This window comes from Rattus norvegicus, chromosome 1 (genome assembly GCF_021556685.1).
Source record: "Rattus norvegicus strain SHRSP/BbbUtx chromosome 1, alternate assembly SHRSP_T2T, whole genome shotgun sequence".
NCBI lineage: Eukaryota > Metazoa > Chordata > Mammalia > Rodentia > Muridae > Rattus > Rattus norvegicus.
This window is the reverse complement of record NC_141534.1, coordinates 187,017,666-187,502,897: the sequence shown is the minus strand read 5'-3', so window position 1 is coordinate 187,502,897 and position 485,232 is coordinate 187,017,666. Positions and strand designations below refer to the sequence as shown.

Here is a 485,232-nt window from a genome sequence, read left to right as displayed (position 1 = left end):
AAAGTCCGTTATTCTGACTTCTATTTAAATTTGTTCATTGTTATTCTCCCTTGGTTAATTTTTATCTTTTTAAAATCTGCGGTTTTAATATTTCTCTGAGCATTGACTTATTTACTATGTTTGTCCAGTAAATCTTGCTGAGTCAATATTGCTGCAGCCTAGGGACTGGACGGGAGTGGCCTGCTGTCACCTTCAGCGTGTTGGCATCCGTCTAGGGAGCAGCAAGCGACCCACCTCTTTCTAGATCTGTAGGGGTCAGCAGAAAATTTCCCCTGGCAGAGATACTGCCTCAGGGAAGACAGGGGAGAGACACAGTAGCTTCCCCTGCATTACTAGTGAGTTTATTAATAGTAGTCTTTCTTTTAAGTCATTAGGACACTTAATAATAGTTGGATTGTTTTAATAATAATAAAAATTAAAGCGGGCTCTGGTGGTATACACCTGCTGTTCTAGCATTTGGGAAGTCAAGACAACCCTTGACTATATGGGAATTTTGAAGCCAGTGTGATCTACATAAGACCCTGTCTCAACAAAACAAAATAGTCAGGAGAGATGACTCTGATGTTAGCGCTCTTCCAGAGGACCCTAGTTCAGTTCATAGCATCCGTGTATGGTAGCTTACACCTGTAACCTCCAGTTCCAGGAGATCTGACGCCCTCTTCTGGCTTCCTTGAAAATGTGCACACATACCAACACACACACACACACACACACACACACACACACACACACACACACACACCGAATGAAACCTAACTGCTTCTGACTCGCTGGATGACCTTGGACAAATCCCAGAGCATAAATAGTAAGGCTAACAAGAGCATCTCCATACCTCAGTGACTGCTGGTGTGGTCAAATGAGATAGACTGTTCCCGCTATTATTATTTCGAGCCCTACTCTGGGTCAGAATAGTCCCTCTTTTCTTTGCGTTCCCAGATGCACTCACTTTCTCCATCACTGGTCAAGGGTGAGGTGTCACTACTCCATCAATGGTGGAACGTTAGGTATCATTGCATATTGCCTGCTCTTTAAATACAGAATGAACTCCTTAGGGAAAACAAATACACAAACTGCATTTTGGCTCTTTATATGACTGAGGTCATTACCCTTGTCTGAGACTTCAAGGTGAAGGTTGTTTTGTTTAACCTGGGTCAACTATATGCTTAACACAACAGCTAGAGACTAGGGATGGTGTCGGAGGAAGATTGGGAATAGAAGAAACTCCAGAAATAGATGAACCAGAGCACTGAGAGTACCCTGTCACCTCATCTGCCTTTCTCACAATACTAGCCCCAGGGGATCTGGTGTGGAGGATCAAGGTGGAACCAGAAAGTCCTCCTCACACACACACACAAAGTGTGCTCAGGAATGTGGAGATGGCTAATTACAGGAATGGGAACAGCAGACTCAAGAATTATCACTCCCAGCCTGTCGCCTTGATTCCAATCTAGGGCGAAATGCCCTGGAATCCAGGGAGTTGTGGTGGGTGGCAGGGGAGGGGCGGGCCCGATGGGCGGGGCGACGATGCTCCGCCCTGGGTGGCCCGCCCAGCACTGCTACTTAGGCAGTGCGCTCATTTAGGGCTCAGCTCCTGGAAGTGGAGTGTGTGCTGGACCCGGGTTCGAAGGCAGGCGGCGAGATGAGGCGGGCGCCAGCGTTTCTGAGCGCCGACGAGGTGCAGGACCACCTCCGCAGCTCCAGCCTCCTCATCCCGCCCCTGGAGGCCGCACTGGCCAACTTCTCCAAAGGTCCCGACGGAGGGGTCATGCAACCGGTGCGCACCGTGGTGCCTGTGGCCAAGCACCGAGGGTGAGTGTAAGGGACCAGAAGGGGATGGGAGAAACGGGAAAGAAAGGAGCGAAGGAATGCGGAAGGAAGCGGTAGGAGAAGGGAGGAGAGGATTTGTTTGATCTCTGCTAATGACAGCTGCTGCTTAAGGGGAGGGAACTAACCCACGGGCATCTGCCAAGAGGACGCTTTTCAGGTGTCACCTGCTATAATTCAACTCGCTGTCCTTGGCAAGGGAAGTACCAAGGCTGTCGCTCTGCTGGTGGAAAACTGAGAGGTAGAACGACTTGGTGAAGCTTACAGAGCCAAGAAGTGGCAGGGTTGTGATGGCTTTCTGGTCCAGAGCCAGACCATGAGTCCTGCCTCAGGGAAGGGCAGAAGGGCAGAGGAATGAGCTCAAATGGGATGGCGAGCCAGCGGAGCAGTAATGGAGGAGGGGAGATGAATGGGACTTCACTGAACACTGAGCATTAACTGGAAAGAGTTGAAACTGCTCTCTCTCTCTCTCTCTCTCTCTCTCTCTCTCTCTCTCTCTCTCTCTCCTCTCAGCTTCTTGGGAGTCATGCCAGCCTACAGTGCCGCTGAGGATGCACTCACCACCAAGTTAGTCACCTTCTATGAGGGCCACAGCAACAATGCTGTCCCCTCCCACCAGGCATCAGTGCTTCTCTTTGATCCCAGCAATGGTTCCCTGCTGGCGGTGAGCAGCCTCTTCTCCTCTGGGGCAGGGAGGGTAGAGTAATTCTCCCCTGGAATAGAGTGTCCCTTGGGCCCGAAGTTAAGCCTAGAAGCTAGTGAGAAGCAATACGATCACAAGCGACCAGACAGGAGCCATCAATGGTGATCTGTGCCAGGCAGCATCTGTTTCTAGGGCCTCTTGTGCCGACAGCGGTGGCGAGCATGTGGCAGTAGAAATAGCGATCCTGTTATTCGTGTTATTATGTTCTGGTCACATTCAGATACAGCAAATGCACAGCTTGAACTAAAGCTGAAGAAACATGCATTCACTGAAGCCCTCCCTGTGTGGAGCAGAAGACACAGTAACCTGTGGGTGTCTTCCTGACATCTCTTTATCATTTAGCAAGGTGTGAAAGGAGCCATAGCTCACATTTACTGAGTGATTGGGGAGGGGAGAGATGTGGAGTTCTAAGCACATTACCTGTGTAATGAAAACTACCCAGGATGTACATGATCCTGTTATCCCCACTTCAGGCATGTGGAGTGAGTCGTAGAACAGCTGTGCTCAACTGAACCCTCTAGTAAGAGGCAAGGCTGGACCTGAAACCTCTACAGTCTAAGCCAATGGTGTATCCAGTCTAAGACTAAGCTCTACTGACTTATCTGTTTGTTTGCTTGCTTGCTTGTTGTGTGTCCTAGGCCAGACACAACACACACACACACACACACACACACACACACACACACACACAAGATCCTCCTCCCTCAGCCTGCCAAATGCTGAGTATGAACTGGGTGATTGATTTCCTGTAAAGGTTTGTTGAGATCCCTGAAGCTCAGGTGAGACCCTTGGTTTGAGGTCACACAGCTGGTCAGTGAGAGCTCTCTTAGGTCCACGTGGTTGACACTGGTGTTGATACTCTTACCACCTAGAGTCCTTCAAACTGGCTCTCAGACTCTCGCCCCCTCTCCTTCCCCTCTGAGTGTCTCAATTCACTAAGAAATCCAGCTGCCCGTTACCCTACTAGAGACGAGGGTCTAGCTGTTCTCACCCTGCGCCCACCCAGAGGCAGTAGCAGCCGTGCTGCCTACGAGGAGCCCCCGCTCCTCGAGCATCAGCCCTTCCTTCACACCAGACGGTGGTGCTTTGGGGCTGTGCTGGGTGCTCCGTAGCTACAGGACTCAGCTCCTCCCCTCTAAAATGAGAACACTCACCTTTGGAGCCCCAGCTGAGATGAATAAAAGGGTTCACAAAATGCTCAGAACATCCTGGACGCCAGAACCTCCTAGGATCCTTGGAAGCCAAGGATAATTTGATTCCCACCTAGGGATTCCATTTTCTTGGTTTTCCTTGTACCAGTACAGGTTCGAAAACCACTGAATTGCACATCCCAAGCCAGAGTCAGCTTGAGTCCTTCTCAAGGTGACATCTGGGGACAGTGTCTTTCCAAAGCTCTTGAGATGGGAAGTGGTGTTCATATCCCTGAAATTCACCTCAGCTTGGAGATCTGAGAGTCCCAGGGCACAAAAACAAGATAGGTGATGTTTGAGCGATTACTATATGCACTGGCTTCCCTCGTGGAGCTGTATTCAATGCTCTCAGTACCCTCTGCACTGTTGGCATCACCTTCGCTTTTACAGATTGAAGAATGCAGTGCATAGATATTAGTGCTCAAAGCCAGGTAGCTCATAAGTGAGGAATGAGATCTGAGAGGGACCCTAAGCCCCGCATTCACTGTAGTTTCTACAGAGCTGCCTTTCTGAGTTTCAGTCCTGGGAGGGCACCTTCCTCACTATCTCTCCTTCCTCCAAGGTCATGGATGGAAATGTCATAACTGCAAAGAGGACAGCAGCCGTCTCTGCCATCGCCACCAAGGTAAGACCAGAGGAGAGGGAAGGGACGCAGAACTTATCTTGGTCTGCCTTTGCCCATAGCTGTTCCTTTGCACATACCAAATATGAGTTACTAAGTGAGCACAGTAATTCACAAAATTACTATGGGCCACATAATTCCAAATACCTCATATGCACAATTCCTAATCTTCCTGTCTCACAAAAATAGAGTGGAAAAAGATAGAGACGCCAGATGTCAACATCTGGCCTGCAAACACACACACATGTGTACATGGACAGCTGCACAAATGCACAATAACTAAACGTAGAATGTGGTTTGACTTTTTAAAAGAATTCAATAGATCTTTAATGTATTACATACTAATTACTAATAAATGTTACTACACATTTAACTATTTTATAATTTTTATTAATGAGTAAATAATTGGTAGCCTGTTTACAGTTTGCTGAAATAATAACACCCTTCGAAACCCACATTGTATGTTAGAAAGATGAAATGAAGCAAAATAAAAAAAAATACAGGAATGGAAGTGACTTTTTAAAAAAATGGGATCTCAGTATGTTGCTCAGTTTGGACTTGAATATTTGGTTTCAAATTGTTCACTTGCTTCAGTCTCCCACATAGCAAGATCTACAGGCGCACACTGCTATTTCTGACTAAAGAGATGACATTTCATTGATTCAGAAATGCCCTCCCTGACATTGGAGTGCTGAGAGAAATCAGCGAGTGAGATATGGAGACATACGGCAGAAGACCAACAAGCGATGCTGGCGGCGTGGGCCGCAGTGTGGAGCCACCCCATGAGAAAGATGGGGGAGTTGCACAGGGTATAGCCAAGGGAAGGAAGTTTAGAGTGGGGTATTCAGCTGGGATGATGGTGCACACCTGTAATTCCAGCACTTGGAGCTGAGGCAGGAGGATTGCCCTGAGCTATAGGGCAGCCTGGACTTACATGCTGAGACCATATATCAAAAGGCAAAGTAAAGGAAAATTCCCTGTGGGAATGATTGTAATTTTTTTATTAACTTAAGACTGACAAGGGCTTGGGATGCTTGTTTTCCTAGGCATAGCGAGAGTGCCATGGCCCAGAGGAGGGTTGGCATGGCAGATCAAGTGTTTAGAGTGTTTAGATGGTAGATGGCTCCTGAGGAACAACACCTAAGGTTGACTGCTGTCCTTCACAGGTGTGCGCGCACACGCACACACACACACACACACACACACACACACACACACACACACACACACACAGAGGAGCATACCAATAGGAGTATCTAATATAGGGAGGGTCCCTGTCCAGACCAAATGAGATCATGAGAGTTAAGCACTAGCACACAGTAGGTGCTCAATGAAGCTCCTTCCTTCCTGCCCCTCTCTACAGAGGGCCAGCAGAAACAAAGTGACATCTCCAAGATGCCCACCCACTCTTGACAGTAGCTGAAGCCTCCTGGCTACCTGAAAACACTGACCTTCACCACTCTGTTTCTCTCAGTTTTTGAAGCCCCCAGGCAGTGATGTGCTGTGCATTCTTGGGGCTGGGGTCCAGGCGTACAGTCACTATGAGATCTTCACAGAACAGTTCTCCTTCAAGGAGGTGAGTGACGGTGGGCCCTGGGGAGCAGGGAGATGGGACACGGGCCCCTAGGTACAGGCTGGACAGTGGGGCTGAGTCTGGCATGGGTCATCCTTATCTTTATGATTTCCTCAGAAGGACTGTGAGGTCTGATTACCTGTTTTCAGACTCATGGCTCCCAGGACACGCACCTGGGGATGCCACCACCCACCCAAGTGATTCTGTGACACTCCTGGGTATCAGCTGCACTTCCAGCCCCTCCCGGTGCTCCTCTTAAAAGACTCTGGGAGTCTACCTGTTTAAGGCTATGGATCTGGAATGGGGGTGGGTTGAGGCCTGGTGAGCAGGAAGCACAGCCTTCCCCCACTGCTGCCTTCCCCCTCTGTGGCCATCATTTCACTGGAAATGTTTAATCATATATACATATATATATATATGTATATATATATATATATTCATCTTAATGTATGCCTGTGTGAGGGGTGGAACCAATGAAAGTATGGATTTTTATGATTAAAAACAATACTGCTGTCTTGGGAAATATAGACTGTGAAGAAGAAAAAATAGAAAAGAAAACTAGCCATTTATCTGTTTTGTTTTGTTTTTTTTAAGACAGGCAAGTAATTTCCAAGGTTCTCTTGTCTGCATTGTAGAACAGCTGACTATTCTGTGTCTTCACCAACAGCTCCAATGTCACGGTTCCAGATTACAGGAACTTTGTATCATATTTGCACCATTTCTATCAGGAAAGTTGGCACAGCTAGCCATTACTTAGCACTGGTATATTGAGCCGTCTGCCCTGCTTGATGAGCCTACATGAAAAGCTCATTTCTCTGTTTACCATATTTGCTGATGACAGAATCTTCTGGCCTTGTTTAGTTGAGGGCTGGTGGCCTTGGATCCAGACTGGTTAGAAAACTCCCAAGAGCTCAGCCCTCAACACTGCCAGCACTGCCCACCTCCACCATAGCACTTTCCAGGACTCTGATTATGGCTTCCACAGTTGGTCTTTTCATCTGCTGCACCTTTTACCTAAAAAGTGTTTATTCGCTTTTTAATCCTTCCTTATGCTTCATTGATTAAGCTCTTCCATGATAAATACTTTTCATGAATCTTGTACCTGCTGCAACTCTGATACAGGGTTTCAAACACAGGCTAAGTTCCACACTGCCTTTACCCATTTCACAGATGTGGAACCTGAGGCTGAATGGGGGGAAATCATTGTAGGAATAATACAAAGTAAAGGAAGGGTTGGTGCCAAGTCTACATGGCTCCAGAACCTTCTCTGTAATCATTAAACCATTGAGGTTGTGTCCTGACCTAAAACTGAAAAGTGTCCACCTTGTTTAGATGGGGGAGGCATTTTTATTTGTCTGAGTAGATATCTGTTTCAGTTAATGCTGTGTCCTTGATCAAGTGTCCATTGTTTAAAGACAACATTGTCATCATCAGAGCAGTGTGGGTGGGTGTGGCATCTGCAGGGAAGAAATACACCAGTGTCCCTCCTGTCACCCACTCTAAGGTGAGAATGTGGAACCGCACCAGGGAAAATGCTGAGAAGTTTGCAAGCTCAGTGCAAGGAGATGTTCGGGTCTGTTCATCAGTGCAGGAGGCTGTGACAGGTGCCGATGTCATCATCACAGTCACCATGGCAACGGAGCCCATTTTATTTGGTGAATGGGTGAAGCCCGGGGCTCACATCAATGGTAAGGAGGCTTCTCACTCCCAGACTGGATCTGGGCTCTGTTTGTAAAAGTGCTTTCTCCATCATACAGAATGGTTTTTCTCTGAGTCAGGGTCTCACTATATCTCCTGGCTAGCTTTAATGCTAGGTGTTGTCTATAGCTGTCTATCCCCACTCCTGTCTACACCTTTTTTTAAGGGTATCTGCATGAGCCTATGGTTAAGGAGTGTAGGCAGGAAGACGGAGGGTTGGAGGCTAGCCTGGGCTACATAGAAACAGAGAACCTGTCTCAACAAAACCCAAAGGCAAGAGAAGGACGGGTGCTCTGAAAAACTGTGTCTCAAATGTAAAAATAAAATTAAATGTAAAATTGGTCATTATTTCGCTACTGAATGTCCTGCGGGATGGAACATGCCACAAATGGTCAGCCACAACTTTATTCTTAAATGTGACAAAATTCAAATCCTAATGGACAGATGAATACCGCTTTTTTTCTTTTTGAGACTATGTCTGTCTGTGTGGCCTTTCAACTTTTAATTTTCCCTCCTGTGCCCACCAAGATTTAATTCACCCTAGCCTGAATAATTTGTTCTTAACATAGAAAACTATAAACAATTTCCAAAAGTAATTACAGTACAAAGGGTTTTGTGTAGCATGTGATTGCTTTTAATGTATGTACTGGGAAGTGGGATGAGAGGGCGTTCTAAACATAAGGACCTTGGGGGCCTCTGAAGACCTTCAAATAACTTTAGAGATTACTCTAAAAGAGGGACTGTATAAAATACTTACCTATAGTAGGAGCTGCCCTGAATTCTATATGTGTATTTGTATATGTGCATGCATGTGTGCCCATGTTTGTACGTATGTGTGTGTTGATGTTGGATGTTGTCCACAGTGACGCTCCACCTTATTTTTGAGACAGGTCTCTCACCAAATCCAGCACTCACTAATTAGCCAGAGGACTCCAGGGATCATCTGTTTCTGTCTGCTGCCCACCCACTCCACAGTGTCAAAAATATGCATAACTATGACCACATTTTTTACATGGGTGCTGGGTATGATTTCACAGCATGTACTTGACTGTTTAGTCTACCTCTCCAATCCCCTTAATTATGATAGGTGTATGTGATATATATATATATATATATATATATATATATATATATATATATATATATATATATAAATGTTAGATATAGTCACTTAATCCTTCCAGCAACCTTAGGAGATAAAAAATAATAATTATCATGACCCCTAATTTATAGAGGAGGTAGACTAAGGCTAGGAGAGATTAAGTAATTTCGAGAGTCAGAGACTCTTGGGGGCAGAGTTGGGTTTAAACTGAGGTAGTCTGTCCTCAGAGGTTGGGCTTTTGAACAGTACTTAACATTTTCCTCCAAAAACAAGTCTGGTTTCTGATTTGACATTATCACAGAAGCCGAGATCCCTGCACACACAGGCAGATGAGAAGCAGTAGTCAAGTCAAGAGATTAGCTGTTCATTCATAAATGTTCACAGAATGTGCACCACGTGCCAGCCATTGCTGTGGCTGCTGAGGGAAGCCACAGGAAATGGAGCATCCAAGAATATGGCTTTCCTGTTACTGTCGTCCTAGGGATGGGAGATAAACCAAACAAGGAAAGACTTAGGCAGATTTTCCTCGTGGGGAGAGCCTGGCAGTGGAAAAATGAGGGAGAAGTTGAGGCGTATCCTTTTGATCCACTCACCAGAAAGCTGCCCTGGGGTGAGTTATGGTTGTGACCCAAATGATAAGGAAGAATAAGTCATGTCAAGAGCTGGAGGGAGGATGTTCTAGGCAGACAGGATTTCAGGAAAGGGCCCCTGGGGGTGGGCGGATGAGCACAACCATCTGAGGACTAGGCCAAAGTGAGGTTGAGGCCTTAGTCTGCAGGGGATTAATGTTGTGACACAGGTCCAGAAAGAAGCTAAGAGGCGGCTGAGGTGGCAGGTAAACGGTGGATCCAGGTGTGCTTCTTGGAATCAAAACTGCCTGGCAGAGCTTGAGAAATCCAGACGGACAGTTCTCAGTGAAATGTGCACCCTGGGGCAGGACTGAAGCTGCATCTGACTGACTTGGGTTTGGTTTTGTTTTTCAAACTTAATACAACACACTGAGAATCCACTCAAGGTTAGACTGGTTCTCTGCTTAAAGTCTCCCAAGGATGAAATCGATGTTTACTAGGATATCCCCTCGTCTAGACTCAGAGGTCCTCTTCCAGGTTCATGTGGTAGGAAGATTCAATCCCTTAAACGATAGGACAGGGGAACTGGAGGGTACTCTCAGTTCCTAAGGACCTTCTGCAGTCCTTGCTATGGGGACCCACTATCCTCAAAGACAGCTACAATGAGTTTTTATTTTCATTATCCATTTATCTATCTAGTATCTATCTATCTATCTATCTATCTATCTATCTATCTATCTATCTATCTATCTATCTATCTATCATATATATGTGTGTGTGTGTGTGTATGTATGTATGTATGTATGTATGTATGTATGTATGTATGTATATGTATATGTATATTTTTTCCTGGAAAGAGATGATCTGATATGCCATCAAGATACTTCTTTTTATATTCCCTTGACCTAGGACAAGGTTGTTTCATGTGTTTACAAACCCTCAAATTGTGCTTTATGAATCTGTGCCCCAGTGATGACAGTGAACACCAAGGACAGGTTTTCCATACTCACAGAGCCATTAAAGGGCAGGCCTGACTCTCTCTCTCTCTCTCTCTCTCTCTCTCTCTCTCTCTCTCTCTCTCTCACACACACACACACACACACACACACACACACACACACACACACACACACACACACACCTCCTTACTCCTGTCCTGACCACCCATTCATCCCAACAGAGGATTCTTCAAGACCTTCCTTGTTTCTAGCCCCACTGAAGCAAGGCGAGTTCTGATCTGGGTCAGACTGCTGACTTGCTGTTTGGTCCACATGCATCTGCCTGAGTGGCCTCACACAACCCCTTGAGAACCCATCCTGTGCTAGAAGCAGCTGCCTGTAGAAAGCAGGGGAGGGGGTAGCCCTGGAAACTGGAGGCTTTCTCCTACCAGCTTATGATTTATTTATTAGCTCCATTAGTGAGTACGTTTGTTCTATAGACTCCCCCTCCCCCCTCTCCCCAGCAGACTTCAAGGTGAGCATTGTTACACTGCTCTCTGGAAACCAGAGCTCAGAACAACTGGAAGAACATAAGAAGGCATATAAATGCTGCCTTGTATTTGGACAAAACTTTAAAATATTTTCAAAGACTAGCTAGCTACCCTGGGGCTGGCTCCAGCCAGCATACTGCTTTGTTTGGACCACAGAGAAATCAAGGAAAAACGTATGCAAATAGATTTCCTGCTCCTCTTCATAAACAGTAGGGATGGAGGGCAGTCTGGAGACAGCGCATGCCCACTCACAGGTAGTAGCCATGCTGGATAATGCTGCCCCTGGAGAAGTGCACACTCTCTTTTTTGTGTGCCCAGGACCGCAGCATTCCAAATCCGTGTTGGCTTTGTTCCCGTTCATTTCTTCCTGCCTCTGCAGGCATTTGGTTACAGCCTGTGTGTTATTCTATGTCCTTGGAGCAGAAGGCACGATACATTGGATTCGTTGTTCCAGTTTCTGCAAAGGGGATAAGTCAAGGCCTAATCAGTGTGTTTTGTGGGACGTTTGGTGGACTTTTTTTCCTCCTCCCAATCCTCCCCTTCATTTCCTTATCTGACTCCTCTTCCTCTTCTTTTAAAAGTGTTTGTGTGCACTGGTATACACGCATGCACGCCACCACACACATGGGAGTTGGAGGACAAATTCAGCTGTCGGTTCTGGCCCCCACATTGTTCGGGACATCATTTCTTGTTGTTCACCTGTGTGTTCTCCAGGCTTACAGGCCGACGTGGTTCCAGGGATTCTCCTGGCCCTGCTTTGTGTCTTACATAGGCCCCTGGGATTATGATATATATTATGGCATTTGACTTTCTGCAGATTCTGGAGATTCAGGTGGTCATGTGTGCATGACATGTGCTTCACCCACTAGGTTTTCTCCCCATCATCAGTTTTCTTGGTGTCATGGCAATCTCAAGGCCAGGTTTCCTTCTTTACTCCCTGTCCCCACCCCACCGAAGAAGTATGGGGATTGAGCTTCGGGGCTCACACATGCAGGGTAGGTGCTGTGTTGCTGAGCTAGTGACAGCCCTTCCAGCCTTATCACTGGGCTCTTTGTCAGGAGAAGAGATAATGGTCAAGATAAGGAGGATAAGGAGCAGTGGGGTCCTTTGTGTGGTTTCTACAGTTAGCTATCACTGCCAGCAAGGTGAGAACCTGGGCTCTTTCGGACCCAGCTTCACTGATAAGTTGAGTCCTTCTCTCATCACAGCTTCAATGTATGCATCTGTGAATGGAATTAGACATGGAAGAGTACTGAGGTCCATGAATAGCATGTGTAGAAAATATAACAGACATTACTTGCCTTATAAGTGAATGCTGGACTGGAGGTATGGCTCAGCACTTGAGACTGTGTGTACTGCTGCTCTTCAGAGGACCCAAGCTCAGCATCTTCCATCAGTGTTGGGTGGTCCACAGCTACCTGCAATTCCAGTAAAGGAGCATCTGACACCTCCAGCCTCCTCAAGCACCTACATTTACATGCATATACCCATACCGAACACACACACACACACACACACACACACACACACACACACACACACACACACACACACATGTTTAAAATAACAAAAATAAAAGGCTTTTACAATTGAGTGCTGCTAAGTGACCATAAGAACTTACAGGAATGAAGGAGGGGGCGAGATAGAAAAGAAGAGCTTAGGTAATGGCTCAGTTCATGGGAGCATCAGGGCCTGAGTTTAATCCCCAGACATGGAGGTGTGCACCTGCAATCCCAATTCTGGGAAGGTGGAAACAGAACAATCCCTGGGGCTTGCAAAACCAGCTGAGCCTGAACAGAAAGCTGTGTGTCCCAAGGAGGGGCTCTGTCTCAGAAAACAAAATAGACAGCCATCTTGAGGAGCAACACCCTCAACCTCTGACCTTCAGATGCATCTGCATGCATACATGCACCTGCACACACACATGCAAATAATTTTTTTAAAAAAGGGAAAAATGGTAGGTGCTATTTTGAAAAGGTATTCTATCTTATTGGGAAGAGCTTGTTCTAGGAGATGAGAGACATTTTGGTCTAATGTCTCAACTCTTGCTGGCCCCCTGCTCAACTCTTTCTACTAATGTGCCCTGGGATTTCCTGGCCTCAGAGTCTGTTTTGTTATTTCGTAGCTGTTGGAGCCAGTAGACCTGACTGGCGAGAACTGGATGACGAGCTCATGAAGCAAGCAGTGCTGTATGTGGACTCCCGGGAGGCTGCCCTAAAGGAGTCAGGAGATGTTCTGTTGTCAGGGGTGAGTCTCTCTCAACAGCAGAGCCATTGGCTGGCCCTGGCTCGGTTCCCAGGGTTTCACTGCCTTCCCCTCTGGACCTTGGTCACCTCACCCCCTTGTAAGGAAGACATTCCCAAACATCTTGCAGCATTTTAAATCCCATTCCAGAAAAACATAACCATATGGCTATGACATGTGTCTTCACGTCCTTCTGCCTGGAGGGAGAATTGATATTTTTTCTGGTTTGCTGAGCTGTAAGGCAGTAGGATGGGAAATCTGTTGCAACCTGGAAACCTTACTAAAACTATATATCCCCTGACTGCCTATCGCCACTTATAATCAGGTTATGGAAACAAGCAGAAGCTGCCAATGTGCATGGTCAGATAATAGCATACCAATTTCTTCATAGACAGGGACCTGGCAGGAAGCCACCCATACACAATGATCTCTGTGTTTATGACATCAAATACACAAGTGCTGTCCCCAAAGGGTATCAGAGGGAATCTTCTTCTTAACCTCGTCCAGTTCACACATGGTGCTTTTTAAGATTAATTTCATTCTCTCCTGTTCAGGGGTGTCCTATACTGGCTTCAGAACCTAGCCCTGCATGGGATGATGGTTTCAGCCCCAGTTAGCATGCATTTGTTTCACAGGCTGACATCTTTGCTGAGCTTGGAGAAGTGGTTTCAGGAGCGAAGCCTGCATACTGTGAGAAGACCACGGTGTTCAAGTCTTTGGGTAAAACTCATGAATTGTTCCCTGGGCACAAATCCAACCAAAGCATAGGGCAGGGAAAGGAGGAATGAATGGGTTACCAGGCTCCGAGGGTGAATCATTACAGAGCCTATTATTTGGATCAATCATTTACATGTTTGGGTGGAGTAATTAAGCCTAAAAACTGTAGAGTTGGATGGTCCTGGATTATATCCCTTCTATATCCTGCACTGGATATGTGACCTTAGGCAAGTCACTTGATGGCCCAGAGCCACAGTTTCTGTTGCCACCTGTCACCTTGAGTTCTTGTGACAGTCCAGTGAGATATACAAGGGGGGAAATGTTGTACCGAATCACTTGGTTAGGCATGAATGAATTCAGACGTCAATGTCCACTAGAGGAAGGGAGCAGGGACAAAGCTCCCCTTTAGGGTAATGACAGAGACACCTGCCTTAAAGGAGATTGAGATAGGAAGTTACAGTCTGAGACCCTTTCACTTCCCCTCTTCCCTGCCTCCCAATAACAGGCAACCATGAGGAGTCCAAACTACACCAACAGAGATGGGGTGGAAGCGTGATGAGGGGTGGGCTCCCAGTGGACAGTCTGCCCTTGGATTAACTCCCCCATTCTGCCATGTTTAAAGAAGCAGATGTATATGGGAACCAAAGTGATAATCAGCTATTATACTTAATTATAGTTAATTATTAATGGTTACAGGACTTTCCATACTTCTTCATACTGAGCAGCAGAAACCTTTAATATTTGTCACGGTTTTAAAGTTACTCTAGATGGCTGATTGTGGTGGCATACACCTTTAATCCCAACACTAAAAAGGCAGAGGCAGATCTCAGTAAGTTCAAGGCTAGTCTGATCTTTATAGCAAGTTCCAGTGCAGTCAGGATTATACAGAGAAACCCTGTCTCAAAACAAAACAAAACAAAGCAAAAAAAAAAAAAAAACATGAAAAACCAAAACAGTAGTGTTCTGGCCAGCAGTGTGACCACTACAGTGAAACAGTATTTGCTGCCTATGAGAAGATTACTGTATGCATAAACTCCCAGTGCAGTGACCCCATGCATAAGGCCTGCACAAGAACAAGCCAGCTGAAAGACCAGCATGTCTCACCCCTAGCTTAGAGGCTGTTGGCAACTGAGGGCAGATTGGGGGTTGCGAGTCAGTGTTCTTCAGGGATGTGGCCCTTGAGAGGATGCCATGCACAAACGAGTATCACCAAGGAGACTTATTTCTACAAAAATGCAGAAAGCTGGGAGAGAAAGAAGAGGTGGAGATGGGAAGGAATTGAAGGCAAGGAAAGAGGGGATGGATTTGAGCATATTGTAGGCATATATGATATTAACATGTATGCATGTATGATCTTAACATGTGATAGAAAGTGCTCTGGCCACCCAGCACTATACCATCAGTCAGGATCCAGGCCTCGGCAGGTAGCTAAGTTTTTTTTTGTTTAATTTTCGTGCACTAAAAGACTAGCAAAGGTAGTAAATTTCATCTAGTATCTGGTCTAATGACATCCCGCTGATCCAGTTGAGTCGGGAAGGTTAGATGGCCCCACTGAAGAGACGAATACTGTAGGAATCCACTTATTTGACAAGTTTTGTATTCCCACCTTGGGTGACTGGTTTATTGACACGCTCTCTCTTTAGCTGATATATGCTGAGCCTCTCATAGAATATTGGGTATAAAAATTAAGGCCCATGTCTTAAAAATTACAGATTGAACATGTCTTATCTGAAATACTTGTACCCACATGTGTTTCATATTGGATCTCTTTTGTACTGTGGAAAATGTTTGTAGATTGTTGACTAGGACCCTGCCCCTTGCCCCATATGAAAAACTGATTCCAAACTAGAGAAAGAATTGAATTTCAACATTATATTAAAGAGTTTTAGACTATGTGATATTTCAGATTACAAATCTTTAGATTAGGGACATTCAACATTTTGAGGACAAATGGGGGATGCTAAAGAGACAGGGTCAGCAAACTGTAGGCCAGCGGGCCCAACCCTATCAACTACCTGCAATTGTATGAGCCGTGAGCTACAATTTATATTTTTAAATGATTGGGGTGGATAAATAGAGAATCACTCTCAGGACACATAAGAATGATGGGAAAGACTGGACAGGGAGGTAGCTTAGTCAGGAAAATGCTTGCCACATAAGCAGAAAGAGCTGAATTCGGATCCCTCAGGCCTGTATAAAGTGCCAGGGGTGTGGTGGTAAATGGGTAGGCCTGTAATTCTGGTGTCCTGGAGGCAGAAACATGAGGGTCCCTGGGGCTCACTGGCCAACTAGTCTAGCCAAACCAGCAAGCTCAGCAAGAGAGCCTGACTCAGAACAAAACAAAACAAAACCAAAACCAAAAACAAACAAACAAAAACCCCAAGTAAGATGAACAATTAGGCTGTAATAAGATAACTAACACCAACACAGACCTCCTCACACTCGGGGAGGGGCGCCCTGGAGAGAGTGGTGAATTCAAGCTGTAGTGTCTGTAAATAAGAGCTTACCAGAACTCAGTCTCATTTGCTTTCCCTGTGACTGTGGGTACTTTCCATTATAAAGGCAGAAGTGGGCCATTGTAAGAGAGACCATATATGATTTACAGAGCTTAAACTATTCACCGAACCTCACGTGATATGTTACTGACCTCTGAATTCAACCTTAGAGATTAGAAAATGTGGCCATTTCCTGCTTAGTATCATACTCCTTTCCTTGATCAGCTCAGTCTGAGTGAACCTCTGAGTAGCAGTTGTGGTTATTGCCATGGACTTCAGCACACACATAGGGCGTCAGAAGATAGCCAGGGTTGTTTGAGGGCAGCGCCGTTCTGACACAAGTGAAACAAATTTCTGTCCATTGCAGGGATGGCAGTGGAGGACCTGGTCGCAGCCAAATTAGTGTACGATTCGTGGTCATCTGGCAAGTGAGCAGAAGGAGCTGTGCCTGAGCTGGATGGACGTCACGGCTCAAACGCTGGCTCAGTGTCTAGATCAAAGGAGGCCTAGTCCCCAGTGAACGGGAGTGAGAGTCACTCATAAGTATTGACATCCCTATTCATGTTTGTGGTTGGATAGCTAAACCCTTCTGTTAGGGGGTGATGGCCACATTACCTACCCTTGATCTTACTAGCCTTGTGTGTCTCTGAAATAAATCATTTCCAGTTCTTCCATGTGTACTTTGACAGCTTCCTGTGGGAAGGAAATAAAGGTGTCAAATGCTCACTCAATCTCTAGAGGACGCAGCATACAATTTTCTCCATTTTAATTGAGCAGAGCTCACTATAAAACCATTCTCTCTCTCTCTCTCTCTCTCTCTCTCTCTCTCTCTCTCTCTCTCATGTGTGTGTGTGTGTGTGTGTGTGTGTGTGTGTTTGTGTGTGTGTGTGTGTGTGTCCGTGCTGAGGATCAAACCCAGAGCTACACACATGCTAGGCAAACACACGTCCACTAAGCTACATCCCTGGCACAGCTCCTGACTTTAAGGCATATAATCTAGTGGGTTTTGGTGAAGTTTGTACAATCAAGTCCAGAATGATCCCATACCCTCAAGAAATTTGATTCTCAACAGTGTCATTACATTCTTCCTAGCAGTTTCTACTGCTACAGATTTGCCTCTTAAGAACTTTCTTATACATCCAATCACATGTAATGTAGCTTTGGGTGTGTGTGCTTTAAATGTTTGAAGAAGCCCAGATAAGGGGGCTCCTTTGGTCATGCATAGTAGAAAGCACAATGTGTGGGTCACTTGAGTCTAAGCGAATTGATGATGGAAGGAATCCATTGGTTCCTCATAACCTAGCCAAAAGGCCCCACCAGGAGAGCATGCCTCATGATCAACATGTCTTACAAAAGCATCAGGACTCCCACATTTAGGCTTATGCCTCCCCATCTGGCCTCCCCTCGCTATGTAAGTTGGGGTAGGATGTGGGGTCAGTATCTCAGGAAGTTTCTAGAGAACTAGAGAGGATCCTTCACAGTGAGGATGTGTGACAGAGGCAGGCTCGGGTCACAAAACATATGAATGCCTTCTTATGGCAATTGCTTCTGTGCACATTATTGAGGACAAGTACAATTTAGTTTATTCCACAAGCAAACATAGCATTTGTAAATAAGTATCCTTTACTGTAACATATCAAAGAACCCATATGCTCTTGAATCCATCCGCTGTGGAGGAATGAGTGAGTTCAAGCATTTGAGCGCCTGTATCCTGCATGGGCCTCTTGAAGTAACTTCAGATATGAGAAATCAGCTGGGCTAAAAGAATGGCTCTAATACCACACACACAGTGGATGGTAAATTCTACCTGGTTAGTAGTCTGGCTTCAAAATTCCAGCAAAACCTAGTTATTAGTTGGAGGTGGTTTCAATTGAGATTACCCTCTTAAACCATTTTTTTTTAAATGCTGGCAAGATTTTAGAAAGAGGAACTTTATACACTGCTGGTGGGAAACTAAACCATGGGATCCAGCTTGGCAGCCCTCCAAAAGCTGAACACAGAACTGTCATGTGGCCCAGATACACCAGTCAACATACCACCCAGGACTGCACATCTATGCTCATTGCTGCACTACTCGGAATAACCAGGAGATAGGACCAGCCTAGATGTCCATCCACCAATGAATAGAAAATGTAGTGCATCACACAACCGAATTCCATTCAACCATAAAGAATGAAATTAAGACATCTTCAGGAATCAAAGATTGTTAAGCAAAATATACAGACCTCACTCAAAAAGACTAGTATCCCATATTTTCTTCTCATATACGAAATCTAGATTTAAGTGTGTGTGTGTGTGTGTGTGTGTGTGTGTGTGTGTGTGTGTGTGTGTGTAACTGCTATGTCTCTATTTCCTCTGAAATGAAACATTACCTATTGGTGAGAGAAGGAAGACTCAGAAGACTCCAGAAGCTGTAGACAATTTGTCAGGCTCAGAACGTATATGAAAGTTGAGGAATTCACAAGACCCCCTCCCAGCACTGCAAAAGCAGCAAACAGCAGCTTATGCAGGGAGTTCCCAGGATGTACTGTCTGTGAATCATTACTCCTGCTTAGGGCAGGCTTTTTGCGAATACAGTTACCTTTATCCATACTCCTGTTAAGAAAAAAACAACTGTGGTTTTGAGCTCGACTTGAGTAGGATTGTTCCTTTGTCCTGTCACTGGTGCCTATATGGGGGAAATAAACATTTGTCATAATTAAGAAAGATAGGTTTGTTTTAACTTGTCACTTCAGAGGTGTCACTCCGTGACCATGGCCTTGGTGCTTTGGGACCTGAGGTAAACACATGGCAAAGGAAACTTGTTCACTTCAAAGTGGCTGGAAAGCAAAGAAAGGGGCATTTGGAATCCCATACCCACTTCCAGGATGTGCTTCGATGACCTAACTTCCTTCTAATAAACCCTGTCTGGAGGATAGACGTCTCTCTCCTCCCAATAGCTCCACAGGCAGATGACCAAACCATTATGACCCACATGGGGGTCAAAGTATGTAGGTCTTTGGGCCACATCTAAGGTCTAGACTATGACAAGCACTTGCCAGACAGCAGGCTGGTGGAAACACACTAACGAAGTAAGGGCTTGCATAGCAAGCATGGATGCACAAAATTTACTTTCACCATCAACCTTCCTAAAAATAACTATACCCTTTCCTTCCTGCTTTTGCACCTCAGAAGGCGCGGAACCCATAGAGAATTGTGAAATGGACAGGTGCTGTTTTTCTGAATCCTCCTTGGTGTCTTCACTGTCCTCTTGTGCACAAGGCACGCTCGTCAGCCTAGGCCCCCATAACAGAACACTGCAGACAGAGTGGCTCAAACAATAGACATTTATTTTTCACTTCTCAGGAGGTTGAAAGCCCAAACTGCTATCAGGTTTGGTTTCCCAGTGCCTCTCCTTGGCTGGTTGGCAGCTGCCTTCCGGCTGCCATCCTCTCTCGGGGTGTGAACAAACCCTCGGGGCATCTTCCGTGTCCTTTAAGTCAGATAGAAGTATGAGCCTGCCCTAAGAACCTCATTCGACCTCAATCACACCCTTAAAGTACTATCTCCAAAAACACTTACTTAGCATTTGGGGCTTCCACACCTGAACTTTAGAATCCAGCCCATAGCAAGGACCCCACATTGTCTTTCTGCCATCCCTCTACTTGCTACGCACCATGATTCTCAGACAGGAATGCTGTAAACCCGATCCCATAGTTTGTAAATATCTGTTAAATGACTAGATCCATTTAAGTCGAGCTTTGGGCTTCAGAGTAGTAAGAGCCTTTGGCCTACACAGAATGCAAAGTCTGGAAGAGAAACACCATTTTCCAGCTCTGAGGTCTCCCATCTTCTCATTGATAGTTACTTGGATACGGAGAATCTCCCAGAGTCTGAGCCTCTGCTTTAGAGGGTCTTCTCTAAAACTTAACACCTACACCTGTTGTCTGTCATTAGACAGAAACCAGGCACAGGGTTGGTCCTGGGGTGGTTTCAAGGGGAACTCAGCATGACCCCCGGCTCAGGCTACCCTGTTAATCAATGCCCTCCATCAGAGGCTGGTGTCAACCAGCTGCCCAGGGTGTTGGAGCACCTGCTTCCTTTTGTCTATGGCATTAAGGACTTTCTTCCTGGGGCCCAGTTGCAAGTGGATATTCTGAAGGTCCTCATCAGAGCAAAGCATCAGAGCCTCTAGATCAATCTGCTCTCTCATAAAAATGGGAAGGAATTCCTCCAGGTGCTGAGACTGCAAGAACACTTCCAACGGAGTGGCATCGATCGCATCTTCCTCCCATTCTACTTCTTCTTCATCCCAAGGAAGATCACCTGCAGTGCTGTTTGCCTCTCTCTCCTCCTCCTCCTCCTCTTCATCAGCTCCTGGTGCTCCTTGTCTTTGGAACAACTCACTGGGCATTTTAAACTCCAATTCCCTCTTGCTCTCTGAGATTTCCTCAAGATCCAGTACTCTGTTTCTATTAAAAACAATACTTCCTAGACCTGGACGGTTGAGAATAGACTCATGTTGCACATCACTGGCTTCTTCTGCTGAGAAATGGAGCTTCTCTTTGAAGTCCTTAGGAAGTGAGTCTTCTTCCTCCTCTCTGAACACTTCCATCACTGGCCTCTGCCCATTTTTGCCATCCATCCCCATCTGCTCTGTTGTATCTTTGTTCTTCTTAGATTTTAGCTTGAAGGTATCTTTAATGCCTTTAGACAGTGATCCAAATCCACCAACAGAAGTATTTGAAAGGGATGACCTAGAGAAGGTGCTACGGGAAGAGGAAAGTGTCCCAGAATCCTCCTTGCTATAGGTGCGCGCCATCTTGTTTTGGTGCTTCTCCTGAAGTCGTTCACACTCTTTCATCTGCCTCCTCGCATTCTTCAGAGCCTGTTCCTTTAGTCTGGCGACCTTTTTGGGGTTCGTGGTGTTCTGCACGGTGGCAGCCTTATCCAGGAGAGCAACACATTCTTTCTGCTCCCTGCTAGCAGCAGCATCCAGTGGAGACTTCAAGTCATTATCCAGGGCAAAGATATTGGCACCAAAGTTGACTAGAAATGAGATGCAGTGGGTGTGGCCATTGGAGGCTGCGTAATGTAGAGGAGTGTTCCCCCAGATGTCACACTTATCAGGGTCTCCACTAGAGAAGAAAATATGAAAGATGTATGTTAAATTATATTTTCACTGAAGAGAAGATCTATTCAGAAAAACAAAAACAACCAACAAAATGCATGTTTATCCTGCCTTAACATTGACATATGATGGCTGCCGAGTTTAGCTGTGTCACAGCCTGTTAACAGATGGCTAGAAAGAGAAGTTTAGACAGTCCCTACCCTATGCCTCTGTTTTAGAAGAAAAGCTTCCCCCAAACCCTTCTAGCTGTCACTCGCATATCACATTGGCCAAAGTTGGGTCACTCGACCAAGAGGAAAGAAATATAGTGCCATGCCTAATTCTAATTGAGGTCAATTATTAGTTTCCCCAAAGCCAGGAATATCACCCAATGACATACTTGTAAATGTTTAACAATGGGCTCATTCATGGGAAAAATAAGGCCAAACGCCTTATTTATAGCATTATGGTGGTATAAACATAATCATCATAAAAATTTTCATGTAACCACATCACTTCACTGGATCTAGAGATTGGAAGACACAGACAATAGTATGCTATTTTATTTCCACCACAGCAATATCATAGACATGTGTAACTTCAGAGCACACATACAAAAATATAGTGAATTAGCTATGAAATGGTAAGTTGAATGCTACATTTTAATAAGATCTGTTCAGTTATAAGCTTATATGATTTCAATAATCTCTGTGTTTAATTGGCTTTCAATTGTCCTGACAACTTAGTAGCATTCTCTGAGGACTTAGAGCTAATTCTAGCCAACACTTCTGCCCTCTCTTTAGTCAAATGTGGAAAACAGAGGAAAAAGCAACCCGAAGGGAAAAAAAAAAGAGCTTCTATGTCCCGTGATGCCTTAAGAGCAAGTACAGACCCTACTGAAGCACAGGAGGGAGGTGAATTGAAGAAACCTCTCGCCACTGCTGGTGGAATAAAATCCATGCCCTAGCAAAGGTCGATAATGCACCATTCTGACTGCTTTGAGTAGTTTTTTTGACCCAAACATAGAGTCAACAGCAGCAGTAGTAGTAGCTGCAGCAACAACAGATTACCTATGGTTTTATTAAAACGCAGTGGAACCCAACCCAGACTTACTGAATCAGAATCTAGAGCTTGACAAGATCTTTAGGTGATTCACAGTCTCCCTATGCTAATGTGGCAAAACCAGAATTATATAATTTGATGACTCAGACTTGGGTTTCCTCCTTGTAAACCTCTGTTTGCCTTAGTTGTAAACCAATCATCACCCTGAGAGTAAATCGAGACTCTGGAGGGTGTGATAAGTTTTGAATGATGGTAACATTCAAACATTTAAATTAAATGTCTGTGTTTTCTGTGTGTATGTTTGGGTATGAGTGCCACGGTGTGCATATGGTGAACTTGCATAGTTCTCCCAGTTGACCATGGGATCAATCTTAAATGCCATTACCCACTGAACCATCGAGCCCCCCCCCCAGAAAGCATCTTATTCTGTATCTCAGACAGGCTGGAACTCACTATGTAGTCCAAGCTGGCCTCAAACTTGGGGTGAACCTCTTGCAGCATCTTCCCTAGAACCAGGTTTGCAAGTATAAGCACCCATACCAGCCTGGTTCTTGTAATTAAGTATTGACTTAACTTACTTTATCAAGTAGTAATGCTCTATTGACCCAATTAGCTAATTTTCCCAGAGAGAAAGAAGCCTGCATTCTTTTTCTTTTATCATTTGCAGTTTCCAGTCAAAACCTCAAAATCTGCCCAAAGACACACAACTGACAGAAACCAAGTTTGTTTCCTCAACAAAGACCAAGAAAAGATCAAGCTCCTGGAAGCTGCAGTAGTGGGGTAGCCCTGGCTATGCCCTAACAAGGCAGAAACAGATGGATGGTTTACCACATCCATTTTTCAAATGAAGACTGATCTCCAGAACTTCATGGATTTTTTTTAATGTTGGCTCAATTTTGAAACAAAAACTCTGTGAAATCCAAGAAAAGGCCCTTGTGGCCTAGTTCCAGCCATAGATTGGCTGCCTGTTTCATGCAGAGAACAGCGTGGGCACAGATGAGAATGGCTGATATCACATGGCATATTTGAGGAACCCAGAGTATATATCAGTGTGACCAGATAGCATGGAGCTATGAGTAAGAAATGGAGAAAGGAGGGAAAGAAAATGAAATTGAATCTAAGGAAAGCAAATGGTAAATAATGCCATTTTGTCAAGCAGCCTCTGTTAAGAGGGCTCTAGCCAGTTAGCCCAATTTAATTATTTTGGATCAAAGGAGACCCCTCCTTTCAGCCTTGGCACAGTGGAATCTTTGGGGAGCACAGTTCTTCATCCCCAAACACATGGTTTCACTTTTTATTTACTTAACTGAACACCATTTTCAAAGGACCCGGTAAGTAACCTAGACATCAAAGGAGTACTGGAAACCAGCCAAGATGTGACCACGACATAAACAAAAACACACTGCTTAAATCTGACTACATTATCCTTGGTTTGCATAAGCCAAAGAAGAGAGCGAGCGCGCTGGGCAGGGTGAGGTGTAGCAGGAAGTAACAGGCTGTTGAGAGTCTGGGTGAGATCCCTCTGCTCAGGCAGAATGGAGTTTTCTCATCTCAGTGGGTCTTGGGTGATGCTTTTAAGATGCAAGGAGAAAGCCGAGACTGGGCAGAGGTGCATCTTGAGAAAATTTGAAGTGCAGAATTCCCATGGGTTGCCCTAGTGCATCTAAACCCTAAGGACAACTTTCCAATTGATATAAAAAATTATTATTTTCAAGTATCATGAAGTCTTTTTAAATCTAATCCTACTCTCTCCCATGCTTCTGTTTGTAAAGAGTTTTTCTATATAACAAAGGCTGGTTTTCAACTCGGAATCCTCCTGCCTCAGTCTCCTGATTTCTGAGATTACAGGCATGCATCACCATGCCTGACTCATGTATCTCTTGGTGTGTGTGTGTGTGTGTGTGTGTGTGTGTGTGTGTGTGTACATGTGTGCATGCTTCAAAACATACACATAGAGGGCTGAGGTTAACATGGCTTTCTTCCTCAATCCTCTGGTTTTTAGTCTTTTTGAAAAAGGGTATCTCACTAAAACTAGATCTCTAGGTCTCACCTATTAGCTCCACTGACTACCCCAAAAGTCCCAGAGAAGCTCCTGTTCCTGCCTCTCCAGTGCAGGACTCCATGCATGTTGTTAAACCCAGTTTTCTGGCTCACGGTTCTCAGTAAAATCGCTGTATATACTTGCCCCACCATCTACAAACCACCCCACTTTGTTTTAATAGGCAGAATCTAATGCCAATATCCTATGGGTTTTTTGGGATAGATTCAATGTAGTGTTGGTATTTTCTTCCCAAAAGAGAAACTTCCTGAAGCAATTTTAAAATAAGCCATATTTTGCCTTTGATTTTTAGTAAGCAATAGTTTTAAGCAATAATTTTTAAGTGGGCTTGTTATTGTTGTTAAGTGGGTAATTTGCTTAAATTATAACACTCTGGGCATCTGTTCCACTCCAGTTTCTTCTTTTGAAGTTGATTTTGAATATGTGTAAAGCTGTTCTCAGAAAACAATAATTCTGTCGAAAATGTTTTTCTACATGAAAAAAGAATTATTTGTACTTATAATCATGAAGGAAATGCCAATTAAAACCATACACTGCCAGTGTTTGCCCGACCAACAGGAAATGATTGAAAAATTATCAGTTGTCGGTTTTCAGTGGGATCATGAGGAAAGGAGCATGCTGGGAAAAGCATACTCTGGCTCAGATAGCTCAACAGGATATACAGCAAAACTCTGACATCAGGGACCGCCAGAATTCACTGCTCTCCTCTAAGGAACTTATCCCAAGGAAATGTGAGGCTCTGGACAGAGCTGAATAAGCAAAGTTGTTCCTGTTGACTCTACTTACTGTCGCCAACAAGACACAAGTCAAACTGCCCCTGGCAAAGCCAGAAATGAGAAGGAACTAAGTGTCATGAGTAGGTAACTAATTGAATTACATATAAACATATGTTCATATACACATATACATACACACACGCACAGGCGCACACACACACACACACACACACACACACACACACACACACACACACATGCACGCCCACAATGGAATACTCTTTTGTCTTAAAGAACAAGACAGTCCCACATTTGGAAACATGGATGAGCCTGGAAGACATTATGTTCAATGAAATAAGATAGGCCCCAAAAGACAAATACCTCACAGTTTCACTCAAATGTGGATTTAAACAATATGGAACCTATAAAAGTCTCTTGAGTAGACAGTGGTTGGAGGCAGGGAGGGAAGTGTGATGATACAGGGTTAGGGATCCAAAATGTCCATTAAACAGGGGAAGTTCAAGCAATGCACTCTACAATGGGATGGCTATACAAGAAACAATTTCCATACTTGAAAATTGCTAAGAAGCTATATTTTAAATATCTTCATCACAAAAAAATGATAAGGTTTCATATAATTAGCTTGATCCAGTCACTCAATAACATAGATGTATTTAAAATGCCATACTGTAAGTATATGAAAGATTTTGGAGACAAGTGCTTACTATAATGTAAGGCTTACAATCTTCCTGACTCAGAATGCTGGAAACACAGGTGCACTATCATCATGCCTGGCTGTGTGATTTTTACTTGTTGATTTCAAATAAATAAGTAACAATAAAGCCATACAAGGAAATATAACATAGTCATAAAAACAGCTGCATGCATAGCAACTTTTAACAGATAACAATATATGATATTTAAATTGATAACAATATATGATTAGCTTCTCACTACACCTTGTATGAGTGCATTTTTTAAGAAAAATATATACTTGTACATAAGGGCAAAAGGAAAAATTTGGAAGATATTTATCAGTCAATAATTTGTAATGAATGATCTTGAAATTAGAATTAGGTAGCACAGATTGACAGACTTATATCCACTTAAAATATACATTATATACACATGTATTCAATAAGTATATGTTATGTATATATTTGCAATTATGATTAAAGTATCCATTGTTAAAATATTATTTGTCAACATATTTTTAATATATATGGCAAAGAATTGATGCTGTTAAATTTAAAAGTGTTTTAAAGGCTGTGGAAATGGGTCAAGCCTAAGGCCCTAGTTCAGATCCCTAAATTCACCTAAAGTCAAATCAGAGGCTTCTTCAGCACTCCTCTGGCAAGATGCGAGGCAGAGACAAGAGAGTCCATGGAGGGTCATGGGCCAGTCAGCCTGTGAGCAACCTAAGACCTGCTTTCAAACACCATGGGAAGTAGAGGTCTGACAACCAGGCTATCCTCTGACCTCCATGTGTGCACTGTAGCATGCTGACACTACCATTAAACACACACACACACACATAGACATAGACATACACACACACATTGACATACTTACACACACACATAGACATACTTACACACACACATACCTACATGGATACATACATACATACACACACATACACACACAAACACAGACACACACACACACATAGACATAGACATACACACACACATTGACATACTTACACACACACATAGACATACTTACACACACACATACACACAGACACATACATACACACATACACACACACACATAGGCATACTTACACACACATAGACATACTTACACACACACATAGACATACTTACACATACACACATACACACACAGACACATACATACACACATACACACACACATACACACATACACACACAGACACATATATACACACATAGACATAGACATACACACACATAGGCATACTTACACACACATAGACATACTTACACACACACATAGACATACTTACACATACACACATACACACACAGACACATATATACACACATAGACATAGACATACACACACATAGGCATACTTACACACACATAGACATACTTACACACACACACATACACACACAGACACATACACACACACATACACACACACAGACACACACACATACACACACATACACAGACACACACACACACACAGACATAGACACACACACTTTTATATAGACATATAAAAGTGGGGCAATGTTACAGACACGCAGCTCACAAAGACGAAAGTGCATGGCAGCTCAGCACTGGCGTTTTCATCCTCACCAGGAACCCCGCCTTCACCATGTAAAGGGGTTCCTTGTCAAAGAAAGGAACTTGCTTTTCCAGAATTTTGTTCGCGTGCATCTTCTCTCTCCTACTATGTGAGGGCTCCGTCCTTGTCCCCCTCACCCCAGATGTGGCAGCAATAAGGAGCCAGCATGGAAAGATCTCTCCCTGCACTGAACTTCTTGCCAACTTGATCTTAGACTTCCTGGCTGCTCTTAAAACTATAGAATAAGTTTTATCCTCTGTAAATTACTTTGCCCGAGGCATTTTGTGATCATAGCACAAGTGCAGGCAACTGACCCAAAAACTTCAGTTCTGAGAATTTACACTCGGGGAAAAAAATATGGACAAGGACTTATGTGGAGGAATAATCACCACAACACTGCAAACTAGAAAAAAAGAATTATGTATCAAACAGGGGGATAAACTAAGAAATAAATTTGCTGATTATAATATTAAGGTATCCTTATAAATTAAATTAAGTGTGTTATGTATTTAATTGCTCTAACAAAATTGAGACATTAACTCAAAAGAAGAAAGACCTATCTTGAATAAAGTTTCAGAAGATTTGGTATAGAGAGTAGGCGTGCTCTTTCTGACATGTTCCCCAGCTCAATGAGGTGTCCATACCTACAATCTGTTTAATGCAAACAGATGTTGACCCTCCTCCTCTACTTGCCACATCCAATCACTATCTGACATCCAAACTGTCACTCAAAGCTCCGTGTCTACTCACACCCAGTGACACCATGTTAGTTCACTTTTACCTTGAACGTCCCTAGACATTCTCTGTGACTAATGTACAATCGCCAGAACGATATTCATAAGCATAAATCTATGTGACTGCTTCCCCTGTAAATAGAGGGTGTGGTTTCTAGGCTCTCAGGAGGAGATTCAAGTCCTGAACAGAAGTCTCAAGGCCCCTGATAGTCCAGTCTTATGGCTTAGGTCTGTTCCTGTGCAAGTCATGTCCAGCCAAACTCAACGTCTTCTACCCTTGGAATGCACAGTGCTCTCTGCCTTAGGGGGAAAGCACTTCCCTCAGCCTTGATCAGCTCCCCGTCTTTCTCTACTAGCTTAATTTCCCTTCCCTGGAACAGACTTTGTCACATCTACCATAAGCTGCTTGCTTGGCTTCCCCTCTCAGATCTGAGTGCCACAAGAGCACCAGGATGTTTTGTTGATAGGGACCATCTGGACAGCACCAAAAATATATGAGAAGAAAAATCAGAAGAGGAGGGAGTGGAAGAAAGAGAAAGCAGAAGAAGGGGAGAGAAGGGGGAGAGGTGGACTGTCACCTACCAGATGCTAAATATGCACTGTACTGGAGTCATTTGACTCCCTTACTCTTTACCTCTCCCTCTTCCCCCCACTCTTCTCACTCACCCAAACTCCTCTTTTGCTCCATTTCTCCCCATCTAAGTGTAACTGCCTACCCTGACTAGCTCTCTGGCAATGAGCAGGGTGAGCAGAATAAAAGAGTTAGCAAAGACTGGAATCTAAAGCTAAGGGATGGGGTGTGTGTGTGTGTGTGTGTGTGTGTGTGTGTGTGTGTGTGTGTGTAAAGATGGACTGAAGACTCATGTTATAGATGGCAAAGCCAGAAGAACCAGGAGTTTACATCAAGGCTGAGTACTTGTAAAGATAGATTTTAGTGACAAGATTGGAAAAGTAAAATAAAGCCATGTCCTAACCAAGGAAGATCACTGAACCAATAAGCATGGTGACCTCCTTTTAAAGAGTTAACCATTTAAATTCAATGGAGGTGATTTTCAGGGCATATAGTTACAATCCACACCCTACCCACCTCTGCCTGAGTGACTTCTAAATGGCTATTTCACAGGGAAAGAAACCATACCTAGCTTAGTCTTTCTTTCTCTAAAAGCCAACTACTTAGAGGACCTACAAAGAAGCAAAATGTCTATGTGGACATCTCTGTCTCTCACTGCCAGAGTGGCATTCCCCACCCAGGAAGCCCTAACAGGGATCACTCACCCTCTACTGCAGATTATTTCTAGGGCCTCAAGGTTGCCGTGGTAGGCTGCCAGGAGAGTGGGTGTCATGCCATCCTCATCTGAGAGATTTAGATCACGCTTAGTGGCCTCCTTCAGAAGTTCCAGGTAGCTGTCACTTGCTGCTTGGTGATAGCGGGTAGACATTTTTCTGCCCACCAGAGCTTGTCCAGGTGTCTTTGTCTAGGCAGTGCTGGTCACACAAGTCTTCCAACGGGGCTGGTTAATCAGTGACAGGGAGTATTACTCCAGGCCAAAGCTCACTTCACCCTCGCTTCTTGGAAGGCATCCAGAAGGCCTACAGTCCTGGACTTGGACCTTTACTTTTAAGACCAACCATAACAATGAACATTGAGGCCTCTGGTGTCTCTCATGCATGTGATGAAGCACATTTAATCTTTACTGTGCCCATTAACAAGTGTCAGATGTGATACTGACCACCTAGGTACAGAATATGAGAAATAATCAAAAAACTCAGAACTGGTTAAGTTCACTGGTATGGGAGAAGGAGTGTTTTAGTAGATTTTTACAGGTATAGTCTGTACAAGTTGAATTTAACCATTTGAAATATAAAATCAAAGATCTGGGTAAATTCACAGCTGTGAAATCTTTACCATAACAGTGGAGGACAGAAGGCTGATGGCAGGCTGGAAGACAAACAGGTGGTTCTCCAGGAACTCCCACAAAAAAAAATAAAAAAATAAAAAAGTTTGGTCTAGAAAGCTTCACCACTTTCCAGTGTAGAATGATATAAATAAGGGAGGCCAATCTAAACCAAGTATAACCACAGGCTATACCATGTGAACCCAGTATCCTCTGGAAATCAAATATCAGCCAATCAAGGCTACCCTCATTTGCATGGTGGAGATTGCTGTGGACAGCTTCAACAGATCCCATTCATGTACAGCACTATTTCATGTAGGTGGTCTTTTTTTGTCAATGAGTTTATTAAATTCTAGTTTTGTCAGACTGGTAAATTCAAACACATGCCAATTGCCCTCTTGTAAACTCAGTTTTGCAATGTTTTCTCCACACTAAAACCATTCCTCAACCCACTCCAACTCAGACTCTCCCATACCACATAGAAAAATGAGTAAATGTAACAACAGAACTTTTAAAAGATATCCTTTGTGTTTGTTAGCAACTAATTCCTACTCCCAACCCTAGGAAACCATGAATCAATTTTCTCTCTATATAGCTGCAATTGTGAGCACTTTATGTCACTGGAATCCTGTGACATAGTTTTGTGGCCTTTATTTAAAAGGAATATGTTTTGAAGGATTTTTTTAATTGTTGAATAATATTCTTCTATACTAGCATATCAAATACCCTTTATCATTTAATACTCATACTGGTTGGATGTTTAGGTTGTGTCCATTAAGTTAATGATGAAAAATGTTATTAAGAACAGTCACATAGATGTTCCTGTGTAAACATATATTTTTACATCTCTTGGGCATATAGCAAGGTGTGGAATTTCTGGGTTTTGTTGTAATTTCTATTTAGCTTTAAGGAATTGCCAAATTGAACTTGTAGTGTTTTATAGAACAGTAGGAAACTAGGGTTGACTGGTGTGTTGTGTACTTCAGAATAGTCAGAGGAGAGGATTGCACAGAGAAGTGATGTCTTAGGTGATCAATAAATGATTTGATCATTATATACATACATTAAAACTTCACAATACAAATGAAATATACTTTAAATGCACCATGATAGAAATTGTACATAAGGACTTAACTTCACAGATAAAGTACTTGAATCTAGAGTTTGAGGCCCCCAGAATTCACATAAAAAGCCAAAGAAGCAGCTGTCTGTAGTCCCAGCTCCTATTTCAGGAAGGGTGATTAAAAACAGGAAAATCCTGGGAAGTTCACAGAACAACCTGCCGGTAGTGTACAGAAGTGAACAGGAGCCTTTACCTCCAACGAGGAGCAAGGATGACACCTGAGGCTGTTTCTTATCTCCACACATATGCCGGGACGCGTGTGCACTCATGATCACACAGAAAACCATGCACACACATATTCTCTCTCTCTCTCTCTCTCTCTCTCTCTCTCTCTCTCTCTCTCTCTCTCTCTCTGTGTGTGTGTGTGTGTGTGTGTGTGTATCTGTGTGTGTCTGTCTCTCTCTTTCTCTCTCTCTCTGTCTCTGTCTCTTTCTCTCTCTGTGTCTCTCTCTCTGTCTCCCTCTCTCTCTCTGTTTCTCTGTCTGTTTCTGTTTCTCTCTGATTCTCTGTCTATCTCTGTCTCTCTCTTTGTCTCTATCTCTGTCTCTCTTTGTTTCTCTCTCTGTCTCTCTGTCACTGTCTCTCTGTTTCTGTGTCTGTGTCTCTGTCTCTATATCTCTGTCTCTCCCTCTGTCTCTCTCTCTCTCTCTCTCTCTCTCTCTCTCTCTCTCTCTCTCTCTCACACAGAGTGGTTACCATTCTCCAAAGTTGACTAGACCATTTCACATGATAAAAGGGTATTATATGTAGGGGCTCTACTATCTCCATACCCTTGCCAGCTCTTGTGATACCCTGCTTTTTCTTATGGCTTCTCAGTGGATGTGAAACTGCACCACTGAGCCTTTCATTTGCACCTTCCCACCACTAACAGCTCTCAAGCGCTTTTCAGCCAGCCCCGCATCTGGTACTTGAATCTCTTTCACATGTTCTAGTGCTGGTACCCATGGATCATAAGCTTCCTCTATCCAGTCTCTACACAAGTCCTCTCTTAACGATTTGGGACAGCATGAAAGGGGAAACAGAAACTTTTAAGATGGGCGTTGGAGCAGAGTTTAGGCAAACATTTGTGGATTTTATTACACCTAAGTTGAAAATTTGTCTGTAATCAACCTAAAATTCATCAGTTACAAGGGTCAACCATATTTTATATGAATAGATGAAGCTAATACATAAAATTGCAGAAAGACTAAAAGTAAAAATTATAACAAGTAAATATGAATTTTAAAAAATGGTATAGATAAACTTGTACTAGACAGAAAAAAATTGCATAGATAATGAAAATGATACTAATGAGGGAAAGAAAACAATAGTTTTGAGCTTTTATATACCTAAAGAGATGGTTTGAAAGAGATTCCCCTTGTAAGCCTCAGGAGTATGAAGACATGGTCCCCAGTGGTAGCTGTTTCGGGAGGCTTCACAGGTCTGGCCTTGTTAAAGGCTGTAGGCCACTGGGCACTGGGCTCTCAGGTTTCAAAAGACTTCTTCCATTTCAAGTTGCCCTCCTGTTTGTAGTTCGAGATGTGCACCCCCAGCCACTGTTCCAGCCATCTTCTGCCTCTGCTCTGCCACCATGAACTCTACCCCTCTGGAATTGTAAGAACAGAATAAACTCCTTTGTCTGTGAATAGTTTAGTGATGGTGTTTTAATCACAGAAATAGAAAAGTCGCTAAGACATTCAATAACAAAGACCGTGGAGTTGGCTCAGCAGGTAGAGTCTTTTGCTGCCAAGTCTGAAGATCTGAGTTTGATTCCCAGGCCCCACATGACGGAACGAGCCAGCTCCCACAAGTTGTCCCCCACGTCCACACACAGTGTGACACAAACACAATCTCATACACAAATAAACAAGCACACATGTAATATCTACCTAATAATACAACCTTCAGATAGAAAGGGGAATTAGGCAGAATTTCAAGAAAAAAACCCAAATATATAACTACTGTGCGATTTCTAATATACTCTAATGTGGCAATAAATATTGGTGATATAAAAGATTTTAATACAATTATCAAGTTTTATCCAATAATTACATATAGGATCTTGTACCTAATAAATGCCTGAATGGTTATACACATACATACATACACACACACACACACACCACAATTTCTAAAATAAAAACAAAAAGTTTTATAAATATGTTTTCTGAAAGCATAAGTAGCAATCCAGGCATATATATTCCCTTGTATATTTTTCATTTAAAAACATACCATTTATCATTTCCCCCCTCCTCACACACTGTTTTTTCCCACATTGTTAAAAATAAAATGTATGCAGATCATTTTCGAAGTCAGTAATTGTACAGTGAGCTTAATTCTTTTGGCCAAACCTTTATTCAAAGTCTGTTTTTCTCCTAAGCATGAGGGCACAGCTGGCATCTCCAGGTTCTTCACAGTAATGGACTACTCTGAGGGTCACTAGACTTGGTTTCCTTTTCCTGTCTCTATGTGACCCTCAGTGGAAGCTGTATAAGCTACCTGAAGGACAGTGCTATTCAACTATAAGAGATAAGTTTTGCTTTAAGGAGAGGATGGGGTGAATAACTGGATATTTTAGAGGAAAGGAGGAAAAAGAAAGGACAGATTGTTCAATTTAGTTTTTGCACAAGGCTCTGTAATTTAGACACAATCCCATTCATTAGTGTAGTATAACAGAGAAAAGTATAACCAGAGAAAAATCTCAAAGATGAATTACTTTCAATATGATCTTAAGTGTCAATCTTCTGAGAGTCAGCTGTCAGAAGATGGTGTTAATGATAATGAAGAAGAAAATGAACAGGATCCAGATGAGAATGAAGGCATAGAACAAAGACGATGAAATGAGGGCTGGTGAGATGGTTCAGTGGGTACAGATGCTCGCTGCCAAACCTGATGACCAAGTTCAATCCCCAGGACTCACATGGTAGGAGAGAACTGACTCCATCAACTATGCCACAGCATATGCATGCACGACATTTGTAATAAATCAGTGTTGCTAACGGAAGAGGAAGAGGAAGAAGAAAAAGAGGAGGAGGAAGAGATAAATGAAAACAGAAGGTGAGAAGGTAAGGAGTAGGAGAGGTGCTTGGCTTCAGCCATTCTTACCACTTAAACTCACCCATGAATGAAAAACTCATGTTTTAAATGACAGCAACTCTGGTACCCTCTGACATCCCCTCAGTCAAATCTCCTTGCAATATTGGGTGTTGAAGAGAAAGAAGCAGAAACAGACCCTTCTTACTGTGAAGTGTTGAGGTTTGGTCCGTTGCTGTGTGCTGTAATGCTAAATGCTGGCCCCCAGATCTGGTTGCCTCAGGTATGAGGAAATCCTCACATATACCAAATGATGCTATATAGCTCTGCTTCTTAATTTAAAACTATTGATCAAATAAAGATGCCTACACAGGCAGTAGCTGAGCAGAAGAGGGGTAAGTATGGCTTCACTTCCCAGGGCTTGAGTTCTGAGGAAAGACCCCAAGGAGGAGAGGAGAGAGAGGAGAATGAAGAGAGAAGACGACACCATGGGGTAAGGGATCATGAGATGAGGACTGGCCAGATGGCGTAAGAGCGGCTCAGGTAGGGTGTGGCAAGTCATATTTCTGGGTTACTGACAGGGAAGTAGACAAAATAGCTTAGAGGATTGATATCCGCCCAGCTCTAGTGGTATTAAAAGTTTTATAAATATAAAGATTTATGTCTTTTATCTGGAGACTAAATGATACAAAGTGGGGTAAAACCCCCCAGCTAATTTTTACAACAACATTTTGGCACCCACCTTGGGGCAAGAACTTACTCTTAACCCAAATTTAAGAATTCAGAATCCCAGATAAAAGGCACACTGACCCTTTTTGAGATAAAAGCCATGATAGTAGCTAGGAAGGGAAGGAGAGATGTTTCCTCAGCAGTGTCTGTTTTTCTCCCTAAGCCTGTGGGGTTCTAACAGGGGTTAGAATGTATACTAGCTTGGCGGGCATGATTCCAGGGGCTTAAAGAGTAAGCTAAGATACGATATCCAAGTCAAACCACACACCAGGTGGCAGAGCCCATGGGCTACAAACCAGCAGACTCAAATGCCAGCCTGGGCTCTTCCTGGGCGCTGCTCTGCTCTGTTGCAGAGGCACAGCTTTGGAGCCTAGTTGGACAGGCACTGAATGCCCCTGCTGTGCTGTGAAGCCAATGAAGGCCTACCTCTCAGCAGACTGCATTCTTCCCACAGCCAAGAATTATAGAGAACTAATATAAATAAAATAGCATGCTACCTTGAACAGCCAACAGGGTCTCTGTAAAACGTGGGGCTCCTACAGAAAGACTAATGTCAGTTCATGAAAATAACATAAAGGCCAAGTTACTCTGAGCAGCTGGTCTCTTTGGACATGGACTCCGGGGGAAACTGGTGACTGCTTGGCCTTGCACATGGCACATGGCCCAGGCCAAAACCTCTAAGCACATACAATGTGGCTTGGGAATATGCTCATACACTAAATGGAAGCAAATTTAATAAAGTTGAATGCAGACAAGGATACTAAATTAAGAGAAAAGGGTAAGATAAATAAATCCACATAGATATTAATCTCCAGAGAAGAGAGAAAGAAATTGGAATTGATGTAAATGTTTTCAAAGGAACATAGATACTGAATAAATAAACTCATGCCTTTGATCTCAATACTTGGGAGACAACGGCAGAGACAGATAGGTTCCTTGTGAGTCTGAGGCCAGCCCGATCTACAGATTAAATCCAAATCACCCCAGGCTACATAGAGAAACTCCGTCTCAATAAAAAATATTGTTTTAAATTATTTTAATTGTTTTAAAATGATGGTGGTTATAAGTTCAATGTTATGATGTTATGGTATATTGTCTTTGAGAGAGCTCAAAATAGAGCAGACTTAGATAGAAAAGAGGCTGCTGGATTGAACCAGTCTATACTTCTAATGAATTCAAAATGCTGGACAAAGAATGTGCTATGTTGGAAGAGAGAATTTATGCTTATGTCAACAGGAAAGGAGAAATGGTTTTGGATCCCATCCAAAATTATAAAGATCAGATTTGACAGAGGGAAACTCCCTGAAGATCTTGGCTATAGACAAGAAGAAACCAATCAAGACTGAAACAGGTAGCTTGTATATTGTAATCCTGTACTTTGGGAGCAGCTCAGGGACTGACTGAGACTTAAATGCTGTATACAGACAAAAATCCTATTGGCTACACAGTCCTCCTAATTTATCATTACATGGCATAAATTACAATTTGGTTATGTGATCAAACTAACTTCTAAAGAAAGACAGTTGTCTTTCACCTGCTCAAACAAGGAGCAGAAATTCATCTTCACTTGATCTGTGTGCACACTGCATATGAATGTATTTATAGAAATATACATTGCGGGGCTGGGGATCTGGCTCAGCGGTAGGGCGCTTGCCTAGGAAGCGCAAGGCCCTGGGTTCGGTCCCCAGCTCCGAAAAAAAGAACCAAAAAAAAAAAAAATATATACATTGCTTATAAGATTTGTATGTTGTAGAATGAAAGGCCAAGGAAGCAGCCCTGGCGAGATCCACCCTTGAGGATGCTGGGACACCTGATCCTGCTTCAGACTGATGTTGTTTCCAGAGATTTGCCTCCAGAACAGCTTCAGGAAGGGCTGTTGATCCCAGATGACCTTGCCTCATCCAGCCTTTCAGGTTGATCCACTCAGGACTTCACTTAATCAACACATAGAGACTGAATGACAAATGATACCAGCTAGCTTTCTTGACATAACCATTTTTCCAATTTCCCTTTGGGCCCCCAAACAGGAATTCTTTGCCCCAATTCAGCAGAAGACAGTTATAAAAAGACTGTCATCCCAGTCCCTTAAGTTGGGGTGGATGGTTTTGGTCATTTTAGGGGGTGATTACAAATAATTATGGTCTTAAACAGGAAAAAAAATGAAATAGGGAACCTAGACTTAGGAATTTCCATCTTCCCTTGCCTTTTATTTATCCTTCTTTCTCTCTTAGATAAAGGGAAGGGGGTTATCTTTGTTTGGGTTTTACTTCAGTGAAGAAATACCATGACCAAGGCAACTCTTATAAAGGACAACTTTTAATTGAGGCTGCCTTATAGACTCTGATGTTCAATTCATTATCATCATGGCAGGAAGCATGGCAGAATCCAGGCAAACTTGGAGCTAGAGAAGCCAAAAGTTCTACATCTTGATCCAAAAGCAGGCAGAAGAACTGTCTCCCAGGAAGTCAGGAGTAGGGTCTCAAAGCCCAGCCTCACAGTGACACCGTTCCTCCAACAAGGCCACACCTACTCTAATAAAGCCATACCTACTCCAAAAAGGGTACACCTCTTAGTAGTGCCACTCCTTGGGCCAACCATATTCAAACCACCAGTGGGCTACATAGCAAAACCTTGCCTCAAAATAGTTAAGACAGTCCCACTTTCTGCATGGCCTATGCTGCCTGAGCTCTGAAGAATCCTTCAACCACAGGAGTTGAGAAGAAAATGGGGGAAATGTAGACTTATCATATAGAAGTAATAGAATAAAAGGGTAGATTATTGAATCTATTCTTCAGCTTAGAGTTATTGCTATTCTCAAATGAGATTTTGGGTTTTTTTTTACATTGGTACAAAATGTTATATATTGATACAGATTTAAGGGTTTCATTGGCATAAATCTTTGTATACTGATACAAAATTTAAGGTTAATATTGTTACAACATAATGTATGTATGTTCTAACTCTTATATAGATAAGTATTATGCCTATGCAACTTATTTAAAAATACAAGGTTTGGTCCCATTCCTTTTAATAACTCCTATTACAAACTGCTTAGAATAATCAAGTAATGCAAGTTAATAATCAGTCAATCAAACTCATGTTCATGTTAGATACTAGTTAGGATTATTACAGAAGTATACATCCTGAGTTGAACAGATAGTAGGTAGTTAGAGACAGGCAAAGTTTGTTTATTCAGATATGCTATAAATAGACAGATGGTTCTCAAAAAAAAAAACAAAACAAAACTCAGTGACTCACAGGATTTGTCATTTAAACATCATTTTATTAACTTAAGATCTTTTCTGACATTGAAACGTGTCAACTCCTGGCAGTACCCCATTCGGCTTGAAAAAGGATGATAAGCATCAAAGGCCTCTCTATGGAGTTGCTTTGATTGTGTTAAGCTAACCGCTGAGGGGAAAACAAAACCAACAAGCCCTAAGTTCATCTGCAGGCAGAATGCTGATCAGAAAGGACAAATAGATGCAGGGAACTTGACTGCCAAGATCTATCAAGACAGGGTAAGCAAGTCCTTCATAATTCCTGCTTTACAAAAGGTCTGTCAGATATTCTGGGACAAAAGGCTGAAGATAGATGCCCTAACATTATGGAAAATACTGAAGGCTGATCAGATAGTCGGCTGTCTCTGTCATTTCTATAGTTTTTGGAAGGTGAGCCCCTGTGCTTCCTGCATATTCAAATAATATTTATTCCTTCTCAGGTCTCTGATGGAGTTGAAGACTAGATAGTCAGAGTCTTACTATAAGCTTGAGTTGTTTAGGACCTAAAAAGATGTTTTTAAGTTAATACAAGTTAGAACAGAATTTAATTTAGATACAGAATGCTGAACTCAACAAGATAGGATAGCTAATAGAATACTTTCTCCTAAATTGCCAAATACAAACAGACTGAACTTTGTGAATGTAACTCATAATTTTTTTCATAATTGTTCCTACTATGTGTCATTTATTATTATAAGGAGAAATGGCCCTTTTATTTAGATAAAAAGGGGTAATTGTTGAGGTTTGGTCTGTTGCTATGTATTATAATGTATGTACCATCCCCAACCCCAAGATCTGTTTGCCTCAGGGGTAAGGAAATCCTCAAGTACACCAAATGATGCTATACAACCCTGCTTCTTAATTTAAAATTATTGGTTGAATAAAGATGCCTACAGCTTATAGCTGGGCAGAAAAGAGGTAGGTGGAGCTTTGTTTTCTGGGCTTGGGGTCTGAAGCAGAGGCCATGAGAAGAGAAGAGAAAGGAGTGCGAGGAGAGATGAAGGTGCCATGGGGTAAGGGATTGTGAGACAAAAATAGCCTAGAGGGTTTATATCTGCTCAGCTCTAATGCTATTAGGGATTATTATAAATATAAACATTTTGTGTCTTTTATCTGGGAACCAAATGATCCAAGATGGGATAGAAACCACCAATTAATTTCTGCAACAGCAGTGAAGCTCCTCCTCATTGCCCGTCCTGGGATGAGACTGAGAAGGGCTGGAAGGCCTGTGGCTTTAAGATCTGGGATGAGTTAGCCGACCAAGTTTCCATTTCCTCGTGAATGAAATTGGAGGATGTCACTAATAATCATATTACCAGCGAACAACTTTATAGTAGGGAAGACAGAATGAGAACAATTCCTTATAAAATATAAAGTGAGGTTTTACACATTAAAGCAGACAGAGAGAGAACTTTAGTCCAGGGATTGGGGTATTTTCTTATTCCCCAGAGAAAATAAAGTGAATGGGAAACAGAAAATTTTGTAGGAACATTAAGGGAGCAAAAGTTAATTATACACAAACACATACACACACACACACACACACACACACACACACACACACACATACACATACACACAAACACAAACACACACATACATACACACACACATACACATACACACAAACACAAACACAAACACACACATACATACACACACATACACATACACACAAACACAAACACACACATACACACACACATACACATACACACAAACACACACATACATATACACACATACACATACACACAAACACACACATACATACACACACACACACACACACACACACACACATACACATACACACAAACACTTGCATATCATACAGACACTAACTCCTTGGGAGGCCTTGCTACAGAAAACAACTATGGATTCACTGCCTGATCTTGAGAAAACGAGACATGTTTTCTGGCCCCAACAGTGTGCAGCAGTGTGGTGCTCTGGGAAAGCCGGAGGAGAATATTTCCTATGCAAAGTGGAGGGGAGAGACTTGAGTAACAGACATGTGAGTAGCAGTGGCCTCCATTACAGCTCTCTTCTACTTTCTTTCCTAATGAAGCCACACCCTGTTACCTACCAAACCTCTTTACATTCCACTAACACCCGGGCAGCTCACCTCAGGGTGACTGTCCTGACTGCTAGGGTCACATGTCTCCTTGCTGTGTCTGCCCTTTGTCTCCTTAACACTCCAGGGAGGTGGCCTGTTATCCAGAACCCCCATTACTGAGTTATTTGAAAGACTTGCTACCTAGACACCATGTTGAGCACCTGCCTTCCACAGAGCTATCATTGGCCACTGTCAACCGCCACTGTGCTCATGTTTCAGCTGCCGTGCCCAACACACCTGCCACTGCCTGTATATCAGTGGATTGTGCTGACCAAGTAGTCCATCTACCGTGGAGTCCAATCCTGGCCAAGAGGAGCCAAAACACACATGAAGTACTTACCTACTCTTCCATCTATGAAACAGAGTCCTTGTACACGGAAGAGAAAGGAAGCAGAGATGAATGGAATTTAGTACCTCCAATCTATTCCCAAGATAAAGCCATGTTAGCAAATGTAAATCAAATGCCTTTGTTGTCTTGAAAATGTATTTTGTGGCTAATTGGGAAAGAAATTAAGTGGGCTACATGGCCCAGAAACACATATTTCCAGTAATGAGCTTGGCCTCTGTATCTAAGAGATCTTGTTTCCAAAGCAGACAGAGTGAGTTTGTTCTTTGAGGCTATTAACGACTGATTACTATTCATGACTAATTACAGAAGAAATGGTGGGGAAGCACATCCTGTGAAATAAAGGGGGAAAAAACTGGAGGAACACAGCTGTTAACAAGATTACCCCTCCTAATGAGGATCTTACGAATTTTAGGGGAAATGAAAGTAGTAAGATAAAGGTGACTTGAAAGGGTAACAAAGGCGCTGTTGTTGAATGGGAAACACAGAGGCAGGCCAGCACAAAAGACATTGTCACCAGCAGCTTTGTCCATGAACAGCTTCTGAGAAATCTTGAGAAAAAGACACAGCCGATGCCTTGCCCAGAAAATGGATGGCTTTCTCTTTTAGACACTAATGAAGTTGAACTATTTGGTAAGGGATTTCCCGAATCAAAAGAGATCTCAACATCTCTGCTGCTGATTTAAACACATACATCCCATACAGGGAAGGCCATTGGTGAGGTTATTCCATTGCTTTTAAAACCACAGGCATAAGCAATAAAGAGGAAGCACGGTCCTCATTTTTGTTTTTCCTTCTGCAAATAAAAACACTGATGAAAATATTTAGGTGGGTAAGTTGCCTATGGAAATTGCAGTGCCCCTGAAGTATTGATAGGGCTTAATTTAGTCACATAAGTTTCAAGCCCCATTTTTTCTGCCAGAAAAAATAAAGACAGAATTGTTATTGTACCATCTGGTTTACATGAGGAATCTCTTGGCTTTTCTTAACAGCACATTTTATAAATGCCAAATCCCAGATGGCATACATTGTAACAGTGGGGCGTTTTCTAAGGGCTTCAAAAAACAAACCCTTTAAAATTTGAATACTGGCTAGTCTAAGCAAGGGCTGTGAATTTAAATTCTAATGAATGACCTGGCTTTGTTAGCAGGACATAATTCCCAGCTTCCCTTCATGCTTTTCTCCTTCCTCTTTTGTCCCTGGCCCTATGACCTGGAGATTTCAATCAGCAGCAGCCTTCCAGGAGCAAGTCACTTGTATAAATCAATGACCTGAGTCCTCACTCAGAACTCCAGCTCTAAATAAACTGCAGGAACAATGGTGACCCTGGGTGTCTGCAAGCCCACACTTGTGCTATAAAGGGCTCACACACAGTCCGGAAGTCAGGCTTGAACACAGAAGCAGAGCTTCTGGGAGAACCAGGATAAGGGATTTATTCTTGGGGTTAGAGCCTGTCACTTGGACTGGTGTTGTTATTGTTGTTGTTTTTCCTGTACCTGGTATTAGACACCACTGAAGTCAGCCATTGGGAAGGGAAACTGCCTGTGAGCAATGCAGAGACTAGAAAGCCCCAAACCTAAAACAACTAGAACCTGAGCTCACCCACCCCGGGTCTCACCTGCAACTGTGATGATGCTGACCTCTGTGGGATAAGCCTCTGCCTCCTGGGACCAAGCTTACAAGCATCTGACTCACCTGACTTAGAACTTAGCAAGGAGGGGCTGTAGCTGCTAACTAGATGAGCTAGCATCTTGGCCACAATCCATATGGTCTCCGTAGGGCTGGAAACCAAATGCCCTTGGTTGGTGGTCTAAACATGGCCTGTGGGTGTGTTTGGTTTAGTGGGTACAGGATTTTAAAGTTATTATGTAAGCAAAACACTAATCCTTAAATTGAAGAGATTTAATAGACTGGGTATTTGGCTTTGAATGAAAAGCTGAAGGGCATAGCAATGACCTTTGCCTGAGCATTAACAACACCTGGGCTTACCAGGCCTTCCAGCCTCCACTGTCCTGGTCTGTAATCCTGCTCTGGGGACAGTTAGTCAACTGTCAGTTCTTACCATATGGAAGCTGTCTCGTTACATTCAGCCCACTTCACACGCAGATTCTGAGGGAGGGGTATCAAGAAGAGTGGTCAGATGCCTTTTAAAAAGTTGTTTTAGCTGCAAAGCTTCTGTAAGACAAAGGACACTGTGGTTAGGACAAAACGGCAACCAACAGATTGGGAAAAGATTTTTACCAATCCTACAACAGATAGAGGGCTTATATCCAAAATATACAAAGAACTCAAGAAGTTAAACCGCAGGGAGACAAATAACCCTATTAAAAAATGGGGTTCAGAGCTAAACAAAGAATTCACAGCTGAGGAATGCCGAATGGCTGAGAAACACCTAAAGAAATGTTCAACATCTTTAGTCATAAGGGAAATGCAAATCAAAACAACCCTGAGATTTCACCTCACACCAGTGAGAATGGCTAAGATCAAAAACTCAGGTGACAGCAGATGCTGGCGAGGATGTGGAGAAAGAGGAACACTCCTCCATTGTTGGTGGGATTGCAGACTGGTACAACCATTCTGGAAATCAGTCTGGAGGTTCCTCAGAAAATTGGACATTGAACTACCTGAGGATCCAGCTATACCTCTCTTGGGCATATACCCAAAAGATGCCCCAACATATAAAAAAGACACATGCTCCACTATGTTCATCGCAGCCTTATTTATAATAGCCAGAAGCTGTAAAGAACCCAGATGCCCTTCAACAGAAGAATGGATACAGAAAATGTGGTACATCTACACAATGGAATATTACTCAGCTATCAAAAACAATGACTTTATGAAATGTGTAGGCAAATGGTTGGAACTGGAAAATATCATCCTGAGTGAGCTAACCCAATCACAGAAAAACACACATGGTATGCACTCATTGATAAGTGGCTATTAGCCCAAATGCTTGAATTACCCTAGATGCCTAGAGCAAATGAAACTCAAGACGGATGATCAAAATGTGAATGCTTCACTCCTTCTTTAAAAGGGGAACAAGAATACCCTTGGCAGGGAATAGAGAGGCAAAGATTAAAACAGACACAGAAGGAACACCCATTCAGAGCCTGCCCCACATGTGGCCCATACATATACAGCCATCCAATTAGACAAGATGGATGAAGCAAAGAAGTGCAGGCCGACAGGAGCCGGATGTAGATCTCTCCTGACAGACACAGCCAGAATACAGCAAACACAGAGGCGAATGCCAGCAGCAAACCATTGAACTGAGAATAGGTCCCCCGTTGAAGGAATCAGAGAAAGAACTGGAAGAGCTTGAAGGGGCTCGAGACTCCATATGTACAACAATGCCAAGCAACCAGAGCTTCCAGGGACTAAGCCACTACCCAAAGACTATACATGGACTGACCCTGGACTCTGACCTCATAGGTAGCAGTGAATATCCTAGTAAGAGCACCAGTGGAAGGAGAAGCCCTGGGTCCTGCTAAGACTGAACCCCCAGTGAACTAGACTGGTGGGGGGAGGGCGGCAATGGGGGGAGGGTTGGGAGGGGAACACCCATAAGGAAGGAGAGGGGGGAGGGGGATGTTTGCCTGGAAACCGGGAAAGGGAATAACACTCAAAATGTATATAAGAAATACTCAAGTTAATTAAAAAAAAATAAAATAAAATAAAGTTGTTTTAGTTTATATTTTTTCGCCAGTTAAACAGTTTACTTTTTAATAATGGAAAGACATCAACCCTAATAGGCCAAACAATCTTCCATTCTCATTATGTTTTCTCATTTTTGTTGTGGTAAGGGCAGTACTGCTGTCCCCGATGGCAGCTTCAGGCAAGAGGTGCAAATCCAGGGAGTAGAATTTAAAAGCTGAAAAGAAAATTCTACGAATTCTAGGTTTAAAAATATAAAATTAAAAGAGTTAGCCCCAAAAGCCACAAACTCAGGGCTAAGCCCTGCCGCCAGGAATAGCAGGCCATAAAGATAAAGAAAAGGAATGCAAGAACCAGCTCAGGCTATCGAGGACTGAGCCATAAACCATCCAAAGACATCCCCCCAGCTTACTCAGAGTCATACTTTAACCAGATGTCCTCCAGACCCTGATAAGCCCCTACTTGTGCTTTTCAGCCATTGTGTCCTACAGAGAGCATTCCAAGAAACCGGACAGCCCAAGCCTAACCAGAGGTGTTTCAAATACAAATGCTCCATCAATTTTGACAAACTTTTAAAAATAATGAGGACCTAAAGACCCTACCCTTCTCCTGATTTAGTAGCTCTGTTCCAGGAACCAGGGGGCCATAAAACCTTCTGGCGTCCCCTTATCTCCTGGAGCCATAAAACAATCTTGTAACTTGTGGTACATTCCCCTTTGACATCCCCCATCCCCTGGTGCTCACAGCCTCTGCCTTTAAATACTCTTTTTCCCAGCCTCTCGGGGCCGACACCTCTGTCTCCTGCGCGGGATATGTGTCGGCCCGGAGATCTCTGTAATAGGTCTCCGTAATAAACCTCGCCTTTGCTTATTACATCCAAAATGGTCTCTCTGTGTCTGGGGTCCGCGATTTCCCAAGACTTGAGTAAGGGTCTCTCTGCGTGGGATCTTTCATATTTATGGGGGCTCGTCCGGGATCTGCGCGACTACCCCAGACTCCGAAGACCCCTTGGAGGTGAGTTGGATGTTTGTCTGAGTGTTTCTGTGTGAGCGGCGCCGCAATTGTCAGTCTGTGTCTGTCTCTGTTTTGGTTCCGCCGTGTGTGTATATATGTGTGTCTTAGTACTGGTCAGTGTTAAGAGGGCAGATGGGTATTCCTGCCCTGTGGTAAGAGGGCAGATGGGTATTCCTGCCTTGTGCTGAGAGGGTGGATGTGTATTCCTGCCCTGTGCTAGGAGGGTGGATGTGTATTCCTGCCCTGTAGGAGAGTGGATGTGTATCCCCACTCAGTGCAGCTGCCTTTGTGGTCCGTGAGGACCCCCTGGCTGCGGAAGGGGGGACGCCCCGGGCCCGCAAGGCTGCAGCCCCTGGAAGACGTTCCACGGGCGGAGAACAGTCGGGAGAGCCCGGCTATGGACAGTCAGGAGGACCTGACTCTGGTTTTCTGGAACAAAGGAGATGGAATGCTCCTTTTACCTAGGCGGGAGTGGACGAGGAATCCCACTCCGTCAGAGGTCGAGTTCGGCTGCCTATTTAAATATAGGCACGGACAAGTGTGCTTGGTCGTTAGGACAAGAGGACACTCTGGAATCCTGTTGGGAGGTGGAATCAGATGGTCCATCTCATCCCAAAAGCAGCTAAGGTTAAGCTGCAGTTTGGGCCACGTACTGAAGGTACCAGACATCTGTGAAAGTTGGTTATAAGATGCTTTGTCTTGGTCTTGTTTGTCTGGCTTGTTTTCTGTGGTATTGTCGAGTGTCTTTTTGGCTTTTGTTTCGTTTTTGAATTTTGGACTGACGACTGTGTTTGAATTTGGACTGACGACTGTGTTTAAAATCTTGGACTGATGACTGTGTTTGAAATCATGAAACTGTTTGCTTTGTTCGTCAAAGAGTTTTACTTGGTCCTCTTGGTGCTTAAGTTAAGAGTTAAAAATAATTTGCTTGAGAGAAATTGTTTTCTGCCAGGGAGTTTTGTCTTTCTCTCCTGAGCCTCCTCCCCAAGGAGAGAGGCCCCTCCCTTTACTCCCCTTGATCAGCCTAGCTGCTGTTAACAGTTGTGTAAACAGACATTAACAAAAGCCTTGAGGAAGAAACCGCTCATAAATAAAAAAGTTCCCCAGATTAGGCCTCCGGTATGAAACAAGTATAGTGAGTAAGAAACTTAATTTTATGGACCCCGCTCTAGTGGCGGTGTGTTGGTTGATAGCCAATGTTAAGTTTTTAAAACATAGTGTTTTATCTGTGCTTGTGCTTGAAACACACAGTAGGGGGGAGCGAAATTAGCTGCGGAGCTGCTGCAGCGAGCATGGGGACTTCTCAAGTCTCTCCCAATTTTTCTGGCTCTTCAGGAGCTGTTTAAAAGGAAAAGGCTTAAGGTAAAAAGAAACACTATAGAAAGATTTCTTAGTGAATTACTACACCTTGGTTCGCGATCTCTGGGAATCTCACGGTGGACAGCTGAGATAAGCTAAAAAAAGATTTAAATTTTGCTTGGGAACAAAGAATCTTAAAGGTGGAGTTTCAGCCGGTATGGCACTTAGTGCGTAGCTGCCTAAAAGATCAGAAATGCTGTCAATAGGCTATAAAAAAAGGGGCAGGCTGTGTTAAAAATGCTACATAAAGAATAATCTAAAAAGGCTGAGAGTGAGGTGGGGGAGGACTCTAAGGAAAACAAGAACAAAAAAGGAATTTCTGCTTTTAGTGACCAGACCTTCAACTCTTTTGCTCACAGAAAGAGGGTGCTCATTAAGAGAAGTTCTTTAAGGAGCCTGCCTTATCTGCTGGCCCTATTCCAAGAGAGTAGCCAGTCTCCAGCATTAAATTACTTTTCTCACTGGTCATCATTAGCATGGAGAATGCCTTTGATCCTATCCCCACAGCAGCCAGTTCCTGCCCCTGTGGTCGAAATGTCCCAGGTTGGGGGACAGAGAAGCCCCTAAAATAGTTTCAAAGAATCTGCAACAAACTGTAAAGAACTTTGTTTTGTTTTGCCAGTTTAAATTTAGAATTCAGGCTTTGGCTGTGGCCGAGGTCAGGATTAATGTTTTCGTTTCCATGGGCCCTTAGCCCACTGAGACAGTTTGGTAAAGGACTACTACTACAGTCCTGATATTCAGAGACATGGAGAGAGCTATAGTTTTTTTTTTATTAAAGGTTGGTACTATAGTATTAACAATCTCTTTATTAGATATAAGAGACAAGAAGCCCCAGGTGAACTGGTTACAATTCTTTTGTCAGCTGCTTAGTATCTAACACCCAGGTTCTACCGTCTCTCCATCCTTTTGTTATTAGTTCTTACTAGAAGCCTAGTGTCCTTCAGAGGCTGGGTTTATTGAGAGACAGAGCCACTGAGCTGGCACTAAAAGAAGGTACTCCTTAAGAGAAAATCTAAGTCAAGAGAGACAGCCGGTAACAGATAGGCTGCCCCTCTGCTCACTTTTCTGTTTCACAGACACAAGGTGTTTTTGTCCCAAGAAAGCCTCCTGGCTTAGCTGTGTGACTAAATGCTATTTGCCCTCTTCAGTGGACCTCTATTCTCGAGATTCCCTTGTTTTCTCACTATCCCATTTGAGATGCTTGTTAGTAACTGTTACAGGTCTTCTTTACCACCAAGGAAAGACAGAATCCTACTAGAGGCCAGAAAAAGTGTTCCAGAGATGGATGGAAGGCCCTCACTTCTGCCTGCTCTCTTCAGACGCCTGAAGGTAGGGAGTGCTCCAGGTCTGCCGCCAGACTCCAAGGGTGGGTCTCTGAGGGGCTGGAAAGTGCCCCACCAATCTGGCTAAGATAAGGAAAGGATATAAAGAGAATGTTACAGAAATTTAAAGGGTTAAGTTGCTGAGAGTTAGTACACGTTACAGAGAAAGAGGTAAAAAGAACAGAAAGCTAGAGAAAAAAAAGAGACAAAAAAAAAGAAGTTAGAGAGATAAAAGATGAGAGAGGAACATATACTGGCCACAGTAGTTAGGGAACCTAGGAAGATAGTACCTGACAACAGAAGAGAATTCCTGACTAAAGATCAGTGTGCCTAATACGAAGAAAAAGGATATTGGGTCAGGGACTGCCCCAGAAAGAACAAGAGGGGACACTGGAGAGCCTCTTGGTGCTGGCTATACACAGAGATAGAAGGGAAGCCCGCCCAGTTGTTTTGTGGATACAGGGACCCAATGCTCTGTGCTCCTATGCCCCCCTGTGGGCCAATATCCAAAGACCTTGAGTGCAAGGAGCTACTGACAACGAACAATACTTATGGACTGCCCGAAGAACAGTGGACCTTGGCGTGGGCCGGGTAACCCACTAGTTCATAGTCATCCCTGACTGCCCCCATCCCTTGCTCATGAGAAAATTGCTCTCCAAATTGGCTTGCGTGGGCTGAAATGGCTGGATGAGGCCATGTGTATACATATCTATAGACTGTGTATGTGGAGCTTAAGACCTGTCTCAGTACACCAGTAACTGATGCTGGGAGTTGAATGGCTTAGTGCTTTTCTGCTTGGAACACACCGTTCCTGCCAGCCGGGCACTGACAATTATCACCCAATCCAGGACTTAAACTGTGATAGAGTGGCTGATAGAGTGGGACCACTAGTCAGCTGCCATGGACTAGATTCTCCACCGGTTGGGGACAATCTGGTCACCTTGCTGCCCAATCCGGACCTGGAGCCACCACAGCACGAGTGTCAAACACTGACAGAAGCACATGGGTGGAGGAAAGACCTCTGCGACTGGCTGATTGACCCCTGCTGAAAGCCGAGGACCTTGTCCACAGACGGGAACAGTTCTCTTCATGAATGAAGGTCAGAGACAAGTGGGTGCTGCCATGGTGGACAACACAATGTCATCTGGGATGGCTGAACCTCTACCCCCCCAGCACATCAGCGCCACAGATGCCTTTGCCATCTCTTGGATGCCCTGATGAAGCCAACAACTGTGAGTACTATTCATTGCCCAGGAAAACAGGAGGGAAGAGATTCAGTGACATGGGGCAGTGACAAAACAGATAAAGTGGCTCGGGAAATGGCTATACAGGAGCCTATCCTGGTTACAGGCCTGCAAGAGACAGCCACTGAGAACTAGGATTAGACTAAGGGATGGCCTCACTTAGAAAAGGCCCAAATTGCTTAAAAGATAAAGGACAATGACACACTTGAGGGGAAGCTATATTCCCCAGAGAACAAAGAAAAGACTCACTTTGCCAAATAAAAAAATAGACTCATTTAAGAGATAAGAAGTTTGTCCAAATAGTTAAAATATATATAATAGACTTTAAGATTTTAGCCAAGAGAGACAATAAAAAAGTATAAAATACGTCAATAAATAAATGCTTAACAAACAAACAGGACAAAGAGACCTAGAGAGTTTAACAAAAAGTCGAAGTAAACTTCACTGAGATAAAACCAGAAAAATATAATCACAAATATCTCCTAGTGCTTGTAGATACTTTTTCAAGAATAGATAGAAGCTTTCCTCACCAAACGAGAGACGGCCTCTACAATCATCAAGAAGATACTAGAAGAAATCTTCCCCAGGTCTGGAATGCCCAAGGTAATCTGGTCAGACAACGGCCCTACTTTCGTTGCCAAGGTAAGCCAGGGTGTGGCCAAGTATTTAGAGGTCGATTAGAAATTACATTGTATTTACAGACCTCAAAGTTCAGGACAGGTAAAATAAATAAGTAAAACTCTAAAAGAGACCCTAAACAAATTGACCATGGAGACTGGCACAGACTGGGTGACACTCCTTCCCTCTTGCTCTCTTCAGAGCAAGAAATACCCCTTCCAGACTCAGCTTTACCCCCTTTGAGATCTTATATGGGGCCTCAGCTCCCCTGATTGTATTAGATGATGTTACTGAACCAACATGTCATAGTGCCATAGTAATAATGATTTGTGTGCCAGGCTAAAAGACCTACAGGTGATACAGAAAGAAATCTGCTCACAGCTGACAGCAGCCTATGCCCCGGAGACCCCTGAGACATCCCATCAGTTCCAGGTCGGAAGCAGCTACACTGAGCCCAGACACTCGAGCCTCGCTGGAAAGGACCGTACCTGGTGCTGCTGACCACCCTGACAGCCGTCAATTCTCAGCCCTCACCAGCCGTGTACTTACTAGCTGTTAGGGCTGAGAGCTGGGACCTAGAGGGAAATTTAGTCACGTTTGTCCCGGGTTCCATCGAGATAGGTGTGGGGATAGGCTTGATTTCTATTACAAATGATGTAACATTACATATGTTAATACTCCTAACACTTCTTGGGACTGTGCCTCAGGGATCACAACCTATATAAGTTTAGAAGTTCTGAAAGACAGTCATGACCTTGATATATAGGTTCAGATAGTGTCCAGATAAAATCCTGACGCTAAAAACTTAATAAAAACAGAGTTGAGAATTACTTAGGGCTAAGGCTATCTAGGTGCTGCAAGGGCAGCACAAGGACATCTGCTGTTGCCCTACAATACAAGGCTTATAGAGAATTCAGAACTGCCATTGACTTAGATATAAAAAGAGTGAAAGACTTTTTAGCTGACCTCCAAAAATACCTAACCTCCCTCTCAGAGGTAGTCCTTCAAAATAAGAAAAGATTAGACCTGATATTCCTTAAAGAAGGAGCCTGTGTGCTACACTGAAAAAATGTTGCTTCTATACAGACCATTCAGGAGTAATTAAAGACTCCATAAATAAACTTAAAAAAAGGTTAGACAAAGACAGACAGAAAAACACACAAGAGATGGTTCGAGAGCTAGTTTAGTAGATCTCCCTAGATGACTACCCTACTCTCTGCTACAGCTGGGCCATTATTAATAATTTTCTTGGTTTTAGTTTTTGGCCCCTGCGTGACAAACAGGTTAATTGCTTTTGTTAAAAATTGAGTGGGTGCTGTGCGGTTGATGGTTGTGAGACAACAGTACCAGTCAGTTAGGACAACTGGTGAGACCAAATACGAGACTTGATATCAAAATTCTAAGATTAGAATTATTTAGTAGGAGAAGACGGGAATGAAAAGAAAATTCTACGAATTCTAGGTTTAAAAATATAAAATTAAAAGAGTTAGCCCCAAAAGCCACAAACTCAGGGCTAAGCCCTGCCGCCAGGAATAGCAGGCCATAAAGATAAAGAAAAGGAATGCAAGAACCAGCTCAGGCTATCGAGGACTGAGCCATAAACCATCCAAAGACATCCCCCCAGCTTACTCAGAGTCATACTTTAACCAGATGTCCTCCAGACCCTGATAAGCCCCTACTTGTGCTTTTCAGCCATTGTGTCCTACAGAGAGCATTCCAAGAAACCGGACAGCCCAAGCCTAACCAGAGGTGTTTCAAATACAAATGCTCCATCAATTTTGACAAACTTTTAAAAATAATGAGGACCTAAAGACCCTACCCTTCTCCTGATTTAGTAGCTCTGTTCCAGGAACCAGGGGGCCATAAAACCTTCTGGCGTCCCCTTATCTCCTGGAGCCATAAAACAATCTTGTAACTTGTGGTACATTCCCCTTTGACATCCCCCATCCCCTGGTGCTCACAGCCTCTGCCTTTAAATACTCTTTTTCCCAGCCTCTCGGGGCCGACACCTCTGTCTCCTGCGCGGGATATGTGTCGGCCCGGAGATCTCTGTAATAGGTCTCCGTAATAAACCTCGCCTTTGCTTATTACATCCAAAATGGTCTCTCTGTGTCTGGGGTCCGCGATTTCCCAAGACTTGAGTAAGGGTCTCTCTGCGTGGGATCTTTCAAAGCCACAAGGGAAAAAATTGCAGAAGGAAATCAGACAGGGCATTTGTGGAGACAAAAAGCTGCATTTTGTAATCCAAAGCACTGTCAGACCTCAAGCCGACTCCAGAGCATGGACGTTTAACATCAGAACTAGAGGAAGTGGGAGCCTGCGGGAGCCTCGGTGAGAAGAAAAGAGAACACTCAACACAGCAAGGTCACCCACACCAGACTGAGGCAGGATGTAAGACAGGAACATTAGGGGATCCGGAAGGGAAAGGAGCCCTCCCTCAGGAGGAGTATCACCTTCCCTGATCTCAAATTGTACAACAGAGCTATAATAATAAAAACTACATGGTACTGGCATAAAAACCGACATGTTAATTAATGCAATCAAATCAAAGACCCAGACATAAATCCACCCACCTAAGAACGCCAGATTTTTTTTAATAAAGAAGTCAGATATACACATTGGGAAAAAGAAATCATCTTTGACAAAAGGTGCTGGTCAATCCGGATGGATGCATGTAGAAGAATGCAAGTAGACCCATATTTATCACCATGCACAAAACTCAAATGGATATGGATAAAAGACCTCAACATAAAACCAGACACAAAGAACCTGATAAAAGAGAATGAGATAAACAGCCTTAAACACATTGACATGGGAAAGGACTTCCTGAACAGAACACCAATGGCATAGGCACTAAGATCAACTATTAATAAATGGGACACCATGAAACTGAAAAACTTCTGTAAGGCAAAGGACGCTGCCAATCAAAGAGGCAATCTACAGAATGGGAAAAGATTTTCACCAGCTCCATAACCAATAGAGGCCTTAGAGCAAAAATATATAAAGAACCCAAGAAATTGGATATCAAAAGGATTTTGTTTTGTTTTGTTTTAGGGGATGGAAAGACAGCTCAGTGTTTAAGAACATTGAATTATCTTCCAGAGGACCTGGGTTCAATTCCAAGCACCCACATGGCAGCTCAGAGGTATTTCCAGTCCCAAGGGATCTGAAATCCTCCTATGGCCTCTAAGGACTTCAGGCATGCACAGGGTGTACAGACATATATGCAGCCAAAACACCATACACATAAAAATAAATAAATAAAAGTTAAAGCATTTTAAAACTATTTTATCTAGTATTATTGTGTAAATGATGAGTGTGTGTGTGTGTGTGTGTGTGTGTGTGTGTGTGTGTGTGCAGATAAAAATTTACAGCAATCATTTCTCTCTTTCCACAGTTCCAAGAACTGAACTCAAAGCCAGACTTTATTGGCAAACGCTTCTGTCCACTGAGCCATCTTGCCACAACGATAATTAGGTTTTTTTTCTTTCCTGATGGTGCTGAGGGATTGAATTTAGGGCCTGGTGCTGGACAAGTGATATCTCTCAGCACCTGATGACTTTTGTGGCTGTTGTCTTGTGGTGTGTGTGTGAGGGGAGGTGCACATGTGTGTACATATGGAGCCCTAAGGTCAACCTTGAGTGTCCTTCCTCAGGAGCCATCCACCTTGGTTATTTTCTTGAGACAGGATCTCTCACTGGGATCTGCTGCTCAACAATTAGGCCATGGCAGCTGATTGCGAGCCCCAGGGATCTGCCTGTCTCCTCCCAGCACTGGGGTTACTGGATGGACTACGTACCTAGCTTTTTACTTGGATTCTTGAAAGTGAACTTAGGTCCTTGTGTTTGCAAGGCAAGCACTTTACCAAGTGAGCCTCTCCTCAGCTACCTTAAATGACTCGTGAATGCTGTCCCCTCAGTAGCTCCAACACAATCATGTCCTACCTGGTCTGCTCCCCCTGAGGTGTCAGCTCATCAGCAAATACATGTATATTGTGCATTTACATAAAGACTCCTGTAGTTACCATTAGCTTCATTCCTGCCCAATCCCAGGCATCAGAATGCTTGTTCTACATGGGACAAGATTATGTTAATACACTCACAGGACTGTGAGACTTGCACATTGTATAGCTGTAAGTGTTTACCATATAAGGAGCTTAAACATCTGAAGACTTTCATATCTTTGGAGGCAAATAAAGGGGCAGGCAGGAGGTTCTAGAATTAATCCCTCACAGATGCCCAGGAACAACTGTATTTTGTAGCCTATAAACTAAAAGAAATATACTACACCGGTAAGAAAACCTTTCCTCCATTATTTTAGCCATCTCTCTAGCTACTACCAATGGTATATCTATACTCATGTTTATTGTGTAAATTATTTTAGTTAACCTTTGTTTATAAATGAGCCTTTAAAAAGAGAGAGAGAGAGAGAGAGAGAGAGAGTGTGTGTGTGTGTGTGTGTGTGTGTGTGTGTAACTAAGTTTACTCTGTTCTCTACTTATCAAAGCCACCCTACCTTTCATTTATAGAGGATGTGATCAACCTTTGTCCTGTTGTTTGTTTCTGAATCTACTATGGTCAAAGGTTGATTCAACTTGGACCTCCTAAAGGTCCCATGTGGACCCTGAATTAACATACGAGGCTGTTAGGAAGCTATCATAGACTGTGAAAGAATGTTCTCGCTGATATTGGCTTACTTTCCAAGTTAAATTCATATTTGATATTTGAAAGCTATTTTAATCCATATTAGCATAACTCTATATTTTTTCATTTATCTTGGGCTGCTAAATTTTAATTAATGCCATCTTGTACTTTTAAGACTACATGAACTGTAAGAAAGACACAGAGTTTTAAAACACTTCTCATGTGGAAAGAGAAAGGAGAGTCGGGGAGAGGATAGAAAGGGGAGGAGAAGGGAAGAAGGGGAAGAGGGGGAGAAGAGACAAGGAGGGAGAGAGAGAGACAGAGATAGAAACTGAAACTCAAAATGAATGAGAAGGGACAGGGACTATGGAGGCCAGGCTTCTCCCTTATACAAACAGAGGTAAATGACCTTGGGCAAATCTCTGAACCTCTTTAGACTCACTATCTTCATTTTACGATAGGCAGTTAGACTTGTGTGAAACCTGGTGTCCACAGCCACTCTCTTGGGTATTACATCATCACACCACACTGTCACCACACCGCTGAATTGTGACCCCTAAGACTTTGATTCCCTAGCTCACTCAAATAGAAACCAGGCTTTAAAGTGAAGTCAGCAACAAGGCCAAATGATTCGATTCAATCCAAGCAGGAGTGGCAAGAAAAAGCCTCGAGACCATGCTCACTCTTCTGAGAGGCTCCTCCTATCCCCAGGGGGAACATTACACAGTATTTAAACCTGAAGAAGTTCAGGTGTTGTAGCTGCACATAGGTAAACATCACTTGGAGGCAGAAGGAAGAGGATTGAGAATATAAGGCTATTCTGAGCTATATAGTGGTCCTAGCCAGCCTGATCTATGTACAAAACAAATCAGAGGCTGGGTGGTGGTGGCACATGCCTTTAATCCCATCACTTGGAAGGCAAAGGCAAATGAATCTCTGAGTTCAAGGTTTAGCCTGGTCTAGAGAGCTGGTTCCAGGCCAGCCAGCACTACATGGAGAAACTCTGTCTCAAACAAACTAATAAACAAACATCAGAGCTGTCTGTAGTAGCAAAAGTCCAATGAAACCACAAGAGCTGGAACTCTACAGTCTCCTCCTCTGGGCAGGGGTGGGTACTCTTCACTCTGGCAGAGCTGTCTAGACTCTTATGCAAGCACACAGCATGTACCCCCACACAGACTCATATACGGAGAAACATAGGCCTCCCCATTTCCCTTTCATAAAAGCAAACCAGAGAAGCATGCTAAGTACGTATGTCCTATACTCTATATAGTATCATACTGTATTGTAACCTATACTGAAACTCCACTTTGCACTCATCTTCCAATGCTTCTGATGAATTCACAGAATCACTCTTGCAAGCAGAAGTGGCTGACTCTCCTTCAGGAGACTGTACAGGGTGTGACAGGAGATTCAATCCTTAAGAGTTATCTAGAATTGCTTGTGTGAACCATTACAAGGACAGCATCGGCTCACAGAGGGGAGCAATAATCCCCTAGGCATTCCCACATACGTAGGACTGACCTCAGAGTCCCTCAAGAAAAATGCCGTAGGAGTGAAGAGAGGAAGGGCTTCGTGATATTCAGAAGGAACTGAAGCATCCAGAGGAGAAGAATCTGTGGCCATAAATAGCGATTTTAAATAAATCTTTTGAAAGCCTCACTGAAGAGAGCATGGAAAATTCACACTTGAAACAGAGCTCACTGCCTTGTGAACCATTGAGAATCTGCAGTTTTGTAAAGACTTCAGCTTTTCTGACCTACAGGAGCATGGTCTTATTCCTCACTCCCAACACTGGCTGCACCGAGTCCATGTGCTCCCCAGGGCATGGTTACAAGGCTTCCAGACCTCAATCCTAGGGCCATTTCTCAGTGGCTGCCCCAGGTGGGCACAGCATCAGTCTGGGTCAGGTGAGGCAGATGAATTTACTCCTGGCTACACTCACGCACGCTCTCCACAGAGCCTTACAGGAGGCCCTTTCTCGGGTCCTCTATGCTGCCTCTCAGCTCCCAGGTGTGATCTCTTTTAAAGCATCAATTTTGAATCTGTAGCTTGTGGCTGCTTTGGGGGGAGGGGGTCAAATGATCCTTTCACAGGAGTCATATATCAGATATCCTGTATGTCAAATATTTACATTACAATTCATAACAGTTGTGAAGTAGCAACAAAATTTATTTTATAGTTGGGGTCCTCAGATCTTGAGGAACTGTATTAAAGTGTTGTGGCATTAGGAAGGTTGGGAACCACTGTTCTAAGGCAAAATCCTCCCACTCTGGAAAAGGCACAGTTTTGGGGGGAAAGCAAGGTGATGAAGTAAACATACTGACCTTTGACCTCCTTAACTAGTGTCTCCACAGACCTGAGTTGCAGGTGTTTTTTTGTTTTGTTTTGTTTTTTAGCTACAGTTGTCTCATCGTAGCCTTAGCCTGTAAGGGACCTCATTGCCTTCACATTTGTGGGAAAGATGCTGCTTTAAGGGAGACACACTCAGAATGAGTGTTCCCCATCTCTGTGGGTCTATCCCTGATTGATTGCATGTTGCTCCACAGGCACTAAGCCACTCAGTTCATTCCCAGGCAGAGATTAACCACTGCCAACTATTCCTTTCCATGCCTTCTCCCTCCAGGTACTTTCCTGATGTCTATAATTATAGCAAGTACCTGTGGTGCTTGTCAAGATAACCTCCCAGCCTCCGCCCACCAGTATCTGATTCAGTGGCTGTTGGGTGAGACCCAGGAATGATGTTAATGAGAAGCCAAAGGCACTGGGACAATGTGATTATAACCTATACTGATACTTCAGATAGACGAGTGTAGATTATCCTTCAAGACGTACCAGGGAGGAATCACATGCACCAGTCATTTCAAATGCCACCCTAAGCTTGCCCAGAGTTGGCCAATCACGTTCACCTGCTGGGGAACATGAGCTATTTAGACATCTCAAAGAGCAACGAGAGACACCAAAAAGACCCAGTTTCTGGAAATCTGAATTCTCCACTGATATTAAATTATCAAAGCTTAGGACTGCTGTTTAACCTCAGGTTCCTGGCCTGGAAATGCCTGAGTATTATACGATGTTCTGTTCTTCTTAGACTACAATAGTCCTTGACCCACGTCCGATAGATGTATAAAAATACCCACTGTGTTCACCAGTATGGGAGCACCCACTTATAAACACGCTAGGTGGAAGAAGTGGGCAGGAAGATCCCTGACTCTAAACTAGCCTGAGCTATATTGCAAGACTCTGTCTCAAAAAAATATATATCATCCTATTTAAATGATGAAACACTGGAAACCACTCAAGGAAGGAGCAGTTTAATAAATATCTGTTTATCTAAACAATGACCATATAGCCCTTAAAAATGAATATAAAGTCATATGGGAATGAGTACATGTAATACAACCATATCTGTGAGAATATGTGATAGGTGACTACCCTCACAATGACTACACACGACACGAGAATGTTGTCACTGGTAACAGAATGCTACAAAACTGTGTTTAAACTTCATCTCTGAGTATGTTTTTTGTTTAATACAATGTTATGGAGCTTGTGACCCTCAGGGAAAGACCGCAGACTCAATCCAATTATAATTAAAGGATGCATTGATTAGCTGCTAGCAGGACGACAGCCTTAAAGCCAAATCTCAGACACGTTGTGAGGGAAGGGTTTGGGAGTGGTTTTTATTAAAGGTAAAAACTTCCAATACCTACACAAGCAAGCAAAAGCTGGTCCTTTCTGCCAAGTGGTCACAGTGACCCAAAGTAATCCTAGGGTGTCTACGTAAGCAAGCTACAGAAGCCATAAAAGTGGTTAGTCATACTATAGCGAGGAGATGGTCATGGGTGTGCATTTTTGGGTGGGGATCACTACTAAGGGTCATGGGAACTTACTTTCCAGGGACTGGAGGCAGAGACAAACCCTAGTGGGCACAAAGATGGATGGGAGCATAGAATGGAGTTTCTTTGGGCAACGCATGTGGTGTTTATAGGAAAAAGTCTGTGACATTTCATAATATATGAGTAGTATTAGTAGTGAGCATAAAAGTCAGTATGTCCTTCTATCTTTTTTGGGAAGGATTGTTTTCCAAAGTAGGATCTCTCTGTATAACTGACTTTCATCTCCTAGTCCTCCTGCCTCAGCCCCTGAGTGCTGGAATTACAGAAATACCACTCCCTACGCTGCACTTAAGTGTCTACATTTTCTTCTCAGTAAGCTTTCATATGTGGATGAGAGTCCACAGATCATCTTGTAATTCAGTTTTTTAAGTCCTTCTTGAGCATCGTAGGAGTGACCTCTAACTTCCACAACAGTCAGGAAACAAAGCATTTCTGGAGTAAGGGTAGGGGTGTTGTGGCCTTATTTGCTTAAATGTATTCTTTTGTTAACTCCCGTCTCCCATGTGGCACCCACAGCAAAGCTTTAAGTGGTACAAACAGATGCCCCTTAGTGAACCCCAGCATCCTTCACTACATTGGAATTTGTAGATATCTTGCTTAAAAGATCTGAATTTTCTCCCCAAATCATGGGGTGGGCCACTAATTTACTCACCTGGAGCCAATTTGGGGGCATTCTGGTTTTCTGCCTCTCAAAAGCTGCTGGTAGAACAAGGAGGGCAGATGGCACTTTCTTCCCAAATCCCTCCCCCTCAGCTGGGCTGGGAGATCCAGGTGCCCCCAATAGTGAAAGGGCGGGGCCACATCCTAACTGTGGCTATAACAGCACACAGCTGCCTGCATAGCCTTGCCTGGGTGCCCTGGAGGTATCTTCCAACATGGCTAGGTGGCAGAGGTAAGAATCTGTAAGCCCTTCACGCAGCAGGAGGTGAGGCATTCTGGGAATGAGGGCAGGGGATGCTTTGGCTTTATTTGCTTAAGTTCACTTTTTTTCTTAATGTTTTCTCTCTCTCCTATCCAGAGTCTACTGGTTGCGTTCTCTCTTCTTCGCCCTTGTGACTTCAGTAAATTCATTAAGCCTTCCTCAGTCAGAGAATCCTGCCTTCCCAGGTATGTCTCTTGGGCAGAGAACCCTCTGACCAAAGAGAGAAGTCTGCGGATGGAATAGCTCTCCACCCTGTTCTCCCTCCTATCTCCCCTCTACCTTTCTCCGTTATTCCTTCCAACAGGAACTAGCTATGCAGCCTAGTCGGGCTTCAACCCAATGTCTCAATCCACCTCCCTCAACCTCCTTAAAGCTGGTTTTTTCAAGTGTGTGCCTCCATGCCTAGCTTCACTCCCTTCTTACATTAGTCATTAAAGAAGTTCTCCTAGTCATCTGTGGGCTTGCTATGTTAGCTAAACACAAGAATTCAAAAGAATGCCTGTGCGTCCCAACACCTCACTGCCTCATGTTTTCCAGTATCTAAAACAAGTCCTGCTCTGAGCCCTCACATGTAGAAGCAACAATCTTCATCTATGCTTTAAGCTTAATCCATCAGCATCAGAGCCAGCCAGAACTCTGCTTGTGAAACCAAGTGCCCGGGAAAATCTTTCCCCTGATCCAACAGCTACAGAAAGGCAGGTCATGGGCAGGATTTAGTCTTGAATCTAGAAAAATGAAACAAAAAACAAAAACAAAAAAAAACAAAAAACTTTCCCTGGGACTTACCCAGGATTTTCCTCTTAAAGCTCTAATTTGAAGGAACAAGCTTGGGCTCTTGAGACCCACCACCCTCACGCCTGGCAACCCCTTCACCAGGCAGTCAAGGTTCCTGAACCTGACTTAACTCAAAGCTGGAGTACTCCTTGGATCCTTGGGTGTTGAATGGGAACACCCTTAAAGCTCTGGTATCTTGTATTGCATTTATAAGTCTTAACTCTGTGAGCTCCCTGAAGGTAAGAGCGTCCTCCCCATCCTTATCTAGCAGTAGAAAATGGTGTTTCCGCATTTACCTGTAGGCAAGTGTCTCTTGGCTCTCAAGTACTTTCTCTGTTCTCCAGGCACTCTCATTTGTGATAAAGATGAAGTGAGAGTAGAATTTTCAAGCAGATTTGACATGGAAAAGTGGAATCCTTCCTTGGTGGGTATGTAATACATACTGTGTAATCTTAATTCCAGTTTGTAGAAAACAGGGACACCTCTATTTGGATATGACTGGCATCCATCTTCCCTAGTACTACAAGGTCTCTGACTTCCCGTTGCCTCCCGGAGGGGAATACCTGCCTTTCTGGGCAGTATGACTTATTTGGGATTCAGTGGGAAAGTTTCGGGTGTAAATCACAACACCCAAAGCTTGATCATGTCACTAGGTTGGGTCAAAAGTGATAGACATGCCTTAGATGTGGATGAGAAATCCTGGCTGGGAATTTTCGGTTGGCTGTGCCACTTGAATGGGTTTCTTGGCAATCTGTCTTCTCTAGATACCTTTGGTAATGAAATTTCGAACTGCACTTATGCTCTGGACTTGGAAAAGTTTATCCTGAAATTCCCTTACGAGACCTGTACTATAAAAGTGGTAAGCAAGTGCTTTGGGGTAATGACTTGGAATAGGAATATAATCAATATGATGGGAATTTAGACTCTGAAACAGAACAGTAGCCTCAACCAGATTAGCTTATTTCATTGTATTACTAACATACCTGGAGGATACTTTTGATCATGCCTAGAAATGTTCTGGAGATAGGATGAACTGTACTGGCATCAACTCCTGGCATCAATGTGGCTACAAGTCAAGGATATTGTCAAATAGCCTATAATGGCCCAGGGAACAGGAGGTCTGAAATAGCACTGATGGAAAAAGCCTAGTGCTTAAGCTATTAGCCTTGGGTTTGACTTTAAGTAAACTACTTAACCTTTCTACTTTGCTTATAGGAAAGCAGGAAAGATGCTGTCATCCCCACAGGGTATAAAGATTAACAATACTATAGAGGTGACGGCAGGACATGTGACTTAGCTCTGTGACCAAGCATTTGCCTTGTCTATTTTAATCTAACCCCTGTGTGAGATGGAAGGCTATTTTTGATGCTAACACAAGAACAGGTGCTAAAAAGCAAACAGTTGCTAAGCAGTAAGGTTTTCTCTATTGCCAAGCAACAGGATTGCCCAATCAGGGTCATTAGGTGTAATAAAATTTAAAAACCTGACACAAGGCAGAAGTTCTCTTAAGGATTTCAGGTGATGTGGGTGTGGGGTGAATCCTGGAAATTCATTGTTTAACAGGCTACATCATCTGACCCTGATGCTGGAGCCTATAGTGTAAGCTTTGTGTATATTCATAGACTGAGCATTCACCTGGCCTACCGAGATCCTCGGTGATGCCCCGGAAAAGTAATTGTATATCTTTTGTTAAAATTTGTACTGATTTAAACTTCCATTCTTTATTTATTCTTTGACAGTTTTGTAATTGTATATAATGTGTTTATCATAGCCACCCCTCACTCACCTCTTTGAACTTCTCCCAGAATTCCCCAGCACATATCCCTCCCTACCTGATGTCCTTCTATGAATTACAGGCCTTCCCAACTTCGAGAAGCTTGGATTGCTGTCCTCTAGGTTCAGTGTCTTCTAACTGCAACTTGTGAATGGCCAAATCTAGTCTCATAGCATTCATGTAATGATCTTTGGATTAAGAGTGGTTTTTAAAGTTAAGATGACATAAATTCTAGGATAGTTACTATTTTACACTTGAACAGAAAATTGCTAGGTAACGATCCTCTTGCCTTAGATTAAGTTCTCTGAGGTCAGGGGTAACAAAGATGGCTCCTCTCAACTCCAGGGCATCAATTTAGTTGCTGAGTGGGTATATTTGAATAACCTGGGTAGACGTCTGGGACTATGACCATGGTTCCCCAAACAATAGATCACAATAGAAATGTAAGAGAAAACCAGACTCTACTCCTAACACTTGAACTCTCCTCTCAGCCTGTGAGTCTTACAAGGCTATCTTAAAAGAGCTAGCTATAGTTTCCTGACAAGGGAATGAAGTGCATCAGAAACTTGTACTACTGAACTCAAATATGTTGCCACCCTTGATGGGCAGATGGGATGGTCTTCTAGAACTGCCTTTCACACTGAGAAATCGACTACCTCGTTGGTTCTGTGTACACAGATTGGTGGATACCAGGTGAACATCAGAGTGCAGGACACCAATGCTGATGTAAGCTATAAAGATGACGTGCATCACTTTTTCTGCCCAGCTATTCAAGCAGAGATTCATGAGGTCTCAGAAATTGTTGTCTGCATGGAGGATCTCATATCTGTAAGTGGTGCAGGATAACTTTCTCTCCTATGGCTGTAGTAGGGTTAATAGAGTGCTGTTGTAGACATAGCTGGACTTAGCACCTGAATTTCAATTTTGTTCTTACTGTTTTACTGTGCGGCCATGATGCATTTTCCACATGGAGGCTGTTTCTAAGGCTAAAATGGAAGAACAGCATTCGCCTGACAGGGTGGTGGCTCTAAGAACGGAGTACAAACCATGTGGAGCACATTGTGCCTGGCAATAGAAAAGGCTCAAATATCTGCACCCATACTGATAATCATAAGCCTGACTGATAACACATCCCATGTCCTGTCCCCAAACTAGTCTAGCTTTTCCGATGCCTTTTGATACTGGAAACCCAAAGGTATAAAACCCAAAGGCAGGACTGGAAGATACATCTGTCCCTGTAATCTTCCTACTGTGTGTCAGCAACCAGGCTTCTCGGAACTACAGCATTAATTTATGCCAACTAATCTGGGTGTTTCCTGCAAAATAGCAAGTGGCAGAACTTCAGAGGCTCTCTCATAAATCTCTTTATTTTCTTTCCAGTTTTCTTTCCCACAACTTTTCTCTAGGCTTGCTGATGAAAATCAGGTAGGCATAGAGTTAGTTGTCTGTCATCAGTCTGTGTCTGTCTGGGGGGGGGGGGCGTGTGTGGGTGGGTGTGGGGGTGTGTGTGGGTGGGTGGGGGGGTGTGGGGGGTGTGGGGGGGTGTGGGGGGTGGTCTGTGTGCGTGTGCGGGGGGGGGGGTGTCTGTGTGCGTGTGCGGGGGGGGTGTCTGTGTGCGTGTGCGGGGGGGGGTGTCTGTGTGCGTGTGCGGGGGGGGTGGGTGGGTCGGTCTGTGCTTCGGTCTGTCGGTCTCTTTGTGTGAGTGTGTGTGTGTGTGTGTGTGTGTGTGTGTGTGTGTGTGTGTTGAGTGTATGCCATTTGTGAAGTGGTACCTACAGAGGACAGAAGTATCAGACTATCTGGAGTTAAATGCTGTTAATGACTGGCGTACGGTGGGTTCTGAGAACTGAATTTGTTTCTATGGAAGAGAAAGTATTCACTGAGTCACCTCTCCAATCCTAAGGATGCAATTTTTTTTCACTTATGAACCATATTAACACTTATGGTAAAGCTTATGATCACTTTAATTTGATAAAACACTAGTTTCCCATGGTTAAATAAGCTCCAGTCTTTTTAACAAGGCTCACTTTTTGTTTGTTTTGGGCATGTGTGCATGAATGAGTGTTGTAGGCATTTAAGTGTAGGTCAGTGGACCACTTGCAATTATCTATGTCTTTTGAATTTTAAAGAATGTATCTGAGATGGGATGGATTATTAAGATTGGCAATGGTACAAGAGTCCACACTCTGCCCCTGAAGGATGCTATAGTACAAGGATTTAATCTCCTGATTGACAGCCAGAAAATAACCCTCCATGTGCCAGCCAATGCTACCGGAGTAGCTCACTATGTGGTAGGTGTGAAACCCCTTTATATCACCATCAAGGAAATGACCAATACTCCTAAGACTAAGCATGATCTCAACCATGTCCCCAAATGAGCTATATCTCCAAAGTAAAGTATATTTATCTGGGCAGATTGGCATCCACTTGTAGTTCTAGCATTTAGGAAGCTAAGGCAGAAGGCTTACAAGTTTGGGGACAGCCTAGACTACATAGTGAGAATCTGTCACAACCTGTAAGTTCTAATAACAAGTACATCATTGGATGATAGGAACTCGATGGTGAAGAACAGACACAGGCCTTGCTATCCACGCTTCCCTCTTCTTACATTCAAATTATAGAACAAGGGTATTCTTGTGAGTCTTAAGAATTAAGGTGTTCTGTTTGGGTGACATTTTTTTACTTTGTCTTCTAGACCATTTGTGAGACACTACATTGATATTACATTCTACGGTTATCATCACATTCTACATAAGGTTTAAGCCAGTGATGGACTCAAAAGACTGAAGCAGAACTAAACGTCTCATTGGCTGGTTACGATAGCTCTAGTAACATTACAGTGCGATGCCTTTGCCATGTTTGTAGCGGTGCTGTGTGAACATGTACTTCCCACAGTATAAAAGCATCAAACACAGTCACACGTTAGGTGGATCATGGCAAAGCCAGGTTGGGTGGCAATATGGTCTCCAGTGCAAGGCCAATTGTTTAATGGTGCATCTCTCAGGATATACCTCACTGTTAAAACCACGCATGACTGTACTTGGGGCAGGTGCTGGCAAGTGCTCATATATTGATGGTTTTAATGAAAGACAGTTTATTTCACCTTGAGCATAATGGTATTCTGACCAACAGTACAAGGCAGCTATTATAGAATATGTCCAGTTCTTGCTCTGGTCTCTCTAGAGATGGTCAGCTGTGGGCATACCCACAGACAGCACTGGTTTTCCAGGCATTCTAGAAAGCAAGGTTAATACCGGAGCGCTTTGACAGTGGTTGAACAAAATACCTACACTTCATTTTGTGCCAAAGTGACACCTGATGCTTGAACGTATAATTCTTACTAGCAACTCAAAACTAATACCTTCAAAATCCTGACCCTCCAGCAAGAGAGCAGCTATCTCTATACTGTACAGCTGAAGCTCTTGTTCTCAAGTCCTGGGCAGAAGATCACCTTCTCTTCACAAGCTATCTGTGCACCAGGTGAGGCCCGAGAGAGCAGAACTTCAGAGCTTCAGCAGTGGGAAACATTGTTCTTGGGGTTTTAATCAAGGCTGATGATGGGTTTTTGTCAACCACTTCCTGTAGATCTTTCTGTGGCTTGTAATGTGACACACATGAGTCTTACTATACCAGAATTTCCTGGGAAGCTAAAATCTGTGGGCTTTGGACAAAGGAACATCCCTGAGGATCAATGGCATGCCAATGGGATTGACAAAGAAGCAACAAATGGCTTGAGACTGCATTTCAGAAAATCTCTCTTGAAGACAAAAGTATGTTCTCATGCCCTGAAGGTCACAAGAGCCTTCTGAGGTACCCTCGTGGGTAATATGATGCAACTCATGACTTGCCCATAAAGCCAACTTGCTAGAGTGGTGGATTTAAATAACCTTGATCACTTTACATAGAGTTTTCAAAGAACGTTCTCTCTACTAACATCGCTTTAACTTCTGCATGTAGATACCATCCTAGATTTTCTCAGTTCATCTGACGAGTACAAGGTACCTGTGAGACCTCTAATGATGAACCTTCCATATGCTGTTCTATATGGCAGGTTAACTTGGTCCAAACAAAAGGGTACCCTATTGTCCTGAGGCTAGTCTTTTTATGGATGCAGGGGTAGAGTGTGTGTGTAGCTATGGTATTTTGTAACCTCTGTGGTTCTTTGGAGCCCCTTCTTGGGTTTGGCAAGGGATTCCACTGTTCTTTACAGTTGATTTGTTAATTAAAGCTTCAGTGTCTAGTAGTACAAAGAGTATGAATCGACTGGGTGTTTTAAGACCTGAGTTTAAAGCAATAACTTCTGCCTGGAGAATTCTGATCTGAGGAAGTGGCAGCTCTTTTGTTTTGGCTCAGAAGGAAACTTGGGTGAGTTTGAAGTGTGCTTTCTGCAAGTGTCCAGGGACTCTGCTTCCTGAGATGGCCACTTGACATTCTCTCATTCCAGCCCTCTGAAAAGTGTCCATTCTACCAGTTCTACTTCTCTTCACTCGAGCTGACCTTTAACTTCCAAGGGGACATGCTATCCACAGTGATTGATCCCGAGTGCCACTGTGAGTCACCGGTCTCCATAGGTAAGCTTGTTTTGTAATAAAAATTGTCTGGGTTTTTTTTTTTTTTTGGTTTTGTTCCTTTTAATGCATGTGGGAAAATATAACAGACCTCAAGATCTGCATCGTGCTTATGACTCAGACTTAAGATGAGTCCTGTCAGAAATAGCAGTTTAAGTTCTAGTACTGGGGCTCAAGTGTGCTACCACTCTAAAACATTCATGAGGGGAGACTATTGCTGAAACTGCTGATTCTTAGAAAATCTGGTTCCTACTGAGTTAGATGTCAGAATCCCCAACCCAGGGACAAAAGGCTTCAAGCTTCTAGTTAAAGCCTTCTAGAGTTCCTTGGACTCCTATAAACTCTGAAAAGGATTCCTGAGTGGACACTTTCTCTAGCTGAGCCTCACTTCTCTTTACTCCCTCACCTCGAAAGGTCCAGCCAATCATCAAAAGCTGCCTTCTCAGTTTCTCCTCAAATTTCCTGGGAGTATGACTTACCAAAGTGCTCAGAACACTCAGTTTTAGGTTTCAGACTTCTGTTGGATTTTTTTTAAATGCTTAATAGCTTATCAGTTGGACTTCCTTGGTCTAAAAGAATCTAAAATTCAAGACTTGAGAAAAGGGACACAATGAAACCTAGTAGTATATAGCCAACCCAGATTGAATCCTTTCTCAGGGTTGTCTTCACTGGCTTTATCACCTGTGACCCTTCTTTTCATGTCTCCTGATCTCTATGACCGTGACACTAATTGTGGTAACTTACATTCCTCTTGTAACTCAAGCTGGTCCATCAGTGTTTGCCCAAACAGAGACCTAAGACAACTCAAACTTAGTTGCCGGATTCATCGTAATACATCAAGGCTGACAAGTAATGTCACAGGGTGAACTTAATTTTCTCTAAACCTTTGCTGCTGTCTACTCACAGATGAACTGTGTACACGGGATGGGTTTATGGACTTTGAGGTCTACAGCCACCAAACAAAACCTGCACTAAACCTGGAGAGCCTCCTGGTGGGAAACTCCTCCTGCCAGCCTATTTTCAAGGTTCAGTCTCTGGGGCTTGCAAGATTTCACATACCTCTGAATGGATGTGGAACACGACAGAAAGTGAGTAGCGACCCATGGTAAGAAGTTAAGACTTACTTTCTAAGTGTTTTGTTGACCAACTTTCCCTAATATTCCAACATTGAAGTTTGAAGGTGATAAAGTCATCTATGAGAATGAAATCCATGCTCTCTGGGAAAATCCACCGTCAAACATTATTTTCAGAAACAGTGAGTTCAGGTGTGATACAATTTCTATTTGTATTATTTTTAACTTCAGCCTAAACTACAGGGGTTTTTGTTAACATGATTTTCATATCTACCTACCCACAATTTTCCAGGATGACCGTGAGATGCCATTACATCAGAGACAGTATGCTACTAAGGGCCCATATCAAAAGCCATTCTTCTCCAGTGGCCTCTGTAAAGCCAGGTCCACTAGCGTTGGTCCTACAAACCTACCCAGGTGAGGTGTTGCAACTTGAGCTAATGGACGGGTCCTTTACAGAGATTTTCCCCTAAAATGCACCAGCTAGTGTTATCAGCCTAATGCATGTTGCAGCCAGCCTGCACCTCAATCCTGAAGAGGTTTCTGTTAATTGCAGACATATCCTACCAACGGCCTTATAGGAAGAATGAGTACCCTCTAGTGAGGTACCTCCGCCAGCCCATCTACATGGAAGTGACAGTCTTGAATAGAAATGATCCCAACATCAAGCTGGTTTTAGATGACTGCTGGGCAACAACTTTTGAGGACCCAGCCTCTGTCCCCCAGTGGCAGATCATTATGGATGGGTATGTACTCCTACACACCAGGGTTGCTTGGATAGAACATCAGAACTTCCTAGTGACTGAAAATAATCCTCCTGGGACTTAAATGTGACGTTGGTCATGAATTCCCTGAATTAATCCTTGTTTGTAGGCATCAGTGCTTGCTCTAATTGGGTGGCTCATGCTGCTTTTCCATCACCCTGAACTCTTACAGAATGGGTTTGTCTCCAGTCTGGCTCTGTTGCACCTTTATCAGGAGAGGGAAAATCCTAGCGTCTGTTTACTGAACCCCTACTGTATGCCTACCACATGCCAGGCTGTCATGTATGGCATCCCATCACCTGAGGAACCCTAGTTGCCACTTTGAAGGAATCCAAGCTTTGAGTTCCTTCAACAGTAATAAGTGGTAGAGCTCAGATCAGAAATCCCACTTGAATCTAAACAAACATCACAGTGCTTTTGGCTAGAGTGTTTGTCCTCTCAGCTCTGCCTAAAATGTCTCCTCCAGGGTTTCTTACCTGCAAAGAGCTATACATTTGCTTTCTTAATTCTGTGGGAATATGTCACAGGACTCCAAACCTGCAGCTATAGACTCCTGCCTTGAGCACATACAGACCCATTCAATCACACAACCCATCCCTTTCCCTTTGAAGATTTGCCTGAGCATCCCTTCTCTGTGAGGCCAGCCCCAATTCCTTTATCCCTCTATGTAAGTCTTCATGCCCTTCGTTCTTTACATCCTTAATGCCACTATTACCTGCTAGTGTGTCAAACAGAATGGCAAGGATTCAACTTCTGTTGCAAACGGTTACTACCTAGGACATAATAGAAACTCACGTTAGGGTAGTAAGCTGGTATCTTAAAAGTAACACACACAAACGCACACAACAGGAGTGTGGTTACAGCTTGAATCTGTTGATGAATCTGTTCACTTCATAAACAAATGTGCATTTGCATTATATAAAATACAGGTGTTATACAGAACTTGGGACTTTGTATCGATGGCTAGGTCAGTAAGAAAGAACATAATACCAGTGCCTCAGTTTTACTTATGTTAAAACTGAGGCACTGGTAGGATGTAGACCTAGTTGAGGCATAGAGAAATCACACGTGGATCACTTTGTGCAAATGTGCATATATGGTTTCCTATGACTTATACCCCCATCTTGGTGCCTGTTTCCTAGCTGTGAATATGAACTGGACAATTACCGCACTACTTTCCACGCAGCCAACTCCTCTGCAGCCCATTCTGGTCACTACCAGAGGTTTGATGTGAAGACTTTTGCCTTTGTGTCAGAGTCTCGGGGGCTCTCCAGCCTGGTATGTGATCAAGAAGTCATCTGGGGCAGGTTGACAGTGACTGCATTTGGTTTCCCCTGACACTCTTTCCTCCTCTTCCAGATCTACTTCCACTGCAGTGCCTTGATCTGTAACCAAGCCTCCCCTCTGTGCTCTGTGACTTGCCCTGCACCACTGAGGAACAAACGAGGTAAAAATGCAATCCTGGTTCTTCCTCAAAGCAAGCTGCAATTTTCTAGGATTGCATTTTGGGATAGTAATAACTTGTTCTCCACCTAATCTCAAGAAACATGGCCACCCAGGCTTCTTTTACTAGTGTGGCAATCCTGAGAATGCACAGGTTCTCATTTGGCCTGATGAACCCATCCTTTGAGAATCTATGTATGACAGACAGATGGAATCCATGTCACAGGATACTCCATGGAGCATCTGCTAGGGACTTCATGATGCCTGTGGCACATTACTCCTGAGTCAAACACAACCTTGATTAACTGTCTCCCACCACAGAGGCCAGCAAAGAAGGCACAATGACGGTTAGCCTCCCAGGACCTATTATCTTGTTGTCAGATGACTCTTCATCCAAAGGTAGAGATTTAAAGTCTGGGGTTCTTCTGAATACAACTTTTCAGAGTTTTTTTTTTCTGCTTAATGATAAAACTAAGCAAAAAGTAAAGTTCTCTTCCAGGGGACCTTGAACCTTTTGAGGGCACTCCTGAAAATCTTGACATTCTAGCAGGATCATGTCCATTCCCTACTGCATAGGGCTCTTAGCCATGGTCTTGTTAATGACCCATAGTGTTTCTTCTCCCAACTCTGTTCTCATGCTGGATGTCAGAATGGATTCTTAATGCCATACTAGATCTTTTCAGAATATTGTTGCCTACCATGCCAAGAAATTTGGTGTATATTTACAGGTTGCATACAAGTAGGCTGACAAACATGCGTATCCCTTTAACTTCTGCTAAACTGAAATCCACAGATTATGCTCCTATAATCATATCATAGCCTCACCCAGAAGGCCTCAACTCCAGGCCTAGAATGTAAAATTAAAATATCGTATAATTCTCTAGCTAACTGCCTTGTGACATCGCACACCCAGGGATTACTAAACATCAGGACGTTGTGTTAGTCAAAGCTGAGACTTTGAGGATCTCTGGGTATTGGCCCATCTGGCTTGAGATGGAAAGAGCAAATGGTTATAACAGAATAGGAGAACGGGAGGATGGAGGTGGCGATAGGGTGAGGATGCATTCTACTGCAAGCTTCCCAAAACAAGTGAAGGAGCCTTAAATTTTATAGAAGGGCTCAGCCTGACCTTATAACTTGCATACCTGCTTTCTTTGTAGGTGTAATGAACCCTGACAGCTATGAGATTACCAAAGATATTGCTTCTAAAACATTGGGTGCTGTGGCTGCACTAGTGGGCTCAGCAGTCATCATAGGTTTCATCTGTTACCTGCATAAGAAAAGAATTGTAAGGTTCAATTCCTGATTGGACTTTTGCAAATAAAAGAGGCTGCAGTAAAACTCTTGTCTTGCATGTACTTGCATGTACACGCCTGTTCGCTCTGGTAAGGCCAGTACTTGGGCACTATCTGCTTTCTTTTGCAGGGAAAAGAAGTGGCTTCATGGGCCTGAAACTTGCCAAGTAGGCTAGACTGGCTGATCAAAGAGCCACAGATATCTGACTATCTCTGACTCTCTAGCACCAGTAATATGGTGTGTTCTACTGTGACTGCCCTTAAAAATAAACAAAACAAAACCCACATGGAGTTCAAACTCAGGTTCTCATGCTTGCCAGACAAGCACTTTTCTGGCTGAACCATCTCTCCATCTTTCCAGACTATTGCCTTCTGTTTCAGACTAGAAAATATTTTAAGAATCATTACCTTCAATCATTCTTTAAATCTGGGACCTGTTCACTTGTACAGGCATTTATCAACCAGAACAGAAAAAGGTAAATTTATAACTTGTTTCCTATCTGAGATTTTGTGACTCCCTTTTTCCTATACTTGACACATATGGATTTATGTTCAACAGGGCTTAGCAGCAGACCTGAGAGAGAGAGAGTACACTTATGAGTCCTCTGGGTCCGTGTCCCTCACTCAGACACAGGATTGGGGTTGAAGGAGTAGAAAACCACTTGTGTCTAACTTTGTCACAATAGTGAGATACCAAATGTGGGGTACTTAAGAGGCTTTGGGGGATTATTGGGGATCATTTCCACCTTCCTGTTGGACACTCAAGTCCAAGTCTGGATGGTCCCATTGTGTAGGGGGATGGTAGAAATAAGTATCAGCAAGTGACTTGTTCTGCTTAGCAAGGTCTCGCATCCTAAGGTTTTCACAATGTTCAGAAACGGTGCTACCAGATGGGCCAAGTGCTCACAGGAGCTGGGAATATTCCAGACTGCCATGGCCTTCCTTCTCAAATCATTTTGTTAGTTGTGCAGGGTAAAAGATCCTGGCATGAGAAAGCCTGTGCTTACACTGTGTGGAGGGTCTGGTGTGTCCAGAGTGCCAGGGGTTAGAAGTTCAAGTCATCAAAGCCATTCTTTTTTTTGTTTGTTTTTTAAATTTTTTTTTATTAACTTGAGTATTTCTTATTTACATTTTGAGTGTTATTCCCTTTCCCAGTTTCCGGGCCAACATCCCCCTAACCCTTCCCCCTCCCCTTCTTTGTGGGTGTTCCCCTCCCCATCCTCCCCCCATTGCCACCCTCCCCCCAACAATCACGTTCACTGGGGATTCAGTCTTAGCAGGACCCAGGGCTTCCCCTTCCACTGGTGCTCTTACTAGGATATTCATTGCTACCTATGAGGTCAGAGTCCAGGGTCACTCCGTGTATAGTCTTTAGGTAGTGGCTTAGTCCTGGAAGCTCTGGTTGCTTGGTATTGTTGTACATATGGGGTCTCGAGCCCCTTCAACCTCTTCCAGTTCTTTTCTCTGATTCCTTCAACGGGGTTCCTATTCTCAGTTCATTGGTTTGCTGCTGGCATTCGCCTTTGTATTTGCTGTATTCTGGCTGTGTCTCTCAGGAGAGATCTACATCCGGCTCCTGTCAGCCTGCACTTCTTTGCTTCATCCATCTTGTCTAATTGGGTGGCTGTATATGTATGGGCCACATGTGGGGCAGGCTCTGAATGGGTGTTCCTTCTGTCTCTGTTTTAATCCATCAAAGCCATTCTTAGTACCTGACTTTATAAGGGTATAAGAAGTTACTCTAAAAGTCAAGGAAGAATTGATCAAACTTTTCTGTGTGGAACCTATCTCTTGGCTGCTGCACATTTGAATCAGAAATAAAACTACCATGTGCTATGCTCTTTAAATGACATTAAAATGAACACTGATTTTAATAGCAGCCGGTGCAGCAAATGCAAAAATAAGCTGGCTCTGGCACCTCGTGTCCACATCTTCATCTACAAGCAAATCAATATGCATCATTTTTGGTGGCTTCCCAAGGAGACATGGAATTCATAGATGTGATAGATGGTCGTCTTATAGTTAGAGCAGGCAGGTTGGCAAACACAAAGGTCCTAGTAAAGAAGACACAGGAAACCTAGGCTCCAAGAAGATATGACGCTGGTAGCCAAAATCTAAGTGCTACAGGGTTACAAGCCAAGGAGCCTCAGGTAGCCTCTAACAGAGGAACAGGTAAGGAACTGTGGTAGAGCCTCCAGAATCAGCTCTACTGGCCCATTTTGCACTTCTGAGTTTGCCTCCAGAGTTATAACTACTATACCATTATATGGTATTAAGTTTCTGTTGAAGCTAAGGGAAACCAATCCACCCTCTAATGACTCGTGACCCACACATTAGAAAAAACACATCACTGAAAATGCTCACATGAGTTACTCAGGCCTTATGATCACTCAGGATGTCACAATCCCTTAAGCTCTCGGTAGACCCTCACCTGCTAGTTGGCCCATGTGTGTGGCCATCAAGATCTCCTGGGCTTCTAGACTTCTCTGCAGAAAACTACCTTCTGAAGTGTTTGTCACTTTCAGTACTCAAGCAGAACTTGCCTGGAGCAGCTGCTCAGATGAACACTTGTTGCCATGGTTGCCTGGAACAAGTACAAGGAGCAATAGATTCAAGTTGGGTTCTCAACTTTTGAAAGTACACATCCTACGGTATGCGGGGGAGGCAGCCTATTCAGAGAGTAACTGTGTGGGCAGGGAATTGAGCTCAAACCCCAAGAGGCTGCACCTTCATCCACGCTGGGTTTGCGACCTTCCTAAATGGGTAGTGATGGGTTGTAATTGTAAAACAGGTGTCAGAAATAAAATAAAAAGGTTCTTTGGTGGTTCTCTTAGTGAAGAGTGCAGGGGCTAGGAATGGACTTGTATATTGTGGAAAGAGACCTTCAACTTTTCTTCCCTGACCTGTTCTGTGGCTACTATAGTTTACTTGGCATACAGAATTTCAGAATGTGAAGGTTGGGGTTCTAGATGTGTATCCTGCTAGTCGTGTGGCCTGAGCAGACAGAACAATCTCTACACTACCAATCAATGTCAATGTCCTAATCTTGTGGTTGGGGAGCAGGGACTCATTCAATGAGATAATCAGTGCATTGATACAAAGCTGCCTGGCCAAGCCTGAAGCATCTAAACACCAGGATACTGACAGTACTAAAAACTCTAAACACAACCTCAGAGACAATGCACCCCTATAGGATGACTAACACCATGGGCAATACCAGAGGCCCTTAGATGATATTTTACAAAGTACATATGCCCTGTCTTCACCCAGTAAATGAATCTGGAAGGACCTGGTCTGAGCATGTTTAAGCAACACGTGAGGATAAATGATGGCCCCAGCGATATCAATGTGCTAATCCCAGGGAACTGTGAATGTTCCTAACATGGCGAGAAGGACTTTGCTGTGGTGATAAGAAGGTTGAGATGAGGAAAGTACCTGGGTTACTGAAGTAGAATATGAATAGAACCACACAGATTCTCTATAAGAGGGGAGAAAGTCTGGCTAGGGGAGAAGAAAAGTGAGGAGAGCAGAGACGGGTGTTACATTCTGAGGATGGAGGAAGAGGCTACTGTAAGGTCTTGGGTTCAAGAGAGGAACATGGAGACAGCTTGTCTTTTTGAGTAAAAGGTTTACTAGGAGAGTTATTAGTACCAATAACATTCAGGCAATATGATGAAAAAACTAAAGTTCAGGCCTATGAACAAATCAAGGGTCTCTTCTTACCGTTCAGAATGTGGGGAAGGGCCCATGTATGTATTGAATGAGTAGCTCTCAGCACCTTCGTGCACTCAGGTTTCTCTGAGTGTGGGAGAAAAACCTTTTGGCTGCAAGATCACAGCGCTGGGCTTGTCCTTTCCAGGGGACTGGTTACCTGAGAAGCTTTCCAGGAAGTGAGGATTAGAGTTAAAGTTAGTCCCAATAGGATAGCTGTTGTTTCCTTTTACAGCAGCTGTGATGGGGGTAGGGTGGAGTCTGTTGCAGGTAGGCAAGGCCTAAGTAGCCTTTTAACCCAAAGCCTGATTGTAGCCAGAGACCAGAAGTAGACATAAGCTGAAAGGGCCTCTAGGCCCTGAAGAAAGAACTTACCTGATATTTAACTCTTAGGACTCTTGGAGGGTCTTCAATTGTAGCACTTAAGACCCTCCCTTTGTGACTAAACAAAAGAAGACCCTAGAAAGGAGCCCTGGGGCAGAAAGTGTAGGGTTTAATCAAAACAAATCTGCTTGCCTCCCCTCCCCACCCCCCCAGACTTTCCTGCTAAGAGAAGCTTGTCTTACTTCTGGCACAGCATAGCATCCCTCAGGGGATGTTTCCTGACTAGCCTAAGATAAAGCTCCCCTTCCCCCTGCCTGCAGGGGTGAATGAAGTCTATAGTTTCATATAATAAGACTTAAGAGGAAAGTGGTAGGGGGTGTCTCTGTCTTTTCTTCATGTCTTCTACAGCTTAACCCCATCCCACCCCCTTTTTTTCTGTCTGCTTTTGAATGTGATTATGGGACATTGTGATTCCTGGAACTGTAGTAGCCCTCTTGTGCCCAAGAAGAAACAAACCTAGGGACACTCTTGGGAATGAGGGGGCAGAAACCCAAGGGGCTGAGATCCTTTATGAGTTCCTTGTGTGGCCTGAATCAACCCAAGAAGCACTCATCTCTGGGTCTCCTGTTTAGTGGCAGATTAAGGGGTCTTGATTTTAAAAGGAAACATCATGCTTACTGTTTACACAACTCCCAGACCTGCAAAGACATAATTATTCCTTTCACCTTTCTTGTCTTTTTCTTTCAGATGCTAAACCCTAAGTGTGTTTTTCCTGGTACTGTGGTACCCTTTTCTAAAGCTCCCCTCCTAGCCAAGTGGCTGATGGTCCACCATGTGACCAGCCTTCATTCTGGTTTAACCAAGGCTCCCCTGGCCCAAAGTCTCTCCAGTCTCCTCCTCCAGGAAGCTGCTGAGATTTATAGCTCACCCACCTTGTTGTTTGTCTTTAAACTCTAATAAAATTATCCTCAGATCTAAACAAAGAACTTGTGTTTTTACAAGGAAGTCCGTGTAACAAATCTTTAAAAACAATACACATAAAACATATAGAAAATGCATATAAAAACATTGAATCATTGTGTTTCTTCTGATTAATAAGGAAATTTGTACAGTCCAAAAGTAAGAGTAGCTTTCACTCTTGGTGCAGCCCTTTCAAAGCCTAGAGAACCAGTTCTATCTGGGTTTGTCCTTTGATTCCCATCAGTACTCCTACAAGGAAGTGGCTTGATGGGAAGTGTAGCTCACTTGTCCCATCTTAGAAGCTAAAGTAACCTCCGAAAGTTACTGATCACAAAGGCCCCTTCCCAAGGCAGTACAAGCCAAAACAATTGCCAGGGGAGAAAGAGTCTCTCACAGAGACCACAGTTTGGGCAGGGAGCTCCAGGGATGCTGCTGACAAGACTCTCCTCACCTGCACTGACGTGGGCTTTTAAATGATGAAGTTGCCTTTGAATTGCCCATGTTCCTGCACACAATCCTTTATCCTCGCTCCTGTAGATGGCCCCAATAAATGCATGGGTTCACCAAGCATGGCCATTTTAATCATTACTCTGTCTGTCATTGTGGGGAACTAGTAGTTAGACAGGAGAGGGGCCACAGATAGGTAATAAGGATAGCAAACTTCCAGCTTCTTCCTTACCATCCTGACCTAGCACCTTGAGACAAAGACCTAGAGGGCTTCTTTTCTCGTCAGTAATCCCCCAACCTGCGCACACACACACACACACACACACCCCTACCTGCAGATTAGGCCAATAAGTTCAAGGCATGGTTAAACAAAGTTGTGGGCCTATTAGCATCCCTTTGTTTAAACTGACCAACCCTAAATTAAGGAACGAAGAATACCCCACCCCCATTCCAGCATTCCAGCTAACCAAAGACCCTTAAAGCCTCCAGCCCCCCAGGAGAGGCAAGTCTTTAGCAGCCAAGTTCCCACTCTGTTTTACAAAGGGCCATTCTTCTGTGTGCCTTGCTCTGTGTGTGTGTGTGTGTGTGTGTGTGTGTGTGTGTACAAACATGCATACACAAATGTGCATGGACCTTTCCTCACCTTTAATAAAATTCTTTCTTCACCAACTGGTTCTCAGATTTCTTCGGCTGCTTCCTGTTTGTCCTCAAGATTTTTTTTCCTGCCTTTTAATTTTTTAAGTGGCAGAGAAAAGGAACCCAATCCAGACCCCTAGAATGTAACAGTTATTATATCTGAGAGGAATAGACAATTTCTCATGTCTCTCCAGAAAGCGCCACACCACACTCTTATAGAAGAAGCTGTATTAGTATAAAGCCTACACACACCTCCTTACACTATTCTAATACCTAATAAATGCAAACACTATGTAAAGGCGTGTTGTATTGACTAGGCAATGACAATAAACAGCCTGTTCATGCTCAGCACAGACACATTTTTCTTTCAAATATTCTTCATCCGTGCTTGGTTGAATCCAAGGACACAGAACCCAGAGGTACCAAGGACCAACGATGAAAAGAATCTTGGTTCAGAGCAGATACTATTGCAGTTTCTTAGTTCCTGAATTCAGGAGTCAGGAAACATGACACAAAGTCAGTGCTACCTACTGGAGACCTGGGTTTGAGACTGGCTATCGCAGACTTGAGCATGGCCCTGGGTAAACCCGTTGCCCTCTCTGGGTCTCAGGCTTGCCGATGACAGCAGGGGTAGTGGAGAAGATGTTTTTCACCTGGCTTCTCTGGGAGTATACCTGGAAACTGGAGGCAGTGCCACAGTCAAAGAAGGGTCAGCCACTTCTGCTTTCACAGCTGATCTGAGTATCTGGTGACTGGCTTCAGTTGGCTGCGATGTTGGCTCCCTCTACTGGCTTAAAAACAAACTTTGGAGGGTGGAAGGAATCTCAATCTCTCTCTCTCTCTCTCTCTCTCTCTCTCTCTCTCTCTCTCTCTCTCTCTTTCTTCCTTTTTTCATTTCTTTTTAATATCTCCAGCTGTGGAAGCTCCAGCACCCAGGGGTAACAGGGGCTCTCATTCCTCATGACTTCAATGGAAGCCACAAAGAGATGCTGTCTTTATGGGCACTACTCCATGGGAAGCTAAACATTTACAATATGAAGCCAGTGACCCCTGGAGCCATTCTGCACAACAACAAAGGTCACGGGTACTCTGCTCCCTGTGAACCTTCCAAACCTGGGAACAGGGCCCACCCCAGAAAGCCTCAGAGGAAGGTAGAGGAACTCATAATAACAACATACTGGTTCCAGGGTGAGTTTTTCAAGCAGGCAAGCCGTGTTTGAGTCCCACTTCCCAAACTGCTCTTACGCCGTCGAAGCTCTCATGCTTTCCACTTCCTCACCTTTAAAGTGGACAGGAGCTTGGATTGACTGGAAGCGTGTAGGCTGAAGACAGCACTCAGCACACGGCAAGTGCCCAAAGCTGAACAAAATGATGTTTTCTGGACAGAAAGATAAAATTATTTACTGTATAAAGCCCTGTTTTCATGGAGTAGGCCCTGGCTGCTTTTCTAATGAGCTAATCTTTGGACTGTGTATAAAAGGCCAGCAGCTTCTATGAAACAAGACTAAATTAACCTAACCTTGAATTAGAAGCCATGCTTCCTGGATGAATTCTACAAGTCACTTAATCTCCAAACCTTGGCTTCCTCTCTGTGAACTAAACGCTGACGCTTAAGAACAATGAGCAAACAGAGGAAACTAATTGGTCTCTGCATGAACAGAAGGGTCTAGTGCTTCTTGGTGCTGTGGGAAAGCACCTTGCACTTGGCCGAGTTTGGAGCAAGAGTGTTTACATAATCAGACATGTGTTTTGAAAAGCTCTTGCCTAGTAGCTGAGCAGCCTCCCCAGAAGAGTTGTGCAAAGCACTGCAAATGCTCCCAAATCTTGTATCCCAGCTGAGACCCTGCTCTAAGTCAGCAATCTATTGACACAGCCTCTTGGTGTCGAGTCACACAGCCAGACTAACAGGGGCAATGTGGGATGTGGGTTTTCCACCCAGTCCCCATCTCAGGAGGAAGCATCAGTAGCTACTGCTACCGATGGGTTAAAGCTGAACAGGTGTCAACTTTGTGATCCCCTTTTCTTTTCCACCTACACAACCCACCAACAAACACCTCTAGGTGTCCACACAAGAAAGGTCTCCATCCCCTCCAGCCTAGTGTAAGTCAAAGCCTCAGCCATCCTGTGTCCCCAGCCTTTGCAGACTTCTTAAGTGTCCCACCTGTCCCCAACAACCCTAAATCTATTCTGGGCATAGATTACAATATAATCCAAATATAATCTATAATCCAAAACCTTGGGAGGCTGGAGCAGAAGGAACTAGAGTTTGAAGTCAGCTTTGATTATATAGAGTTCCAGTTCATTATAGAAGTGCCCTATCAGAAGAAGAAGGAAGGGAAGAATGGAGAGAGGGAGGGAGGAAGGAAGGGAGGGAGGGAGGAAGGAAGAGAGGGAGGAAGGAAGAGAGGGAGGAAGGAAGAGAGGGAGGAAGGAAGGGAGGGAGGAGTAAGTGAGGAAGGCAGAGGGAGAAGGAAAACAGGGAAGAGAAAAGAGGGAGGGGGAGGAGACAGACAAATAGAAAAAGAAAAAAGAAAAAGAAATGAACACCTGGAAGTCTGATCACAGCATTTTTCCATATAGGATCCTGCAGTTTCTCCCCTCAGTGCTGTGGTGTGGACTTCCGTCCCTTTTCCACACACATTCTTACCACGTCCAGACACATTAAGTTCCTTCCTGCCTTCAAGACTCAAGGCCACTGTGCCAACTTCCAGGAACACCTCCAGCCACAGTGTGTCATCCTTTTGGTCATGGAGCAGTCCCTAATCTCTGTGGCTGCCGTGGCCTCATCTTTATCACCCTTTCACCTCTCTTGTGTGCACTCAACATAGTCTCTTACAGACTCTAGGGGAACCCGTGATCCATCTCTGGTTCCCATGCCCTTGTGTGACCTCTTCCTAGTGAGGGGCACTCCCAAGACTTACTTCTAAAGAATAGGAACCATGACAGGATATATGTGATTGTGTATACCCATGACGGTGTTACTCAAGAAACGTAATTCATGTCTTGCTAAGTCTCTTTTCCTTGCTGCTGTGTGAGCTGGCAGGAGGAGGCCGACATGAAACAAGGAACTGGGGACCCCGTTCTGTAGCTTCAAGGAATTGGATGTGACCCATGTCTATGTATGCTTAGATGTGTATCCTTTCCTAGGTGTACCTCAGAGAAGAACCCAGGACAACTCTGTTAAAATTGGTATGTCCTTTCATGCCAGTAGTTGTTACAGGTTATTAATTGGTAAAAAATAAACAAACCGCAAATACAACTGGTAATTTACTCCAATCTTGGGAGCAAGGCCAGGGACCTCTCTGTTCCCCAAGACTGAAGCCTAAGAACCCAGCTGGCTTGTCAACAGTATACACAGGTCAGACCCTTGTGAGAAGTAAAGAGATGCTCAATAAACAGCAACTGTTACTACTAATACTTCATGATGTCAGTAGCATAGAACAATTCTTGTTCTCTAATGGGTGGATCTTTCTTTAGGGTCAAGTGCAGCCAGATAGCATAGGATGTGGAAAAGTTGAGGGCTATACGCCCTGCTAGCACCAGTGGCGTCAGTTGTTTCTCCCCAGCAAACTTCCTTTTCTTCTGATATTTCTTTGAGAGGCTCCTTCCTTCTTCCTGACCCCATCCAACTGAGGGACCAGAGCAGCTGATCTGGGCCCACTCCCCATTCTGACTCTTACACATACATGGGCACGTGAGCAGACTGTGATTAGTTCAAGCTTGGTCACATGGCCCTAATCTGTCCAGTCAGAGCCAAGCCTAGAATTTGTACATATTACGGGTATAGAAAGTACTCAAGATAGTACTCAAGAGTCAGCTAGGCTCAGTTCCCAGTCCTCTAAATGCTTCCTGATCACGTGAGCAATGACTTGCTGCATACATCCCCACCGTGATGGGGTATGGCCCCATGAACTGTAAGCCAGAAGAACCTTTCTTCACTAAAAGTGCTACTTTGGGGGTATTTGATCATAGCAAAGAGGGAAAGTAATTACTGCCCCACCGTGAATTCAACACAGAAATCATGGTGGTTTTTTTGGGTTCCCCAAGGTCCACGTGGAAACAGACCAGAGTACTAGTGGGATAGAAGGAACTCTTAGAGAACAGAGCTTAAGGGGAAGAAGTTAGGTCATTGAGGACTTCCCTTAAGGGGTTGTTTGGACGCCAGCCTCCTCTTTCTGACCCCTAGCAGCCACCATGAGGTGAGCAGTCCTCCACCATGCACTCCAGCCATGATACGCTATGCCATCGCATGCCCAAATCAACAGGATGAAGGGACTCTGTACTGTAACCTCAAAAACCATAAGCCCTACTTTTTCCTTTGTAAATATGATTATCTCTGGTCTTTTGTCATGATAGTAAAAATCTGCTTAATGCCTATTTTGACATATGGGAATAAGTAGGAGAAAAAACATAGCAAGAAGCAAATAAATATTTAATAAAATACCACAGTAAATGGAGTGGGAATCATCGCACAGGCTTTGGTTTGCTTTGTAGTCTACGGTGTGTGTTTGGTTTATTGATGTGTTAAGAAATGGCTTGACAGAGCAAGCTCTTTTCAACAATATTAACATATCAAGTGCAAATATGTTAAAGATCAGGGCATGCAACAGATGAGGCCTTGAGACTTTTCCTACAGGACTCCTGGCTGCAGGGTTAAGACAGCTTTTCAAGTTCTAAAAGGCTACGATTTCCAAATGCTGATGCTCTTCTGATAAACAGTGAGTAGAGCTGGCTCTCTTTGGATTATTATTTTAACCTCTTATTTCAAATGACTGGGAAAAACCTCTTCTTCATCTCTGCCCCACCCCAAAATGCAACTAAACTTCAAATACAATCTACTGTACCCAAAGATGGGCCCTGGAACCCAGAGGCTCTAAAGGTTAAACTTCTAGAAGCCCACCACTCTGCTAAAGTCAAGACTGCATACCAGGGAGCAGTGAGGGGTGGGTGGGGAGGCCACCTTGGCCACTGCAGAAGTTTGGACACAGTGAGTGCAGAAGCAGGGCTCCCATTCAGCACTCTCTTTGCACTATAGTCCTGAGAGGTGAGAGGAAGAGCTCCTCTAGATGCTTAGAAAGCAATCTTTGGTTCCATTTGCCTGTCATTCCTGGTCACACCCCTCAAAGGCCAAGCTTCTCAGACTCTGTGAACTTCATAGCCAGCTGAGAGTCGATGTTGGCATGTTGCTGTGTTGGTGGCCTGCTGGGTAAGTAAAAAGACAAAATGGTTAGCTCAGGAGTAACACTGAGAATGGCCCAGATCATGTGAAGTACTTTTGAGCAGTGTTTTCTGTGAGCTCCTGCCATAGAAGGTAAGAAAGCCAGGCTCTCTCTGAGCTGAAGTGGTACCTGACCAAGTTCTGCCTAATGATGTGTTTTGGGGGAGAACAAGGGATAGATCTTGAGAGAAGGAATTTCTTGTGCTCCCTTGCATGCTTGTGTGCTGTCTCACAGGTGTCCCCTCCCCCAACCCTGAACATAGGTTTCTACCTGGAGCTATAGCAGTTTTCTTATGGCCATGAGGAGGCAAACCCATGGGCTAAAGATGGCAGGGCAGAAAGGCTGAAGGCACTGGGTATACAGTGACACCACACAGTGGTTGTACCAGCCCTGGGCTATCTCCATCTCTTAAAACTCTATTTAAGTTAGTATCCACCTCAAGAGATTTTGTTTTTAATTAACTGCTATTAAGAAACATTCCTACCTGGTCACCAAAACAGTACATCTTTGTAAGCAAAGATATGAAGAAGCATTGGGGAGTCCCACAGACTCTGTAATCCTGGCTGCCTGGGAATCTAAGGCAGGAAGGAGATTGCTCTTCCAGGCTAGCCTGGACTACAGACTGAGTTCAAGGCCAGCCTGATCAATGTATCAAGCACTTGCCTAAAAATTTAATAGATAGCAATAATAATGATAATTTTAAAGACTGGAAGAATGCTTGCCTCAGATGCCTGAATTCTAAATTCTATCTGTAGTATTGGATTGAGTCAGGTGTGATGAAGCCAGGCCCACTCTAGCTATTTTGGGAGACCCAATGTGACATGGGGCAAATGAGTCGTGTGTTCCACAAAGATACAAGCTGCCCAGGCCTCTCACTTCTCCCTCCACTGGTCTGCAGGCTCTAAGAAGTCTCTCTAGATCCTTTGACATTAAAATTATCTAAAGAGAAGATCACAATGCTTATACACTATCTAGTATGTCTTCCTAAGTAAGGCCATCTTAAAATTTGCTTCCTTTTTCTAGAAGAAGAAAGAGGAGAAAGAGGAGGAGGAGGAGGAGGAGGAGGAAGAGGAGGAGGAGGAGGAGGAAGAGGAGGAGGAGAGGAAAAGGAGTTGTGTCATTTTTCATATTTTATGTTCAAACCCATTAAGTTATGGAATGAATTGCTAGCCCCTCTTTCTTCTCTTGTGCTTTGGGTCAATCAATGAGGGCCTATCTTTATCTTGAATAAAGATTTTCCTGGTACAGGAGTTCTCCAAGAGCACTTAATTTATCACAACTCTTCATTTTCAAGGCATAATGTCACAACCACACATGCTACATATATACACGTTGACTGTAATATTAAAAAAGTGAAAAAAAATCCCACATTCACTAAATGAAGCAAGTATCATTACAGAGTTCAGGTACACTATCAGAGAAAGGTCCACAGTCCTTTGCAGAAGGCTTTCCCTTCCCCAGCTGTGCTGAGGCTCAGGCACATGCACTGGTGGTACAGATGCAGGGTATAAGGGCCAGCATTGCTAATTCCATCAGAGCATAGAGTTAGGAGATGTATGACAGCCAGGGCTGGCATTGTGCACCTAACATTCTGGCACTTGGAGAGTAGGCTGAGGCAGGAAGAGTGAGAGGCTGGGGCTAGCCTAAACTATACCAACCCTGGCCATATAGCTGGGGGTGGGAAAAATAGAGAAAGTCAATGATAAAATATAAGGCAGTGTGACCTGGATAAATCCACTTTGTTTGTAAAATACAACCATTTTTCATTAATACATTTTTTATAGATGAGTAATATTCTTCCTTTTTAAGTGAACAGCCAATTCTGGAGTTGCTGTTATAATTTCAGTGGGACTATTATCAAAGTACTGAACCCATTTCCTGGATGCTTCAGTAGACTTTGAGAAAGTAAAGTGAGTCCAGAGAGGAAGTAGGGCATCTCTGCCCAAATGGGAACAGAGGGCCTGACGGGTCAGTTGGGAAGAGGAGAACCAGGTCAAGCCTCTCCACTGACAAACACCGTTCTGATTTTGCTTCTCTTTTCTTTTTAAATGCGTTCTCGTGTGTATATACATACATGTGTGTGAATGCCCATGTGTGTGTGTGTAGGTACACTTTCACATGTATCATCCTCAAGAACACTGTCTACCTCCCTTGAGACAGGTCTCCCATTGGCCTGGAACTCTCTGATTAGGCTGGGCTGGCTGGCCAGCAAGGCACAGCAATCTATGTCTCCCCAGTGCTGAGGTTGGGAGTGTATACTGTGTCTGGCATTTTTATGTTGGTTCTGGGACTCCTGACTCAGAACCTCTGGCTTGCAGCTTCCACCTGAGCACCTCATTGTGCTTCTAGGCCTGGAGTCTAATTAAAGCAGAGTTTCAGGCAGGGAGGGATTTTTTTTGCAAAGCACTGCCTTCCATATGCCAAATAGGGCACCGTGTGTCTTTTGAAACTGATAGGGATCAAAGCAACTTGTGAGAAGCTGGCTATGATTCCAGGGACTATCAGTTAAGCAATCTTCTGAGAACAAGCCCTGGGCAATTTAAGATCACAGATACTCAACATGTGGAAATGACAGTAAGATAACCTTTTTTGGGGAGAGAGAAAATGCTGGGAATCAAAGACACCTAGACAAGAGGTGAGAGAGTCTTTTGTTAAGAGGCTCAAGGGCTATCTATCCTGTAAGAAGACTGAAGCTCAGGGTACTAGTGGGGTTTTGGAGCATGGACTGGCAAGTCAATCAAGGCCAGAGGGGGCAAATTTGGCAAGCCATCTGTCTTTGTGGAGTCTGAATAAAGTTTTATTGCAACACAGCCAGACCTGTTTATTTGTTTAACATCTGCTCTCATGTTGCAGTAACAGAGCTGAGAGGCTAGCCATCACCTAAACGGCCTAGAATGTTTACTAGGTGTCCCTTCGCAGAGATTGTTGGCCTATGTTTTACAGTCACTTTATATTTTCGTTGAGAATATTACCATACCTAATGGATCTAGATTTAAGTCCCTTCTCAGCTATTCTCAGCTTTGGTACTTGGCTTTCCTTTATCTATCACAGAATGAGGCTCACCCTTAGAGTTACATGGAATGTGGCTGGAAAGTGCTCAGCACAGACTCTGGCACTAAGTAAATACTCAACAGGCCTGGGCCACAGCTATCAAACTAGTGGAAGCCTAGGTGAAGGACAAGGCAGACTCAGTACATGGGGACCTAAGAATCTACAATCTATACACAGCACAAAAATCAAGTATCGAAAAAGTGCAGACGCCAAACCCCGACACTACTGCTGAGGCCAAGAAGGGCTTGCTGACAGGAGTGTGGAATGGCTATTCCCTGAGAGGTTCTACCAGTACCTCACTAATATAGATGCAAATACAGCCAACCATTGGCCTGAGCCTGGGAGCCCCAATGGAAGAGCTAGGGGAAGGGCTGAAGGAGCTAAAGGGGATTGCAACCCCATAGGAAGAACAATATCAACTAACCAGATGCCCCAGAGCTCCCAGGGATTAAACCACCAACAAAGAGTACACATGGAGGGACCCATGGTTCCAGCTGCATATGATGGCCTTATCTGACATCCATGGGAAGGGAGGCCCTTGGTCCTGTGAAGATTTAATGCCCCAGTGAAGAGTGATGATGTGGGACTGGATGAGTGGGTGGAGGAGCACCCGCATAGAGGCAAAGGGGAGTGGGCATTGTGGAGGGGAAACCAGGAATGGGAATATCATTTGAAATGTAAATGAATAAAATGATGAATACGTTTTTTAAAAAGTGGCCTTTGAAAGTCCCTTGAGGAGCAGGGAGGAGCACATCACAAAAGATTGTCTCCCAGGCACTCCAGCGATACTAGGTTTCCCTCCAACATCTAAAAGGTCACTGCTCCCCCAGTCAAGACCCAGGCGCCACACTGTGTGTAGGGCTGGGGGAAGAAACTCCACATAGTAAACATGAGCCATTGTGCTGGGAAGATCACACTGGGATGAGCTGAGGAGACCAAGGTAAATTGTGAGGACAACAGCTTCCCAACTCCAAATCACCCTGCAAGGTAGGCGTGGCAACCTGATAGGTGAGCCTCTTCCCTGTTTACCTCCCTTCCAACCCTCCTAAACTTGGGCCCCATTTGGCCTTTGTAATTTAAATAGACACCCTCTTAGAAGAATTAGTAAGTGCCCAGGAAGCTACTCCAGCTCTATGGGTGATGGACTAGGGAGGGTAGCAGTAAGAAACTCTACTGTAAATGTGTAGCTGATATGCAATGTCTATGGGCAACTGTGAGGGACACCTGTTTCTTATAATTTGGCTTCTAGACGTCAAGTGGGATTATCTCTGGTTATCTGTGTGAATCCCCCAAATGACCAAGATTAAGTTGTTCCATTGACTTGTATTTACCTTGGAGAAAACCAGTAGCTCATGAGGCAGGAGACCACCACATAGGACATCATGGTTATCCCTGACAAGGCAAGCGATACGAAGCCCAGGCCACAGAGGATGCAGAGCAGTGAGAGACCACAAACAGAGATGACCAGGCCTAGGAGGAGAGTGTGGTTAAGATGTGCCTTCATCTGAAGCAGGCTGAGAATGGGAAGACCCAGCCCAGGTTATTTAAAATACTGACAGCTGACTCAGATATTTTGAAGTCAGCAGATTTCCCATAAAAAATTTACATTTCTGACATTTAAAATAGTTATATAGTTCAACACCTGAGTAGGCCTCAGTTTCTGGCATCAACTAGCTGGACCTCTCTTTGCCTCGTTCCCTACCGTTGATAAACTATATTACACTTGGGGGTCTCTCTGCTCATTTGGTTGCCAATTTAAGGCTCAGAAGGAATGAATTATGTCTCAGATTACAGTGGTAGTGAGGGATGCACACAAGAGCCTGTGTTTTAACCCCTCTGACAAGCTGCCTTGGCCCAGAAAGAGGAGCCTTTGATGAGAATGGCAGATGGTCAATAAATACTGTCCAGCTTATTGAGTTACTTCCCAGTTACCTTGGGTAGAGTGAGTACCTTCCAGTAATATGGCCCCCATAAGAGCACCCAGGGAGGTGAGCACCACGATGAGCAGGAAGAAACCAACAGGGATGGCTGACATGGTAACAAACATCAGCACGGTGAGAACCAGGAACGGATGCCTGTCCAGGAACCGGCCCACTGGGGACTTCATAAAGGCAACCACCTGTGGGCAATGGATGAGGAGCCAGGGTTAAGTGCTGGGTCCACATCTCAGGTTGAGTTGATCGGCCCCAGCTGTGGAAAGTACAGCCAGCATCAGAGGCCTCTGGCAAGTCAGAGGCCCATGGGCATCAGTACAAAATATCTCCTAAGACATGAGGAGCTTGCACCTGGCAGCATAAGAGGCAGCTGTGGAAAGGGTGGCAAATGTGAGGTTCACCCACAAGTCCTGTGGGTGAAAGAAAGGTACTACTCTCTTGCCTAACACACGGCCTCTCAGAAAGACACCCTCTTATGTGTGCAATGTATATACAATATGCCTACTGTTCCTCAGGTAAGATTTTCATGGCTGAGGTTACCAAGGAACAAAAGGATTAAGTCCTAGATGTTTAGCGTCACTCAAGTGCTTAATGGAGATGTAGAACATTAGACCCCACCTGGCATCTGTTGTGCCCAATCTCGTTTTCCACATGATTTGTGTGTATGGGGAAATTCAAGATGCAATGGACTAAATGCTTTATTTGGAGTCACCCAGTTTCCAAGCCTGGGTATTCAAAGCTAAGATCTTTGACTCCAGATGCTAAATGCCTGCAGTGGTTTGCCACCACATCAATGCTTTTATGGTACAAACTGGATGTTTTGGTGGGCCACACAGCCTGATGATGATGACCATGTGTTATTTTAATAAACAGGCTACCCTACTTTGAAGACTAAGGAATGGGAAAGCAAACTCCGTGGAGAAAGCTACCCAGCACACAGCGGATCTTAGGATCTTAGTCAACCCCCAGAGGATGAGCATCCCGCCCACTTTTCAGGACTCAAAGCTTTACTCTCCTCATTACTGGCATTGAGGCTCATTTCTTCAAAGATCCCATCATTCAAAAACCTTCCTCTAGAGAAGTAACCACCAATCCAGCTACAAAACCTGCAGTGTACAACCGTGATCTGTCTGCATGACACCTAGGTACAATAGTGGTACACATGCTGTGGCAGTAACCACTCTATGGCTGGATTAAGGCTCACTCCACAAGATGGAGCCCATGCTTGACCCTGCTCTCATGACCAAGAACCTAGACTAGATAGGCCACGGGCCTTGAGGAAAGCCAAATACTATTGTTCTGCTAAAGGAGCACAGCAATAAAATTACTTCTAACTACATTCTACTACACTCACAGATCAGTGCTTCACTCAGCTACCATGAGAGAAACATCCTCTTGCAGTAGACTGGAACTAATGCAAAGACCCACAGCTGAAACATGTACAGAGAATAAGAGATATTGGAATACTCAGTCTTAAATGGGATGTCTTAGCTAAGCTCCTCCTCCCAGGGTTCAGGGAGCTATGCAGAAGAGCTAAAAGCCAAAGGGGATGGGAGGCTCCAAGGAAACAGTGTCTTCCAGGCACAACAAGACTGATGCACACATGAACTCAGAGATGGGGAAGCATGCACAGGGCCTGCATGGGTTCAGGCTGGACAGCATCCCAACACTGAGAGGGGTAGGTGGGTGCCCTACCCCACAGCATGCACTGCGACAGCATGTGTACCACTATTGTACCTAGGTGTCATGCAGACAGATCACGGTTGTACACTGCAGGCTTTGTAGCTGGATTGGTGGTTACTTTTCTAGAGGAAGGTTTTTGGATGATGGGATCTTTGAAGAAATGAGCCTCAATGCCAGTAATGAGAGTAAAGCTTTGAGTCCTGAAAAGTGGGCGGGATGCTCATCCTCTTGGAGGAGGAGGAAGAAGAGAAAGAGGAAGAAGGAGAGGAAGAGGAGGAAAAGGAGGAAGAAGAGGAGGAAACCAGGATGAAATATATTGTATGATGAAAAGTTTTTTTAATAAGAAAAAACTGTTCGGAAAAAAGTGGAAGCTGAAGTGGAAGGGTGGGCTTCCTCCATCAAAAGTTGGTCTTTCCTGTGTCTTGCTCCTTAGGGCATTGGAGGCCAGTGGCTATTATTGAAAATGCCTCTTTTCCCCCAAAAGTTCCACCAAAGAACTACTAAGCCTGATAAACAACCTCAGCAAAGTGGCTGGGTATAAAATTAACTCTAACAAGTCAGTAGCCTTTCTCTACTTAAAGGATAAACAGGCTGAGAAAGAAATTAGGGAAATGACACCTTTTACAATAGTCCCAAATAATATAAAAAATACCTTGGTGTTACTCTAACCAAGCAAGTAAAAGATCTGTATGACAAGAACTTCAAGTCTCTGAAGGAAGAAATTGAAGAAGATCTCAGAAGATTGAAAGACCTCCCATGCTCATGGATTGGCAGGATTAATATAGTAAAAATGGCCACTTTGCCGAAAGCAATCTACAGATTCAATGCAATCCCCATCAAAATTAATCTCAATTCTTCATAGAGTTAGAAAGAGCAACTTTCAAATTCATTTGGAATAACAAAAAACCCAGGATAGCAAAAACTATCCTCAACAATAAAAGAACTTCTAGGGGAATCACCATCCCCGACCTCAAGCAGTATTACAGAGCAATAGTGATAAAAACTGTATGGTATTGGTACAGAGACAGACAGATAGACCAGTGGAATAGAATTGAAGACTCAGAAATGAACCCACACACCTATGGTCACTTAATCTTTGACAAAGAAGCTAGAACCATCCAGTGGAAAACAGATAGCACTTTCAACAAATGGTGCTGGTTCAACTGGAGGTCAGCATGTAGAAGAATGCAGATCAATCCATTCTTATCACCAGGTACAAAGCTTAAGTCCAAGTGGATCAAGGACCTCATCATAAAACCAGATACACTCAAACTAATAAAAGAAAAAGTGGGGAAGAACCTCCAATACACGGGCACTGGGGAAAATTTCCTGAATTTCTCAGCTGAGGAATATTGAGTGGCTGAGAAGTACCTAAAGAAATGTCCAACATCCTTAGTCATCAGGAAAATGCAAATCAAAAAATCCCTGAGATTCTACCTCACACCAATCAGAATGACTAAGACCAAAAACTCAGGTGACAACAGATGCTGGTGAGGATGTGGAGAAATAGGAACACTCCTCCAGTGTTGGTAGGATTGCAAACTGGTACAACCACTCTGGAAATCAATCTGGAGGTTCCTCAGGAAATTGGACATTGCACTACCTGAGGACCCAGGTATACCTCTCCTGGGCATATACCTAAATGATTCTCTAACATACAACAAGGACACATGCTCTACTATGTTCATAGCAGCCTTATTTATAATAGCCAGAAGCTGGAAAGAACCCAGATGCCCTTCAACAGAGGAATGGACACAGAAAATGTGGTACATCTACACAGTGGAGTAGTACTCAGCTATCAAACACAATGACTTCATGAAATTCATAGGCAAATGGAACTAGAAAATATCATCCTGAGTGAGGTAACCCAATGACAAAAAAACATACATGGTATGCATTCACTGATAAGTGGATATTAGCCCAAAAGCTCAAATTACCCAAGATAAAAATCCATAGGCCACATGAAGCTCAAGAGGAAGCACGACCAAAGTATGAATGCTTCAGTCCTTGAAACGGGGAACAAAAATATTCATAGGAGGGATAAGGAGACAAAGTTTGAAGCAGAGACTAAAGGAATGGACATTCAGAGACTGCCCCACCTAGGTATACAGCCCATTTATATATAGCCACCAAAACTAGATAATATTAATGAAGCCAAGAAATGCATGCTGACAGGAGCCTGATATAACTGTCTCCTGAGAGGCTCAGCCAGAGCGTGACAGATGGTTTGCTAGCACCAAACCATTGAACTGAGAATGGGTTCCCTGTTGGAGGAATTAGAGAAAGGATTGAAGGAGCTGAAGGGGCTTGCAACCCCATAAGAACAACAATACCAACCAAGCAGAGCTCCCAGGGACTAAACCACTAAACAAAGACTTCTCTGGATGCGGATGTAAAGGTCTTTCAGCCCTCTGGATTCATGAACCCAAGTAAAACTCTTTCCTCAGTAAGTTGCTTTGATCATGGTGTCTTATCATAGCAATAGAAAAGTAACTACAACAAAACTGTTTAACCCAGGAATTGCTTTCTCTGAGAGAGAATGGTCATGGTCAGGTCACAATGTAGGGGAAAGAGATGGTTCATCCACATCTAACACTTATACCCATTAAACACACATTCCAGGTAAGCCTGTCCCAATAGGCTTCTGTCTGCCAAGTGCAAAGCCAAAGTAAGCATGGCCAAGAAGGCTTGCTACCTGCAGCAGGTGAGGAGAGCACAGGAGCCATTTCCAAACCAAGACTTTCTTCAAACAAAGGAAGCATGGGGTTTTTAGTCAGAGAGCCTACACATATCCATATAGGGCTAAGTGTGGAGAGCTTTGGGGACACTTGTAGAAACTTGGCAGGAATTTGACGTTGGGCCAGGACATGGAAGTAAGTCAGGCAAGAATCTGATTTTGGGCTAGGATCAGGAAATAGGCTCAGATTAAGAATATTTACATTTGGGCTAGTGGGTCCAGCCAAGGCGTGTGTGGCGTTCCTTTTGTCTCTGTCATCCTGATAAGCCCCATAGAAACGTTGTTTATGGGACTTTGTTCACTGCCTTGTTTGCTCCCTGACTATTCGTGTTTATTGCCTTGTCTGTTTCTTGACCTAGAACTGATCTCATTATTTTGCATGTACTTAAAATGGTATAAAAGCAGAGTGTGAAAAAATAAACCTGCCTCGGCCTTGTAACTGGTTGGGGTCGTGCTAGTGTTGTCTAATTGTCTTTTTTCTTTTTAATCTTCTATCTGTCCTGTTGACTGACTGAGCTGGCTTGAGCTGGCTTGGTCAGGTAAGCACACTCCAGAGGCATGCTCAGTTCAAGTCAGAAACACCAGACAGTCATAAACTCCTCTGGGCATGCCTCCTGTGTGTGTGTGTGTGTGTGTGTGTGTGTGTGTGTGTGTGTGTGTGTGTGTGCTCATTTGAGTGCCATGTGTGGGCAACACATTTGAAGTCAAAAGATAACCTCAGTTGTTGTTCTGCCAGCAGCACTAGCCAAGTTTATTCTGAAACAAAGTCTATCACTGGCTTGGGACTTACCAAGTAGGCCAGGGGGGGCCCAGGGATCCATCCACCAGTCTCCGCCTCCTGACGCTCACAAGTATAAACTATCACTCCTGGATTCTTTTACAATGAAGGTTCTGAGAACACAACTCAAGTCCTCAAGCACTTGTCCTGCCAACCACCTCCTCAGCCTCATTTTCTTCTGAAGTTTTAACTGAAGAAGAGCAAAGGCTACTTTGAAAGTGTGTTGTACAGGGCTTTTCCCCTAAAGGTGCCTGCCTGACTTAGCAGCTAACACTTCACAGATCTTCATGTGTTTTCCCTACAAAAGTTTTGGGGCAGATAATGAGGAGGAGCTGAACAATACCCAAGTCCAAAGGCTTTGGTCATCACTTGCCACTTTCCTGGCAGCAGGAGGACAGGAGGTGAGAGGGCTCAACATGCAGTGGCATGCCCTGCAATGCTCATTGGCTAACCTGGAGGAAGAGATGGGCCTCCTACCCATAATTTACAGACGTGGGCTGCACTAAACAACCCAGGATGCCTGACTGAGAGTAAAGAGTACCATCATTAGCCAGACTCAGTGAAGAGCCTTCTCAAATGGCATCCCAGATAATTCCCCCAGCAGCCCAAGGCCTGGTGTTGCTCATCCTAGATAAGAGGAGCTAGAGGCCAACTGAATGAATGTGGCCAAGGTCAGACAAGACTGATTTATTTATAAATGTTCTCTGGTATGAGAGTTTGGATAGTCGGGTCCACATGGTCAGGATTTGTGATAGGATGGTCCCACCTGAGGTTGTTCACAGCCAGGAAAACTGCAGTGAGAATGTTAGACAATTGACTGACTGTGGTCAGGGGACAGAGACAGTAGTAAGGGCCATTGCACAAGTACTAACAAATAGGAGGCATTATGCAATGATAGCCTCCCCCAGAGAGGCTCGGGATACCTGCTGGCAAGTGATCCAGGTATGGGGCACAGATGCTCAGGGAGGTGGATTCTAAAATGTTCCCCATGTCAGGAAAGCTCTAACAGAAGAAAATCATCTGTCACAGATAATTTGTTGGAGGAGATGTCAATCCTCGTCACCTGCCCACTTGTGACCTGTCTGTCTTCCTCTCCCTAGAAACTGCTCCCTCCCTGGGCAGGAGGACATAAGCCAGGTGTGTTGCAAATGAAATCAAAGATCCCAGACCTACAGCCAGCCACCTCCACAGCCTCGGAGGAGCATAAACCAAACTCTTATTTCTGTGAAGAGGAAACTGAAACTCCTAGTTCTTCACTAGGTGTTAAAGAAGAGGTGAGAACAGGAGAGTTCCAGGCTGGACAACCACGTTTGCCCACATGAATGGGAAACCATGGAGAGTGGGTTGCAGAATCTGGTCATGAAGCAAATAGAGAGCTAAGGTGAGAAGCTACACAGCCCAAGGAAGAGGGCACGCAGAGTCACTTCTGGCCCCCGTCACCAGCCTGAGCCTGGTTCATTCTAGACTCGAGCCAGTCCTGCTTTACTTCTCCCATGATTCCTGAGGAAGTCTTAAATTCTCCTAAAGTCGTGGAAGGTCCTACCTGTTTGCTTGCTTAAAACTATTTTGAGCAGGTTCCCGTCTCTTCAATTTTAGAAGTAAGACAAGACCTGGCCACACACTACAGACAGGATGGTCAACTTCACTCCCATTCTATCTGGATCCTTATGTAGTCTCATCTGAAGTTCAAAGAACTCATTAAACTGTGAGGGAAAAGCACAAATTACATGGGGGAAGGAAACTATCTACATTTCCCAGAGACAAGGGGTGGCTATACAAATTATGGTATGTCAATCTGAAAATTATGGTGTCAATCTGATGTGGCACATGCAAAAGCATCTCCTGAAGACGCATATCCTGAAGCCAGGGCCCCCTCCCCGACCCCAGCTGTTGTGCTGTTCTTGGTGGTTGTGAAAACTGTAGGGGACTCCAGCCTAGCAGGAGGAAAAGGGTCATGGGGACATGCCCCTTGGGCTACATTTTACATTATATATTCCTCTAGCAATCTCTATGTCTCTCTCTCTCTCTCTCTCTCTCTCTCTCTCTCTCTCTCTCTCTCTCTCTCAGACATACAGTCTGTCTATCCCCACCCCACTCCCATGCTTCCTGGCTGGCTACCATGATGTGAGCTAATTACTCTGTTCTATCCTGCCCTCGGCACCAGGATGGTCTAAACCCATGAGCCAAAAATAAATGCCTCCTCCCTCCTTATGCTGCTCCTCTGGTATTCATTTGTGAAAGCCACAGAAAGTCTGACAGATGCATGTCTATAGGGGCTTTGCTTTCCTTCCTCCTCCCAAATCATTTTATCTGTTTGCTGGACGGATGGCTCAGTGGTTAAGAGCACGTACTGCTCGTGAGGAGGATTTGAGTTTGGTTTGTGGAACCCACATAGGGCAGCTGGCAGTTGCCTGCATTGCCACTTCCAGAGACCCAGAGCCTTCTTCTGGCATCCCCAGGCACTGTACACATGGTGCACACACACGCCTTCAGGCACATACCATTCAGCACATACATACACACCACATAAGTATTTTTTAAATTACAATTGACCTACCTTAATATACTATAAATCTGTAGGAGAAATAATTCCATCTCAAGACTACCTAAGAACATCTGGCCCATAGAGAACTGACCATTTCCCTGCCTTTCTGGGAGTCGGGTGGCCCAAATCTACTCCACTGCATAAAGCTGAGTTATTGAAAGGAAAAAATAAAGTTCATCTGCTTTGAAATGCCTACCTCAGAAGGTAGGTATAAGCATTAACTAAGACATGCTAAATGCCTGGTACAGGGCTGGGATTTAGTAAGGCCTCTATCAGGTTAATAAATACACAGTCAGTTCTTATCATCTGCGAACACCATGTCTCAAGATTTTTCTACTCACTTAAATTTATCTCTAACCTAAAATCAGTCCTTTGAGCATCTTTGATGTCGAGATTGAGTTATCTGACAAGAACATTCCCAGCTTGTTATGTGTGAACCTGAAACTCGGAGGCCCCATCTTGGACAACTGTACTACCTCCCCACAACCTCACGCTTGGTCTCACCCTTTAGCACATGAGCCTTTCTAGGATACGGAAGAGCCAAACTACAGCACAGTGGCCTACTTAACACCACAAAGTTTACATTGTTGACTTCTGGTTGGCAATCCCACTATTTAAAATATGCATCACCGCCACCACCACAGCCACCACACCACCACCAGCAGCAGCAGCAGTATCTTTTTGTTACCGTTCCTTATGAAGAAAATGCATGCATGTTTGTCCAAGACATGAATTAGCCTCCTACTAGCCCTATGTTCAATGTCAACAATCAATAGCAAATATTAGTGAATCTTTCCAGAAATACACATAAAGTAAGGACATGCAATGATCTGTTTACAAAACCCTGTGATTTAGAAGCTTGCAGGACCTCAGTGCCTAACTTCCAATCCAGTGTCAACGACGATCACCCACAAGTCATGAGAATGAACTATAAATGCGCAAAGGTCATGAGGACCTTCCTTACTGAGTGAAGGCATCAAAGAGTCTCAACCAACTAACTAGAAAGCTGCTTGTCCGCCTTAAAAATAGCCTCAAATCGGCAGTATGCCAACTGCATTCTGACGCAAGTCCAAAGAAGACCTCCGTGAAGCATATGGTTTTAGATGGTAAAGTGTGTGTTTTATAGAAGCTGGTAAGACTGTGCTGTCCGATAGGGAAAGAAAATCACAAAACAGTTCCCATCACTTTAGATGCACACATACTTTTATGCGCACATGGCATAGACGTCTAGAAGATAGACAACAAAATGGTGATATTATTGGCTAACTAGTGCTGCTTACTTTTTAAACACTCTTCTTGTGAATATGCACGTACTATGTAAGTGCATGCATGTGCTTTCAGATATGTGAGTGTGTATATGCAATGGTGCACGAGTGGAGGTTGGAGGACAACCTCAGGTGTTGCCCCTGGCCTTCCTCTGCCTGGTTCTCTGGAACAGGGTCCCCATGGGTGGTGGTGGTTGTTGTTTTGACACTGAATAAGACAGGATGGCTAGCCACAAGCTTCCCATGATTCTGCTCTCTTCCACCTCCCATTTTGCCTTAGGAACACTGAGATTATAGAGATGTGCCCCGACGCACATCTTTGGGTGGATGCTGGGAATTCTGACTTGTGTTCTCATGAGGGCCAGACAAGAGCTTCACCAGTTGAACCATCTTCCCAGCCCTAGCATGCTGTTCAAATGCTGAAAGGCATACGGAAAACAATAAAGATACATACGCAAAGAAATAAAGAGTATCTCAAATCCCACCCAACTGATTGGTTGACTGAACACCAAAAACCTGGCAAATTTGCATGACAATAATCCTGTGAGGGTAAATGACAGTCCAGATTTCAGAGTTAGTACAAAAAGGAATGTGGAATATTTTCTTCTCCATTAATATTTATAATGATGACATGCTGAAATGATATAATTTTTGATATATTAACTAAGATATATTCTTTAAATTAATCCATTGCTTTTTTTGTAGTTAGGGTTGGGTACCAGAAAATGTCAGTGCACATGTGGCTCAAGTATCATTTCTGCTGGATGATGGATTTCTAGTGGAACACAAAACTCAGATCTTAAACTAGGCACTGGCTTCTTTGCTTAGGGGAACAGAAGAGCCAAACATTTCAAAGAAGGATAGTGTCTGCTGTATACACCAAGAATGGCTTCTTTAGATCCAGCCAAAAATGGCAGTTACCACAAGGGGTCACTCTATAACCAAATTCTGCATTATATGGGATTTAGCTAGTGTTTTGTGATTCTCCGACTTCCAGGAATCTTCTCTAATTTGGAGGTGCCTTAAAAATAATGTTTCTTCCCGCCTGCCTGCTGTCCTATTGCCCTGCATGTCAATATGCTGGCTGATGCTCTAGCAGTCACAGTGATCGTGGATAAGCCGGTCAGGACTCAGACATAGCAGGGTGCCAGCAGAAAGATTCCTGACTTACTTGTAAATTCCTTTTGAGAAAGAACCAATGTCCAGTCTTGTTCAGACCAGTGTTATTCCGGGTTTCCCATTATGTATGGCATTGGGCACTGACCTTTGAGTTATTCTGGAAAGACTCTAACAGCAAACCCAGCTTCCTCTGCAGCTCCTGTAAGTCTCTGGAGACACTCGGGGGCTCTTCCTCGGCCATCTTGAAATGTTCGTCAGTCTCACTCTACAGTAGACCCTCTACCAGGAACTGCATTACTGTAGCACGTAGCCCAATCTCTCATGTCACCCCAGCTCTTGCTATCACTGAAGGAAACAAACGGACAAAAAATTCTTGAATTTTCAGCAATCTCCAAGGAGCTTGTGCCATCCCTAATACATCAATGGCAGGCATGTAAATGGACATAATTTGACAATATTTATCAAAAATTTCAGCTGTACGCACTTTGATCCAGCAATTTATTTTTCAGGAATGTAAATAAGATAAATAGATGTGTGAAAAACATACCCAAAGGATGTATATCATATTCCTGATTATAAAATGACTAGTAAGATGTCAGGAAAAAAACTAAATTCATTTATCATTAACACTTCAGTCTCTCTCTCTCTCTCTCTCTCTCTCTCTCTCTCACACACACACACACACACACACACACACACACACACACACACTGTAGAAAAAGAGCTAGAAAGAGTAATCTCCAAGAACTTATGCCAAACAAGAAAACTGAATGTACTATTCAGAACTCACCACCCCACCCCTTCTCCCTACGCACCCTACCGTAACTCCAGGCTTTCTTTGCTCCTACAGCAGGGACCTGAGGTACTTTCTCTTCTTTCTTTGGCTCCTAAGAACCTTGCACAATGCCATACTTTATTTATGTGTGGTAAGGCCTTCACAGACCTGTCCCCAAGGCCTTGGCACAATTATTTTCTGTGACTCAACAGCAGCCTGGAATTTATAAGACAGTCTCTTTCTCACACTGTTTCTGCATTTTTCATTATGACAATGTATCAAATTAAATATGCTTTTAACCCTGGTTGGGTTTTCAAATAAAAATATTATTCTTATTAATGTATTATTCTTAGTTTATGTCTCCTAGAACATATGTCTGGGTTGGAAAAAAAATAGGATCTCCTTGCAGCTAGCCTTATATACGTTATAGACCTGTGCTCAGTAGATTCCGTCACAGTGCCCAAAATAACTGGATATACCACTTGCCTATTTGGTATTACATGAGGAAACACACCTTACCAGTGTCTACACCACAGAGTCTAGTAAGCAAACCTTCATGACACCAGCTAAAGAGTCTCTCCCCTTGGTCAGGAGAGAATCAACGCCTGCATCATTATTTATGTTGTTAAAGCAGCAGCTGGCGCTAAGATTGAATATAGGATGGCCTCAGGCTTCAGTTTACCTAATCTCATTTCCACAGTGGGCTACAACAAATCAAACTACACCCTTACAACTCTTCTTTGGCCTGGGAAACGCCACTGAACCGGTCTGGAGAGCCTGCTGAAAGCAAGGGTAGGAAGAATGCGGAGGAGGACCGCAGTCAACAATTTCCTGACCATTTACTCCTTCTAGGGTCCTCTGCAGACTCTGAGCAGCACCACAGGGAAGGTGGGACTGCACCACCCCAACCAGCCTAGGGGGAGAGTAGGTGCCCCGCCTACTCTCAGTTTTAGGGGGCCTAGTCAAGTTCTCTGAGATCGCGCCCCGCCCCTTTTAAGGTTCCAAATAAAGCTTTGGCTTCCGAGTCTCGCATCTTGCAAACAAACCGCCATCGCGAACGTTCCAGCTGCCAGTCGGGTCGAATCCCCAGATGGGGGCAGGGCCTTCGGGGCTCCTGGGAATTTATTCTGGTCCCCATTTCCGATGAGGGTTGAGGCTTTCAATTCTAAGGCCAGGGATCCACAGAGAAAGAAACCGGTGTGAAGTGGATGGGTCTGATCACGACTATGGGGCACAGAAACTAAGAGATCGGAACTCAGGGCAATTGGGGATCTTGTCACTAATCACTTGGGGCAAACCCACCTTTGACACCTGTAGCTCCCTCCTGCTGTGGCGCATGGCACCCCTGTTGGAGAAGGTGAGGATGCTCAGACCAGACTCCACTTCTTCCCACTCAAGAGGAAAGGTAGGGCCTCTCCGGTGGGTTGGCATTGGTGGCTCCTCCCCATCCCGTCCCCTCCCCAATCTAGCTGCCAGTGTGTAAGCATGGAGATGGCTGGAAATGGTGGATGAGATCTCCCTGCGAGCTCCTAGCCGCGCCCAGCAACTCAAGGAGACAGACAAAGTTCATCACCAACCCATAGGCGGATGGCAACAGGCTGAGGAAGCTAGTGCATTCTCCCGCGACCGCCCCTGCACTCCCCCGCTTCCTAGGCCAAGCTTGGAGGGTTCAGCCAGCCGGGGTCCTCTACTTCACACCCCAGCTTTGCTCTCTCACCTGGTGCTGGCTGCCGCAATACCCCGCCCCGTAGCCACCGAGGGCGCAAAGCGAAGTGGAAGGAAGAAAAGAGGCACAGGCCTGACTTGGGGAAGGAACCGGACCCGCACCACCTCACCAACAAGCGCTCTTCCTCTACCGAAGCCCCGCCCTTCTGTCACGCCCCTCGCCGAGGCTCCGCCCCTCGCCTCTTCTCGCGGAGGACCAACCCTGGCCCTCGTCCCAGGCTCAAGTCCCCGCCTTTCCCAGCCTGGCCAGGAAGAGTAGTGTATCCAGACGTCTAGCTGCTCGGCTTGACACCTTTGCTAGGCAGCCCGCTTCTTCCTACACACTCTAGGAACAACCCCCACAAACTTTTAGGCTCTAGTGGATGACTAATGAGTAAATGACTGTCTGGAGACAGTCTCTTCCTACACCGGTGGCTTGGAGTGAAAGTTCTGGGGCCACATTTTAGGAGGATTGGCAACTAGAGGTGGGATTATAGTGGCAGAACTAGTTCTGGATTCACCCCTAGAGTTCAAGTCACACCAGTCAATCAGTTAGGTAGCTCCTGTACTGGAAGGTTCTAGCCATTATGCAGGCGCAAATGTTGGCAGCCAGAGAATCTTAGAGAGGGATTATCTCCATTTTACGGATTTAAAAACAAAAACAAAGAGCTAGAAACAAATCCTCTTCTCAAGGACGGTTGGTAGAGAAACCCATGTTTCCCGGTTTCAAATGTAGGCCTGAGGAACCCCGTTAGTTACTCAATATTAATACTACTGGCATTTGAGATGGGACGAAGTCTGCTTCTGAGATGTCTTGTGAGCACACTGGGGTGCTTAGTGGCATTCCTGGTCTCTACCCATGAAATAAAAAAATACAGTAACAGACCCTCCCAGCTGCAATAACTTAAAATGCTTCCAAGGGGTTGGGGATGGGGTGCGATCATCAACCATCAGGTAGGCAGAAGCACTGCTGATGAACTTACAGCAGAAAACTATGGGCTGGGCCTCTGGAGTCCCCATCTCAGTGCCCAAGCCTAGGTGTCACTGTGTAATGTTGCTGAACCACACAGTGCTCTGAGCCACATCTTTTTCACCCATTAAATGAGGAGAAGGGCAAGCCCAGGTACTCGTCTGCTGCTAAACAGGTCTCAGGCTCTTTTCACCCAAAGTCCTGGAGTGACCCACCTCTCTCCCAGAGCCCTGTACCAATAGCATCCTGGAGATGGGTAAACTCTTGGGTAAAAAGAGAAATCACAGGGTTTTACTGAGGACAACGAAAAAGATGCCTTTAAAGGACTGAGTACCTATCAGGCACGTAATAGGAACTCAAAAATATTACACGGGAGGAGAGAGAAGACTAGGAAGGCAGCTTAGAGGTTAAGAGTCCTGCTTGCTCATTTTCAGCAAATGGTGCTGGTTCAACTGGAGGGCAACATGTAGAAGAATGCAGATCGATCCATGCTTATCACCCTGTACAAAGCTTAAGTCCAAGTGGATCAAGGACCTCCACATCAAACCAGACACACTCAAACTAATAGAAGAAAAACTAGGGAAGCATCTGGAACACATGGGCACTGGAAAAAATTTCCTGAACAAAACACCAATGGCTTATGCTCTAAGATCAAGAATTGACAAATGGGATCTCATAAAACTGCAAAGCTTCTGTAAGGCAAAGGACACTGTGGTTAGGACAAAACGGCAACCAACAGATTGGGAAAAGATCTTTACCAATCCTACAACGGATAGAGGCCTTATATCCAAAATATACAAAGAACTCAAGAAGTTAGACCGCAGGGAAACAAATAACCCTATTAAAAAATGGGGTTCAGAGCTAAACAAAGAATTCACAGCTGAGGAATGCCGAATGGCTGAGAAACACCTAAAGAAATGTTCAACATCTTTAGTCATAAGGGAAATGCAAATCAAAACAACCCTGAGATTTCACCTCACACCAGTGAGAATGGCTAAGATCAAAAACTCAGGTGACAGCAGATGCTGGCGAGGATGTGGAGAAAGAGGAACACTCCTCCATTGTTGGTGGGATTGCAGACTGGTAAAACCATTCTGGAAATCAGTCTGGAGGTTCCTCAGAAAATTGGACATTGAACTGCCTGAGGATCCAGCCATACCTCTCTTGGGCATATACCCAAAAGATGCCTCAACATATAAAAGAGACACGTGCTCCACTATGTTCATCGCAGCCTTATTTATAATAGCCAGAAACTGGAAAGAACCCAGATGCCCTTCAACAGAGGAATGGATACAGAAAATGTGGTATATCTACACAATGGAATATTACTCAGCTATCAAAAACAACGAGTTTATGAAATTCGTAGGCAAATGGTTGGAACTGGAAAATATCATCCTGAGTGAGCTAACCCAATCACAGAAAGACATACATGGTATGCACTCATTGATAAGTGGCTATTAGCCCAAATGCTTGAATTACCCTAGATCCCTAGAACAAAGGAAACTCAAGACGGATGATCAAAATGTGAATGCTTCACTCCTTCTTTAAATGAGGAAAAAGAATACCCTTGGCAGGGAAGGGAGAGGCAAAGATTAAAACAGAGACTGAAGGAACACCCATTCAGAGCCTGCCCCACAGGTGGCCCATACATATACAGCCACCCAATTAGACAAGATGGATGAAGCAAAGAAGGGCAGACCGACAGGAGCCGGATGTTGATCTCTCCTGAGAGACACAGCCAGAATACAGCAAATACAGAGGCGAATGCCAGCAGCAAACCACTGAACTGAGAATAGGTCCCCCGTTGAAGGAATCAGAGAAAGAACTGGAAGAGCTTGAAGGTGCTCGAGACCCCAAAAGTACAACAATGTCAAGCAACCAGAGCTTCCAGGGACTAAGCCACTACCTAAAGACTATACATGGACTGACCCTGGACTCTGTCCCCATAGGTAGCAATGAATATCCTAGTAAGAGCACCAGTGGAAGGGGAAGCCCTGGGTCCTGCTAAGACTGAACCCCCAGTGAACTAGACTATGCGGGGAGGGTGGCAATGGGGGGAGGTTTGGGAGGGGAACACCCATAAGGAAGGGGAGGGGGGAGGGTGATGTTTGTCCGGAAACCGGGAAAGGGAATAACACTTGAAATGTATATAAGAAATACTCAAGTTAATAAAAAAAAATAAAAAATAAAAAAAAGAAAGTACAGAAAAAAAAAGATATTCTATAGTAAAAAAAAAAAAAAAAAAAAAGAGTCCTGCTTGCTCTGCCAGAAGACCCAGGTTCACAAAGCAGGTCATAATCATTAACTCCAATCCCGGAGAATCTGGCGCCCTCATCTGGCCCCAATGGGTACTGCATACATGTGTTGGAATGTGTATGAGTGGACAAAACACATACACATTAAGTAAATAGATAAATGATGGATGGATGGATGGATGGATGGATGGATGGATGGATGGATGGATGGATGGATGGATGGATGGATGGATGGGTGGATGAATGCTTTACAGATACATTCCTCATGGTTGGGGAATAGTGGTAGGGTGTTTTCCTGGCATATTCTCGATCCAATCCCTATCACTGGGGAAATTGATGTTACTTCAGGCACCTTAGGTTCCAAGAAATAAGCTGATAAAGAAATGAGCTTGGAGATGACTGACGGGGTTGGTAAGAAGTTTAAGGGACTTCACTCCAACTCCACTTACATCAGAAAGGGGAAATGAAGCACCCAGGGGGTCATGGGTAGACAAGGGTGTGTCCCTTAAGTTTTTAGTTTCAGGCACTCTTGTCTGGCTTTACCCACTTTCTGTAGCTGCTGTATGACACATTCCTCACGGGGGTGGGGGTGCGGGAGGGGTAAGGAGGATGTGTTTGTTTTTCTTAGAGCATCAGCAGGAACCTTGCTTTGGAAAAAAAAAAATCGAGGCTTCTCTGGAATTTCAGCTTAAGGGCGCCATCTAGGGGCAGCTTTTTGAATCCTCTAATCCTCTCCCTCCCCTCCCCCTCCCTTGCCTCCTCCCCCTTCCCCCCACCTCAGCGTCTTTGTTGGTGGTCCGTAGGTTGTGCTTCTCCCGAGTGTCACTGCCTCTGCTTGTGTTTCTCATCTGGGAGTCTAGCATCTCTGTAGCACCAAGAACTCGACTCTCGAAGAACACTCAAAGGATTGATAAAATACCCATGTGAAGCTCCTCGTAGGCCTTTCCACAGCTTCTTACAGCAGTGGACTGAATATTTTTATCCCTTCATCCCCTGATGTGATGGTATTAGGTAGTGGGGTGGGGGCCTTTGCGAGATCATTAGTCAAGAAGATGAAGCCCTTATGAATAAGATAATGCTTTATGAGGGGGAGGGGAGGGGAGGGGAGGGGAGGAGAACTTTCTTACCTCTTCCTACTAGGGTACTAGGACAGAGCACAATAAAAAGCTGGCAGTCTGGACCCCCTGCTGCAATTTCACCATGCTGGCACCCAGACTTCAGACTTCCAGCTTTTTGAACTCTAAGAAATATTTCTTGTTGGTTTTCTTTTTTAATAAGCCATTCATCCTCTGGTACTTTGTTATAGTAGCCCCAATGGGCCTAACATACTTGTTCTTGTTAAGCAATCTTTCACCCCTCTGAGATCTATCCTGAGCACTTGGCTATGAAAAATAAGAAATGGGGTGTGTGTGTGCGGGGGGGGGGGGGGGTCTTCAGCAATGCATTCACCTTAACTGTTAATAGTCAGAGCCGGAACATGGCCTAAATCCAGCTGACCTCTCCTCTAACGTGAGCAGGAACACCAGCAGATCACATCTTTCAGTAAACAGAAGGTCTTCTTGTTTTAATGTCTTTGAACACAGCTAGTTTTTAAAGCATGTTACATTTCAAACAAGAACCTATCTCCTTACCCAGGAGCCTATGGGCTTGTTAGCACCATGCTGGTCTCTTTCTACGCTTCACATGGATGCAAGTCTGTGTGACTCACTGATGCACAGGGCTGATCTTATACACTTTATGTATGTACTGAGCAGCCAAGCTGGCCTCCTGTGTGCCAGGCAAGTCTTCTACATGTGAGCCACATCCCAGATCCTCTATATACTTTATGGTAAGAAATATTAGTGTAAGGAATGAGGAAGGTCAGATTTGAAGTATAGAGAGCAGAACCCTGAGCATAAAGTGGGAAAAACTTGAGTTGTTTGGTGTTTTTTAAAGGGGCTGAAAACATTGATGCCCTGGGCAGTTGCTCTGTGGAAAGAACAGTAATAAAAAGCTTCATATTTTATCCACTCGAATAGAGAAAAGCCAAGGTTGGAGAACTATGTATCTCTGTTTTGCTTTCCTCCTGCATTGAATTAAGGGAAAACTCGATGGAGAGACAGACACGCACCACAGCATCCTGAGAGTTTAACAAGTGTGATGGTTTGCATATGCTTGGCCCAGGGAGTGTTAGAAGGTGTGCCCTCGTTGGCTGACTGAAGTGTGTCACTGTGGGGGAGAGCTTGGAGACCCTCCTCCTAGCTGCCTGGCTTCTTTCCGGTGAAGATGTAGAACTCAGCTCCTCCTGCACCATGCGGGCCTGAAGGTTGCAACGCTGCCATGCTCTTGCCTTGATGATAATGCACTGAACTTCTGAACCTGTAAGTCAGCCCCAGTTAAATGTTGTCCTTACACTGGTCATGGTGTCTGCTCACAGCAATAAGACCCTAAGACATAAATCTAACTTGGTTTCAAGAGAATTTTGAAAGCGGCAGTGTAATAAGCACTTTGGATGCTGGTGCAGTGGTGAATCTTGGGTAGGTGTGTATAAGAGTCTACATGCTTGGATGCCTGTGACTATTATATTGGTGCTAGCCACAACATCCATAAAGAGCCTGTGGCATTGAGTGACAGAATTGTCCCATCGGACCCGGATAGAGAAAGTTCTCAAGACATAAGACTACAGTGGCAAAAGTGGGGAAGTTCTCTTAAAACCAAGTTTACCCATCATGCACTGGGCTGGTCTCCAATATTACACACACTGAGCATGGTGGTTCACACTTGTAACCTCAACAGTGAAGAAGTAGAAGCAAATGATCAGCAGTACAAAGTTATCTTCAGACCCTGTCTCGAAATGTGTGTGTGTGTGTGTGTGTGTGTATGTGTGGTCTGTGGTGTGTGTGTGGTCTGTGTGGTGTGTGTGTGGTCTCTCTGTGTGTGTGGTCTGTGTGTGTGTGGTCTGTGTGGTCTGTGTGTGTGTGTGTGGTCTGTGTGTGTGTGTGTGTGTGTGGTATGTGTGTGTGTGTGTGGTGTGTGTGTGTGTATGGTATGTGTGTGTGTGGTCTGTGTGATGTGTGTGTGTGTGGTCTCTCTCTGTGTGTGTGTATGTGGTATGTGTGTGTGTGTGTCTGTGTGTGTGGTCTGTGTGGTGTGTATGTGTGTGTGTGTGTGGTCTCTGTGTGTGTGTGTATGTGGTATGTGTGATGTGTGTGTGTGTGTGTGGTCTGTGCTGTGTGTGTGTGTGTGTGTGTGTGTGTGTGTGTGTATAAAACTCCTAGGCGAATTCAGATAAATTTACAGTGTGCAAACTGTTTTAGACATATTATTAACTCTTAAAGCAAACCTGATGGGTGCTCACAATATTACCCCCTCAAAAAAAAAAAAAAAAAAAAGAACAAGAACGTGGGATTTGAATGTGAAAGCTGACCCATTCACCTGAAGGGATAAATGGATTTGCACAAGTTTTGCATCACTTAATGGGCAGTGCAAGGTCTGGGTTAGACCTCCAGGACTCAACAGCAGCCTGGGAGCCTTTAGACCTCTCCTAGGTCATCATCTCTTATTGCTACATTCCTGGGCCCTTCCTGAGCACCCCAACTCCCTTGTCACCAATCCTTCCTGCTACTCAGCTCAGCCTCCTACTAAGGGAGCCAGCAGGTCAAGCCCAGTCTTGTGTTTAAGCATAGCAGAGGCCCCTCCTCTTAGCAACAGACGCTAAAGCCTGGTTACCTTCCAGGCCTGGGCACCGGCTCCATTGCTGTTAGAAGGGATGGGGGGCAAGGGAGAGGAATTTAGAGTCCCAGGGATGCTATTTTGGACAGCAAATCCTCTTCTTCATATTAATATGTAACTGTGCTTTGATTTTGCCTTTTGCAGAGGCTTCAGTGTGTTCTGGGAAGTTCCAAGAGAACTACTGAAAGGAGAAAAAGAAGAAGAAATGCTGTGAGGAGTGGGGACTAGAGGGGGACTTCCTGCAGAAGGCCAGGTTGCCTCTTCATCATCTTTCCTTTCTCTCCCTTTTTGACAGGGATACCAGATACCAGCGTCTATGACCTCAGAAAGGCAGCTCTGTGTCAGAACCTCCAGAGAGCCTGAACGTTCCGCTGCTCGAGTCCCCATTCTGCCCTAAGGAACCACAGATTTCAAAGCAGTTAGATGGGAGAGATTGACCCTCAGAGAAACTGAGGACTCTGCATTCTTCCTTTAATCGGCACACTTAGAGCAGGCGCCATGAGCCAGATCGACTGCTCATCGCAGAAGGTGGGTGTGAAGTGGAAGGCATGTTTTTCTGTACTTATGTCTCCAACATGTCGGGAAATGAGTGTGTGGGAGGGAGGGATGTTTCACACAGAGAGATTGCCATGTTAGATTCCCTTTGACCTAGAAAATATGTTAAATGCATTTTTTAAAAATTTTACTCTGGAAGTTTAGACGTAGAACCTGTTGTCCTTTTCCTTCCCTGCCAATGCCATTAGACTGCATACTTCAACAGGCAGGTCCCCTCTTTGACTGCACATCACATTCTGACATAGTCTTGGGCTGGGAAGATGACGGCTCCGTGGATAAGGACGCTTGCCACACAAGCATGAGCAAGGACTTGAACTCATCTGCCAGCACCCATGTTAAAGTGGGCATGGAAGCGTACAGCTATTACTGCAGCCCCAGGGGTCGGCGGGCAGTAAGGTGTGAGGGTTAGAGACAGGGGAGTCCCTGAGGCTTGCTGGCCACCATCTTAGTTACAGGCTCAGTGATAAACCTGGTCTCAGGGGAATAAGATGAGAAGTGACCAAGTAGGACACCTGACACCTGTGCAGGGCATGCACACTGACACAGACATAATAATCTTTAAAATCATTGTTTAAATTAGTAAACACAGTGTCCCATAGGTATGAAGGTTCACTCCTGTAATCTCATGGCCTTGGGGGATGAGGCAGGTTAGACTGTACATTCCAGGGCTGTCTGGATGGACGACATGGTCTCAAAACAACAATAACGACCTTAGACATCAGAGTCTTGGCCATCACCCTCAAAGACTCTGATCCAGATTTGGAGCATGATGGTGGAGAGCCGAGAGTTCTATTTTTAACTCAGGATGGAAGGATTCTAGTGCAGCAGCTCTGTGAAAGCCATCGAGTGCGTTCAGAAATAAACCGTGTACACTGGGTTATGCCAGTAGACTCCACACTTGGGAAGCCGAGCAGATGAGACTAGCCTGAACTGCTTAGTGGATTCCACCTTAAAAACTGCCCCAAAGTCATGCTCCTACCCAATCCAGGTGAAAGCCGATTGGAGGGAAAAAAGCCCAAGATGCTAAGACCCACTGGGCTGTCACTTCAAGTCCCCAGGGGAGCATTTAAAGTAGATACTTTGTAAATTAGATCTGTTATGTATCCAAGCCTGTGCTCTGAAATCAAAACGCCTTAAAACTTATCCAAGAAAACACCTAGACATTCCTGTTGTTAGCAAACCATTTTACCTAGTGAGCATGCTGTTAACAAGATTCTCCAACTACTCCCATCAGCAATTCTCCCTCAGAAAATTCCTAGCCAGAATTAGTCAGGAAAACTCCCAAATGTGCTGCAGAATGGATTCCTTCCTGCCTGTGCTGATTATTCACCGTGGCCCTGCGTTCCTGTCCTACAGGCTTCTCTGCAGAGGTCCTCATACTCTGTGACCTGCTCACTGTTTGCTTTTTTTTTTTTTTTGTTAGCTGGAGAATGGCTTCTCTGTCTGCTTGTGGGCTATACAGTGTGTGTCTTCTCTGTCTGGAGCTTTCTGAGTCACTGTCTTTGTGTCTGTCATAAGACTGACCCTTTCCCAGGTTAGGAAGATAGAAGTATAATTTACTGTGCCCCACACCTCAAAGAATCTTTAAGTTCTGACAACCAAGAAGGCCAAGTTAGACACAGGATTCCCGCTGATGCCATGAGATGTCTTCTCCTTCCGGTGACTTTGCTGGCTTCTATTTTGCTCCATTTTAAGGCAGAGATGACTTGGGAGTCCTGAGCATACGCTGCCTCTCTGTTGATGACCCTGATGACAGAGGGTGTGCCTTCCTCTGTAGCTCTGGCAGAAGTATGAGGGAACACTGTTAAAATGCCTGATTCACATGCCCTCCTCGCCAATCGCGATAGGTAGGAACATGGAGCCATCTGATTGGTCTCATGCCCAGAGCCAGAGGCTAGGATCAGACACATTGTGCCACACAGATTGAAATTGTGGTAGAGCAGATTTTCCCACGGGGACTATAGTCTGCTTTTTTTTTTCTGGTGGGAGGATCAACATCCCAGGTGCTGTTGGCACTGGGATCCAGTTTGCCTCATAGCAGAAAACACAACCGATAACCCCGCTTCCCGATGATTTTAAGATCCTTCTCTGATTCTGCAAGGCCAGGGCTGCTGGGTTTAACTGCTCATTCCCGTTCTTGCTGTAACTCGTGATGTTCTGTTCTGGTGGTGTTTGTTGCTCTTTTAATGAAGTTCTTATTTAAAACAGATTTTAAAATCTAAGCCAAAGGAGAGTTTTGCACTGACCACAAATTCCTCTCGCACACAGAAGCACAACGCAGACAGCCCTGACCTACTCACTGATACATACAGGGACCTTGAAGGAAACAATGAATACCTTCAGTCCCTGAAAGCGCCCTGGCCAGACTCTCGTTTGCGTGGTATTGTACCTGATAGGACTGGTTAATTCTCAGGTCCTTGAGATTGAGGTAGAGAACGAAGAGGCAGTCAGTGACTTAGATGAGCATATTAGAGCTGGGTATGACGGTTCATGACTGGAATCCAATACTTCAGAAGCTGAGAGGAGAATTTTGAGTTTGAGACCAGCCTGGATTATAAACCCCATCTCAAAAAACCCAATCACCCAACAATAAAACTAAATTGGGATGCCACATTCTATAAGATGAAAGGTCATTGCTTCTCAAGAACCAAGCGGTTCTACCATGATTAAGTACCCATTGGCCAACCATGAATGGGTAGCAGCCTTTGAAGAAACACTGCCTTAGGCTGTGAGATCAGTGAATCTGTTTCATGCTTTCAAAGATCTCGAGCTGAAAGTACAGCTGTGATCATGGCTTTGCATGTTCTCAGCTTTATGGTCCCATGACCTTCCTAGACTAATTTGCCAACTAAGGGGATCTTGCCACTCCTGACATTTCTGGGGTGAAGAGTGATGAGCATTTCAAAGCTACTGCCCTAGAGGACAAGTCTACCTCTTGTGTGTTTGGGATGCGATACCCGTCATTCTGGATCTTGGTTTGATCAGCTAGAATGGGCTACCAAAAAAAAAAAAATCCTTAAGGTCGTGCATGGTGTCATACAATCATTTGGGTAGACAGTGTTGCTTATTTAATGATATAGGAGCTCTGGGGGTTAATGGAGGTTAGGGGTTATCAGTGAGGGGTTAATTAGAAGTGGTGATTCATGGCTAATAGGGAATCCTAGGTCCCTCTTCCACCCCAGCCTGCACTGGCAATCTTGCAAGCCATAATTTGCAGACCCAAGTAAATAAATCTCTAACACAGCATCTCATCTTACACCAGAGCTAGTCCAAAGTCACATTCTAGGGCTAAAGTCTGAACCAACATTAGCTTTTTAAAAATTCTTCAAATTATCCTGAAAGTGAAGAACAGCAGAACCCCTCCAGCAACACAGCAGTTTCTCCCCCGGTGAGGGAATGATGTGATACGTCTCTGTCACACCTCAGATGAGGGGCCTGTCTTTTTTTTTTTTTTAATTCTTTTTTTTTTGGAGCTGAGGACCGAACCCAGGGCCTTGCGCTTGCTACGCAAGTGATCTACCACTGAGCTAAATCCCCAACCCCGAGGGGCCTGTCTTGCATAATGGGGCTAAGTCTTCAGACAAAAACCTCATACAATACTGTTCAATACATAGTCACTTTCAGCTCTGTTCATGAGAGGCACATGGTTACTGAGAGTGATTATGGAAAATAAAAGTGCACACCCAAGGCTCACACCGAGTGTATACTCACTGATGAAAGGTGACTCCCACACTTGTGGGTTGTTTTTTTTATATTTTTATTTTTTATTGAATTATCAATTTTAAAAATTTTATAAAAAAGACTTAGTTGTAAACTGTCATATTAGATTTACAAAAAAATATAAAAAAGACCAAATTAAATATTAGAAATTATAGGAGTCTTTCCCTTAAACTGAAGAAGTGTTCTTTAATAGCCTTCAATGTAGCCCACTGGCAATCTTAAGAAATTTAAGAAGCTCATGCATGTTGTGTAAGCCCTAAAGAAAGAAACTGAGGAAACTCATTAATAATTTTCACAGCTTCATTGTAAAGTGCAAGATCAAAGTGATTACAATCTTCCTTAAACCGGATATAAGATGCACATAGTGTGGTTGCCTTGGCTGTGATTTTTCTAACTACTTCTATGATTCCAGAAATTTCTTCGTTCAGTGGGTTCATCAATTCAGTGGTTCCATTTTTTTCCTTCTGCATCAGAAAGAATAAACTATTTTTCCAGTGGGATGAATCTTTTCCAGCTTCCCCACGAAGCACGTGGGTTAGTCAATATGCTGTGTTAACATGCTGGCATTGATGGGCACTTTGGGGAGTTCCATTATGTGCCCAATGATTCTGCTGCCAACACCCTTAACCTGCAGGAAAGCAGAATATGATATCCACACTCCTGTTTCTTAAAGGGATCACAGAGAATTGCTTCCATGCTTGTTAAATATACAGAGAATACCAAACTATTGCCTGAGTATGTTTTTAATCAAAACTTTGTATATGTGAAATGCAAGAGTCAACTTTTAAAAGCTTGTCCCACAAGCCTGGTGACATGGGTTCACTCCCCAAAACCCACATAAATGTGGAAGGAGAGATCCAATTCCATAAAATTGACCACTGGTTTACAACATAGGTCACATCATGGCTCACACATGCACACCAAATCGTACACACACACACACACACACACACACACACACACACACATACACACACCATGCATACACAATAATATTATGAGTATTAGTAATAATTGGTTAAAAGTGAAAAGAAGTTCACTTTTAATCCTATCCAAGCTTGGGTAGTAGGCACACTCAAAACTTAGGCTTTCCCTGTAGGGTAGGAAAATAAACAGATAGCCCATAGAGGAAAATCCAAAGAGGAGGGGTTGGAGAAGAGACAGGCTGATGATTTAAAAATGGAAACAGTCATGTATAGTGGATGGAGGGGTCTGAGCAGTACTGTGTGCATAAAACAACTGGGAACTTCTTCAGTTATCACCCTCTCCAGAGCCCAGGAACCTGTCCTAATTCCTGAAGAGTAACTTTGTTCCCATTCCCACAGCTTGACAAAAGTGACTCCATACATCACATGAGCCACTCCCAGGCACGGCCAGAACTGCCTCCTCTGCCTGTGTCTGCAAATGAGGAGCCTTCTGAAATCTATAAGGTTAGTGTTCATGGCTGCCAGCCCTTCTGCTGAGGGAAGAGAATGCCCCTCACCTGTAGGGGTAGTCATCGGGTTCTAGTAAGTTTGAATAGTCTTGGCAAGTGAGATCAATGGCTCTTGCCATTTTGCCAGTAGAAGACACTACAGCCTTACTCGATAAAGCATTTGTGTTTACACGAAGGTGTGTTTGCATTTGGCCTTGCCCTTTACACACTGTGTTAGAGAAACTCGGCAGCTCCACTTGTAAAGTGAGAGGAGTTACATGCCTTTCTCCATGTTCGTAAAAAATAAAAGCATATTGTTGCCTCACTCTTGGGTGTTCAATGTCAGCTGTTTTCCTTGGCCTCAGAGATCTTCCACTGGGCAGAGAAGTATCCATGCACAAAGTATTTCTCAGAGTGTGTGGCAAGTAGAAATACAGCATATAACGTGTGAAACTCTCAGTGGGAGCAGAGCTCAGGTCCACAGAGATGTCTCTGACTATGTCTCCTTTACGTTGTTTCCCTCACAGACAGTCATGTCACACAGCTTCTATCCCCCACTGATGCAACGCACATCCTGGACCCTGGCTGTGCCCTTCAAAGAGCAGGACCAGCACCGTGGACCCAGTGACTCTATTGGCAATAACTATTCCTTGACAGCTCGGGACATGAAGCTGAAAGACCTGGTGAAGGTCTACCAACCCGTCACTATCAGTGTCCCTAGGGACAAGGCCAGTCAAGGACTGCCATTAGGTACTTGTAACAACATGCTATAGTTTTGTGCAGAATGGGGCTTCAAAGTGAAACTTCTACTCCTGGGTTTTCATCCTGGCTCTGCCTTGGTTGAACCTAAACTTGAATAGCTTCCTAGAGCCTCACTTTCTTTACCTATGAAATGGAAATTACTAAAATGGCCAGAGTCTGTGCATCATTTTCAAGCACCAGCACTGCCTAATGTACTCAAACCACATCACAGATGGCTACCTCACAGACTACCCAAAAATGACATAACTTAAAGCGAATCCTAACCACCATCTCTCTGTTCATACAGATCAGATCTCTGTATTTTGGTTTAATTGGGTAGTTCAAGCCAAGATCTCTCACAAACATGAAGTCAAGGTGTCAACCAAGAGCTTAGTCACCTCAGTACATAGGAAAGGATACTCCCCCAGGACTGTGCCCATGTTTGAGTTCTCATTGACCGTTGGCCATCATTATCAGTGCCTTGCCACATGGCCTCTACATAGGATAGCTTACACTGTGGCTTCTGCTGGAATCAGTGAGAAGAGGAAGCAAGACAGAGCTAGCATACCAGAAACCACAGAAGTTTTGAAAATTAACCTTAAAACTGGTGTCATCATTTTTACCATAGGCTGTCTGTCAAAAATGAATCACCAGGTCCAGCTCATGTTAAAGTCATATCAGGAAGTGGGGATCATGGGAGGCATGCGTTTTGGAAACTGTTTACCACAATGTCTTAGACATTAACTTATTTCCTCCCACCAAGTATACATACATTTGCTTACAGGGCCCTTTTGTAATTTTTGTTAGATACACTTTGGAGTCACTCAATCTGTTCTCTGTCTCAATTTTCATTCCCCTTCTGTGATGCAAGTGAATTCCTCAGCTATTATCTTCTAATTTTCTCTTTGACTCTGCCCAGTATTGAGTATTCCATGTCTAAAATATGCTACTGTGCTTGCTTGTTTGGTGTGTGTGTGTGTGTGTGTGTGTGTGTGTGTGTGTGTGTGTGTGTGACAGCTTTATTTTCATTACTGTGATAAAGCACCCTGAACAAAAGAACTTAGGAGAGAAAAAAGGCTTATTTGGCTCCATTATGATTGGGAAGTCAAGACTGGGAACCAAAAGCAACACATTCACAAACAGAACAAGGAGAAAATAAAACATGTGTCCTTGTCCGCTGCATACTCAGCTAGCTTATTTTACTATTGTACAGGTCAGGACCCAGCCCAGGAAGTGGTACTATTCACCGTCTGGGTTGGTCTTCCCGCCCAGTTAACAATCAAGACAGCACCTGTAAACACGTCTACAGGCCAGCCCAATCCAGACAACTCCTCAGTAAGATGCTCCTCCCAGTTGATTCTAGACAGCGTCAAGTTGACAGTTCAAACTAACCAACAGAGATAGCGACATCTTTCTATTTTCAGATATCTAATAGGTTCTATTGTGATTTTTTCTAGTTTCTTTTTGTTGGTTTTATGGTCCTGGCCCTGTAAACATCATTTGGAGGATTCTGGGGAGCAGTCCTTGGCAGCATTGTGTGTTGATTGAATACACATGCATGTCTCTAGGATCTTATCTTTGCACATTCATGCTTCAGTGACATAGAGCAAACATTAAACTCCCAGTGTATGAGATCACACCTAGATATTGCAGTAATTTCTACCCCCAATAAACCCATATCAATATACACACTCCAGTCATACATTTATAAGCTATAAGCCTGGATTGGGAGGCTCTATCCACGCCACCATATCCCCCTGCTACCTGCAATCTCTCCTGGCCGAGTGGTTCTCTCCCATCTTCTCTTCCTCCTCCTCCCTCCTCCTCCCTCTATTCCTCTCTTCTCTTTTAGTCCTCTCATCCCAGCTTTTACTTCCTTTGCCCAATCAAAGGCTCTAGCCTTTATTTGACCAGTAAAAATGGGCAAAAGATTTACATATCATCTGAGTATGTGAGCAACTGCTAGTCAGAGGGTACCCCTTCCCGAGGAAGCAAAATTAACATCAGAAAACAGCATTAGGGCAACTCACAGCACCTAGAAACTTGGGTTTCAAGTTCTAAATGCTATACCATGATTCTTGTTTAAGTCTGAGTTTCCATCACTTCTCAGACTTTTGGCTAAGATCAAGTGAAGCCTGAGTTTCCATAACGAAATACATAACCTGAGTAACTTATAGACAACAGGAATATTTTAATCACATTCTGGAAATTGGAAAGTCTTAGGCCAAAAAAAGCAAAAAATCCAGTATATAAAGAGGGTTCATCCTGTTTTAGATATCACTATCTTTTTTAATTAAAAAGTTTTATATTTTTTTGTCATTTGCTCACCTCCAATGCCTCCCAGATCCTCCCTACCTCCCACCCATCCAACTCTTTATGTTCTCTTTCTCAAAAAACAAATGAAAACAAAGGTAAAAAAAGACAAAAATAAAAAACAAAAAGCATACACATGTGTGTATGTATGCACAACAACAATAAAACAAAACAAAAACAACAACAACAAAACCACAGTTTGATTTGTGCTGGCCAGTTACTCCTGGGCATGGAGACTGCCCTAACATGTGGTTTATATACCCAATAACAATCCATTGCAGAAAACTGATTTTCCATTTCCCAGCAAAAGTCAACTGCAAGTTTTCCTTCTTGATTAGAGTCGGACCCTGGGTTCACCAACCCTCATTAGTGCTGGGATTTTTTCTGGTTTGAACCTGTGCAGGTCTTGTGTGTGAGGTCACGGTTCCCATGAGTCTATATGTGCATTAATGCTGTGGTGTCTGGAAGATGCTATTTCCTTGTGTGCCACCCATCACTTCTAGCTCTTAATACCCTTTCAGCCCCACCTTTCACCTAGGTCCTTGATCTTGAGGATAGAGGTCTGATTAAAGCAACCCATTTAGGATTGAGTGTTCTAAAGTCTCACTCTTTGCACATTGTCCAGTTGTGAGTCTCTCTGTGTTAATTGCCATCTAGTGCAAGAAGAAGATTCTCTGATGAGGCTTGAGAAAGGCACTCATCTATGGGTATAACAACGTGTCATTAAACATTTTACTGCTATGTTCCTTTATTAGAATAATAGTAGCAGATTGTCCCCCTAGGGCCCATGACCTAGCTAGTCTTCAGTTCTTGGACACTTTAGCAGTATTAGATAATGGGTTTCATCTCATGGAATTGACTTTACACCCATTCTTTTAAAAAGCAGTTGGTTATTTCTATGACATTTGTGCCACTGTTACACCACTATATCTTGTAGGCAAGTTTCTGTTCTATGTTACAAGGTTTACAACTGGATGACATTGACTGTTGATTTTTCTCCTGCAGTAGCATGCAGAGTAACTTGTAGCTTCATGAACACTACTCAGGATGAGCTAAGCTTCTAATTGGGTACCAGCTTTATTTCTCCAGGTTTGAGGACATAAGTGGTGTCCTCAGCAATGGGGTTTTACTTTTAGGTGGTGGAGAATGACCAGTAGTCTTGGCAATAGCTGCAATGTTTCCGGAGGTCTATAGGACACCTTCGGTTCAAAACTCAACAAGATACAATCCATTTCCAACCCAAGAGGTCTTATTTGTAAGTCCAGTTGAGGTATTGTTTCTCCTATTATATGGTGATACCTTTTAAATTTCTTTCATAGATATCTTAAGAAGCTTCTACAGTAGTGGGTTTCCATGTAGCTTTTCAAATGTCTTGTAGTGTTCTCCCTCCCCATATTCCCTCCTTTGCCCTGCCTTCCCATCCCCTCCCCAATTTGATCCTACTAATCTAGTTTCCTCTTCATCTCTTTATAGCACTATTTTCTATTTCCCCTTTCTTGGAAGATTCCCTCCTTTTTCTTGTGTTCTTACTACCTATCTAACCTCTATGGTTATTTGGATGGAAATACAGTTATTGAAACTTAAAAGCTAATAAACACATATAAAAGAAAGCATGCAACATTTGTCTTTGTCTTGGTTACCTCCCTCAGGATCATTGTTTCTGACTCTATCCAGAAATTGCTGCATTCTCAGAATAATTTTTTGGTTGAAAGAAATTAAAGGATCTCTTGAGTTCTCATTTTGTAAGGGAGGACATCTACTCCCCACGTCTCTTGAAGTGTTGCTTTAGCTATAAGTATATCTTTAATATTTCTATGCTATGTTTAATTTCCTTGGGCTAATCAAGTATTGGTCTCCAGTTAAAATTTACTCAAATAGTTTTTGTATCAAATATTAATTTATCTGTAGTTACCTTCTTTTGTTGCAAATGACTTTGGTTTATTTAAAGCTATTATGTACTTGCTAGAGACGATACTGGTTTTTTAATTTGTGAGTATCATACAATTTTCCTTTAAAAAATAAATCCACTGAGTATAAAAGCTTGGGTCTACTTCATGACAAGTACTAAATAATATGACTGATGCTTAGAAAATAGAACATAGAATGTTAGGCAGTGAATTGAAGAGGAAATTGTTGGTCGCTGTTAAATATATGAATGAATGGAGGCACACTTATCTTCATTGTAGAACTGAGAAGCTGAGACCAGGAGTAATTAAGTGGCTTCTTCAGAGCCACACAGGTAACCGGAGCATACCTTTTCTACCTCACCATATTTATTCCCCTTACTGTTCTCCAAGACCATCCCCAAGGGCCACATCCCTGCAGACAGAGAATGGCTCAAGGCTGCCCATCTCTGATGTCTTTCTTTCTCCATTCTCCACAGCATCTAAAACCTCAACAGAGCCCTCCAAGAAGAAAATGAAGTTGTGCATCAAAGGCAAGGATGATGCTACAGGGTAAGGTATCACTGTGGGTGCCATAGAATAGAAGGGATTGGAGTGAAGCAAGGCACTATCTGGTCTCATTCAAATCATAGCCTGCTTCTTGGCTCCAAAGCATGGTCACACACTAAGTACATTTCCTCCCCTGTTTCTCAAGGCTCTCTCTAAAAGTAAGTTAATGAGCTGAGTAAAGCCAGTGTTTACAGCATGTGAAGCGCTACATGGCTGGGTCTTCTGACATGCACATATTAGATGTCACGAGATGGCATCAAGGAAAGGTGCTTCCCTTGTGATCCTCAAGTTGGAAAAGTAGCGCTGACAAAATATAGTTGCCTCAGTGGGACTCCTAAGAGATGAGCTATAATAACTTTTCAGGACACCGCTTGCCTGCAAACACTCATCCTCTTCGAACATGAAGAACGCCACGGACTCCAGCTTGACCTACCCAGAAAGCAGACCCATGAGTCCAGAACAACAGATGGATGTGATGTTGCAACAGGAGATGGAAGTGGAAAGTAAAGAGAACAAACCGTCTGAATTAGACCTGGAGGTACTTCCTACCGTGACCCCCACCCCCGACATGATAAATAGGATCTTGGCATCAATTCTTAAAAGCAAATGGCAGAGTCACCTGGGGGAATGTTCAAAGAATACCAAAGTCCAAACTCCACCACAGAGCACCGAATGAGGATTTGGATGTGTGTATGTTTGCTTTCTCTACTTGAGGGTGAGAGGCACATGGAGGTGCAGATCTTAGGAAATGGAGACTCTGAGGACATAGTTCACTACATGGCAGCCCATGATGGGTAGCCATTTTCACCCTACTCAGAAAGGCACTCAGTTACATCTGAACTTCAGATAAACAGTGAAGAAGATCTTTTGTGTGAGTGAGGCAATTATGCTCTGTATTTTTTTTTCTGATGACCCTATCAATCATAAGCAGAATGTAGCCCATGGATGCATTTTGAAAATGGGAGGAATTTCTATAGGAGCTCCAGCTCCTAAAGGGAAAACTAAAGTACTCAGAGTTGAGCAGTTCTCTTCTCCTTTAGTAAGAAGATCCTGCCCATGGCCTTGTCACGTGAATTGTGTGTGAAGTGACCTGAAAAATGCATGAATGGCTGCTGTTTGAACGGCTCATTGGCTGCTTGATGGAGGATTGACTGGTGGGTGAAATAGGCAGGCACCGCCATTTGCTCATTATTTTTTTCTTTCTTTATTTCTGGAAGAGATATTACTACTATTTGACCAATGGTATCCGAAAAGACATGATTGCCCCAGAGGATGAGGACGTGATGGTGCGAATTTACAAGCTGATCCCTAAGACGCTGCTGACAACTCCAGCCCTCGAACCCCTTCAAGTCTCCCTTAGGTCTGAGAAGGAAAGTGACTATTACTATAGCCTCATGAAAAGCATCGGTAAGGCTGGGCTTCAGTGGGCAAGGGGCTGCCTTTCTTTTGTCTTTGAATCTCTGCTTTGTAATTGCCGATATGAGGTAGCTGGGAAAAATCAGTTCAAAGGAGGAATGGTTCAGTTTGTCTCCTGGCTTCAGAGGTCTGCGGTCATGAGCAGCTACTTCTATTGCTTTTATGTTATGATGGAGCAAAATATCACACAGCAGGGGCGTGTGGTGCCACTGAGATGGCCACCTCATCCCACTCAGGGAGCAAAGAGGAGAGAAAGAACATGTGTGTGCTAATAGGCTTCTTCCTTTGGATTTTGCTCTATCCAGGTTTCCATCCTATTAGATGGTCTCTATCTGCGACCCAGGTGGGTCTTCCTTCTTCGGTTAATGGCTCACATGTCAATCATCTCTAGAAACATCCCCACAGACACACCCAGGAGCACGCCTTACTGATCTCTCAGGCATTGATCAGTCAAATCAAACTTACAACCAAAATGGACCACCACACAGACAATTTATCAGTCATCCGCCTGATTTCACTGAACTCACCTTTGATGTAAATGTTTCCTCGTCCCAGGCACCATCACTAAGGTTTACCTTTGAACTGACCATCTTCAAATAGGCATTCTCATGACCTGACGATCTTGGTAAAAAGCAGGTTCTGATTTAGTTGCTGTGCATCTGGGGAAGATCCCAAGATTCATGACTGACAAGCTTCAGGTGCTGTAGATGTAATAGACACAGACATTACCCTGTGGGTACCTTCAAAATGCAGCTCAAGACCTGTCAGTTCTCCTAAAGGTTTTCTTTATTCTCTTGTCCATTCATCCTCTGCAGTCTGGCGCCTCTACTTTCATCCTGTTTTACAAGTCCTCCTGGACTTCTGTTTCTGTGCTGTTGCCCTGTCACATCTGTAGCTTTGGATTCCTCCTTGGACCATTAGCTCCTGCGTGTTATCACTGCTCCCCTCTATCCTGAGCCCAGTGTCTTGTACAGACCACAGACCACACTGGGAAGCATTTAATGACAGGAGATATAAAAGAGAAAGGGGAAGGGTGATCCTGTTATTTTTCTGCCTTGTTATTGCATGTCTACCAAAACCTCTAGCTATTTCTGTTCCCTAACTGTCTAATGAAGTCAGCGTAATGGCTGTCTTTTATCACACAGAAATCATTTCTAAGAGTAATCATGTAAGGTATTTTGCTTCTAGCTCCAACTTGCTTTCTGACTCATACCTTCAGCGTCGCCATTTGCACCTGACGTGTCTGCCGTGGTCTAGCTCACAACTCCTTGAGCAGACCATCTGATACTTTATGTCCATATGAGACTCCCATGTCCCCAATGTTCTTCCTTTAATAAATTCATAATCATTCTTCCCAGTGCAGCATAATTGTCACCAGACAAAGATCTCACCAATCTTCCTTTTCTAACAAAACATATTTGATGTCTAAATTTCCATTTATACGTATCTGGTGCTACTTACTGTAATGATTTTTTGTATAATTCTCATGGTAAGTGAACTCAATTAATCACTAATGGAGTTCCAGCAAATGCTAATGCACTGTCAGAAGAAAATCAGGACTCACACTTAGAATCCAAGCACTCTACACTGGGAAGCCACACTTCTTTCAGTGACATATCTTCAGAAAGAAAACCACATATACCAACAGAATGGACTGCCCTCAGTTAAGTCATGTCTAACAGCTTACCCGGACCCAGACAATGAGGAGGCATTTCTGGGTGTAAATGGCCAGAGACACATCTCCATCTGGAGTGTATGAAGCCAGGAACTCCGGATGTTTAAAGACCCTGCCTAATTGGACATCCTTTGTCTTCACTCTAGTTGACTACATCCTCATGGACCCATTGGAGAAGAAAAGGCTGTTCATCAAGAGCATCCCTCGCTTGTTTCCTCACAGAGTGATCCGGGCCCCTGTGCCCTGGCACAACATCTACCAGAGTGTCAAGAAGTGGAATGAGGAGCATTTGCACACAGTGAATCCCATGATGTACACCCTCAAAGAACTGTGGTTTTCAGAGTAAGGAATTAGCCCCTGGCCTTTTGGTCTCCTTTCTTTATTGTCCAGCACATAAGTGAACCTCTTCAGTATGGCACAGTGTGAGCAGCTCTTGTACTGCAGTAGAGTGGTACCAACCGAGATCCTAGACAGAATGTGTGAGCTCTGAATGTGAGCCTACCTACAAGCATAAGAAGTCCTCCTTTGCATTCCCAAAATACATTCCCCCTGCCTGTAAGCCCTGGAGCATGGTGGGTAATAACTCACACTTTGAGTCATTCAGTTTGTGTCCAAATCTTATCTCTGTTTTGCAGGTAGATGGGTGTGCTGCCTTGCATCTTCAGGCCTTGCCTTTTTGGTCTCTAAGTTTGAAATAACATGTTTTTGCTTTATAGGGATATTAAGAGAAATAGGTAACTCAGTACAGTACCTGCAAAGTATTTAGTACCTGATAAAACTTCAGTACCCAAGAGGAATGAATTCATCATCACCTGGGCTGTGGTGCTTGTCACCCTAAATTACAATTCTACAATTTTTATCTGTCTTTCCTTTTGAGATGTTTAAAGGCTTGGGTCTGTTTTTCTTTGTGGAGTTCAGTTGGCAAGTTATAGTCTCTCAGTTTTATTTATCAATAATTATATTCACTCTAGGAATTATAGGAATCTAGATGAAACTGAGAGGAGACCCTTTTTCTTCCTAATTTCCAAAACTGAGGTACACAGTTGACTCTTGCTATAGGAAGAGATTATTTCCAGGATCTCAGCTACTATTGTTCATGATCTCTCAAGCCTTTTATATAAAATACTCTAGCATCTTCATAGTCTCATACTTTCCCATACGCTAAAACCATCTCCAGAGCAATCATCCTGTCTAGGACAGTGGAAGTGCTATGTTACAGGGATTGTTTAGGAAATAACTTCAAGAATAAAATCTGTACCTGTTCAGTACAAAAGCATTTTTTTCAAAATAATTTTATACACAATATAGGTTGAATCTATGGATGTGGTACCCACAGATAGGAAAGAGCAACTATAAATCTTACTGTGTTACTTTTCTATTGCTGTGAGAGAGGTCACAGTTAAAAGTAACTCAGGGAAGAAAGGGTTTATGTTGGCTTGCAGTTCCGGAAGTATAGAGTTTATTGAGGCAGTGAAGACATGGTAACAGTCAAGGAAAGCATAGCAGCAGGATCAGGAGGTCACCTGATCATGATCCCCCACACATGGGGAACAGAGGGAAGAGGAAGTGGGGTGAGGCTAGAAACCCTCAAAACCTTCCTACAGTGATTGTCTTAGTCAGGCTTCTTGTTGCTGAGATAAAACATCATGGCCAAAAACCATCTTGGGGAGAAAAAAGAGTTTATTTGGCTTACATTTCTATATCACTTTTCATTGCAAAAGGAAGGCAGGACAGGGACTCAAATAGTGCAGGAAACTGGAGGCAAGAGCTGATGCAGAGGCCACGGAGGGGTGCTGCTTATGGCTTGCTTCCCACGGCTTTCTCAGCCTGCTTTCTTATAGAACCCTGGACCAACAGCCCAGAGAGCTAGCACCACCACTCACAGTGGGCCCTCCCTCACCATTCACTGATTAAGAAAATGCCCAACAGCTGGATCTTATGGGGGCCTTTTTCTTAATTGAGGCTCTCTCCTCTCAGATGACTTTAGCTTGTGTTAAGTTGACCTGAAATCATCCAGCACAGTGGTGTACTTCCTCCAGCAATGCCTCCTTGGTATTCCCCATTGTTCCCAAACAGTGCCATCAACTGGGGACCAAGTGTTAGAATACAGGAACCTATGGAAGACATTCTCATTCAAACCACCACGCCAACCCCTTTAAAGTGCATGTACAGTAGTTTTTATGTTTGTCACAAGTTTGTGTCACCCTTGCCACTATCTAATTAAAGGATTTTTGTCATTCACATCCAATCCATCCCTCCAGCCCCTGGAAACCACTAATCTTCTTTGTCTCAGTAGAACTGCAGATTCTGGATGTGTAATATATACTGAATCATGTAATGCCTGGTCTCTTGTGTTTGGTTTCTGAATTGAAACCATTCATAGAGAAGCAAATATCAGTAACATTTCTTGTTATAACTGAGTAATATCTCATAATTTTGCAATAGCATATTTTGTTTAACCATTCTACTAGTTATTCTGGGATTGGGGAGAGAGTGTGGCTTTTTAAAATGGGCACAAATCAGATGGGAAAGGTTACTGAAAGGCCAGGCTAATGAATCACTTCAGCTCATTAGAAAAATCAGGGGCACAAAGTCAGCAAGGGTAAAGATTTGTCAAGGAAATTACATGCTGGTTTTCCTGTGTGACCCAAACCGGTCAACTTTGAAAATTCTAAAAGGAGAAAACTCACTTCGGATGTCTTCATTATCTGTAAAGCTTATGCATTTGGGGGCTGTAGGGAAATGAAGAGAAGCTGCGTCCACTGATGTGAGAAGTGGGTTAGGAGTCAATTAAAGAGAAAGGAGCCACACCAGTGTCAGATGTCTGTGTGGAGGGTAAGGTCCTCAGGCTCACCTGTCCTAGAAGAGTTTTGTGTTCCGTTACACACAAAGAAGACTAAGTTTACTACCTCCACCTAATGCAGCCCAAGCAGTGGCATTTCAGAAGGAAGGGTGTCTGATGGATTATTAAAATAGATATGACATCAAGAGGCCAGCGATAGGATGAGCTGAGGACACCGGGCAAAGATCTAGTTTGAGAAATAACAGACAGCCATGATGGAAAGAAGCAACTCATAGAAGAATGGATGCTGGAAAGAGAAATGGTAGAACTCGTGAGAGGTGGCAAGTGGCAGAGCGTCCACAGATCCAGAGAAAAGGGAGGGGGAAAAGGAGCAATGTAGGAGGGATGAGGGGTCATCCATTTACTCAGCAAATATTCAGAGTGTCTACACAGTACAAGCAGAGACACGTAAGGGCTGTGTGGTGAATGTGTGGTGAACCTGCCCAGAGGGTGAACAGTGTTGGTCGAGAGCAATGTAAGTTCAACCTAACTCATAGAAATTCCAAGTAGCAAGGCTAGGGAAGTGGCTTAGTTAGCAGTATGCACACATCATGAGGATCAGAGTTCATTCTCCAGCTCCCAGGTAAAAAGCCAGCATGAAGTCACATGCTGGTAATCCTAAGAATGGGAAGGTAGAGACAGGAAGTCCCCCGGGTGCTTGCTGGCCAATCAGCCTAGCCTACTAGATGAGTTCCAGGCCAATAAAAGACCCTGTCTTTAAAAAACAAGATGTCACCCAAGGAAAGACAGCCAAGGTTGACCTCTGGCTTGCAGAGAGAGAGAGAGAGACAGAGAGAGAGAGAGAGAGAGAGAGAGAGAGAGAGATGGGGAACAGAGAAAGACAGAAGAGGGAAAGAGAAGAGGAGAGAGAATTCCAAAGAGCTTCATCGAAACCATCATGAATGAAGCTTTGGGCTTAACTTTTGCGTTATAGCAGAGAAAAGCCAGAAGTGTTCCATGAACATGCAGGTTATGCTTCTTCTCACATGTTGCTCAAATTCAGGCCACACCATTCACACAGCAAACTGTGAATGGTGCCTCTGTCATTCTTCCATGCAGCAACGCTGGGCAGTGTTTTAGTTTGAACAACAAAAAGAATGGAGCGGTCGGGGCTCTTCATTATGTTCTGCTCTACTGTACCCACCCCACTTCCCTTTCAACCCACAGAAACTGTCCAGCATCACTAGCTGTAGGGAGTGCTATTCTAGCTTAAGAATTCAAAAAACAAGAGCATGTGTCCTTTGAACTTGCCGCACAGGATGGATAAGTCTTTAACTGTGGCATTTCTTCCTCACTTTTGGCAGATTTAAAGACCTCAGGTTCATTCGGACAGCAGACTTACTGGCTGGAAAACTGCCTCTGCTGCCTCATGAGTACCAGGAGGAGATACAGAAGCACTGCCTGGATGCGCGTCAGGTTCTACTCTCCAAGTTAGTGCCTCCTGCAGAACCGGGCTATACTATTGTAAAGATTTAAAACTCCCCAAAATGAGAACTGATTTCCCCCTGGGAATGGCAGGAAGTTTGCTGATTTCCCACAATATCTTCTTGTTCTGTCTCCATCATGTGCCTATCCTCTGGCAACCTTATTTCCAATTGCCCTCTCTTCCCCTCCTTCCTACACTCCCTCTGCCTTTCCAGAACCATGTTTGGTCTCATTGTGTCTTCCTTGTGATCCTCTCAGTCTTGGTGCTAAGTCACTAGGTCCTGGGATGGCTCATATTGAAATGACCCAAAATGAATAGCCTCAAGGTCCAAAGTTAGAAAAAAGGTTTCAGACATTAGGCAATCCTTTCGCAAATTCTTCCCTTTAGCAAATGCATATAGTACTATATCCAGAATCAAAAACATTACCAAGTGATGAGTTTACCAGTCAGTCTGTCTTTTGCTGTGACAAATACCAGAGAAAACCAACTTAGGAAGAAGCTCACATTTTCCGAGCTTTCTACCCATCATGATGGGGTAGGACTGTTAGAGTTCAGTGGCTTGCAACACAGTGGCAAGAAAGCAGAGAGAAAGAATGCACTAGAGGCTTCTTCTTGCCCATTTAGCTGAGCCTCCAGCCTGTGGGACTACACTGTCAACATTCTGCCCCCCAGTCAATCCTCCCTGGAAACACAGTCACTCTCAGGAGTGTGCTTTAGTAACCTCCTAGGCTCACAGAGCCTCAAAAAGCCACTTACCTGGGTGTTGTCCTGTCTCTGTAGATGGATCCCCACCTGTGCCCAGCTTTTTGTGACACAGAAGGAACGCTGGGTCCACTTTGCTCCCAAGAACGACTATGACTCCTCCCGAAACATCGAGGAATACTTTGCTTCTGTTGCTTCCTTCATGTCCCTACAGCTCAGAGAGTTGGTCATTAAGTCCCTCGGGGACCTCGTTTCTTTCTTCATGATTCACAAGGTTTGTAGGGGAGTCCATACTCAGCTCTCTCGAGGTAAGACAGCCTAGTTCAAGCTCGTGTATGTCCTCGGCAGTGAGCCAGGTCAGATGGTGAGGTTCTGAATTGAACACACACTGGTGACTGTTTTTCTTTTTTAAATGCCCAACGACTTTTGTCAAACCATCACCCACTACTAAGTTGATTTAAAAAAAAATCTCTGAAAGCAAATTTCCAAAAACTTTTTCTTAAGAGAATGAAAGAATGATCACACACAATGGCATATGTACCCCTTTCACTGTTGGAGCAGGCCGCTGGTTTTCATCTCTGGTACAAAAGATGGAGTTGAGACCTTTTGCTATCAACATTTGTCTTAACATTTAGGGGCTGTTGTAAGCTCTGGTTGCCAGGGGTGACTTGCTGTTTGATCTTTGAGAGGGAACCTCCAAGAATGAAAAGCTAGTTGGGGCCTTGTAAAACTGCTTCAGTAAAGAAGAAATAAAAGTGTAACACACGAAACCCTGGTTTTCAAAGCATTGCAATGCCACCCTAGATTTTGACAGCCTAGGGATCGAGGGAGAATGTTCGAAAGCTTATGCTGTGTGCATTTTTCACCTTTAAAGTATAGTGAATATTTTGATTATAAATATAATTTTTAATTATAAATTATTCTGATTATAGAAAGGTCGAATTCTAAGCATTTTTCCAAAAGCCCATGCCTTTTATCCCTTTTATCTTAATAGGTGAGATACAGGCAGGTAGACCTTGGTTAGTTGCTCAAAACATATAAAAGCCAATGATACTGCATTTGGGCTTCAATGACACCCTGAGATGTCTATTCTGTAGCATCCGTAGTGGTGTGCGCCTACTCTGTGAGGCACATAGGGAAAAAAAATAAACTTCTACTTCATTGCATGTGTGGGATAAGATTCCACATAAAGAGAGAAGTAACATGTTTGTTTGAGAGAAGCAGAAGTCTGAGTGTTTGATACACTTCTAGTCTTCCCTCAGACAGTCTAAAAAGCTGTCAAGCCAACAGCCTTATGAGGTCCACACTGAGCCCTGTAGTTTATGAAAGGGGTCTTGTGTTACTCGCTCTCACAGAGCCTTGTGATAGCTCCTTACCAATGCTTCTGTTTATGGAAGTTGACATTCTGACTGACATGCTCCATGTGTTCAAGGTCATTGTCATTTAAAGTATGCAGGTAACTATCCATTGCTCCGGATCCAGTCAGTATGTTTTTATTAAGCACCTACTAGGTATTAATATCCGTCGAAGGTATTTTGAAGCAAAGTGATGAACAAGACATAGATCCTCCACGCAAGTTTATAACAGAGAAGGTAAAGGGAGAGTAAAAATTCTTCTAAGTGGATGATAAAATAACAGGAAAGAAGTAGTAATATGGAAATTCAGAAGTGAAGGAAGTAGAGAGATTTATAAGAGAGTTTTTTGAGATAACTTTGAAGAGGAGGAAGGATTTAGAGATAGGACAGGAGACCTGGGTTAAAATCAACTATCCTGTGGAAAGGCCTTGGGAACTAGAGAAGGCATAAGCTCCCAACAGGGTGGACTTACCTGTAACCTGCTGACATCCTTTCTTGGTGCTTGGATAGCTCTATGACTGGATAGCAGCACCTGACGTACCTTGTATCTCCTCAAGGATGGAAACGATTTTAATGAGCCGTACCAAGAGATGGACTTCTTTATACCTCAGCTAATCACGATTAAACTTGAAGTGGATGATCCTGTTATTGTTTTCAACCCAACTTTTGATGACTGCTGGCAATTAATAAAGGAATCCTTCTTGGAAATTATTAAGAATTCTAATGGGATCCCCAAGGTATAGTATTTGCCTAATCATTCACTTATATTTTTATATTTGAGTTTGTTACTCAATAATCAAGTGGCTGGTTGCAGCGTCATGGTCCACGTGGTGTCAGTCAGGCAGTTTAACTAGCACCCTCCTGTTCTGAGGAAGATTATATAGGTCTTTCCTCTGTCCCCCCAAATTTCTGCCTTTGTATGCTGCCCCAGAAGGAACAGACAAATTCAAAGACCTCCTACGTGGGTTAACAATTCATTGAAGATGAGCTGGCATGAATTTGCCAAAGATTTTTGCAAAAATAGATACCTCGTTTTGTTTTAAGGTTCCAGGCATCCATGAGTTTGTCTGCCACTGTTGAGTTCTAGGAAGAGAAGAAAACCCTTCCTTTCCTGGCTCAAGCTCTTCACCTTGAGCTTCCTTTCCAGAGTGAAATTAATAACAAGTAAACTTTGTCTACTAGGCAAGATGTCCACATGACCTAGCATCTTCCCAGTTTCTTTTGGGTGGCTGGTATGGCAAGAGGACCCATGTCTAGTTCCACATAGGGAAGGTACCTGTGAGGTCTCTGTTTCTGTCTCTCTATCTCTGTTTCTTTATCTCTCTTTCTCTCTGTGTCTCTCTCTGTCTCTGCCTCTCTTTCTTTCACACACACACACACACACACACACAGAGAGAGAGAGAGAGAGAGAGAGAGAGAGAGAGAGAGAGAGAGAGAGAGCTTAGATTTATAGAGAAGCCTGTGACACGAAGACTCAAATTTCACCAGAAAGCCCTGTGCTTGGAGTTCTGAGTCAAGTCAAGCTTGGTTCAACGTGAAAATGAGTGTGTAGAAGGGGAAGGAGTGGGCGCCTCCCTACAAGCAACGTTTTTATGAAGGAAATGAAAGAGAAGACTATACTTTGAAGCGATAAGTGTGAGGCTGGGGGCACATGAAGTATACACCCCTTGCGTCTGTGTCTGCTGTTGATTGGCAGTGTTTCCAGGCAGCTGGAGCTGGAGCGTCACCTTCTGGGCTTCCAGCAGCACTGCAAACAGCCCGGCAGGAACTGGTACTACACTGCCAAGATGATGGACTCAGAACTCACAGTCTGGACAGGGTTGGAAAGCCAGCCCTGCATACACACAAATGGTGTCACTGGACTATGGAAAGAAACCACAGACACTGAGTTCTTTTCTAGTGGAGCCTGTAGCACCACCTTCCTCCCAAAAGCTCAGGCGTTTTGCTTTGAACTTAATTGCAAAAATTTAAATTATAGCCCTTAGGGTTGAATGCCTATGACATACATGTAAAACCAGCTGAATGGGCATCTCCTACACCTTGCCCCTGATATAAGTTGAAAAGGTTTCAAGTGGAAATTTAGCTTTGTGTGTGTGTGTGTGTGTGTGTGTGTGTGTGTGTGTGTGTAAGTGTGTGTGAGTAAGTGAATGTGTGTATGTGTGCATGTGTGTGTTTTGTATTTATTTGTTTATGTGGTATGTGCACATATCTATGTAAGTACACATACATGTGATACATGTGTGGGCATGCATGTCTGTGAAGGATGGAGGTCAAATGTCTTTTTAATCTATCTGGACATTATTTTGGGGGCAGAATCTCTCACTGAACCTGGAGCTCTTCAGTTAGGCAGCTTAGCCTGTGAGCTCTACCTGTCTGCCTTTCCAGTACTAGACTCACAGATGCATCACTGCGCCCAGCATATTCATGGGTGCTGGGGATCCAAACTCAGGTCCTTGAGCTTATGTGGTGAACACCTTATCCACTGACCCACCTCCCCAGACCCCACTAATAATTTAAAACATAAATAGCATTCGAGCTGTAAAAAGGAAAGTGTATCAGTGAGAGTTACTGAAGGGAACTAAAATAAACACGGTGGGCCATGGGCCTGAGCAGTACAAGCCAGGAAGACAGGCTGATGTAATCCAGACTCAGGTGAAAGGGGTGAAGAAGATGGAGACATCAAAGATTAACAAAATGAGAGGGGAAATGTAACACATAGAACCGCAGTGGATGTCGTACCCATGGTGCCACATTACCTTTATATTTTAACTTTTCATTCTTTGAGGATTCTGTAGATATATACAATGAAATATAATCTATCCACCCTCAGTATCCCCTGTATCTCTCCTGCGTTCCTTTCATTATGAGGAGAGTGCGAATATGGTTACGGCAAGGAGATGCTGGGCCAGCCTTTGTCCTGAGGGCAGAATCCATTCACTCAGCATTGCTGACAATACTAATGCCAGAGACATACACAGAGGAAGCCTTGACCATGCTGGGAAGACCAAGAGTGCAGAATCAGAGAGCTGAAAGGATAGGTAGAAAGTAGCAGTTTCCTGGATAGAATAGGATCATTCTTGTGTACATCTCAAAGTGTCCACAGGACATAGGAGAATCTCCACATTCAACCCCACAAGAAGAATTCCTTTCTCTGACTGGAGACTTCTTCCCAACACAGGCTCCACAATCCCGTTCACATGGAATCTATTGAAAGGCCTGGGGGATATTAGCTATGTCTTCCTGGGCTCCCTTTACCCAGGCCCTGGATCAATGCTGGTCTTGTCTCTTGCTTTCAGGCTTTGCCTACAACACATCCACAACAAAGAAGTTTTCCTCCTAAAGCCTTTGGGTCATCCAAAGAGGACCGAGATCACATGCACTCATTTCAACCCTTTCTAAACTGCTGCTCTCTCTCATCCAAGACAGATGTGTCGTTTATAAGGCATAGAACGTCAGAGAACAGTCTGAAGATCTTAACTGAACCAGCCGTTAAACATTTTCAAAGCAGACAAGGTCCTGTGAGATGGTAGTGAGTCTCCAGAAGGGACTCTACAGCCTGCAGGAGCCATGTACATGAAAATACTCTTGGAGACACACATGCATATTCTATTTAAGAGCTGGGGAGGTAGTCCAGTTATAAAGTGTTTGCCCCACAAACAGAGCTGGAGTGGGAGTGTGCAAAACAGGTGGTTCTCCAAAACCCTGGTTAGCTAGCTTACCTGATAAATGAAGTCCAGGTTCAGTCAGAGACCCTGACTTAAAAAACAGCCCTGTTTCAGGCTGTGTAGTGACACACGCCTGTATTCTCAGGACAGAAGAAGGTAGCTCTCTTTGAGTTCTAAGTCAGCTAGGGCTACAAAACAAAAAAACAACCCTCTGTCTCGAAAATTAAAGTTGAGAGTGATCAAGGAAAACACTCAGTATTGACTTCTGACCTCTGGAATATATGCTCACAGCTGATACACACACATGCACATATTTGCACAAATGCAGACATACGTCAGAGAAGTGGGGGCATACTTCTTTTACTTATTCTTGTTTTTCTAAGCTAAGAGTGTAACCCAGCACCTTTCTGTTTTATACAGATGAGAGGTTCAGTGAGCAGTGGTTTCCTTGGTTTCACTCTATCTTTAGAACTGAGTTGGCCATAAAGCTTTTAGTGTTGGGTTTTAGTTGTCATCAAGTAGTCCCTGTCCCCACACTCACCTGAAACATATAGATAACCACTATCTGTAGTGGCCAGTGGTTAGTGATAGTCATATTTTGAACCCAGTCTCCAGATCTCATTAGAGGAGTGAGGAAAGTAGTGGGGAGGAGAGCAATACCACTAGACTATTCACCTACTGCATGCCATTTATTGAGCACGTACTAAGTACCAAGCTCTTGCAAGGCCTGAGAATATAACAATGAATTTGTCAAATAAAGCCAGCCACTTAGGTTGGGGAGATAGCTTAATTAGTAAAGTGGTTGCTGTCTTAGTATGAGGACCTGAGTTGGATGCCTAGAACCCATGTAAAAAGTTAGGCGTGGCGACACATGCTTGTAATCCAAGTGCAGTTGGGTCACAAAGACAAGAAGTTTCCTCAGGTTTTCTGGCCAGCCATTCTTAGCCTAATAGTCAGGTCCCAGTAAGAAACCCTGTGCCTGTGCCAAAAAACAAAGTAGATGGTTCCTGAAAAATAACACCTAAGGTGTACCTCTAGCTGGTTTCCATATGTACCTACACACACACACACACACACACACACACACACACACACACACACACACACACCCCTCACACAGGAACACACAAACATTCACACATGAATTATTCCTTTATTGTATTTATACTTTCGGGGTCACCTAGAATAGTGTATTACATAGTCATTTAATTTCAAGAGTGATGAGTACCAAGTAGATCTGACAGTGAACATTAAACACAGAAAACCACATCCCTTGGGAGCCAAGAAAGGATTCTCTAAGAGGAGAGAGTGGGGAAGAGGAAGGGCAGAAGGAAGATAGAGAGGTAGAGGGGATAGTAGGGCAGTTCTACCACTAGCCAAGAGGAAAGAAAGCAAAACTACACAGTCACATCCCTGAGCCGCGTCTGTGGTGAGAGGTTGTGTTCGCTGCCTTGTCTTCTTGTTTGTGTGCCATTCATACCTGAGAGTGACTTCTATTCTTTAGGTGGAATCTATCCTCTTCCCAGATTTGAAAGGCTACAACATGATCCTTGGAACTGTTGATCCTGAAGAAAACCTTGTTGCAGATTTTTTGAATCAGACTTTAGAGGTATTTAACAAAAATCAAGTTGGACCTCACAAGTAAGCTGGTTTCGCTCTATCTTTAGAACTGAGTCGGCCATGAAGCTTTTACTGTTAGTTTTTAGTTGTCATCAAGCAGTCCTTGTCCCCACACTCACACATAGGTAAGGACACTGGCCCGTGCTTACCCGCACTGTCTGACTGTCTGACTTCGTCTTCATTTTACAGACAGGAGAGTGGAACTTTCCCATTGCTAGGTCGAAATCAATAGGAAAGTTGGGACTCAAGATACAGATCCTACTAGATTTTTTTAAAAAAAAATCCCTATTCACAGGGGCATTGAGCATTTCAGGGATTTTGAGAAATAATATCCTTCAAGATCTGGGACAATAAACTTTTGGGTTTTTTTTTGTTTGTTTGTTTTAGAGTCAGGTTCTCACTATGTAGCTCATGCAGGTCCCAAAACCATGATCCTCCTGCCTCAGCCTACTGAACATCAGGATTGCAGGTGTGCACCAGCACACAGAGAGAAACCCATGAACGGTCTCAATCAATGGGTTCACATCAGTGTAGGACAGCTTTACGCATGAAATGTCTCCCTCTATACACATCTTAAGTTTGGAAGTCACATGATGAGATCGCCCTAAACCAGTGGTCATTCAGTTTGCCACCAAATGAATCTGACGCAAATGTGTTTTGTTCTCAAGTCTGAGGGAAGAATTCTCTGTTGTGGGGGCTGAGACCATCCTGTGTATAGTGGGGTGTGTGACAGAATGCCCAGTTAGACCCATGATAAGCCAAGAGGAAGCGCCCCACTGAAACACTGAAAGTATTTCCAGACTTGGTTGTGGCCAAAACCCTCCTGTGGGGCAAAATCTATAGTTGTGAACATTGCTTTATCTGTGTAGAAATCAGTCTCGTGTTTGGAATCCTGATTTGGTGTATTTTATGTGTGGGGGCTTTCCTGCTCATGGGTCTTATACATTCACTTCCTTCTAGACTGACAGCAGTGCTATGACTTTTCTTAAGTCCTGGGGTGTCTGTGGGTTTGCCTGACACTTGGAAGTGTATCTTAGGGCTCCACCAAACCATTCTGCATACTCACCCAGTACCATCTGTATGTTAATCCAAACTGATTTTAAGTCAAACCATTCTAGATGTATCCTCCAATTGGGAGAGAATTACCCAACCATTCCAGCATGATATGAAAACAGATGAGCCTAATTTCATATTCCATAGGTTACTTGATTCCAAATTTTCATCTGAAAACTAGGCATAGAAGTTGGGGTTTATAAGGAAGGTTGGGTTCTGATGCTTGCTTCACATTACTATAAGTCAGCATAGCATTAATTGTTCTACATATCTTACTATAGCTATGATTTATGATAACTTTATAAAATATGGTTTAATATAGCCACTTAAAATAAAAATGCAATGCTGGTCTTAAAAAACAATCCAAGTTAAGTATCTTCTCTAAATTTTGTGTAGTAAGGAAGTTACAAAATTGGGATTAGAAACTAAAATCCTGAATTTCTAGTTATATTCCTATTCTATTGTTTTGTTCTTGGTCTGAGTTCATGTTTTAAACGCTATTATTTACTCTAGTTCCTCCTTTACCCATCCAATTCACTGACCTGTGTTTGTGTGCTTTATTCCTCAACATGAAAGATATTTAAATGTATACAAAAAGTATGACGACTTACTGGACAACACGGCTGAGCAAGACATCAGCACATTCTTGAATGATAAACATGACATTGACGACTTTGTGACGGTAAGAGATGCCACTTGGAGTTCACACCCTGGCGATATATGCTACAGTCAATTCATTGAGAAATCAATGTTTTGTTACAAGCACCAAGCTTAGTGTTGGACTAGGATTGCCCCAGGGGAAGGCTCTGGGCAATGGGTAGAGCTCAAATACTGATTGAACTATGAAAGTGCTTCTTTCTATAGAGTATCAACAGCATCAAAAAGAGAAGAAATGAAATTGCATCCATGCACATCACCGTGCCCTTGGCCATGTTCTGTCTTGATGCCGTGTTACTAAATCATGACCTCTGTGAGCGAGCCCAAAATCTTAAAGACCGTTTGATTCAGTACCAAGTAGATGTAAACCGGGAAACCAATACCAGGTATAAAAATTTTAGGGAAAAATTGGGCTGTGCAAATGACTTAATGGCTAATGTTCTTGCCATGCAAGTGCAAGAAATAGAGTTTGGATTCTCAGAATCCACATACATGCCATCTGGGTGTGGTACGCCACCTGTGTTTTCAGCCTAGTAAGGCAGAGAGGCAATGGAGGATAACTCACATCAACCACAGGCCTCCACATTGGTGTAAATCCAGATGTGCACATTATGAGGGTGGTGGTGATGATGGTAAGGGTGGTGATGATGGTGAGGGTGGTGATGATGGTGAGGGGGATGGTGGTAGAGATAGCGATGATGATAGAGGTGCTGGTGATGGTGATGATAGTGATGATGGTGGTGACAATAGTGGTGGTGATGATGGTGAGGGTGGTGATGATAGTGAGGGTGGTGATGGTGATGATGGTGGTGGTGATGGTGACAGCAACGACGATGGTGACGATGGTGGTCATGACCATTTCTTTCTCTGTAGCATTTGTAATCAGTACAGCACCATTGCTGATAAAGTCAGTGAGACCCCTGCCAACACCGCGGAGCTAGTGGCCCTCATCGAATACTTAAAGAAATCCAGTGATGTCACTGTGTTCAAGCTCAGGAGGCAACTCAGAGATGCAAGTGAGAGGCTTGAGTTCCTGATGGATTATGCAGACTTGCCCAGTAAGTCTGGGCCACACATGTGCTCATGCATGCGCGTGTTCCTATATAAAATATGGAAATATGCTGTACTTATATTTTTTGGAATAAGAACTTGGGAGAAAGTAGGTTCATAGCAATCCCACTACTTAGTTTTAAGAAAACCGCTGTCCAAATGCCCACGTCTTAGACGCACTAACACTCTTAGACACAAGAATTTAAATCACATGAAAGGAATCTTGTTAAACAAAAAGAATACACATTTAGAGGCTTGACCTGTAGTTTTTAGTCCCCTATATTGGCATCTAGTGCCTGATGTCCATCAAGTTATTATCAAATGCAGAATCTTTTGATAAACTGGTTGTTTCATTTGTCTATAATCTTAATGTGGTTCTACCTGTGAAGGGCTAGAACCTGTTTCTGTATACTTTAGAAGGAAAAAAAGTTCAAGGCCCTTTAGTCCGCTTAAAGGCTTTCCTGGATCAAGTTGGAGTTTTAAAGTAAGGACTAAATTACAAGGGAAAAATACCCGTTCTTCAGAAATCATTTTCATCTGAAAACAGTTATGAACTCCATGGTCCAAACCGTATTGTGCTGTGGAGCATTGACAGACTGGGAACGCAAGGTCATTGTCTAAGCAGTCACCCATACATTCAGACGCTGTGCCATTGACTACATGGAGACACGTTAGACTCTCAGTGGATCTCTACCTCCTAAGTCCACAAGGACATCTTCATTTACCAGAGCTATGATGGACATGGTGTTTGAATAGCACTGAAACTGTTACTATTGCAGATGACGTGAGGTGCTAAGAGGTAGAGGAGAGGAACTCCATCCTCTGTTCTCAGAAGCCAACCAGGCAGAGTAGTTAGAGCATAGGCCTTGGGATTGGTTGGGCTTGAACTTGAATTCTGTCATGGAGCAGTGCAACCATGGCCATGCAGATTTACTGCTTTGTTTCCCATTTGTGGAAATAAGGATAATAATGCTGTCTGCATGCTAGCATGGTCCCTGGTAAGTGCCCAGTGAACACTGGCATTCATTCATCCATACAAACCCATTCATTTACTGGCACCCGACAGAAGTGGGGCTTCGATGACCCTTGACCTGCTGAATTGATTCCCACACCCTGAAAAGCACTCTGCAGCAGACTCATGTTTTGCAGATGAAGATATCAAACTGAACAGCAACCTGTTCCTCTGGCCTGACCAGATAGAAGATGTCTTTGAAAATAGCCGAAATCTACTCCTTAGCAAGAGGGATCAGGCGGAGATGGACCTCATCAAAAGGTACAGACAGAGCCTGGGGTTACTTTGGGAATGAGGCCAGGCTTTCTAAACAGCCACCTCTAAAGAGCTGTGAGGGCAATGGTTGAAGTTTTTGGTGGAGAAGGAAGTCAGGATTGCTCTCCCTAAGCTGCTTCACTGTAATAAGCCCCTCCTCCCTGGTTCGAATAGTGAGAATGATACAGAGAGAGACGAAACCGAGGCTTGTAATAACAGCTTCAGTGGGAGTGAGAGCAGAAGTGTGAGCCTTACCCTGTGAGATTTCAGGACAGGGAGAATAAAGGCATGGTATGGGGGGTGAGCCATGGTCTGCCCTGCAGCTGCTCCTGCTCAGTGCTAATGCAGCTGCAAAATGTCTGTTCCTTCAGTCCACGCCACAGGCACTCATTATGTGCTTGTACTACGTGCTGTCCTCTGTTCAAGACATGAGTGTGTATCTGGCTATGAAATGAATGCTTTAACCCAGCAACAGAGAAACACGGACGAGTAAGAATACTTTTCCACCTAAAGCTTTGTTCCTACCTAACTGGGTACCATCTTTCAGATCCTAAAATTAGTCTGCTGGGCAGACCGATCTCTTTTTAAGTTCATAGATTATGTTTCGATGCAGTTTAGATTTTCAGAAAAACCTAGCAACAACCACAAGCAATCCCAGTACACATAGGCAGCACCTCCCAGTATATTTACCATCTGCACGATTAACGTTAACAGAAAGCAAAGCCAGTTTTTGATGGTCAGGTGGAGCAATCCATGAGGTTTTGTTCGTAAGCCTCACATTGGTCATCTGAAAAGCAGGGTACACTAGAGTCTACCTCACCGTGCTGAAGGGATGGTGTGAGATGTGCAGATTATGCCTACATCAAATCTGGTGCGTGGTGTGAGCATTCCAAAACTACATGCTTTCCCTCTCCTTTAACAGTAAGTGAGCACTGTTGGCCGAGAAATGCTTTCTTATTTCCAAAGCATAGTGGGTATGCTCTTAGACTATTACAGTAATAGCCAGGCATAGTGTCACAGGCCTTTAATTCCAGCACTCAGAAGGCAGAAGTAGGTAGGGTGTTTGTGAGTCAGAGGCCAGCCTACTCTACAGAGTGAGTTCCAGGACAGCCAGAGCTACATAGAAAGACCCTGTCTTTAATAAAATAAGAAGATCATTATTGTAAGTATGAGGTGTGATGGGAGACTGTGCATATGTGGGGAATAGCTCTGGGAGGAAAAATCATGTCACTTGCAGTGTGGGAGGAGTGCAGGGTTCTGCTCCCTGGACCTGCAAGAACTCTGTATTGGAGTCAACAGCTCTAACAACAGAGGCTCAGTAAGGCTCTGGCAATGATGAGTCCTTCAGGAAGCTGGAGCATGATCAAAGGGCTCTCTCCTCCCTTCCCCTGTTTGGCCCTGGGCAACATTACCAGCATCCTCTGAATATCAATGCTTGTTCTTCTGTGGTTCCAGTTCTCATTGTCCCCTTCGCCACAGCGGTCATAACAGTTCCCTTCACTGCTAGTAGTCAGTTAACCTTTTGTTGTTTGTGTTGGCTGCTTTTGCATTACCACCACACATCTGGCAGAAACAATGCAAGAGAATAAAGATTTATTTCAGCATGTGGTTTCAGAGGATCTGAGTCAATTATGGGGACAAGGTGGAGCGGAACTGCTTAGAAGTGTGTGGTGGAAGCTGTCCTGATAGACAGTGAAGCAGAAAGAACAGGAAGGGGACCAGGGCCTGGCCCATCACCTTCAAAGGCTACCTACCTCTAATACCTACTTCCATCAGCTAGGCCTGGACTTCTAAAGGTTTCACTGGCTCCCAAAACAGCGCCACCTGCTGGACAATCTGAATTTAAAACATCCGGTGCTGGACTTTGTAGACCCAAAGCAGAAAACCCAACCTGTATCTACTCCTGTTAGAAGTCCTTAGTCGAAGTTTTGAAGTTTCTTACATTGTTGGTTTTTGTTTGTTTTTTTCAAGATAGGGTTTCTCTGACTATGCTAGAACTTACTCTGTAGACCATGCTGGCCTCAAACTTGGAGATTCACCTCCTCTGCTGCCCAAGTGCTGGGATGAAAGGCATGCGCCACCACTGCCTGACTACTTACTTTGTTGTTCAGAGTGAATTTTATCTTGTGCCAGAATTGTGGCCAATCACTACCATTAAATCCCTCTATTACCTGCACTTGGACCCCAACATAATACAGCAATTATATTGTGCTAAGCCATTATGCAAAATCCCGAAGGATGATCATGGTAATATTTTCACATGATCACCATGTCTGTGTACTGTTGTCCTCTAGCAAAAATCATAACTACTTTTGTCAGGTCTTTCTCTTTCATGTAGATACAGTGTTTAGAGATTTGGTGATGTAAAAAGATATGCTGCAGCTGTAGTTGTGGGGACAACAGCACGGTCCACCTTGTCCCCACCCCTATTTTGCTCACGATAGATTTAATTGTGAGTACAAATGGCAGACAACACACGAATGTGAGCTACTCTCTCCCATGGAGCATAGCAGAGGATCCTTTGGCGTCTTGGAAAAAGATGGCTGAGGGAATGGGTTCACAAAAAGTCCTAAGGATTTAGACACAACACTGTACTTTCCAAGTGGCAGCTGCTTGAGGTTTGGTGAGATTAATTCACTATTAGGATATGTTTAGTGCCTTCCAGAATCTAAAACAACAGCTTATTATAAGCAAAAAACAAAAACAAACAAACAAACAAAAACCCTGACTGGGAAGAAGAATCAAACAAACAGAAGCAAAGGCAGGATGTCTTTCTAAGCAGCCCAGGCAATCAAGCAAAAGACAAGGTGGCAAAGGCCATCTGCCCGTCTTCCCCTTTGTGACTCATTGCCATCACTCAGAGTCTCAGAGTCCCTGCCCTTGTGTGAGTGACAGGTGGGAGGGAAGATGGAAGACAGAGTGGGGACATGTAGATGCCCTTTGAAGAAAGTAGGCAGGAACCAGCATGGTCGTTGTGCCTGGTGTAAGTCAGAGGCGGGCTCATTTCAGAAGATACTTGATAAGAAGTACCTGAGGGAAGATGTGGAAAGGAAAGAGCTGAGCACCATCATAGACAGCATTGGGCAATGGCTCCCTGGTGGGGAGACTTGCTTGGAGGATGATGTTCAGCAGAGGTTATAAAATCAGAGAATTGGATGCTTACAGTCTCAGTAATGAGTGTGCATTTCATTTTATAACCACAGTAGAAAGTTATTGAAGATTTTCCAACCCGGGACCAGAAAGGATCTAATAAGATTTTTTTTCTTATGTTCTACTTACTTGAATGAGAAACCGGATAATGAATGGCTATGTTGCACCCCATTATTCCCTCTCCAATTTCTTTTATTCTAAGAGTCTCCTGGACACCTTCAACTCCTATTTATCCCTTTCAATTTATATTTTTAAGAAACTAGATTGTTTGGCAACAACAGTAGGGTTTTCTGATTGTACCTCCAAGATGTCTTTTTACTGGGCTCGTCTGTCTTCTTCTGTTTCCCGTGAAGTCTTAAAAGTTGACTTAATCATGCTCCTAATATAGTTCTGTTTTTATGGATATTAGGGAAAACTTGAGCAATCTGTAGCTAAGTTGTAATCATATGCAGTAGAAAGAAAAATGAACTGGGCAGATGGCTCAGTAGGTAAGCATATTTGCCACACAAAACTAATGACTTGAGTTCAATCCCTAGAACATGTGATTAAAAGGAAGCCAACTCCTGGGAGTTGTTCTCTGATGCCCATGTACTCCTGCAATTACACACACACACACACACACACACACACACACACACACACACACACACGGGCACATGCATGCACACACTTTTAAAAATTCAGAAACCGGAGAGATGTCTCAGTAGTTAAAATGCTTGTTGGTATCTGGATCCCCAGAAGCCATATAAAATGTCAGATGGGTGTAGATGGCAGCCACCTTTAATTTCAGCCTCGGGGTTCTCCAGAGCAAGCTGGCTATATTGTCAAACTCGGGATTTGATTAAGGAACCCAGATTTGGTGAATAATATGGAAGAGAAATCCAAGATGATTTCTTGCATCAACCTTGGCTTCAGATGCATGACCACACACATGTACGTGTACATGCATATGTGTGCCAACATACAAGCGTACCATACACAGAGGCAGACAAAGAAATTGAAAATGTTAAGATTTAAGCAATATTAGTAGAGAGTCAAGATCCTAGTTTTGCCGTAAAACCTACATGACCTCACAGAGACCGTTTGAGAAATTGCATCCCAATCAGAAACTGAAGCTGATTGGCAAACACAGGCTCTGGAACAAACAGGAGTTCGGGGTGGGGGTCAAGGTTACTTTAGCCAAGACTCACAAGGTCATTCTAGAAGCTGCTGATACTGGACTAATAGGACCCAGGGCATCTTCCTGAGGGCAATGTCCTCTGCAGTGATCCATTAGCACTGGGGTGCTGGATGAGGAAAGATGAAACTGAATTACATGTAAGCCTGAATAGTGAGGATTTCTTGGAGAAGTAGCTTCAGACCCAGGTCTGTAAGATGTACTTGGCCAAGTCTATCCACTCCACCTACATACTCATCCACTGGCACCATATCAGGGCCAGAAAGAAGTAGTACACATCCCATCCATCATTGTCTGTCTGGCTTCCCAGAAGCATGTTGACTTCTCCCTCTGGTGCATAATTGATGACTTCGATACAGAGGTAATGGGATACACAGTAATCTTGACTCACCAGCAGGGTCTCTCTCTCTCTCTCTCTCCCTCCCTCTCTCTCTCTCTCTCTCTCCCCCTCCCTCTCTCTCTCTTTCTCTCTCTCCCCCTCCCTCTCTCTCTCTCCCTCCCTCCCTCTCTCTCTCTCTCTCCCCCCCTCTCTCTCCCCCCCCAAATAGTTAATGTCAACATGAAAACACAGCTCCTACCTCAGCTAAAAACTGGTGCCCCTGTCTGGAAAGCACAGATTCGGGTTACCCCTAATCTCTGTGTTCCAATCTGATAAGTCTGATGCAGTTTTTATGGAAGCAGAACAAAGGAAGTTATAAATTGAGGCACTTTTCAGACACTTTGGTAGAAACATCATGTAGTTGAGTTTACAGCAGAAGTAGCAAATTCTATGTTGCCAGCCCAGATGCTGACATCAGTCTGAGCATTTGGTTGCCGGAAGCTAGTGGTCTGCAAGACTAATGCATTCCAAAAGGCTTAGTCACAAGGACATTAGGTAATACACAGAGGTGAGCAAGAGAGCTAAAGATAGCCCAGGAGAAATTATAATTAGACTTCGGCACCTGCAGTATCTCAACCTCTCCACTATCACTGGAATTTCAGTTAATCGCCTTTGCAGAGAAGGTCAGTGAGAGATGGGACTTTCCAAGGGCTTTCATTCATAACAACACATCAAAAAGCCTACAATATAAAATGCTTATTCTTAGATGCCCATAGACATTCATTAATAATTAGCCATGTTTCAGGACTCAGAAAAAATTATAAGGAGCAGAAATTATACAATTGTATATGCTAGATATCTTTTGTGACACAACATAGCATCTTCAGACAAGGACGAGTTATTTCACAGTGCCTCTGGGGCAGATCTCCCAAGAGCCACCCAGCTGTATGCCTGGGTGTATGTCTCTGGTACCAGGTCTTCTGTGAAGCTGGAGTCAGAATACTGTCCCAGGCTGTGTGCTGGTCTGAGGGTCTCACTGGCTGACATCTAATTCTGGTCTTGTTCCATGGTTATTAGCAGGGTTGAGCACCTCATTGGCCCTTGGGTCTAATCCTCACCACATGAGCCTTTCCACAGGGGAGTAGTTTTCCTTCAGAGTAAGACTGAAAGAGTGAGCAAAAGAAACAGAAACTAACCTTCTTGTGAACTTTCTTGGAAGGAACAACCCATCCCTTTTGTCATATTTTGTTTATAAGAAGTGAATTACCACATCTAGCCCAAACTCGAGGGAGCCAATTATACAGTATATGAGACAGGATGTAGGGATCGTATCAGAGATTGCCTCCTACATGATGCAATTAGAGATGAAATGCAAGCCGAATCACTTGAAAAGTAACCCTCTTAAAAGTACTCTTAGGAAGAAAAAATATTTAAAGTTAAAGTATTTTAAAAGACTATTTCATAGAATTAAGTATCTAAGAGCAAAATTTATGGACTGTCATTAGCGCTGTTCTTGGTGACAAGCTCTTGTTCATTCAATGAATATTGATTGTTGTCTGCATTCCTGACACTCTGCAACTGTTGGGACCATGGTGAATTAATGAAGGAAAATGTATAGATTTACATTCTAGTCAATGAGAGGCAATACTTGTATAGTGATTGTGACAAATGAAGCTCAGTGCTGAATAATGTATTAGCATTATTAAGTTCATATTTTTCTTCATTGTATACTGAAGTATAGAGAATTTAAGTGATGTGCCCAAAGATCACATAGCTATTAAACATCAGAGTAGACATTTGAGCCAAGCAATCCTGGCTCTAGATCCTAGCCACTAAACAATGGGTTACTACCAAACTGAGTAAAGGAAGAAACAAATTGAAACCAGATTTGCTAATCATATGGATGGGGTAGAGAGATCTGGGAAGATCTCTCCAGTAAGTCCAGCTACAGTGGATAACACAAGGCAGTTTGCTCACAATGCTCTGTTTTGTTTTCCTTGTTACTATCAAAAATATCTTTATAGATTTATTCATCTGCCTATATATCTAGGGATTTATCCATCCATCCATCCATCCATCCATCCATCCATCCATCTGCCATATCACTCACTCATCCATTATTATTGTTTTGATCTCCTCCCAACTAAAATGCATTTCCAAGAGAATATGGATATTAATAGCATACTTCAAAGATAATTTTCTGATGCCTAGTTCTGGGATATATCAAGCTTTAATAATAAATATCTAATGGTGGAATGAATAAACAATGCATAAAGTATATATCTGAGCATGTATTTATCTGAACAGGGAAATTCTCTCAGCATGTTTAGTCACCAATTGTCTCATGCCAGCCCATGTCCAGCCCATGAATCATAGGTGCTTTAACTTGTTTTGTTTTTATTTATTCTTTGCTTGCCTTTAGATAAGTGCAGAGTCAGGGAAGTGTCAAAAGGAGAAACCCTTCCCAGGATGATAACTTGGGAAGAGCAGAAAATGGGAGATTCCGATGTAATGGGCTGTCTTTGCTTTCAGGTGCTCAGAATTTGAGACCAGACTCGAAGGCTACAGCAAAGAGCTGGAAATGTTCAGGAAGCGTGAAGTGATGACTACCGAAGAAATGAAGAATAATGTGGAAAAGCTTAACGACCTCTCAAAGAACCTAGATCTGGCACTGACAGAATTTGAGGTTTGGAACATCACGATAGGGACTTGGGACCCTAAGGGCTGGTCATTTTGATTCTTAGTTTATGCACACAACAGCTGTCAGGTGCACAGCACTGTTTGCTTGGCCCGTCCTCTCAAGTATGTTCAGCTACCTTTCCCAACATGTTGTCTATATTTCAACAGGCATTTGTAAGTCATGAAGTAGCCAAAGATGTTAGAGCAAGGTAACTGCTTATGCCTGTTGTGTATCCATTATGTTCTGAGTGATATGGAAAGGGATTTGTATAGTTTGGGGTTTGTTACCCCAACACCCCACTTATTAAAGTATGGGGGAAGAGACTTGGAGCCACTAAGCTACCTTCTCCAAAGGTCAATTAACAAGTTGTTTTGTTTTGTCTTTAAACACTGAAATTCTTACCGTTGAGGCAAGTTAATGTAAGAAGGCTTGTAAACAGTCATATGAACAAGTAGGTTTCATGTAGAAATTATGAACATGACGACAGATCTACTGAGTGTTAGGAATAACAATGACAGAGCAAGCATCACAGTATCAGTTTCCAGCAGCTAGACCTCAGGAACCATGGCCCTCAGAGGCAGTAGAAGGACCTTCTTGCTAAGTCTGCCCATTGAATGAACATCTGCCTTCTCCACTTGGCTTTCTTGGGGCTAAGAAATTTGTCGTGGAGGTTTCCGGGGTTCAAGAGAACCACCTATCTGACAGACAACCTCCTCCTTTCCTCACAGTTGATCAACAAGGAAGAGGAGCTGCTGGAGAAGGAGAAGAGCTCCTTCCCTCTTCTGCAAGTCCTGATGGTCAACAAAATTCCCTATGAGCAGCTATGGGTCACAGCCTATGAGTTCAGCACCAAATCAGAGGAATGGATGAATGGTATGCTAAGTTCAAATGCTGCTGGGACAGCAGGGATGGAGGTGGGAATGAGAGTCTACCTAGCCAGCTCTGAAACCAGATCTGCAATTTGGATTCCAGCCCTCAGGATGAAGACAACCATAGTTTATATTTTTAGATGTAATAAAAAGAGGAGAGAAGGAACCAAAAAGCAAGAGACCCATTAAGGGATTTAAATCAGATCAGCACTCAGAGTCTTCGTCATACTGATGATTACAAGAAGCAGGAAAGAGATTGAGAATTGCTCCTCTGTGGTGCTGCTTTGAGAAGGGTCAGAGTGCCATGGGAACATCTAAAATCTACCCTTCACTCTAGGCTCTGGAGTCTAGGGAGGCATCGTGTGGGCAGAATCAACAGAACATAATGGACACATAAGGAAGGAAGAAGGGGCCACTCCTCATCCTGGAAGTGGCTTCTATACCAACTCAGTGTGCCAGCACCTAGTTTTTCTTGTAAGATTTAGGTTTTAGTGATTTGGCAAAAACACTGAACTGCAAAGATGTGTTAAGTGAGCGGCGAATTTGCATTTGATCTAAGCAGCCCTGGGGACTTGGGGGTGTTTATGAGTCAGTTAGCTGTATCATAATGCAGGAAGTAATGCTAATCTAGAATGTTCCAACAGGAAGTAGGAGCAGTGCCATGGGAAGATTTGGGTTGAATGTGAAAGCCAAATGCTAAAACTCCTTACCTGCACCCCCTGAAAGAAACTAATATTTTGAAGTACTGATGTGTCACTCATTTAAAATTTCTAGGGCTGGGGTATGGGAGATAGAGAGGGGAAAGGAAAGTGGATTACTGAGCATGGATCTCCCCATCCTGACTAAACTGGTTGTCAAGACAGTCCCCACAGTTTACCTGTCTCCCCTACCTCATCACATGCATCCCACCCAGCTTGTTTATGTTGTTTGTTTGTTGTTTGTTTTAACATGGTGTTGAGGACCCAAACTCAGGCCTTCACTTTACCCACTGAGCCATAGTCTTTGTATTTCTTTGTTGGTTTAATGATTTCAAACTTTTACTAAAATTCTTAGAACTCTAGAGGCTCCCATTCTCAAACTGTTATTTCACAATTTGAAACTCCTTTTAATACTACTGAGATTTCATTTGAAGCTAATTTAATGACTATTTAAAGACTATTTAAAAACCAACTGAACAACTAGCCCCTCCGCCTGAGTGTACATCTTTCATATGCCAGGCATGACGTTTGCATGTCACAGGCATCCTTCCAGGAGTTTGTTGTTACCTTGGATGGCAGGTAATAGTGTAGAGGTCTGGACAAGGCTTTACTGGCTAAGGCTTCCTTCCAATCCAGGCCCTAGCCCAGAACCTCAGCTCATTTCAGTACAATTGACACAGTTCTCGAGTCCAGGGAATTAACACATGACAAGCATCTCCATTATAGTCTGAACTTCTCTTTGTTCCAGGCCCCCTCTTTTTATTGAATGCTGAGGAAATTGCAGAGGACATAGGGAATATGTGGAGAACAACCTACAAGTTGACCAAGACCTTGATTGATGTGCCTGCACCCAGGCGCTTAGCAGAGAACGTCAAGTTGAAGATCGAGAAGTTCAGGCAGCACATACCCGTCCTCACCATTGCCTGCAATCCTGGGATGAAGGATCGGCACTGGCAACAGGTTCTTGTCACTCTTGGTGTAGTCTAGCCTGTCCCATCCTGGGATCCCTGGGAAAGCAGGAAAATAGAATCTACTTGAGGCCAAGGAAATTATACTGGGCATGCTGGCCTTCAGGAAGGGAATGGGTGGATTCTGAGATGAACTTCATGACCAGTTTGATGCTTTTTGTTGGGCAACCACTGCTGGAGTATAAATATTCTAGACAGTGGTTACAGTCACAATGGAAAGTCACTGGTTGACTTTTCATCACACAAAAAGAATTACCTTGAGAATGAGTTCAGTTGATCACGGTGCAGGCTGCCTTCAGCAAGGTTTCCTGATTAGGCAGGCTAAGTTCAGAAAGAGTTTGGCACATTGGGTGCATGCAGTGGCATATTCCTAGAATCCCAGTACTTGAGAAGCTCAAATAGGCTACATGGTAGGTTCTGGGCTAGCCTGGGCTACAGAGTGATGCCTTGTCTCAAATAGGCAAACAAAGAAATAAGTTGCAGTCTTCCCCCCTAAAAATAGTTAGTATTTTTATAAGCAATGAAGTGTGAGGGTGTCAAGTATGGTGTGAATTCTAACCCCAAAAGGAAGGCTCGCTCTGTTTCTAATATGATTGTCACATTCAAGTGTCCTTGAAATGTGCTCCACTGGGGAGTTGCTATGTGGCCAACTCCACACAGGCAGATTCTCCTCTCAGAAATATATATAATACCAAGGTCCTGGTTCTGGAAGGAGCCAATCTCTCAACACACATCATGTTGACTGGACCCCCAAGCCTGTGAATGAGAGCATGCTGATCTCTATAGGAAGACAGGAGTCTTGATACGTGAGTTCAGGGTCTGTCTTCAGGGAGGAGCTGTCTTTGATATCACAGTAATGTCTTAGGACCCCAGCAAGGATTGGGATGTTATGCAAGAAGGCAGATGAGAGGTCATCACATGAGTCACTGTCCTAAAGGGAATCTGCAAAGGGCATCTGGCCTTGCTCATGGGGCTTATATCCCCATGGATGTGAATGGCCTAGACCTTTGACCTATGTGGGGACCTAAGAATGTTGGATGAACAGGTGTCTTCCTAGAGTGTCAGATTTCTCCTTGCAGTGGTACTATTCAAAGTGTCTTCATTAAAGTTAAAAGAACCTCCCTTAGAGCCAAGGACTCAGTCATAGAGTGCTTGCCTAGCATGTACAAGCCTCTAAGTTGGAGCCCCAGCAACTCCATAATATTAAATATAATTAAAACCAAAAAACACTCCAGGTGTCTCTGTTGCTTCTCTGTTACCCTGCTGTCCTCAAGTAAGCACTAACCCCAACTACCCCTAGGCACTCTCAGCTCAGGTACAGGCCCCAGACATTGTGTTGCACACTTTATTTGAATTCTCCCATTTCGTTCTCAACAACCCTTTGAAATATTAAGTAGTTGGTCATGTAACTAGTTAGTGGACCAGGAGGGGACTGGAATTCAGGTCTGTTTGGCTTAAGTCAAACCAGGTAATGAGGGTTAGACATCCCTAGGGGTGAGGAAGAAAACAGGTACTAAAACTAATAGTGGCCCCAGGCAGGAAGGAACGAGTCTCTGAAGAGTATATCCAATGGGTAAGAAAGGACGTGTGTTACCAGATACACATGGATTGTCTCCACTAGGGTTGAGACACCTGTGACTGCCTATGCCTGGCAAAACCACCGCCTGTCCTAATTCCTCACTCAGGAGACCCATTTACATAGACTCTGATTTTAGCAAAGGGCTCCCAAAACCAAGCCACCTGTTGTCTCTCAAGACCTGAGGACAGATCTTCTGGGGAACCAGGACAGCTGGGGTGTGGCTTCTGGCCATTTGAACTTTCACAGCAGAAACTACTACCTTATGTTTGAGTCATAGACTCTAAATATCAACAAGGTATTGCTGGTTTTGTTTAAAATAAGACAGGACAAGGAAATACATCACATTAAGGGGTGGCCAGTGCTATGGACCAAGACTGACCCTAAAGCTCAGAGGTGCTGTCCCTAAGAATAGAACCAGCTGCACATACACACTAATGCTTCTAGTAGCCACACTAAAATATCGCAACTTTTTCTTTTCTTTTTTTGCTGTAGTGAAGTTTGAATCTAGGAACTTACACATGCTAGGCAAGTTCTCTCCCATTGAGCCACATCCCCAGTCCCTACTTTACATAAAAAGTAAAGGGAAATGAGCAAAATAAATTTTAGAGATATATGCTACCTGAACTAGTATATATTATCATTTATGTACCCATCAACTTGGAGATCAGTAGTGTGAAATATTTGGTACTACATTCAGAGCATATCTCGATTCAGATGAGCCACATTTGAGATTCTCAGAGGCCACAAGGGACTAATGCCTACAAAGACAGTATAGTTCCAGGATCTCAAAATTAGAAAAACAAACATCTTGTCAATATTTATAATTTTTTTAGAAAAGAATTTAAAAATCCTGCCAATCTCCAAGTGCTTTCCGTAACTGTAATTTGCCCCAGAGATAGTCAGGGCATTGCTGTATTTAGTGTATAAAAGAGTAAGTGGGCTGACAAGATGGCTCAGCAAGGAAAGGAACTTGCCACCAAGCCTGACAGCCTGAGTTTGATCCCCAGGATCCATATGTCAGAAGAAGAAAGCCAACTCCTACAAATCGTCCTCTGACCTTCACATGTGTACTATAATATCCAAGTGTGTGTGTGATATACAGACAGACTGACAGACACACAGAGGCACACAGATACACACACACACACACACACACACACACGTACACACACTAAAGATTTTCGATAATAAGTGAAAGGTCAAGGCCTCCAGGAACACTTCTGCAGATTGTGCTCTGTAAAATTCTGCCAAATGTTACCTTTGTCCAGAGCTGTTCAGAGCATAATACAAACAACTATACAACAAGAATCCTCCAGGATACATTAGAGTTTTGTGGAAAACCTTTATTTGATCAGAATTGGATCCACATCCCAATTCTGCTATTTATTAACTGGATGGTCTTAGCCAAGATCATTCTTCCAGCTCAGACCCCTTGGATGTAAAGTGAGGGTAACACACTATCCTGCTCTCTGTGGTGCTTGGAGACTTAAGTGCATGAAGCTCTTGAAACAATACTGTCCATAGTGAGCCCCCAGTAGATGCTCATTATTTTCCCTTTATTACCATACGGATCCTCCAGAGGTCCTCAGAACCCAGACTGGAAGCCAATTGAGTTCTCTGGATTAATCAGGTTTTTCCTCCATAAATCCTTACTGGTGTCTACCAAATATCAGGAGCCAAGGACACAGGGTAAGACAAGATGTGATGTGACGCCCACACTCCTTTCTGCTCTGGCATTTTCTAATCCTCTGGCAGCCTAATGGCGGCAAAATTGAGCTCAGAGCTTTCTTAGGAGTATTCGTACTGAAGAGGTAAGCTAGCAGAAGTATCACACCAGCCAGATATGGGGGTGTGGGGATCCTGACAAATGGCCCCCCTGGAGAGAACAGGGAAGGCTTTTCTTATTCTGTTGTGTTTTGAGAGTCCTGGAATTAAACCTAGGTACTATGGTTTACTGTGCCACTAATCACTTTTCACTTTAATTTTGAAACAAGATCTCTCTAAACTGTCTAAGCTGGCCTTGAACTCATTCTATAGCCTAGGCTAGAGGTTCTGATTCTCCTTCCTCAGGCTCCTGAGTAGCTAGGATCACAACCCCAGCATAGGGAAAGCTTTTAAAGGGGAATCCTTCTCAGCTCAGAGCACTGGAGAGCATGTCTGACAGATGCTCCCCTTACTCAGCAAACATTCACGGCCTTGGATCACAGGCTGAACTTTCCATAGGACCCTGCAGTACAACTGAGGCCCTGTTCCAGACTTTGGGTACTCGTGAGTCAATAGGGAGACAAACTCTGAAGAAAGCAGATAGGAGTGAGGCTCTGTAACAGCCTCTGGAACTTCCAGACCTACAGTGTCAGACTCAACAGCCACCAGATCCATGTGACCATTTAATTGAATCTAAGCTGGTTACAACAAATTGAACACAAACATTTAATTCCATCAAACACTAGCCCCAGTCTTAGTGTTCAATAGCTTCCTGGTTTATTGGTGGTACAGGACCGGACAGGGCAGATAACGAAGTTTCTCATCCTCATAGCTGTTCTATTGGGCAGCACTATGCTACACAGCAACACCCTGTTTCCCCTCCTTTCTTTGCAGATCAGTGACATTGTTGGCTATGAGATAAAGCCCACAGAGACCACGTGCCTCGCAAACATGTTGGAATTTGGATTCAGCAAATTTGTTGATAAGTAAGGGTCTATCCTCCCTTCCAGATGGGTTTTGGGTTAGAGATTCACTGTGATTTCCTGATTCAAGGTGAATTAACTATTAATGAACTCCACTTGGGCTGACTTAGCCAAGTGGCCTGCTCTTTTCATGCTGTAGTTGGGACTAGAGAAGGAATCAGGGATTTTATTTAAAAAACAACAACAACAACAACAACAAAAACTAAAAATCAACCATGATCCCGAGACTCCACCCAGTTCCTAGTACTTGGAGCAGAAATCACTGAATCTTCATGGGCCTCAGTTTCCTCTTCTTGAAACAAACAGCAGACACGGAGTGATTCTCCAGTTGCTAAAATCCAGGAAGTACACTATGATGAGCGATCTCTTTGGTTTCTCCCTCTTCAAGTGCACTCGGAATTGTAGTGTGAGAATTTGTGTTATCTGAATGGCTATTTTTATTTCTATTGTGGGGACTGGGATCATAGTATGTTTGGGACGTATGTAGTATGTGTGATGGGGTGTACATACATGTGTGTGTATGTACAAGTGAAGGCCAGATGTCAACCTGGGGTGTCTTTCCTTAGGAGTCAAGTAGGCTAGGTTCTCTGGCCAGTGAGCCTCAGGGATCTTCCAGTCTCTGCCACCTCAGTGCTGGGACTTTAAGAGCGTTCCACCCCAACTCACCACAAGTTTTTATCTGGATGTTGGGGATCGGTCTCAGGTCCTTATGCTTGTGTGGCAACTACTTTACTACTGAGCCATCTCCCAGCCCCTCAATTGCTACTTTTGCCATCAGTGATGTTCAGAACTCTAGTTGCTTTCCACATTTCCTTTAAAGCAATGGATGGAGAGGCTTTACGTTACCTCAACTTAAGTCTGTTAGGCAACTTGGATGGTACCTAGGAAGATGCTCCTGGTCCTCAGGGTGTGGCACCTCTGGCTGCTGCATCTTCATCGTGGGGGAATGTGGGTAGAAAATCATGTTTCCAGGCCACACCCTACCTATTGCTCAAATTATAAGGACAGGCCTGTCTAGTTTGTTTTGTTTTGCCTTTTCCAATTCTTCGTGTTAGTGCTCTTCAAGGCAGGAGTGAAGCCAAATGCCACTACTGAGCTAGTCTAGGTTCAATGTATTGGAACTTGAAAATATAGGCTGGATTTTTAAAAGCGTACACTTGTTGTGTAGGTCAGGTTGACCTTGAACTCATAGAACTCTGCTTTCCAGGTGCTAGGATTAAAGGTATATACCACCACATCCAGACAACTGACAGCTTTAAATATTCATTGCTCAAAATGATAATATTTGAATGGAATAGGTTATTGTCAATGACTTTGCCTCTTTCTTGCTTTTCTTCTAATGTGGCTAACAAACTTTAAAATTACATATGTAGTTCGCATTACATTCCAATAAGCAGTGGGGAGGAAGTTGGGAAGTCTTGCTAGTGGTAGATAAGAAGCCAAAGATGGTGCTGTCCTATACACAAAAGAGCAGCCTCCCATGACAAGTATCTAACATGGAGGCAGAAAGAGGTCATACCTACCAGAAGGGTCATATTCAACGCCCCATAGCAGGATAGGTTAACAAAGGAAAAACGTAACAAATGTATTTAACCAAAGCTACGTGCCATGGGAACCTTATGAAAGGACCCAGATTCCCCAAAAAAATCCAGTTTTATGCTTAGATAGCATGAAAATGAATGGCTATATAGAGATATGATTGGACAAAGGGATCTTGAGCTAATGGAAACAGACTAGGAGAGAGAAAACCTTCATGTCCTGACTTCTCAAATTCTCCACACCTTCACTGTGTGTATCAGTAATTCCTTCATCCTAGATAGGGAAGAGGACCCTTCTGAAAGGAGAGTGTACTGGACTTCTCTTAGGCAAATCAGTGAATTTCCTTATGGCCGCCTCCCATGCTGGGTAGTAGAGAAAGGTACCTGGAAGATGAAGAATTTGGATTTCTATGACTTGTTTTGGGGGAGGAAGCTAGAGAGTGGGAGGAGTTTAGAGAAAGCCTTAATATTTGAATCTTCTTGTGGTACCTTCCAATCTCCATTCATTTAGTGTTCTTGGCAAAGCACCATGCTTTGGATTACTGCTTTCTGGGCCTCCCTTTCAGCCAGTCAGTGACAATGTGTTACAGCCATTGTTACAAAGCACCTCAGGATGGGTGATTTAAGCAACAGAAATGTATTTTCATAATTTTTGCATTTTCCAGTCCAAAAGCATGGGCTAGTCTCCTCTGGGGCCTCTCTACTGTTAGATTTTTCCTTATGTCTTCACATGGTCTTCTATTTCTATGTGACTGTCGTAACCTCTTCTTAGCAGGACACTAAGCCAATGCTGGATTAGGCTCATTCCTCGTGGCCTCATTTTAATACAATTGCCTTATTAAACACTCTTCAAATACAGTTACATTTTGGGTAATTGGGGGTTAGACATGAATTTTGGGAAAACATACTCAACTTCTAGCAACCCCCAAAGACAACAGTACTTAGAGCAAGAAACACATTGGAAGTAGTTGGCAAACCTTAGAGAAAACATTTTGAGTTCTCTTAAGACTAAGCTGAGATCCTTCCTGGGTGTTTTCCCTGCCACCTCCTATTGCTACTGCTGTTGATGTCTTCTCTCCTCAGGCTGGAACCCATTGGGGCAGCCGCCAGCAAGGAATATTCGCTGGAGAAAAACTTGGAGAAGATGAAGTCAGACTGGGTCAATATGTGCTTCAGCTTTGTGAAGTACAGGGACACGGTGAGTCCCTCCAGAGGGAATTCCCTAAAAGCAGCCCCGTGTGTTATGTAGTAGATTTAGACATGACTCACTCGGCATTGCCACAGACCTCATGAAAGAACAACCCTCCACGTCTGGATTGTCTCTGCCTGCCTATCCTGGACCCATCATCATTGCTCTCATACTCCACTGAAGCTACGCATCTTGAAATCCAAAAGTCCTCTGACCTAGTGCAAAGAAATGGAGTGAGTCTCCTAAATTGACCTGTCTCAAGAATACAGGCATGTGTAACTACACATACATACATACATACATACATACATACATACATACATACATACACATAATACACATACATACACCTCAGGTCCTTTAGAAGCATATCTGAGGTTGACAGCAACATATTCTACTTCCTAGATGCTAAATACAAGAATTCCTTTGGGATCACTTTAAACTGATTCCTGGAGACTAGAATAGAGCCTGAGGTTCTCCAGGACTACCAAGTCCCTAGAGAACACCAGTTTGAACTCTAAGGGTGTGAATTTCCTTATTTTTACAGTGTTTATAGGTAGATAGCATATAAGTTTGTATGATGAATGTGGCGATACATTTGCTTGTAAAACCCCAAAGTCCAGTTTTCTCTTGTGACAAAGCATAGGGTAGATATGGGGACTGCTGCTCAGTAAATTTTGGAGGGTACAAGTAGATAGTCACTGCAGTCCATTGACCCTTAGCACAGCGTCTCAAATGCTAGCTGCACAGCAGAATCATTTGGGAGGCTTTAAAAAAATCAATTGATTTTTCCCCTGCTCTTCTACCCCTGAGTGCCTGAGCATCTGCATTTGCCCTCCTGGATTTCTTTTCCATAGTGTTGGAGACTGAAGTCAGGACCTTACTCATGTTAGGACAGCTCTCTAACTCTTAGCCACATTTCCAGTACTCCATTTTTCAAATATTCAGCATAGAACCAAAACCCTGGAAATCTGAGCACCTCCCTTCCTTCTGATCAACATATCACCCTCCTGTGACTTCTTTCTCCCTTTAATTTTGATGGGCTTGGTTTCACCATTGGATAAGAACCATCCATGAGCCAATCTGAGGCAGAAGAACTGGAGGCAAATGAGTTCATTACTGGGTTTTTCCCAACAAGGCCAGGTCTCATGGGTTCCATAAACTTGGAGCTGTGAGCTATGTGTTCTTACTGGATCAGACACTGCTCTAGAGACTGCTGCGATGTGCTGAAGAGTTCAATTAGGGGCCTACAGGCAGGCCCACCATCCCTGATCCATTTTCTAAGTTTATGACTGAAGTAGCTATCAACAAGGAGCAATGGCAAACTGACAGTAATGATGTCAGTCTATGAGAATCGCTTATCTGTGTAGACATGCTGAGAAAAGACAGAATGTATCCCAAGCCAGATTTAGTCCATATCTTCATCTACATCTGTGTCTGCAGGCTTGAAGGAAGGGAACTCAGAGCAGGTTTGCTGTAGGTAGCACTGTATCTGCCACAAATACTCAAAGGGGACAATGCCATCCATAGGAGCTGGCTTTGAAGACACAGTACCCTTATGTGCTAGCAAAATGGAGCTCACCAAATGTATATGATAGAAATTTCCAAGCTGAGGTTCCATGTCTATGTACTTTTATCATGGGACCCTTACACACAACAAAACAATAAGCAAACAGCACTTTGCTTCTGAAGGGATTAAATGTAAATAATAAATGTGTCCCATCTGTTAGCAGACGTTTAAAAAGAACTCATGAATGAAATAAAAAATAATTCTTAAATTTTATTTTAAAAACAACTACAAGAACATCTATGAATTGGCTGTGCAGTACAGGAGTCTAGGACTTACCTGTTGAATTAGAAGCTGATGCTCCCTGAGAGAAGCAGGAAAGCAAAAAGCCAGAGAGGCCGAAACCCAGGAAAGAGGACAAATCCCCCCCACACTCCCCTACAGATTCTAGGTACAGCCCTGGGATGGGTTGATTTTTGCAAAGGAGTCAGACAATAAATTTTGTTTCTTTTGTTTTAATTTCATTTTGTTTATTGAGAAAGGATCTTATGAAGCATCCCAGCCTGGTGTCAAATTCATAGTGTGCCTTTAGCTTCAGCCTTCAGAGTCCTGGGATAGCAGCATGGCCCACTGCTCCTGTCCCACTGACAATAAGTATTTTTAATAACCAATGTGAGGCAGGTGTACACTTGTGCTTCCAAGACTGAAGCAGGAACTTCTATATCGAGATCCTGTCTTTAAATAAATAAATACATCAATATATAAATACATAAATATTTTCTGGTAAGAAAATCTCACATGAGACATAGATGCCTGTCTCCCTGGGATGAGGGCTCTATACTGTAAGGGTTTCTGGAACCTTCTAGAACCAGCATAGATAATGGGGTGGGAAAAGCAAGCAGGTCTCATGAATTTGACTTTGATTGGGCATCTTTATTTGCAGGATACCAGCATCTTGTGTGCAGTTGACGACATTCAATTACTACTCGATGACCATGTGATAAAGACCCAGACTATGTGTGGTTCAGTATTCATCAAGCCAATAGAAGCAGAGTGCCGGGTAAGAGAAGAGCCATTGTGTACTTTAGCTTCCCTTTCCCTGAATGGAAAACTGAGAGGATGGATGGATGGACAACTGAGAGGAACAATGACGTCAGCTCGTGACCTGCTGAAGCTCTGCAGGAGGCTTGTAAAGAGTGGACACAAGGCTTGAACATGCCAAACTAAAGATACTTTCCAAGTATTTTAGAGTATCTAGGTCTAATAATATAGAATATGTGCCTCCATTGCTCTTTGTCTGTAGATGTGGAATAGGTCAGAGTAGAGCGTAGATCTTAGGGTAGAGCACAAAAGAAAATGAGAAACTGGCATAGGCCTCCTGGGTCCAGACCTCTGGGTCTGTATTCTGATTCTGCCTGTAGTGTTAGCTGTGTGATCTTAGGAGACTATTTGAACTATTGTGTTTCAGTCTGCATCTGTAAGCATGGGGTTTGTTAACATCTTGATTTTACTGTGTGTTGTGGGGAGGAGAAAGGAAGAGAGAGGAGAGAGGTGTGGAACCTACAGGACAGTTTTGGGCACCAACCATCTTACTATTGCTTTTATTTTTGAGACAAGAGCTCTCATTGGTCTGGAACTTGACAAGTAGGTTGGACCGACTGGCCATTGAACCCCAGATATCTGCCTGTCTCTACCTCTTCAACACTGGGATTCCAAGCACATGCCACCACACCCAGGTTTTTATTGTTTTTGTTTTATTTATTTATTTATTTATTTATTTATTTATTTATTTATTTGGTTCTTTTTTTCGGAGCTGGGGACCGAACCCAGGGCCTTGCGCTTCCTAGGCAAGCGCTCTACCATTGAGCTAAATCCCCAACCCCTGTTTTATTTTTTTTAACCTGGGTTTTGTCATAGATGCAAGAACTTTATTAATATTGCTATCTCTTCAACCCAAACAGATTTGTTAGTTATCTCATAAGATGGTTGACCTGACCATCATTATTGTTGTTTGTCTGTCTAACATGTGAGCCCCACAAGGTAAAAGACTTTTTGTTTCATTATATCTACACTTCCTGGAACAGGAACCACACAAGATACACTTCAGTAAGTATTTGTTAAAGGAGTGAATGACTGAATGAGTGCATCCATCCTCCTGCAAGCTCATTCACTGGGGAATGCTGCAGAGTGGCAGGTTACTGATTGAGATGTGGGATGCTAAATTCACAGAAATGGGAAGAAAAGTTAGTTCGGGTACAAGAAAATTTGGATGCCTGGTTAAAATGCCAAGCCACTTGGCTGTACCTGGAACCAATCTTCAGCTCAGAAGATATCATTGCCCAGATGCCAGAGGAGGGCAAGAAGTTTGGCATTGTGGACAGTTACTGGAAATCACTCATGGCCCAGGCGGTGAGTGTTATTTCTTGTGTCTTGCCTGTGGGGTATTGTCACGCACTAGAAGATGCATTGTGTTGACGTCCCTTGAAACAACAAAGTAAATTGGATTTTTTTGATTTGACATTTTATATCATTGTTATAATTTATTAAAGCTTCAAATATGAAAATATAGGATATGGAAAGGAGAACATTTTTGAAATTTTACCTCCCTGGAGAAAGCTCTTAGCAGCTTACATTATTTGCTTATCATGCCTAATGAGATAGAAAACTTTGTTATGGAACAGTGCAATAAAATGTTTATAGGTTGGGAACCCTTCTAGATTTCAAATAGTGATATATATTGACACTTGGTTATTTGATGGGTTTTTGGTACCTAGGATGACTCAGATGTGATCTTAGAAGTCAGAAAATACCTGAGAAGAACATGATTTTCACTTTCTTACAACTCACTGTTATGAGGAGCACAGGTTCGAATAAACACTAGGTGTAGTATATGTTAACAGTGTGTAGATTATAAGGATAATTGCAGTTGCCTGGGAGTGTCGAGAGACCTCCAGAGCAGGTGGTGCTAGAACCAAGTCTTGAAGGATACATTTCACCATATGTAAGGTGTCTCTCCCCTGAGAGGACATATCTTTTCCCTTTAATTGGGGTACATGACCAGAGAATTTATCTCAAAGGAATGTATCTGCTTGGCTTACCTGTGGTCTGGATTATACAGTCAAGGTATGGGGAAAGGGTTATATACTCAGCCAGTGGAGCAGACTTCATGTTAGTTTGCTTTCTTTGGTTGGATGTCATAGAAGTCCATTAAGTGTAGGCTGAGCAAGACTCTTGGTGACTCACAGAGTGCAATGTCAGAAGGGCATCCAGTCCTCCTGAAGGACCAATAGAGAGCCCAGAAAGCCCTCCAGCACCCAGAAGAACTCTTTTTATACTCTTGCCTATACTCCTCTTTCCATGCCTTTTCAGGGCTTTCCCTGAAGAGTGGCCTGCTCCACCACAGGGTAGGGTAGCATGGCAGGAGGCGATCCTTACATGTCCTTGATCAAGGTCCTTGATCAAGGGTTCCTCACAGGCCAGCATGCCATGGTCTGTATTTTAGACCCCCCCAAATGTTCAGATGAAATTGGTTCAGTTAGTTTGGGATACCCAGCCTCTACCCAGCCAACCATGATTGAAGGAACAAAAGCATGCCCTGTGAGCAGTCACCCCTGTGGGCCTAGGAGAACATTAGGTAGTGGATGATTGGGTAGGCAGCATCACTAGTTGGTGGGTTGGTCATGAAATCATTACCACGAGCAGTTTCAAAACTTTGAGTACACATAATGATTTTTGTGTGTGTGTGTGTGTGTGTGTGTGTGTGTGTGTGTGTGTGTGTGATCTAGGTAAATGATACAAGGGTTTTGGTGGCAGCTGACCAGCCAAGGATGACTGAGAAGCTTCAGGAAGCCAATGTTCTGTTGGAAGACATCCAGCGGGGGCTGAATGACTACTTGGAGAAGAAGAGGCTCTTTTTCCCCAGGTATCTAGGATTGCTCTTTTATTTGGACCTACCCTCTGAGGCCATGTAGGCGGAATCACATTTTTCAGGTTAGATCTCGATTCTATCCCATTCCTGCTTCCCTGTTCCCCAGAGATGGTAACTAGGAATTAACAGGCCTTGGTAGCCATCGCCTAGAGTGAAGCTAAATGGACTCTGCATGGGTTACATCTTCATTTAGCCAATATTATGATTTCTATTGATTAATGAGGCATAGTAATCATAATTAAGACCCGGTATTTAGAGCAAAAGAGATCTTCCCCTGGGATCCAAGATTTTCTTCTACTTAATTCATTCGAAGACTTTCAGCCCCTCAGGTTCTTCAATGTGAAGCTGCGATATAATAACACCAATAGCTACTACTTCTTAGGTTTTCTGTGCAGATTAGTGACGTCCATGTAAAACAGAAGTGTTTGAGGAATGTCAGCTAGTGCTTTTTTTTAACATTAACATTTATAGCTCCTGGTACAGTAATTTTATAAATATTTGCCTGTATTTTCCCTCAAATGTTAATGTTCTTTGTAATAGTCAATGTGGGCTTAGAGGGCTAGTGCTGAGGGAGTCTCACTCCTAAACATCTATCTATGACAAGTTCACTGTGGTTTGTCACTCTATGCCTTTAAACTCAATGGGGATGTAGGGTTTCATGCCTAAAATCCCATACTTGGGAGATGGAGGCAGGACAACCAAGAGTTCAAAGTCATTCTCAGCTACAAAGCTGGAGGTCAACTAGGGCTACGTGAGACTTTTTCTCAAAAGACAACAGCAAAAATTATAATGTGGCTTTATATGGAGCCAAAGTTAGTCCTCTACTTTCCACCAAGGAAAAAAATGTATAGGATTTTATAGTTATGGTGGTGATGGTTTCCTTTGTTTTATGGGAGAAATTCCTTTGGTATCTGTTCAACCCAATGTTCTCTGATAATTTTTTTTCTCAATGACCCAAATATTCTGTATTTGTTCTGTCTTATAAGTTTCCATTAGCCACATATAGCCATTGATGTTTTTATTTTATTTTTGTTTTATATGCATGGGTGTTTTGCCAGCATGTATGTATGTCTGTGTACCACTTACATGCCTGGTGCCCAAGGAAGCCAGAAGAGGGTGTCAGATCCCCTGGTACAGTTGTGAGGTCCCATGTGGATGCTGAATGAATATAGGTTCTTTGGGACAACAGTCAGTGCCATTAACTGCTGAGCCATTTCTCTAGACCACCATTGAATAAACAAAGTTTTAATTTATTTAATACTAATTTTTAACATAATTAACCACTTGTGGCAATGGCTTCTGCTTTGGAAAACCTGAACAAAGGAACTGTAACTTGGAAGCATAATATTGAGAAGAGATTATGGAAGCCTGAAGTCTGGGTGTTCATCAATATTTTTTAAGATTTTATTTTATTTATGTGCAGTTATGTGTCATAGGCCAGAGCATGCACATGAGTGCAGGTTCCCACACCGGCCAGAAGAGGGCACTAGATCCCTTAGAGCAGCCAGGTCCTCACAAGAGTACATGCTTAACCACTGAGCCACCCCTTCAGCCCCAGGACCTTTAATTCTAGCATTTTGCTGCCTTCTTAGTAAAAACACTGATAGCCAACACTACCACAGTGTTTGCACCTTGTACCCAGACACCACACTGGGTGCTTTATACTCCAGTAACTCTTGAATAGTCCTGTAACATTGGGATCATCACCACTTGATTTTATAAGTGAGAAAACAATGATCTCCCCCAAAGAGAAAACAAACAAACAAAAAAAAAAACAAAAAAACTGCAGTTCAAATCCAAGGAGTCTGCTTGTCGCACTCAATTATTTAATCTCTTTGAGCTACATTTCTACCTAAGTGAAGTACACATAAACACACATATTTCAAGGGCTTATGCATTTTTGTAAAATAAAATCAAACACTCTTAGTGAATACTTTGAACCATTGGTGACAGTCACGTAAATTAATTTTACCCTAAAAAATAGAGAATGCTAAATGATTTTACATTATTACTCCATCTTTGGGCCTTATGTATAATAATTGAGGTAACATAAACTAATAGACACCACCCATTTGAACGTAGCTTAGGAATGGTAGGAACTGAAATCTTGTTAGGTACTGATTATTTACTCAGACAAAAACTCTCCCTACCTTCTCAATACTGCTGATAGTGCATCAGTTTGTTGTGCTATGTAAAAAAAAAAAAAAAAAACACTCCAAAACTTAGAAGCATGCAGCAGCCATCTTGCTCACAATCGTATGATATGGCACATTGGGCCTTTGATCTGAACCATTTGCTGGATGGTTGGATTCCTGTTGGTAGGGCCCTGGGAAGGTTAGTTAGGCTTGTTCACATGGTTACAGGGTTCCTAAGAGCAGAAAGAGTGTCGATGACAAGGTTTCCTCATGCCTTAGGCTTGGACCTTGCACATACCAATGTTTCTGCTAGCCAAAAGCAAGACACAGAAACAGCCTGAGGTCAAGAGATTTCAAAATCAATTGTTCCCCTTAGCTTGGGGTTGACTCTATGGTCTTCCTCACTGTGGACAATTCATAATCCATGTATTAAGACCATAATCCCACAGACCCCTTCTTTATAGAATTTTCAGCTTGGGTTCATTAAAAAAAAAAAGTGGTTCATGCCTTGAACATTTTCTGAAGGTTGGATTTTGTGTCTTTAGAGCCTGAGCAAGTGGGGAAGTGGCTTCCACCTCCAACTTAAAAGACAGAAGCAGTCTCTGCCTGCACATAGGTTCATTACAAACACTATTTTTCTACACGGTACTGGATTACATAAGGGCAATTTCACGCAAGTATATAATCACATTCTTTTTTTTTTTTTTTTTTTTTTTTTTTTTTTTTTTTTTTTTTGGAGCTGGGGACCGAACCCAGGGCCTTGCGGTTGCTAGGCAAGTGTTCTACCACTGAGCTAAATCCCCAACCCCATAATCACACATTCTTATTTCTACTTTTGTTTCCTGGCATGTCTAGAGAGAAGGAAGAATTTCTCTCCTCTCATCCAGAGGTTCTTGACACTGACTGCATCTTAGAGTCATCTGGGATTTAAGACATTACAGATTTCTCCAGACCTTGCCAGATACCAGATACATGGGACTCTCTGGGTGTTGAAACCTTGGCATTAAAGTTCATAGGAGTTCCTCAGGCAATTCTGAAGTATATAAGCAGTGCTGAGAACCAAGCAATCATTGCTGTCCCCACAGCACTGAGCTCATACCCTACCCACTCCCAACCTTTCTCTCCCTTTCACCCTTTGTGCACCAGGACGATGGAGGAGAGGAGCCAAGCCTAGAAAGACCTTGAGATGCTGCCAGTGATCACATGGTGGGATCTACCAGCCAGGAGCATCCCCTTGTTGGAAATTCCTCCTGGGAAGAATGCCCTGTGACCCTATTCTCTTTACTTTAAAATAGGTTCTTCTTCCTGTCAAATGATGAGCTTCTGGAGATCTTGTCAGAGACAAAGGACCCACTCCGAGTACAGCCACACTTGAAGAAGTGCTTCGAAGGAATTGCCAAGCTGGAGTTTACAGACAATCTAGAAATCAAGGGCATGATCAGCTCAGAAAAAGAAATTGTTCCATTCATACAGACAATCTACCCAGTGAAAGCCAAGGTAATCCTCCTGTGGTTTCTCCACAGTAGAACAAACTGAAGAGAGTGGTTCCCTGGACTAAGCTTTTGGACTCTAGATTGGGGTGTGGAACATTTGGGATTTGTAACTTAATAACTAAGTCATTTTGAAAAGTTACTCCATCTTTCTGGGCTTCAGTTACCCATTTCTAAGATGAGGGCTATACTGGAGGCCATGGGACAACTAAAACTTGTGGGAAGGGCTGGCACAAAGTTGATTCAGTAGTAGGCATCATATCGCAGGTGACCTGGTGACACTTTCAAAACCCAGGTAAACAACAACCCAGTCAGACAACAGAATCAATGAGAAATATCATACCTAGCTTTTCATATGTGTACATACTTTGAGGATGGGGGCGGGTTAGTAGTAATCTCATTTATATAGCCCAAGCTGGCCTTGAATTTGATATCCTCTTGCCTCAGCTTCCTGGGTGCTGAGATTACGGTGGGTGCCATGACTCCAAGCCATAAATCCTTTGAAGTGACTTCCAGTCCCATGGAACAGAGTAGCATCTAAGAAGGTGGACTGCTCTTGCAGATGACCCAAGTTCCATTCCTAGAACCCCTGTTGATCAACTTAGACCTGCCTCTGACTCCAGTTCCAAGGATGCCATGCCTCTGGTCTCCACAAACACTTGCAGTCCTATGCACAGATGCACATGCAAATACATAATTTTTAAGATGTAATATCGGTTAAAAGGAGAAGCTTATTTTATTATTTGGAATGGGGATTTCATTTGCCTCCTGAGAAGCTGTTGGCTTGAGGAATTGCCATGAAGGAGACGTGAGTTAAATATTTCTAGAGAAGACACATACTTACTAGACAACTGTGAGTAAAGAGCAATCAGTGTAAGAATGCTGGCTTGAAGAGGAAAGTAATACCCTTATCCTGCACCAGCCTTTTCCAGAGAGAGATCTGGGCTCCTCCCACAGTCTCTGTCTAGCTTTGATTGACAGTTGCTGACTCCCACTGTTTGTACTTCCCCACAGGGCATGGTGGAAAAGTGGCTGCAGCAGGTGGAGCAGGTGATGGTGGCCAGCATGCGGCAAGTTATTGAAGATGGTATTGAAGCTTATCTCAAGGTAAAAAGAATTTAACATACTGTGCCAGGGCAGTGGGACTATGAAAGAAGCTTTGGGGGAATACATTGGATGAGTCCATTGAACTAGACTTTTGCCTACTGCTGAAACTGGCCTGAGGGTCCCAGGGTCCTTTTATCTGGGAATCCTGGAGCAGCGAACAGTTTTCTAATAAAGTCTGCAGGTAGACAGGTGGTAGAAGAGGAAGGTTAGCTGGAACCCCTTTGATTATGGGAGTCAATGGGGGTAGGATTTGCTTCTTAACACATGGGACTGATGGCTCAAGGTCTCTTTAGCACCCCTTCCAGGTACAGATTCACTTGGATCACCAGTGACTGGCATTCTAAAAGCCCAAAGCCTTTACAGGAACAAGTAGGATAGGAAGCCTAAGAGAAAATAATCTGTTGTGACAAATCTTTAGCAGAGAGCCTCCATCCAGGCTCACATTGGCAGTGCTTGAGTTTTCTCCCCTCTTTAAGTGTGTGTCTTATTTCCAGGCCCTACCCCCATTGTAAGACCCCCTTCTGTCAAACAGACACGTTCAATAATGCCTTTACCCAAAAGTTCTTAGACCAACCCTGTTGTCCCCCATGGTAGGTTCCAAATTATACATAAATTCCATTTTCTATGACTAATTCTGAATTCAGAGCAAGAGCTACTATGTGGAGTTAACAATCAGGAGTCTGTAACTTTTCCATAAAACCAAGTGAACTCTTCCACCTGCGGGCCACACTCTGGCTTTAGTATCTAACGCCACTCTTGCAGCACAAAAGCAGCATAGACAACACATGAATGAGAAGCAAGGTTGTGTTCTGATTCTGGTCTGATGAGACTATTTACATCTCAGGCAGACTTGACCAACAAGATCTCATGGAGCCCAGGTTGGCCTCGAACTCACTATGCAGCCAAGGACAGCCTTGAACTTCCCATCCTCCTCCTTCCAACTCCCAAGTGCTGGGACTCCAGGCATGCTCCACCATGCCCAGTATTTGTGATATTGGAACTGCACCCTATTCTTGAGTTTTAGAAACAAAAGTTATGGGAAGAGGACTTGGCTGAGAAAACCATGACAAAGCAGCACAATATTATACAGTCATTAAAAAGGGAGGTGTGAGTACTGTCTGTATATGACTAAACAGACAGTATAGTTTCAGTTTTGAAACGCAGAGTTGGGATTGTTTGGGGAGATTTGCACAAATTTGAGGGGCAGAGATAATCAATAATCAATCAATCCCAAGCCTGGAAGCTTGGTGCCACACACCTTTAATTCCAGTATTCTGAGACAAAGGCCAGTCTGATCTACTGAGTAAGTTTGAGGACAACAGAAGATGGTTCTGGTTTTACTGTCTGGATGAGGTGTGTGGTGGGGAGGATACTAGATGTAGAAAGTCAGTTTAAACCACATACGAAGAACTGATTCTATGGTTATCCCCATTGCTCTTTCCCAGGTCCCTCGGAATGCCTGGGTCTTGCAGTGGCCTGGCCAGGTCGTTATCTGTGTCTCTTCCATCTTTTGGACCAGGGAAGTGTCTGAAGCCCTAGTTGAATACACCCTTACAGTAAGTGAGCACACCTTAAAGCTAGCAGAGGGGAGTCAACATGAACTAGGATAGAGTTGTCATTTGGGTCATTTAGAATAGGAACCACAGATGCCAGAGTTTCCATGGAGACAGTGAAGTGGGAAATCTAGACTTGGGAATCTCCTGGGAGCCTACAGTGCTAGCCTCATGGTTTTTCCTATATAGGAATTCTGATCTGCAAGATGCTAAGTCTTACTAGCTTTTGCTTCCAGGGGCTACCTAACAAACTTTCCGACACTTCTTCTCCCTAGGCTAGAAGGTCACTGTTTGCCTCTCTCTTTATGCTACTGCTTTCTTCTTAGTGATCCCCAATCCTAAACAAGTTCACCCCCAGCTCTCCCTCCTGCTTTCTCTGTGAGACCTGGTACAGCTCCATGACTGCACATGCTCAGATCCAAACATGCATTTCCAGTTAATGCCAGTGCAAAACAAGAGTTTACTTGTTTATGTGACCATGAGCACTTACCAACCCAAGTGTGTGTCTTCTTCTCTGTAAAATGCAAGGAATTGTCACACTGCATCATGGTGTGGTAGGAGGGTTAAATAGATGCTAGTGAATCAGTCAGTACTTAGATATTAGGCTGTGACCTCGATAAGGAAGATATCATACTCATTCTGTTCACCGTTATAGCTCCAAGGTTCAACGAGATTCCTAGCACATAGTAGGTAATCAACAAATATATGCTTAGTGAATGAACAGCAATTCTACTTGTAACCATAGATAATTTCCCAATTACCTCACCAGACCCCTGATATTTGCCTATGGAATTCTGGCCATGGATCAAAAGATATCTTAATTTACTATGATTTGCATAGATAATCAAAATTAAGACATTGGTACCTACCAAAAGTTAAAATTTATGGAAATCAATGTGGCTGGTGCCTAGTACATGGGTTGCAAGCTTTATGACCTCATTCCATACTTCAGAAATAGAAAATGTCTGAGTTTTATAACTGCATGTATAGAGCAAGTTTTTCATCACACACACACACACACACAAACACAACCACAAACACACACACAAACACACACACCCTACAAAGTCTTCTACAGGAATCAGATGCTGTTCAGAATAACTATCTGCCTACCCATTTATGTATTCATTCATATATGTGTGTGTGTGTGTGTATGTATGTGTGTGTATATACTTCTCCATTCGTTTGCTAATGTCTGTCTATCCATCTATTCATCCATTCAGCTATTTGCCTATCCATCCATTTATCTATCCATCCATTCAGCCGTCCACCTATCACCCATTTATCTGTCCATCCATCAATTGATCGATCTATTTATCCATCCATCCATCCATCCATCCATCCATCCATCCATCTATCCATCCGCTTATCCATTTACCCACATAATATCCATTATAATATCCATTATTTCAGCTATCTATTCCTCAATCCCTTCACCCATCTGTTATATATCAATTAATTATTCATTTAATAAACATCAGTTTGGTATTTGCTTTGTGCTGAGATTGCTACTAGGCAAAAGTAACTAGAGATACATAAGATAATACTGTCACTCTTTCCATGGATTTATGATCAGTTGAATAAGGGGGTTAAAAGGTCACTGTTTTAGAGCTGTGATACAGAAGGAATAGAGATGCAAGAGGTGTGGGAAGAGAGAGGGAATCAGAGAGGGGCTAGAATTGGGGATGATTTCGCATAAAATGGTTGTCTAAAAGATACCTAAACTATGAGTGACAACTGACCAAGAAGAAAATACAAGGAAGATTGTTTCAGAGAGAGGAATTAGAATGTGTGAAACTCTAGAGCTAAAGCACACGGCAGACTGTGGTCTAGCTTGGCAGTAGAGCATTTGCCTGGCACACGCAAAGCTTGGGCTCCATCCCCAGCCCTGGGAAGAGGAAGGAAAGGCCTGGTGCATCGCAGCAGCCTTTTAAAACATTGCTTTACTATTTCTAATACCATTCCACACAAAAGCAGTAGAAATACAAGTTTGACAGGTTTATGGGAACAGAAAATCTGTATACATCATCACTTACAGCAATATTGCATGAAAAATTAACTGATTGGTTTTTGTCTTCTTTTCTAAATCCTTCCACTGCCTCAACTCACAGAGTATCATAGATTACAACCCTATCTTGTGCTATGTACAAGTTCCAAATTGAAACTCTATAATTTATACAAAATCCATTAACATAACCGTTCAGTTTAGCACGCAGGAACATAATTACTTGACATATTGATAAAGGGCCTGAACATAAGTTGCTGCTACACCAGTGGCACTGTCTAAGCCTGAGAATGTTTTGTCACTGATCTGTAAAGAAGGCTGAGTCTGCTTGAATCCATAACTAACCTGGCTGACAAGCAGCGAGGAGTCCGATTCTTGACGTGTACCTGCTGCCTGGCTTGGAGAGCAGCTGTGGGGTGCTGAGGGGAGTTTTGGAGCACTGTGGAGGCATCTCCACAGCAGCAGACAGCAGTTCATGGACAATGAAGGCATTAGGAACTTCTGTGTTTCTGCATGTCGGTCACGTTATTGCTAACAATAGCATCACTATTCACTGGGAGCTTTATTTATCTCAGACATTGTGCCCATGCTTCTCAAACACCATCTCATCCCTCAGGAGAGGTTTCTGGCTTAGTTGTAATGATACAGAGTCCACACACTTGGAGGGCCTCACAGGCTCAAAAGTCCAGTGCTGGAAAATTGAAATGGGGAAATCTGAACTCAGATGATTTCCCTTTATTTATTTTGTTTGTAAAATCCATTTATATATTTTTTTACTTTATAGCCTCTTCATTTTGAAGTATCAGGCTTATATATAATGTCAAAAAATAATATGAAGAATTTTCATATACTCGTCCCTAGACTCCCTCAGATATGGCCATCAGGGATAACCAAAATATAATGGCCCAATCAAGAGATCAACATTGATCTATTAATGCCTATAGACCTTTTAACTTGGACACTTTAATTAGTTTTCCTATTAAATGCCTAGCTTTTCCTAAGCTTGGACTCTGCCCAAGGCCAGGACTCTGTCTAGGGTTACATTTTGTTTTTTCCTCCTCTTCCTCTCCTCTTCCTCCTCCTCATCTTATTTTAAATGAGGTAGTGTCTTCCTATGTAGCCCAGGCTATTCCCCTCCTGCCTCAGTTACAAGGTGCTGTGACTCATAGGTAAAGACCATCGTGTTCTACTCCCCCTGTCTCCTTTGATCTGATACTACATAATTCACATATAATAAAACTCAGCCATTTCAACACCTAGGTCTGTGTTTTGACAAGTGCATGCCATCATGTATGCACAGTTGTGTCCAAAATGAGGAACAGCTCCTCATCACCCCAAATGCCATTACTCCCCCACAGTTAGCTTTTCTTTACTCCAAGCATTTGCAATTGTTCATTCTGGCCTCTAAAGTTCTGCCTTTCCCACAGTGTTATAAAAATAAAACAGAAGAGGTAGAGTGTCCTCTTAATTAGCACAAGATTCATCTTGAAGTTAACGTATAAGGTGAGGAAAAGGATGGCTTGATGGATGACATCCAGATCTGGCTTGGACCACTGGAGAACACATGATGTCAACCCACAAGGTGTGCATTGGCATTGCTGGAGGAGAAGCCATTTTTGACTGTTTCTTCCTGTGCCCCTACCAGGACTTTCTGAAAAAGAGCAATGACCAGATCGCACAGATTGTTGAGCTGGTGCGAGGGAAGCTGAGCAGTGGTGCGAGGCTCACTCTCGGGGCCCTCACTGTCATCGACGTGCATGGTAAGAATGCAGACTCCTGGCATTGCTCAGCCCAGGAATGACGGCTGGCTGGGCACGTCTCTTAATTCTCCTAAATAGGATGACTCAGGGCTCCCCACTCCATCTGGGATAAGGAGAATGCTGAGACGAACCCAGTGCCAAAGGCTCTCCCATCACAGCCATGCACTAAGCAGGACTCGAGAGGCACCCGCTTGGGGAATGGTTTTAAACACAGCTGCTGGCGCTGAATATTCACCAGGTGCTGAGATCTGTGCCAAGTGTTTATGCCTTCCCATTCTCACAAACATTTCCCAGGTTAAGAACCAGTTGTTAGGAGATAACTGCATTTGGAAGTGGCAAAGGTTCATCCCTCTGCTTCCAAACCCAAGGGACTGGAAATGGGCAGTGGTGCAGGGAGAGGTGGTGAGAGATTATACCTTTCTGCTCTTTAAACAAAAAGAAAACAGAGGAGGAAGATGAAGAGGAAGTGGGGTCTTTATGTAAAATAAACCACCTCCACACCCTGACTCTATCATCACCAAGGAAACTAGGGATGGACCAGGCTGGTTGCCTAGAAACAAGGTCTTTCTTGCTCATATACCAGCTAACTAATGTGTCACAGTATCTATTCCCTTCAGACTAGTGCTCATTTCGACCTGATTTCAGGCAGAGTGGTGCCTATTAAATCATAGAGAGGGGAGGGAGAATCTATTCCTAACACATGGCCAAATACCCACCTGGCAGAGGTAAGGAAGGCAGGCATGCTTATAACCCAGCATCTCCTTGAGTGGCTAGGTTCAAAAACATAAGCATGCATACATGTACATGCATTTGCACACACGCTACATAGTGAAGACAACTCCAAGCTGGTCCCTCATGTGGACTAGCTCAGAGATCTCAACAACTCTCATCCCATCAGCACACAAAAGCCAGTCAGTGATTTCTATAAACCTATAGCCACTCTTCAACTTCAGGGACCATCACTGTAAGTAAGTTAGCCTTGAAATCCTATGAGGAAGAAAGAAGCCTAGAAATGTATTGCCCCGCTGGCTCCTAGGGCTGGAAGAAAAGACACCCTCTAAGCATGAATTCATGGGCACTTTCTCATGCTGTCTCAGGTTGAGATGATACCATTGTCCTAGGGTGTCCTAGAAGCCTGGAATGAGACCCCAAAGGTCATGTGGGAGATGTTTGAACATTCAGGGTGACTATATTGCAAAGTCTCTGGGTCCCCTCTCACCCTCATGAGTTTCAGAATAGCTACATGATGTCACATTTATATATTTTTATATGTTGGGCAGTTGGCTGGGGTGCTGACCCTCTCTCATGTTCACTGACTAAACACACATTTTCATTTAGTCTTTGTCTTAGTTAAGGTTTCACTGATGTGAAGAAATCAACTTTTTGTTTGTTTGTTTTGGGGGAGGGTTGTTGTTTTGTTGGGTTTTTTTATTCATTTACATTTCAAATGTTGTCCCCTTTCCTGGTCCCCCTTCTCCAAGCTCCCCCATCCCTTCCCCTTGCCCCTTTGCCTCTAAGAAGGTGCTCCCCCACCCACCCACATCTGCCTCACTGCTCTAGTATCCCCCTAGGCTGCAGCATCAAGCCTTTACAGGACCAAGGGCCTTCCCTCCCATTGTTTCCAAATAAGGCCATCCTCTGCTACATATGTAGCTGGAGCCATGGACCTATCCATATGGACTCTTTGGTTGGTAGTTTAGTCCCTGGGAGCTCTGGAGGATCCAATTAGTTGACATTGTTGTTCTTCCTAAGAGGTTGCAATCCCCTTCGGCTTCTTCAGTCCTTTCCCTAATTCTTCCATTGGGGTCCCTAGGCTCAGTCTGATGGTTGGCTGTGAGTATCTGAATCTGTATTAGTCAAATGCTGGCAAGCCTCTCAAAGGACATCTGTACCAGGCTCCTGTCAGCATGCACTTCTTGGTCTCAGCAATAAAGTCAGAGTTTGGTGTCTACAGATGGGATGGATCCCTAGGTGGGGCAGCCTCTGGGTGGCCTTTCTTTCAGGCCTTTCCTCTGTTCTATTTTTTGCACCTGCATTTCTTTTAGACAGGAACAATTCTGGGTTAAAATTTTTGAGATGGGTTAGTGGCCCCTTCCCTCAACTGGGAGCCGTGCCTATCTACTAGAGGTGAGACCAACTCTTGTAAAGGACAGCATTTAGTTGGGGGGCTGGCTTACAGTTTCAGAGGTTTAGTCCATTATCATCATGGCAGGAAGCATGGCATTGTGTAGGCAGACATGATGCTGGAGGAGCTGAGAATTCTACAGCTTGAGAAGGCAGGCAGAAGGAGACCGTCTTCTGTAGGCAGCCAGGAGGAGGGCCTCTCTCCACACTAAGTAGAGCTTGAGCATAGAGACCTCAAAATCCCACCTCTGCAGTGACAATCTTGCTTTAACAAGGCTACACTTCCTCCAATAATGCCACACCGTCTAATAGTGCCACTTCTCATGGGCCAAGCATATTCAAACCACCACCGTCCCCATAACCATTGCAGGTGATAAAAGATACTACATCATACAGATTGTCCAACCAAGACACAGGGAGATTGAGTAACTTTCCCCAAAAAGCAGTATTTGAACCCAGGTGTATCAGTTATTTTTCTCACTGCTACAGCAAAATACCTGGCTAAAGCAGGTATTTGAAGAGAGGAAGTGTTTGGCAGTGTGAGGGTTCAGACCTCCATGGTGGGGACCATAGAGCAGCAGAAATGTGGAGGCATTTGCTACCTCCACATCCAAAAAGCAGGACTAGACTTATCCCAGGGAATGGTACCATTCATGTTTAAAGTAGGTCTTCCCACATCAGTTAACCTAACCTAATCTGTTTAGGCATGCCCAGAAACTTAGTGGTTCTAAACCCAGTCAAATTAACAGTCAGTATTAACCACTATACCAGGCAACCTGATTTCAGAGTGCACACATGCAGTACCTCTACTCCCTGAGAGAAGGCAGCTCAGGCCTCCTTGTCCTGTGAGAAAAAAAGTCCAGCTTGTGAGAGCTCCTACTACCTGCAGGCTGGAAGTAGGCCAGGAAGATGTTGGAACCTGAAATAGCATGGAGACTGGGGACCTTGAAAGCATCTTTTGCCTGAGAAGTCTATTGGGACAGATAATTCTGATGACTCCGTGTGTGTGTGTGTGTGTGTGTGTGTGTGTGTGTGTGTGTGTGTGTGTGTCTGCATGGTGTCCCATTAGCTCGTGATGTGGTGGCCAAGCTGGAGCAAGATAATATCAACAGTCTAAATGACTTCCAGTGGATCTCACAGCTACGGTACTATTGGGTGGAAAGCAATGTTCAAGTGCAAATGATAACCACGCAAGCCTTGTATGGCTACGAGTACTTGGGAAACTCCCCTCGGCTGGTGATCACTCCTCTCACAGACCGCTGCTACAGGTAAACTCTGGAGCCCCAAGCAAAAAGGCCAAGGAGAGAATCTAGGAAGGAAAGGCACTGGGCAGGAAGGTTGTGATATCTTGGGTTCCTTAGTCTCTTTGTTTCAAACTCACATTTCAACAGGTTTTGCCCGTAGTTGCTAACACCAACTACAAACGGGTATGGAATTGGCTGGAAATGGCAACCCAGTGGGAATCCCAGTATGGATTAATGTATTGGAACCAGTTAGCAGAACACTGGTGTGTGAGAGACATAGTCACATGGTGCTTAAGTAGAAAGGTCAGCAATAACAACACTGAGGGGGTGTCCGGAGAGTCCGAGGTCATGGATTAGACCAGACAAGCAAGGCTGGGGATGTGGCTATGAGGGGGAGAGTTTTACTAAGTAAGCAGGCTAGGCCTTGGGTTCCATTTCCAGCACTGCAAGAAAATAAAACCAGGGCATTTCTGGGCTCTGCATCCAGTCCAATAGAGAAAAGTGAATTCTCTTAGCCAGTGCATGACCACTTTGCTTTCAATTCCTAATATTAGGTCCCTGTGTTTTGTTAACTTTCCAATGTTGTTAATACTTGGAGTTTCTTAGCTTTTGTATTTTTCTTTACAGTACACACTACAGTCTATTACTTCAAAGTATTATCCTTTAAGATTCTTTTAAAAATCTCAATCATGTGTTTTCTTTTTATTAGCATATATTAATTATAGAATACAATAGTTTTGTTATAGTTTCATACAAGAATATACTATATTTATGAGTACTTTGTCTCTCCAACAACCTCCTCTGATCCCTCTCCTCTTCTAAGTAGTCCCTTTTCTAGTTAAATGTCTAAATTCCACGCACAGGAAAAAACATGGTGTTTGTTTTTTCTAAATCTGGTTTATATTGCATAACATGATAGTTTCCAGTTCCTTTCATTTTCCTACCAGTAACAAAACTTCATTTTTATAGCTAAATAAAATTCTGTTTTGTTATGCATACCACATATTCTTTATCTACTCATCTATTGATGGACACCAAGGCTGATTTCTGACATTGTTCTGTAAAAAGTATCATGGTAAACACGAAGGTGCAGATACCTCTGAGGTTCATTGCCTTCAATTCCATCAAGTGTATGCCCAGCAGTCCTATACCTCTATCATACAGCCATACTTTCTTCCAGTGTTTTGAGGAACATCTTTCCAAATTTCCAGAGTGGCTGCACGGATTTAACATTTCCCACCAATAGTGTATAAATGCTAAATTCCCTATCCTTCCACATTAGAACCTGCCAGCATCTGTTGTTTGTGTTTCTTGATGACAGTTATTCTAATTTGAGTGAATCCATGTGGACTTCCTTGATGACTAATGGCACTTACCTTGCCCCTCCTCTTTGGACACTTGTACCTATTTTGAGAAATGAGTACTGTCCATTCCTTTGTCTGTTTATTATCAATCCCCTGTTTTCTGTGATTGGTTGCTTAATTTATTACTCACTTATTCTGCTCATCATCTAGCAATTTCCTTTCAGAGATGCATTCTACTGCACAGCCTTCAGATCTTCAGCATATTATAAATGACACACATGGTAGAGTGATCATGACAGTAGAAAAAGTCCATCATCTGACAACCATTTATACCCCCTGCCCCCCTTGCTGGGAATAGCTATAATCTACTCATTTATCAAATTTCCTGACCACCATGCACTATTATTAGCTCAGTCATGAAGAATAGTCATGTGCTGATGGTCCCTTTGCACCATGCATAACATCAGCCCACCCCAAATCTAATTAGGGCCATGGAAACAAGATCAGAAAATAAGTTACTGTGTTACTGAAGTTACCAAGGACTTTGGGATCAGTTTCCACATCATTCACTTCTAACATCTGTCTTGCACCTGCCAGGCCCTCTGTTCTTTCCACTGAGGATATGAGCTGAGTTAAAATGTGGTTCCTAAGCTCAGGTCATAACCCAATGAGACACATGCATTTGTTGTCTCCATTCCATTCGTGTTGATGAGCTCTGGAATGTAGGACTGTTTGTCATTTCTATTTGGTTCATTTAGATCCTCCTAAGTATCCCATTATTCCTTCAGTCTTCTTTCAGGCAACTGCCTGCAGGTACTCCCTGCCATACACCAAGCACTGTGTGAGGCTCAGAGGTCACAATACTGAACCAAACCAATTTCTTACAAAGATGATGCATTGATCATACAATTGAAGGGGACATCTAACTATTTGCAGAATTCAAAATAAACAAGTCCCAGTTTCTTGTATCTCAGGATGTACACACTAAGTTGTTGGACTTTTTTTTTCCTTTCAGGACCCTAATGGGAGCTTTGAAGCTGAACCTTGGAGGCGCTCCAGAGGGTCCAGCTGGGACAGGCAAGACAGAGACCACCAAAGATCTGGCCAAAGCTTTGGCCAAGCAGGTATGGAAGTGCTCCCCATCTCTACCGTTTCTTCCTACCACCCCACACTCTGGACCCCAAGAGTATGAAATCAAGGCGATTTAGCCTAACAGGCAAAGTAGAACTCCAGTTCATTTGGTAGAATGAGAGAAGAAGCCTGAATCCTGGCTTCCAGTGCTGGTTACTCAGCTATGAGGAAACTAATCCTGAATCCTCCCTCTTTATAGTGTGTGGTCTTCAATTGTTCTGATGGTTTGGATTACAAAGCCATGGGGAAGTTCTTCAAGGGGCTGGCCCAAGCTGGAGCATGGGCCTGTTTTGATGAATTCAACAGGATTGAGGTAACACTCCTTCTAGGGGACATGACAGGGGTTGGTCATGGAGGGGTCCTTTTCTGGGCTCTCAACTCTTTGGAATAAAATCTGTGTCTTCTCTATGGCCCTTGCAAGGAGTTGGTACTTAAGACACTAAATAAAAAGAGCCACAAAGGAGATAGATGCATATTTTAAACACACTCAACCTTCCTATTCTATTCATCCAGTCACTGACTCATTCAGAAGTTAACTGGGGCTAGTGCATGTCAGTAATTGCATGAGTTCTTGAGACAACGATGAGTAAGAAGTGATCTTGCTTCCTAGTTTCAACCCAATAAAAGGAATAAAAACTAAATGAAACAAACAAAATATGATGGAAGCCCAAAGTCGTGGTTTTAAAAAACATATTACAAAAGAGTCCAGCTTTTTTGGACTCTTATTGATTCTATTTAGAGAATAAATTCAAAAATATAAGCATGAGTTTTCAACTGGTAAATGCTGAATGCCTCTTAAGTACCAAGCACCGTGCAAAGATAAAGTACTATAGAAACCTCTTACCCCCTCACACCACACCACACCACACCACATACACACATGAACACACACAAACACATATAGTTTTCCTTTTCTTTGCCATAGCCCTAAATCATGGTCCCCATTTGAAGCATAAAGCGCTAGTTCTCAGGTATCTGAGGTCCTTTCTCAGTGAGTGAGAGCGGCACACTGGCAGAGCACACCTTAGCTGGGTATTCTCTCCGCAGGTAGAAGTACTGTCGGTGGTGGCCCAACAGATTCTCAGCATCCAACAAGCCATTATCCGGAAGCTGAAGATGTTCATCTTTGAAGGCACTGAGCTCTCACTGAACCCAACCTGTGCCGTCTTCATCACCATGAACCCTGGGTATGCTGGCAGGGCTGAGCTTCCAGATAACCTCAAGGTAAATGTTGGCATTGATTTATATAACATAGATGTATCTACAGTGTGGAAGTTTCTAGAAGTATGCCACTGAAGATCTCATAAATAGTAGAAATGGCTAATATTTCTCAGCTATGAGAAGGGTGAGAGACTAGTGGAATGACAATGGCATTAAGGAGAATACTTTGTTCTCGACCACCTTCCTAACCAAATTTCAATGCAGAGAACACTGACAAGCCTAGAGCGACCCATGTCTATCAACTCCCTTTATCATTAAACTGGTAAAGTCTAAGTCATTTCCTTTAGAAACCATGCTGTTCTGACCTACTAGAGCAAAAGCAAGAGTATGTGTACCCAGTGCTTATTGCTGATCTGTCCTGAGCTACAGCCACTGTAACATCCACAAGCCCTGTTGCTAGTAGGAGAGTGTTTCAGAAGGGGAAGAATGAAAAATAAATACGCTGTCTTCAATAGGAGATGGACCTAGATGGCCTTGGGATGCTGTTTTCATGGAGGCACAAACCCAAGGGATATAAGACAGTTAGGTCTTTTATGGAAAGAAAGTCTCCTACCCGGTTGCTTGAAGAGAGTGAAGAGAGAGAGAGAGAGAGGGGAGGGGGAGAGAGAGAGAGAGAGTGTTAGTTCTAGGCCTACTTCTTTATGGATTGCTCCACCCCCATAGATGGGAGTAATAAGAGAGATGAGGCCACATCCTCATCACAGACTTTAGTACATGTTGCTCTACCTGCTAGAAGTGCATTATGATTAGTATCCAGGAAATCTTATTCAGATGACTTTTCTCTGAGTAGAAAATAATTAAGAAGATCCATCAAGCACTCCTCACCTGTGAGTTGACATTCTTGTTTGCTTTCTGTTGCTGTGATAGAACATTGACCAAAGCAGCTTGTGGGAGGAGAGTACTTATTAAGCTTACACCTCCAAGTCATGGTCCATCTTTAAGGGAAGTCAGGACAGAAACTCAAGCAAGAGCCTAGTGGCAGAAACCATTGGAGGAACACTACTTACTAGCTTCCCTGCTTTCTCAGCTACCTTTCTTAATAGCTCAGGCTAGGGATAGCACTCTCACAGTGAGCTGGGATCTTTCACATAGATCAGAAATCAAGAAAATGCCTCCACAGACATGCCCACAAGGCCAATCTGATAAAGGCAATTCTTGAATTGAGATTTCTCCCTTACCAAGGTCTGTCTAGGTTAGCTGACATAGTCAAAGTAGAATTTAGACCTCCATTTCTGGGGCTGGGGATTTAGCTCAGTGGTAGAGCGCTTACCTAGGAAGCGCAAGGCCCTGGGTTCGGTCCCCAGCTCAAAAAAAAAAAAAATTAGACCTCCATTTCTTCTTTTTATACCTAGTTGTTGTAACCACTCTTTGCACTAACCTTAGCCAGTAGCCATGTTAGACTTGCCCAAGAAATTTACATGAGGCAGACATTATAAGAAGGAGTAAGCAATGGTATGAGGAAGTCTGGGTTAGTCCTTTTTTCCAGCTAATTAACTGAAAGACTCATTCAAGTCCCTTTTCCCCTAAGTTCTAAGACAATGACAGAGTAGCTCATATTTATTGATTACTATCTATGGGCCACATTTGTTTGTGAATATTTCACTGATATTCTATCATTTGTTCTCATGATATTTCTATAAAGAGCTAAAGCTGTTAGTTTATTTTGACAAGAAAAGGCTGAAGTTTAGTGTTCTATAAGTTTCCCAAACTGGCCTGTATCAGAACAAAAATGAAATCAGATCTTGCTTGATTTCAGAATTCTTATGTTTTGGTCTTGCATTCTTAAATGGCATCTGACATCCTATTTGTTGTTGTAAAATTATAAAAAATAAAATGCTGCCTTTTACCTCCACTAGATCCGACAGCGCAGTGCCCACAAGATATCTGCTAGATATCTTGGCAGAAACACATCCCAACTCCGTGGCGGCCCAGACTCTCTAGCCGCCACACACGTACTTAAATTGCCACATGAAAGAACACACAACACAATAACCTCTCATCCAATTGATAAGATATAATTGCCCACCTAAACATACAAAGCCCTGTACACATCCATCCCTTAAGAACATTCTTAACAACCTGTAAAGGTACAGCATGGAATCTTAATATCAGCCTCCATGTTCTCTCCCGCGACTACTCTCCCAGTCTCCTCCTGTCTCTTCTTCCTTTACGTTCCAGTCTCCTCCCCTTCGCTCAAACCTTTCTCCCGCCCATCCTTCCTTTTCATCCAATGACAGGCCTCATTCTGTCTTGTACCTGCTTCACCTGTGACATCATCCCAAACCTACTGAATTCTGGGAAGTTGAGTGATGCTATAAGATGTCTTCATTTAACAAAGAGTGAAACATAGTTGTAAAACCAGCATCTAGAACCTTCCATACAACAATGATACCCAATGCAATAGCATGTGACTTGGTGAAAGTCAGCACAGAGGTTGTCTGTCTGAGTTAACTTGTCTTATGGTCATTCTCTTAATTGTCACTGGGTCGACTGGATGATCACATGACTTCTCTTTGTCTCTGTAGATGTGCTTTCCCTAGGCATTCATCTTGTATGCTCTTGTTCTAATAGATTATTTCTTTTCCAGGCCTTATTTCGAACAGTAGCCATGATGGTGCCAGATTATGCTCTTATTGGAGAAATCTCCCTCTATTCTATGGGCTTTCTGGACTCCAGAAGGTATGTTACACGTGTTTTCCAACGAGTGCAAAATAGCCCTAAAAAGCAATTTCTTCATGTGTGACAGATTTGAGGTAGATCTTTGGAGGAAAAGAGTAAAAACTCAAGAAGCTTTATTCTAGCTGGTTTGAGACCATATGGCCTTGGCTTTGCTCCTGACTCCATTCCTGAGAAAAGGCCCAGATGCCCACGAAAGAGGTTCTTCCTACTTATCCATACCCAGACACTGTTAAAAGCTGCAGCCATTCATATCCTCCTGTCCCTCATGCTAACACATCTACCCATATATTACTAAACGGCTTAAGACAAGACTGTAAAAACATGAAATCATTCCAAAGCTACCGAGAAAACTTTAGTGTTAATTAATTAATTAAACAATTTAGTTAAATGCTAGCAGTAAAACATTTATTGACTCCAATTAATGGGGTTATTTCTGATTCAAGCATCTCCCAGTTTTCCAAGGCACTCAGTGATCAGTGTCTTTATATGTACACATGTACACTCACAACGGCACACACCAAGACCTATGAATCATAAAATGGCTTATATTGGCTCAGTCCAAGTTTTACATTTGTTTTTATTATTATTGTTGTTTACCTTGTCTTTCCCTCGATTTTGTTGTTGCAATAAATGTCTCTTCATTTATTCTTCATACAGAGTGTACAGGTGTTTATGTGTAACCTAAGAATTTTTTCACAAAATATATCACCCTTCCTTGGCAAAAGGCTTCCCCCAAACTGTAGGTTTATATTTTCCCTATGGTAGACCTGGATCGCATTGGTTTGACTATTCAGTTCACTATCTGCCTAATGCTAAGCCCTGTGCTACAGTGTGAACAAGTCTTTGTTTTTAAAAAGTGAATCCATTTTCTATAGGGAATCATCGCAAGGGCAATGCATCTAAGTTTTATTAGTTAGAATAACCCTGATGTCAAATCCCAATGTTGGAGCATGACAAGTAATTGCTTTACATTCATTCAAAATTGCAAACGGATATTTCTGACCAGGCATATTGCTCCTCACTGGGAGAATTGGGAACCTGGGTTCTTACAGCAAGACTATATAGCACATGGCCTGGGATGTCTTATGGACAGTCTTTTTATGGGTAAGCCTGGACAAATGTTACTTTTCACTCAACACCATCTAGAATACATTAATATGGTCTCCTCTAACTGTACATAAGTCTGAGAAATGTGGTTCTCAGCTGTGTGTCCAGACAGACCAAGAAGTAGACATGCATGCACATGAGGTCATGTGCATACTATAATGTATATATTATACTTTTGAATTAACATTCTTGTATTAAAATGCAAACAGGATATCAAATAATATTGTAATGTTACAGAAGTGGAGAAGGTAAATGTCCCCCAATAAACCTTACTTTTGCTCTTCAGTGATTGACACAGTTAATAGTTTGATTCATTATTTCAAGTTTGTGCATGTGTGTACATGTATGCATGCATCCATACACACATATGGAACACATAATGTGACTTCATTTAGAATGTATGTTAGATATATGTGCTTGCTTTCTGTCATCCTATCTTTGAAAGAGTTTGCTCATTGTGGTGATTCTGGTAAAAGGCTTGCTCACTGAGTTCATGGGCAAGCCTAGTTTCTGAGGGAGCTGCAATGAAGACTGTAGTCATGTCTTTGCCCTTGTACAGTCTTGCCCAGAAGATTGTTGCCACCTACCGCCTGTGCTCTGAGCAACTCTCATCCCAGCACCACTATGACTATGGCATGCGGGCTGTCAAGTCTGTGCTCACAGCTGCAGGCAATCTGAAGCTTAAGTACCCTGAGGAGAATGAGAGTGTTCTGCTGCTCCGGGCCTTGCTGGATGTCAACCTGGCTAAGTTCTTGGCTCAAGATGTCCCCCTGTTTCAGGTACATTATCTTAGGGCCTGGGCCAGAGACCCAGGCTCAACTTTGAAGAATAAAATACTTTCTTCAGCACCTCCTCACATCTTCCTCCTCTTGGCACCCCTTCTCATTCTAGCTATCCACCCACCATGGAGAGTGTGTCAGTGCATGCAGAGACCCAGGTTAATGTCTGCTACCATTGTCTATTGCTCTCCTCAAAAAACAAACAAACAAACAAACAAAAAAAGACAGATTCTCATTATGTAGCTCTGGCTGACCTGGAATTTCCTGTGTAGAATATGCTCAGTCTCACAAAGATCTGCCTGCCTCCGCGCCTCTCAAGTGCTGGGATTCAAAGCACAAGCCACCACAAGTGACCTTCTACCTTTTTGTTGTTGTTGTTGTGCTCCTATCTTGTACTGAACCTGGAGCTAACCAAATCAGCTTGAATGGCTGGTCAGCAAGCTCCAGGACCCCACCAGCCTTTGCCTTCCCACATCTAGCTTTTTACATCAGTGTTCAAGATCCAAATCAGGCCCTAATGCTTACACAGTTTAATGACATAGTCTTCCCTAACACACCTTTTGCCTACCCCCTTCATGTTAATAATAGTTAAAAAAAAACAAAAAAGCACTACTAAGTTTCAAATTTTAATAATTTTTTTTCACTATTTGCTTTAGATCTGGGCCATGGTTTTTAACTAATGGAATTAGTTTCTTTTATAACTAATATAAGGCCTATCTTCTTTATCAGGCTGTGAGTACTATAAAGACAAGAATTGTCCATCTCATTAGTTTGTAGCATGACCAGAAAACAGCACCGTGGGCCTGTTAAATTTCTTCTGGCTTCTAGAATTATTTGGGAGGGAAATCGTGGTTCATAGATTTGGCATTTGTAACTTTCAGTCCAGGAAAAAAAATAAGTGTTCCAAGTTTCCTAACATTTCTCCTGTTGGTAGATCTTTTTTTATGAAAAGGTGAGCTAACCTAACAGGTATCCCTCCCCCACCCCATCTCCCCCGCCCCATTTCTCCTGAATTCTTGTATTATAGGGAATTATCTCAGATCTGTTTCCTGGAGTTGTTCTTCCAAAGCCAGACTACGAGGTTTTCCTGGAAGCATTGAACAACAACATCAGAAATATGAAGCTACAGCCAGTGCCCTGGTTCATTGGAAAGATTATCCAGGTTAGTTTCCTCCGTCTGAGTGGGGGTGTACCCGCTGTCTGCTGGAGTCAGGAACTAGAAAGACCTAGGGCAGATGTGAGCTGGACTAACAGCAACCATCAAAGCCTGAGTAGCAAATGAGCTAAAAGACCCACTTGACAGTTTATCATGTCATCAGCCTTTACGTCTACAAAATGAAGTGTATGGTCCAACATTTTACCTAGGCATGAGACTTATACATGTGTATTCCCCAGGAGCTACAGTTGCAATCTCAAAACAGTAACAAGAACAGAGCAAAATAAGATAAATACCAGCACTTCTCCCATGGTCATCTCTCTTGGGGAAAACTGTGTGGTTACACTGAGCTTTTCATTACTCTGCACCTTAAAATGCCAACTCCAACTGCCTTAGTCCTCAAAAAGCGGTATTTATTCATCCAACCTGAAAAGCACAGGAATAGCCTTGGGCACAGTGGGATCCAGGTTTCTGGATAACTACATGGGGAGTATAGCTCTCTTCGCCTGTGAGCCCAGCCTCCCTCCCCAAATTTAAACTTCATTTATAGTTACCTTCCTTACATCTCACCCCAGTAGTCTCAGAACTTATTTTGTTGTAGAAAGAAAAGGCAGCCTGCTCTAAGTGGCTCCATCAAATGTCTCAAGGCTGGGGAGGTGATTCCGTGGGAAAAGTGCTGCTGTGCAGCTGCTGTGCAAGCATAAGGACCCGAGTTCTGTCCCGGTACCCACATAAAAGCCAGGACCGGTGGCTGCACACTTCTGTGAATTAGTAGTGGGAGGAGCCAACAGAAATGGGTGGGCCGGGATTGGGGATTTAGCTCAGCGGTAGAGCTCTTGCCTAGCAAGCGCAAGGCCCTGGGTTTGGTCCCCAGCTCCAAAAAAAAGAAAAAAGAAAAAAAATGGGTGGGCCTTGGAGCTCAGTGACAGCTGTCTATCTGAATAAGGGAGCTTGGGTTCCAAACGACATGGAAAAAATAAGGTAGAGAGCAATAGAAGACACCTAATTTCAGTTTCTGGCCTCCACGTACTTGTCCACATGCTCACGCGCGCGCACGCGTACAAATACATGTCTTAAAATGTAAATGAGTATGATAATGTCACATGACCAACTCTGAACCAATTACAGAGATAAAACCTAGACCAAGTGGAAATGAAATCAGCCCCACCCCTCTCATGACAGCTAGGGTTGTACTATCAGTAGGCCACAGACAGGACGTCTGACAAAAAGCTCAACTGTGTACAGCCTGACCTTACAGAGCATCCATAAAGCTTCATGCTAGTCGAAGTGTTTCCCTTCCAGGACCACTCCATGTAAAACCAACTTACAACTTAACACAATAAAAAAAAAAAAAACAAACAAACAAACAAAAAACTGTGGCTCATCTGCGCACTCATATCAGAGTCACAGAAGGTCACAGAGACTCATAAATACCAGCTAATCTATACCCCGGAAAAGCACTGAGGTTCAGAGAGGAACTACATTTGGGATTAGTGTAGACCCAGGTTCAAATCTCACTCCTGTAAGATCCTTCTGTGGAATCTAGGGAAAATTATTTCACCTATCTGGGCCTCGGCTTCCTCACCTGTACAATGGGAGGAGAAGGAGTTTCCCTATAGAGTGATTGCTAAGCGAGCACACATGTGTAGAAAGCACTATACGGTGCATGGTGCTATATTTGTATTGTCTACTCCGTCACTATGTTTATCAGCTTCGTCATTTCTCAAGGTTATAATGTTAATTGAAGCAAAGGTCAAGGAAGGACCCAGGCCTTCAGACTCTGAGGTCAGAATGACTTACCCCAATATTTTTCCTCCCCTGCATATCACCAGGTGGAATTTTTTTACATATTTCATTTAACCTGCTATTGAATCTGGCTTTCTTTTCTTTATTTTACACATGCTTTTAACTAGGCATGTGCTTTCATTTCTAATATTTTATTATGAAATATTTTAAACTTCAAAAGAGTGGAAAGAATTACAAATACCCAGATTTTACAGTGAACATTTTGTGATTTTGCTTTATTACTTTCTCATCCATTCTCATCAATCCATCTACCCAAGCATGCATGCAATCCTCCATACATCCACCCAGCCATCCACCTCTTCAACCATGTACCTACTTACCCAACAATCTATCCATCCATCCATTTTGCTCTTAATGTATTTCAAAGTATTTGCAGACGTACAGGCAAACGTTGATGTAGTTTAGTGCCAATTCTCAAAAATAAAGTTATATCTTCAAAAAACAAGACATCCAGGATTACCTGCCTCTTTGTATCTTGCTATCCTCACAACCATTTTCAGGAAGGCTGGAGGCAACCGATTCAGGGATGCCTTGAATAGGGTCCTGTTTTGAACCTCTGCTCACTATAAATTTTTCTCAAACATACTTGGGCATAAAGCTTTCTTGATGGTTGGGAATTTACTGTTTTGTTCTTGTGATAATATAAGCAACTGGTAGAAGAAGGATCTTATTGGTGTTTAACAATCCCTGAGGGATGAGAGTCTGTCCGGGAAGGGAGTTATGACAGCAGGCAGCAGGCCTGGTAACAGGACAAGGAAGCAGAGAGCTCACATCACAGCCACTGGCACTGAGAGCCTCTAACCTCTCAAAGCCATCCTGGGTGACAATACTTCCTCCACCAAGGTCACACTTAAAACCCCCCCAATCAACGGCATGAACTGAGCACCAAGTGCTCAAATGCCTTGGCCTATTGAGGACATTCTCATCCACACTGTTACAGTACTTAAGGGTAGGGGCTGGAATCACATGGCATGTTATTGATAGGTTTGAACCGGGCTCTGAAAATAGTTTTCATCGACGGAGAGCTGCAGTCGGGTCAGAACAGTGCATAGACCTCCAATAGAAACGTCAGGTTGCTAAAATGATTCCTATTGCCTTTCTCTCTTTAAAGGTAAATGCCATATCTAATAAATTATGAATATGGGTTTTAAGTAAGTATAGTTTTAAGAAATGAAGTGTTGAGAACCGTAGTTCCCACTATAAAATTCTACAGGTAATCCTTCCAACCTCATCTTTGAGGTGTCTCCAGCTCCCAACTCCCCCTCTTCCCTTCCTGCCTCTAGTGGCCACCATCTACTTTTTAATTATAGTGAGTTCATAAAAATAACCATTATCTTGGAAGATAGAAATATAATTGCCCTGATTTGAACAATAGAATTCTGTAAATGTATCAAATGATTTTAGTGTACCAAAAATAACATACTTATTTCATATAATTTAAAACTTTAAATTTTTCTATTTTATTGACTAAGTGTATATAGGCACACCATTGATGAAGTCAGAAGATAATTTTTTTATTCTATTCTATTCTATTCTATTCTATTCTATTCATTCTTTAAATTTTTTTGTTTGTTTTTGTTTTTACCGTTCAGACTTTATCCCTCTCCTGGTCTAACCTCACCTCCAAGAGGATACCCATACCCACACCCACTCTACCAGATCTCAGCACTCTCTGGGGCCTCAAGTCTCTGGAGGGTTAGGTGCATCTTCTAAAGTTGGTTCTCTCCTTCCACCAGGGGGTCGGATGCATTCAATGGGGTCAACTGAGTAATCACGTGAGAATTAGCATATAGATTGAAGAACAAAAGTACTCCTAAATCCTAGGCAATCTAAGGCACCTCTTAACAATAGACCACTGAAAGGGCTGCAGCTCATAAGAGTTAATGTGACCTTGAAAATCTGCTATCTGCCTTTCATTAACCTCTCACTTATAGTAAAGGGCAATGCACCAGAATTAACTCCCTGTACGACTTCTCTTCCCAGATCTATGAGATGATGCTGGTAAGACATGGCTACATGATTGTTGGAGATCCAATGGGTGGCAAGACATCAGCTTATAAGGTTCTGGCTGCAGCTCTGGGTGATTTACATGCAGGTAAAGCTTGCACCCTCTGCTTCAGGGAGGTCAGGACTTCCTCCACAGTTACCTGACTCTGTGGAGACAATGCCAGGCTATGAGCTTTGTCAACCTAGGTGTTAGTATATGCATTAAAAGCAGAGGACAGCACACAAATGTCTGCAGGTAGAAATTAAAGGCTGGGACACAGGGTCTTCTAACAAGGAATTTGTTGCGCGTGGCATGGAAGCTTGAGCTATACTGTTGAATGCTCAACAGTGGCTTCCCCTGCCGTTCCTCAAGGAGAATAGCACTACTGTTGTTGACTTAAGCAAAATCAGTTTAAAAACAGAAATTACCATGCTTCCTTTCCTTTCCCAGTGTTCCCAAGCTTCTTTTTCCCATCCTTCCCTTCCTCCTTGTCTCCCTCCTTCCTAGAGTAAAGGATAAGAACTTATCCTTGGAATAAACACTTAAACCTAGGAAAGTAACTTAACTTTCTTCTCTTCTTGTTTCCCAGCTCTAGGATGGAATTGCTTTGAGAATTAGATTACATAGGTAAATACATGGAGCATTCTAGGTATTCAACAAACAGAAGCTATGTTTACCACTAAACAAACTGTCTAGGTTTCTTTTATTCCATTTGTATGTTTGTTTCTGGATAATATGCAAACACATCATTCTTAAAAGCATGCCTATGCTGCACATGAGTTTATATAAGAACTTGAATTAAAATTGGGAGATGCTGGGGGGCTGCAGAAATGTCCCCGTGGTTAAGAGTGATTGTTGCTCTTCCAGAGGACCTAGGTTTCATTTAAAAATGTTTTCTTGCCAGGCATGGTAGCACATGTCTTTAATCCCAACCCCAGGAAGCAGAGGCAGGCAGATCTCTGTGAGTTCAAAGCTAGCCAGGTCTACATAGTGAGTTTCAGGACAGCCAGATCTACAAAATAGAGAGATTTTGTCTCAAAAAAAAGTTTTCTTTATTACTTGTTTTGGAGTTTTAAACTATTATTAAGTTTTTAGACAGAAGCTCACTATTATAGCAGGCTGGTCTTAAAATACATGATCCCCCTGTCTTAGTCTCTCAAGTGCTGAGATTAAAGTTATGTACCACTCCACCTAGGTAAAACCATTTTTGAATAAATGTTAATGTTTTAACTTTAAGAATACCCCATGTATTCCTTGGTCCATGCCACTGTATGTGCCCCCAGAGAGGTCACAGCTATGGTATGACTGATGTCCTGCAAGTTTTTATCATCTCTAAATGAATAAAATAGATTCACATCAGTGACTATTCATTAAGACTCTCCTTTAGTGGTGGAGACAGTGATTGCCCCAGAATCATTTCACCTATTGGGTTATATCATTCCAGGCTAGAGCCAAGGATGGCTGTGATCCCAGGCACATAAGAGGAGCAGGTGGAATGCTGGTTCTTTTCTTTAATGTTTGAGTTCTTCTCAGACAAAGTAGGTTTCTTTACTTATGAATCTGACATTTACCCAGTTTGAAATAAGACTCAGAAGAAAGTGTGGTTACAAATTGATGGTTGTGATAACATACAACAAAAGGCCTAATCTATTCAGCTACCCCAATCTTTATAAGGACTGAGTATCATTTTATAGATTCTCATTAGACTGCTGGTTCACCAAGTTGGTGGTCTTTTGTTTAATTCCTGATCTCACCAAAGCCTTTCTAATGGGTTGGACTTTCTCACCCAGCCAACCAGATGGAGGAGTTTGCTGTGGAGTTCAAGATCATCAACCCCAAGGCCATCACAATGGGGCAACTGTATGGCTACTTTGATGCTGTGAGCCATGAGTGGACAGATGGTGTCCTGGCCAATGCTTTCCGGGAGCAAGCATCTTCCGTAACTGATGAACGCAAATGGATTATATTTGATGGGCCAGTAGATGCTGTTTGGATCGAAAATATGAACACTGTCTTGGATGACAATAAAAAGGTAGCTACCAAGCCCATTACTTATTTGTGGGTGGATTAAAAACTAATTTATGAATAGTCAAAACTTACAAAGTCATGGACTTGTTACCCTAGCATAAATGCCCCTCGCAAAAATAATAATTATCAGTTCACTAATTATGATTCCATTTGTACTTATAGTCAGTAAGATTCGAGATTAAAAGTATAAATAGAAAGGTTTGGGAATGTAGCTCAGTAGCAGGGTACTTGCCTCATAGGGCCAAAGTTCTGTCCCCAGTACCACAAAGAAACAAAAAGTATAAAAATTGTAGGCAGAATCATAAAGAGTCTAAATGAATGAGTCAAGCTAAGTCACTGGTGTGAGTCTATTTTATTTATTTAGAATTGATACAAACTGGTGGGACATTAGTCCTACAATAGCTGTGACCCCTCTGGGGACACATACAGTGGCGTAGGCCAAGGATACACAGAGGTTTTTACCACAAAATTGGATGAACCACGGGGATAGCTGACATTCACTCTCCCCTGAGTGACCAGGGCTCAGGTTTTAAAATGTCTTACTTGGGTCTGTGTTGCCAAGTGGCAAGTTATGTATCCCCTTAGTGGATGTTCTGAGGCTCACGTGACCATCTTCACTGAGTGCTTCAGGGATGGGCCTGCCAAACAAGACGACCTCTAGTGGTCTCTCATTCCACCCAAAGAGGGATTTAAGGAGTAATTCTCCTCATTCCAGCTGTGGGTTAGTCCTTGTAGGAGGTTCAAAATCAGTGGTTTCTCAGAAACTTAAGCAATAAAACAGGTAGAAGATATGCCTGTGAAGATAAGCAGCTAAATTCTATGTTACATTAGGCCTAGTGACACTGACCAGTGATCCCAGCTACTCAGGAGGCTGAGACAGGGATCATCAGTTCAAGGTCTGCCTGGACTGAAAGGCGATCTCAAAGCTAGGATGGGCAACATAGTGAGATCTATCTCAAAGTAGAATGTGAAATAACAACAAGAATTTTGTGGTAATGCAAATAAAGATCAAATCACTTCATAGGCATTGATAATGCCTCAATTTTATCTCAGGCCGTAATTCACTGTGAGGCCAGATACTCTTTACCTAAAAATTACAAGCCTTTTGCTCTCTGTTCCTCCAGAACATTTTTTATCACTCTATACTTTGCCTATCACCTTCCTCCTTTTGGTAGAATATAAACCCAAAGAAGATGGGAATTACTGTCTGCTTCATCCTGTGCACTCAGAATTATGCCTGGCACATAGTGGGTGCTTAACACATATGAGTAGGATCTATTGAGTTAATTTCGTCTCCACTGTGGCCCTTCATTTGTAGATGGAATTTTAGCTTGCAACCCTCCCCTGCACTTTTAATGGGTGGAGAATCTAACCTTGTGTTCCCCTAAACCTTACGCTTACAGCTGTGTTTAATGAGTGGAGAGATCATACAGATGAGCTCCAAGATGAGTCTGATCTTTGAGCCAGCAGATCTGGAGCAGGCTTCCCCTGCCACCGTGAGCAGGTGAGCTGCTGTGTTTGGTGCCTGTGTTCATACGGGTGCACATGCTTGGATATGAAGGGAAAAATAAAATAAAGTAAAACTAAACAGGAGGAGGGAGAGGAGAAAGAGGATGAGGAAATGGGGGAATGGGAGGGAGGAGAAGAATGAGGAGGAAGAGGAGAAGAAAGAAAGGAAGGAAGGAAAGAAAGAAAGGAGGAAGAAAGGAAAGAAAGAAAGAGAGGAAGGAGGGAGGGTGAGAGTGAGAGAAGGAAGGAAAGCAAGGAAGGAAGAAGAGAAGGAGGAGAGCAGGAGGAGAAGGAGGAGGAAGAGGAGGAGGAGGAGGAGGAGGGGGAGGGGGAGGAGGAGGAATGTAGCTTACAAAAGGGGCTGAACTGGAGCCCCTCAGTGATGGCAAGAACTTGTTCCCCTTCTAGATAACTTGAGTTCAGTTCCCAACATGCATGTAAGGAAACTTACAACTGCCTATATCCAGGGGGACATAACACACTCTCCTGACCTCTTTGTCCTCCTGCATACATGCAGCATACGCCTCACACAAACATATGCACACATACATATTTAAAAATAAAAGTAAACTTTAAACAAAGCGAGAAGAGGGGGAAGGAGGGATTGTTTTGGCTTAAAGTCTATAGACTGTCAGTCCATCATGGCTGAAAGGAAAGCTGGAACAATTCATATCGTAGTAGCAGAAATGTTCACATTATGGAAGTAGAGTAAGGCAGGAGCCAAGGGTGGGACTATAACCTTCCAAGGCCCTCCTCTCCCTACTGACCTATTTCCTTCAGATAGCACCATCAGCTGGGGAACAACATTCAAAATATAATGTTATAGGGAATACTCAGATTCAAACTGCATGTACATAAGTGTATATACACACATATGTACATTCTATGAACATATAGAATGTTAATGACTAATAAAAGAAGTCAAGATTCATGGCACTATTCTCTACATGGAAAGAGTGATTAAGCACTTGGTTAATTTAGGGAAATAGGATGAGAGAGGAGTCATATAGCTGGATAAAGCCTAGAATACGACATGGCCATGTTGGTGCCAATAAATATCAGCTAGTGTTAGTATTGTGCAAACACACACCAAACCCAATTGTCCATGCCTTCAGGTGTGGGATGATCTACATGGAGCCCCACCAGCTAGGCTGGAAGCCCTTGAAGGATTCGTACATGGATACTCTGCCCCCCTGTCTCAACAAGGAACACACGGAACTGGTAAGCCTCTGAGACATCCCTTTCATCATGTGGCTCCCATTCTTAATTCCCTTCTCTTGGACCCTGCAAGCTGACCTCTATCTTCATCATCCGTCTATCTTCCCCAACAGTCCCATTATGCTGTCCCCGGCTGCCTAATATTTTTAACTTTTTTCCTCATATAGTGGAGATGACATGGTATAACCTGTCATGGTATTTCTTCTTCCTGTTCCACCTACCCCAGTCCATGGAGAATACCAGAGCCAATGACAGTTCTTGATGGTGACCATGGTGTTGCTTTTTACTCTATCATCCCACTAGCAGAATTATCTATAGCCACAGTTCTAGAGACAACCCCTTAGAAGAGCTATGTCCCTCTGTGCTGTCACCCTACAAATGGTACAACAAATGAGTCACATTTCCCTTCCTCGTAGCCTAAGAAAGTAGGAGAGTCAGAAAGATGGTTCTTGTTGGTTAAAATCTTTGCTGTTAAACTTGGAGAGCTGGGCTCAATCCCTAGCACCCATGTTGAGAAATAAAATATGAACGGTGGATAGCATGGCATGCAACTATAATCCCAGTGTCAGAGATGAGGAGAAAGGAGAATTTCTGGGGCTTGCCAGCCATTCTAGCCAACCTGGTGAGTTGTGCTCAGAGAGAGACCCTGTCTCAAAAGAGAAAGTGGAATATGACCAAGGAAGATGTCCAGACTGACCTCTGGCCTCCACATGCCCAAGCACATGTTTTGCATATATGCACCCATACCATACACATACATTAACAAATCAGTATACCAGAAGTAGGAAAGTTCAGACTCCATAGGTAGCTGACTACACTGTCAGGCTAGAGAAGCTGGGAGGGAGATCCTGTATTTACAGGGTCTCTTGTCTTTCTTTGTTGGAGTAAACGTCCTTAGGAGAGTCTCCTGTGAAAGAAGCCAAGGGTTGGATTTTCTCCCACTATGGAGTACTTTGAAAGATTATACAGGACAATCCCATGACCACATGCATTTATAGAAATACCAGTTCACATATACTCCCAGGAACTAACACACACACACACACACACACACACACACACACACACACACACACACACACACACTGGCAGCTGCCAAGACCTCATACCCACTAAGTCCTGTGGACTCTACCATGTCCTCCTCAGACTCCTTTTTGGAGCCTGTGATCCACTATTGTCTAGCCTTGCCTGCCTCTGTGACCTATTGGCTCCCTCCCCAGCCTAGTCTCATTTCTGGGCCATCCTGTCTTGTTTCCGTTCCTACAAAACTCAGTTTTCACAACCTCAAAGCACCTGTGCCTTTTATTCCTCATGTAGACATCTTGCCCAAGTCAGACCTTTGTCACTGGGTCCCATAATCTCCTTGCCAGGCAGTGTAGCCCCAGCACTTGCAGTCTCCTGGGTTTAACTCCCACGGCCACAGGAGGAAAACATTGTTCCCTCCTCCAAGAAGCCTTCCATGACTCATTTTAAGCCCTTCCTGTTATTCACCATTTAATGTTTTTGTTTCCTGATGATTCTTTCTGTGACTGTAACATACTTGGCTCTTTGCTTATGGTCTGTCTCTCCTCCTCCTAGCAGGGGCCTGAGTCTGTCTTCTCTAATATTCATCCCAAGCAGATTTGCCACAATGCAACCAGTAAATACCCAATAAATATTTGTTCACTAAATGAATACAGATGCCACTCCACTTACGATGGAAACTCATTGCACATTGAAAATAGTGTAAGTTTAAAAACACAACTTTAGTCTATCTAAAGTACCAAATCCCATGGATTAGCATCACGGTATACTGCAAAAAATTCTCCTCTTGCCCTGCTGGCTACGTGACAGTTGGGGAGCCACTACTCACTGTTGTAGCCCTGCATCCTGAGAGAGTATCACATGACTAACCCAGGAAAGGATCAAAACCCCAAAATGTAAATTTTGAAACAGCAGTTAAGAGTAGCCAGCAATTGCACCGGCATCTCCAGCCTCTGAGGTGGGTCAAGCTCTTTGTCTCCACAGTCTCATGAAGCTCTCTCCTTCAGGTTGAGGACATGTTCACATGGCTTGTGCAGCCCTGTCTGGACTTTAATCGGCTCCATAGCAAATTTGTGGTGCAAACTTCTCCCATCCATCTTGCCTTCTCAATGATGCGGCTGTACTCCTCCCTGCTTGGTAAGTGACCCCGTGTTTCTTAGTCCACAGGGGCTGGCTGTGTCTTGGCTCACGATTTCACTCTCATCCCTCTTTCCTTCCTCTTGAGTTACTGTGGGACCTGATCTCTATCCAGAGCAAGAGTGCTTTGAGTGTTTTGCCGTTTAGATAGTGGAGCTGATGGGAAGAACCTTGCATTTTGTCTCATATTGGTTTGTGATTGTGTAAACTTTACCCCTTCCTTCCTTCTCCCACCTAAAGTTCCTCATCCACACAGAGGAAACAGCTCTTGAGCCTCTCCTCCACACAGAGATTTTGATGACACATTAGAATGTTTCTCTGAAAATCTACTTGGAAAAATAGATATGTTTTTCACTTGTTCAGAAAGTTATGGGGCCTGGGAGATAGCCTACTCAATGCTAACTCAGAAATGCTTGCTACAATAGCATGAAGTTTGATCCCCAGCAATCAGGTATGGTGGTACACACTTGTAATCTCAGCACAAAGAAGATTCAGACAGATGGATTCCTTGGGTCTCACTGGCCAACCAGACTAGAAAAGTTATCACCTTTCAAGCCAATGAGAGACCCTACCTCAAAAAACAAGGTGGATGGCACCTAAGGAACAACATCCAAGGTTAACCTCTAGTCTCCATGCACAAGCACATGCACATACACACATGCACACACAGAAAACTTACATTATAAGTATATAAATTTACAACACACAAATACATTAGAAGAGAACTAATATTAATTTCAAACCAGAAAATTTCTTCAGGAGACAAAGGTTCTGTGATTAACGTACCTCTGAGGTGTAACCACACATCTCTGTAATTGCTTTCACATCCATCAGATATCACTGACATCTACTACAAATGACAAAAGACATGTGCATTTGGAGAACTCTTAATGGATGCCTCTTCTTTTTCAAGATAACAGCTCAAATTCAAACGAACCTCCTTTATAACTTCTGGTACCAAAATGTTGTGGTAAATAATAAAAATCAGCTGTATGGTTTTGCATGTATCCTGGCGGTCTCGCTCTCTCTCTCTCTAGTTCCGCTCCAGTGGCCCATTGGAACTAGCACTAATTTATCTCAGTGGCTCCACGATGCCCCTAAGTACTCTCTTTGACCCAGGCAGTCCACAGGCCATTCCAACGTGGCACCCTGTCAAGCCACCCTGTCCTCACTCACCACTCCATCCCATCTCACATGGCTGACCACTACTCTCTGAGCCCGTCAGCAATCTCTCTACCCATCCAGTTCCTAGGGCCTGTTGTTACCACGCCAGGCATACATATCCCAATTCCATGGTGGGCCCTGCGCGTCCTGCCACCATATACTCTCTTCAACTCAATTAAGTTGCCACATGAAAGAACACACCACACAATATCCTCTGATCCAATTGATGATATAATTTTCCCATCTAGACAGCACAAAATCCTGTACACACCCATCCCTTAAGAATAGTCATAACAACCTGTAACTATGCGTTCACAGAGAAGAATCTTAACATCTGCCACCATGTTCTCTCAGCACCTTGTTCCTTGCTCCAACCTCCTCTCTCCTCTTCTCCCTCCCTTCTAAAACCTCTGTTCCCACCTCCCTTCCTTCTCATCCAATGACAGGCCTTCTTTTATCTTGTCTGCCTTCGCCTGCATAATGACATCAACCTGCACCAAAACATGTTTTTATAGCTTATCTTCCCCCAAAACATTGTATAAACTAAAAATGTGACACAGTTAACAGTGAAGTGGGGACTTTCTAAGTATTGCTTTATTTTCATAAATTAAACTCTGGGTACTCAGGAGATAGCTCATTGGATAAAGTGTATGCTGTGTAAGTCTAAAGATCTGGGTTCAAATCCCCAGAAACCATATAAAGCCAGGCATATAACACATGTCGGTAAATCCAGTGCTCTTGCACCAACATGAGAGGCAGAGACAGTAGAATCCACAGATGCCTGTGGGCTTGATAGACTAACATACACAGGGGTGAGCAACAAGAGCCCCATCTCAAGGTCATAAGGTGAGGACTGAGCTTCTCCTCCATCTCCACATGTTCCCTCCCAATGGCACATGTACTCCTGTACTGACACATGAACATGACATACATCATATATAGATATCACACATAGACTCTCTTTAGAAACACCAATTGTATTTGGTGTCGTATATTTGCATTTCCTTTGCAAATGCTACATCTTTCCTCCAGTTCTGTCTACTGTCCTTATATAGTTTCCCCCAAGTGAGGAAGCACTTGCATGAGAACTAGGCTCATTGCCTCCAGCTCCACATGGCCTCATCCTCTGTCTTCCCACACGTGCCACTGTGAAACCTCCCGAAACTCCCTACTAAAAACTAGAGCCTGAGCTGGAATGTGCTTGTAGCTCACTCCAAAGCCGTACCTTTCCGTTCTGCAGAGTGCGAGCATGTGGTCACTGTGCCGATCAAGGCCTCAAGATAAAGAACTGTGAATCCTCTTTACTTTGAAATAGTTTTATATTTCCAGACTCGCAAGAAGGGCATGGGGGGAGGGCATTCTCCTAGCTTCAGACTTTAACTTCATGTTAACACTGACCAAGAGATCATTGTCAGAATAAGCAAGGGCACCAGTGCCATCTTGCCAAACATGTTGACACCACACTGCATTTCATTGCTGGGTTCCCTCCAGTTTACTCTAATCTGTGACATTTTCTGTCTTTTCTTTTTTCTTTTTTTTTTTTTTGACAGTTTTGCCTCTTGATACTAGCTAGTTAATTTCTCTTAATTTAATTGAGGTTCTCTACTTTGAGTTAAGGACATGAAAAATGTGATCTGCACACACACACATACACACACGTGTTTATAGTATGTGTTATATATGTATATATGTTAGTATGTGTTAATAGTATACACATTATAAATAATAGTATGTGTATATATACATATATCTGTATGTATAAACATATGTATATATGTGTATGTATATAATTAATAGGGTGTGTGTATATAAATATACACATGTCTGTGTGTGTGACACACACACAGAGACACACACCCTATTACTTAGAATTGACTAGAGCTGACTTTGAATTTGTGATCCTCCTGCCTCTTCAGTGCTGGAATTATAGACATACAGCTCCACTCTGTACCTCCCAACAATATTGGAAAAGAACAAAGCCAAAAAATGTACTCATCCTAATTTTAATGCTTATTATAAAGCTGTTGTCATCCAAACAGAATTGTACTAACACAAACATGGCCAGCAGAGAAAGAAAAAGCACAGAAACAAAGCCTCCTATAAATGGCTAAATTATTTTGACTCATATGTGTTAAGACCATCGATGGGGAAGAACAATGTTGTCAATACAAAGTACCAGGTAAACTAGATAGTCACTGCCAAAGAATAAAGTGGGCTAGACTGATGAGATGGCTTTCGTGGTTAAGAGTGTTTGCTGTTCTTGTGGAGGACCCAAGTTCAGGGTCCAGCACCCAAGTCAAGTGTCTCACAACTGCTTATAATTCCAGCTCCAGAGAATCCAAAGCCCTCTTCTGGCCTTGCTGGACACCTGCACTCCTATGCATATACCCACACTCATACACAAACATACAAATCATTTAAAAATAAATCTTAAAAAAATTGACGCCAGAAGCAGCGGTACATGCCCTCAACCTTAGCACTCAGAGGGAGAGGTAAGCAGATCTCTGCAAGTTCAAAGCCAGCATGGTCTACATAGTGAGTTCTAAGACAGCCAGAGCTATATAGGAAGTTGGATCATTACCTAATATTAAAAAAAATTCTTTTATTTATTGATAGATTTATTTTTACACTTGATTTTATTCCCCTCCCAGTCCGCCCTCTGACTGTTCCACATCCCATACATCCCTGCCCCCACAGTGTCTCCACGAGGATGTCCCCACCCCTCCCACCCCACCAGGCCTGAAAACTCCTAGGGCTTCCTGTCTCTTGAGGGTTAGGTGCATCATCTCTGACTGAACCCAGACCCGGGAGTCCTCTGCTGTATATGTGTTGGGGGCCTCATCTCAGCTGGTGTATGCTGCCTGGTTGGTGGATCTCCTAACCTCCTTCCTCCTGAGGTCGCCTGTTTCCATTCTTTCTGCTGGCCCTCAGGACTTCAGTCCTTTTTTCCCCCCACCAGTACCAGATCATGTTCCCCGCTCCTCCCACCCATATCCCCCTTTCCTCTCCTGTCCCTCCTTCCTTCCCCCCTTGTGGTTGTTTTCTTCTCCCTCCCAAGTGGGACTAGGACTAGGCATCCTCACTTGGGCCCTTCAGCTTGTTGACCTTTTTGAGTTCTGTGGACTGTATCTTGGGTATTCTGTACTTTTTCTTTTCTTTCTTTCTTTCTTTCTTTCTTTCTTTTTTTTCTTTCTTTCTTTTTTTCTTTTTTTGGATAATATCCACTTATTAGTGAGAACATACTACGCATGTCCTTTTGGGTCTGAGTTACCTCACTCAGGATGATATTTTCTAGTTCCATCCATTTGCCTGCAAAACTCAGGATGTCCTCATTCTTAATAGCTGAGTGGTATTCCTTTGTATAAATGAACCACATTTTCTGTATCCATCTTCTGTCCTGGGACATAAGGTTGTTTCCAGCTTCTGGCTATCACAAATAAGGCTGCTATGAACATAGTGGAACGCAAGCCCCTGTGGCATGGTGGGGCATCTGTTGGGTATATTCCCAAGAGTGATATTTCTGGGTCTTTAGATAGGTCTATTTCCAATTTTCTGAGGAACCTCCAAATTAATTTTGGGTGGTTGTACCAGTTTGCAATCCCACCGGCAATGGAGGAGTGTTCTCTTTCTTTACATCCTCGCCAACATGTGTTGTCACCTGAGGTTTTGTTCTTAGCCATTCTGACTGGTATAAGGTGGAATCCCAGGGTCATTCTGATTTGCATTTCTCTGACCACTAAGGACTTGGAACATTTCTTTAGATGCTTCTCAGCCATTCAAGATTCCTCTGTTGTGAATTCTTGTTTAAGTTCTATACCTCATTTTTTTTTTTGATTGAGTTGTTTGGATTTGGGTTTTGGTTTTTTTTTTCTTTTTGGTTTTTATTTGTTTGTTTGCTTGCTTTTGTTTTTGTTTTCTGGGTTTTTTGTGGTTAGCTTCTTGAATTCTTTATGTATTTTGGATATTAGCCTTCTCCTGGATGTGGGGTGGGGTTAGTGAAGATTTTTTTCCCCAATATGTAGGTTGCCGATTTGTCTTACTATGTCCTTTGCCTTACAGAAACTTTTCAGTTTCATGAGGTCCCATTTGTCGATTCTTGATCTTAGAGCATGAACCATTGGAGTTTCGTTTAGGAAATTCCCCCCATGCCAATAAGTTCAAGGCTCTTTCCCATTTTCTCTTCTATTAGATTCAGTGTATCTAGTTTTATGTTGAGGTCCTTGATCTACTTGGATTTGAGCTCTGTGCATGGTGACAAATACAGGTCTATTTTCATTTTTCTACATACAGACATCCAGTTAGACCAGCACCATTTATTGAAGATGCTCTCTTTTTTCCATTGTATATTTTTGGCTTCTTTGTTAAAGAATCAAGTGTGCATTTTTATTTCTGGGTCTTTAATTCTATTCATTGATCAACCTGTCTGTTTCTGTACCAATACCATGCAGTTTTTATCACTATCGCTCTGTAGTAGAGCTTGAGGTCAGGGATGGTGATTCCCCCAGCCGTTCTTTTATTATTAAGAATTGGTTTTGCTATTCTGGTTTTTTTTTTTTTTTTTTTTGCCTTTCCAGATGAATTTGAGAATTGCTCTTTCCATGTCTTTGAAGAATTGTGTTGGGATTTTGATGGGGATTGTATTGAATCTGTAAATTGCCTTTGGTTGGATGGCCATTTTTATTATGTTAATTCTGACAATCCATGAGCATGGTATATCTCTCCATTTTCTGATTCCTTCTTTGATTTCTTTCTTGAGAGACTTGAAGTTCTTATTATACAGATCTTTTACTTGTTTGGTTAGAGTTACCCCAAGATATTTTATATTATCTGTGGCTATTGTGAAGGGAGTTGTTTCCCTAATTTCTTTCTCAGGCTGTTTATCATTTGTATAAAGGAGGGCTACTGATTTATTTGAATTAATTTTATATCCGGCCACTTTGCTGAAGTTGTTTATCAGCTGGAGAAGTTCTCTGGTAGAATGTATAGTCACTTATTTATACTATCATATCGTCTGCATATAGTAATACCTTTAATTCTTCTTTGCCAATTTGTATCTCCTTGATCTCTTTTTGTCATCCTATTGTTTTAGCTAGCACGTCAAGTACTATATTGAATAGATACGGTTAGAGTGGGGAAAAAATATTGACTCAAAATGGATGAAAGATCTAAACAGAAACAAAAAACTACTACAAATTTTTAAGAGAAAAAAAAAACTTAACTTTTAACTTGGCAATGAATTCTTGGATGTAGCATCAAAGACATGGGCCAAACCTAAAAAGAATAGACACACTATTCATTAAATTTTATGTATGTCATTAAATTTTAAAATCTGTCTACACCGAAAGGTATTACTAACAGTAAAAGGTCAACCCACCCAGAACCAAAGATGTTGGCAAATTTTGTGACCGATAAAGAAGATCAGGTGCCAAGCATGGAGATACAGCCTTCGATCCCAGCACTTTGATGCAAAGGCAGTTCGATTTTGTGAGTTCAAGGCCAGCCTGACCTACCTATGGAGTTTTAGACCAACTGTGGATATATGATAAAACCCTGACTCAAACTTAAAAGAAATCATAAAAGAATTAGCATCAAAGACTGGAGAGATGGCTCAGTCATGTCAGACATACAAGAAGACTCGAGTTTTCAATCTTTGGAAATGATGTGAAAAATCGGGGTGTAGTAGCATAAGCCTGTAGCCCTAGCACTGAAGGGGTAGAGATACTGATCTGAAGGATTTACTGAGTGGCCATCCCAGCCTCATCAGCAGCCCCAGACTAATAAGAGACTTTGTTTCAAAAAAAAAAAAATAGGTAACACCTGCGGAAGGACAACCGTGGCTGGCCTCAGTCAAGCATGTGAATATGTGTGCACAAACATCAGCACTCAAAGCCACATTAACACACACATACACATACAAAGAATTACATTACAGTATATAGAAAGAAGCATTACTAAAAACCACAACCATTCATTTGGCACAAAAATACAAACAATACAAACATGGGTAAAGGTCTTGAATGAACATTTCTCCAAGAAGGTACACATGGCAGGAATGAAAAAGGCTAATCACTGGGAACATGTAAATCGATCCACAATGATGATTATATCTTTTCACACAATAAATGAATAACAAGGGTCTGAGAGGATGCAGAAGTTGGAACCGTTGTGGACTTACAGACCATCGATGTGAAAATAGAATAAGCAGTTTAGTGGTTTCTTTGGAAAGGGAGCCATAGACTTCCCGTATGTGATCAATATCCTGGTTTCTATGTATATACTCAAAGTAACTGAGCACAGGGACTTGAACAAATACTTATATATCCGTGATACACTTCCAGTTTGTTTCCTAACCCAAACATCCACCAATAGATGAGGGTGGAGAGAAGGATCAACAGTTAGAAGCACTTGTTGCTCTTGCAGAGGACCTGGGTTCAGTTTCCAGCATCCACATTGCAGCTCACAACCATCTATATCTTCAGATACTCAGAATCCAACTCTGACCCCACCTGTACCCTCAGACATTTAACCCACATGAACCTGTATACAGACATGTATACCCATAAGAGCCTGTAGTTGCTGTGTGTGTGAAGACCTGCATGTGATTAAAGGGTCTAGTGTATGGAGTGGATTCTCAGCCATATGAGTCACCTTCCCAGGTCCTTCCTAGGCAGACCCAGCATTTGTCTCTTCCATGCTGAGCGCTTTTCTCAACCCAAGCTTCACTTTTCTTTCACTTTCAGATGAACTCTGGGCCATCCAGGAGGAGGAAATGGAGATATATGAAGGTCTGTCAAGCCAGCAGATCTTCCTCTGGCTGCAAGGCCTGTTTCTTTTCTCCTTGGTGTGGACTGTGGCAGGTACCATCAATGCCGAGAGCAGAAAGAAATTTGATGTGTTTTTCCGCAACCTGATCATGGGCATGGATGATCATAACCCAAGGCCCAAGAGTGTGAAACTCACCAAAAACAACATCTTTCCAGAAAGAGGTACTTATGCCCTGTTATGTCAGTTTAAATCATGTGCCCCAAACACAACCCAATGTGTGGGACGTGTAAACTCTTATCAAAAACTAAGCTCTCCAGAACTGACCCTCTCACCTCCATGTAAGACATAAGTAACCAAAAATAAGGTCTTTGGGGACATTTAATTACTTTTGAAATATAAAAAAAAAGATAGTTCATTTTGGGAGATGTTATTTTATTTTTGAAAAAACTTTTCATCATTTCACCACCCAGTAAAAATAAGAAATATCGCCACTATTATCCTTCTTGATGGTTTCTGGTCTTGTTCTGTATGTTCACATGTTTCATGTTTGGTGACTATGACATTAATACTTTTTTTTAACTTTGTCATTATGTCATAGGTTGAAGTATTTCCAGTTTTGCTATATTATCTTTGAACTAAACAACTATTGTTTGATGTGATTGTTTAATAAAAAAGTGGTGGCTGCTTAAGATTAACTGATTCAGGATTAGAAAGATGGCTCTGTGGCCAAAGTGCTGTGCTAGAGTGGGGGCCTGGCTTTGGATCTCTAGCACCCCTAAAAACGCTGGATGTGGTGACATGGCTTATAACCCCAGAACTGAGGGAGACAGCCAGGTAGATCCAGTCTAGATAGACAGCAAATTCCAATTCAGTTGAGAGATCCTGTCTCAAAAAAATTATATGGGGAGGGACTGAGCAAGACACCTGACATTGATCTCTGACCTCCACATGCACACACACACAACTGAGAAAAAATACATACATACATACATACATACATACATACATACATACACTTATTGAAAGATTTATCAGCATTGTGATTTAATAATTTTGAATCTTCTTTTCCATATGTGGCTTTGACTTACCATACTATTACCCTTTAATTTTTTATCATACCTTTGTCATTTCCCCATATAGATCCTATACATTTTTAAATTTATAACTATTTCTTTTTGATACAGTGTGAATGGTATTGTGCTTTGGATTTTAAGTTCTACCTGATCATTTCTAATAGGCAGGAAAGAAGCTGATTCTATACCTGAAAACCTTGATGTATTACTAATAAGTTCTGAGAGATTTTCTTTGGAGTCTCTTCCACGTCATCCTTTTATGTCATAAGGCTTCATTTCTTCCTCCCTAATTTTATCTCCTTATTTCATTCCATTCAAGACTTCCTAGTATGACTTTGAACAGAAGTGGTAAAAGGGCATCTTAGAATCCTAGAAGGAGAAAAACGCCAACCTAGGAGGAAGATATTAGTCCTTGCTCTTAAGTAAGATGGCATCTATGCTTGTTTTGAGCATATTCCTCCTATTCCTAATGTGCTGAGGTGTCTTATCATGAGTGGGTGTCTCAGTTCTTCTGCTGCCATGATGAAACACCATGACCAAACCCTTGGGGATGAAAGGGTTTATTTGGTTTACATATCCTTAATCACAATCCATTGAGGGAAGGCAAGGTAGGAACTCAAGCAGGGCAGGAGCTGATGCAGAGGCCATGGAGGAATACTGCTTACTAGTCTGTTTCTTATGGCTCATTCAGCCTGTTCTTTTATACAACCCAGAACCACCTGCCCAGGATGACACTACCCACAATGAGCTGTCCCCATCAACTACTAAATAGGAAAATGTGCTACAGTCTGACCTTATGGAGGCATTTTTTCAAGTAGCCTCTCTTCTCTCTGATGACCATAGTTTGTGTCAAGTTAACATAAAACTAGTCAGCACAATTGATTTTTGACAACTTGACACATAAAGACATCACTGTTAAGCCATAGCCTTTCCTTTCTTGTTCTTCCCCCAAGATCACACATTAATATCAACATTATAATATAAAGCATTTTACCAACTTAAAAAGTCCCAGAGCCTTACAAAGTCAAACACCTTAAAAGTTCAGTATCTTTAAAAATTCAAACTCTTTTAAAATACAAAGTCTCAATAAAACTCTAAAATCTTTTAAAAAGTCCAAAGTCAAAAAAAAAAATATCCTATTTCACGAGGGCACAGTCAATCCAAGCCAAGCAAAGCCAAATTCCAACTGTAAATAACTCAATGCCCAGTGGCTGGGCTTCACGCCAGATTTTCCGGGCTCCTCTGAAGTGGTTGGGTCACTTCTCTGCCTCCACTCTGTGCAGCACACAGTCTTCTAGGCTTGGGCCAGCTCTACTCATGGCTGCTGCTACTCTTGGAAGTTGTTCCATAGTACTGGCGTTTTCAAAATACTGGGGTCTTTTACAACTGGGCTGTACTTTTACCAATAGCCTCTTCTAGACCCTCTTCATGGTACGGAGCTTCAAATACTCTCTAATAACCCCTTTATGCCAAAAATGAATATCACCTAAAAGACTCTTACACACAACCAAGTTAGGCTGCTAACACAAGTTACAACCTAGGCAACCTCTAGACTACATTGACCCTGAACAAACACTTCCCAGATTTTACATCAATGATGTTGGGCTCTTATCACCACTGATTTCTCAGTTCCAGTTAACCAACATCAATTGTTCTGACAAAGCAGAGGTTTTCCTTCAGTGGTGCTGGTCTCTTGCCACAGCTGATTCTTCAGCCTCAGCTGACCAAACACCACAGGTTCTCTATTCAAGATATAAATGGCCCTGAGAGAGATTTTAAAGTTTCCCAGCTGGGCCTCCATCATTTGCCTTTCTATCTGCACTGTCTTCTAAGCTCCTACAGAACTCCTCACTGAGTGCTCAATAGTCAATGGATTTTCTAGCCCAAAGTTCCAAATTCCTCCCACAATCCTCCCGAAAACAAATTGGTCAGGTCTGTAAAAGCAATACTCCACTCTCCGGGTACCAATTTCTGTGTCCATTACTTTCCTCCTGCTATGATGAAACATAATGACCAAAAGCAATTTAAAGAAGGAAGAGTTTGTTCCAGTCAAACTTCCATGTAAAACAGTTCATTGTGAAAAGCATGTAGGGCAGGAAGTCAGGCAGGGCAGGAACCTAAAGGCAGAGGCTGATGCAGAGGCCATGGAGGAGTGCTGCTTACTAGCTTGCTCCTCATGGCTTGCTCAGCCGGCTTTCCTATAAAACCCAGGACCACTTGCTCCCACCTAGGAGCAAAGGAGGCTAAGGCCTCCCTTATCATCCACAGGCCTACAGCCCAGTCTTATGGAGGCATTTTCTGAATTGGTGTTCTTTCCTCTCAGGTGATTCTAGTTTCTGTCAAGGTGACATAAAAACTAACTAGCATAGTTGATGTTGAATTTTATCAAATATCAAAGAAAACGTGGTTTTTCTTCTTTTCATGTTAATAACAGATTTTAGGAAATTTCCAAATGATGAGCCAGCTTTACATACCTGTAGTCAATCCCATTTCATTAATTTGCTAACATTTTGTTGAGGTATTGCATTTGTATGTGGATGGAAAACAGTTATATTTTGTAAAATCTCTGGTTTGGGCATTTGAATAACACTGACCTCATAGAAATGATGGACATTTGGCAGCGTTCCTAGTTTTCTAGTGTCCTAAAATGTACTTACATGGTTGATTTTTAGCTATTTGTCTCTTTCCAATACATAAAATCATTGCTAAAATCTCCTCCATGAATTGCTTTCACCGCATCTCACAAGTATAGAGCTGAATTTTAATTTGCATTTAGGTCATAATATTTTAAAATTTCTCTTGGTAGCCTTTTCCTCATATGTATGTGGTGTGTGTGTGTGTGTGTGTGTGTGTGTGTGTGTTGCGGTAAATATTATCAAATAAATCTAATATCCCACACTAGTGCTGGCACCATAGAGCCACATGGCATCTGTGGGGTATTTTCATGTAAGCAGTGGTCGGTTCCAGTGTGACACCACGCCATTCCCAGATACTCTCTGACCAAGGCAGCCTCTCTGCTCCATTGCTAGCTGCCCCCTCCCAACTGTCTCTTTGCCTGCTGGAACGCTCTGGTCCCAGCAACCCGGTAAAATCAGGACTCTAGAGGCCCCAGCAGCAGCTGGTCCCCCACCCTCACCCTCTCAGGTCTCTGTGGCCCACTCTATTCCCAGGGGCTTCTTGCCTTGGACTCTGCTCCCATTCCCAGCAACTGCTTCCTGGTCCCAGCTGCTGCTACCCTCTCACAGCTCTCTGCTGCTGCTCTGTTTACATTCCCACCATCTGTCCCCTAATGGTTATAATATTAACTCCCAGCAACCTGTTAAAATCAAAACTACTGATGTTTGTAATTCAGCAATCAGATTTATGTTAAATTCTCAATCCACAATATGTCCACATAATGAACTCACAACCAATTGACAATGCTATAAACTGCCCACCTAGATGAGATAAATTGACCTATAGAAATCCATCCCTTAAAAAATATTCATAACTACCATTTAAGGTCACATGGATCTGGGTCGTCTTTCTCTGCCTCCATCTTGGTTCTGCTCCTCTTTCTCCTCTCTCTCCTTTTACCAAAACTCTGTCTCTGTCTTACTTATTGTCCAGTCTTGGGCCTTGCCCTAGCCTGTGCCAGCCCTCCCCTGCATAAAGACGACAATCCACATGTGTGTTCGTGTGTGTGCATGTCTGTGGGTACATGTGTAGATGGAGACCCACAGATAACATTGGTTGTCTTGTTCAACCCCTCTCCACCTTACTCGTTGAGGCAGAGTCTCTCACTTGAACCCAGAGTTTGACAATATAGCTAGTCTGTCTAGCCAGTTTGATGTAGGAATCCTACTTCCAAGTTCTAAGTGCTGAAATTACAGACAGACTACTGTCTTAGTTAGGGTTTTATTCCTGTGAAGAGACACCATGACCATGGCAACTCTTATAAAGGAAAACACTTAATTGAGGCTGGCTTATAGTTTCAGAGGTTCAGCCTATTATCATCATAGCAGCAAACCTGGCACCATTCAGGAAGACATGGTGCTAGAAAAGGAACTGAGAGTTCTACACTGATGGATTGTATATGCTTGGCCCAGGTCGTGGCACTATTAGAAGGTGTGGTCTTGTTGCAGTGGGTATGTCACTGTGGATGTGGGCTTTAAGACTCTCCTCCTAGCTGCCTGAAAGCCAGTATTCTGCTAGCAGTCTCCAAATGAAGATGTAGAACTCTCAACTCCTCCTGCACCATGCCTACATAGATGCTGCCATGTTCCCACCTTGATGAACTGAACCTCTGAAACCTGGTAAATGTTGTTCCAATTAAATGTTGTCCTTATAAGAGTTGCCTTGGTCATAGTGTCTGTTCACAGTAGTAAAACTCTAAGACATACACTTTGCTCTGCAGGCAGCAGAAGGGGACCATGTGTTCCACTTGGCATAGCTTGAGTATCTATAACCTTAAGCCTGCCTCCACAGTGACATTACTCCAACAAACCATATTTCCTAATAGTGTCATTACTGATGGTCCAAGCACTCAAACTCATTAGACTATGGGGGCCATTCCTATTCAAACCACCACAGCTACCAAGCCCAGCCTGGCATTACATGAGTACTGGTAATCAGAACTCTCATCGTCACCAGGGCTGGTTGGGCAGCAATGCTTTAGCCTCTGAGATTTGAGCCATCTCCTTAGTGCTTGGTACTTTTTGATTTGTGTGTCAAAACCTGGTACTTTTTTGATTCATGCGTTAACCTTGAAGGACTAAGATTTTCTAGCTGTCTTTCTCTTACTGGTTTCTAGTCTATTGTGCTCCAAAAGTATATATTGCATGGTACCTATTATTATTTAAATGTATTAAAACGTTTTATAGTCAGGAATGTGGACTGACTGTCACGGTGGACATCCCATGGGAGTTTAAGAAGAATGCATGGCTGCTGTTCTCAGATAGTGAGCTGTGTCATTTACATCCAGTTGGTGTGCGATGGTGGTGTTCATTTTAACTATTCTCCAACTCATGATAGAGGTCATCAAATTATCCCAATCATAATACTGGATTTGCCTGTTTCTTCTTGACACTCTGTTTTCCCTTGTATGTTTTGTCATTATATTTACATCTGAAATGTGAAAACAGAATGTAATTAAAATTTCTTCTCTTTTTACTTTGGCTGAATTTTATATATGGTGGTAGCTTGCTTTTCATGTGTTCTTTATTTAATGTTCTATTGTAGGTTGTGTTTTGTTTTTGTTTTGACAGACTATGTCTAGACATAGGTCTACTTTTATTTATTTTGCCTGGGATCCGATTCCTCTATTTAGTCAGCAAGGCAAAGTTGTATTCTCTGGCTTCTGTATCTATTATATCATATTTCCTTGTTTTTGTTTTATGTCCATCTGAAGCGGGTTTTTATTTTAATACCAGTCATCCTCAATTTCAATTAGCCTCCAATCCACCTTGAATAATTTCAATCAACCTTTGCATATTTTGCTTCCTGCCACTTTTTTTCTTTAACGTAACAGTTAAAAGCATAGACTCCAGAATAAAACAGTCAGGACTGGAATTCTGGCTCCACACTTGTAGTTGGCAGACTTGAAGTGAATTCCTTAGCCCCTCTCAGTTTCCACAGTTCTAAAATATGTACAACAATAATAAAGCATATCTGTGGTGTTCCTGGAAGGATTAAATGAGCAAATACATATAAAAACACTTAAGATAAGTTTTACTATAATGATGTTATATGTACAGTATATATAGTATAGTAGTATTAGTTTTCTGTAGTTACAATATGATAGTGTTATAGTTTTCTGTAGATACAGTATAATAGTGTTATAGTTTTCTGTAGATAAAGTACAATGGTGTTATAGTTTTCTATAGATACAGTATAATAGCATAGTTTTCTGTAGATACAGTATAATAGTGTTATAGTTTTCTATAGATAGAGTATAATGCTGCTATAGATTTCTTTTTTCTTTTTTTTTCTTTTTACTTTTTTTATTTTTTTTATTAACTTGAGTATTTCTTATTTACATTTTGAATGTTATTCCCTTTCCCGGTTTCCGGGCAAACATCCCCCTAATCCCTCCCCCTCCCCTTCTTTATGAGTGTTCCCCTCCCCACCCTCCCCCCATTGCCGCCCTCCCCCCAACAATCACGTTCACTGGGGGTTCAGTCTTAGCAGGACCCAGGGCTTCCCCTTCCACTGGTGATCTTACTAGGATATTCATTGCTACCTATGAGGTCAGAGTCCAGGGTCAGTCCATGTATAGTCTTTAGGTAGTGGCTTAGTCGCTGGAAGCTCTAGTTGCTTGGCATTGTTGTTCATAAGGGGTCTCGAGCCCCTTCAAGCTCTTCCAGTTCTTTCTCTGATTCCTTCAATGAGGGTCCTATTCTCAGTTCAGTGGTTTGCTGCTGGCATTTGCCTCTGTATTTGCTGTATTCTGGCTGTGTCTCTCAGGAGAGATCTACATCCGGCTCCTGTCTGTCTGCACTTCTTTGCTTCATCCATCTTGTCTAATTGGATGGCTGTATATGTATGGGCCACATGGGGGGCAGGCTCTGAATGGGTGTTCCCTCTGTCTCTGTTTTAATCTTTGCCTCTCTATTCCCTGCCAAGGGTATTCTTGTTCCCCCTTTTAAAGAAGGAATGAAGGATTCACATTTTGATCATCCGTCTTGAGTTTCATGTGTTCTATGCATCTAGGGTAATTCAAGCATTTGGGCTAATAGCCACTTATCAATGAGTGCATACCATGTATGTTTTTCTGTGATTGGGTTACCTCACTCAGGATGATATTTTCCAGTTCCAACCATTTGTCTGTGAATTTCATAAAGGCATTGTTTTTGATAGCTGAGTAATATTCCATTGTGTAGATGTACCACACTTTCTCTATCCATTCCTCTGTTGAAGGGCATCTGGGTTCTTTCCAGCTTCTGGCTACTATAAATAAGGCTGCTATGAACATAGTGGAGCACGTGTCTTTTTTTATATGTTGGGGCATCTTGTGGGTATATGCCCAAGAGAGGTATAGCTGGGTCCTCAGGCAGTTCAATGTCCAATTTTCTGAGGAACCTCCAGACTGATTTCCAGAATGGTTTTACCAGTCTGCAATCCCACCAACAATGGAGGAGTGTTCCTCTTTCTCCACATCCTCGCCAGCATTTGTTGTCACCTGAGTTTTTGATCTTAGCCATTCTCACTGGTGTGAGGTGAAATCTCAGGGTTGTTTTGATTTGCATTTCCCTTATGACTAAAGATGTTGAACATTTCTTTAGGTGTTTCTCAGCCATTCAGCATTCCTCAGCTGTGAATTCTTTGTTTAGTTCTGAACCCCATTTTTTAATAGGGTTATTTGTTTCCCTGCGGTCTAACTTCTTGAGTTCTTTGTATATTTTGGATATAAGCCCTCTATCTGTTGTAGGGTTGGTAAAGATCTTTTCCCTATCTGTTGGTTGCTGTTTTGTCCTAACCACAGTGTCCTTTGCCTTACAGAAGCTTTGCAGTTTTATGAGATCCCATTTGTCGATTCTTGATCTTAGAGCATAAGCCATTGGTGTTTTGTTCAGGAAATTTTTTCCAGTGCCCATGTGTTCGAGATGCTGCCCTAGTTTTTCTTCTATTAGTTTGAGTGTATCTGGTTTGATGTGGAGGTCCTTGATCCACTTGGACTTAAGTGTTGTACAAGGTGATGAGCATGGATCGATTTGCATTCTTCTACATGTTGACCTCCAGTTGAACCAGCACCATTTGCTGAAAATGCTATCTTTTTTCCATTGAATGGTTTTGGCTCCTTTGTCAAAAATCAGGTGCCCATAGGTGTGTGGGTTCATTTCTGGGTCTTCAATTCTGTTCCATTGGTCAATCTGTCTGTCTCTGTACCAATACCATGCAGTTTTTATCACTATTGCTCTGTAATATTGCTTGAGTTCAGGGATAGTGATTCCCCCTGAAGTCCTTTTATTGTTGAAAATAGTTTTAGCTATCCTGGGTTTTTTGTTATTCCAGATTTTGTTATTTTTTGCAAATTGTTCTGTCTAACTCTTTGAAGAATTGGATTGGTATTTTGATGGGGATTGCATTGAATCTGTAGATCGCTTTTGGTAGAATGGCCATTTTTACTATATTAATCCTGCCAATCCATGGGAGATCTTTCCATCTTCTGAGGTCTTCTTCAATTTCTTTCTTCAGTGTCTTGAAGTTCTTGTTGTACAAATCTTTTACTTGCTTGGTTAAAGTCACACCAAGGTACTTTATATTATTTGGTTCTATTAAAGGGTGTCGTTTCCCTAATTTCTTTCTCGGCTTGTTTCTCTTTTGTGTAGAGGAAGGCTACTGATTTATTTGAGTTAATTTTATACCCAGCCACTTTGCTGAAGTTGTTTGTCAGCTTTAGTAGTTCTCTGGTGGAACTTTTGGGATCACTTAAATAAACTATCATATCATCTGCAAATAGTGATATTTTGACTTCTTCTTTTCCGATCTGTATCCCCTTGACCTCCTTTTGTTGTCTGATTGCTCTGGCTAGAACTTCAAGAACTATATTGAATAAGTAGGGAGAGAGTGGGCAGCCTTGTCTAGTCCCTGATTTTAGTGGGATTGCTTCAAGTTTCTCTCCATTTAGTTTAATGTTAGCAACTAGTTTGCTGTATATGGCTTTTACTATGTTTAGGTATGGGCCTTGAATTCCTATTCTTTCCAGGACTTTTATCATGAAGGGGTGTTGAATTTTGTCAAATGCTTTCTCAGCATCTAATGAAATGATCATGTGGTTTTGTTCTTTCAGTTTGTTTATATAATGGATCACGTTGATGGTTTTCCGTATATTAAACCATCCCTGCATGCCTGGGATGAAGCCTACTTGATCATGGTGGATGATTGTTTTGATGTGCTCTTGGATTCGGTTTGCCAGAATTTTATTGAGTATTTTTGCGTCGATATTCATAAGGGAAATTGGTCTGAAGTTCTCTTTCTTTGTTGGGTCTTTGTGTGGTTTAGGTATAAGAGTAATTGTGGCTTCGTAGAAGGAATTCGGTAGTGCTCCATCTGTTTCAATTTTGTGGAATAGTTTGGATAATATTGGTACGAGGTCTTCTATGAAGGTCTGATAGAATTCTGCACTAAACCCGTCTGGACCTGGGCTCTTTTTGGTTTTGAGACCTTTAATGACTGCTTCTATTTCGTCAGGAGTTATGGGGTTATTTAACTGGTTTATCTGTTCCTGATTTAACTTCGGTACCTGGTATCTGTCTAGGAAGTTGTCCATTCCCTGCAGATTTTCAAGTTTTGTTGAATATAATCTTTTATAGTAAGATCTGATGATTTTTTTAATTTCATGTGAATCTGTAGTTATGTCTCCCTTTTCATTTCTGATTTTGTTAATTTGGAAACACTCTCTGTGTCCTCTCGTTAGTCTGGCTAAGGGTTTATCTATCTTGTTGATTTTCTCAAAGAACCAACTTTCTTTCTATGGTCCTTTTTGTTTCTACCTGGCTGATTTCAGCTCTGAGTTTGATTATTTCCTGCCTTCTACTCCTCCTGGGTGTATTTGCTTCTTTTTGTTCTGGAGCTTTTAGGTGTGCTGTCAAGCTGCTGACATATGCTCTCTCCTGTTTCTTTCTGCAGGCACTCAGACCTATGAGTTTTCCTCTTAGCACAGCTTTCATTGTTTCCCATAAATTTGCGTATGTTGTGCCTTCATTTTCATTAAATTCTCTATTTTGTGCCTTCATTTTCATTAAATTCTAAGAAGTCTTTAATTTCTTTCTTTATTTCTTCCTTGACCAGGTTATCATTGAGTAGAGCATTGTTCAACTTCCACGTATATGTGGGCGTTCTTCCCTTATTGTTATTGAAGACCAGCTTTAGGCCGTGGTGGTCTGATGGCACACATGGGATTATTTCTATCTTTCTGTACCTGTTGAGGCCTGTTTTTTGACCAATTATATGGTCTCCAATTTTGGAGAAAGTACCATGAGGAGCTGAGAAAAATGTATATCCTTTTGCTTTAGGATAGAATGTTCTATAAATATCTGTTAAGTCCATTTGGTTCATGACTTTTCTTAGTCTGTCTACGTCTCTGTTTAATTTCTGTTTCCATGATCTGTTCATTGATGAGAGTGGGGTGTTGAAATCTCTTACTACTATTGTGTGAGGTGCAATGTGTGTTTTGAGCTTTAGTAAGGTTTCTTTTACATATGTAGGTGCCCTTGTATTTGGGGCATAGATATTTAGGATTGAGAGTTCATCTTGGTGGATTTTTCCTTTGATGAATATGAAGTGCCCTTCCTTATCTTTTTTGATGACTTTTAGTTGAAAATTGATTTTATTTGATATCAGAATGGCTACTCCAGCTTGCTTCTTCCGACCATTCGCTTGGAAAGTCGATTTCCAGCCTTTCACTCTGAGGCAGTGTCTGTCTTTGTCTCTGAGGTGTGTTTCCTGTAGGCAGCAGAATGCAGGGTCCTCACTCCGTATCCAGTTTGTTAATCTATGTCTTTTTATTGGGGAGTTGAGACCATTGATGTTGAGAGATATTAAGGAATAGTGATTATTGCTTCCTATTATATTCATATTTGGATGTGAGGTTATGTTTGTGTGCTTTTCTTCTCTTTGTTTTGTTGCCAAGACAATTAGTTTCTTGCTTTTTCTAGGGTATAGCTTCCCTCCTTATGTTGGGCTTTACCATTTATTATCCTTTGTAGTGCTGGATTTGTAGAAAGATATTGTGTAAATTTGGTTTTGTCATGGAATATCTTGGTTTCTCCATCTATGTTAATTGAGAGTTTTGCAGGATACAGTAACCTGGGCTGGCATTTGTGTTCTCTTAGGGTCTGTATGACATCTGTCCATGATCTTCTGGCTTTCATAGTCTCTGGTGAAAGGTCTAGTGTGATTCTGATAGGTTTGCCTTTATATGTTACTTGACCTTTTCCCCTTACTGCTTTTAATATTCTTTCTTTATTTTGTGCATTTGGTGTTTTGACTATTATGTGTCGGGAGGAGTTTCTTTTCTGGTCCAATCTATTTGGAGTTCTGTAGGCTTCTTGTATGCCTATGGGTATCTCTTTTTTTAGGTTAGGGAAGTTTTCTTCTATGATTTTGTTGAAGATATTTACTGGTCCTTTGAGCTGGGAGTCTTCACTCTCTTCTATACCTATTATCCTTAGGTTTGATCTTCTCATTGAGTCCTGGATTTCCTGTATGTTTTGGACCAGTAGCTTTTTCCGCTTTACATTATCTTTGACTGTTCAGTCGATGATTTCTATGGAATCTTCTGCTCCTGAGATTCTCTCTTCTATCTCTTGTATTCTGTTGGTGATGATTGTACCTACGGCTCCTTGTCTCTTCCTTTGGTTTCTATATCCAGGGTTGTTTCCATGTGTTCTTTCTTGATTGTTTCTATTTCCATTTTTAATTCCTTCAATTGTTTGATTGTGTTTTCCTGGAATTCTTTCAGGGATTTTTGTGATTCCTCTCAGTCTTCTACTTGTTTATTTATGTTTTCCTGGAATTCTTTCAGGGATTTTTGTGATTCCTCTCTGTAGGCTTCTACTTGTTTATTTATGTTTTCCTGGAATTCTTTCAGGGATTTTTGTGATTCCTCTCTGTAGGCTTCTACTTGTTTATTTATGTTTTCCTGTGTTTCTCTAAGGGAGTTCTTCATGTCTTTCTTGAAGTCCTCCAGTATCATGATCTAATATGATTTTGAAACTAGATCTTGCTTTTCTGGTGTGTTTGGATATTCCATGTTTGCTTTGGTGGGAGAATTAGGCTCCGATGATGCCATGTAGTCTTGGTTTCTGTTGCTTGGGTTCCTGCGCTTGCCTCTCACCATCAGATTATCTCTAGTGTTACTTTGTTCTGCTATTTCTGACAGTGGCTAGACTGTCCTATAAGTCTGTGTGTCGGGAGTGCTGTAGACCTGTTTTCCTGTTTTCTTTCAGCCAGTTATGGAGACAGAGTGTTCTGCTTTCAGGTGTGTAGTTTTTCCTATCTACAGGTCCTCAGCTGTTCCTGTGGGCCTGTGTCTTGAGTTCACCAGGCAAGTCGCTTGGAGCTGGAAGGTTTGTCTTACCTGTGGTCCCAAGGCTCAAGTTTGCTTGTGGGGTGTTGCTTATGAGCTCTCCGAGGCGGCACCAACCAGGAAGATCTGCGCCGCCCTTTCAAGGAGCTTCCGTGCACCAAGGTTCCAGATGGCGTTTGGTGTTTTCCTCTGGAGTCAGAGATGTGGGCCGAGTGTAGACTCTTCTGTTTTCCCAGGCGTGTCTGCCTCTCTGAAGGTTTAGCTCTCCCTCCCACGGGATTTAGGTGCAGAGAACTGTTTATCTGGTCGGTCCCTTCAGTTTCCGGCGGTGTCTCAGACGCAGCGGATTTCCTGCTCCTGTGCCCTTATCCAAGGGAACCCAGAGGCCGTATACAGTTTCCTCTTGGGCCATGGATGTGGGCAGGGGTGGGCAGTGTTGGTTGTCTCTTCTGCTCTGCAGTCTCAGGAGTGCCCACCTGTCTCGGCGGTGAGCTCTCTTTCCCACGGGGTTTGGGAGCAGTGAGCTGGAGGCAGGGAGCCCGAGATTCTCCTGTTACAGTTCTATAGATATAGTATAATAGCATTATAGTTTTCTATAGATACAGTATAATAATATTGCCATTGTCCAGAAGAGACTGAACATCTCACCTTTGATCTCATCTTTCTGTTTCATCTCAGCCTATTTTCTCCTTGTACTTTTTTGTTCCTGTTTCATTTTTTTCAAACAGTTGCCTTCCACACCTTGCTGAGGATGCCAAACTGTCCCCTGAAGCCAGCCGGTCACACACTGACCAGGTTTTAGAGATCTTCCCTTCAGATTGGCCTCATGCTGTTCTTTACTCTGCACTTCTATATGTTCTTCTGTTTTCCTTTGCTGTCCAGGCCAGTCTGTTTACTCTCTGTGCCTGCAGACATGGTTCTTAAGTTGCCTTTGATCCCACTCTTGGTCCACTCAGCAATGACATCTTTCCTTCATCTTTGTAGCAAGAGGGCCAGTGCAAGGAAGTGTTCCCAATCTTTTTCTAGGTAACTTCTTCAAGAATGTCCCTGTGCACTCTGGTGACCTCATCTTCTCTTTCTTTGTCCTATCAACTGATAGAGCACACGAGAAACCAGAATTCCCAGCATTCACTACCAACTGACTTCTTCATATACATCTTTGGTAGTAACTACTTAATAACTTTGATTCAGAAAGAGCTTTGGTAGTCTGGGGAGATGGCTCAGTGCTTCCAGTGTTTGTCTCACATGCAAGAGGGCTGAACCTTGGGTCCCCAGAACACACATAAAGTACCTAATGGATGCAGTAGTTCATTTATAATTCCAGCCTTAGAACATAGAAACAGGAAATACCTAGAGCAAGCTAGTTAGCAAGACTAGCTATATTGGAAAGCTTGCATTTGATTGAGAAAACTTTCTTAAAACCAATAAGAAGGGGGATCAAGTTTGATTTCCAAAGCAACTTTGGGCCTCATACGCACATGTATCTGTACACAACACACACACACACACACACACACACACACACACACACACACACACAATCACATAAAAGAAATAAGCAAGCAAAAGCTGTTGTAAAACTTAAATGAACCTCCTCAAGTCACTGATGTGAGCAAATGTTTAGGAAGTCTAACCTTACTTTCATCCCCGTGATAAATATCTACTTTCTTCCCGATAGTTTTCAAACTTCCCATTGCTTTAAGTTATGAGTACGTTAAATAATACTCATAATATATCTTTAAAATGAATTCAAAGTACTGCATGCTCTAGATTAAGAACCAGTTGGATGGCAGTTAGCCAATGACAACATATGATCAACTAATGCCATCTGTGAGAAGCAGACTTTTCTCTCTGTTTAATCTTTGCATAAAGGTTCTGTGGCTCCTTAGTTTGAAGGCCACCTCTCTGAATTTAAAGTGCCATTTGTTATGACTCTCTCCATTCCCTTCTTTACTGTGCTCAGTGACCCTCTTGACCTCTCCACTATGGAAAAACAGCTAAATGAAGGGGAAAGGAGAGGATGACATCACCATCCTCCCAGAACAGTAGCTGACAGGCAGCTGGAGAGCTCCTTAATGTTCAGTGCAGTTTTTAATCAGCTACTGGGAAGAACCCAGATTTCCTTTCCTTTCTTCGGTAATCACTTGATTTGTTATGTTCTGGTCTGTTTTCCATTCCGGAAATTATGAACACCTGAGATGGTCACAATAAAAGGAGGCTCATGGCTTTGGAGGTCTCTGCTCATAGTGAGTTGGCCCATTAGTTTGGAGTCTGAGGCAGCACATTACAATGACAGCACATGGCACAGAAAGCCATTCACCTCCTGGTGACCCAGAAGCCAGAAGGAGGAGTAAGAAGAGCTGGTGTGTCCATGAGCCTGTGTCCAATCATCTCGCTTCTTTCTACTGGATCCTGCCTCCTAAATGTTCCATCCACTTCCACCAGGGCCATAGGCAAAGACCTTCAATACATGGGCCTTTGGAAGATGTTTTCCAAATATTTTCTTCATTCAGCTCATCTACTTTCTGCTTAAAAGGCATTCTACTAGGATTCTTCCCATGTTTGCTTACAGTGACACCAACCTTTTATTCTCCTGTTCTTTACTAAATAGTAGCAAACTGAGAAGATCCTAGCCAGATCCTACCTATCCGGAAAGGGGTATGCCTCTCAGGGCTAAATGTACTTTTTATTTAAAAACTCCATTGAGTCATACTTTAAATACTATGAAATTCACCCATTTATTTACACAAATCAGTGACTTTTAGTAAGCTTACTCAGTGAGGCCATCATCATAATCCTATTTTAGGCTGTTTCCATCACCCCTGTAAGATCCTTCATCCATATATTCAATTCATCTCTGTTCTCCTCACTGGAAAGCAGCCTCTAACCTATTCTCCAAGGATTTAGCATTTCGTGTAAGTGCAGTTATGAAACATATAGTCTCACTTCCTTCTAGTCACCCGAAGATCCTTCAAATGCTTTCATAGCCTTGTCACCAGCATCCAGGGTTACATTTCTATGAATAGACTTCAGGAAATCCACCCCCAACTTCATGGGATTCTGCTTTCTTGTTTTTTCATGATCTAGGAACCATGTCTGTGAGATCCTTGTTTGTGAGGCAGGGATTTATCTTTCCAGATGATGCTGCCATTTCCCTCTGTTCAACTCTTCATTGCATGACCTTTGAAAGGTCACTTATCAGCTGAGACGTTCGCTTTATTTTTCAGATGGGGAAGAAGTCAGAGACAGATGAAGTGTTCAGAGTTTGCAGAGCATTTACCCTCCTCAATTTCTGCTCTCTTCTCCTTCCTCCCTAGACCAGAGTTTGACTGACAGCCACAATGCAAAGAAAATAAAAGTGATTCTAAGGAGAAGTTTGGAACTCAGTGTTGGCAGACAGCTTCCTATGTGCCCAGGGCCTTTCAGATGTTTGACAGATAGCTTAGTCACTCTCCTAGTGATTTTCTAGGCTTAGCGTAAACTCAGATCCACTGCACAGATGTGCAAAATGGTAGTGCTGGCCAAATTACATAGCTGGTAGGTCCATTTAGTTAAATCTTTGTTCTTTGGCCTAAATGTTCTTGAATGAAACCACAAACTAGCCCACCAGGGAAGGATAAAAAATATGTTACTAATTCATACTTTTAGTATTTCTTATTTTCTTATTTAAAAAACTTCCTAAGAAAAATGATGAAAAGGTATTTTTTTGTTTACATCAACCTTCTTTAATAGGTATTTTAGTTTTCAAAATGTACTTTTTCCTGTGACTTTGTCATCTCTTATCACCCTTTTCTATAATGTCTATAATGGTATATGTCCATTTAAAAACTCTATTTATTTCTTGTTGTTGTTGTTGTTGTTGTTGTTGTCGTCGTCGTCGTCGTTGTCGTTGTCATCGTCTGGGTGGACGATCAAAGCTAGAGCTTTGGTATGCTAGGCCAGTGGTCTTTCACTGAGCTACAGCCTCAAACCTTTTTGTTGGTGTTTTTGTTTTTGTTTGTTTTGTTTTTGAGATAGGTTCTTACTATATAGCACAGGCTGGCCAAGAATCCTTTATCTTCCTAGCTCTACCTATCTCCTGACCAAGGCAGTAGGTAAGCTACCATGCCTTGCTCTCATATGTGATTATTTCTTTAAGGAATTCTTTCTGTGCTAATACATGAGTTTTACAAATAACATTATCATGACTGAAAACATCTTCTTCATTTTATAAGGCACAGTGTTCACTGGTTTCCTAACAGAGGCCTTTTCAACTAGTTTCTTGCTATCACAGATGGTGTCACATGCCCATACATATGGATTACTTCCACTATAAATTATTTCCTCATGATAAATTTCCAGAAATAGTATTTTTTTAGAGAGCAGTTTTTAGCCCAGTGAATATAGTGTCAGATTGCTTTCTAAAAATGCCATCCATGGCCAGGTGGTGGTAGTACATGCCTTTGATCTCAGCACTCAGGAGGCAGAGACAAGAAGATCTCTGAGTTCAAGGCTAGCCTGGTCTACAAAGTGAGTCCCAGGACAGCCAGGGCTATACAGAGAAAATGTCTTTAAAAAATAATTAAAAATAAAAATGCTGTACCAAAGTTACTTCTAAGCTGAAGGTGACACAGGATGACAGAAGCATCCTTCCTTAATATATGATGATACCACAACAAAATATTCTTCAACAAATACTGTAGAAAGAATTGAGACTTAATTCTGTAAATATTATTTCATAATATTACTGTTTTGAATACTTGACTTTTATTTTACAACAATTCAACAATGTAAACTACAATCATGAATGTTATATTAAGTGACTTAAAAGCATAGTGTTTTTTGAACTCCTTATAGGTGTGATTTTTGTTTTAATTAAGAAATGCCCTTGGGTGCTGAAGAGATGGCTATTTGTAAAGGGCTTGTCTCTTAAGTATAATGATGAGAGTTTGAATCTCTCCCATTAAAGAGCTGGGTGTGGTCACAAACACTTGTAATCCTAGAGACGTCAAGATGGGAGGCAGAGACAGGAAGACCTCCAGGAGCTCACTGGAGCTAGCCTAGACTACTTAGTGAAGTTCTAGACCAATGAGATACCCTGTCTCAAATGCAATGTAGAAGAGATCTGAGAAACCCATATCCTCGGTCCTCTGACTCTACAAGCTGTGCTCACAAGAGCATGCACGTACCTGTGAATGAATGTAGGGCCACACACTCAGCACTTATGTGGAACCACTATCCTTACAGTAAGTAATGAGTATCTGAAGTTCAAGAGATCCTTCTGCTTCACAGTCCTCTTCTGCTACAACTAAGAAAAATTAAATTAAATATTTTTTGTTCGAGACAGCATCTTATATGTATCCCAGACTTGCCTCAAAATTGCAATCTGCCTGTCATAGTTTTATGAACACCAGAAATTCAGGCTTTCCCACTACACATAGCTAAATTGAATATCAGTGTTTAAAAATTATGTCATATGACTTCATTCTTATAAAACATTATTAATATATTAATGCACCTGGGGAAAGGGCTGGAAAAACTATCATCAAAAGTTTATTTGTACATGTGGGATTATTGTATGGTATTCTTCCTAGTGAGACATGAGCAGAGGCATCTACTTGTTCTATATGGGCAGCCAGTGATAGGCCAAAGTAAGGATAACACAAAAGTCCACATTGATGAAACAATGAGTGTCATTGGTTGGGGTTACTTGCAGGAATACGAGCAAAGGGTCACTTATAGGAACAGAAATTACTGTAAGGGTAACTTTTGGGAGCAGAAAGGGCAGCTGTATCACCAAAGCCCACCCCAACATGGGTGACAGCTAAAAAATGCTGCAAACCTGTAGCACACTGTACAGCATACAGACAGTATAACAGGATGGAGAGTCCCTTCCAGGTACCTCAGTTGGTCTGAGCCTCTTCCAGGCAGCTCAGTTGGTCTAAGAGTATCTCTCAGCAGACCTTACTGTTTATATATACTTGGGAAGGGAGGGACCTACAGTATCTTGTTGGCTTCAGGGAGTTCCTGAAGCCCTTGAATTGTTTATTTCCTGAGCTGAAGGGTCTTGCTTGCAGGATGAAATGTTTCACTTCCCCTTTTAACATCCTGTCTCTTAATGACCTTCCCTCCAAGATAAAGGTTTTATCTGGGAGGAAATTGCTACATAACAAGAGATTTAGAACAACTTATTACTTCCTTTGTTATTTAAAAATTCGTTGCTTTTTTATTAAAGCTACTTTGGCTTCAGGGACAGTGAAGATGGTTCTGTCAATAAGATACCTGCCACCCAAGCATGAGGGCCTGAGTTTGCATCCTCAGAATTTACATAAAATGCTACCATAATAACATGTGCCTATAACCCTGGTGCTGAGGGGCACAGAGAGAGGTAGATCCTTGAAGTTCATTGTCCAGCCAGTCTATTGGAGTCAATGAAGTTCTTTCTGGTTCAGTGACTCTATCTCATGAGAGCAAAGGTGGAGAAATATCAAGGAAGACACCTGACATCAAGTCTGACCCCCACAGTCATAGGTGCATACACACATACATACCTGCTTGCACACAAGCACATAGTCACATTAACAAGTACACATGCACGTGGGAGGGGGTAGAAAGAGAGAGAAATAATTTAATTGAGAGTGCGATCCCATCACTAGGAAGGCTGAGGTAAGAGGTTCACAACTTTAAAGCTAAGGAGCTGGCCAGATGCTGCCAAGGCTGACAACCTGAGTTTCCCCTCCCCCCACCCCTCCCGTCCCTGGGACTTACATGGTGGAAAGAAAGAACTGACATTGTCCTCCATCCTCCACACACATGCTGTGACATGCTCCATCCCACCACCAAGTACATAAACAAATGCATGTACTTTAATAAACAAGTCATAAGCTACATTTTGCTACATAGTGAATCCTAGTTCAATACAGAACAGGTCCTTATCCCAAAGACTAAAAACAAGAAGAATTTACATAATCTTCACTTACCATTTCATATGGATAATAAAGATTTTTGCTCCAGTTTATGGTGCCACTGACAGGTGTCACCACAATTATGCTGGGGCTGACACTTAAACATTTTAGATGCCTATAAGTGGGGCAGTCAAATTCCTCAAATGTGAAACTTACTAATGACACGTTCTATTTCTTTGGGTGCAGGAAGCATCTATGATTTTTACTTCCTCAAACAAGGGGGTGGACACTGGAATGCGTGGACAGAATATATCACCAAGGAGGAGGAGACTATCCCTGCCAACGCAAAGGTAAAGGAAATGCTGTGGTTTCTGGAATTTTCTAAGTACCCTTTCAAATGGAAGAACAACTAGCTCCCTATGAGCATTTCCATGATGCGTTTTGCAAAAATCAAACCCTCAAAACCATAAAGTTTAATATCAGAGAGACCTAGATCCATTGCATAGGTAGGCTTCAAGCTCCACACCTCAGTTTACCCAACTGTAAGATGGGGAAAAAAAGATGATCACCAAGAGTGAAGGTAGTCTATACACCCAAGTAGCACACAGTAGGAGTTAGATAGGTGTTTGCTGTTATTCTCATCATTGTTGTTATTCATAGCATCATAACTGCCTTGTCTAAACCTAAGAAACCCATATTATATCCTTAAAAATTTCCTCCTGCAAAACTCAGAAAGACGACTTCCAATTACCCAATGGATTTCCTGGGTAATGGTTAATGCATATATATTTCAGCCCTACAGAGAATATGCAAGATGAGTGCTCTTGTGCCTCCATTTGGATAACCTAGTGGACATTATTCATCCTGCTGAGATGACTGTGCAGATCTTCCAAGTGGGCTTTTAGAGGGCAGATGGAAATGTGAGGATATTGTGGGACCACAGCCACACTCACATGGATGCTTTAGACAAGGTTGATTGTGCTGCTCCGAGGACAAACATCCTAAGGGCTGGGCTCTGTAAAGAAGATCCAGCACTGAGATTCTTAGCTTTAATTGTCCTTATACAGCTCTATAGTCTCAATTCCAGGGATTTGAAAGTGTACTAAACCCACATGGACAAGAGCCCAGTGTATTTTCAGCTCCAATGGGTATTTTCCTCTTGTCAAACGATCGTTTGAGTAGCTGAAAATAACACTGGGTGAAATCCAGCTGGCTTCAAGTTCCTGATCTAGGCTGCAAAATGGGAGTCTTGAACCTGCATTCAAGCATCACTAACAGGCCACGGGTTTCATGGAGAATCCTGGCCTGCTTGCAGCCTGTTTTATCCTCTGCCTCAAAGGGTTACAGGGAAGACCTCAGAATAATACAGGCATGACATCCTTGTCTGAATCTTCTTACTATACATGATCGTTCTCTTCTCTGCTTTAATGACCATACCCATCTGCTTCTTTTCAGTTAGCCAAATTACTTCCTGAAAGAAGCCAAGCTTTTGTTTGCAAAGGCTTCCAAGCTGCATAGATTCAGTGGTACCCAAGTCAAGGTCAAGTCTGGTTTTTGGAAGCAACATTTACAAACTGTAGTGTGAATATTGCTCCCTGATGTCATACAGCACAGCAGCTCAAGGTCATTACTCTTTTCCAAACTAGACATGATACAAGGAGACCTCTACATAGAATATACACCTTCCTACCCTTTGCCTTGCCTCATTAAGGGATCATTTGTGACAAAAATTATTACAGGGTTCAGACTCAGAATTCAAACTTAGATAAGATATTCTATTTAAAGTAGTAAGGATTCCAGAAGCTATGATTGGGATCTCTAAATCCACTTAGGATATGAGGCCCAGGAGAATATATTCAATTCCCATATTGGAAAAAATGAGGGATTCAGTGGTTGTGGGTCTTGGGACCCAGAATCTTAAGGTTGGGGAAAGCAAATGAAGGACAAGAGAAGTCTTCTGGCATTAGCTTTGTGTCATTGCAGCACAATGTCTGAGAGTCAACTCTGAGGAGGAAATATGTGCTTTGCTCAGGATTTTATGCTATGCTCACTTAGCCCCATTGTCACAGAGCTAGTATCGAGGTATAACATTACTACAGAAGGGCTCAGCAGAGAAAAACCTACTCACCTCACAACTTCTAAGAAGAAATGGGAACAGAGACAGGATATGGGCCTGAAAAATGTGCTCCAAAGACCCCTCTTCAATGTGTCTTCTCTCTTGTGACTACCAACTTCCAATAAACCAATGAGCTATGAACCCATCAAGGGATTAATCTGTTGATGGGGTCAAACCCCTCAGGATCCAATTACTTCACAAAATCCTCACTTCTGAACATTTCTACACTAGAAACCAAACCTTTGACTACAACACACCTGAACTTTCTGAGCCAGACTAGGTGGCACATGGAAGGTGGCTCTTGCTTGAGATAAATCGGACTGGGTAAAAGCAAGTCTCAGGGAGAGAAGCTTGGCACTGAACTTGACTGTTGGTTTTTATGTGGTTTAGTATTATAAGAACGTAAACTTTGGAATCATACAAGCTGGACTCCAAAATCCCTGCCTTTCCACTTCTTATTGAAGAAGACCTGCTATACCTCTCCTTCCTCATCTATAAAACAGGGACAAATCACTTACCTTTATGTGGTTGGTCCCGTTTGATCTCTGATAACTTTGTATTAAATGCCATGATTGTCCCCATTTCAGAATTGAAACTGAGGTCCCTTGAAAAGTTGAGCATTTGCTCAAAGTCATAAAGATAGCAAAGAATGGGGTACAGTCAAGCCCAGATCCTTTGAATCCCAAGATTCACTCCTTCTGATCCAAGACCAAGACTCTCCTGTATCTTTGTGAGGCAGGTATCAGACCTCATCATTCCCACGATGGAGACTGCCCGGCAGACCTTCTTCTTAAAAACCTACCTGGACCACGAGATCCCCATACTGTTCGTGGGTCCCACAGGAACTGGCAAATCAGCCATCACCAACAACTTCCTTCTCCACCTTCCCAAAAATGTCTACCAGCCCAACTTCATCAATTTCTCTGCCAGAACTTCAGCCAACCAGACCCAGGATATCATCATGTCTAAGCTGGATCGTCGAAGGAAAGGCCTTTTTGGGCCTCCCATTGGGAAGAAAGCAGTGGTGTTTGTAGGTAAGGCATGGGCTTGGGTCTGGGTAGACCAAGTTCTTGTATCCAAACTGCGGTAAGCCAAAGCTTCTGTTTCTCTCTGTGGGTGACTTAGCAGTTCTACCACCGATATATCTTTTGCTTCTTCTCACCTCCATCTTCCTCCCTCCCTTGTTACTTACTTCCTTACTGTCCCTCCTTTCTGCTCTGCTTTCTCTCTTTCTTCTTTGTAGTGAACAGTATGCCCAGGAGACTGTGGTGGTGGCAGCTAAACTCTGACACTTCCAGAAGTAATGTTTGTGTCCATTTGCATCAGATAAGTGAGCTTTCACTAGGAGATATCAGATAAGTGGGTCATCACCAAGCAAAGGAACCCAATAGCTGCTAAGAAAATGCTGGTGAAATAAGAGCATAGACGTTCAACATTCACTTTTGTACAAAGCACTTCCTCTTTTTTTTTTCCCTTTGGGCCTCATACCCACATGAGATTCATCATCATCATATGGATGTCTTAGGCTGGCTGCTGACCCAGGAGGTACTCCCAACGCTCCCACTGTCTCAGATCATCTTGTGCCCTGTATTTTAAGCTCATGTATTAATAATATAAATTTCATGGTTATATTTATATCCTTACACATGTTCATCATCTCTTGAAAGGCAGGAATCTTATCCATTTTATCTTTCCTTTATTTTCTACCCTTTCTATTTTCCCTTCATCCAGGTCTCCCACAATTTTTATGATATACCCAAAGCCAGTTGAAACCTTGCACTAAACCAAACTGGGTTCTATATCAATTTTCAACCCTAGGTATAGTTTGAGTCAGCCTCCCTGATCTCAGGGTTGGTCCCTTAATCTCGAACATATTTACATTAAATTTTTACATTACATATTGTCAGTTAATTTGTCTAAAGTTCCTGAAATGTTAACTGACACAAACTGATCAGTCTATTAATATTTGTTGGAAAATAAAACAAAGAGCCCCTTCACCGAATTCAGTGTCTCCTATGTGCCCAACTGTGCAATGGGTTGCAGGCAGAAAATGTTCTTGTAATTAAAAGAACCTGTAACCCCCTCTTGACATTTTGAGTCTGCTCATGAAAGACCCAAGTTCAAAGCCTTGCTCCCACCAGAGTTCAGCTATTACAAATTGATTTAAGGCTCCTCAGAAGGAGGGGTTCTTACTCAGTAGTACAGCATTTGCTTACCATGTAGGGAGGCTCTGGGTTCAATCCCCATCACCACTGAAAATATGTTGGCTGGCAGGCACCATGTCTATAGTGTTTGAGATAAGCATGGGCAATACAGTAAGACTCTCTCTCAAGACTGAAAGCTCAACAAACCAAAAAACTTTTGGCAGGCACCTCACCGTTGTATGCTTAGCAATGTCTGTGGTATTGTAGACAGTGAATGTGACTAAGAAAAATGGGGGAAAGTTAAATGCTTGCTTGTTGATGTCACCCCATGTATAGTATAGCCATGATGGACAGAGATTTCAAGAAGATAGCAAACTCTAAACCCAAGGAAACCCTTTCCCATCTGGTCAGGATGTCTACTGACTGGGTCTTGAATAGGAGCGGGGTCACCGGAAACAGATTTTCTCATGGAGGTTACAGTCATTGATGACCCTTGTAAAACCAAAGGATCCCATAGACTCACTCACAGTGTGTGTGACTGTGGCTTCTTTCTACAGATGACCTTAACATGCCAGCCAAAGAGGTGTATGGAGCCCAGCCCCCCATTGAGCTGCTGCGACAATGGATTGACCACGGCTACTGGTTTGACAAGAAAGACACAAACAGGCTGGACATTGTGGATGTTCTGCTTGTGACTGCCATGGGTCCCCCTGGTGGAGGAAGGAATGACATCACTGGTATGTCTAGGAAGAGGGTTTATTTCTCTCTATTTCCCTGCAGAGCTGGGGATCATGGATGAATTGGTTTGGTTCAACAGGAGAGATTGTAGATTATGTGCCTTCGTGAGAGCTGGAAGGTTTGAGTTAGCTTTAGACTTGATGTTGGAAGTTGTGTGCAGTGTGGTGGGAAGATGGCAAGAGTCTGTAAAGAGTCTTGTCTATTCATCAAAAGGGGGTAACACGTGAAGGGAGGAGCTACAGGGTTGCATTTGCCTCGGGTCTGAGCCCAACAAAGTCTAAGGTACCTCGACTCCATAGGGAGCTTGTTATATTTCTATTTTCAAACAGAAACGTTTCTAGAACCCACAGCAATGGGCAGTTCAAGTTCAGTCACAAATAGGATCTCTGAAAAGTTTCTAGTATAGAATCTAGCACTTGCAATTGCCAGGAATGTGTGTGGTAACGGGATCAAGCACAGCAATGGCTCCAGTGAGAGCATCCACGTTCTACAGATGCTCAGGAAATGCCAAGCTGAGGCAGTTAAGTGGGTTTGTGGGGTCTGCTCTGGAGTGGGTCATCTCAAGAAGTTAAGATGATCTGATGAGTCAATTTCTTAATTTCCATCCAGAAGTCTGGAAAAATGAAAAGAATTTAGGGTTGTCACATGATAAAAAAGCCGAGTCACTCCTGTTAGCTGTGAGAGAGGATGCTGAGTCACCTTCATGGTTGGCAAGAACAATCTTGTTTCTATTGTAATCCATCACTGTCAGGGAATGATTTGAATTTTAATTGTATGTGTATGAGTGTTTTGCTTAGATGTATGTTTATATGTGCACTGTGTGTATTTCTGGTGCCTGTGGAGGCTAGAAGAGAATACCAGATCCCCTGGACCTGAAGTTATAGACAGTTGTAAGTCTCCATCTGGGTGCTAGAGACCAAAACTGAGTCTTCCTCAAGGTAAGTACCCTTAACCACTGAGCCATCTCCTTGTCCCTAATGTTGATTCTTAGTGAAATTGTATTCAGTGGGGAACCAATAACCTAGCTTATAACGGACAGTTATTAGCATTAGATGGAGAAACTGAAGCTCAAGGCAGTACGTTATGGTTATTGGGAGCACAGCAATTGATGGCAGTAGCCTGTTTGCCTAACACAGAGAGAGCATGATTATATGTTAAATACTATTTTTCATCAAATCTGAATGGTGTTCTCAAAATCACATGCCTATCAATGGCTACAGAGCAGCAGTGTAGAAAATATAAGTCTACCTCCACATGTATACATATACACATATATATGTACACATCTCTATGTACAAGTACATACATTATACACACACACACACAGGTAGAAATAGAAAAGGTGCTCAACATTAACCTCTAGTTTACACACAAATAACACACATATACATACTCACACATGAATACATGAATACCAAAAGACACACACCTATATACACATATGTAGGCATCCATGCATCCATGCATGAACACACACATGCCAAACAAACATACCCACATATATGAACACATACATAACAAACACATAGAGGCACATACAAAAAAATTAGTCTACTGTTACTTTTTTAACAAGAATATATGTGTGTGCTTTAACATTTTATTGTTTATTCTTATATGTGTGGGTGTTTTGTCTACATGTATGCCTGTGTGACATGTGCAGACAGTGCCTGTTGAGTCCAGAAAAGGGTATTGGATCCCCTGAAACTGGAATTACAGATAGTTGTGAGCCCAATGTGGGTGCTGGGAATAGAATGTAGGTCCCTTGGAAGAAAAGCCAGTGCTCTTAGCCACTGAATGAATACTCAAGCCCCTATATGTGCATATTTATATGTACACTCGCATACATATAATTACATGTGTGTAGGCATACACAGAAACTACATACTTTACATGTGTATTGCTGTAAATATGTGAAAAGCTGAGGAGGAATTTGGGGCAATGGCAGCGCCACAGCACTACAGGTTTTGCTTCTCCCCAAATCCATGTACAAATGCAGACAACCAGAGAACAGAACTCCAAAAACTTACTAAACAATAGTTATAGTGAGTCTAATTTGCAGAGCCCCAATTCTCAAAATGCTAATGATTAGCAACAAACCCCAGACAGCTACAGGACCTGAAAACCGTCTGCACATGCAAATGAAAGCAGGAAGAAGTGAAGGGACTCAGGCCTGAGAAGGGCGGGTTAGTAAATAGTGGTTAACTTGGGAGTGGAGAGGGAAGTCAGCGAAGGAGATGCTTTCTAAAATAATAATCATCATAATAATAATAATGTTTTTGCCTATCATACAGTAATCAAGTATTTCCTTTAGTTTTTAAAAATAATGTTGTGGGGCTGAAAGGAAAAAGATACTTAGTTAAGAGGATACATTGTTCTTACAGAGATCCTGAGTTCAAGTCCCAGCACCCTTGTTGGGCAGTTCACAACTGCTTGTACTAACTACAGCTGCAGGGGATCCAATACCCTGTTCTGGAGTCCTTAGTCACCAGTATCCATGCATGCACAAAGCCATACACAGATGCACATGGACATACATAATTAAAAAATAAGATCACTGATCTTTCAGAGGATCTGGCTTTGATTCCCAGTACCCACGTGATTGCTCACGACCCTCTTTAACTCTGGTTTGTAGGAATCCTGTGCCCTCGGTCTGCAGGCCATTACATAATGCCCTGATACACACTCTCATTCATAGAATTAAAATAAGTAAAACACATATCTAAGTAAATAAAGAAGAGTGAAATCTTAAAAATAAAGCAACCTCGTGTGCCAGAGGAGGCAGAGTTAGCATCCCTTCTGCAGATCAGGGATTTGTCTGTGTGTGCACTGAGCAAGCTACGTGTGGCTACTGGACACATCTTTTGTGGTCAGTGAAACTGAGGAGGCCCATTCTTGATGTCATAGCTCATATTCAGTGTAAATACTGTGGCTGGAGGCTGATTGTTGGATGGCAGAACTGTAGAACTTGAGAGCAGAGGGATATTGACTCTGCTCCTTCCCAGGGTCACTAGGTCTGGAAAGCGTGTGTGCAAACTCACGTGTTTGTGTTTCCAGGACGGTTCACTCGCCATCTAAATCTCCTTTCCATCAATGCCTTTGAGGATGAAATCTTAACCAAAATTTTCAGTTCTATCGCTGACTGGCATTTTGGGAAAGGGTTTGATGTCATGTTCTTACGGTAAGAAGTTCCTGTAGCTTCCTGCTTATTGACCTGGGGGTGGTCCTCATTTCTGCTTGACTGTGTGACTGATCTGCTTCCCTTTTCCTCCTGAGGTATGGGAGGATGCTGGTCCAAGCAACCCAGATCATTTACAGAGCTGCAGTGGAGAACTTCTTGCCAACTCCCTCCAAATCACATTATGTCTTTAACCTTCGGGATTTCTCACGGGTGATCCAGGGAGTGCTGCTGTGCCCCCACACCCACCTACAGGTCAGTTGTTTCTGTTTCTGTCTTGAAGATCTTTTGGCAATATTCCTGGAGCTGTACTGCTAGTGTACCTAGTATAATAGGCTTTTACTAACCACAGACTCTATTCTCTGTGGTGGGCATGGCATAGTACTTTCTATCCATTGTTTAATTTATAGCTCACATCGACCCCAAGATTTAGAGACTTTTTGAGAACCACAAGTACCATCATTAATGCATTCAAATGACTGACTCTGGCCTTTAGGATTTGGAAAAATTTATCCGGCTTTGGATCCATGAAGTTTACCGAGTCTTTTATGACCGCCTGATTGACAATGATGACAGGCAGACTTTCTTCAACTTGGTGAAGGAAACCACTTCCAATTGCTTCAAGCAGACTGTGGAGAAGGTAAGCCTTATTCTAGACTCATCTAGCCTGAGAAATGGGCCCACATTAGATTCAGATGGTAGATTTTACTCCCACCATCCACCACCACTCTTCTCCGTGGATCATGGCAAATGGCACATGCATTTGTCAGCTGATTTGTTGATATTTTACTTGGCCCAATTTTGCTCCACTTCTGTGGCAACACAAGTTTCAGTATACTCAAAATGGTTAATATGAGGTTATTTATTTCAAATTAATTTAAGGGACTGGAAACATAGCTCAGTGAGTAAAAGAAAACGTTGCCCTTGCAAAGGACCCAGGTTTGATTCCTTGAACCCACATCAAGGAGCTCACAATTACCCCTAACAAAAGCTCCAGGGGAGCCAATGCCCACACACATAAGCACTTACACGTACATGCACACACTCACACATGGACACACCTAAACATAATTAAAAACAAAAATAAAACTAATTTAAAATAAATCCTAAGGCCAATTCATTTGGATTTGGGGAGGAAAACATAAATTTTTATAATTTGATGAAGACCCTGGTAAAATTCAGGCAAAAAAAATTTAATAAAAAGTGTAGTAGTGACATTTTCTTTTGCCTACTTTGAAAGTGATCTTAAACCTATATGTTAGCATTTTAATTTGCTTTACCAATACAGCTATGTTTCTGTAGGGAAAATTGTCTTTTTGCTTCATCTGGAGGCCGAGAGCAGAGAAACTAACAGGTCCTCATATCAGGAAGAGGAAACAGCTAAGCATCCTACTCTACACAGGGTAGAGAGCAGGGATATTGCCCACGCCTCTGTTTAGTACAGGACCAACCATGGGGAATTAATGCCATCCATACACTGTCTTCCGTGTGACCTTAAGAGCTAACCACCAATATTTAGCGACTTAGGGGATAACAGATTGCCCTGCCCCTCCTCCTCCTTTTGTTGTCCTTGGCTTGTTTTCTTGTTTGTTTGCTTTTCTAAAACAGAGTCTTGCCAGGCTAAAACATGTGAGCCTCCTGACCCTGAGTCCTTGATGTACACCACTACACTTGGCTCCCACATCTTTTTCTTCTTTAAAAAATTTATTTTATTTGTTTTTTTAAATGAGTTACTTCTTCACAGGACCGAGTAATTTTAAAGATAATACTGGGAAGCACCCACAAACCCGCACGCCATCCTTGTGCAAGGGCTATGCCGATCTTCTCCGTTCTGTTACAGTGCTAGTATGTATGCTGCAGAAGTGAGCACTCCTTTGTTATTAGTCTGTTTTGTTTCCTTTTGTAAATCATTTTGTTTGTTTGTTTGTTTATTATTTATTCACTTTACAACTCAATATCAGTCCTTCCTCTCATCCCAGTACCCCTTCATATAAGTTCTCCCCCTATCCTCCTCTGGTGTCAACCTTCTTACACCCCCCCATCCCATCCTCTACCTCCCCCTTTTACCCCCCTTCCCCATCCCACACATTAAGTTGGGTAGGACTAGGCACATTCTCTCCCACTGAGTCAAAACAAGGTTGTCCATTTAGGGGGGTAGGATCCACAAGCAGGCAGATAGGAAACAGGATCAGGGACGGCCCCTGCTTCATTTGTTTGGGGGACATTCAAGATGAGAATCCTAGTAGTGGGGGAAATGGATCCTGAAGTGGCTACTTCTGTAGCCAGGCAGGACTCCCAGTGGGAGGATAAGGACAGCGACCCACCCACAAAGCCTTTGACCTATAATGTGTCCTGCCTACAAGATGTGTAGGGGCAAAGAGAGAGCATAGCCTGAGGGAATGGCCAACTAATGACTGCCTCAAATTGAGACCCATCCCATGGGCAAGAAGTAATCCCCAACACTATTAATAATACTCTATTATGCTTGGAGGCACCCTTTGAGAGGCCCCATCCAACAGCCAGCCAGTGGAGAGAGTTGCAGAGACTCATACCCAAACAGTAGATGGAGCTTGAGGAGTCTTATGAAGAGTTGGGATATAGATTGAGGGACCTGAAGAGGACAGGGACTCCACAGGAAGACCAACAGAATCAACTAACCTGGACCCTCGGGGGCTCCCAGAGATTGAACCACCAACCAAAGAGCAAGCTCAGGCTGGACCTAGGCCCCTGCACATATGTAGCAGAGGAGCAGCTTGGTCTTCCTTTTGTTTTGTTGAGGTTTTTTGGTTTTTTGTTTGTTTTTGAGACAGAGTTTCACAGAGTGGTCCTGACTAGCCTAGAGCTCACTTTGTAGACCAGGCTGGCTTTGACCTCACAGAAATCTTCTTTTTTCTTTTTTCTTTTCTTTTCATTTTTTGTTCCTTTTGTTACGTGCATGTGATTCTGAGCTTGGTGGCATACTCCTTTAATTCCAGGAGGATCTCTGTGAGTTCCCAGACAGCCTAACCTACATAGTTACTTCCAGGCCAGCCAGAGTTACCCAGCAAAACCCTGCCTTAAAAATAAACAGACAAAAACACTGTAGTCAGGGATGAGGAGTTGGCTCAGGAGTTAAAAGCACTTATTCTTCCCACAGGTGCTCATCCACCTGTCACCCACTGGCAAAATAACTGATGAAAACATCCGTAGCCTCTTCTTTGGGGATTTTTTGAAGCCAGAAAGTGACCAAAAAATCTATGACGAGATCATTGACCTGAGAAACCTCACGGTGGTGATGGAGTACTATCTGGATGAGTTCAACAGTGTCAGCAAGGCTCCCATGTCTTTGGTCATGTTCAAGTTTGCCATTGAGCACATCTCCAGGATCTGCAGAGTCCTAAAGCAGAACAAAGGCCACCTGCTCCTGGTGGGCATTGGGGGCAGTGGGCGGCAGAGTGCCACCAAACTGTCCACGTTCATGAACTCCTATGAGTTATACCAGATTGAAATCACAAAGAATTATACCGGCAATGACTGGAGAGAGGACCTGAAAAAGATAATGTTGCAGTCAGGAGTGGCCACCAAGAGCACTGTGTTCCTCTTCGCGGATAACCAGATCAAGGACGAGTCGTTTGTGGAAGACATCAACATGCTCCTGAACACAGGTGATGTGCCCAATATCTTCCCAGCTGATGAGAAGGCTGACCTTGTGGAAAAGATGCAGACAGCAGCCAGGACGGGAGGAGAGAAGATTGAAGTCACTCCCCTGTCCATGTACAACTTCTTCATCGAGAGAGTGAGAAAGAACCTTCACATTGTTCTTGGTAAGAGCAGTTAAATTCCATCTGTTCTTGTCCTCTGCAGTCATTAGGGTCTTCTCAATTTCTCAAAGTCAGATTCTTTTACTGACCCCAAAACTGATCTAAGCAAGGCCTAGTCACAATCTGGACTTCCTCTGGCAATTTTCCTCAATCTTCATTCAAACAGACTGTGTTGAACCTGTTCCTATCTCTTCAGTTCTTTGTCTTCTTCTTCAAGAAAGATCAGAGCTTAACATATTATCTGGTACAGAACACCAGTGTTCTCCATGAATGAAATGGCCAGACTATCCACAAAGCCAGAGGATGTGCTTAACGTCCTCTTATACTCACCTTTCTCTGTCCGCGCTGCCTTCATTCTCAGCCACTGTTGTCTCAGGTCTCACCTCTGTACCTTCCCCATTTCTGTTCTTGTTAATCATAGACTTTTCAGATCCATTAATCCAGAGTGGCTTTTTTTTTACTGTATTGCAGATAAGACTGATAATGGTGTGTGTGTGTGTGTGTGTGTGTGTGTGTGTGTGTGTGTGTGTGTGTTGTATGTGTGTGTACATGTACACACAAATTAAAATCATCGCTTTCGATTAGGATGAGAATCAAAGGACAAGTCTTTCTTGCCTGTGTCTTATAAGGCCATGCACCAAACTAGCCCTGCATCCTCTACCCTCATGTCAAGCCAGACTCTTGTCATGGACCTCCAGCTGCACTTCCACCTGTGCATCCTGCTCCCTCCAAACACTAAACAAACAGTGAACGGAATTTGAGGTGTGGAACCAAGATCTCTGTGGCTGGACAGAGATGGGGTCAGAAACAAGCCATAGACAACTTCTGTGGTTCTCTAGATATGGCTGCCTTGTATTAAAGCACCAATAAGACAAATGGAGCAGAGGACTCTATTCCCACTTAGGGACCTAAAGGCATAATAGTGCACAAAGGAGATGAATGAAACAGACTGTCAGAATGCGATGAGATCCCATCATATAAATGTCCCCCGATTCCTCTGTTCCCAAGGTTCTCATCATGGTTATTATCTAATCCCCACTTACCAGCCGGAGGCATTGCCTGTCCCTTGCAAACTTTTACCTTCTCTTTGCTTCTCCAAGCTTTTGGGAAGGGAGCTAACAGAGCCTATTCGTCCCTAGCCATGAGTCCGATTGGGGATGCCTTCAGGACCCGCCTGAGAATGTTCCCTTCACTTATCAACTGCTGCACAATTGACTGGTTCCAGTCCTGGCCAACCGATGCCTTAGAGTTGGTGGCCAACAAGTTCCTGGAGGACGTGGAGCTTGATGACAACATTCGGGCAGAGTAAGCTTTAGCTTCATTTCAACACCCCAGGTACTCCAAGCTGAAATCCCAGACACCTCTGGGGCCCCCAGAACCTACATGGTGGAAAGAGCAAATCAACCCCTGCAAGTTGTCTCCTGACCTCCATATGCATGCTATGATAAGTGCACGCATGCATATGTACACAAAGACACATGGAAAATAAATAAAATGCAATTAAAAAGTACTCTACACTCCCGAAGCTTCTCCAAACTGCCAAAAATTGATGAGTATTGCATAAACCCTAGAGATTCATAAAAGAGTCAGAGGTCATCCCTCTCCCTTTGGCTCTGTTCACCCATTAGGTTCTAGCGGGCCAGTCACTGTGTGCACCTCTGGTGTCCTGGTGTCCCTTACCAAAACACTGCTAGGTCTCTTCTTTGGAAAGCAAGTTCCCAAACAACTACTCTGACTTCCTTGGCAGGGTCGTCTCCATGTGCAAGTACTTTCAGGAGAGCGCGAAGAAGCTCTCAGTTGATTACTACAACACACTTCTCAGACACAACTATGTGACCCCCACCTCCTACCTTGAATTGATTCTAACCTTCAAGACGCTCCTGAATAGCAAAAGACATGAGGTGGACCTGATGAGGAACCGCTACTTGGCAGGCTTGCAGAAACTGGAATTTGCATCTTCCCAAGTAAGTACTTCAAAGGAACAGGAACAAAGGGCCAGGATATGCTGGGCATCGAGATACAGAACATAAGAGGGTATCAGATAAAGACAGGATCCCACCTCACTTAATTCATTCAATCTCAGTGTCAGGTGATCCTGTCTGTAAGATTGTACTCTCTTGTTCACTGGTGGGGGGGTTAGGTTTGGCATTAACTGGGTCTCTCAAAAGATGGCATAAGCTGAGCATGGCAGTGTGTACCTTTAACCTTTCCCTTTGGAAGCAGAAGTGAATCGGAAGCAGAGGCGGGTCCATGACCAGCTTGGTCTACAAAGTGAGTTCCAGCCCAGCCAGGGCTGGCTACCTTGTATCAAAAAACAACAAAACAAAACAAACACAGTAAAGTAGCATTTATCCTGACGGCAGAGTACTTGCACTCCCTTACAGTTAGGACCTCGACTGCAGCAGCCTCCTGAGGCCTTGGGCAGGAGAAGAGCAGGGCTTTGTAAGATTAGTCCTGGATTCAAATAACAATGGTCTGACCTGTCAGTGTGGCACTACGGCTCCACTGCTCTGGTCTTAGGTTTGCTGGGTCTAATGTTGAAAGCTTAAGACCCTCTAGACAAGTAAGAGAAAACTGTGTTGTTGGAGAGGCAGAAAAGGGATCTAAAATGGTCCAGATCTGAAAGGGAATGATGACAGAGGTTAGCATGCTTTGAGCCTTGTGTGTTGTATGCCTGGTGCTATGTGCCAGAAAACATTGCTACCATCTCCTGTTCCAAAGAAACTACAACACAGAGAGGCCTGAGGACATGCCAGTGCCTATTCAGCCTGGTGATTAGTTACACTTGAACTACAACTCAAAGAAGCTTGACCTCCAGTGTGGATTCCTGATCAGACTAGCCCACCATGGTCTGGTTTCCAACACAAGCTCCTCGGGGTGGGGGGGGGGGTAAAAGTACATGAAGTGAAATTCTAACACTTCATTGGGCAAAAAAAAAAAATCTCTAATGAATTTGGTTTTCTAAAATAATTACAATCCCCTAAAAAGTGTTGAGTTCTCCATTACTGAAGGTACTCAGATAGACCCAAAGGATGTGTGGCAGAACTGTTTCCAGGGCATTGGCTCTACAAGATGGCTGGCCCCAAAGCCTAAAAACAACAAGCCTGTGCTTCTTATAGTTCTAGGGGTCAGGAAGGCAAGCTCAAGGTGATGGTAGATCCACTGGCTGGTGGGGGCTCTCTTCCCAATGACACAGGAACATTATGAGTTAAGTTTTTTAAAAAAAGATTTATTCATTTATTTTATGTATATGAATGCTCTACCTGCAGGCCAGAAGAGGGCATCAGAACTCACTACAGATGGTTGTAAGCCACCGTGTGGTTGCTGGGAATTGAACTCAGGACCTCTGGAAGAGCAGCTGGTGCTCTTAACTGCTGAACCATCTTTACCCCCGTGATTTAATTTTTAATGTGATGCGTGTGCGCACGTGTGTGTTGGCAAATTGCTGGAATCAGGTTTACTTCTTATACTTAAAACCTTTTTTTTTTCATTGTTACATGTATGTGGGAGTAGGGGGAGGGTGTGTGTGCTGCAGCCTGTGTGTGGAAACTCGAGGGCAGCCTGCAGGAATTACTCTGTGCCTTGTTCTACGTTGATTCCGGGTTAGAACTCAGGCTGTCAGGCTTGAAGGCAAGTGGTTTTACCCAATATTAGACATCCTGCCAGCCCTCTGCTTCAGCCTTTACACGGATTCTGGGGAGTCTAGCTCAGGTTGTTAAGCCGTATAGTGAGCACCGTTACCTGCTGAGCCATCCTGCTAGCCCAGACAATGATCTTGATAGGTTTTTACATTGTAGAAAGGACAGATCTCTTGTTTCTTCTTCTAACTAAGGATATTTATCCCATCTTGAGGCTACTACTCTCCTGACCTCATCTAACCCTAATGACTTCCAAAGGTCCCATTAACAAATATCCTTATCTCTGAATTAAGCTTTAACATATACATTGGGAGGCAAACATTCTGTCTGCAGCACTAGAAAAAGTAGACTTGTAAGTTTCCTCTTTTTTTTTTTTTTTTGGTTCTTTTTTTCGGAGCTGGGGACCGAACCCAGGGCCTTGCACTTCCTAGGTAAGCGCTCTACCACTGAGCTAAATCCCCAGCCCCGTAAGTTTCCTCTTGCTTAGCCTGGTGGGACTCACCTGTAACCTCAAGACTCTTAGAGACTGCACTGGAGAATTAAGAGCTTAAGAGTCTGACTGTACTGTGAGTTGAAGGCTAGCCTGTGATTTCTCTCTCCCTCTCTGTCTGTCTCTCTGTCTCTGCCTCTGTGTCTCTGTGTCTCTCTTTCTGTCTCTCTCTCTCCTCCCTGTCTCTGTCTCTCTCTTTCTCTCTCTCTCTCTCTCTCTCTCTCTCTCTGTGTGTGTGTGTGTGTGTGTGTGTGTGTGTGTGTGTTGTATCAAATTAAAAGTAGCTTTAGAACCTAGGAGCTACGAAAATGGACCAGGGATAAAACACTTACCACAAAAGTGTAAAGACAAAAGTTCAGATTCTCAGAGTTCAAATATATGCCAGGTGAGCATAACAGCCCACCTATAACCCCAGCAGGTCAAAGGATCTCTGCACCAGGCTGGCTAGCCAAATTAGTCAGTTAGACAGCTCCACTTTTGTGAGACCCTCTCCTCAACATATCTGCCAAAAAAACACACCTAACATCAACCTCTAATCTCTAAATGTGAGGGCTTGCATGGGGGAACACACCCACCCTACCCCACCCACACACACATACACACACATACAGTGGCTTTTAATGGTTTTATGACTTGGTGTCTCTCTCTCTCTCTCTCTCTCTCTCTCTCTCTCTCTCTCTCTCTCTCTCTCTCTCTCTCCCTATACCAAACAGTAGACTAGAAACCTAATGAGGGAAGAAACCATCTTGCTAACATATTTGCTTGCCATTGTGTGCCTGTGCTTTGTACAACTCTAGAAACTGCAACACTCAGTGTAGACTCAGCAACCAAGTGTTGAAAGATTAGGGACATAAATATTGGTCAACGAGTCTATGTCCAGTGATGTGTCAAAACCAGCCGTCCTTCCTGTCAGCATTTGTGCTGTATTACAGAACCACGCTTGCTTTGACCAACTTTTCGTTTTTAGCATTGGCACTTCTGATCCTGTCTCTCCTGCCCCTCTTCCTTGTTAGGTGGCTGTCATGCAGGTAGAGCTGACCGCCCTTCAGCCTCAGCTCATCCAGACCTCAGAGAATACAGCGATGATGATGGTGAAAATTGAAATGGAGACAAAAGAAGCTGATGCCAAGAAACTGCTGGTGCAGGCAGATGAGAAGGAGGCTAATGCTGCTGCTGCCGTTGCTCAGGCAATCAAGGTATGACCAGCACAGAGGTACAGCAGGAGCTAACGAATGTACGTGGTTGTGCCCACCTTGCAGATGAGACAACGGAAACTCAGAAAGGGCGAGTGGGTTTTCTGGATCACCAGTTAGGAGCTAGTGGAGAAGGTTCTTGGCCATCTGTTCTCTATCCCATCCTGAGTCAAAGCTGGGACTCAGTATGATCTCATCTGTTAACTTTCCCCTCATTCACTGTGCCCTGGCTGCAATGGCTTTCTGGTTATTCCTTCCCCAGGGCTTTTGTACTGGCTGTTCTCCTTGCCTATCCGTATCCCCATGCCATCTTCCTCACCTCTGTCACATTTTTGTTCATTCCCGCCTAACGTGTGTGTATATACGGAACAGATGTCTTTTGGATGGCAGAATATTGAACCTAGAGGACTGCATTTGTAGGTGCTTGCTGAGAAAGGATCACCACACATTCAGAGAACAGAAGATAGCCTCATTAGCACTGATGTCACGATTGCATAGGTCTCAGAGCACTCCCAATAAGTGATTCCATTTGAGGATCACAGGTACTTAATGAATGACAGGTGTCAGTATGTGAGCATTGCTAGCATTGGGGTCAGGGTGAATAGCCTCACAGAGCCGTGTAGACCATTGACAGGACTATATGCCAAGATTCAGAACACCTAGACTAAGGCATTTGTCCATGTGCCTGAAGGAATTAGGGAATTCATTAGGGAATTCCTTCAGCCATTTTCAAGCATGAGTTTGAGCAAGAGGCAGCCTGTGTCTGGCATCTGTCCGAAATAGGTCATGAGTCATTTTCTTGAAAAGTACAGGGCTTCCAATTGGCATCTCTCCAGTGAATCCTGAGACCTGACCTCTGGTAGATGTTTTTCAGAGGGTCTAATCCCTCCCTGTTCTCAGAATTCACAATGAACACCATGTCCTGGATTGTGAAAGTTGGTTCACTTGCGGTCTTAGTGGCTCAGAAAGAAGACATAATAGAAACCATAAAATATAGCCACTTCCAGGTGCCAGGAACCAGATTCTAATGGGCAATTTGTCATTCTATGGTAAAATGATTATACTAGATACTCCTCATATTTAACATATTAAACACCTACTATGTGCTGGTTCATTTTTAGTTGGGGAAAATAAGAATGAGTGAGATAAATAAAATCATTTTCCTCATGGAAGAGTATATTCTCTGGTACTCATTCTCTTGACTACTAACAGCCTTATAATACACTATGATACACACCATACAGAATCATTCATTCCCACTTGACATATGAGGAAATCATGACACAAGATTTTTCCAAAGTTGCATGGCCACCAAGTGGCATGATTCAGACCTAGAGTTCTTTGACCCACAACCATGGCATTTGACCATGAATCCAGAAGTTGCAGACTGGCAGCTGGGGACCACATGTGTCCTGGGGTGCATAGAAGATTTTATTGACTCATTTTGAGGCAGGGCCTTGCTATGTATCCCAGACTGACCTTGAGCTCATGATCCTCCTGCCTCAGTCTCCTGAGTACTAGGATTGTGTGTGTGTGTGTGTGTGTGTGTGTGTGTGTGTGACAACCACACTCAGAGATGTTTTATTCTAAGTCAGAAATAGTTAACTTTTAAAATGTAAGTAATTTCAAGTAAAAAAAATTCTGAAATATTTGCTTTTCCTTAGGGAAAAAATAATTAGGACTCTAGCAACGTTGGCTCTGCTTTCTTGGGTTGTGCCTATCCACAGGAGTAAGAAGCTACTGACCTTTTGAGTTCTAGCTCCCCAAGCCCCTTCAAGTTCAATTCCTGCTCTCTCCTCAGTGCCCTGACCCCTGGGTGTGTGGGCCTTTACAGCTCATTCATGATTCTGTACTATAACCAGGCAGCCAAAGAGCACTGCCAACTCTGCTCCTTCCTAGCCTTGACTTCTCATCAGCAGATTGAGGTTTACTGAGGAAAATAAAAAAACAGACAGACAAACAAACAAAGAAACCCGTGGATTGGAGAGATTTCTCAGTGTCTAAAAGCCCTAGTTGTGCAAGCACAGGGCTCATGTGATGGCTTACATGTATCTATAACTTTAATTCCAGGGGGCGTCCAACACCCTTTCTTGGCCTCCTAGGGCACTGGACATATATGTGGTACACATAGATACAGACAGGGAAATACTCATACAAATAAATAACTAAATACATGAATTAAGAGTATGTAAAGTGTGTAGCATGTGCCTGAGGTCCACATTAGTTGTTCTCTGAAACAGATGTCCATCGCCCTCTACTCAGTGCGTTAGCCTAGCGTCTCATCAAGTGTCGGAACCATGTGGAAGGGAGCATCCCAGCCAGGATTCTGCTCGGAATGTCAGTGAAAACAGCGAACCTGCTAGGTCAGGAGGCAGATGAGCAATGCCATGGGGTTTATGAGGATCTGACAGGGACTTCTCGCCACACCCTGGGCAATAAACCACCACCCTGGGTTTCAGTGGTAAGGGCGGGGTCTGATGTGGTGCCATCTGAGCCCAGATCCTGCAAGTCCTGAAGGTGAGTCAGGTGAAAGAAACCACCCAGGGAGGAGAAGAAAGAAACTCAGTCTTGCTCCACAGATACCCTGAGGCTTTTCTTGGACAGAGTGTCTTCCTGAAGTTTTCAGGGCTGTGGTCTTTCTCCCCACGAGGACTGCTACATTTCTCCATCTTCAACAATCTCTAAAAGTGGCAGAAGAGCACTGGACCTAACCCACATGTCTAAAAGTGGCAGTGTGCAGAAGAGCACTGGACCTAACCCACATGTCCGAGGCCCCACAGAGCAAAAATTCGTGCAGAGATTTGGAAACTGAGTGAGAGGGAGATGGCTCCCATCGCTCGATTCACGAGTTCAGCCGTTTCTTGCTGGCAGGTTCTTGGCAGTCATGGCAAGGGTTTGTCATCTGGCATTTGCACAGCAAAGACAGCTAGCCTTGAATGCCACGGATACCCATCAAACAAAGAAACAACATCACATCCTCCCCCTTACTGGGGATAATCTTCCAAAATTACTGCAGCATAGATTTCATTTTGTCAAAATATGCTTGTTCAATATCTGATAGCCCCTGGATTGCTGACACTCAAGGGCCATTTCTAATTATAAGGTTTTTAATCATACAATTATGGGTCACAATAACACATGAACTTTTTTTTGAAAAAAAATTTCTTAACGTCTTGGCTCTAATTTGAAACGTGCTCCTGGTTATATGACACAATTACGTGTGATTGTGATTTTCACAGTGCTTTGTTTTACCTTAACATCTTACCATAATAGTTTTCCAAGATATTTTTTAGATACTGTGTTTGGGAATATGTGTGATATATGTACTTGTTAATGTATGTATACTTTTTTTGGATTTGGGTATTATATCTACTTGTTTTGTGGCTGTGTGCACATTTGTATGTGTGTGTACTCATGTGTAGTATGTATGTGTAGTCTATGGCTTGTTATTGTAAGCGTGTGCACATCTTTGTGTGTGCAGTAGGGTGTGTTCATATAGTGTATGTACTTTTTTGTGGGTGTGTACACATTTGTGTGTGTAGTTGTTATTGTGTGTATGGTGTGTACTGTGGTGTATGTGCTTGTTGTTATGGGTATGTGCACATCTTTATATGGGTGTTGTGGGGACCAGAGGCTGACATCAGATTTCTTTCCCATCAGTCTACACTTTTATTTTTTGAGATAAGGCTTCTCACTGAACCTGGAGACCTCTGATTCTACTAGGTCTGCTGGCAGTAGGCTTTTACCCCTATGGCCAGCTCTTGTGAGGGTGTCAGGGCACAAACTTAGCTCCTCACACATTTGCAGAAGGCACTTTAGCAACTGCACTGTCATCCCAACCCCTCATAGAGACAGCTCAATGACCTTGGGAAGGAGGTCACAAATGAAGCTGATTCCCTCCTGCTCTTTGATTTCAGCATTTGTATGTCAAATAGCATTCCTTGACAAAGTCACTGACAGAGTCGCCCACGGAGTTGAGAATGCAGACCCCACCTAGACTGAGTGACTCAGAATCTCTGGGTGGAGGTGCTCTCGGTGATGCTTGGTGACTGATACACAACCAGTATTGAGAATCTCCTTTACAGATACATCACAGTAAGAGGCCCTTTAGAGCCACCTGACAAACCAGCTTGCAAAACTGATCTGCAAGTTAAGTGTTGTCCTTTAGAAAGAGGAGCAGAGGTGCCAGGCTCCATGGAGGGGTCGCCAGCTGTGAGAAAGGAAAAACAACTGTTATTTTGTTTGCTTATCCACAATAAAATCATGTGTTACAAAGACTTCCACACATAATACAAGCACTCAGGAGGCAGAGGCGAGAAATTCATGAGTTCTAGGCCAGCCTGAGCTACACAGCACATTTAAGGACATTTTGGTATGCATAGAAAGATCATGCCACAAATAAACAGTTGACATTTTCCTGTGAAGTTCCACTTCAGTCATAACTGTATGATCACCCAAGATTCAGTGAACTAATAGATAATTCACTAAATGAGTATCCAGGAACCAGCTCATGACTCATCCACTGTGTGACTTTGACTAATTCATTTTTATGTTTTTGTAATTTTTTTTCTATGATAGAATTCAAGTTACTAACTAACCCAAAAGAGCCCTCTCAGTTGTGAAGTTCTACTGTGGCAAACTTTCTTTCTTTTTCTCTTAGTTTCTTTGTTTCTTTCTAAATTTGAAATATAATGCACATACCTTTATTGCTCTCCCTTAAAAGTTGTGCAATTCATTACAGTTTTGTACATTCCCATGGTCATGCAAACATTAGATACCATGTACCTCTAGAACATTTTCACCACCACCCCCCAAAGAAATTCTATTCCCTTTAGCAGCCACTCCTCCTCTCCTCCACTGTAGGTAACTACTCACCTGCCTCCATAGATTTGCCCATTCTGAATACTTCATAGAAATGGAGTCACACAACAGATGGCTTCTTTCACTTAACGTGATGTTTATTCAGTTCACCCATGTTCTAGCAAGCATAGGTGATTCATTTTATTTAATAAATGCATGATATTACATTATACTGATTTCATGTTTAAATTAACAAACAGGGACTGGTGACTCAGGTAAATGTATTTGCTGTTCAGCCTGACGACCTGAGTTCAATCCCTGGGATCCACATGGAGAGAACTGATTCCTGCAAGTTGTCCTCCAGCATGCATACGATCCCTGTGGTCGAGCGCGCGCGCACACACACACACACACACACACACACACAAATAAACAAATTAAAAAATTAACTAATATTAAAAGCCAGGTAGTGGGGGTTGGGAATTTAGCTCAGTGGTAGAGTACTTGCCTAGCAAGCTCAAGGCCCTGGGTTCGGTCCCCAGCTCCGGAAAAAAAAAAAAAAGCCAGGTAGTGTTAGTGAATAGGTAAAATTTATCAAACAGTGACTAAAGCATACACTTACCATTTGGCTAACTTCAACCCTACCTCCAACTCCGACACAGCTCTAGGTGCCATCCCCATTTTCCATCCTCAGCTTGTCTACCCTGTCCTCAGGCTTGACTCTGTCCGTAGCCTATCTGAGGATCTGCAACAGAGAGAAATTATAGGTTTAAAATAAAAGTGACAAAGGTGGCAGTCATTGTCAAAGTAACCAAAGTGTCAGGGGTGTGGCTCACTGGTAGAGTGCTTATCTGAGCTCAATCCCTGGCACTATCAAAATTAAAAATTAAACAACAGGATCAACAAACATTCTAGATGTTTTCTATATGAATGCCCATGAAGGAGTCTTAAAACAAACAAAAGCAGCAATAAGAACAAGAATACAGACTTAGGAGGCTGAGGCCAAGCTAGGTGCGGTAACATTCCCAGCATCCCACTGGCATAATGAGAACCAGAGGCAGAAGGACCCCCAGATGTTCCAGGGCAGATTAACTACAGGAGACCTCTTTCAAACAAGGTAGAAAAGGATAAGGACTGACCCCAGAGGTTGTCCATTGACCTCCACATGCATTCAGTGGTGAGCGGGAATGCATGGGCACACACACCAACGTGAATGTGCAAAAAAACAAAACACAAACAAAAGAATTCTTTTTTTAGGAATTAGAGCATAGGTTCATTGGAAAAAATTAATCCTAGTGCTATACAAAAAGATAACCATAATCTACAAATATATATATATGTATGTATATATATATTACCTAAAAGAGTTAAGCATCTCATGTCACATAAAAATATATTTGAAAAAATCTGAAATAAATATGTACTGCCCTAATTTGAGCAATGCCTCATTTTTTTTTAAGGTCACAAAAATAGGTTCTCAAATGTTCAGGACATCCAAACTGCAATCTTGAGAGGCCAGGCAGTCCTTCAAGAACAGAACTCCCAGGGAGAGTCCCTGACCTTGAAGGGCACCTGGTCACAGAGAAGCCTTCTGCTGTTTCCTCTGTACCAGGCACTGATTACCCATTCTTTTTGTCCCTGTTCTCCACAGAATGAATGTGAGGGAGACCTGGCTGAGGCCATGCCAGCACTTGAGGCTGCACTTGCTGCCCTGGACACCCTGAACCCAGCTGACATCACACTGGTGAAGTCCATGCAGAACCCACCAGGCCCTGTCAAACTGGTTATGGAGAGCATTTGCGTCATGAAGGGGCTGAAGCCAGAGAGGAAGCCAGACCCCAGTGGCTCTGGTAATTACTCCAGATCCAAGCCATCATGTTCCAGGGCCCTTGTGTTTTAGAGGAATTTGGAAGTATCAGCATGTACATATGTGTTCAAAGATTTTAGTGATATGTGTGTGTGTGTGTGTGCTCATGCATGTATATGTGAGGGTGGTTCTGCACATGTGTGTATGGATTAGAGGTTGACAGTGACTATCTTCCATCCATTCTCCACCTTATTTTTTGAGAAAGGAGCTTACCAATTCAGCTAGACTGGCAGGCCAGCAAACTCCAGGAATCCTCCTGTCTGCTTCCTCAGCTGTGAGTGGGAATACCAGTGTGCACTGCCATACCCGGCTTTCTACATAGGTGCTGGGATCCAGACTCCGGTGCCCTTACTTGTGCAGCAAGCATTTTACTCAGTGAACCAGCTTCACATTTGTAAATCTTTCTTGACCAGCCTTTAGCCACTCAGTCAACTGAAAACTGCAGGTATCTATGTGGGGGATAATCTTCATCAGTGCCCTAGATTGAAGACTGAAAATGGGGGTCAGGAGATGCAAATGTGTATGTGATCACACTCAAGAGAAAGTCAGAAACTGAGAGAACAAGAAACAGAATACACACAGTAAAGAGGGGGGAGGAGAGAGAGGAGAAATAGAGACCTGGACATCACTTAGACAAGGTCACTCACGCACATACATATGCGCACGCACACAAATTATACTGAATCAATAAACATGTGACCACAAGGGAAAGAACTCAGGAAGAATGAGGGCAGAGACAGGAAAACCGAGCAGGGGAGGGAAAGAGAACGGAAGAGGGAAAGGGGGAGGGGGAGATACAGAAAGATAGGAGGTGTCCCGGGGAAAAAAAACTAAACAACAACAACAACAAAAACCAAATGAGGCAAAAAATGCTGAGGGTGAGAGAGAAATGGAGATAAAGAAGCAGAGCCATCCATTGGGCTACAAAGACACAGAAAGAGGGGGTGAGGCAGGAGGAAGGGAGACAGAAGCACACACACGCACGTGTGGGCACACACACACACACACACACACACACACACACACACACACAGTGGTTGGAGTGGGGAAGAAACAGTAATTGGAAATGAAAAGCTAGAGGCCCAAACAAAAGGGTGCAGATATTAAGAAATAGAAAAGAACAGCAAGGGATGGAGGGGAAAAATTTGAGAGGCAGACATGCGGGACGGCCAGGCTATGATCCCCACACTGCACTGCAGAGGACTGGGAATCTGAGGTCAGCCTGGGCTACATAATGAGAATTCCTCCAAAAAGAGCAGAGATTCTGATATAGGCCTTTCTGTTACAAGGAGTGCCTTCAGAGGGCATGTGAAGTTTCAAAATTGCCTGCCCTTTGAGCCACCCTGTCCTGGAGGAACTTTGCTAGCCTGCATTCCTTCTGAAATGCTAGAAACCCCTAACCCTTCCTTTGACAGCTTCTAGGCCTTGCTTCTCTTTGCTTAGCATTCCTTCTTGTCTGGCTGGCTCCGTCCTTTGAACAGTTGTTCAAAGAAGATATAGATGATGAGAAATGACAGAGCGGGTCTGGACTTCGTGTGTGTGCTTGAGTGCTTGCATATACATAAAATGTACTCAGCCTTGTATGCACTTATGGAAGTCAGGGGCCTACTTAAGGTATTTTCTGCAACTGTTCTCCATCTTACTGTTTGAGACCAGGTCCCTCACTGAACCTAGAGCTTGCTGACTAGGCTGCACTGGCTGGTCATTGAACTCCCAGGATCTTCCTGTAACCATAGGCTCAACATTGAGATTACCAGAACCCACTGCCTAGTTCAGATTTTACTTGAGTACAGAGATCCAGGCTCAGGTCTTTGTCTGTTCAGCAAGCACTTTATTCACCAGGCAGTCTCCTCAGCATCAGACTTTGGAGAAGCCTGTAGAACTGCTGCTGGGGTACAGAGTCACACGGTAACCTTAAGGAATGCTGAAGGCAACGCCCTGTTTCTAAAGACATTTACTTCACTGGTCTTGGGTGCAACCTGAAGCCAGACAGTTTAAGTCCTTTGGTTGCTTCTAAGGTATATAGGCGGAGTTGAGACCCACTCAGATAGAACATGTCCTGGTTATGAATGCCAGTTCTTACTGTGGGTCTCCAGTTACCAGCTCAGACCCTGCCATTACACTATGTTTGTTATTCGCCAAGCCCTTGGAACTTAGTGACTACAATTGAATGGAACAAAAGAGCACTTGGAGGGGTTGGGGATTTAGCTCAGTGGTAGAGCACTTGCCTAGCAAGCGCAAGACCCTGGGTTCGGTCCTCAGCTCTGGAAAGAAAAAAAAAAAAAAAAAAAAAAAAAAAGAAAGAGCACTTGAGTGAGCTTTGAGCACCTTGGATTTAAATGAAGCAGATAATCTTCCAGAATGCAGACCAAGTCCTCCATAGGAAGTAGTGGGCTCCTTGATGTGCTTGTACTAAGGGATGGGTACATTATACTCCATATTATGTCTCAAGTATGGTTCTTGTCACGAGCCCCAGAATGGCATAAGCTAAAGCAGCTCTCATTTGCTTCCTAACGTATCAGCCAGAGAAGCACAGTCACAGGTAGGATTGAAAATCACTTGACTGGCTGTTGACCGAAAGGGCATTGAGGAGAAGAGGGCCTGAGTTCATTTCTGGGCAGACTATAGGTAGCCTCCTGTCTTAATCTAAGCCAGCAAGCTCCTCCTCCAAGGCCACTGCCTCCTCACTTACTGTCCATTACAGAAGAACTGGCTATGTTTCATCCAAACTGCCTCCCAGATTTGTAAATAAACATATGCCCCTGGGTGTGGCTTCTGTGGTTCTCTCCAGTGATAAAGGAATCAGAGGAGGAATTCATTCAGTTTATGTCACAGCACCCAGTAAGCTGAGGCAGAAAGATCACAAACAAATTTAAGGCTAGCCTGGGCTTACTTAGTAAGACTCTGTCTCAAGGTAGATAGATGATAGATAAAGAGATAGATAGATAGATAGATAGATAGATAGATAGATAGATAGATAGATAGATAGATAGGATAGTGGTCTGGACCCAACTAGTTGCTACTTATAAAGTAGGCAAAGGGCTCTTCAGATGAAGAAGATAAGTTTTCCTGCATCTCCCTGACTAGGAGCTTGGAGGTAGCATGTAGAATAGTACATCTTAATTGAAATGTCCTAACACAACTATGTTTCCTACGCTGGGCAGGTAAAATGATAGAAGATTACTGGGGAGTATCAAGAAAGATCCTTGGAGATCTAAAGTTCTTGGAAAGTCTCAAGACGTACGACAAAGACAACATCTCTCCGGTGATCATGAAGCGGATCCGGGAAAGGTTTATTGATCACCCTGATTTCCAGCCAGCTGTCATTAAAAATGTATCATCTGCCTGTGAGGGCCTGTGCAAGTGGGTGAGGGCCATGGAAGTGTATGACCGAGTGGCCAAGGTAGTGGCTCCCAAACGGGAGCGACTGAGGGAGGCTGAGGGGAAGCTGGAGATACAGATGCATAAGCTGAACCAGAAACGGGCAGAGCTGAAGCTGGTGGAGGACCGACTCCAAGCTCTGAATGATGAGTTTGAACTGATGAACAGTAAGAAAAATATGCTGGAGGAAAATATAGAAATCTGCTCCCAGAAGCTCATCAGGGCAGAAAAGTTGATTAGTGGTCTTGGTGGCGAGAAGGACAGATGGACAGAAGCTGCCCGGCTGCTGGGGATCCGCTATGATAACCTAACGGGGGACGTTTTGTTGTCCTCTGGTACTGTGGCTTACCTGGGTGCCTTCACGGTGGATTATCGGGCCCAATGCCAAACGGAATGGTTGATTTCCTGTAAGGACAAGGTCATCCCAGGCTCTGTTGACTTCAGCCTCAGCAACACCTTAGGGGATCCCATAAAAATCCGTGCCTGGCAGATAGCAGGGCTTCCTGTTGATTCCTTCTCTGTTGACAATGGCATCATTGTGTCCAATTCCAGACGTTGGCCCTTAATGATTGACCCTCAGGGACAGGCCAATAAGTGGGTGAAGAATATGGAAAAAACAAACAAGCTATCTGTCATTAAGTTTTCTGATACTAATTATGTGAGGACTCTGGAAAATGCCCTGCAGTTTGGCACCCCTGTCTTGTTGGAAAATGTTGGAGAAGAGCTGGATGCCTTTATTGAACCCATCTTGCTCAAGGCAACATTCAAACAGCAAGGAGTAGAGTACATGAGACTGGGTGAAAATATTATTGAATATTCAAGGGAATTTAAATTCTATATAACCACCCGTCTGAGGAATCCGCATTATCTCCCTGAAGTGGCAGTGAAAGTCTGTCTCCTCAACTTCATGATCACACCCTTGGGTCTCCAAGATCAACTTCTTGGTATTGTGGCTGCCAAGGAGAAGCCAGAGCTCGAAGAGAAAAAGAACAAGTTAATTTTAGAAAGTGCTGAGAATAAGAAACAGCTAAAGGAAATTGAAGATAAGATTCTAGAGGTCCTATCCCTGTCTGAGGGCAACATCCTTGAAGATGAGACAGCCATCAAAGTTTTGTCCTCTTCAAAAATTCTGTCTGAAGAAATCTCTGAGAAGCAAGAAATAGCCTCTGTGACAGAAACACAAATTGATGAGACCCGGATGGGCTACAAGCCTGTGGCTATTCATTCTGCTGCCATCTTTTTCTGCATCTCTGATCTAGCCCACATTGAGCCTATGTACCAGTATTCTCTGACATGGTTCATCAACCTCTATGTGCTGTCTCTAGCAAATAGCAACAAGAGCGATGAACTGGATCTGCGGATTGAGTACATCATCGAACATTTCACTCTCAGCATCTATAACAATGTGTGCCGCTCACTGTTTGAGAAAGATAAGCTACTTTTCTCCCTCCTCCTGACCATTGGCCTCTTGAAGGAAAAAAAGGCAATCGATGAGGAAGTTTGGTACTTCCTTTTAACTGGAGGTGTGGCCCTGGATAATCCTTTCCCCAACCCAGCTCCAGAATGGTTATCAGAGAAGTCATGGGGTGAGATTGTTCGAGCTTCCTCCTTACCGAAACTCAAAGGTCTGATGGATGATTTGTCACGGAATCTGACAGAATGGAAGGCAATCTATGACTCAGCCTGGCCACAAGACGAGTCACTACCTTCCCCTTGGGTATTCCTTCAAGCACTGGAAAAGATGGCAATCTTGCGATGTTTGCGGCCTGACAAGATAGTCCCAGCCATTCAAGACTTCATCTCTGAAACCATGGGAAAGGTATTCATCGAAGCCCCAACTTTTGATCTCCAGGGATCCTACAATGATTCCAGCTGTTGTGCACCACTGATTTTCATACTGTCTCCAGGTGCAGACCCCATGGCAGGTAAGGGCAGAACATTGTATGAGAAATACTGAATGCTTAGAATGTAGTGGTTGATAGCAGGAGTCACGAACCTATCTGACCTTCTCTTGAAAGACAACTAAGCATAGGAGTCCACACTTGTTTTCTTCCTTTCTCCCTATTCACCCTCCCTTTTTTGCTGTTGTGGTTCTAATATTTAGCCTAGGCTGGTCTTGAACTAGTGATCCTCCTGCCTCTGGCTCTCAAATACTGTGCTTATAGACATATGCCACAAGGCCTGGTTCAAGCAAAGCATTGGACTGGATAAGGCAAGTAAAAACTTCATTTAAGGGAGACAACCACTCCTTAACCCAACCTGGGATCACAATATCTGGGACAGTGAATTCAGAACCACAAGATCATCGTATTGAAAAAAAAATCCAGAGATGGAAAGAAAAAGAAAGACTAACTATACAGATGTTAAAATAAAGTGATGAATTCAAATAAATATTATCATATTTAATTGTAAAAAAAAATCCAGAGATGGGAAAATTAACCATTTTTAACTGTTGATAATTCTTTTAAACTTTCCTTATAATACAGAAGGGGTGTGTGGAAATAGCTGTGGGTAAAGCACTTGCCATGCATATATGAGGAACTGAACCTTTTATAAAGCTGGATGGTGTGCAAAGTGTCTGTAATTCAAGGATCCTATGGAGAGAAGGGATCAGAGATAGGAGAATGCACAGAGGCAGGCCTCCCACCTAGACTAGAATAAACAGTGGTGAAGAAGAGAGCCTGTCTGACTGGGAAGTGGTGACATCTTTAGTCCCAGCACATGAGAGGCAGAGGCAGGCAGATCTCTAAGTTCAAGGCCAGCCTGGTCTACAGAATGAGTTCCAGAACAACCATGGTTATACAGAGAAACCCTGTCTCAATCAAACAAACAAAACAAAAAGACCCCTTTTGAAGTAAGGTGGAGGATGAACGTCTGGTTGTCCCTCTGACTCCACCCCCAACACACACACACACACACACACACACACACACACACACACACACACACACACACATTTCTCTTTAGTATGATAGGGGCCAAGTCCAGGATTACATTAACTCTGAGTTTATCATCATCTTCTTGAAGCATGTTCTCTATTGCATATCAAATTTTTAAAAACTGAATGATAATACTCCCTATATATATATATTTTTAATTTCAGCAAGGTATAAGATTATGGTTCAACAAGGGTAAGATTTTGCTTCCCCTAGCCATATTTGACAAGGTGTGGAGACATTTTTCTGGTTACAAGTAAGATGGGGGATGTTGTTGCTAGCAGCTTCAAGAAAGAGACCAGGCATATTCACTATCCTACTGTGCATGGACCATTTCTTAGACAGAAGGTGGCATGGCCTAGGATGCTGTCTTAGTTAGGGTTTTCATTGCTGTGAAAAGACACCATGACCAAGGCAACTCTTATAAAGGTCAGCATTTAATTGGGGCTGGCTTACAGGTTTCAGAGATTCAGTCCATTAACATCATGGCAAGAAGCATGGCAGCATCCAGGCAGACATGGGGCTGGAGAATGAGCTGGGAGTTATACCTCTTGATCTGAAGGCAGCGTGGAGAAGACTGTTTCCAGGCAGCAAAGAGGAGGGTCTCTAAGCCTACCCCCACAGTGGCATACTTCCTCCAAGGCCACACTTAACTCCAAAAAGGCTATATCTCATAATAGTACCATTCCCTGGGCCAAGCATATTTAAACCACCACAGATGGCAATCATTCTGAGGTTTGGAAGCCAGATGTGGGGTGAGAGGCCCATCTTCCTGCTTTACCTCCCCAGAGCAAACTCCTTTCAGTAGTTAGATATTTATTTCCAGAAACAGTTTGAACATGTGGACCTGTTAAGGCTGTTGACTGGAGTTGAGTTGCTTTCTCTTCTCTCAGGAGATTTTCACATTCTTGTTTATTCTGTTGTTAAATGAAGGAGTACAAGGAATTCGAGGAGAGGTAAATAGGGGTTTTCTGTGGTAGCTGGGGAGTTTGGCATGTGCCTTTGACAAGGAAAAACTTAGCACACCCAATCCTGGGAGGAATATAGAGGGAGCTGAAGTGAATTGGTACAAGGTTCCTGTGTGACCAAACATTCATGTCAAAAACACACAACCCCTTTTTAGTGTATCTGCTTTCATTACCTAAGTCTGTTTTTTTCTGTTTTGATTTTTTTCTTTTCTTTCCCCCAACCCCTTTGGGAGTTTCATTTCTCTTAGTTCCTACCCACCCAACTTTGTGTTCTCTGTTTTTCTTTTTTAAATAAATCCATCAAGTCCAGCTCATGTTGACCACATATTCTTGGGTATGTGGCCTTTCACTGAAGAGTGACTGACTTATTGTTACCAGCTAAACTGACTCTTTCTCTCCCAGTTGCCAATAGCTTCTCAGTCATGAGTGAAACTTTACGCCTACTTCCACTCTCTGTGTTGAGATTTTAGCTGGTTTGAGCTCGCAGAGATTTTGTGCATTCCATCACAATTTTGGTATGTTCATGTGTGCCACTGCCCTACTATATCCAGAAAGTGCTGTTTCCTTGTTTTCTACCACCTCTAGCTCTTAAAATCATTCTGACCCCAACTTCCAAAATGACCCCTGATCCTTGAAAGGAAGAGATGTGATGTAGATGTCTCGTTTAGGGCTGAGTACTCTACAGTCTCCTATTCTCTCTTCCTTGACTACCTATGAGTCTCTGTTTCAATCACCATCTACTTCAAAAGGAAGCTTCTCTGATAAAAGAGATCCACTAATCTCTGGGTGTAATGATAAATTATTAAGAGTCAGCTCATTACTATGTCCATCTGTCAGAATAGTAGTAGTAGGTTCTCCCTTATGACCCATGATTTGTTCTCGGCCTGATAATGATTTGAGGTATGGGTTTCACTTGTGGAGTGGGACTTAAATCCAGTTTTTAAAAAACTGTGATTGGTTACACACATAATGTCTGGGCCACTATTGAACCACTATTGGGCCTGTTTTGTCAGTCCAGTCTTTATTGAAAGATTCACAGTGAAGGTGCAAGATTCACAGCTGGAAATGGCAATTAATAACCACCATCACAAACATCACAAACAGCACCTTCTAGCATTTTAAGACTAGCCAGTAGAAATGAAGCTTCCAGGTAATTAGTAACTTGTTTCATCTGTGTTCTATGACTCAAGTATATGGTCATCTGAGCAATAGGGTCTTGCTGTCAAATTCTGGAAAGTAACCAATAGCATCGACAGCCTGTAATGTTTGGGGATCTGTGGGACCTCACTGGACAACAACTCTGAGAAAGATAACCCAGTATTAGTACTAGGCTCTTTTTGTTAGCCTGTGGTGTCTAGTAGGCTAACATATAGATCCATTATAGGATGATGTCTTTTTAACTCAAAAGTCCTTTTTGTGTCTTTTTTTTTAAAAAAGAAAACTAGTTAAGCCAAGAAAAGTAAAGCAGAAAATAGAGGGCAAGGTTTAAAGAAGGTCTGATGATGACAGTGGTGTCTGACCATAGAATCTGACGGGTGATGTTCTGCAGGCAGAGGACAGGCTGGTAGAACCTGCTCCTTGGCTGTCTTCTCTTTCCTGATTAAAACTATTGGTAGTGGGGCTAGAGAGATGGCTCAACCATTAAGAGAACTTACTGTTCTTGTAGAGGAGACATGGGTTTTGTCCCCAGCCACATAGTGGCTCACAACCATCTGTACTCCAATTCCAGGAGATCTGATACCTTCTTCTGAGTTCTTTAGATATCGGGTACACATGTGGTACAGATACATATAAGCTGGCAAAACACTCATATACATTTTAAAGAGGACTATTGAAGAGTCAGGCATGATCATATAAGCTATCTGTGGGCCAGATGTGATTACATAAGCTATCTGGAGGCAGAAGAGTCATGGTCATAGGAGCCAGCTCTTGGAACCTCTACCTCTTCCCTTTAGGTTTCCTATCATCTTCTCATTTCATTGAATGACTCTCAATCTTGGTTGCCCCTGAATTACATGGAAAGCTTTAAGAAAAGTCTTGGTGTACCCTAGACTAATTAGATTTAAATATTTAGGGCAAAATCTAAGCATCCCTGTTTTATAAAGCTTTTTGGGTAATTCTGTTGGGGGAACCTCTAATTTAATGGCATCAGAAGACTTTAAAAATAATTTCTGGCATTGTTATTGCATTAGGGCCTGCAACATGGTATTTTAGTTCTTCCCTCCACATTCATTGGCTGAACCTCAGAAGAATTTTCCTCTGTCAACTCTTTGGTTTACTTTGAATATAATTCATACAAAGCAAACAAAACAGATGCTCCACTCTTGGGTTTTTGGTTTTGTATGTTTTGTTTTGTTTCAAGAAGACAGGTTTCTCTGTGTAGCCCAGGCTGTTCTGGAACTCATTCTTTAGACCAGTGTGGCCTTGAAATCAGAGACTGGCCTACCTCTGCCTCTGCCTCCAAGTGCTGGGATCAAAGGTGTGTGCAGTCACCACTAGACCAGGTGCTCCATTCTTTCTCTTCTTTACCTGAAGTCTGAATATTGCCCTACCAACCTCCAGAGCAGACTAAGAATAATTTTGGGGGGGTAATATTGTGAATATATACCAGTAGTTCAGTGATGAGCTCTCATACTGAAAATGGACTATAATGATCTCTCTCTCTCTCTCTCTCTCTCTCTCTCTCTCTCTCTCTCTCTCTCTCTCTCTCTCCCTCTCCCTCTGCCTCTCCCTCTGCCTCTCCCTCTGCCTCTCCCTCTTCCTCTTCTTTCCTCTCTCCCTCCTTCCCTCCTTCCCTCCCTCCCTTCTTCCCTCTCCCTTCCTTCCTTGGTTTGATTTTCAAGATCAGGTTTCTCTATGTATCCCTGGCTGTCCTGGAACTCTATAGACTAGGCTGGCCTCAAAATCAGAGATCTGTCTGCCTCTGCCTTCCAAGTGCTGGGATCAAAGGTGTGTGCCATCCCACCTGGTTTTTATTTCTTAAACAAGTCTACTTTGTCAATCAGAGCTTGGAGTCTTTATCTACTAAAAGTTCCACTTGATTTTAGACTGGTTGGATGGTTTGGAGTTTGGATGTTTGTTTGACTGGCCTGGAATTTGATTGGTAGAGAGACCAGGTTAACACAGAGATCTGCCTGCTTCTGCCGTTGCCTTCCGCCTCCGCCCCCGCCTTCACCTCCCAGACTGGGATTAAAGGTGTGTGCAGCCACCATGCCCAGCCTAACAGCTCTATTTGTTCATTATTTAAAGTAGAATTATGAGTTCCATTGTGGTTTATAGTCCACTGTTATTTGTTTCTCACATGTATTTCTTCCATGGTAATTTCACTATGCTATTAATTTGCTAAGGCTACATAGCAAAAGTACAACAGACTAATGAGTTAACAAAATTTTCCCTCTCACAGTTACTGAGGCTCCAAGCCCGAGACAAAGGTGTCTGAGGTGATTTCTTCTGAGGCCTCTCACTTTGGATCATTGTTTTTATTTAAAAGTAATGTAATTTATTTAAGACTTAGGGAATCTGTTTGCTTTGCTTTAAAATTTATTTTATGTGTGGATGTTTTACCTACATGTATGGCCATGTACCACATGTGTGCAGTGCCTGTGTCCGAGGAGACTAAAGGAAGACATTGGATCCCCTGGGACTGTGTGGATGCTGGGATGAACCAGAGTCCTCTGGAAGAACAGCCAGTGCTCTGAATTGCTGAGCCATTCTCCCCAGGCCTCTGCTTGTTTAATTTAAGAGAGGGTCTTTCTAGCCCAGGCTGCTTTGGAAGTCACAATGTAGCCCAGACTAGCCACAAATTTGTGATATTTCTGCCTCAGCCTCCAGACTGTTGGAATTTGCAGATGTGCAACAACCATCCTTCTCTTTGACTTATTGATGATTTTCTCATGGTCTTCCCTCTATGCATCCATGCCTCCCCTAACCCCCACTTCTTCTTAGAAGGACATCAGTCACCCATACTGAACCAGGTCAACCTTAAAGATGTTATGTTAACCTAGTTGCCTCTATAAAGACTAACCTGCAGTCACAGACATGAGAGAAACTTCAACGAGCTGAGAGTATCATTTGGCCCACTTCAGAGGCTATACCTAATCCTTGAAGTATTAACCCTGATTGTTCTACACTCTGACTACCCCTTATCATGTTAAATTATAGATGGCTTAGTCAGGCATATACTTTTATAGTGATTTCTTTATAACTAAATGTATGTTACTCTGTGGAAACCTCATATAAGTTAATTTTTATGAGTGTCCCCAGAACAAGACAACTTTGTATATATAGATACTGGTGCTCCAGGGATTTAATTTAATGTGAAATTTCTCAGCTAGAAACTCCCCAACTAGAGATCACTGTGAATTCATGTCCCTCATCTCCATGTGGAGAAAGCGTCTTGTTTTGATTTCTCTCTGGAGATTTATTCAGTTTTTCCACCACAGCTCCAATTCAGTAGCAAGCTCCCATGAGCTAGGAGCCGGAGTTTTGGCCTTTTTAGTCTGAAACCACAGCCCACTGAGGATCTTAACTTTACACATAAGTCTTAATTCTAGCTTCCTGCTCCTTAAGAGTTCAAAGACAGAGCCCTCAGGCTTCATGGGGCAGATTTGTAATCTCAGCACTTGGGAGAAGGGTCATGTGTTTGAGTTAGTCTGGATTACATAACAGGAAATACTGAATAACAATAATGATGAGGATGATAACAAATGACAATGACGACGATGATGACCACGATAATATAATAATAATAATAATAATAATAATAATAATAATAATAATAATAATAGTCTGTGCGTTTAGAGAAAATGCCAAACAAGAGTTAGCTGTTGATCCATTTGCCAGGGCCTGTAGATATCTACTTCACCAAAAGAAATACTGATTTAGTAGTTAACAGAGGCTGATAAATTTATTTCTAAATTCAAAATGTCTATGTGTCTCTCAGTTTGCATCATGACTATTAAACTGGTCTTAGCTGGCTATTGTTTCAAAAATATTTCTTCTTGGCCTCAGGTCTGCTGAAGTTTGCTGATGATCTTGGCATGGGAGGTACCAAAACACAGACGATCTCCCTTGGTCAAGGCCAAGGTCCTATTGCTGCCAAAATGATCCACAAAGCCATCCATGAAGGGACCTGGGTGGTCCTACAGAACTGCCACCTGGCTACAAGCTGGATGCCTGCACTAGAGAAGATCTGTGAGGAGGTGATTATTCCTGAGAACACCAACCGGGATTTCAGGTGAGATGCCCTTCCATCTGGGTAAGGCCATGGGACCAGCTCAGGGTCTAGACAGCATGCTGGTGGCTGACAGTACAATGAGGGAAACAGCCCTGCCCTTGAGAAACCCCGAGCTAGAAGAGGTAGCTCATGGGAGAATCATGTCGATGCATGTATTTTTTGCTTTTCTGTTGCTATGATAAACACCATAACCAACAGCAACATGGGCAAGAACGTTATTTCACTTTACACTTCCGGGTAGCAGTCTGTAGCTGGCCTTTCCTACCTTTGTAGGTTCTTGGTTTTCCCACCCTTTATCCCTGCCAGTTTGACCCACATCACTAAAGAAAGAAGGATGGAGGGAGGAGAGGGAAGTAGGGGAAGAGAGAGGGAGGGAAAGAGGGAGGGAGGGAGGGAGGGAGGGAGGGAGGGAGAAGAGAGAGAGAGAGTCCTTGAATCTAATTTCTTCTTGCTTCTTCTTTGAACACAACTACTAATAAACTACAGCCAACCCCTATGAACAACCAACAACCAACAACCTATTGGGGCTCTAGCATTTATCTACCATCTGAAAAGTCCCCGGAATTCTAAAAGTCACACAATCACAGAAACCATCTCAGCTGGCAAAACCGTGCTTCTGCTAGAGTGCTAGGCTCACCACAGCCAGCTGCCGGGAAGCAGCCCCCATTCCACACCTGGGATTAAAACACAACACTTTCTTAAAATATTTCTGAGTTTTTTCAAAGAAATGAAATTCTAGAATTCTCCCTACAACAGCCCACCATGGCAAGAAGTCAGGACAGGAACTCTGGACAGGAACCTAGAGCAAGAGCTGAAGCAGAGGCTGTGGAGGAATAACGCTTACTGGCTAGCTCTCTCTGGCTCATGCTTTTCCCTATAACCTAGGCTCCTCTGGGTGTAGTCCACGGTGGAATTGGGTGCTCACCCACCAATCACCAATCAAGACAGTCTCTTATGGATGTAGCCACAAGCCAATATGATCGAGGAAGTTATTCAGCTGACGTTCACTATGGCCAGATCTCTAGGTCGTGTCAAATTTCCTGTTAAAACTTATCATACCTGAACAAGAACCCATAGGTCACAGAAAAGGGATAGGTCTGAAGGATTGGGTAACATGAATAGGAGTGTTCAAAGAAAGACATTTCAGTAAGTAGGGATGGCTGTTTTGAAAGTGAAGGATAGAAGTTAGCCCATGACTCTGAGGAACATGCTGGGGGAGTTGTTAGAGAAAGTAATGCCTTGAAGGCAGATTAACGGTCAGAAAGGCTTTGGGGTTTCATTTGTTTGTTTTAGCCGGAAATATGGTGGTTGTCTAAGGACCACACAGTCACTGGTGTTCCTTTGTTTTGGTACGGAAGCCTGAACAGGTCAAAACAGGGCGTGACTTCAGATGTTTAAAAAAATGCTTTTGTTCAGGGATGTTCATCATGACAAGAGGTTAAGGTCACTCTGGGGCTGTGCCAGGACAGGGCATGGTCCAGGGACAGATGAGTCACCTTTCTTCCTTGCACTTTGTTCTCAATTTCCTCTTAGGGCTTTACTGCCAAAAAGGAGTCTGAATTCTGGGGACAGGAAAGTTCAAACTGAGGTAGGGGACAAAGAGAGATCCAAGCTGCTAAAGAGGCCATATAGCATTTCCTCCTTTAGAGCCAACCTGCTGCTCACTGCTGGGGTACAGGCCAGACCAAGCCAGATGCTCCAGAGACAGCAAGCCAGATGTGTCCAGAAGGAAGGTGGACACATAGTCTTTTCAAATCTCCAGCAGAGTTCTGTCCAAGGCCTACAAGACAAGAACTCATGTCCACCCCTGTCCAATGTGCAGCCCAAGTTTACCTGCAGTTGCATCATCCAAGGGAACACATGAAATGTCTGGGCCATGGAAGCTGCAAAACAGGCTGCTGGGGATGCTGCAGCTTAAGAATCACACAGTGTGCCTGATATGGTGGCACATGACTTGAATCCTAGCGCTTGAAAGAAAGAAGCACACAGATCTCTCTGAGTTTGAGGCCAATCTGGTCTACATAGTGAATTTTCAGACAGCCAGAGCTAAGTAGTGAGACTCTGTCTCAAACAAGGTATTTTTCCATATTGGGTAGGATGACACAATACCATTGTACCCACCCTGAAGGCCCCAGCCCTCGGTGGGGCTCATCTGGGGTCCCTGTGTTTAAAATCACAGGCCAGCAAGAATTAAAGGAGGCCAGATCTTGTTGCAGCAGGAAGGCTGCCAATTGGAAGGCGAGGAGGCCACAGTTACCAGAAAATTCCCTGTTTACTTCTGGTGAGGATGAGAAGTTCTGCATAAACTCCAGCCAGATGGCCTTTCCCCCTCCAACACTAGCTGAGGAATGGGGGTAGTTGAAAGGTCACAGAGGAGTATCCCATAACCTTCCTTCCCTGGGACCATGCAGATGGTGAATGTGCTTTCACTTCAACATCCAACCCGTGCTTCCTAGAATCTTTAACCTGGGACTCTTCAGGCCAGACAAAACCCCAAGCGGTGGCTTAGAGGTCAACCAACCATTGGAGTTGACATCTGTCAGGGTGATTCCTAGAAGACTCCAGCAATCTGAGTGTAGAATGTGGTAGGGACCAGCATGATCCTTGGAGGCCAAAAGAAGGGGTCAGAATGGGTTCAATCACCACTAGACTACTAGAGTGTGTTAAGAGAACAGTGCAGGCTTATTTTCTGGAGGTCACCTTGTGGTCAGTGCAAACATACAGCCAGTGTGGTTGAGTAGAGGAGAGGATTTTACATGGGCAGAAATTTACCATGCCCTTTTGAGGAGCTTCACCAACAACCACTGAAGAGGAAGACAGCAAGAAAGGGAGTCTGGACAGCAAGCACTGGGAGGTTCTGTATGGTGCATGTGACCTCAGATTCACTGCCTAGAGTGAATCCCTTGACCAGCAGTGGACAGCAAAGTCTGGTGTCCTAACAAGCTCACATGCAAAATTCTTGACCAGGCAGTAGCTGTGGGACCCAGGAAGACCTGTCCTCAATGATGGGCTTAGCAGAGAGGCACAGTGCTGTGGGTAGTGACTCAGATGAACTTGTCTATAGATTCAAGCTTGGCAGAGTTGACATAGACCTGGAGGGAGAAGTTTCACTCTTAGCGGGAACTGTCTTCAATCATGTTTACAATGTCCAAGGCCACCTCTGACTCACATACCAGCATCTCTCTACATGTCCCTGCTGCCCAGCAGACCTAGACAGCAGACGCCTTCCTGTGGGGGTGTGAGGTCCAACTCAGGACCACAGGAACTGGAGAGAAGACACAGAGCCTGGGTGCCCTTCTGTAGCCAACACAGGTTCAAGGTCACCTCCTAGAATGCCCATCACCACCTCCTGGCACTGACACCTTAGTTCTACAACTGAGTTCTTGAGGGCTCACAATGAGGGATTTGGATGCAGTGTCCTGTTGTAGGACCATCTCCTCCCACAATCTTATTGGCCTGAGGCTATGTCCTATTAAGCCTCCACTCACAGGCAACTGCCCAGAGCATGCTACCTACATAGCATTAGGCGAGTCACTCTGTGCCTGCGCCCTTGGATCATGCTCAGTCAGATAGGACTTGGCAAGACTGTTTTTAAAAGTTATTCAGTTATTATCATTGAAAGTACCACTTGCTGTAGCACCATTGCTCACTCCTCTAATCTGTATTTCTGGACTTCGTGAAGTTTTTAAATAGTAATTGTACTCATAGACTGAACAGTAGAACCAGACAGGCTTCAAATTTACTTTCAACTCAGTCAGGTTTGCCTTACTCCAGACCAGGAACTTGATTGACTTGTGAGCTAAATCCAGCCTGTTACATTTCTGACATGACTTGCCATCTAATTTGTAAATAGCTGGAAAAAACTCTAAAAGTTTAATAGTTTATGACACATGAACATTATATGAAAATCAAATTGTTTTCCATATATAAAGTTTATTGAAAAAACCTCATAGTTATTCATATACTGTGTCTAGTTTATTTGAGCAGGTACTATGTAAATCAAAGTCTAAACTTTATTATTCTGTCATTTGTGATGTGGTTAATGATGGTAGCTATTATATTTGTTAGTTTACCAATGCAACTTATTCTGTTACTCTGAACTGGTTGTATCTTCTCTTAGTTAGGGTTTTATTGCTGTGAACAAACACCATGACCAAGGCAAGTCTTATAAAGGACAACATGTAATTGGGGCTGGCTTACAGACTCAGAGGTTTAGTCCATTATCATCAAGGTGGGAGCATGGCGGCATCCAGGCAGGCATGGTGCAGGAGGAGCTGAGAGTTCCACATCTTCATCTGAAGGCTGCTAGTGGAGGACTGACTTCTAGGCAGTAGGATGAGGGTCTTAAAGCCCACGCCCACAGTGACACACCTACTCCAACAAGGTCACACTTCCAGACAGTGCCACGCCCTGGGCCAAGCATAATCAAACCATGACATGCCCTTTGCATTTCTAGGCTCTGGCTAACCAGCTATCCATCAGAGAAATTTCCTGTCAGCATTCTCCAGAATGGAATCAAAATGACCAATGAGCCCCCAAAAGGACTCAGGGCCAACCTTCTGCGTTCCTACCTCAACGATCCAATCTCAGACCCTGTGTTCTTCCAGAGCTGTACAAAGCCAGTTATATGGCAGAAACTGCTGTTTGGACTTTGCTTCTTCCATGCCATCGTCCAGGAGAGGAGGAACTATGGAGCCCTAGGTGAGGCATGACAGTGTGTCCAGGTGTCTGGGATGGACCACAGATGGGATCTGGAGGTTTGCACTCAGATGGCATGTGGCCAGTAAGATAATTCACATGCTCTGGGAATGTCTAAGGAAATATGTATGCTAAATATGAATTATTTGTCTGGAATTAAAATTTCACTTAATATTCCCCCTCCCCTGCCAAAATCTGGCAACCTTATAACCAAATGTATGTATGTGTATGTGTATATGAGTGTGTGTATGTATGTATGTGTGTGTATGTATACACACACACACATATATATACATATATATATATACACATATATATGGTGATATATATGGTGATACCCAGAGGGGTGGGGAGCATAGAGACTCGAGTCTTTGACTTCCATCCCAGCACCTACATAAACGGCTGGCATGGTGACATGCATTTGTAATCTCAATGTTGGGGGGGTGGTGGGCTTGTCAGATAGCCAGCCTAGTGAGCTCTAAGTCCCAGTAAGAAACTCAAAAAAAGATGTATGGTATTTGAGAAATAATATCCAAGGTTAACCTCTTCTTCCACATGTATGCACACAGGCAAACACACATAAAAATGATATTCCAAAATTAGGGGATCTCTGCCTAGTGAAGTAGAAAATGAGAGGAACATATTTATTTTAGGCACAATAACCATTCTTCCAAGAGTTTGTCACCAAGGAACATACAGCATTTCAGTTAACTGTCATTACATGTGCATAATGATGAAAGACTGAAATACACCTGGGCACTTGCCTGTACTTTAAAAAATCATAATGCATTCATTTATCAATGAAAACCAATCAACTAACCTTGTTAGAAGACCATCAAACTGCTGTCATCCTAGCCTCCATGGCCTGTCTCACCTTGGGCTGCTTCTGATCTTGTTCAATAGATTTGGAGGACCCACGGTGGGGGATGTAGCAGTTCATGCATCCTCTCCTCCCACCCCTTTCCTCCCCCTTCCACCCAATTCCCTCCTCCTCCTATCCTCTCTCTTCCACCCCTTTCCTCCCCATTCCACCCAATTCCCTCCTCCTCCTATCCTCTCTCTCCCATCCCTATCTTCCCCCTTCCACTCCTCTCACACAGAACTCTAGAAATCTATGCAATGATTTATCTCAAAACCAACTGTTCATTGTTTTTCCCATCATATGAGTTTTATTAAGTTATATTTTTAATTTAAATAACATTGTTTAGGAGTAAATTAATTTTTTTTGCAAGGGGCTGGAGAGACAGTTCAATGTTTGATAGCATTTCCTCTCTCACACAGGACTCAGCTTCACTCTCAGGGTGGCTCACAAATCTGTAACCCCAGTTCCAAGGGATCCAATGCCTCTACAGGCACCAGGCACACACGGGGTGCACAGACATACATGCAGGCAAAACTCTCATAAACATGAAACAGATAAATACATCTTTTAAAAAATCCTCTATGAAAGCATTAACCCTGGAAGTTCCATGGCAATTCCTGTGGGGCCGGCCACGCAGTTCACAGTTCTTCCAGGGAAGACATTTCTGAGCCAGCTCTGCTCTGCCACCCAGCCATGGCTACTGCTCTCAGCTATGCTGTACATGTTATTTTTGGAGCCCTGTGCTTTACCACAGTCTTCCAGGCAGGCTGAATAAATCTGTCTCACAGAACCCAGGATGTTAACATCTTCCTTAACAAATGGGGAGATTTGTAAGGAAACCAATTCTAGGATGGGTATTTTCTCGGGCAGAATGGCTGCCATTTTGGCAATAAATCAAGGTAAATAGTTGGCTGGGTGCTGGATACTCAGAGGGCTGAAAGAGGCCCTTGATCCATAATGATGCTTACCTTACATGCTCAGTCTCTGAGTGGAAATTAAGAGCTCTCAGCTCTGAAGCCTGTAATTCTTCTCTGCCTCTTTCAGGTTGGAACATTCCTTATGAATTCAATGAATCTGACCTGAGGATTAGCATGCGGCAGATCCAGATGTTTCTCAATGATTACAAAGAGGTGCCTTTTGAGGCTCTGACCTACCTGACAGGTATTTATGGACAGAGATTTGCTGCCCTAATCTTCTGGTACCATTTCCATGTCCCTGCTCTTCAGCTCCTAGCCTCCTACCCTCCCTTACTCATTCAACAGGTACTGATCTCTCGTTAAGGTTTTGTCATGTTGGATACAAACAAAACCCGAATTAAGATGAGGCTCGTGTGGTCAGGTGATTTACAGTCTAAGATGGTAGGAAAATATAAATAAATAATGTATAATATATGACAATACAATTTTAAGTACACTGACAGAAGCACTTATGGGTTGAAGAGATAGTCTATCAAGTACTTTCTACATGACCGTGAAGACCTGAACGCACCCTTAGAAAGACCCAGAACACACATAAAGAGCTGTGGCGTGTGCTTGTAATCCCAATGCTAGAGAGGCAGAAGATGGTTAGAGTTTGCTAGCCAGCAGCGTAGCATAAATAGCAAGTACCAGGACAATGAGAGGTGTTGCTTCATAAAGCAAGGTGGACAGTACCTGAGCAGGCATGATACCTGAGGCCTCCACACATACGTGCACATACAGGCACATGTAAAAGATAGAAGGGCTGAATAGGTGGCTGCTCTTCCGCAGTACTGTAGAGGGCATATTCCCAGATAAGTACTGGAGAATCCAGGAATGCTAATCACACAAGGTTGTCTTCTCAGTAGGGGAAATGTATGCCTGGTTTCCACCCAGAAGGCTGAGAGTGGAGGTTGTTAATAACCTGGTGGCCTTTGCTACTGTAGAGCACACCCCAACACCCCAGAATGTTTCTCTCAGGCTGTCCATCCGTGCACCTTTATCTTTGTTTCTTGGTTGATAGAGGAGATGCCGAGTGTACTTTATAGCCCAGTGACCTCTTTGCTATCTCTGTCAGAGACCACTCTAGATCCTAGATCCATAAGCTACAAAATCCATCTTCATGGTAGATAGAGGTCGCATGTACTCTGCAAAAGAGTTTTCATATCTGAAGCTTTACTGTGCTCATGGAATTATTGTTAATGGGAAGCTTCTTTCCCAAAATTGTACAGGATTTAAAATAAACTGACACGGTGTCACACTCCAGAAGTTTGAGCAAACACCTACTAAGTAAGTCATGCTGAACCAAGTTTCCTTCCCACCTCCATGAGGATCCTTTGATGCTTGCAGGGATCCTCAGCCCCACAGGACCTGGGTTTGTTTTCCAGCACCCACATGGTGGTTAACACCTGTCTGTAACTCCACTTCCAGGGATCCAATGCTTTCTTCTGGCCTCCTCAGGCACTGCGCACACATGGTGCATAGAAATACATACTGGCAGAACATCCATGAACACAAAGTAAGAATTCTTAAACATTTTAAGAAAGAGAAACTTTTTAAAACATAAAGGCAATACCACGATTACATCTCAGAGTAGGGGAAGACAATCCTGGAAAACTTCTAGAAGTTTTAAGAAGGGTCAGCGTGAGGACTCAGTAGTAGATTTATAAAAAGAAGGAAGAAGAGGAGAAGGTAGGGAGGGAAGAAGAGTATTTTCAACATGAGATCTTGAAGTGGGGATGTTATAAGCTGATTAGATCAAAGCAATTACTTGGTGATTTTTTTTTACCCTTATCACTCAATATATACTAGTCTGCAATACAGAAGAATTCAGACAGAAAAAGTTTGCTCGCTGTCCTCAAAGAATACACAACAAAATCCCAAGGAAAGAAGAGAAAATATAATGTACTGCATTAACTAATATAGTTTAGTCAAGGGTCCACACGTAGCTCAGTAGGAAGATTGTGTTATGTTAAAGATCTTACACAGGTTCCCCCTTCAGGTCCACGAGTGAAGAGCTTGTCCAGATCCTGTCACCAAGCACTAAAATTCCCCGAGCATTTCTGCCCCACCTCCTTGGATAGTTGGCAATATCTGAAGGCGGATTTGGTTTTTTGTAATGAAGAGGAAAATGCTATTTATATCTAATGAGGAGAGGCCAGAGGTGCAGTTAAATATTCTATAATGTGCATAGGACAGCTTGTAACATAGAATTGTCCAGTCCAACATGTTGATAGAGCAAAGCTTGAGAACCCTTCATTTGAGTGGTTTAGTAATGCAATGCTACCTTGACTTTAACTTGGTACGCCTAAGACAAAAGAGTGGCTCTTAGCTTGGTAAAACAACTTCAGAGAAGTGGGCCTTGTACAGAAGGCCATCCCAGGGCTCCTAACCCCATAGAATGAGTGCAGAATTGTCCTGGAAGATGATCTTTGTAGAGCACTGCCTGAAGTCATTAATTAATCACTGCCAGCCAGCTTGGGGACCAGCTTTCCAACCATACTCTTGAGGATAAGCAGCCCTGGCTGGGGAAATAGTCCCCAAATCTCAGTGATGAATTACATCAAAGGTCTACCTCTTGCTCGCTCCTTTGCACATCAACAAAGATCTCTGCTGCTGTCGTACTTATCTATTGGGCACACAATTAGTAGAAGCTCTAACAGTGTTTTGCTGTCATCTTAATATATATGTATACAAATACATGTACATATCATATAATATTCCATAGGGTAGGTGTGTGTATATATAATATGTATGTATATATAATGTATATATATGTATGTATGTATATATGTAAGTATATATACATATCATATGGTCATACTAGAAGTTAAGGCACAAGAACTTGTCATTCGATTCTATCCAACTTCCTGAAGTCCAGAGAAAAGTAACTTTCCTATGGAAGTCCAGAGGAAAGTAACTTTCCTATGGACCAGGAGAGACAAAAGAGTAATCATCCAGCATCAGATATGAGTGAACGCTGGAATTTGCCACCCATATTAACAGATGATATAGGGTTTATCTACAAAGAGATAAAGTGAGATGAGCTGAAGTGAGCTGCTTTTAACTTGGTAAACTCTGTAAAAAGGACAATATAGAATTTAGAGACAGACAGAGCTACATCCTAGCTCTTCTAGGAACCTGTGCACTTATTACAAAAGGAAATGCAGTTATAAAGAACTGAACCTGCCTTGATCAACATAAATCCCAGAGCCTGTACGTGTAACCTGGGTAGGAAATTTCACTGATGGGGAAGTTTGATGGGACCCGGTGCCATGATCACAGGTATATCCAGCACTGACTATGGGGAAAGGAGGATGCTATTCTTATTTGCTGGAGAGGAGTAAGTTGCTTGTAATGAGGCTGGGTCTTGCTGTGCAGCACAGATTGACATTGAACTTGCCACCTTCTTGTTTTAGCCTTCAAAGTGAAAAGCATGTGCCACCTTACCTAGCTCAAAAACCACTCTCCCATTCTCTTCAAATGCTGTAGTATAAGGGTTTATATAAACAACCTTATAGTCGACACTGTCTGCAGTGTGTTCCAGCTGAACTTTGCTGGAGTCCTGGGGATGTTCATAGAGCTACAGAAATTCACATGACCTGGCTCAGAGTGCAGCTGCCCCTGTACTCAGTATGAGCTTTTGGTCGCGTAACTCCCTGTCCGAGACCCACTTCCCAGGCAATGAGGCTCCTCGAACTTGGACCACTTACCCTCCTCTCTAACTTGATTTTAGTTTCCCTTCCTGGAAATGGGAAAATAAACCCTGTACATTCATGTGTGCATGTGTGTGTGTGTGTGTGCATACATGCACAATCTGGGTTTACTATTCCCTTCAAATAATTACCTAATTCTTTAAATTTGTTTATGTACGTATGTATGTATGTATGTATGTATGTATGTATGTATGTATGTATGTATGTATTTGTAGATACATCATTCTATGTAGCTCTGGCTGTCCTGGAATTCATTGTATAAACCAGTCTGGCTTTAAATTTACAGGGATCAGTCTGCCTCTCCCTCCCAAGTGCTGTGATCAAAGGTGTGTGCTACCACACTTGATGAATTACCTAATTCCTTTTATAGAAATCTGAATACAGAAAGCTCGGTCCCATAAAATGATGTTGATGAGGAAGAGGTGGCTCAGAGTTGAGACAGTAGTATGTGTGGAAGATAATCTCTTCTTCCTAAAATATGTATTTGTAAGCATCATATCTTATCTACTGGGTCCTGCAGTTGTCACTGCTCTCTGACCAATAAGCAAAAGCTACTGTCAGAATTAACTCAGGACCATCTCATTCCAAAATCTTTAGCTTAAATCATATTTTACACACACGCACGCACGCACGCACGTACGCACGCACGCACGCACGCACATATTTAAATACTCAGAAAAATAAATGCCTGAAAGATTCTGTCACATGAATAGCTAGCTATCTTTGATGATTATACCATTGTTTCTTCCAGATGAACTCTCTATCTGAACATGTACTGTTTTTGATAACTACCGTGATACCCAAGAGACCTTTCCAACCAAGGCTGGGTATGGTACCAGCAACCTGGTATCTTTGGACCTCCTGTGCTCCAATAGGCTTTCTTGGCTAGAAGAAACTGCTGCTCAAAGCTAATGCATACATTCACAGCAGTCCTTGCGCTCAGCTTCTTCTGCTTTCTGTTGCTCCCAGGGGAATGTAATTATGGAGGCAGAGTGACTGACGACAAAGACAGGCGTCTCCTGCTGTCCCTGCTGTCCACATTCTACTGTAAGGAAATTGAGACAGATCACTACTACATTGCTCCAGGACAGCCGTACTTCATCCCTCCCCACGGCTCCTACCAGGTAAAGGATGCCCTCCATCTTTGCCCTCAGAGGGACTGAAGCTAGGGGCTACAATATTTCCAAGGAAAGCCCAGGTATTCAGACTTTCTTACTAGGGTCCATAATCTGTTATTAATATTCCATGGAACCTCCAAGAGAGATACTGTCACTGTTTAATGAATGTTGAATACTGCGGGGCAGATAGGGTCTTTCAAGATATGAATAGATTCTATCTGGAGCAGTGAGGAGAGAAAGGAATAGTTAAGTGAAGGCTTATGAGGATTGCAAGATGGCTCAGTGGACAAAGTACTTGATGTGCAAGTGTCAGGACTACAGTCTGGATCATGCAGAGTCCACATACTAAATGTGGAACTTTACACCTATAATACCAGCACACGCATGGTGGGAGGGAGGCAGAGATATAGAGATTGCTGGAGGCCTGTGGTCCAGCTAGCCTGGTAAACACAGTGATGAAGAACAAGAGGCCTTAACTCTAAGGAGGTAAAAGATGAGGACAAACACTCAGGGTTGTCATCTGACCTCTACATGCACTTCATGGCACATGCCTGCCTGCCTGCCTGCCTGCCTGCTTGCATGCGACACATACACAAACACACATGCATATATACACACACTTGCATACACATGTGTACACTCATACATACACACACTCAAATACACATACACAGACAAATACACACATTCTTACACACACACACACACACACATACACACATATGAAAGTAAAGGCTTAGTAGTGAACAAGTTGATAAATGCAACTGAAATAAGGGCTCAAAAGGTGGCAACAGAAAATCTGGCCATGGTGGCACAAAGCCATAATTCCAGCTCTGACCAAGCTAAACTGGAATTGTAGATATGAAGCCAACTTGCACTATATATTTATGTGTTACCTTTTTTTAAAAAAATGACTAAAGAGAAAGGACAGAACAACTCCATAAGGAAATAAGAGAAATATGAAGACAAGAACTGTGGAGGAACACAGCAAAAAACCCCACTCTTCCCACTATGAGCCTTCTTTATGACACTGTCTCCCCATTTACAGATAAATAGAGTTGGAATTTTAGATGCCTGGCTCCAGTTTACAGTTAGTTTAAAACTGAACACTGGGATCCAAACCCAGATCTATGTTAACTCTAAAGTCAATAATTTAGGAACAGAGAGAAGGCCAAAGGAGGGAAGAAAACTGCTCAAGCGTATCAGATTGCTCTTCAGGAAACTGCATGAGGATGGCCTGGGGTTAACTCACCTGTTCTGGCTAAGAAATAGAGGCAGTGCTACCGACTTTTTTTTTTTTTCTATTCTTTTTTTCGGAGCTGGGGATCGAACCCAGGGCCTTGCGCTTGCTAGGCAAGCTCTCTACCACTGAGCCAAATCCCCAACCCCTGCTACCGACTTTTTAAGAAGGGCTTAGCCAAGCCCTGGGCCACCCTGTAGGACCTCAGGGGATCTACATCCATACCAATTGAAGATTTCCTTTCCAGTCATACATTGAGTACCTCAGGACCCTCCCCATCACAGCACACCCTGGAGTATTTGGTCTCCATGAGAATGCTGACATCACCAAGGACAACCAGGAAACCAACCAGCTCTTCCAAGGAGTGCTGTTGACTCTGCCAAGACAGTCTGGAGGGAGTGGGAAGTCTCCTCAGGTAACCAGGCTTCCCTCTGGTGGGCATTCAGGACTACAGGTGAAGGCAGGAACAAAGGACCCTGGGATCTATCTCTGGGCTGGGTGCTTCGGTCCTACTGCCAGGTCCTTAAATACAGAACACAAAGGAAACAGCTCCCACAATGCTGGTTATTTCTATAAAAATCTTCATGGATTTTCCTATATTACATACCACTTATACTCTATATCCATGCTTTAAAACTAAATGCATTTTGGCTCAGAAATTTTTAAAAATCGCAACTGAAAACTATTAGCAGAGACTTAATATAATTTCCATTAAGTTGTGGTTGGGACAGAAGGAAGAAAGACGTTCTTCTGGGGTGATATTGCTAGCCAAAGTCCTAGAGCTGAGGCTTTGGTGGCCTCTTGTTAAAGGGAGAGATGGATCCTTGAGAGTTAGAGAGCTGTCAAATTAGCACCAATCTGAGACCTTCTGTTTGGAAAGAATGGAAAGAGAAGGATATCAAGACTTGAAAAGGTTAATTCTCTCACCATGTAATTCAACATTGTTTACAACCACAGTTGGGCTGGCATACTTCTAGCAGTCCCAGTGCATACTGTGTGAAACACTATCCTATTCGGAGTATAAGTGACAAAAACAAAATCAAAATAAAAAAAACCTTATGAGAGGTGACATGATCTGCCAGCTTCATGGCCTTCATAAAATCAATGGGAAAGCCAGACTCAGAACTGTGTCTCCTGTCCGAGACACACACACACACACACACTCTCTCTCTCTCTCTCTCTCTCTCTCTCTCTCCTTCACCCCTCTCCTTCTCTCTCTTTTTCCCCTTGCTCCCTTGCTCCCTCCTCCCCCCTTCTCCCTCCCATCCTGTCTTCACCTTCTCCTTCTGAGCTGCCTCCCATTCAACACTTGTCAGTTTCTTGCTGACTGTGTTCCTTCACTTTAAGTGTTCTGGTTAGTGTGTCCTAATATAGGGAAGGAACTGCTATCCAGCCAACTAACCCCAGCAGGGTAGGGGAGCTATCAGGCTCTGCCTCTTGGTCCACTGTCTCATTCCCTACTTGGCTAATTCCAGTGCCACAGGCTTGTCTTGCTCAATGCTAGAGTTAGACCTACTACCTTCCCAAGTGTCACTGGCATTGAGAAAGACCTTCCAACTTTGAGAGTTGTGGGGATTCTCTTTGGCAGTGACCTTGAAGATAGAGCCAGTGTTCAATGCTGTCCTGAGGCTACCGACTGATTAAGGAATAGCCTGTCTGGCCACAGCTGCAAGGACAGGGCTGTTGTTGCTCATTATTTTGACATTTTGGGAAATGTCCTCTCCAAGGTTGGTGAGCTGATAATTGCCATCCTTCCCTCTAAGGAGCAGAACTGGCTTCTGTGGCAGAGTTCCCAGGAAGGGCCAATGCTTACATCAAGTGTGTCCAAATAAAGCCTGCTGGTGTTACTTCTCATTCCCTTTCTCTTATCTGTACTAAAGGAAGTGGTTGAGGAGCTGGCCCAGGATATACTCTCCAAGCTTCCCAAAGACTTTAACCTGGAAGAGGTCATGAAGTTGTACCCTGTGGTCTATGAGGAGTCTATGAATACCGTCCTAAGGCAGGAGCTCATCAGATTCAACAGGTGGGCCTGATGATATTGCTTGGATTTTGAAAGTTGGAACCTGTGGGGAGTACTTAAAAGGGACACTCGATAAGATATTGCTATGCAGAGAAAGTTGTTTGCCCTGCACAAGGGGAGAATTGTAAAATGGAGTGACCCTAGTGTGTTGACCAAATATTAAATCATTCCCATTCCTCTCTCCTTCAGCTAAATAGCAGAAGTAGTCATCAAAGCATTTTTGAAGGAGCCACTAGTGTCAGATATGACTCCAGACACTATAGTTCTCATTAGAACCAGACATAATAAGTGTGATATGACATTACTAATTTCTACCACTACTTTACAGATGAAAAATTCAGCAAAATGAGCTAAGTACTCATTCATCTAGATCTAGCTCTCATGTCTTCCCCTCTAACAGTTGGAACTTTTCCTTGATGGCTACCAAGATCTTCAGTGGCCTTTATCAGTGGTTGTTTCCATACCAGAGAAGAGGGCAACAAATCCTCACTGTCAATATGAGTCTACCATCCTTCCACATTTCTGGTTTCTGTCCATCCATCCATAGCAGGGGAAGTCCCAAATGGTTAGGTACCAGTTTAGCTTCTGATTCAGGGGTCTGTGACTGTGTCTTCTGGGGCAAGAATTCCTTAGGTACCAAAACCTTGAAAGTGGTCATCGTTGCAAGAACAGAACAAGATAACAAGAAAGCTGTAATTAGGTGTAATAGAGATCTGGGATGCTATCCCCAGGCAACAGCTTTGCCTCCCAACTCCTTAGCAAGCATTCCTCCTGCAATGAATTTTTGAATTTGCTCATATTCTTGCCCGATTGGTTGAGATTTTACAAGTTCTTTCTGGTGGCAGGTTTTTGGGGTGAGGGGCACACTCTGTCAACTCTTCTGGGCTGAGGCATGCCTCAGAATAGAGAGGTCAGAAAGAGGAAGGTAGTCTTGCTGGCTTGTAGATTGCCCTTCCTCAGGTATATACCTCATAGTCTGTAAAAAGAACAACTTTGGCAATGCCGATCAAAAGTCCTAAACCATAGGCACTCATTGATCAAAAACATATTAGTAAGAAAGTAATTTGAAATTTACACAAAGCAAATATAGATTTTTTTCTAGCAATGTTGTTTAACTACCTACAAATAATCCTTTCTTCCTTCTTTCCTTCCTTCCTTCCCTCCTTCCTTTCTTCCTTCCTTCCAACATGATCTTACTATGTAGCCCTGGTTGTCTGAAACTACATAGACCTTGAGTTCACAGAGATCCACTTGGCTCTGCTTCCTGAGTCCTGGGATTAAAAGTGTGTGTCACCATGTCCAGCTTAAAAAAATAATATTTCAGAGGCGAATGCCAGCAGCAAACCACTGAACTGAGAATAGGTCCCCCGTTGAAGGAATCAGAGAAAGAACTGGAAGAGCTTGAAGGTGCTCGAGACCCCAAAAGTACAACAATGTCAAGCAACCAGAGCTTCCAGGGACTAAGCCACTACCTAAAGACTATACATGGACTGACCCTGGACTCTGTCCCCATAGGTAGCAATGAATATCCTAGTAAGAGCACCAGTGGAAGGGGAAGCCCTGGGTCCTGCTAAGACTGAACCCCCAGTGAACTAGACTATGGGGGGAGGGTGGCAATGGGGGGAGGTTTGGGAGGGGAACACCCACAAGGAAGGGGAGGGGGGAGGGTGATGTCTGTCCGGAAACCGGGAAAGGGAATAACACTTGAAATGTATATAAGAAATACTCAAGATAATAAAAAAAATAAATAAAAAATAATAATAATAATATTTCAATGGTAGGGAAATAGTTGGATAAAATAGAATGCTGCATAGTCATTATAAAGGACAATTTGGGGGCTAGGGAAATAGCTCAAGGGTAAAGTACTTTCAATGCCAGCATGGGGACCTATGTTTAGATTCCCAGTACCCACAGAAAGTTAGGTCTGGTGGTGGACACCAGCAACCCCAGCCCAGGGGAGCAGAAAACCGCTATGTTCAATGATCAGTCTAGGCAATCAATGAGCTCTGGGCTTAGTGAAAGACTCTGTCTCACGACAATAAGGTAAAGAGTCACCAAAGTCAACCTCTGGCTTCTATATATGCATGCATACTTACATGAACGTGTGCAACACATACACACAAAACAGCAACAGCACAATTTGGAACTGGGCTGTAGAGCATATGCCTGCAATTCTAGCACTTGAGAGCCTGTGGCAGGGACTCATCAAATTGGAAAGATTTCACAATGTGCTAAGAAAGATAGATTACAAAAAGGCAAAATGGAATGACGTCATTAAAAACAAGGTTGTGTTTCTAAAGAAAACAAAGATACACATCAAAGTTATTTTTAGGTGGCAATGTTACAGGTGATTGAATTTCTTCTAACATTGACCTCTGAAGAGGGAGAAAGATAAAAGGAACACATTTGGTGTACTTGGGAGGAAGGAACCCCTGCAAAGCCAGGCTCAGCTGCTTCTTTATCCTTACAGGCTGACCAAAGTGGTTCGCAGAAGCCTTATTGATCTTGGCCGAGCCATCAAAGGGCAAGTCCTAATGTCCTCAGAGCTGGAGGAAGTCTTCAATAGTATGATCGTGGGTAAAGTGCCAGCCATGTGGGCAGCCAAGTCCTACCCATCACTGAAGCCCCTGGGGGGCTACGTGGCTGACCTATTGGCCCGCCTGGCCTTCTTCCAGGTACCTGGGAATCTGGGTAATTGGATACCTGGTAGCTCACTCGGGTGGAGAAGACATTGTGAGATAGCAGAATAGAAGTTGGGAAGGAAGGTTGGCAGCTATGTGGCATCCCAGGTTGATTATTTGGGAATGACCTTTCCAGACTTGTGTCAAGGAAGAAGGGAGATACTTTTCTTTTTTCTTTTCTTTTTTTTTTTTTTTCCGGAGCTGGGGATCGAAGCCAGGGCCTTGCACTGATACTTTTCAAAGATCGTAGAGATGTTAATTTATAGAGGTAGGAGTAAAAACTAGATAAATGTCACAACCTGGAGGTCCAAAGCACATATTTGGGCAATGGATATACTGAGGCTGTGTAGTAATGTGAAAAATTTTGAGCTGATATATAGACATTGGGTTTTCACACATAGGGCTTGGGTTCCAGCTCTATGGTAGAGTACTTGATTATCATTTGTCAGGTCTAAGTTCAACCTCTAGAATGAGAAAAATAAAGAAAAGCAAGCAAGCAAGCAAACAAAACCCAGACAGGGTAGGAGAGATAAATCTAGATGTTTGTCTGGCATAAACAGCAACCACCCCCAGCCAGTAATGTACTCCATCTGTGCACGGCCACTCTTGCTGGGGATGGTAGCTGTTATTCAGTTCAGAGGAGACATACATTGCCCTGCTAGGGTCCTTACCTCTCCCTACTGTGTCTCCAATTCAGTATTGCACCCCTGCTTAAAGTAGAAATACATTATTTTTGTACTTTATTTCAAAAATGGGAAAGTGCAAGTTAAACCAAGAGGACTGTTTTGTCAAGAAAAATGAAAAAGCAAAGACTATCATATCCATACCTCTCTTGGTTCTTTTAAGATTTATTTCACTGGGCTGGTGAGATGGCTCTGTGACTAAGAGTGAATTCAGATTCAGTTGTCAGCACTCACGTGGTGGCTGACAACTGCAGTCCCAGGAAATCTGATACCATCTTCTGGCCTCAAGCCTGGGTCACATATATGGTGGTGCATAGACAGATATAAATGTCAGCAAAACACTTATACACATGAAGTTTTGCTGGGTAGTGGTGGCACCTGGCTTTAATCCCTGAATTCAGGAGGCAGAAGCAGGCAGATCTCTGAGTTCGAGGCCAGCCTGGTTTACAGAGCAAGTTCTATGACAACCAGGGATGCACAGGGAAACTGTCTTGGAAAAATTAATTTATGTGTATGTATGTATGTATGTATGTATGTATGTATGTATGTATGTATGTATGTCTACCTGTTAGGCACACGTGTGTGCTGGTGCCAGGAGATGGGAGTTGAATCCCTGGAGATGGTTGTAAGCTGCCTGACATGGGTGCAAGGAATTAAATTCTTGTCCTCTGCAAGGGCATTAGTGCTCTTAATAACAGAGCCATGTCTCCAGTCCCATACTCACTTTGTTTTAACCTACTATTGATGTATTGTAGATTCTCAATTTTGATTTGTATGGGTCTATAGGAATGGATCAACAAAGGCCCCCCTGTGGTCTTTTGGATCTCTGGATTCTACTTCACACAGTCCTTTTTGACGGGAGTTTCTCAGAATTATGCCAGGAAATATACCATCCCCATTGACCACATTGGATTTGAATTTGAGGTAGGAAATCTTGAGGGTTGGAACAGCTCAGGGGAAGCAACCTAAGAAAACATCATTGTTCATTTCCTTCTAAATACAAATATTTGGTTGTGTGGAGCAACAAATGTTTCAGAAGTGGAACACGTACAGAATTTGGCATAGCATAGTATGGCTCCAGAAGCTATTCTTCTTCTTCTTCTTCTTTTTTTTTTTTAACTTTTTTATTAATTTTATTAAGAGTATTTCTTATTTACATTTCGAATGTTATTCCCTTTCCCAGTTTCCGGACCAACATCCCCCTAACCCCTCCCCCTCCCCTTCTATGTGGGTGTTCCCTTCCCCATCCTCCCCCCATTACCGCCCTCCCCCCCAACAATCACGTTCACTGGGGGTTCAGTCTTAGCAGGACCAAAGCTCTAGAACAAAAAGAAGCAAATACACCCAGGAGGAGTAGAAGGCAGGAAATAATTAAACTCAAGAGCTGAAATCAACCAAATAGAAACAAAAAGGACCATAGAAAGAATCAACAGAACCAAAAGTTGGTTCTTTGAGAAAATCAACAAGATAGATAAACCCTTAGCCAGACTAATGAGAGGACACAGAGAGTGTTACACATTAACAAAATCAGAAATGAAAAGGGAGACATAACTACAGAATCAGAGGAAATTCAAAAAATCATCAGATCCAGAAGCTATTCTTGATATAATCACAGTGCTGCTCCCAAGCCCTTGTTTCTGAGCATAGAAAAAAGAATTTGGTGCCAGCGAGATGGCTCAGCAGATAAAGGGGCTTGCATTCAAGCCTGGTAACCTGAGTTTGATCCCTGCAGCCCACATGAATATGAGGAGACAACTGACTCTTCAAGGTTGGTCTTTGATATTTGCATTCTCTCTCTCTCTCTCTCTCTCTCTCTCTCTCTCTCACACACACACACACACACACACACACCCCGGAAATTAACTTTCCAGAGGAAAAGTCTGTCACCATCATGGCAAGAAAAATGCAAGGATTTCCCCTAGCCCCTGTCTATTCTGCACCTTCACTTGGAAGGATGCTTTAGATGGTCCTTAGAGATGGAAAGATTACAATTAGAATGATGTTAAATGCTTGTAACCCTCCAGTCCATCATAATCTCCACTCCTCCCTACAGTCCTTATACTATCTTCTGCTCTACATGGAGGAAGCCAAGGTTGTCACTTCTCCTGTCTAAACCATGCCATCTGGAAACTGTTGTAGTTTCCTTGCTTTTGCTATAACAAAATACACTGAGCCGAGTAGCTCAGTGGAGGAATTGGCTGACAATTCCAAGTGCAACACTGTAGCGAAATCAAGGCAGGAATGTAAAGTAAGGGTTCTCAACCTTCCTAACGCTGCGACCCTTTAATACAGTTCCTCCTGTTGTGGTGACTCCCAACCATAAAATTATTTTCATTGCTACTTAACTGTTATTTTGCTACTGTTAGGAATTGCAAGGTAAATATGTGTTTTCTGATGGTCTTAGGTGACCTCTGTGAATGGCTAGTTTGACTCCCAAAGGTCTTGTGACCCACAAATGGAGCTGACTTAGGCATCAGCAGAGAGCATGTGGACCCTTGCTGGCATGCAAGTACTCAGCTCCTTCTCTAGTCTTACACAGTCCAGGGTCCAGCCCGTGAAAAGGCCACATTTAGTGGCCTTCTCACCTCAATTAAGACAAGTCTCTCATAAATGTGCCCACAGGCCAGGCCAATGCATTCAATCCCTCACTAAGGCATGGTTGACATTGAAAACTAACCAGCTCACCAGCTCACTTTTCAGGCTTTCTCTGAGCTGATTCTTTAGTCGGGACAAGTCTTCGAAACAGAGAAACTTGTTTTTTAAAAAGTAAATAAAGGGGTTGGGGATTTAGCTCAGTGGTAGAGCGCTAGCCTAGCAAGCGCAAGGCCCTGGGTTCGGTCCCCAGCTCCGAAAAAAAGAAAAAAAAAGTAAATTAAAAAAACCCTATTATTCTACTTCACATACACACACCCCCAACTGTTTCATTAGCCTGCCTGAGATTCAGAATCTGACCCTTCATTTCCTAGATTCAGGTCCCAGAGGGGAGGAGCAGTTGTATAAGGTCACTAAGCTGCCTTCAGTGTGGCCTCCTGACTCCTCCTTTCTTGTACTGTCTGTGTCCACCATATATAAGAACAGGAAGCTGTCTAGGAACCAGACTTGGATCACATCTGCTAAGGCTTATCACAGAAGCAAGCCCGGCAGCCAGGTGGTTCTTATTGGAACCACATGCAAGGAAACTGGCATGTTATGAAACTCATAGCTTTCTACTCTTTCAGGTAACATCAAAAGAAACAACAATGGAGAATATCCCAGAAGATGGGGCCTACATCAAAGGACTTTTCCTTGAGGGTGCCCGTTGGGACAGGACAATCAGGCAGATTGGAGAATCTCTCCCCAAAATCCTCTATGACCCATTGCCCATCATTTGGCTGAAACCCGGAGAGAGTGCATCATTCCTGCATCAGGACATTTACGTGTGTCCAGTGTATAAGACGAGTGCTCGGAGAGGCACCCTCTCTACCACTGGCCACTCTACTAACTATGTCCTGTCCATTGAGCTTCCAACAGACATGCCCCAAAAGCACTGGATAAACCGAGGCGTGGCCTCGCTGTGCCAGCTGGATAACTGATGGCAGGTGTCACAAAACTGGGAGTAAATGGTGTTATTCTACATTACAAAGTAGCCTTTTTTCTTGAGTTACACAGTGGGAGGGGTGACAGTGATCTAATGATGACATCAATTGATCCAGACAATTCACAGAAGCCCTGTAAAGTAGATCATTATCATTATTATCGTTATCATGTCATGGCTGCAGGAACCACAAAAAGGTAGGAAATGCTACCAAATCCGATAGCTACTGAACTGAAATACGGGTAATGTGACTCCCCACCTAGGCTTGTGGTGGTTTGGCTTAAGCTTGTTTGAGGTTATTTTCTTTACCTTAGCTTTGGCTGTAACGGTCACAGAATTTCAGCCACTTCTTTCCCTGACTGACCTACTTGTGTAGCCATCACGACTCCACTAGAGATTGAGAAGGGCTTGATTTTTTTTTTAAGTTCTTAGTATATTTTATTAAGCCATTTTTAGTGCAAGTATATGAGTATAGGCACTGAAGGAGGTCTGAAGAGGGTATTAAATGCCTAGAAATGGAGTTACACATAGTGAGCTGCTGTGTGGATATTGGGAACTGAACCCGTGCTCTCTGCAGGAGCGACAAGCACTCTCACCCGCTGAACTCTCTCTCTTTCGAGAGAGAGGGTGGTGAGGATTATCACTTCTACTTTACTGGTGCTGATTAGGTTCCAGACAGTCAGAGGTAGAAATTCAGCTGCTGCTTGGTGTCAAGGACTGAGCCCAGGACCTTAAGCACTCTTCTGAGCTACATTCTCAGCCTGGCTTCAATGTCAGTCACATGAATGGGCTAATGTCTCTCATCTCTCCTTCCTGGAGAAATGTGTGCCTATTGTGTGCAGGGTTTGTACCCAAGCTTTGGGTCAACTTGTTCACTCCCATATGCTGGGAATGATTGTCCTCCCAACCTGGTGGCTCAGGGACATGAACAAGCTTGCCTGAGAGTACCACAGAGCTCTTACACATTGTATACCAGGTGGAAGTTCTCTGGCTCTTGACTCCATGTCTGTTTCACTGTCATGTGCTGCCTGCTGGCCACGGACTTGGCTGTTCTGATGTAGACTCTTGGAAGACATTGTAGTTCCAGCCACATGGCTGTGTCCAAGGAATTTCCAACTCTTGTTTCTCCCCAAAGCAGAGAGAGAGAGAGAGAGAGAGAGAGAGAGAGAGAGAGAGAGAGAGAGAGAGAGAGAGAGAGAGAAACATCAGATTCCTCAGGTATTCTTCCCTGATTCTCTCATGTAGCTCTTGGGCTCTAAGTGGCTTTATTTGGGGTATTCAGAGTGGAGCAGAAATGGGTTGTTTGAGTCTTAATGTGTATGGTCTGGCTTTTCTGTCTCTTTACTAAAAACAAATGCCTTAATTCAGGACCTGTGACTATTCCCAAGTGTGTGGCAAGCCTCAGATTAAAATAAAGGTATTCCAGAAAACTTTAGTTTCGGTTTCTTTATGGGGTCAACTAACTCTGAGATGAACAAGCTATGCAAGTGCCCAGAAAGAGCAAGTGCCTGGTAATAAGGAAGTACACTCCTACTCAAACTAGGTCACTAAAGGTACGTTTTTCCAAGAAAGAAACCACCCTTTTCCCTAATATGTAGACAAATCAGAATGCACTAATAGTTAGGATGATTTTATCATTCCAAATAAGACTGGTCATGTAAGATAGAAAGATGGTCAGGCTCCAACCCTGTAACTCTTGGGATAGTAGGCTGTGGAAGAGCTGGTTGAGGGGCTGTGAAGAGAGCAAATTAATTGTAATTACAGTTATCAAGTCCAATTTCATTTAGCACTGAAAAGCTGAGGCAAGGCCTGCCTCATTCCTACAGGGTCAAGGGACAAAATGTTTTTGTATGATGGATTACATTTTTGAAACTTAAAATATTTCCTCTACTTTGAAAACAAAGATTGCTCTAAATTTGAGGTCACTTTCAGTTGGGGTCAATGTGGTGATGATGTTTCCTCCTGGGAAAGGGAATATGTTCTTCAGAAATCATGATGAGTTAGAGGCTAGAGTCCTGGGCAAAGATGGTCAGAGCTTAACTCGACAAGAAGCAGCAAGCTCTGCTATAAATAGCTCAGCAGATGACATCAGGCAAACCTGGTGTATTAGTCAGGGTTCTCTAGAGGAATAGAGCTGATAGAATGAATCTCTCTCTCTCTCTCTCTCTCTCTCTCTCTCTCTCTCTCTCTCTCTCTCTCTCACACACACACACACACACACACACACACACACACACACGCACCCACACACACACACACACATGTTGTATGACTGTGGTTGCCATGCAGAAGCTGGGAGAGTAAGTTACTAGAAGTATTTTGGAGGTTATTAGCCCTCTATCTATCAGATGTAGGGTTAGTGAAGATTTTTTCCCCCAATCTGTAGGTTGCCAATTTGTCCTATTGACAGTGTTCTTTGTCTTACAGAAGCTTTTCAATTTCATGAGAGCCCATTTGTCAATTCTAGATCTTAGAGTCTAGGCTATTGGTTTCCCCCTGTGCCAATGAGTTCCAGGCTCTTTCTCACTTTCTTATCTTTTATTAGATTCAGTGTACCTGGTTTTATGTTGAGGTCCTTGATCCACTTAGACTTGACCTTTGTGCAAGGTAATAAATATGTATCTATTTTCATTCTTCTACATACAGACCATTTATCGAAGATGCTTTCTTTTTTCACACTATGGTTTTGCCCTCTTTCTCAAGTATTTATAGGTATATGGGGTTATTCTTGGGTCTTTGATTCTATTCCATTGATCGACCTGTCTGTCTTTGCACCAATACCATGTTGCATTTATCACTATTGCTTTATAGTACAACTGGAGGTCAGAGATGGGGACTTCCCCCCAGAAGATCTTTTATTGTTTAGAAGTGTTTCAGCTATCTTGGGCTTTTTGTTTTTCCATATAAAGTTGAGAATTGCTCTTTCAATGTCTGTGAAGAATTGTGTAAGAATTTTGATGGGGATTGCATAGACTCTGTAGATTGCTTTTGGTAAGACAATTCTCAACTGTTGGTAGTGGCCATTTTCCCTATGTTAACCGTACTGATATATGAGCATAGGAAATTCCTAAGTGCATCTTAAGTAATCACAGTTTATTTTAAAATAAACACATGTTTAATTAAGGCATGTACTTTCATTTATCATCAGGGAGAGGGGTGTTATATCATATTTCCATTAAAAAGATCACATGATCAGTTCAGTTTAGTGACTCGTGTCTATAATTTTAGTACTTGAGAAGCTGAAGCAGGAGGTCAACACAAGGTCTAGTCTACATAGAGAGTTCTAAGCCAGCAAGTGCTACATAGGAAATCCCTGTCTCAAAACAATCCCCTCCACACACACAAAATCCAACAAAACAACAAAGAAGCATGATCAATCCAAAGCTGCCCTTTATAAAGGGATAAATTTGGAAATTACAAGAGTCAGGAGATCACAGAAAAAGCCCACACAGAAACCAGTTTTAATCAAATGAAAATAACTTGTGGAAAAAAACTCTATAAAGTATTTTGGGAGCAGAGCAGTTTTGGAGCCATGTGAACTTGCGGCAACTAGCTAATCCCTCTGCATCAGATGTGTGCTGAAAGGCCGCCCAGGAATTGCCTTCAGTCTTCCCCACAGGCCTCAGACAGCTCCCAAGGATGACATCAGGGAAGATGTGAAGTCCATCAGCTCAAGCAGCAGCAAGACCCCGAAAAACCCTAGGGATGCCTGCAGCCACATGTCATAGGTGAAGACCAATTTTGGAGGTCTGAAAAGTATTTTGCTTCTAATCAAGGAGGGTATATTGCCTTGTTTATATTCAAAACCGAGTTGGCTCACCATTCTAAAAAGTAAAGTGTCTTCTTTGTTAGGAAACTTCATCATGAGACTTCAGATACAGTGGTTTGGAAAATTTTCTTAGTTTCTCCTGGGTTTGAAGTCCCCGGCCTCGTCGTGGGGTGAGACCCATTGGGGGTAGATGGATCTGAGTGGGAATAATGACATGAAGAATCATTAATCATTAGTGTAGCTTATATTCACCGAGGACTTCCTGTTTTGAAATGCTAAATCTACCACAGACTCACTAATGTTTATATATCTGCATTCATTGATCTATCCTTATGAGAACCACCTAAGCAATTTTTAAATATTTTTTTCTCCATCTTTATTAAATTGGGTATTTCTTATTTACATTTCAATTGTTATTCCCTTTCCCGGTTTCCAGGCCAACATCCTCCTAACCCCTCTCCCTCCCCTTCTATATAGGTGTTCCCCTCCCCATCCTCCCCCCATTACTGCCCTCCCCCCAAGAAGGCTCAGAGAAACTAAATACTGGCCTGTTCAAAACCATGCACTAACTGGTGGAATCTGAAGCCAGAATCTGGTTTAGAGCTTGTACCCATCTCTTGCACTGTGCCTAGACACAGGAAAAGAACTACCAGATTGATTCAGCAAAATGGGCACCCAAAGAAGGAAAAGGAGAAGTTGCGTGAGTGCAAAGTTGGTTAGTGCATGATGGGCAAAGTCAGATGCCTACTGAGGTAGAAAGATGCTTATGCTATGGCTCTCATGGCTAATTTTGTGAGCAAATCTGATTGACTTTCATTAAGAATCATTTCTAGGTGTATGTGTGGGGGTATTTAGAGATAAGAACAGTGTATGAATTAGCAGATTCAACAGACTGCTCTCACCAATGTGGACGGCCATCCTCCAACCTAGTGGGCTTGAAAAAGGACAGAGAATGAATCCACTTCTTTTGCTTCTTGCTCACCTTATTTGAGCTGAGACATCTCCTTTTCTCTGCCTCCGCTCTAGATTTCTATCATCAGCCCCCTTGATTCTTAGGCCTTCTGGCTCTGACTGAATTATGTCATTAGCTTTCTCCTGGGTCTTTAGCCTCCACAACTATGCGATCTATCTCTATGCATCTATCCACCTATCCATCCATCCATCCATCCATCCATCCATCCATCCATCCATCCATCCATCCAGATCTTCTGATCTCCTTCTTCCTGGTTCTATTTCTCTGAGGGACCCTAACTTGTACAAAGACAGCACAGTCTTATAATATCATACAATGCAAACATTTAGAATTGAGGTAGAACTGTATACAAAGAAGCTCAGAAGAGATGAAATAAAATCAGAAGGTAATAAAAACAATATAACTAGAATTCCATGTATGAGAGAACGTGTGTGTGTGTACATGTGTGGAAAACTAATATTACCAGGTATTAAATCAAACTGATAAAGTATCAAAATAACTGCTTTTTTACATCAAAGAGTTGAAAACTGGTCATTTTAAAATTATATTGGCTTCTTCCAAAAGGTAAGAACTTTTAACTAAAAAGCTTTCCTTTTTATACTAAAGAAAATAAAAGCATTTCTATAAAAATGGGTGAAGGCCCACAGAGGAACTAGTTCCCCTTCCAGCTTGTGGGAAGCTGTACCGGAAGAGACTAGGCACTGCATCAGTGGACATAGTTTCTTACTGGGAAGGGGTGGTGGCATGCAAGGAGAGCTTACTTCCAACGTGCTTCCTACTGTGGCTCTTGCTCCTCAGTAAGGATTAGCCCTCATGGTACATATCCTCAGAAAGACCTGCATTGACAAGGGTAAGTGCCCACACTTACCGGTCTGGGATAAGGAATCTGGTAATGCAGTCCAATCTCAATCCTGGCTGTACATTCGTCTATACACTGTTTAATTAAGTCTGGGTCTGTGAGCTATTTAAGAGGAAATAAGCGAGGCATTTAGTATCTTTCTAGTAGTATATAAAATGTAATGTAGACTTCCTTAAACTTTTTAGTTCACTAGCTATGAAACTGGATATTGATAAAGGTCTTTCCCATGTTATCTTCCAGTTAGCCTTCTTATGAATCCCTCCAAAGTTAGTTTATGAATACACACACCTAAACACAGAGAATCAGCCTTTTAAAGACATTTCTCATTTTATTTATTTTCCCGCATGTATAGTGCAGGAAGTGTGCACATGCCATAAAACACATACTGTGGTGCTCGCATGGCATTGTTTTCCTCCCTTTGTCTGTCTTTGAGTTCTAGGGATTGAACTTGGCTCGTCAGGCTTGGGTACTAAATACGTTTACTCAGTGAACCATCTCACTGGCCCTGGCTTTTTCTTTATATAGATATCTTTATAAGTCTTGCTTTTTCATTAACATAATTTCAAGCTCTTTTGGTATTCAGACATCAGAAGCTATTCTTCCTGCAAACTTTCAAAAATTCAACACCAGGCTTTAATATAATTTAACCATTGTATTGTTTATGAGCATTTCCGTTCTTTCCAGCCTTTTCTGATTCTGCTATATTCCTTCATGCAATTTTTTCTCACATGCCAATATATGTGAAAGATGAATTCTTAGAGCAGAGAATGTTAAGACAAAGGGGTTTCATAGGTTCATACATGTTTTCCACACTATTCCCAAGTTACCTTCTAGAATTTACATCAATTCTTGTCTCCATCAACAATCTGCAAAGTTACATCACCACCAACACCAAATGAGAGAGCTATTTCACATCCTCTCCACACTGACTCTCTTAAGCACTGGTTCACGAGCTTTCTAATGCTTCGATCCTTTAATACAGTTCCTCATGTTGTAATGATCCCCCCACCATAAAATAACTTGTTGCTATTTCATAACTAAATTTTACTACTGTTATAAACTATAATATAAATATCTGTGTTTTCCCATGTTAGGTGATGTCTGTGAAAAGTTGACCCACTGTCTGAGAACCATTGCTCTAAAGAAATCTGGCTTTTAAGTAAGAATAAGATACTGGAGAATGGTTTACCTCATATTTTAAACTATAAATCGCCTTGCTCAAAAAGAAGCTTTGAAATCCCAAATCATTCAAATTGTGATAATGTAGTTTTGAGTAAAAGAATGAAATGTCTATTTTTGGAAAAAAGGGAAAAAAGCCACATAAAACAAACAAACAAACAAACAAAAACAAAACAAAATGCCAAATCAGGGAGAGAAACTTTCATTCAAAGGATGTAAAAAACCAAACCAAAACCAAAACCAAACAACCAAAAAAAACAGCACATGGATTTTCTATCCATTTGTGAGTGCTTCAAAGTAGCTTGAGAATTGCATCAGCTACAGATGACAACCAAGTTGAAGTCTTGGTCCATGTGATTTGGAAATTCCAAGGGAGTTCTTGTCTCCTGGTGCTTCTTGGAGTTCCAGGAACAGCAGCACAGAGAACTCTGCTGAGTCCCTAAGGGCAGAGGCTCAACTCCCTGACCTCTGTAGCCTCAGAAGCTACAGTGCTGCTATTCACATTAGGAATGGATTCTCCTGTTGCCATTGGCCTGCTTGGGATTCAGAGCAATGAATAAGATACCTTTGGATCATTATTATTAAAGTCTTTGTGCAACTGGGTTATAATAAAACCCAGTTTTAGGACAATGATATTGCTAAGGAGGATAGCGCTTCTAGAACTCCAGTACTCCAACTATCATCTATACAACCTTGGGCTAGAGTTCTCCAAATTCAGCTATTCACAGGATGCTGCATGATTTTATAATATGCACACACCATCTTGTGTGTCATTCTCGGCCAATCTAGGTGAAGGCTCAAAATGATTCTGAAATAAATGAAAACCTAATCTTAAATAGTCCTCAGACAATTTCGTCTGCTCAGGTTTACTAGGTATATGCCACAGTATCCCCAACACCAGGCTAGACTCATGGGGTCATATCTCTGCCTTCAGCTACCAAATATACCATCTGAACAGAACACCTCTGATATATGAAGATGACAAAAAGACACAGAGGAAGCCAGATGGGTGGCACATGCCTATAATCTCACTCACACTCAAAAAGACAGAGTTTAAAAGTATCTTCTGGATATGACAGGCCTATTTCATTTGTGAATTCACTGTAGCTGTGTTTGCCTGCCCAAGACCTATACCAGATCAAGCCAGGCCACATTCCAGCACAGGCAGGAGAGGCAGTCATGAGGCCCCACCTCTAGCTGAGGAGCTATTGACAGCTGATGGCTACTGGAGGAATGTAATGTAATAAACGTGGTAGGTGGACAGCTCCACACCCACCAGTACATGGGCAGTACAAACTGAACTCGGTGCTTTATTAAAAACTGTAAGAATGAGGGCATGAAGTTGAGGTAGATAGGGTGAATCTTGGAAAAGTTCAGGGGTAAATATTGTAGAACTATATTGTGTACATGTATGAAAATTTTAAAGGCTGGGTGTGGTGACACATAGACACCTTTAATTCCATCACTTAAAATAGGATGGTGGCTCTCTTGAGTCACAGGATAGCCATGGCTATACACAGTCACTGCTTTTAAAACAAATACTTAGTAAAAATACATTTTAGAAAACGATAAAGTGTGGATGCTTTGGGGTTTCCATCAGATTATGTGAGTTTGTCTTGATTTTAATTCTTCTACTTTTTACCTAACTAAAGTATCTGTGAGAGAGACCTTATTTTGATTTTTAATTTATTTATATCCAAAATACCTAGTCTAGGGTTCAGCACACGGTGGGATACTTTAATAAGGACTAACTAAGAACGAAGAGTTTTCACACTGGCAGCAGGTGACAGGAGCTACAAGAAGAAAAAGGGGCGGGGGAGAGGGAGCAGCTAGGGAGTCAGGTGTTATAAACAGATAACTAGGCTGAGGTGAGTTCCTGCAGGTAGGTGGTCAGAAACTGGGCCAAACTTGGTGACATGTCTTTATTACAGGCACTCAGAAGACAGAGGCAGGAAATCTATGTGAGTTGTTGGGAGTCTAGCCTCGTCTACATAATGAGGCTAAATAGGGCTAAATAGACCCTGTTTTGAAAAAGAAAAAAGAAAAAAAAAACAAACCAAAACAAACAAAGGAAAAGAAAAACAAAAATAAGAAGAAAATAACCAAGTCCAGGTACTGAAGCATGGCTGCAACACCCAGGCTGCCCTTTAGCTAGAATGCGCGAGTGGTGGTAGGTACTATAGAGAAACAGCCAGAAAGACACAGGGGACGGGAGAGAGAAGCAGAAAAGCTAAATTGGGGGACATTGAACAGAAGTGAGCAAGCAGAGCCCCGGACAGTCACCTTTCATCCTGGTGCCAGGCAGTTTTCCCAAGGGAAGCTAGCCAGTGCTGGGTGCTCTGTCAGGGTGGTGCCCAGGTACTTGGTGGTGCTAAACTAGCTAGAAGAAGCCTTGCTCTTTGCAGTGCCTCTCTGATGGCCAAAGAGCTTGTAGCTAAGTTTTAGGAGGAGCTCTGCATCTTTTTCTACATTATACAATGAGTTTATAACCAGAAGGCTTTGATTGCTTTATAAATTGAGAAAAAGCATTTTACTTCACACCAGTGGCTGGTCATTAGGATGTGAGGAACAGCCCTCACTGGCATGACTTCTGTCACCTGGCTCACAGGGTCTACTGAGGATGCTGAGCCTTTTACTGGCTGGACTGAGATCTGGTTGATCCAAAAGATGGAAACTCGGGTTGGGCTTGACTTTCTAGTATTGGCTAAACTGGCAAGCCTACCCAAGCTGCATTCTGGGCCCTTCCTAGATATGGGAGTTGGATGGGTCTTCAGTTAAGGTAAGAAAGAAATGAATAAACACTACGGAAGATTCTCTGTTCCTTGCCATGTCCAGATGGGGCCTACTTACATTTTTGTTTTTCTGGAACAGTGTTCTGGCTTCATTTAGTATGTACTGTTTTTCTTTGATGGTGTCTTCCATCTGCCCTGATGCTGCCTGCCATTTCCGTGCAAGCCTGAAAATGCTTCGGTAGAGGCCGAGGACTTCTTGTCGGCTTGCTGCTGTCATCTTCAGACCCACCAGAGTAAGGGGAGGAAGACCTACATAAAGATGCAGTTTGACAGTAGGCAGCCAGGCAGATGTACAGTTTTTGAATCAAGATTTTTAATTAGTCTAGAAATAACTGCTCCTATTCCACAGATCTGCGGGCAGAGTAGGAACAGCAGTGAAATAGTTCTTTTGCTCTCTCTCCTCCCAACTTCTTGTTTTGTTTGTTTATTCATTTTAAGTCGGTTGGTTTCTATGTATAGCTTTGGCTATCCTGGAACTAGTTCTATAGACCAGGCAGGCCTTGAACTCGCACAGATCTGCCTGCCTCTGCCTCCTAGAGTATTAGGATTAAAAGCATTTGCCACTTCTTCTCAGTCCATCCTCTTGTTTTGTTTTGTTTTGCCTGAGATTAGGTTTCTTCTGTCTAGCTTTGGCTGTCTAGTAGACCAGGCCGGCCTTGAACTCACAGAGATCTACCTATCTCTGCCTCCCAAGTGCTGGGATTAAAGGCAACACCTTTGTCTGCTATCATCTTGATTATTGAGACAAGAGTTAGTTAATCCTGTCTGGTCAGGAAGCCATACTTAGCCCAGATTGGCTCTTCATCCATTCTGCTTCAGCCTCCTGAGTCCTAGACTTATAGACCTTAACTGGCAGTAATTTGCTGTTTGCTCTGAGTTCCCTTTTACAAATATGGCAAGACAAAATTCACATTTATTATTTTTTAAAAATACCAACCAGAACACCTCAGAAATGATGATTTTAATTCCCACTCTGGTAAATATACAAGGCTGACTGAATGCCTAGAAAGCATTCTTGGTTTGTTTTGTTGAGACAGGGTCTCACTGTGTAGTCGTAGGTGATCCACAACTTGTCTTGTTTGATTAGAGGATGGAGTCTCATATAAACCAGACTGGCTTTTAACTTGATCCCTCTATTTCTACCAACCAAGCAGATAGTATTTGTTACATGGCGCTGACCGCAGCAGACATTCTGAAATGAGGGCCTGGAGATACCAGCTTTTTTGATAGCTTATGACTAGGTAAGAGGACTGGGCCTGGTAGCACAGGCCTGTAATCCCTGCACTCAGATGGCTGAGGCAGGAAGATCATGAGTTCCAGCGAGTTTGAGATGCATCTTTAAAAACAGTGGTATTACATGCTTTTATAACATGAAATCTTAAAGTCACAGTTCTCATTTTTGAAACCGTGGTTACCATATAAATCAAATAGAAGCAGTCTCAAGGCTCTGCTTTACCCAGAGGCTGTAAGGTTGTAGTTTCTCTTAATTTAGAAAACATTTCTCAAAACTAATTTCTTGACCAATAAGAATGGTACAACTGAGTATCTTTCGCAGAAGAGCTTCTAACCCTTCTTACTTTTTCTAGGAAATACCACCAGTGGATATGACCAAATGAGAACTGACCTAAGTACACAACTTCAAGCAGTGTCTTTTCTGTAAATTCTTCTTAGTTTTAATGAAATATTTCAGATACAAAAGGACAGAGAATAACATAATAGCTTCCTATATGGTTTGAAGAACAAGTTGTGGAAACACTTGATGCTCCCATTGGACCTCTTCCAAAGCAATCCTCTTGGGGGTTGGGGGGCAGTATCGCACTATTTACCCTTGGCTGACCTAGAATTCTCCATGTAGACCAAGCTGGCCTTGAAATCACCAAGAACTGCCTCCCTCTGCTTCAGGGTGTTAAGTAAGATTAAGGGCATGCACCACTGTGTACATTGTCTTTTCCTTGTTGGTTGAAGGTCCCACCATTCTGACTGCTATTTATCAATGCCACAAATCCTTTACATTTGCTGTACAAGACATTACAAGCTTAGAACTTCATATATATTCTATAAGCTGTACTTTTGTGTCTATTGAATTTGCAATTCTCATTGTCACACTGAGCTCTAGTTCTGACATCACTGCTGCAGGTCAATCCACTCTACCAAGAGATCCCAGTGCACTTGTCTATTCTACTGATGGACATTTTATAACTTGTGCAAAACTTCAGTCTAATTCTTTATATATTTCTATGTGTAAAACTTGAGAAAAAAGTACCAAGAAGGGGGATGTGTGAGGGGGAGACAAATCCTTAGAGTTCTTAGTCAGATTTAGAATAATGGCTATATGATGCCTTAGACAAGAGAACAGGCAGAAAAGACAGATGTGGTGCACATCTGTGAACACATCCATGAGTCCTGAGCTTTTGTTTTTGTTTTTTGTTTTCCAAACAGGTTTATCAGGATTGGGATGGAGGTTGAAGGCTGTCATTTAGGAACACAATCCATTCCCAACTCCCTGCCTGGGGATGGAATGCTTTAGGATGGTCCCTAGTTTATGAGAATCCCAGCTGCTAAAGAATGGCAGGTTTGTATATCTACATACATATAGATATAGAAATTCTTACATGGAACTCACATTGTATAGAATTTCTTATTTGAAGCTGACTGCCCCTCTTACTCCTGACACTGGTAATTGTCTTGAGCAATAAGGAGTGAACCAACTTTAACCATTTGATGAAAAGCTTGAAAGCACTGCTTCCCCAATCCAGATCTAAAAGCTTAAAGGATTAAGGTTATACACAACAGCATCCACGACGCTTCCAAGAAACAATGCTTAAAGGCATTCCAAAAAACCAAGTGAGAACACTGTGGGTAAGAAAGACCCAGATGACACAATGACATTTTTCCTGGTAAGGAAACAGGTTTCTGAGTTTCAGGCTCTCCCTAAAACTCCATGGTTTCATCTGAAAACACGTGAGTCAGTTCCTGTGAGAGGGGCATCAACTAAAGACTGCTTCACTTCCCTGTCATCAGCAGACGACTTTCAGATACCAAAGGAAAGGAAAGGTCAAACATATTAAAAACCTAGCAAATTTCTCAAAGCCTGGCTTTAATTGGCTCTCTCTTATTACTCTAAGAACTCTGATCATAAGCTATAACATGACACACAAGACCTGCAATTAGGTTACTCAAGGTAATGACTACTGACAATTGACACTTAGTAAGACTATTTTGAAAATACTTTAATTAGTGTGTGTTTTGAAAAACTAATCCAGAAAGGAAGATAGGTGAGATGATTTGCCAACATCAGGTGACCTAGAAAATCCAAGTGGCAAAGACTGCCAGGAGCAAAGTCAAAAGCTATCTTCACTTTTGTATATGAACAGGTATAGCCTGTTCTAAGTCTTGGAAGAAAAGTCAAAAGAGAGAAAAATGCATCTTTTGTTGTTTTCTTACTGGGTTTCTTTGAGTTCTTTGGGAGGAAACTATGATTTTCCTGACTTTGGGGTGCACACTCACATTTTCCTCTCTTCGTTAATTTTTATTTTATTTTATTTATTTTTAAGACAAGGTCTCACTATATAGCTCTTGAGAGAAAATACTAAGGAAAAAAAAAAGGCTTAGGTAGACTAGGCTGGCATCAGATTCCCAGAGATCCACCTACCTCTGCTTCCTTAGCTCTGAGATTAAAGGTATGTGCCATGACACCTCACCTGATCTTGTTTTTTACTTGACCAATCTCTCTATTCATCCTTTAGCTCCTCAAGAAAACACGGATGTCTCAGAACAGCCTTCATACTCCCTAGATTCTCCTTAACCACACACATTGGGTTAGGAATCATTGAATATTGATAGTTGTTCTTTATAGGATACATCACTCAAGTTTTGGTGTGTTAATGTCTATTTTCCTCCAATAGACTCTAATCTTTACAGGGACAGTTACTACATGTCTTATTTACTGCTGAACTACCAGGGACTCAGCAAACGTTTCCTGAAAATGTGAGACTATCTCATGGTACAGAAAGCTTGAGATTCAAATACTGCATTAGTCACCCATAAACATTTTAAAAAGTGCTTTTTGGAATTTTCTTTTTCGTCTTAGAAAGCAGCACCTCATTTACTAGAGTTGACATTTCCTGAAGGTCTTCTTATCTGAGGATTTAAGTGGCTTCAAACTAACATTCTCTCAGGATTAATGCAAACCCAGGCAGCCTTTATCTTTATTTACAGATGGTCAAGAATTGATCTTAGACAGTAGTGAGGTCTACTGGGAGTTCCCTTTAGCAACATAAGGAATAGTTACTGTTCAGAAATCAGGACTTCAGTCTAAAGTGGTCGCGAAGTCAATTCTTAAGGAATTTTCAAGGTTTTCTGGCATTTATTCTGGATCAGCACTACTTGAAACATTTGTTCCTTTTTACTTTAACCAAATCCCAGGATGAAGAAAGAAAACACAAGTGTGATGGGTGGAATTGTGACTGCAAGGTGTCTCCTCTTTTAAAGGCTGTACTGCCTGCATGAGCAGATAAAACTTATTACTGAGATAAAACTTATTATTGAGTGCGTATTTTACAATAGTCTGGCACATTTTGCTGCTAGTATGTTTTGCTATCTGGTACACAGTTGGGAGAGGTCCCTAACGCAGATATCTCAAAATTAGATTGTGGAGATGATTTCAGATACACAATATTCATATTTATTAGTTGTCATTACTTTAATGCATACTAGAATGACCCACCAAACCCATGATACTGATTTTGGTGTGATGTAGGGTTGGCTATGAATAAATGTATTCAGAAAATTTCTAACCAGTGTATTATGTTCATACCTGTAATCTTGACACTCAGAAGGCTAAAGTAGAAGGGCTGCCACAAGTCTAGGGGTAGCCTGGTCTACAAAGTGATCAGGTCACTTATGTCCAAAGGTACATAGCAAGACCCTGCTTCACTGTCAAGCCTATGACAGTGTTGGCTGACCCTTCTCTTTAGCATGCTTCTTTTCTACTTGTCATCTCTCCTACTAAGAGAGATACCTATACATTACCCAATGTTCCCAGAGTACTCTTTCCCCAGGGCCTAGCACATGCCACCTAGTGCTCTTCTGCAGTTATTTTGCATCATTTTCTCTCTAGATTTTTCTGCCTAGCTCCTGGAGAGCAGGAACTTTATCTTACTCATTACAGTAACAACAACAACAACAACAACAACAACAACAACAAAAACAACAACAGCTACAATTGCTTTGCATTTACCATGGGCTTCAAGCTCTGCAAGGTACTTTACATATAACTGTAAACATCACAGCAATTCAGCAGGCAGATGCTGCTTCTATTCTCATTTTACAGAGGGACCTGATGTAAAGAGAGATTAGAAAGTCTAATCTGGAATTAGAGCTCAAGTTGTTAGTAACTAAATACATTGCTTGGTCTCAATAAATGTTTAATATCTGTTGCATGCTTTAAAGAGCTTAATCATTAGTACAAAGGAAGTGAAACAATTCCATTAAAAGAAGCCACAGAATTCTATTCTCTTCCCATACAAAGAGCCACGGAAGTATTTTGCACCTTGGTATGGTTTATAAAAATCCCCACCTGCCCTTCTTCAAAAAGAATTTTATATACCAGGACCCTTAAAAGGAGGCTGTGCACCTGCTTGGAATGCTCTACTCTTTCAGTTCTCTGTGGTAACCCCTCTGACTTTCAGGGGAGCTGACATCAGAGTGCGATGAGGAAGAGACTCATCACACTGTTACACCCTGCAGGCTTTAAGTCCCCTTTGCCAACCAACCAATACATTGATCCTCTCAGCATTTATTGGACAGGCCTACCATATCCAAGATCATGGAGGTCTGGGGATATTTTACCTTCTAGTAGCAGAGACAGACAATATACAAGAAAATCAAAGAATTTCACAGTCATATATTCTGAATGAAATGAAATGGGAGATGTTTGGGGGCTTAGAATATTTGACTGGAGTTCTGTGAAGAAGACTAATAATGGGAAGTTAAGGGGAGAGTGGTACAGGGAAGAGGGTAGCAGGAGCAAAGATCTGGGGCAGGCAAGACAGACTGTTAGAATGTGAATATGAGGACCTGTCAAAGATGCTACAGGTTAACATGATGATGGTAATCTTGGAAAGCTCACTGAAGCATGAAAATATATACATATTTTCACACATATATATATATGGTGGTGGTATATGCCCTTAATCCTAGCACTTAGGAGGCAAAGGAAGTTAGATCTCTGTGAGTTTGAGGCCAGCCTGGTCTACAAATCGAGTCCAGGAGAGCCAGTATATGCATATGTGCATAACATGAGTGCAGAAGCCTGAGGTCTGAAGAATTGGGTCCCCAGAAATGGAGTTATAGATGGTTGTCAGTCACCATGTGGATGCTGGTAACCAAACCTGGGTTCTTTACAAGAGCAATAACTTGCTTTTAACCCCTCAGCCATTTCTCTAGTTCCCATTTAGGAGTTTAAAAGACAATTCTGTTTCCACAGATGAAGTTTATAAAGTATGACTCTGGTCTCAAGAATGTCAAAATTCCAGCTGCTGGACTCTCTTGAGGCTTTGCTTTCTCCTCAACAAAAATTTCTGCAGCATAAACAGAAGAAGGGACAGAAGGAAAGGGGGAAAATCCATTCCATTCCCTTTAAGGAAGACCTGAGGCTTGGATATCATTTCTCCTTGTCATAGCTCCCTATAGTCGAAATTTCTCTCTCAAGTACTCCATGATTTGGGGGTGGGGATGGGGAAGGCTGTGAAATCATCCAAACAAAAATCAGTCCCGCTGCCCTACCTTTTTAGATATGACACCCTTCTTGCCTTGAGAAGTCCTCAAATCACACAATCAGAATACCCTTTCTTTGTCCCCACTATTGCTTTCTCCATCTACCCTCTAGCCTTCTATTGGAGCATCATCCCAGTGCAGGGGCTGTGGCAGTGCACCTGTGTGCATCCCGTTACTTACCCCTACTTATCATACTCTAATGTTCTTTGGTAAATTTTAAAGGTTAACTTTATTATATTTTATTTACTTATTGTGTATATATGTGTCATGCCAATTTGTGCAACTATAGGTCAGAGGACAAATTGTGGGAATCAGTTCTTTCCTACCATGTATATCCTAGGGATGGAACTCAGGTTGCCAGTTTTGACATCAGGAGCCTTTATACACTGATCTATCTTGCTGGCTAATTTTCTATCTAACTGGATTTGCTTCTTTCATTGTTTGAGACTATATTGGGAGAGGTGGTAAAGGTAAGAGGACCAGATAGTCTCATTCCTTATACTTCTAGGCCTGATACACAATTAGGGCATGAAAATCTCTTGTTAGAATAAATTTATACACACGGAATGGTCATCAATAATATTCAATCTCATCCTGAGATATACACCATAGCATTTGGAGGAGAGTTCCCAATTAATGTCTAAGAGCTTGGGTCACCAAAATGGCTTGGCAGATAAAAGCACATGCTGTACAAGCCTGACAATCAGACTTTGATCCCTGGAACTCATTTCAAAGGAGTAAAAGGAGAGAATTGACTCAACAAAGTTGTCCTCCAACAGCCACACATGAGCTAGAGCCCATCACCTACTGATAAGTAGATTTTTTTGTTTTTTTGAGACAGGGTTTCTCTGTGTAGCTCTGGTTGTCCTGGAACTCACTCTGTAGATCAGTCTGTCTTTGAACTCAGAGATCTGCTTGTCTCTGCCTCTAAGTGCTAGCAATAAAGGAGTGTGCTAACACCACCCAGCTAATACATGAATTTTAACAAAAGATTCCAGGGCACTGAAAACAACTCTTGTGTTGTTTTGGGGAGGCTTATGGTTCAAAAGAGAGCTCTTTAAGACTCACACCTATGATATAATCCTCACTTTTTTTAAGGCCACCAATGGCTTGTCCACTAGCCCAAAAGGCCTTATTCCTGTGAGGATTAGAATCAATGAAATGGAAAATTGTTTTTTTCCTCTTGAAAACTAATCATCTTGGGGACAAAGGCACATTGTATCCAACAATCTAATTTTAAAATCAACCCAGAGAACTATAATTTAATGCAGTTGTCATTTGGGGAAATGTTTCGTTTGAGACAGGATCTATTGTGTAGTGCTGGCTGTCCAGGAACTTGCTATGTAGACCAGGATAGCCTCGAACTCAGAGATTCCCCTACATCTGCCTGCCTCCCAACTGTTCGGATCAAAGGTGTACGATACTATTCCCAGCCTTGAAATGATTTTGATAGCACCAATAATCATGTTCACTGGGCTCAGCCTGTGCCTCAGTTTCTCAGTGTAGAGTTTCTTCTTTGGCAGCCCTAGGGATTACATAAGCAAGGCACACACTTCACACTAACCCCATCCCCTAGTTGTCCTTTTACTTTGGTTTTGAGATTGTGTCTCACCAAGTGGCTTTGAACTCACTCTATTATCCAAGAAGGGCCTTGAACTTTTCATCCTCAAGAGCAGCTGGGATTATAGGTTTGTATCACCAAGCTTCACTCCTGGTTCAGGTTCTTAAATGGTAATAAGCAGCCACAGAACAGTTTTCAGAGTTGTGAGGATTATTCATGAGATGTTTCATTAAAACACTGAGTACTAGGAAGTAAAGGTATACCTTACTTGAAAAGGAGGAAATGAGGATAGTGAGCCTTTTATCTATGGTTAGCTTTGTCTGCAGAGAATGGAAAAGTATGTAGACTGTGAGTTTGCTGCTTTGTGGTAGTAATGGATTTTCCTAAAGCTATTTCCCTCTGATCATTAATAATCCCTGTACAGTAAAAGGCTATTGTTCTTCAGTATAAGTAAATAACACTGCTGGAGACACTGCTTATCTTCAGACCACAGTGCGTGCTTCTTACTGGAAATGTTAACGCAGGTGCCAGCATTGAATCAGGACACCACTTTCCTTCCTATGTCTCTTCTTTTATCTCTTTCTAACTCTTTACAATCCTGCTCTTTTCTCTTAGAGCTATTCCCTGCTTTTGTCAGACACTGGCTGGTACAATGAATGATTTTATTGTCACAACAACTGAACAATCTTCAAGTGAAACTGTGCCCTATAGATTCCTGGTCCCTTAGTTCCCTGCACACACACACACACACACACACACACACACACACACACACACACACACACACAATTTCCTGTCCTAGATTTTTTTGGTGATTAGAATCTGAAGAGGGAAGTAATACCACACAGTTGTGCAATCCTCAGGATACACTCGTTCAGTATATTTCACACCACAATTCTCTGAAACAGCATTTACTTTATGCAAAAAAAAAACCCAAAACCAAAAAGCCCAAGAATATGGTATATCAGAGATGGACTCAGGAAAAGATGTAGATGACACTTTTATCAAATGGAAAATAAAATTAGGTTAGATTCTGAAACATGGGAAGTCATCAGAACAAAGGGGAAATCCAAAATACAAATATCAGAAAGATTCCTGAAGTGACTATTTAAAGCAAAGCAACAGGAGGCAATCATGCATCCTAAACACAGATGTTCCTTGACTTGCAGACAGTGCTAGCTCCTGATAGTTTCCTAAACTAAAAACATCTTAAATGGAAAATGCATTTAACACAGCTAGCTAATCCTTTCAATGTCACAGCCTAGCAACACAGTAAGTCTTGGTTCTATTTGCTTGTTGTTGAGACAGGGTCTCACTATTTAGCTTTGGCTGTCCTGAAACTTGGAATATGAATCCAACTTACAGAAATGCTCTTACCTCTGGGATTAAAGGTATGTGCTACTACCCCTACCAAGTGCTGGTTCCTCAACCTCGTGGCTGACTGGATGTGGGGTCTGGCAGCTGCTGACCAACATTGGGACTATTTCCAGCTCAGGAAAAGATTAAAATTTAAAATATAGAGAGTTATCATTTTCATATCATTGAAAAGTAGAAATTATTTTCATGTTGGGAACCATTAGTATATCTTAACAGCAGTGGAACACACATCAAGATTAATTGCATATGAGACCAATTCAATACTGCAATATTGTATCAATCAGGCAACTTATTCAAGACAGAAATTCTTAGTGGAAATCAATTTATAATAATTCAAAATAAATGGCTAAATGATTCCTTACCAGAATGCTATTTGTTTATTGAGACAAAGTTTTATTCTAGAACCCTGACTGGACTGGAACTCAATTGGTTGACAGACCTGGTCTTAAAACTGTGATGATTCTCTGGCCTCAGCATCCTGGATCACTGGATTACAAGCATGTGCCAGCAGATTTAAGAAACAAAAACATTAGCCAGAGGTGTTCAAAACCAGTTATCCAAAATCAGCTGTGTGACAGATATAAGGGAGGAGCTGCAAACAAGTCAATGGTAGAGACACATGATTCTCCAGCAAGAATCTTCAACTATTCAAAGCAAGTAGGAAAGTCAGAGAGCCCAAACACTATTTTAAATCCCTCCTTTGTGACATTCTTCTAAGAAACTGGATTAGAAGGTTGTAAAAAGTCTTTGTGGATGCCAGGTGTGTCCTGCAACACCTTTAATCCTGGCACTTGGGAGCGGAAGGCCAGTCTTCCTACAGCGCAAATCCTAGGGCAGTCATGGCTATGAAGAGAAACTTTTGTCTCGGAAGAATAAAAACAAACAAGGCTTTGATGACAATACTTTGATGACCATGTTTTCAGAACATTCTACAAGGACTCTCTAGTTAGTTACCAAATGAGGAACTTTATTTTTAGGGCCACCAACTCCTGACTAGACTGTCCCAAGAGCAGAAACAATGTCTGTCTGACTTTACTTGTGTGGAATGATTTGCACTCAAAGTCTTTAAATTCTTTCAGTGTTTCAATCCAACACTGAACAAAAGAACTGTTTATGGTAAAACTCTTCTGTCTGATCTAACCAACAGGGCAGAGACCAGCCACATGCAACTATTGAACATCTGGAATATGTGTCTAAGGAACTGTTATTTAAACTTAGTCACATGTCTTAAGCAGCTACATACAGACAATACAGTTCTCAGGTCAATTACAAATCAAATGTTGGCTTGGGAATGGGTGTGAGGGGAGATGCTTATGGCCCACTTGGGGCATAAGCCATACACAAAGGATAAGCAACTCCAGCTTCAGCTGTGTAGGGATTCTAGGAACCTCAGACTGGTGTTGCCAGACTGTCCGAATTTCCTAATGAAGCCAAAAATCTAGATTCTGATGTTCAATTTTTAAAAACTGGCAAGCATATTCTAAGAAAGAAGAATTTAAATCATGCTGTGGGCTGAACAATATGCTTGCAGGCATTATCTGTCTTGCCAGCTTGCAACTTTTAATCTAGGCCAACCCTATCAGCTCAAAGAATAGGACCTTTTCCAAGGCCACCCTGCAGATCCAAGAATGAAACCCAGCCCTTTGGATACCCTTTCCATTGAGATTCACTATAATGGTAGTGGCCTTTGCAGCAGCGGGGACAAAACTCCCTTTGTAAGAATCCCAAGGTTGAGCTGGGTGTGGTGGTGCACGCCTTTAATTCCAGCACTCCAGAGGCAGAAACAGGTGGATCTCTTTAGTTTGAGGCCAGCCAGGTCTATAACCAGAGCTACCAAGAGAAAGAAAAGCACATGCACATACACACATAACCCAAACCAAACCAAAAAAGAATTCCAGAGTTGGTGATCTCATAAGGTGTTTCTACGGAGATACAACAAAATAATTGGACCCTGGGCACAAACATGTAAACCAACATTTATCAAAGAAATCAGGCAATGCACATACATTACTTATGTACAAAAACACTGATAGCTGGGACAGCAGGAAGAGATTTGAGCGAGGTCTTCAAGAGATGATGGTGGATCCTATTGTTTAAAGATATTAAAGGGGGGGGGCTCCTTATTTCTGAGGTGCTATTCTTACTGAGCTTCCTACTGGCTTCTACCCTTCTGGGTGGTCTCTAATGTGAGGAGACCTAAGGAGTTTGGGAACTTTCCTCATCTACTACCTATTTCTTAAGGTCTAAGAACAAGCTCTACATTTATTATCCCCACCCAATTTGATTTGGCTTCCAACTTGTCTACCTTATTTCTGGACATCTTCATTCAAGCTGTAAAATGACTTTCAACACACGTTCCAGAGAGCTTAAGATATTCCTTCCCAAACTGTTTTCTCTAGGGAGACATCTCTGGTTTCATATTCTCCCACACATTTTGTATCCAATTCAGCAGTCTGGAATGTTCAAGCTCCCAAATATATTATGAATCAACTCTCTTAATTTCCATGTTTCCAACACCACTGTCATCTCCCATGGCCTTAGCAACAGCCCTTTAACTACCTTTTACCCAGCAGCAATTTTTAAAAATGTTAAGTAAGGTTTGGCTATTCATTACACTTCGGCAAATAATACAAAGGCCAAACCCTTGCGATTTCTCCAACTCCAAGACTTCAGCCTTCTGCCTTTTGTTTAAAACGTTACCCATGCTTCCACGTAGGCAGTTCCTTCCTTCTCCCATTCTCTTTTCCTCTTAAACCTGCAAGAGGCCTTCTAACCACGCCATTCAGCTTCTGGGGCAGCTGCCATCCTCTGCACTCACTTATTAATGAAAAGTTCAGGAACAAGGCTTCCTTTATTTTGTCATTTGCTCATCTTGGTAATCAAACTAGCCATCATCCCTTGAAGTCTGATTCCTACATCCGGGCTCCTTTGGGTGGCCTTTCTCAAGGCAGGCACCTCGATAAGCCTCCTAGAACTGCCCCTGTCGCTTTCCATTTCCATTCGAAAGTCTGAAGGGTCCCGAGCAGGATCTTGCCCACGTGCCAGTTCCCTTAGGCAGTTCTCCCGAGGCCAGTGGCGATGACACCAAGCTGCCCTCGAGGGGCTGGGGTCACACAGGCGCGTCTCCTAGCAACCCCACACCAGCTTCTCATCCCAGCCCCAGGGAAGCCAACCCCTTTCCCCAGTCCCCCGCGACCGGAGCCGGCTTCTCCATCCTTACACTCACTCAGCGTCACTCCTGCCTTCCCCCACCCACAGGAGTCGGCTGGGAAGAGGCGGTGCCAGGAGCTCTGCCGAGCCTTGGCCACACCGGGCTCTATCGAGCAGGTCCCGCAGGCTAGGCCGGGCCAAACCACCGGGCGGACAGCTGTGGCAGCATGAGGCCCAGGTCAGAGGTCGTCTCAAACCTCCTGAAACTTTCAGATTTAGCCGACTCCCCGCCGCACTCAACAACTGAGCTAACCTCCCTCTCCTCCAGCTTTCCGTTTTACCCTCTCTTTAACTCCTTCCCCCATTTCTAGTCAGAAGATGGCCTGGCCCAGTCCTAGCCCACCCTCCACCCGTCCCCGCCTTGCCCTTACTTGGAGACGGCTTCGGACGTCCCCGCGTACGTCGTGGCGTCACCTTCCTCGTTCCTGTCCCCGCCCCTCTCCCATTCTCTCCCTCCTTGAGCCACCGGCCGGCGGGGTTACCGGAAGTGATGATGCAGGAGGCAATGGAGGGGGCGGGGCTTCGGGGCGGCCGCCGCCGGTGGGCTGCAGATGAGGAGGAGGCGGCGGCCGCGGTGGCAGAAAAGGCGGCGGCGGCGGGGGTAGGGAGCCTGGAAACGCAAGCGGGGATGGTAGGTAGTTTGGACCCGCCGGGCCGCCGTCGTTTCCAGAAAGGGTTTGACTGGAGGAACCTCTGGAGCAGCTGTGAGTTTGGAGGGGGGGAAATTGAGGAAAAGGGGGGAGCATTCAGAGATGAAGGGGCGGGGGTTCGGTTCCTTCGAGAAAGGGGGTGGTGGTGGAAAGGGAGGAGTGCAAATCAGCGCCTTGTCTGGACTGGTCCCTCTGGAAGAAGAGGCTGTGAGGGGAGCCTGTGGCTTGTCAAGCGCAAGGCTCAGAAAACTTACCTACTGTCCCTGCCTGTCCATCGCCAGCACCCCTCAATCCCGGGTCTGGGGACCTGGGGCTGTAGATCCCCGGGGAGGGTCTGCAGACTCTGAGCTGAAAGTCCAGGGTAAGAGCCGTGAGGTAGGAGCCCAAGGGGGAGGTGGTGGGTGAATCTGCAGCTCCCTCCCTGATTTTTCTCCCCGCCCCCATCCTTCTCTGTAATCGTTAACAGCCCTGGAATTAAGGGGCTCAGACCTGAAGGCCTTTCTGTGCACCTTGGCTGTAGACGATAACCATCTGTGCCTGAGGTAATGGGGCTGGAGGTTTTGCCTATATCCTGTTTAGGAAGTGGGACGGGATGACAAATGTATTGTTTTTTCCATCCCCACCTCTTATCTTTCCTCATACACACCCCTGTTTCTACTTTAATTCTCTGTGGTTGAGTGGCAGGCTTGGTCACACTCTCCCCTTTGTGGCACTTATTACCTCGGTTACCTCTTCTGAATTTTGTGTTCCGCCTCCATCCCAGCTCCTAACTGCAAGCTTTGTAGTACTTCAGTTATGGTCTGTGTCACATTGGGGAGTACCTCACAACGCCGCCTGGCTCCCGATTATAATGAACATTTTCCTTTATGAATACTAGAATTCGAGAGCTCTTGCAAGGCATCATAAATGGCATCATAGACCAGGAATCAAGGTCTCTCGCTCTAAATACTTTATATGTGAGAAATTTACATGTTGTCAACTCTTTCCAAAAATGATTTGATGTTAGGCTAATTCTGGATTTCTGTGTTTCTCTCCACCCACACTTCATGATGCACTTCTGAGAACAGAAAACCCTGTATTACTGTTTTTGTTTCTACAGTTGGACAATAGCTCTTTTATGCCTTTCTTGATTTGTGTGTCTTATAATAAGCTTGATTTTTATCTTCTTTAGCCGATGCTTTGTGTAAGGTGGTCTTATAAGAGACATGGGATATATAGTTATGCTTTAGCAAAACACAATGCATAATGGGTATGGAAATCTGAAGAAAGACAGATTAATTGGAAAGATGTTTGTATTGTTTAAAAAACAAACAAAAAACCCACCACGAGTATAGTGCCTCTTCTATCCTGTCAGAGATTTCAGAGTGAAGTGTTAATGAATCTTGTTTTGGTGTTGGTACATTTAAAAAAATTCTCTGTTGATTATGGAACTGTCTTCTAAGAAACTTTATGCTTTAAGACATAGTGCTAGATTTTAGGGGTTCATGAAGGTGCATGTGTTGTTCTTTCATTGATTTGCTGTGCAGTATCACTAGGATTATCATAATCCTATGTTGATGTTGGGAAGAGAGTACCATCATATTTATTAGGGCCTGATAAAACAGAAGACTTAATGCCTTGATTGTACAAGTAATGATGCTTAGATGGTTTACAGAAATATAACAGAAAAGTTACTCCTAGCTAGCCTCACTTTAATTCATTTGGAACCTAGTTAGCCATTGAATGAAAAGTCCAGAATTTATTCAAACTGCTATTAAGTCCTAGCCAGACAGTACTTCAGACAGTGAGTGGACAAAGGTGAAGACAAGCAAAAGAGGTCCTTTCTCAAGGAGTTTATCAGAGTGGGAGGTGAGGACAGAGATGATAAATCAGCAAATCTGATTTTGATTGAATGCTGGAGAAAATGAGTGATAGGCTAGAATGTGTGTCTGGAATTCAGTGGAGGGAGACCTTCTGAGGTGATGCTTAAACAGAACTTTAAAGGAAAAGAAGCCAGCCATGCAAAGATGAAGGGAGCACTCTTGGAGGTTTAGGAACAGCTTGTGCAGAGACTCACTGGAATGAACTTGGCAAGTTCTAGGGACTGGGAGAAGGGAGTGGGGGTGGGGTGTGTGTTTAGGGAGTAAAAGGTTGAATGAAATAGGGTCCGAAGAGTGGAGTTGGGGCTCATATTAGGTAGACAGAAACTGAGTAAGGAGGAGAAAAATTGAAATACTCCTTTTGGTTCATTCAGCATTCCTTCCTAGAGCATTTATCATTATTTCTGCACGTTCTTTTAGACTGTTAGAGACAAAAGCAGCTCACCCAGCTGAGAGTAGCAGAGGAGGCGCAGTGGTGGCCACTTGGGCTTTGTGTTTAGAAATACGCAGGATGTTCAATTGAGGGCACACCTGTTCTAATAAAATATTTTGCTGTGTATGCATAATAAATACTCTGAACGTATGCTAGTATCCACGTCTTCCATCTTGGTGTAAACTCAAGGTTAAAGAACTGGGCATGTGTTAATAATATGTTGATCGACAGATGATCATCCAGATCTGTTTTAGTCTTTTTTTTTTTGGTTCTGTGGGCAGGCAGCATTTGTGTTGCAATAGTTCTGCACTTGCCTTGGCCTCCCAGTGAGTAATAATATTCTACTGAGAGGTAGGTTGGTACTAAAAGTTCACTCTGGATTACATTAGATAAGGACTATTGTGGGGTCCATTTCCACTCTGTTATCATCTTTGGGTTGGCATGTAATTCAGGGATGTAACCTACTTTTGCCTTTAGTTGGGAGCATTCATCTCCAGTTTAACCTTCTCTTCCACAGATTGTCCACTTGAGAGGCTCTGTCAGATGCTGCTTGGATTTGGCCCTCTTGAGCTGCATCACAATAGGCTAAATGAGAAGAGTGTTTTTCTCCCCTCTCAACCTCACAAAAGTGACTGGAGCATTCTTTGAGTGAATCAGTCTTTTGAGCTGTGCAGTTGAGAGACGTAACTGTTGCTTAGATGGTTTGTAGTAAGCCCAGTCTTAAAATGTTAAATGAAACCTTTTGTGGTTTGGTCTAGACAGTTCAGAAACAGTAGACTTGTCACTTGGTTATGTTTTAGTTCTCTTCTACTACCTGCAGGTGGCTCCTCAGAACTAACTGGGTAAAGCTTTCTGTGCTGTCCTGGGGTAAGGGAGGATGCAGCCTGTTTGAATGCAAACCGCAGATCTTAGTTTGCAGGTAAATGACTAGTGTGAACGCTTAGGACCTGGCATGTATTAAACAGCTTGGCCTTGACTTTGTGTGCTATTGCTGGGCAGACAGTGCTCTGTTTGGTGTTAAGCAGGCTACTGTCTCTCTTCATTTCAATGATTTATTACAATGCAAGTATGAAAATACTACCTAGGCTGACATTTCATCAACCAATTTGTAGACTGACTTTTGAAAGGGAATAGAGATGAGTGGGGGCTTTAGGGGTAGGGGTGTTGGGGTGTGGGGGACTTGAACATGTGGAGAAGCCCTTAAAAACTTATATTGACTGCTAATTGTATTTGGGAAATGAATCTAAATCTAAGTGAATTTGGAGTCTTGAAGTTGAGTTGATCTTTGACCTAAGGTGCCAGTCAGTTTGTTTCTTAGGGATTGGGGGGCTTTGAACACGTTCTAATTAAAGGTGAAAACCCAAGGAACCTGCTGGTGCCACTGCCCTTGGGATTGTGGGTAGTTGTTTTTCATTTCAGTAGCTGGTTTACAGTTAATCTGATTTTACTACTGTCTTGATATGTCCTCTGTAGTGAGGAGAGTTGATTGTACACTGGCTGGCAGTTGTTTTGAGGTGAAGAAGTAGTAACTGAGATCGAAACAGTGGTAATTATGTGGTAACTCCTGTTTCCCTAACTCTTGATAACTTACAATTACTTTGTGTGTCTGTTTACAGACATTCATACCAGTGTACCAGGATCAGTTCTTCCTAATGTTGGTACAGTGTACTTAGTTCTTTCCATAACAGACCAGGTTGACTAAGTTAATTTCTTTTAGTTCAAATCTAGTTTCACTAGTTCTTGTTTCTATTTTTCTGGGCAATGGAAGGTTTTATTTTCGGGGGGAGGGTCAAAAGGAGATTTGAGTTGGGATAACACCAAATAGTGATCAAACTGATTCTTTGGAGTTATGCTCTATTAAAAAAGGGGAAATGCCCAGTCTTTAAGATATATGCAGGGGTTGGGGATTTAGCTCAGTGGTAGAGCGCTTGCCTAGCAAGCACAAGGCCCTGGGTTCGGTTCCCAGCTCCAAAAAAAAGAAAAAAAAAGATATATGCAGATGAGACCTTATTTAAACACTATACATTGGAACTTGTGGCTAATGAATTCTGAGTTCGGCCTTGCCTAAGTCTTTGAGTTGTGAGTTGAATTGTTGGATTTGGGGCCGAGATACAGCATAGAAACCCAGGTTGTACAGCAGTGTAAGCATTATTTGGTAAGCATCATCATGTGTCCGTGGCCTGTCTAGTCCCTGTCCTGCCGCCTTCCCCCTCCCATTCAACCTCAGTACCTGGTAACTGGAAATAATGCTGTCACTGAGACCTTTAGATCTAGCCCAGCTCTGATGACTGACAGATCTCTAACGGGTGACGACACTCTGCAGAGAGCAGGTTTCCGGGGAGCGTTTAGCATCCTGTTGCCATTGTTGTTCTTAACGTCTGTTAGTCTAGGAGACAGTGTGTTGGGGAGATCTGCCCTGTTTTAGTGGTCATGGCATTTACTGTACTTAAAGCAGTTAATTCTACTCAATCTAGTATGGGAAGAAGCAAGAAAAACTCAGACCCCTGCAAAATAGAGTATCTAGTGTAGCTCTGACTTGGCCTGGAACCCTGTGTAGACCAGGCTCTCCTGGAACTCATGGGGATCTATCTGCCTCTACCTTCTGAGTACTGGGATTGGAAGAAAAAGCATGCACCACATGGCCACCACTATGTCCCTCCCACCTTTTGTTTTCGTTAGCTAAAATTTGAGGAGCCCTTCTGAGGCAGGAGTATGCTTGTGACAGAAATGAGGACATTTTGTTCTTTCTTACCCCAATGCATCCTTTCACCAACTAATTCTTCGAGAATCCCTTAGTGTGGCACATATAATGCAGTGGTTTGATAATGGAATGAGAGTACCCTAGTGTAGCAGAGATGGAGAATGCTTTATAGGGAAAGCTGAAGTATCCTCCAGAGTGTTTTCTGAAGGGACCCAATTACATTCAGATAAGAGTGGGGCCTTCAGTACCCTGAGTTCTTTCAGTTTTCTGAGATAAGGTCTTCATTTGTAGCTAGGCTCGCCTCAAACTCAAGTTCTCCTCTCTCATCTTCCAAAATGATGTTGGGATTATATAGTGTCACCATGCCTTGCTTCTCAGCTCTTTTATGAGTAGCGGGCATGGTTTAATAATAGCTGTGCAAAGTGCTGGATTGTATATAGTTGCTTTCCCAATGACCCCAATGACCTGCTACAGCATCTGAACAGGGAAGTCCAGTATGCTCACAGATAAAGCAACAGGAGTTGCATAAGTCATCTTTTTTATAGTAAGTGAATTCGGCCTCTATTAAGCAGTTGCCTTAGCCAGGCATACTGTCACAGTGCAATCCCTGTACTCAGGAGGCTGAGGCAGGATCGCTGCAATTTGGAGTCCAGCTTGGACGACATAGCCAGTACCAGGCCAGGTAGAACAATAAGATGACTCTATTTCAAACAAAACAAAATCATACACATCTGCCTTCAAGTCCCACACTTGGAGTTCTGTACTCTTAGTATTCAACTCAGATTGAGGCAGGAGGATCAGGAGTTTAGGGTCATCCTCAGCCACACAGAGCTTTGAGGGAACCCTGGGCTATATGAAATCCTAACACAAAAAACCAAACAGCTTTCCATTCCCTTTACACCTGCTTCATATCTAGTGGATACTGTTTAAACAAGAGGTGGAAGTCAGGATACCACCTGGGAGAAGATGCTGCAACTAGCATTGTGGGACTAGGAAACAGGATCAGGGGTAGGATAATACTCTTGGTCCCTTTAAGGAGACAGTTTTACTTACTATGATGGCGTTTTCAGGGGTGATAAAGTTAGATAGTGAATGTTCTACCCATTTTAAAGAATATCTTCATGGCTCTTGTTGATTAATTTTTATTTAAAATAACTAGTCGCTTATTTAATCATTTACTCAAAACTGTTGCTGTAGAGCTTATGCTCATGGAAAGACGTCTACTTTGGCTTCCTAACTTAAGAAGAAGTGTAAAGGTGTTTCCAGAGACATGGAGTGATTCAGGTGAAGTAGATGGAGTAGCAAGCCTTTATGTGGCCAGCACTGTAAGTAAGGAGTATTGTTGAAAGGGTATAGTGGGGAAGAACTCATCCTCAGTGTTCCAGCTGGGAAAGGCTAATAACGACTGAGGTAGGTAAGGAAAAAGCTCATAAATTGCTCACTCCTGGGAATAACATTCACTAGGAGGGAGGGGTTAGGGGCCCGGTTGCCTTACTCTAGGGAGCATCACTCACCAGGAGGGCATGGGAACCGGATCTCCATGAGAAGACATGTGTTCTTGCTGCAGAAGAGGAATCCAGTGGGTGGTGAGATTATACCCGTCTGACACGGGCTACCTGTGGGTCCTGGAGTGGTTTTTTTCTTAAAGATTTTTTTATTATCTATAAGTACACTGTAGCTGTCTTCAGATACACAAGAAGAGGGCATCTGATCTCATGACACATGGATGTGAGCCACCGTGTGGTTGCTGGGATTTGAACTGTGCTCTTAACCGCTGAGCCATCTCTCCAGCACCCCCCATCCCCTTTTTTTCTTTTTGTCATTTAGGGCTTGATGTGTTTTTTAAAAAGATTTTTTTTGTTGTTGTTTAAGACTTGAGTTTCACAAATCAGAAGCTAGTGAGATGAGAAATACAATGTGCTTGGATAGAGCAGGTAAAGAAGAAGACGCTAGGCGGGGCTTACTCTTACGGCAACATTTATTTGTGGACTCTTGAGACAATTCCTGCCTGACTTTCTCTTGGGAACTACCACAAATGTGAAGTAACAGACAAAGCTAGTAAAGAAAATTGTTATAAACTTTGTATTTCTACAACTTCTGTGTTTTCTTTGGCAGGTTCAAATAGGTTTTTAGGTCCCTCCCCCTCTGTGGTTCATTTTCATTTATATATGTGTGTCTATATAACTGTATTTTGTGTGTGTGCGTGTGTGTGTGTGTGTGTGTGTGTGTGTGTGTGTGTGTGTGTGTGTGTGTTAGGATTAACAAGTAGCTATGAATACCCGAGTGTGGGTGCTAGAACTGTACTCAGGTCCTGTGGAAGAGCAGTACATGCTTTTAACTACTGAGCCATCTTTCAGCTTTTTTTTTTTTTTTCTGAAACATTTTTATTTTATCAGGTACTTGTGGATTGCAAAGGCCCGGATTTCCTAGTGCAGAGCTGGTGACAGGCATATAGATTCTGTGATTCCATCGAGCAGTAAAGTATCTTCTGAGCATCGGTGAAGTTGGTTTTAATATGTGCATCTGTTTCTGAGTTATCGATTACATTGTTCCAACAGTTTTCTGGCAACAACTCAGTGTCCAGAAACTCAGCTCTGATGTTGCCTGGAATTAGCACAGAGCCCACATGCTAGTGACTCAGTCTTACAGGATTGCGCCACTTACATGCTAGCTGTGGCATTCACAAGTTATCTTAACTTCTTGTGGACCACAAGTTCAGGGGTTCTCACAGCCTGTCAGGTTTGGTATTATGTTAGCACAATTCATAGAACTCAAGTAATGCATGATACTTAGGACTTCAGTTTTGTTATAAAGTATGACAGCAGGAACAGTAGATACAGTCCCGTCCTGCTTCCAATAGCAGCCCCACGGGTCTCTTGTCAAGTGAAACCAAATGCTGGAGAAAATGATTTCAGGACATGTTTGTATCAAGCGGAGTGGATTCTTAATAAAGACTTTACTGTAGACTTAATACTTGGCATTGAAGGAGGGAGGGCACTTAGGAAAAAGATAATACACACCCAAGTGTGGCCACGAATTTCTCCAGTCTCCCTGAAGCCACTCCCTGTGATTTGGTGCTTTGAATTACATAGTTGTGAAATTTAAAAGTTAAATAAGAATGTTTGGTATACTCACTCCCAGCCAAGCTAAGAGCACTTGTTGCTCTTCTGGAGGACCCAGGTGTGATTGCTCCCACTTAACTCCATTTCCAAGTTATCTGATACCTTCTTTTGGCTTCTTTGGACTCTAGACACACATGTGCTCATACATGCATTCAGACAAAACACATCCATGTAAAAGAAAAAAATGGAAACAACCATTATAGAACAGGTTGAAAAAAACAATCAGGGCCGGAGGAGGGGTGGCTCAGTGCTTAGAGCAGTCAGGGGTGGAGGGGTGGCTCAGTGCTTAGAGCAGTCAGAGGTGGAGGGGTGGCTCAGTGCTTAGAGCAGTCAGGGGTGGAGGGTTGGCTCAGTGCTTAGAGCAGTCAGGTGTGGAGGGTTGGCTTAGTGCTTAGAGCAGTCAGGGCTAGAGGGGTGGCTCAATGCTTGAGAGGACTTTTGGTCCCGCAGAGAACCGGGAGTCAGTTCCCAGCACACACACAGCAGCTCACAATTGTCTGTAATTTCAATTCTGGAGATCCCATGTCCTCTTCTGACCTCCTTAGGCACATATGATATACAATATACATACTAAAATAAATTTTTAAAGGACCAGAGTCAAGACATGTTTTTACTTTAATGTGGCTTCTAATCTAGTTTGTAAGATATTTATTATTATTTTGGCTTTTTCAGGCAGGGTCTCTACATAGCCCTGGCTGTCCTAGAATTCACTATGTAGATCAGACTGGCCTCGAACTCACAGAGATACTCCTGGCTACTTATTTATTTTGGGAGTTCTTTTCTGTATTCCTTTAACTTTTATTGTCTTTCTATTTTGCCTTAATCGGTGCTGGGAATAGTTTGTATAGTGCTTATCCAACATATGTAAAGCCATGAGTTGAACCTATGCATCCCTCGGCCTCTAAACACAGGCCGATGCTTTGGTCTGTGTATTTAGTTCTCTTAGGAGACTGAGGCAGGAGGATGGCTTGAGCTCAGGTGTTGCAAACCAGCTCTGTTGATACATAGGGCAAATGAGTTGGAAGTGCAGGACCTATTGCTCTCTCTACATGTGTGCCACCATTTCTGGACTCACATCCTCTGCCCCAACAAACCAATAAACTGATTAAATATCAAAATTAATAGTGAGAAAAGAGATTTATTCAATGTAGGCACATTGGGGGAACAGAGATCTATGAAACTCATCCCCACCCACAGCCAATTGGTCCTGATGATAAGGTCAACTTTAAATAGAAGGGCAGATATGTGCACAGTGATCCCTCCTCACCCTCTTCACACTCCAGTCAAATGAAAAGCTGTAAATCTTCCCTAGCACACGTTTCTTTTCTGCCTGAACATTTTCCCTCTTGCTTCCCCTAGAGCTATAGATACCACACCCTTTAAGATTCCTAGGGGAATTCTAATTTCTTGGGGTTCAGGCAGGCCAGTCACACCACCGTTCCAGCCAGTCTCTGTGCTCACCAACTTGGAAATTCTCTGAGAATTCTGGGGTCTCATTGATGTATTGTGCTTTGGTGGTGGTAGTGGTGGTAGTGTGTGTGTGTGTGTGTGTGTGTGTGTGTGTGTGTGTGTGTGTGTGTGTGTGTGTGGTTTGTGTGTTTCCTGGCTAGTATGGCCAGAGATGCCACTCTGATCTTTGATTTAGAATTAAGATTTCATTATACAGGCGTGGTTATTGGCTCATTGTAGTTGAACTTTTCTTTCTCACTGCTAATCTCTGAGACAGTAGCACTTAAAATCAAATTCTGTGCTTATGTTTTCCTGGTGTGACTAGCCCCTCCCTTGAAAGCTCTGAGGCCCACCCTGAAATCACTCTGTAAAACTCAGGTGTGGTCCAAAGTGTCTTTCCCTGTTGTAGGATATTTGATCACACTGGGACCCCTGAGGTTGTGTTATTTACTGAAAAAAAAAAAAAACCAAAAAAACAAACAAACAAAAAAAAAACTGTTTCAAGTTGTGGTGTGCCTCAGCCCTTAGCACACACCTTTAATCCCTTTGGCTGGAATATAAACAAGCCCTTCCTACACACTCTTAATTCCATACAATGTAGTTAAGGTTAGTTCGTAGGAGAAGGCAGCCATGTTTTAAAGTGATGTCTAATTGAGTGGCAGACAAAGTGATAAGTCAGAGGAAGATTTGACAGAATGAGTCAGAGATAGGATATGCCTTACTGTCACAAGAAAAGGGGGTTACTTAAGAGAGCACCACAGAAAAGAGAGGGAAAGAGAAAGGAAAGAGGAGGTTTTACCGGGACAGTTGTACAGAGACAGATTGCAGAGAGAGAGCAAGGTAGACACATGTAAAGATAGAACAAGCCAGAGACTGGGAAGGAACCAGAGGATTAGCATAGACTGCTAACGTTGGTCTGAGGCCAAGCAGAGCAGTTCATCATCACTGGGTTAAAAGCACATGTCTAGAGCTAACACTGATCTTAAGTCTGAACTTCACTTGCCACTTGAACTTGGATGAGCTCTATTTCTCTAAGCCTCATGTCTATAATGTATAGCATGAAACTCATTACATAATTGTAAGGATTGCTAGTGCAATTATGACAACATATACTATGTGTCATAAAAGGGATTATTATTAGTTATCACTAGCTACAAGGCATACATACATAGTTAAGCTTCTCTGGATTGCAGTTCCCAAGAAGGGGTTCTATCATTCTACCTCCTTCTATAGAGTATATAAAACACTGCTAGGTGCACAGTTATCACTTGAAAATAAAACCTGCCCTCTGGGTATCTGGGAAATAAATACATGGGTAACTCTAATGGAAGCTTCCAGCTTGTTTCCAAAGCTGGCCTAAAAATTAGGTATGGAAAATCTTCTTCCTGAAATCCTATAGAAAAATGACTTTCAGCCTTCCTAACGCTGCAACCCTTAATACAGTTCCTCATGTTGTGGTGACCCCTCCCCTTACTCCTCACCATAAAATTATTTTGTTATTTCAAAACTAATTTTGCTACTGTCAGGAATAGTAGTATAAATATCTGGTATGCAGGGTATCTAATATGTGACCCCTGTGGAAGGGTCATTTGACTTCCTTAAAGGGGTTATGATCCAGCAGCAGTTTGAGAACTGCTGTTCAGAGCCTGTATTGAGTCTAGCAGTGGGGACAAAGGGCTAAAATACTGTGGGTTTAAAATTGGGAAGCTGTACCAAGGGACATTTTTATCTTTGGCCATATGCCTTGAAGTTTAGTGAGTTGGACAAGGCTTCTTGGGACTTTGGATGGAAACAGGTTTGTGTCAGCCAATCCAGATTACCTGAGAAGATCAGCTGCTAAGTACCATGTTGTGCCTGTTATTCATAGGGGAAGTGAAAGGTCCAGATCTCCTTCAGGCTCACTTCAGGTGAACTGAGGCCAGGTCTCCAAGACCCTGGTGTACATATAGTGGTTTTTTGCTAGTCTGTCCTCTGCTACTAGTTGCTGTGTCTTTGTGTAGGTCACATGCCCTCTGTGGTTGCTGTCTTTAACTGGGATGCACAGGATTCAGGGATTATTTGCTATTTTTCAAAAGTGTAGATTTGGATATAGATTTTTTAGTTCTTTAGTTTTTTTTTTTTTTTTTTACATTTATCGTGTGTGTTTGGAAGGGGGTGGTACATGTATGAAGGTCTGGAGACAACTTGAGGATGGTTGTCTCTCTTCATTTGTCAGTTCTCCTTTGTAATGTATGAAAAAGTAAGCAGCACACAACACTTCTGACTACAGAGATAACGGCGCTAAGAATGATCTAATTGTTTTTCTTTTAAAAAGACAGGTGCTGTGCCACAACCCAATAAAACCACCAAATAAATAAAGCCCAATTTCTGTGGGGCAGTAGAAGGCATATTTTGATAGGCTTGAATGAAACGCACTATATAGATAAACCAGCCTGGCTTCAAATTCACAGAAATCCACTTGCCTCTCTCTCCCAAGTCCACCACTGTGCCCAGCAGGCTGGCCAGCCTGCTTTTCTTTCTTTCTTTCTTTCTCTTTCTTCCTTCCCTTCTTTTTAACTTTTAAGAAGAGTGTCGGCTGATAAGTGGGCAGATAGAGGAATAACGGTGGATAGGATGGCTGGCTGGTAATTGAATGAACAGTGCAGAGCCACGTCTTACTTCGAGATGTTTTGACAGAATTGGCACTATAGCGCAGGTCCACGTTTGTTTGTGCAGATTTAAGCAGACTGACAAGTTTGACAGAAATACCCATAGGTAGGTTGGATGGAATTCAAAATAAAGATGTTGCCCAAATCCCAATAAGGTATTGTGTGCAATTTTAAATATCACAGATTTTAGTAAGTGGTACCCTTATTTTTAACTAGTGGAAAAGTGAAGACTGTATGTTCTTCCCACGTTTAGTAGGCCCTCACTGTTGGGATCGCTAGGTCATTCACTCCTTTGTTGGAACTCCCTAAGGTTCCAGGAGTTCAGAACACAAGGGAAGGAGAAAAGACTTGACCATGGATCTGGCACCCACATTCAAGGTATTAGAAGTCTTGGCTCTGCCTCATCTAAGGTGACCTGTACATTACTTGTTGGTGGTGACTGCTTTGAAGGGACACTGTGACTTGTGCCCTAAAATAAACTTAAGCACTGAAAAATTTTAAACACTGTTAAAAAATATCTACCTTACTCATCCTCATAATTCAGCATAGATCTTAAGAGGCATGTAAATACTGATAGAAACGACAGCCCGTTATGGGAGCTGCTATCCACCAACCCCACTTAAACCCTCAAATAGCATTCAAATTATTTGCCTTTGGTGGCTGGTCTATTTGCAAATGATCTTGTTCTTTTAAATTCTCTGCCATTAATTAATTCATTTGCTGAGAGAGAGAGAGAGAGAGAGGGAGAGAAAGAGAGAGAGAGAGAGAGAGAGAGAGAGAATGTGTGTGTGTGTGTGTGTGTGTGTGTGTGTGTGTGTGTGTGTGTGTGTTATTCATGTGCCAAGGTTGAGTATGTTAAAGTCAAGGTTGAGTATGTTAAAGTCAGGACAATGTGTGGGAGTCAGTATCTCCTTCCACTCTATGAGGCTTGGCAGCAAGTGCTCCCAACAGAAAATTTGCTTTCTGTTGTTGTAATAAAGCACTGACCAAAACCATCTTGGGGAGGAAAGGGCTTAACCTCTGCAGAAAGGATGTTTACTGGCTTGCTACATTACCTTTCTTACCCAGGTCAGGCCAAACTATCCAAGAGTGGCATCATCCACAGCGATCTGGACTCTCCCACATCAGCTAGCAATCAAGAAAATGCCACAGGTCAATTTGATAAAGCCAGTTCCTCAATTGAGATTCCTTCTTCCAGGTATATCACATTTACAAGCAAGATTAGCTATCACGTGCACTTAACAGCCAAGCTGTCACACAAGAACCCTATTCCTGAGCTGTGTCCCCAGCCCCACTGCATTATTTCATAATGAAAGACTCAGAAGTTTCCCAGCAGTGGTGAGATCTAGTTCTGTGTCTGAATTTTTCATATAATTTTGATTTTGTCATTTATACTGTCTTGTCTTCTGAAAGGTTGTGACTTGTGTTAGGGCTGGCTAGGAAAGGGAAAAGGCTTCTTCTCTAGACTGTAGTGTTCTGTGGGGATTAAAAAAAAAAATCTCCATTTCTACTAAGATCTACTCTTAAGTGTCCTTTGAGGAGATTTTAATTTACTTGGATTCCACATCAGGCAATGTAAATGTAGAAAGTCGTAAGACCACCTTATTGAGGGTAGAGATTGCATGTCTGAAATAGTCTGTATTCCCTCCTGGGGAAGTTAGTTGTTATTTATAGGTGACAACTGGTGAGGCTGGATAAATCTGAAAGGGGATGGAAAGGAGTTGTAGCAGTCGCCCTTGCTCTACAGCAGCATACAAGACTGAAGACAGTTGTTCACTTTCTTCTGTTCTTGGGAAATTGTCATTGGATCAGTATTCATAATCTTTTCATTCTAAGATAAAGCCTGGGGCTGCTGAAATGAGTTTGTGGGTCCATGGATAAAAACACTTGCCAGCATGTGGTCGAAGGAGAGAAGCTACTCTAGAAGTTGTCCTCTGACCACCACAAGGTGCACACACACAAATACATAAATTAAAAATAAGTATTCTCGGGGTTGGTGATTTAGCTCAGTGGTAGAGTGCTTGCCTAGCAAGCGCAAGGCCCTGGGTTCGGTCCCCAGCTCCGAAAAAAAGAAGAAAAAAAAAAGTATTCTCAAGATTTTGGAAACTTGAACCATTGTGGCAGTTTCAAACCAGACAAAGCATTAATTGAAGATCTAACTATGACTTTGAACTCTCCTTAGCCAAGAAACTGGAGTTGCTTAATTTATCAGAGTATTTGTTTTCTAAGTATCCAGCTCTCAGTCATTGCCTGACCCAGCAGAAAGCTAATAAAGTTACACAACAGGTGAAAACCTTTCCAGTTGCCCTTTCCCCATTGGTAAAGAAGTGGTTTTCCCTCCTTGTAAGTAACTCATCCTAAGCTTCTCCTTTCTGTTTGCATATTTACTATTTGTGCACAGTACTTGGCTTCAAACAAGTTTAGACGGTCCCTAGCACTTAGTACTTGTCAAAAATGTGCACAATAGAAGGTCTTCTGATTGTCACAGCAGCTCAACAGAACAAGGCTCTAGGAGTGCTTACACTTTCCAAACAGATACAAGATAACTTCTGCTTAAGAAGAAACAGATTTTGTAGTTTTCCAGTTAGAGATGTATGAGCGAGGGACTGACTTTCTCAGATGGAATGTGTATCATTCATAAGGGACTTCTGAAACTCAAAAGCAATCTTGTAAGCTAGAAAATCTTGGCCTCCAAAACGTCTGGCTCTCACCATTTTGCTCCAGGGAATTATGTGTCCGCCCTTTTCTGGTGGACAGGCTCTGTAGTGGTTGAATACTTGATGTTTTAGGAGAGAATGATGGGCTATGTTGCCAGGTACAGATTCAGAGTACGGTGGATCTTGTTCTCTAAGGAACTTGCAGCATGGTAGAAATACCAGACACAGTAAGAACCAGACAGTTTGTAAAGTTGGTGCTCCAAGATGTGATATCAGTGCAGGTGCCAGGGGTTCAGCAGCAAGGAGTCCTACCAGAGGATCAGGAATGGGGGAGGCATTCCCAGCAGTATGTAAGGCAAAGCTATGGAGACAAGGTGGCACCTTGGGAAACACTTTGTACATTAATCTGGCAGAAGCATCTGAAATAAAAAGGGAAGGATGATGACAGAAGCCGAGTTCAGATCCTCAAGAGTCTTATGTGCCAAGGTGAGTTCAGATGAGTCTATAGGTGAAAAGGGTCTGTGATTTGGGGTGGGGAGTACATGAGACTATACTCATGCACATGCAAAGTGAGGGAGGACTATACACCACTGAAGCACATCCCCAGTCCTGCTGAATGATTTTAAGAATGTCTACACTGTGTTTGTGCGTGATTACTTCTGTGCAGTGAGATTGGAAGTAGGTAAAGCCTTTGTGAGGGCACTGCCCTCCAGATGTTAGAAACCTGAACTGAGTCACTGTAGCACTCCTGAGGAAGTTTGGAGTAATCTGACAAGTTTATTATTGTCCCACAAGGGTCATCAGGGAAGAATACTGTGCTCTGCACAGTCCTACAGAGATCCAGGGGTTGCAGGGGTCTCATACTGAACTATCTGTGCTGCCTTGGTTATTTCCTTGGCGCACCCCAGCAGGTGATGGCAGTCATGACTGAAGAATCATATCTGCCTGAATCTCTTTACCATCATTGCTGCCCATGTGATACTGGCCAGTAGAAGGCACGTTTCCTTACATAAGTGAGAGGAGCTTGGCAACTGGGGGAACAAATGGATGTAGGATTATATCCCCTGTTTTTGTCAAACAATAGGGACTTGGATAAGGTAGTCGTCTGCTTTTCTTTTCCTTCCACCCTTCTTCCTTTTTCCCTCCCTCTCTCCCTTCCTCCTTTTAAGAAAGTCTGTAGCCTGGAACTTGCACCTAGGATTACAAGAGTGTTTCTAATCTTGTTTCCTCACCTGTAAGATAGAGTGTGCAGAAATGTTTCTCTTCATGGGTAGCTGGGAAGATTAAATTGTATGATAACTGGAAAGTGCTTACCATATTGAACACACTAATTATACCACAGGGAAATAGCCTAGTCTAGAGATTTTCCAAACTGAGGGTCATTTCTCCTTAGAGGGTCATAACCAACTATTGAAAACAACCCGGGAAAGGAAGTAGCATCAGTCAGAGCACATCCCAGAAGCAAGAATCTGTCAGCATTGCATTACGATAGCATCTTTGTTTTGTATTTGTGTTTGTGTGTATGTGTGTTTGTATTAGGTCAGGATGTAGAATCTATTTCTTAAAATATTTATGTTTGAGTGCTTGCCTGCATGGTGCTTTTTGTGCCAGAAGAGGGGAGGAGGTCAGAAGAGGGTGTAGGATCCTGTGGAATTGGAGTTAGGGATAGTTGTGATTTACCATGTAGGTCTGGGCATCAGATTTAGATCCACTAAAAGAGCAGCCACTGAGTGCTCTTAAACCCTGAGCCATCTCCCAAGCCCCAAAGTCCATTTCTTGCTGTACTTTGCAGTTAAAGTTTGAAAACTACTAGCCACTTTCTAGCTCCCTTCCTCAGAGGTGGAGGGACTTTGATAGCCCAAACAAAACACCACTCTTGTTTGAAAAGTTTTTTTTTTTTAAGTCAGTGTGCTCACTGTGTAGCTCAGGCTACCCTGTAACATGCTATTGTATACCATGCTGGTCTTAAACTCACAGAGATCCATCTGCCTCTGCTAGGGTTAAAGGCAGGTGCCACCATCCTGTTCCTCTTATTTTTGATAACAGGTAAAACGGGGGTCCTTCAGCCAGTTACTTAGAACTTAGTCTTAGAACAGTGCCTTAGTCTTCTCATCTGTGAAGAGGTGAGAATAATATCCAGAGGACTCATGTTGGTGCTATATCATTGTTTAGTTCTGTGTAAAATGTTACTGAACCTTAGGGAAGTATTGTTATAGGTATCCTATAACACAGGAGAATACCTAGGCTAGCATGCATGAAGGCAGATTGTTCAGTGCACCAAATACATAGACAGCATTTGTTTTCATTGTTTCTGTAGTTGCTATCCGTTTAAAGTTAGCATGGAAGCAATAGGTTTCATTATGTCATTTTCTTTGCGTGCATGTGTGATTTTACACCTGTTCTTATTTATCTCCAAACTGCTGTCTTTCCCTCACCCCCTTCCTTCTCTTGTTGATCCTCTGTCTCCTTCCAAGTGGTCTTCCTTTACATTTTGTGTCACATGTGAATACACTTCCTATGAAGGCATTCTCCTGCTCTCTTCCTGACTCCTCCCCTAAGATCTCCAGCTCCCAAATTAGGAGCCTTTTCTTGGTTGGCCCTATCTTGTACTATACTCCCTTTCCTTCTTGGGCATGCAGTCTAAGATGCTGTCACCAAGACAGTAACACCATCCTTTTTCTTCTATGTTCTGGTTATGATTGTGTGTATTTTTGAGACAGTGTCACTCTACATGGTTCCGGTCGTCCTGGAACTAGACCAAGCTAGCTTTGAACTCACAGAGATATTCTTGTCTTTGCTTCCTAAGTACTGGGCTGGTTCCATTTAACTGACGTGTTTGTGCTCCATGGAAGTAAATCATATATAATGCATTCATTCTTGCCCATGTCATAGACATACTAATGCATCTGTTATAGTAAGATGTCATATTACATCCTTAAAAATTCAGTCTGAAAAACCTCCTTAGGGTTGAAGGGGAGTAATGAAGTCTTTTCTTTTTTTGGTTCTTAAACTTTTTAGTTCTGACTTGGAAGAAAAAAAAGCCACAGGGTTTTGTTTGTTTTGTTCTTTTTTTTTTTTTTTTTTTTTTTTTTTTTTTTCCTTGACAGCAAGCTGATTCACAGTGAAACCAGTCACTGTGCCTTTGCTCAGCTCTGGTGGATAGTGAGCCTTCGATTTGATAAGCCCATTTGGCAATACTGAATCAACTTAAATGAATGGGGGCTGATCCTGATTGCCTCATAGAAGTGTTATGTAATTTATGGTACCCACAAACCCTTTGGGAGGTCTTTATTGTGAAGGTGTCATTCTGGGTCTTCAGTTCTTACCCAGTCCTACCAGAGTGATTCTCATGCCTGAAGGGCTAGAAACTTGCCATAAAAAGGAAGCATTTGGCTTTTGCTCAGAGATAGAGTGGTGATGAAGAATGGGGGTTAAAATCTGGAAATGTTGAAGTTGTGATTGAAGTTTAGATTAGTTTAGAAGTACCTCCCACCTTGTTACACTGACTTAATTTCTGAAAAATGAGTCTTATTTAGAGTTTCGAACACTTCTTTGACTAGCTTCAGAAAAGGCTTACTAATGTATTTGTCTTGTAAGTTTCTGCTGAGATTCGTTTTTGTCAGCTCTGGCATTTCCCAGAGAAACAAAAGAGGAGTGGTTTTCCATCACCCCACACAGTACACTTCTTAATTCTATCACTGATGGATGTGCTCTGTTAAACAAGCCTGACTGTTGGCCGACTCACTGAGGAGCCCTGTGTAGTGTGACCCCATCTCTTCTACCAGCATTTACACTTGTAGTACTTGGAATTTTCAGTGTATTGTGTTAAAACAAACTTCTAATTCTGGCTATTTTTCTTTTCAACTTTAGGTCTAAAATTGGAAGCTCTATTTTTATACAACATATTCTAGAAAAGTCACCAGTGTTGCTATTCTCTTGCTACCCAAATATCCTGACTGAGCCTGGGGGTGGGTAGAGCAAGAGCCGGCTGTCTCATGTGGCTAAGCAGAATGTGTGGGCCTGCCTGCCAGCCGGTGGAGGTGGAATCTGCTCTTTGCTTCTTGGCAAGTATGTCTGGATTTGTTTAGGACTTTAGCTCTTGGCCTTTTCTTGCTGCCATATGCAGTATAGCTCATTGTTTCTAGGGGATTTGAAGAGACAGAGCTGTATTGTCCTCATCTCTTACTGTCTTTGACAGGATACATTTTTAAGTAAAATAAGTCAAAAGCCACTCTGTCATCAGTGATTTCTTTTCCTTCCTTCTTCCCTTTTTCATTTCTTTTTTTTTTTTTTTTTTTGAGATAAGGTATCTGTACTCCTGGCTGTCCTGGAACTCACTATGTAAACCAGGTTGGCCTTAACTCATAAAGATCTGCCTGCCCCTGCCTCCTAATTAATCATGTGCCCCACTGTGCCTGGCATCACTGAGTTTTTTGTGAGTAACACATAGTAGGAGCAAATATCTCAAGAACTGTAAAGTGGCATCTTTTAAGTAGCTGACTCCCTATTTTAAAAAGCATATATGGTATTCAAAACAAGGCTTTAAATAAGATGCTTTCACACATGAACGAGGGAGGCTACCCAGCCCTTGAATGTTGTCATTAGGTCTTCTTGCCCTATGGCTGTGGCTCCAGTTAACTTTTCGGCTGGCACCTTTGTTAAGAGAAGAGGCAGGAATGATTTTGTGAATAATTTGATACCTTTCCCTCCTTCAAGGGAGTGAGGTGTATGGATCAGAAGAGACAGATGGATCTTCCTGTTTTTAGCCTCAAATTCTGGAATTCACTATAGGAGGTGAAAATTAGCTTACAGAGTAAAGAAATGGAACCATATTACTACTGGATGAGAAGCTATTTGTATCACATTTAGGAAACCGTTGAGGTAGGGAATAATTGAAATAATAAGAGAATTCCTCCCCACTCCTTTTTTTTTTCCTCCAGAAGGTGGTAGAGTACTGTGGGGAAGGGGTCTGGTAGCTGGTCTTTTACTACTTCGTGGGTTCTTCTTTTTCACACCTTTTATCCACCCTGACCCCCAATTTAATCCCCAGCCCCTAATAGAAGAGAAAGAAGGATACAAGGGAGAGCCAGACATATACCTGAATCTAATATCTTTCCTTTTGTTTCTTCTTTGAGCATGACTTCTAACTGCAGCCAAATTCCCCTGCTGCTTCTCAGGGCCCTAGCATTTATATGCACTCTGATAAGTTCCCAGGATTCCAAGTGTCACACAATCTCAGAAACTATCTGCAGCTGGTAAATTTCATGCCTCTGCTAGAGCATGAGGCAAATCACAATAGTCAGCTGCTGTGGTCAGCTCAAAGCAGCCCCATATCTCCATGCCTGAGATTAAAACGAAAACTTTCTTATAAAAAATTGAAAGTTTGAAAATTCCAGGATTGTCACTATAGTATCACAAAGAAATATGACCTTAAGAACCAGTTCTTAAGAACTAAAATTGAGGGGTTGGGGATTTAGCTCAGTGGTAGAGCGCTTGCCTAGCAAGCGCAAGGTCCTGTGTTTGGTCCCCAGCTCTGGAAAAAAAAAAACAAAACAAAAAAACTAAAATTGAGTTGTGCATCCATAGGATTCAGTTTCCTTTGCTATTGATATCATTTAATCAGAATTGGTATAAATAACTATGATTTGTTAGGCATAATTGTACTAGAGCAAGAGTTAAACATTCCTGATTCATCTTGAGTTAGTAAAGTGACAGACTAGTGTCTTGTGCAACATGAGCACTCACTATCTGTCTTAGTTACTGTTCTGTTGCTATGACTACATACCATGATTAAGGCAGCTTATAAAAGAAAGCATTTATTTGGAAGCTTGCTTACAGTTTCAAAGGGTTAGTCCATGATTATGGCGGTGGAGCAAAGTGGCAGACAGGCAGGCATGATGCTGGAGTAGCAGTTGAGAGCTCACACATGATCTGTAAATTATAGACAGAGATAGAGAGAAACTGAGACTGACTGGGCCTTGTGGGTGTTTGAAACCTCAAAGCTCAACCTCAGGGACACACCTCGTCAAACAAGATCACACATCCTAATCCTTTCTAAATAACTGGGAACCAAGAATTCAAATGTGTAAGCCTGTGGCAATATCCAAATATATAAGCCAGGCTATTTTTATCCAGACCACCACACTGTTGGTGGCTCATCAGCCGGTATTTAGCAAGCACTTGCTGTGTGTCTAAGAACTGAGGTACACAGGATATAATTTGTGTTTGGGGGGATCAGATAAGTCAACAAACGAGACTCTCAGAGAATAAAACCAGTCCAGTGTTACAAGCCTGTAATCTTAGCACTTGTGAAGCTGAGGCAGGAGGATCATGGATTCAAGGTCAGCCTTAACTCTAATTATATCTATAAAAGCAAACCAAAACACCAAAGCAGCAGGGCTTGGTTGGCACATACCTTTAATTCCAGCACTGGGGAGACAGAGGCAGGCAGATCTCGGGCCAGCCAAGGCCTTCTTTCAAGAAGCAAAACAAAACAACAAGCAATCAACAATAACAAAGCAAAACAAATGAAAATCTAAGCCATCAAAATGAAGAAAGCAAAACCAAGCAAACAGACAAACATAAATGTCCCAGGTCAGAGTACAGTGCCACATAACTCCACTCCGTCTCAGTATCTGAGACGTGTCTGGTACGACTGCTTTTCTGATTTCCCCCAAATGTTAGGTGAGAACACTGAGGTGCAGAGTGTCAGGATAGATGTGTAAGCCCAGCTATTTTTTCCTACAAAGCATGTTCCATTCTTCCTAGAAGGCACATGCAGGACTTGAGGAGTAGATGAAGGAGCTATAGTATTTGCACTGCTGAGTTTTGAGCGAAAGGGTTGGATGTGGTTGAAGTACGTGCAAAACTGCTGACAGTCTTGCAACTTTTTGAACCCTGTGTTTCTAGATGCAAAATGAGCATGCGTTTATGTGTGTGGTTTTTTCCTGGGCCTGTAGTTGCCTTCAGGTTGTCAAATGTATGTATAACCAGAACTTTTGGAGCTACTGTCTGTCTTAGAATTTTCTAAAACAGGGCCTGTCAGGGCAACCAAAATAGACAGCGCTGCATTGACCCTTATGTGGTAGCAATTTGGACAGGACAGAAAGTAGGCAAGAACTGAGGAATCTTCTTTGTTTTTACTGTTATTGTTTGAGACAGAACCTCAGTGTATAGTCCTGGCTGACCCTGAACTCACAGAGATCTACCTGTCTCTGTCTCCTGAGTGCTGGGATTAAAAGCACACACCACCACTCCCAGCAAGAGAGATCTCTGCAAAGCCTGCAGTAACTCATCGCTTGTTGCTTTTCATCGTATGTTGGACTCTATTTTGATTGAAGTATCTGTTTATCTCTGTACATATTAATTATCCATGTGCCATATAAACATTTATGAAAATAAATGTGTATATACATGCACACATATATGGATTATATATAACCCTTAATCGAATATGTATAATAAAGGCAGACAAACATGAGTCTCTGTCTTAGAAATCTGAATTCTTCCTAAATTGAGTCTTAGCACTTAAAGGGAAATTGTTGGGTAATTGAAACTAAGAACTCTGGTCGTGTTTGGTTTTTCAGTTTCATAGGATGTGGTTTAGATCAATTACCTTTTGAGCTGGAAGACGATTGGTCATGTCATGATTGTGCGAAGGCTTCCCGAAGCATTTGCTCTACATTCTATCACATTGTGAGAATAGGAGGTGGGGGTTCTCCTTGGGAGCATGAAGATGAGTCAGAATGTTTCCACAGTAGAAGGCAGGAGTAAATACTCTGACTGTATGTAGAGGAGGGACAGGATAGTTCTTTCAGCTTGTTAGTCATGGCATCTTACATAAATAGTATCCTGATGGCTTTGACAACATTCCTGGGCCCGGGATTATTGCTTCTGTTGTTCAGCTGAGAGTACTGTGACATATTGACACTGGCCTGGTAAGCTGGTCCAGGAACGAATCAGGAAGTCTAAGCATTGGATCTTCCTCTCTGTGCTGCTTAAGTAGGAGGTCTGAGAAGTGGTAGCTATCTTTATGAGAACTCTTTCCATTGGGACACAAGCTGGCATCTGGTGAATATAAAGGGGAATTTACTGACTGGTGTATTCATGAAGGTTAGGCTTTGATTTCCTTTCTTGAAGCCATTGGATTCAGGGTGCAAATGATGTTTTCAAAACCTAGTTTATAATTTCTCAATATTGCTTTCTACCTAAGAATCTCATTCTTGAGTTCTATATGCATTAGATTTGAAACTCACCAGGGCAAAAGAATCATCTTCTTCCACAGGCATTTTACTTTCCCTCGTCTTTCTGGCATGGTGACCATTTTCAGTGCTGGTTGACCTGGGTGCCTGTGTACCCCTGATAATAGTCATTGAAGCCAGGAGCATACCGGCAGCATATAGGCCTGAGTCATATGTTCCATTGTGAATCCCACATACGCACAGTCTTATACCAGGAGTTAATTAGAGGGGTGGGGATTACTTGTGAAACTTGGGTAATTATCTGATAAAGAGGCTAGGTGGTGTGGAAATTTACATGGTTCTAATATGTTTTATAATGCCCTTTGGTTCAGTTTATAGCTCAGAAGTTCATATGACAGGTCTGTGGGGTAAATACAACCCGATTGCTGCTTCCAAGGCTCCACAGATGAGTCAGTGGCTCTGGTTAGTCCAAGACTAGACTTTCAGCCCAGTGCTAAAAAGGATGAGGACTCATTAGATTTTTCAAATATACCCTCTTTTGTTTTTGGAGGGCAGAAAGAGTAAGGTTTGTCTAATACTTAAAAAAATGCATCGAAGAAATTTAGATGAAATTGAAGGATGATCATTAGAACCTCTCGTTTCTTGTCCCATCATTTAACAACTGTTAAGTTGTTGTGTTCACAGGAAAGCTGATACTTCTTTACTTGCTTCCTGGATATTTGTCTTATTTGTCTTCCATGTCTCTGGAAAAGATGTTGTTCTGTTTTGTTTTAAGGGAAATTGAATTAGTTGGCACATACAATATGTTGAAAATATGAATCGATTGCTAGGATAGATTTTATATAAAATATTTTTACATAATCTTTGATCCATCAATTTCTCTTCTAGGGATTTATTCCCAGGAAATAATTGTTAATGTTCTGGTTTTTAACTTTATTTTCCATTTATTACCCTAGTATGTCTATAATAGTGAATTACAGGAAGCAAGTTAATATCTGAGAATAAGAAATTAAAATAACAAATCCGATTGTCATTGAGTTAGTAAGCTGTTACAGTGTTTTAACACACAGAATCTCAGTCTCTTTGCTCCCTCTGGAGTACTGTAGCAGAATTTTGACAGATCGAATAGTAGGATGTAAATAGTAAATAGTCTTATAGAGTATGTGTGAACTGTCTGAGCATTAACAGCGATAACAACAGTTAAATTTTTTGTCCAGGTTAAGGCGGGAGCTCAGTCCTTTTTCCATGCAAGCCTGGAGACCTGAGTTCAGAAACCTCAGAACCCATGTTTAAAAAATAAAAATCAAAGGGTAGGGCCATCAAGATGGCTCAGCAAGGAAAGAGTGCTTATCACCAAGGCCTAATGACCTAAGTTTGATTCCTGAACCTATATTGGTGTAAAGAATAGAATCAACTCCCGTATACATGATGTATGTACACATGAACCAAACAGATAAATATTTTTATAAACCACAGCAAACAGACTTAAGTATGGTGGCCTGTGTGTCTAACCCTTGAGCTAGGGAGAACACAGGCAGATCCAGGGGCTCACTGTCCAGCCTCCTTGATCAGCTCAAGGCAATGAGAGACCCTGCCTGAAAAACAAATGGGTTGAGAAGATGGCTTAGTGGTATATATTGCTCTTAAAGAGGACCCAAATTCTGTTTTCAGTACCTATGTCTGGCAGCCTATAACCAACTCTAATTCTAAGTTTGATGAGATTTGACACCCTCTCCATACAAACCTGAGTTCATATGCACATACCCTCACACAGACACACAGGAATGCACATAATAAAAAAATAAGATCTCCAAACACAACCTCCAAACAAAAGGTAGACAGTGCCTGAGGAGCTCATGTGAACGAACGTGTATATATACATACACTCCCTGTATATTTATCAGCACATAATTTTTTGAGAGGGAAAGATGTTTATGAAGAATGTTGAGTGGAAATAGCTACAGAATAGGATGCATAATATAACTTATTTGTTTATAAGTTTAATGTATATATTACATGTATGTATTGTGTGTATGTGTCATCTACATATGCTTACTAAAACACCTAAAGTATATTCTTTATGTTAGTTGGCATTCTGGAATAATTCATACACGCACTGCCTGCACTCTCCCCCTCTCTCTCTCTCTCTCTCTGTCTCTCTCTCTCTCTCTCTCTGTCTCTCTCTGTGTGTCTCTGTCTCTGTCTCTCTGTCTGTCTCTCTCTCTCTCTCTCTCACACACACACACACATACATACACATACACACACAGACTTGTAATTTTTTGGGAGGAGGTTGCTTTGCCTGTTTGCTCTCAAGTAACAACAGGGTGTTTCTACACCTGCTCTAACCCATTTTATCTCCCGAATAAATGATACAGAGATCTGGTATTTTTATTAACAAGCTACAGGCACTATGCTGGGCAGGTACTTACCTATTGTAACCTCTCTGGCTGCCTACTTCCCAGCCATGTGGTCCTTTACTTATAGTCTGCATCCTGGTTACATGCTCTCTCATCCAGACCTCGTGGTGAATCCTTCTGGCTCTTCTCTTTCTTGGTCCTTCTCCCCTGGGACTCTCTTCTCCTGCCCAGTTTTTTGGGTAATCAGTACTTACTAACCAATCAGAGGTGATGGAGAATGATTTTTACATAACATTGAGACTGGAGATGGTTGGCCATGCCAATGTCAGGACTACAAGATGTCCTGGCATAGAAATCAGCATCTGAATATACGGTGCACAAAGCCATCCTCCAACACAGACTTACCTGCATTGTCTGGACTTTCTAGAATAAGTACATAGTACTTTTGATTTGGCAGTAGTCGTGGATGTTTCTGACTAGGTTACTGGTATGGTTGAAAGGAGGAATTCTTTCACTGTGCAGGTCTTTTTTTAATCCACTTTTTCCTGTGGGCTGGCCATTAGCAGTCAGCCTCCATCATGGGCCTCTAGGAAACAGTTGGTTTGTATGGTCTTATAATGGATCTAGATTTTCTTTATAAAGAATGAGGAAGCATAGGGAAATTGATCACTTACCATGTGATGAACTTGAGGCTTACTTAGCAGTCGCATCATTTACGTATCCCTTCAAGGCATTTGCAGGCAGTCATACAGTCATTGTATTGGGTTCTTTCCTCGTCTTTTGACTCACTTCAAAGTGTGCTTTTCTGCCTTTTACTAAATGCAAAAATGTAATCTTCAGTTTTTTTCTGAACTCCTTAGAAGGAGACCAAAAAGTGAACAGTACACATGTTAGTCAGATGTTTGAGGACTAATTAGCTATAATCAGCTAAATTCTTGGGTGGCAGGTACCTGGAAGGAGGAAGTTAATGTCTAGTCAGTAGTTCACCTTCAGCGAGGTCTAGCGAGGTCCCATCCCAAGGAAGCCAACAGGCTGCATACATAGTATGCATACAGTGTAGCAGACATACCATTTTATTATAGTTCCAGGGAGAACAAACTCAAGACAGCCTTCTGCCTTTGAACCAGGAATGCCTTGAGAAAACTGAGGGAGAAACAAAGGAGTGACAGTTTGAATCTGAAGTGTCCCCTACAGGTTCATGTGTTTGAATATTTGGTGCCTAGCTGGTGACTAGGGAGGTTGTGGAACATTTGGGACTATGGTCTTGCAGCAGAAGGTAGTCTCTGGGAGTGAGTTTTCAAGGTGATGGGTGATCTGGATTCCAGTCTTAACCTCTGCTTCCTCATCTGCCTTTTTGTGAGAAGCTGTCTATGCACATCCTGCTGCAATGGCGGACTGACCACATCTTCTGGAACAGCCACCATAAATCTTTCATCCCATTAGGTTCCTTCTTTAGGTATTTGCTAACACCAATTAGAAAAGTCACTAATACCTAGAGATCCACTGGGCCAACCTAGAAATCTACTGCCCCCAAATCCTGCCCACTTTGCACATGTATGTATAGTTAGACTTGCTTTAAAATAGTTGTGATTGCGGGGGGGGGGGGGGGAGGGAGAAGCAAAAAATTTCATTGTGGGCCAGTGATATGAGAAGGCATAGTTTTGGTTATTTTGGGTAAACATGCAACTCAGTTCTAAAGCCTCGAGACTAAAATGCTTCATTATTTTGTGTTTGGAAAGTATATGTTATGTGTCAGTGTTGGCTTGCTTGTATTTGACCAGTAGCCCTCAGACTAGCCAGCTACAGTGGCTTCCATCCTCAGGCATGCATACAGACACATTCTCTCTGTCTCTGTCTCTGTCTCTGTCTCTCTCTCTCTCACACACACACACACACACACACACACACACACACACACCTAGTATCCTAGTATCTAGTCATTTACTAGGGGATAGATTCTGAATGAGTCTGTCATTGTGTGGATGCCGTTAGTGTCCTTACACATAGGTCATTCACTTCATGTTAGGTATGTTGCAGTCGGGGGACATGTTACATGTGACATGTATGAACTTGCTACCAGAGTCACACAGCATGCCGTTTTACAGCAACCATTTAACAACAGAAAAGTAGCATTGGCAGTTACGTAGCTGTAATGGAACTCTGTTAAAACGTTGCATTTTATACATAAGTGTATGTGCTGTGTATACTGTATACAGCTGGCAGTATAGGGTGCTTATCTGTGTCAGCAGCATCATGAACAAGTGAACGTTTTGTCCACAGCATTGGGGTGGCTGTGGTGGCACTAAGAACTGCATAATGATCTTAATGGGACCACCATTGTGACTATAGTTCATTACTGATAGAAACATCATTATACAGGATGTGATTGTACTAAAGTGTGACACCTAAGGACCAGTAACAAACTAATAAAAGTAAAGAAATGATTTTTGGTCAAGTTGGATGGTGTTAGTCATGTGACTCAAGGTGATTTTTCTAAAAATATAAATCATGCATATATTATTTCCTTTTTAAAATATTGAGTCTTTCTTTCATGCCTCTTTCCTTTTGCATTTTTGAGATTGTTTGGTGCAGCAAGTCCTACCCAACTCTAACTGGAGCTGCAGTTTTAGCCTAGTGTAGGGCATTTAGGACAAAGACACAGTTAAAAGCATGGGCATAGAAACAGACGGGTCTTGTTTGCTTTGGCAGAGGGAACTGCTTTCCCCAATAAGTAGCTCTGGTAAGACCTAATCTCTGAAGGTGATCTTCTTCAAGCCTCAAGTTCCAAGTGAGAGGAGCAACCCCTCAGTCTTTACATGTGATGTATGCAAGTTTCTAGAAGTTGTTTACAGTTGGACTGTACCCACTTTTCAGTCTTTTTTGAAAAGGTCACTCAAAACCTGTATGCGGCCAGGCAGAACCAGGAGTCCCTATGGTCTTGTCTAGAGACTCCTGGGGCTTAGAGGATGTTTTCATTTACCAGGGTTGCCTCAGTCTCTGGCCGCTGTAGAAGGACTGAGGGTTTCATGTGCTCAGGTTCTGGTCTTCAGTGTTGATAGGAAGTAAGAACATGGGCTCACCTAGCTGGCCAGACTGTTTCAGATGTCAGAAGCGTGTATTTCACATTGCTATGATGTGGGAATGCCAGTGTTGGCGGCTTCTTGCTGCAGAGTAAACTAACTCTGGATGGGAACAAAATGGAGACAGGCATGGGTGGTCGTTTAAGACAGTCTTTTTTTAAAAAAAAATATTTATTATATACACTGTAGTTGTCTTCAGACACACCAGAAGAGGGCATCAGATCTCATTACAGATGGTTGTGAGCCATCATGTGGTTGCTGGGATTTGAACTCAAGACCTCTGGAAGAGCAGTTAGTGCTCTTAACCACTGAGCCATCTCTCCAGCCCCATTTAAGACAGTCTTAAGGCAGATCTGACGCTTTGCAGACTTTATTTTGGTATAGCACTTGCCTGTTTCACAAGGCTGTTCCTCAGGGTGGCAGGCTCCCTGTCTGCAGCCAACACAGCATTCCTCTTAGAAAGCTTTTTGACCTGACTAGCTACAGCAAAGAGCCAGCTTAGTCTGGGCTGCTTACTGGGGAGAGGGGGGACACAGCCGCTTACCTCCAGTCAAGGTCTTCTTGCTGACCCTGAAGAGCTCAACTAAAATGAGAAAGGAAAGGGAAGGCTGCAAACTCCACGGTGTCCAATGCCCCATTGTTCAAATTGGACTCACCTGTTTTTCTCCTTGCACGAAGCAAGGGAGCCGTTCATTATAATAGGAGGAAAGTTCTTGTCTTCAGAGGCTTTTCCGATTAGAACTGCAGTTTCTTTTAAATGCCAAAAATATGAAAAGACAAGTGTAGATCCCTTGTTTTACTGTTGGAATCATAGAAACTCAGAGAGGCCAACTGATTTGTTGAAGGGATACATTGCTTATGGAATCCTGGATGAGTCCAAGGTGTCCTTGGAATTTACTCTGCATATAGACTCACCCTCTGAATTCACTTACTGTTGGTAAAGGACATTTTCTTCTTGGTGCATCATCATCTTCCTAGGGGGTCTGACTTGAGAGATCAGAGTGTGGAGTCAGACTGGTTACTTCAAGCCAACCTCCTAAATTTTATTCATTTCCTGCTTTTATAAAATGAAAAAAAAAGTTATCTAACTTATAGAGATGTAATGAATTAAGTGTAACAGTTCATATCATTCTCAATACACAGAAGTGTGGGTGTTGTATGTGTAAAGGTCAAAGGTCAATGTCAGGTGTTTCTCTCCACCACGTTTTCTGAGATAAGGTCTATCACTGAACCTAGAGCTTATCGATTCACTTAGGCTGGCTGGCCTGCAAGCCCCAGGAAACTTCCCTGTCTTCACCTCCAGCACTGGGATTGGATAGACATGGGTTACCACACCCAGGTTTTATGTGGGGGCTGGGGACCCAAACTGGTCTTCATGCTTTTTGTGGCTGGCACTTTACTATGGGCCAATCTCCCCAGCTCCCTATAATGATAGGGACATAGCTATTATTATATGTAAATTACATGAACCAACCATATTGTCCCTTTCTTCCATTTTCTGTTTATTGTCTGTTTGGTTCTTATTAAGAACCCAAACAAGACCTACCTTTCTGTGAAATCTCAGCGAAGTCCAGCAGGTTGGTTTTATTTTGTAATACTGTGTGTAGTTTCCAAATCTAAAGAGCCTATAGCATTTATTTCTTAGGCTTCTTATAAAAGTGCAGCTATAGCCCCAGGCCTACAGTTAGTATCCTTCTGAGTCTCAAGTTTTCTTTGTAGTTCTCTTATCTTTCCATTTGTTTTCTGTCTCCGTTTACCCAAGGTCCCAGTGTGGGTTGGTCCTCCACAGTGGGGTGGCTGACCAACCAAGAGCAAGCCACTTGAAGACAGCTTTGCCTGGTTGTTACCTCATGAACTACCAAAGAGACAGGCATGGCTGAAACTAGAGCACCTCCAGGGATCCTGCAAGGATTGTCCTTGGGGCCTAGTAAAGCCTACTTCAGGCCTGGGGCTGGGGCTGGGGCTGAGCTGGGAAGGCAGCAAAGCCTATCCTTAGGAATGGCAGCCAGGGCTGGCACAGAGGAAGGAGGATTCTGGAGGCTGATATGCAGAGAAGGGAGGGAAGGAGGCAGAAGCAGTTGGTGCTAAGACTGAAGGAGAAAAGCTGCGGACTGATGTTGACCCATTGTAAGCTGAACAAAGTTCCTGTCTGGTAAATACATAGCCAAGAGTATAAAGGCTTAGAATGGTACCCCAGTTATTGTATGTATGAGTGGTTCCACCTCCCTCCACTTAAGTTTTTAGCCACCCCTTCCCAGCTCTCTTTGTCCTTAGCTCTGTTTGACCCATTTGTGCCACAGAGCTAAGGCAGGAGAGCTGTCACTTGTTCAGCACATTTGACTTGCCATGATAGAGCTGGGCTGGCTACTGAAGAACAGTTTCTTCGATAAAGGAAGCTTTGGTCTGTCACTGACGTCGAGATGGCATTAATAATAATGATTACAGAGGCGGACTCTTCACTGAATGCTTCTGTGCACCAGATGCATGGATTGTCTCATTTCCTCCACTCAACAGCCCTCTGAGGTGCAGTGGAATAAGCTGCCGTAAGGTTTGGTTAATAGATGCCATCACTGTGATTCACCCAACCTCTTGATAACTGGACTCTTCTCTCCCTTCCTAGATAGGCTCCTTGACTTTAGTGTGCTGCCATTTAGTTTCCTGAACTCAACAACTATATCAGAGAGCTATGTTTCTATACTGCTGTTATAATAACAATATAGCAAATAGAAAGTGGTATTCATTACTAATAATTGTGTTGTTTTTGTAAACTTGGCACCGGAATGTCTAGATTGTGCAGGGCCTGTCAGCAGGTGACAGTGGAGGAAGTAGAGCCACCTGGGAAGACACTGTCATTAACTGTCATTAATTGTCTAGAAAGCTGGCGAGCCTAGATAGGCGCTTTGTAGACCTATATAGAGATGGATGGAAGAGGACAGGAAAGCCTGCTTCAGGTTAGGAAAGGGCATGGCTAGCAATTTAAAGTAGTCACCAGGCACAGCTTGATTTTATTGAGGACCAATCACAAGCAAATCCCTTCCTGTGCAGAGTCTGATCCTACATGTGATTCTCCATTGGGGCTTTCGAGCTTTTGAATATGGCCAGTGATGTGGCATGAGACTGTTCTTATGTTTTGAGACTGGGTCTCACTATGTAGATCAAGTTGGCCTTGAACTCAAGAGATATACCAGTCTCTGCCTCCCAAGTGCTGGGATTAAACACATGCATCACTATGCCTGACCTATTGTTATTATAATTTTAAAATTATTTATTATTAGTGTGTGTATGTGCACAGAATATGTTCTTTCTAGTGGCTGATGGTTAAGATCTGATATTCTGAGGTTGCTGTATTTGCTCCTCACCTCAGGGCCCATTCCTTAGTATGTTGTCCCATGATGCTTTGCCAGATGTGGGCTCAGTTATACAGGTCCTGGTTTCTTGAACTAAACATTCCAGGTTCTGTTTGTTCTGTGATGTTGGATAAGTTTACTATTTGCAGAGTCTTAGTTTTCCTGTCTTTAAATGGGGTTATGTTGAGGAGGGCATATAAGCTAATGTTCTTAAAGTGCTTAGTTAGCATAGAGTTTAGCCCAGTGTCATATGCTCAGTAATTTATGGTTGCTGTTGTTAGCTAACAGCTAGTGAGACTTTGAAAGACTGAAGGTTCTGCCAGCCTCTTAAACACAGGGCTGGCTGCTGTGACTGGGCCTGGAGAAGCCCAGAAAAAGGGGAAATCAATGAGCAACCAAGGAGCAGTACCTACTAGCAGAGAAGAACATACTGGCTTCTGACTTGACACTACTGCTCTATCCCACTAGAATGGGAACCTTTCAAAGAAAAGGAGCCATGATGGGAGAAAGCCGACCTTTTGTCACTGGCTGATTGATCGTCTGTCCACATTGATTTTCCCCTTTTTCTCATCTGCTGAGCATGTTAAAAGCCTTCAGGTTTCAACTGGTTCCGCTGTATCAGGTCATCAAAAGATGCTTTTACATGGAGGCACTGCAAAGTAAATGAGATTTGGGCCTCTGTGGGAGCCCCATCTGTTCCGCCCTTACCTGCATGCCAGGCTTCGGAGGGAGCTGCTGTACTGAAGCATCTGTCCAGTCCGGATGAGGTCAGCGGCCTGGGTAGGTGGGTCAGATGCAGGGCAGGAAATCCTCTTACCTCACCAGGGTGCTGGGCCTCCTGCAGCAGGAGCTGAGCAGCAAACATTGGTGAGTCAGCCAGCCTGGGAATTAGAGTTGCCAGTCTGTGAGCATGTGGGGTTTGTGTAAGTTTGGGCCTTTTGTTTCTTTCAGCAATCCAGTCTTTAGAAACACAGATCTGGAAACCAGACCCTCCACATGCTACAGTCTTTCTTGTTTGGAGATAATTCTGCTTGAACAGTTGCTTCTCTTGTCTGATGGCCTCCAAGAATTAACCCCTTGCCTTTTGAGATTTGACTAGGTTTCACTTAGGGCTTACTACATGCTCAGAGTATGAATAGCCTGTGAGAAGCCATACTTAGGTCTGTCACTTTTCACAGCCAAAGCACTTTTAAGAGTTTCTTTGTGTGTCTTGTTTTGGTTTAAGCAAATTGAAACTGCCTTTCTCTTGAGGGCATGTGTAGACATGCCTTTTGTTTCTGAGGGTGGAGAATAGGACACACCCTTATAGGAGTCTGCCTAACTACAGGCATGATTGTGGCTCCTTTTAGATGACTATACTCTCTGCTTCCTTTTAGAGAGAATTCCTTTTAAAGATAAGTCCAGTTTATCCAGGCACTGTTTGGTGGACACCACTCTAGTTTTTAATTTTTTTTTTGTTTATTCAGCTTTTCTTAACAATTGCCCTTTGCCCTATTACCAGACTCTTAAGAGAGCTCTGAATTTGCACTATGAAGAGCCATGAAGGCTTCTTAGAAGCGAGAGGCCCATATGTGACTGACACTGATTCATGTCTGGTTTCTGCTTTCCTGGTTACACTTCTGCTCCACATACTAACAGTTAGTGGCTGCCATTGTACTAACAGCAGAATTTCACAAGTATTGAATTGAAAATAGATTTTCTATTGTTATAAAATAGTTGACGGTTAAGAACCAGTCCTAAGCAGACAGTGTTGGAAGTTGCTTCTGCTTTTGTTCACAAATGTTTAGCAGTTCATATAAAAACTTAGTTACAACGAATATGGCTCAATGTCAGTGCAGTCTTCTGATCCAGCAGTTTATCTCTCAGAGCTTGTATGGGTATGGAGACACACCTAGGTTGGGAAAGTACCTGGAGTACAGGCTCCTGTAGGTGAGTAGAATAGGGTGGAGCTATGACAGTACACTTGTGTGAATCCAGAGACACAGGCACGTTGCACTTTGCTGTTTGGCTAGGCCCCTGCTTGTAGTTTTGACATTTCTTACTTCACCATTAGACCATTATGAGATTACAGGTGGCTTGGGTATGGTCTCTTATCTCTATTCTACCAGAATCCAATTTGACAAATCATCCTTACAGAGTGCAGGGTACTTTCAGGAGCACAAGTAACCCTAAAATAGCTACAGCACCTTATTGCTGGGGACTTGATGGAAGCTTCATCATGAAATCCTGCTTTCAGTTAATTTTCCTTATGTACTATAGCATCTGCAAGAGGGCAGGGAGGGAGGAAGAATGGTTGTGGTGAGGTGTGGCTCCTTTAACTCTCCTTGATTCCTACTAAGGAGTGTCACCAGCTCCATCCATTACCATTATCATAGATTTAGCTACCTCTGTATTGTTCTGCTCAATTAGTTGCCATGGCTACCAGGCCAAGGTAATTTATCCTCCAAGGTGTTGCTTGTGTTGTGCTGAGAGGAAAAGACTGTAGCAATCTTTGTTGAAATCTGAGTTTGTAGGTATTAGGTATAGAACCAGATGATGAACTTGTGGCTTAACTCAGGTCCAGATAACTCTTATGTGAAGGCAAAACTTGACAAGACAGATTTCCTCTGGAATATTCTGTTAGAACTGTAGTCTTTGATGTGTTCTGCAAATGAATCAGCCTTTTAAAACTTATGCTGCCTTAAGGATTTTAGGAATTTCCCATGCTGGTTCTCTGTTACCCCCCCCCCCCCATATCCAAGGGTAAGCATCCCACAGAGCTTACAGGAAAGGTAACAAACAGTGAGCTGGGGTGGGGTTCTCTCCCTTGGCTCATTGTTAGCTCAGTGAAATAGAGTGGTCACTGGTGGGCAGTTCTGGGATTTAGTGTCTGTACACCACTCCTCTGCCCAGAAAGGTAACTACTTTGTAATTTCCTTCCAGGTTGGCTGGCTCCTCTAACTGATGGCATGTTGAAGTACATGGACCAGTGGCAGCGAAGGGATCTGATCCAGAGTGGGCCACTCTAGAAGGCCAGGCTACAATCACCATGGGCCAGTGTGTCACCAAATGCAAGAATCCTTCATCAACCTTGGGCAGCAAGAATGGAGACCGGGACCCCAGCAGCAAGTCACACAGCAGGCGGGGGGCTAGCCACCGTGAGGAACAGGTGCCACCTTGTGGCAAACCAGCTGGGGATATTCTTGTCAATGGGACCAAGAAAGCAGAGGCTGCCACCGAGGCCTGCCAGCTGCCAACTTCTTCTGGAGATGCAGGGAGGGAGTCCAAGACCAATGCTGAGGAGTCTTCCTTGCAGAGGTTGGAAGAACTGTTCAGGCGCTATAAGGATGAGCGGGAGGATGCAATTTTGGAGGAAGGCATGGAGCGCTTTTGCAATGACCTATGTGTTGATCCTACGGAGTTTCGAGTGCTGCTCTTGGCCTGGAAGTTCCAGGCTGCTACCATGTGCAAATTCACCAGGTTGGTTACAGATGCTTTCATGTCAGGAAGGGACCAGAGGAGGAAAACATGACATTGGGTAGTGGTGCCCACTAGGACAGAATTGGAATGGCTTCACAGGTTTGGGGCAAGTGGTCCCCATCCCCTTCCTGGCCATTTTCTCTAAGCTTAAGTATCGAGTTGTAGTTCTAGTCCAGAGAACTTCCTAGATTCTCCTAAGGAATTAATTTTTCTATCCTGTGTCCAAAACTCGTAGCAGAACTACTGAGTATATCTCTCCAGGTAGGTAAGACTCAGGGATTTGTATCTCTGCAAAGCTTCCTTGTCTAATATGTGCTGTTCTGTGTTTTCCTCACAGAATAAAGTGTTGCCTGATTGATAGATCACATTTGAATTCACAAAAGCACCAAGAGGCAATCCAAGTTACTGGGCACCGACCCTCTACCTAAAATTAAATAAGGACTAAGCAGTGTGAACACTTCTGTTAACTGCTGCTCAGCCCTCCTGACAACTAGCTGCTCAGAACTTGTCTTTTATTCCTTCACATGTCAGTTTAGTCATTTATCTGTAGTCTGCCAGGCACTTAGGTGTCCATAGACTGTCACTGGGAATATACCTCTACTGCTTTTGGAGTTCTCAGCTTGTTCCTTTAAGCCAGGCCTGTGTGCAGCAAGGACAGCTGGCCCCAAATATCAAGTAGCAGTTGTACAATTTGTCACAGTTATATATCCATATTGGGGTTGTTTGTATACAAGGATATGGCAGGGTCATGGCAGACCATGGTTTAAAGAGTGCAGGGTTATGAAGAAGAACTATAGTGGCCTGAAACTGGATATGTAGAGCAAGCAGGCCTCAAACTCCAGGTTCTGCCTGCTTCTTGAGGGCTCGGATTAAAGGTGTGAGCCACCATACCTGGCCTGTCAGAAGGAACTTTAAAACACAGCTAATTTATATGACCTTTTCAATAAATTGAATGCCTCACCACTACAGTCCCTGAGATAATCAGTGTGAAACCCTGTTAGTGCTGTATACAGTTAAAAAGTACATATGCAGCTGGGTGTGGTGGTACCTGTCTGTAATCCCAGCCCCCAGGAAGCTGAGGCACAAGGAAGAGAATTCAAGGCTAGTATGGGTTACATAGTGAGATCCTATCTCATAAAACAAAAACAAAAGTAGTTAAAAGAAATTTTAACTACATAGTTTCGGCCCTATGTATGTGTACATGCATGTGCACCTGTGCCATGCTTTAAATGTGAAGGGACCAGGGATAACTTGAGGGAGTTGGTTTTCTTTACCATGTAGGTTCTTGGGATCAAAATCAGGTTATCATTCTTGGTGGCAAGTACATTTACCTGCTGAGCCTTCTTGCCATGCCCCCAAAGGCACATTTGTTGTTTTCCATTTTATTTTATATGTATGAGGGTCTTGCCTCATTGCATATCTCTGAGGTGCATGCCTGGTATCTTCAGAGGCCAGAAAGGTGTGTTATATCCCCTGGAACTGGATTTGAAGTTGCCATGTACGTTGTGGGAACTAAACTCGGCTCGATCTATCCACCCACCCATCTACTTTGGAGGCCAGGTCTGACTGCGACTGCACAGCCTTAGCTGGCCTTAGTAGACCAGGCTGGCCTAGAAGAGGTACTGTTTTTGCCTTCCGAGAGCTGGGGCTGGGCTGGGTGTTAGCTGCGCGTATATCCTTGCCTCCTCATACACTGCACCACTCTTACTTATTAATCATGCCTTCTCCTACCTGTTGCAGGAAGGAGTTTTTTGACGGCTGTAAAGCAATAAGTGCAGACAGCATTGATGGGATCTGTGCACGTTTCCCTAGCCTCTTAACAGAAGCCAAACAAGAAGATAAATTCAAGGATCTCTACCGGTTTACATTTCAGTTTGGCCTGGACTCTGAAGAAGGGCAGCGGTCACTGCATCGTGAAATAGCCATTGCCCTGTGGAAATTAGTATTTACACAGAACAATCCTCCAGTATTGGACCAGTGGCTAAATTTCCTAACAGAGAACCCTTCGGGAATCAAGGGCATCTCCCGGGACACTTGGAACATGTTTCTTAACTTCACTCAGGTGATTGGCCCCGACCTCAGCAACTACAGTGAAGATGAGGCCTGGCCGAGTCTCTTTGATACCTTTGTGGAGTGGGAAATGGAGAGAAGGAAAAGAGAAGTGGAAGGGAGAGGTGCACTCAGCTCAGGGCCCGAGGGCTTGTGTCCAGAAGAGCAGACTTAGCTGCTCTGTTCCAGGAGCAGCACTGAGGATCTGCCTGCTGCCCTGCAGCCAAGTGAGGAATTGGACCTTTCTGGAAATTACCGAAGATCCGGATATTTTCTACTTTCACCTTTCTCTGCCTTGTATTTGAAAGGGCTCTAAAATGCTGTATCATGTTTTAGGCACTTTCTTCATTTTTTTTTTTGGGGTTATTTTGGTTATTTCTTTTTGGGGGTGGGAAATCCCCCCAAAATATTTGAACCTGGCTACATGTTGTGTACCTTTTTTTGAAGCCTTCAGATAGAATAAGCCTGCCATTTCTTGCACAACTTTATTAGATTTGTTTTGTTTTTGTGGGGGAGGGTGTAGACCCGGGTTGGGGAGTGGGACTGTTAGGTTGAATTAACATTACAAAATGATACAGTGCCAGATCTCAGTTTTGCATATTATTTTTCAGGGCAGGTCTGTACTGTGTGTAGTGCTGTTTACATGGTTGAATTTAGGTTGTAATAATTATTTTAAAAGATTTACACAGATATGAATATAGCAGTGTTAACTGTTAGCCACATTGCATTAATTTCCAGACAGTTTGGAGCTCTTGGAGAGCCAAGGCCAAGGCCCGTCAGGAGCATTTGCAGTCTTGACACCCCACCCCATCCCTTTACGCTAATTTATCCAAAGCCCTATCTCCCTCACTTCCTGCTCATTCCTTCTCTAACCTATATTGCATTTCATGTTTAACTTATCCATCAACATGCTGTACCTGTCAGTCAAGTGAGCAGTTTTGTTTTGTTCGAACACATTGTACTGAAAACCACTTAAGCATTGAATGCAGAGAAAGCAGTGCTACCTCAGTTTTGCTGGAAGTAGACTTCTTTGATATTTTCTTTGATGTTTTTGTATTTTCATGTCATAAGTGGAAATACTTCTTTTTCCCCCTTTTCATTTGCCTTGGAGCCAAAGTTTCCGTTGTTGTGGGTGGTGAGAAAAGTGTGCCTGCCTGCCTGCCTGCCAGCTGACCGGACAGAAAGCTGTGGCATGGGGCTCTGCTCCAGACTGCTTTTCTTTAGTTTTTGTTGAGTATCACTAGCTTACTTGTCTGGCAAGTGCAGAAGCCTGAGGCTGGCCTGAACTCTGCCAAACAAATTATCCACGTGTATTGAATCATTAAATGTGTGCCCTCTCCCTCTTTGCTGCGCCCATGTTGTCACTTAACCCCAGGAGTTATTTATTGTCTTTTGTTAGTGTCAGGCTCACCTGGGGTGACGTGATGGCTGTTTAGGTTTACACGGCCCTCTGCTCTTTCCCTACTCCCAGACATGTATATATACATATATAAGATATGTATATATTTTACCTTATAAAATATATATATACACATATATGTATCTATATCCCTGCGTTTGTCTGCTAAAACTGGCCATGAAAGAGGGAGCTGCCTTCAATCTGTAGTTTAAGAAGATGCCAGGGAGCATCATAAATGGAGGCTGTTGTATATTAATTTAGATTTTTTTCACTAAAAAGAACATGAATGAATTTGCTCGCAGGAAGGAGGAACCAGTTCTCTAGACCCCATGCTCACTCTACAAGACCAGCTTTGGTCAAGCTGCCCCTGGGGCCTGAAGAGCTGACTATCTCCTGCCTGTTCCATTAGAGGACCATCTTGATAATTTCCCCTTAAAAATATCCTCAAAAATGTACTGGAAGGTGGGTGGCAGGAGCTTGTACAGTTCAGCTTCCAACATTTCGGAACAGATTTAAAAGGGAATCTTTTAATAAATAAAAGCTACAAAAATATTTATACTCTTGATACAATGAAAAAGTGTCTATTAAATATTTGGAATTTTCTTCCTTGATTAGTCTGCCCCAAATCCTGGGTATGTTTCTCAACCTGGGTAAGAATTGCATGCTTTGAGTTCTTCATGAGTCTTATAGCTCTGGGCACTTATCTCTATAAAGATGATTATTTTAGGAGATGACAGTCATATTTCCTGAAGTTGGTATTGACACAGGGAACATTTTTGTAAGCCTCACAATTGTCCTTTCTTGAGGGATGAGATGATGAAAATCAGCCACAGACTTAAGATAGTGCTGGAAGGCACAAGTGGCTATTGGGCCAGATGTACCCCTTTCTTCTAGCTGAAATAAGAGACATCCTTGAGTTAGAATCTAGGAGCCCAGCAGTTTCTGAGGGCACAGCTACATACCTTTGGATAAAAGCTCACCAAACCAGTTAGTTGTTCCTAATTCAGGATTAGAAGAAGTCCAATGAGGGAAAAAGCGGAGTTAGGTAAGTAAGACTTTCTGTCCCAGATAAGAAAGGGTGGGTGTATGGCGGGGAAGTGCCAAGAGAGGGAGTCTGCCAAGGGCCCCATGGACTCAAGGAACTAGATTCCTTCCCAACTGGGTAGATTTTTTTTTAACTGCCCAGTTTCTCCAACCCCAATGCCTGCACCCCAACCCCCAGCCATTTAGAAATTGTGATTATATTTTTAATCATCTGTTGCTGAGAAAGCAGAGAAAGGAACAGTCAGGGAGGGACTCTGGGTTCTCTGTGCAGTAGTTTTGTTTTACTGAGAGACTCTCAGTGAGGTGTACAGTTTGTAGTTAACACTTCTGGGATACAGAAAAGCCTCTGTTCACTCAGCCTCAGACAGGCTTGCTGAGAACTGGGTGGATGAGCAGTGGCTGGGAGCCAAATTGCCCCTCAGGTAAGCTAGCTTTGTGACTTGGGTGATGGGTGATGTGGGGAGGTGCGATATGTGGGTGCCATTTTGAAATTCTGCAATGTTTAAGCATTACTACACAGAATATGTTGAAAATTGCTTACTTTGGGCAAGTGACTTTTTGAGTTTCTATGGTATTTCTTTAGTAACTTATTAGCAAGCTGGTATGAGATAAAAAGTTACTTTACTGAATTCTTTCCCCTAGTCTTCCTTGCCATACTTGAATGTATCATTCTTAATGACACTTTGCTGTACTTCTGGGGGTTGCCTCAGCAACTCTCTCTTCACTGGCAGATGTGCCAACATGTATGTTGGGTCCAGAAGTCTGTATGTACCCATCTTATAAAGAAGTCTCCAGAGCTGGCTGAAATTCCAAATTTCAGCCAAAGCTTTGGGCCAAGGGAAAGATAGTAGAAAATGTGCAAAGCAGTACTGTTCATGTTAGATGGATGGATACAGTGAAGAATTAAGCCTCACACAGAATTAGCTTGAAACAGTACTGTCACCTAGGGTCTGGTCTCTAGGCTAGATCAGGTTATGGGACCCTATAAATTATGTAATTAGACTATACATTGGTGGGAAGTTGCTAAGATAAAGACTTGCTCAAAAGACTAACAGCAAAAGATGTGTGTATTGAAATGTATAGTTTGCTGTAGTTCAAGTGGAGTCTTCAGTGCAGCAGGTAGACCTAGTTATACAGTTATGTATGGAATGGAAAGCAAACTACTGTTAAACGGTTTTTGTCTCTCCCCTGCCACCTTCTTTAGATTTCTTAATCTCCTGTGTGTGTCAGGATGGCTAGTGATGACCTGAACATCTATAACTGACAAAGGTCTACTTGGGGGACTAAAGCAGTATTTAGCTTAAATATGTGAAAGAACAAAATTATCAAAAGATGTTGATTAGGATTATTTAAGGTCATGTGACATTGATCTTTTCTTCTACGTCATGGTTCTTGCCACACTCCTATTCTGAGTTTATTTTTTTGGTAAGCTGTAGTTGTAGCCCATAACAGTTTGACCTGGCCTAGGACTACATGCTGGGGATGCTCATCAGGACCTCCCCCCCCCCCTTTTTTTTTTTCAAAGAAGGATGCTTGAGCATTGGGCACAGATGCTGAGGTGGTTTGACTAGCTGAAGTTCTGATTCGGGTGTTGGGGCATCATATTCTGTTTCTCTTGGGAACCCAGCCTGCTCTCATAGATACCTACTTCTATCACATACCCTGAGCATTGCCAAAAGAAGCCATTCAGCAGCTGCTGTTTTTCTCTCAGCACAAATATATTTGCTACAGAAGAACTATCTTTTCTCTAATACTAATTCCCCGTCCAGTCCTCAGAATCTGATTAACTGTTCTTCCCTGCTGCACTGAATATGTTCGAGATTTTAAAGAGGGAATTTGAAGCAATAGGCAAACAGGGCTTGGTTGAATTGGTCTTGCATATATCCTGTCTTAAGCCAATGAGGTGATGAGTCCACTGCTCATGTGACCCTGCACCTTTGTGGATCCTTCTTGGTTTGTCACCAGTGTACGTTTCTTGAGGTTGTACAAACTTGACAAAAGTTAATACTTTTGTATTCTCTGCACTGTTGCACTCTTCAAATAGCCCCCTGAATATTACCTTGATATACACATTTTTGTCTTTGATGTCTACAGTATTTTTCTTTTTTTTTTAAATTTGAAGGTTATCTGCTGTTGGATTCAATAAATTTGTTTACCTAACTATTGATATTTCTGCAGAAAACAAAAAACAGTGAATTTATTCTGAAGTAGTTTATCAACCCATTGGGAACCTTTACCATTGTGATGCTATGCTATATAACAACTTGGGAAAATGACCCTTGTAAGATAGGAGTCTTGCTCCAAACACATGATGACCTCCATGCACATGAATGTTTGCTTATATGCCCATTACTGGAATCATCTTAATTACCTTAAGTAATGCAGTTCCCATGAGAAATGAGATGACAGTTTTGATCTCTTTGTTAAATGTATGGATGGTCCCTAGGTCTAATCAGGCTTGCAATGACTATTTTTTTTTTTTTACTCATCTGCAAAATAAAGGCATCTCCATTGGTATTAGGATTTAAGAAAAAGCCTGTGAAACACCCATGATACCTCATAGTGCTGAACTATAAGCCTCCTTAAAGTTCATCAAAAAGATGTTAAGTACATTGTGTGATAGTTGGGGGCACAGTTGTGTGTGGGATGATATTTGATCTTTCATCACTTAGTGGAGTGGGGATTAGATAAGCCTTTTCAGTTGGGAAAGGGTTCTAAGCTTGACTATACTCCCTAGAAAACTTGTAGTTTATCCTTGTTCCATAATCCTCTCACTGACTTCTGGGCTTGTTTCTTCTGTGCTTTGTCCCTTAAGCACAGATAGGGCCTTGCAGATTGGAGAATAGTAGAGTGGAAAGGAAGACAGCCAACTGGACATTAACAGAGTGGTAAATGGGTTACAAGATGATGAAATCCTACTTTCAACTAAAATATTGGCAAATAACTTTTATACAGTTACCAGAGAAGCTTAATTGCATATGGAATGGACTTCTACCAAGAAAGTATGCTAAAATGTAGTCCATGGGTATAGAGAAGAGTCACTTCAATTCTGGTGTCTTCTATAGACTCCTCAAAGCAGATGGCTAAGTTGGCTCTGGAATTTATCCCTCTAGGCCTGGGTTTTGACCCAAATTATAAAAGAAATAATGGAGATAATTGGATATATTTATCTATATATGAGAGGAAGCTGCTATATGTCAAGGTAGTGTCAGGAAGAATAAAGGTCAAATCATTAAAAATATGACTGGCCAGTGTGCACTTACATTGATCCCTGAATCAACCAGGACTTTAAATTACAAGGTTTTCATGCCTTAAGAAGCAAACATGAAGCACATTTTTGTTTTTCAAGACAGGGTTTCTCCGTGTAGCCCTGGCTATCCTGGAACTCACTCTGTATGTAGACTTAAGCTGGCCTCAAACTCAGATCTGACTGCCTCTGCCTTTGAATGCCAGAATTAAAAGCATGTGCTGCCACCACCCCCCAGCCTAGAAGCACTGACAAAAGGGGCACCATATTTGTTCCATAAGAAGCTCTTAAAGTCAATATGGAAAAGCAGTTGCTTCACAACAGAATGGGCAACAGACATATACCATCCATTGAAGAAAATATGGCCAAGAAGCTTCTGAAAAGTTGGGTGGCAATCTAAATGGTACTCCAGAACACAGTAGTTGAACATATGAAAATTGTTCTTTAATGCATGACAGTGGCAAAGATTTAAGACAATGCTGGCAAACAAACATCTTTCTATAATTAAAAAGAACCATTAATATGCATTAATACAGTATCTTCTTTTAGAAACTGCAAGGACAATATCTGTAGCTTCAGCATCAACAAAATAGTGTTTTAGACTATTTTTAACAGTTATATCATGCAGTTATTTGAAAAATCTGAATAATGACAGAAAAACCTAAGCTTGTAAAATATTGGCAGTCATTGATTCTGGGTAGTTAGATGTGTCTTTTTATTTTCCAAACTTAATACTGACTTTGCTATTTATTTTATAAGAAGTCCTTTTCAGAGGGTCAAGGCAATAAAAACAAATGTAGCTTAGTATTCTGAACAATCCCAGTATAGGGACAGGAATTCGAAACCCAAACTGAGTTCTGTAAAATCCTCTTGAGCTGCCTTTTCCCTAAGACTGCTCCTTGGGCAGCTGTCTTGGCAGCTCAGCATTGGCTGCCTAGAAGGGTGTGGGAGGAACAATGTACAAACGCACGTATGAATGGAATGTGTGTTTTGCAAGAGGCCAAGTTGGCAGCTTTGGTTTCCAAAAGGTGGGAGCATCAGCTGGAAGGACACAGTGTGCAGAATTCTCCGAGGCTTGTGGGCCAGGTCCATTTCTTCAGTCTGCAGTTGGGGCCCAGGGGAAACTTCATCTGTTCTGAAGGAGAGAGCCTTGCTGAGTCTTGGCAGTTAGAGGAGGTTCAGAGTGCCTTAATGGCTTCTTGGAAGAGTTTTCAAAATCCCCTAATGTTTGCCACTTACTGTGCACTTATACTGGACTTTTGCTAATTTAATTTCCTAACAACCATGAAGTAGGTTCTGGTCTCCCATTTTAAGCAGGGTCTCATAGGAAAATAGTTCCCATTTTACTGCTATTCTTGACATGTTCCACAAATGGAACTTTGAGGTCTCATACTTATTAAAAGTAGATATTTCCTCATCTTATACAGCTATGGAAATGAACTCAGAATGGCCCAAACAGCACCAGAGCTAACCCAGGCCTGCTGTGTCCAGGAGGGGCACTGTCTTACAGGACAGGAGCCTCAAGGAATAGATAACAATTACACCTCAGCTGGAAAAGAAACTCAAGTTAGCACAAGACAAGTTTCATCCTGTGGAGGGACTCCAGGAAACTGTCAATTTCACATCAAACATTAGTGCTTGGTTCCACTTAACGGTCCAACTTACAGAGGCTATATTTAAGGATTAAACACTGCTTAAGTGTCCAACTTTAAAGTTTCAGAACTATTTTTTTTCTTTCCTAACTATAAGTAACAATGCTGAACTTTAAAAAACAAAACTAGGGCCTCACTATGTAGCTTTGGTGGCCTGGCTTTCAGACTCCGATTCCCTTGCCTCTGCCTCCAGAGTGCATGCACCACCAAGCCTGCATGGGTTCTTTTGCTTGTTTTTAGCTCTCAAAACAAAGCTTTACATCAAAGCTTTTTGTAAACATGATTTACCAATCATACTAATCAGAGAGAATACTGTTAACATCCTGGCACATAGCATTCTAGGCTGGGTTCCAATCATGCATAGTTTTGTATATTTCCCCTACACATCAGGAATCAAACCTATAGAACAATTCTATATACTCATACACATGCACAACTATGAACAACTTCATTTATCTCCAGGGTAAATTCTGAGAGCCCAGTGAGGTGGCAAATGCTTTTGATCCCTTAAGTTGAGATGGGGATCTCTTGAGCTGAGGCTAGCATAGTCTACAGTGTTCCAGGACAACCAGGTCAGCTACATAAAGTGAGACCCTGTCTCAAAAAGCCAAGTAATAATCTTATGAGATACTAGCATCTCTGTGAACCAAGTATTCAACTTAAGTTGAGCAACTTCTTTAAAACAGGATTTGTAATAACCCTTTGGCATCTACTATGTCCTTTCTTAATAAGCATCTTATTACTCTCACTTCAAGTGAATTATAGGATCTGTGTATACACAGCAAAGGTTTTTGGTGTGACTAACTGATGAATTTACTTTATCTGGATCAGTTAATATCTACAAGATTAGGAACCGTGGACCCATGTCCCATCTTTCCAACACAGGCTACCTGTGAGAGTCACCTTTAAACTTAACACTATTTTCCAGTTAACACTAAGTTTCCAGTTTCCAAGTGGTGCCCTAGTCCGATGGGGACACCTGCTGGTGAAGAATGATGTTGCAGCTGTATCCCAAGAAGGAGGGAATCCCAAACATGGGGTTGAAAGTGCTTTTTGACTACAAAGCTAAGAGTCTTCCACTATCTGCTCTTGCCAAATGTTTTGTTCAGCCTTTTCCCCCCAGCCCTCTCTTTTTAATTTTATAACAGATGCCAAGGAATCAACAGTTTAGCCAGTTACTTATAGAAACTGGCTGGGTTTTCTTCTCTTGGTCTCAGTATATGTCATATAATGGTAGTGCTACAAGAACCAATCAGTCCCTGTGTAAATAAACTCAAACACAAAATATTCATCCCCCTTCCCATGTCTAAGGGAAGGAAATGATTTGAGTTTTAGGCATTTATTGGGCTTTGGAACATGTCAGTATACTTTAGTGGGTATCCCAATGTTTCAGCAAAGCTGTCTGCAGGAGGGAGAGGCTTTCGGTCATCATCTTGAAAGGGCTGTAGCCTAGAGCATATGCACCAGCACTAGGAAAGTGTGGGGAGACTCACACTCTCACAGCAGGGTGTCGCCTCCCTCTTCCTCTTTTATTTTCATCAGTCCTAGGCCAGGGTGGGATCCAAAGGTGCTGCAATAAATAAAAACAAAGACATGTGGGGTTTTGCTTGTTTTCTTGCCTTTTCCAAGTCAGGTTTTCTGCGTGTGTGTAGTCTTGACTACACAGTCAATTTCCTCTGTAGAGCAAGCTGGCCTCATACTCAGGGATCCACCTGCTTCTGCCTCCCAAGTGCCCCCATCTCCCTGGCTGAGGAAGTAAGTTTCTAAGTAGGCTTGTGCCACACACCGAGAGGCAGCTTCTGGAAAGCACAGTAAAGAAGCCTGATTTCACATCCTAGCTCTCCTGCTTAAGAGATCAATGGCACATTTCAGATAAGCCAGTTTTTTAAATATAAAACTAAAATGTTTAAGTTACTATGTCACCAAGTTTCAAGCAGCATGGTAATCTGCATCCACTGGGCACTTCTTTCAAATCAAGTACAGATGGTTTTAAACACTTGTCTTTTTAATACTTAAAAGCAGCCCAATGATACAAGTATTCAATCCATCGTCCAAGGGAAGGCACAGATGTAACTTGTTTAAATCATACAGTAGCAAGTAACAGCCAGGTTTCAGTAATGAAAATCTGTCCTCAGAGTCCCTAGAAACTAGTGTTAGTCTATTTTACATAAAAGGCTTTGTTAGTACTAATCTGAAAATCTTTCTATTACTTCTTTGACAATGCTTGTCATTGCAACAGTGTTTAAAACTGAGGAGTCATTTGATACCTGTTAGTTCACTGCCACCTCTTTATGAATACTCATGACACTGGTTTAAGAGAGCTAATGGAGCTTTTTGATACAAGGCAGGCAGAAAATGAGCCAAGAATTAACTTGCTGTGTAGTATTAGCCTTTTTTTATGCATGTTTCTGGAGTCAGATATGATGGTTCAAAGCCTGACTAGTAACACTTAATAGTTGTGTGACCTTGGTAATTACTTAAACAGAGGCATTACTGCAATGTTTGTGCTCAGTAAGAATTTGAATAATTTAATTCTGACCCAGAGTCTTTGTATGTAGCACAGTACTTGCTTATTAAGGGTTTGACAGAACACCATGTGCCAGTCTCCTGGATTCTTGCCCACCTGCACCACACCAAACCTATGGGCTTGGACTGGATTACACATCTTATGTACTGGCCCAGTCTGCTGAGCCTACAGGACTCTTGCCTGCCTATACCAATCTCAACCTCACTGCCTAGCTATCCTGTGTCCTGGCTAACTCTGGTGAGTATCCTGAACGCTTACCTATCTGCCCTGATCCTAAGTCTCAGGCCCACTGTTAGTGACACACTCTATATACCTAAGACCCTGGCTCACCAACATCCCATTTACATTGCTTGCTTACCACTGAATTGGAATCACCCCTGTTCATCTAGTCCAAAATCAACATTTAGTATCTGAAGGATTGACTACCAACTCTTGATACCTGATCGGAAGACAACCAAGCTTGGACAACAAAACCAAAACAAAAACTTACAATCAACAGAGGTGGCCTAGAATCAGACATACCAAACAAAACTGTCTCCATGACCAAATCACATTGCCAAAACATAAATATCAAAGGCTAAAACATTATGTCCCCCTCCAAACCCATGAGTCCTATACAAAATGTTCTCTGATAAAAACTACCTAGGATGCAATTTAAAAGAAAATCATAAATGCCATCAAAGAATTCAGACTTTACAGAAAAACAACAGTAAACAACTCAATGAACTTAAAGAGGACTGGAATAAATCCAAGAAAACATGGCTGAATGAATTGACAAGTCAGTTCAAGATCTGAAAACTAAATTTGGTAAAAGGTAGAAATAACAACACTGAAAAACTCAATAACCTAATTTTAACTCTCATAGGAAAGCCTTACCAGCAGAATGGATCAAGAAGAGAAACTACGACCTGAAGATAAAGGAGAGGAGTTAGATGGAGAGACGCTCACTGGTTATGAGCACTCACCACTCTTGCAGCGGACCCAAGCTCAGTTCTCAGCACCCACATCAAGCAGCTTACAACTGTCTATAACTAGCTCCAGGGGATCTGCCCCAACACCCCCCACCCCACACCCCCCACGTACGTGCACATACACAAAAATAATTTGGCTACACATGTAAAGCATATGAAAAATTAACAAAACTAAATAAAGAACCTTGGGATGCTATGAGAAGTCCACATCTAGCCAGATGTCGTGGCACACATCTTTTTTTTGGAGCTGAGGACCGAACCCAGGGCCTCGTGCTTGCTAGGCAAGCGCTCTACCACTGAGCTAAATCCTCAACCCCATGGCACACATCTTTAATCCCAACAGCCAGGGCTATGTAGAGAGAACCTGTCTCAAAAACAAAAAAAGACCAAATTTACAAATCATAGGCCCAGATGAAGGACAGAAATTCCAGGTTAATAACACAGACCAGAAATTCAAGATCAGACAAGAAAACTCCCTCAAATTAAGGGGATATTACTCAAACTACTATTTGTAGCGCAGCATCTCCTACAATATCAGAATCTTTGATATAGGACTAACTGTGGCCCACAGTCCTTATGTAGCTGAGGCTGTCCTTCAATTCCTTATTCTCCCGTCTCTACCTCCCAGGTGCTAAGATTATAGGTATGCATTACTAAAACAGGCTTTTTATGTTAAAGCAACACAGTTTGAGCTGGCAAGATGGCTCAAGGGCAAGAGCCTGTTGATCTGAGTAGATGTATGCAATCCCCAAAGATAAATGTATAATACAACAACAACAACAAAAACTTAAAAAAAGAACAGTTCAATAATTTTCCTACTACTCCAAAAAGCTCTCTTTGTTTCTCTTGTGTGTGCCTGTGTGTGTGCACACACACACTCATCTCAGAACTGCACTCTATGTTTTAGGATTTAACATTAATTTTTCTTTAAAGTATTTATCATACTTTATGTTTTGAAGGATCACCGATTTACTGCAAATCCCTTACAGGAGAATTTCGTTTTCAGACATGTTTTTACAATGTATCCCAGGACTGGCTTTGAACTCATAATCTTGCTTCAATCTTTCAACTGCTATGATTACAAATGTGCACCATCTTCCCAGCTAACTTGGCCACTTGTTAAAAATATGTAATAGGAGCTAGAACCAGACCACACAGCCTGTTTCAGTATGTTAGGCTTAAAATTAGAACGTTTAAAATTGTGCTTCAAAAGCAGAGATAGCAATAAGGCAAAGAACAGAGAAGTCAAGAACATACTTCTAATCAGTGAGGTTGGCAGGACTTCTAACAGTTAAGCCTGGACAACCTTGTCCTGTTGTCACATTAGTTACCTACTTCTCAGACCAGGGGACCCAAGCCTCTGAAAGGCCATGCACTGTATTAGAAGTACCAATAAGTTTAAGCATACGTGTATGCTTAGGAATGTAATGTGTGATTATGAGAACTGTGATAAGAACCCATGTAAATCCTCATTATGTGCTTGGACATCATTCAACTAAAGGTCTTTCCTTAGGAACAGCTAAATTCCAAGGGTCAGAATCATGAGGACAACACATCAAATCTTACTTCTTGGTTCCTGGTAGTAGGATGAGGCAGAAGGTGCCTGGGCTCAGGCTGTGGTAGAGTTTTTCAATTCTCCGGCTCCAGCGCCAGGCTACTATCTTTGGGTGGTTGGCTTTCAGAGTCTAGGACCAAAACCAAAGTCATGTACCAACATTTAGCCTCCTGTTCACCTTTAGAAAAATTGCAGCATTTTCTCAGGTTCTAAAACCACAGGAAGCTCTGGGAAAAATCTGTCTGAAACTGCAGCCCACTCTAAAAACCTCAAGTGCTTAGGATCACTGTGGCAGAGGGCGGCTGCTGTTGATTTTTTTGAGTGCTCTTCCAAAGGCCCTAAGCTAGGGAGCCGAGCCGTCGTAAGCTGATGAGGCTTCCCTGCCTGGCCTTTGCCCTTAAATGTCTCTGTGACTTGGGATGAGTCCCTGACCAGCCCTAATGTCTGTCTCTCTCTCACCTGAGAAGTATGATACTAGAGCAAGGCTTCCCAAGCTTTAAGCAGCCTTCTATCTCTACACTTCTACATATGCTTCCTTTATAAATACATTTTCTTTAAAATGAGTCAATTTCTGCTTTTAATCTTGCCTAATCTCAGAACTGACATGGTTGTACAATTTAATGGCAGTCCTAAACTACTGAAGTGGAGAGAGCAATAAAAGTCTACCTACGGGGTTGGGGATTTAGCTCAGTGGTAGAGCACTTGCCTAGCAAGCGCAAGGCCCTGGGTTCGGTCCCCAGCTCCAAAAAAAAAAAAAAAAAAGAAAAAGAAAAAAAAACAAAACAAAACAAAAAAAAGAAAGTCTACCTACGACAGTCAAAATTTACCTTGTATACAGACCACACTATGGGAAGCCCTGAACTAGATTTCCAAAGACTTAGCCAGCTCTCCAGTCTCCCACCTTGGTCACTCAAAGTTCCTTAGAGAACCACTTTGAAGAATAAAAATGAGTTTTAGTGGTTATTAAAAGGGCAAAAGTATATGAGATCTGAGAGAATATGGCTGTAAATGGCTGGAGAGTGACACGAAATGGGGCGGAGGGCAACAAACAAACATCCTGAAGTATAGTGCCAACAAGCAAGCCTTTCCTAACCGTGCTCCAAAGACAGAAGGCCAGGTTCTAGAACCAGAAACCCAAGCAGTTACCTAACCTGCTGGCCCCAGGACAGTCACTCACCCTGAAGATGTGCCTCTCCAAGAGAGGAGGTACAATTCGAAGCCCCATAGGCATTGATGGTTCGGGATGTATGTTCTTGAGCCATGCCTGAAGGTGCCTGGAGGTTAGGGCATTTCTGCCTTTCAACTTCCAGTCTTTGCCTTTGAGAACTTCAAGGGCTACCTGGGCACTGTTGAAAGTTTTAAACTCTAAAAGAAAGAAAAGTGCCAACAATTGTTATTGAGGAAATCAGATAAGAAAGCAGATCGACAAGTAAGGCATAGAGACAGGACAGAATTAGAAGCTCTACCCTGGTCTACTCTAGGAGAGTTTGTTTGATGAATTCCTTCTGTGTTATCATGTTATTATCATCTCCAGTTTCCTTCAAGGATGCATTTAATGGTTAATTAAAGACTTACTCAAGAAACAGTAGTTTTTTTGCTTTCTGCTTTTAAGCTCTTTAGGCAGGATCACAGCTTCTAGGTCGGGAAAGAGGTTGGACTGCTCCAACAGGTGTTCTTTAAAGGTTTCTCCGATTCCAGCCACATATATAGTACCTTGGTTCTCAGAATCTTGCTCTAGCTCTCTTACAAGGGTATCACACTCAAGGGTAAGTTCTGTCAAAAGCCTGTGTACCTAACCAAGGAAAGATGGGACAAAGTCATCACTTTAACTAACCCTCAGTCATGCTGTACATCAAAAAGTTAATTTTTCAGCTTCCTAATCTATAAGAGAGCCAATAAATGCTTCACAGAAGTGATTTTTGTGGATGTAATTGATAAACACAAATATAAATACATATTTTCATATATATCTTTCTTCAGTTCCCTGCCTCCTCCCTCCAATGAAATTTTGTTTACGTGTACCAAAAGAATTTCACAATCCTACCGTCTTATCTCCTTGAAAGCTAAAGGAATGGGCAAACTCATAATAGCCACTCAGAACAGACCTTCCGGGGATAAGGACAACTAATGAAGAATACAGTGCAGACTCTAGTCTATCCCAGACTGAGTTTTCTAGAACTAAAGACATTGAGTCTTGACTGAAGGCATTTGTTACACTGTCTCATGCCTGGGCATCTCCAGAATATCCCTACTTACAGGCTGCTGTAAACCTTGCCTAGATGAAGGGGCTGTTTTCAGCTTTGGCCACCTTACCCTGATGCAGGAACCTTCTAATATCGTGCCATTCATGGTCTCTATAGCCAGCTGAGCAGCTTCCAGGAGTTCATACTGTATGGAGAAGTAAGGCTGCACAGAGAACAAGGTTTTTACCATTGTCACTTTCCAACTCAAACTGCTAGAGAAAGGGGCTGAGAAAGGGCCCTGGACTATAGTGGATGGATTTTAATGTGATGGGCCAGACAGGTGCTGGATTCTAGATTGTCAGTCAACTTTAAGTAAAATCACCAAAGTTCAAGAATTGGTTTAAGACAGTAACTTTCATTTTCCATTTAAAAATCAAAGTTCATTGTTAGGGTAGTACAAGGAAAACCAACAAATTCGTTACTGTCTAACTTGCTCTTTACATTTATTACAAAGCACTAAGGACATTCATGTATGTCCCACATGTCTGATTAACTTGATTTCTAGACAGCTTTCCAGTCCACTTGAGAAACCATTCTTCCACTGGCAAGGCTGTATCTTCAAATTATCTGTCTTATAACTCAAAGTAGCTAGATCCCTGTAACCATCCGAGCCACATGTCATCATGGAGAAAAGTTCTCCTACAGAAGTTTTATGAAAAAACTGTTTTGGACAAAATTTTGAAAATGACACCAATGGTGAGTAACAAAAAAGAAAAAAAAACCGACCTAGTTTCATCAAAATTAAAAGCTTTAACACATAAGACTACTGAATTCCTGGTTGCTGCCGCCACAGAGAGCCCTTGGGCAGCACCCCGCGAGCAAACTTGAGCCTCGGGACCACAGGTAAGACCAACTTGTCTGCTGCAAGAGAGCTGCCTGGTGAGATCGGGACACACAGAGGCAGAGTTCATCTAGGACCGGCACGTCCTGTGTTTGCTGGAGGTCCCACGCCCGTGGATCCCGGGCCCGCAGCAGCTCTCTGCTCCCAGACCCTGTGGGAAAGAGACCTCACTGCCTGATCAGGTGGGCACTCCTGAGGCTGCAGAGCGGAAGAGACCACCAACACTGCCCACCCCTGCCCACATCCCTGGCCCAAGAGGAAACTGTATAAGGCCTCTGGGCTCCCGTGGGGGAGGGCCCAGGAGCGGCAGGACCCCTGCCTGAGACACCACCGGAACCTGAGGGAAACAGACCGGATAAACAGTTCTCTGCACCCAAATCCCGTGGGAGGGAGAGCTGAACCTTCAGAGAGGCAGACAAGCCTGGGAAACCAGAAGAGACTGCTCTCTGTACATACATCTCGGACGCCAGAGGAAAACACCAAAGGCCATCTGGAACCCTGGTGCACTGAAGCTCCCGGAAGGGGCGGCACAGGTCTTCCTGGTTGCTGCCTCCGCAGAGAGCCCTTGGGCAGCACCCCGCGAGCAAACTTGAGCCTCGGGACCACAGGTAAGACCAACTTGTCTGCTGCAAGAAAGCTGCCTGGTGAACTCAAGACACAGGCCCACAGGAACAGCTGAAGACCTGTAGAGAGGAAAAACTACACGCCCGAAAGCAGAACACTCTGTCCCCATAACTGACTGAAAGAGAGGAAAACAGGTCTACAGCACTCCTGACACACAGGCTTATAGGACAGTCTAGCCACTGTCAGAAATAGCAGAACAAAGTAACACTAGAGATAATCTGATGGCGAGAGGCAAGCGCAGGAACCCAAGCAACAGAAACCAAGACTACATGCCATCATCGGAGCCCAATTCTCCCACCAAAACAAACATGGAATATCCAAACACACCAGAAAAGCAAGTTCTAGTTTCAAAATCATATTTGATCATGATACTGGAGGACTTCAAGAAAGACATGAACACACTTAGGGAAACACAGGAAAACATTAATAAACAAGTAGAAGCCTACAGAGAGGAGTCGCAAAAATCCCTGAAAGAATTCCAGGAAAACACAATCAAACAGTTGAAGGAATTAAAAATGGAAATAGAAGCAATCAAGAAAGAACACATGGAAACAACCCTGGATATAGAAAACCAAAAGAAGAGACAAGGAGCTGTAGATACAAGCCTCACCAACAGAATTCAAGAGATGGAAGAGAGAATCTCAGGAGCAGAAGATTCCATAGAAATCATTGACTCAACTGTCAAAGATAATGTAAAGCGGAAAAAGCTACTGGTCCAAAACATACAGGAAATCCAGGACTCAATGAGAAGATCAAACCTAAGGATAATAGGTATAGAAGAGAGTGAAGACTCCCAGCTCAAAGGACCAGTAAATATCTTCAACAAAATCATAGAAGAAAACTTCCCTAACCTAAAAAAAGAGATACCCATAGGCATACAAGATGCCTACAGAACTCCAAATAGATTGGACCAGAAAAGAAACACCTCCCGTCACATAATAGTCAAAACACCAAATGCACAAAATAAAGAAAGAATATTAAAAGCAGTAAGGGAAAAAGGTCAAGTAACATATAAAGGCAGACCTATCAGAATCACACCAGACTTCTCGCCAGAAACTATGAAGGCCAGAAGATCCTGGACTGATGTCATACAGACCCTAAGAGAACACAAATGCCAGCCCAGGTTACTGTATCCTGCAAAACTCTCAATTAACATAGATGGAGAAACCAAGATATTCCATGACAAAACCAAATTTACACAATATCTTTCTACAAATCCAGCACTACAAAGGATAATAAATGGTAAAGCCCAACATAAGGAGGCAAGCTATACCCTAGAAGAAGCAAGAAACTAATCGTCTTGGCAACAAAACAAAGAGAATGAAAGCACACAAACATAACCTCACATCCAAATATGAATATAACGGGAAGCAATAACCACTATTCCTTAATATCTCTCAACATCAATGGCCTCAACTCCCCAATAAAAAGAAATAGATTAACAAACTGGATACGCAACGAGGACCCTGCATTCTGCTGCCTACAGGAAACACACCTCAGAGACAAAGACAGACACTACCTCAGAGTGAAAGGCTGGAAAACAACTTTCCAAGCAAATGGTCAGAAGAAGCAAGCTGGAGTAGCCATTCTAATATCAAATAAAATCAATTTTCAACTAAAAGTCATCAAAAAAGATAAGGAAGGACACTTCATATTCATCAAAGGAAAAATCCACCAAGATGAACTCTCAATCCTAAATATCTATGCCCCAAATACAAGGGCACCTACATATGTAAAAGAAACCTTACTAAAGCTCAAAACACACATTGGACCTCACACAATAATAGTGGGAGATTTCAACACCCCACTCTCATCAATGGACAGATCATGGAAACAGAAATTAAACAGAGATGTAGACAGACTAAGAGAAGTCATGAGCCAAATGGACCTAACGGATATTTATAGAACATTCTATCCTAAAGCAAAAGGATACACCTTCTTCTCAGCTCCTCATGGTACTTTCTCCAAAATTGACCATATAATTGGTCAAAAAACGGGCCTCAACAGGTACAGAAAGATAGAAATAATCCCATGCGTGCTATCGGACCACCACGGCCTAAAACTGGTCTTCAATAACAATCAAGGAAGAATGTCCACATATACTTGGAAATTGAACAATGCTCTACTCAATGATAACCTGGTCAAGGAAGAAATAAAGAAAGAAATTAAAAACTTTTTAGAATTTAATGAAAATGAAGGTACAACATACCCAAACTTATGGGACACAATGAAAGCTGTGCTAAGAGGAAAACTCATAGCGCTGAGTGCCTGCAGAAAGAAACAGGAAAGAGCATATGTCAGCAGCTTGACAGCACACCTAAAAGATCTAGAACAAAAAGAAGCAAATACACCCAGGAGGAGTAGAAGGCAGGAAATAATCAAACTCAGAGCTGAAATCAACCAAGTAGAAACAAAAAGGACCATAGAAAGAATCAACAGAACCAAAAGTTGGTTCTTTGAGAAAATCAACAAGATAGATAAACCCTTAGCCAGACTAATGAGAGGACACAGAGAGTGCGTCCAAATTAACAAAATCAGAAATGAAAAGGGAGACATAACAACAGATTCAGAGGAAATTCAAAAAATCATCAGATCTTACTACAAAAACCTATATTCAACAAAACTTGAAAATCTTCACGAAATGGACAATTTCCTAGACAGATACCAGGTACCGAACTTAAATCAGGAACAGATAAACCAGTTAAACAACCCCATAACTCCTAAGGAAATAGAAGCAGTCATTAAAGGTCTCCCAACCAAAAAGAGCCCAGGTCCAGACGGGTTTAGTGCAGAATTCTATCAAACCTTCATAGAAGACCTCATACCAATATTATCCAAACTATTCCACAAAATTGAAACAGATGGAGCACTACCGAATACCTTCTACGAAGCCACAATTACTCTTATACCTAAACCACACAAAGACACAACAAAGAAAGAGAACTTCAGACCAATTTCCCTTATGAATATCGACGCAAAAATACTCAACAAAATTCTGGCAAACCAAATCCAAGAGCACATCAAAACAATCATCCACCATGATCAAGTAGGCTTCATCCCAGGCATGCAGGGATGGTTTAATATACGGAAAACCATCAACGTGATCCATTATATAAACAAACTGAAAGAACAAAACCACATGATCATTTCATTAGATGCTGAGAAAGCATTTGACAAAATTCAACACCCCTTCATGATAAAAGTCCTGGAAAGAATAGGAATTCAAGGCCCATACCTGAACATGGTAAAAGCCATATACAGCAAACCAGTTGCTAACATTAAACTAAATGGAGAGAAACTTGAAGCAATCCCACTAAAATCAGGGACTAGACAAGGCTGCCCACTCTCTCCCTACTTATTCAAAATAGTTCTTGAAGTTCTAGCCAGAGCAATCAGACAACAAAAGGATGTCAAGGGGATACAGATCGGAAAAGAAGAAGTCAAAATATCACTATTTGCAGATGATATGATAGTATATTTAAGTGATCCCAAAAGTTCCACCAGAGAACTACTAAAGCTGATAAACAACTTCAGCAAAGTGGCTGGGTATAAAATTAACTCAAATAAATCAGTTGCCTTCCTCTATACAAAAGAGAAACAAGCCGAGAAAGAAATTAGGGAAACGACACCCTTCATAATAGACCCAAATAATATAAAGTACCTCGGAGTGACTTTAACAAAGCAAGTAAAAGATCTGTACAATAAGAACTTCAAGACACTGAAGAAGGAAATTGAAGAAGACCTCAGAAGATGGAAAGATCTCCCATGCTCATGGATTGGCAGGATTAATATAGTAAAAATGGCCATTTTACCAAAAGCAATCTACAGATTCAATGCAATCCCCATCAAAATACCAATCCAATTCTTCAAAGAGTTAGACAGAACAATTTGCAAATTCATCTGGAATAACAAAAAACCCAGGATAGCTAAAGCTATCCTCAACAATGAAAGGACTTCAGGGGGAATCACTATCCCTGAACTCAAGCAGTATTACAGAGCAATAGTGATAAAAACTGCATGGTATTGGTACAGAGACAGACAGATAGACCAATGGAATAGAATTGAAGACCCAGAAATGAACCCACACACATATGGTCACTTGATTTTTGACAAAGGAGCCAAAACCATCCAATGGAAAAAAGATAGCATTTTCAGCAAATGGTGCTGGTTCAACTGGAGGGCAACATGTAGAAGAATGCAGATCGATCCATGCTTATCAGCCTGTACAAAGCTTAAGTCCAAGTGGATCAAGGACCTCCACATCAAAGCAGACACACTCAAACTAATAGAAGAAAAACTAGGGAAGCATCTGGAACACATGGGCACTGGAAAAAATTTCCTGAACAAAACACCAATGGCTTACGCTCTAAGATCAAGAATTGACAAATGGGATCTCATAAAACTGCAAAGCTTCTGTAAGGCAAAGGACACTGTGGTTAGGACAAAACGGCAACCAACAGATTGGGAAAAGATCTTTACCAATCCTACAACAGATAGAGGCCTTATATCCAAAATATACAAAGAACTCAAGAAGTTAGACCACAGGGAAACAAATAACCCTATTAAAAAATGGGGCTCAGAGCTAAACAAAGAATTCACAGCTGAGGAATGCCGAATGGCTGAGAAACACGTAAAGAAATGTTCAACATCTTTAGTCATAAGGGAAATGCAAATCAAAACAACCCTGAGATTTCACCTCACACCAGTGAGAATGGCTAAGATCAAAAACTCAGGGGACAACAGATGCTGGCGAGGATGTGGAGAAAGAGGAACACTCCTCTATTGTTGGTGGGATTGCTAACTGGTACAACCATTCTGGAAATCAGTCTGGAGGATCCTCAGAAAATTGGACATTGAACTGCCTGAGGATCCAGCTATACCTCTCTTGGGCATATACCCAAAAGATGCCCTAACATATAAAAAAGACACGTGCTCCACTATGTTCATTGCAGCCTTATTTATAATAGCCAGAAGCTGGAAAGAACCCAGATGCCCTTCAACAGAGGAATGGATACAGAAAATGTGGTACATCTACACAATGGAATATTACTCAGCTATCAAAAACAACGACTTTATGAAATTCGTAGGCAAATGGCTGGAACTGGAAAATATCATCCTGAGTGAGCTAACCCAAACACAGAAAGACATACATGGTATGCACTCACTGATAAGTGGCTATTAGCCCAAATGCTTGAATTACCCTAAATGCCTAGAACAAATGAAACTCAAGACAGATGATCAAAATGTGAATGGTTCACTCCTTCTTTAAAAGGGGAACAAGAATACCCTTGGCAGGGAAGAGAGAGGCAAAGATTAAAACAGAGACTGAAGGAACACCCATTCAGAGTCTGCCCCACATGTGGCCCATGCATATACAGCCATCCAATTAGACAAGATGGATGAAGCAAAGAAGTGCAGACCGACAGGAGCCGGATGTAGATCGCTCCTGAGAGACACAGCCAGAATACAGCAAATACAGAGGCGAATACCAGCAGCAAACCACTGAACTGAGAATAGGACCCCCGTTGAAGGAATCAGAGAAAGAACTGGAAGAGCTTGAAGGGGCTCGAGACCCCATATGTACAATAATGCCAAGCAACCAGAGCTTCCAGGGACTAAGCCACTACCTAAAGACTATACATGGACTGACCCTGGACTCTGACCTCATAGGTAGCAATGAATATCCTAGTAAGAGCACCAGTGGAAGGGGAAGCCCTGGGTCCTGCTAATACTGAACCCCCAGTGAACTAGACTGTTGGGGGGAGGGGGACAATGGGGGGAGGGTGGGGAGGGGAACACCGATAAGAAAGGGGAGGGGGGAGGGGCATGTTTGCCCAGAAACTGGGAAAGGGAATAACACTCGAAATGTATATAAGAAATACTCAAGTTAATAAAAAAAAAAAAAGACTACTGAATTGTAAAAGGGAGATCACAAAATAGGAAAAATATCTACAAGCCACATATCTAATAAGAGATTGATACTCAAAGATTGTAGGGAGCTTCAGTTTGGACTGATGAAAAGTTTCAGAGAAGGACAGTCCTGAGGGTTGTAGAGTATCAGTGACTGATGTTAACTTACAGGGCCACAAATGGGAACTCCATCTTATGTGTATAACACAAAACAAACAGCAACAACAAAGCTACAGCAGGAAAAAATAAGTGATTACAGTCTTGCCACAAAATTCCCAATTCTAAGTCTACTCTCAGAGATAATGCAGAGATAATATCTGTATTTTTAGCTATAAGAACAAAAAAGTTAACTTTGGAAGTTCTTATGTTTTTCTTTCACTTTCATAGTTATTATTATACCAGGTTATAAAATGCCTCAGTTCCACATTCTAGAGGTACAAAGAGAAATGTAGTGACATTTTTTCCTACTCCTTTACTGAGCTGATAGAGTCCTCCCCCTGGGAGCCTCCGTCTTTAATGCCATACTTTTCTATATATATCGCTTTCTCTTGTAGAAAGAGTCTCACAATGTAGACCTGGCTGACCTAGAACTAGATCAGGCAAGCCTTGACTATGCAGGAACTGTCTTGCCTCTGCCTCCATGTGCCATCATACCAAGCTTCTATACATACTGTTATGCTGTTTCTAGTTTTAATTCTTGTCATGTCGTCTTTTATACTTATGTTATTATTTCAGATGTCAACTTCAGTCATTCATCTATTTATGACCAAAAAGATGGGGTTTTACTAAGTCTTTTGAACTACATAAATTTTAAGATGATATAACTATTTAAACAATTAATTTTTTCTTTTTATTGAAGTAGATTTTTTAGTTAATTAAAATCCTTCAGAATATTTATGTTAATAGAAATCCTGGTGGGGTTGGGGATTTAGCTCAGCGGTAGAGCACTTGCCTAGCAAGCGCAAGGCCCTGGGTTCGATCCCCAGCTCCGAAAAAAAAGAAAAAAAAATCCTGGTCATCTGTACATCTGTCTGTCCCTCACCCCCATACACCCCCATACACCCATACACCTATGCATTCTTAGAGGCCTGCAGGCACTAAGGACAACCAGGTGAGATGTCCCCCGCCCCCCCTCCCAAATCCTCTGCCTGCTGGATCCCAGCAGTGGAGAGATGTAGCCTGTCCTGTGAGCTCCATATGTTGGAATTCCAGTAGGCCTGCCAGCACCTTGGACAATCAGGTAGGACTCTGCCCCGGGCTCCTTGCCTGCCATTGTTCCCTTAGGGTACACCCAACAGTGGCAACCTGCATTTTGCCCCCTGCACTTCATTTTCTGGCCCACAACTCTACCTGTATTCCTGGAGGACTGCTAGCATCAGAGACAAGCAGATGGCTAAAACAGTCAGGATAAGAGCACCATCAGCAAGATCCAGGACACTATGGTACCACCAGAGCACAGCGATGCAAGCCCTGGATAGCATAACATGGCAGAAGAACAAGAAAATGACCTAAAAGCCCAACCTTAAAAAGATGACAGAGGCCTTTAAAGAAATGAATAAACCCTTAAAGGAACCCAGGAAAATACAAACAGGTGAAAGAAATGAATAAAACTGTTCAAGACCTGAAATTGGAAATAGAAGCAATAAAGGAAACACAAACCCAGAGAATCCTGAAGATTAAAATCCTAGGGAAGAGAAGAGCAACTATAGAAGCAAGCATCACCAACAGAATATAAGAGATGGAAGAGAGAATCTCTGGCAGAAAAGATACCATTGAAGAAACTGATACATCAGTCAAAGAAAATGCTAAATATAAAAGTTCCTGATAGAAAACATCCAGGAAATTGGGGACACTATGAAAATAACAAACCTAAGATTAATAGAAACAGAAGGAGAAGATTCCTAGCTACAAGGTCCAGAAAATATTCTCAACAACATCATAGAAGAAAATTTCCCAACCTAAAGAAAGATATGCCTATACACTTACAGAACACCTAATAGATTGGACCAGAAAAGAAAACTCTTCTGCCACATAATAACCATAACCAAAACACTAAATATATAGAACAAAAAAAGACTATTAAAAGCTGCAGGGGGAAAAATCCAAGTAACATATGAAGGCAGACCTATCAGAATTACACCCAACTTCTCAACAGAGACTCTAAAAGCCAGAAGGGTCTGGGCAGATGTCTTACAGTCTCTAAGAGAGCACAGATGCCAGCCCAGACTACTATATACTATAATTAGCAAAACTTTCAATCACCATAGATGGAAACAAGATATTCCATGACAAAACCAAATTTAAACCATATCTAGCCACAAATCAAGCCATTTAGAAGATACATGGAAAATTCTAACCCAGTGAGGTTAAGTACACCCACAAAAACACAGAAATAATTCCACACCAGAAAACCAAAAGAAGGGAAACACATGCATGCATGCATGCACACACATACATGTACACACAGGCACACATGAACTTGCTACTATCACCTACATCAAAATAACAGTAATTAATGATCATTCATCATTAACATCAATGGACTCAATTCCTCAAATAAAAAAGACATAAGCAAACAGAGAGGTGGAATAAACAAAATCCATCATTCTGCTGCATTCAAGCAATATACTTTACCAACAAAGATAGACATTACCTCAAAGAAAAGGGCTGGAAAAAGATTTTCCAAGCAAACAGAACCAAGAAGCAAACTGGAGTATCCATTCTAATATCTAGTAAAATAGACTTTTAACCAAAATTAAGCAAAAGAGATGGGAAAAGATACCTAAGAAAGCCTCCTAAGATGACATCTCAATTCTGAATATCTATGCCCCAAATGCAAGGGCACCTATATTTGTACTAAATGTACTACATAAATGTACTACATAAACATTACTAAAGCTTAAATCACACACCAAACCCCAAAAATAATAGTGGAAGACTTCAACACCCTACTATCACCAATGGAGAGGTGACATAAACTAAACAGAGAAATAATGAACGAACAGAAGTTATGAGTCAAATGGACCTAACATATCTACAGACCATTTCACTCAAACACAAAAGAATATACCCTCCTCTCAGTACCTCAGAACCTTCTCCAAAACTGACCAAATACTCAATCACAAAGCAAATCTCAAAAGATACAAGAAAATTGAAATATCCCTTGTATTTTTTCTCATCACCATGGATTAAAGTTGGACCTGAACAACAACAGAAAGCTTACAAACTCATGGAAACTGAATAACTTTCTATTCAATGACTACTGGGTCAGGGAAGAAATAAAGAAATTAAAGACTTTCTAGGATTCAATGAAAACGAATGCACAATATACCAAAACTTAACAGGATTCAATGAAAGCAGTGCTATGAAGAAAGTTCACTGCACTAAGTGCTTTCATAAAAAAATTGGAGAAATTTCATACTAGTAACTAACAGCACATCTGAAAGTTCTAGAACAAAAAATAGCAAACACACCCAAGAGGAGTAGATGGCAGGAAATAATCAAACTCAGAGCTGAAATCAATAAATTAGAAACAAAGAGAACAATACAAAGAATCAATGAAACCAAGTTGGTTCTTTGAGAAAACCAACAAGATAGACAAATCCCTTACCAAACTAAAAGACAGAGAGAAAATATCAAAATTAACAAAATCAGGAATGAAAAGGGAGAAATATAAAAATAAATAAATAAAAGGGAGAAATAACAACAGACACTGAGGAAATCCAAAGATTCATTAGGTCTTACTTTAAAAATCTGAATCCCATAAAATTAGAAAAATCTAAATTTCACCAAGTAAAATCAAGATCAGGTAAACAATTTAAATAGACCTATAACCTTTAAGAAAATAGAAGTAGTCATTATAAGTCTTCCTCCCTCTCCCCCACAAAAAGTAAGCCCAGGACCAGATGCTTTAATGTAGAATTCTACCAGACTTTCAAAGGGGAGCAAATATCAATACTTTTCAAACTAATCCACAAAATAGAAACAAAAGGAATACTGCCAAACTAATTCTATGAAGCCACTGTCACATAAAGACTCAACCCAATCACAGAAAAACACACATGGTATGCACTCACTGATAAGTGGATATTAGCCCAAAAGCTCCAATTACCCAAGATGCAATCCACAGACCACATGAAGCTCAAGAAGGATGACCAAAATGCAGATGCTTCACTCCTTAAAAGGGGAAACAAAAATATTCATAGGAGGGGATATGGAGGCAAAGTTTAGAGCAGAAACTGAAAGGACAGCTATTGAGAGCCTGCCCCACATGTGGGCCATACATATACAGCCACCAAAACTAGATAAGATTGATGAAGCTAAGAAGTGCGTGCTGACAGGAACCGGATATAGATCTCTCCTGAGAGACACAACCTGAGCATATCCAATACAGAGGTGAATGCTAGCAGCAAGCCATTGAATTGAGAACAGGACCCCTGTTGGAGGAATTAGAGAAAGGATTCAAAGAACTGAAGGGGCTTGCAACCCCATAAGAACAACAATGCTAACCAGGGCTCCACCTGGGCACCAGTGGAAAGGGAAGCCCTTTGTCCTGACAAGGTTGGACCCGTAGTGCAGGGGAATGTCGGAGTGGGGAGGTGGTAAAGAGGAGTGGATGTGGAAGGGACACCCTTATGGGAGAGGGGGAGGGGGAATAGGGGGCTATGGACAGGAAACCAGGAAAGGGAATAACATTTGAAATGTAAATAAATACCCAATTTTAAAAAAGAGAGAAAAAAAAGAGGAGGGATGAGAAACATATTCATATGAACATGGTGGTAGATTCTTGCTCATTGAAAAATGGTTCTTATTAAGATAGAATTTCATGTGAATGTATACAAATATCCTAAAAACATCCTGAGTGAAATTTAATTCTGGAAAGGAATAAAGTGAAAAAAATGTGAAGGAAGAGTTAGCTGAAGTAGACACTGGTGAAGAGGTAAGGCAGACTCATGAAGAAACGTTTCACTGAAGCAGAGACAAGAGAGAGGATGTTCATCTAAAGCAAACATGTGGAAGGACACATGATAAAGAATTGTTTCCTAAAAACATGAACACATTGGTCTACCTTATATTGCATAGTTGAGGTGCATTTGTCAAGACTCTGGGTGATTGGATGCACATGCTGAGGCAAGGCATGTGGAGGACACGTGGTGTTTGGAGGATATAAACAGGACTACGTAGAGTGACAGAGATAGGGCTTGGCTTGCTGGTACAGCTAACTGTGTAACACTTGTGGGTCTGAGGTCTGTGCTGACCTTTACTTCCTTGAGAGAGGCTCCACTGAGAACTTCTGGTGTCCCTCCTGGTCCCTCCTGCTGACTTGTCAGGGCTGAGGCCTGGCTGTCTATTATGTCATGTCATCACTGTTGCTAACCCAACTCTACCGAACTGGACTGCTGGTGTACCTGTGAAGTGCTTGTGAGTGAACTGAGCTGCTGCTACTGACCTGTGACCTGAACTGCTGATTTCCAGACAACACAGATGGAGCTGCTCCAAAGAACTTTTCTGGACAGGTCCACTTACTCTGTATACTTTCTTTTTCACTGCCTCTGATGGGTGGTGGGTTACAAGGAAGGTTAAAGCATTTCAGAACCATCATTAAAAATAGGTTTTGAAAAAAAAGACTCAACAAAGAGAACTTCATTGATGCAAAAATAGTAATATACTTGCAAACTGAATCCAAGAACACATCAAAAACATCCAACATGAGCAAGGTTTCACTTCAGGAATACAAGGGTGGTTCAACATATGAAAATCTATCAATGTAATCTACCATATGAATAAAGAGGAAATAAATCCACATGATCATTTCATTAGATGCTGAAAAAGCCTTTGACAAAATCTAACACTACTCCATGATAAAAGTTTGGGAGAGAGAAGGGATACAAGGTGCATACCTAAACATTATAAAGGCGATATATAACAAGCTGTTAGTCAACATCAAATTAAATGGAGAGAAACTTAAAGCAATTCTACTAAAATAAGGAATAAGACAAGGTTGTCCACTCTGTCTATTCAATAAAACTTGACATTTTAGCTAGAGCAATAAGAGGATACAAACTGGAAAGGAAAAAAGTCAAAGTATTGCTATTCACAGATGACATGATAGTATATATAAGTGATCCCAAAAAGTCTACCAAAGAACCCTACAGCTGATACAGCAAAGTGGCTGGATACAAAATTTAACTAAAAAAAAAAATCAGTAGCCCTTCTTTATACAAAAGATGACCAGGATGAGAACGAAATTAGGAAAACAACACCCTTCACAATAGCAACAAATAATATATCACTGTGTAACTCTAACAAAGCAAGTGAAAGGCATGTATGCCAAGAACCTCAAGTCTCTGAAGAAAGAAACTGAAGAAGATACCAGAAGATAGAAAGATCTTTCATGGGGTTGGGGATTTAGCTCAGTGGTAGAGCGCTTGCCTAGGAAGCACAAGGCCCTGGGTTCGGTCCCCAGCTCCGAAAAAAAAGAACCAAAAGAAAAAAAAAAAAGAAGAAGAAAGATCTTTCATGCTCATGGGTGGGTAGGATTAACAGTAGAAATGACCATCCTACCAAAAGCAATATACAGATGCAACACAATTCCCATCAAAATTCCAACATAATTCTGCATAGACCTTGAAAGAACAGTACTCAATTTCATATGGAAAAACAGACAACTAAACAAACAAACAAACAACAGCAAAACTACAGGATAGGTAAAAACAATCCTATACAATAAAAGAACTCCGGAGGTATCACTAGCTCTAATCTCAAGTTGTACTATGGAGTAATAGTAATAAAGACTGCATTAAAAACAGACAGGTTGATATATGGAATCAAATCAAAGACCCGGAAATAAACCCATACACCTATAGACACTTGATTTTTGACAAAGAAGTCAAGACAATAGAAAAAAAAAAAAGAAAGCATCTTTAACAAATATTGGTCTAACTGGATGTCTACAAGTAGAAGAATGCGAATATATCCAAATCTATCACCCTGCACAAAATTCCAGTCCAAGTGGATCAAAGACTTTAAGATAAAACCAGATATACTAAATCTGATAGAAGAGAAAGTGGGGAATAGCCTCAAACCCATTGGCAAAAGGGAAATTTTCCTGAACAGAAGAACAACAGCCCAGGCACTAAGATTAACAATTAATAAATGGAACCTCATGAAACTGAAAAGCTTCTGTAAGGCAAAGGATACTGACATAGGACAAAACAGCAGCCCATAGAATGGGAAAAGATCTTCACCGACCCTACATCTGATAGAGGCTGATATCAAAAATATATAAAGAATTCAAGGAATTAGATATCAACAAACCAAATAACCCAGTTAAAAAATGGGGTACAAAGCTTAACAGAGAATTCTCTACAGAGGACTCTAATGGCTAGGAAGAATGGCACTTAAAGAAATTTTAATATCAGGGAAGTGAAAATCAAAAGGACTCTGAGATTTCATCTTAACACTTGTCAAAATGGCTCAGATCAAACCCTCAGGTGACAGCTCATGCTGGTGAAGAAGTGGAGCAAGAGGAACACTCCTTCACTGCTGGTGGGCGTGCAACCACTCTGGAATCAGTATGGTGGTTTCAGTTTTTATGGTGGAAACAGTTTTAACCTCAAGACCCAGGTACATTACTCCTGGGGATACACTCAAAATATGCTCCACCACAGCACAAAGATATTTATTCAGCTGTGTTCATAGCAGCTTTAATCATAATAGCCAGAAACTAGAAACAATGTAGATGTCCCTCAACTGAAGAAAGAGTAAAGAAAATGTGATGCATTTACACAATGGAATATTACCTATCTATCAAAAACAACGAAATCATGAAATTTGCAGGGAAATAGCTAGAACTAGAAGAGATCCATTCCTGAGTGAGGTAACTCAGACCCAGAAAGACAAACAAGGAATGTACTCATAAGTACTCAGTTATAATCCATGCCACAAACCACAGACCCAAAGAAGCTAAGTAACAAGGAAGGCCCAAGGGAGGATGCTTGAATCTCACTGAGAAGGAGAAATAAAATAGACACTGGGAGTCAACTGAAGGAGAAAATGGTATGAGAAGGGGGAGAGGATAACAGGAGGAATCAAGTGTGGAGAAGACAGAGGGGGAGAGCACTGGCACCACTGAAAAGAGCTAGAAAGCTAGGACAATGGAAATTCTCAGGAATCTATGAGGGTGACCCTAGCTAAGACTCCTAGCAATGGGAATATGGAGACTCAACAGGCCATCTCCAAGACTTCCAACGGAGGGTTGGGAACACTAACCCATCCTTAAAGCCTTCAACCTGTAAATTTTCCTGCCTACAGTATGTTCAGGGAGCAGAGATTGAGGGAATGGCCAACCACGACTGGCCCAACTTGAGACCCATGCCACGGGAGAGTCAACCCCTGACACTGTTAATGATATTCTGCTATACTTGCAGAGAGGAATCTAGTGTGATTGTCATCTGAGAGGCTTCACTCAGCAGTTGATAGACACAGACGCAGAGAGCTACAGCCAAGCATTAGGAGTCTTTGGAAGGATTTGGAGGTAGGAAGGATTAAAGGCACCAGAGAGGTCAAGAAACCAAAAGAAAACCTACAGAGTCAGCTAACCTGGGCCCATAGGGCCTCACTGAGACTGAACCACCAGAGAATATGCATGGGATAGACCTAGTTCCTTACACACATGTACATTTGTGCAGGTTGGTCTTCATGTGGAACCCCTAAGAGCAGGAGCAGGGCCTGTCTCTGACTCCATTGGCAGCCTTTGGATCCCTTTCTCCTAACTGGGCTACCTTGTCTAGCCTCAGTGGATGAAGATGTACAACTTGATATGCCTAGGGGGACTGATATCCACGGGAGGCTACCTCTTCTCTGAGGAAAAAAGGAAGAGGGCATGGGGGAGGGAAGGGGAGATGGAGAAACTAGGAGGAGAGGAGGGAGAAGGAAGCTGTGATCAGGATATAAAGTAAGTAAATTAATAAAAAAAATTCAATATATAAAATTTACTCCAATAGACAGGGGAATTAAAATAAGAAAAGCAGGCTACAGTACCCTTACACTATACTAAATAATTTTTTCTTTAAAAAAAAGGAAGAAAGAAAGAGAGAGAGGGAAGGAGGGAGGGAGAAAGAAAGGAAGAAAGGAAGGAAGGAAGGAAGGAAGGAAGGAAGGAAGGAAGGAAGGAAGGAAGGAAGGAAGAAAATGTTGAAGCTAGGTACAGTGTGTGGTGGCAAACACCTCTAATCCCAGCTATTCAGAAGGCAGTATCAGGAGGACTGCATATCTTAGACCAACAAAAGCTATATGCAATGAGCTCCTCTGTCTAAAGTAAAAAGTGGTCAGGAATGTAGTAGTGAGGTCACAGTTAGAAGGTATGAAGGCTACATTCAAATGACAGGGATTTTGTCGTTTTGCTTTCTGGAGTTCTGAGATTGAAGGCATGTGTTACCACGCCTGCCTGGCTTCAGTAGACATATTTTTGTCTGGCCTACATGGCAGATTTCTCTTTAAGGAAAACAAAATATAAAATTATAAATATACAAAAACATAAGCTCTGGAAAATCTGATTATTTGTGGATCACACAGAACTGGGGACACTCAAGCTCATTGCACTATTAGCTACACAGACCTCACTATCACCTGATTTTTCTAAGTCAAAAACCTTAATTTTCTCATCTTACCCTATAAGTTTCAAGAACAAGAGTTATAGACTGTACTGGGCCCAAGCTACTAAACACCTTCTTCAGGGACCCGACGTTACAATCTTTGCTAAATGGCCCAGCATAGATAGTTGACATCTCTGTCCACCTGGTCTTCATCTGTAGGACAAATAACAGAACAAAGAGGTAGATGTGAAAGGGAACTGAAACCATAAGGCAAGCCTGTGTTACTTTCTCAAATGTCTAAAGTTCAGAGTTATTAAAGGTCTGGAAATATGGCTTAGGGATTAAGAGCACTTGTTGCTCTTGCAGAAGAGCTTGGTTTGGTACCCAGCACTCACATGGTGGTTTACAACCATTTATAACTCAAGTTCCAGGGAACCTGTTGCCATCTTCTGACCTCCAAGAGCACCAAGCACAAATGTGGAATACAGACAGACTTGCAGAGAAAACATTCACACATAAAAAATAAAATCAATAAACCTGGGGCTGGAGAGATGGCTCAGCGGTTAAGAGCATCTGACTGCTCTTCCAGAGGTCATGAGTTCAATTCCCAGCAACCACATGGTGGCTCACAACCATCTGTAAAGAGATCCGATGCCCTCTTCTGGTGTGTCTGAGGACAGCTACAGTGTGCTTGTATATAATAAATGAATAAATCTTTAAAAAAAAATCAATAAACCTTTAAAAAGTTACCACAGATGTAGGCATAGATGGAAGGCAAAGGTAGAAGGATCTCTGTATGAGGCCAGCCTGGTCTCCAGAGAGAGGAGGGGTGGCAGGAAGCAGGCAGGGCAGGGCAGGGCAGGCAAGGAGGGAGAGAACAAGAGAGAGAGAGAGGGACGGAGGGAGGGAGGGAGAGAGAGAGAGAGAGAGAATGAATATTAATTCATGACAGCTAGAACTACATAAAGACCCTACCTCAAAAAACAAGTAATCTTTATCTTAAAATAGTTTGCTCAAAGATATAAAATAATTTATAATAGAAAAAATTATTTATAATAGAAAACATTAAAAATGCAAATGCTCTCAATAGGCATACCACACAGTAGAATACTTTACATACATTAAAAATAAGAAAAATAAACTAAGTTATAACATAGAATATGTATTTTAAATTAAATGAAATATAAGTTGTAAGAAGGGCTGGGAAAACAGCTCAGTGGATAAAGTGCCTGCTTGGCCACTGGAGTTCAGATCCCCAGCACCCACATCAAAGTCCAGTGCAAATGGCACATGCTTCTGCTCCTAGTGCTGGCAGGTTGAAACAGGAGGACCAAGAAAGTGAGCTCTAGATTCAGTGAGACTCTGTCTCAAAAAATAAGCTAGAAGAGATAAAAGAAGATATTTCATGATAGTCTGTGGCCTTGTCTCTGCCTGTGCATGCATGGGCATATGCATGCACCTACCACATACATACACACATACACTAAACACATACATAAACTTAAGTTGCAAAACAAGGTAATCGGTCTGATTCCTGTTTTATAAAACATGTTTTTTCAAATATTGGTGTTTATTGAAATAATTTGGAGAAAAATGTGAATTTAATCAAGTGTGCATTACTTTTCTTAACGAAGAGAGGCTGTAAGTTTTCAAACACTTCAGCAGAATCATCTACTTACATTGTTTTTCATCTCTTCAGCGAAGAGGGGTGGAAAGGGGCGAAAAGAGAACTGCACAATGTTGAAGGGGAACAAAGGGACTTCCACTCTGGCTTGCTCAAGCACCTGAAGAGAACAGACAGCACAGACAAGATGAGTTAGGAACCCAGTACTCACTCCACTCCCTCCAAGAACCACAGTAATATAAAATCTCCCTTTACTTACACACCAAAGTAACACATAGTTGGCCTCCAGGACTAGAGAGAAATGGCAATAGCACAGTCTTTTAGAAAAGCCTTTAAATCACTGCTTCTTGGCCTTTTGGCTAAGACCCCGAATAGTATCTGTCCTTCCCATCTTACTACACTATGATCTCTGTCTAAGAACAACATATGGAATGAATTTCTGAAGTGGAAGGGAACTTGTTATATCCACCTCACAGATCAACTTGGTATTATAGAACCTCAGAAACAATGCACTCCTTCTAAGAATATAGGATTTGCCTGCAACAGGTCTGGAGGTCCAGGTTTATAACCCCAACTACACAGGGGCTGAGGGTATCAAGGTCAAGACCACACTATAGACTGAGTTCACAGCTGGACTGGCCAACTTAGTGAGACTCTATCAAAACTAAAAGCCCTTAGGACATAGCTTAGTAGACCAGCTCTGACCATACACAAGACGGTGGGTTCAATTCTCTACTATCACATAAAGACCACATAGATGATACACAACATATACAACCCATAATATTCCTGGGAGTGATTACTACACACCCTTCAGATTACTTGTAAGTAAGAATATAAATTCCAACAGGAGCGCCCGTCATTACATATTGCTGCAAGTCAGTGAATACAGAAAAGAGGAAAGGATGCTTTAGTCACTGGTTGCAGGGTGTGTAGGGAGGAGGAAAATCAATGATCTGAAAGAATTCGGTGAAGTACAAACAAAAGCACCCTAGAAAGAAAAGGCCCAAGAAAATGCAAACAATGTCACAATGTCGATATTTCATAACCCCTGCCTACAAGTCTGGCAGCCAGAGAGCAGCGTGGAGTGTAGAGAGAAAAGGGTGCAGCCCTTTGTGGATGCAGCACAGAGGACATATGCCAACCTTTCCTAAAATGATTATAAATTCATCTCTTTTCCCCAACACCATAAAATGAGTCTCAAACAAACAAGCCTCCCTGAACCCCAAGTACTGAAAACAGAGTGGTAGGGTACGTCTCTGACTTTAGCACTTGGGGCTAACATGCTAGTGAATGGAAAGTGACACTGCAGTATTTATGTTCACACCTCTCCTCCCACCATCCCCATCTCTCTGAATCAACAGGGGCTTAATGCGAAGGCAACTTTCCACTCCACAGGTTCTCTCTGAGAATGGAAACAGAGCGGACACTGTGCCCCATATTTTGGAGAACCCAGGGGCTGCCTGAGAAACTGGTTTCTTCTTACTGGATTTGGAGAACTAACAGAACTAAAGGACTTGTTTAGAAATGATTAATAAATGATTACTATATCATATTTGAGATGTAGTTCCACAGGAAGATGCCATGTGGTATAAGAAATGGGCAGCATCAAACCGCCAAGAAAATTTGACAATTAAAAAATGCAGTTAGATTTCTAGAAAACACAAGTCCTGAAGTGTAGGAGATGCTGCATGAAGCAGACCATAGAACCAGAAATGGTTGCCTGCCTGCCTGCAGTGAATGTGTGCGCATAGATATTTTTACTTGTTAGTTATATGTGCACACGTGTGCATGCTGATGTGGAGGTCTGAGGTTGACATTAGGGTTATCTCTCTCAGTCACTCTTAGGCAGGGTATTGTGCTGAACCTGGGTTTCAGTCTCAGCTACTCTGGCAAGCCAGCACACCCCAGGCACTTTTATCTATCTCTGTCTCTCTGTGTTGCCCTCGATGCTTTTTACATGGCATTCCTGTTACCTTTAATTTTCAACTTAACACAGTCTACAGTCATCTGAAAGGAACATCTCCACTGAGGAAGTGCCTAGAGTAGATTGTCCTGTGGGCATGTCTGGGGAACTGTTCTGTTAATTTATGTAGAAGGGCCCAGCATACTGCGAGTGACACCATTCCTTAGGCGAGTAGTCCAAGCTAAACATATATATAGCTAAACATATGTATAGCTAAACATAAGCTGGAGAGCACCTCCAAGAAGCATTCCTCCAGGGTTTCTACTTTAAGTTCCTGACCTGACTTCCCTCAATGACAGACTATAACCCACAAGCTGAGTTTTGGTCAGTGTTTTATCGTGGTAACAACAATTATAATAAAAGGAAACCTGTGTGCCAGCACTTAATTTGTGTGATAAGTGCTTTACCTGTTAAGTCATCTCCTCAGACAAGAACTGGTTATTTTTTTCAAATGTCTGTCTTAATAACAAATTCACATAGCATACAAAGAGACAGGGAAACAGCTTAAGTAAACAAAATGTAATTTCATAAACTGAGTCTGGAAAAATGTAGTCTATGAATGTCCTGACCTCTTGCCTCTGCCTTCTAGGTGTCTGCCTTCTGAATGTTGAGATTGTACCATCACGTCACATTCTAGGACTCCAATAGAAAATGGCACAGCATCTGGACTTGATCTAATATAAACTGTTTTGTATAATTTTTGAGTTGTCATCTCTAAGATTACTTATGCAACTTAATATGATATATTTACATTTGATCAGTATACATTTGTATTATATACTCTGAGTCCCCATCTGTACATTATATTATTTAAGAGAATATAAATGCTAGATAAATAGTTGTGCTACTGCACTGGTAAGGAACAGTAAGAATGAAAAATGTCTGCACATGTACAATTATTATTTCCAATTTGTGGTTGGTTGACTCCATGGATATGAAAACTGCAGAATGAACAATAGTATTTCAGACATTAAAAACAAAAGTCATTAAAAAGCACTGAAAAGGCATAGAGAAAATATGAGCATTACTAAGTCTGAAAGGCTTCCTAATAAATTATATTGATTCCAACTATGGGGCATTGTGGAAAAGGCAACAATGAAAATATTAGTGGTTTTTAGGGGGAAAGAATCAATTAGCAAAGCACATTTATCATAAAATTTTTAGGATAGTGTAATGAATCTACTCTATATTATATAGGTACATAGATGTCATCAAACATTGGTCAAAGTCTACAGTACATACAACATCAAGAGCGAGCCCTGATATAAACAATGGATTACCGGGTGACTGGGATGGCGGTGTGGATTCAGTGATGGCGACAGTCTGGGGTGGACTGTGGTGGAGGTTGTACATGTATAGAGGCAGAGGATAAACGGAAAATGTACTTTGTAGGCCTAAAAATTAAAGTTTATTAAAGAATAAGGATGGTTGGGTGATATCTCGGCTGGTAAATCACTTTCATTACAAGTATCAAAACCCAAGTTCACTATCAAAAACCCACATAAAACACTAGTGGCAATGGCATCTACTTGCAATCCTGGTGGTGGTGAGATGGGAAACAGAGACAAGCAGACCCTTGGAAACTCGCCAGACAACTAGTCTAGCCTAACTGTAAAGGTTTTTAGGTAATGAGAGACTGTCTTAAAAGGTAGAAAGCACTTAAAGAACAATACCCAAAGTTCTCTGACCTCAACAGGAATGTATACACACACATGTATGCACATACCTGGAACCATATAAATACATAGTCCTTAAAGTCCTTGCCAAGTGGGGAAGTGATCAGAAAAGAGGGGTGAAAAAGAGTAATTCCTAGGACATTAGAAAAGGAAGAATAATAATCCTCGAGAGGTGGGAAACAACCCCAATGCATCCTGTTCTCTCTCCGGGCCACGTCTGCTGGCTGGAGCGTCATTGAGTGAAGAGCTACTCACAGAGCTTCAGAGACCTGCAGAGATCTGACCCTCAACTACTCATGATTACATGTACCTATGGAAGTAAACTATGTAAGGTTCAGAAAAAAGTCCTACAGGACTGCCAGGAACATTTCCAAAAACCCACATAAGACAAAGAACAGTCTAGAATTCCCCAAACTAGAACAAGAAATCTGATGATCCTTGTACCATCAAGTACTAATTTTGATTTTATATCAGAAGTTGGATGAAAACTGTCATGGTTCTACCTAAAAATATTAAATGCAAAAGCCTAAAGGAACATTGTTTCCATAAAACTACCACACTCAAAGCAAAGCTCACAAATATTAACAAGGACACAAAACTATATAATACCAATAAATAAAATTCACTGTGTCTGGCATGGAAGACAAACAAGAGATACCAGGAACATGAAGAAGCATAAAAACACAATTCACAAGCAAAGAAATAACTTAAAAACTAGTGTAAACACTGCTATTATTGGTCTTTTTATATAAATATAAATATATATATACAGAAAAAAAACTAGTGTAAAATGACACAAATAATCAAGTACATAAAAATGTTAAAACAGTTGTCATAACTATATTCCAGAAGAGAGGAGAAGAAAGTCTGAGTCTTATTATTAGAGGCATGGGAGACAGAAGAGAGCTGATTATAATGTTTGAAGTCAAAGTTTACTGGATGTGATTACAAACACATTACATATAACTAAATATATGATGGAGCCCGAAGACATTAACAATGAAAAATTATCTATAATAAAATAGGGGAAAACCTGGGAGAAAATGAATAGCAGTGATCTGTGGGACTCTCAGCATTCTAATGCAATAACAGTGGGAGTCCCCAAACAAAAGGAGAGTGATAAAAGATAAAACTGGAATAGTAACTTTTTCCTAATTTTATAAATATGATAAACTCAGTACATTGTTTTTCTTTGTTTGCTTTGTTTTGTCATCTTAATGCAAGCTAGTGTCACCTAGAAAGAGGATGCCTCAGTTGAGTGTTGGGGGATAGTTTTGTGTAGTCTGTATTTCAGACGCTGATTTCTGCGCCAAAGATCTGGTTGTAGTCCCAAATATTGGAGCATCTCCTGTCTCAATGACATGTAAAGGTTTTCCATCACCTCTGGTTGATTGATTAATTGCTGATCAGTCATTAGCTGGGAAGGAGTTCTGATCCCACAGGGTCCCAAGGGGGGAGAAGGGAGGAAGAGAGAGGGAAGAAGAAAAACCATGAAGATTCATCATGAGCAGGTTGCCAAGGGAGCAGCCATTAGGACACACATGGAACAGAGAGAGCCCAGGAAGGAATCATGTAATGGGGCATGTGGCTGGGAACAGGCTGAAAAGTAGTCCAGGCCAGCATGGTCAGATTAAAATAGATTGGTTATCTGCCCAGCTTTAATGCTTGCGACTTGTTAATAAATATAAGATCTCCTTGTCATTTATTTGGTAACAAGGGCGAAGTAGGTAAAAATGCCAGAATTACATTTACAGTTGAGGAATTGCCTCTGTCAAATTGACCCATGGGCAGATCTTTGGAGCACTTTCTTGATTGGTGATTGGTATTGGAGAGCTAATTATCCCCGCTCCCAACCCCCGAGCACTGACGTTCTTGGGCAGTGGTCCTGGGTTGTATAAAGAAGGAAGCCATGAGGAACAAACCAGTAAGTAATGCTCCTCCATAGCCTCTCCCTATGCTTAGTTCCTGCCTCCAAGTTCCCTAATTTGCCCAATGACAGACTGTCATTGGCATATTGTCAGAGGCATAGGTCAAATAAATCCTTTGCTCCTCAAGTTGCTTTGGGTCATGGTTATTTATCATAACAACAGAAAGAAAACTAAGACACTAAAGGAAGAAATCTGATGGAAGCTGAAAGACATGTAGGAAGTTCTTTAAAGTGCTACAAAGAAAACAAATGTCACCCAAAATATGTTCCAAACATCAAAGTTTTTTTTAAAAAAATGGCTGTTACATAATAAACAAAAGCTGTTAAGAATTTAGTCCCTACAGACTGTGTACTGTCCAAATTAAAATTTGAATTTATATGAAGAAATAAATACCATTAGATGTGATAATCACAAGGTAAGCAGGTATACCTACTGTATCTTTTTTACTAAAATCTATTTTTATTTTGTTTTTATGTGTATGAGTACTTGTCTGCATATAGGTATGTGCACTACAATATGTTCCTGGTGCTGGTAGAGGCCAGAAGAGGGCATTAGATCCCCTAGCACTGGAGTTACAGGTGGTTGTGAGCTGCCATATTGGTGCTGAGCCAGGGTCCTCTGTAAAAGCAGGCAGTCTGCTGATATACTGACCAGTGTTCCAGCCTCCCAAATATTTTTTAAATAACCCACAGTCAAAGCAAAAGTATTAACAATATGGAGTGTGTTCTATAATATATACAGAAGTAAGCTATGAGGACAACCACAGCTATAAGGACAGAAGGAAAGGAATACAAGTATGTGGTGTAGGGTTCTTATACATGAATGAAAAGGTGTGCTACTATGTAAAGGTAAACTGCAAAACATAACTATCAAAGTCAGTATACTATAAATCCAAACACAACCACTAAAGTACACAACTTAGAATTATCATTTTCTTGGTTCACTACTATCATAGTTTCTAGGCTTATAGATGGTAAGCTATCCCTATTGGTCTAATAGTGGTGTTTTAATCTTGGGATTAAAGATGTTTTACTGGACTTAAAGTCTATTCAATAGGAGAGAATTCACATTTGGCATTACAAACATAGTCTATTGTCCATGGCTGTGAAGTCATGAATCCAAGAGAAGAGCCCACTACTCTACTTTCCTAAACCAGTACAACCTCTAAATGCATACTGAATTCTTACTCTGTTAGCTCAGGTAAGTGCAGGTCTCACCCTCACAATGAAGCTTCTTTCTGTAATAGGTGGAGGCTATTACAGAAATTCACAACTGGTCAGAATGCAGAGAACAACTGACTGGGGTCTCAGTCCCAGTTCAAACATCTATGTCATAGCCTTATACCCAAGGCTCAGGGAACACTGCAGAGAAATTGCAAGAGCCAAAGACTAGGATGCCTGCTGTAAGACAGTGTCTTCTAAACATGATCCAAAAGCTACACCTGTGAATTCTCCACAATAAGGTTGCCTAAATAGTATGTGCATATTGATTACGCCAGTTGACAAGCCAATCTGGATGGGGGAAACCTGGGAGAAGCAGAATCAGTCTTTTCCAGGAATAAGCTCCCTGATAGGTTATCCAATCCTAACTAGTCAAGCCCTAAACACATATCAGCAACACTAAGTAGGAGAGATACACACATGTACACATGTGCATGCATGCACACACACTTAAATATATGTATATATGTATAAACATATATAAAAATATTAAATAAAGAGGTTATTAATTTGATGAGGGAATTGGAATAGGTTGAAGGCTAGACAGAAACACAGTTTTCAGAGATGAAATTCTCAAAAAGAACTTTAAGTTAAACAAAAACAACTATGGGGCTAAAATGGTGGCTTAGTTGTTAACACCACTCGTTGGCTGTTCCTCCAGACACCCTAGGTTCAATTCCCAGCACCCATATGAGAGTCCAACACCGTCTGTGACTCCAATCGCTTAAGAACTGATACCCTCTTCTGGGATTCACAGGCACCAGGCAGAGATGCACAGTCAGACATGTAGGTAAAATACTGATAAACATAACACCCCTACCTCCAAAAAATAAAAGGAAAAGAAAACTATTATGTCAAAAGAGCAAAATAATATTTCAGGGAGGGTCAACATCTTGCTGAGCAACCACAAGGACCTAGTTTTGCCTCACATAAAAGCCAGAAATGTCAGCACACTTCTAATCCCAGGGCTGGGAGGGTAGGGGAGACAAATGAATGTCGATACCCATATTGCATATAGAACAACAACAGACAAAATATAAAAAGACACAGCCATGCTCCAAAACAAATATCTCCATATACTGAAAACGTAAGACTAAGTGGTGTGCAAGGCCAGGCCTGCTGGTCTCTGAAGCAGATGCTGACAGCTGGCAGGTCTGCTCCTAAGAGGTAACTGACTTAACAGTGCTCCATGAAAGATTTGAGACAGAAGTCAGACTCACTCATGTTAGCCAGGGTTACTGGTGCACAGTTCCTGGCACTTCCACGGACTGTTTAAAGTGCTGCATGTATAAAAGTCCCCTTCTGAGTACATGCTACAAAGGTACAATAGGTCATTCACCTCTTTATTTGAAGAGCACTTAACAGTTTGACAGTTTCTGTAAGAAGAAAGCTCATCTATATCCTGTGTCAAGAAAAGGAGTTTCTGCCCCATTGAGTCCAGGCATTCTAAAACACTGCAAAGAAGTAAAGGAGATTAAGAATAGTCACTTTTTAGATCATGACTTGATAGTTAACTTTTGAGCCTACACTTCTGTCCAATGTTGTAGTCACTAGCAATATTTAGCTATAAAAATTTTAATGTAAGTTAAAAGCTCAGTCAATCAGCTGCTTTAGTCACAGATGATTAGTGGTTGCACTATCTAGTATATTTTCGTCACTGTAGAAAATTTAATTAGAAGATGTTATCCTAATTTCCCCTCCTCTTAGGAATATACCTAAAGCTTTCTCTCAAGATTTAAGCAACAGTCTAAGGATCTGACACTCACTATGCTTTGAAATTGTACCTTTTTTGAGCACGTATGTGTGTGCTTCTCCAATCTGGGCAATGCACCAAAGGCTGAATCTTTTAATGTAAAAATACCAACAAATCTAACATTTTCTTCATTCGCCACCCCCCGCCCCAACCAGGGTTTCTCAGCATAGCTCTGGCTGTCCTGGAACTCACTAAATAAATCAGGCTGCCCTTGAACTCACAGAGATCTGTGTGCCTCTGACTCCTGAGTGCTGGGATTAAAGGTTCTATCATCTTTTCTAATAATACTTAGTTCAATTATCTCTGTGTTCTTTTTTTAATAAAAATATAATTTTAGATATTGATCATATTCATAAAACTAGAAAGTATATCCTCCATTTTCCTTTGCTCTTGTTTTAAATGGAAAGTACCTCCTCATGTGTGTAGCTCCTTCCTTGTTTCCTTGCTCTTGATTGGCTGCTAGTGCTTCCAGATTGAACTCTGCAATCTATAAGAAAATAAAGTGTTAGGAATCACCTTAAGTTTTTATACAGCATTTGAGGTGAAAAACTCCACTTAAGTGATATTCTCTGCTTCTTTAGAACTGTGGCTATGCCACTGCCTTAAGTACAAGCTGGCTTCAAAGGTATTAGATGGTTTATGGCTGCTTAGCCAAGAACAGCAATCTGTCACCAGCTACTAACATAGTTTAAAGAGCCAAGAAAGGCGGAGTGAAAAGTAAAGGCAATTTTGGCTCATCATCATTCCTTACTCAGTCCCTAAAAATGTATTTCTCTGAAAATGCGCAACTTTTTAGAAATGAAAAACAATGGCTTTACAGCAACATCAAAAGTCAGTACATTAATACAAAACTGCTAAGTCTGATGCTTATTTATAAAGAGGAAGGTCTACTTGGAAAGTGAGATATAATTTTTTAAAAATAACCTATTTGGGGGTTCAACAGATGGCTCAATGGTTAAAAGCACTTATTGTTCTTACGGAGAACCTGGGTTCAGTGCATAGCATCCACATGGTGGCTCACAACCATCTCTAACTCCAATTCCAGGGGATCCCACACCCTCTTCTGGCCTACATAGTCACCAGATATGCACATGGTGCACAGATATCAATGAAGGCAAAAACACTCATAAAATCATTAAATCTAAATGACAAAACTCAGCAAACAAATCACCAAACTATTTAGAGTCTCCCTGTGTCCTACAATTTCCAGAGGAACCACTGCTGAGTTGCTCTGTGATTTACTAGTACATGTATACTAGTAAAATCTGCTAGAAAAGTCACAACCATTCATAAAGAATGAAGGAGGTTCAGTTTAGTCAGGTGCTCGAACAGAAGCTGGCACATTGGGAGGCAGAGGCAGTTCACCATGACTGGTAGGCAGGTCATGGATCACTGGCTCTAGGAAGAACTTATTGTGAATACAATTACCTGTAGAAGCAAATGATCAGAAAACTGGACAATAGGAGAGAGCTGGAAAAGGCCAAACTCAGTTTTCCTTTACCCATCAGCATTGGTCAGTGCCTCAGCAACCCACAGACAGCTCTAGAGGGGTAAGAGGCCCAAAACTCAGGAACTCCACCACACCCCTCATTCTCCTACCACTGCCATTGCCCATCAAGATGTTAGGAAGAGCACAGGGCAGAACTTGGAACACGGAGTAGTATCTAGACTAGAACAACAGACTCCAAGCTACACAGACCATGGAGAGAACAGCAGTAGTGTGGTAAGTCTGAAGTCGAGACAAACTCTCAGTAACTCCACCTTGGACAAAGCAGTAGGAACTATAATGATCAGGGAAATTTTGTGACAGAACCTTGTGCAGTATCCTCATAAACAACTAGAACTCCAAGCAGCCCACTGGGCATTGGAAGAATTATATAGGGGTATGAGCATCATTCACAACCCCAAAGTTGGAAGAACACACAGAGGTGTTACTAGCATCTGTGACTTTCTCCTATGAAGTACTGCTCTCAGAATGAATGTCTGTAATTCAATCATCCAAAGACAGGCCCAGAGGGGAGAACAGGACTTCTTATCACAGAGGAACTACCAGAGGTGGCAAGGGCTTCAGACAGCCAAGAAATGTGAAAATTGAACTCCAGCCATCAGAGTTTTCATAGTCCCTAGCTCCATCCAACTCTATCCTCATGTTCATCCCAACCTTCTTTAATACTCAGTGTCATTTTGGCATGACAACTAGGTCCTGCTGTTCCTCTTATATTGCTTATTTTCCTTCCTTACTCTCTTTCCCTTTTCATTTTCTTCTAAAGAAAGGGTCTATCTGGCTCAGTCTCCAGAGAGATAAGGCTGTACTGTTACTTGATTCTATCTTTACCTTGCTCCTGCAGTTTACCTTTGATCAAAATTATGTCCCCCATATTTTGTCCCTACAGGTACTTTAATACTAGTACTTATAGTAGGATCACTATAAATTTGAAGCCAGTCTGGGCTATACACACATATTAAGTTACAGTCCAGCTAGAGAATACAGTAAGACACTTGTAGTGGTAATTTGGGAAGGGGGTGTTGCTACATCCTTTTGTTACTATATAACCACGGGGTGTTTCTATGCCTTCTTTAGCTCATTCTAGAATAACTGACACAGAGACCTGGTGTTTTCCATCAATAAGCTGTAAGCCTGAGCTGGGCAAGGTTTGAGCCATTCTAACCCTCTGAGCTATTTATCTCCCAGCAACAGGTCCTGTATAACTTAACAATTGAGCCTTGCCCTGGTTTGCTCTTTCCCATGTGTGCCCTCACAGCAACCCTCTTGGTAACCTGCTCCTCATGACTCTTCTTGGACCTTCTGCTTCATGGCCACCTCTCCTCTCCTTTTTCATGGTTTTCCTCCTACCTCTGTCTGTACCTGGGACCCCTGGCTGGGATCAGAAGTCCCACCCTATTCTCTAGTGCCCAGCTAATTGGCTGATCAGCTCTTTATTGACCAATCAGAAGATGACAGAGAGATATGTAATGCTTCATAAAAATAACAATACCACAGTACAGACTGTACTCAACTCTTTGCCAATTCAAAGACAACCTTTACTGTTTGTTATCCCTACAAACAGTACCTCAAGAAAACCAACAACACCAAGAAGAAAAATAATTTTACAATCTTTCACAAACTGTCCTTTTCAAATCTATATTCTTTGAATTGCTGCTCAATGGGATGTGTGCCTATTCCAAGAGAGCACAATAATTATCATACACAGCATCAGTTTGATGATCACCATCACCAACACAGTGCTCAGTATATCCAATGCTCTGTATTAAGAGCTGTATAATAGTTATCTGCCTCAATACTAACCCAGCAAACTATGTATTTTCATTTTAAGGATTTAGAAACCAGTTGTTCAGTAACTGCCAGTTTATATAACTCTGTATAGCATACTTTTAAAAATAGATAAGCCCAACTTCAGAGGCTGTATAGACTTAGTACATGTTAGTGGTATGGGTCTTAATTCTAACTGTGGTGCTTTGCAAATGCTTGGCCCAAGGAGTTACACTATTTGAAGGTGTGGCTCTGTTGGAGGAAGTATGTCACTGTGGGCATGGGCTTTAAGACTCTCATCCTAGCTGCCTGGAAGTCAGTCTTCTGCTAGCAGCCTTCAGATGAAGATGTGGAACTCTCAGTGTCCCATGCACCATGCCTGCCTGGAGGCTGCCATGCTCCCACCTTGATGATACTGGACTGAACCTCTGAGCCTGTAAGTTAGCCCCAGTCAAATGTTGTCCTTATAAAAGTGGCCTTGGTCATGGTGTCTGTTCACAGCAGTAAAACCCTAACTAAGACACTAAACTTAATCACATCACTAGGTCTGTAAAGAAAGGTTAACAGCAGAAATAATGATCTATCAGTTTTGTAATATTAAGCAAGCCAAAGGTACTGGTCAAAGATACTAACCTTCTTTGGCCCATACTTAAGAAAATACTGAACCAGCTCAAGAGCTGTTCTAGCATCTTCTATGCCATCATGGCCAAGCTTGTTAGGACACTGAATATCCTTCCTAAAAAGTGAAGATGAAATGTTATGTATCTAGGAATATTTTTAAATGGTTATTTCTTTTAAATGTAGTTTGTGAAGTTTCACCATTATAACAATTAGATTTGCATCAAAACAATCAAGATTCCTTTTTTTTTCTACTCAATTGCCAGTCCTTAACAGAGGTACTGGTCTAGAACAACCAGGAATGGCTTTGATCACAGGAAGTGGACTACATGAATCAAAGATTAGCCAATGAAGTCTCTAGCCTAAGCCATTCTAAGATGTATCAACAGTTAGTTTCCTTCCAGATGTTTATTATTTCATATACAAGTATCTATAAAAAAATCTTAATATCTATATCTATATCTATATATCCTACTCAGCAACTCTATTTTATTCTAAGTAATATCTTAGGGCTTTCCACATTAGCATACACAGATCCATCTCAGTCATTTGAACAATAACACAAATAACTGTAATTTAACCAGTTCTCTACCATTTTTCTTCTTTCCATTTTGAACCATCTTGTAATGAACATGTACTTACATGTTTCAAAACTATAAGAGATAATAATTATGTTGTATTTGAAATTCTCTGATACTGGGGGCTGAACCTAAGGCCTGACACATGATAGGCAAATATTCTATTTCTAACCTCCTTTAAAATGTTTCACACATGTACAATGTGTTTGGTTGGGGTATAGGAAGAAGACAACTTATGGGAGTCAGTTCTCCCATGCGGCTTGGCAGCAAATGCCTTTATCCACTGAGTCATACTGCCACCCAAACGCCATTTTTTTTTTAAACTTTAATTTTTAGACAGGGTCTCATTAAGTTGCTTGAGCAGGCCTTGAACTCCCTCTATAGACCTGGAAATTCTTGAACTTGGGAATCTTGGTCTAGCCTTCAAGATAGCTGGGATTACATGCTCACTTTGTGAGGTTCAACATATTCCCTTTATTTCTTCATTTTGTAAGAACTGGAGGGAGTAATGTTTATAAATTAAGAGAGACAACAGAGACTCACTTGGATAATATATATTAACTTACATGCAATTATCAGGACAACATTATAACATACATAAACCTACCCCAAAATAACTTTGGCTAAAAATGTTAGCTTAAATCTTCTGCCTTGCTTTCCAATATAAAGCAATGAGGTATCAATAACATATGGATGTATTATCTGAGGAAGAAAGAGAATGAATGAATGCATCTTATGCTAATAGAATAAATAGGGAGCATAGATGGGAGTAAAGAGCCTAAGTCTTTACATCTTAGGTGAATGGAACATGCTTTTGGACTACAGAATAAAATCTTAAAGCAGATACACACTTTTAATACTCTGAGATCCAAGTCTAGGCAATGGCCCACTAACACAGCATCAGGAGGAAGCAGTTCTCTTAACAGCTTCTGTACATCTTTGAGTTTGGTTGTCACTGGGTTAAGAATCTCCTTTGTGATTCCTGAAAAACTTTTAATAAAAGAGAGAAATAGACAAACTAAAATATTAACTTTTCTCCAAGAAAAAAAATTATACTTAACAACACATATTAAACACATAAAACACAATAACACATAAAAAATCAGATCTAAACAACCAGAGGAAACTCTAAAAAAAAATGAACCAATAAACAGAGGAAAAATATGGACAGCATTCTACTTGATGTAGGTGTAAGAAAGGACTTACTAAATAGGCTCCATTTGCCCAAGACAAATGTATGCCAACAACAGGCAAATTGGCCTTCATAAAACCTAAAAGTTTCTGCAGAGTCAAAACAAACAGGTAAAGAGGAAGCCCATAGAATAAGAGAGAATTTTTGCCATCTATATATCTGACAAAGGTTTAATATCCAGAATATATAAAGAACTCAAAAAACAGAGTAAAAAAACAAAACAAATACCCATTTTGAAAAGAAAAAAAGGGGGACTGTGACCTCAATACAGAGTTCTCAGAAGAACTAATTAATCTAATGGCAAAGAAACACCTTGAAAAATGTTCATCTGCCTTTGTATTTAGGAAAATACAAATCAAAATAGCTGAGATTTCATCTTACCTCAGTAGAAATAGCAAAGGTGAACAACAGACAACAAATGCTGGAGGGGATGAGAGGAAAGGGAACCCCCATTCACTCTTGGTGAGACTGCAAACTGCTGCAGCTATTGAAGTCAGTGTGGAGAATTCTCAAAAAGCCAAAAATAAATTCTCCATACTCCTTGGAGTATGCCCAAAGGACTTGACATCTAACTCCACAGATAATTTGCTCAGTTATATTCATTGCTGCTATATTCACAATAGCTCAGAAATGGAATCAATTTAAATGCCCCACTACTAACAAAGAGAGAATGGATAAGGAAAATGTGGTATACATATACTATATAGGAAGAAATTTTAATCCAGCAACATGGCTGATCTGGCAAGAACCTAGGTTTTTGTGATCTGGCTAGAATGTAGACATGTCCTTAGTACACACTTTCAATTCCAAACAATGTAAGTAAGGTTAATTTATAAAAGGAGGAATACACCCAGGAGGAGTAGAAGGCAGGAAATAATCAAACTCAGAGCTGAAATCAACCAAGTAGAAACAAAAAGGACCATAGAAAGAATCAACAGAACCAAAAGTTGGTTCTTTGAGAAAATCAACAAGATAGATAAACCCTTACCCAGACTAACGAGAGGACACAGAGAGTGCGTCCAAATTAACAAAATCAGAAATGAAAAGGGAGACATAACAACAGATTCAGAGGAAATTCAAAAAATTATCAGATCTTACTATAAAAACCTATATTCAACAAAACTTGAAAATCTTCAGGAAATGGACAATTTCCTAGACAGATACCAGGTACCAAAGTTAAATCAGGAACAGATAAACCAGTTAAACAACCCCATAACTCCTAAGGAAATAGAAGCAGTCATTAAAGGTCTCCCAACCAAAAAGAGCCCAGGTCCAGACGGGCTTATTGCAGAATTCTATCAAACCTTCATAGAAGACCTCAAACCAATATTATCCAAACTATTCCACAAAATTGAAACAGATGGATCACTACCGAATACCTTCTACGAAGCCACAATTACTCTTATACCTAAACCACACAAAGACACAACAAAGAAAGAGAACTTCAGACCAATTTCCCTTATGAATATCGATGCAAAAATACTCAACAAAATTCTGGCAAACCGAATCCAAGAGCACATCAAAACAATCATCCACCATGACCAAGTAGGCTTCATCCCAGGCATGCAGGGATGGTTTAATATACGGAAAACCATCAACGTGATCCATTATATAAACAAACTGAAAGAACAAAACCACATGATCATTTCATTAGACGCTGAGAAAGCATTTGACAAAATTCAACAACCCTTCATGATAAAAGTCCTGGAAAGAATAGGAATTCAAGGCCCATACCTGAACATAGTAAAAGCCATATACAGCAAACCAGTTGCTAACATTAAACTAAATGGAGAGAAACTTGAAGCAATCCCACTAAAATCAGGGACTAGACAAGGCTGCCCACTCTCCCCCTACTTATTCAATATAGTTCTTGAAGTTCTAGCCAGAGCAATCAGACAACAAAAGGAGGTCAAGGGGATACAGATCGGAAAAGAAGAAGTCAAAATATCACTATTTGCAGATGATATGATAGTATATTTAAGTGATCCCAAAAGTTCCACCAGAGAACTACTAAAGCTGATAAACAACTTCAGCAAAGTGGCTGGGTATAAAATTAACTCAAATAAATCAGTTGCCTTCCTCTATACAAAAGAGAAACAAGCCGAGAAAGAAATTAGGGAAATGACACCCTTCATAATAGACCCAAATAATATAAAGTACCTCGGTGTGACTTTAACAAAGCAAGTAAAAGATATGTACAATAAGAACTTCAAGACACTGAAGAAGGAAATTGAAGAAGACCTCAGAAGATGGAAAGATCTCCCATGCTCATGGATTGGCAGGATTAATATAGTAAAAATGGCCATTTTACCAAAAGCAATCTACAGATTCAATGCAATCCCCATCAAAATACCAATCCAATTCTTCAAAGAGTTAGAACAATTTGCAAATTCATCTGGAATAACAAAAAACCCAGGATAGCTAAAGCTATCCTCAACAATAAAAGGACTTCAGGGGGAATCACTATCCCTGAACTCAAGCAGTATTACAGAGCAATAGTGATAAAAACTGCATGGTATTGGTACAGAGACAGACAGATAGACCAATGGAATAGAATTGAAGACCCAGAAATGAACCCACACACCTATGGTCACTTGATTTTTGACAAAGGAGCCAAAACCATCCAATGGAAAAAAGATAGCATTTTCAGCAAATGGTGCTGGTTCAACTGGAGGTCAACATGTAGAAGAATGAAGATCGATCCATGCTTATCACCCTGTACAAAGCTTAAGTCCAAGTGGATCAAGGACCTCCACATCAAACCAGACACACTCAAACTAATAGAAGAAAAACTAGGGAAGCATCTGGAACACATGGGCACTGGAAAAAATTTCCTAAACAAAACACCAATGGCTTACGCTCTAAGATCAAGAATCGACAAATGGGATCTCATAAAACTGCAAAGCTTCTGTAAGGCAAAGGACACTGTGGTTAGGACAAAACGGCAACCAACAGATTGGGAAAAGATCTTTACCAATCCTACAACAGATAGAGGCCTTATATCCAAAATATACAAAGAACTCAAGAAGTTAGACCGCAGGGAAACAAATAACCCTATTAAAAAATGGGGTTCAGAGCTAAACAAAGAATTCACAGCTGAGGAATGCCGAATGGCTGAGAAACACCTAAAGAAATGTTCAACATCTTTAGTCATAAGGGAAATGCAAATCAAAACAACCCTGAGATTTCACCTCACACCAGTGAGAATGGCTAAGATCAAAAACTCAAAGGGACAACAGATGCTGGCGAGGATGTGGAGAAAGAGGAACACTCCTCCATTGTTGGTGGGATTGCAGACTGGTACAACCATTCTGGAAATCAGTCTGGAGGATCCTCAGAAAATTGGACATTGAACTGCCTGAGGATCCAGCTATACCTCTCTTGGGCATATACTCAAAAGATGCCCCAACATATAAAAAAGACACGTGCTCCACTATGTTCATTGCAGCCTTATTTATAATAGCCAGAAGCTGGAAAGAACCCAGGTGCCCTTCAACAGAGGAATGGATACAGAAAATGTGGTACATCTACACAATGGAATATTACTCAGCTATCAAAAACAACGACTTTATGAAATTCGTAGGCAAATGGTTGCAACTGGAAAATATCATCCTGAGTGAGCTAACCCAATCACAGAAAGACATACATGGTATGCACTCATTGATAAGTGGCTATTAGCCCAAATGCTTGAATTACCCTAGATGCCTAGAACAAATGAAACTGAAGATGGATGATCAAAATGTGAATGCTTCACTCCTTCTTTAAAAGGGGAACAAGAATACCCGTGGCAGGGAAGAGAGAGGAAAAGATTATAACAGAGACTGAAGGAACACCCATTCAGAGCCTGCCCCACATGTGGCCCATACATATACAGCCACCCAATTAGACAAGATGGATGAAGCAAAGAAGTGCAGACCGACAGGAGCCGGATGTAGATCGCTCCTGAGAGACACAGCCAGAATACAGCAAATACAGAGGCGAATGCCAGCAGCAAACCACTGAACTGAGAATAGGACCCCTGTTGAAGGAATCAGAGAAAGAACTGGAAGAGCTTGAAGGGGCTCGAGACCCCATATGTACAACAATGCCAAGCAACCAGAGCTTCCAGGGACTAAGCCACTACCTAAAGACTATACATGGACTGACCCTGGACTCTGACCTCATAGGTAGCAATGAATATCCTAGTAAGAGCACCAGTGGAAGGGGAAGCCCTGGGTCCTGCTAAGACTGAACCCCCAGTGAACTAGACTGGTGGGGAGAGGGTGGCAATGGGGGGAGGGTTGGGAGGGGAACACCCATAAGGAAGGGGAGGGGGGAGGGGGATGTTTGCCCGGATACCGGGAAAGGGAATATCACTCGAAATGTATATAAGAAATACTCAAGTTAATAAAAAAAAAATGTAAAAAAAAAAAAAAAGGAGGGAGCCATGTTTTAAAGTGTGATCTAATCGACAGACAAAGTGGTGATCAGAGAAAGATTTGACAAAATGAGAGAGAGAGAGGATATGCCCAACTTTCACAAGAACAGACAGGAAAAAGAGGCAACTTAAGAAAGCAGAACAGAAGGAGAGGAGGCAGTTTTATGGGAAATTTTTATAGAGACAGAATACAATTCAAGACAGAATGAGCCAGAGAATGAGGATGAGCAAGGAGATTAGAAGAGATTGTAGAGTTAGTTTGAGGCCAAGAATAATAATTCAGTTGGAAGTTTAGAGAAGCCAGTTTAAATCAGTCAGCTTAGAGAAGAGTTTGGGCCAGAAAAGCTGAGTTGAACTAGACAGCCAAAGTTCAGAAAGAACTAGAAGGGGGGAGCTTAGTCAGCAGTAAGCCTCCCAGACAATTATATCGGGCGAATACTACAGAATACTATTCAGTGTAAAGAAAAATAAAACCATGAACTCTGCAGATAAGTGGCTGGAATTAGAAAAGATGATATTGAATGAGGTAATCCAGACCCAGAAACACAAATGTGGCCTATTCCCTTGTATTGGAAGCTCCTAGCTCCAAATCTTCAGATGTGAATACACAGCCTGTAGTAACCAGAGAAACCAGGAAAGTAAAACAGGGGCATTGCCAGGATAGCAGGGTTGGGGAACAATAGAAAGTGGGTTCAAGTAATCTGACCAGGCTAATAAGAGGTGTGTGGAGGCTCCTTAGAGAGGGGAGGGAGGTAAATACAAAAGAAGGTGGGAAGTAGGTAAAACAACAATATGGACGGCCAAAAAGGAATCATCCTATTAACTATGTAAACAAACAAACCTATAATGCATGACATTTAATGTATAAATATAACTTTTCTTGTCTAGGCTAAAGGTGCCTTCTCCAAGAGCCACAGACCACCTAATAAAACCCTAATTCCAGACATGAGAAACACTATTTTGAGTTGTTAGCCAAGGCTGTCAAAAAGACTCATATAACATACAGCCTGTTGCTGTTACCCTAGATTACCTGCTGAGATAGAAGTTAAGTCCCTATGGCTGAAGACACATGCACTTCAAAAACAGGGCCCAGAAACCCCTGAGCTGAAACTGATCTAAATGCCCCCTCTCCAAGGACTAGCTCCAGGGGTTGGGGATTTAGCTCAGTGGTAGAGCGCTTGCCTATCAAGTGCAAGGCCCTGGGTTCGGTCCCCAGCTCCCAAAAAAAAAAAAAAAAAAAAAAAAAAAAAAAAAAAAAAAAACTTCCAAAGGAGAGAGACAACCAATAACTATGACGCTTATGAACCACATCACTACCATGTCAGGAGAACCCTATGGCTGCAGTAGTGACCCATATATCTTGATGGTAATCAACAGCTCTCTAATTGGACATAAGGCCCACTCAACAAGAGGGAGATCATAAAACTCAGGTGACAGCATATGTTGGTGAGGATGTGGAGAAAGAGGAACACTCCTCCACTGTTGGGATTGCAAACTGGTACAATTACTCTGGAAATCAGTCTGGAGGTTCCTCAGAAAATTGGACATTGCACTACCTGAGGATCCAGCTATACCTCTCTTGGGCATATACCCAAAGGATACCCTAACATTTAACAAAGACACATGCTCCACTATGTTCATAGCAGCCTTATTTATAATAGCCAGAAGCTGGAAAGAACCCAGATGTCCTTTAACAGAGGAATGGATACAGAAAATGTGGTACATTTACACAATGGAGTACTACTGAGCGATCAAAAACAATGACTTCATGAAATTCATAGGCAAATGGATGGAACTAGAAAATATCATCCCGAGTGAGGTAACCCAATCACAGAAAAACACACTAGGTATGTATTCATTGATAAGTGAATATTACCCCCAAAGCTCCAATTACCCAGGATGCAATCCACAGACCACATGAAGCTCAAGAAGAAGGATGATCAAAATGCAGATGCTTCACTCCTTCTTAAAAGGAAGAACAAAAATATCCATAGGAAGGGATAGGGAGGCAAAGTTTGGAGCAGAGACTGAAGGAACAGCCATTCAGAGCCTGCCCCACATGTGCCCCACATACATATACAGCCACCAAAACTAGATAAGATTGATGAAGCTAAGAAGTGCATGCTGACAGGAACTGGATATAGATCTCTCCTGAGAGACACAGCCAGAGCATGTCAAATACAGAGGCGAACGCTAGTAGCAAACCACTGAACTGAGAAGGGGACCCCCCCACTGGAGGAATTAGAGAAAGGACTGAAAGAGCTAAAGGGGCTTACAATTCCAGAAGAACAACAATGCCAACCAACCAGAACTTCCAGGGATTAAATCACTACCCAAAGACTATACATGGACTTACCCAGGGCTCCAACTCTATCTTGCAGAGGATGGCCTTGTTGGACACCAGTGGAAGGGGAAGCCCTTGGTCCTGCCAAGGTTGGACCCCCAGTGCAGGGGAATGTCGGGGGTGGTGGTAACGGGGAGTGGACACCTTTATTAGGGAGGGGGAGGGAGGAGGGCAATAGGGGGCTTATGGACAGGATTTGAAATGTAAATAAAGAAATATATCCAATTAAAAAAAAAGAGGGAGATCATTCCTGGTACTGGAAACCCAGCTAACTAATCAGTGTTAGTGATCTCATTGGCTATTGGAGGAGAATCTAAAACCACTAATCCCCAACCTACAACCAGCATAATCCCTAATGATAATCTATAAACATTTGTTCTTATGCCTACAGATAAGTATAGTTTTCACCCCAATCAAGGAAACCTCTCTTTGAAACAGATACTGCTACAGAAAACTACAGCCAATCAAATAAATGCAGAGGTGTGAACCCAGTTCCAATGGATACATCTGCAATACACTCCCATACTTAGAGCTCTGGTAACACTGTGAAAGAAAGAATGGAATGATTGTAAGAGCTGATCAGGGACTCTGACGTGAGATTGTCTCTGAGTGATGTCAGAAGCAACACCTATAAAGTTTCACCAACGTAACTGCTCATGTCTAAGTTTAACAAAGAAGCACCAATGAACATACAAACTGCTGAGGAGTGGAGGGAGGGGAGACCAGGAGGCCTCAAACCTACACAAATGACTACAGGCCCCCGAGGAAAGCTGGAAGTGGGAGAGATGCCTTCTTCAGGGAAGAGCTTATGAACTGGGTCTTCCAATGCCAAACAGAGAGGTTTAAAAACACATATACAAGTAACTTACATTTGGGAATTTATATGTATATACAAATGGATGGATGCATGCAATAACAATTGATAAACAAAGAAGACAAGAATGTGAAGAAGAGCAGGGAGGGGGACATAGGATAATTTGGAAGGAGAAAAGGGAGGAGAGAAATGGTAGAACTGAAATATCTCAAGGGCTGGAGAGATGGCTCAGAAGTTAAGAGCACTGGCTGCTATTCTAGCCGTTCTTGAGTTCAATTCCCAACAAACACATAGTGGCTCACAACTATCTGTAATGTAACCTAATGTGTTCTTCTGGCATGTGGGTGTACATGTAGATAGAACACTCATATACACAAAATAAATAAATTTTAAAAATATATAATTACAAAAGTAAACAATAAAAATAATAAAATAGCCATAGTTTTATAATCCAAAGATTATAATTTTTTATATTTTAATAAAATCCACTTTCTTTTCTTTTTTTTTTTTTTCGTTCTTTTTTTTTCGGAGCTGGGGACCGAACCCAGGGCCTTGCGCTTCCTAGGCAAGCGCTCTACCACTGAGCTAAATCCCCAACCCCCACTTTCTTTTCTTTTAAGACTGGGTTTCTCTGTGTAGCCTTGGCTGTCCTGGACCTCACTCTGTAGAACGAGCTGGCCTTGAACTCACAAAGTTCTATCTGCTTCTGCATCTGCCTCTCAAATGCTGGGATTAACAGTGTGTGCCACAACTGCTCAGCCCTTCCATACTTTTTTTATGTATACATTTATAGATATATTTCATATGTGCTGTTTTGTGATTATATCTGTGTGTCAAATGAATTTTAGCATATCCCTTTAAAAGGTAAGAGTATCCTATTTTGCAGTTTAAAAAACTAACCCTCTAACTGATATTTGCATTGTCTTTGAAAAAGACATTTATATTTTCATCTTTTGTATAAATACTATGACAAAACTGCTTTCACTTATCTTTCTGCTGCATATGATTATTTTCTAGAAAAACAATTCAACTATCAGGTCTGCTACTAGAACAGCCTTTATCATTGGCATTAGGTCTCTCTACACCTAAGTAAAATGTGAGTGCCTGGGCATAGCTTTAGCCAACAAAATGGTTACGATTCACTGTTCTTCTCTTTGTCCAGCCACTGTGTATGTCTGACATTGTATGCTAATCCTTGAAAAAATAAAAATTAAAAGACTAAAATTGGCCAGGTGTGATGGCACAAGACTAACCCCAGCACTTGGGTGGCAGAAGCAGGTGGATCTCTGTGTATTAAAGGCCAGATTGGTGTAGATAGCAAGTGCCAAGTCAGGCTAGATAGTGAGACCCTGACTTAAGGGGGTGGGGGTGCAGACTAAAATTTAGGGCTTCAAATTTCTGTCATAAAAAATGTTTATTTGGGGAGTCAAGATAGATCATTGTATGTAGATATTCAAAAAAGATGTTGCTGGAACACAAAACCACTTCTCTAGCTATGTGGCAGTTGCTAAGAAACAAATACAACTGCATGACTCTAAGATAATGCAGATGATATTCTGCTGACATATCACAGTAAAAGTGAAGAACAAGGGTAAAAGTATTATGTACTAACAGTACAATTGCAGCAGCTGTTTATTTGAAAATAAGAGATAAAACTCAAGTAGCAGACGTTGTAGGCAATTCCTGTTAAGTCATATTCTATTCTGGAATGATAGCTATAGGAATAAACAGTCAGATGAGGTAAAGAATACCTAGTAAGGTAGTCCAGAATCTTGAAATCAGGCTTGACAAGTTCATCCATAAGACAGTAGCCTCCTTCAGCAACCAGTGAGATGCGTGTTAGTTCTTTCCCCATGGATGTAAGGCACTACAAGACAAAATACATTCAGGCTACTGAACCACAGTCATTGCTTCCCCTGTTCTATTCACTGTATCAGCTACCACCTACTCTCAGCTACAAGGATCCCTGCCAGCAGCTGCAAAGATGTTTGCTTACTACAGGATCCAGTATGAATGAAACTGAAGCTAGGGTATTTGCTGAACATTATGATTAATGAAAGCAACGCAATACAATTGCTCTGGAATTTTTAAATTTATTTATTTTTTTAATTTTTGAGTAAAATGAAAGGCCAGGGAAGCTAAGACAAGATCAAAGTCCAAAGTCAACTTGAGATCCTGTTTTAGTTTTTTTATTTTAATGGAGATAAAAATATCAATCATAATGTGCCTATCATCTACAAACTATGTATTACCCTTCATTATGGCTAAGAAGCACTACTTACACTAATCACTCTCTACATTTATAGACCAGTCTTAATTATAACCTACCTCATAGGGGAATAAACTGAGCAAAGGGGTTAAGTGACAGCTACCACCAGGGAGGATCAGGATACAAACTAACAAGGATTAAGGAACTATTTGCCAGAACTATAGGAAAAGGATGTACTTGTTTTTGGAAGAGTTACTAAATTATCAGGGAAATCCTATTTCTAATCTTCAATGTGCAAAATCTAGGTCAATTGTAATTAAGGCAGAGTCTTTATGGCAGTCATAGTACAGAACATTTGTTCAAAAAAATCAGTCTTTTCTGATAATTTTTTTTTACTAAACACAGGAACTACTTAGAAAACTTAAAACCAATTTTTCATTTGGAATACAGAGCCAAGTGTTTAAAAAGGCCACTTTCAGATACTTAAACTAAAAGCTGGAACTGAAAGGCACGGGTTCACTGGTGCACTGAACTCAAGAAATCATCTTACACTATTGTTGGAAAATGCTCTAAAAAAGATCAAAAGCATTACCTACCACTTCACAGTCAAGTCCAAAGAGGGGACTGCTATCTGTTATGAAACCACTATACTTGAGAAGGATAAAGTTTTCACAGTTAGGAGACCCTAGGAAGAAAAGGAGGTAAATATTTATTGATGCCATTTACTGGAAGATAATAAATATCACTTTGGAGATTCATCCAGACAAACTGAAATAACATATGCACTGGGAACATTCTCTGTGTTACTTGAAGTATAAAGACTAAATAAGAAGCAACCTCTCTTGAAAGTTTTTGTTCGTTCATCATTCATTCATTCATTGTTACATTGAGTAAATATTGTAGGTTGCTGTTTTCGTTCATTCATCATTCATTCATTCATTGTTACATTGAGTAAATATTGTAGGTTGCTGTTTTCATTCATTCATCATTCATTCATTCATTGTTATACTGAGTAACTATTGTAGGTCGCTGTTTTGGAGGACCGGGCCTGGGGCCTGGAATTCCTTGTTACCTAGCAAAAATTCTTTCTTCTTATGAGAATTAAATCCAAAGCTATTGGACACTCCCCATGTAGATACTAGGATAAAAAGACTAACATGTGCAAATGACTCCATGTGGCATATTTTTTCCTAAATAAAGCAAGTGAAAATAGGAATTATTTCACTCTAGTGAAATCCACATCTAAAAAGACTATAGCAGGCAGAAATCTGAGCAACTTTTCCCTTATATCTAACTCTATCCCTGAGATTTTCCTGAAGTCACTATTCAGAAATGTTCTTCAATTTCTTAGAATCAGAACCTCAAAATTCCCTCTAGAGGTTCAATACAGGTTCTGGGAACTCTATTATATACACTAAGTCAACAACTAGGCATATACAGCCCAGGGGTCCAAAACATTGGAACCATTAAAGATTTCTACTTTCACACAGTTGATGAAGCAGTGAAAGTAGCATGTAGATTTTATTTGACAGAATTAAAGAAGAGTTTGAAACCTCTGGACCATTTTCTTCTTCCTAGTACCCAGAGATTTCCAATGAATTAAAATTAAAATGACTAAAAGAGTAAAAGATCTTCCTGAAGGTCTACAGGCAGTTAATAATTGCTAGGGGAAGAAGAGACATTTTCTTCAGAAGTGTGGCCACTGGTAAGATGCTCATATTCTTTCATTTTATTTAGTTTTATTGAAAATGGATTTTCTCATATAATATATCCTAATTACAGCCCTCCCCCCCACTTCTCCCAGTTTGTCCCCATCTCCCCTCTTTTAAGGTTTGGTCTGCTGTTTTATGTATTGTAATGCTAAATTCTATACCTGAAGGGAAGGTCTAGGCTTATGAGTTAATTCTCATGTTTACAAGCTTTTGTTATGCAAACCTTGTTCCTTGATTTAAAACTACTGGTTAAATAAAACTGGTTACAGATATTAGAGGTAGGTGAGTTTGGAGTTCCGGTAGAGAGAGGAGAAGAGGAGAAAGATTAGCACATGGCCAGGAGAAATAGCAAGAATCTGGAGTACACTGCTGGGGAGGTAGCCAGGCCAGCAGTTAGAGGAGTAGATTAGGGGTGGAAACCCCCGCCCCCAGTAATTGTCAAGGCCAAATAAAGTAACTATAGTCTAAGTCTCATTTTATTTGTAAGTTAGTAGGGGATAGGCTTAAATTGCTGGTAGTATACCCCACCTCCCAATCTACTCCCTTTTGTCTCTCATTAGAAAAGAAGAGGTTTCAAAGAGATAATCAAACATGACCAAATAAAATATAGTAAGATGAAAGGAAAACTTTCATATTGACATTGGACATGGCAAATCAACAGAAGGAAAAGAGTCCCAACAAGCAGGAACAGAGTCAAGGCCCACTTCATTCTCAGCCAGGAGTCCCATAAAAATACTAAGTTAATAGCTACAATATATGTACAGAGACCTGGTGTAAGTCTTGTGGTTGCTGCTTCAGTCTCTGTGAGCTCATATGTGCTTGCTTAGTTGATTCAGCAGAGGGCCTTATTCTCTGGTGTCCTCTGATTCTTAACAATCTTTCTGCCTCCTCTCCTTGGGCTTCCCTGACCTCAAATTTGGACTGTCTCTCTGCATGATGTCTGGCTGTAGGTCTCTGAAACTGGTCCTATCTGCTGCTGGAGAAAGCCTCTCTAATAATGACTGGATAAGGGCACTGACATATGGGTATAGCAGAGTATCATTAGAAATCATTTTTTTTAAGGACCAGTAATGTTTGGTTTTACCTTCTGGGCTATCTAGTCTCTGGTTCTTGGTTCCCCAAGCAGTGTTGAGGATGGGTTCTTCTCACAGAGTGGCCTTGGGTTAGATTAGACATTGGTTGGCTGCTCTTACAAGTTCTGTGTCACTACTGCCCTACCACATTTTGTAGGTAGAATACGTTGTAGGCCAAAGGTTTTGTGGCTGGGTTGGTGTGCATATTTCTTTCAGCAGCCTGAAAAGCAACTCAGAGACTAGAACACAGGGTGAAAACTCCATATAGGCACCAGCTTGACCTCTCCATGTGGGTATTGTCTTCAGAAATAGGGCCCTGCTGTCATTTGCAGAAAGTAATCTGTTGTCTTAGCATACAGCATGGGTTGTTTGGAGACTTCCATGGGACCCCTTTGGACAACAAAACAACTGAATGTAACCTAGTCCTGCCACTGGAAAACACGCCTGGTTTCAAGAGATGGAAACTTGAGACTGCATCCTCTTTTATTAGGAGTCATCATGAGAATCACCTTCATAGATTTCAGGAAGTTTCCACTGCACTAGGTTTCCACACCAACTCCCAAATGCACCCCAAATCCAACAGTCTCTCCCTGCACTCTTTCTTTCCACTACATCTTCACCTGCCTTTCAGTTCACCTGTAAAATCTATTTTATTTCTCCCTCCCAGGAGACCACCTAGATCCCTTCTCTTAACCTAACGTCTCTAGGTCTATGAACTGTGGCATGGTCATTATTTATATATAGCTAGTATTTCCTTACAAGTGAGTATGTACCATACTTCTCTGTCTGGGCCTGTGTTACTACCTCCCTCAGAATTTCTTCTAGTTCTATCCAGAATAGTGTATCCTTTGTGTATATGCCCAAGTACTGTAGTGGAATCTTGACGTAGATCATGAGGAACCACCATACTGATTTCCATAAGTGGCTGTACAAGTTTACACTCCCACCAACAATGGGTAAGTGCTCCCTTTATTCTACATACCCACCAGCAGGATGTGTGTTACTGACCTGACAGATGTTAAGATGGAATCTCAAAGTAGTTTTAGTTTGCATTCCCCTGATGGTAAGAATGTTCAACATTTGTTGCATAGCCATTTGAAATTCCTCTATGGAGAATTCTGTTTAGTTCTATATCCTGTTTTTTTAAACTGGACTATTTTATTTTTTGATATCTTGCTTCTTGAGTTCTTTATATATTTTGGATATTAGATCTGTATTGGATATGGAGTTGATAAAATTCTCCCATTCTGTAGAGTGCCTCTTTGTCGGATTGATGTTAACAGAAGCTTTTCAAATTTCAAAAGGCCCCATTTATTGATTGTTGATCTTAATGCTTATGCTAATGGGCTTTTGTTCAGAAATCATCTACTATGCTAATGTGTTCAAGGCTATTCCCCTCTTTCTCTTCTATCAAGTTGAGTGTATCTGATTTTATGTTGAGGTCTTTGATCCACTTGGACTTGAGTTTTGTGCAGGGTGATAGGTATGGACCTATTTGCATTCTTTTACACAGAGCCAGTTTGACCAGCACCATTTATTGAAGATACTAGAAAGTATCTATTTTCCACTGCATAGTCTTAGCTTCTTTATTAAAAAAAAAAAATAAGGTGTCCATATATGTTTGAATGTATGTTTGGGTCTTCAATTCCATTGGTCAACATGTCTGTTTTATGTCAATATCGTGCAGTTTGTATGACAATAGCACTATAATACAGCGTGAAATCAGGGACAACAGTATCTCCAACAGCTCTTACATTGTTCAGAATTGCTTTAGCTGTCCTGGTACGGTAGTTTGAATAGGTATGGCCCTCACAGACTCATGTGTTTGGCCCTGGGGGTTGGGGATTTAGCTCAGTGGTAGAGCACTTGCCTAGCAAACGCAAGGCCCTGGGTTCGTCCCCCAGCTCCGGAAAAAAAAAAAAAAAAAAGAAAAAGAAAAGGAATGTCTGGCCCTCAGGGAGTTGTGGCACTACTAGGAGATATTGCTGTGTTAGAGTAGCCTCTGGTCTTATTGGAGAAAATGTGTCATTGTGAGGTTGGCCATTGAGGTCTCCTGTGTTCAATTACTACCTAATTGGCAGTGTTCTGCTGCTGCCTGCAAATCAATATGTAGAACTCTCAGCTCCTCAAGCACATGTCATGATGATAATGAACTGAAACTCTGAAACTCTAAGCCAGCTCCCATTAAATGTTTTCCTTTATAAAAGTTGCTTTGGTCATGGTATCTCTGCATCCCAACAGAAACCCTAAGGCAGCTTCTAACATCTGTTACCTCCAGTACTCACTGGATGAGCTACCCACTGGTGCGAATGGGATATTAAAGTCTTCTACTGTCAGTTTATGAGGGTCGATATGGAATTTAAGTTGTAGTAGTATATCTTTTACAAACTCAGGTGTCCTTGTAGTTGGGGCATAGATGTTAAAAACTGAAGTGTCGTCTTGGTATATTTTTCCTTTAGAGTATGTAGTGTCCTATCTCTTGATTAGTTCTGGTTTGAAGTCTATTTTGTCAGATTGTAGAATGGTTATGCCAGCTCACTTCTTATATCCATTTGCTTGGGATATCTTTTTCTAACCCTTCACCCTGAGGTAATGACTATTCTTGATTTTGAACTGTGTTTTTTGTATAAAACAAAAAGGTGGATCTTTCTATGTTTTTACACACATTCTTTAATTTTGTGTCTCTTTATTGGGAAACTGAATTCACTGATACTGAGAGATAAAGACCAAATATTATTGATTACTGTTATGTTGTTGTTGTTGTTCCTGGTAGTGGTGGGTGGGTGGGTGTGTTTCCCTCCTTTTGATTTTGCTGGTGTGAGATTATTTATATCTTATGTTTTTACATCTTGTGTTTTCATGGATTAAGTTAACCTCCTTAGATTAGAGGGTTGTTACTTTTCCTAGCTCCCTCTGTAAGGCTGGATTTTTAGACAGATGTTGTCTGATTTGGTTTTATCACAGAATACCTTATTTTCTCTGTGTCTATGGTGATTGAATGTTTGCTTGGGTATAGTAGTCTAGGTTAACATCTGTGGTCTTTTAGAATCTGTAATGTATGTTTCTAGACCCTTTTGGCTTTTAAAAGTCTCCATTGAGAAGTTAGGTATAATTCTAACAGGTCTGTCTTTACATTTAACTTGGCCCTTTTCCTTTGCAGCTTTTAATATTCATTCTTTGTTATGTATAATTAATGATTAGCATGTGGCATGTGGACTTTCTTTTCTGGCCCAATCTACTTGGTTTTGTATGCTTTTTTGCACCTTTACAGGCATTTCCTATTTTAGATTAGGAAAAATTTCTTCTACAATTTTGTTGAAAACATTTTCTGGGCCTTTAAGCTAGCTTTCTTCTTTTTCTGTACCTATTATTCTTAGGTTTGGTCTTTCCATAGTATACCAGGTTTCCTAGATGTTTGTGTCAGAAGTTTTATAGATTTAACAGTTTCTTCTATCCAGTAGAAGCTGTCATATTTTCTATACCTGAGATTTTCACTCTGCTCTCTAGTATTCTGTTGGTGATGCATGCCTTTGTAGTTCCTGTTTGAATTTCTAAAATTTTCATTTCCAGAATTCCTGCAGTTGGGTTTTATTGATCATTTTCCCATTTTCAGGTCTTTCCCACTTTCATTTACTTCCTTATGCTGTTTTCCTGAATTTCTTTGAGGGATTTACTCAAGTCTTCTTTAATGACCTCCATCATATTCCTAAATGTTGTTTTAAGGTCTTTCTTGTGCTTCAGCTATGCTGGAATATTCAGGGCCTACTGTGGTAGGATAGCTGGGCTCTGGTGGAGAGAAGCTGCCCTAGCTACTGTTGTGTTTTTACGCTGGCCTATTAACATCTGTTTGTGATGATTAAAGGTCTAGACGCTGAATCATTGTTGGGTGGGTATTTTGTTCCTTGGCTTCTGTTTCCTCTCTGGATTTTAGAAGAATGTGATGGCTGTGTGTTGCCTGGTTTTCCTGACCTGTTCAGCTGGTGTGTTCACAGGGAATGTCTAAAGGTGCTGGAGATTGGGTAACTGGGATGAATTTGGGGAGGAAGGTTGGAGGATAAAGTCTTTGTGATCCATTGGTGATAGGGTTAGAGAGGAAAACTTTCCAGCTACAGAGCTGGGGATGAGGCAGGGGACTGACCTCAATAGCAGTTGGAAAGGTGTGGGTCTGCCTTCAGCTTACTTTTTGCTCTAGGAGTTGTGGCCCTTGGGTTTGAACAGGTACCTGCTTGAGTTGGGGCTGGGATACAGGAAGATTAGGAGCAGGGATGGTCTGTGGGATCCACAGGAAGTGTGGACAGGGGGAAGGGAAGGCTGCAGCTGGTGTTCTTCATGGTTGTTGTCTCAATATATAAGCTCTCAGCTACTGTTTCAGCAGTATGCCTGCCTTCCACCATGCTCCCTACCTTAACAGTCATATACTAATCCCTTGGAACTCTAAGGCCCCAAATTAAATGCTTTCTTTTATAAGTTGCCTTCGTCATGATGTCTCTTCACTGCAAGAGGAAAATAACTAAGGCAAGACAGAAAAATTATACCTCTGGTTTATCTTTTAAGATAATTATTTGGTAATTATGATTGTATAACTCTGTGAACATACTAAATATACTGAATTAAACTTTATAAATGAGTGAACTGTGTGGTATGTTAATTTTATATTTGTATGTATATGTAATTTTTACAATACTAGAAAATCAACACAGGGCTTTGTAAGTGCTAGGCACATACTCTACCAAAGTTACATACCCAGTCCTATTACTTATACCACAGTAAGAAGGGAGTGGGGCGGGGGGAGGCTGGAGAAGTGGATCAGTGGTTCAGAACACTGGCTGTGCTTCCAGAGGATCCAACTGCAATTCCCAGCACCCACATGCAGATCACAACAATCTGTAACTCTAGTTCCAGAGGATCTGGCACTCTTGCCCAGACATACATGGAGGTAAAACATTAATACACATGAAAATAAATCTTAGAGAGAGCATTATATATGCATATGTTCCTGTGTATACTTATGCACAGAAGTTAGAGAATAATATTAAATAGCTTCATTCAGCATCTATTTTCCAACACAGGATCTTGACTAAACCCAAAGCATACTGATTTGGCTATGTTGGTTGTCCAGAAAGTTCCAGGGCTTGGCCTGTATACACCTTTTCAGAGCTAGAATTAACAACATATGCTGTTGCACCTGGCTTTTTGTTAGACACTGGGGATCCAAACTTGGGTCTCTATGCTTGCATGGCAAACAAACACTACAGTACCAACTAAGCTATCTCCTTAGGTCTAAAAAGTTTACAATTTAAAAATTACATTCCTTTACCTGCTGAGCAATATCACCAATCCAAGTTTTTTTTATTAAAAAAGGAAATTTAGCAATAAGGGTGTAGTACAGTTACTTAAAATGTGTCTAATATGCCCAAAGCCATGTGTTTGAGCCCTAGCACTGGAAAAACAAACAAACAAAAAAAAAAAAAACCAATAACAGCACCCAGACATTTAATCATCACTACTATCACTAATTAAAGGAAGTAGGGAAAATAAAATCAAGTATTTTTTCTAAAGTTTGTTCTAGAATTGACCAGAACTGTGGATTATAGACCTGCTTGATTTAAAAGCAGTAAGGGCCTCCCTGCGAAGCCCCTCCCTTGTCTGCCTTGCTGGCTCATCCTCATTCCTCTGTGTCAGCTGTGAAACACTGACACCCAGTGGCCACTCTGGACTGGGACTCAGACAATTCTTCCTATCCTTCCTTTCCTCCATTACCATCTCACCCATTCTCACCTTCAGCCCTGTAACAACTTGCTTGCCTCCTCTCCTCTCACCTCAACTTCATTTACTGGAGACTCCAGCTGTTGGTACAGAGCCAAGGTACCCCTAACCCTTTCATTCCTGTTTTCCAGATTACTTTGTCTTATTGTAACCTCTTTGCAGAAGCCCCTTCTCCCATCTACCTCCAATTCCATGGGGACCTGCCTCTTGGACAGAATTCCCTGGCTCTTTTCTGTAGCCCCTCCAGTCTTTTCTCTGCATTTCTATTCTCCTCTTTAATTCACTGACCTATGAAAGCATTCTTTTCCAGGATCTAGACAGAAATACTTTCCTAAGATTCAGAGAGGGCAACAGAAACCAAGGAATGGAGAAATCACTAAACAAAGACCCAAATAGAATCGATACCTAGAATCACTTCAATCTCTCTAACTCCAGATGCCTAGAAACCAGCACGAAAACCATAATCAATAACAGTTAAGACAATATGCTTCCACCAGAGCCTAGTAACTACCACAGTAGGTACTGAGAAATCTAGTATCAGTGAAGCACAGTGATTTTAAAATACCAATTATGGATATGTTCAAGGGCCATAAAGAGGATATGAATAAATTTCTTAGTGAAGTCTATAAAAACATAAACAAGGGAATGAAGTAATGAAAAAAACTTACAACATGAGTTCCCATTACACAGAAGTAGAATTTAAGAAACAGAATCACTAAAGAAAACCTAAACTGAAAAAAGCTGGAAATAAAAAATTTAGAAAACAGAAGCCTCAGAGGTAAGGCTCACCAAAAGATTACAAGACACAGAAAAGAAAAACTCAGGTTTTCGTCTTCAAAGAGACAGATTTTCTTCAACAAAATGATACAAGAAAAATTCCCCAACCTAAAGAATTGGTACCTATCAAAGTACAAGAAGCAAACAGAATATAAAATAGACAAGGCTAGAAAAAAACCCCCCATAACACATAGTAATCAAATACTAAATGTACAGAACAAAACCAGAATGTTACAAGCTGCAGAAGAAAAAGACCAAGTAACATAAAGGCAAACACACTACTTCTAACTAAAGACTCTGAAAGTCAGAAGGGCCTGGAGGGATGGATGTTCTATGAACTCAGAGACTACTGATGGAAGCCCAGACAACTATAATCAGAAAAATTATCAATGACAATAGAGGGAAAAAACATAAAACAGGACAAAACTAAATTTAAGCAGTTTCTACCTACCAATCCAGCTCTGTAGAAGGCAGTAGAAGAAAATTTCAGTCTGAAGATGTTGACCATGTACAAGAAAACACAAGAAATAAAAAAATTCAGCTAACAAATTCACCTAGTAAATCAAGAGGATGAAACCCACATTACAACAACAAAATAATCAACAAAATACTGTTGATGACTCTCAATACGTTCTTCATCAAGCCCTTCCCCTCAGGGATCAGGGAGCTGTGCAGAAGAGGAGGCAGAAAGATTGTTAGAGCCAAAGGTGATGGATGACTCCAAGGAACTGTCTTCCAGACACCATTTTACTGATACATATGAACTCAGACTGTGACAGCATGCACAGGTTCAAACTAGATGGGGTCCCTGAGCTGAGAGGGTAAGGGGACAAGGGCTCCCATCCCCAACCAAGAAGCTATTTTCAAGTGATATCTACTTGAAAAGAAAAACTTAATTCTCTCTAATGGTCTAATGTAATTTTGCTGGCTATGGGAACCACACTTAACGGGAGGCCCTATGCTCAGGAGTTGATGGTCAATACCAACAAACAAACAAGTAAAAAAGAGGAATTTTTGTAGCTGTTTTGTCTCTCAGTGCTTTCTTTGGGCATTTATTGTCTTACTGGTCTTTTGTTTATATATTATAGTTTCTAGTTTTGTGATTTTATGTAATTTTTGCATATGTGTATTTCCTGAGTTTTTCTTTGATATTATTGTTGCTTATTTGTTTTGTTTAGTTATTAAAGAGGGGAAGGAAAGTACATGGAGTTGTGTATATATATGGGGTGGGATCTGTGAAGGGTTGGGGAGGAAACCATGATCAGGATATACTATATAGAAAAAACTTTTCAATACAAAAATAAAATTAAGGGGGTAGAGAGCTGGCTCAGTGGTGAAGAGCGCTGATTGCTCTTCCAGAGATCCTGAGTTCAAATTCCAGTAACCACATGATGGCTCACAACCATCTGTAATGGGAACCTATGCCCTCTGGTCTAAAGACAGCTACAGTGTACTCATATACATAAAATAAATTTTTTAAAAAAAGTTTAAAAATAAAAATAAAATAAAATCAATGAGGGTTTGATGTAATGAAGTATGTTGATTTTCTATGTACAAGTATGGTTGTGTCTGTGTGTATTCATGTTTCTGTTTGTGGGCACATGTGCCTGGCGTCCGAGTTTGAATATGTTGTACTCTTTGATTGCCCTCTACTTTATATATTGGGTTTTCCATTTGACCTGAGCTTGCCAATTTGGCAAATCAGACTAACCAGCTTGCTGTAGAGGTCCCTTATATCCAACTTCAGAGCACTGCAATTATAAGAAAGGGGCCGTGGTGTAAGGGATCTTAATTATGGTTCTCATGCATCAACTGAGACATTTAATATATTGCATTAAATACTTTACTGATATTTATAACCTTTATACACAATCTAAAAATCATCACTTTTCTTAACATAGTACACATTCCACGCTAAAAATATTTCCAAATTACAAGATTAAACAGACTATCCCAAAAGCATCAAGAAAAAAATAATTCTTACAAAGGTATTTAAATGAAGTTAGTGATATTAAATTAAGTAAGTTTAAGCATACCTTGTAAAGGAAAGTGAAATGTTTTCATTTCCTCTTTTGTCAGAAGGCATCTGGTCAAGCTCACGTTCTTATAGCCATACTTTTGAATGATGGGGTCATTCTGTAGGTCGATGCTGGATTTTAAAGTGGCAGAAATTAAAGGTCCTGAAACAACAAAGGTATGGCAATGTGTATTAGAATCTCAAGGTGGGTCAGCAGGATGGCCCAGTGGATAAAGGTGCTTGCTGCATAAGCCTGGTGATCTGAATTCTCTCTGGGAACCCTCTGTGGAAGAAAGCATTCCTTTTGACTTCTGTGCATGCTTTGGCATAAAGGTGCCTGACTCACACCACACACACACACACACACACACACACACACACACACACACACACACACCTACTTCTCAATAATAATAAGAAGAACCTAAGAGGACATGCCTCTATATAGGTTAAATACAGTAAAGGTAAAAAGATAGTATGACTTAGCTTCAACTTGCAGTGTGTGTGTGTGTGTGTATGTGTGTGTGTGTGTGTGTGTGTGTGTGTGTGTGTGGTGTGATTTCATATAGTTATAAAAACACAAAGAGAAGCTAGACAAGGTGAGGCACTTGTGTGATTTGGTTTGGGAGGGAGCCAATAGGCTCTCAACTTCAAAACAAACTTGGGCTACAAAGTAAGACCCTGCCGAAATAATGAAAGCAACATGACCAAACCAAGATTAGAGACAATTATAGGGCTTTTTATAAAAGGTAAAGAAAGGAAAAATATACTTAAGGATTAAAATGGTCAAAGATACTTAAGAAAGAAAGCAAAGTGCCAAATCTTGAGAAGGCAGAATTGAAACAGATGGTATGTTAGACCCAGTGGTGCCTGCCCATTTCAAACAGTTTGTTTTATCTTTACTCAAATCTCCTGCTTTCTATTCAAGCAACATCAGCCTATTCCCCAAGCCAGGCAATATCAGTGACCAGGTTACATGGGCAGACCTCGAGACTGCATTCTGAAATGGGACGATAGGAATAATGCTGATCACATTTGCTTGTGTCTAGAATTTTAAAGATTTGTGTATAAAATACAAAAAGAACCGACCACTTTGAAAACCTCCTCTGTTGGAAGCCATGAAAATGAACCAGGCTAGTTCTTTACTGCAGGCACTTAGCTTGCAGATGGAATTTTAGGCAGCATGCATCCTTCAATCATCCTCCTTTTTGATGAAGATAGACATCTGGTCCACACAGCCCCAAAAGTCTGTTTATCCCAGTAGTAGAGGGCACTCTAAGTTAGATAGGAATACAAAAAACTTGGATTGGCTGTGACAGTTTAGTGTGAAGAGTCAGAACTATGAGTCAAGTTGAGAGTGGAGATGAAATAAATGATACTCCATTTGTGTGGCAGGGTCAAGAGTCTGAACTTTGGTTCATCACTCAATACATAATCAAGACAATAAAAGCTCCCGAGAAGGGAAGCAAGAAAATATAAAGAGTACCTTATCAACCTCCAAAGCCTGTGAACAACAGAGCAGAGAAAAACTAGACAAAGATCTACAGTAATACTGGCAAAAAAATATTTTAACTAAAGCCTAGGTAGTAAGAGGGCCAAAAAGTTAGGAGAGTATACAAAAAAATGTTAAATATAAAATAATTTAATCAAAAAATATTTGAGTGTTTATTGACATTATTGTACAATGTACATTGCACAATGGCATTATTCTAGCCAACAAAATTTGGTATGGAATTTAAGCTCAAATTGGAAAGATGAACAATAAATGAATAAACATATATCAAGTAGGGATAAGAACTATGGATAAAAGAAGTGGATATTGGGGGTTGGGGATTTAGCTCAGTGGTAGAGCACTTGCCTAGCAAGCGCAAGGCCCTGGGTTCGGTCCCCAGCTCCGAAAAAAAGAAAAAAGAAAAAAAAAAAAAGACTGATTAAGAAGGGGGTATTGGGTTGGAGAGATGGCTCAGTGGTTAAGAGCACTGACTGTTCTTCCAAAGGTCCTCAATTCAGTTCCACATGGTGGTTCACAAGCATCTGTAATGAGATCTGATGCCCTCTTCTGGTGTGTCTGAAAATAGCTACAATGTATGCAAACATAAAATAAATAAATCTAAAAAAAGGTTTAAAATAAAGAAAGAGGGGGGTGCTATCGGATGAGGAAAATGGCTTTGGTCATGCTCGTATATCCAGAATGGTCTCTCTGATGAAGCAGTATCCAGGTAGGATTTACAGGAGCAAAGGGAATAATGAGCCATGTAGATTGGAGACAGGGAGCCAAAATAAAACAACTCTAAAATTCTGACTGGTGACTAAAGAGGAAAAAAAGTACTAACATGGAAATTGAAGATGGAAGCCTATTGTTTACAGATGAAATAAGATGGTCTTAGCCATGATATAACTGGGAAGAAAGTAGAATATCCAAGAAACAATGTTCAGGAGGCAACTACTGCAATAAAAGTCTGTAGTCTGAGACATCAAATCTAGAGATGAAGACACAGGAGTCTTCTGTAGAAAGCTTGACAGAGGAGCTGGGGATTTAGCTCAGTGGTAGAGTGCTTACCTAGGAAGCGCAAGGCCCTGGGTTCGGTCCCCAGCTCCTAAAAAAAAAAAAAAGAACCAAAAAAAAAAAAAAAAAAGAAAGCTTGACAGATAAACTTGACAAGTAGACGAAGCGTCCAAAGAGAAGACTCAAGGACGATGAGAGTGCTATGGACTCTGCATTGGGAACTTGGGTAGCCTTAGGCTAGAACAATGAGATCAAATCTTTAAGAGAATAGAGCTATAATTGTAGCCCCTTTGGTTCCTTAATACCTACAGAATAAAACCATTACCTAAAGTCTGCAAGGCAGAGTCCTAAGTGGAACCCCAGGCCTCTTCTTTCACCTCCACCCCACCAGTAATCTGTATTTTTCAGCAGTTAATTTAGAACCTTTGCTTAAACCTCAAATTTTAAAATGATATTCTATATGACTTATTTAGAGATATTTAAAAGACAGTACATGTCAAATCAAATATAACTGCAGATATGATGTAGGAATCTATCGGAAGGAGAGGGAAACAATGGAAATGTAGAAAAATTAGAAGCTACCAACCACCATAACAAAGAAAACAAGAAAACAATTCTAAGGGAAGTAGCAGGGAACAGCCCAATTGACTAGTCCTACTTTTTTATGTCTCCTTGGTGCAATTATTCAGTTGCTTAACTATTATTCTGAACACAGAGCAGTACCATTGGACAAGATTTACCTTGACTATGTCTGAATTTTGATAATTCCTATTGTATCGCCTACATTATTTTTTAAAAAGTTAACTATAACTTATTCAAAGAACATAACCAGGTCTGAAAACACTGTTATTATGGTCATGATCATCACCTTTAAGCTCTAACTGCTGTACCTGCAGTTCACAGGTACAGTTAAAACAAAGTACCAGGACCAACTGCATTTCCCAACAGCTCTTCAGTGTGAATAATATCCATATAAAAGGAAGATTCCCCTTCTCATATATATCCTAGGAGGTACAAAAAGTGTTCACAGTAATTACATAAGTTCAATGTTAGTGACAGCCATATATCCTTAGGTAGTCAACCTGACCAGTTTCTGAGGCATGAACTAATGGTTCCTAGTGTCTAACAGCTCTGGGTGCTTGCCCACTTTAAAATTCTTACTTCAGAAAAAGAAAAAGACATTTTTGTTGTTGTTTAAGTTAATCAGAATTGAGGATTTTGCTATTATCTCTCACAAGAGTAAACATCTTTTTACAAACTTCAAACAAGAATTGAAGTCATACCTTCCACAGTCCTAGGACAACCTCTAGCTGATTTTTTCTTTTGCAGCCCAATGATATCAAACAGAAAACTAGATGTTGGAGGAGGCAAGCTGAATTTCTGAAAAATATATTAATAAGTCTTTTCAAAAATGTTTGAAAACAGACAAAACACTGTTAAAGGTCTAGACTTTCACTGTTGCTTCAGACCTTCATAAAAGTCTAGGCTTTAATAGTTTATAAATGAGAAATCAATGAGAACTATTTCCTTAACCTGAAAGAGAATAAGAAAGTAAGAGAGCTACATTTACTCTAAAAATCACTACTGCAAAGTTTTCCTCTCATTCTTCATTTTCAACACAGGGAAATTTACAACTTAAATATTTTCAGGGACTTATATTTCTTTATTTCACTGGACAGTATATCAGGTAGTCAGGACAGATGATACAATAGGGCAAATAGGTGGGAAGTTCTAGTTACAGGTTCATCTGGGCTGAAATTCCAATTCTATAATTTATTAGCCATTAACTTTAGTGAGTTACTCACTTTCTTAAAAATAAATTATCTTCCAGACTCATCAAGACTATTTCCAAGGTCATATTGTGGAAATGTTCTTCCTGGTTTTGGTAAGGTTCTGACAAAAATTAGCTTGTATTGGGAATGTAAAGAAATTATTTTTAGTGGTGAAGAAGCTGCCAAGGTAGTCTTCTAACCTATATGTTAGAGATGAGAGTTGTGGCCACTTGGTAGTTCTAGGAGTTTTTTACCTGGATATCATTCTCTATTTGTAACAGATCTGAAAGACTATAAAGGTTCCTCAGAGAAAAAAAAAAAAGAAAAGAAAAGAAAAAAAATAAATTATCCTGGGGTTGGGGATTTAGCTCAGCAGTAGAGCGCTTGCCTAGCGAGCGCAAGGCCCTGGGTTTGGTCCCCAGCTCCGAAAAAAAGAAAAGGAAAAAAAAATTTCCTTTAAAGCACAACTATGGTTATTGATGATAAACACAGTATGATTACTAAAGGGTTAGTCATATAAAAAATACTCAATAAAGTGGATGCAAAGACCAAAGCAAGAAAACCAAGACCAATGTAGATCAGGCCTTGCTCATGGACTCAAATGCCTTCAGATATGTGGACAAACAGGACTGTGGGAAATGGAGCAGGGCACGCAACAAGAGTGAGCCACATGCCTCTTTCTAGTTGGCAGGTGCTATTACACTACAGATAGCATTCTAATGGTACCCTATTTAAATTTTTGTTTGTTTTTAAGCAAGGTCTGGACATATAAATCATATTAGATTCAAATTCAAACAGGATCTTGTACCCATGCTGGATTCCATTCCTTCTTCCTCGGCCTTCCAAGTGTTACAATCATAGTTATGGACCGCCATGCCCTACATTATGCTTTAAGAGGTACAAAACAGATTGCATGTGAATTTTGCCATTTATAAAATTTCCATATTACAAATGAAATAGAATCAACCTAGAAGCTATCTACTAAACCTGGAGAATAACTGTTTTGCTAGATAACCAAAGAAGATCACTGACAAATTCTAATCTAAACACGGCTCTTAGTACTTTTGCTGTCTAAATAAACTTCCTGTTGTTTGCTTTAACTTGGTTGTTGAGAAATATATTCCCAGACTGATGCCCTGTCTTAAGATGGGAGGATGTAACTTAGCCCTTAGTACAGATTTTTCTTATCTTACATGTCTGAATGTCTTTCGGAGAAATCTGAATTCCAAATAGAACCTGTAGAAATGCAGCTGACTCATTCCCTTCAGAATAAAAACCACCACGTTGTTTAGTTGTTTTTGGTGTAAAAGCTGGCACCAGCTGTTGAGAAAAAAAACCAAACCAATATGGCTAAGATGACGCTCTCAGACAGTTAGAGGCCTACAGAAGACAAGTACGAAAGAGTGATTGACAACTAATGAAACCTTTCACCAACCACTAATGCTCTGTAACTCAAAGACAGTCTTTGCTTCAAAGAATTCTAATAAAAATCTTGGTAATAAATATTTGTTATATCCAAATCAAATGTCAAGTAAAATGAAATGCATTCATAAATTAATCCACTGTTCTTCTGTGTGGCAATGGAAATTAGAGAACTATGGCAGATGGCTCTCTCCTTCCACCTAAAAGTCTATTTTAAATCAGAATTGATTTTACAAAGGTTTATCTCTAACATATTCTATAATATAACCCCTCCTAAAAGCAGCACATTAGGCTGGCTTCAGTCTAATGACAGGCGTGCGTGCATGCATGCATTTGTCTGCCCGTCCATCCACTGAGATTGGGTCTTGTTATATAGCCCTGGCTGTCCTGGAACTTACTATGTAATTCAAACTAGCCTCAAACTCACAGATCTGCCTGCCTCAGTCTCCTAAATTAGCTGAGATTAAAGATATGTGCCACTATGCCCCACCAGATGGCAGTATTTCTTGACAAAGAAGATGGTTCTAAGAAATCTAGACAATTTATAAAACCAGGTTGCAGGTGTGTGGGTCTGGGAGTGGGGTTGTTGGAGGAGGTTATGCATTTAAAACTTTATGGGTATTGTGATGATAGTTTTATGTCAAATGGACACAAGCTAGAGTCATCTGAAAGGAAGGATTTTCAACATAAGATCTAGCTGAATCCAGTGATTCACAGAGGAGGGCCCAGCCCACTGTGGTGGTACCATCCCTGGGCCAACTGTGCTGGGATCTGTAAGAAAGCAGTTGAGCAAGCCATAACAAGCACCTCTCCTGCCTCCATGTGCTGGCCTGTTTGAGTTCCCATCCTGACTTCCTTCAGTGCTGGTCTATGATGTGGAAGTGTATGCCAAATAAGCCCTTTCCTCTTCAAGTTACTTTCGTCATGATTTTTCATCATAGCAAAAGAAACCCTAACTAAGACATACATAAAAAATTAATTTTCACATCACTAGTACCACTGAACGCACTCGAATAATACCGTCTCTTTGTTCTTTATAAGAAAAGTAAAAGACTAACCAGAATTAAAAAAAAATGTTATGTGATTTCTATCAAGTTCACACCAGGGGAAGCAAATTACAGCATCTATAGCAGCCAGAGAGATAAAATGAATAAAGTATACCAGGTAGGACACTAGAGTATACACACCCTTATCTACAGACTGCTACTCAGCTTTGACAAAGATGTTGACTGGTGGGAAAACAGAGAGTTGGTTGCTAGACTTTTAAACTTTTTAAAGAAATCACCAATATAGATTTTTATACAAAAATTCCACATTATATCTGTTATGTATTATTGAATTTTTCCCTATCTGTCTCTCTACCTGTCATCTAACGACCATCTATATCTATGTCAACAAGATACATGTGGACCTCTAGAAACCAGTGTGAAACCTCTGATCCATGCATGGTTTATCTCATACCTGGGTTTAGGAAGAGTGGATTTACCCAGAATTGCATACTTCAGCAACTCACACAGCTGTCTATGGGTTACTTCACAATTGTCAGTAAATAAAATGGTAGATAAGCGAGCTTTCTGCAAAGACAAATTAGAATTCAGCAAGCCATAATGCTCAGAAATGGTAAAAAGGCAATTATCAAGTTTCTGATAATTTTAATATAGACAAAAACACAAGATCTGTTCTAAAGAATTGAAAATAAAGGTCTAAAATAGTTACTTGTAGTATGTTATTAGAATATTCATAAACATTGGTACAGTTTGTGTATTATGCATACTTGTATGCTTACAGTAGGATGATTAAAATATAACTATCCAAATGCATGCTTTCAAGAACTCTATTCCAGGAGGGAAAACCACTGCAGGGGCCAGTACTATTATAAACACATAGAAGCAAGTGGCCTAGGGTTTACAACAGTGGTTCTCAACCTTCCTAATGCTGCAACCCTTTAATACAGTTCCTCATGTTGTAGTGCACCCCAAAACCATGAAATTATTTTCAGAACTGCAATTTTGCTACTGTTATGAATTCTACTCTATTAGATATGCAGGTGATCTTAGGCAACCCCTGTGAAAGGGTCCCAAACGGGTTTGGGACCCACAGGTTGAGAAACACTGATTTAGAGTTTTGGTGATGGCTTCTTTTAGTAGCCTAAGGGTTGGAGTTCTGGTGATGGCCTTTTTAAACTCTGGGGCCAAGCCATGCCATCTAGTATGGCTTGGCTGGATCCAAAATTGTAATATTGCAAGCCATGACAGTTACAGTCGAGACAAAGTAACTAAATCACAGATCAGGGTCACCTAACCTATCACAATCAGATTTATCCCGTGGCAACAGAAAATTTAGGGAAACTCCCTGGTTCCTTTAAAAAGGCTTTGTCACATACTTATTTTAAAAAATGATGATGAATGGATGATGAATGTTTTCCCAAAAGAGATACATCTAACTAAAACCAAAGCTTTAGTTAAATTTGACAATTTATTAGTGGTTATAGGCCAAATTTTTAAAATAAGTTTAAATATTTGTCTATTATATATTTTAAATTGAAAAGGTTTTATACTTATGCCTGATTATTAAGGTAGTTTTTGCTTATTATAAAAGACTCAGATAATAGAAAAAGGTGAAATAAATTCACAATAGATAAACACCTATACAACTCAGATAATTATTACTTTTATTTTTTCTGGGACACTGCAGATATTATGTTTAGGGGTTCAAGCATCATATTACCCGACATAAAGTACCTTGGACAAGCTCCTTAACCACTCTGAGACACAGTCTTCTTACCTGCGTGTATAACTATACTTCTATCTTGTGAGATTGAGAGGACCAGTGAGAGATTGCTATGAATATATCAGTGCTAGGCACCAACACACCTGAAGTACTTAACAAATATCAGATATCATGGCTACTTTCTTCATGGCTGTGCTGGCTAGTTTTATATCAAAGTGATCCAACATAGTCATCTGAAAGGAAGGAATCTTAACTGAGAAAATTCCTTCCAAAGAAGTGGCCTCTAGGCAAGCCTGTGGCCATTTTCTCAATTGATGATCCATATAGGAGGCCCAGTTCATGGTGGGTGGTGCCCCCTGGCAGATGGTATAAGAAAGCAGGCTGAGCCAGTCCTGAGGAGCAAGCCTCCTCCCTGTCTTCTGCATCAGTCCCTGCCTCCTGGTTCTTGTCCTGAATTCTAGTGAAGGAAGGATTGTGATTTGGACATGAGGGCTGAGATAAACCCTTCCCTCAACAAAATCCCTTTGATTTTGGGTCATGGGATCATGGCATGTTATCACAGCAATAGAAACCCTAACTTGGGCTAAGGTTAAGTATTTACTATTAACCACTTTTTTGAGTGGCTGTTCTAGGGACTTAATTCAGGATACATGCAAGACAAGTCCTCTACTACCTATTGAGCCACATTGCCAACTCTTAGCCATACACAGTTTTGAGAAATTTATTTGTACTAAATTATTTCTTAGAACTTTTAAGTGGGAACTTACCACTGCTCCCATTTTATAACAAAGAAATGAAGAAATGGGTAACAAAAGCACAACTGGAATGCAGACCCCAAAGATGAAGCTTTTTTTCATCTCTGTACTACCCTTTCCCCAAGGGACTTTACATCCATTTGCTTTATAACCTCCCCACCCTAATCTAAATTTTTTCCCTATCGATTATATAACCACAACTTTAACATGAGAAAATGGTTCAGGCTAAATACACTTTTAAATGTATAATAAAAATTATATATTAAAAATTCTCTTTTTGATGAAACATTATAAAATACAAATATTAGGACATCCTATTACTGATATCATTCATCCATCTAATCATTTCCCTAGGATACATTCCCCATCAAAATGACCATTCATACTTTACTTCTTCATAAATATTGTATGAAAACAGAGAATCCTGCTTAGGTGTACATGAATATTCCTGGAACATTTTCTGTTATACGGATCTTAATAAATATTTGTTAAATGAATATTCTGTGTACCAGACACTGTCAGTTTTAAACTATCCGTAGAGCCTAGGATAGGTGGCATCCGGTTGTCTCAATTTTACAGAGCAGAGTTCAGTGAGGTCAATGGGTGAGCCGTTATCCTTGTGCAGGGACCCTTCTGGAGAAAGTGACTCCTAGCCACAAGTGACTTTGGGCAGGTTTCCTGGAGCTCTCCTCTGCTCACCTTGGCTTGAGGCTCTGGATCCTGAACATCCCACGAAGGTCTATCCAGCTCTGTAGTCAAGGCCGAGTTCGGGGTCTCCTTCCTTTTCCTGGGGTTCTCCTCCTCCTCTAGCTCCATCAGGCTGTAGGGAAAAGATCAGGTGGAGCTGAGGACCCGCAGCGACCAGGAAACCGCGTCCCAGCGGCTCTCCAGCGAAGCGCTGTTGAGGCGTGACCGTTTATTTTTCCCTCGAAGCAGCTCGAACCAGTTTACTACGCTTGGCTCTCATAGAAAAAGCCGCGGACCTACGCCTTTTCCCTCAGTGCAGACTATAAGTCCGCGTTTCCTCAGTCTCAGGCGTCGCGGAGTTCGAAACGCTCCCTGAGGCGCGTCCTGCGCAGAGCGAGGGGCTCCCCCTCCACAAGCGACTGTCCACGCCCCCCAGGTCCGGAACCAACCCTAGGCAACGCCCCACAGACCGCTGCTGAGGGCCGCCGCTGCCCTACAGGAACCGGCTTCGTCTGCCGCGCCCGCGTTTAAACAGACCGGAAGTGAGGGCGTCCGACTTCCGGCCGTTGAACTCTGCGAAACGTAAGGTCCGGGATGGCGACCAAGCGGCTGGCACGGTACGCTAGGGGTTTCCCCTCAGGGTGGGCGGCGGTCATCCGCAGGCGTTTGGTCTGGATCTGAAAAGGGTCCTGGTCTTCTCGGTCTCGGGCTCCAACTCGCCTTTCGCGCCAAGTTGGAGGAGTCCGAGAAACCCCGGTCCTCTGCGTGGCGCGCTCTATCAGGTCTGTTAATTCATGGCCCCTGGGAACGCCTGGAATGTATGTGACAGCGCTGCACACTGTACTCAGACTGGTGCCACCGCACCTACTGCGTCCAAGTGACCTGCCTTGTCCAGTTTTATTGTCAGAATTACTAGAGACTCTCTCGTCTTTTGGATACGCTGTGCACATTTGACATTTGTGGACACAGTGTGAACTTGCCAGGCATAGTGGAACAGGGGCCTACAACACCAGCGTGGCAAGTTGGAAGCCAGCCGGTGTCCACATGGAGCTGTTCAAGCAGGCTAGGGCTATATAGTGAGACCGTCTCAAAACAACAAAACCAGATCCAAAACAAACCCCTATCTGATGTATTAATGAATAGCATGGGTTTCAAGAGTGAAAAGTCTTATCAAAGGTTAACATGCTATAGCTATCTTTAGGCAAATTGTTTACTTTTCTCGTGCATAAAATACATGTTGCAAACATATCTTCCACCTACAATTGTTTAAAAGACATCACCATCCTAGTTTAATATTTGCTGAAAAAGTGACTAGTAAATATTAGTTTTTCGTTCCAAATCCCTATATTGGCTGCACATCTTGTCTTTTTCAAATAGCCAAAGTAGCTATTCCAGGTGTCTGCCTAGTTAAAATTGTGCTCATCAACATTTGGGACCTTTCTTTCTTTGGACTGCAGTATATTACTGTTGGCAGTCTTTTATCATAGATTCTTCCAGTAGTACTCTGGTAATCTTACTTCCTCCCCTAGATTTTTAGAGTTTAGGAACAGGCTCCATCCCCTTAGAACATAGCGAAGGCTTGGAAAATGCAAAAATAGCAAAATCTCTGTAGTGCATCTTTCCAGTCATTTGAGTTCCTCAATAAGATTAGTTGCTTGTGAAGCTCATTCAGGTAAAATGGACACTAAACTCAAGAGAGGATGGCAGTTAGCACAAAGACCCAAGACTTAAAATCTATCCCTAGTTTCCTTCTGTCAGCACACAGCTGTTGTTTGAGACAGGGGCCTGCTATGTGCTGTAAGCTATTCTTAAATTCAATTTTGCCTTGGCCTGCTGACTGCTGAGCTTACAGCTGTGTGTGCCCCTACACCCAATTCCACTCGCAGTACATTAGTGATGATTTCACCCTTATTCAGGGCCATTAGTTTGATAGTGCATTCTAACTGGAGTGTAAATGGGTTTATTAATCTACCTGTGTCTTGCATTTTTAGGCAGCTTGGATTAATTAGGAGAAAGTCAGTTACACCAGCAAGTGGAAATCCAGGAGGAAGCAGATTCAGTAAGTCCCATGTTTACTTTGCAGTTTGAAGCCTTGCTCTTGGAACATGGACAGGACCTCTGAATACCACGGTCTTTTGCAGGACAGCTGTATGACTACTTAATTGTTGTTGATTTTGAGTCTACCTGCTGGAATGACGGGAAGCACCACAGTAGCCCTGAAATAAGTAAGTTTGGATTGCCAGTGGCCAAAGCTGGTGCTCTGTGAGTCTTTTTTTTTTTTTTTTTTTTTTTTTTTTTGGAGCTGGGGACCGAACCCAGGGCCTTGCGCTTGCTAGGCAAGCACTCTACCACTGAGCTAAATCCCCAACCCCAACCGTGAGTCTTAAATGTTCTAGATATAAGCCAGTCAGTGAGAAAACAGATGCTGTAAGCTTGAAGTTTAATAGAAAAACTCACCTAAAAAAAAGAATAAAATACCAAATACCTGAATGTGTTATGCAAAGTAGCTAGTTGTTTTAAGATGACATTTAAAACTTTGATTAGATAAAAACTGAAAAAACTGGCTTTGCAATAACACAGTACATTTAACTCATGTCTTCATGTTTAATTGTAAACAAAATAAACGTGCTTTGACATTTTGACTTATTTCCGGCACGGCTTTATTCTAACTTTGCTTCTCACTGCTTTGGTTATTCTGTAAGCCTTTGCTGGAATTAATTGTTTAATAATGCTGTTATGAAAGCAGTGTGTGTTTAGGGTGATTCACATATTCAGGCCTGGTGTGGTGGGACACACCCTTAATCACAGTACTCGGGGCACAGACAGGAGGATCTCTATGAGTTTGAAACTAGCTTAATCTAAATCACTGGTTCTCAACCTTCCTAATGCTGTGACCCCTTATTACAGTTCTTCATGTTTTGGTGACCCCAACCATAACATTATTTTTATTGCTACTTCACAACTGAAATTGTGCTACTGTTATGAATCATAATATAAATATCTGATATGCAACCTTTGTAAAAGGGCCATTTGAACCCCAAAGGGTATGTGACCCACAGGTTGAGAACTACTGGTCTGTATAAATTTCTAGTCCAGCCAGGACTAGAAAGGCTCTGCCTCAAAATAAGTATATAATTAATAGACAATAAAAATAAATAAAATATATCTGTGTTAACCCATGATTCTTTTATTCAGTTGAATTTCCAGCAGTTTTGTTGAATACAGCGACTGGAGAGATAGAATCTGAGTTTCATGCTTACGTTCAGCCTCAAGAACATCCAATTCTTTCTGAATTTTGCACAGAATTGACAGGGATAAAACAGGTATGATGCAAATTTTAGAAGCTCAAAAATGTCAGCTCGTGAAAGAAAAATAAAAGCTACATACCACTTGGAATTAAATTAATTCAGCGTTAGGAGAAATGCTATCTCCTCAGAAGACCACTAGAATCCTGAAAAACTCAGAAGAGTGCTACAAACATAAAGGCCAAGAGTTGCAACTCAGTGTGAGATGTTCACCTAGGATGGGGGAAGCCCAGGGTTTGCCTTCCGGTTACTTTTACAGAACTAATAATGTGACACACTGTCTTTATTTCTGTGAGACTGGACTTACAGATCACACTTCTGTGAAACTTTAGAGTTACCAGCCTAGTTTCTGTTTCCATGGTGAATTCAAGTCTGGACTATTTCTTGCCTGTATGTGTTAAATCTTCTCACTAGGTAAACTCGGTCAGTCAGAACCTCTTCTCCGTTCTGCCCCCACAGTGCAGAGTTGCGATAAATGCTCAGTGCCTCAGAAGTTCATTGTTGAGCTCAGATTTGCGGCTCTCTTATCAGGTTCAAGTTGATGAAGGAGTCCCCCTGAAGATCTGCTTATCTCAGTTCGGTAAATGGATTCATAAGCTTCAGCAGCAGAAGAAAATCAGTTTCGCTACTGGGGACTCAGAGCCTTCTACTCCTGAAGTGAAGCCCTGTGCTTTTGTTACCTGGTCAGGTAAAGCATGAGCTATGCCTATAAGTCACTCTGGGTGGTGCTAAGGCTGAGGAGGTAGCTCAGCAGGCACAGTGCTTGTTGAACAATCCCAAGGATCAGGGTTGGCATCCTCAGACCCCATGTAGAAACCGCATGGACATAGTGGTCCATCTGTACTCCAAGTACACTAGGCAGAGACAAAGAATCCCAAGAGCAAGCTGGCTAGCCAGACGAGCTAAAACAGCAAGGCCTAGGCTCAGTGAGGAACACGGTCTGGTCTCAGGAGATAAGGTGGAGAGCAATTGGCTCCTAATGTCACTCTTGGACTTCTGCATATATGTACGCATGTCTGCATATATGTACACATGTCTGCATATATGTACACATGTCTGCATACACGTACACATGCATGTGCACACACACCTGCACTGCCACCCTATGACTATGTGGCACATACATACCACCCATACATACGCTCTACCCACCAAAAAAGAGTAGAGTAGCACTTGTACTATTTAGTCCTTTATTTCTGGTTTCATTCTTGTTAACCTAGAATTATGTTTGTTAGCCTAATTGACCAGAGAAAGAAAATCAAGGGCCACACAGATCCCAACCAAGAAAAGCCAATTCATTCTTTTTTTCTTTTTTAAATGATTTTCCAGTGCCGGGGACCAGTGTCAGCTAAAGGAAGGTTCTGGAGAAGGGTGGATGCAAGAGTGGCTAAGGGAAGGAAGGATCAGACATGAGACAGTCATTTGCTTCATGAGAGGCAGGACAGAGAGGATGCACATCTCTATGGCTTCCCCTATTCTGACAACTTTTGTCTCTTTCCAACTTTATTTATACATAAAATTATTTCCTAAGAAATTTTATTCATTGCTCACACAGCTTTTCAAGGTACATTTTCTTCTGAAATCCTCCTTGATTACATATTGAAAGAGGAACAAAGTTAGTAAACAGCAGTTTTATGAAAACTAAAAGTTAACATTATGATGAAGTTTGTTCTCTTTAAATTCAGCATCTTCTTCCTTAAGATTTGCATGGTAAAGCCTCATGGTTACAAAAGTGCTAGACAGGATGACTCTATTTGAGTTTGATTCTGTTTCAGTTGGCATAAGATTAATAGATCAGAAGTTATTTCCTACTACCTATTATATCAAACTGGGCTTTCTACAAAAGTTCAATCTCTAACTCCTAATTAATTCTTCTTTTCCGTCCTCTGTATTTCCTTTATATTTGGCATAAGACCACTGTTCTTTTTCATTGATTCTTAAAATGTTGTTCATCCCCTTTGCTTAAGCAAGGACTGTCTATCAGTAACGTTCTGATCTGACCAATCTGTCCAGAAGACTGGCAGTTCCCTGAGCCAGGATGCTCTCTGTCTTCAACCCTTGTTTCAGTACAATCCCTATCTTTATCATAATTCTGTAAAGAACAGAAGAACATCAGGATTCCTAAAACTGCTTGCTTTTGCCTTCTGGAAGGTACCAAGGCTTGTCATAAACTCTCATGATCAAAATCTTTTCCTAGGCATACAAGTTCCTTGTTTCTAAACTTGAACATTAAAACCCTGGCAATTCAATTACAGCTTGTCAGTTTCTAAACTTTCCCTAAGTTTTTCTTCTTCCATAACTCTTCTCAAATCCTCTTGCTCATGCTTACTAACAACAGTCATTAGTGATCTGAATACTTATTTAAGTATAAGTTCTTAGGAAAGACTCAGTTTTCTGCATAACTGTTTTTTTTCCAGGGAACTTTCATTAATTTCCTTCGTGATTACCCAGCTTTTAGTTATCCCAGCTTTAGCTTTCAGAGAGAGGCCTTTAATAATAGTAAGAAGCATACGTGTAGCAAAAGATGTGCAGTGAATATCCACCAGGGGCAGTGAAGGGTCAGTCCAGGTTATCCAAGCACTGGAACTTTGTCAAACCATGCCTTCAGGATGCTTGGCATTGCCACTGCAGACCCATAAGGAGCCCTGTCTCAAAGTAAAATGGGTGGCGCTTGAGTAACAACACCTGAGGCTGTCCTCTGACCTGCACACCAACTCACTTGCACCAGCATACATGCACACCCACACATAAGCACTGTACATACACAGAAGATAGTATTTTGAAACAGTCTTCAACATAATTTCTTATTGGTATGTTCTATAAGATGTAATATAAAATACATGAGCATCAGATTCTAGCGCAGGAATTAAATTTTACTGCTCTATCATATCTCGTTTTGTATATGTTATTGGAAAATGGAAATGCACTGACATTATTGACTCTTCTTTTAATATCCGTAATGCAGACTGGGACTTGGGCGTTTGTCTAGAGTATGAGTGTAAAAGAAAGCAGCTATTGAAACCTGTGTTCTTAAATTCTTGGATCGATCTCAGAGCAACTTACAAGGTAAGGATCAAAGATGGGAGGGAGCATGTTCACTTTGTTTCTGTTGAAAGGGCTTACACTGTATCTTATTGATGTAAATTTTATAACTAAGGTGTTTTTCTTTTGGAATATTCACATAAATATGTATCTTAAAATATTTGAGACAGCACAACAGTAATAATTTCCAAACCTGATAGCACTAAAAGATATGAGAAATAACTTTGTAACCTCTGTAGTAGTCATTGTATTTTTAAAAATATCTTTATTTTATTTCATTAGCTTTTTTATAACAGAAAACCCAAAGGACTAAGTGGTGCCTTGCAGGAAGTGGGAATAGAATTTTCAGGACGAGAACATTCTGGTTCGTATAAACCGGTAATTATTTCATTATATAAGTCATTTAGTCATATTAAAATTTTTCATATTAGTTTCATTTAGGGGGTAGTGTCATTATTAATAGCTTGCAGGCTAAAAAAAAATGTTCTTAACCTATATAACTCAAATTATTTCTGATTTTTGAGTTACCGGTCTCTTGAATTTAGATAAAGACCACAATCCAGTGGTTCTCGTTGGTTTAAAAATAAGTAAATAATGAAAATAACGAGCACATCACCTAGAAATACAGGTCCCTAGATAACATGAAGAAATAAACTGAGCATGACTAATTTTTCACAAATGATGGTCTGTACAGGTCACTGGTCACAATTATGAAAGCTGGGTGACAAATTTTCACCTGTGCAAACACAAGTCATTTTATCTCTCATTGGTAATGCTTTCACAACTTCCCACAGATGAATTTATGATAATTGAAATCAGCAAGTGGTCATAAAAGTAGCAGTATGCCCCAATTTCTGTTTAAATGTAATTTGTTTTCTGTTATTTCTTTATGGTAGTACCATGGCATTCAGTGTTTGATACTTTTATTTCCTCAGGCTTAGATGATTCTCGGAACACTGCTCTTCTTGCTTGGAAAATGATCAGGGATGGTTGCCTAATGAAAATTACCAGGTCCTTGAACAAGGTTAGTGGTGTCTTGTCGCTTTCTTCTGTCATTTTGAGTCCTCGAGTAGTCACTTATGCACCAATGACATTTTTCCTTTTTTTGTCATATATAATGTCTATGGAAGAAATTATAAATACAGTTCCTAAAGCAATGGATTTGTCTATGGAATCATAGGTTCTCACTAAGAAGAATCCCAAGATTTTGGCCAGAAATTTGGGTTCAGATCAAGTTGAAGAAGCATCTGCCTGCAACATTAGCATCCAGGATCCCAGCATAAACCAAAAGGAGCTCCAAAGTACAGGAAATCCCCAGGAAAATGCTCAAATGAATTCAGTTTGTGTGAATTCCTGTATAAAGGACCAATTACAACTAAAAAGCAACGTGAAAGCAGATCTTTACAATATCAAACATAGCTTTCCTCTTTTCACTACCAAGTGCTCGACATCTGTGCAACAACTGTGTGCTCCCACCTTGAATCCAGCTCTCTATATACAGAAGCCAAGTAAAAGTGAGCAGCTTGCATCAAGTGACCGCTCAAAGTCCTCAGCACTTGACTCCAACTTGGTGCTTGTGTCTACAACCATCCCGTCTGTTAACCTTGTTTCTGATGTAGAAATGGGTCATACTTTTGACTGTTTACCGATGTTGGCTGAGTGGGAAGATGTAGTTTTACTGCCAGCATCTCAGGCTGAGCCAGACACAGACTGTATGCCTCCTATTAGTGACACAAATGTGGATACTTCATTTAATTCTGCAGAGAGGTCACTGGTTTCAGAACAACCAGAAACACTTAGTTATGAAAACTTTGACGACCTTAAGGAAACTCCTCAAAATTCTGAGACATCTAAGTCTATTGTGTATAAGAGTCCTCACAGTACAGTCTATAATGTAAAGGGAGCCAAACACCCAGGTTCAGATGCCTCTGCGTTTAAGTTACCCGAATGCAAACCATTTCCTTTCACCAGTGTTCATGCCAATGCATCATCACATCCTTCAGTTTTGAGGAAACAACCTCTTCTTTCAGGTGGCACTAAAAGAAATTCATTTAGTCCTCCAGTGTTTCCACGAGCCAAAAAGCAGACCTTTGCTATTCATGAGGAAAAGTCAACGTCATCTCTCTGCTCCCCAGGAACAACTTCTTGTAAAGTTCCTCCCTCTGTGTTAACATCCACAGTTAATCTACAAGAGCCTTGGAAGACTGGAAAGATGACCCCCCCTTTATGCAAGTGTGGCAGAAGATCTAAGCGGCTTATTGTTTCTAATAATGGGCCAAACCATGGGAAAGCCTTCTATTGTTGCCCTGTTGGGAAATACCAAGAAGACAAAAAAAGCTGTAGTTATTTTAAATGGGAACAAACACTTCAGAAGGAAAGAACCAATGGCAAAACTCTACCTCATTCCTCAGGACTCACTTTCAGCTCTCCAGACACAAGCCACATTCGTGACAGAAGTTTAAATTTTCCTACTAAAAATTCTTTACGACTCAGACCTTCAATGAGAAATTGATAAACTCTTCTAAGCTGTCTTTTACTTCAGTATAAGCTTTATCTGACGTTCACACAGGAAAAATAGCAATAGGCTTTACATTATGTAGTCTCAGCATATCTGAGCACTGCAGCTACTCTGGAGCGGCTCAAACGAACAGAAGGGAAATGGATGCACTCTTGCCAAGTAGTTGTCTGTCAACTATGGTCTGTTCATGTGGCGATCCTTGTTCCTAGATGAGCATTTGGGTAGTCATATATTTCATACATTAACATTTGCTGAATTTATCAAACTATCCTAAAGAACTACAAGGAAAAACTATTTTTATAAACCATATTTATTAGGTTAAATTTAATAACTAACCATAGAATATGACAGCTGTCTCTTATACTTTGACATTGAAACAAATTTCAAACTATTTTTAAATTACTTGAATAAAATTATGACTGGTAAAATTCCTACTCAACTTTTAGGTAAGTATTCTAAGAATTATGACAGTTTCCTTCAAAGCTTGAAGATTTGTTCTGATTTGTATATTGGCATATTAGAATTGTTCAGTTAAGTTTTGAAAACCCATGGGGCAGAGATTTGGTTTAGAAACAGCTCCTAAAATAAATTTTAAGGCATCACGGCATCTGATAACATTCATTTTATGTTGCAAATTACAGGAACATTGACATGAAGGCAGAAGGATTCAGTGATTATATGATTTCATAATTCAGCCTATGGTTTCATTCTACAAAATAGTTTAAATCCAGTTTAAAAGCAGTCTGCCCACGTGATCTGTGGTTCCTGTAGACTCAGAGACACTGTGTTTACTTGTAGATATGCAGGTGATTAGTGGGCCAAGTTTAAGTTGTTGTCCATTCCTTTCTCCTCAGTTCATTTCTTTTGACCTTCCCACTGACAGTCTTTGGCAGCTCCTCAATAAATTCTATCTGTTGGTATTAAGGGGAGGAAGAAATTAGTCCATCACTTGTAGACTTCATTCAGGTCATGCCAGTTACCCAATATCTCTGTTTCAAATTCTAGGTAAAAGGATGAAGTTGGGTTTTTGTTTGTTTGTTTGTTTGTTTTGTTACATTAATATTATGAGCTAATTGACTGAATTATGTTAGGGGCGTCACTTTAACCTCAGAATTTTTTGATTAACTATTGTCATTAGCTCTGTTTGGAACCTCTTGCACAGCATATTTAAGGAGAAAGATCATTTAAAAGGAAAAAAACAAATAGAAAAATTTCCAAAACACTAAACAAGTAGCAGTTGTAACAAGGACACCTACCTTCCTGGGGTATTTGTAAGGTGCTGTAGTCTTTTTCACATGCTCCTGAATCTCTTTTTTCAGTTGTTCTTGATCATGGAGTTTGTAATCAGGATTCAGGACAATAAAGGCCTTTACTACCTAAAGTAAATGTGTAAAACATCAGACAAGTTATGTGTTTGATACCTTGGTATGTCTTATCTGCTTTCTCTGAGTGGGAATCTGCCTGGTGGAGTGAACCATTGTGGTGGGAATCATGGTGTAGTTTAGTCCAGGTGAATGCTCATGCTCCTAAGCTTCCCCGATGGTCCATATCTCAGTCTTAGTACCAGAGAGCTAGTGCAGCCTCCTTTGCTTGGGATCACCCTTAAACTCCTGCTCTGACCACATTTTGAACTGTGTGTTCTGATCTGAGTGTTTCCCTCTGTCCTTGGCTTGCACTTAGAAACACAGCAGCACACTAAGTACAGCCTCTTATTGTAACAGCCCAGGTAATTCTAGGCCCTACTCAGCTCAGCCCTTGTTGAAGGGAACAGCTCACTCAGACCATACATTCTTTTGGGTTTCTGTTTTTAAACAGAATCCTGACATATATATCAGGCCGGCCTTGGATTACACTGCTACACTTAGCTTATTTTATTTCCTCAGTAAGGACTGAACCCAGAGACATACCCAGTCTTTGTCCTGCATTCTTTATACAAGGCTCTGCTATTGTTCTTGACCCACTTACATAACCAGGAAGCAGGAGAAGTGACCAGGACTGGTGCTGCTATGCCCACAAATCCTTTCCCTGAAGTCAGCCCTACCCAGAACTATTATGAGGAGATCTACCAAGAGTTTGAGGACCTTTAATGGAGAAGGAAGAAATCTGAGTGGTATCCTGTGTCCTTTATTCCTCCCTGGGCACTGCCAGCACTATCACTCACAGCTTCCCTCAGTTGGCATACCTCTGGCTGAGGCAAGCAGTATTTAGCACCAAATCCAGGTTCCCAGCACAGGCTATGGTCCAGAGAGGCCTTTACAACTCTTTTATGATTAAGTACCCTGTGCTTTAGAAACTGAAATCTTATTAAATTTCTTTACTCCTTAATCTGAGAGAAACGCTTAATCAAAAATTATTTGAAACAGTCACTTAAGAAAGCCATTTGGTAAGAAGTAACAACTTGTAACTTAAATTTTTTTCACATTGAAAATTGTTTAGCAGAGGGCATTTTTTTTAACACTTATGACCAATTACCCTTTTTTTGTCTTTATTTTAAAAAGTTTGAATATTCCTAATTAATATGTTGACATCATCAGGAACTTATGTAGCTGTGCATGTGTTTGTTGTAGGTAGAATTTTATCCTATTTTTATTTTTGCAACTTTACAATCATTTTATGTTGGCAAAATTTTTATTAATTGAAAAATTAAAACTGTCTATAGGCATTAGTTCACATGTTAACTTTTATAGCTTTGATAACATGTACTTTATCTTCCTATAAGCCATTACAGAAAATACTAACTTAACAAAAAACATTATGGTAAAAAGTGTGAACCCTGGGCTGGAGAGCAGCTGGTAGCAGTGCACACCTTTAATCCCAGCGCTCGGGAAGGAGCAGACTAGGCAGTTCTCTTGAGTTTGAGGCTAGCCTGGTCTACAGAGTGAGTTCTAGGACCCCTGGGGCTCAGAGAGAAACCTTAACTTGAAAAAGCCAAAGACAAATATAACAAAACAAAATAAAAATAATATCACTGAAGTCAGACAACCCAGACCGAAGGGAATTTGTTGTGTGATTTTGATAAACTAAGATCATCTCTCTAATCCTCCGTTTCTTACTCTATAAAAGAAGCAAGGATTTGAAAGCTACTCTGATATAAAGCTTAGAATAATGTGTGGAGCATCAGAAGTCATCAGACACGATCTCAGATGCTATTCGGGAGTGGGAGCATCTTCATAGAGGTGGGGAATGGGGTATGGAAAGGGGGGTAAAGGGGATAACATTTGAGAAGTAAATACATAAAATAGCCAATAAAAAAAGAAAGAGAAAACAAAATTTTCAAAAAGTACAAATACTTAGGACTTAGGATGTTTGCATTTACTTGCTTTGCTTTGGTATTTTTTTAACCCATAAAGGCTAGCAGGATGGCTCAGTGGGGAAAGGCACTTGCTTCAGAGTCTGACACACACCACACCACATACATACACACACACACACACACACACACACACACACACACACACACACACACACACACACACACACAGTTAAACAATTTTCAATGTGAAAAAATTTGGTTACAATTGTCACTTCTCACCAAATGGCTTTTCTAAGTGACTGTTTCAAGTAATTTTTGATTTAAGTTTTTCTCTCAGATTAAGGAGTAAAGAAAACAAGACTTCTGTTCCCAAAGTACAGAGTACTTAATCATAAAAGTAAGAGTAAATGTAATTTTGGAAAAAAATATCATTTGAGCTAAGTTTCTCTGAACTTTTATACAAAATCTCTGATTTTAGGGATGCGGTATCTGTGGCTGGGCTAGTCTGTGTAGCAGCCACTAACAATGTCCGACTATTGAAGTTAGGTTGCCTTGGGCAGTCTCATCGTATTGCATGTGACTGGTAGCCCTGTGTGTTTGTTTCCTAGAGGATGCCATTTAAGAGCATTTTCATCATTGTGGAAGTCCAGGTCCATTTAGGACCTGTGGCCTTTGTCAGATTGTTAGAGCTGTGCCAGCCAAGGAATTTAATGGCTTAGCCATCTCTGTAAACCTACCTACCTACCTACCTACCTACCTTTCTCTCTTTCCTTTCTTTCTCTCTTTCTTTCTTTCTTTTTTCTTCCTTTATTTATTTCTTTATTGGGATGAATTTACCTATTGTTTTTAGTACATAGGAGTGTTTTGTCTGCATGTATGTGGGTCTGGTGCCCATGGTGACCAGAAGGATCAGATACTGTAGAACTGGGATTATAGAATCCCCATTACACATACACCCCACATCCATTGGTGGGCTCTGCGAATTTAACCCAGTGTGCTCTGTAGGTACTCTTAACCTTTGAAGAACCCCTGCCTGCCTGCCTGCCTGCCTGCCTGCCTGCCTGCCTGCCTGCCTGCCTGCCTGCCTGCCTGCCTGTCTCTCTTCCTCATATTGCTCTTTCTCCCTTCCTTCCTTCCTTCCTTCCTTCCTTCCTTCCTTCCTTCCTTCCACATTTCAGTATTTTAAAAATAGCACTTAAAATATTAAACATAAATTTTCAGGAATAGTAAAACTCATCTAGTCCTTTTATCCCTATTGGAAATCTTGTCTTTTAAAAAATATTCTGCCATGCATAGCAGTGTGCACTTGTAATCCCAGCATTTGTTGTTGTCATGCCTTTCATTTAGAATAACCCCCCAGGCTTCTGCTTTCTTTTGTGACAGTGACATTTCTTAAATCACAGCTCAGATCTTATTTTTATTACATGATTATACATATTTTATAAAAATTTGTTTTACTCTTAATACATACGTTGGTCTCATGGTGTAATGTGACCCTAATCACCTTCCTCATCAATACCAGAGGTTAGGGACCAGGAGCAGGCTTGTGCTGGGTGATAGAGCTTGCCTACCCTAGGCAAGGCCAGTCCCAGCACTTCTGAACCAGAGGTAAGAGGATCTTTCCAGGACTACATAGCATGACCTTTTCTCAATCAAGTGGACAGATAACTTTAAAAATAGCTTAGACAAAGGACACATTTTAAATTTTTAGAAAAAGTAATTAGGGGCTAGAGAGATGACTCAGCAGTTAAGAGCACTGATCTTCCCTAGGACTCCGGTTTAATTCCCAGCACCCACATGGCAGCTCTCACAAATGCCTATAACTCCAGTTCCAGGGGATATGACATTTTCACACAGGGATACATGCAGGCAAAACAGCAATGCATCAATAAAAACAAAAATCATTTAAAAAGAAGAAAAATATAATTTTAAATACACAGTGGAGGTGGGTGGGCAGGGAATTACTAGTAATCATATCTCATACTAAGCACATACTAAGCAAACTCCACCATTGAGTTAGATCTTCCAGGAAAATAAAAAATTCAAAGCAAAGTAGCCTGAAATTCCTTAAAATATTAAAGTGCAAAAATAACCTGAGAAGGGGCTGGAGAGATGGCTCAGTGGTTAAGAGCACTGACTGCTCTTCCTGAGGTCCTGAGTTCAAATCCCAGCAACCACATGGTGGCTCACAACCATCTGTAATGAGCTCTGATACCTTCTTCTGATGTGTCTGAAGACAGCTATAGTGTACTTATACATAAAATAAATAAATAAATATTTAAAAAATATAACCTGAGAAACTATTATGTAGCAGTTAAGAAAATGCTCATCTAAAGTCTTACTTGCTTTTAGAGTATTCACCTGAGAATAAGCTGAAATTAGGAAGGTTGTCAAACGTAGTTTGGTTTAACTGTATTAGGAGTCCTTAGAAACGGCAACAGTAGCAGTGCACAGTAAGCTTAAGGACTGTCAGGGGCAGACAAAAGATACTTCTCTTTGGGATAGTATCCCTAGGTCTCCATTTTAGCTGATTCTGATCAGTCTTTCTGGAACTTGCTACCCAATCAAAGATCTGGTTAGCCCTTTCCTAGAGAAGGAGCCAGACTGGCTAGAACAGGCCTGCCACAGAAAGCAATAGGCTGCGTGTGGTGTGCAGCACACATTGCTGCTTCGTGCGTGGATATCTTGAGGCATCCATCTCTATCCTCCGCCAGGAAATATTGCAGCCCACCAGTCTTGGGAAGTTCAAACTTTCCCCCTCACTCCAGCTAATGTCAACACTATACCAAGACTCCATAACTGTAGAGGAAACTGTAAGCCACCAACAGATCTTGACTGTATCATATTCTGGGATACCTGGTGACTGCCAAGCCAACCCTGGTCCTAAAGGCTCCACACTCACCCTGTTCCAAATAAACGTTTGCCTAGGCAGATAGAATTGACAGAGAGAGCAAAGAGAGGGAAGAGCTAAGACCCTGTGAGTGAGATGTAGTGAAGAGATGCTTTAAAAACTATCTGCTCCCTCCTCTCATATACCTGTCTCCCTTTCATAGTAAAATAGGGCAAACATAAGCACTGCTCAAGAGCTAAAACCGCTCAGGGTCATCCATGAACACAATGGGCTATCATCTGGCATCAAAGATCACTTGGGAAAAGCAATCTTGGAAGAAGACCAGTCTTTATTTTAAGGCAACATTAATAAGTAGAGTAATTAAGTGAAATATTGTTTTAAAATATGTGTTTAGGGGCTATGAAGGCAACAGTGCTTGCTGCTTAAGCATAAGACCCTGAGTTCATATCCCAAGTCCCGTGGAGCAGGGGCTGGGGGGAGCCAGGCATTGTACAAGTCACCTCAGTAGTGAGGGAGGAGACGAGGAGCAAGGGCTTACTGGCCCAGCATCCAGCCTAAACACTGAGCTCCAGTTTCAGGGGGAGACCTTGTCTGGAAAGAATAGGGTGAAGAAGTGACTGAGGAATGTATCCCAACATCCACTTGTGCCCACAGAGGGAAATCAAACCCACATACATGCATGTAACACACAGGACTGAAGTATGCTCTTAGGTCAATGAAGATGAACGTTGAGATTTTCTTTTTTGTTTTGTTTTGCTTACCTCTCCTCTGATGGGGTCAGGGCTGCTGACAACAGCTGACTCTGCAATGGAAGGATGCTCTATGAGAGCACTCTCTACCTCAAATGGTCCAATTCGGTAACTAGGAAAATATGACAGGAGCTCATAAGGATGAGCTAGATTGACTCCAGAATGCTTATAAATAGACATGCATAGAAAATTACCCAGAGGATAATATGACATCGTCTGATCTTGCAACAAACCAGAAATAGCCATCCTCATCCATATAGCCTCTGTCCCCAGTGATGTAGAAATTCCCTCGTAGAGTTGAAGCTGTTTTCGAAGGATTATCCTGCAAAAAAAAAAAAAAAAGGATCATTTTGTTTATATTAGTATGAATGTGACTCTTTTGTCCAGTCATTTTTTAAATGTTCAAAGAAAAAGCATCCTCAGAATGAAGAGGGGCCAGGGTCAAGTAGGAATGAATTTCGAGCTTTGATTTAGCCCAACGTAAAAGGAATAAATCGTAGTTACAGAGACTTGGTACAACTCCTGGAGGCTGTTTTATGTAGATCATAAGGTAAATGTTGCAGCATCCCTGAGATTTGAAGCATAGGCACAATTAAGCCATTTTCAAAATGATACCTAACATTGGCATAGAAAGAGATAGTTAAAAGAATTAAGCACAGTGCTTAATCCAGAGCAGATGTGTTCTTTGGCTTGGTTTTGTTTGCATAAGAAGAGACCAGTTCTGTAACTGGCATAAGAGGAAAACCAACAAAATATTGCTACCTTCCATAAAGGTCACTGGCAGGTATGATCTGGACCTCTTAGAATATTGATATAAATGCTGTTCTAATTTGTATACCATGGTTAGAGATGAGAAAGTGTCTAGTGAAATGAATTTACTTCATCCTGTGGCCCTATTTCTTGTTTCTCTAGTTCCTCTGGAGTGGAGGAGAGCTAATTAGACTTCAGAAAAATAGGTGTGTGCGTTTCCTGGTTGAAAAGGATCTATGGATGTTGGGAAAGCATAGCTAAGAGCTACCTGTGATGTTCACTTCCAAGGAGAGGAATATTGGCAAGGATATTGTTTCTTTGATTACCTGTCTGTGGGACTATTATTCAGAGCAATAAATCTGTCAGGAAAATTCCTAGGTGTGTTTTATAAAAATAGGAATAGTGACCAAATACATTTGGTATAGGGTCTCAGGTATTCAAGGCTGTCCTCAAACTGGCTTTGTAGTAACTGAGGATGAATTTGAATTTGTGGCCTTTCTGCTTCTGTGTCCCAAATGCTGGAATTACACTTTTGAAGAATAAATAAAAAACATATTTTAAAAATAAAGCTCTTACTACATAATGAGTAAAAAGGCCAAATGGTCGATCAGGAAGAACTTGAACAGCAATATCCCCTTCTTGTCCAGGAGGAAGAATAGTGCCATTTTCATCTAAAATCTAGAATAAAACATGTCAATTTATTTAAGGAAATTTTAATTTAATACCACATCTGAAATTTTAGCTTTGAATCTTTTGGGCCAGAATATAAGCTTAAAAAAACATTTTATATATGCTTTAAAATTCTAAGTGTATTATTTACCCAAGTTATCATTGCACAAAAGTTATAAGATGCAAATTACCAAAATGTGAAATAGTAAAAATTTTCCTTACCTCTACCACCCAGCAGTAATCATGTTTAGGCAATGTCTTTTAGGACATTTATAGACAGAAAAAATTAGGATCACTTAAATTTTGCAACCTGCTTTTGTCATTGAGCCATATGTCTTTGTAACACAGGGATTCTAGTGGCTTGTGTCATAGGGAAGAGAAATAATGTTTCAAACAAGTAACCTTGTCATTTGTGTGTTTTCACAAACTTGGGAAACATTGATTCCCATCTTACAACTGAGCTCCAATTAAGTGTAGGTCCTTGTCCTCTGGAAATTGATCCCTTTCGCCACTGTGGCTTTTTTTTTTTTCTTTTTTTTTTTCCAGGGCTGGGGACTGAACCCAGGGCCTTGCGCTCGCTAGGCAAGCGCTCTACCGCTGAGCTAAATCCCCAACCCCTGCTTTTTTTTTTTTAATATAAATACTAGTGTAAATCCTTTGTCTACATTAAGTTTTGAATCTGGGTTGACCTGAGAAAATTTTAACACTGCCTAAAGTGTACAGATGGGGAAATAGAACGCTTCTCCTTCTCAGGCATCAGACGGTACTAAGAACCACAGTTAAAGAAAGGCTGGAGGAACCACACAGGCAGGCAGAGAGAGGAGTGTGTGTTGCAGCCACTATGAACTCATGCCACTTTGGACCTGGTTAACCCTTCAGCAGGCCCTATCCTGCCTCTACATACTGTGCCCAAGAGTGCAAACACTGGAACCCGATTGCTTGAGACTGTGTTCCCACTCCAGGGGTCTGAGCTGCATGCACTGGGCTGAGTTCTTTCATTTCTCTGCAAAGTGGTCTTATTAGTAGTAAATCTTGAGATTTTTCTAGAAATTAAATGGGTCAAATCTTGTAAATGCCCAGAATTCATGGCATGATATAGATGTTTAAGCCAACATTTCTCACCCAATTCTCCTTTGGTTTAGAATTTAAGGTGTTTCACATCTAAAGAGGGAGGGTGGGTATGGTGTCCCCTGGAAGGGGACATACAAACCTCCACATTAAAAGCAGGAGAGGGCTTCCCCATTGAGCCAGGCTTAATTTTCATCCCCTTGAAATTTCCACAGATCAGCACCTAGGCAAGGAGAACAAAGTACGGCAACACTTTAAGCAATGTAAACTATGCCTCCATCTATTGTGCATTCAGTCCACAGAGAACTCAGCTGTGCAGCAGGGTCAACTAAGACCCATCAACTCTGCTGTCACAGAGTATAGAGATATAAGAAAAAAAACTACATGAATATGCTAACATTTTCATGTAGATTAACACAACGATCACTATGCTGGGTGTGTCTAAAAAAAAGTGTCCATTTTCATAGTTGTTTAAGTTTGAAATTTCAATGTTTTCAGGTAATAATTTTCATGGTTTAAAAGTTCAAATGTTAAAACTAAGCCAATGAAAAATGTTCCACTTTTCCCTTTCTCTGATCATCTTGTCTCCCTTTCTGCTACAAAACAACCACTTCATTCTTGCTTTGTTGATCTCTGGAGCTTCTTATTGGTGCTGAGGATTGAACTGAGGCCTCGCATGTGCTAGGAAAGCACACTACCATTAGGCCATGCAACCTCCTACAATTGTTTATCTGCATGAGCTCTTTAAAAAGCCCATTTTTTATTTTACCTTATTATTTATGTATTTGCTCATGCACACAGCCCAGGATGGTTTTGAACTCACAATGTAAAACAACCTTGCTCTTCCTCCTTCTACCTTTAGTGTGCAGGCTTTATAGGGATGTTTTAGCCGCTGCTCTGTAAGGAATCTCCAGGGAACCAGAAGCTCACTCACAGCTTTAACTTTTTTCTTTAGACAGCCTGTCACATAGATCCAATACCTTTTTCTCATTAAAACCATTGAGACATTCTCACCTTGGTCAATTAATCATTCTTCTTAAAAATGTCACACAGATATTTTTTCAATTAGGTTTTCTCAAGTGTTTATTTTTAAGAAATAGTTTCCTAACCATACCTTTTAGTATCCCTCCAGTGATCATAAGACACATTAGAAACTTTGGCTTTTATTTATATAATTCCCATCTAGCCCTGAGTTCAGTGGGGCAGGTACCGTTTCTGTCTGTCCATATCCTTCGTAGATGTCTAGTCCTGTCTTCTTTTTCCATTGTTCCATCACTTCAGGGTTGATGGGTTCCCCGGCACTCACACAGTGCTTCAAACTGTTGAACTTATAGCTTCTCCAAAAACAGGGAGTGAGTTAGTTAGCAAAGAAAAAATAGCGAGACATGGAAATTAGAAGTACAAAGTAGGCAGACTGCTCTGACACAATATAGCACCTGATGCCAGAAACAGCTGTAATGGAAAGTAACACTGGAGGCCATATGCAGATCGTTTTGATATAAAGTAATACCTGATACCATAAGCAGAGCATTCTAATACAAAGTAAGAAGACTGCTGTAATGCCAGGTTTCTTTTTTCTCTTCCTTTCCCTTCCCTGGTAGGGAGGAATCACTTGTTGCAAAGAAACACCATCTTTAAAGAAGGTACCCCCATTGCCTATCTCCTCCCCTCTGTGTGTGTGTCTCTCTGTGTCTGTTCCTTCTTCTCTTTCTCTCTCTCTCTCTCTCTCTCTCTCTCTCTCTCTCTCTCTCTCTCTCTCACACACACACACACACACACACATACACACACCTATAAACATGTAGCTCTGGAACTTGCTGTGTAGGTTAGGCTAGCTTTGAATTCAGTCTCTGCCTCTCTACACATGGCTCAGTGATGGTATTTTAAATCATTAATTAAAAATTACCTCATAACTGTGAACTAAAGTCCTCTGAAGATGCCACGTCTCTGTGAAGGACCTCACAGGCTGGACAGCAGCATGTTATGAGTGTGATGAGATGATTTCATGAAGGGCCAAAATTATCCCTGGGACACTTAATAGTCATTTATTACTAAATTGTGTATTTAATCTTATTCTCATTTTATTAGGTAAAACTTTTGGAAGAATATTTTGTTAAACTTAGGAGACTACTGGTTTGCACAAACTCTAAAACCAAGACTATTATAAATACTAGAAACCTAAAGAAGAAATTCCTTCTGGACTCCCTCATAGGAGTGATGGGCAAATGTGTTGATTTATGCCTTCCTTCTGTTCTGTGACTAGAAAGTTTATATAATCGCTTGCACATCTGAATCCATGGCCTCGACCCATTGACAAGCACATTTGGCTCAGAATAAACTGTATATTACTCTCTTTGGAGCAAGAGCTGTGCTTTTCTTCAACACATGAGATCAGAATTGCTGAGCTGTAAACGCTGTAACAGTATCTTCTTTTCAGAGCAACAATCAAGCATTTAAAATGGAATCAGTACATTTAAAGCATTCATTCTTCTGTTCTTTCTGAGAATTTGCAAGGAGAAACCTGTCTACTCTCTCAGCTTACGGAATAGCTATCAACCCAAAGTTAAAGGCCCTCCTCTTCTTTAAAAACTCTAACCTTTGCATTCAGAGCTCAAGACATGGTCTAATCTCCCCTCCCCTCTCCAGGTTTAGAGGAACCTGCTCTGGACACAGCAGCCATCTACAAAATGTCAGGAAGAACTCAAAGGAGAAAGAGAAAGAAGACACTGAACTGAACTGTACTAACTAGTGAGAGCTGCGGTTCTGGACAGGTGGGTCTTTCGTTTTCTAACTTCCTCTTCCTCTCTCCCTTGACTGAGTATCTGTTTATGAACATGTCTTACCTGGTTATGTCATTCTGTATAAGCATCCGGTAGGCAGTTGGTGCAGAACAGAAGACAGTGATGGGAAACTTGGAGAGGGTCTGCGGTTGAGAAATAGCAAACTCTGTCCCAACTGCAGTGTTAATTGGCTAGAGGCACAGCACAATGTAAAATTGTTTATTTTCATGGACATGCAGCTTTTCCTGTCTTTGTGGGCTTTGCAGAGGTAGACATCTAAAACCTCCCAATCTCCGTGTTTACTTTAGTTGCCAATCCCATCAGTGGCACCACTAATGCTAACATGTTTCTCCCCAGGAACCTCCTCTGTGCTGCCTTACTTGCAAGATGGAAGTTGAATCAAAACGGGGCAAATAGTGTGCAAAAACACATGCTCCTTGGGTCCACGGAGAAAAAACACTACTCCATGCAGACTTTGCCCAGCCTGTATCTGACGTATTCCACATCACGTCAGAGGCTATCAAATCCAGCCAGAACCTGGAATACAAATAGCACCGTCTTATAAATTTGTTGAATTGGTAGGAATTACATGCATATAAATGTGTATAAAGTTTAAATATATAAATTTACAAAAGTGTCTAATTTGTTGGAAAACAATTTTTTTAAAAGCCAGTCTACAAATCATTCTTTCTGCAGGTTGTGTACTGTAGGCACGGTTCTGGGAAAATACCTTCCGTTGACAGACAGTCCTAAACCAAAACTGCTGTGGGTGTGTCCAATCATCTTCGGAGGCCCAGTCGTCCCACTGGTGAAGTAGATGGCCATCAACTCATTGTGTTTTGTGTCCACACAGGTGTGGCTGTCACTGGCATATCTGCAAAGGACAATCTACAGTGTTTTTTATGAATGACTGACCTCTGAGGAGGATTTGAAAACCCATCATCTGCTTTGGGCCTTTTCTGCGTCTGAATCAGTGACTTGGATTCAGCCCCAAGATAAAAGCTACCTCTGTTTCCATCCTTTGACTTATGAGATATGAGCAGCCACCTTCAAGATTGTGCATCTTCTAGAGACAGCTCTCATCCAAAACTGATCATTGTGGGTGAGTAATTGTCACAGCCCTGAGGATCCATCCAAAGGCCAGAATTCCCAGTGTGTTAGCCCAGAGCTTCATACATAGAATACATAGGGAATACATAGAATTTCTTCCTCTGTCCAATTCTTCACCCTTTCTATCTTTCACAAGAGAACTCCTTAATAAGCCAGTTATACACCATTCTCTTCCTCAGAGAATGCTTTGTGTTGACTTATTTATTTTATCTCAACCACACCCCTTCTTACCCAGAAGCTTGCACTGCCATCTGTTAGTTCTGTAACAATCACTGAATATTCTCCTTACTTACTGCTTTTCTTTTTGTTGAGCTCACTGAGTTGGATAGTCTTTTCATTACTGCCTTTCTTTGTAGGGCACTGTTCTAAAATTAAGTGGACTCACTTCATCATCTCCTTGAGGTTCCCCCAGCCTTCTCTGGAGTGCTGAGACACAATTAATTTGGAGTGGAGATTTTCACATTTAGCTGCTACAATATCTACTGCTGGGGCCAAAGTATCATCAGTAATAATGCACTTTGATTTTGAAGATTGTAGCCTGTAGAGGATGTCTTTCTGGGTCAGCTGAGTGGTTCCTGGAATTAAAACTGTCCCTAAAGGAATAGAAAAATAATGTTTAAAAGCAAGGTTAACTTCTATTGTGATAGGGTAGTGTAACTAATATATTCACATTCTATGTGTCTCTGAATGAGTTATGAATTAACCAGGGGAGAAATCTGTTTGTCTTTCATTGTCCTGACAATGCCTTTCAAGGGGTCTCCAAGTCTGTGACTCTTTGCCCTAACATGAGAGCATCAATGCTGGCTGTCTTGTATTTGAAGTCTATGACCCTTTGCCCTAATGTGAGAGTATTAAGACTGACTGACTCTCTTGTATTTGAAGATCACCCATAACACTGAACTTGGAGGAATTTTGGTTGAAAACTAGTATGCAGCACTGGTGGTGTGCTTGAGCACCAGATATTATTCTATTTTGTGTATTTTAACTCATTTAGTCCCTGTCCAAACATGCCTAGCATGAGCAGCTTTCCATGGCTTGCCTTCTAGCTCCCGAATGTCAGTGAAACTACAGGACTCAGAGTACACAGCTGGAATCCAGACCTGGACATGTCACCACTCCAGTCCAGGGCCTCTTACAATACACGAATTGTTTGCTTTTTCCTGAGATATGTATCATTTCTGTGGTTCTACTCTTGCCTGTCATAAATTACAAAGTAAGGTATAGTATGTTGGTGTCCCAGAGCCAGACACCCGTAAACTTGGGCCTCAAATAAATCCTTTACCTCTGTGGTCCTCAGATTCTGTTTCTATAAAGTCAGAATTATAAAATATATCCCATATAGAATTATTCCAGGGTTAAATGAGTGAATGCATATAATGAGTTTAGAATAAAACTTAATGTTTTAGCTATTAGCTCTGTTTTCAAAGAATGAATGGATATTTTGCCTGAGTTAAAGACATGCTAACATGGAAGGAGGAGAAATCTCATGAGTTCCCACTCCTAGACAAAGAATTGTAGGGAACTAATGACTGCAGAGAGACGGAGAATTAGCCCCTCCAGGAATGAGCACCCAAATTATTATCTAATACAAAGTGGTCACTCTGAAACTGTACCTTCACAAACACAAACAGGGAGTCAGCAGGTTGCATTTCTATGTTTGTGCATCATATATGTAACAGTAACAAAAGAAAAGGAAGCTAGCAACTCGAGTTGAGGTGTATGAAGCATTGGAGGGAGAGAATATGGGAGGGGCTGAAGGAAAGAAATGGGGGAAGAAATTAATTATGTATTAATTAAGATATATGTGATGACTGTTCTTGACTGACAACTTGATCACATCTGGAATTAACTAAAACTCAAGTGACTGAATACACCTGTGAGGGAGTTTTCTTGACTGAATCATGGAAAGACTGGCCCTAAATATGGATCTTTTGAAGTGGGAGGAACCACCTTAAATTTGGCTCATACCTTCTAGTGGCAGCCTAGACAAAGGATGAGGAAGAAGAAAGTGCTTGTTTTGTGCCTGCTTGCTGTCACTCTCCAGCAAGCCTTCTCTGGCATTAGAGCCTACTTCTCTTGGATTCCAGCACATACTAAAGATGAACAGAGACCTCCAGCCTCATGGACTGGGCAACTACTGGTTTCTTGGACTTTCCAATGCAAGCTGGGCATTGTTGACATAGTCAGACCATAGTCAGACTCATAAGCCATTCTTGTAAGTCCTGTTTATATATGAATAGAGATTCATTCTATCAGGTTTGTTTCTCTAGAGAATCCTGGTTGTTACAATGCAATTCAATTGCCATTCAATTGCCTCCCTTTACTGAATTAATATGAAAGGTATCTGAAAATTGGCTCTGTTTTTCAGCATATAATCTATATGTTTATATGAAATAGAATAGTTTAGCTATCCTCTAATGAAAGAGTGCCACTAAATACTTTGGTATATTAGGACAATCAGAACATTAATTCAGCAGATATTTTATTGAACATTTACTATAATTACTGTAGTTACAGAGATATGCTACTATAGTAATGGCCTTTTAAGAGCATACCTAGCCTTATGGGATTTGCAGGTTATATATAGGCAAATACTGTGTCCAAAATGTTTAAATAGTAACACACACACACACACACACACACACACACACACACACACACAAATGATTTTAGGGTGCTGTGGTAGTTTGAATGAAAATTGTAAAAGTAACTTTTATTCATGTGATGTAATTATGTAATTATCATCCCGAGGCTTACTGCCCACCTGCTAACCTAGGCTTAGTCCTGGAAGCTTCTAGCCTCCCTACAAGCTAATTTAGGCCCAAAATGTTTTCAGTCTCTGAGACTTGCTGCTGAATAAGCTCACCCTTTCTTGTTCTTTCTGAGCTCTGGCTGGTTCAACTCAACTGTTCTGGCTCAAACCCCTCTCCAAGATGACTGACTCAATCTGGCTTCTCTTGCCATGTTTGGCCTCAGACTAACTCTGGAAATCTGTTCTAATTTTCTGGCTCCTTCCCATTCTCTGGCTCATTCAGTATTCACCTGTGTCTTGCTTGTTTTCTCTCTACGACCTGCCCTGGTAAAATTGCCTCCTTCTCTTTCTCCCTCTGCTCTGCTCACTCTTACATTGCCTCTCTTTCCTCTGTCTTCTTAAGAGAGTTGGACATGGTCTATTCTGTCAAATCTTTCTCTAATTCATCTCTTTGTCTGCCACTCAATTAGACATCACTTTTATCTATGAGTGCTTCCTTCACAAATTAACTTTACCTAAATTGTTTGGTATTAAAGTTGTGTACTAAGGGTGTGTCTGTATTTCAGCCAGAGGGATTAATGGCGTGTGATAATGGATGAGCCTCACCACAACTAGAAACAGGTTTGTTTTTTTTTTTTCAGTAAATAACACAGTCTCGGGGCTCACAGTGTGATCAAATATCCTGCAACAGAAAATGCCCCTATAGGCCCACATATTTGAATATTTGGTTCTCAGTTGGTGGAATATTCGGGAAGGATTAGGAGGTGTGGCTTTGTTGAAGGAGTTGGGGCCTTATTAGAGGCAGTATGTCACTGGGGGTGAGCTCTGAGGTTTCAAACATGCCAGGTCCAGTCACGCCTGTTCTTTGCTTCCTACTAGTGGATCAGATGTAAGATCTCAGCTACTGTTCCAGCATCATGCCTGCCTGCTTCCCACCATAATGAAAATAAACTGAGCCTCTGGAATTATAAGCAAGCTGTGAATTAAATGCTTGTTTAATATATAAATTGACTTAGTCTGAAAGAGCCAGAGTTGGGGTCAATCTAAGGCCAGTGGGAAAATTCCTACCACAAACCTCCCAGCACAAGGGCCCTTCCCTTCCAGGAAGAAAAAAAATCTTGTTTAGTTCCTGGAACAGCTGCAAGCCAAACTATCACACAAAGCTACCTGTGACTCCCAAAGGAAAGTCCTGAATGATACACTGAGTCAACCTGATGGTTATTTCACTCCACCAAATGTGCATAGTATGCTGCCTAGTTACCATGGTGCAAATTCTGCCCCAGTTGTTTGCAAGGTATATAATCCCCTGTTAAAATCTGCTCGGGGTTGTCTTTCCCTTGAAGTGAGATGACCCCAATATGTTGGAATGATTAAACTCCTCTTGGTTTTGCATTGATCACCACCTCTGTGAGTCTCTTTTCAGGAGATCCCGGTAGAGGTCCAGTTCAAACCTCACAAGTCATAGTGTTTCTTTCAGCAAAAGAACAGTAACTAAAGCAGGTGCTTAGGAAAGATAGCACCTAGGGGGAGATATCAGGGTAAGGTTGTCTGAGAAGGCAACATTAAACTGAGGATTGAGGAAGCTGGAGAGATGGCCCAGAGGTTAAAGAGCACTGGCTGCTCTTACAGAAGCCCAAGTTTTATTCCTAGTAACCACAAAGGAGTTCACAACCATCTTTAACTCTAGTTCCCCAGGAATGTGATGATACCCTCTTCTGGCCTCTGTAGGCACCAGGCATACAGATAAAACACAGATACACATACAGGAAAAACACTCATACACATAAATAATTAAATCTTAAAAAACAAACCAAACAGCAAAAAAAAAAAAAAAGTTGGACACTTGAAAGTTGAGTAAGACTTGGACATGAACTTAGTTTTGAGGGAAAGAAGTACCACGCATAGAAGATGGTATGCAGAAAAGTCAGGAGATAGGAATGAGCACAAACATTGCAGAAAGCATTTGTCATGATAGGGTCAGGAAGCCTAATGGTAGAGACATGAAAGGAATGGTGGAGAAATAGCTGTATCCTTTCAAGATGTACCTAAGACCCATGGAGCATGTCTTCAAGCAGAGTTACTAAATGCTGCCAAAACACACTGTGCCCAGATAAATGTCTCATGGTTACTTAGGTGTGTGGATAAACCTGGCTTGTTGACATGTGATCAGGAGTGTAAGCATACGAACCTGTTCGCAGACAGGCTACATTTGCAAGCCACCACTCTGGGATCTTGGGCAGAATCACCATTACTCTATCTCCTCTTTGCAGGGAACAGGCTTCTGTGAGTATGTTGGCAAATTTCCTGGATAAAGACCCAAGTTCTTCAAAACTCCATCTCACCTCCTTTCCATTTCCATCTACCCACCAGAAGGCTGGATTGGAAAGTCTTTTTCCAGTCTGAGGAAAGCAGAGCAGTCATGGACTTGAGGTTGTTATATAGTTAAATTATATTTCAGCTGACTCAATGAAACACATTCTCTGCAGAAAACTCAGAGGTCAGGACATACATGAAGTAAGTGCAGATCACTCAGAAGTTCCTATTTCTACATGCTGGGAGCCATGTCAGTTCGTTGGGACCAGGTCCTTTCTCATTTATCATGATCCTCCCCACCCCACAGTTAGAATTCTTATATCCCATCATTCCCTCATGGATGTATCTATACTTCATTTCTTGACACTTTGACTCTCAGAGTCACTTTTTATTCCTTTTTTATTTAAAAGTGGGAAAGAAACAAAAAGAATGCATTAATATAACCTAGGCTTTCTCAAGCATCCATGATGGAACCACTGGCATTGTGGGCCAGACAAGTCCATGTTTGGAGACTGTTCTGTACATTATGGGACTTCAGCAGTACCCTTCTACCTTCAAATGTCACTCGCAGCTATTGACTTCCACTGATCACTTCCTCCTGGCAGCAAAACTCTCTGTAGCCACTGCTGACTACCCCAGGGGGCCATGAATGCTTGCAGCTGAAACACTGTAGTCTAAGTGGCATTTGCTCCATACCTTTTCTGTATTGGTCCATTGGTCCAAAACATCTTTTGCAAAATTGAAATACTCTGGAATCTCTATTTTGAAGTCATGTTTCATGGACTCATAGTTGGAAAAGTTCTGAGGAATCGCTGTTCTGTAATCTTTATACAAGATTCTCCTGGGATCAGGGATTGCTAGGCGGTGAAAACACCTAGCACGAAGTAACATTGCCATGGTGACAAGAGATAGCTAGTATCAATATTATTAATTGTTTTGGAATGTGAGATTTCCATGCAGACTACTCCAGCTAAAAGACAGGTAAAAATGACATGTATTTGTCTTTTGTTTACAAAGTAGTAAGACCCCCAATGCAGCTAAGTTTTATTGTAATTGTTCAGCACTCTCTCAACATCATTTTCTGGGTATCCCTACATGCCAAACACTGTACTTTGATGCTTTGCTATTCTTGTCATTAAATCCTTAGAGAAACCCTGTAAAGGAGGTACTGTTGCTATCTTTGTATACAGATAGAGAAAGTAACCAGAGCCATTGGCTTGGATTCAAATCCACATCTATCTGCCCATTCTCCTGACTCATGCAGGTCTCAGTGTTCTGTGACTCTGCAGTCTTCTGACCTACAGTCATATGAAAACACCACAGACTATCTACAGATGAAGAAATTGAGAGTAGCTAGTATCAGCTGGGCCTGAGAGCACTGTCCATGTTAGAGTCTGTCTGGTTTATAGGCTGTGGTTCCCATGCTCCTCATAGGAGCCCACACTACCATCGAGTCCACACTTGGAGATATAATAACAGGGCTTCTGAGGGGAGATGCTCCCAGCCACCTACTCCTCCTTTCTTCTGTGGGAAATAATTTGATCACAAATGCAGTTACTTGACTGAGGCTATAAAAATACAGCTTTAGTGTTGCAGGACTGTAACTGAGTTTCTGCTCTTTAAGCTTCCCACGATTTTCCTACAGTAAAACATAACTAACTCTCACAATCACTGAACCATAATTTTAACAGTGATTCTAGCTGTGTGGTAGGGCTGCCTGGCTATGTAGAATCATTTCCGTAATGATAAAGTGTTCAAACAGGACAAAAATACCAGATGTTAGCCAAGCTTTATCTTACATGGATTTGGTGGTTAGGCATCGTGTTGATGAACTGGATGCATTTGAAACCCAGGCGCTCCTGGTGTCCACCTCCTTGTGTGAGAAGCTCACAAGTCAGTGATCTTGAGCTCTTCTAGATTTTCCACTTGAGCCTCCTTGTTTTTCACCTGCAAAGAAAGTGAACCTTAAGCAAAGGAAGCAGCAGACTTTACCCTATGGCATGAGGGTTTGAACTTGGGTCTTTAGACTCTCATTTGAATGGCTTTACTTTGGGCCAGCAGGATTCCAGCAAAGCAGTGACTTGATATCCCATTTATGCATTGCATCACCTGGAAAGATTTCTATAAAAATTTTAATGCCTGGATCATTGGCCAATTAAGTTAGCACTTGGGGAGTGGACCTATGTGATGTTTCACATTTTACTCAGAGTTGTAATGTAACCCAAGTTGAGATCCACTCATTCAGAGCCTGGGATCTATGAATCACTGATCCACTTGGGCACTTGTCAGAAGTGCATAATCTTTAGGTCCCACTCAAGATCAGTTGAATTAGTGGATTTAAATCTTTTAACAAGATTCGCCACACAAGTTTCTGTGTTCAAGTGAGACACAATGGTCTTTAGGATGTTGGCTAAGTCCATTGCCTGTTGAGTCAGACAATCATGGAGTAGGGTGTATTTGCCACCTAGTCACTGCAATCGTATTTGAAGAGTGAGCCGGCTCTCAGTTTCACCTTTTGTTAGTACAGAGACTGAGAGAACCTCTGTCAGAGAGGAGTGCTTAACTGAAACCTGAGCTCAGCCATGCAAAATTGTCCTCATAGCACCTGGCCTACTGCTTTTCAATGGAATGAGGGTTGGTAAATGGTGACTTCCTGGGCCATATTGTCTCTCTTGGGATACCTGACTCCCCCATAGATGTGGGTGGTACATAAGTAAGAAAATGTGCTCAAATTCTTCCAAACGCTTTCTGTGACCATGGATACTTGACTGGCATGCACTTTTCAGTGCTACACAGTATTGTTCCACTTTTCCCCTCAACTATTTAAAGATGGGAGAGCCACTGTTAATTCACAAAGCTGTTAAAAGTGAGCAGGAGACTGGATAAGTCATGGTCTATAGTGGTCTGGTGGTGCAAGCCTATAAATTCTGTGAGGACCCAGACCTCTTGTCTGTTACACTCAGGCTTCTATCCCTACGAGTCCTGCCACCTTTGCCTTGTAGTATATGCATTTTGATCCAGTTTTCTGATCCAATTGAAGTTAAAACTAACTGAAAAATAATGTTAGCCTTTAAACCCAAAACTTGGCCGTCAGAGACACGCAGCTTTCTTTGAGTTTGTGTGTGTGTGTGTGTGTGTGTGTGTGTGTGTGTGTGTGTGTGTGTGTAAATACTTATTGACTGACTAAACAGCTTTTTCGGAAGAGGGAATTTTTTTTTTATTAACTTGAGTATTTCTTATATACATTTCAAGTGTTATTCCCTTTCCCGGTTTCCGGGCAAACATCCCCCTCCCCCCTCCCCTTCCTTATGGGTGTTCCCCTCCCAACCATCCCCCCATTGCCGCCCTCCCCCCATAGTCTAGTTCACTGGGGGTTCAGTCTTAGCAGGACCCAGGGCTTCCCCTTCCACTGGTGCTCTTACTAGGATATTCATTGCTACCTATGGGGTCAGAGTCCAGGGTCAGTCCATGTATAGTATTTAGGTAGTGGCTTAGTCCCTGGAAGCTCTGGTTGCTTGACATTGTTGTACTTTTGGGGTCTCGAGCCCCTTCAAGCTCTTCCAGTTCTTTCTCTGATTCCTTCAACGGGGGACCTATTCTCAGTTCAGTGGTTTGCTGCTGGCATTCGCCTCTGTATTTGCTGTATTCTGTGTCTCTCAGGAGCGATCTACATCCGGCTCCTGTCGGTCTGCACTTCTTTGCTTCATCCATCTTGTCTAATTGGATGGCTGTATATGTATGGGCCACATGTGGGGCAGGCTCTGAATGGGTGTTCCTTCAGTCTCTGTTTTAATCTTTGCCTCTCCCTTCCCTGCCAAGGGTATTCTTTTTCCTCATTTAAAGAAGGAGTGAAGCATTCACATTTTGATCATCCGTCTTGAGTTTCATTTGTTCTAGGCATCTAGGGTAATTCAAGCATTTGGGCTAATAGCCACTTATCAATGAGTGCATACCATGTATGTCTTTCTGTGATTGGGTTAGCTCACTCAGGATGATATTTTCCAGTTCCAACCATTTGCCTACGAATTTCATAAAGTCGTTGTTTTTGATAGCTGAGTAATATTCCATTGTGTAGATGTACCACATTTTCTGTATCCATTCCTCTGTTGAAGGGCATCTGGGTTCTTTCCATTTTCTGGCTATTATAAATAAGGCTGCGATGAACATAGTGGAGCACGTGACTCTTTTATATGTTGAGGCATCTTTTGGGTATATGCCCAAGAGAGGTATAGCTGGATCCTCAGGCAGTTCAATGTCCAATTTTCTGAGGAACCTCCAGACTGATTTCCAGAATGGTTTTACCAGTCTGCAATCCCACCAACAATGGAGGAGTGTTCCTCTTTCTCCACATCCTCGCCAGCATCTGCTGTCACCTGAGTTTTTGATCCTAGCCATTCTCACTGGTGTGAGGTGAAATCTCAGGGTTGTTTTGATTTGCATTTCCCTTATGACTAAAGATGTTGAACATTTCTTTAGGTGTTTCTCAGCCATTCGGCATTCCTCAGCTGTGAATTCTTTGTTTAGCTCTGAACCCCATTTTTTAATAGGGTTATTTGTTTCCCTGCGGTCTAACTTCTTGAGTTCTTTGTATATTTTGGATATAAGGCCTCTATCTGTTGTAGGATTGGTAAAGGAAGAGGGAATTTTTAACTGCAGAGTTACAGTTGTCTTTTTTTTTTTTTTTTTGGTTCTTTTTTTCGGAGCTGGGGACCGAACCCAGGGCCTTGCGCTTCCTAGGTAAGCGCTCTACCACTGAGCTAAATCCCCAGCCCCTACAGTTGTCTTAAGAGGTGTATCTACTGCCTTAACAAGAATTATATGACTACATGCATTATCCACATGAGACAGTTTCCATTCATATAAATACAAGTTTAAAGTCAGTTCATTGCCAAGAATGCCTTAACTAAGGTTTGGAGCTTTGTGCCCGCCTTCCTCCCTCTGCTGGGACTTTTGAGCTTGCTCAGACCTTGTGCCTGATGTGGTAAGTTTCTGAGTTCCTGTGTACCTGCCCCACTGTGTCCAAGAAACACTGCTTCCTTATAGATTTGTGAGGAGTGGCTGCTGGTGGTAAAAATAATCAAAACACATTGTTTGAAATTCTCAAAGAACTAATAAAAGTGAGGAAGTAAAACAAAAGAAAACTCAGTTCCTTGATTACAATGAGTGTACTTCAATGCTTGATGGTCATGTGTGGCTCTGGTCACCGGCACTGGGCACTGTTAAGAGCTGGCGTAGTACCATTCTGTTGCTGCAGAATCTACTGAGGATCTGTCTGGCTGAGGGCTCAGAACTGAACTCACACGAAACAGGAAGTTTAAAATACAAGAAAAATAAGGAGGAAATTTCCCAAGGTAAGAGCTTTTTCTAGGTCCCAAAATGTTCTTTGACCTAATAGTTGTGGAGAAAAAGCAATGACAGAAATTCAAGGCTAAAAAAGCAGCCTGCTCTTTAAAGCAGGTATTTCTCTGAGGCTGTTTCCCCAGGATTAAGGCCTCAAGGCTGCTTATTTGGCTGCACTCCATCTTCTTAACAGACTTAGGATTGAGTTTCTTTCAACTTTGCCTTTCTGCCCCGGTGCAGAAGACTGAAAGTTGGACTGATGGAGAGGTAACCAACAACACGTTCTCAGAAGCAGACCCACCTTTACTGTTTGGTACAATGTCTTCAAATGGCTCAAAAGCCTTAGATATACATTTAAAAATGCCCCTTTCTGTCTTGAAGTTTTTATATTTCGTTGTAATGGCTCCCAGGAGCCATTGTTCTTCCTGGCCTCTCAGATATGACCACCAGCTGTTTTCCCTCCAGCTGTGTACAGTAGGTAACCTGAGATTTTCACTATCAACACATCCAATCTGTTTTCACTAATGTGGTTTTGGAGGTCTTTTTATATCAGTACATAGAGCTCTTTATTCAGTCCTTAAAAAAATAGCTATATTGAATTGTACTAAACAGCTGCCATATTATTTCATTAATCATTGATGATCCCTTGAGTTGCCCCTATCATTTTGCAATTTAAATGAATAATTGAAGCCATTTCTCCTAATACAAATGTTATTTAAAAATAGTTAACAAGTATATTGCCCCACCTAGGGGTCCTTCCCATGTGCAGCCACCAAACCCAAATACTTGCTGATGCTAGAAAGTGCTTGCAGACAGGAACTTGATGTGGATGTCTCCTGAGAGGCTCTGTCAGAACCTTGAATGTAGATGTGGATGTTGGCACCCAAACATTGGACTGAGCACAGGAACCCCAATCGAGAAGTTGGGGGCAGAACCGAAGGAGCAGAAGGGGTTTGCAGCCCCATGGGAGGAAAAACAATATCAACCACCAAGCTCCCCAGCGCTCCCAAGGACTAAACCACCAACCAAAGAGTACACATGGAGGGATCCATGGCTCCAACTGCATATATAGCAGAGAATGGCTTTTTCTGTCATCAATGGGAGGGGAAGCCCTGGGTCCTGTGAAGGAAGGCTCAATGCCCCAGCATAGGAGAATGATAGGATGGTGGGGCAGGAGTGGGTGGGTAGGTTATCACCCTTAGAGAGGCAGGGGGAGGAGGGTAGAATTGGGGGTTTTCAAGGGAGAGGAATTGGGAGGGGGATAACATTTGAAATGTAAATAAAGTAACCAATTAAAAAGTGAGAAAGTGGTGGGGGAAATGAGAAAGTGAAGACCTACAGAAGAAGAAGAGGAGGAGGATGAGGAAGAGAAGGAGGAAGAAGAAGAGGAGAAAGAAGGAGGAGGAAGAGAAAGAGAAGAAGAAGAAGAAATAGTTCCTGGTTCAGGCAAGAATTTGGTCTGGTTCAGACATATTACTTGTAGGTTACTATGATTCATTTATCTATTCAATAAATATTGCTTGAGTGTTTAAAATGTTGCAGATATAGATAGCATATTGGGGGATAGAGACACAGTCCTGCCTACTATCATGGCTGGCACATGTAAATGAAGTAAAAAGAATAAACAATGTTATGTGAAAAGGAAAATAGGCTAAGCAGGAGAAAACAAGGCTATTTTGGAAAGTGTCTCTAGGGATGCACCAGTTTTGCTGAGATCTGACAAGTGGCTACAATGTGCTAAGCATTTTGGATTGATTTATGGTTCCACATTCCAGAGAAACACACCACCCTCAAACATACACACACCCACTGAACAGTGTGTCCATTCATCCCAAGACAGGCCTATATCAAATGCTGAGAATATTTCTGTTAACATAAGACCACCAATCTCCCCAAGTTTATAGACTATTAAACAACTGTGCAAGTGTTTACCCCGGGGGATAAATACAGTATCTTCACCTTGCCAATGCCAAGCAGAATCAGAGTTCAGTGTTTGTTGTTCCTCCCCTAGCCCCATACAAAACTCTCCCATTCAGAACCTTTGAAAAGTACATTGATGTAGCCACTGATAACTCATTCATAAACATTCTAGTAAATAGCCACCCACCCATGCTCATGCAAAACCCTCACGGAACAGTACAGGACAGATTGAGACTGGAAGGGGCTTCTCAGGGAGAAGCAGGGGCTTGGCAGGAGCTGGAGGGAGATGGGAGAGGGTAATAAAGGGTGACATGATCAAAATGCATGGGTAAGTATGCAATAATGGGGATACTAAGAACTTATCGCAAATGAACATTTTAAAATTCACAATATTTTTAAAAGAACAGAAAATTGACCAGTCAATTGGAACTTAAAATGATCCTAAGCACATTTTAAATAAAAAAAGAAATATCAGCACCCCTTCATCAAACCCATAATATTTCTTTCTTCCCAACAAGGCTGTCAGTCCCTGCCTTTACAATGCTCTTATCCTCTTCCAGCATCCACTTCCCAGATTTGTAAAACCCCTCGCAGGTGGATGAAAAGATCACTTCTGAATGGTAAATCTCCACTTTACACCAAGCCTCGAAGTGTTGCTAAGACAAATTCTAAGAAAGGCACCGCTGTCTGGATGGATATGCTTTTGAAAGAATTTAAAATCTCATCTGAAATATGAACTTCGGGTCCATAGAGATGGCGGGGCAGAGGGATCTTCCACCTTCCCACATCTCCACGAAGCCCTTCCCCCGAGTAGCCCAAATAACAACAGCAGTTTGGCAAATACAAAGCCTCAAAGCACAGGAAAACGCCATGGTTCTCATCCACAAAAAATCCTTACCTTAACTCCCACCCTCCCACCATCAATATACTGTTTTAGAATGACCCTTGTCCTAGAGAGATGATGTTTTTAGGAGGTAATCTATGTACTTTTGAATACTTAGGAGATGAACTTTCATCTGTCATTGAGCAGGGGACAGTCAAACAAGAAGGGAACAAAGAAAACATTTGGCCCCTACTCACTTAATTTTCTTCCCAAAACGTTTTATCATGAACCCAGCATTAAAACCCAAATCCCACCCAAAAGCCTAAAGTGAAAACTCAGCCTCTCTGCCTGCAGTGCCCTGTGGGTGCTCTCTTCCCACCACCTCCTCTGTTCCCATGGCAGCTGAAAGATTCTGAGAGAAACAGCTCTGCCATCATGCATTCACAGAGCATTTTCTGGACTTGCTGGGTTTTGTTTGCTAAACGTTTATAAAGAAAGCCTGCACAGTTGCAGGAAGTCTTACACAGGAAAAGAAATAGGATACTCACTAAAGATACTGCTTCCCACAGCTGGAGTGATAGTAGACCTGCTTAATGGGAGAGAAAGCCAATTTCTCACCTCTGCTTTAGTGTTGCCAGTAGATCAAAGTGGACAGAATTTGACCTGCAGAGAGAGCCAGATTGGCCTGGAGTGCCTTTCCTTGATTGGTGGATACATAGGAGGGAGGAACATTAATGTTTACTTAACCCTGGCCTCTCCTATTAACCTTCTTAACAAGTAATGATCTATACACAACAAGCTTTTAGTAGGCTGGGAAGGCAATGTGTGTGCTTTTAGTTGGAGGGAAAGTGTCCAGAGACTTGCTGAAAAGCAACCGGACTCTAAGCACATGTTGTCCCAGCCCTTCAGAGGTGGAGGTGTGTCTCAGCTTGCCGGTGTCTCAGAGGACCGTAACAAGCTATGGTGTCTTTTCTGACGCACCTGTCACTGTTCTGCCTTCCTGTGCTGAAACCATAGCAGCTCTGCGGCTTGCCTAAGACACAGGCATGTTCCAGCCTTGAGATCCTTGAACTCCTACGGCCTGTAACTCTTCCCATGGCCAAATCCTCATTGGTGAGATATCCTATCCCAGGCATTTTCTTCACCATCTTTTCTAACATAGCACTCTTCATTTCCCCCCTGCTTTTAGCTGTTTTTTTTTAAACTTTTTTTGCATTCCTAATTGCAGACTTTGAAATAAGAGCTTTGTTTCATTTACTGATGGATCACCAGTGTATATATTAACTAGTAGCAAATGTTAGCCATTCAATAAAAGTTTCATAGAATATGTGAATAGATGACTCATCCAATTGTATATGATAAAAATCCAACTCAAATTTAAATACTAGAATTAATAAGCTGGGCATGTTGGCACGTACTTTTAATCCAAGTGCTTGGGAGGCAGAGGCAGGTGGATCTCTGTGAGTTTGGGGCTAGCCTGGTCTAAATAGTGAGTTCTAGGACAGTAATCGCTTTCACAGACAGACCCTGCCACACAAGCAAGCAAGCAATCAAGCAGGCAGGCAAAGAATTGATTGGTCCCCTTTAGAAAATTGGTCTTTTAAAAATTTGACTTCTGGGAATTTACTCTGTAAATAGTCACAGTGTGTGTAAAGAGTGAGCTTTAGTCCATCTTTCCGATCTTTATGCTGTTTTGCTTTGCTTTGCTTTCCCTTATTTCACTGGCTGGCGTCCACTCTGGAGTAGCGAAGTGGCGTTCTAGGCGCCTTCCTAAAGCAGGATGTACTGAGGCTTTGTTATTGACAGTCGTGGGTGAAATTTGGTTTGTTGTTGCTGTTGCTGTTGTTGTTGTTTTATATGCTTTTTCTTTGTCAAAATAGCTTTGTTTTCTACACATTATCCTCATTATCCCCAGTTTTCTCTCTCTTCCTGATATTTTGGTTTCAAAGTAACCCTTAGTGCTTCTTTTTTTTTTTCTTTTTCTTCTTTTCTGTTTTCAATACATCCTAATTGTAGTTTTCCCTCCCAGTAATGCCCCACCTTCCCCCAGGCTCCCCTCTTCTCCAGGGCCACTGCTTCTCTTTCTCACATCTGAAAAGTGCAGGCCTCCCGGTGACACCCACAGAGCACAGCCTACCAAGGTGCAGGAGGCCCAGGCACACACCTCATCAGATCTAAGTGAGGCAGCCCTGTAGAGGAGAAGGGTCCCAGCAGCAGGCAACAGAGTCAGAGACACCCCAACTCCCAATCTATGAGGAAAGCAGACTATCATCAGGAACGATTTATTTATATAAAAACGATTTTCTATCCTAGGTCTTTGGGCTCTCCAGGCTCCTGTGGGGCAGTATTGGGCATGGGCTCCCTCTCGTGGCTCTGTCAAATTAGACCAGTCAGTCATTGGCTGGCCACTCCCATGAGTTCTCTGCCTCTCTTGCCCCAGCTTCTTGCAGGCAGGATAGATCAGTAGGTTGAAGGCTTGGAGGCTGGGTTGATGTACACTGGAAGCCTTACCTGGCTACAAAGGATGGCCAGTTCAGGCTCCACATCCTCCATTACTAATAGTCCTCGCTGGGAGCTTCTACTGCACCAGGTTTCTGCAAAACTCACCCCCAATGCCCTCCAATTCCAGTCATCTCCTCCTACCACCTGATAACTCCTATTCCCATCCCTACCCACCCCCAGTCCACCCACAAAAGCTATTTTATTTCCCCTTCCCAGGGAAATCCATGTGTGCCAATTAGAGCGCTTCCTGTCACTTGGCCTCTCTGGGTCTGTGATAGCATGACGTCCTCTACTTCACAGCTACAGGTGAGTACACACCATGTTTGTCTTTCTGGGTCTGGGTTGCCTATCAGGTTGATTTTTTTTTAGTGTCATCCATTTGTCTATAAATTTCATGATGTCATTTCTTTCTAACAGCTTTTTACTCCATTGTGTAAATGTGCCACATTTTCTTTATCATTCTTTGGTTGAAGGACACCTAGGTCGTTTCGAGTTTCTGGCTACTATGAACAAAGCTGCTATGAACATAGTTGAGCATCTTTTGGGTATATGCCCTAGAGTGGTATAGGCGGGTCTTAAGGCACATAAATCCCCAATTTTCTGAAAAACTGCCTTATTAAATTTCAAAGTGGCCATACAAGTTTGCACTCTCACCAGCAATGGAGGAGTACTCCCTTTGCTCCACATTCCTGCCAGCATGAGCTCTTTTTGATCTTAGTCATTCCGACAGGTATAAGTAACATGGAATCTTGTGGTGGTTTGAAAAGGTATGGCCCCTTAGACTCATTGTTTACATGGTTGGCCCATAGGGAGTAGCTCTATTAGAAGAAATGACCTCCTTGAAGAAAGTTTGTCACTGTCAGGTAGGCTTTGAGATCTCAAGCCTATTCTCAAGCTATGCCCAGTAAGGCACGCAGTCCCCTGCTAAGCGTAGATCAAAATGTAGAGCCCAGCTTCTTCTCCAGCACCATGTCTGCCTGCATGCTGCCATGCTTCCCACCACTGTGATAAAGGACTGAACCTCTGAAACTGTACTTTATTTTAAAAAGAAACCTGGTAAAACATATCTTATTCCAAACAACAGTTAATTGGTTATTACAAAATACTGATATTTGGCCTATTACATATACAAATTTTTCAGACAAAATTGATAATTTTACTCTTTACATGCTTTTGTACTTCCTATATATGTGTGCATACAACCCATAGGAAATGCGCTTAGTGTATTTATAGGTGGTTCATCTAATGAAAAGGCTACATGTATGATTGGATCACTTGTTTATTCTCTTGAGTTTCTATTACTTCAGCACAGATTATTAAATTCCGTGGTTTAGCCACTGTTTTTAAATCAAGCTTTCAATTCACATACTGATAGCCAATGTGTGGCTTGTGGTTTACAATTGATTTCAATTACTTAATGCTTTATTAGAGATAGGTTTTCTACTTAAAATCAGTGAGTGATTTCAGTGTAAATTGTCTGACAACTCACTGTCCTTTCAGTGCTCTGGCTCAGACAAATAAATTAAACCTTAGGCTCATACCTAACTTTGAAAATGGTAATAGAGTTGATATGAAAAGAGGAAGACTCCATTTGCTTACTTTCAACTCCCAGCCTCACCCTGCCAGCTCAGGGATTTCTAGTAAGACTGAAATTGGACAATATTTACAGGATTTGACATTTCTAATTAATGCCTATGTTTAGGTAAATAAAGTTTGTGAGGTGCTAGAGAAATGGCTTAGTGGTTTAGAGCACTAAGTACTGTTCCTTAATAGACCATTTAAGAACTCAAACTGGATTGCCTGGGCCCCTTAACAAGGGAGGACAATGATACCAGACAGATTATAGGCTTTACATAGGAACAATTAGTCAAAAAATCTCATTCTTTATATATCCAAAACAATAATGCTGGAGACAATATTTTGGTATACAAGTCAATTTATAAATACAAGTGCTCAGTGTCCTCAATTTAATCCTCGAGGACTTACCTTAATAAATAATATCTTTACTATATCTTAATAAATAAAAAGGGGGAGTTATCCCTGTATGCTAAATAATGCGCCTTTTATTTCAATTTTAAAATTTGGATGCCAAAGTTTATGGCACCCTACAACTAGGCATACTTCTGCCTAGGTGAAATAGAGAGATCCACATATTAACATGATCCTGTCCAGATATTTTATATGGGGAAGAGGGAATGTTTGTGTTTTTTCTACAGTGCCCCGACCCGCAGGGCAGTCGACCAGGGTCTGGGGTACACCTAGGAGAGAATGGGGGACAAGAGACGCAAAGAACGGACAGCAAGTCAAGAAGTCTGATCAAGCTGACAATTTTTAATTTTTCTCAGGCTGAAGATATACTGGTAGAAGCAAAATGTGGGGAGGGGTTGGGTGACCACAAAGAATGGGCCTGGCTTGATAACCAGGATATTGGCCAGGTAAATCAGCCAAGCGGGGGAACAGCAGGGTGGGTTGCTTAGTGACCTGACCGTCAGTGCCTGACCACCAGTACTCAGTGATCTGACACCTAGATTTATGCTATCTATTGAATTTATGTAGAGCTGCAGGTGCTGCTTTGATCTAACCTAAGGCTATTGTTTTTTGTTCTATCATAAGGCTAAAATATAATTGCTTTTTAACCTGAAGAATATTGCTTATTATTCCAGCATAAGGTTAGAACATAATTGCTTTTTAACTTGAAGGCTGCTTTCACCATCTCAAGGCTGCTCCCAACATCTCCCCCTTTTTCTTTACTTAGAAGGACCATGGTGGTAACATTTTTTTTTTTTCTTTTTGCTAAGGTAGGGATAGAGGCCTGACTTCTGGTATTTTTGGCTGGTGTTAACTCTCACGTATGTTGTCTGGATACAGAGGCCCATGAGGCGAACAACACTTAGCTCAGGCAAGGGAAGGCACAAGCAGGCAGGGTGGTCTCGGGCAGGACTTTAAGCCATGAGAGAGCCCCTCGGGAACTGCGCCTGTCTTAGGTTGGAGCAAACCATTCTTAGGTCTCTAGGCCCGTCATTGGATAAGGCAGCAGCTTATGGCGGCCCTCCTGTCTTAGGCCTCAAATGGTCAGAGAATGTTGCTCTCTTACCCGTCATTGACTGTCCAGTTCAGCTCACAGGGGGAGGTGGTTGATAGCAAGGCACACACCTCGATCATTCATCTCATGGTGATGACAATGGACCTGCATATGCCTAGCTTGAGTGGTTTCGGGTTGTTGCTTACATGCCATGAGCGTGTTGAAAATCACGGGTCCCCGTAACCACAGACAAAGTATTAATTAGGGATCTTATAAAGAGCATCAAAAGAGCCAGGCTTGTCTCTCAGGGGGCCCAGGAGCTTTGTATAAAGGCATCCCCTTGTAGTGTCTCATCTCGCCTCCCTTAGCAAAGGTAGAAGGAACTTTGTCACCAAGAGGGTGGAGGGCCTGGGACACCTCCCCTTATTAGGTCCTGGGGCAGAAATGCCCTTTCTTAGGTTGGGTGGAGATGGGAGTGGTAAGTGTCTGAGGTGGGATAATATTTTTGTCTTGTGTTTGTTGATCCTCTATAGCCAACCTATGATAATGAATCTGTATAGGTTTAGCCATTAAATCATCTATTTGTCGCTTTATAAAGCCTGTAAGTCTACTGAGAGCCCAAGGGCCAAATGAAATAAGCAAAATTAATCCTACCAGTGGTCCTAAAATGGAGGGCAGTAAGGTGGTAAGCCATGGGGAGGTTGAAAACCAGTTCTGATACCAGCTTTCATCTTTTTCTCTCTCTTTCTTTCTCTTTTCTAAGCCTTCTCTAACCTTTTTCATACTCTCTTTTACCATGCCTGTTTTGTCTACATAGAAGCAACACTCTTCTTTGAGTGCTGCACAGAGTCCTCCTTGTTGTAAAAAGAGCAGATCAAGTCCTCTGCGATTCTGAAGGACCACTTCTGCGAGGGAAGACAGAGAGTCAGACAGGTCGTCAACCCCTTGCTGGAGTCTTTGGACGTCAGCATCGATGGTAGCGCTGAGTTCTTGGTACCTGGATTTAGAGAGAACGAGTGAAGAGATACCTGTTCCTGCTCCCACGGCACCAAGGCCAAGGAGTACTGATATGGTGATGGCAGAAATAGGTTCTCGTCGCTGACGGACCAAGGTGGGGGATAGGTCAGAAGACTGATCCCAGAGATGAAAAAATTCCTCTGAACGATAATAAACTAATCGAGGAACTAATTGTACAAGAATACAAAAATCTGACTTCATGGGGGAAAAGGCCTCAGTTGAAAGGCAGGGAGTAAGGCCATCGAGGCAAACCCACCAGGCATCATTAGGGGGCAACAGGTATTGACTGTTTTTATCAGGGGCAAGGGTGAGATTACAAAGGTGGGCATACTGTAAGGGGGGAGTTATAAGGGTAACACAAAGGCCCAATCCAGAGACCTGGGAGAGGGACAAACCATTCCATTCTCCAGGTTGCCAGCGGCAATGTCTAGAATCATTGGTGGGAAAAAACGTGCCAGGAATAGCAATTCCCTCATAAAAGGGTGGCTGAGAGTGATAACATAGCCAGCAATTATCCATAAGATCGGGGGAAGTAGCATTGAGCGTAAGAAAGGTTTGATTTATTAGGGTAAGGACGAGGTTCTGGGGAGAAGAAACTAACAATGTGGGAACATGACTAGCAGAAGTAGGGGACTGTGGTTCTGAAGGAGATTGGAGTGGAGGTACTAAAATGGGATTAGGCCCAATTGGTATTGGCTTGGAAGCATGGACAGGTTCTTTGAGAAGTTTTATGGTGAAAGTGAGACCTGTGTCTGACCCAACCTGATATAGACGAAGGCCCCATGAGAAGCCATGTGCCCAATCCTTGCCCTTTGCGTGATTGGTAAATTTAATATCTAGGGGAAGACACCAACCTCGGGTGGATGGTTCACTGCTCTTACAGAGGGGGTTGCGATGGAGATAGTTAGAGGGGGGAGAAAAATTTCTAGATACTGTGATGTAATCCCAGGAAGAAGTTGGTTTCCAATAAGTTGTTCCAGTGGTCTCACATCCCCAGGAGGCACAATAGTGATCTGACTCGCCACCACACTTATTGTGGAATGTACGACCTCTGTGATATCCAGGGCATACATAAAAGTCAGTGGCCTGAAGCAAGGTGCGTCTGATTGCATTATCGCAGCCAGGCTGGGCAGATCTGTGGGTCGAAATGAACAAATTGTGGGTTTGTTGGCTCTGAGTGTGGGGCATGTTATCCTCTGGGGCTACTTGTAACTCAAGCTGATGTTCAAGGCCCCAAGGGGCCCCGGCCCCGAGGGCTAATTTACAGAGGTCTGGGTGGAGTGAAGTAGGCCACCAGATAGCAGTAGAGATTTGTGAAATTGACCAAGCCACATCTTGTCTTTCTGTAAGAACTATCCAGGTGTAGTTCCAAGGCATATGTCTATTGTTAGAGTACTTGGGCTGTTGGCGAGGAGGGATGGAGATCACCTCTGTCAGTAGCAGGATCAAAAGGAGCTTTTTCCAGAGCAGCATCTGGAAGAGAAAAGGGATAAGTCTCAGGAGGAGACGACAGCTCCATTCTGGACATTGGTGGGTTAACAGTTCTTATGAGTCTTTCTGGCAACCACCTTGGGCCAGCATTCTCTTTGTCATATATACAAGCAGATCCTCGTCCCCAAATGAGGATGGGGTCCGGTCCTTTCCAGTGTCCCGTGAGGGGATCTTTCCATCATACTAACGCATGGGAATCTTGTGACTTAGGGTGCCACAAACGGTCAGCAGCTGACCTGCCCTCAATATCAAGAGATAGGAAATTAAGTACGAAAAGGGCATGATTGAGCCTATTTCGAGGTGTCAGAGGAGAATAAGCATCTGTGACTGTTGTTAGACGTTGAAGCATGTTTTTTAAGGTTTGATGGGCCCGTTCTACTATGCCCTGGCCCTGAGGATTATATGGAATACCTGTAATATGTTTAATACCAAACTGGGCACAAAATTGTTGAAATTTAGCCCCCGTGTATCCAGGACCATTGTCAGTTTTGATAATCTGTGGCTTTCCCATGGTAGCCATACACTGTAAAGTGTGGGTGATCACATCACGCGACGCTTCTCCTGAAAGGGGGGACGCATGAATGAACCCACTATAAGTGTCTATGGTGACATGAAGGTATTTTAGCCTTCCGAAGGAGGGAAGGTGGGTGACATCCATTTGCCATCGTTCGTTGGGGACCAGTCCCTGGGGGTTGACTCCTAAGTGGGGAACTGGCAATAATGTGGCGCATCCTCCACAGGACTTAACTATTTCTCTTGCTTGATCTCTGGAGATCTTAAACATCTGACGCAAGGTGGAGGCATTTAGATGGTGTAGTGCATGAGCCCGCCTTGCCTGATCTATGGGGTCTATAAGGGCAGGGAATATAGCACGAGTGGCCTCATCAGCCAAGGTGTTCCCTTTTGACAGAGGGCCACCTAGACCAGAGTGGGCCCTTAAGTGTCCCACGAAAAATGGCTCTGTTCTCTTAATAATAAGGGATTGAATTTCTACAAACAACTTGGAAGCAGTAGAAGCAGGCTTAATATATGGGACCGTTTCTAATACTGGAATAGAGTGAGCCACATAGGCACTATCAGTATATAGATTAAATGGGGTTGTTGCTAATTTTTTAAAGACCTGAAGTACAGCAAACAACTCAACAAGCTGGGCAGAGGAGTATGGGGACTGTATTGTGGTGACTTGTTCCTGTATAACATAGGCAGCTTTGCCAGTTGAGGAGCCATCTGTAAATACCAAGGCACCTTCATGCAACGGGGTCTTGGAGGTAACTTTAGGAAAGGTCAAGGAATGTATTTTTATGAATTGTATAAGGGGGTCATTTGGGTAATGATTATCTATAATTCCTGCAAAGGAGGCGCAAGCTATGGCCCAATCGTCATTAGACTGAAGTAGCCAATCAACTTGCACTGAAGTATAGGGAACAATAATAATGTCAGGATCTTTTCCAAAATATTGTCTAGACATTTTTCTTCCTTTTTTAATTAAGGCAGCAGATAGGGAGTAATAGGTGACCAAAACCTTGTTTGGATTGGAGGGAAGATATACCCAAAATAGAGGGCGTCCTTTTTCTTTTGGAGCCCGGGGTTGTTGCCAAAAGACTCCCACTGGGGTATGTGTAGTAGCACAGACAATAAAATATAGGGGGGAAGCATAATGTATCTGGAATGAGACCTGAGAGGAGATAGCCTGACCTATCTGTTGTAGTGCCAAGGTGGCCTGGGGTGTGAGGACTCGGGGGGACAAGGGATGAGAATCTCCTGAAAGAAGTTCATTAAGAGGGACTAAAGCCTCGGGGGGAATCTTTAAATAGGGGCGGATAAATTGAAGGTTTCCAAGTAATTGTTGAAAATCATGTAGAGTTTTAAGGGATGAAAGCTGGAGTTCAACTTTGGGGGTACGGATCTGTTCGAACTCGAGTTCATATCCCAGATAGAAATATGGGTCTTGTATTTGAATCTTTTCAGGGGCAATTTTAAGTCCCCGGGAGCTAAGGGCCTCTTGGAGTTGTTGGAAGCATGAAAAGGCCTGTTGCTTATCAGGACCACCCAATAATATATCATCCATGTAATGAAGAAGATAAATTTGAGGCCAAGCTCTCCTGATGGGCTGGATTACCTGGGCTACGTATTTTTGAGCCAGGGTAGGGCTGTTGGCCATGCCCTGAGGAAGGACACGCCAATGAAAGCGGTCCATAGGACCCTGGAAATTAACTTGGGGAATGCTGAATGCAAAATGGTGACAATCTTCTGGGTGAAGAGGTATGGTAAAGAAGCAATCCTTTAAATCGATAATAATTTTAAAAAGCTCAGCAGGAATGGCAGCAGGGGAAGGAAGACCAGGTTGTAGTGCTCCCATGGGTACCATAACTTTATTTACTGCGCGAAGATCCTGTAAGAGCCTCCATTTGCCAGATTTTTTCTTAATGACAAAAATTGGGGTATTCCAGGGGGAAGAGGATGGCTCAATGTGGCCAGCTGCTAACTGTTCCTGCACTAACTGTCTAGCAGCTATCAGTTTTTCTTGAGTTAGCGGCCACTGATCAACCCAGACAGGGACATTATCTCTCCAAGAGATTTTCTCTGCATGAGAGACAATTTCTGTATGAGCCTGGGGGGCAGGCATGACTGTGGCCGCTAAGGAAAATGTGAAGGCGGAGATCCCAAACCTCTTCGATCTAGTTTCTGTGTCATAACCAATGGTTCTTTAATGCCCTGTGCCTGTTTTCCCAATCCTTGTCCAGGTAGAAATCCCTGAGCCAACATCTGTTTTGTAACTGCCTCGTTAGGGCTACACATGATAACATTCATCTGGGAAAGGATGTCTCTCCCCCAGAGGTTAATTGGCAAGTCAGGTATTACATAGGGAATCACAGTTCCTGAATTTCCTTCTGGATCTGTCCATCTAATAGTCTGAGCACTGACTCGTGGATTTTTAGAGTGTCCAATTCCTTGTAAGTGAGTGGCTGAATCAGTTAATGGCCAGGCAGCAGGCCAAAACCTGTCAGAAATAACTGTGGCGTCAGCTCCCGAGTCTAAAAGTCCTTGGAAAGTTTTTCCATTCAGACTCAAAGTAAGCATAGGCCGAGAAGCAGATATTTTCTGGACCCAAAACACCTCAGATATTCCTTGTTCTCCCGGGGCTCTGGCATCTTTATGATGTGGATTTCTGACTGGCAGCTTAGGGAGTAACAATAACTGTGCAATGGCTTGTTGTGTAGGTATAAGTATCGGGCCACTTGTGGCACTGGCCAGGACCCGTATTTCTCCTTGGTGGTCGGGGTCTATAACCCCAGGTGTGATCTGGAGTCCTTTCAGGGAGAGGGAAGCTCTACCCAAAATCAAGCCAAGAGTATTTAGGGGTAAGGGGCCATAAACGCCCGTGGATATGGCCTGGATACCTTCCTCAGGTGTTAGTATTGTACTGGCGGAGGCACAGAGGTCCAGTCCTGAGCTGTTCTTTGTGGCTCGCCAGAGATGGGCAATTGATTGGGTGAGGGGTGGGATTGATCATTGATTGAATGATCAATTGATTGCTGCTTTGATCTAACCTAAGGCTATTGTTTTTTGTTCTATCATAAGGCTAAAATATAATTGCTTTTTAACCTGAAGAATATTGCTTATTATTCCAGCATAAGGTTAGAACATAATTGCTTTTTAACTTGAAGGCTGCTTTCGCCATCTCAAGGCTGCTCCCAACACTACAGGATGCTACAAGAGTGTGCCAGCTGCCAGAGGTGGTTGGTGAGACTTGCTGATCCTGGTTGCATGAAGATTCAGCTCTCGTGGTTCGGGTCCCTGGAGTCATTCCTCTGCCCTGAGAGGAAGATGGAAGATTCCCCCTCATCCTTTGTCATCACAGAGATTTTGCCGTTGCTGCAGTCAGTGTTACCGCTGCATGTGTCCCGTCCCACTATGGCCCGCTCTCTGACCCTCTGTGCACTGCTGCTTGCTGGAGAAGACTAGACTCCAGCCGTTGCTGCCCCCCTCATTTCCCTGGTGACTCTTGCTGCCTTAACTGGTCATTTTACAGACTGTGGCTTCACAGGAATGCCACCTGCGTAAAGCTGCTGTGGACTGGGGAACTCTGCACTGGTTGTACAGATCTCAGAAATGGTTCCATTGTCTGCTGGTTGTTCCAGAGAAAAATGACTGATCCTGAACTGTCCTGGAAAAGACCTTGACACTTTCGCTGCTATTGTAGCAGCCATTACTGCTGCAGCCATTGTGTCTGCAGTGTCTAGAGTTACCCTCCCCCAATCTATTGTTAGGCAAGCACAGTGGGTGAACTTTCTGGAGTAGTTGCTAACAATTGGGAATTCTAAATTCTATTATAGGAGCGGCTTGACTACGGCCCTTGGTGGTAACAGCTCAGGTGAACCAAATGAGGTGCCCACTACTTATCGGGAGTGGCTCTGTTTGGTGCAGCCCTATGCTGTGGATTAGTGTTCATGCTATGGTTGGTTTGCAAACTCAGATCTCAACAGAAACGTGACAAGGTCGTTATCACTCAAGCACTTGTGGCCATTGAACAAGGGGCCTCCCCTAAAATTTGGTGATCTATCTTCAAAAATTAGTCAGTATCTGAGTTCTCTGCTCTTGCACCCCATGGATCTGTGGATCCATTGCACTGGGATGAGAGAGACTCAATGATTCTTTGATCAGCCCTTCCACATCGCTGAGGTTTCCTCATTGCATGTGATAGGGTGATCATGATTCCCCCACTAACTCATCATCTGGCTGGCCTCTTTTTAGAGTTCGCCCTAGGTCATTCAGTTACTGTCACACAGCACTGTGGTATCCAGAGACGGGCAACTTTCCTCATGCACAGTACACGGGGCCCGGTGGTGATAGGGTTATCCTTCGATAAGGCTCTGACATAGAGGAACGACCTAAGACAGGAGCCACAGCAGATGGACGTAACTGCAGGGACCTAGACCAGCCTAGACAATAATTTATTGTTATTAATTAATAAAATAATAAGGGGGAGATGTAGAGGGCCGCAATAACATTCGCCACCACAAGATGGTGCTGGCTTCCACTGTGCCCCACGTGGAAAGCTGGGATAGCTTTCACCATTACAAGATGGCACTGGCCTCCGCCGCACCAGCCGACTTCCTTTCAGGAAGTTAACTGTGTGCGCATGTGCAAGAGTGCCTTCGTGCCAGGTCTTTGCCCACTCCGGGGCGTGCCTAATGAGATCATGGGTAAGCAACCAATCAGGTGTGGACACACCACATTAGGGTGTATATAAGCAGCGCCATTCTGGGGCTCGGTCTCTCCTCTTCAAGATGTAATAAACGCTTTGCTGCAGAAGGATCCTGGTGTCCGCGCGTCGTTCTTGCTGGCGAGACGTTGGGCGCGCAGCATTTTTATATTTTATCTTATATCAGGTTTGGTGTATCTGGTTTTATGTTGAGGTCCTTGATGCATTTGAACTTGGTTTTTTTGTGCAGGGTGACAGATACAAATCTATTTGCATTCTCCTTCATGCCAATATCCAGTTTGACCAGCACCATTTGTTGAAGATGCTTTTTTTCCCCATTGTGTATTTCTGGCTTCTTTATAAAACATCTGGTGCTCATAGGTGTGTGGACTTCTGTCTGGATCTCAATTCAATTCCACTGATTAATGTGTCTGTTTTTATGTGAATACCATCATGTGGTTGTTATTACTATTGATCTGCTGTAGAGTTTGAAATGAGGGATTCTGAAGCCTCGGGAAGTTCCTTTGTTGTTCATGATGGTCTCTAACTATCTTGAGTTTTTTTGTTTTCCCATAAGAAAGTGAGCATTGTACTTTCAAAGTCTGTACATAATTGTGTTGGCATTTTGATGGCGATTGCTTTGGATCTATAGATTGATTGCTTTTGATCTGATGGCCGTTGTTACTATGTTAATTGTGCCAATTCCTAGGATCTCTGCATCTTCTGATATATTCTTCAGTCTCGTTCTTCAAAGACTCGAAGATTTTATCATACAAGTGAGTCTTTCACTTGGTTGATTACGGTACTCCAATTTATTTTATATTGTTTCTGGCTATTGAAAGGGGTGTTGTCTCCCTGATTTTCTTCTCAGTCCACGTGTCATTTGTCTTTAGGAAGGCTACCATATTAAATTAATCTTGTATCCAGACACTTTGCTGAAGGTGTTTATAAACTATAGGAGTTCACTGGTAGAAATTTTGGAGTTGCTTATGCATACTACATATGCATTATACAAAATGAGATACAGTAAAGCAGTAAAATTTAATTGCTGTGCTAATAATGAATGTTCATATGGTTTATATTACCCTACATCTTATAGAACATACCATTAAGAAATGATTTCTATGATCGTTTTAAAATACTATCTTCTGTGTATGTACAGGTGCATATGTGTGGGTGTGCATGTGTGCTGGTGCAAGTGGGTCGGTGTGCAGGTCAGATGACAGCCTCAGGTGTTGTTACTCATGCGCCACCCATCTTACTTTGAGACAGGGCTCCTTATTGGCCTGGAGAATCATGATTTTAAAAGTAGGGATGAATTGGCTTTTCTTGGCTAGGATCTATGTGGCCCTTGATTTTCTTTCTCCGGTCAATTAGGCTAACAAACATAATTCTAGGTTTACAAGAATGAAACCAGAAATAAAGGACTAAATAGTACAAGTGCTACTCTACTCTTTTTTGGTGGGTGGGGCGTATGTATGGGTGGTATGTATGTGCCACATAGTCATAGGGTGGCAGTGCAGGTGTGTGTGCACATGCATGTGTATGTGTATGTAGACGTGTACATATATGCTGTAGGGAGCCATATTGGATTTGGGCCTAGCTGCTTTTTGACTGCATGGCTCAAAGTGGCTAGGTGACTCTGGGCTATTTGGCCACAGATATTCACCCCTAAGATGACTGCCACAGTCTTAAGATTGTTGGATGAAAGCCTCGCCCATGAATTTACGGCACAGGAAGATTACATTCAAGGGATGCCTCAGCTCGAGCAGATACCAGTTATCTCCTGAGTCAACAACCGGTGTCTACCGCCTGACCTCATCCTCATCGCCTGACCTCTTTGCCTCCAGCTATCACTGCCTATACCCTCATCTCCCCCTCCTTCATGTTTCACAAAGGTCACTCCCCCTACCTGAAAGCCTTAAAAGCTGTAACGTTCATCCCAATAAACGAGATCTTGACAATAGAATCTTGCTTGGTCTCCTTCTTCTCTTCACCCTCATTTGGCCCACAGGTAGAAAGCCTCTTCGGGACCCTGAGTAACTGGGTCCCCCCTGGCAGGGACAATATGCAGACATGTGTACATATATGCAGACATGTGTACATATATGCAGACATGTACATAAATGCAGAAGTCCAAGACTGACATTAGGAGCCAATTGCTCTCCACCTTATCTCCTGAGACCAGACCGTGTTCCTCACTGAGCCTAGGCCTTGCTGTTTTAGCTCATCTGGCTAGCCAGCTTGCTCTTGGGATTCCTTGTCTCTGCCTAGTGTACTTGGAGTACAGTCGGACCACTATGTCCATGCGGTTTTTACATGGGGTCTGAGGATGCCAACCCTGATCCTTGGGATTGTTCAACAAGCACTGTGTCTGCTGAGCCACCTCCTCAGCCTTAGCGCCACCCAGAGTGACTTACAGGCATAGCTCATGCTTTACCTGACCAGGTAACAAAAGCACAGGGCTTCACTTCAGGAGTGGAAGGCTCTGAGTCCCCAGTAGCGAAACTGATTTTCTTCTGCTGCTGAAGCTTATGAATCCATTTACAGAACTGAGATAAGCAGATCTTCAGGGGGACTCCTTCATCAACTTGAACCTGATAAGAGAGCCACAAATCTGAGCTCAACAATGAACTTCTGAGGCACTGCGCATTTATCGCAACTCTGCACTGTGGGGGCAGAACGGAGAGGAGGTTCTGACTGACCGAGTTTATCTAGTGAGAAGATTTAACACATTCAGGCAAGAAATAGTCCAGACTTGAATTCACCATGGAAACAGAAACTAGGCTGGTAACTCTAAAGTTTCACAGAAGTGTAATCTGTAAGTCCAGTCTCACAGAAATAAGACAGTGAGTCACATTATTAGTTCTGTAAAAGTAACCGGAAGGCAAACCCTGGGCTTCCCCCATCCTAGGTGAACATCTCACACTGAGTTGCAACTCTTGGCCTTTATGTTTGTAGCACTCTTCTGAGTTTTTCAGGATTCTAGTGGTCTTCTGAGGAGATATCATTTCTCCTAACCCTGAATTAATTTAATTCCAAGTGGTATGTAGCTTTCATTTCATTTTGGTTTTGTTTCTGTTGCTAAAGCTAAGACATCAAGTACTATAGTGAATAGATATGGAGATAGTAGACAGCCTTGTCTTGTTCCTGATTTTAGTGGAGTTACTTGAATTTCTTTCCATTTAGTTTGATGTTAGCTATTAGTTTGCTATAAATTGATCGTCTTTATTACACTGAGGTATATACCTTGTATCCCTGATGTCTCCAGTACTTTTATTATGAAGGGGTATTGGGTTTTGTCAAAGGGTTTTTCAGCATCTAATGAGATGATTTTGTGTGTGTGTGTGTGTGTGTGTGTGTGTGTGTGTGTGTGTGTGTCTTTCAGTTTGTTTATATAGTGGATTACATTAGCAGATTTTGATATATTGAACGATCCTTGCATCTCTGGGATGAAGCCTATTTGGTCATGGTGGATGATCTTTTTGATGTTCTTGGATTCAGTTTGTGGTTATTCTACTGTGTATTTTTCTGTCTCTGTTTATGAGGGGAATTGGTCTGTCATTCTCTTTGTTGCATGTTGTGTGGTTTGTCTATCAGGGTGTCTGTGGCTTCATAAAATTAATTCGGCAATATTTCTTCTGTTTCTATTTTGTGGAATAATTTGGGGAGCACTAGATTAGCTCTTCTTTGAAAGTCCAGTAGAATTCTGCACAGAAACTGTCTGGCTCTGAGCCTCTTTTGGTTGAGAGACTTTTGATGACTACTTTTTATTTCCTGAGGATCTATGGGTTTCTTTAAGTTGTTTATATGATCTTGATTTAATTTTGCTAAGTGATATCTATCAATAAAATTGTACATTTCTTTTAGATTTTCTCATTTTGTGTTAAAGTATGGCCTAATAATTCTTTGGCTTTCCTTGGCATCTGTAGTTATTTCCTCTTTTCTTTTCTGATTTTGTTAGTTTGGAAGTTCTCTCTCCTTTTACTTAAGTTGGATAAGGCTTTGTTTGTCTTTTTGATTTTCTCAAAGAACCAACTCTTTGTTTTTCTGGTTCTTTATATTATCCTCTTGGCTTCTATTTTTATTGATTCTGACCTTTAGTTTAATTATTTTCTGCATTCTACTCCTTGTAGGTGTGTTCTTTCTTTTTTGTTCTAGGTCTTTCAGGTGTGCTATGAAGCTGCTTTTATGAAATCTCACTTTCTTTATGAAGGCATTTACTGCTATGGCCTTTCCTCTTAGCACCATGTTCACTGTGTTTCATAAGTTTTGTATGCTGTGCCTTAATTTTTATTCAATTCCAGGAAGGCCTTCTTTATTTCTGCCTTGATCCAGTGATAAACAGCAGAGAATTGTTTGGTGTCTATGAGTTTGTAAACTCTTTTGTTTCTATTGTTGTTGAAATAAAGCTTTAATCCTTTGTAGTCTGATAGGATACTGGGGGCTATTTAATCTTCTTTTATCTGTTGAGGGCTTGCTTTTTCACCAAGTATGTGGTCAATTTTGGAGAAAGTTCTGTGAGGTGCTGAAGAGAAGGCACATTCTGTTTGTTAGTTTGCTTGTTTGAAACAATCTGTAGATATGTTGTGTCCATTTGGGTCATAATGTCTGTTAATTCCAGTCTTTTTCTGTTTAGTTTTTGTGTGGATGTCCTAACCATTGGTGAGAGTGGGTGTTGAAGTCTCTTACTATTCATGTGTGGGGATTGATGTGTGATTTAAGCTTTAGTGATTCTTTTTGGTTTGGGGGTTTTGTTCATTTGTTTGTATGTTTTACTATTTTGGTGTAGATGTTCAGAATTGAGACGTCATCTTGGTAGATTTTTCCTTTAATGCTTATAAAATGTCCTTTTCCATCTCGTTTGATTTTGGTTTGAAGTCTATGTTGTTAGATGTTAGCTATAGATATGGCTACATCAGCGAGCTCATTAGCTCAGTTTGCTTGGAATATCTTTTTCTAACCCTTTACTTAGACATAATGTTTTTTTTTTTTTTTTGATGCTGAGATGTGTTTCTTGTATACAATGAAATAATGGATCCTTTTTTCTCATCCATTCTGTTAGCTTGTGTCTGTTTATTGGGATTTGAGTCCATTAATGTTGGGAGATATTAGTGACTAATGATTGTTAATTCCTGTTATTTTAATGTTTGTGGTACTAGTTGTAGCAAGGCATGTGTGTGTGCCCATGCTCACACACGTGTGCTTGCTCCTTCATACTTCCCTTCTTTTGGTTTTGCTGGTGTGAGATTATTTCCTCTGTTTTCATGGATGTAGTTAGCCTTTTTGGGTTGGAGTTTTCCTTCTAGTATTTTCTCTAGGGCTGGGTTTGTGGATAGATAATGCTTAAATTTGGTTTTGCCATATAATATTTTGTTTTCTCCATCTATGCTGATTGAGAGTTTTGCTGGGCATAGGAGTCTAGGTTTGCCTTTGTGGTTGTTTCGAGGCTGTAAGACATCTGCCCAGGCCCTCCTGTCTTTCAGAGTCTCTGTTGAGAGGTTGGATGTAATTCAGATAGCTCTGCCTTTCTATGTCATTTGACCTTTTCCCTTGCAGCTTTTAAGTCTTCCTTGTTCTGTAGATTTTGTGTTATTATGTGGCAGGAGGATTTTCTTTTCTGGCCAAATCTATTTGGTATTCTGTAAGCTTCTTGTACCTTTATAGCCATCATCTTTATGTTACAAGATTTTTATTCTGTACTTTTGTTGAAAGTATCTTCTGTGTTTTTGAGCTGGGATCTGACCAATTATTATTAGCATAGATCAAATAATCAAATAATCAGTGGCACAATCATTTTCATATGCCCTTTATCAGTAAGTTAAGACATGCTTTCCCCATCATTATTAAGTGTATATTTTCTTGTAGATATGGAGTTACATATCACTGACATGAATACATTTTTGTAATACCATTATCTTATTAGTGTGTAATTCCAGTAGGAAATGTAGAGGAAGGAAGGAGAAGTAATTGATAACGGAATAAGGGATTAATTCTCTGAGTTATTGCTTTAACCACCAGCATTATTTAATAATCTAATATCCCACTCTGCTTTAGGGGTCACCGGTAAGTTACCTTGTTGACAAAATAGGTCAATCCAAGCCTAATTAAAGTATAAAGGCAGATTTATTGGGGGTAGCTTATGGGCAAGCTCATAGACTCCATAAAAGGAGGATCAATGAAGTGGACATACAGAGGAAGACAGAGGGGAGGGAGAAGAGAAATGGAGAAAGAAAGTGTGCAGTAAGAGAAGTGCAGAGAGAGAAGAGAACCAAAGTATCTGGATTATATAGTGAAGAGCCGCTGGGTGAGAAAAACCCAGCTCCTGGGTTGGAAAGTTCAGCATAGAAGGTGGGCTATGCTAGCCATGCTCTGTAACAAGTAAGGACTGAGGCATGCTGGGAGAACCTGGAGGCCAGGTCCCCTTTTGTATGTTAAATTTATATTTCAGCCACTTGCTCTGGGTCTGAACCCAACAGTTACATTTCTGGTAGAATTTAACCGAGAGTCTCCAGAAAGCCACTTAGAGAGACCAGCCAAATCTTTACTAGTGATAGCAGATAAGTGCCAAGGACAAGCCTCAGCTTGGAGAAGAGTCCTGAGGAAGGGGTGTTTGGGAGCAGTGGAGGAAACAACTCAAGTCAATCCTGGGCACAAGCTGATAGCTCTGTGTTCTGCTAGAGCTGGCTCTCCAGAGAGCTGTTTAGATTGTTCAGCTCTTGGAGACCAGAGCTTAGTTTTTTATTTACATATCAATTCAATCATTACCCAGGTTCCCTTTTGATTACCCCATGAATCAGAATTTTATGACCCTAGGGTCTTGAATCTTAGAGACAGCAAGGACAATTTTTTTTTTAACATAGCAAATGAACTCAGAGATTTGCCTGCCTTTGTAAGCATAGAAAATAAGCTCCCTAGGTGGGCTCCAGCTCTGAGAGCACCACTTCCACCACACCTGCGCCTACATTTGCTCTGTGCAAGACTGACCTTGAACAAAGAAATCTGCCTGTGTTTATATCTTTCTGGCAAGCTGGCTCATAGTGCAGCTGCCTCTGTTCTTTTGGGTCTGTGAAGCCCCTCATATAATTCATATTGTATCCTTATATTTTGTATAGTTGAGAAATTATATATTTTCAACTTATGTTTTCAGAGTTCTTTCCCATGACCTTCAGAGTTGTCCTGAAGGTCACGGCATTTACCATTTTGCTAAGGAACATTAGACACACCCTTACCTCCCAAATTCATGCTGGTTCTAAGTATTACAGAGTCATTAACCTTGGCCAGAGTCCATTTCCCAAAAGAGGAACATAAAGTAAATTATGTACATTATTATACAAAGAAGCTTCATACCCATAACAACCATCAGCACTTGTGGAGATCCATGTCCTGCTGGCTTTGCTCCTGGGGAGGGAAACTGTGTCATGCTGTGCCTTCCACAGTCATACAGGACTCAGCAGATAAAGACATAGCCAACTGATGTGGGCCAAAAATTTAAATTTGCTCTTGAATTTATTAACCATGAAAAGTAAGCATCAATTTAAATATTGATTAGGTAAGCAGGAGAGGAGAATGTCATATAATAATCTATGTAATGAACGACCAATAACTCAGGAAATTTAACCAGCCCTGGCTTAGGTACTTTATGTCCTGTTTGCAATTGTCTTTGTGTTAAAAGTTAGGCTAGTTTTTTTTTTTTTTAAGATTTTTTTTTTATTTTATTGTATATCAGTCCACTGTAGCTGCCTTCAGACACACCAGAAGAGGGCATCAGATCTCATTACAGATGGTTGTGAGCCACCATGTGGTTGCTGGGATTTGAACTCAGGACCTCAGGAAGAGCAGTCGGTGCTCTTAACCTCTGAGCCATCTCTCCAGCCCCCAGTTAGGCTTGTTTTTACTTTTTCTCCCATGAAGGGACTTATTAGCCAGTCTGTATTAAGTAATTTCCCATGTGAGGGAAAGCAAGCAAACACCTAAGATCTGACAGTTGAGACCTAGCTCATGATACTGGCAGCAGAGCCCATGTGAGGTGACATTCCTTGGAACTTAGGTGTTGCACGGGACACTGTTCCCAGATCTGATCTAGGCCCTGAAAGACCCCCGAAGGGAGCCCCCCACTCAAGTCTCGGGAAAGACGCGCACCCAGTAGGACACAGACACCGACCTGCTGTAATCACACGAGGAAGATTTATTGTGAGCGAGATGAAACGAGAGCTCAGGCCAGCATGCTGGGGTCGAGACTCATACACCACACAGGGAGTAGAGGAGTTCGACCCCGACCTGAATTTTCACAGAGCTTATAAAGGAAAAAACCACAAACCAGGGGGATCAAGAGGGAGGGAGGAGGGGAATTCCAAAACCATAAACTGCCCATACATTTAGGTCATATGCTAGTCATGTGTAACACTAGGCAACACACCCAGGACTTTGTGACATTGTGATTAGGGGTAGTGACATTTTACAGGGCCATTGGACCATTGTGGCCGGAGGCTATGGGTCATTGTGGCTGTTCCAGGAAACTTTTCATGCAAGAATGTTCCAGGAACCATTGTACAGCAAGGGAGGGGTGAAAAGTTCATGTTCTCACAGACCCTACTTCTTCTTTTTGGGTAGCTAGGCGGCTTATTATTAATTTTTAATCCTTCATTCCCCACTTCTTTTTTTTGTTAATAGTTCTAATCCTAGAACTTCATGGAGAACTCAGCTTCATCTAGCATAACAGCTTGGTATTGTAGTCTTAACATGAGGATTCTAACCTGGACACTATCCAAGCCTATCCACCAAGGTCATGACTAGCTTTTAGAACTTCTAAGCTTATACGGACTGTGATCCCTGAGGCACAGTCCCAAGAAGTGTTAAGAGTACTAACATATGCAATGTTACATCATTTGTAATGGAAATCAAGCCTATCCCACACCTATCTTGATAGAACCCAGGACAAACATGACTGAATTTCCCTCTAGGTCCCAGCTCTCAGCCCCAACAGCTAGTACACGGCTGGTGAGGGCTGAGAATTGACAGCTGTCAGGGTGGTCAGCAGCACCAGGTACGGTCCTTTCCAGCGAGGCTCGAGTGTCTGGACTCAGTGTAGCTGCAACCTGGAACTGATGGGATGTCTCAGGGGTCTCCGGGGCATAGGCTGCTGTCAGCTGTGAGCAGATTTCTTTCTGTATCACCTGTAGGTCTTTTAGCCTGGCACACAAATCATTATTACTATGGCACTATGACATGTTGGTTCAGTAACATCATCTAATACAGTCAGGGGGGCTGAGGCCCCATATAAGATCTCAAAGGGGGTAAGGCTGAATCTGGAAGGGGTATTTCTTGCTCTGAAGAGAGCAAGAGGGAAGGAGTGTCACCCAGTCTGTGCCAGTCTCCATGGTTAATTTGGTCAGGGTCTCTTTTAGAGTTCTATTTATTTACCCTACCTGTCCTGAACTTTGAGGTCTGTAAATACAATGTAATTTCCAATTGACCTCTAAATACTTGGCCACACCCTGGCTTACCTTGGCAACGAAAGTAGGGCCAGTTGTCTGACCAGATTACCTTGGGCATTCCAAATCGGAGGAAGATTTCTTCCAGTATCTTCTTGATGATTGCAGAGGCCGTCTCTTGTTTGGTGAGGAAAGCTTCTATCTATTCCTGAAAAAGTATCTACAAGCACTAGGAGATACTTGTGATTATATTTTTCTGGTTTTATCTCAGTGAAGTTCACTTCGACTTTTCACCAAACTCTCTAGGTCTCTTTGCCCTGTTTGCTTGCTAAGCATTCACTTATTGACATACCTTATACTTTCTACTGCCTCTCTGGCTAAAATCTTAAAGTCTATTACATACACTTAACTACTTGGACAAACTTTTTATCTCCTAATTGAGTCCATTTCTGTATTTGGCAAAGTGAGTCTTTTCTTTGTTCTCTGGGAAGTATAGCTTTCCCCTCAATGTGCCATTGTCCTTTATCTTTTAAGCAATTTGGGCCTTTTCTAAGTGAGGCCATCCCTTAGTCCGATCCCAGTTCCCAGTGGCTGTCTCTTGCAGGCCTGCAACCAGGATGGGCTCCTGCATAACCATTTTTCAAGCCGCTTGATCTGCTTCGTTATTGCCCCATGCCACTGAATCTCTTCCCTCCTGATATCCTGAGCAATGAATAGTACTCACAGTTGTTGGCTTCGCCAGGGCATCCAAGAGATGGTAAAAGCATCTGAAGTGCTGATGTGCTGGGGGGGGGGGGTAGAGGTTCAGCCATCCCAGATGACATTGTGTTGTCCACCATGGCAGCACCCACTTATCTCTGACCTTCATGAAGAGAACTGTTCCCGTCTGTGGACAAGGTAGCCTCGGCTTTCAGCAGGGGTCAATCAGCCAGTCGCAGAGGTCTTTCCTCCACCCATGGGCTTCTGCCAGTGCTTGACACTCGTGCTGTGGTGGCTCCAGGTCAGGATTGGGCAGCAAGGTGACCAGATTGCCCCCAACAGGTGGAGAATCTAGTCCATGGCAGCTGACCAGTGGTCCCATCTTTTGGGACACTCTATTCAAAGGCAAACATCAGCCACTCTATCACAGTTTAAGTCCTGGATTGGGCGATAATTGTTAGTGCCCGGCTGGCAGGAGTGATATGTTCCAAGTAGAACAGCGCTAAGCCATTCATCTCCCAGCATCAGGTACTGGTGCACTGAGACAGGTCTTAAGCTCCGCATACACAGTCTGTAGATATGCATACACATGGCCTCACCCAGCCATTTCAGCCCACGCAAGCCATTTTGGGGAGCAATTTTCTCATGAGCAAGGGATAGGGGCAGTCAGGGATGACTATGAACTAGTGGGTTACCCGGCCCACGCCAAGGTCCACTGTTCTTCGGGCAATCCATAAGTATTGTTCGTTGCCAGTAGGCCCCTGTACCCAAGGTCTTTGGATATTGGCCCACTGGGGGGCATAGGAGCACAGAGCATTGGGTCCCTGTATCCACACTTCCCTTCTATCTCTGTACATAGCCAGCACTCTAGGACCAAGAAGCTCTCCAGTGGCCCCTCTTGTTCTTTCTTGGGCAGTCCCTGACCCAGTGTCTTTTTTTTTTCTTTGCATTAGGCACACTGATCTTTAGCCAGGAATTCTCTTCTGTTGCCAGGTACTGTCTTCCTAGGTTCCCTAACTACTGTGGCCAGTATATGTTCCTCTCTTGTCTTTTATCTCTCTTTAGCTCTCTAGCTTCCTCTTCTTTTTGTCTCTTTTCTTCCCTAGCTTCCTGCTCTTTTTACCTTCTTTCTTTCTTTCTTTCTTTTCAGTCTCTCTGCATCTTCTTCTACAGCTATTAGGTGCTGTCCACTTTTCTGCACAGACCCTGAACCACGCATCAACTTATTTTCTCTGCAACTTACAATAACTCTCTCAGTGACTTAGCTTTACCCTTCAAGTTTCTGTAACTTTCTCTTCATACCCTTTCCTTATCTTAGCCAGATTGGTGGGGCATTTTCCAGCCCCTAGGAGACCCACCCTTGGAGCCTGGGGGCAGACCTGGAGCACTCCCTACCTTCAGGCGTATTGAAGAGAGCAGGCAGAAGTGAGGGCCTTCTATGCGTGTTGGAACCCTTTTTTTTCTGGCCTCTAGTAGGATTCCGTCTTTCCTCGGTGGTAAAGAAGACCTGTAACAGTTACTAACAAGCATATCAAATGGGATGGTGAGAAAACAAGAGAATCTTGAGAATAGAGTCTACCGAAGAGGGCAAACAGCATTTAGTCACACAGCTAAACCAGGAGTCCTTTCTTGGAACAAAAAGGCCATTGTCAGTGTCAGCTCCATGGCTTTGCCTCTCAAGAGAACCAGCCTCCAAATGACACTAGGCTTCTAGTAACAACTAATAACAAAAGGATGGAGAGATGGTTAGAACCTGGGTGCTAGATGCCAGGGGGCTGATAAAAGAATTGTAACCAGTTCACCTGGGGCTATCAGGACCTCAGTAGTAGCCCTTTACCAAACTGTCTCACTGGGTTTAAAGGGGCCAAGGAAAAGAAAACATTAATCCTGACCTTGGCTACCGCCAAGTAATTTAGTGCTGGAGACTGACTCCTCCCTTGGAATAAAGACAGCAGATAAGGCAGGCTTCCTTAAAGAACTTCTCTAAATGAGCTCTCTCCTACTGTGAGCAAAAGTCAGAAATTCCTTATAGCCCCACCTAGCTCTCAGCCTTTTTAGATTATTCTTCCTGTAGCATTTCTAACACAGCCTGTCCCTTTTTTATAGCCTATTAACAGTATTTCTGATCTTTTAGGCAGCTACGCACTAAGTGTCATACCGGCTGAAACTCCGCCTTTAAGATTCTTTACTCCCAGGCAAAATTTAAATCCTTTTCCAGCTTATCTCAGCTGTCCACCATGAGATTCCCAGAGATCGCGAACCAAGGTGTAGTAATTCACTAAGAAATCTCTCTATAGTGTTTCTTTTTACCTTAAGCCTTTTCCTTTTAAACAGCTCCTGAAGAGCCAGAAAAATTGGGTGAGACTTGAGAAATCCCCATGCTCGCTGCAGCAGCTCCGCAGCTAATTTCGCTCCCCTCTACTGTGTGCTGCGAGCACAAGCACAGATAAAACACTATTTTAAAAATTAACTTTGGCTATCAACCAACACACCGCCACTAGAGCGGGGTCCATAAGATTAAGTTTCTTACTAAGCATTAAGGGGACCAAGTAAAACTCTTCAACGAACAAAGCAAACAGTTTCATGATTTCAAACACAGTCGTCAGTCCAAGATTTTAAACACGGTCGTCAGTCCAAATTCAAACACGAAAAGAAGTCAAAAAGACACTGGACAATACCACAGAAAACAATCCAGACAAACAAGACCAAGACAAAGCATCCTATAACCAATTTCCACAGATGCCTGGTACCTTCAGTACCTGGCCCAAACTGCAGCTTAACCTTAGCTGCTTCCGGGATACCAAACACAGAAACAGAATACAGACAACAGACACTAACACATCTAAGCACACTTGTCCGTGCCTATACTTAAATAGGCAGCCGAACTCGACCTCCAAAGTCACAGTCAGATCTTTTTGACTGTCCGTTGCCGGGTCCTCCCGACAAAATTCGGCTCGAGGAACGTTTCTCACGCGTCCCAGAGCCAGGACCCAACAAAGGCTGACTCATGGAACGTCTCTCACGAGTCCCAGAGCCTGCACGATTGGGGCGTCCCCCGGTGCGCTTTCTAAAAAGGAAAAAAAGAAAGAAAAAGACTATTCGGAGTAGGAATCCTTCATCTACTCACAGGCGCCATTTCGGGGTGGGGAACCTTCTTCCACCCGTGCACAGGGCAGGAAACCTTCTTCTGCCCAGACAGTGCACTAAGACTCTCGTGCACAGGGCAGGAATCCTTCATCTGCCCAGACAGTGCACTAAGACCTTAAACCGGTACCGAAAAACACAGACTACAGGACTTAATTCACACACACTCACACACACGAGCACAAACAAAAGAGAAAAAAGAAAACAAAACCGACGTCGACTTCGTGTCGACCAGAGGCACTGAAACTGATCGGCAGGTCGCAGACCTTGCCTAACAAACCGGTCGTCAAGGAGTAAAGTCTCCTCTGGACCTATCAGATGGGGTTCACCAGGCGTCCCTGGTCCCCCCTTGTCCTCCTGGGACGTCTCCCAGGGCGAACGGACGGTGGGTACCTGGACACGTCTATCCCTATCCACCCCGCTCTCCTTCCTGGAGCGCGGTCTCACTGAGCGTCCGCAAAACCGAAACAGCGATCGCACCAGATTCCCAGACAGAACATAGACACAGACCCAGACACAGCGCTGAGATAAAACAGAGAATCTTACCTCCAAGTGGGTCTAGGACCCCTGGGTGGTCGCGCAGATCCCGGACGAGCCCCCAAATGAAAGACCCCCGAAGGGAGCCCCCCACTCAAGTCTCGGGAAAGACGCGCACCCAGTAGGACACAGACACCGACCTGCTGTAATCACACGAGGAAGATTTATTGTGAGCGAGATGAAACGAGAGCTCAGGCCAGCATGCTGGGGTCGAGACTCATACACCACACAGGGAGTAGAGGAGTTCGACCCCGACCTGAATTTTCACAGAGCTTATAAAGGAAAAAACCACAAACCAGGGGGATCAAGAGGGAGGGAGGAGGGGAATTCCAAAACCATAAACTGCCCATACATTTAGGTCATATGCTAGTCATGTGTAACACTAGGCAACACACCCAGGACTTTGTGACATTGTGATTAGGGGTAGTGACATTTTACAGGGCCATTGGACCATTGTGGCCGGAGGCTATGGGTCATTGTGGCTGTTCCAGGAAACTTTTCATGCAAGAATGTTCCAGGAACCATTGTACAGCAAGGGAGGGGTGAAAAGTTCATGTTCTCACAGACCCTACTTCTTCTTTTTGGGTAGCTAGGCGGCTTATTATTAATTTTTAATCCTTCATTCCTACCCCAATGACAAGGGCAGGGGGGTGGGGCAAGGACTTTGAGTTCTAGTTGGGAGGTTGGGAGGGCAGGCCCTAACTGAATGAGTCCATTTGGCCCACCAAATATGTCCAACAGCAGAAAATGTTTTTTCTCTCTCTCCTTTTATTGTAGTTTTCAACTATAAATATGACTACCAATTTAAAGTTTGAGAATACATCTGTGTTTTCCCAGGTTGAAATCATTATTAGTCTTAAGTAAATGTCATTTTTAAACGTTCTTGACTAAGTCAGTTTTCTTCTGTTTAAATTGTTGGTACTCAATTTGAATTTGATGCTCAGTACCTCTAGAGTGCCTTGTGCTCACTGCAGTAGCACTGGGGAAACCAGGAATTTAAACACATGGGGGCTGTCTTTTCAAAGGAAGAGAAGTTTGTTAGGTTTCAAACCTGGAACCTCTGGGGTACCTACTTAACATATCAAAGCAGACTCTGGCCTCCAAGTTCTCTCAGCATCCCTCAGTCTCTGTTAAGAGGTCCTCCTGGTTGGCATAGCCTGATGTCTACCCTAAACTTCTCCAGCCCAAGGCTTAGGCTGCCCTTCTCCCATCTGTCTTTCCCTTTATAATCCAACCCTTTGGATAACCTGGTCTTTTTTGTCTACTCTTAGGACTTCCTGTCTGCTGCTCATGGTTCCTCTCTCTCTCCTCTCTTTCTCCCCCCTCCCTGCTCTCCTCACATGACCTAGGGTCATGTCCATTCTGGATTCTCCCAGATGTTCTAGACTATATTGTATATATAACTTAGATTCAACTTTTGTTCAGCAAACTGGATATTTTAAACACCAACCACATCTTTGGTAACCTTCTTTACAAGGTTAAAGAGTACCTGCCATGTGACTTCTCCATCTTAAGATGACCACATGGCATAAAGCAACAATTAAAAACTTCTTAGTCCTCCTGAGTCCTCTACTTACCATTGTGTTTCATTTTAGACTAAGGACACAACAACAGGTCTCAAATATTTGGGATGGTTATAAATGTTTACTCAAATTATTAAAAGTTGATTTAAGATGTCTATCTAATTATGTATTTGCTAACTGTTCAACACCAGACTTCTAGAAAATTTGGGTAAAATATATTTAACAAATAAGGTATATTTGATAAATAAGATTTATAAATTCCTAAGATCTGCTGAGGTTCACAGTAATATTTTTCTAGCTTCTTTGTTTCTCTTCACTTAGTTAAGCTTTAGTTATTTGGATAAAACAAGCCATGCAGAAAACTGTGATTATTCTATTTTGATGCTAAAGGTAATTCAATTAAATCTTTAACTCAAAATTTTAAAGTTCAAACTTAGCAGGAATAAAGTTATTAATTCCTAATTTTATAAAAGCCACTAACTTATAATCTATTATGTAATTCATTTAATAGCATGTCGGCGCCAGCACCGACACAGTACCGAGAATCGGGCGAAAGCCTACAGGATGAAAGAAACACACACACACACACACACACACACACACACACACACACACACAGGTTATCATGTCAAGCCAGGAGAGGAAGAGAGGGAGAGAGAGAGAGAGAGAGAGAGAGAGAAAGAGAGAGAGAGAGAGAGAGGAAGGAAGAGTGAGAGTGAGGAAGAAGAGTGAGAGTCTCCTGTAGCTCTATTCACCACTTATATACCCAAGTCTCCAGGTAGAAAATAACTGGGAAGCACAGTGGGAAACCCTGGCTCGTGACTACCTGGCTCCTGACTTCCGTAGCAAAAGACCAACTAGGAGACCTGAATTAATTAGGGAGAAATCCGAGAAGATCAGCCTAAATCTCAAGGATAAAGGCTGAGGAAGCAAAAGGCAGAAGTAAATTGACCACCACCCAGGTGTGGTCCAGGTGTGTCAGTTCCACATGCATCAGCCGGGCTCAGCAGAAGTCATGCAGTGGAGACACCGGGTGTTTACTACTTGGTCTTTTCTTCCTGTGCCGTAAATACATGGGAGAGGCTCTTAGGAGTATGTGTGGCCAAGAGTCACATAGCCACTTTGAGCTATCCAGGCCCAAATCCAATATGGCTCACTACAATAGCAAGCTTTATTTAGCTTTCTATTGCTTTCAAGGTTAAGCCTAAGATCAGATATATTTGATGGATAGATAGTTCTCATACTCTTCAGGGACTTGCTGAATATGGCATATTAAAATACTTAATAAAAAATTTCCCATAATAGAACTGCCCCTTCCTAGTGGAAACCCTTAACGTTTTCAAATAAGACAGATGGGGCACTGTAGGATGATGTCATTATTCAGGTGAAGGCAGGAAAAAGATAGAACAAGGCCTGTCATTGGACAAGAAGGAATGATGGGCAGGAGAAAAGTTTTAGAGGAGGAAGAGACCAGAGAGAGTGAGCGGCAGAGAGAACATGGAGATGGATGTTAAGATTCCTCTCTGCACATTTACTGGTTGTTACAAATATTCTTAAGGGACCGATGTGTACAGGATTTTGTGTATCTAGGTGAGAATCAATTGGATCAGAGGTTATTGTGTTGTATGTTATGTCATGTGGCGATTTGAGTTCAAGAGAGTATATGGTGGTTGGACACACTGGACTCCACAGAATTGGGATGTGTATATCTGACATGGTGGCAACCTGCCTTGGGAACTAGATGAGTAGAGAAATTGTTGTCAGGCTCAGAGAGTAGCCATTGGCAGTGTGATATGAGATGGAGGAAAGCAAGGTAAAAGAAGCCTTTTTATTTAATTTTACAGCAACAGGGCACAACAACTCCACCTGAATTGTGGTAATGCTAACCACCGGGTAAAACTGCTCTGTGCCTCATCTGCTACCAGAGTTCTGCACAAAGTAGACATTTTGGGGGTTGATTGCTATACTTTGCCCAGTCAAGCAAAGTAAGCTCAGCTTCCCGAAGTTTCACTACAGGAAAAATCTCTCAGACCTGGGTCTGATGGGCAAAGCCTATTACACTGCTCTGTATGACACCTGAAGGTTAAATGTCCCATATCACAGTCAAAGACCAATCATGTCTGCTCCAACGAACCTAGACAGGCCTAATGTAACTACTCTAGGTAGTGAAGAAGTCTCTGGAATTTTGTTTGGTAGCCATCATTTGGCTTATACTTCCAGCTGTAATTTATCCTTTTCAAGTCTCTGATATTGACTGACTAGCTGTAGCTTTCCCTGCAGCAAGCGTAGAGAGTGGGGTGGGGTGGCTTCAGCTCCCTTCTTGGTTCTCCTCTTATGTACAAAACAGGCCTTAAGCCCCACTTTTCTAGGCCTCCAGGTAAGAAAGATAGACTCTGAAAGGAGGTAAACTCACAAAACAGGTGCCAAAGGAATGTTTCCCTATTCCTTCATTTAAAGGAATTCGCTTTACAGTGACTGCACAATGATCAAACACCTGTGTCTCATTACAGTAAATGATTAGATACAAAAGGGTTTGACATTTATACAAGTTACAAAGGTCTAAGAAAATGTTTTAAATTTTCTTTGGTTGTTTATTTAAGTGTAGGCTTAAAAGTGCTTCTCTATATATTTTGAATATTAGCCCTCTATCAGATGTGGGGTCAGTGAAGATTTTTTTTCCTAATCTGTAGAATGCCAACTTGTCTTATTGACTATGTGCCCCTGCCAGTGGGGATCCAGTTATTTGTCAGGGTCAAGGGGGACCCATACCTGCGGGAGAATGGGCGAGAAAGAGGAGTGAGACCAAGCTGTGTCCTTGTCAAGGTCTGTTTATTGAGAGGAATGTACAGCATTTAAAGCTCTGAAGCAGGAATTGAAGCAGGAACTGAAGTTTAGGGCAGAGGGGGGGGGGGGGAGTACTGGGAAGAGCCCAAGGACATAAGGTGAATCACTAAACTGCAAGATATCCTCCTTAGACAAAGAGGCTACAGTCTTCCAGGGACAAGTTCTTTCTTTAAAAAGGTCAAGCCCTTCTCAGGAATCTGCTCAGGGCAGGGTGCCTAGTCCGGCAGTCTGGTCGCGGTCCCCAACAACTATGTCCTTTGTCTTACAGAAGCTTTCTAGTTTCATGAGGTTCCATTTATCAATTCTTGATCTTAGAGCATGAACCATTAGAGTTCTGTTTAGGAAATTTCTCCCTGTGCCAATGAGTTCAAGGCTCTTTCCCACTTTCTCTTCTATTAGATTCAGCATATCTGGTTTTATGTTGAGGTTCTTGGTCCACTTGGACTTGAGCTTTGTGCATGGTGACAAATATGGGTCTATTTTCATTTTTCTATATACAGACAGCCAGTTAGACCAGCACCATTTATTTAAGATGCTTTCTTTTTTCCATTGTATATTTTTGGCTTCTTTGTCAAAGATCAAGTGTGCATAAGTGTGTGATTTTATTCCTGGGTCTTCAATTCTATTCCACTGATCAACCTGCTTGTCTCTGTACCAATACCATTCAGTTTTTATCACTATTGCTCTGTATTAGAGCTCAAGGTCAGGGGTGGTGATTCCCCTAGCTATTCTTTTATTGTTAAGAATTGCTTTCCTGCAGTCCCAATTAGGAGGGAGAAGAAATCAGCCACAAGTGGGGAGGGAGAGAGGGAAGGACAGGGGAGGGGAAGGGGATAGGAGTGGGGAGAGAGGGGAACATGATCTAGTATTGGGTGAGAGAAAAGGACTGAAGCCCTGAGGGCCAGGAGAAAGAATGGAAACAGGTGACCTCATGAGGAAGGAGGTTAAGAGGACCCTCTAGAATATACCAGACACCTGGTAAGTGAGAGACTCTCAAAACTCAAAGGGGAGCCCTAGATGAAATGTCCTACAATGGGGAGAGGGAATTTATTGAGCCCACCTTCAGCAGAAAGACAGGGCATCAAGTGAGGGATGGGGTTGCTATCTCA

At 42.3% G+C, this 485,232-nt stretch overlaps 10 protein-coding genes, 5 long non-coding RNA genes, 1 other non-coding gene and 2 pseudogenes across 136 annotated transcripts; 7 read left to right on the top strand and 11 right to left on the bottom strand.

Moving 5' to 3' along the window:
* Nucleotides 1-1,616: 1,616 nt before the first annotated feature.
* Nucleotides 1,617-16,895, top strand: Crym (crystallin, mu). The gene is made up of 8 exons (NM_053955.2): nucleotides 1,617-1,809; nucleotides 2,338-2,488; nucleotides 4,280-4,342; nucleotides 5,814-5,915; nucleotides 7,417-7,600; nucleotides 12,896-13,017; nucleotides 13,650-13,734; nucleotides 16,594-16,895. Exons 1-8 carry the CDS (start codon nucleotides 1,640-1,642, stop codon nucleotides 16,656-16,658), a joined length of 942 nt encoding a protein of 313 aa, NP_446407.1. The 5' UTR covers nucleotides 1,617-1,639; the 3' UTR covers nucleotides 16,659-16,895.
* Nucleotides 16,896-19,534: 2,639 nt separating this feature from the next.
* Nucleotides 19,535-78,503, bottom strand: Anks4b (ankyrin repeat and sterile alpha motif domain containing 4B). Of its 4 annotated transcripts, XM_087591261.1 has the most exons (6): nucleotides 78,405-78,503; nucleotides 77,133-77,261; nucleotides 74,771-74,926; nucleotides 73,479-73,631; nucleotides 42,741-42,853; nucleotides 19,535-21,343 (listed from the first exon to the last, which is right to left on the bottom strand). In XM_087591261.1, exon 6 carries the CDS (start codon nucleotides 21,067-21,069, stop codon nucleotides 20,257-20,259), a length of 813 nt encoding a protein of 270 aa, XP_087447387.1. In that variant the 5' UTR covers nucleotides 21,070-21,343; nucleotides 42,741-42,853; nucleotides 73,479-73,631; nucleotides 74,771-74,926; nucleotides 77,133-77,261; nucleotides 78,405-78,503; the 3' UTR covers nucleotides 19,535-20,256.
* On the top strand, nucleotides 45,120-76,065 carry Zp2 (zona pellucida glycoprotein 2). Of its 12 annotated transcripts, none has more exons than XM_087593851.1 (18): nucleotides 45,120-45,346; nucleotides 59,453-59,541; nucleotides 60,475-60,558; nucleotides 60,895-60,989; nucleotides 62,583-62,732; nucleotides 63,285-63,329; nucleotides 64,034-64,195; nucleotides 65,288-65,384; nucleotides 65,490-65,674; nucleotides 66,349-66,475; nucleotides 67,379-67,560; nucleotides 67,646-67,737; nucleotides 67,838-67,962; nucleotides 68,102-68,291; nucleotides 69,452-69,587; nucleotides 69,669-69,756; nucleotides 70,074-70,151; nucleotides 75,830-76,065. In XM_087593851.1, the coding sequence occupies exons 1-18, from the start codon at nucleotides 45,291-45,293 to the stop codon at nucleotides 75,841-75,843; spliced, it is 1,995 nt and encodes a 664-aa protein (XP_087449977.1). In that variant the 5' UTR covers nucleotides 45,120-45,290; the 3' UTR covers nucleotides 75,844-76,065.
* A 3,033-nt stretch (nucleotides 78,504-81,536) lies between the features above and the next one.
* Ldaf1 (lipid droplet assembly factor 1) lies at nucleotides 81,537-100,107 on the bottom strand. Of its 22 annotated transcripts, none has more exons than XM_087578701.1 (7): nucleotides 99,949-100,107; nucleotides 99,534-99,576; nucleotides 98,272-99,396; nucleotides 97,602-97,801; nucleotides 87,346-87,514; nucleotides 86,727-86,865; nucleotides 81,537-82,327 (listed from the first exon to the last, which is right to left on the bottom strand). In XM_087578701.1, exons 4-7 carry the CDS (start codon nucleotides 97,695-97,697, stop codon nucleotides 82,246-82,248), a joined length of 486 nt encoding a protein of 161 aa, XP_087434827.1. In that variant the 5' UTR covers nucleotides 97,698-97,801; nucleotides 98,272-99,396; nucleotides 99,534-99,576; nucleotides 99,949-100,107; the 3' UTR covers nucleotides 81,537-82,245.
* A 6,735-nt stretch (nucleotides 100,108-106,842) lies between these two features.
* Dnah3 (dynein, axonemal, heavy chain 3) lies at nucleotides 106,843-279,943 on the top strand. 2 transcript variants are annotated; one of them, XM_087586794.1, is made up of 62 exons: nucleotides 106,843-107,081; nucleotides 107,167-107,399; nucleotides 112,472-112,576; nucleotides 113,088-113,310; nucleotides 117,998-118,070; nucleotides 118,431-118,605; nucleotides 119,285-119,474; nucleotides 121,305-121,500; nucleotides 125,305-125,430; nucleotides 126,207-126,402; nucleotides 128,041-128,220; nucleotides 132,653-132,789; nucleotides 134,398-134,503; nucleotides 134,686-134,864; nucleotides 135,352-135,536; nucleotides 136,678-136,801; nucleotides 143,974-144,127; nucleotides 144,850-144,994; nucleotides 146,437-146,648; nucleotides 150,834-150,925; nucleotides 153,544-153,658; nucleotides 156,100-156,216; nucleotides 157,386-157,565; nucleotides 158,942-159,078; nucleotides 162,515-162,716; nucleotides 163,724-163,816; nucleotides 165,262-165,372; nucleotides 169,020-169,134; nucleotides 172,328-172,526; nucleotides 174,822-174,930; nucleotides 175,137-175,250; nucleotides 175,985-176,161; nucleotides 178,746-178,837; nucleotides 180,504-180,723; nucleotides 181,751-181,885; nucleotides 185,669-185,780; nucleotides 187,463-187,704; nucleotides 189,104-189,204; nucleotides 190,325-190,430; nucleotides 192,458-192,587; nucleotides 200,492-200,737; nucleotides 220,730-220,833; nucleotides 223,339-223,633; nucleotides 225,301-225,480; nucleotides 228,536-228,659; nucleotides 228,755-228,911; nucleotides 229,153-229,296; nucleotides 231,793-232,459; nucleotides 233,596-233,761; nucleotides 234,204-234,420; nucleotides 237,598-237,780; nucleotides 244,229-244,427; nucleotides 247,609-249,750; nucleotides 256,740-256,965; nucleotides 261,422-261,666; nucleotides 263,570-263,686; nucleotides 268,167-268,321; nucleotides 269,803-269,970; nucleotides 271,436-271,578; nucleotides 274,046-274,250; nucleotides 275,726-275,863; nucleotides 278,158-278,561. In XM_087586794.1, exons 2-62 carry the CDS (start codon nucleotides 107,370-107,372, stop codon nucleotides 278,509-278,511), a joined length of 12,210 nt encoding a protein of 4,069 aa, XP_087442920.1. In that variant the 5' UTR covers nucleotides 106,843-107,081; nucleotides 107,167-107,369; the 3' UTR covers nucleotides 278,512-278,561.
* On the bottom strand, nucleotides 111,383-111,744 carry Rpa3-ps1 (replication protein A3, pseudogene 1; annotated as a pseudogene).
* LOC120099919 (uncharacterized) lies at nucleotides 120,011-167,858 on the bottom strand. Its single transcript, XR_015652441.1, has 3 exons — nucleotides 167,720-167,858; nucleotides 146,596-146,695; nucleotides 120,011-120,184 (listed from the first exon to the last, which is right to left on the bottom strand). It is a non-coding gene; the product is annotated as an uncharacterized LOC120099919 (long non-coding RNA).
* On the bottom strand, nucleotides 230,420-230,526 carry LOC120100199 (U6 spliceosomal RNA). The gene has a single exon (XR_015656077.1). It is a non-coding gene; the product is annotated as a U6 spliceosomal RNA (small nuclear RNA).
* A 1,642-nt stretch (nucleotides 279,944-281,585) lies between the features above and the next one.
* Nucleotides 281,586-301,446, bottom strand: Lyrm1 (LYR motif containing 1). Of its 5 annotated transcripts, none has more exons than NM_001276487.1 (4): nucleotides 301,382-301,446; nucleotides 288,144-288,334; nucleotides 284,124-284,216; nucleotides 281,586-282,478 (listed from the first exon to the last, which is right to left on the bottom strand). In NM_001276487.1, the coding sequence occupies exons 2-4, from the start codon at nucleotides 288,300-288,302 to the stop codon at nucleotides 282,362-282,364; spliced, it is 369 nt and encodes a 122-aa protein (NP_001263416.1). In that variant the 5' UTR covers nucleotides 288,303-288,334; nucleotides 301,382-301,446; the 3' UTR covers nucleotides 281,586-282,361. The 5 variants fall into 5 exon arrangements, with proteins under 5 accessions (NP_001263416.1, XP_087433329.1, XP_087433332.1 ...); XM_087577203.1 differs by having other exon boundaries at nucleotides 281,886-282,478; nucleotides 300,501-301,405; XM_087577206.1 differs by having other exon boundaries at nucleotides 281,886-282,478; nucleotides 300,619-301,405.
* Nucleotides 300,982-343,628, top strand: Dcun1d3 (defective in cullin neddylation 1 domain containing 3). 7 transcript variants are annotated; one of them, NM_001438238.1, is given in 4 exon segments: nucleotides 301,560-301,714; nucleotides 302,127-302,202; nucleotides 336,440-336,976; nucleotides 338,717-343,628. In NM_001438238.1, coding segments are annotated over 2 exon segments (915 nt in total). In that variant the 5' UTR covers nucleotides 301,560-301,714; nucleotides 302,127-302,202; nucleotides 336,440-336,545; the 3' UTR covers nucleotides 339,201-343,628.
* Nucleotides 322,330-332,558, bottom strand: LOC147996951 (uncharacterized). Of its 3 annotated transcripts, XR_015652439.1 has the most exons (10): nucleotides 331,103-331,227; nucleotides 330,827-330,920; nucleotides 330,715-330,753; nucleotides 330,171-330,272; nucleotides 328,160-328,233; nucleotides 327,765-327,905; nucleotides 327,496-327,676; nucleotides 324,464-324,596; nucleotides 324,145-324,311; nucleotides 322,330-322,460 (listed from the first exon to the last, which is right to left on the bottom strand). It is a non-coding gene; the product is annotated as an uncharacterized LOC147996951 (long non-coding RNA). The 3 variants fall into 3 exon arrangements; XR_015652440.1 differs by lacking the exons at nucleotides 322,330-322,460; nucleotides 324,145-324,311; nucleotides 324,464-324,596; nucleotides 330,715-330,753 and adding exons at nucleotides 327,163-327,313; nucleotides 332,516-332,558 and having other exon boundaries at nucleotides 327,496-327,674; nucleotides 331,103-331,224; XR_015652438.1 differs by lacking the exons at nucleotides 328,160-328,233; nucleotides 330,171-330,272; nucleotides 330,715-330,753; nucleotides 330,827-330,920; nucleotides 331,103-331,227 and adding an exon at nucleotides 327,163-327,313 and having other exon boundaries at nucleotides 327,765-328,040.
* Nucleotides 343,629-345,137: 1,509 nt separating the features above from the next.
* Rexo5 (RNA exonuclease 5) lies at nucleotides 345,138-417,987 on the bottom strand. Of its 50 annotated transcripts, none has more exons than XM_087560774.1 (22): nucleotides 417,911-417,975; nucleotides 417,474-417,594; nucleotides 414,751-414,863; nucleotides 413,061-413,187; nucleotides 411,379-411,475; nucleotides 407,609-407,752; nucleotides 406,024-406,063; nucleotides 396,841-396,929; nucleotides 395,787-395,902; nucleotides 386,120-386,258; nucleotides 385,876-385,970; nucleotides 384,706-384,808; nucleotides 381,212-381,288; nucleotides 380,388-380,502; nucleotides 372,314-372,418; nucleotides 371,385-371,441; nucleotides 370,710-370,847; nucleotides 353,734-353,826; nucleotides 352,996-353,212; nucleotides 352,598-352,785; nucleotides 347,861-347,937; nucleotides 345,138-345,850 (listed from the first exon to the last, which is right to left on the bottom strand). In XM_087560774.1, the coding sequence occupies exons 9-22, from the start codon at nucleotides 395,888-395,890 to the stop codon at nucleotides 345,517-345,519; spliced, it is 1,842 nt and encodes a 613-aa protein (XP_087416900.1). In that variant the 5' UTR covers nucleotides 395,891-395,902; nucleotides 396,841-396,929; nucleotides 406,024-406,063; nucleotides 407,609-407,752; nucleotides 411,379-411,475; nucleotides 413,061-413,187; nucleotides 414,751-414,863; nucleotides 417,474-417,594; nucleotides 417,911-417,975; the 3' UTR covers nucleotides 345,138-345,516. The 50 variants fall into 50 exon arrangements, with proteins under 50 accessions (XP_087416900.1, XP_087417005.1, XP_087416847.1 ...); XM_087560879.1 differs by lacking the exon at nucleotides 371,385-371,441 and adding an exon at nucleotides 351,432-351,550 and having other exon boundaries at nucleotides 345,138-345,845; XM_087560721.1 differs by lacking the exon at nucleotides 406,024-406,063 and adding an exon at nucleotides 351,432-351,550 and having other exon boundaries at nucleotides 345,138-345,845.
* LOC147996950 (U2 spliceosomal RNA) lies at nucleotides 372,598-372,776 on the top strand (annotated as a pseudogene).
* Nucleotides 417,988-418,015: 28 nt separating the features above from the next.
* Eri2 (ERI1 exoribonuclease family member 2) lies at nucleotides 418,016-445,782 on the top strand. Of its 22 annotated transcripts, none has more exons than XR_015642334.1 (13): nucleotides 418,016-418,078; nucleotides 419,453-419,520; nucleotides 419,603-419,686; nucleotides 420,657-420,784; nucleotides 421,298-421,454; nucleotides 423,732-423,832; nucleotides 424,091-424,172; nucleotides 424,744-424,832; nucleotides 424,989-426,772; nucleotides 438,313-438,437; nucleotides 438,804-439,024; nucleotides 439,300-439,548; nucleotides 440,603-440,852. XR_015642334.1 is itself a non-coding variant. In XM_087592907.1 (9 exons), exons 1-9 carry the CDS (start codon nucleotides 418,056-418,058, stop codon nucleotides 424,945-424,947), a joined length of 741 nt encoding a protein of 246 aa, XP_087449033.1. In that variant the 5' UTR covers nucleotides 418,016-418,055; the 3' UTR covers nucleotides 424,948-427,707.
* Nucleotides 426,619-453,558, bottom strand: Acsm3 (acyl-CoA synthetase medium-chain family member 3). 3 transcript variants are annotated; one of them, XM_087619917.1, is made up of 15 exons: nucleotides 453,323-453,558; nucleotides 446,421-446,568; nucleotides 445,318-445,591; nucleotides 444,497-444,707; nucleotides 439,942-440,149; nucleotides 439,177-439,320; nucleotides 438,827-438,983; nucleotides 438,510-438,589; nucleotides 436,877-437,000; nucleotides 435,809-435,889; nucleotides 434,506-434,607; nucleotides 433,374-433,501; nucleotides 433,192-433,291; nucleotides 427,583-427,702; nucleotides 426,619-427,237 (listed from the first exon to the last, which is right to left on the bottom strand). In XM_087619917.1, exons 3-15 carry the CDS (start codon nucleotides 445,516-445,518, stop codon nucleotides 427,151-427,153), a joined length of 1,743 nt encoding a protein of 580 aa, XP_087476043.1. In that variant the 5' UTR covers nucleotides 445,519-445,591; nucleotides 446,421-446,568; nucleotides 453,323-453,558; the 3' UTR covers nucleotides 426,619-427,150.
* Nucleotides 453,501-467,908, top strand: LOC102551569 (uncharacterized). The gene is given in 3 exon segments (NR_190567.1): nucleotides 453,501-453,817; nucleotides 455,423-455,512; nucleotides 464,405-467,908. It is a non-coding gene; the product is annotated as an uncharacterized LOC102551569 (long non-coding RNA).
* Nucleotides 457,518-473,427, bottom strand: LOC147996949 (uncharacterized). Its single transcript, XR_015652445.1, has 3 exons — nucleotides 473,293-473,427; nucleotides 468,383-468,539; nucleotides 457,518-460,718 (listed from the first exon to the last, which is right to left on the bottom strand). It is a non-coding gene; the product is annotated as an uncharacterized LOC147996949 (long non-coding RNA).
* A 683-nt stretch (nucleotides 473,428-474,110) lies between these two features.
* On the bottom strand, nucleotides 474,111-478,159 carry LOC148007804 (uncharacterized). The gene is made up of 2 exons (XR_015652436.1): nucleotides 477,471-478,159; nucleotides 474,111-475,134 (listed from the first exon to the last, which is right to left on the bottom strand). It is a non-coding gene; the product is annotated as an uncharacterized LOC148007804 (long non-coding RNA).
* Between the last annotated feature and the right edge of the window lie 7,073 nt (nucleotides 478,160-485,232).

Coding starts and splice junctions, on each gene's coding strand:
- Eri2 (XM_087592889.1), top strand. CDS start 424,785: ATGATCAGGGATGGTTGCCTAATGAAAATTACCAGGTCCTTGAACAAG. Junction 424,833..424,988: donor TTACCAGGTCCTTGAACAAG/GTTAGTGGTGTC, acceptor ATGGAATCATAG/GTTCTCACTAAGAAGAATCC.
- Anks4b (XM_087591252.1), bottom strand. CDS start 29,615: ATGTCTACCCGCTATCACCAAGCAGCAAGTGACAGCTACCTGGAACTT. Junction 21,344..29,451: donor GAAATAATCTGCAGTAGAGG/GTGAGTGATCCC, acceptor TTTCTTCTCTAG/TGGAGACCCTGATAAGTGTG.
- Dnah3 (XM_087586794.1), top strand. CDS start 107,370: ATGAGCCAGATCGACTGCTCATCGCAGAAG. Junction 118,071..118,430: donor GGCAAGGATGATGCTACAGG/GTAAGGTATCAC, acceptor ATAACTTTTCAG/GACACCGCTTGCCTGCAAAC. Junction 232,460..233,595: donor GAACCTTCACATTGTTCTTG/GTAAGAGCAGTT, acceptor ATTCGTCCCTAG/CCATGAGTCCGATTGGGGAT.
- Dcun1d3 (XM_087560683.1), top strand. CDS start 336,546: ATGGGCCAGTGTGTCACCAAATGCAAGAATCCTTCATCAACCTTGGGC. Junction 336,977..338,716: donor ACCATGTGCAAATTCACCAG/GTTGGTTACAGA, acceptor TACCTGTTGCAG/GAAGGAGTTTTTTGACGGCT.
- Ldaf1 (XM_087578611.1), bottom strand. CDS start 97,697: ATGGCCGAGGAAGAGCCCCCGAGTGTCTCCAGAGACTTACAGGAGCTG. Junction 86,866..87,327: donor AGGTACTCACTCTACCCAAG/GTAACTGGGAAG, acceptor CTCTCCTCCTAG/GCCTGGTCATCTCTGTTTGT. Junction 82,328..86,726: donor AGCTACTGGTTTTCTCCAAG/GTAAATACAAGT, acceptor TTACTTACCCAG/CAGGCCACCAACACAGCAAC.
- Zp2 (XM_087593849.1), top strand. CDS start 45,291: ATGGGGGCTCGTCCGGGATCTGCGCGACTACCCCAGACTCCGAAGACC. Junction 45,347..59,452: donor ACTCCGAAGACCCCTTGGAG/GTGAGTTGGATG, acceptor TCTCCTATCCAG/AGTCTACTGGTTGCGTTCTC. Junction 59,542..60,474: donor AGAGAATCCTGCCTTCCCAG/GTATGTCTCTTG, acceptor TCTGTTCTCCAG/GCACTCTCATTTGTGATAAA.
- Acsm3 (XM_087619872.1), bottom strand. CDS start 445,518: ATGGCAATGTTACTTCGTGCTAGGTGTTTTCACCGCCTAGCAATCCCT. Junction 438,984..439,176: donor GGACTGTCTGTCAACGGAAG/GTATTTTCCCAG, acceptor TTTGTATTCCAG/GTTCTGGCTGGATTTGATAG. Junction 427,238..427,582: donor CTTACAAATACCCCAGGAAG/GTAGGTGTCCTT, acceptor TAATACCAACAG/ATAGAATTTATTGAGGAGCT.
- Crym (NM_053955.2), top strand. CDS start 1,640: ATGAGGCGGGCGCCAGCGTTTCTGAGCGCCGACGAGGTGCAGGACCAC. Junction 2,489..4,279: donor GCAATGGTTCCCTGCTGGCG/GTGAGCAGCCTC, acceptor CCTTCCTCCAAG/GTCATGGATGGAAATGTCAT. Junction 13,018..13,649: donor GAGATGTTCTGTTGTCAGGG/GTGAGTCTCTCT, acceptor TTTGTTTCACAG/GCTGACATCTTTGCTGAGCT.
- Lyrm1 (XM_087577203.1), bottom strand. CDS start 300,537: ATGGGAGAAGGAAGGAACTGCCTACGTGGAAGCATGG. Junction 284,217..288,143: donor TGTTCCAGAAAAACAAAAAT/GTAAGTAGGCCC, acceptor CCTCTTAAATAG/CTCACAGACCCAGACTTAAT. Junction 282,479..284,123: donor AGATTCCTTATCCCAGACCG/GTAAGTGTGGGC, acceptor ATTCCCACTCAG/ATCCATCTACCCCCAATGGG.
- Rexo5 (XM_087560703.1), bottom strand. CDS start 417,590: ATGGAGCTAGAGGAGGAGGAGAACCCCAGGAAAAGGAAGGAGACCCCG. Junction 385,971..386,119: donor TGGATCTCAGAGTATTAAAA/GTGTGTATCTGC, acceptor TTTCTTCCTCAG/ATAATACATCCATATGTTAT. Junction 380,503..381,211: donor GGAGCTACACACATGAGGAG/GTACTTTCCATT, acceptor ACTTCTTTGCAG/TGTTTTAGAATGCCTGGACT.